This window comes from Dendrobates tinctorius, unplaced genomic scaffold (assembly GCF_039654945.1).
Source record: "Dendrobates tinctorius isolate UK_male_01 unplaced genomic scaffold, ASM3965494v1 ptg000184l, whole genome shotgun sequence".
NCBI lineage: Eukaryota > Metazoa > Chordata > Amphibia > Anura > Dendrobatidae > Dendrobates > Dendrobates tinctorius.
Window position 1 is genome coordinate 2,643,001 of NW_027361851.1, and position 576,716 is coordinate 3,219,716.

Genomic DNA, 576,716 nt, shown 5'->3' on the forward strand with positions numbered 1-576,716 from the left:
GCCCCCGGCCCGTACGGCTCGTGTGAGAACCATGACCGCTGCTGTGTGCTGGGAATGCCTCAAGCAACCGATTTACCAGAGTTGCTTGTTTATTAGCCAATATTAGGTCAAGGTTCTCCTGTGGCATGATGTTTTGTAATTTGCCTTTATAGCGTGGATCCAGGATGCTGGCCAACCAGTAGTCGTCATCGTTCATCATTTTGGCAATGCGTGGGTCTAGAGTTGAGCGAAACGGGTCGAAAAATTTCAAAAGTCGCCGACTTTTGGCAAAGTCGGGTTTCATGAAACGAAACCCGACCCTAGGATGAGGTCGGCCACGAGGTCGGCGACTTACGCGCCAAAGTCGCGTTTCAAAAGTTTGTTTTGCGCTCTTTTTCAGCCAATCAGGATCCACGGACACTGTGGGCAATGTGATGACATAGGCAGGGGTCACCACCATCTTTCAGAAGGGCATGCAAGTGATTGGCTTGCTTTGGTGGGCGTCACAGGGGGTATAAAAGGGCGTGCACGCCGACCACCATCTTACTTCTGCCGATCTCAGTATAGGGAGAGGTTGCTGCTGATTCCGTAGGGAGAGCGTTAGGCAGGGAAGAAGACAAAAAAACTGCTTCTGCTGCTTGCGATTTGGCCTGCACAACACACCAGTCACTGTGTGTGCAGTGCAAGGGGAGGCTATATAGTGGTGTATCAGTGGTGTTGGTTGTTGGGCTGCCTTCTAAGGCTTCCTGACATTCCTGCATTGCTGTTTACCCACTGCTCCGCAAACTGCTTTTTTAAAAGCAATCCCAATTTTTTTTTTTTGTCCTGAGAAGAAAAAAAAACTGCTTCTGCTGCTAGCAATTTGGCCTGCACAACACACCAGTCACTGTGTGTGCAGTGCAAGGGGAGGCTATATTGTGGTGTATCAGTGGTGTTGGTTGTTGGGCTGCCTTTTAAGGCTTCCTGACAGGCTGGCATTGCTGTTTACCCACTGCTCTGCAAACTGCTTTTTTAAAAGCAATCCAATCTCCCTTATCCTCCAATCCCTTTTGTCACAGCTGTGCCATCGAGCCTGTGACATAGCGCTCAGATATCAGTGGGCCTCACACAATCCAAAAGTGTCCAGTGTCCAAAAGTGTGTGCAGAGATTCAAAATCTCCCTTATCCTCTAGTCACTTTGGTCACAGCTGTGCCATCGAGCCTGTCACATAGCGCTCAGATATTCATTGGGCCTCACACAATCCAAAAGTGTCCAGTGTCCAAAAGTGTGTGCAGAGATTCAAAATCTCCCTTATCCTCCAGTCACTTTGGTCACAGCTGTGCCATCGAGCCTGTCACATAGCGCTCAGATATCAGTGGGCCTCACACAATCCAAAAGTGTCCAGTGTCCAAAAGTGTGTGCAGAGATTCAAAATCTCCCTTATCCTCTAGTCAATTTGTTCACAGCTGTGCCATCGAGCCTGTCACATAGCGCTCAGATATCAGTGGGCCTCACACAATCCAAAAGTGTCCAGTGTCCAAAAGTGTGTGCAGAGATTCAAAATCTCCCTTATCCTCTAGTCACTTTGGTCACAGCTGTGCCATCGAGCCTGTCACATAGCGCTCAGATATTCATTTTGCCTCACACAATCCAAAAGTGTCCAGTGTCCAAAAGTGTGTGCAGAGATTCAAAATCTCCCTTATCCTCTAGTCACTTTGGTCACAGCTGTGCCATCGAGCCTGTCACATAGCGCTCAGATATCAGTGGGCCTCACACAATCCAAAAGTGTCCAGTGTCCAAAAGTGTGTGCAGAGATTCAAAATCTCCCTTATCCTCTAGTCACTTTGGTCACAGCTGTGCCATCGAGCCTGTCACATAGCGCTCAGATATTCATTGGTCCTCACACAATCCAAAAGTGTACAGTGTCCAAAAGTGTGTGCAGAGATTCAAAATCTCCCTTATCCTCTAGTCACTTTGGTCACAGCTGTGCCATCGAGCCTGTCACATAGCGCTCAGATATCAGTGGGCCTCACACAATCCAAAAGTGTCCAGTGTCCAAAAGTGTGTGCAGAGATTCAAAATCTCCCTTATCCTCTAGTCACTTTGGTCACAGCTGTGCCATCGAGCCTGTCACATAGCGCTCAGATATCAGTGGGCCTCACACAATCCAAAAGTGTCCAGTGTCCAAAAGTGTGTGCAGAGATTCAAAATCTCCCTTATCCTCTAGTCACTTTGGTCACAGCTGTGCCATCGAAACTGTCACATAGCGCTCAGATAATCATTGGGCCTCACACAATCCAAAAGTGTCCAGTGTCCAAAAGTGTGTGCAGAGCTTCAAAATCTCCCTTATCCTCTAGTCACTTTGGTCACAGCTGTGCCATCGAGCCTGTCACATAGCGCTCAGATATCAGTGGGCCTCACACAATCCAAAAGTGTCCAGTGTCCAAAAGTGTGTGCAGAGATTCAAAATCTCCCTTATCCTCTAGTCACTTTGGTCACAGCTGTGCCATCGAGCCTGTCACATAGCGCTCAGATATCAGTGGGCCTCACACAATCCAAAAGTGTCCAGTGTCCAAAAGTGTGTGCAGAGATTCAAAATCTCCCTTATCCTCTAGTCACTTTGGTCACAGCTGTGCCATCGAGCCTGTCACATAGCGCTCAGATATCAGTGGGCCTCACACAATCCAAAAGTGTCCAGTGTCCACAAGTGTCTGCAGAAATTCAAAATCTCCCCTGTCCTATAGACACCTTGTACCTTGTTTTACATTACTATATAGTTTGTTGAATTTTGTCTACATTTCTACCAAAAATGAGGAAGGCTGGTGGAAGAGGCCGTGGAATTGGGCGGGGGTTGGCAGCTGGTAATGATGGTGTTGGTGGTGGATCTGATGGTAGCGGCAAGAGCAAAATAGGACCGAATGCAAGAGGTTCTGACCCTGCGTCATCGTCTGGCTACATAAGGCCTCGAATGCTTAGTTTTCTAGGAGTTGGCAAACCGCTTTTAAAGGCAGAGCATCAGGAAAAAGTTTTGTCTTACATTGCTGACTCAGCCTCCAGCTCTATCGCCTCCTCTTCTTCAGTTGTAAAAAGTAAAAGCACTGAGTCGTCATTGGAGGCTCATGTTCATGAACCACACCTTTCCTTGTGTCCTTCACCCCAACCAAGATTGAAGGATGACGCAGGCCATACTACTGATTACTCCATGGAGCTGTTTTCACATACCATGCCTGGATTATCAAGTCAAATGGTGAATTACCCAGGCCAAGATGAATCTGACATGGAGTGCACTGATGCACACCGCTGATGGATGATTCTGCTGGTACATTCACTCAGAGCACTACATTGTCCTCGCAGTGTACAGAGCCAGATTCTGACCCTGATGAGACTCAGGTGCCCCTTCCCGCACACTATACCACCATACACGGTGACACAGAGGAAGGTGCACATGACATAGAAGAGGAGGTGATGGATGACCCAGTTGTTGACCCAGATTGGCATCCATTGGGGGAAGAGGGTGCTGCTTCCAATAGCTCAGATGAGGAGCATCCACAGCAGACATCGACATCGCAACAGCTGTTATCTGGCAGGCCCGGAGCACTCCAAAGACAGGTTCCAAACATCAAAAGAGTTGCTGGACAGCTTGTCCAGAGGGTCAAAAGATCACAGCGTGCTAGGCCGCAAAATGTCTGCCAAAGTAGGAAGAGTGCAGTGTGGCACTTTTTTGAACAAAATCCTCATGATCAGGCCAAGGTTATCTGTAAGAAGTGCGCAAAGACCTTTAGCCGAGGGAAAAATCTGAAAAATTTGAATACCAGTTGCATGCTTAGACATTTAACCAGCATGCACTTGCAAGCGTGGACACAACACCAAACCTCAAGTGCCACATGTGCAACTGATCACAACGAAGGTAGTCAGCAACGCTACATTGTTTCCCCCACTGTAAGCCCACCGGTTAGCACAGCAGCAAATGTTGAGGTGTCGTTGCAAGGCCACAGCAGTCAGGGAATCCCACTGTTATATCAACGAAAGACTGATTCTAGGCCATCAGAAAGAACACCAACTCCATCACCATCATCAACCCTCTCTCAGTCCGCCCTGTCCACCGCTACTTCCACCATATGCAGCTCTCAAGTCCAGCTCACCCTCCCAGACATTATGAGTAGGTCAAGAAAGTACTCAGTCTCTCATCCGCGTACACTGGGTTTGAACGCCCACATTGCCAAACTAATCTCGTTTGAGATGATGCCCTTTCGGTTGGTGGAAAGCACAGCTTTCCGCGAACTCATGGCCTATGCAGTACCACGCTATGACCTACCCAGTCGCCACTTCTTCTCTCGCAAAGCCATCCCAGCCCTCCACCATCATGTGAAAGACCGCATTGTCCATGCATTCAAGCAGTCAGTGAGCGAAAAGGTGCACCTCACAACTGATGCATGGTCCAGTCGGCATGGCCAGGGCCGTTACGTGTCCATCACTGCGCACTGGGTTAATGTGGTGGATGCAGGGTCCACAGGGGACAGCGGTGGTGGGACAGTGCTGCCTAGCCCACGGTATAGGAAACAGTTGGCTGTAGGCGTTCGACCCTCCTCCTCCTCCTCCAGAAGCGAAAGCTCGTCCACAGAGCCCAGTCGTACGAGAACTCCATCTGCAGCTGCCACTGTTGCACACGATGTGTCCCCCTATCGAGCAGCTAGTGGAAAGCGTCAGCAGGCTGTGTTGCAGATGATGTGTTTGGGCGACAGACACACCGCCGAGGTGCTGGCCGAGTACTTGAAGCGACAAACTGAGTCATGGCTGGGCAGTGTACATCTTGAGGCAGGCAAGGTAGTTAGTGATAACGGCCGTAATTTTGTGGCAGCCATAGCCCTTTCAAAACTCAGCCACATACCTTGCTTGGCTCACACCTTGAACCTGGTGGTGCAGTGCTTCCTCAAAAATTATCCGGAGTTAACAGCCCTGCTCCAGAAGGTGCGAAGACTGTGCGCGCACATCCGCCGGTCGCCTGTACACTCCGTTCGTATGCAGAAGCTGCAGCGATTGCTCCACCTTCCCAACCACCGCCTCATTATCGACATTGCAACAAGGTGGAACTCCACCCTGCACATGGTGGATCGGCTGTGCGAGCAGAGGCAGGCCATAATGCATTTGTGGGAGGATACACGGCCAGGCACTTTGAGAGCAGACATGGAGTTGACAGGTGTGCAGTGGTCGAAGCTGAAAGACCTCTGTAAAGTCCTTCAGTGATTTGAGGAATGCACACGGCTGGTAAGCGCAGACGACGCCATCCTAAGCATGAGCATCCCACTTATGCGTCTGCTCATGCAAACTTTTACGCACCTTAAGGAGCAGGCGTCTGCAGCCAATGTTGATGAGGAGGAAGAGGAGGAGGGAATCCTTGATGACATTCAGCCATTGTCTGCTCAGGGACCTCTCCTGGACGAGGTGGAGGAAGAAGAGGAGGAGGAGGATGATGATGGGGATGATTACTTAGGGGAGGAGGATGCATCTCGTGGGGCAAGTGAAAATGTTGGCGTGGCAAGGTCTGGTACAGGGTTTGTGCGTGACTGGAGGGATGTGGATTTGCCAGAAAGTGCTCCTCCACCCAGCACTCGCAGTGCATCATTGACACCGGGAACATTGGCCCACATGTCAGATTATGCCTTGCGGATCCTAAAAAGGCACCCCCGCATTGCCAAAATGATGAACGATGACGACTACTGGTTGGCCAGCATCCTGGATCCACGCTATAAAGGCAAATTACAAAACATCATGCCACAGGAGAACCTTGACCTAATATTGGCTAATAAACAAGCAACTCTGGTAAATCGGTTGCTTGAGGCATTCCCAGCACACAGCAGCGGTGATGGTTCTCACACGAGCCGTACGGGCCGGGGGCAGCTTGGCAGAGGTGTTCGTGGTGCACACAGCAGAAGTGGCGTTGGAGACAGGGGTTTCATGACAATGTTGTGGACTGATTTTTCAAATACCGCTCACACAACTGGTAATACTGCATCGATGGAAAGTGACAGGAGACAGCAGTTGTCAACTATGGTTACAAACTACTTTTCCTCCCATATCGATGTTCTCCCACACAGGTCATTCCCCTTTGACTATTGGGCCGCTAAACTGGACACCTGGCCTGAATTGGCCCAATATGCCTTACAGGAGCTCGCTTGCCCAGCTGCAAGTGTGCTATCGGAAAGAGTCTTCAGTGCAGCTGGATCAATCCTGACAGAAAAAAAGGACCCGTCTGTCAACCCAAAATGTGGATGATCTAACCTTCATTAAAATGAACCATGCATGGGTTTCCAAGGATTTTGTCCCACCTTCCCCTGATGACACATAGGGTGACAGAAAAATGGCTTGCTTTGGTCCACCTCTTCCTGGGACTTCACCTATTTCGCCTTTTGCATCAGCTGAATGTCCAACATCAACATATGCCACTTTCTAAAACTCCCTAACTGTGCTGCCTCCCCCCCATGGCCGGGGTCACCACCTACCGCACGACACCGTGCGAGTGCCGTTGCCCTGGACAGGTGGGTAGGCCGACTCTTGGGCGCGGGCACTGGCACAGGGTCCCTCATAGTGCAATCAAGTGTCTCTGACGGTGGTGGTGCACACCCGCCGTCAGACACACCGCTGTACTATGAGGGGCCCAGTGCCAGTACCGACGCCCACGAGTGGGCCCCCCTTGCTTGGGCAGGGCCCCAGCATTTGCAATCTTTATCTCTCCCTGCTCCTCCGCTGTGTAATCTGGGCCGTCAAATCCATACTGTGCCTGACACCGTCTGAGCCTGCCTCCTGATGTATAGACATACACTCACTGGCCACTTTATTAGGTACACCTGTCCAACTGTGTGTTAAGACTTAATTTCTAATCAGCCAATCACATGGCGGCAACTCAGTGCATTTAGGCATGTAGACATGGTCAAGACAATCTCCTGCAGTTCAAACCGAGCATCAGTATGGGGAAGAAAGGTGATTCGAGTGCCTTTGAACGTGGCAAGATTGTTGGTGCCAGAAGGGCTGGTCTGAGTATTTCAGAAACTGCTGATCTACTGGGATTTTCACGCACAACCATCTCTAGGGTTTACAGAGAATGGTCCGAAAAAGAAAAAAAATCCAGTGAGCGGCAGTTCTGTGGCCGGAAATGCCTTGTTGATGCCAGAGGTCAGAGGAGAATGGGCATACTGGTTCGAGCTGATAGAAAGGCAACAGTGACTCAAATTGCCACCCGTTACAACCAAGGTAGGCAGAAGAGCATCTCTGAACGCACAGTGCGTCGAACTTTGAGGCAGATGGGCTACAGCAGCAGAAGACCACACTGGGTACCACTCCTCTCAGCTAAGAACAGGCATCTGATGGCTACTTTCAGCAGGATAATGCGCCATGTCATAAAGCTCGAATCATCTCAGATTGGTTTCTTGAACATGACAATGAGTTCACTGTACTCAAATGGCCTCCTCAGTCACCAGATCTCAATCCAATAGAGCATCTTTGGGATGTGGTGGAACGGGAGATTCGCATCAGGGATGTGCAGCCGACAAATCTGCGCCAACTGTGTGATGCCATCATGTCAATATGGTCCAAAATCTCTGAGGAATGCTTCCAGCACCTTGTTGAATCTCTGCCACGAAGAATTGAGGCAGTTCTGAAGGCAAAAGGGGGTCCAACCCGTTACTAGCATGGTGTACCTAATAAAGTGGCCAGTGAGTGTATATTTTGAATGTGTACGCTATCCATACATGTTATCTGGGGATACGGTACCCTTTCTAACCTTTGTGCAATCACGTGCAATCCATACTGGGCCTAACACTGTCTGAGCCTGCCTCCTGATGTATAGACATATATTTTGAATGTGTACGCTATCCATACATGTTATCCGGGGATACGGTACCCTTTCTAACCTTTGTGCAATCACGTGCAATCCATACTGGGCCTAACACCGTCTGAGCCTGCCTCCTGATGTATAGACATATATTTTGAATGTGTACGCTATCCATACATGTTATCTGGGGATACGGTACCCTTTCTCACCTTTGTGCAATCACGTGTAATCCATACTGGGCGTGAGAACGGCTGGCGAGCTGTTAAGCAAGCTACAGCACCTGTGGTTCGCACACGTAAGTTTTTCATTTTTTCAGGAATGACGGTTAGGCCTAATTCCGGAACTGCGGTTGACCTGCACTTACTGGGAAATCATTGTTCGCGGGTAATAATTGTAATCAGTGATCCCCATCACTAACGTTGTTCAGCGGGTTATCTGCACCTGTAAGTGACAAACTCTGGCCTTTTCAGTGTAGCGCACATGCAGCCACGGACATGTAAGGGCATGACACACCAGTTATTGGCCAATCTCATGTGCCAGAGCCTCACGTGTCCCTCTAGTAAGCCGCACTCGGACCGCGGGGCATGACGGAGTCTCGTTCGTTAACGGAATTAAGCTTGCAATGTGTGCATCTGTTCTGTAGCTTGCATGGTTGAGGTGTCCCAGGTGGAGTCGAATTTAACCGTAGGCTCCACTCCTGGTGGTGCCCTTCTGGACATTCCTTTAAGGTTCAGCTTTGCAACCATACTGCCCACGTAAAACAAACACTTTGCCTTCATGAACGCTGTTTGGAGGGTCATGACTCGTGGGAATAACGCCGCCCAATCAGTTAACCTGCTAGAGAGATCCTTCGTTGCTCCCAAGCATGACATCACACTCCCTAGGAAGAAGGTAATGCCACTGTGGCGACCGTACTCCTGGGGGCGACACAAGTGCACTGATGCCCAGCCACTGCTCGATGAATCTGCTGGTACATTGACCCAGACCACTACATTCCCCTCGCACGCTACACGACCTGAATCTGACCCTGATGAAACTCAGGTTACCCTTCCCATATACAGTTCCATCTTACACGGTGACAAAGAGGAAGCTGCAGATGAAAGTGCAGGTTCGGCCCACCCGCCATCAGACACACCACCGTACTATCAGGGGCCCTGTGCCAGTGCCATCGCCAACGAGTGGGCCCCCCCTGCTTGCTCAGGATCACAGCACTTGCAAAGTTGAAATACTGTGCAGTGAGATGGAAGATGGGGACGACAAGTAGTCCAGACAAGTACAGGGATTCCCTAGCGAGGAGACTTATTTGATTGTTTTCAATGTTGGGACAGCAATTTTTGGGGAGCACTATACTCTGGAGAATGATAGATGGGGCCCACCATACACTGGAACATTCCAAAGGTGGACATCAGACACTGGAGCAGCATTTACAGGGCCCATTATACACTAGAGCATTAGAAATGGGGCCCATTATGTTTGGAGCATTATTTGGGCCCATAAGACAGTGGAGCTTCATCCATGGGGACCAACATATACTGTAGCATTATGTGGAGCTCATCATATACTGTTTCAAACATTATATGGGACCAATGATTCTGTATGGAGAAATAGATGGGCCTCGTCATGAGATGTAAAAAGTGAGGTATTTTTCATTGTACTATACCGCTATTTCTCTGCCGTATCGGAGCATGATGAGTTGTGGTATGTGTTAAAGGGGCGCTCTTTCGCCCAGGGCACATGAAAACCTGCAGCCAGCCCTCCCCCCCCACAACTTTAGCCAAATAACCCCCATTTTTCAGTGCGTAACTTGTATTATGAAGTTAATTAAGGTTGACAAGCTTAAGTAAGAAGAATTGATGCTTTTGGCATTCAAATGGGCACTGTAGGTGTGTTTCCTGTCCTCCTCTCACTGCCGACTTTTATTCCCCATTGACTTACATTGGGTTTCGTGTTTCGGGACGACCCCGACTTTTCCCTATAATCGGACGATCTTGCTCGACCCGACTTTTGGAAAAGTCGGGTTTCACGAAACGAAACGCGACCCTAAAAAACCAAAAGTCGCTCAACTCTATGTGGGTCCCTTTTTAGGATCTGCAAGGCATAATCTGACATGTGGGCCAATGTTCCCGGTGTCAATGATGCACTGCGAGTGCTGGTTGGAGGAGCACTTTCTGGCAAATCCACATCCCTCCAGTCACGCACAAACCCTGTACCAGACCTTGCCACGCCAACATTTTCACTTGCCCCACGAGATGCATCCTCCTCCCCTAAGTAATCATCCCCATCATCCTCCTCCTCCTCCTCCTCTTCTTCCTCCACTTCGTCCAGGAGAGGTCCCTGATCAGACAATGGCTGAATGTCATCAAGGATTCCCTCCTCCTCTTCCTCCTCATCAACATTGGCTGCAGACGCCTGCTCCTTAAGGTGCGTCAAAGTTTGCATGAGCAGACGCATAAGTGGGATGCTCATGCTTAGGATGGCGTCGTCTGCGCTTACCAGCCGTGTGCATTCCTCAAAACACTGAAGGACTTTACAAAGGTCTTTCAGCTTCGACCACTGCACACCTGTCAACTCCATGTCTGCTCTCAAAGTGCCTGGCCGTGTATCCTCCCACAAATGCATTATGGCCTGCCTCTGTTCGCACAGCCGATCCACCATGTGCAGGGTGGAGTTCCACCTTGTTGCAATGTCGATAATGAGGCGGTGGTTGGGAAGGTGGAGCAATCGCTGCAGCTTCTGCATACGAACGGAGTGTACAGGCGACCGGCGGATGTGCGCGCACAGTCTTCGCACCTTCTGGAGCAGGGCTGTTAACTCCGGATAATTTTTGAGGAAGCACTGCACCACCAGGTTCAAGGTGTGAGCCAAGCAAGGTATATGGCTGAGTTTTGAAAGGGCTATGGCTGCCACAAAATTATGGCCGTTATCACTAACTACCTTGCCTGCCTCAAGATGTACACTACCCGGCCATGACTCAGTTTGTCGCTTCAACTACTCAGCCAGCACCTCGGCGGTGTGTCTGTTGCCCAAACACATCATCTGCAACACAGCCTGCTGACGCTTTCCACTAGCTGCTCGATAGGGGGACACATCGTGTGCAACAGTGGCAGCTGCAGATGGAGTGCTCGTACGACTGCGCACTGTGGACGAGCTTTCGCTTCTGGAGGAGGAGGAGGAGGAGGGTCGAACGCCTACAGCCAACTGTTTCCTATACCATGGGCTAAGCAGCACTGTCCCACCACCGCTGTCCCCTGTGGACCCTGCATCCACCACATTAACCCAGTGCGCAGTGATGGACACGTAACGGCCCTGGCCATGCCGACTGGACCATGCATCAGTTGTGAGGTGCACCTTTCCGCTCACTGACTGCTTGAGTGCATGGACAATGCGGTCTTTCACATGATGGTGGAGGGCTGGGATGGCTTTGCGAGAGAAGAAGTGGCGACTGGGTAGGTCATAGCGTGGTACTGCATAGGCCATGAGTTCGCGGAAAGCTGTGCTTTCCACCAACCGAAAGGGCATCATCTCAAACGAGATTAGTTTGGCAATGTGGGCGTTCAAACCCAGTGTACGCGGATGAGAGACTGAGTACTTTCTTGACCTACTCATAGTGTCTGGGAGGGTGAGCTGGACTTGAGAGCTGCATATGGTGGAAGTAGCAGTGGACAGGGCGGACTGAGAGAGGGTTGATGATGGTGATGGAGTTGGTGTTCTTTCTGATGGCCTAGAATCAGTCTTTCGTTGATATAACAGTGGGATTCCCTGACTGCTGTGGCCTTGCAACGACACCTCAACATTTGCTGCTGTGCTAACCGGTGGGCTTACAGTGGGGGAAACAATGTAGCGTTGCTGACTACCTTCGTTGTGATCAGTTGCACATGTGGCACTTGAGGTTTGGTGTTGTGTCCACGCTTGCAAGTGCATGCTGGTTAAATGTCTAAGCATGCAACTGGTATTCAAATTTTTCAGATTTTTCCCTCGCCTAAAGGTCTTTGCGCACTTCTTACAGATAACCTTGGCCTGATCATGAGGATTTTGGTCAAAAAAGTGCCACACTGCACTCTTCCTACTTTGGCAGACATTTTGCGGCCTAGCACGCTGTGATCTTTTGACCCTCTGGACAAGCTGTCCAGCAACTCTTTTGATGTTTGGAACCTGTCTTTGGAGTGCTCCGGGCCTGCCAGATAACAGCTGTTGCGATGTCGATGTCTGCTGTGGATGCTCCTCATCTGAGCTATTGGAAGCAGCACCCTCTTCCCCCAATGGATGCCAATCTGGGTCAACAACTGGGTCATCCATCACCTCCTCTTCTATGTCATGTGCACCTTCCTCTGTGTCACCGTGTATGGTGGTATAGTGTGCGGGAAGGGGCACCTGAGTCTCATCAGGGTCAGAATCTGGCTCTGTACACTGCGAGGACAATGTAGTGCTCTGAGTGAATGTACCAGCAGAATCATCCATCAGCGGTGTGCATCAGTGCACTCCATGTCAGATTCATCTTGGCCTGGGTAATTCACCATTTGACTTGATAATCCAGGCATGGTATGTGAAAACAGCTCCATGGAGTAATCAGTAGTATGGCCTGCGTCATCCTTCAATCTTGGTTGGGGTGAAGGACACAAGGAAAGGTGTGGTTCATGAACATGAGCCTCCAATGACGAATCATTGCTTTTACTTTTTACAACTGAAGAAGAGGAGGCGATAGAGCTGGAGGCTGAGTCAGCAATGTAAGACAAAACTTTTTCCTGATGCTCTGGCTTTAAAAGCGGTTTGCCAACTCCTAGAAAACTAAGCGTTTGAGGCCTTATGTAGCCAGACGATGACGCAGGCTCAACACCTCCTGCATTCGGTCCTATTTTGCTCTTGCTACTACCATCAGATCCACCACCAACACCATCATTACCAGCTGCCAACCCCCGCCCAATTCCACGGCCTCTTCCACCAGCCTTCCTCATTTTTGGTAGAAATGTAGACAAAATCCAACAAACTATATAGTAATGCAAAACAAGGTACAAGGTGTCTATAGGACAGGGGAGATTTTGAATTTCTGCAGACACTTGTGGACACTGGACACTTTTGGATTGTGTGAGGCCCACTGATATCTGAGCGCTATGTCACAGGCTCGATGGCACAGCTGTGACAAAAGTGACGAGAGGATAAGGGAGATTTTGAATTTCTGCAGACACTTGTGGACACTGGACACTTTTGGATTGTGTGAGGCCCACTGATATCTGAGCGCTATGTCACAGGCTCGATGGCACAGCTGTGACAAAAGTGACGAGAGGATAAGGGAGATTTTGAATTTCTGCAGACACTTGTGGACACTGGACACTTTTGGATTGTGTGAGGCCCACTGATATCTGAGCGCTATGTCACAGGCTCGATGGCACAGCTGTGACAAAAGTGACGAGAGGATAAGGGAGATTTTGAATTTCTGCAGACACTTGTGGACACTGGACACTTTTGGATTGTGTGAGGGCCACTGATATCTGAGCGCTATGTCACAGGCTCGATGGTACAGCTGTGACAAAAGTGACGAGAGGATAAGGGAGATTTTGAATTTCTGCAGACACTTGTGGACACTGGACACTTTTGGATTGTGTGAGGCCCACTGATATCTGAGCGCTATGTGACAGGCTCGATGGCACAGCTGTGACAAAAGTGACGAGAGGATAAGGGAGATTTTGAATTTCTGCAGACACTTGTGGACACTGGACACTTTTGGATTGTATGAGGGCCACTGATATCTGAGCGCTATGTCACAGGCTCGATGGCACAGCTGTGACAAAAGTGACGAGAGGATAAGGGAGATTTTGAATTTCTGCACACACTTGTGGACACTGGACACTTTTGGATTGTGTGAGTCCCAATGAATATCTGAGCGCTATGTGACAGGCTCGATGGCACAGCTGTGACCAAAGTGACTAGAGGATAAGGGAGATTTTGAATTTCTGCACACACTTGTGGACACTGGACACTTTTGGATTGTGTGAGGCCCAATGAATATCTGAGTGCTATGTGACAGGCTCGATGGCACAGCTGTGACAAAAGTGACGAGAGGATAAGGGAGATTTTGAATTTCTGCAGACACTTGTGGACACTGGACACTTTTGGATTGTGTGAGGGCCACTGATATCTGAGCGCTATGTCACAGGCTCGATGGTACAGCTGTGACAAAAGTGACGAGAGGATAAGGGAGATTTTGAATTTCTGCAGACACTTGTGGACACTGGACACTTTTGGATTGTGCGAGGCCCACTGATATCTGAGCGCTATGTGACAGGCTCGATGGCACAGCTGTGACAAAAGTGACGAGAGGATAAGGGAGATTTTGAATTTCTGCAGACACTTGTGGACACTGGACACTTTTGGATTGTGTGAGGGCCACTGATATCTGAGTGCTATGTCACAGGCTCGATGGCACAGCTGTGACAAAAGTGACGAGAGGATAAGGGAGATTTTGAATTTCTGCAGACACTTGTGGACACTGGACACTTTTGGATTGTGTGAGGCCCACTGATATCTGAGCGCTATGTCACAGGCTCGATGGCACAGCTGTGACAAAAGTGACGAGAGGATAAGGGAGATTTTGAATTTCTGCAGACACTTGTGGACACTGGACACTTTTGGATTGTGTGAGGGCCACTGATATCTGAGCGCTATGTCACAGGCTCGATGGCACAGCTGTGACAAAAGTGACAAGAGGATAAGGGAGATTTTGAATTTCTGCACACACTTGTGGACACTGGACACTTTTGGATTGTGTGAGACCCAATGAATATCTGAGCGCTATGTGACAGGCTCGATGGCACAGCTGTGACCAAAGTGACTAGAGGATAAGGGAGATTTTGAATTTCTGCAGACACTTGTGGACACTGGACACTTTTGGATTGTGTGAGGCCCAATGAATATCTGAGCGCTATGTGACAGGCTCGATGGCACAGCTGTGACCAAAGTGACTAGAGGATAAGGGAGATTTTGAATTTCTGCAGACACTTGTGGACACTGGACACTTTTGGATTGTGTGAGGCCCACTGATATCTGAGCGCTATGTCACAGGCTCGATGGCACAGCTGTGACAAAAGTGACGAGAGGATAAGGGAGATTTTGAATTTCTGCACACACTTGTGGACACTGGACACTTTTGGATTGTGTGAGACCCAATGAATATCTGAGCGCTATGTGACAGGCTCGATGGCACAGCTGTGACCAAAGTGACTAATGGATAAGGGAGATTTTGAATTTCTGCAGACACTTGTGGACACTGGACACTTTTGGATTGTGTGAGGCCCAATGAATATCTGAGCGCTATGTCACAGGCTCGATGGCACAGCTGTGACCAAAGTGACGAGAGGATAAGGGAGATTTTGAATTTCTGCAGACACTTGTGGACACTGGACACTTTTGGATTGTGTGAGGGCCACTGATATCTGAGCGCTATGTCAGAGGCTCGATGGCACAGCTGTGACAAAAGTGACGAGAGGATAAGGGAGATTTTGAATTTCTGCAGACACTTGTGGACACTGGACACTTTTGGATTGTGTGAGGCCCACTGATATCTGAGCGCTATGTCACAGGCTCGATGGCACAGCTGTGACAAAAGTGACGAGAGGATAAGGGAGATTTTGAATTTCTGCAGACACTTGTGGACACTGGACACTTTTGGATTGTGTGAGGGCCACTGATATCTGAGCGCTATGTCACAGGCTCGATGGTACAGCTGTGACAAAAGTGACGAGAGGATAAGGGAGATTTTGAATTTCTGCAGACACTTGTGGACACTGGACACTTTTGTATTGTGTGAGGCCCACTGATATCTGAGCGCTATGTCACAGGCTCGATGGCACAGCTGTGACAAAAGTGACGAGAGGATAAGGGAGATTTTGAATTTCTGCAGACACTTGTGGACACTGGACACTTTTGGATTGTATGAGGGCCACTGATATCTGAGCGCTATGTCACAGGCTCGATGGCACAGCTGTGACAAAAGTGACGAGAGGATAAGGGAGATTTTGAATTTCTGCACACACTTGTGGACACTGGACACTTTTGGATTGTGTGAGTCCCAATGAATATCTGAGCGCTATGTGACAGGCTCGATGGCACAGCTGTGACCAAAGTGACTAGAGGATAAGGGAGATTTTGAATTTCTGCACACACTTGTGGACACTGGACACTTTTGGATTGTGTGAGGCCCAATGAATATCTGAGTGCTATGTGACAGGCTCGATGGCACAGCTGTGACAAAAGTGACGAGAGGATAAGGGAGATTTTGAATTTCTGCAGACACTTGTGGACACTGGACACTTTTGGATTGTGTGAGGGCCACTGATATCTGAGCGCTATGTCACAGGCTCGATGGTACAGCTGTGACAAAAGTGACGAGAGGATAAGGGAGATTTTGAATTTCTGCAGACACTTGTGGACACTGGACACTTTTGGATTGTGTGAGGGCCACTGATATCTGAGCGCTATGTGACAGGCTCGATGGCACAGCTGTGACAAAAGTGACGAGAGGATAAGGGAGATTTTGAATTTCTGCAGACACTTGTGGACACTGGACACTTTTGGATTGTGTGAGGCCCACTGATATCTGAGCGCTATGTCACAGGCTCGATGGCACAGCTGTGACAAAAGTGACGAGAGGATAAGGGAGATTTTGAATTTCTGCAGACACTTGTGGACACTGGACACTTTTGGATTGTGTGAGGCCCACTGATATCTGAGCGCTATGTCACAGGCTCGATGGCACAGCTGTGACAAAAGTGACGAGAGGATAAGGGAGATTTTGAATTTCTGCAGACACTTGTGGACACTGGACACTTTTGGATTGTGTGAGGGCCACTGATATCTGAGCGCTATGTCACAGGCTCGATGGCACAGCTGTGACAAAAGTGACAAGAGGATAAGGGAGATTTTGAATTTCTGCACACACTTGTGGACACTGGACACTTTTGGATTGTGTGAGACCCAATGAATATCTGAGCGCTATGTGACAGGCTCGATGGCACAGCTGTGACCAAAGTGACTAGAGGATAAGGGAGATTTTGAATTTCTGCAGACACTTGTGGACACTGGACACTTTTGGATTGTGTGAGGCCCAATGAATATCTGAGCGCTATGTGACAGGCTTGATGGCACAGCTGTGACCAAAGTGACTAGAGGATAAGGGAGATTTTGAATTTCTGCAGACACTTGTGGACACTGGACACTTTTGGATTGTGTGAGGCCCACTGATATCTGAGCGCTATGTCACAGGCTCGATGGCACAGCTGTGACAAAAGTGACGAGAGGATAAGGGAGATTTTGAATTTCTGCACACACTTGTGGACACTGGACACTTTTGGATTGTGTGAGACCCAATGAATATCTGAGCGCTATGTGACAGGCTCGATGGCACAGCTGTGACCAAAGTGACTAGAGGATAAGGGAGATTTTGAATTTCTGCAGACACTTGTGGACACTGGACACTTTTGGATTGTGTGAGGCCCAATGAATATCTGAGCGCTATGTGACAGGCTCGATGGCACAGCTGTGACCAAAGTGACTAGAGGATAAGGGAGATTTTGAATTTCTGCAGACACTTGTGGACACTGGACACTTTTGGATTGTGTGAGGCCCACTGATATCTGAGCGCTATGTCACAGGCTCGATGGCACAGCTGTGACAAAAGTGACGAGAGGATAAGGGAGATTTTGAATTTCTGCACACACTTGTGGACACTGGACACTTTTGGATTGTGTGAGGCCCACTGATATCTGAGCGCTATGTCACAGGCTCGATGGCACAGCTGTGACAAAAGGGACTAGAGGATAAGGGAGATTGGATTGCTTTTAAAAAAGCAGTTTGCAGAGCAGTGGGTAAACAGCAATGCCAGCCTGTCAGGAAACCTTAAAAGGCAGCCCAACAACCAACACCACTGATACACCACAATATAGCCTCCCCTTGCGCTGCACACACAGTGACTGGTGTGTTGTGCAGGCCAAATCGCTAGCAGCAGAAGCAGTTTTTTTTTCTTCTCAGCAGGACAAAAAAAAAAATTGGGATTGCTTTTAAAAAAGCAGTTTGCGGAGCAGTGGGTAAACAGCAATGCAGGAATGTCAGGAAGCCTTAGAAGGCAGCCCAACAACCAACACCACTGATACACCACTATATAGCCTCCCCTTGCACTGCACACACAGTGACTGGTGTGTTGTGCAGGCCAAATCTCTAGCAGCAGAAGCAGTTTTTTTGTCTTCTTCCCTGCCTAACGCTCTCCCTACAGAATCAGCAGCAACCTCTCCCTATACTGAGATCGGCAGAAGTAAGATGGCGGTCGGCGTGCACGCCCTTTTATACCCCCTGTGACGCCCACCAAAGCAAGCCAATCACTTGCATGCCCTTCTGAAAGATGGTGGTGACCCCTGCCTATGTCATCACGTTGCCCACAGTGTCCGTGGATCCTGATTGGCTGAAAAAGAGCGCAAAACAAACTTTTGAAACGCGACTTTGGCGCGTAAGTCGCCGACCTCGTGGCAGACCTCATCCTAGGGTCGGGTTTCGTTTCATGAAACCCGACTTTGCCAAAAGTCGGCGACTTTTGAAATTTTTCGACCCGTTTCGCTCAACTCTACTGTGTATAGTTCTGGTCTCCGGTGTATAAGAAAGACATAGCTGAACTGGAGCAGGTGCAGAGAAGAGCAACCAAGGTTATTAGAGAACTGGGGGGTTTGCAATATACCAAGACAGGTTATTACACTTGGGGTTATTTAGTTTGGAGAATCAAAGGCTTAGGGGTGATCTTATTACAATGTATAAATATATGCGGGGACAATACCAAGATCTTTCTAATGATCTTTTTACTCTTAGACCTGTGACGGGGACAAGGGGGCATCCTCTACGTCTGGAGGAAAGAAGGTTTAAGCATACTCACAGACGCGGATTCTTTACTGTAAGAGTAGTGAGACTATGGAACTCTCTGCCATATGATGTTGTAATGAGTGATTCCCTACTAATATTTAAGAAGGGACTGGATGCCTTTCTTGGAAAGTATAATATTTCAGGGTATATACACTAGTTTCCTTAATATTACGTTGATCAAGGGAGCTAGTCTGATTGCCGTATGTGGTGTCGGGAAGGAATTTTTTTCCCCAATGTGAAGCTTACTGTTGCCACATGGGGTTGTTTTGCCTTCCTCTGGATCAACATGTTAGGGCAAGTTAGGATAGGATATGGGTTGAACTAGATGGACTTAAAGTCTCCCTTCAACCTTAATAACTATGTTACTATGTTAATGTGCTCGGTACAGAACTGAAAATAAGAATATAAATCAATATCTAATAATTAATATTTAACATGGACACCCAACCAGGAGTGTTCACTAGTGATGAGTGAGCATGCTCACCACTACTCGGTGCTCGCCTGAGCATCTCACTGCTTGAGATGCTCAGAGCTCTCTAAGTATTTCCAGGGTTGCTCGGGGGAGCTCGGGTCCCACCCTGCATATTTGGCACTCTTTAGAGAGCCAATGAACATGCAGGGATTGTCTGCCACACACTATAATGCCACAGCCATATTGGTTGTGGCAATACAGTGATTGGTGGCTGAACAGCGTCATCGGCTCTATATCAGACCTAGCACCGCCATGCTCATCACAGTCTAATTATTTTTTATATAAAATAGTTTTCATTGCATAAAACCGACAAAACATAAAAAAACGACCTAAATAAGGTATCTCTGTAAGCGTACTGACCCGAAGAATAAAACCGCTTTATCAATTTTACCGCACGCGGAACGGTGTAAATGCACCCCCCCAAAAGAAATTCATGAAACGCTGATTTTTGTTCATTCTGCGTCCCAAAAATCGGAATAAAAAGCGATCAAAAAATGTCATGTGCCCGAAAATGGTACCAATAAAAACGTCAACTCGTCCCGCAAAAAATAAGACCTCATATGACTCGGTGGGTCAAAATACGGAAAAATTAGAGCTCTCAATATATGGTGATGCAAAAACTATTTTTACAATAAAAAGCGTCTTTTAGCGCGTGACAGCTGCCAAACATAAAAACCGCCATAAATAGTAAATCAAACCCCCCGTTATCACCCCCTTAGTTAGGGAAAAATAATAAAATAAAAAAATGTATTTATTTTTCCATTAGGGTTAGGGTTAGGGCTAGGGTTAGGGCTAGGGTTAGGGTTAGGGTAGGGTTAGGGCTAGGGTTAGGGTTAGGGCTAGGGTTAGGGTTAGGGCTGAGATTAGGGTTAGGGGTGTGTTGGGGTTCGGGTTGGAGTTAGAATTGGGGGTTTCCACTGTTTGGGCACATCAGGGGCTCTCCAAATGCAACATGGCGTCTGATCTCAATTTCAGCCAATTCTGAGTTGAAAAATTCAAGTGGTGCTCCTTACCTTCCAAGCTCTGCCATGCGCCCAAACAGTGTTTTACCCCCACATGTAGAGTATCAGCCTACTCAGGTCAAATTGCAAAACAATTTTTGGGGTCCAATTTCTCCTGTTACCCTTAGGAAAATAAAAAATTGGGGGCAAAAATATCATTTTTGTGGAAAAAAATGATTTTTTTATTTTCACGTCCGAGCGTTATAAACTTCTGTGAAGCACTTGGGGGTTCAAAGTGCTCACCACACATCTAGATAAGTTCCGTGGGGGGCCTAGTGTCCAAAATGGGGTCACTTGTGGGGAGTTTCAATAGTTTAGGTACATCAGGGGCTCTCCAAACGCACATGACACCCGCAGACCATTCCATCAAAGTCTGCATTCCAAAATGTCACTGCTTCCCTTCCGAGCCCCGATGTGTGTCCATACAGTAGTTTTCTCCCACATATGGGGTGTCAGCGTACTCATGACAAATTGGACAACAACTTTTGGGGTCCAATTTCTCCTGTTACCCTTGGGAAAATAAAAAAAATTGGGGACTAATTGATCATGTTTGTGGAAAAAATACGATTTTTTTATTTTCATGCCCTGGCATTATAAACTTCTCTGAAGCCCTTGGGGGTTCAAAGTGCTCACCACACATCTAGATAAGTTCCTTAGGGGGTCTCATTTCCAAAATGGGGTTATTTGTGGGGGGTTTCCACTGTTTAGGTACATTAGGGGCTCTCCAAAGGCAACATGACACCCGCAGAACATTCCCTCAAAGTCTGCATTCCAAAACGTCACTACTTCCCTTCCGAGCCCCGACGTGTGTACATACAGTAGTTTTCTCCCACATATGGGGCATCAGCGTACTCAGGACAAATTGGACAACAACTTTTGGGGTTCAATTTCTCCTGTTACCCTTGGGAAAATAAAAAAATTGGCGACTAATTGATCATGTTTGTGGAAAAAATACGATTTTTTTATTTTCATGCCCTGGCATTATAAACTTCTGTGAAGCCCTTGGGGGTTCAAAGTGCTCACCTCACATCTAGATAAGTTCCTTAGGGGGTCTAGTTTTCAAAATGGGGTCATTTGTGGGGGGTTTCCACTGTTTAGCTACATTAGGGGCTCTCCAAAGGCAACATGACACCCGCAGACCATTCCATCAAAGTCTGCATTCCAAAACGTCACTACTTCCCTTCCGATCCCCGACGTGTGTCCATACAGTAGTTTTCTCCCACATATAGGGTATCAGCATACTCAGGACAAATTGGACAACAACTTTTGGGGCCCAATTTCTCCTGTTACCCTTGGGAAAATAAAAAATGGTGACTAAAAGATCATGTTTGTGGAAAAAATACGAATTTTTTATTTTCACGCCCGGGCGTTATAAACTTCTGTGAATCACTGGGGGGTTCAAAGTGCTCACCACACATCTAGATAAGTTCCTTGGGGGGTCTAGTTTACAAAATGGTGTCATTTGTGGGGGGTTTCCATTGTTTAGGTACATCAGGGGTTTTCCAATCGTGACATGGTGTCCGATCTCAATTCCAGCCAAAAACGTCAAATGGCGCTGCTTCCCTTCCGAGCTCTGCCATGCGCCCTAATAGTGGTTTACCCCACATGTGGGGTATCAGCGTACTCAGGACAAATTGCACAATAACTTTTAGGGTCCTGTTACCCTTGGAAAAATAAGAATTGAGGGTGAAAAGATCATTTTTGTGGAAAAAATATGATTTTTTAATTGTACCGCTGTACGTTATAAACTTCTGTAAAGCCCTTGTGGGTTCAAAGTTCTCACCACATATCTAGATAAGTTCCTTGGGGGGTCTAGTTTCCAAAATGGGGTCACTTGTAGGGGGTTTCCACTGTTTAGGTACATCAGGGACTCTCCAAATGTGACATGGCGTCCGATCTGAATTCTAGCCAATTTTGCATTGAAAAAGTCAAACGGCGCTCCTTCCATTCTGAGCTCTGCCATGCGCCGAAACAGTCGTTCCCCCCCCCCATATCAGGTATCAGCGTACTCAGGACAAATTGCACAATAACTTTTGCAGTCCAATTTCTCCTGTTACCCTTGGTAAAATAAAAAAAATTGAACCTGAAGTATTTTTTTTGTGAAAAAAAGTTAGATGTTCATTTTTTTTTAAATATTCAAAAAAATTCCTGTGATGCACCTAAAGGGTTAATAAACTTCTTGAATGTGGTTTTGAGCACCTTAAGGGGTGCAGTTTTTAGAATGGTGTCACTTTTGGGTATTTTCTATCATATAGACCCCTCAAAGTGACCTCAAATGTGATGTGGTCCTAAAAATAAAATGGTGTTGTAAAAATGAGAAATCGCTGGTCAACTTTTAACCCTTATAACTTCCTAACAAAAAAAAAATTTTGGTTCCAACATTGTGCTGATGTAAAGTAAACATGTGGGAAATGTTAGTTATCAAGTTTTTTGTGTGCTGTATCTCTGTGATTTAAGGGCATAACATTTCAAAGTTGGAAAATTGTGAAATTTTCAAAATTTTCGCCAAATTTCTGTTTTTCCCACAATTAAACACAAGTTATTTGAATGAAATTTTACCACTAACATGAAGTACAATATGTCACAAGAAAACAATGTCAGAATCACCGGGATCCATGGAAGCGTTCCAGAGTTATGACCTCATAAAGGTACAGTGGTCAGAATTGTAAAAATTGGCCCGGTCATGAACGTGCAAACCACCCTTGGGGGTGAAGGGGTTAAACTGGGGTTTCTCCATCATACAGATCACATATCAGTGCGCTTAAAATTGTGCCATTCAGGTCTCCATTTAAATTTTGTTGCAGTGTCTTATCCAAGTTTTTGACACCAGTTTGCTGAAAAAAAATAGTTACCTACAGGCCAGATATTTTAAACTGGGGTTTTCCCTCACACGGATCACATATAAATTCACTCCAAATTCATCCATTTGTAGTGAAAGTGGAAAATATTGTCTTCCATTTAAAATGGGCAAGGCATGTGTAGGGTCGGTGGGCCGGGCTGGGGGGTGGTCCATCTGGATACCGCGCAGTGACGTACAGACACAAGCTGGAAGCAAGTTTTGGGTGCAACAGGTCCAAATTTATTCTCTCTCGCCGTCCGCCAGACGGCCTCACAGTACACTGCTCTTCCTTCACAGCACTCTGGTTACAGTACACAAGGGAACACCGTGCTTTCTCCAGGGATGTATATATACGTACCGTCCACTTCTTCACTCTGTGACGCTTCTGACAGCTCCGTCACTGTGGCTGCCGTAGGCCTGTACACCAACAGAAATGTTACTGGTCACACGTCGTTCCAAACACAGTGTCCTACACCCGGAGCCTCGTCTATACTGCGGTACTTCGTGTCATGACCACCCCCTGACTTTCTCTCTCCTCAGTCCCCCTGGTTGGGTTTTCCTCACAGTGCCACAACTGTCACAGTCTCCTTGTCACTTGAGCTCCCCCTGGGGACTGGAATCTTCTGGAACCCTCCTGTCAAATTTATAGCTTTCCCGGTTCCCTGTAACTCCGCCCCACATGACCAACGGTTTCTTAGCCCTAAGCTGATGTCAAGTCCTATGCTCACACTCCTCCCTGCCCTCTAATGGTCAACCCAAGGTACTCCACATCCACTACACTTTCCTAGCTGTTTCCCCACTGTAATAACTGACACCTGTCTAAACTGTGCAAACCTTCCATTCTTTATTCTGACAAGTCCGTCCGTCCCTCAGGTCACCTTCCCTACACTCTCCCTTCCTTTATTTATTGTCGTCCTCGACAATCGTAATCCCTGCCTTCGTCATTCTGAAGCTTACCCTACCTTCTGTTGTCGGACCAGCTGTTGGGCCAAACTCACTACCCGCGGGGGCCGAACCAAACCGGGAGCACCATGCTTCCAGCAGCCTACTGCTACTCGCCAGCACGCACGCCACATGACAACATCTTTCAAATTGGGCTAGGTACACCTGGATTCTCTTTCCGGCGTGTACCTTCCCCTAATCTCCCCTACTGTCACCTTCCACTATCCGGTACGCCATGATCGAGGCCTTACACCTACCAGATCATTGTCGGCATCCGCCTTCTTCCTTCAGGGGTGTCCGTGGTGTCAGGGACCTGACCTAGGACGACTGTCTTTCTCACGTCTTCCATCTCTTTGCCTTTCTTTCGGTTACACGTCATGGTCGGCGTCTCGGTCTCCCAGACCTTCTCAACACATAGACCCCTTTGAATCTCACACTTCCCTTTGGTCGCTCAGACCCTCTCTTTCCCGGACCTGTCACATTTTCTTGTGCATATCATACATCAGAACAACTCTATAATATCATAAGTAACCCATTTTCTTACATTTTTTCTATTGCTTGTTAAAACCAACATATAGTAAACATAAGCATAACAGATTTTCTCCTTCTCCCCCTTCCTTTAACATGGACACTTCCTCTCTCCTTACATCCCCGCTTTTGTCAGGCTTAACACACAAAAACTTCAATTTTTATATTAAACTTTTTTTTTTCATTAACTTGGACGCAAACTGTCTTTGTGATTTGCACAACGGTGCAACGAAAATTTGAAAGTTCAATCCACCTCCTAGTGGCCGGCAGTGAGGGGCCCCACAGCCGTGGAGCTCCCGGGATGTAAGAAGTGTCCTGTGAGTTCTTTCTACGGTGGCTCGTGACCTTCGGACTCAACAATCACAGCTACCGCGTACTAGCCACGGGGACAGTACTCTTTGTAGTACGACACCAAGTCCCCCTCGTGTAGAGCCCGGCTGTGACGAATAGAGGCCACATTAAGAGAAACCTTCTGGCCCTTAGCCAGATCACGTATGAACCCATACCCCCTGGGTATATTTGTATACACGAGCCGTCCCATAGATCGTGTTGCTGCCATGCCAGCCTCCCCCTTTGCATGAAGCAGGTTCCATACTTACTGCTCTCTGGCTTTCTTATTATTCACCACTCCTGCGACCCAAATGGAGGGTCCGGCTGGGGGGTGGTCCCTCTGGATACCACGCAGTGACGTACAGACACAAGCTGGAGGCAAGTTTCGGGTGCAACAGGTCCAAGTTTATTTTCTCTCGCCATCCGCCAGACGGCCTCACAGTACACCGCACTTCCTTCACAGCACTCTGGTTACAGTACACAAGGGGACACCGTGCTTTCTCCAGGGATGTATATATACGTACCGTCCCCTTCTTCACTCTGTGACGCTTCTGACAGCTCTGTCACTGTGGCTACCGTAGGCCTGTACACCAACAGTAATGTTACTGGTCACACGCGTTCCAAACACAGTGTCCTACACCCGAAGCCTTGTCTATACTGTGGTACTTCATGTTAGGACCACCCCCCTGACTTTCTCTCTCCTCAGTCCCCCTGGTTGTGTTTTCCTCACAGTGCCACAACTGTCACAGTCTCCTCGTCACTTGAGCTCCCCCTGGGGACTGGAATCTTCTGGAACCCTCCTGTCAAATTTATAGCTTTCCCGGTTCCCTGTAACTCTGCCCCCCATGACCAACAGTTTCTTAGCCCTAAGCTGATGACAAGTCCTATGCTCACACTCCTCCCTGCCCTCTAATGGTCAACCCAAGGTACTGTATGTCAACTACACTTTCCTAGCTGTTTCCCCACTGTAATAACTGACACCTGTCTAAACTGTGCAAACCTTTCTTTCTCTATTCTGACAAGTCCGTCCGTCAGGTCACCTTCCCTACACATGTAGCAAGGGACGGAGAACTGGACATGATGGTGATGGTGCATGCAGAGGCCGAAATTATGCCACAACACTGACATCTTCAAGCATGACCTTCCTGTCTGAATTCATAGGGGACCGCAGAACAGCACTATTGAAACGAGATCAGTGTAAAAAGGTTGTTGGTTGGATAGCAGATAATGCTTCCAGTCACTTTTCCACCACCACCACTACCCTTTCTTCCACACGGTCAAGTCTCAGTAGCCATGAGTCTGGAACGCATATTCCTCACCCTGATCCTCCTTCCTTCCACCATGCCGAGTGCCTGGAGACAACTGATCCCACACTTGCACACTCCAAAAAGCTGTTCATTTTTCCATTTATAGATTTGGGCCTCTCGCCCGGTCCACTTGAAGCGGGGCAAGAGGAGATCACATGTAGCGATGCCCAAATATTTAAGCAGCCACGGTCACATAAAGGCAACTGTGGGAAAGCGTCACAAGTAGTGTTGAGCATTCTGATACCGCAAGTATCGGGTATCGGCCGATATTAGCTGTATCGGAATTCCAATACTGACTTCCGATACTTTTTTCATATCGGATACCGGAATAGGAAGTTCCCATAATGCTATGAGCCCGCTCGCTTTGATTCAGCCAGTGGGAATCCTCAGAAGTGTGGGCACATCCTGCTAGGCATGCAGGCATGTTAACTATTGGCATGGCTGTGATTAGCTGCTGAAATGATGTCATGATGCACTATAAAAGCCGCCGCCGCCATTTCTGGTCACTCTGCTGTGAATTCAGTTAGGGACAGGCTGCTGTTGAAGACTGTGAGGGACAGTTAGAAATAGCGATTCTACCAAACATATTGTGCTTTAACCAGGCTACATAAACCACCACTGTAGCTTTCTTTTCCTTAGCAGCAGTGTTCACAGCTGTCTGCAAGGGCTGTGTGAGTGCAGCTCATGCTGTGGAATGGGTCCTGCAGCCACGTCTGGTTGTAGGCCGCCCAGCGTGCCTCACTGCTGCCTCATACATATTTTTCTTTTTGAGCTGCTTATTTTTCAAAAATTCTATCTAGTGTGCTTCCATCTATATCCATATACATTGGTTGCAAACACTCTAGGAGTAGACAGCGGAGCCTTTCTGCAGCCTTTCAGTGCTAGTGACCACTTAGCTGCACTGTTCACGGCTGTCTGAGAGGTCTCGAACTGTGTGTGAGTGCAGCTCACGCCGAGTAGTGTGTCCTGCAGCTACGTCTGGTTGTAGGCCGCTCAGCGTGCATCACTGCCTCACACATATTTTTCTTTAATTGCAGCTCATTTTTTCTTCTCCTATTAGTGTGCATCCATCCGTATCCATCTACATTGGTTGGTTGCAAACACTATATAGGAGTAGATAGAGAAGCCTTTTTTCTGGCTTGTGCCCTTCATCTGCAGCCAGATTAGTATTACCCAATTTTTTTGGAGCCTCATCTTTTGCATTGTAGGTTACCTGCCTGCATTGTAATAGCTCCAAAAAGTTGGTGATACTATCACTTTCAAATCTTTGGTCACATCCTTTTAGTATTTTTTCACAAAAAAAAATAATAAAGTTCACCAAACACTACATTTGAAAGTTGTGTAGGCCACATTATCTCCTATTAAAGTGTAGTCCACACACACACTTCATAAAATTAGTGTTTCTTCTACCTTTAACCAGCTGTTCAGAAATATGCACACTAAGCCCCCCCTTTGTACTTTTCTGCCTATCTTTATCAGTCTAGCAAGATGAAGAAGGCAGGGAGTAAGGCATGTGGGCGTGGGTGTGGAGTTTCAGCAGGGAGAGGATGTGGGGATTCTGCAGGGAGAGGACGTGGGGATTCTGCAGGGAGAGGACGTGGGGATTCTATGCCTGCTGTGGGCACCAGTGAGTCAGCAGCCCCCAGTTTTAGCAGGCAACAGTCCTTTATGTGCAGCTTTGTAGGACCTCGCCGTACCCCACTGCTGCGGGAGGAACAAATTGAAGCCGTTGTCGGATGGATGGTAGCTAACGCATCGACTTCAATGACTTCCACATCCTCTCAGGGCCAGAGCACCGAAGAGCAACCATCTGTCTCTTCACCACCTGCCAAAGTGCCCAGGCAGTCAGAGAGCCCTGGACAGGAGCCATCACAGTTTCTACTTCTGTTCTCTGAATCTGTTGGCTTGGAAAGAGGGGGCCAGCCAAGCAACATTCCAGAATGTGAAGAAGAGGGAGTATGCAGTGATGCGCAACTTCTTTGTCCCTCTGAATCTGAAGATGTGGGTGGGCCAGTGCCTATGGTCAGCACACCTCAGTATGCATCAGATGATGACGAGACACAGGTGCCACTTTCTGGTGTGTATGGTGCTGGCGAGACAACCCAGGAGAAGCAGGTGTTTGAAGAGGGGAGTGTAGATGATGAGGTCCTTGACCCATCATGGCGTGAGGAAAAGGAATGTGGTGGGTGCAGCTCTGAGGAAGAGATTCCCCGAACGGCCAAAACAGGAGGGAGAGGGAGGGGGCAGACTTGGTTGCCTGTAGCCTCCACTTCGGCACCCATTAGGAGCATTCCTCTTTCAAAAGGCAAAACGGGCGCTCCCAAGACTTGCAGTGAGTGGTCCTTTTTTGACACAGTTGCAGATGACATTTGCTTTGTCAAATGCAAGCTGTGTCATCAGAGAGTCAAAAGAGGGAAAAATGTCAGCAACCTCAATACCACTAATATGTGGAAACATGTGCGGACCAAGCACGAGGTGGAGTTACACAGACACACTGAAGACGTAGGCCAACGTACAGCACCACCTACCACCTCTTCAGCTCGTGTTGGGGCCTCTTCCTCCAGCTCACACACTGCTGGTTCAGCTTCCTCACAGGATCGCCAAGGAAGAATCTCTGGCACTGTTGTCCGGAGACCCTGTGACATTCCACCCACAGCACCACGTTCCCAGTCATCCTCGCACTCCCAGGCCACTCGACAGCCATCGGTAGCACAGGCATGGGATAAAAGGCGGCCATACTTGGCAAACCATCCCCGAGCACAGGCTCTGAATGCTGGCATTGCCAAACTACTGGCACTTGAGATGCTGTCATTCAGGCTGGTGGAGACTGACACCTTCCGGGACTTCCTGGCATTGGCAGTCCCACAATACACCGTGCCCAGTCGCTTTTATTTCAGCAGGCGAGCCGTCCCTGCCCTGCAAAAACATGTGGAGGGAAAAATAAAACATGCGCTAATAAACGCCGTTAGTAGCAAGATCCACCTGACCACCGATGCGTGGGCCAGTAACCATGGACAGGGACGATACCTTTCCCTCACTGCCCATTGGGTCAATGTTGTGGAGCCAGGTACAGATCTGGAAAGTGGCGCAGTACATATTCTGCCAACTCCACGGATTGCAGGAATCCAGTCTGTACACATAGACTCCTCCTACTCAAGTTCCTCAGAAACAGCGCAGCAGGAGCCTGTTACGACCGATATGAGCACAGCCGTGGCCAAACGTCAACAGGCTGTACTCAAATTCATTTCTTTGGGGAATCGAAGTCACACAGCGCAGTAGCTCTGGAATGCCATCAAGCAGGAGAGCGACGTGTGGTTTGTGCCAGCGAATCTCCAGCCAGGCTTGGCAGTGTGTGACAATGGCCGAAATCTGGTGGCAGCTCTTGGCCTAGGCAACCTCACTCATATCCCATGTCTGGCACATGTGCTCAACTTGGTCATGCAGAGCTTTCTGAGGGACTATCCGGATCTTGATGCACTGCTGCACAAGGTTCGCATAGAGTGCGCTCACTTGCGGCGTTCCAGCACGGCAAGATCGCGCCTTGCTGCTCTGCAGCGCCGATTACGCCTTCCGGAACATCGCATCATATGTGACTTACCCACCAGGTGGAATTCAATGTTACATATGTTGGAGCGATTGTGTGAGCAGCAGGCAGCAGTCATGGAGTACCAGCTGCATCAGGCGCAAACAAGTCGCACTGTGCGCCGGTCACAATTCAGCACCACTGAGTGGGCCTCTATGAAGGACATCTGCCTCATTTTGCGTGCCTTCGATGATTCCACGCGGATGGCGAGTGCAGATGATGCACTAGTCAGCATGACAGTCCCTCTTATCTGCCTGCTTCAAAAAACACTGCAAGCAATAAGGGATGAGGTTTTGGAAGAGGTGGAGGATGAGGAGTCCCAAATGCCATCTGCTTCTGGACAGTCTGCGCTACGTGCTTCCTCACAAAGGCCTAGGCAGGGGTCACTTTGTGAGGAGGATGAGGAGGAGTCGATGGAGGAGGAAGACATCTCTCCAGAGGAGGGAGATACACAAAGCTCTAGTCAGTATGTACAGCGAGGGTGGGGTGATGCAGAGCAGGCAGAGATCACACCCCAAGCAGGGGACAGCGGTTCTTTGGCAGTTGGGAGTCTGCAGCACATGGTTGATTTCATGCTGCAGTGCCTGAGAAACGACCGCCGCATCGCCCACATTTTCTACACGGCTGATTATTGGGTGTACACCCTCCTAGATCCTCGGACAACTTACAAAGCCTCATACCAACGTTGAACTGGGAGCGTAAACTGCGGGAGTACCAAGACACACTGGTGCAGTCCATCATGTTTTCCATTCCACCCGACAGCAGTGGTGCTAGTACTTTACAAAGCAGCTCTGTGCGTTGAGGCAGTGGAGGAAACTCGGCACAAAGAGACAGCAGAGGCAGCGCCTCAGCACAAGGCAAGACCACTATGGCCCAAATGTGGCAAAGTTTTGTGTGTCCGCCACAATTGTCTACACCATCACAGACGGCTCCAGTCAGCAGGAGGCAACGTTTCCGTCAGATGGTGACAGACTACATGTCTTGCCCTGTGAGTGTACTCCCAGATGGCTCTTCCCCCTTCAAGTTTTGGGTCTCTAAGCTGGCCAGAGCTTAGCCAGTATGCATTGGAGGTGCTGGCTTGCCCTGCTGCCAGTGTATTATCGGAACGCGTCTTTAGTGCCGCAGGTGGTGTACTAACAGACCGTCGCACGCGACTATCTTCCGGTAACGTCGACTGGCTTACTTTTCTGAAAATGAACAAGGCCTGGATCTCTCCAGAATTTGCCAGTCCTCTTCCTGACTAAATAATTGGTTGGCAACTGTATCCAGGTCTCCTGCTGTGTTCATGTTTCTACCACCTGAACTATAATCCCTGGGTTTCAACACAGCCAGTTGTCGTTCAGATGTGTCATCTGCACAGAGAAAAACACACTAACTCCTGTGTTAGTGGGGTTCAGTAACGCCAGCTGCTCCCCTGCTGTGTGGACGGCAAAGTCTCCTGCTCCATCCACATTCAAACTCCTACTGATTTTTAACCGTGCTCCACTTAGGCCTCTGGCTCCACTGTCTCTAGTATTTCCCCTGGCCTCCAACCCCGCCTGTTACAGCTCTGAAGTAGCGTCTGCACAATCCACACTTGTTCCTGTGTTACTTGGGCTCAGTCACGTCAGTTGATCCCCTAATGTGTGTCCGGCAAGGTCTCCTGCTCTGTCCACATTCCCATTACTAGTAGTGTAAATGAGGACAGAGCACGAGACCTTGCCGGACACACATCAGGGGATCAACTGACGGGACTGAGCCCCAGTAACACAGGAACAAGTGTGGATTGTGCTGACGCCACTTCAGAGCTGTAACTGGCGGGGTTGGAGGCCAGGGGAAAAACTAGAGACAGTGGAGACAGATGCCTAAGTGGAGCACGGTTACACTCAGTTGTAGTCTACAACCTCTATAAAACCAGCTGCAGGTTGTCCTCCGCCTGCTGCATGCCTCATCCTGGGCTCCAACGCCAGTTGGTGTTCAGAAGTGCCGTCTTCACAGAGAAAAACACACTAGCTCCTGTGTTAGTGGGGTTCAGTAACGCCAGCTGTTCCCCTGCTGTGTAGACGGCAATGTCTCCTGCTGGCTCCACATGCCCAAAACATCAGGCCTCAGCCTGCTCCATGCCTCATCCTGGGCTCCAACAACGCCAGTTGGTGTTCAGAAGTGCCGTCTTCCCGGAGAAAAACACACTAGCTCCAGCATGAGTGGGGTTCAGTAATGCCAGCTGTTCCCCTGCTGTGTAGACGGCAAAGTCTCCTGCTGCCTCCACATGCCAATAACATCAGGCCTCAGCCTGCTCCACGCCTCATCCTAGGCTCCAACAAAGCCAGTTGGTGTTCAGAAGTGCCGTCTTCCCAGAGAAAAACACACTAGCTCCTGTGTGAGTGGGGTTCAGTAATGCCAGCTGTTCCCCTGCTGTGTAGACGGCAAAGTCTCCTGCTGCCTCCACATGCCAACAACATCAGGCCTCAGCCTGCTCCATGCCTCATCCTGGGCTCCAACAACGCCAGTTGGTGTTCAGAAGTGTTGTCTTCACAGAGAACAACACACTAGCTCCTGTGTTAGTGGGGTTCAGAAACGCCAGCTGTTCCCCTGCTGTGTAGACGGCAATTTCTCCTGCTGACTCCACATGCCCAAAACATCAGGCCTCAGCCTGCTCCATGCCTCAACCTGGGCTCCAACAACGCCAGTTGGTGTTCAGAAGTGTCGTCTTCCCAGAGAACAACACACTAGCTCCTGTGTTAGTGGGGTTCAGTAATGCCAGCTGTTCCCCTGCTGTGTAGACTGCAATGTCTCCTTCTGGCTCCACATGCCCAAAACATCAGGCCTCAGCCTGCTCCATGCCTCAACCTGGGCTCCAACAACGCCAGTTGTTGTTCAGAAGTGTCGTCTTCCCAGAGAACAACACACTAGCTCCTGTGTTAATGGGGTTCAGAAACGCCAGCTCTTCCCCTGCTGTGTAGGCGGCAATGTTTCCTGCTCCTTCCACATTCAAACTACTACTGATTTTTAACCGTGCTCCACTTAGGCCTCTGGCTCCACTGTCTCTAGTTTTTACCCTGACCTCCAACCCCACCAGTTGCTGCTCTGTAGTGGTGTCTGCACAATCCACACTTGTTCCTGAGTTACTGGGGCTCACTCATATCAGTTGGTCCCCTGATGTGTGTCCGGCAATGTCTCCTGCTCTGTCCACATTCCCATTACTAGTAGTGTGAATGAGGACTGAGCAGGAAATCTTGCCAGACACACATCAGGGGATCAACTGATGTGACTGAGCCCCTGTAACCCAGGAACAAGTGTGGATTGTGCAGACGCCACTTCAGAGCTGTAACTGGCGGGGTTGGAGGCTAGGGGAAATACAAGAGACAGTGGAGCCGGAGGCCATAGTGGAGCAAGGTTACAATCAGTAGTAGTCTACAACCTCTATAAAACCAGCTGCAAGTTGGCCTCCGCCTGCTGCTTACTTCATCCTGAGCTCCAACACAGCCAGTTGTAGCTTGGAAGTGCCGTCCGCCCAGATAGATACACTCCCTCCTGTGTCTGTGGGGTTCAGTAACGCCAGCTGTTCCCCTGCTGTGCGGATGGCAAAGTCTCCTGCTGCCTCCAAAATCACGCAACATCTTATTTTCTACTTGCTCCAAGTAGGCCTCAGCCTGCTCGGAGCATTGATCCTGGGCTCCAACACAGCCAGTTGTAGCTTGGAAGTGCCGTCCGCAAAGATAGAAACACCTGCTCCGGTGTCAGTGGGGTTCAGTAACGCCAGCTGTTCCCCTGCTGTGCGGATGGCAAAGTCTCCTGCTGCCTCCAAAATCACGCAACATCTTATTTTCTACTTGCTCCAAGTAGGCCTCAGCCTGCTCGGAGCATTGATCCTGGGCTCCAACACAGCCAGTTGTAGCTTGGAAGTGCCGTCCGCACAGATAGAAACACTCGCTCCGGTGTCAGTGGGGTTCAGTAATGCCAGCTGCTCCCCTGCTGTGTGGATGGCAAAGTCTCCTGCTACCACCCAAATCACACATCTTATTTTCTACTTGCTCCAAGTAGGCCTCAGCCAGCTCCGTGATTGATCCTGGGCTTCAACACAGCCAGGTGTTGCTTGGAAGTGCCATCCGCACAGATAGAAACACTCGCTCCTGTGTCAGTGGGGTTCAGTAATGCCAGCTGCTCCCCTGCTGTGTGGATGCAAAGTCTCCTGCTGTCTACACAGTCACACTACTACTGTTTTTTAACCATGCTCCACTTAGTCCTCTGGCTCTACTGTCTCTAGTATTTCCCCTGGCCTCCAACCTCGCCAGTTGCTGCTCTGAAGTGGCGTCTGCACAATCCACACTTGTTCCTTGGTTACAGGGGCTCTGTCACGTCAGTGGATCCCCTGATGTGTGTCCGGCAATGTCTCCTGCTCTGTCCACATTCCCATTACTAGTAGTGGGAATGTGGACAGAGCAGGAGACCTTGCCGGACACACATCAGGGGATCCACTGACGTGACAGAGCCCCTGTAACCCAGGAACAAGTGTGGATTGTGCAGACGCCACTTCAGAGCAGCAATTTGCGGGGTTGGAGGGCAGGGGAAATACTAGAGACAGTAGAGCCAGAGGCCTAAGTGGAGCACGGTTACAATCAGTTGTAGTGTACAACCGATCTAAAACTTGCTCCAAGTAGGCCTCAGCCTGCTCCGTGATTGATCCTGGGCTCCAACATCGCCAGTTGCTGCTCAGAAGTGTCTTTGGCATGGGTACTCCCTCCTGCCCAGCCTGGTTCCAGCGCGCCTGCTTTTTCCGGGTAGTGTCAACGTCACTTTGCCACCAATACGTTGTCCTGTCGTGTTGCGGTCGGGTTAGCCGAGTCTATGGTGCCTGCAGTTTTGGTGCTTCCTATGTGGGCTGTGGGTTCTGGTAATAAAGGCTGGTTCTGTAGTGCCAATAGGACAAGCACCCCCTGTAGGATTGTGGGTTTCGGTAACTGCGGCCGGCTTACGGCCTTGCAACTTTGTTTTTTTCATGGGTACCTTCTGCTACCCATCCGGGTTCCAGCACCGTCAGCTGGTTCTCGGCAGTGCCTTTGGCCTAGGTGCCTCCTTCTTAGTATCCGAGTTCCAGCAACGTCTGCTGGTCCTTGGTAGTGCTTTGTAGCACAGGTACCTCCTGCTTAGTAACCGTGTTCCAGCACCGTCAGCTCTTCCACGGTTGTGCCATTGGCTGTTGTTCCTTCTGCTGCCACTCTGGGTTCCAGCACCGTCAGCTGGTTCTCGGTAGTTTCATTGACTCTTGCAGCTAATGCTACCCATCCGGGTTCCTGCAACGTCAGCTGATTCTCAGTAGAGCCTTTGGCCTAGGTGTCTCCTTCTTGGTATCCAAGTTCCAGCAACGTCTGCTGGTCCTTGGTAGTACTTTGTAGCACAGGTACCTCCTGCTTAATAACCGTGTTCCAGCACTGTCAGCTGGTCCACAGTTGTGCCATTGGCTCTTCTTCCTTCTGCTGCCACTCCGGGTTCCAGCACCGTCAGCTGGTCCTCGCTAGTTCCATTTGCTATTGTTCCTTCTGCTACCCATCCGGGTTCCAGCACCGTCAGCTGGTTCTCGGTAGAGTCTTTGGCCTAGGTGCCTCCTTCTTGGTATCCAAGTTCCAGCAACGTCTGCTGGTCCTTGGTAGTGCTTTGTAGCACAGGTACCTCCTGCTTAATAACCGTGTTCCAGCACCGTCAGCTGGTCCACAGTTGTGCCATTGGCTCTTGTTCCTTCTGCTGCCCCTCCGGGTTCCAGCACCGTCAGCTGGTCCTCGCTAGTTCCATTTGCTATTGTTCCTTCTGCTACCCATCCGGGTTCCTGCACCGTCAGCTGCTTCTCGGCAGAGCCTTTGGCCTACGTGCCTCCTTCTTGGTATCCGAGTTCCAGCAACGTCTGCTGGTCCTTGGTAGTGCTTTGTAGCACAGGTACCTCCTGTTTAGTAACCGTGTTCCAGCACCGTCAGCTGGTCCACAGTTGTGCCATTGGCTATTGTTCCTTCTGCTGCCCCTCCGGGTTCCAGCACCATCAGCTGGTCCTCGCTAGTTCCATTTGCTATTGTTCCTTCTGCTACCCATCCGGGTTCCTGCACCGTCAGCTGATTCTCAGTAGAGCCTTTCGCCTAGGTGCCTCCTTCTTGGTATCCGAGTTCCAGCAACGTCTGCTGGTCCTTGGTAGTGCTTTGTAGCACAGGTACCTCCTGATTAGTAACCATGTTCCAGCACCGTCAGCTGGTCCACAGTTGTGCCATTGGCTCTTGTTCCATCTGCTGCCCCTCCGGGTTCCTGCACCGTCAGCTGGTCCTCGTTAGTTCCATTTGCTATTGTTCCTTCTGCTACCCATCCGGGTTCCAGCACGGTCAGCTGTTTTTTCGGAAGAGCCTTTGGCCGAGGTGCCTCCTTCTCTGTGTCCGAGTTCCAGCAACGTCTGCTGGTCCTTGGTAGTGCTTTGTAGCACAGGTACCTCCTGCTTAGTAACCGTGTTCCAGCACCGTCAGCTGGTCCACAGTTGTGCCATTGGCTCTTCTTCCTTCTGCTGCCCCTCCGGGTTCCAGCACCATCAGCTGGTCCTCGCTAGTTCCATTTGCTATTGTTCCTTCTGCTACCCATACGGGTTCCAGTACCGTCAGCTGGTTCTCGGCAGTAACTCAGCCTTCTTGTACCTTCTGATACTTTTCCAAGTTCAAGCTTGTTGAAATGGGTTTTGATTCTCACTCTGGATCTCCCTGACAATGACCCTGAAGACGACGACCCTGAAGACCACACAGAAGAATACCTAAAAGATGACCCTGAAGAAGATGACCAAGAGGACAAAGAACATGAAGACAACCACCAAGATGCAGAACAACAAGAGACAGAAGAACAAGAAGCATAAAAACCAAAAGCAGAAGAACATTAAGCATAAGACTAAAAATCTGAGCAAATGATATTATCTAATTTATAAGCAGAAGAAGACTAAGCAGTGTATGGGGGTGAGTCAGTTCCTCCTCATGGTGCCCCTGGAAAAGGCCTGCTGCTGCAGGCCAAACTGAGCGCGGACAAATCCTGTGGTAAATCTTTTGTGACAGGCTGAACGGAAGGTGTAATCTTCAAACTTTTATAGATTACAACTACAGGAATGCCTGACACAAATAAGAATATGATGAAGAAGAAGAATAGGAAGAAGATGAAGAAGTAGAAAATGAAGAAGAATAATAGTTGAATAAGAAGAATATGAAGAATGTAAAAAAAAAAAAAATAGGAAGAAGGTGAAGAAGAAGATGAAGAAGGTGAAGAAGAAGTTGATGAAAAAGATGCTGCTGAGGATGATGAAGGAGAAAGTGTGGGAGAAGTAAAAAAGAAGGTGAAGAGCATGGAAGTACTGAAACATACATATCTGACAAAATATTAAAGACTTTAACATAGTCAATATCTTTGTAACTATGAACGTCTTTAAAAAAAACCAAATTACTGCTATTTCATTTGATTGGGCTAAATCTCTATGGCTTTAATGTCTCCTACACATCCCACAATACATTCTACATTATTATTAGTTGTTTTTCTTCATGTAGAATTAACCTACAGGGAAAAAAAGTTTTTTTTTTAATTCCGATATTTCTGTTCCATTGACTTGAATGGGACTTCCGGGATCGGAATCGGCGATACCCGATACTTTTTTTTAGATCGGCCGATCCATTCCGATCCGATATTTTTCAGTATCGGGTGGTATCGCTTAACACTAGTCACAAGAGGATGATGATGAGATACAATTGCCAGAAAGTCAGGAGGACAACCAGGGTGCAAAAGTGAAGGACAAGGTGGTGGATGATATAGTAACTGACCCAAGCTGGCAGTAGAACATGCAGAGCGAAGACAGCAGGACACAGGGGGAGGGAGGTGAAGCACCCCAACAGGCAGGAAGAAGCAGTATGGTGATGCAGACAGAAGGCGGCCAACCATTCCCCGTAACACCAACACGACGGAAGTTACTAGTCTAACTGTTTGTGTTCCCAAGTCTGGTTGTTTTTAACCCCTTTCTGACATCAGACATACTATCACGTCCACGGTACCTGGGCCCCTATGACCAGGGACGGTATAGTACGTCTCAGCGATCAGCGGCGCTCCCCGGGGGGCGCCACTGATCGCGGCCGGGTGTCAACTGATTATCACAGCTGACACCTGGCACTAAGAGTCAGGGGCAGTCACGGACTGCCCCCGGCAGGTTAAACCCTTGGCACACTGTGATCAAACAAGATCACAGTGTACTGGGGGATTAGGGAGGCATCGGCAGGGAGGGGGCTCCCTCTGTGCATCCCTCAGACCACCGGAGCAGCGTGATGTGCTGCGCTGCTCTGACGGTCTCCTTCCCTGCAGGCCCCCAGATCCAAGATGGCCGCGGGGGCCTTCGGAGTCCTTCAGGGAGGTGGCTTCCTCAGTGCCTGCTGAGAGCAGGCACGAGAAAACCTGCATCAGCGCCTGTCAGATCGCTGATCTGACACAGCGCTGTGTGAAGTGTCAGATCAGCGATCTGACACTTCACAGTGATGTCCCCCCGGGACAATAAAATAAAGTAAAAAAAAAAAAGTGTAAAAATAATTTATAAAAAATCCCCAAATAAATTAATAAAAAATATATTCCCTAATAAATTCATTTTTTGGAAATGAAAAAAACAAAACAATAAGAGTACACATATTTAGTATTGCCACGTCCGTAAGGAACAGCCCTATAAAACTGTCCCACTAGTTAACCCCTTTAGTGAACCCCTTAAAAAATAAAAATAAGAAACAAAGCAAAAAATAATGCTTTATCATCATACTGCATAACATAAAATGCAATAACGCGCAATCAAAAAGATGGATATAAATAAACATGGTACCGCTGAAAACGTCATCTTGTCCCGCAAAAAATGAGCTGCCACACAGCTTCATCAGTGAAAAAATAAAAAAGTTATAGAATAAAGCGATGCGAAAATAATTATAGTGATTTGAAAAAAACACTATATTGTAATCCGAACACTGCTAACTTATTCTTATTATAGTGGTTTGAAAAAACCTCTATCTTGTTATCCGAACGCTGCTAACTTATTATAGTGGTTTGAAAAAACCACTATATTGTAATCCGAAGCATCCAGAAATGGATGGAAACAAAGCCCTGGAGAGTTCTTAAGTGGCCAGCAATTAGTCCGGATCTAATTCCCAATGAACACCTGTGGAGAGATCTTACAACTGGTTTAGTAAGATCGACCCTTCACATATGTGAGAACTGGAGCAGTTTGCAAAAGAAAAGTGGTCAAAAATTCCAGCTGAGAGGTGTAAGAAGCTTGTTGATGGTTATAGGAAGTGATTAATTGCAGTTATTTATTCCAAAGGGTGCAGAACCAAATATTAAGTTGAGGGTGCCAACAACTTTGTCCGGCCCATTTTTGTGGTTATGTGTGAAATTATGTCCAATTTGTCTTTTTTCCTCTTTTTTTGTGTTATTTCAATACACAAAAAGGAAATAAACATGTGTACAACAAAACGTGTAATTGCAATAAGTTTTGGGGAGATAAACTTCATTTTCTGGAACATTTCAAGGGTGCTAACACTTTCGGCCATGACTGTATATTAAGAGGATAAAAACTTTTTTGGGGACTGCTTCTTTAAGAGGATTGATCCTACTGATTCCTTTTAGGTGTGGAACAGTGTGATACAATGTGTCAGTCACCTGTCATTATCATTCTCCCTTTGGGGCTTTTCCAGCTTCTGCGATGCTTACGTAACAATTCCACCCCTCAGTGCTGAGCTGTCTGTGCAGTTATTGACAGTCAAGTCGTCCAGTCTGGTGCAAGGGAATGTTGAGCTGTCTGTGTTTTTATTGACAGCTTTACCATCCAATCTGAGACCGGGAGGTGGTGAGCATCTTGTCAGGTGCTCTCAGTTCCCATAATTACTCAGCTTTTTAACTGAGCTGGCAGTCCCAGATAGCTGTCAGCCATAGCTTCAGCTAAGTGTGGTTGCTTTACTCTGTGCCTTGTATTTTGCTCATTGATATATCGCTGCCTGACCTTTGGACCTCATTCTGACCATCCGTTTAACCCCTTTGCTCTGATTTGCTCTGATCTCCACTTACTAAATTCTAATTCCAATCTCTTTTCCATCACTGACTCTGCCCTCCTATATTTTAGGACCCATTCATTTAGAATAGGAATGGTTATGGTAGAAAATAAGAACATCAGCAGGTCAGATCCAGTGGCAACTGGAGAGTATATAGCACCTGCAGGGGTCTTTTTGCACAAATTTCATAAGGTTATGGTGCTGTGGCAGCTCCGAACACTGTTACATCCAGCCACAGACTTGTAAACTGCTGTTCTGTGGGAATGATGGGTACAGTTGAGTAGATCCTTTGAAATTTGAATTTGTTGGGATTGACAAATTTCCTGCCAAAGTTTGATTTGCGTCAAATATATTTGCTCCACTATGATTGAGCTGATGTTTACTTCTATGTTTGAAACAACCAGAACTTGTTTACCCAGCACCGCCATGCCGGTTTCCTGAGGTTTGCCCTGGCTCATGGTGCTACCACCATAGACAGTGTCCCTATCACCTTACCTTTCATCACTGGAATCAGGGTCCCTGTCTCTACATCATGCTGCTCTCATATGAGGTAGTAAAAATCTGGTAAAAGATTCCCTTTAAAGGAAATCTGTCACCCCATTTTTGGGCAATGAGCTGCGCCCACCTCCATCAGGGGCTTATCTGCAGCATTCTGTAATGCTGTAGATAAGCCCCCGATGTAACCTGAAAGAGAAGAAAAACACGTTAGATTATACTCACTGGGGGGCGCGATCCGGTGCAGTGGGTGTCGCGGTCCGGTGCCTCCAATCTTCTAGCGATGTCGTCCTCCTTCTTACTTCTGCCGTGGCTCCTGCGCAGGCACACTTACTCTGCCCTCTTGAAGGCAGAGTAAAGTACTGCAGTGCATAGGCGCCGGACCTCTCTGACCTTTTCCGGCGCCTGTGCACTGCAGTACTTTACTCTGCCCTCAACAGGGCAGAGAAAGTGCGCCTGCGCAGAAGCCACGGCAGAAGTAAGAAGGAGGACGTCATCGCTACAAGATGGGAGGCACCGGACCGGACCGCAACACCCATCGGACCGGACCGGACACCCAGGTGAGTATAATCTAACTCGTTTTTCTTAACTTTCATGTTACATCGGGGGCTTATCTACAGCATTACAGAGTTCTGTAGATAAGCCCCTGATGGCTTGACCACATCTTATATGTCAAAAAATAGGTGACAGATTCCCTTTAAAAAATTTTCATAGGAAGCAGGCAAACAAAAAGATGGCACCACTATTCCATATCAACAAATACGTTGCAAAGTTTCACATAAATGTACTAAAGAAGAATAATGATGATAAAAATTATGACAATTCTGCTTGAAACAAGAAATGTGGACATTTTTGCAAGTTTATTAAAAAAGAAAAACTGAAATATCACATGGTCATAAGTATTCAGACCCTTTGCTCAGACACTCATATTTAAGTCACATGTTGTCCATTTCCTTCTGATCCTCTTTGAGATGTTTCTACTCCTTAATTGGAGTCCAGCTGTGGTTAAGCAAACTGATAGGACTTGATTTGTAAAGGAGCACAACTGTCTATATGAGACCTCACAGCCCACAGTACATTAAATATGCCTATAGTGGGGGAAATAAGTATTTGATCCCTTGCTGATTTTGTGAGTTTGCCCACTGACAAAGACTTGAACAGTCTATAATTTTAAGGGTAGGTTAATTTTAACACTGAGAGCTAGAATATCAAAAATAAAATCCATTTTATTTGCATTTTGCAGTGAGAAATAAGTATTTGATCCCTTACCAACCATTAAGAGTTTTGGCTCCTACAGATCAGTTAGACGCTCCTGTCAGGAAAATATGAGTAATTCCTAAATATCCAGAGTGCACATTCAGAAATGCCTGTTGTTTTTTTTCCCATTTAGTTTGTCCAGTGTAACACACGAGCTGACAAGCGATCCTGCCCCTCGCAGCTCCCTTCCCCTCCCATCTCTCTCTGCTTTGTGTAAGGGTACGCCTCCACGGGCCGTATTGTTGGTGCTTTGGATGGAGCGGAAAGCCTGCTCCACCCAAAGCGCCGCCTCCTTCTATACGCGCGGTGATTCCGGATGTTTTCATCAAACACATCCGGAATCCCTGCACCCTATACATAGGACTGTGTTATTTACCTTGTGGAGACGGAGCATATCCAGAAGCGCAGGGCTGCCGGATGCGTGTTCGCATGCCTAGTGGAGATGGGATTTCATAAAGTCCCCTCCACTATGCTGTAACATCTGGACGCTGCGGATTGAACGCTGCGGTTGTACGCAGTGTTCAATCTGTAGCTAATCCGTTTGTAATCCGGCCCATAGAAACATACCCTAATTCCATCCCCTCTTGCCCCATCCCTTCCTCCATCAGCTGGTCATTACTCAGACCAGCTCAGAGCAGATTCTCCCACCGATAATTTAAAACTTCTTTGTCTATTCAAACTCGAGCGTTTCAATGCAATCCTATGGCAGCGGTGGACTGAATTTATTCTTTGGGAACTCCCCTCCCCCTCATTGACTTGTCATACCAGTGACTGAGATGTAGTATGTCTCTTGTTTTAATCCCTTTTATTTGTAATTGTTGTACATACTGTATTTTGTCTCCTTTTGTAATATATTTTGTATTTTTGTAAACACTGCCTATATTTTGTGGAGTAAACATGTAAATTTACTATTTTTCAAAAAGACAAAAAAAATCTCCATAAAATTTATTAACCTTTATTGAGGCACAATAGCCATAAAAACAGCTTAAAAAGAGATATCGGTCCACATGACCAAACATAGGTAAATATACACATATATAAATGAGTTTATCATAGGGAGAAAAAACGAAATTCTTTATGCAATATATCAAGTTAACCCAAACAGTGTTATTGGGAGATCTCCCTTTAAATTTAACACTATCCTCTCTGCACCAGCATGCATATAAAAGGTGTTGCCTATGTATGGCCGCTACACCTACAGCTGTTCAGTGTGTATATAGTGTTGTATGCCATGCACTGTATCCACTGCCCCTATATCAGGATAAGTATATAAATAATAAATAAGCAGATATAAGCACATAAATGATATATATGGACGGTGTGTAATAGGATGGTCCTATAAAAAAAATTGTGCACTGAACACTATGTACAGTATATACCAAATGTATCTACGAATTAGTAGATTTTTTTAATACACACTGGACAGAATGCAGGCGGCAAACCCATATTGCTGTGTATGCCAGTGTATGTATTATTGGGATAGCATACATGGCACACAGAGAGAAGCAGTATACAAAATAAAGTGCACAGTGCATATAGAAAGTATACAACCTTGTAGGTGACTATCCCCGAAGCGCGTTTCGCCACAGCTTCATCCAAGGGGGTAAAGTATACTTTTTGGATAATGTTGGATGTTTCTAAGTGCCATTATTGGTAGGCTTAATATTTTGGATTCATATAAATTTACTAGTTTCGCTCTCCTTGTTCTATGATCAAAATGGCACATACTCCGCGCCAAAACAAGCTACTGTGACGACTCCTGAAGTGGACCCTCTGGGTCGTGGCACAAACCCTCCCAGAACGAGCTGACCTAGTGAGGGCCGCCCCCTAAGTGAAATTTGTCCTTGTACCGTGGGTCTAGAAAGGTGGCCAACCAGTATAGGTTGCTATTGAAAATGTGGATTACTCGAGGGTATTGGCACAGACAGTCAGATATGAAGTGTGCCATGTGTGCCAAGCTGCAAAGAGGCAAATGTTCTGTGACCCCTGAAGGAGGAACATTACCCATCCTTCCTCTCCACTGACTCTCCTCCTCCACCTCCTCCTCTTCAGCCCACCCATGCTGGACAGACATGAAGCTGGGGTTGGGATTCCCCTCTGTAGCATGAGGTGTCCCCTTGGTACCACTGAAAAAGAATTCCTCTCCCTCCTCATTTTCATCATCATCTTCATCCCCCAATGTTACCTGATGATATTGGCTGGGCTGGGTAGGATCACCCATTGTGAAATCTTGCTCCATGCCCAGATGCTGGGCATGCAAAGATTCCATTTTTTGATTCTGCAGCGATTTTTTTCAGCAGCCATAGCATAGGGATGGTTAAGCTGATAATAGCCTGATCACCGCTCACAAGCTTGGTGCAGTACTCAAAGTTATCAAGCACCTCACAAATATCAGCGATCCAGACCCACTCGACACTTGTTATGTGTCTCGGCTGAGTCGCAGTGTGATGGGCATGTTTAAGCTGGTATTCAGAAAGTGCCCTCTGCTGCTCACTTACCCTTGCCAACATATGATATGTTGAGTTCCATAGTGTTGGCATGTCGCAAATGAGTCTATGGTATGGCAAATTAAATTACTTTTGTAGCGCTGCAAGACCGGCAACAGCAGTTGAGGAGTGGCGGAAATGGGCGCAAATAGGGCGCACCTTCTCAAGTAGGTATGGCAAGTCAGGGTATGTTTTTATAAATTTCAGGACCACTAGGTTCAGCACGTGAGCCATGCATGGCACGTGTACCAGCTTCCCGAGCTTTAAAGCCGCCACCAGGTTACGCCCATCGTCGCAGACAACCAGACCAGGTTGGAGTTGCAGTGGGGAGAGCCACTGATCAATCTGTTGTTTTATTCCTTGCCACAGCTCTGCTGCAGTGTGTGGTGTTTCACCTAAGCAGATCAGCTTCAGCAGAGTGTTTTGCAACTTTGCCGATGCGCTGCTGCACAGCTCCCAACTTGGGAGTGATGTGGAGGGTAATTCAGCATAGGATGATGAGGCGGAGAAGGAGGAAGAGGGGAGACTGGACGTATATGATGAGGCGGAAACCCTGATTGAGGTTGGGCACACTATTCGTGGCGTGGGTAGGATATGGGTTGATGGTCCAGTTTGAGACTTTGTCCCACCCTCCACCAGGTTGAGCCAGTGTGCCGTGACAGAGATGTATCATCCCTGGCCACAAGTACTTGTCCACATGTCTGTTGTAAGATGGACCTTCCCGGTTACGGCGTTGGTGAGAGCTCACTTTAGATTGTTTAAGATGTGCTGGTGTAACGTGGGGACGGCACACAGGGAAAAATAGTGCCGGCTGGGAACAGAGTATCATGGGGCAGCCACAGCCAAAAGATCACGGAAAGACTGTATCCCCACAAGCCTCAACAGCAACACTCCACAGCTAGCATTCAGCATTTGTGCTTGTGGGTGTGTGGCTTGGTATTTACGCATCCTTTCATACATCTGGGACATGGACAATTGGACGCTTTCCTGGGACAAACAAGTGGATGAGCTTGTTGTGGCCTGTGTCTGTGAGCAAGAGGTATGATGATCACCTGCTTCCTGCCCAGCAGATTGGAAAGGACGTATCACAGGCGACATGGCAGTGGTTTGACCAGCAGTTGCAGACACTGATTTGGTGCACTGTTGTTCAGCCCATCGACTAGGGTGCTTGGCTGCCATGTGTTTCTGCATACTGGTGGTGCTTTGGTTGCCTTTGCCCTGGCCTCTGCTCAGCTTCCTATGGCAGATGCTACAGATGACAACATTTGGTTCAGAAGGACTATCGGAGAAAAACAATTGGCACACTTCGCACTCTGCTCAAACCAGTAGCCCTTGGTGCCTTTATTGGTGCTATGTATTCACCTTCATCCTCTGTGCTGCTGTGCTGGCTATGCGTGTGTATTGCCAACTGTTCAGCAATAAAGGTTCGGATACAGCTTTAAAGAAGGCTACTACTTGGATATAACACAATTTTATTATACAATGATTAATTTAAATGATAAAACACCAAATTAATGGAATGGAATTAATTTCATGTGAATCATACAATTATTATGAATTATAGTACATAGAGAAATAATCATCCATACTATACATTACCAAGCATTGTAACATCACTTCTCCACTGGAGAGGCCACAGTGTCAGCGAGAAGGAAATACTCTGGTTTTGTCATCACAGAAACCGTGCACCCACGATACCTTCTGGAAATGTCCCTTCCTCGCTGAATCGGGTCCATCTTTTTATACACAACACTCTCACATTACAACTGTGCAGTATGTTTAGTCTGCATCAGAATCTTGAATCTGCACAGTACGTTGTTGTCTTGATAACAGCACAAGACTTCAAGGTCTGTTTGTTATAGACTACTACATTCTAAGTTTGTTTGCACCAACCAGAGATTCGTTTGCCATTAGCATGTCTCTTAACAATAGCACAATGCATCAGGGTTGTTTTGCTACTGATTATAACCCAGGCTCTGTTTGCCTCTGGTCAACTTGTCAAAGTTGTCTATCACTGTCCAAAGTTCAACATATGTTGCTTATTACAAAGTTAACTCTTGATGCTCATAGCATAACGCTCTAAGATGGTAACATATAGGCATCTTGACTTCCATAATCACCTATTCTGAAAACTGGATACCTATTGTAACCCAGGCACACAAGCATACATGTCTCTTGGGTATCACAATCGGTCCTCAATTATTGATGTCATGCATGACCATTGCTACATGAGACCATAACATTTTGATCTCTCTTGTCTTCGAGAATCAAACTATTATTGAGCACAAGACTTCCTTGTTCAAGCAGCATAAATATTCATTATCTATACAGTTGTTATTCCTATTGTCCTAATTAGTTGGAAAGCTCCTTCTCATCAACCACCCCCCAAGTGAAAGTATTCAGTATCTATCACTGTTTGTCAACAGGGGTCACTTGCCGTGCAAATCAGGATAATGAATCTTTGAAACACAGAGCTTCAAAGACCACAGAACAATTTCTTGTCTTATGGTATTGACACAGAGCAAACGCTTTGTGTCTCAGTATCAAAGTTCAGCATTAATGATATTACACCATAGTATATTGCAATATAGTGTTTGGATTCAAACAACCATATTTCATATTTGCCATACTTTCCACCCTTGGTCTAATGACCACACTATATCAAAGCATATAAACAATCTATTACAATATGTAGGCTATAAGATATCCATATTTTTATTAGCACCACAGCGTGCCAACGGCCCAGGTCGGATCGGTGGTCTCATCATCGACCACCTCGTCGTCCATGTTATCCTCCTTCCGTTTTGATATTGGTGACTGGCCAGATGACAACTGTGTGTCATCACCATCAGCCTCCACCTCTTTACCTGGTATATCATGTGGATGAAAGTGGCTTTCTTCTGGACGTGGGGTTTCAAACATTTGGCCATCTTCAACAGACGATACCCCCTCACGTTCCTCTTCAATGTCACGCGGTGAGAGGCCATAGGCAATGCAAGGAAATGGATCAAACAGATCCTCGGAGTGACCAAGGTCGGGGTCAAATGTTTCCTGTGACTCCTGACCGGGTGATGAACTAGGAACAGGTTGAGAATAGCATCCATGTTCTAGCAGCACCCAATCGTCCATAACAAAACAGTCTACTGTCCATACAGATATCGCTGGGTGATGGATTTTTCTGCCATAGTTGCAGATGTTCAGATGCAGATATTGGGGAACAAGGAGCAGTTAGTGCTTTGTGGAAGGTAGCACTACAGCCTAGTACTGCTTTGTGTTTTACAAACAGCACCGCAGCAGCAGAAAAAAATTGCCCTGAGGTTTAAGGTGAGATTACGCACCCCAGTAACCACACAAGACAGTGGTACTGCCACTAAAAAATTACCCTGAGGTTTAATGCAAGAATATGCAGCCCAGACACCACACAAGACAGTGGTGCTGGCTGCGTGTCAGTTGTGCAGTACCGTGCGTGCTATTCGATGTGAACACAGCACCGCAACAGCACTGTCATGATCCAGTGTTGGATCTGGCGGTATTAAATGCATTAAGTGAACTTTTTTTCCTTTGGTTCCAAAGTGTGTCGTGATTGCCCCCGGTGGCCATTAGAATCATCACGTGGTGTCGTTCATTCTAAGTTGCCCGGTGGTGGGGAATGGTATCGCACCTTAGGTTTAGGTTAATGTTCACTTAATTATGGATCAGGTGTGACACCCTATAAAGGTGTGCTAGAGGTGTGCAGTCACTGCCTGTGATATTGTGAGTTTGTGTTCACTCTGTTTTTGGAGAGCCTGGAGGAAGGATGGAGCTGGTGAGGAGTCCTGCGCAGCTTAGCCAGGGGGGACTTGTCGCAGCTATGGTGTCTGGACGAAGGGCTGGCATGGCGTGGTGGGGTCGCAGTGATGGAGTCAGCGGGAAGTGTCTGCATGGTCTGGTGGAGTGGCTACTATGGAGAGTGGCACTCACCATGTGGGACTTGGCCGCTGAGCTGGACTCAAGCATGCTTGACTTCATGGCAGAAGCTGAACACTTCCTTGGGACTCTGGTACTAAGCAGCTGTAACTGGTGTTGGACTCTGCTCCAAGGCTGCACTAAGGTGAAGGATCCTGTTATGGTGATGGATCCAGGTGGAGGAGAAGATGCACTCAGGTGGAGGGCTCTGTTGCTAGGAGCGCACGCAACAGAGCAAAGCTAAGTGGTGTTTCCCCTGTATTGTCTCTTTCCTCATGTGTGTTATTAGTGCAGTGGTGGGATTAGTCTCCGCACCGACCCATTCCCTAGTGAGGGTTTAGGGTCAGGGTGAGCAAGGGCGTTAAGGTATGCGTGCGGCGACAGGTGCGGAGCCTGTTTAGGGAATGTAAGGAGTGCAGGGACACTGGCTCAGGGGAGCTTAGGAGGTCTCCATGTCCCCATTCCCTATCGCAGGGCCCACCATTGTTAAAGTTTCCCAGGTTCCCCCTTTATCATTTGATTTATTGTATAACGTGTAATACCTAAATTCGCCAGGTGGAGGCGGCGTATCCACCTGCACGTTTTATTATTTAAATGCGCCCCACTGGAGGCGGTGTATCCAGGGTCACGTGTGTTATGGGTCCGCCTTGCGGTATCATCTGCGTCCTGACACACGTGACCATGACAAGCACAAAAAAACTGCCCTGAGGTTTAAGGCAAAAATACGCAGCCCAGACTCCACACAATACAGCGGTGTTGGCTGCGTGTCAGTTGTGTAGTACAGTGCGTGCTTTTCGCTGTGTGAACACAGCACGGCAGCAGCACAAAAAAACTGCCCTGAGGTTTAAGGCAAGAATACGCAGCCCAGACACCACACAAGACAGCGGTGCTGGCTGCATGTCAGTTGTGCAGTATCGTGCGTGCGTACTATTCGCTGTGAACACAGCACGGCAACTGTACAAAAAACCTGCCCTGCAGGGGTAAATGTAACCTAAAAAAAGCTGGGAAAACGGTCACTACTCAGTCCCACTCTGACCTTATACTTTCAGCTCTGAAAAGATCTTTTGGGTTTCATGGAGGATTTCTGGCTGATTTGAACCAAAAAACACAACTCTCCCTAGCAGCTGCTCACACTCTCCCTACACTTGCTGTGTTCTGCATGCAATGTGCAGAAAATAGCGGCGGCAGGGCTTAGTGCCAAGCTATGATGACTCATAGGATGCTGGGCAGCCAGCCAATCATAGTAATGCCGCCCACAACCAAGAAGGGTGCGGCATTACTGTGACTGGCAACTGCTGGGCGGGAGAACGGAATAGCGAGGCAAGTAGTGAATTACTCGCTATTTTCCGAGTACCGCGAGTACCGCATTACTCGCTGAGTACCCATGAATATGCTCTCTCATCCCTAGCAACTATTTAACCTAAGTGCAGTTCCCTGACTGACCTGAGGGTAAGGGGGCCCCAGAGAGCTGCAAGTTCCTTATTGGAACTGAAAGTGTAAACTTAAGTTGTGGGGATTTATATATCATCTGTCCACATATACAGTGGGGAAAAAAAGTATTTAGTCAGCCACCAATTGTGCAAGCTCTACCACTTAAAAAGATGTGAGAGGCCTGTAATTGACATCATAGGTAGACCACAACTATGGGAGTCAAAATGAGAAAACAAATCCAGAAAATCACTTTGTCTGATTTGGCAAGATTTATTTTGCAAATTATGGTGGAAAATAAGTATTTGGTCCCCTAAAAGCATGCAAGATTTCTGGCTCTCTACAGACCTGTAACTTCTTCTTTAAGAGGCTCCTCTGTCCTCCACTCATTATCTGTAGTAATGGAGCCTGTTTGAGGTTGTGAACATGTGTCTTTTTATACTTATAACAAGTTCAAACAGTCACACTCTAAACTCCACTATGGTGAAGACCAAAGAGCTTTCTAAGGACATGAGAAACAAAATTGAGGCCCTGCACGAGGCTGGGAACACTGAATCTGCAATAGGCAAGCAGCTTGGTGTGATAAAATCAACTGTGGGAGCAATAATAAGAAAATGGAAGACATACAAACCAATGATCACAAGACCGATGAGCAAAAATCCCAGAACCTTCGGGGGACCTAGTGAGCGATCTGCATAGAGCTGGGAGCACCGAGCACTGTAGAATCATAGAATCATAGAATCATAGAATCGTAGAGTTGGAAGGGACCTCCTGGGCCATCTGGTCCAACCCCCTGCTCAAAGCAGGATTCGCTAAATCATCCCAGTCAGATGTCTGTCCAGCCTCTGTTTGAAGACTTCCATTGAAGGAGAACTCACCACTTCTCGTGGCAGCCTGTTCCACTCATTGATCACTCTAACTGTCAAAAAGTTTTTTCTAATATCTAATCTGTGTCTCCTCCCATTCAGTTTCATCCCATTGCTTCTAGTCTTTCCTTGTGCAAATGAGAATAAAGTTGATCCTTCTACAATGTGACAGCCCTTTAGATATTTGTAGACGGCTATTAAGTCTCCTCTCAGTCTTCTCTTTTGCAAACTAAACATTCCCAAATCCTGCAACCTTTGCTCATAAGACAGGGTTTGCAGACCTGTCACCATTCTGGTCGCTCTTTTCTGAACTTGCTCCAGTTTGTTGATGTCTTTTTTAAAATGTGGTGCCCAAAACTGGACACAATATTCCAGATGAGGTCTGACCAAAGAGGAGTAGAGGGAAATAATGACTTCACGTGATCTAGACTGTATGCTTCTGTTAATACATCCTAGAATTGCATTTGCCTTTTTTGCTGCTGCATCACACTGTTGACTCATATTCAGTCTGTGATCTATTAGTATACCCAAGTCTTTTTCACATGTGCTGTCACTTAGCCCTATTCCTCCCATTCTGTATATGCTTTTTTCATTTTTATTGCCCAGAAGTAGTACTTTGCATTTCTCCCTGTTAAAAACCATTCTGTTAGTTGCTGCCCACTTCTCCAGTTTATTTAAATCTTTTTGAATCCTCTCTCTCTCTTCTCTAGTATAAGCTATCCCTCCTAGCTTTGTATCATCAGCAAATTTAATCAGTTTACCCTCAATTCCTTCATCTAAATCGTTGATAAAGATGTTGAACAATACAGGGCCCAGGACAGAGCCCTGTGGTACCCCACTTGAGACATTCTTCCAACTGGATGTGCAGCCATTTACGACCACTCTTTGGGTCCGATCACTAAGCCAGTTATAAATCCACCTAACAGTTGCCTTGTCCATTCCATACTTAGTCATTTTTTCAATAAGGATTGAATGAGAGACTTTGTCAAATGCTTTGCTGAAATCAAGATATACTATATCTACAGCATTTCCTTGATCCACCCAATCAGTGATACCGTCATAGAAGGAAATTAAGTTAGTCTGACATGACTTATTAGTTACAAACCCATGCTGACTCTGTTTAATTACTTCATTCTTATCCAGGTATTGACTTACATGTTGTTTAATAATTTGTTCAAAGATCTTTCCTGGTATAGAAGTCAGACTCACCGGTCTATAGTTGCCTGGGTCCACCTTCTTCCCCTTTTTGAAGATAGGAACAACATTTGCTCTTCTCCAGTCTTCTGGCACTTCTCCTGTTCTCCAAGAATTTTCAAAGATTATGGAGAGGGGTTCAAAAATTTCTTCTGCTATCTCCTTCAGTACTCTGGGGTGTAATTCATCTGGACCTGGAGACTTGAATTCCTTTAGGTTAGCTAAGTGTTTCCTCACTATCTTTCTGTTTATAGATATCCTGGATTCTTCTATTCCCTTAATAGGACAGTGAAGAACAGTTGATGTTACATTTCCTTTCTGAGAGAAAATAGATGCAAAATAGGAATTTAAAACAAAGGCTACCATCAGTAATACACTACACCACCAGGGACTCAGATCCTGCAGTGCCAAACGTGTCCCCCTGCTTAAGCCAGTACATGTCCGGGCCCCACTGAAGTTTGCTAGAGAGCATTTGGATTATCCAGAAGAGTATTGGGAGAATGCCATATGGTCTGATGAAACCAAAGTAGAAACCTGTCACGTCGCCATCAGACTCAGGGCCTGCTGTTCCGGCTTTAGTCACTAGGAGGCGCCGGACTGGCATGTCGCCGCCAGACTACCTATCTAAGTAGCTTGGGCCCCGTCTTTGCTCAGTCTATCTTTCTGTCTGTGTTAGTGTTTTCATCTTGCTTCACCGTCATTATATGTTGGGGGCTGCCTATTGCTTTGGGGTCTGCTCTGGGGCAGTTTAGATTTCCCCTTTCTTTCTTTAGGCCTATTTAATTCTCCGGCTGTGATTGAGGGGTCTAGGGCATCGTAGGAACCCCCCACGGCTACAGTTAGTTGTGATAGGATCAGGGGTCTGCAATCCGATAGCTGCCAACCTCTCTGGTTTTCTGGACATAGCTAGCATTTTTGTTTTTGCCTCCTACAGTGACTCAATCATAACAGAATCACCAGCCATACCGCAGATCCTAGGGTACTCAATAGCAGGAAAGAATTGTGTTTAAAAAAAAAAAAAAAAAGTGTGTGTATATTCTTTCCCTATATCTCTGAGGCCGTAGGGGGAATTTTTTTTTTTTCTCTCAATGGAGATAAAGCAATTGTCTGATCGTGTGGAGCAGCTCGCTGCAGAAGTGCTGTGAATTTCCGCCTATCTTGCTCGTTCGCATGCTGTTGAACCAAAGATCCCTACACCTGATGTATTTTTTGGGTATCAATCTAAATTTTTGAGTTTCAAAAATAATTGTAAATTATTTTTTGCCTTGAAGCCTAACTCGTCAGGGAGCTCCGCGCAGCAGGTTAAAATTGTCATCTCTTTGCTGCGTGGCGATCCCCAGGATTGGGCGTTTTCTTTGAAACCAGATGATCCTATTCTGACTAATGTGAACGCATTCTTTCAAGCTTTGGGGTTGTTGTATGACGAACGTAATGCTATTGATCAGGCTGAAAAGACCCTGTTGGCATTAAGCCAGGGTCGGGATTCGGCAGAGTTGTACTGTCAAAAATTCCGAAAGTGGGCGGTCCTTACTACCTGGAATGAAGGTGCCTTGGCAGCCCTCTTTCGGAAGGGTTTGTCAGAAACTGTAAAAGATACTATGGTGGGATTTCCTGTTCCCTCTGGTCTTGACGATTCTATGTCATTAGCCATTCAGGTGGATCGGCGTTTACGAGAACGCAAAACTACACGAGAGATGTTGCCACCTGTTGAACAAATGTCTGAACCTATGCAATGTGATAGAGTTTTGTCTAAGGCGCAACGTCGGGAGTTCAGAAGGCGTAATAAGCTGTGTTTTTTCTGTGGAGATGCCTCGCATATTATTTCTGTTTGTCCTAAATGAGAGAAACGCTTTGCACACACGTTTTCTGTTGGTGGTGTTCAACCTAAGTTTCTTCTGGCAATTACTCTGATCTGCTCTCTGTCCACATTTTCCGCCAAGGCTTTTGTGGATTCGGGAGCAGCACTAAACCTAATGGACTTGGATTTTTCTAAACGTTGTGGATTTCCGATGACACCTCTGCAGACGCCTATCCCTTTGAGGGGGATTGATGCTACTCCTTTGGCTAAAAATAAACCTCAGTTTTGGACCCAGGTGGTCATGCGGGTCGCCCCAGACCATCAAGAAAATTGCAGATTTTTGGTGTTGCATGGTCTGCATGATGCCGTTGTTCTGGGGTTTCCCTGGTTGCAAATTCATAATCCAGTTTTGGATTGGAAGTCTGTGTCTGTGGTGAGTTGGGGTTGTCGGTGTGCCTTTAGTGAGGCTCCGGTTTTTTCCACCTTTCCTCAGTCGCATGCTGTTCCTGACTATTTTGCGGACTTTTATGATGTATTTAGTGAGAATGAGTCTGCGTCCTTGCCTCCTCATAGGAGTTATGACTGTGCAATTGAACTAAGCCCGGGGTGTAAATTTCCCAAGGGTCGGTTCTTCAATTTATCTGTACCCGAGCACGAGGCTATGCGGTCCTATATTAAGGAGGCGTTGGAGAAGGGTCATATTAGACCATCCTCTTCACCCTTAGGTGCCGTTTTTTTTTTTGTGGCCAAAAAGGATGGTTCTTTAAGGCATTGTATTGATTATCGTGCCCTCAATAAAATTACTATTAAATATCAGTATCCGTTACCCCTGATTTCGGATCTATTCTCTAGAGTTAGAGGTGCTTGCTGGTTTACCAAGCTTGACCTCAGGGGGGCGTATAATCTTATCCGCATTAAGCAGGGGGATGAATGGAAGACGGCGTTTAATACTCCGGAGGGACATTTTGAGTACCTGGTGATGCCTTTTGGGCTCACTAATGCCCCTTCTGTCTTCCAGTGCTTCATGAACGATATTTTCCGAGACTTTGTCGATCAATTTTTGATTATCTATCTGGATGATATTTTGATCTTCTCCAAGGATTGGGATTCTCATGTGGAACATATTCGGACTGTGTTCCGGATCTTGAGGGAGAATTCCCTGTATGTCAAAGGATCGAAATGCCTTTTTGGAGTACAGAGGATTTCATTTTTGGGATTTATTTTGTCTCCGTCAACTATTGAAATGGACCCGGCCAAGGTACAGGCCATTTATGATTGGGTTCAGCCCACTTCTTTGAAGGCCCTCCAGAAGTTTTTGGGGTTTGCTAATTTTTATCGGAAATTTATAGCAAAATTTTCTAGTATTGCCAAGCCATTGACTGATCTGACTAAGAAGGGTGCTGATGTGTTGAATTGGTCTCCGGAGGCTGTTTCTTCCTTTCAGGAGCTGAAGCGAAGATTTACCTCCGCCCCGGTTTTGCGGCAACCGGATGTCTCACTCCCGTTCCAGGTAGAGGTGGATGCTTCTGAGATTGGTGCAGGAGCTGTTTTGTCCCAAAAGGATCCTGTAACATCTAAAATGAATCCCTGTGCTTTCTTTTCCCGAAAGTTCTCTCCATCTGAACGTAACTATGATGTGGGGAATCGGGAACTGTTGGCCATGAAATGGGCATTTGAGGAGTGGAGACATTGGTTGGAGGGAGCTAAGCATCAAGTTGTGGTCCTCACTGACCACAAGAATTTGATTTACCTAGAGTCGGCTAAACGCTTGAACCCTAGACAGGCTAGGTGGGCGTTATTTTTTACACGTTTTGATTTTGTGGTCTCTTTTCTTCCTGGAACTAAGAATGTCAAGGCAGACACCCTCTCTAGGAGTTTCTTTGCTGATTCTCCTGTGGTGACCAAGCCTTCTACCATCTTAGGCGAAGGGGTAGTTCTTTCTGCCATCTCGCCCGATTTGAGACTTGCTCTGCAAGAGTTCCAGGAGGACAAACCTGAGCGTTGTCCCAGTGGAAAGTTGTATGTTCCTGACCACTGGAAGAAGAGAGTGATGTCTGAAGTTCATTGCTCTGCATTGGCTGGTCATCCAGGTATTTTTGGTACTAGAGATCTGGTGAGTCGCTCTTTTTGGTGGCCCACCTTGTCTCATGATGTCAGGAATTTTGTGCAGTCCTGTGGGACTTGCTCCCGGTCTAAATCTTGTTCTCGCTCTAGTGGGTTGTTTATGCCTTTGCCGGTCCCCAGGAGGCCATGGACCCATATTTCAATGGATTTCATCTCTGATATGCTGGTCTCTCAAAGAACGACTGTTATTTGGGTGATTTGTGACAGGTTCTCTAAGATGGCTCATCTTGTACCACTCCCTAAGTTGCCATCTTCCTCTGAGTTGGTGCCCCTGTTTTTGCAACAGGTGGTTCGCTTGCACGGGATTCCTGAGAACATTGTATCTGACAGTGGAGTTCAGTTTGTGTCTTGATTTTGGAGGACTTTCTGTTCCAAGCTGGTAATTCAGTTGTCCTTCTCCTCTGCTTTTCACCCTCAGACCAATGGGCAGACAGAGAGAACAAACCAGACCTTGGAGTCGTATTTGAGATGTTTTATTTCCGCTGATCAGGATGATTGGGTTTCATTTTTGCCCTTGGCCGAATTTGCTTTAAATAATAGAGCTAGTTCTGCCACTTTGATGTCACCTTTTTTTTGTAACTTTGGGTTTCATCCTCGATTTTCTTCAGGGCAGGTGGAGCCTTCTGCCTGCCCAGGTATTGACACTGTGGTGGAGAGAATGCACCAGATCTGGGACCAAGTGGTGGATAAGTTATCTCTCTCCCAGGAAAAGGCCCAGCGGTTTTCCAATCGACATAGGACCATTGGTCCCCAGTTTAACCCTCCGTTAGGCGCAATATAGATTCTCCTCAGTTCATGCGCAATGTGCCTGACAAGCACAGGTCAGAAAACCACCTATAGTAGCTACATATTTCAATTTCAGGACTATAGAAGTAGTCAGTGACCTTCATAGGAATGTATTAAAAGAGATTACACCAAATCAGATGCAAAAAAAACCATTTATTAACCATAAACTTATTAAAACTAAAAGTACCACCTTTCGGTAGTACCGCCAAATAGACTCCAGTTATCTTTACTTAACTATTGCTTAAATATAAAATTATGGAAAAAAACTTAAAGGATATTGCACTTAGATGTTACTTAATTATTTTCTACTCATCTTCAGTGGTTTCAATTGCAGCAGAAGCAGCACAGGTACACTTAGAAAAGCAAGGCTGGCAGACGAAAGTTGCATGGGAAAGGCAGATTGATTCTTTACATATTTTGCAGTCATATTTAGAAAGCCTTCTGAAACCAGATACAAATGAGCAGGTAGTACAACTGTGTCTTTTAGAAGGTGGTAGAGTCGGTGTTTGTTCTGGAACGTCCTTGGGACGATATCTCTTCAACCGGTGTTGCAGGGCAAGGGGCATTCCAACCGTCTTTGTACTTCTTAGGCTTAGCTCTCCACTCACCAGTTCATTAGCCAAATGTTTTAGGTACATTCTCCTGCGCATTTGTTTAAGTTCATTACCGAGGTAAATTACTTGTGAGTTGATGCCACCCACATTCAGCATTGTAAAGAAGCCGGTCATAACCTTTTCGTTCTGTCCGGGTACTTCGATCATCGAAACGGAGGCAACGGATCAGGACTTTGAATCGTTTCAGATTCATCACAAGGCTGAATTTTTCGATGCCATCACCGTCTGTCCCCCACAGCTCCTCCAAACTTTGCCTATTTGCTCTGAAAGCACCAGCTAGGTATAACAAGCCAATAAATGCCTTGAGTTCAATCACATCAGTGTTTTTGATGTCCCTCTCTCTGGAGAATTGCTCTTTGATTGTGTCAATATACTGGTTAGTGAACCGAACAATAGTTTCCAACATGCTATCTGTAATTAGATTACTCCAACATTCCACTGCAGTTTTAGCTTTTCTAGCACTTCCAATAACTCCAGGAAGGTGTGTAATAATATTGTGGGATTCTCTGCGCTGTTTGTTCTTGGGTGCCTTTTTGTTCCACTTTGTATTTTTATCTTTGCCCAAATAATAAGCTAGATCTGTGTCTGTTTCCTCTGTATCAGTGTCATCACCATCCTGCTCTGTTCCAGAATCAGTGTTACATTCTGCTACCTCATCTTCAGATGAAATGTCACTAGATTCCTCTAAATCCTCAGTTACTGCTGGTTCTTCCTCATCATCTTCTAACAAAAAAATCTTCATTTCTTCTAAATGAAGGGGTTTAGATGAATCATACTGTTTTCTGGCCATTGCAGCAGAAAATCTGAAGCAAGAGAGAAAGAGTATGTGTTAGGGCGCAATGTGCCTTAGAAGCCACCCTCCTTTTGTCTAAGAAAACAGTACTTATGTACACTAACTTAGCATTAATCCTTCATAAAACAAGCTAAATACACAATCGTGATGAATAAAAAAAGAAAATACTAACCTTTCAATTTGTGTTGAAATCAGGCGCAATGTGCCTGAGAAGCCAAAGTGTTGATATCTGCTCACTAGAAGGTCTGCTGAGTCACTGTGATATCAGGTTTCACAGAGCCTGTAGAGTCAGGAGATAACTAGGAGGGGTGGGGTTTTCTGATAAGTGGGCAAGGAGAGAGAAGTGAAACTAATTACTGTGTGCTTGTCAGATCTATTGCGCCTGACGGAGGATTGGTGATATGGTGTGGTTATCTTCAAAAATATTGCTATGAAGGTGGCTTCTCTTAAGTTTAAGCCTAGATTTATTGGACCTTACAAGATTTTGGAGATTATTAATCAGGTCTCTTTTCGTTTGGCTCTTCCTGTCACATTTAAAATCCATAATGTGTTCCATAAGTCCTTGTTGAAGAGGTTTGTTGAACCAGTTGTTCCTGGGGTGGCACCTCCAGACCCTGTATTGGTTGAAGGTAACATGGAATATGAGGTAGAGAAAATACTGGATTCCCTTCTGGCTAGACGGAGACTCCAGTATTTGGTTAAGTGGAAGGGTTATGGTCAGGAGGATAATTCCTGGGTCTCTGCCTCTGATATTCATGCCAAAAGATTGGTGCGTGCCTTTCATCGGGCTCACCCTGATCGCCCTGGTGGCCTGGATTTATGACCATTCTATTGCCTGCCGTTTTTGTACGTTTGTGTTATGATGAGTCACCGAAGGAGGAAAAAACAAAATACCAGCTAAGTCCAGAAAAACCAGAGAGGTTGGCAGCTATCGGATTGCAGACCCCTGGACCTATACACAACAACTAGCAGTAGCCGTGGGGTGTTCCTACGGCGCCCTAGACCCCTCGATCACAGCCAGAGAACTACATAGCCTAAAGACAGAAAGGGGAAAAACTAAACTGCCCCAGAGCAGACCCCATAGCAATAGGCAGCCCTGTTGTGAGTTCATTTTCCCCTTCGTCACTGAGGTCTGGTGAACTCCCTATTCTGGTAAAGGAAGGTAATGAGCCTGATTATCAGGCACCTGAGTCTAATGAGGATGACTGGCTAAGTGGAGTCACTGACTGGATATAAGGCTGCCGACGCCCTTCTGCCCTGCGGGTGATTTCTCTGTGGACTTCTAGGACACCAGTCTGATTCCTGCTTCCCTAAAGCTAAGTTTCCGTTTTGCCTGTTTGCATTTATGTTTTGTGTTTGTTTTCCTTGCTTTTCTGGATTCTGCCATTCCCTGCTGGGATGAGCTGAACCTCCTTTTGCCGGTTGCTCTGTCTTCAGAATATTCCTGAGTACTGACATAGCTTTTTTGAAGCCTAGCGTCTTCAGGGCCTTTTTCACTGTCAGTCTGTTGGCTCTTATTTTCATAGCGTTTTCACGGATTGCAGACAGCAGCCTTCCTGTCCTTTCCTATCTAGGTAGTTTGGGCCCCGTCTTTGCTCAGTCTATCTTTCTGTCTGTGTTAGTGTTTTCATCTTGCTTCACCGTCATGATATGTTGGGGCTGCCTATTGCTTTGGGGTCTGCTCTGGGGCAGTTTAGATTTCCCCTTTCTTTCTTTAGGCCTATTTAATTCTCCGGCTGTGATCGAGGGGTCTAGGGCATCGTAGGAACCCCCCACGGCTACTGTTAGTTGTTGTGATAGGATCAGGGGTCTGCAATCCGATAGCTGCCAACCTCTCTGGTTTTCTGGACTTAGCTAGCATTTTTGTTTTTGCCTCCTACGGTGACTCAATCATAACACAGCCCCCAACATATAATGACGGTGAAGCAAGATGAAAACACTAACACAGATAGAAAGATAGGTTGAGCAAACGATGGGGCCCAAGCTAACTACATAGGACAGGATAGGAAAGCTGCTGTCTGCCATCCGCAAAAACCCTATCAAAATGAGCCAACCGACTGATAGGAAAAACAGGCCCTGAAGTCGCTAGGCTTCAAAAGACTATATCAGCACTCAGGTATATTCTGAAGACAGAGCAAAAGATCAACAGATCAGAGACAAAAATGGAATTCAGCTCTCCCCCGGCCGGGGATGGCAGAACTCCCAAAAAACAAGGCAAAACAAAAACAAAACTGAAGAGTACAAAGCAGAGCAGAAAAACTTAGCTTTGAGATGCAGGAATCAGATTGGTCTCCAAGAATCCAGCAGGAAAATCACCAGCCAGGAAGAAGGGCGTCGGCAGCCTTATCTCCAGTCCTCAATTCCAGCCACCCAGTCATCATCTAGCTGCCCAGGTGTTTGGTAATCAGCCTCACAACCTTCCTTCACCAGAGGAGGGAGTTCATCAGACCTCAATGGTGAAGGGAAAAATGAACTCACAACAGTACCTCCCCCTTGAGGAGGGGTCAACGAACCCTCATCCATGCCACCAGGGCGATCCGGGTGAGCCCGATGAAAGGCACGCACCAATCTTTCGGCATGAATATCAGAGGCAGAGACCCAGGAATTATCCTCCTGACCATAACCCTTCCACTTAACCAAATACTGGAGTCTCTGTCTAGCCAGACGGGAATCCAGTATCTTCTTTACCTCATATTCCATGTTACCTTCAACCAATATAGGGTCAGGAGGTGCCACCACAGGAACTACTGGTTCAACAAACCTCTTCAACAAGGACTTATGAAACACATTATGAATTTTAAATGTGACAGGAAGAGCCAACCGAAAAGAGACCGGATTAATAATCTCCAAAATCTTGTAAGGTTCAATAAATCTAGGCTTAAACTTAGGAGAAGCCACCTTCATAGCGATATTTTTTGATGACAACCAAACCATATCACCCACCTTAAACTGGGGACCAACGGTCCTACGCCGGTTGGAAAACCGCTGGGCTTTTTCCTGGGAGAGAGACAACTTATCCACTACTTGGTCCCATATCTGGTGCATTCTCTCCACCACAGTGTCAACACCTGGGCAGGCAGAAGGCTCCACCTGCCCTGAAGAAAATCGAGGGTGAAAACCAAAGTTACAAAAAAAAGGTGACATCAAAGTGGCAGAACTAGCTCTATTATTTAAAGCAAATTCGGCCAAGGGCAAAAATGAAACCCAATCATCCTGATCGGCAGAAATAAAACATCTCAAATACGACTCCAAAGTCTGGTTTGTTCTCTCCGTCTGCCCATTGGTCTGAGGGTGAAACACAGAGGAGAAGGACAACTGAATTCCCAGCTTGGAACAGAAAGTCCTCCAAAATCTAGACACAAACTGAACTCCTCTGTCAGATACAATTTTCTCAGGAATCCCGTGCAAGCGAACCACCTGTTGCAAAAACAAGGGCACCAACTCAGAGGAAGATGGCAACTTAGGAAGTGGTACAAGATGGACCATCTTAGAGAATCTATCACAAATCACCCAAATAACAGTCATTCTCTGAGAGACAGGCATATCAGAGATAAAATCCATTGAAATATGGGTCCATGGCCTCCTGGGCACCGGCAAAGGCATCAACAAGCCACTAGAGCGAGAACAAGGTTTAGACCGGGAGCAAGTCCCACAGGACTGCACAAAATTCCTGACATCATGAGACAAGGTGGGCCACCAAAAAGACTGACTCACCAGATCTCTAGCACCAAAAATACCTGGATGACCAGCCAATGCAGAGCAATGAACTTCAGACATCACTCTCTTCCTCCACTGGTCAGGAACATACAACTTTCCACTTGGACAACACTCAGGTTTGTCCTCCTGAAACTTCCAGAGCACGTCTCAAATCGGGCGAGATGGCAGAAAGAACTACCCCCTCGCCTAAGATGGTAGCAGGCTTAGTCACAACAGGAGAATCAGCAAGGAAACACCTAGAGAGGGCGTCTGCCTTGACATTCTTAGTGCCCGGAATAAAAGAGACCACAAAATCAAAACGTGTGAAAAACAAGGCCCACCTAGCCTGTCTAGGATTCAAGCGCTTGGCCGACTCCAGGTAAATCAAATTCTTGTGGTCAGTAATGACCACGACTTGGTGTTTGGCTCCCTCCAACCAATGTCTCCACTCCTCAAATGCCCATTTCATGGCCAACAGTTCCCGATTCCCCACATCAGAGTTACGTTCGGATGGGGAGAACTTTCGGGAAAAGAAAGCACAAGGATTCATTTTAGATGTCACAGGATCTTTTTGGGACAACACCGCTCCTGCACCAATCTCAGAAGCGTCCACCTCCACCTGAAACGGGAGTGAGACATCAGGTTGCCGCAAAACCGGAGCAGAAGTGAATCTTCGCTTCAGCTCCTGAAAGGAAGAAACAGCCTCCGGAGACCAATTCAGCACATCAGCACCCTTCCTAGTCAAATCCGTCAATGGCTTGGCAATACCAGAAAAATTAGCTATAAATTTCCGATAAAAATTAGCAAAACCCAAAAACTTCTGGAGGGCCTTCAAAGAAGTGGGCTGAACCCAATCATAAATGGCCTGTACCTTGGCCGGGTCCATTTCAATAGTTGACGGAGACAAAATAAATCCCAAAAATGAAATCCTCTGTACCCCAAAAAGGCATTTCGATACCTTGACATACAGGGAATTCTCCCTCAAAATCTGGAACACAGTCCGAACATGTTCCACATGAGAGTCCCAATTCTTGGAGAAGATCAAAATATCATCCAGATAGATAATCAAAAATTTATCCACAAAGTCTCGGAATATATCGTTCATGAAGCACTGGAAGACAGAAGGGGCATTAGTGAGCCCAAAAGGCATCACCAGGTACTCAAAATGTCCCTCCGGAGTATTAAACGCCGTCTTCCATTCATCCCCATGCTTAATGCGAATAAGATTATACGCCCCCCTGAGGTCAAGCTTGGTAAATCAGCAAGCACCTTTAACTCTGGAGAATATATCAGAAATCAGGGGTAACGGATACTGATATTTAACAGTAATTTTGTTGAGGGCACGATAGTCAATACAAGGCCTTTTAATGTACCATCCTATTTAGCCACGAAAAAAAACCCAGCACCTAAGGGTGAAGATGATGGTCTAATATGACTCTTCTCCAATGCCTCCTTAATATAGGATCGCATAGCCTCGTGCTCGGGTACAGATAAATTGAAAAGCCGACCCTTGGGGAATTTACACCCCGGGTTCAGCTCAATTGCACAGTCATAACTCCTATGAGGAGGCAAAGACACAGACTCATTCTCACTAAATACATCATAAAAGTCAGCCGAATAGTCAGGAACATCATGCGACTGAGGAGAGGTGGAGAAAACAGGAGCATCACTAAGGGCACACCGACAACCCCAACTCACCACAGACAAAGATTTCCAATCCAGAGCTGGATTATGGATTTGCAACCAGGGAAACCCCAGAACAATGGTATCATGCAAATTATGCAACACCAAAAATCTGCAATTTTCTTGATGGTCTGGGGCGACCCGCATTACCACCTGGGTCCAAAACTGAGGTTTATTCTTCGCCAAAGGAGTAGCATCAATACCCCTCAAAGGGATAGGCGTCCGCAGAGGTGTCATAGGAAATCCACAATGTTTAGCAAAATCCAAGTCCATCAGGTTAAGAGCTGCTCCTGAATCCACAAAAGCCTTGGCGGAAAATGTGGACAGGGAGCAGATAAGAGTAATTGCCAGAAGAAACTTAGGTTGAACACCACCCACAGAAAACGTGTGTGCACAACGTTTCTCTCGTTTAGGGCAGACAGAAATAATATGCGAGGCATCTCCACAAAAAAACACAGCTTATTACGCCTTCTGAACTCCTGACATTGCGTCCTTGACAAAACTCTATCACATTGCATAGGTTCAGACATTTGTTCAACAGGTGGCAACATCTCTCGTGTAGTTTTGCGTTCACGTAAACGCCAATCCACCTGAATGGCTAATGACATAGAATCATCAAGACCAGAGGGAACAGGAAATCCCACCATAGTATCTTTTACAATTTCTGACAAACCCTTCCGAAAGAGGGCTGCCAAGGCACCATCATTCCAAGTAGTAAGGACCGCCCACTTTCGGAATTTTTGACAGTACAACTCTGCCGAATCCCGACCCTGGCTTAATGCCAACAGGGTCTTTTCAGCCTGATCAATAGCATTAGCTTCATCATACAACAACCCCAAGGCTTGAAAAAATGCGTTCACATTATTCAGAATAGGATCATCAGGTTTCAAAGAAAACGCCCAATCCTGGGGATCGCCGCGCAGCAAAGAGATGACAATTTTAACCTGCTGTCCGGAGTTCCCCGACGATTTAGGCTTCAAGGCAAAAAATAATTTACAATTATTCTTGAAATTCAAGAATTTAGACCTATCCCCAAAAAACACATCAGGAGTGGGAATCTTTGGTTCAGCAGCATGTGAATGAGCAAGATAGGCGGAAATTCCCCACACTTCAGCAGCGAGATGCTCCACAAGATCAGACAATTGCTTCATCTCCATTGAGAGAAAAATTCCCCTACGGCCTCAGAGATATAGAGGAAAAAATATGCACACAAAAAAAAAAAAAAAAATTCTGACCTTTTTTTTTTTTTTTTTTACAATTTTCTCCTGCTATTGAGTACCCTAGGATCTGTGGTATGGCTGGTGATTCTGTTATGATGAGTCACCAAAGGAGGAAAAAAACAAAATACCAGCTAAGTCCAGAAAAACCAGAGAGGTTGGCAGCTATCGGACTGCAGACCCCTGGACCTATCCACAACAACTAGCAGTAGCCGTGGGGTGTTCCTACGGTGCCCTAGACCCCTCGATCACAGCCGGAGAACTACATAGCCTAAAGACAGAAAGGGGAAAAACTAAACTGCCCCAGAGCAGACCCAAAAGCAATAGGCAGCCCCCAACATATAATGACGGTGAAGCAAGATGAAAACACTAACACAGATAGAAAGATAGGTTGAGCAAACGATGGGGCCCAAGCTAACTACATAGGACAGGATAGGAAAGCTGCTGTCTGCCATCTGCAAAAACCCTATCAAAATGAGCCAACCGACTGATAGGAAAAACAGGCCCTGAAGTCGCTAGGCTTCAAAAGACTATATCAGCACTCTGGTATATTCTGAAGACAGAGCAAAAGATCAACAGAACAGAGACAAAAATGGAATTCAGCTCACCCCCGGCCGGGGATGGCAGAACTCCCAATAAACAAGGCAAAACAAAAACAAAACTGAAGAGTACAAAGCAGAGCAGAAAAACTTAGCTTTGAGATGCAGGAATCAGACTGGTCTCCAAGAATCCAGCAGGAAAATCACCAGCCAGGAAGAAGGGCGTCGGCAGCCTTATATCCAGTCCTCAATTCCAGCCACCCAGTCATCATCTAGCTGCCCAGGTGTTTGGTAATCAGCCTCACTACCTTCCTTCACCAGAGGAGGGAGTTCATCAGACCCTAATGGTGAAGGGAAAAATGAACTCACAACACCTTTGCCTTTCTCCCGATTTTTGACGCTAACCTTGGCTTGGATTCCTGACCCTTCTTCTGCCTGCTGTTTTTGTACTTCTGCTTTCCGCCGACCTCCGACTCCTGTCTCCGGACCACGATTACGGGTTTTAGTTTTAACCCCTTGACGACCGTTCTGCTCTGGTCCACTGCGCCCCTAGACAGCTACACCCTGGGCCTTGCTACAATTCCAGATCCCTGTATAGGGGTTAAGGGTCTCGGGGTTACTCGGGGCGCTGTCCTACTGCAGCCCAGATTCACAGATGGTCGTCACAAAACCAAAGTGGAACTGTTTGGTAGAAAAAAAACTCGTCATGTTTAGCGGAGACAGAATGCTGAGCTGCATCCAATACGATGTACAATACAAAATAATATTGTGGTACCGTGTTAGCCAGAAAAATAGATGTAAATACTTATGTCCCAAAAAATTTGAGAGAAGTTTTCAAGTAGTGATACCTATATTGGCTAACCAGAGAAATTATATTTGCACACTTTCAAGGCTCAGAAGGCCCCTTCAGCCCCTTCACTTGCATCCAAAGAACACCATACCTACTGTGAATCATGCGGGTGGCAAAATCATGCTTTGGGGCTGTTTCTCTTCAAAGGGACCAGGACGACTGAACCGTGTACATGAAAGAACGAATGGGGCCATATATCATGAGATTTTGAGTGCAAACCTCCTTCCATTAGCAAGGGCATTGAAGATGAAACATGGATGGGTCTTTCAGCATGTAATGATCCCAAACACACTGCCAGGGCAACAAAGGAGTGACTTCGTAAGAAGCATATGAAGGTCCTGAAGTAGCCTAGTGTAACACCCATGCCCGCATGGGGTCCCTGCTTGGGTCCTTGTCCTCCTAATGTGGTGCCCATACCTCCGTGGAGCCCCCAGTGAGGTATGAATACCTGGTAATGCCATTTGGCCTCAGCAATGCACCTGCGGTCTTTCAGGAGTTTGTAAATGACATTTTTAGAGATCTCCTCTATTCATGTGTTGTTGTCTAATTGGATGACATCTTGATTTATTCCGCAGACTTAGCCATTTATCGGAGGCTTGTCTGCCAGGTCTTACAAAGGCTCAGTGAGAACAGACTGTATGCTAAGTTTGAAAAATGTGTCTTCGAGCAATCCTCTCTGCCTTTTCTTGGTTATACAGTCTTGTCCACAGGTCTAAAGATGGATACAGAGAAGCTATCCGCTATCCTCAAGTGGTCTCTCCCATCCGGGCTTAAAGCGATACAACAGTTCCTGAGATTCGCCAACTATTACTGCCAATTTATTCCACACTTCTCCACCCGAGTGGCACCCATCTCGGATTTAACGCGGAAAGGCGTTAATACCAAGGATTGGAATCCAGAAGCGGAGGAGGCCTTTACTTCATTTAAGGAAGCCTTCTCTTCCGTGCCCGTTCCCCATCTACCGGACTCATAAACAATTTTTTCTTGAGGGAGATGCTTCCTCCATAGGCGCTGGAGTGGTGTTCTCTCAAAAATCATCTACTGGTCGCATGGTCTCTTGTGGTTTTTTCTCGAAGGTTTTATGCACTTCCGAAAGAAACTATTCTGCTGGAGATCGTGAACTGTTGGCAATCAAGTTGGCTCTGCAAGAGTGGCGGCACCTGCTTGAGGGAGCTGTTCATCAGGTTGTCATATTCACCAATCATAAAAACCTCGCTTATCTCCAGTCTGCACAGAGACTGAATCCCTACTAGGTCAGGTGGGCCTTGTTTTTTTTGTTTTTAATTTTGTGCTTCATTTTCATCCAGCTGAAAAGAATATCAAGGCCGTTGCACTCTCCAGAGCTTTCCTTTCCCCTGACTCAGAGGAAGAACCTCAACACATCATCGAGCCATCCAGGTTAGTAGACTCTGTCAAATTCTCTCGGCTTCCCACAGGAAAACCTCTTGTGCCCACTTTGGACAGAAATTGTGTCCTTCGGTGGGGTCACTCTTCCAAGTTGGTTGGTCATGCGGGTCAGAAAAAGACTTTGCAGCTTATCTCCCATTACTACTGGTGGCCTACCACAGGCAAATATATCCTGGAATATGTTGCAGCTTGTCCTTCGTGTGCCCATAACAAAACTGCAAAATGCTTTCAGTCTGGGAAGCTTCTGCCACTTCCTACTCCATCCGCTCCCTGGCAGCACATCGCGACGGACTTTATTACGGACCTTCCCATCTCTACTGGCTGCTCTGCTGTCTGTCCTCTGCCAGGTCTTCCATCTGCACCTGAGCTTGCTGACTACTTCATACAGCACATCTTCCGTCTTCATGAGTTTCCTCTCCATATTGTGTCCGACAGGGGCGTCCAGTTCACTTCAAAGTTCTGGAGAGCGCTCTGCAAACTATTGAAGGTAGAACTGGACTTTTATTCTGCTTACCATCCTCAATCCAATGGGCAAGTGGAGAGAAACAATCAGATCTTATCCGGCTTCCTTCATCACTTCGTCAAAGCGCATCATGATAACTGGGTCAAGTTACTGCCCTGGGCCGAATTAGCATATAAAAATCAAGTAAGTGAATCCTCTGGAAAGTCTCCTTTCCAGATTGTATTTGGACTGCAACCCGGAATCCCTCTTCCCATCTCTGGGCTTTCAGGCATCCCTGCAGCTGAAACCTTTGCAGAGGAACTCTCTAAAGTATGGAGTGATACCAAGTCCACCCTGGAAAAAGCGTCACAACGTTTGAAGAGACATGTGGACAAAAGACGCCTGTATGCTCCAATCTTTCGGCCCGGAGATAAGGTGTGGCTCTCCTCCAAGTATATACGTCTGAAGATGCCCTCCTACAAATTGGGTCCCCACTTCATCGGTCCCTTTGAAGTCTTGAAATGAATTAACGCAGTTTCGTGTAAATTGTAATTGCCTCCTTCTTTACGTGTGCCTAACTCTTTCTATGTTTCCCTCCTCAAACCAGTAGTATTGAGCTCCTTCTTTAAGGACCCGGATACCACTCCCAATCCCATCAGTGAGGAGGATGTCTTTGAGGTAAAAAAATATCTTAGCCACAAAGAAAATAATGGGTAAGACCTACTTCTTGGTTGATTGGAAGGGCTTCGGCCCTAAGGAGAGGTCTTGGAAGCCTAATGAAAACATTCTGGCTCCTCTCCTACTGGAGAGATTTTACGTGGGCTTGAAAAAGAGGGGGTGTAAAGAGGGGGATACTTTAATACCTGTGACTGCATGGGGTCCCAGTCGGGCTCCTCGTCCTCCTACTGTGGTGTTTGTACCTCCACGGGGCCTGTGGCGGGGTCCCCGCTCTCAGTCCGCTTCCTGCCACTCTGCTCTTGCCCCTGCTTCCTGGTGCGCGGCCAGCACATCCCCGGGTATGAGACTAAGGCCGCGTACACGCTCTTTCGGTCTCTTAAAGAGACAGCGCACATCTATCAAAATGTGATTAACCAATGATAGCATTGTGTGTACTACTTCTGGCCCCTCCACCATAGAGAGGGAGCCGGAGCAACAAGTGTTTCCTGTTGCTAGTTTCCGGTTCTGTGATCTGACGTTCCTGTGATCTGTTGCGCTTTGCCTGTGTCCTGCCAGTACCCAGCAAATACTGCTTGTCTTCTTTGACTATCTGCGGCTCGCTACTCCATCTTCAGCATGACACCACTGCTGCCTGTGCAAGGTCCATCTGGCTCAGATGTCCGTCTCTCCGTTACCTATGACAACGTCAGTACTGCCTGCCAGCTCCATCCCGGCAAACCGCATCCCGACTGTCGTGTTCTACTTTATCTGTTATCTATGTTTGTGCACACGTTTCGCTGGGCCAGCTTCCACGTGTCCAGGGTTTAACTGGAGGTAGCACCTGTGTCCCTCGGACATTCCACTATGATCCTTTTTGAGGGGTCTTACTACGGGTGTTTGGGGTTTACATAGTCACTCCCCTTCGGAACCCCCCCAACTGTGGTCCAGTGGTTCCACCAAAATAGCAATAAACGAATGTGCACTTCACCATCTGTGCCTCCACTTCCTTTCATTACACCTAGCCAGTCTCCAGATCTCAACCCCATAGAAAACCTTTGGAGGGATTGGAAAGTCTGTGTTACCCAGCGACAGGCCCAAAACATCACTGCTCTAGAGGAGATCTGCATGGAGGAATGGGCCAACATACCAACAATAGTGTGTGCCAAACTTGTGAAGACTTACAGAAAACGTTTGACTGCTTTCATTGCCAACAAAGGAAATATAACAAAATATTGAGATGAACTTTTGTTAATGACCAAATACTTATTTTCCACCATAATTTGCAAAATAAATATTGCCAAATCAGACAAGGTAATTTTCTGGATTTGTTTTCTCATATTGACTCTCATAGTTGTGGTCTTCCTATGATGACAATTACAGGCCTCTCTCATCTTTTTAATTGGGAGAACTGGCACAATTTGTGGCTGACTAAATACTTTTATTCCCCACTGTATAATATGTAAATTCCCGACAACTGGGGACAAACCTTGCTCCCCCTAAATCCCTGACAGCTCCTAATCAACTTGTTACCAGAATTAAAGACAGCTGTTTTACATAGTCACCGTTATAAAAGACTCCTGTCCACAGACTCAATTAATCAGTCACACTCTAACCACTACAACATGGGCAAGACCAAAGAGCTTTATAAGGATGTCAGGGACAAGATCATAGACCTGCACAAAGCTGGAATGGGCTACAAAACCATAAGTAAGGCTCTGGTTGAGAAGGAGACAACTGTTGGTGCAATAGTAAGAAAATGGAAGAAAGAAAAAATGATTGTCAATCTCACCTCCTGGGGAATCCTTGATCATGAGAGATCAGCCTAAAACTACACAAGTGGAACTTGTTAATGATCTCAAGGCAGGTGGGACTACAGTCACCAAGAAAACCATTGGTAACACATTATGCAGTAAAGGTTTAAAATCCTGCAGTGCCTGCAAGGTCCCCCGGCTCTAGAAGGCACATGTGCAAGCCAATCGGTAGTTTCCCAAAAAACATCTGGATGATTCTGTGAGTGAGTGGGAAAAGGTGCTGTGGTCAGATGAGACAAAAATTCAGGTTCTTTGGCACTAAACTCGCTAAAGAAAACGCCGTGTTTGGACGAAGAGAAATGCTTCCTATGACCCAAAGAACACTGTCCCCACTGTCAAGCATGGAGGTGGAAACATTATGTTTCGGACTACTTTACCGCATAAATGGAGGAATGGATGGAGCCATGCACCATAAAATCCAGAGTGGCAACCTCCTTCCCTCCACCAGGACATTAAAAATGGGTCATGACTGGGTCTTCCAGCAAGACAATGACCAAAAACATACAACCAAGTAAACAAAGGAGTGGCTCAAAAAGAAGCACATTAAGGTCATGGAGTGGTCTAGCCAGTCTCCAGACCTTAATCCCATAGAAAACTTATAGTGGGAGTTGAAGCTCCAAGTTGCCAAGCAACAGCCTCCAAATCCTAATGATTTAGAGATGGCCTGCAAAGAGAAGTGGACCAAAATTCCTCCTGACATGTGTGCAAACCTCAGGTGTGGATTAAGGGTAGCCAGGGCCCCGGGCTGTTCAGACTCTGTGGGCCCCCCGATCATGTGACGGGGTCATGCGATGGGCTCATGCGATGGGCTCATGGAGGTCAGTGCCCAGAGATGGCTTATAAAATGAGCACAAGCCGCGGGCAAACAATAGCCACAGAAGAAATGGACATCTAATCCGAAAAATGCTGCGCTTCTGCCAGGCGGCTGCTGCATCACCAGGTCATTAATATCGCAGGGAGAAGACAATGGGAGAGGGAATCCCCACACCAAAGAGGCATTTCACTCCCCCAGCAGACAAATCAATGACTGAAGCCTGGAACTCTGTGAGCATTGTCACAATCAGTGGCCACAGACGAGATCTGCTAGCCACATGGAGAATACAGCTGGCCCATCAACCCATCACCCCAGAAGCCATCACAGACTTGTACTGGGGATGAGCAATGTGCATGGATCTATAGATCTGGGGAATCTCCTCCAGAACCAGAGACCATTGTGCACCCGGAAGATCGGTGCCTGGTAACATACATGACAGGGGCATGTGGCCCCATAGGACAGGGAGCAGGGGCATCACAGGGGCAGGGAGTCCCACAGGACAGGGAACAGGGGCAGGGGGTGCCACAGGACAGGGAGCAGGGGCATCACAGGGGCAGGGGGTGCCACTGGACAGGAAGCAGGGGCATCACAGGGGAAGGTGGTGCCACAGGACAGGGAGCAGGGGCATCACAGGGGAAGTGGGTGCCACAGGACAGGGAGCAGGGGCATCACAGGGGAAGGGGGTGCCACAGGACAGGGAGCAGGGGCATCACAGGGGAAGGGGGTGCAACAGGACAGGAAGCAGGGGCATCACAATGGAAGGGGGTGCCACAGGACAGGGAGCAGGGACATCACAGGGGAAAGAGGTGCCACAGGACAGGGAGCAGGGGCATCACAGGGGAAGGGGGTGCCACAGGACAGAGAGCAGGAGCATCACAGGGGCAGGGGGTGCCACAGGACAGGGAGCAGGGGAATCAGAGTGACAGGGGGTCCCACAGGACAGGGGACAGGGGCATCACAAGGGCAGGTGGCCCCATGAGGCAGGAGACAGGGGGTCCCATGGGGGCAGAGGGTTCCACAGGACAGGGGGCAGGCAGCACCACATCACAATGCTCCTCTGTGCCCCCCACTCTGCACTGGCACTGCCCGGGACATCACCCGCCCCTGGCACTACTACAAGGCTGGCAGCAGGTTCAGCACAGTTTTTGGCACCAGAGCGAAGCTTGTCCTCCGGGGCCCTGCTCACACTGACATGTGGGGGCCACACTTTTACCTGTGGACAGGTGTCCCTCTGACCTTCCAGTACCATTCCTGAGCTCGTAACCTTGGCAGTTCCGGCAGTCCAGTTCTTGTTCCATTGCCATTGCCGTTCTGGCTCGGTGTCAGGCAGCCACCCTCTTCCTCCCTCCCCCGGGCTACGGGGCGTGACATCACAGCTGCACAAGAGCCACCTCTCTCATGCCGTCTGTCGGCTCAATCTGTGGGGCACAGGAAACGGGTGATGTCACTGGGAGGGGGAAGAGCGGGGGCGAGGGGGTGAGCAGAGGGCAGACGCGCTGGTCACGTGATGTTTGTGTACGTCTCTTCTTGTGAATGTGTCAGGTGCTGCTGGGGAGGAAGCAGACGGGTCGGCGTGTCCTCTCACTAACCGCTGGTGCCAGTGGCAGATTATAATGGGGCAATTTACCCTGGGCTGGTGGGCCCCCCCCCACACCACTGGGCCCTGGGCTGCCGCCCAGATTGACCTCATTATAATCCGCCACTGGCAAACCTCATCATTCACTTCAAAAAAAGTCTTACTGCTGTGCTTACCAACAAGGGTTTTGCCACCAAGTATTAAGTCTTGTTTGCCAGAGGGATCAAATACTTATTTTTCACTGCAAAATGCAAATAAATTTATTATACAATGTGATTTTCTGGATTTTATTTTTTATATTCTATGTCTCAATGTTAAAATAAAATTAGAGACTGTACATTTCTTTGTCAGTGGGCAAAATCAGCAAGGGATCAAATGCTTATTTCCCCCACTGTATTTATCTATATATATAAAAATGAATGTGTGTGTATCACCAACCAATCTCGAAGCATCTTTCATTTCACCACAGCTGTTCAAAAGAAGCTGTGATTGGTTGCTATGAGCAACAGTTTTCCTTGCAAACAATCACTAAGCATCTCTCATTTCACCAGAGCTGGTTAAAAGTAGCTGAGCTGTGATTGGTTGCTATGACCAACAGTTTTCCCACTTGACAACACCTCAGCAGACACTGACATGGCGGGAGAAATATAGCATCCCTAGGACCATAAGCTCCCAGCCATTGTTTGCTTCCCTGAAAGGAGCAGAGAGCACATGACAGAAATGAATCCCCCCTCTTGTTCCTATATCCCCATCACATATCCTCCATCCTGTAGGCACATCTTCCCTCTTAAAGGGATCATTGGTATGGAAGTCAGAGCAAATCCATTCAGCGCTTTGGTACTAACCCCAGGGTCTCTTAAAGGGATCTTTGGTATGGAGTTTAGGGCAAATCCACTCTGCGCTTTGGTACTGACCCCAGGCCTTGCTTAAAAGGATCTTAGGTATGGAAGTCAGGGCAAATCCATCCAGTGCTTTAATTCTGACCCCAGGCCTCTCTTTATGGGATTCCCGGTATGGAAGTCAGGGCAATTGCCTTCAAATGCTCTGGTACTGACCCCAGGCTCTCATAAAGGGAAGTTAGGGCAAATCCACTCAGCGCTCTGGTTCTGACCCAAGTCCCCTCTTATAGGGATCCGCGGTACGGAAGTGAGGGAAAATCCACTCTGTGCTTTGGTACTGACCCCAGGCCTCTCTGAAAGGGATCTCCGGTATGGAAATTAGGGTAAATCCCTCAGCGCTCTGATTCTCACCTCAGGCTTCTATTAAAGGGATCATTGGTATGGAAGTCAGGGCAAATCCACTCAGCGCTCTGGTTCTGATGCCAGGCCTCTCTTAAAGGGATCCCCAGTATGGAAGTTAGGCCCGTTCCACTCACCGCTCTGGTTCTGACTCCAGGCTGATGGGATGATGTGGGAGATTAGTGGTAGTTGTCCGGTGGCTCTGGCTGACGGGATGATGTGGGATATTATGGCTAGTTGTCCGGTGGCTGTGGCTGATGGGATGATGTAGGATATTAGGGGTAGTAGTCCAGTGGCTCTGGCTGATGGGATGATGTGGGATATTATAGTGAATGTGGCTATGCGGAGTGGGCGGGGCTCTACACTCAGCTTTATATATATATAGATATAATCATTATAATTTGTTATAACTAACCGTAGTTAGTTACTATGCCCGGGCAGCGCCGGACTCTTCAGCTAGTCTTTATTAATAATTTTGTATTTTAATGTTAGCTTTATAAGCGTTCTTCTTAAAAGCAATAACACAGGGCATTAAATGTTATATAGAAGTGTCTTGCTTTTGTTTTTGAAAGTCTAGTTAATTTGACAGAGCTAGTTTCAAGGACTTCTGCGGAATTCATAATTGACTTCTACAGGAGTAATAATTTATCACTTTGCTATTCCCAATTAAAATACTTTCTTTCCCCAATTAAAATAGCTTCTCTCTTAGGTAATGTAAAGACATTCCTATGTTTCTTATCTCTGTGGTTGTAATAAAAGTGTAACAAACCTGCTGGCATCACTGCATGGCCTCCCATCCCCCGCACATCAACTTACTTACTGCTCCGGGTCATGCTGTGAATTCTGTCTGTTGCCAGTCCTGTGCTCTTTGCCTCTGCTCTCCTGTATGTTTCCTGGCTATGTGTGTATAGGGGGGCGGCGCCAGAACTCTCTGGTTCTTATGCAGTCAGGGTGTACCTGTCTAATCTGTCACCTAGAGCCCTTGACTATTTAGCTCCGCCACAACCACTGAAACATTGCCTGAGCAATGTCTAATCTCAGTTAGTATCTGGCTGCTGAGGAGGCCAGGCCTCGTTCTGTGTATTTCCTCACTCTCTGGAGGAATACTTCTTGTCTTGCCTTGTACCTTGTCTGCCTGCCAGGAGGCTGAATATCCTGGCCCTTGAGTCTTGGTTCCAGTACCTTGTCGGTACTCTGTCCTACCTTAGTCTCCCTTTCTCCTTGTCCGTGGCTTCCTTCCTTGCTGTATCTTTCCTTGTGTCCTCACTGTCTGTGAATCTGCACCCTTGCAGCTCTATCTGTGAATCTGCACCCTTGCAGCTCTGTCTGTGAATCTGCACCCTTGCAGCTCTGTCTGTGAATCTGCACCCTTGCAGCTCTATCTGGGAATCTGCACCCTTGCAACTCTATCTGGGAATCTGCACCCTTGCAGCTCTATCTGCACATCTGCACCCTTGCAGCTCTGCCTGCGCATCTGCACCCTAGCCGCTCTTCCTGCGCATCTGCACCCTAGCCGCTCTGCCTGCGCATCTGCACCCTAGCCGCCCTACCTGCGCATCTGCTCCCTAGCCGCTCTGCCTGCGCATCTGCACCCTAGCCGCTCTGCCTGCGCATCTGCACCCTAGCCGCTCTGCCTGCACGGCTCCCTAGCCGCTCTGCCTGCACGGCTCCTTAGCCGCTCTGCCTGCACGGTTCTCTAGCCGCTCTGCCTGCACGGTTCTCTAGCCGCTCTGCCTGCCCGGCTCCCTTGCCGCCCAGCCTACTCTGCACTCCTGCGGCTCTGCCTACTCCACACTCCTGCCTATATCCATACCTGCACCTCCTCTGTGAACAGGTCCAAATCCTGTTCCAACATACACCACTCCCTCCTGCCTGCACCTGCTGTGTGAACAGGTCCCTAACTGCCCCTTCTCTTACCACGCCAGTCTGTCCTGTGTCTCCAAGCCGTACCCGCCTGTCCTGTGTCTCAGCCTGCTTGTCACTCGCACCTGTCCAGGTGTCCTGTTCCCGAGTGTGATCAGCAGCCACAGCCAGACACCACCCTGGAGTGGCACCCGGCAGCTACCTGCCGCACAAGCCTGACCTCACCATCAGAAGCTCCAGTGAAGACCGAGGTAGCTGCCATAGTCACGCCCCTTCCAGGGTAGTCTGGTTTGTGGCACAGTGGGGCCACAACCCCCTGGCTCGCGCCACTCAGCCAAGGCGCGAGCGTCCGGCAGCTACCTGCCGCACAAGCCTGACCTCACCATCAGAGGCTCCAGTGGAGACCAAGGTAGCTGCCGTAGTTACGCCCCTTCTAGGGTAGTCTGGTTTGTGGCACAGTGGGGCCACAACCCCCTGGCTCGCGCCACACAGCCAAGTCGTGAGCGTGACAAAAAGCTTGTGACTGCACTTCTTAAACTCAGACAAACCCGTACACTAACAGACACCGGTTGTGTCTCCTTGTCTTCGATTGATCGACTCCCAGATTTGATCAAAACTGACAAATGTGTGAAACCTTTTGACTAATGTCAAAGTGGAACTTTCAAAGAATATTAATATTCAAGATTTGTATCTTATTTTCACTGATTTGTACATCCTTTATTACACTCTTTTGCTCAATGAAAGCCAATTACTGTAGTAAAAAAACCCAGATTATATGTTATTGTAGCCATAGTCTTAAAATACTGGTAAAACAAAACCCCTAAAGTATAAACATATTAAATCCCAGCAAAAGTTTATTATTATATCATCTCTGTCAAGTTTCCAGTTTTCAGACTTCAGGTAATTTTCTAATGCTTGCACTGTAAACACTGATTCTTTCTTTCCAGGTACTTCTCTTCAAGCAGTATTTGTGCATATACAGTGTCAGATGAGCATTCTTTTGTAGGTGGTATGGGCTTAGCAAGCTCCAATTCAACATATGTTAAATGTTCCTCCACTAGCTTTGGCTGAAATAAGAGGGAAGGCAGATAAATAAATTGTATATTGCAAACTGTTATGTTAAAAAAAAACATTCAAAGCTCTTTTCACACATTCTTTTTTTCTGCCTGACTTCAATAGTTTTTTTTAACAGTAAGTGAGTGTAGCATGTTGCAGCATTGTACCCTATAAGTATATGGTATAAAGTATATAGCATATCTGGAGGATCAATCTAACAACATTTCATAGCTCCAACAGAAGGCTGCTTACATTGTATAATAATGTATACCGTTGCTTGGACTGGCCATTTGGCAATTCTGGAAAAAGTCATATGGGCTGGTAACAACAGCGGCCGCTCAGTCTCCCGAGAGAAGCACTCCAAAAGTCCCTCCAGTGATTTAATATTTTGATTCCTATGCTGCCACTGTACAGGGATCAACTCCAGCACTGGATCCTACATCCACCCACTCTCTCATATGATGTTCTTTTCCTTCTATTCGCGTTTGTAATCTGAAGGAGGAAGAACGCTCCAGGGTCACACTGACACAGTCAGTCAGCATTACCACTAACTGTGCACAGGCAGCCCAGCAAGAGTTGGCTGAGACTGGCAGCTTCCAAGGACTCAGGAACAGTCAGTAGTTTCTTGTCTTTGCTTCAGTCTGCTAGGAATACAGACTCACAGACCTCTCACATTCTGGTGGGTGAGTAGAGGGCTCTTTTGTGTCTTTGGGGATAAATTGCACATGGGAAGTGAGACAATGAAAGAAAATAAGGTTTGGTACCATATTAGACAGTTGAAAAAAGATTGTTCTCAGTGGGAAAAACAAGATAATCTTGTAGTTACACAAAGTAGCTACACAATGCGGATGACGCTGCCGCTCTATATAACATCACAATAGCTGTAGCTTTGGAATCCGCTGCCCCACTTACACATACCAAAACTCGCAAAATCAACAGACAGCCCTGGCACACCAGCCTGACCAAAGAGCTGAGGCGAGCTTCCAGGGCTGCTGAGCGCAGATGGAAAAGATCCCACTCCAACGAGCATTTCATCGCATTCAAACAGTCCCTCACTACTTTCAAGACCACACTCGCCACAGCTAAACAAACCTACTTCTCATCTCTCATATCCTCCCTGTCTCACAACCCTAAACAGTTATTCAACACCTTCAATTCTCTCCTCCGCCCCCCAGCACCTCCTCCCTCCCCACTCATCTCAGCTGAAGACTTTGCCTCATTTTTCAAGCAGAAAATTGATAACATCAGGGACAGTTTTGGTCAACAACCCCCAGAGCCCTTCCTCCCGACTTCCCAGCCCTCCACCTTCAAAACCAACTTCTCCACCATTACAGAAGATCGACTCTCCACTCTACTCTCAAGATCACATCTCACCACCTGTGCACTCGACCCGATCCCATCCCACTTCATCCCAAACCTCACCACAGTCTTCATCCCAACCCTAACCCATCTCTTCAACCTATCACTAACAACTGGTGTTTTCCCCTCAAGCTTTAAACATGCCTCCATCACACCTATCCTCAAAAAGCCCTCTCTTGACCCATCCTCTGCATCTAGCTATCGCCCTATATCACTTCTCCCATACGCCTCCAAGCTACTGGAACAACACGTCTACCTTGAACTGTCCTCCCATCTCTCTTCTTGCTCCCTCTTCGACCGCTTACAATCTGGCTTCCGGTCACACCACTCCACTGAAACTGCCCTTACTAAGGTCACCAATGACCTCTTAACTGCCAAGAGCAAGCGACACTACTCTGTCCTCCTCCTCCTGGACCTGTCGGCTGCCTTTGACACAGTGGACCATTCCCTATTATTACAGACCCTCTCATCCCTCGGCATCACAGACTTGGCCCTCTCCTGGATCTCATCATACCTAACAGACCGGACATTCAGCGTCTCCCACTCACACACCACCTCCTCACCTCGCCCCCTATCTGTCGGAGTCCCACAAGGTTCAGTCCTAGGGCCCCTGCTGTTCTCTATTTACACCTTTGGCCTGGGACAGCTCATAGAATCTCATGGCTTTCAATATCATCTTTATGCTGATGACACACAGATCTACATCTCTGGACCAGATATCACCTCCCTACTAACCAGAATCCCTCAATGTCTGTCCACTATTTCATCCTTCTTCTCCACTAGATATCTGAAACTCAACATGGACAAAACAGAATTCATCATCTTTCCCCCATCTCACGTGACCCCCCCTACGAACCTATCAATTACAGTAAATGACTGCCCACTCTCCCCAGTCCCACAAGCTCGCTGCCTCGGAGTAATCCTTGATGCTGATCTCTCCTTCAAACCACATATCCAAACCCTTTCCACTTCCTGCCGACTTCAACTCAAAAATATTTCACGCATCCGTTCATTCCTCACCCAAGACTCTGCAAAAACCCTAGTCCATGCCCTCATCATCTCTCGCCTTGACTACTGCAACCTCATGCTCTGCGGCCTCCCCTCAAACACTCTCGCACCCCTCCAATCTATTCTAAACTCTGCTGCCCGGCTAATCCACCTGTCCCCCCGCTATTCCCCAGCTTCTCCCCTCTGTCAATCCCTTCACTGGCTCCCAATTGCCCAGAGACTCCATTACAAAACCCTAACCATGACATACAAAGCCATCCACAACTTGTCTCCTCCATACATCTGTGACCTCGTCTCCCGGTACTTTCCTGCACGCAACCTCCGATCCTCACAAGATCTCCTTCTCTACTCCCCTCTTATCTCCTCTTCCCACAATCGCATACAAGATTTCTCTCGCGCATCACCCCTACTCTGGAACTCTCTACCACAACATATCAGACTCTCACCTACCATCGAAACCTTCAAAAAGAGCCTGAAGACCCACCTCTTCCGACAAGCCTATAACCTGCAGTAACCACCGATCGACCAAACCGCTGCACGACCAGCTCTACCCTCGCCTACTGTATTATCACCCATCCCTTGAAGATTGTGAGCCCTCGCGGGCAGGGTCCTCTCTCCTCCTGTACCAGTTATGACTTGTATTGTTTAAGATTATTGTACTTGTTTTTATGTATACCCCCCTCACATGTAAAGCGCCATGGAATAAATGGCGCTATAACAATAAATAATAATAATAATAATAATAATAATAATAATAATAGTTATGATGCCTTTTAATGGCTAGCAAAAATAAAATAAATGATGTTACAAAGCAGGCTTGAAACTTCTTCATGCATTGTATAGCATCTGAAGAAACAAATGTATACACAAAAAAGAGCAGAGGCAAGAGATAATACATGAACATTTGAATAAACAATCAAACTGAGCTCAGAGAGTGAAACCTTAATTAGATTAAAAAAAATCCCAAAGGTATGAACTATGATATCAACTGGTGTGCATGGAGCATGTAAGCGCATGTACGTTCTGACCACTGAAAAGAAAAAACAAGACAGAATCATAATGATTAAATATCCTGCAGTAAATAAATTAATAGCATAGTGCATGAAAATAATATACGGTACTTAGATAATGTGTTTTTTGAATAAAAAAAAAGTACAAAAGCCATCCCACCACTTCACGGTGACCGTAATGGGGACAGTCCTAGCTGTAATATTAAAAACCTTACCATTTGTCAGGTGACGTGCATGTGGGGAAGGACTGGGCCAAACTAGTGGACACTCAGCCATGGGAGACCACATGAATATAATGCCCAGCTCAAAGAAAGGCAACATCTTTATATGCACATGGTGGAAACAGTCTGAAAAAAGCCCTAAGGTATGAACTAGGATACAAATTGGTGTGTATGCCGCATGTAGGTGCAAGTTCGCACAATGCTGTTTATTTATTTACTGCAGGGTATTCAATCATTATGTTTCTGTCTTTGGTTATACAGTGCCTTGCGAAAGTATTCGGCCCCCTGCAACTTTTCAAACCTTTTCCCACATATCATGCTTCAAACATAAAGATACCAAATGTAAATTTTTGGTGAAGAATCAACAACAAGTGGGACACAATTGCGAACTTGAACGAAATTTATTGATTATTTTAAATTTTTGTTGAAATTCAAAAACTGAATTGTGGGGCGTGCAATATTATTCGGCCCCTTTAACTTAATACTTTGTTGCGCCACCTGTTGCTGCGATTACAGCTGCAAGTCGCTTGGGGTATGTCTCTATCAGTTTTGTACATCGAGAGACTGAAATTCTTGCCCATTCTTCCTTGGCAAACAGCTTGAGCTCAGTGAGGTTTGATGGAGATCGCTTGTGAACAGCAGTTTTCAGTTCTTTCCACAGATTCTCGATTGGATTTAGGTCTGGACTTTGACTTGGTCATTCTAACACCTGGATACGTTTATTTGTGGACCATTCCATTGTAGATTTTGTGTTATGTTTGAGATCATTGTCTTGTTGGAAGACAAATCTCTGTTCCAGTCTTAGGTCTTTTGCAGACTCCAACATGTTTTTTTCAAGAATGGTCCTGTATTTGGCTCCATCCATCTTCCCATCAATTTTAACCATCTTCCCTGTCCCTGCTGAAGAAAAGCAGGCCCAAACCATGATGCTGCCACCACCATGTTTGACAGTGGGGATGGTGTGTTCAGGGTGATGAGCTGTGTTGCCTTTACGCCAAACATATTGTTTGACATTGTTGTCAAAAGGTCGATTTTGGTTTCATCTGACCAGAGCACCTTCTTCCACATGTTTGGTGTGTCTCCCAGGTGGCTTGTTGCAAACTTTAAACAACACTTTTTATGGATATCTTTGAGAAATGGCTTCCTTCTTGCCACTGTTCGATAAAGTCCAGATTTGTGCAGTGTACGACTGATTGTTGTCCTATGGACAGACTGTCCCACCTCAGCTGTAGATCTCTGCAGTTCATCCAGAGCGATCATGGGCCTCTTGGCTGCATCTCTGATCAGTCTTCTCCTTGTTTGAGATGAAAGTTTAGAGGGACGGCCGGGTCTTGGTAGATTTGCAGTGGTATGATACTCCTTCCATTTCAATATGATAACTTGCACAGTGCTCCTTGGGATGTTTAAAGTTTTGGAAATCATTTTGAATCCAAATCCGGCTTTAAACTTCTCCACAACAAGAAACTACTGCCTGTTCCTGAGTCTTTGGAATAGTGTGAAATATAGTGTCCAGGGTAATCTCTAAGTCAGCACACGGAGGTCTGGAAGCAGGGGAGTCATCAGTAGGCGCTGCGCAGAGGGAGTCAACCATCTCCTGTCACCTTTCCCGCCAAGTCTGCCCTGTTCCCGCACTCAGTCCCCCTTAAGTACCCTGTGCCCCCTGCTGTCTGACCAGATGGTTTCTCCCTCCCAGGGGAAATCCCTACTAGCAATGGTGACAGCCCCGATAGTTCCAGTCTTAAAGAACACCGATCATCGCTGATTCTGTCTTGTCTCATCTTCTTACAGTAGAAGTTGTCAAGTTTCATTTGCTATCCCTTTTTTTGTAAAGCGTAAAATCCAAGAAAGAAAAGATTGAGAAGAACAGTGTAGGGGTGACTAACAGCCATCATACAGAGTGAGGGTTACAAGGGGAGCCACTATACAGTGTGGGGCCGTCATACAAAGTTGGGAGCTGTTATTGGGGGCCTTCAAATATAGCGGGGGGCTGCTAAGGGGGGCCTCCAAACAGAATAGAGGCTGCTAAGTGGGGGAGGGAGTTCTACTAAGGGGTACATCAAACGGCGTGGGGACTACAGAGTACAAAGGAAGGTGTCATTCAGGAGCGGGGGTGGCTAAGAGGGGCCATCATACAGTGTTAGGGCCACTAAAGGGGCAATGTCATTACAGTGGGAGCTATAAATGAGACCATAACAGAGTGTGGGCTACAAAAGGGAACCATAATGCAGAATGGGGGCTACTAAGGGAGGCAATCATACATACTGTATTTCATAGATGACTTTTACAGTACACAGTGACTTACTGATTACAGTTTATGGCCTGGATTCATTAAGGCTGATGTTTCATAATATAGTTTCTCCACGTAATGAGTAACAGTTACTACAGTCAGAATGTAACAATCAGGGACTGGAGTAACATTTCTGAAGTAAGAAACGTTGCTGCCTTCAATTAATTTGATAGGCTGGCAAAGCCACGCCAAGTCTCTTCCTCAGTTACATCCATTCCACCGGAGCTGCTTGAAACTTACGTGAACACGCCAAGAGTTGCATAATTTGAGCACATCTACAGTTGTGGCCAAAAGTATTGACACCCCTGCAATTCTGTAAGATAATACTCAGTTTATTCCTGAAAATGATTGCAAACACAAATTCTTTGGTATTATTATCTTCATTTAATTTGTCTTAATTGAAAAAACACAAAAAGAATTGTCCTAAAGCCAAATTGGATATAATTCCACACCAAACATAAAAAAGAGGGTGGACAAAAGTATTGGCACTGTTCAAAAAATCATGTGATGCTTCTCTAATTTGTGTAATTAACAGCACCTGTAACTTACCTGTGGCACCTGTGATAAAACACTCCGGGATCGCCTTTGCTTGGGTCAAAGGTCACGTGCGTTCAGCATGAAACTCAGGCGCACAGCTGGGATTCGGGTATAACTGACACTGGGTCAGGTTTATTAAAGGTGAAAGCAATGCATAAAGGAAATAAAACATAAAACAAATCCTTGCCTGTCCGGCACTAACTAAACAAGGTACAACCTAACTACCAACTGGCGGGCTTCTCCCGTCCAGCCAAACCACAGTTGCAGTGGGCACTGCTTTCACTCACGTGTGTCTCTCACACAGACAGGCTCTCTGTGTTCCCAGGCTGAGACACTCACACAACCACCTGGCATCCTTTTATATCCGCCTCCCATTATTCATTAGTCACCAGGTGAGATACTGACCAGACTAAGCCACATAGGAAAGGTATCTGGGCGAGATATACCTGCCCTCATCCACTATTCCCACATGATTCTCACATATCCCCCCCTCTGCTCAGACCACTCTGGTCGAGCAATGACACCCGCCAAACAGTGCACTCGGGACAGGGCATCTGCATTCCCCATCTGTACCCCTGGGCGGTGCTCCACTGTAAAAGTGTAGGCCTGCAGGGCAAGGAACCACCGGGTCACCCGGCTATTCCGTTCCTTGTGCAAGTGCATCCACTTGAGAGGGGCATGGTCAGTGATCAGCCTGAACTTTCTGCCCACCAGGCAATATTTGAGGGCCTCTAGAGCCCACTTTATGGCTAGGCACTCTTTTTCTACTACCGCATACTTTTGCTCATGTTTATTCAGCTTCCTGCTGAGATAGAGGACTGGGTGTTCCACTCCGTCCCTCACTTGTGACAGTACGGCCCCGATACCAGTATCAGAGGCATCCGTTTGTACCACAAACTCGCTGCGGAAGTCCGGAGTCACCAGTACGGGTTGAGAGCAAAGTGCCCGTTTTAGGCTATGGAAGGCTTCTTCAGCAGCTAAATTCCATTTAATCATGACGGAGTCTTTCCCTTTGGTAAGATCCATCAGGGGGGTAGCGATGGCTGCAAAATTGGGTATGAACTGGCGATAATAGCCGGCGATCCCCAGAAAGGCTTGCACCTGCTTCTTGTTGACAGGTTGCGGCCAGTTCTGAACCGCTTGAATCTTATCAACCTGGGGTTTAACAACACCCCTCCCAATTACATACCCCAAATACCGGGCTTCTTCTAGCCCGATGTGACTTTTTTGGGGTTCACGGTTAGACCTGCCTCCCACAGGTCGTCAATCACAGCTTGTACTTTCTGGAGATGAGTCTCCCAGTCCAAGCTGTAAATGACAATGTCATCCAAATAGGCCGAAGCGTACTGCCTATGTGGCCTTAAGACTCGATCCATCATTCTCTGGAAGGTCGCCGGAGCTCCGTGCAGTCCAAACGGCATATACACATACTGAAATAGACTTTCCGGCGTAGCAAATGCCGTCTTTTCTCTGGCAGCCTCCACCAGAGGGATCTGCCAATACCCCTTTGTTAGGTCTAGGGTTGTAATATACCGGGCTTTTCCTAACCGATCTATTAACTCGTCGACCCGGGGCATAGGGTAGGCATCAAATTTTGAGACCGCATTCAGTTTCCTGAAGTCATTGCAGAACCGGATTGTGCCGTCCGGTTTAGGAATTAACACAATCGGGCTGGACCAAGCACTGTGCGATTCCTCAATGACACCTAACTCTAACACTGCCTTCACTTCTCGGGAAACGGCTTCACGGCGCGCTTCCGGAATTCTGTATGGTTTCACGTGAACTGTGACACCAGGTTCCGTTACGATGTCATGTTTCATTAGCGTAGTCTTCCCGGGTTTTTCTGAGAAAAACTTTTGGTTGTGAAGTAGAAACTGCCTGACCTCAGTCTTTTGCCGCTCTGAGAGAGTCTCTGCAACCCGTACCTCCGGTACGGTATGCGAGCAGACGGGACGGGCCAGCTCCGCTGACAAGGCAGACCGATCTTTCCAGGGTTTTAGCAGATTTACATGATAAACCTGTTCAGGTTTCCGTTTACCTGCCTGGTATACTTTGTAGTTTACTTCACCAACTCTTTCCTTAATCTCAAAGGGGCCCTGCCACTTTGCTAGGAACTTATTGTCCACCGTGGGAACCAGGATCAACACCCTATCTCCGGGTGCAAACGTACGGATCTTGGCGCCCCTATCATAGATTCTTTTTTGGGCTCCCTGAGCCTGCATCATGTGTTCTTTGACGATAGGCATAACAGCCGCAAAACGGTCCTGCATTTGGGATACGTGATCTATCACCGTTTTAAACGGAGTGACCTGACCCTCCCAGGATTCTTTGGTGACATCTAACAGTCCGCGAGGACGTCGGGCGTACAATAACTCAAAAGGCGAGAACCCCGTGGAAGACTGGGGCACTTCCCTGATGGCAAAAAGCAAATACGGAAGTAAATAGTCCCAGTTCTTCCCATCCTTGTCTATCGCCTTTCTCAGCATCTGCTTCAGAGTTTTATTGAACCGTTCGACCAACCCGTCTGTTTGAGGGTGATACACGGATGTGCGTAACGGTTCGATTTGTAACAACCAGCAGAGCTCCTTCATTACCCTGGACATAAAGGGAGTCCCCTGGTCGGTGAGTATCTGTTTTTGTATACCGACCCGACTAAACACATGCACCAGTTCCTTGGCAATCGTCTTGGTGGCCGTGTTACGCAAAGGGATGGCCTCCGGGTAATGAGTGGCATAATCCAAGATGACCAGGATATGTTGGTGTCCACGTGCAGACCGTGGAAGGGGCCCAACTAAATCCATCCCAATCCTCTCAAATGGGACCTCAATAATAGGTAGGGGTACCAAAGGGCTACAGAACCGGGGTTTAGGCGCAGAGGCTTGGCAGTCAGGACAAGAATCACAATATACACGAATATCGTGATGCATGCCTGGCCAAACAAAACAGTATAATATCCTTTCAGTGGTTTTCTGGACACCCAGGTGACCTCCCATCACATGTCCGTGGGCCAGGTCCAGCACCTGCCGCCGGTAGGGTTTTGGCACGACTAATAGTTGCACCATGTCTTCCCCTTTTTTCTCTATCTGATATAGACCATGTAAGGATATGCCAGCCTAGAGCCAGGTTCTACGGGTACCCCATTTATAACTTTTACATTTGTCCTAGCCTGAGAAAGGGTAAGATCCTTTATTTGCTCGCTTTGGAAGTCATCTTTCTGAACTTCCAAATCCGGCAAAGGGGGAGGTGGATGGCTGTCGGCCTCCTCCTCTTCCCTGGTCTCCTCCGTATCACCCACCATGACTGAAAACGGGAACTGCAGGTCATTTCCAGCAGACTCTTCCCCCAAGTCTTCCGGGGAGACCTCTGCCAGGGGTTCGGGACCCACACGTGCCCTGGGAGAAGAATCATGTACACTATTACCCGAGGGCATCAACTGATTCTCCCACAATTGCCAGAAGTGGGGAAAATCCCGGCCCAAGATATCATGCAATAACGCAGGGACGAGTCCCACTTTATGTTGCACAGACCCATAGGAAGTAGTAATGCATATGACCGTGGTGAGGTACGAACAGGTGTCTCCATGCACACACGTTACAGAAAATTTGTCTGATGGTCCAGTCGGGGCTGACACCAGACTGGCCTTCACCAGAGTCACCACACTTCCCGAGTCTAACAATGCCACCACATTTTTACCATCAACAGTTAAATCACTCAAGTGTTTTTCCACATCCTTTTGACCGGCATTCACACTCACTACCCGTGCAACCTAGACATGCGGTTTTTAGAGTCTGTGACGTCACACTGCATGGGTTCAGTAGTGACCGGACAGTTCGCAGCAATGTGGCCCATCTCTTGGCAGCGGAAACACCTAACGGGCCCCTTGCTTAGACCATAGTTCGTTACTCTCGGCCTCGCATTGCGGGCAGTTCCGGTTTCCTCCCCCACTGTCATAGGGATTTTTCCTTCTCCCCTACTCCCTGGAACAGTCTTACCAGTTCCACGTGGAGATGATGAAGAACGAGGAGGGGTAGCATCATCTCAGAGTCCTTCCGCCATGGAGTAACGTTCAACCAGATCCACCAGTTGATCTGCCGTCGTAGGATTTCCATGGCTTACCCACTTCCTCAGGGCTGGCGGTAAAGCTCTCAGGTACTTGTCCATGACTACTCTCTGGATTATCTCTGGCGCTGTCAGCACCTCGGGTTGTAGCTACTTCTTCATCACGTGGATCAGGTCGAACATCTGTGACCGCGGTGGTTTATCCGGCTGATAAGTCCATTGATGCACTCTCTGTGCACGGACAGCAGTCGTCACTCCCAGCCGGGCCAAGATCTCGGCTTTCAGTTTGTCAAAGTCCTGCGCGGCTTCAGGTTCTAAGTCATAATAAGCCTTTTGGGCCTCACCGGTAAGAAACGGGGCAATCAGGCCGGCCCATCGTGCCTTCGGCCATTTTTCACACACCGCCGTCCGTTCAAACGTGGTCAGGTATGCCTCGACGTCATCTTCAGTCATCATCTTCTGCCAGTACCGACTAACGTGAATCACTCTCAACTCGGCTTCCAGGTTAAGCTCAAGTAAGCTTGCCAGGCGCTGCGCCACCTGCTGGAGAAGCGAACGATCGGTAGCTGTCATGTCCACCAACTCCTTCAGCTGGGCCATCATCACCCGATTAGCTTCTTGCTGGACGGCGGTGGACTGTACCAGCGCTTTCACCACATCCTCCATGCTCATGCTTCCAACGTGATGCCCGCGTTCTCCACCACAATGTGATAAAACACTCCGGGATCGCCTTTGCTGGGGTCAAAGGTCACATGCGTTCATCATGAAACTCAGGCGCACAGCCGGGATTCGGGTATTATTAAAGGTAAAAGCAATGCATAAAGGAAATAAAACATAAAACAAATCCTTGCCTGTCCGGCACTAACTAAACAAGGTATAACCTAACTACCAACTGGCGGGCTTCTCCCATCCAGCCAAACCACAGTTGCAGTGGGCACTGCTTTCACTCACGTGTGTCTCTCACACAGACAGGCTCTCTGTGTTCCCAGGCTGAGACACTCACACAACCACCTGGCATCCTTTTATATCCGCCTCCCATTATTCATTTGTCACCAGGTGAGATACTGACCAGACTAGGCCACATAGGAAAGGTATCTGGGCGAGATATACCTGCCCTCATCCATTATTCTCACATGATTCTCACACACCTAACAGGTGTTGGCAATAACTAAATCACACTTGCAGCCAGTTGACATGGATTAAAGTTGACTCCATGGGATTGGAGAAGCAGGAAGCTCATCTGCATATTTCCGGTGCATTCTGGGAAGAGGAGAAGAGTCGCCTTAAGCTGATCGATCGATGGGACTTGCCGGGTCTCGCTGTTTGAGGACATCGCAAAACCAGGGATTGGAGAAGCAGGAAGCTCATCTGCATATTTCCGGTGCATTCTGGGAAGAGGAGAAGAGTCACCTTAAGCTGATCGATCGCTGGGACTTGCCGGGTCTCCCTGTTTGAGGACATCGCAAAACCAGGGATTGGAGAAGCAGGAAGCTCATCTGCATATTTCCGGTGCATTCTGGGAAGAGGAGAAGAGTCGCTGATCGATCGCTGGGACTTGCCGGGTCCACCCATCATAGACTGCATCAGCAATAGCAATATGGAAGAGAAGAAAATCCACATGGAATGAAAATGGCACAGCTCAGGATGACACCGTGTCTACAAGAGAAGACACACTATCAACAAAAGAAGTTACTCTGTCAACAAAAGCGGAAACAAATGACACTCAAAAACACTCACGAGCAACAAGCAGTGCGTCCGGAAAGAAAAGAAGAGTGATAGTTATGGGCGACTCACTACTAAGAGGCACGGAGGCAACTATCTGCAGGCCGGACATAACTGCACGAGAAGTATGCTGCTTCCCAGGAGCAAAAATCAAGGATGTGGCCAACAGGATACCAACTATCCTCAAATCCAAGGATGACTACTCTTTCCTACTGATACATGTAGGCACAAACAACACGGCAAGAAATGACCTACCAACTATCTGGGAAGACTTTGAAATTCTGGGGAAGAAAATAAAGGAACGGAACGTACAGGTTGTTTTCTCATCAATCCTCCCAGTCGATGGTCATGGCATCAGAAGATGGAAAAGGTTACTAGAGGTGAACAACTGACTACGACGGTGGTGCAGGCAGTAAGGATTTGGATTCTTGGACCATGGCATAAATTACCTCTATGATGGACTTCTCGCAAGAGATGAGATACACCTCACAAAACCTGGGAAACACACATTCGCCAGAAGACTTGCCACACTCATCAGGAGGACTTTAAACTAGAAGAAGAAGGGATGGGAGAAAAAAAAACAGCAGACAAGAACATGCAGCAGAAGGACAGACTAATCAAGGATACTAGATGTGCTACAGAGGACCCAAGACAGGGTAGTCAGATGGAAGCTAAGAAAAAGGAAGCAAAACTTCTTTCCTGCATGCTGACCAATGCAAGAAGCCTGACCAATAAGATTGAAGATCTGGAGTTGGTAATGTATGAGGAAAAATATGACATAGTAGGAATAACTGAGACATGGTTAGACGACAGCTATTACTGGGCGGCTAACTTGCAAGGATATGATTTGTTTAGGAGGGATCGTAAAAAAAGGAAAGGGGGTGGAGTCTGTCTAATTATAAAGTCCACTTTAAAGCCCACACTAAGAGAACATATACAAGAGGGAAATGAAGAGGTGGAGTCTCTTTGGGTGGAGATACAAGGAGGGAAAAGTAATAAAATCCTCATAGGGGTTTGTTATAAGCCACCAAATATAACAGAAGCCACTGAAAATGTATTATTGAAACAAATAGACAAAGCAGCAAATCACAATGAGGTGATTATTATGGGGGACTTCAACTACCCCGACATAGACTGGGAAACTGAAACCTGCGTATCTCTGAAAGGAAACCAATTTCTGTCAGTGACCAAGGATAATTATCTGTCACAACTTGTGCAGGGCCCAACTAGAGGGAGAGCCCTTCTGGACTTAATTTTAAGCAACAGGCCAGATAGAATAACAGAAGTACGAGTCGATGGGCACCTAGGGAACAGTGACCACAATATAATACAATTCCACTTGTCCTTCAGTAAGGTGCCCTGGAAGGGGGTTACAAAATCGCTGAATTTCAGGAAAGCAAAGTTTGATCAGCTTAGAGAGGACCTTCACCGAATTGATTGGGACAATGTCCTCAAAAGTAGGAGCACAGAAATTAAATGGGAAATATTTAAATCAGTTTTACACACCCACTGCGAACTAGCCATACCGTACAGAAATAAAAGGGCTAGGAACAGGAGAGCACCAATGTGGCTAAATAAGGATGTAAAAAGGGCAATAAATAACAAGAACAAGGCATTTAAGAAGCTAAAACAAGAAGGCAATGAAGAAGCATTAAAAAGTTATAGAGAAAAAAATAAAATGTGTAAAAAACAAATACATTTAGCAAAAGTGGAAACTGAGAGACTCATTGCTAAGGAAAGTAAAACAAACCCCAAACCATTCTTTAATTATATAAACAGTAAAATGATTAAAATTGATGGTGTCGGCCCTTTAAAGAACAATGAGGGTGAAATCATAGAGAGCGATGTGGGAAAAGCAAATGTTTTAAATACTTTTTTCTCAACAGTGTTTACACAGGAAAAGGATTTGCTAGGGAAAATGCAGAGTGATAATGTAAACTCCCCATTAAGTATTACCTGCCTAACCCAGGAAGAAGTGGAAGAAGTACAGAACTGCCTAAGTAAGATTAAAATTGACAAATCACCAGGCCCTGATGGCATTCACCCTCGGGTATTAAGGGAGTTAAGTAATGTGATAGACAGGCCTCTATTCCTTATATTTAAAGAATCTATAGAAACAGGGTCTGTTCCTTTTGATTGGCGGCAAGCAAATGTGGTATCAATATTCAAAAAGGGGTGTAAAAGGGAACCAGGAAACTATAGGCCAGTAAGCTTAACATCTGTTGTGGGTAAAATTTTTGAAGGGTTTCTAAGGGATACCATTATGGAATATCTCAATGTTAATAAATGTTTAACTCCATATCAACATGGATTTATGAAGGATCGCTCCTGTCAAACTAACCTGATCAGCTTCTATGAGGATGTAGGCTCTCAAATGGACCAAGGAGAATCATTGGATGTCATTTATCTCGACTTCTCCAAAGCATTTGACACTGTCCCACATAAAAGATTGGTAAGTAAGATGAGAAAGCTATAGCTAGGGGAAAATGTGTGTAGATGGGTAGGTAGCTGGCTTAGTGATAGAAAACAAAGAGTGGTGCATACTCAGATTGGGCCAGGGTTACTAGTGGGGTACCACAGGGTTCTGTATTGAGCCCCCTACTATTTAATATATTTATTAATGATCTAGTGGATGGCTTACACAGTAAAATATCAGTATTTGCAGATGATACAAAACTATGTAAGGTAGTTAACACAAAGGAGGACAGTTTGCAACTACAAACAGATTTGAGTAAATTGGAGAATTGGGCTAAAAAATGGCAAATGAGGTTTAACACAGATAAGTGTAAGGTTATGCACATGGGAAGGAGAAACAGATGCTACAATTACTTACTAAATGGGAAACTGCTGGGGAAATCAGACATGGAAAAAGACTTAGGCATCTTTGTCAATAAGAAGCTAAATTGGAGTGCCCAGTGTCAGGCAGCTGCCACCAAAGCAAATAGGGTCATGGGATGCATTAGAAGAGGTCTGGGGACACGAGATGAAAACATAATTCTCCCTCTGTACAAATCACTCGTCAGACCACACTTAGAGTATTGTGTGCAATTTTGGACGCCGGTGATCAAGAAAGACATTACTGAACTTGAAAGGGTTCAAAGGCGGGCTACTAAAACGATAAATGGAGTTGGTTCAATACAATGTTGTGAGTTCAATTTTCCCTTCACCATTGAGGTCTGATGAACTCCCTCCTCTGGTGAAGGAAGGCAGTGAGACTGATTACCAAACACCTGGGCAGCTAGATGACGACTGGGTGGCTGGAATTGAGGACTGGATATAAGGCTGCCGACGCCCTTCTTCCTGGCTGGTGATTTTCCTGCTGGATTCTTGGAGACCAGTCTGATTCCTGCGTCTCAAAGCTAAGTTTTTCTGCTCTGCTTTGTACTCTTCAGTTTTGTTTTTGTTTCGCCTTGTTTTTTGGGAGTTCTGCCATCCCCGGCCGGGGGTGAGCTGAATTCCATTTTTGTCTCTGTTCTGTTGATCTTTTGCTCTGTCTTCAGAATATACCTGAGTGCTGATATAGTCTTTTGAAGCCTAGAGACTTCAGGGCCTGTTTTTCCTATCAGTCGGTTGGCTCATTTTGATAGGGTTTTTGCGGATGGCAGACGGCAGCTTTCCTATCCTGTCCTATGTAGTTAGCTTGGGCCCCATCATTTGCTCAACCTATCTTTCTATCTGTGTTAGTGTTTTCATCTTGCTTCACCGTCATTATATGTTGGGGGCTGCCTATTGCTTTGGGGTCTGCTCTGGGGCAGTTTAGTTTTTCCCCTTTCTGTCTTTAGGCTATGTAGCTCTCCAGCTGTGATCGAGGGGTCTAGGGCACCGTAGGAACCCCCCACGGCTACTGCTAGTTGTTGTGGATAGGTTCAGGGGTCTGCAATCCGATAGCTGCCAACCTCTCTGGTTTTTCTGGACTTAGCTGGTATTTTGTTTTTTCCTCCTTCGGTGACTCATCATAACAGAATCACCAGCCATACCGCAGATCCTAGGGTACTCAATAGCAGGAGAGAATTGAAAAAAAAAAAAGGAAAAAAAAAAAAAAGTGTCAGAATTTTTTTTTTTTGTGTGCATATTTTTTCCTCTATATCTCTGAGGCCGTAGGGGGAATTTTTCTCTCAATGGAGATGAAGCAGTTGTTTGATCGTGTGGAGCAACTCGCTGCTGAAGTGCGGGGAATTTCCACCTATCTTGCTCATTCACATGCTGCTGAACCAAAGATTCCTACTCCTGATGTGTTTTTTGGGGATCGGTCTAAATTCTTGAATTTCAAGAATAATTGGAAATTATTTTTTGCCATGAAACCTAACTCGTCGGGGAACTCCGCGCAGCAGGTTAAAATTGTCATCTGTTTGCAGCGCGGCGATCCCCAGGATTGGGCGTTTTCTTTGAAACCTGATGATCCCATTCTGAATAATGTGAACGCATTTTTTCAAGCCTTGGGGTTGTTGTATGATGAACCTAATGCTATTGATCAGGCTGAAAAGACCCTGTAGGCATTAAGCCAGGGTAGGGATTCGGCAGAGTTGTACTGTCAAAAATTCCGAAAGTGGGCGGTCCTTACTACCTGGAATGATGGTGCCTTGGCAGCCCTCTTTTGGAAGGGTTTGTCAGAAACTGTAAAAGATACTATGGTGGGATTTCCTGTTCCCTCTGGTCTTGATGATTCTATGTCATTAGCCATTCAGGTGGATCGGCGTTTACGTGAACGCAAAACTACACGAGAGATGTTGCCACCTGTTGAACCACCTGAAGAAAATTGCAGATTTTTGGTGTTGCATAATTTGCATGATACCATTGTTCTGGGGTTTCCCTGGTTGCAAATTCATAATCCAGTTCTGGATTGGAAATCTTTGTCTGTGGTGAGTTGGGGTTGTCGGTGTGCCCTTAGTGATGCTCCTGTTTTCTCCACCTCTCCCCAGCCGCATGATGTTCCTGACTATTTGGCTGACTTTTATGATGTATTTAGTGAGAATGAGTCTGCGTCTTTGCCTCCTCATAGGAGTTATGACTGTGCAATTGAGCTGAACCCGGGGTGTAAAATCACCAAGGGTCGGCTTTTCAATTTATCTGTTCCCGAGCACGAGGCTATGTGATCCTATATTAAGGAGGCATTGGAGAAGGGTCATATTAGACCATCCTCTTCACCCTTAGGTGCTGGGTTTTTTTTCGTGGCTAAAAAAGATGGTTCATTAAGGCCTTGTATTGACTATCGTGCCCTCAACAAAATTACTGTTAAATATCAGTATCCGTTACCCCTGATTTCTGATCTATTCTCCAGAGTTAAAGGTGATTGCTGGTTTACCAAGCTTGACCTCAGGGGGGCGTATAATCTTATTCGCATTAAGCATGGGGATGAATGGAAGATGGCGTTTAATACTCCGGAGGGACATTTTGAGTACCTGGTGATGCCTTTTGGGCTCACTAATGCCCCTTCCTTCTTCCAGTGCTTCATGAACGATATATTCCGAGACTTTGTGGATAAATTTTTGATTATCTATCTGGATGATATTTTGATCTTCTCCAAGAATTGGGACTCTCATGTGGAACATGTTCGGACTGTGTTCCAGATTTTGAGGGAGAATTCCCTGTATGTCAAGGGATCGAAATGCCTTTTTGGGGTACAGAGGGTTTCATTTTTGGGATTTATTTTGTCTCCGTCAACTATTGAAATGGACCTGGCCAAGGTACAGGCCATTTATGATTGGGTTCAGCCCACTTCTTTGAAGGCCCTCCAGAAGTTATTGGGTTTTGCTAATTTTTATCGGAAATTTATAGCTAATTTTTCTGGTATTGCCAAGCCATTGATGGATTTGACTAGGAAGGGTGCTGATGTGCTGAATTGGTCTCCGGAGGCTGTTTCTTCCTTTCAGGAGCTGAAGCAAAGATTCACTTCTGCTCCGGTTTTGCGGCAACCTTATGTCTCACTCCCGTTTCAGGTGGAGGTGGACGCTTCTGAGATTGGTGCAGGAGCGGTGTTGTCCCAAAAAGATCCTGTGACATCTAAAATGAATCCTTGTGCTTTCTTTTCCCGAAAGTTCTCCCCATCCGAACGTAACTATGATGTGGGGAATCGGGAACTGTTGGCCATGAAATGGGCATTTGAGGAGTGGAGACATTGGTTGGAGGGAGCCAAACACCAAGTCGTGGTCCTTACTGACCACAAGAATTTGATTTACCTGGAGTCGGCCAAGCGCTTGAATCCAAGACAGGCTAGGTGGGCCTTGTTTTCACACGTTTTGATTTTGTGGTCTCTTTTCTTCCGGGCACTAAGAATGTCATGGCAGATGCCCTCTCTAGGAGTTTCCTTGCTGATTCTCCTGTTGTGACCAAGCCTGCTACAATCTTAGGCGAGGGGGTAGTTCTTTCTGCCATCTCGCCCGATTTGAGACGTGCTCTGGAAGAGTTTCAGGAGGACAAACCTGAGCGTTGTCCCAGTGGAAAGTTGTATGTTCCTGACCAGTGGAGGAAGAGAGTGATGTCTGAAGTTCATTGCTCTGCATTGGCTGGTCATCCAGGTATTTTTGGTACTACAGATCTGGTGAGTCGGTCTTTTTGGTGGCCCGCCTTGTCTCGTGATGTCAGGAATTTTGTGCAGTCCTGTGGGACTTGCTCCCGGTCTAAACCTTGTTCTCGCTCTAGTGGCTTGTTGATGCCTTTGCCGGTGCCCAGGAGGCCATGGACCCATATTTCAATGGATTTTCTTCTCTGATATGCTTGTCTCTCAGAGAATGACTGTTATTTGGGTGATTTGTGATAGATTCTCTAAGATGGTCCATCTTGTACCACTCCCTAAGTTGCCATCTTCCTCTGAGTTGGTGCCCTTGTTTTTGCAACAGGTGGTTCGCTTGCACGGGATTCCTGAGAACATTGTATCTGACAGAGGAGTTCAGTTTGTGTCTAGATTTTGGAGGACTTTCTGTTCCAAGCAAGGAATTCAGTTGTCCTTCTTCTCTGTGTTTCACCCTCAGACCAATGGGCAGACAGAGAGAACAAACCAGACTTTGGAGTCGTATTTGAGATGTTTTATTTCTGCCGATCAGGATGATTGGGTTTCATTTTTGCCCTTGGCCGAATTTGCTTTAAATAATAGAGCTAGTTCTGCCACTTTGATGTCACCTTTTTTTTGTAACTTTGGTTTTCACCCTCGATTTTCTTCAGGGCAGGTGGAGCCTTCTGCCTGCCCAGGTGTTGACACTGTGGTGGAGAGAATGCACCAGATCTGGGACCAAGTAGTGGATAAGTTGTCTCTCTCCCAGGAAAAGGCCCAGCGGTTTTCCAACCGGCGTAGGACCGTTGGTCCCCAGTTTAAGGTGGGTGATATGGTTTGGTTGTCATCAAAAAATATCGCTATGAAGGTGGCTTCTCCTAAGTTTAAGCCTAGATTTATTGGACCTTACAGGATTTTGGAGATTATTAATCCGGTCTCTTTTCGGTTGGCTCTTCCTGTCACATTTAAAATTCATAATGTGTTTCATAAGTCCTTGTTGAAGAGGTTTGTTGAACCAGTAGTTCCTGGGGTGGCACCTCCTGACCCTATATTGGTTGAAGGTAACATGCAATATGAGATAGAGAAGATACTGGATTCCCGTCTGGCTAGACGGAGACTCCAGTATTTGGTTAAGTGGAAGGGTTATGGTCAGGAAGATAATTCCTGGGTCTCTGCCTCTGATATTCTTGCCGAAAGATTGGTGCGTGCCTTTCATCGGGCTCACGCGGATCGCCCTGGTGGCATGGCTGAGGGTTCGGTGACCCCTCCTCAAGGGGTAGGTACTGTTGTGAGTTCATTTTTCCCTTCACCATTGAGGTCTGATGAACTCCCTCCTCTGGTGAAGGAAGGTAGTGAGACTGATTACCAAACACCTGGGCAGCTAGATGATAACTGGATGGCTGGAATTGAGGACTGGATATAAGGCTGCCGACGCCCTTCTTCCTGGCTGGTGATTTTCCTGCTGGATTCTTGGAGACCAGTCTGATTCCTGCGTCTCAAAGCTAAGTTTTTCTGCTCTGCTTTGTACTCTTCAGTTTTGTTTTTGTTTTGCCTTGTTTTTTGGGAGTTCTGCCATCCCCGGCCGGGGTGAGCTGAATTCCATTTTTTTCTCTGTTCTGTTGATCTTTTGTTCTGTCTTCAGAATATACCTGAGTGCTGATATAGTCTTTTGTAGCCTAGCGACTTCAGGGCCTGTTTTTCCTATCAGTCGGTTGGCTCATTTTGATAGGGTTTTTGCGGATGGCAGACAGCAGCTTTCCTATCCTGTCCTATGTAGTTAGCTTGGGCCCCATCATTTGCTCAACCTATCTTTCTATCTGTGTTAGTGTTTTCATCTTGCTTCACCGTCATTATATGTTGGGGGCTGCCTATTGCTTTGGGGTCTGCTCTGGGGCAGTTTAGTTTTTCCCCTTTCTGTCTTTAGGCTATGTAGCTCTCCGGCTGTGATCGAGGGGTCTAGGGCACCATAGGAACCCCCCACGGCTACTGCTAGTTGTTGTGGATAGGTTCAGGGGTCTGCAATCCGATAGCTGCCAACCTCTCTGGTTTTTCTGGACTTAGCTGGTATTTTGTTTTTTCCTCCTTTGGTGACTCATCATAACACTACAATACCCAGAAAGGTTATCAAAATTAGGTCTATTTACTCTAGAAAAGAGAAGACGTAGGTGAGACCTAATATAAATGTACAAGTATATCAGTTCATTGGCGAGATCTCTGTATTGCCCTCTGTTTGTACCAAGGACTGTGACAAGAACAAGGGGGCATTCTCTTCATTTGGAAGAAAGACAATTTCTGCACCAGCATAGAGGAGGGTTCTTCACGGTAAGAGCAGTGAGACTCTGGAATTCTCTTCCTGAGGAAGTGGTGATGGCCAACTCACTGAATGACTTTAAGAATGGAATGGATGCTTTTCTTGTGAGTAACAGTATAGAAGGTTACAAATAACATAATATTATAGGTAGATGGTTGACACAGCTTTGGGGAAGGAACTTTTTTCCCTATGGAGAAAATTGGCTTCTACTCTCTGGGTTTTTTGCCTTCCCCAGGATCCACAATGCAGAACAGCTGCACTAAAAATAGGCTGAACTAGATGGACATAAGGTCTTCCTTCAGCCTTCAAAACTATGTAACTATGTAACCTTTGTCCTGTGTCCTTGTGTGTACCACATTGAGCATGGAGAAAAGAAAGAAGACCAAAGAACTGTCTGAGGACTTGAGAAACCAAATTGTGAGGAAGCATGAGCAATCTCAAGGCTACAAGTCCATCTCAAAAGACCTGAATGTTCCTGTGTCTACCGGGCGCAGTGTCATCAAGAAGTTTAAAGCCCATGGCACTATGGCTAACCTCCCTAGATGTGGACGGAAAAGAAAAATTGACAAGAGATTTCAACGCAAGATTGTGCGGATGTTGGATAAAGAACCTCGACTAACATCCAAACAAGTTCAAGCTGCCCTGCAGTCCGAGGGTACAACAGTGTCAACCCGTACTATCCGTCGGCGTCTGAATGAAAAGGGACTGTATGGTAGGAGACCCAGGAAGACCCCACTTCTTACCCCGAGACATAAAAATGCCAGGCTGGAGTTTGCCAAAACTTACCTGAAAAAGCCTAAAACGTTTTGGAAGAATGTTTCTGGTCAGATGAGACAAAAGTAGAGCTTTTTGGGCAAAGGCATCAACATAGAGTTTACAGGAGAAAAAAAGAGGCATTCAAAGAAAAGAACACGGTCCCTACAGTCAAACATGGCGGAGGTTCCCTGATGTTTTTGGGTTGCTTTACTGCCTCTGGCACTGGACTGCTTGACCGTGTGCATGGCATTATCAAGTCAGAAGACTACCAGCAAATTTTGCAACATAATGTAGGGCCCAGTGTGAGAAAGCTGGGTCTCCCTCAGAGGTCATGGGTCTTCCAGCAGGACAATGACCTAAAACACACTTCATAAAGCACTAGAAAATGGTTTGAGGGAAAGCACTGGAGACTTCTAAGGTGGCCAGCAATGAATCCAGACCTGAATCCCATAGAACACCTGTGGAGAGATCTAAAAATGGCAGTTTGGAGAAGGCACCCTTCAAATATCAGGGACCTGGAGCAGTTTGCCAAAGAAGAATGGTCTAAAATTCCAGCAGAGCATTGTAAGAAACTCATTGATGGTTACCGGAAGCGGTTGGTCACAGTTATTTTGGCTAAAGGTTGTGCAACCAAGTATTAGGCTGAGGGTACCAATACTTTTGTCTGGCCCTTTTTTGGAGTTTTGTGTGAAATGATCCATGTTTTGCTTTTTGCTTCATTCTCTTTTGTGTTTTTCCATTTAAGACAAATTAAATGAAGATAATAATACCAAAGAATTTGTGTTTGCAATCATTTTCAGGAAGAAACTGAGTATTATCTGACAGAATTGCAGGGGTGTCAATACTTTTGGCCACAACTGTATATTGCACAAAAAATTGCGAATATATAAAGTGTTTTATACCAGTTTTCTGGCATAAACATGTTGATGTATCAAACTCTACATGTATCCGTGATCCGTGCATTCTACATTGAAAATTGTATGCTAGTATTATTATACATTAAAACTTATGTGAAGGTGCTGTCACACTTTAGCATCTCTTAGGCTGGTTTCACACTAGCATTTTTAAGCGCTGCACTTTGTGCGCTGTTATGCGCTTGCGCACGTCTTCCCTATCTTTAACATGTGGGCGCATTGTTTAGCGCATGTCAGCGTTCATCAACGATACTCGTGAGCCGCGTTTTTTCCAGGTATGCGCCCGGTCTCGCCAGACGCTACATGTTGCATTTTTTGTTCCGTCCGACGCCCCAAAAATTGTGCATGCGCGCGGAGTGCGCGAAAACCTAATATTAAAAGCTATGGGAGCGCTGACAATCGCATTGCTCAGCGCACATCAGCGCTTATCTGCGCTTATCACAACATGCCTTTTTGGAGTAAACAATGTCTAGACACTTGTAAAATCCACCCCCTAGAAGAGCAACATTGTTTGGGATGAGTTTAGATAAAGGGTGTGCCTGAACTGTACCACAACTCTACAGACAGCCTGGAGAGCAGACATACATCCAAACAAGAGTGAATTTTGGAGCTTCATCAGCCATGTGAGTATTCTTCATCTAAATGTATGCCTGTCTTGTCAAGTTTATTTTGTTCTAAGTTTTTTTTGTTTTTTTTATTCAAGAATGTCATTCTCTGGATCTCATTATTCCCCATCCTGGGAGGAAGTTGCCCAAGCAGAGCGTGAGGTGATTATATTTGTGCCTTTGGGTAAGTGTAGCTTCTTCCAATACAAAGGTAATATTTTTATTCTTTTTTTCAGTCCTCATCATCGGAACAGTCTAGTGAGGTTGAAGAGCGGGAGCAGCAAACCCAAGTCCCGGCGGTGACCTGTAATGTAAGTGAAATCATTAATGTATATATAATTTTTTTTGTTTGTTTGTTTTATTTGGTTCCTTCTTGCCTTTTTTTAACGCACAATTCAAAGACTCTAATTTTTTTTAATTTTATAGGTTCGACAGAGGGATGAAGATGTGTACCTGGACAATGAACACCTGATATAACTCGTCCAGGAGCGTGTACCTTTGTGGGACAGCCGTGACCAGCTCCACAAGGACAATGTGGTGACAAGGAGGCTATGGAATGAGGTGGCCGCAGCGTTGATGGATGACTGGGACAGCGCCCCTGCAACCTCCAAAAAGGCGTTTCGCAAGTATTTAACTGCTCTCTGATGGTGCCGTAACTATTGACCCTGATTCTGTTGTATTTCTTGATAGATAAATTCTATCTGTAAACACAACATATCAGGATCAACAGTGAACGCTTTTTGGTAATGTTGTGATGCATTGTGCTGCCTTGACTGTTTTACTGATGGTACTGTTGTGTTTACTCAGAGATATATTCTATGTGTAAACATAACAGTAATGTCAGGATCAACAGTGAACGCTTTTTGCTAATGTTGTGATGCATTGTGCTGCCTTGACTGTTTTACTGATGGTACCGTTGTGTTTACTCAGAGATATATTCTATGTGTAAACATAACAGTAATATCAGGATCAACAGTGAACGCTTTTTGGTAATGTTGTGATGCATTGTGCTGCCTTGACTGTTTTACTGATGGTACCGTTGTGTTTACTCAGAGATATATTCTATGTGTAAACATAACAGTAATATCAGGATCAACAGTGAACACTTTTTGGTAATGTTGTGATTAGTGTTGAGCATTCCGATACCGCAAGTATCGGGTATCGGCCGATACTTGCTGTATCGGAATTCCGATACCGACATCCGATATTTTTTCAATATCGGATGTCGGTAGCGGAATCGGAAGTTCAAAGTTGATTGACAGCCTGACGTCATCATGATGCGCGGTGTGTGCGCATCATGATGCGCCGTCATTTCGGGCCTTCCGGGGGTCTCTGCCGGCCTGCCGGGGGGCTGTGCAGGCTCCGGTGGTCTGTGCCGGCCTGCCGGTGGTCTGTGCAGGCTCTGGGGGGCTGTGCCGGCCTGCCGGTGGTCTGTGCAGGCTTCAGGGGTCTGTGCAGGCATCGTCCGATGGGACTACAAGTCCCATCGGGCGATGTCTGCTACCATGACAGTGATTGACACATTAGCCAATGATGGGACAGTAGTAGTCCCATCATCCGGCTAATGTGTTGAATGAAAAAAAAAAAAAAATTACATGCTACATACATGCTACATACATACAACATGCATACTACATATATACTACATGTAACATACATACTACATATATACTACATGCAACATGCATACTACATGCATGCTACATACATGCTACATGCTACATACATGCTACATTCATACTACATATATACAACATACATACTACATATATACTACATGCATGCAACATGCATACTACATATATACTACATGTAACATACATACTACATATATACTACATGCATACTACATACATGCTACATACTACATGCATGCTACATACATACTACATGCATGCTACATACATACTACATGCATGCTACATACTACATACATGCTACATACTACATACATGCTACATACATACTACATGCATGCTACAAGCATGCTACATACATACTACATGCATGCTACATACATACTGCATGCTACATACATACTGCATGCTACATACATACTACATACTACATACATACTACATACATACTACATATATACTACATGCATGCTACATACATACTACATATATACTACATGCATGCTACATACATACTACATATATACTACATGCATGCTACATACATACTACATGCATGCTACATACATACATACATACTACATATATACTACATGCATGCTACATACAATACATTCATACAATACATACATAGACATACAGTACATATAACATAGAGTAACATACTTACCAATACTTGTCACATTGATCCCCGAAGCCATGGTCGTGTACGGAATAAATATTAACATAACAAACCACAAAAATACTCACCCATGATCCGAAGCAGTCCACGAGTGTGTCCCACGACGATCTTGGGTAGAGAACTGCAGCATCAGCTGATGCTGCCGCTCTCTACGGGCTGCAGGAATCCAATGACGGAAGGTAGGTATCCTTCCGCACTGTATTCCTCCGCCACTTAAAAAAAAAAGTCCCTAGTCTCACTTTATGCCATTGCTGCATGGGAGCGGGCTGCAGGAATCCAATGACGGAAGGTAGGTATCCTTCCGCACTGTATTCCTCCACCACTTAAAAAAAAAAGTCCCTAGTCTCACTTTATGCCATTGCTGCGTGGGAAATTCCCACGCAGCAATGGCATAAAGTGAGACTAGGGACTTTTTTTTTTAAGTGGCGGAGGAATACAGTGCGGAAGGATACCTACCCTCCGTCATTGGATTCCTGCAGCCCGTAGAGAGCGGCAGCATCAGCTGATGCTGCAGTTCTCTACCCAAGATCGTCGTGGGACACACTCGTGGACTGCTTCGGATCATGGGTGAGTATTTTTGTGGTTTGTTATGTTAATATTTATTCCGTACACGACAATGGCTTCGGGTAACAATGTGACAAGTATTGGTAAGTATGTTACTCTATGTTATATGTACTGTATGTCTATGTATGTATTGTATGAATGTATTGTATGTAGCATGCATGTAGTATATATGTAGTATGTATGTAGCATGTAGTATGTATGTAGCATGCATGTAGTATATATGTAGTATGTATGTAGCATGTAGTATGTATGCAGCATGCATGTAGTATATATGTAGTATGTATGTAGCATGTAGTATGTATGTAGCATGCATGTAGTATATATGTAGTATGTATGTAGCATGTAGTATGTATGTAGCATGCATGTAGTATATATGTAGTATGTATGTAGTATGTATGTAGCATGTAGTATGTATGTAGCATGCATGTAGTATGTATGTAGCATGCATGTAGTATGTATGTAGTATGTATGTAGCATGTAGTATGTATGTAGCATGCATGTAGTATATATGTAGCATGCATGTAGTATATATGTAGTATGTATGTAGTATGTATGTAGCATGTAGTATGTATGTAGCATGCATGTAGTATGTATGTAGCATGCATGTAGTATGTATGTAGTATATATGTAGTATGTATGTAGCATGCATGTAGTATATATGTAGTATGTATGTAGCATGTAGTATGTATGTAGCATGCATGTAGTATATATGTAGTATGTATGTAGTATGTATGTAGTATGTATGTAGCATGTATGTAGCATGTAGTATGTATGTAGCATGTAGTATGTATGTAGCATGCATGTATGTATGTAGCATGCATGTATGTATGTAGCATGCATGTAGTATGTATGTAGCATGCATCTAGCATGTATGTAGCATGCATGTAGTATGTAGCATGTATGTAGTATGCATGTAGTATATATGTAGTATGTATGTTACATGTAGTATATATGTAGTATGCATGTTGCATGCATGTAGTATATATGTAGTATGTATGTTGCATGCATGTTGTATATATGTAGTATGTATGTTGCATGCATGTAGTATATATGTAGTATGAATGTAGCATGTATGTAGTATGTAGCATGTATGTAGCATGCATGTAGTATGCATGTAGTATATATGTAGTATGTATGTTACATGTAGTATATATGTAGTATGCATGTTGTATGTATGTAGCATGTATGTAGCATGTAATTTTTTTTTTTTTTTTTTTTTTTTTTTACATTCAACACATTAGCCGGATGATGGGACTACTACTGTCCCATCATTGGCTAATGTTTCAATCACTGTCATGGTAGCAGGCATCGCCCGATGGGACTTGTAGTCCCATCGGACGATGCCTGCACAGACCCCCGAAGCCTGCACAGCCCCCCGGCAGGCCGGCACAGCCCCCCGGAGCCTGCACAGACCACCAGCAGGCCGGCACAGCCCCCCGGCAGGCCGGCACAGACCACCGGAGCCTGCACAGCCCCCCCGGCAGGCCGGCACAGTCCCCCGGCAGGCCGGCACAGACCACCGGAGCCTGCACAGACCCCCTGGCAGGCCGGCACAGCCCCCCGAAAGGCCCGTACAGACCCCAGAGAGGCTGTACAAGGCAAAAATAGGGTTTTTCTTATTCCGATACCGGAAGTCCCATAGACTTGAATGGGACTTCCGGTATCGGAATCGGCGATACCGATACTTTTTTTTAAGATCGGCCGATCCATTCCGATCCGATACTTTGAAGTATCGGACGGTATCGCTCAACTCTAGTTGTGATGCATTGTGCTGCCTTGACTGTTTTACTGATGGTACCGTTGTGTTTACTCAGAGATATATTCTATGTGTAAACATAACAGTACTATCAGGATCAACATGGAAAACAATTTGGGTATTGTATTGATGCAGATATATTGCATGATACTAAAAATTTCCTTTTTTTTTTTGTTTTGCAACAGTGGACAAAGTCCGAACCCGATGGCGCTCGATGAAGGACCGCTTCAACACTGATGTTCGTGCAGAGGGACAGGTTCGCAGTGGTTCATCGGCAAGGACAGAACCAAATACAGGTACCATCGCAATTTGGAGTTCCTGAGACCGGTCCTTGCCACTAGAGCGTAAGTATTTTGAATTTAATTTATTTTATTTGGTGCTTTTATAAACCAATGCTTTTCTATTCCACAGCTGATGCTTCTTGTCAATGCATGACAGTAATGTTTTTTTTTTGTCCCCGGAGCGGTCCTTCATCGATCGACCTTGGACCCGTCCCAGCCATTCGACAGCCAAGAAGCACCTTGCAGGTCAGCCACACAGACAGCTGGTGACCAGGAAGCTGGTCAATCAGGTGTTCCCCTGTCCCAGGTCTCTGCCACTGGTTATGCGGGTACTACCCGCCAGCAGCAGAGGTCCTTGGACAGGCCTGTCTTGCCCGAGTTCATGCACTTGAGCGAGTCCTTTCGTGACAGCCTCAAGTCGCTGTCAGACAGAGTTGAAAGCAGTTTTACCATTGTGGAAAAAGGTTTTATCCAAATGGAACTCCGCTTCAACTCTGTCGAACAGCGCCTTGACCGTCTGGAGGCCGACCACAACAGACCAGCGCACCATTTTTTTAGTAAAATCGAACGGGGCATGGCGGAACACCTTAGTCCTGAGCAACAGCTGAGTGTGTTGCAGGCCTGCAACACTGCTTACTTGCAGGCTATGCAGCAGAATCGGTACGTGCAGCAGTCAGTGGTGTCATTCCCACGTGTGCCACCGCTGACTCGCTTCACCACCTCGCTTCTGCTGCATACCACTGCACGGCCACCTTTATGTCAAGGCTTGATAGCCAACATTACAGCACCACAAGTGCAGCTGGTCACCTCACCGCCTCCACCATCGCAACCGCTACTCCTGTTTGGAGCACCTCCACCGGCCACACGCCTGCGTGGAACACAGACACTATGGACACAAGTCCTACGTGGAAAAGCCCTGCCGCCAACACTCAGACATGTTGGAGCCCGGCCTCCACCACCCCACAAACATGCACCAGCACTGCAGTCACTGGTCCTCCTGCAATGATGAACACTGCCATCGTCACCACCGAGCAGCAGCCACCTCAGCAGCATCAGCAGCCACAGCAGCAGCATCAGCAGCAGAAGCCACAGCCACATCAACAGCAGCAAAAACAGCTGCAGCAACAGCAGCCACAACTGCAGCAAACTGGGGACCCCCATTCACTATTTTCCCCAAATGTGTTGCCTTCACAGGACTCACGGCAGGTATTGGGCACCAGGAGGCAGTCCAAGCGACCAAAGAAAGGTCATAAAAGTGTCAGTGTTAAGCCCCCCTCTCCTCATAGTTTGTCCACCTCCCTTTCCATGAGTGACCTCCCTTCCCCCACAACTTTTGTAGCCCCTTCACCGACAACACCTGCGTCCACTGTCAGTTTGTCGTCGGCACTGCACACCCCAAACGTAATACCTAGTTCTCCCAAATGAGGGAGAAAATAATGTCTTTTTTTTTTTTAATTTAAAATAAAACTCAAAATAAGGTCTTTATCGCCGACTACACACACTGCGCCTAACACACACAGCGCCATATACTTTGTTTCTTTGGCCACTCATATCATCACTACATATGTTTCTTGTGTGGTTCAAGGACATATGTGTTGTCAACCAAACAAATATGACTTGTATGTTCACCATCATTCTCTGCAGGTTGTCAAACTTGCACAGACTTAATAGAGGATGTTGTTGAGTGCAAGGCATATCTATTGTTACCTTGGCAGGTATGATAAAAACTGACTTGCGGATGTTATGTTATTACAGTCCTCCTTTTTGTGATACCAGCACAGGAATTTGTAGATATTCCTTGCAATTAACCACACCCTCTAGTCAGTGTTTGTTGAATAAATTGAGTAATGATGGGTAAAATACACGTCATATGTACACTCCCCAGGCCTAGTATAACCAATATAGAACAAAAATAGGCTGCTGAATACATATGATTTTAAGCTGCAGCATAGCTTCAGTGTGAATATATTTCATGCAGACTGTTGCGATGATGCAGTTTAGACTCATATGTGTATTTACCTTGCCAGATGTTTTAATATTGATGCTTGTTTTTGGGCATCCTCACTTCACCATGACACTATTAGAAGTTGTATAAATGACATTATCTGTCCACTCTTAGTTTGTACTCAAGCAACATTGATGATACTACAAATAATATTTATGGTTACATGGTCAGGCGTCACATCAAACATTTCGTATGCTATTGAATAAACAAATCACAATTTTTACCTTCAGTTCATGTGACCAAAATATTATTTGTTGTCGATACAAATGAACACACACTTTGGAATTGATGAAGATCATACAAATAGGGTGTGTTTCTTCACCTACTCTGGAGTGATAGTAAATTCTTGATGCACAAAGCATAGCATCATGAATTCACAAGAATACATGGGAACAGGTGGATATTGTATTGCAGTATAAAACAAAGTAGTGCACTGGGTGTCACGCCGCTCTCTGTATCTGCTTGTCGGCGTGACAATGCATGTTTTTTGCTTTAACCCTTTGCTCCTTTCCCCGTAATTGAGCTGGGATACTGCTGGCTGTTACCTGTATGGAGCCTGTTCAGTTCCCTGCTCTGCTGCGTAGCTGCACATGTGGTGTTAAGTCTTTGCTCTGCTGCTTGACCATTCACATGTGTGGTCCCTGGTCGCCACTGTGGAAGCTGTCCACGGGTTGTGAGGCCATTTGCAGCTGGTGCGTGACTTTGCACGTGTGTCTAGGCTTGCAGACAATGCCAGGTGCTCTAAGCTGCTGTTCCTGCACTGATTGTGCTGCAATGGTTTCTGTATGTGCTTAGGGCGTGTGCAGCCACAACTTCCCTGCTTTTATCAGGGTTAGTGTGTGTACTTGAAATGCTGTCCCCAGCCGATTGCTGAGGGGCAGCCCCTTTATAAACTTACCCTGACCTATGGGCGGGGCCAGAGTTACTCACAAAGCTCCTGAACCTTGCCATGTGTGTCTCGTGTCTGTGTCCCTGGACCTCGTCTGTCTCTGTTTTGGTACCAAATTCCCTGCCTTGATTCCTGCTTTGTCCTGTTCCCTCGCCCTGCCCCGGATGCCTGAATCCCTGACCCCGTCTAAATTCACCCTGGCCTGGAGGCGTTGTATCCAGGCTTGAATCCTTGATCCTGTACCTATCCATTACCTGACTATGTCTGAACTGTCTGCTATGTTGTGTTCCTGGAATCACTCTGTGTTTGGAGCCCCGCAGCCAGTGACTCTGAGACTCTTGTAACCAGTGTTCCTGCTGAGCATCTACTATTCTGTGCTCTGACTACCCTGCGGTGCTAGCTCCATGCAGGCCCAGCAATCCTGCGGTGTTAGCACCATCACGCTTGAGTTCCTTCCTAGGTCCGATGCCCGGAGCCTGACGACCGCTGTCTGGAACCTGATGACTGCTGCCTGGAGCTGGATGACTGCAGTGGTGCCTGTAGGTCGTGTTGGATGTCCGGAACCAAACGACTCCCGTCTGATGTCTGCCAGTGATTCTGATGTCCTGTGGGTGACCCTGATGTCCTGCCTGCGTCTGGATGACCTCGTGTGTCCTGATGTCCTGATGACCTCGTGTGTCCTGATGTCCTGATGACCTCGTGTGTCTTGATGTCCTGATGACCTCCTGTGTCCTGATGACCTCGTGTGTCCTGGTTTTGTCTATGTATTGTGACTTTACTTTAAGGAAACTTTACCTTATTTATACCTGAAGTTGTCTGGTGTCATCAAGTCCTACGTGTCCTTGTCCACATGCTCAGCTGCCACAGAATCCCAGTCGCTGCCCTTCCCGAGTTCGGGTATGCCCGGGTCCCCCTCTGTGGTATAGAGGGTCCATATTGCGTCCCGGAGGATGCCCGCCCCTCGCCATCGGCATGGAGGCGCCTGCTGGGCCGCATATGCGGCTGCAGTCATGACACTGGGTATAGGTATAAAGACATGTTTATAAACAGCAAACAGTAAAAGTTTTTAATTACACCATTTGCTCCTGCCATTCCACTCGGCCGACATCTGAGATGAAGTAAGAGGCAAAGTGGTCCCTCATTTGCCCAGCTATGACGGATGACCTGAGAGGGTGCTGATTGAAATCAGGCAATGGGTTTGAAGCTGGTTCAGCTAGTTCAAAGTTAGGGTTCTCTTTACACATCACAAAATTATGGAGAACCACATAGGCTTTCACCACCTCATCAACAGTTTCCAATTTAAGATTAATGGCTGTGGTGAGAATGCGCCATCTAGAGAGAAGAATACCAAAGGCACACTCTACAGTTCTTCTTGCCCTGGTCAGCCTGTAATTAAATATTTTTTTCTGGTGGTCCAAGTCCCGGCTGGAGTAGGGTTTGAGAACATCTGGAATGCCTCATCGCCAACCATTACAAAGGGCTGTGGTGGAGCTTCGGTGTGGGGAAGAGGACGTGGCATGGGGAAATTAAATCGGTTGCCATACAACCTGCGGCCCATGTCCGAGTTCTTAAAAGCCTGGGAGTCATTCCCACGGCCAAATGCCCACTGCTACAAACTTACAGTCTGCATCAGAAATGGCCATGAGAAGTACTTTTTGTAATTATAGTACTCCGAGCCAGTTCTTTTGGGTTTGATTATCCGGATGTGTTTGCCATCAACAACTCCCAAACAGTTGGGGAAATTGCAGACTCTCCATGTTAAGGCCGGGATCACACACACAGCGAGATACGGCCAAGTCTCGCAGGTTAAAACCAAGCGCTGGCACTCCGGAGCGGAGCTTGCAGCCGCACAGCAATACATGGAGCTGCAAGCTGCGCTCCGGAGCCAGAGCTTGGTTTTAACCTGCGAGACTCAGCCGTATCTCGCTGTAGTGTGACTCCGGCCTTAGGCGTCGGGTTCCTGCCACTGCACAGCAGGAATCCAGAGCCTTGCACCCAGCGGTCTCCCATTCTTCTTCAGCTGCAGTGGAGCCTGCTCAGCAGATTCATTGGTCCCGGTGCTCTGCCCAGGGCAACTCCATGGGTTTGCTTGCTGCTGCCACCTCTGGCACAGCTATGACAATGCATGCTGCTCAGCAGCGAGATTCTCCAGGGACTAAGTCTTCATGTCGGGCGACTGAGCATGCCCGTGGAGTGATCTCCCATTGGAGGTCGAGGGTCACGTGCTCAGGTCCTGCTCGTGTTCGGATTGGCCCATCCGAGAAGCCAGGAAGGTCCCGGACGTCCATGGCTATAAAAGGTTCGCATGGCCGCTTGCCCATGTGCTAGGATAGACTGTATTTACAGACTATGTGGAGTGAGTGATGTATGCACGTATGAATGTCTCTGGTGAATGACTCATTAAGAAACCCCTACCCTTGGTACGCATGTGTTGTGCAGCCTAGCCTGCTAGCGCCCAGGCTTAGGCGTAGGTAGGTCTGAGGTTGAGTCAGGCATCAGGCCTCACCAGGGACTCAGCATGCCTCAGTGCACGTACTCCACAGCCAGCATCTATAGCAGCGCTCGCGGCAGCGACGCTGCGCGTTCAGTGGGCCTAGAAGGACTCTAACCCCGTGTCCTTGGGGTAGAGTTCTGTGGCCGTACACTGTGCGCTCTTTTATTCGAGCTCTGTGAGCACAAACAGGCTCCGGCGTTTATGTTGTGAAGCAACAGAGTCCGCCCCTGTACACACCGGATGACGTTAACCCGCGTGTGTTCTTATAGCATACCGCCATATAGCATCCGCCATTATTGAGCAGCAGGTTACCACCCCTGCATGGTGGACCCCGGGCTGCGAACGCACTTTATTACCATCGTTATTATTTGGTGCGTTCCGACAGCCCTAACACTCCAGAATTTGTCAGCAATTTCTATCCACTTTTCTGCGGTGGGCAGGGGCATATATTCAGGACAAAGAACGTTCCACAAAGCCAGGCAGGTGTCCGCAACAATTCCGACAAGGTGGAGATTCCAATCCGGAACTGAAAGTGTAGTGAAGATAGGGTCTCTCCAGTTGCCTCCTGATAAGCAGACAAAAAACAATGGTGTAAATTGCTATACATAAAAGAAAACAGTTATTACATTGCCGACCCAGAAATATGCATGCTATGGAATATTACATGGCAGAACCAAAAAAATTAGGCAGGCATTGTTTTGTAAATATCATTACATACCGTAAAGTCACCAGGAGCCGTTCCTCAGGAGAAATTGCATTACGGAGATGTGTGTCCTGTCTCCGAATGGCATCTTGGACACGACCAAGCATATACATGAATGTTTGTTGGGACATCCGTGTATAGTCCATAAATTTCTCCGGGTTTGCCTGGAGCTCACTGTAGAGGGTGTGGTACGCTCCACGGCTCTCACGGAGTTCAACAATTGGATGTATCCACAAACGCCGATGCTGACGTCTTCTCTGTCTCTCTCTCTCCCTTTTGACCGTGGCAAGCTACTGCATAAGCCTGAGCCATCCTGATGTCCAGATCCAAGTTGAAGTAAAAACTCTTCCATCGCAGATCCATGTTGTCAAGATAAAAGCAAGCTATGTGAACACTGTAGCTGAAAACAGGGTCTATTTAAAGAATTCCCATAACACACACCCACTGCTGTCCAATTGGTGTAGTATGATGCACTAATTGTTCATGGATTTCCCTCTGGTGAATAGTGCCTTCATGCGCAATATAAATGCAAACACTTGGAAAACGCTTTACAACGCATACACACGCTGCGTTTTTTTCACTTTATGCGCACGATGATGCGAAAATAACAAGCAGCGTTTGCAAGCGCTAGTATGCGATTTTGTCACGTGATTGATGTGCGCAATAAACGCAGCGCAGAAAAACGCTAGTGTGAAACTAGCCTTAGGCTAGTTTCACACTAGCATTCTTGGGTGCAGCGCAGGGCCGCCGCTTAGCTCTGCCTCCGGCCGCGCCGCCTCCGGTCAGCTCCTCCTAGGATTGCATGACGCTGCATGCGATCAGCATACCGTATATTTAGCATTTTGTACGCTGACCGTGCGCTGGTCTTGCGCTGGTATAAGTTTGCTGGCGCTGCGCCCTTTTGGCGTTGCGCCCAGTGCACAAAAATGCAACACAGCGCGTTTTGGTGCGTTGTGCGCAGCGCCAAAAGGGCGCAGCGTTAGCAAAATCATACCAGTGCACGACCAGCGCACGGTCAGCGTACCCAACGCTAAATATATGGTACGCTGCAGCGTCATGCGATCCTAGGAGGACCTGACTGGAAGGGGCGCAGCTGGAGGTGGAGCTAAGCAGCGGCCCTGCGCTGCGTCCCCGAGAACACTAGTGTGAAACTAGCCTTAAGCCCAATTTTGCTCAGGAGATTTTCAAATAAGCTAGGGTTCCTGAAAAGCATAATAATCACTGCTGCAAAATAATCTTACCTTATCTTTAGGTTAAAAGATTCTGATTCTGTAAATTTAAGGAATAAAAATGGAGTCTGGTTACAGATTTTTACATATTAAAAATAAAAGTAAGCACTGTTTATCTCACCTGAACTGCTGTTATCGAACATGTGCTTCTTTATCATGTATAGTTTAATAGCGATAAAGGTTGCGGCAAAAACTGCACCTAACAAGGCTCCAATAATGACATACTGCACATCTAGAAAAATAAGAGGCCAATTCAGTGTATAAAGTATTACTAGTTATAGATATATAAACTGTTTCTATCATGCTTGTCTACTGAGGATGCATTTTCTCTATATTTTTTAATCTTATAATGTCATTTGATTGTTATATACACTACAAGTAGAGGTAACTGAATTAATTCATTGCTAATTGAATTAAAGTCAAATTTTATGGAATTCGCAGGCCATAGTGAATTTGAACAGTTTTTGTGATTCAATTTGCACAAATTATCCCAAAAAATTCCCATCCACTTTTCACACATTGCTGAAGACTGAATGAGTCTTAGGCTACTTTCACACTTGCGTTTTTTGCGCTGCGCACCGTGCTCAGTGCAAACGCACATAAAAACGCATCATGCGTTTGTGTGCATTTCTTGTGGGTTTGTGTGCGCTTTTTTTTAAAACGTCAGCGCACCCATAGACTATAATGGGTGTTTGGGTGAAAAAAATCGCATTGCGTGCGCATGCGTTTTTTTGGGCCAGGTCGGACGCACAAAAAATGCAACAAGATGCATTTTGTGTGCCCGAGCGTACACTACAAAAAAAGCATGTGCATACAAACGCATGTGTATGCGCACCCATTAAAAGAATAGGAAAAAAAATTCAGGATTGAGAGTCCTCAGTAGTTGATACCTTTTAATGGCTAACTGAAAAGATGGTAACACATTGCAAGCTTTCGAGACTACTCAGGTCTCTTCATCAGGCTAGACTAATACAAAATCTGAAGTCACATATTTATGCACAATACAGCCTAGAAAAAATGCAATAGATAAGACAAGTGACGTGAAGCAGAACTATCAATATTTCTCAGATTCAATATTCAATATCAAGATCAATCAATCAATCAATCAATTCAATATCAGATCAATATTTTTCAGATTTTGTATTAGTCTAGCCTGATGAAGAGACCTGAGTAGTCTCGAAAGCTTGCAATGTGTTACCATCTTTTCAGTTAGCCATTAAAAGGTATCAACTACTGAGGACTCTCAATCCTGAATATTTTTCTATCCACTGGCTAACACGGTACAAAGATATACATCTTTCCTGTAGGAAAAAAAATGCATGCTTTTTTTGCCCAAAAAAACAGCGCAAAAAAAACGCAAGTGTGAAACCAGCCTTAGGAAGCTGACGTGTTCCAGATAGATGTTAGCACAGCCAGGGAGGAGAGTTGCCAGCAGTAGGTTCCCAAACCTTAAGGATAAATATTAACTACTGGGCACACTCATAGATTCTGATGTGAGAAATAAATTTTAATACATACAGTAGCCACTAGTAATAAACGTTTGGGTCAAATAAGACCTTCATCAGTGTACTAGGGTAAATGCAAGTTCATGTGAAATCTTGTCCCTGTCAAGCGGCGGTACACCGCGTCATAGGAAGCCCAGCAGCGCAGCTGCTGAGTAATGATCACCATAGCGGTCACTGACCACCAATTCTATTGAACAGCTTACCAAGATTACCCTTCTACCACTGTGATACCTTATGTGAGATTTCACATGTACTTGCATTTACCCTAGTACACAGATGAAGGTCTTATTTGACCGAAACGTTTGTTACTAGTGGCTACCGTATGTATTAAAATTTATTTCTCACATCAGAATCTGAGTGTGCCCAGTATTTAATATTTAGGAAGCTGACGTGACCTCAGGCACAACCTTCCCCATAATGCCTTATATCTATCACATCACATGATATAGCTTAGCCAGTCAGCAGACACTATCAGAGCCAGTGTAAAAGCCCAGGCAGTGAATGTAGCGGCCATATTAGGGTAATTTTCGGATAATGTGAGGAGGACAACTCAGAAATCGAAAAAGCTCTATAGCCAGTAGCTAAACAGTTTTGGCCAGGTATGTTCGCCAATACAGTTAAACTCTGTGGTATAGCAGGGAGACATAGTATCCCTGCACTATACTTCTTCATTTTCTAGGCCACAAGTCACTTTATTGAGGACTGCAGGATGGCAGGTCTGGGGCAACGTGTCATGATGATTTTATCTCATCAGGACTCTGACAGGACCTGCCCTGACACAATGACTTCATAGCATGGGTCGACCCACACCTTTCCACTAGACTTTTCAAGGCTAGGTGAGTATTTTTTTTTTTAAATTCATTTATTAAACTACTAGATTATGGCCCGATGCTATCGCATCGGGAGGATGCGATAGCATCACACCTCTTGCCATGTTAACCCTCAACACACACACTCCTCAACACACACTCCTCTCACCTTTCACCATCTCCACTCACTCTTTCACTCCACATACGACCCCTTCTCTCACTCCGTCTCTCATACTCACGCCGTCATCGCCGCTGCTCCACGATCCTCGACATCTTCTTCCGCCGGCGCCATCCTGGATCCAGACGTTGTCCACGCCGGCGACATGTTCTTGCGGCGACGCCATCTTGAGTATCGTGAAATCCCGCGATAGTCAAGATAGCGTCACCGGAAGAACATGTCGCCGGCGTGGACGACGTCGGGATCCAAAATGGCGTCGGCGAAATCTCGCGAGTTTTCGCCGACGCCATTTTGGATCCCGACGTCGTCCTCGCCGGCGACATGTTCTTGCGGCGACGCCATCTTGACTATCATGGGATTTCGCCGATCCAAAATGGCGTCGCCGCAAGAACATGTCGCCGGCGTGGACGACATCGGGATCCAAAATGGCGTCGGCGTAATCTCGCGAGATTTCTCCGACGCCATCTTTTTGGATCCCGAGTCGTCCACGCCAGCGACATGTTCTTGTGGCGACGCCATCTTGAATCTCGCGGGATTTCACAAAATCCAAGATGGCGCCCCGCAAGAACATGTCGGCGGCCTGGAGAACTTCTGGATCCTGGATCGCGGCGGCGGAGGAAGATGTCGGGGCAGCGACGATGACGATGTGAGTATGAGAAACGGAGTGAGAGAAAGGAACGTATGTGGAGTGAAAGAGTGAGTGGACGTGAGTGGAGGTGAAAGGTGAGAGGAGTGTGTGTTGAGGCGTGTGGTGTGTTGAGGGTTAACGTGCGTGTGTGTGTGGTGACGTCACCGGTTACAACTGGACGGAAGTTGTTACAACCGGAAGCTGGTTAGGGCATTTATTATTATAGATGATGAGGAAGAAGCCGTCTGTTGCTGGCGGTGATGGCGTGTAGAGGCTTCTTCAGCCAATGTAATAGATTTAGAGTTAGGGGATTCGTGTGTGAGACGACGGCGTTTATAAGCCTTAATCTTGTCAAGTCGATGCTGTTTTTCCTCAGGAGTCTCATTAGCACGGCGTTGTTTTTGTCGTAGTGCTAAAGCTGCTTTCCTTTCACTGGCATTGGCATACTGTGCATCGGTATTGAATGGTGGTATTGATAGGGCAGAAACAGATTGCTGATTAGTTATGTCAGTGAACGGCATATGGGATGAAGTGTAGCAGTAAATTGTTCCACATGCTGATGTGGAAGCATCCTGTTGTGAGTCTAATAATAATGATGAGGAAGAGGCCGTCTGTTGTCGGCGGTGACGGCGTGCAGAGGCTTCTTCAGCCAATCTTATGGATTTAGAGTTAGGGGATTCGTGTGTGAGGCGACGGCATTTATAAGCCTTAATGTTCTCAAGGCGATGGTGTTTTTCCTCAGGAGTCTCATTAGCACGGCGTTGTTTTTGTCATAGTGCTAAAGCTGCTTTCCTTTCACTGGCATTGGCATACTTTTTGTTATGACTCATGTTGGCACAGGTAAAGGAGTCTATTTGGCAGTTATCTGGCAGTGAAGAAGGCGTCCTGGAGTATTGTAGAGTAAACAGATACTAATTGACCCTGTAATTGCCCAGCAGTAGTTATGAAGTGGTAGTGGCAAATTGGCCCTGTAGTTAGACACCGTCAGAGGAGCAAGGCAGCAGTAGTTATGGCGGTAGAGGCAAATTGGCCCTGTAATTAGACACCGGCAGAGGAGCAAGGCAGCAGTAGTTATGGCGGTAGAGGCAAATTGGCCCTGTAATTAGACACCGGCAGAGGAGCAAGGCAGCAGTAGTTATGGCGGTAGAGGCAAATTGGCCCTGTAATTAGACACAGGCAGTGAACAGTCAGAGGAGCAAGGCAGCAGTACTTATGGCGGTAGAGGCAAATTGGCCCTGTAATTAGACACCGGCAGAGGAGCAAGGCAGCAGTAGTTATGGCGGTATTGGCAAATTGGCCCTGTAATTAGACACCAGCAGAGGAGCAATGCAGCAGTAGTTATGGCGGTAGAGGCAAATTGATCCTGTAATTAGACACCGGCAGAGGAGCAAGGCAGCAGTAGTTATGGCGGTAGAGGCAAATTGGCCCTGTAAATTAGACACCGGCAGAGGAGCAAGGCAGCAGTAGTTATGGCGGTAGAGGCAAATTGGCCCTGTAATTAGACACCGGCAGAGGAGCAAGGCAGCAGTAGTTATGGCGGTAGAGGCAAATTGGCCCTGTAATTAGACACCGGCAGAGGAGCAAGGCAGCAGTAGTTATGGCGGTAGAGGCAAATTAGCCCTGTAATTAGACACCGGCAGAGGAGCAAGGCAGCAGTAGTTATGATGGTATAGGCAAATTGGCCCTGTAATTAGACACCGGCAGAGGAGCAAGGCAGCAGTAGTTATGGCGGTAGAGGCAAATTAGCCCTGTAATTAGACACCGGCAGAGGAGCAAGGCAGCAGTAGTTATGGCGGTAGTGGCAAATTAGCCCTGTAATTAGACACCGGCAGAGGAGCAAGGCAGCAGTAGTTATGGCGGTAGAGGCAAATTAGCCCTGTAATTAGACACCGGCAGAGGAGCAAGGCAGCAGTAGTTATGGCGGTAGAGGCAAATTAGCCCTGTAATTAGACACCGGCAGAGGAGCAAGGCAGCAGTAGTTATGGCGGTATAGGCAAATTGGCCCTGTAATTAGACACCGGCAGAGGAGCAAGGCAGCAGTAGTTATGGCGGTAGCGGCAAATTAGCCCTGTAATTAGACACCGGCAGAGGAGCAAGGCAGCAGTAGTTATGGCGGTAGAGGCAAATTAGCCCTGTAATTAGACACCGGCAGAGGAGCAAGGCAGCAGTAGTTATGGCGGTATAGGCAAATTGGCCCTGTAATTAGACACCGGCAGAGGAGCAAGGCAGCAGTAGTTATGGCGGTAGAGGCAAATTAGCCCTGTAATTAGACACCGGCAGAGGAGCAAGGCAGCAGTAGTTATGGCAGTATAGGCAAATTGGCCCTGTAATTAGACACCGGCAGAGGACAAAGGCAGTAGTTATGGCGGTATAGGCAAATTAGCCCTGTAATTAGACACCGGCAGAGGAGCAAGGCAGCAGTAGTTATGGCGGTAGAGGCAAATTAGCCCTGTAATTAGACACCGGCAGAGGAGCAAGGCAGCAGTAGTTATGGCGGTAGAGGCAAATTAGCCCTGTAATTAGACACCGGCAGAGGAGCAATGCAGCAGTAGTTATGGCAGTATAGGCAAATTGGCCCTGTAATTAGACACCGGCAGAGGAGCAAGGCAGCAGTAGTTATGGCAGTATAGGCAAATTGGCCCTGTAATTAGACACCGGCAGAGGACAAAGGCAGTAGTTATGGCGGTATAGGCAAATTGGTCCTGTAATTAGACACCGGCAGAGGAGCAAGGCAGCAGTAGTTATGGCAGTATAGGCAAATTGGTCCAGTAATTAGACACCGGCAGTAAACAGGCATAGGACCAAGGCAGCAGTAGTTATGGTGGTACAGGCAATGCCAAGCGTCCGCACAGCAAGTCGGCGTGAGGTAAATGATGCAATTTCACGAATGCAAGATGGCGTCGGCGAAATCTCGCGAGATTTCGCCGACGTCGTTAACACCTCTTGCCATGTTAACCCTCAACACACCACACCGCCTCAACACACACTCCTCTCACCTTTCACCTCCACTCATGTCCACTCACTCTTTCACTCCACATACGTTCCTTTCTCTCACTCCGTTTCTCATACTCACACCGTCATCGTCGCTGCCCCGACATCTTCCTCCGCTGCCGCGATCCAGGATCCAGACGTTCTCCAGGCCGCCGACATGTTCTTGTGGGACGCCATCTTGGATGTCGTGAAATCCCGCGAGATTCAAGATGGTGTCGCCGCAACAATATGTCGCTGGCGTGGACGACATCGGGATCCAAAAAGATGGCGTCGGCGAAATCTCGCGAGATTACGCTGACGCCATTTTGGATCCCGATGTCGCCCATGCCAGCGACATGTTGCGGCGACGCCATCTTGAATATCGCGGGACTTCACGACATCCAAGATGGCGTCCCGCAAGAATATGTCGCTGGCGTGGGCGACATCGGGATCCAAAATGGCGTCGGCGTAATCTCGCGAGATTTCGCCGACGCTATCTTTTTGGATCCCGATGTCGTCCACGCCAGCGACATATTGTTGCGGCGACGCCATCTTGAATCTCGCGGGATTTCACGACATCCAAGATGGCGTCCCGCAAGAACATGTCGGCGGCCTGGAGAACGTCTGGATCCTGGATCGCGGCGGTGGAGGAAGATGTCGGGGCAGCGACGATGACGGTGTGAGTATGAGAAACGGAGTGAGAGAAAGGAACGTATGTGGAGTGAAAGAGTGAGTGGACATGAGTGGAGGTGAAAGGTGAGAGGAGTGTGTGTTGAGGCGGTGTGGTGTGTTGAGGGTTAACATGTGCGTGTGTGTGTGGTGACGCCACCGGTTACAACTGGACGGAAGTTGTTACAACCGGAAGCTGCTTAGGGCATTTATTATTATAGATAAACAGGGTATACAACCTGCATACTTGTACAATGTAACAGATACTGTGCAAATATATATGTTCTGTGTAACATTAAATGCAAAGCAAAATGTGAATACCAGTTGCATACAGAATAAAACATGATATCAATTGAATTAGATTGGCTTTCATATTATTGTGCAAGTAATGTAGGGGAGTATATTTTTAATTTTAAAATTGTGTGGGGCCATCATACAGCATGAGAGCTACTAATGGGGTAATTATGCAGTGTTTGGGCTGCTAAGGGTACCATAGTAAACAATTGAGACTTCTAAGGGGATCATCATATGGGAGGTACTAAGGGAGGCCATCAATATCGTGGGAGTTAATAAAGAGGCCCATTAACATCATGGGTACTATTATTGGGCCACCATACAGAAAGGGGTTGCCAAGTAGGGCCATCATATATTATAGGGGCGACTAACGGCCATCATACAGAGTGGGGGCTACAATGGGAGAAAATATACAGTGTCGGGCCATCATACAGAGTGGGAGCTGCTACTGGGAGCCTTCAAACAGAGTGGGCGCTGCTAAAATAGAGGCTGCTAAGTGGGGGAGGGAGTTCTACTAAGGGGTACATCAAATAGCATTCAGGAGCGGGGGGTGGCTAAGAGGAGCCATCAACCAGTGATAGGGACACTAAAGGAGAACTGTCATTCACGGTGGGGGCTACAAATGAGACCATAATAGAGTGTGGGCTACCAAGGGGGCCATAATGCAGAATGGAGCTACTAAAGGAGGCAATCATACAAGTTGGGAGCTACTAAGGGGGCCATTATACAGAGTAAAGACTGTTAATGAGGCTATTGTACAATGAATGTGGGGGCTACTGAGAGAGTCATCATATAGTGTGTAGGATACTGTGGGGGCCATAAAACAGTGTGGGGACATCATACCGTGGGGGGACTACTGTGGATCAAACAATAAACAGTGTGAGAAACATTATACTTTGTATAGGGGATCTGTTGGAACATCACACTGTGTATAGGGGAGCTGTACAGGGGTGACTCAAGGGTCATTATTACTGTATGTGGGGAGACTCAGGGGATATTACTGTATATGGGGGAATAAGGACATTATTACTGTACAGGGGGATTCAGAGGACATTATTAAATATTACAGTGGGTACAGAATGTATTCATACCCCTTTAAATTTTTCACTCTGTTTCATTGCAGCCATTTGGTAAATTCAAAAAAGTTTTTTTTCTCATTAATGTACACTCTACACCCCATCTTGACTGAAAAAAACAGAAATGTAGAAATTTTTGCAAATGTATTAAAAAAGAAAAACTGAAATATCACATGGTCATAAGTATTCATACCCTTTGCTCAGCATTGAGTAGAAGCATCCTTTTGAGCTAGTACAGCCAAGAGTCTTCTTGGGAATGATTCAACAAGTTTTTCACACCTGGATTTGGGGATCCTCTGCCATTCTTCCTTGCAAATCCTCTCCTGATCCATCAGGATGGATGGTGAATGTTGGTAGACAGCCATTTGAAGGTCTCTTCAGAGATGCTCAGTTGGGTTTAGGTCAGGGCTTTGGCTGGGACAATCTAGAATGGTCACAGAATTGTTCTGAAGTCACACCTTTGTTATCTTAGCTGTGTGCTTAGGGTCATTGTCTTGTTGGAAGGTGAACTCTCAGCCAAGTCTGAGGTCTAGAGCCCTCTGGAGGAGGTTTTCATCCAGGATAGCTCTGTATTTGGCCACATTCATGTTTCCTTCAATTGCAACCAGTTGTACTGCCCGTGCAGATGAAAAACACCCCCAAAAGCATGATGCTGCCACCACCATGCTTCACTGTTGGGATTGTATTGGGCAGGTGATGAGCAGTGCCTGGTTTTCTCCACACATACCGCTTAGAATTATCACCAATAAGTTCTATCCTCATCTCATCAGACCAGAGAATCTTATTTCTCATAGTTTGCGAGTCATTCATGTGTTTTTTAGCAAACTCTATGGAACTTTCACATGTCTTGCAATGATGAGAGGTTTCCGTCAGGCCACTCTGCCATAAAGGCCCATCTGGTGGAGGGCTGCATTGACAGTTGACTTTGTGAAACTTTCTCCCATCTCCCTACTGCATCTATGGAGCTTAGCCACAGTGATCTTGAGGTTCTTCTTTTCCTCTCTCACCAAGGCTCTTCTCCCGCGATTGCTTAGTTTCGATGGATGGCCAGGTCTAGGAAGACTTCTGGTGTTCCCAAACTTCTTCCATTTAAGGATTATGGAGGCCACTGTGCTCTTAGGAACATTGAATACTGCAGAAATTATTTTGCAACCTTGGCCAGATGTGTGCCTTTCCACAATTCTGTCTCTGAGCTCCTTGGCCAGTTCCTTTGACCTCATGATTCTCATTTGGTCTGACATGCACTGTGAGCTGTGAGGTCTTTTATAGACGGTTTTAGGAAGTTTCGCCCCCAGCAGTTCGCCCCCAGCAGTTCGCCCCCAGGTACACTTCGCCCCTGAATATTTCGCCCCCAGCATTTCGCCCCCAGGTTGTTTCGCCCCCGCACATTTCGCCCCCAGCAGTTCGCCCCCGGATGTTTCGCGACCGGATGTTTCGCCCCCGGATGTTTCGCCCCCAGCAGTTCGCCCCCGGATGTTTCGCCCCCAGCAGTTCGCCCCCGGATGTTTCGCCCCCAGCAGTTCGCCCCCGGATGTTTCGCCCCCGGATGTTTCGTCCCCAGCAGTTCGCCCCCGGATGTTTCGCCCCCAGCAGTTCGCCCCCGGATGTTTCGCCCCCGGATGTTTCGCCCCCAGCAGTTCGCCCCCGGATGTTTCGCCCCCAGCAGTTCGCCTCCAGCAGTTCACCCCCGGATGTTTCGCCCCCAGCAGTTCGCCCCCAGCAGTTCGTACCCGGATGTTTCGCCCCCAGCAGTTCGCCCCCGGATGTTTCGCCCCCAGCAGTTCGCCCCCGGATGTTTCGCCCCCGGATGATTCACCCCCGGATGTTTCGCCCCCAGCAGTTCGCCCCCGGATATTTCGCCCCCAGCAGTTCGCCCCCGGATGTTTCGCCCCCAGCAGTTCGCCCCCAGCAGTTCGCCCCCGGATGTTTCACCCCCAGCAGTTCGCCCCCGGATGTTTCACCCCCGGATGTTTCGCCCCCAGCAGTTCGCCCCCAGCAGTTCGTACCCGGATGTTTCGCCCCCAGCAGTTCGCCCCCGGATGTTTCGCCTCCAGCAGTTCGCCCCCGGATGTTTCGCCCCCAGCAGTTCGCCCCCGGATGTTTCGCCCCCAGCAGTTCGCCCCCAGCAGTTCGCCCCCGGATGTTTCACCCCCAGCAGTTCGCCCCCAGCATTTCGCCCCCGGATGTTTCACCCCCAGCAGTTCGCCCCTGGATGTTTCACCCCCGGATGTTTCGCCCCCAGCAGTTCGCCCCCGGATGTTTCGCCCCCAGCAGTTCGCCCCCGGATGTTTCATCCCCAGCAGTTCGCCCCCAGATGTTTTGCCCCCAGCAGTTCGCCCCCGGATGTTTTGTCCCCAGCAGTTCGCCCACAGCAGTTCGCCCCCGGATGTTTCGCCCCCTGCTTTTTGCCCCCAGATGTTTCGGCCCCAAATTAGGCAGGGAATTTTGGCCTTGTGTTTTAGCCCTAAGACCGCTTTCACAGTAGCCACTTTCCCAAGTGCTAAGCACTGGAAAATCGCTAAGAAGATTGCCAATTTTGAATATACTACATGGTGGCCCGATTCTAATGTATCGGGTATTCTAGAAGGCACAGCCACGTGGTATTTTGCACAGGTTATGTAGTATATTGGACAGTCCACGTAGTACATTGTACAGGCCACGTAGTATTTTGGACAGCGCACGTAGTAAATTGCACAGTCCACATAGTAAATTGCACAGCGCCCATAGTAAATTACACAGCGCACATAGTATATTGGCCAGCCAACGTAGTATATTGCACTGGTCACGTAGTATATTGCACTGTCCACGTAGTCTAGGAATGTGGGCACTATATTCGTGTTTAAAAAAAAATAATAAAGATATACTCACCTCAGCCACGGGCCCTGAAGTCCTCGCGCCTCTCTGCAGTGCTGGCGGTGGCTTCCGGTCTGAGCGTAGGACCTGCGATGATGTCGCGGTCACATGACCGTGACATCATCGCAGGTCCTGGACGGTGTGCATTGGAGAGAGGCACGGAGGACAGCGCGACGTTGGAGGGGGTGAGAATAACTTTTTTTTTTATCATTATTATTTTTAGCATTACATCTTTTCACTATTGATGCTGCATAGGCACCATCAATAGCGAAAAGTTGGTCACACAGGGTTAATAGCAGCGTTAACGGAGTGCGGTACACCGCGATCCGTTAACGCTGGCATTCACCCTGTGTGAGCGGTCAGCGGTGAGTGCAGGGCAGTGAAGCAGCGGCCATTTTTATGGCAGACTGTGACCGTCGCTGATTGGTCGTGGGCGTTTTGCCAAGACCAATCAGCGACTTGGATTTACATGACAGACAGACGCCGCGACCAATGAATATACGAATAAAACGTTACAGACAGAAAGACGAAAGTGACCCTTAGACAATTATATAGTAGATAAGTCAATGGCTAGAAAAGCGAGGTGTTGTTTCGGCCAGCTCTTTTTATTTTATTACAGGAGCTATTTTTGAGCACTTAGCGTTCATCAATAGCCTGTATCTTATGGGTCATTACCGAGAGCGCTCACAAAAGTGCTCTGAAAAATGCCAGTAAAGCACGTGCTTTGGAGTTCTAAAACAGTGGCAGCATAAGGGTGCTTTCACACTTCCGCTACATATGCACTACAGGCCGCCCGTTCGCTTCTGTAATGCCGCATTCCGCTAACCTGCAGCGGAACGAAAAGAAGAAAATGCTCTTCTTTTTGTTCTGACACTGATAGCGGAATGCGGCATTACGAAAGCGAACGGGCGTCTGCAGATCGCGGAACCCAGCCGTTCACTTCTATGGGCAATGCAAGCGGAATGCCAGCATTCAGCCAGCATTGCCCTGGGGTCAGCTGGATGTCAGATCCAGAGCGGATCGACCTCTGGTGGCCACAAACACAAGTGTGAAACCACTCTAAAATTACAGTGTGCAAGAGGCCTAAAATCTAAACAATTTTGAACTTTTACCTGACCCAGCACTGACCTGCTTTGTTGCAAGTTTTGTTGCAGATGTAACAAGTAGCATGGTCACATGTCCTGCAAGTTACATTAGACTAGCTTTTATTCCATCTGTATATCAGAATATAGCAGTGTCTGAAATCTCCACAAAGAGAGAAGTGTACTGCCACAAAAAATCAGTCAGCTTCCACAGCAATTCACTTTCTACAACTATGAATTCAGTTCTGTCCAAACGTGGAAGGAGCAAGTTGGTCCATGAGAATCACATTTACTTATTTTCCAAACGAACCGCTGATGATGTTCATTCCATCTGGGTATGTGAAAAACGGTCGACTTGCAAGGGACGTGTTTGGACCAATGAAGAATCTGGCGAAGTTGTGAAAGTAGTCAATCTTCACAATCACGCAGCACAAGCTGCAAGACCTGAAGCAATCCGACTTGTTAATGAGGCTGTGACCAGGCAAGGACAACACAGGAGACACCACAACAGATTCTCACAGACGTCGTTTCAGGAGCCCATTCTAATGTTGCAGCACTTCTCCCAAGGAAAGCATCACTGAAGAGGACAATACGATTAGCAAGGCAACTTGGCAATATCCCAAGGTTACCTCAAACCCTTGATCAACTTGTTATCCCCCTCGAGTTCCAGGAGATCAGTATTGATGGTGTCCAGCAGCAGTTCCTTCTGCATGACTCTGGTAAGCTACTTAACCATTTAACATTGTATTAAAACAATTCCATTATGCATAATTATTGCAAAGTTTATTTTGCACAAATGTGAAAAATGCTACACTATAAGGTGCTGATATAAAATACTATGTGATTTTTGCCTTCAAGGGAAACTTTGAGGGTAATATAATGTAGTGAGGCCTACTGATTCCAACTAGTGTTGGCCGATCACTGGAAAGATGGGATCAGATCGGGCTGATCATACCGAAAGATTGGAATTAATTCAGATCCAATCTCCAGAGCTAGATGTAGAGATATATATATATATATATATATATATATATATATATATATACAGTATGCACACTGTACGCCCGAACAGTGTGTGTGTGTATATATATGCATATATGTGGGTGGGTGATGGTGGTCTGGCACTTTTGGAACTTTGAAATGCAATAAAGGATTTGTATAGGACTTCAGGAGCGCGGAGGTCTTTCTTCATGGATGCATGTTAAGTACGGGCGGAAGCCAACCCCTGCTCTAGCAGCACACGGAGTCCTCAGCAACAATCTCAGTTGAGCCACTCTTCCTCCAGCTTTCTTGCATATATATAATGGCCCCAAGCTGCGCTGTTAAAAAATAAACAAACCCAGTTATTCAACTCTCTCTCCGGTGTCCAGCGCTGTCTCCGGCGGTGCAGGGAATTCCGAAATCCCAATGCTATGCATTCTGGGTTGTGCATCACCACCTCTGCACATGTGCCGGGCTGTTCTGTGACGTGATGTGGTGCTTTTCCAGGACCGTGTAGTGAGCGGTCCTGGGATCACTCTCCACTGTAGTTATAGTACGGCAGGCACAGAGGCGGCGATGCGCCGCCTGGATTTCGGGATTCCCTGCACTGCTGGGCTAGGAGCCGGAGCCAGTACTGGACACTGGAGAAAGAGGTGAGTAACTGGGTTTGTTTATTCTTTAACAGCGCAGCCTGGAGCCATTTACTAAAGCTAAATATGCACACACGCTGTACACCTGTATAGTGTGTGTGTGTGTGTGTGTGTGTGTGTGTGTGTGTGTGTGTGTGTATATATATATATATATATGCGCACACTGTTCGGGAGTGTATGCCCGGACAGTGTTTTCAGATTACGGAGGATTCCGATTTCTAATTCAGATCATCATCATGATCTGGCTACAAATCGGATCGTAATTTAAAATAACGATCAGCCTGAAAATCGTAATAAATTACGATCTTCAGTGATCGGACCGGCCAACACTAATTCCAAATATGCAGCATTGTACTGGCCATACCTGTCCTGGATGCTGCCCCGGAGTTCAGCCTCGCCTGTCTGCGGCATGCACGGACTGAAATGCCATCGCCGGCTGATTCCTAGGCTCTCGTAGTTCAGTCCTGCAGATCCGTGGACAGGTCGGGCTGAACTCCGGAGCTCAGGTGAGATACGCCATGATTTGCAGATGCGTTTTGCCTGCTGCTTCCAAGCACTTTTTAAGCACTTTGCAAGCGCTTTGGCAAAACGCTTCTGCAAATAGGGGACGTGGCCAAGCTCTGCTATGGCCTAAACCGAGCGTATTTGGCGTGGTTTGCAGGCATTTTTCGGGAGGTTTCCCTCTTGCCCATTCCCATTCCTTCCGGGATCCGCCGGAAAATAGCTTTGAAGCTATTTTCCGGTGGGGCGTTTTCCGGCCCCGGCCGGAATACACCCGTAACCCGCACCATAGACATGAAAGGGCGGGTTTCAGGCAGGAAACACAGCATGGAATACGCCTGTAAATCCAGCTTGTCTGGATAAAGCCTGAGGCCTCGTGCCCACTGACGGAAGGGGATTGTGGAGCGGCATCTCCGCAGCGGCTGTAATTGCGATAGCAATTGGAGATCCCACAGGAATCTATTTGTGCCTGAAATTGTGGCCACTATTGTGGTACCCTAATTCTGTATCAAAATCTTCACTTAACTCTATGGATTTAGGTGCAGGTTTTAGTGCAGGATTTCAGCCCCTTGTCTGAATGGCTGGAATTTTGTTTGTATAATGGCAGCATACATTGACATGCTGCACTGCATGTTTTTTTTTGTAAACAAAATTTTTTCATCAGCATGTGGATGGGATTTACACATTAATGCTGCATATGACCCCAGCCTAATGGACCATTCAGTTATGCCTTAGGCCAAAAGCACACTGGTGATTTTACTGGCGTTTTTTGCGTCCTGCACAATCCTCTCAATGAGACAGCATAGGCAGCGCGGACGTCACGAACGTCCGCGCTGCCCACCCGACGACTAGCGTGCCCATCCGCCTGAATGGAATGCCCCATTCAGGCGGGCGGACCGCCCAGTCGTTCATTCAGACGTCCAGCCGCACGCCGCGTCTGGATGCGGCTGTCAACTAGACGGCCCGTTCAGCATAGTGGCGATCGGCCGTGCTGAACGGCCGTCTAGTTGAAGGGTCTAAAGGTACCCTAAAAATGTGACCTATTTCAAGTTTGGAAGTAATTTTAATTTTAAACAAAAATATATAATTTTCCACTGGGACAATATATGTTGTAAAAAACTATTGGTTGGCCCCTTCACACTAGATTTTGCTTCAGTTTTTTATTATGAAATCAGAAAATCTGGAGCAAAATGTGAGTATTTAATGTGAGATATGAACAGAGTCTTCTGATTAGGATATTTTTTTTGTGAATTTATCCCAAAACTCTGTCTGCTGCTTGTTACACTTTTTCTGTTATTTCCTCTACTAATACTTTCATTTTAAATTAGGAAATGGACACAGCCGTATGTTGATATTTGGAACAAGAGACAATCTCCATCTACTGGCACAAAGTAAAGAGTGGTTTGCTGATGGCATGTTTTTCATTACACCAGCCTTGTTTAAGCAACTTTATACAATCCATGTAGTCCACAGCGGCCTTGTTGTTCCTGTAGTGTACACCTTGCTGACAGACAAGAGCCGTTCTACATACCAGAGGTTGCTGCAAGAGCTGAAGAACTTGCAGCCTGGACTGCAGCCACACAACCTGATGTTGGATTGTGAACTAGCTGCAATACAGGCATTTGAAAGTGAATTCCCCAACCTTGTGAAGACTGGTTGCTTTTTCCACCTATCACAGTCGGTTTGGCGTAAAGTTCAAAATGAAGGACTCAAGATGCAATACCAAGGTGACCATGAATTTGCCCGTTGGATACGCATGATACCTGCCCTGGCCTTTCTACCACCACAGAATGTTGTGCAATCATTTGAAGAATTGGTGGAAGATCCTGACTTTCCACAAGAAGCCATACCTATTGCCAACTATTTTGAAGACAGCTATATCGGTCGAATGAATCGCAGAGGACGTCAAGCACCTTTGTTTCCAGTTCAATTCTGGAATGTGTATGAACGAACATTGAATGATCAACAGCGAACAAATAATGATGTCGAAGGATGGCACCATAGCTTTCGAGAAACATGTGGTACTCTTTTCCAAAATATATCCCGGTTCATTAACTGTCTGAAACATCAGCAAGAGCTCCATAGTTTTGAAATTATTCAGATAATAGCAGGAAATCCCATCGCTGCAAGAAACAAAAAGTATGCTGCAATTTCAGCAAGGGTTAAACGTATCGTGCAAGATTTCGATAATAGAAGCTTGATGGATTATCTGAGAGGCATTGCCTACAGCTTTGATTTTTAGTTCATGGTCACATATTGTATGTTTTGAGAGCAGTGTTTTTAGCTGTAAAATAATTCAAGCATTATAACCTGCAATTTGTATTTTCTCTTTTTCTCTAATCCTTCCCCTCTACACCTTTTTATGTTTCTTGTTAAAACAGTTTTGATATATACAGTTAAAGCATAACTCTGCAAAAAACATGTTATGTTATAGTACCTGTGCCCATGATATTCATTTCCAAAGGAGACCTTCCAGCAGCTTCACTTCTGTGTGAAAAGTCTCATCCAAGTTAAAGCTCCATGTGCTGCAGGATTTCAGTGGTTGCTAAGGAGGTTGTTTCTCCTTAGTAGCAGTACTTGTGGATGGATTCTAGAGGGTGTGGCTGCACAGGAGCATGCAGCTAACAATATATATTCCCTATGATGTATAAAGGGCTGCTGGTTTACAGCCCTCTGAAAAGCCCCCCCTATGTGTTCCGTCCTGTAACGGCTTTACACAGGCAGGGGGGAGCCCTCCTCTTGTCCAGGACAGAGCACATGAGCGGAGGGTGAAGGGGAGCTTTGCAGAGGGCTGTGAACAAGCAGCCCTGAATGTATCATAGGGAGCCAGGAACCGTTCTGCTCCCAAGGGGGCACGACCTCCTTAGTAACCAATGAAATCCTACTATTTTCCTGTCTGTTTGTAAAATTACTCATCTAGAAAACAAAGTTTGAGAATAAAAAAAACTAATTTGATCAGAATTGTATATCTTAGACTCATATGGTGTATTATTAGTGATAAGCAAACCTGCCAATGTTCAGTTCAGGCAGGTTTTTCCCAGATGCGAAAGATCCAGGAGCAAATTGCTAGAGGCAAAACATCCAGGGATGAACTGCTGGGGGCGCACTGACAGGGGGCGAAACATCCGGGGGTGAAACATCCGGGGGCGAACTGCTGGGGGCGAAACATCCGGGGGCGAACTGCTGGGGGCGAAACATCCGGGTACGAACTGCTGGGGGCGAACTGCTGGGGGCGAAACATCCGGGGGCGAACTGCTGGGGACGAAACATCCGGGGGCGAACTGCTGGGGGCGAAACATCCGGGGGCGAACTGCTGGGGGCGAAACATCCGGGTATGAACTGCTGGGGGCGAAACATCCGGGGGTGAACTGCTGGAGGCGAACTGCTGGGGGCGAAACATCCGGGGGCGAAACATCCGGGGGTGAACTGCTGGGGGCGAACTGCTGGGGGCGAAACATCCGGGGGCGAACTGCTGGGGGCAAAACATCCGAGGGCGAACTGCTGGGGGCGAAACATCCGGGGGGCGAACTGCTGGGGGCGAACTGCTGGGGGTGAAACATCCAGGGGCGAACTGTGGGGGCGAACTGCTGGGGGCGAAACATCCAGGGGCGAACTGCTGGGGGCCAAACATCCGGGGGCGAACTGCTGGGGGCGAAACATCCGGGGGCGAAACATCCGGGGGCGAACTGCTGGGGGCGAAACATCCGGAGGCGAAACATCCGGGGGCGAACTGCTGGGGGCGAAATGTGCGGGGGCGAAATGTGCGGGGGTGAACTGCTGGGGGCGAAATGTGCGGGGGCGAAATGTGCGGGGGCGAAACAACCTGGGGGCGAAATGCTGGGGGCGAAATGTTCGGGGGCGAAGTGTACCTGGGGGCGAACTGCTGGGGGCGAACTGCTGGGGGCGAAATGCTGGGGGCGAACTGCTGGGGACGAAACTTCCAACTCCCTATATAGACAGGTGTGTGCCTTTACAAATTAAGTCCTATCAGTTTAAATAAACACAGCTGGACTCCAATGAAGGAGTAGAACCATCTCAAGGAGGATCACAAGAAAATGGACAGCATGTGACTTAAATATGAGTGTCTGAGCAAAGGGTCAGAATACTTATGACCATGTGATATTTCAGTTTTTCTTTTTTAATAAATTTGCAAAAATTTCTACATTTCTGTTTTTTTTCAGTCAAAATGGGGTGCAGAGTGCACATTAATGAGAAAAAATGAACTTTTTGGAATTTACCAAATGGCTGCAATGAAACAAAGAGTGAAAAAATTTAAAGAGGTCTCAAGTTAGGGCCAGTTAGGTTGGGGACTCCCATTAAAATCGTGGCCATTGACTCTACACCTCTCACCAAGAATGGGGTTCATTTAATCTCTGAAGAGTTCATCCTCAAGGTGGAGGCCATACTGTTGGCCTGGTGTTGGGGTTTCCTTGGTTGCAGCTTCATAACCCGGTTATTGACTGGGGGTCCCGAGATATTGTGAAGTGGAGACCTAATTGTTCTAGAGGTTGTCTTGCTACTATTTCTGTCATCTGTCAGTCTGGAGGGTATTCTGGAGTACCTGAAGGACTTTGTGGATGTGTTCTCGGAGGTTTTCGGAGGCTGAGGTTTTACCACCACACCGCCCATTCGATTGCATCATTGATCTTGCTCCTGATGCTAAATTGCCCAAGGCCCATTTGTATAATTTATCCGGTCCTGAGCGAACGGCCATGAAAAAATACATCTCTGAGAGTCTTCGCAAGGGACATATTCGCCCTTCTGTGTTTCACCTGTGGCAGCGCGGTTCTTTTTTGTAAGAATAATAATGGTGGTTTGCACTCATTGCTTGATATGCGAGAGTTGAATAAGATCACTGTGAGAAATACATATCCTCTCCCACTTATCCCTGATTTATACAACTAAATGTCTTGCTAAGTGGTTTTCTAAATTGAATGTCCAGGGGCATACAATCTTATCCGTATATGGGAGGGGGAAGAGTGGAAAACTGCATTTCTCACCTCTCAGGGGCTGTTCGAAAATTTGGTTATGCCTTTCGGATTGACTAATGCGCTGGCTATTTTCCAAAATTTCATCAACCATGTCTTTTCTGACTTTATTGGGCACTTCGTGATAGTATATCTTGATGATATTCTGGTGTTCTCTGTTGAGAAGCAGGCCCACATAGGTCATCATTGTGCGGTTCCCAGAGACCCCGGGAGAACTGTCTCTTTGCTAAACCAGAGAAATGTTTGTTTTTCGTCCAGGAGTTGTCCTTTCTGGGGTTCATCTTGTCAGTTGAAGGATTTTGTATGGACCCCAGAAAGCTTCAGGCCATTGTGGACTGGGTCCAACCCAGAGATCTTACAGGTCTTCAGCGTTTCTTGGGGTTCGCTAATTATTATAGGAAATTTATAAGGGGGTTTTGTCAAATTGTTAAGCCTCTCACTGATTTGACTCGAAAGGGTTTGGATATCAAGAATTGGCCTGCTCCAGCCGCTGCGGCATTTCCAGCATTGAAGAAATGTTTCATGTCTGCCCCTGATCAACCTGATCCATCTGAGTCATTTGTTGTGGAGGTGGACGCCTCGGAGGTGAGGGTGTGGGCGGTATTTTCCAAGGGTCCTGCCACTTTAACCAATTTAAGATGATGTGCCTTCTTCTGGAAGAAATTCTCTTTTGTGGAAAAGAATTATGATATAAGTAACAGAGAGCTGTTGGCCATTAAGCTGGCATTTGAAGAATGGAGGCATTTTTTGGAGGAGGCGGTCCATCGTATCACTGTGATTATATATCATAAGAATCTGGCTTACATCGAGTCTGCCAAGACACTGACACCTAGACAGGCGAGATGGTCACTTTTTTTCTCACGGTTTCAATTCTCTATTGCTTTTTGGCCCGGTTCTAAATATGTCAAGGCCGATGTCTTGTCTCATACTATGGACCCGATATCACCTCCTGAAAATCCTTCCTCCATTCTTCAGCACAGTGTGGTTGTGGCTGGGGTATTCTCATTACTGGAGCAGGAGATTCGTGAGGCCTTGTCCCTGGCCCCTCCATCATTGCCTGTTATTAACTCTTTGTGTCCATTCAATTTCGCCTCAGGATACTTCTGGAGTTTCATGATTCAGCCCTGAGTGGGCATTCTGGAATCGTGGCTACCCATAAAACTGTCTCTAGGTTGTTTTGGTGGTCCTCGTTGGCCTCGGATGTGGATAAGTTTGTGTCGTCCTGTAATGTATGTGCTCGTGTCAAGAGCGCCCATGACTGGCCGGGGAATTGGTACCATTGCCAATTCCAGATAGACCATGGACTCATCTGTTCATGGATTTTATCACAAATTTTCCTGCTTCTAGTGATAAAACAGTCATTTGGGTGGTGGTGGACAGATTTAGTAAGCAGGCGCATATTGTACCTTTGACAGGTCTGCTTAATGCTGATTCATTAGCTAAATTGTTTGTTGAACATGTGGTACGACTGTATGGTGTGCCTGTGAGTGTGGTTTCGAACAGTGGAGTGCAATTTGTATCCAAGTTTTGAAGGGCTTTTTGTAAGAGGTTGGGTATCTGTTTGATCTTTTCTTCAGCATATCATCCTGAGACTAATGGTCAGGCAGAGAGGACCATTCAGTCCTTAGAACAAATCTTGCGATGTCTGACCACAGCTCTGCAGGATGATGGGTGTTCATCTTGGCCTGTGGCTGAATTTGCTTTTAATAATCGCATTAATCAGTCCACGGGCTCCTCTCCTTTCTTCTGTACGTATGGGTTTCACCCTCATTTTGGGTAATTTTCCCAGCTGGAATCAGGATGTCTTGGGGCTGATCTGGCTGTTCAGCGTTTGGGGGAGGTGTGGATCGAGGTTCAAAGGAATAATGGGGAGGCTCAGAGGAGGTATAAATTCTTTGCTGACAAGAGACGATCTGTGGGGCCAGTATTCCGGGTTTGGGATAAGGTACATTGCCTTGTGAAAGTATTCAGCCCCCTGGAATTTTTCAACCTTTTCCCACATATCATGCTTCAAACATAAAGATACCAAATGTAAATTTTTGATGAAGAATCAACAAGTAGGACACAATTGTGAAGTTGAATGAAATGTATTGGTTATTTTAAATTTATTTGGAAATTGAAAAACTGAAAAGTGGGGCGTGCAATATTATTCGGCCCCTTTACTTTCAGTGCATCAAACTCACTCCAGAAGTTCATTGTGGATTTCTGAATGATCCAATGTTGTCCTAAATGACTAATGATGATAAATATAATTCACCTGTGTGTAATCAAGTCTCTGTATAAATGCACCTGCTCTGTGATAGTCTCAGGATTCTGTTTGAAGCACAGAGAGCATCATGAAGACCAAGGAGCACAACAGGCAGGTCCGTGATACTGTTGTGGAGAAGTTTAAAGCTGGATTTGGATACAAAATGATTTCAAAAACTTTAAACATCCCAAGGAGCACTGTGCAAGCGATGATATTGAAATGGAAGGAGTATCATACCACTGCAAATCTGCCAAGACTGATCAGAGATGCAGCCAAGCGGCCCATGATCACTCTGGATGAACTGCAGAGATCTACAGCTTGAGGTGGGACAGTCTGTCCATAGGACAACAATCAGTCGTATACTGCACAAATCTGGCCTTTATGGAAGAGTGGCAAGAAGAAAGCCATTTCTCAAAGATGTCCATAAAAAATGTTGTTTAAAGTTTGCAACAAGCCCCCTGGGAGACACACCAAACATGTGGAAGAAGCTGCTCTGGTCAGATAAAAACAAAATCGAACTTTTTGGCAACAATGCCAAACGATATGTTTATGTTTGGCGTAAAGGCAACACAGCTCATCACCCTGAACACACCATCCCCGCTGTCAAACATGGTGGTAGTAGTATCATGGTTTGGACCTGCTTTTCTTCAGCAGGGACAGGGAAGATGGTTAAAGTTGATGGGAAGATGGATGGAGCCAAATACAGAACCATTCTTGAAGAAAACCTGTTGGAGTCTGCAAAAGACCTGAGACTGAGACGGAGATTTGTCTTCCAACAAGCCAATGATCCCAAACATAAAGCTAAATCTACAATGGAATGGTTCACAAATAAACATATCCAGGTGTTAGAATGGCCAAGTCAAAGTCCAGACCTGAATCCAATAGAGAATCTGTGCAAAGAGCTGAAAACGGCTGTTCACAAAGGATCTCCATCCAACCTCACTGAGCTCGAGCTGTTTGCCAAGGAAGAATGGGCAAGAATTTCAGTCTCTCGATGTACAAAACTGACATACCCCAAGCGACTTGCAGCTGTAATCGCAGCAAAAGGTGGCGCAACAAAGTATTAAGTTAAAGGGGCCAAATAATACTGCACGCCCCACTTTTCAGTTTTTGAATTTCCGCAAAAATTTAAAATAACCAATAAATTTTGTTCAACTTCACAATTGTGTCCTACTTGTTGATTCTTCACCAAAAATTTACATTTGGTATCTTTATGTTTGAAGCATGATATGTGGGAAAAGGTTGAAAAGTTCCAGGGGGCCGAATACTTTCGCAAAGGCACTGTATGGTTGTCTACCAGGTATATTAAGTTTCTGCGAAGTTGGGGCCCAAGTTCATTGGCCCTTATGAGATTGCAGAGGTTGTCAATCCTGTGGCCTTCCGTTTTCTCCTTCCCCTGTCTCTAGTGATCCGTTGGGGTCTTCCTCTGGGGAGTTTCCATCTCCTCCGTCACCTATTTTCGTGGATGGCCAGATTGAGTATGAGGTAGAATGGATTGTGGACTCTCACATGGTCCGTCGCTCACTCCATTATCTGGTCTATTGGAAGGGTTACGGTCCGGAGGACCGGTCGTGAGTGCCAGCACGTTCGGTCCATGTGGATCGGTTGATCTGAGCCATTCACGCTCATTATCCAGGGAAACATGGGGGTCCTGTTGCCCCCCCATTGAGAGGGGGGTACTGTCATGATCCAATACGAGGTTTGTTTTATGCTATCCTCTCCCTGGACTGGTCATGCGGGGGTTAATCTCCTCTGCCTCATTTTGGATTTGTTTTTGCTATTTGAGTTCGCTGCGGCCTGCAGTTGACGTCAGTGATAGTTCATGCTTCCAGGCTAAGAGAAGCTGACCTGTATACCCTAGTGATCCTTCTGCCTCTGACCTCTTGTTTTTGTGTCTGACCTGTTCCCTATCCCTGACTTTGTGTACGTTTGGTGGTTTCCTTACAGTGTATGACTCGGCTTGAACTCTGAACCCCACTTCCTGTTTTTCTGTCTCTGATACCATGTTACCGACTGGCTTATGACTCACTGGCTTGTACCCTGACTTCCCTTTTTGTCTCATGTCTGGATACCACGTTCCCATCTGGCTCTGGCCTCTGGTTTGTCCCTGACTACGTGCACTGCTTGGACCTTTGGTACTTTGTCTTCCTGTTTGTTGTAGATCTGGCCTGTCTGACTACTCTGCTGCCTCCTAGTGACAGCCTGCACGTCTGCACTGTGGTGCTACACAGTGAGTGCAACCCTGTTTCCTTAGCAGCTCCCCCTGTTAGAGGTTGCGCGCAACTGCTCCGAAGTTGCATTACAGTACCATCACCTGAGAATCTACGGTACTGTTCGCGGTGTTCCCCAGCAACGGGTGCTGAGGAGAAAACAGCTCACATCATTGTCCCCTGCACATGCTGTGATCAGTAAGAGAAGGCGACTGATGGGAGTATTCATCAGCTGCCGCCTGCAGTATAAATTAATAAGTAAAATGATGTATGGTTCCCCTGTAGTTTTGATAACAAGCTAGGCAAAACTGACAGATGCGTGCTGCAATGCTCAGCTGACAGCTTCAGCAAGGCTGGTTATCAAGAATAGAGGGGTCCCCATGCCATATTTTTTTAATTATTTAAATAAATAATTTATAAAAATGGCACGGAATCACCCCATTTTTGACAATCAGCCAAGCTAAAGCTGACAGCTGAGGACTGGTATTATCAGGCTGGTAAGGGGCCATGGATTTTGTCCCCGCAGCCTAAAAATGACAGCCCACAGCTGCCCCAGAAATACTGGTGCTTTGCCTGATTCTTCCCACTTGCCCTGTGGCGGTGGCAAGTGAAGTTCACATTTGTTGTGTTGTATTGTCTGACTTAGTAATGGAGACACATCTATAAGATGTCTATTCATTACTAATCCTATATTTATATTGTAAATAAACACACCCAGAATTTAGTCCATTCATTGAAAATATGATGCAGACTTCTTTAATGAATCTACTGTAAATTAAACCATACTCACCTGATCGCCCAGTCCACAGAAGCCATGGTCTCCTGTAACAGAATTAATTTAATATACACCACTATTTCTTACCTGTCTGCCATGCGACCGCTGCTGAGTGTTTCACGGTGCATTCCTATGACCTGACTAACATCACTGTGAGCATGAGAAAGTTCTCACACTCATGTTGCCGTCAGAAAGGTCATGGGAGTTCACAGGCAATGAACTCAGTTCAACTAGAAGCACACGCTGCTCAGTGTCTCTGCTGGATGGCAGGCTGTATAGTTGCAATATGCAACAATGCAGCTTCCCACGTAGATGTAGCAAAGCTAGACCTATCGCTGGACAAATAGATTATTATCTTCTCAGAGAACAGGTAAGGAATGTTGTTTATTATTTTAATTCTGTTACAGTAGACATTGACTTCTGTGGACTGGGCAATGGTGCGCGTATGGTTTAATTTACATTAAAGGAGTCTGTCATTCTTTCAATTAAAGGACTTTATTCTTGATGTGTGTTTTTTATAGAATATGACTATGGGGTTAGTAATTGGGACATCTTATAGACTCCTCCCCATTACTAATCTCTGGGCTTGATGTAACCTGACAACACAAAGGTGACATCAAGTTCAATGGTGAACTCACTGAGCTTAAACAAAGGTAAAGTCACAGACTTTTTCTCACAGTGTTGAGGTCACCACAGTTCAGGGGGCCCAGCTGGGAAAGCTGCTTCAGTGACTCGTGGTAACCTCGATGATGACACCGATGGTATCTTGGCCCCCTTTCCAGGTTGAAATCTATTAATCCCCAGACATTGATTACAGTGTGGTACAGCATGATGGACAGATGAGGGATAGAGTTGAGCGACTTTTGCTTTATTAGGGTCGAGTTTCGTTTCATGAAACCCGACTTTTCCAAAAGTCGGGTCGAGCAAAATCGTCCGACTATAGGGAAAAGTCGGGGGTCCGACCGAAACACGAAACCCAATGTAAGTCAATGGGGAATTAAAGTCGGCAGTGAGAGGAGGACAGGAAACACACCTACAGTGCCCATTTGAATGCCAAAAGCATCAATTCTTCTTACTTAAGCTTGTCAACCTTAATTAACTTCATAATACTAGTTACGCACTGAAAAATGGGGGTTATTTGGCTAAAGTTGTGGGGGGTAGGGCTGGCTCCAGGTTTTCATGTGCCCTGGGCAAAAGATCTCCCCTTTAACACATAGCACAACTCATGATGCTCCGATACGGCAGAGAAATAGCAGTATAGTACAATGAAAAATACTTCACTTTTTACATCTCATGACGAGGCCCATCTATTTCTCCATACAGAATCATTGGTCCCATATAATGTTTGAAACAGTATATGATGAGCTCCACATAATGCTAGAGTATATGTTGGTCCCCCTGGATGAAGCTCCACTGTCTTATGGGCCCAAATAATGCTCCAAACATAATGGGCCCCATTTCTAATGCTCTAGTGTATAATGGGCCCTGTAAATGCTGCTCCAGTGTCTGATGCCCACCTTTGGAATGTTCAAGTGTATTGTGGGCCCCATCTATCATTCTCCAGAGTATAGTGCGCCCCAAAAATTGCTGTACCAACATTGAAAACAATGAAATAAGTCTCCTTGCAAGGGAATCCCTGTACTAGTCTGGACTTCTCGTCGTCCCCATCTTCCATCTCACTGCACAGTACTTCAACCTTGCAAGTGCTGTGATCCTGAGCAAGCAGGGGGGGCCCACTCGTTGGCGACGGCACTGGCACAGGGCCCCTGATAGTACGGTGGTGTTTCTGACAGCGGGTGGGCCGAACCTGCACTTTCATCTGCAGCTTCCTCTTTGTCACCGTGTAAGATGGAACTGTATATGGGAAGGGTAACCTGAGTTTCATCAGGGTCAGATTCAGGCCGTGTAGCGTGCGAGGGGAATGTAGTGGTCTGGGTCAATGTACCAGCAGATTCATCGAGCAGTGGCTGGGCATCAGTGCACTTGTGTCGCCCCCAGGAATACGGTCACCACAGTGGCATTACCTTCCTCCTAGGGAGTGTGATGTCATGCTTCGGAGCAACGAAGGATCTCTCTAGCAGGTTAATTGATTGGGCGGCGTTATTCCCATGAGTCACGACCCTCCAAACAGCGTTCATGAAGACAAAGTGTTTGTTTTACGTGGGCAGTATGGTTGCAAAGCTGAACCTTAAAGGAATGTCCAGAAGGGCACCACCAGGAGTGGAGCCTACGGCGTAATATGACTCAACATGGGCAACCTCAACCATCCAGCCACAAAAAAGATGCACACATTGCAAGCTTAATTCCGTTAACGAACGAGACTCCGTCACGCCCCGCGGTCCGAGTCCGGCTTACTAGAGGGACACGCAAGGCTCTGGCACGTGAGATTGGCCAATAACTGGTGTGTCATGCCCTTACATGTCCGTGGCTGCATGTGCGCTACACTGAAAAGGGCCAGCGTTTGTCGCTTACAGGTGCAGATAACCCGCTGAACAACGTTAGTGATGGGGATCTGGGATTACAATTATTACCCGCGATCGATGATTTCCCAGTAAGTGCAGGTCAACCGCAGTTCCGGAATTAAGCCTAACAGTCATTCCTGAAAAAATGAAAAACTTACGTGTGCAAACCACAGGTGCTGTAGCTTGCTTAACAGCTCGCCATCCGTTCTCAGGCCCAGTATGGATTACACGTGATTGCACAAAGGTGAGAAAGGGTACCGTATCCCCGGATAACATGTGTGGATAGCATAGTGTACACATTAAAAATATATGTCTATAGATCAGGAGGCAGGCTCAAACAGTGTCAGGCCCAGTATGGATTACACGTGATTGCACAAAGGTGAGAAAGGGTACCGTATCCCCGGATAACATGTATGGATAGCGTAGTGTACACATTCAAAATATATGTCTATAGATCAGGAGGCAGGCTCAAACGGTGTCAGGCCCAGTATGGATTACACGTGATTGCACAAAGATGAGAAAGGGTACTGTATCCCCGGATAACATGCATGGATAGCATAGTGTACACATTCAAAATATATGTCTATAAATCAGGAGGCAGGCTCAGACGGTGTCAGGCGCAGTATGGATTACACGTGATTGCACAAAGGTGAGAAAGGGTACCGTATCCCCGGATAACATGTATGGATAGCATAGTGTACACATTCAAAATATATGTCTATAGATCAGGAGGCAGGCTCAAACGGTGTCAGGCCCAGTATGGATTACACATGATTGCACAAAGGTGAGAAAGGGTACTGTATCCCCGGATAACATGTATGGATAGCATAGTGTACACATTCAAAATATATGTCTATAAATCAGGAGGCAGGCTCAGATGGTGTCAGGCCCAGTATGGATTACACGTGATTGCACAAAGGTGAGAAAGGGTACCGTATCCCCAGATAACATGTATGGATAGCATAGTGTACACATTCAAAATATATGTCTATAGATCAGGAGACAGGCTCAGATGGTGTCAGGCCCAGTATGGATTACACGTGATTGCACAAAGGTGAGAAAGGGTACCGTATCACCGGATAACATGTATGGATAGCATAGTGTACACATTCAAAATATATGTCTATAGATCAGGAGGCAGGCTCAAACGGTGTCAGGCCCAGTATGGATTACACGTGATTGCACAAAGGTGAGAAAGGGTACCGTATCCCCGGATAACATGTATGGATAGCATAGTGTACACACTCAAAATATATGTCTATAGATCAGGAGACAGGCTCAAACGGTGTCAGGCCCAGTATGGATTACACATGATTGCACAAAGGTGAGAAAGGGTGCCGTGTCCCCGGATAACATGTATGGATAGCATAGTGTACACATTCAAAATATATGTCTATAGATCAGGAGACAGGCTCAGATGATGTCAGGCCCAGTATGGATTACACGTGATTGCACAAAGGTGAGAAAGGGTACCGTATCAACGGATAACATGTATGGATAGCATAGTGAACACATTCAAAATATATGTCTATAGATCAGGAGGCAGTCTCAAACGGTGTCAGGCCCAGTATGGATTACACGTGATTGCACAAAGGTGAGAAAGGGTACCGTATCCCCAGATAACATGTATGGATAGCATAGTGTACACATTCAAAATATATGTCTATAGATCAGGAGACAGGCTCAAACGGTGTCAGGCCCAGTATGGATTACACGTGATTGCACAAAGGTGAGAAAGGGTACCGTATCCCCGGAGAACATGTATGGATAGCATAGTGTACACATTCAAAAGATATGTCTATACATCAGGAGGCAGGCTCAAACGGTGTCAGGCCCAGTATGGATTACACGTGATTGCACAAAGGTGAGAAAGGGTACCGTATCCCCGGATAACATGTATGGATAGCATAGTGTACACATTCAAAATATATGTCTATAGATCAGGAGGCAGGCTCAAACGGTGTCAGGCCCAGTATGGATTACACGTGATTGCACAAAGGTGAGAAAGGGTACCGTATCCCCGGATAACATGTATGGATAGCATAGTGTACACATTCAAAATATATGTCTACAGATCAGGAGGCAGGCTCAAACGGTGTCAGGCCCAGTATGGATTACACGTGATTGCACAAAGGTGAGAAAGGGTACCGTATCCCCGGATAACATGTATGGATAGCATAGTGTACACATTCAAAATATATGTCTATAAATCAGGAGGCAGGTTCAGACGGTGTCAGGCCCAGTATGGATTACACGTGATTGCACAAAGGTGAGAAAGGGTACCGTATCACCGGATAACATGTATGGATAGCATAGTGTACACATTCAAAATATACGTCTATAGATCAGGAGGCAAACTCAAACAGTGTCAGGCCCAGTATGGATTACACGTGATTGCACAAAGGTGAGAAAGGGTACCGTGTCCCCGGATAACATGTATGGATAGCATAGTGTACACATTTAAAATATATGTCTATAGATCAGGAGGCAGGCTCAAACGGTGTCAGGCCCAGTATGGATTACACGTGATTGCACAAAGGTGAGAAAGAGTACCGTATCCCCGGATAACATGTATGGATAGCATAGTGTACACATTCAAAATATATGTCTATAGATCAGGAGACAGGCTCAGATGATGTCAGGCCCAGTATGGATTACACGTGATTGCACAAAGGTGAGAAAGGGTACCGTATCACCGGATAACATGTATAGATAGCATAGTGTACACATTCAAAATATATGTCTATAGATCAGGAGGCAGGCTCAAATGGTGTCAGGCCCAGTATGGATTACACGTGATTGCACAAAGGTGAGAAACGGTACCGTATCCCCGGATAACATGTATGGATAACATAGTGTACACATTCAAAATATATGTCTATCGATCAGGAGTAAGGCTCAGACGGTGTCATGCCCAGTATGGATTACACGTGATTGCACAAAGGTGAGAAAGGGTACCGTATCCCCGGATAACATGTATGGATAGCATAGTGTATACATTCAAAATATATGTCTATAGATCAGGAGGCAGGCTCAAACAGTGTCAGGCCCAGTATGGATTACACGTGATTGCACAAAGGTGAGAAAGGGTACCATATCCCCGGATAACATGTATGGATAGCATAGTGTACACATTCAAAATATATGCCTATAGATCAGGAGGCAGGCTCAGACGGTGTCAGGCCCAGTATGGATTTGATGGCCCAGACTACACAGCGGAGGAGCAGGGAGAGGTAAAGATTGCAAATGCTGGGGCCCTGCCCAAGCAAGGGGGGCCCACTCGTGGGCATCGGTACTGGCACTGGGCCCCTCATAGTACGGCGGTGTGTCTGGCGGCGGGTGTGCACCACCACCGTCAGAGACACTTGATTGCACTATGAGGGACCCTGTGCCAGTGCCCGCGCCCAAGAGTCGGCCTACCCACCTGTCCAGGGCAACGGCACTCGCACGGTTTCGTGCGCTAGGTGGTGACCCCGGCCATGGGGGGGGCAGTACAGTTAGGGAGTTTTAGAAAGTGGCATATGTTGATGTTGGACATTCAGCTGATGCAAAAGGCGAAATTGTTCAAGTCCCAGGAAGAGGAGGACCAAAGCAAGCCATTTTTCTGTCACCCTATGTGTCATGAGGGGAAGGTGGGACAAAATCCTTGGAAACCCATGCATGGTTCATTTTAATGAAGGTTAGATCATCCACATTTTGGGTTGACAGACGGGTCCTTTTTTCTGTCAGGATTGATCCAGCTGCACTGAAGACTCTTTCCGATAGCACACTTGCAGCTGGGCAAGCGAGCTCCTGTAAGGCATATTGTGCCAATTCAGGCCAGGTGTCCAGTTTAGCGGCCCAATAGTCAAAGAGGAATGACCTGTGCGGGAGAACATCGATATGGGAGGAAATGTAGTTTGTAACCATAGTTGACAACTGCTGTCTCCTGTCACTTTCCATCGATGCAGTATTACCAGTTGTGTGAGCGGTACTTGAAAAATCAGTCCACAACATTGTCATGAAACCCCTGTCTCCAACGCCACTTCTGCTGTGTGCACCACGAACACCTCTGCCAAGCTGCTCTCGGCCCGTACGGCTCGTGTGAGAACCATCACCGCTGCTGTGTGCTGGGAATGCCTCAACCAACCGGTTCACCAGAATTGCTTGTTTATTAGCCAATATTAGGTCAAGTTTCTCGTGTGGCATGATGTTTTGAAATTTGCCTTTATAGCGTGGATCCAGGATGCTGGCCAACCAGTAGTCGTCATCGTTCATCATTTTGGCAATGCGGGGGTCCCTTTTTAGGATCTGCAAGGCATAATCTGACATGTGGGCCAATGTTCCCGGTGTCAATGATGCACTGCGAGTGCTGGTTGGAGGAGCACTTTCTGGCAAATCCACATCCCTCCAGTCACGCACAAACCCTGTACCAGACCTTGCCACGCCAACATTTTCACTTGCCCCACGAGATGCATCCTCCTCCCCTAAGTAATCATTCCCATCATCATCCTCCTCCTCCTCTTCTTCCTCCACCTCGTCCAGGAGAGGTCCCTGAGCAGACAATGGCTGAATGTCATCAAGGATTCCCTCCTCCTCTTCCTCCTCGTCAACATTGGCTGCAGACGCCTGCTCCTTAAGGTGCGTCAAAGTTTGCATGAGCAGACGCATAAGTGGGATGCTCATGCTTAGGATGGCGTCGTCTGCGCTTACCAGCTGTGTGCATTCTTCAAAACACTGAAGGACTTTACAGAGGTCTTTCAGCTTCGACCACTGCACACCTGTCAACTCCATGTCTGCTCTCAAGGTGCCTGGCCGTGTATCCTCCCACAAATGCATTATGGCCTGCCTCTGTTCGCACAGCCGCTCAACCATGTGCAGGGTGGAGTTCCACCTTGTTGCAATGTCGATAATGAGGCGGTGGTTGGGAAGGTGGAGCAATCGCTGCAGCTTCTGCATACGAATGGAGTGTACAGGCGACCGGCGGATGTGCGCGCACAGTCTTCGCACCTTCTGGAGCAGGGCTGTTAACTCCGGATAATTGTTGAGGAAGCACTGCACCACCAGGTTCAAGGTGTGAGCCAAGCAAGGTATGTGGCTGAGTTTTGAAAGGGCTATGGCTGCCACAAAATTACGGCCGTTATCACTAACTACCTTGCCTGCCTCAAGATGTATACTGCCCAGCCATGACTCAGTTTGTCGCTGAAAGTACTGGGCCAGCACCTCAGCGGTGTGTCTGTCGCCCAAACACATCATCTGCAACACAGCCTGCTGACGCTTTCCACTAGCTGCTCAATAGGGGGACACCTCGTGTGTAACAGTGGCAGCTGCAGATGGAGTGCTCGTACGACTGCGCTCTGTGGACGAGCTTTCAATTCTGGAGGAGGAGGGTCGAATGCCTACAGCCAACTGTTTCCTATACCGTGGGCTAGGCAGCACTGTCCCACCACTGCTGTCCCCTGTGGACCCTGCATCCACCACATTAACCCAGTGCGCAATGATGGACACGTAACGGCCCTGGCCATGCCGACTGGACCATGCATCTGTTGTGAGGTGCACCTTTCCACTCACTGACTGCTTGAGTGCATGGACAATGCGGTCTTTCACATGATGGTGGAGGGCTGGGATGGCTTTGCGAGAGAAGAAGTGGCGACTGGGTAGGTCATAGCGTGGTACTGCATAGGCCATGAGTTCGCGGAAAGCTGCGCTTTCCACCAACCGATAGGGCATCATCTCTAATGAGATTAGTTTGGCAATGTGGGCGTTTAAATCCAATGTACGCGGATGAGAAACTGAGTACTTTCTTGACCTACTCATAGTCTCTGGGAGGGAGAGCTGGACTTGAGAGCTGCATATGGTGGAACTAGTGGTGGACAGGGTGGACTGAGAGAGGGTTGATGATGGTGATGGACTTGGTGTTCTTTCTGATGGCCTAGATTCAGTCTTTCGTTGATATAACCGTGGGATTCCCTGACTGCTTTGGCCTTGCAATGACACCTCAACATTTGCTGCTGTGCTAACCGGTGGGCTTACAGTGGGAGAAACAATGTAGCATTGCTGACTACCTTCTTTGTGATCTGTTGCATATGTGGTACTTGAGGTTTGGTGTTGTGTCCACGCTTGCAAGTGCATGCTGGTTAAATGTCTAAGCATGCAACTGATATTCAAATTTTTCAGATTTTTCCCTCGGCCAAAGGTCTTTGCGCACTTCTTACAGATAACCTTCGCCTCATCATGAGGATTTTGTTCAAAAAAGTGCTACACTGCACTCTTCCTACTTTGGAAGACATTTTGCGGCCTAGCACGCTGTGCTATTTTGACCGTCTGGACAAGCTGCACTGGACACACAGTGACTGGTGTGTTGTACAGGCAAAATCGCTAGCAGCAGAAGCAGTTTTTGGTGTCTTCTTCCCTGCCCAACGCTCTCCCTACAGAATCAGCAGCTCTCCCTATTCTGAGATCAGCATGAGTAACATGGCGGTCGGCGTGCACACCCTTTTATACCCCCTGTGACGCCCCCCAAAGCAAGCTAATCACTTGCATGCCCTTTTCAAAGATGGTGGTGACCCCTGCCTATGTCATCACGTTGCCCACAGTGTCCGTGGATCCTGAAAAAGGGCGGAAAACAAACTTTTGAAACGCGACTTTGGCGCTAAAGTCGCCAAGCTCGTGGCCGACCTCACCCTAGGGTCGGGTTTTGTTTCATGAAACCCGACTTTACCAAAAGTCGGCGACTTTTGAAATTTTTCAGCCCGTTTCGCTCAACTCTAATGAGGGATATGGTTGTTTTTATTTTTCTTTTATTGCAGAAGACAAAGGCTTCAATGGAATGGGCATTCCTAAAAAAGGAAAAGTGTGTTTTGTTTTTATTTCAAAATAAAGGACTTTATACTGGCTGTGTGTTTATTTACAAAGCAACTATAGGATTAGTTACGAATAGGTGTTATATAGACGCCTCTCCATTACTAAGCTGTGGGCTTGATGTCAACTGGACAATAAAAAGGTGACAACAACACCACAAATATGAACCCCACTGGCCACCATCAAAGGCTAAGTGAGAAGAGCCGTATAAAGGACCAGAATTGGCGCATCTAATAGATGCCCCATTTCTGTGTTGCTGCAGGCCGCTATTTTTAGGCTGGGGTTGGGGGGCAAAATCCATGGCCCCTTACCAGTGCAAGAATACCAGCCCCCAGATTTCAGCTTTAGCTTGGCTGGATGTCAAAACTGGAGGACCCCACACCGTTTTTTAAAATTATTTATTTAAATAATGAAAATAACAGTATGGGACCCCTCTATTCTTGATAACTAGCCTTGCTAATGCTGACAGATGAGGGTTGCAGCCCGCAGATGTAAGTTTTGCCTGTCTGGTTATCAAAAATACAGGAGAATCCACATCAATTTTTTTTTTGAATTATTTATTTCTAGCACAATTGATAAGTCAATTGAGGCCACTTCTCCTCATGTCTGCCCATTATTTGAGCTAGTTTGGCAGCTTTTGGGCCACCCTGAAGGTATTATTTATGCGTTTGGTTTTGCCTCCCATTGAATTGAATGATGTTTAGCGAACATCGGGAAGTTTGATGAACATAGCCAAACCAAACCTTGAAAGGTATCTGTAACCATTATCTTTATCCTTATGGTGCTATCCTTCAAGAACCAGGTGTTATCAGCATTGGCATTCATTGACTGCATGTCTGGTGCCTGGAGTGGATTACAAATTGGGACTGTGCTTGGAAATTGCCGGGTCAGACTAAAAGGAACCCTGAAAGTGACTTTGGCGAATCAGCACAATGGCGGCTGTCGAAGTAGAGGACTACAGCACCAACAGAGACTACTGGGGTGAGCTATGCCGAGCCGCACCTGGGGGGAGCGGTGTACATCCAGTGACAACCGCTGGGTTCCCCCTGAACACTGGAAAATGGGAACGCTGGAAAATGGGTGGAGAGGCCGGCCCATGCCTCACCCTGGAAAGGGAGTGACTCTGATGAAAGGGCTGCCTTGCACCATTAAGCTTCTTGTGTCATGCTCTGGAGTGGCAATGGCGGTGGGAGGTCGAGGCCCACCGCAGTACCTGCACCTGGAAGTCACTGCCGTTGTACCAGACACTCACCCTGGAGGAAGACCAACCTGGGAACCCACTGTAGCTGCTGGTGGCTGGACCTGTGGAGCTGGAGGTGACGGTGTGCTCGCCTGCAGCACAGGCAGTGCCGGGGCAGCCGCTGGAGGAACCTTTGCCGACTCTTCCTGCTGAACCATCGGGCCTGGAGGCTTGTCCTGCCGGACGGCAGGATGAACAGCAGTGGTGCGCTCCAGACGATGGGATTGGGAGCAACGGAGGAGCAATGGAGACCAGTGACACCTTGGGCCCTCCAGTCGCATGGGTGTACCGGCTCCAGTACACGAGCCAGGCCCGAGAGCCCCGACACCGGCCCTCAGCTTCCCCGCTTGGCCTCCCCTCATTAAGCGTCCCCGGCTTCCGATGGATCGGCGGCCCATGCAGGGCTGACCAATGTCCGAGTCATCGACCCCAAGCTGCCCCGCCCTGTTGCACCCCGTCCCGTGCCCTCGGTGTAGAGCGGATCCGCAGCCTTCTCACCGAGGCCCTCGGTCACCTCTGCCGCGCTTCATACCAAGAACAAATGGTAGCAAAATGGGCTGGAATGCTTAGTCAACCACATATTCAAAACACAATGTACTGGTGATCACAATCAAGATTCCAGCACATCGTCGGACAGTGTAGGACACACTGTATATATATAGTTCAAACCACATAGCAAAAAAACAGTGTAACAAGTCCAATTTATGAAGGATAAAAAGCAAATCTTTATTGAATGACAGGCAAAGCAAAATATAAGCTAAAAAGTGACACTACATAACATGGGCAGTGTATAGTGAGCAAAATGTAGTTAATGAGATGAATATCATACCCTAATGGCAACGCGAATCATATAATCCATAGGCAGAAAAATAGAATGGAAACACCATAAGAATTAAGGGAACAGTCCCTGGCTAAACCCTATAAAGATGATATACTGCCAAGACATTAAGTATGTAAAGACACATACCAGGAGGAGGGTGCAGCTCAGTATACGCAGCCAAACCCCAACGCGCGTTTCGGATATAATTCCTTCCGTGGCGGCGGCCTATCCATCGAGGCCTGCCACCACTTCTGCTCCACTCCAGACCGCCACTGTGGCCACCAGGCTCCGTGGCCTACCCACCGATACCCGCGGCCACCTCTGCCTCACTCTTGGCTCCGGCTGCGGCCTACTCACAGGTGCCCGCGGCCACCTCTGCCCCACTTTCGGCCCTGGCTGCGGCCTACTCACTGGTACCCGCTGCCACCTCTGCCCCGTTCATGGCTCACGGCTTCGGCTGCGGCCTACTCGTCAGGCTCCGCGGCCTATACCGGGCCCTCTGTTTGGATTGTGGACGTCATCTCGCAGAAGAAGGCCAAAGAGCAGGAAGTTTGGGCACTGCTGCATGAGAAGGGCGAGACGGCCATGTCTGTCCCTCAGTGCCACGGGCAGCTTGTCTATACAAATGTTGAGCGGAGCTACGGTTTCATCCGAGAAGCGGAAATCGGGCATAAAGTCTACTTCAACGTGGCCTCCATGAAGCATAGGAGGGCCCTGTGGATGGGGGACCATGTATCCTTTTATAAAGAGTACTGCCCCCGCGGTATGCATTAGAAGTGGTCTGGGGACACGAGATGAAAACATAATCCTCCCTCTGTACAAATCACTCGTCAGACCACACTTGGAGTATTGTGTGCAATTTTGGATGCCGGTGCTCAAGAAAGACATTACTGAACTTGAAAGGGTTCAAAGGCGGGCTACTAAAATGATAAATGGAGTTGGTTCACTACAATACCCAGAAAGGTTATCAAAATTAGGTCTATTTACTCTAGAAAAGAGAAGACTTAGGGGAGACTTAATATATATGTACAAGTATATCAGAGGGCAATACAGAGATCTCTCCAATTAACTGTTTGTACCAAGGACTGTGACAAAAACAAGGGGGCATTCTCTTCGTTTGGAGGAAAGACAATTTCTGCACCAGCATAGAAGAGGGTTCTTGATGGTAAGAGCAGTGAGGCTCTGGAATTCTCTTCCTGAGGAAGTGGTGATGGCCAACTCACTGAATGAATTTAACAAAGGAATGGATGCTTTTCTTGTGAGTAACAGTATAGAAGGTCATGAATAACAGAATATTATAGGTAGATGGTTGACCCAGCTTAGGGGAACACATTTTTTCCCTATGGAGAAAATTGGCTTCTACTCTGTGGGTTTTTTGCCTTCCCCAGGATCATCAATTCAGAACAGCTGCACTAAAAATAGGCTGAACTAGATGGACATAAGGTCTTCCTTCAGCCTTCAAAACTATGTTACTATGTTGTGGTCGTAATTGTGTACCCCGAGGAGCATGGACCCCCGTAAGGGGATATGGACTCCTGGGTCTCGGGCACAAAGGATACTCGAGGCCCAGGGCCAATCAAGACATCCTGGGGGCTCCACGGCTGTGGAGTTCCTTGCTGCTGGCGGAACATTGGCCATCAGGAGACGGCCCGGAGCACCGCTGAATACGGACTACCGGGACTGCTGTGCGCTGTTGCGCAGCATGGGGACTGTTCCGTGTCCCCTCGGGGTGAGAGACCCCATCTCCTGACGTGGCAGGGATGTGTGGGGGTGCTTCCCACAAAGGAAGGGGGCGCACTACTGTTTAGAATGTGTCATGCTGCCGCTGTATACTCACCCATCCTCCGCTCCCGCGCCGCAGCCCCCCCACCGTTCGGCAGCCGCAGCGGCCCCTTCTGACAGGTCCGCGGCCGACGGCATCTCTGCATGCAAGGCGCATGCGCCGTAGGCCGCGGCCACGCCTCCCTCCTGTCACTTGTGCTCCAGCGGTGCCCTGACCCGGAAGCACCGTCGGACCAATGGTAGACCAGGCAGGGGTATATCAGGCCATCCTCCTTTGAGGGAGGCGCATGATCATTGTGTTTGCTAGCACACTGGGCCCTGCTTCCTCGTGTACTCTCTGCAGTCCAGCAGTCCTGTCTTCCGTGGTTCCTGCTGCAGTCCCACGGTCCTGTATTCTGTGGGTCCTGCAATCTGCACTCCAGTCCTGCAATCCAACTCCAGTCCTGCCTCCCGAGTTCTGGCTTCGTCCTGCTGTCTATGCTCCAGTCCTGCAGTACTACTCTAGTCCTGTCTCGTGATCCTGCTCTGTCCTGCTGTCTATGCTCCAGGCCCTCAGTCCTACTCCAGTCCTGCCTCCCATGTTCCTGCTTCATCCTGCTGTCTATGCTCCCGTCCCGCAGTCCTACTCTGGTCCTGTCTCTAGCGATTCTACTCTGTCCTGCTGTCTATGCTCCAGTCCTGCAGTCCTACTCCAGTCCTGCCTCCCGTGTTCCTGCTCCGTCCTACTGTCTATGCTCCAGTCCCGCAGTCCTATTCTGGTTCTGTCTCCAGTGATCCTGCTCTGTCCTGCTGTCTATGCTCCAGTCCCGCAGTCCTACTCCAGTCCTGCCTCCCGTGTTCCTGCTCCATCCTGCTGTCCTACTCTGGTCCTGTCTCTAGTGATCCTGCTCTGTCCTGCTGTCTATGTTCCAGTCCTGCAGTACTACTCCAGTCCTGTCTCGTGATCCTGCTCTGTCCTGCTGTCTATGCTCCAGGCCCTCAGTCCTACTCCAGTCCTGCCTCTCATGTTCCTGCTCCATCCTGCTGTCTATGCTCCAGTCCCGCAGTCCTACTCTGGTCCTGTCTCTAGTGATTCTACTCTGTCCTGCTGTCTATGCTCCAGTCCCGCAGTCCTACTCCGGTCCTGTCTCTAGTGATCCTGCTCTGTCCTGCTGTCTATGCTCCAGTCCCACAGTCCTACTCCAGTCCTGCCTCCCATGTTCCTGCTCCATCCTGCTGTCTATGCTCCAGTCCCACAGTCCTACTCCAAGTCCTGTCCCAAGTGATCCTGCTCTGTCCGGCTGTCTATGCTCCAGTCCCGCAGTCCTTCTCCAGTCCTGCCTCCCGTGTTCCTGCTCCGTCCTACTGTCTATGCTCCAGTCCCGCAGTCCTATTCTGGTTCTGTCTCCAGTGATCCTGCTCTGTCCTGCTGTCTATGCTCCAGTCCCGCAGTCCTACTCCAGTCCTGCCTCCCGTGTTCCTGCTCCATCCTGCTGTCTATGCTCCAGTCCCGCAGTCCTACTCCGGTCCTGTCTCCAGTGATCCTGCTCTGTCCTGCTGTCTATGCTCCAGTTCCGCAGTCCTCCTCCGGTCTTGTCTGCAGTGATCCCGCTTCGTCCTGCTATCCCTGGTCGGTCCTGCAATCCTACTCTGGTCCTGCCTATTACAGTCTCATGCTCCAACTCCAGTCCGTTCTGAGCCACCCCTCTCGGTACCGGCTATCGTGGTACCCGAACCCCTGGGCTTGCTCCTAACGATCCCTGTATAGGGGTCTGCTCCACCTGGCAGCTCGCCCGGGGCCTCTCGGTGCCACGATCCACTCCTGGAGATTTTCCTCACCTGACCATCCGTGGTAACAGTATGTTGTTGGAAAATGTTTGTAATGATGCATCATGAGGGAGTTTAATAATGATGTACAATTTAATAAGGTTGTAGAAATGGTGTCCGTGAAGAAACAGGGATAGTGACTAGTATAATGTTGTCTGTATTAAAAATGAAAATGTTCAACAGGTCCCGGGTACTAAATTATACAAAAATGCTTGCCATGACTGATTATAACTGAAGGTACAAGATGGTTTATGGAATTGGAACAGACAGCGGTCCATAGGTCAGGTCATAAGTAGCACAAATACCCCAAAGTGAAGGAGGAGTGCACACGGTGACCTGGTAGGCCGGAACCTCGGTCGTGTTGCCCTATAGAGTTGAATGCAAATCTGAAGGTGAGAAAAGTAGGGGAGAGCACCCATTGAGGAGTCCAGGTGGTCCTACCCCAATAAAAGGGAATTGTCATAGAGGTGTACGTGCCTGCGAGTAGCCGTAAGCTACTCGGAGCATGATTGCTCCCGGCTCTATTCAGCACCCTGCGTAGAGCTAGAAGGCTCCGGGCTCTGCTTGACAGCCGGTCGCACGGACAAAAGAAAGTGGGGAAGTTCAAAAAGGGAAAATGAAGGGGACGAGATTGTCAGGGATGACAATGGTAAAAGTAAAGAGGTATGTAGGGAAGTGGACTGAACTATGGACCTGTCTGAAGATGAATAGTAAATGTAAGATGTGCAGTAGGTATACTTGACGTGAACTGGAGTATACATATGGGGAAACAGATGGGATTGGAAAGAGATGGTGCAGGACCGGGTTTTGGCCACTAGAGGGAGACAAAGAAAAGCAGGAGAAGGAGACTGTGCAGTACTGAGGTTTGGCCACTAGAGGGAGACAGAAGAAAGCAGAAAAAGGAATTAACAGCAGCTGCTAATACTTATGAAACTGCATAGTCATGGTGGGCGGAGTTACGGGGGCTAAATAGGGGAATTCCCAGTCAGGGGAATAAAAAGGGAGAGAGAGAGCCCCAGGGAAGCCAGTCCAGGAGGAGGAGTTCAGCGTAGGAAGAGACGGAAGAAGGACGAGCTCCGGAAGGGACTGGAAGGATTGACAGTGAGGGGGTGGCGCTGACAGGATAGCCACAGGACAAAGGACGCCCGGGGGTACCAGACAGACAGACAGACTCAGTCAGGCGAAGCGCTGTGGTGGTGGGCCTAAGGCAGCCACAATGAAAGAACCGCGAGGGACGTCGCTTTCATGGAAAGCGGGAGGTGAAAGGTCCTGTGCATAGGAGCTGTCGTGTTGCTGTCGTGATGATGTGGTCAACGGGAGGACGGCCAATAAAGAGGAACCTGTTTGAACGCACATCGGTCTCTGTCTCCAGTCTGTTCACGGCAAAAAGGGACCACCCCCCCCCAGTCGGCACACGTACCTACAAGGGCATACAGAAGAGTAATTAGTGAAAAATGGCGTTTTCTAACGTCTGATAATTTAGTTGAAAATCTTGTGATGCCATTTGGGTTATCTAATGCCCCAGCTGTTTTTTTAAATTTTATGAATATTTTCTCTGATTGCATTGGAAGATTTGCAGAGATTTATCTGGATGAGGCATATAAGAGCAAAATGAACAACACTAAGGTACTCTAAGGGTATGTGCGCACACGCTGCGGATTCTGCTGCGGATCCACAGCGGTTTTGGCTCTGCGGGTCCGCAGCAGATTCTGCTGTGTTGTACAGTACCTTTATTTCCTATGAAAAAAAAAATGCAGTGCACATGCTGCTGATTTTTCCCTACGGTTTTGCTGCGGTTTACAATCCGCAGCATGTCAATTCTTTGTGCGGTTTCCGCTGCGGTTTCACACCTTATCCATTATGAGGTGTGAATCCGCAGGGCAAAACAGCAGGCTAATCCGCAGGATTTTTCCAAGAAAATCCGCACAACCAAATAACTGCGTGTTCACTTACCCTTACTTGCTGATGGAAAAAGATCCTTTCTGAGTCGAAAACACATCGGTGATTAACAACCGGTTAAATGGTGCTGGCAAGAAAAACGCATGTGCAAAATCCAACACAGAAGAAGCAAAGATGCAGCCCTCACCGGATACGTTAAAAATCCACAGTCCTTTATTCAATCATCAAGGACGTGGACAAGGTTTAAATTGGGCTAGGTACATGGACGTATACAGGGAACACAAAATGACGACGGCCATATCACGTTCAACACGCTTCTACGGGTCCAGGTGTACAATTACAACGTCATTTCCTTATAAAGGCCAACACTTACAAATTTAATTAGCATATAAGGACAACGATTACAAATATAAAAATACACCAAGTTTTAAAAACAAACGTAATTGTATACAGAAAAAATTACTGATTGCAACAAATACCATCCATCACCATTTTTATTCATTACAGGAAAACAGAAAAATCCAATCTTTCATTAAGTCCCAATGTAACATAGTAACATAGTTTTGAGGCCTAAGGAAGACCTTATGTCCATCTAGTTCAGCCTATTTTTAGCGCAGCCGTTCTGCATCGTTGATCCTGGGGAAGGCAAAAAACCCACAGAGTAGAAGCAAATTTTCTCCATAGGGAAAAAAATTCCTTCCCCTAAGCTGGGTCAACCATCTACCTATAATATTCTGTTATTCGTAACCTTCTATACAGTTACAAGAAAAGCATCCATTCCTTTCTTAAATTCATTCAGTGAGTTGGCCATCACCACTTCCTCAGGAAGAGAATTCCAGAGCCTCACTGCTCTTACCTGAAGAACCCTCTTCTATGCTGGTGCAGAAATTGTCTTTGCTCCAAATGAAGAGAATGCCCCCTTGTTCTTGTCACAGTCCTTGGTACAACAGTTCATTGGAGAGATCTCTGTATTGCCCTCTGATACATATATATTAAGTCTCCCCTAAGTATTCTCTTTTCTAGAATAAATACCGTATATACTCGAATATAAGCCGAGATTTTCAGCCCATTTTTTTGGGCTGAAAGTCCCCCTCTCGGCTTATATTTGAGTCATATACATCGGGGGGTCGGAGGGGGAGGGGGGCGGGGGTGTCAGGTCATACTTACCCGTCCTGACGCTGTCTCTTGAGCCCCCAGCTTCTCTGCGCTCTCTCTTCCTGCCTTCAGCGATCATGTGGTACCGCTCATTAAAACTCACGAATATGCGCATATTCATGAGTTTTAATGAGCGGTATCACATGACTGCTGAACGCAGGAAGAGAGAGCGCAGAGAAGCTGGGGGATCAAGAGACAGCATCAGAACAGGTAAGTATAGCGATACTCACCTGTCCTGCGTCCATGGCTGCTTGCTGCTGTCTGTCATCGGTCAGTGACTTCAGACAGCAGAGGGCGCAGTGACGTGATTAGTGCGCGCCGCACCCCCTGCAGTCTGAACGTCACTGACCGATGACGTGGCAGATAGCGATGAGCAGCCATGGACGCAGGACAGGTGAGTATCTGACACCCAACGACGGAGAGGTGAGTATGTCATTTTTTATATTTTTACATGCAGCAACAGCAGCGGCAGCACAAGGGGGAATAATCTAAGGAGCTTCTTATGGGGTCAGCATAAGGGGGAATAATCTAAGGAGCTTTTCATGGGGTCAGCATATGGGGGAATAATCTAAGGAGCTTCTTATGGGGTCAGCATATGGGGGAATAATCTAAGGAGCTTCTTATGGGGTCAGCATATGGGGGAATAATCTAAGGAGCTTCTTATGGGGTCAGGATATGGGGGAATAATCTAAGGAGCTTCTTATGGGGACACCATATGGGGGAATAATCTATGGAGCATTTCCCACCCTAGGCTTATACTCGAGTCAATAAGTTTTCCCAGTATTTTGTGGCAAAATTAGGGTGGTCGGCTTATACTCTGGTCGGCTTATACTCGAGTATATATGGTAGACCTAATTTTGATAACCTTTCTGGGTATTGTAGTGAAACAACTCCATTTATCATTTTAGTAGCCCGCATTTGAACCCTTTCAAGTTCAGTATTGTCTTTCTTGAGCACAATGGATCTTGCGCATTCACTTCCAAAAGAAAACATTCACATTCAGCATTATGTACGTGGTCTAATTACATGTAAAACAAAATTTGTGGCTTACATCTTGTTTTGTCCTTGCTTTTTCTTTTATATTGGAAAGACGATAAGACGGTTATTTATGCGTTTTCGTGAACATTTTCATTCTATCTCAACAGGAAAGGGATCTTTAAAGTTGATAAAGCATATGGTGGAGACCATAAACTACTTCTAAGACTTGAATCAAAATGGATTATTAAGGCAAACGTGCAAAGTCCATTGGACAAAATGAAAGATTGGATTTTTCTGTATTCCTGTAATGAATAAAAATGGTGATGGATGGTATTTGTTGCAATCAGTAATTTTTTCTGTATACAATTATGTTTGTTTTTTAAAACTTTGCATGTTTTTATATTTGTAATTGTGGTGCCCCTGAAGGTCCAGTCGCCACAGAGGTACTGCACCTCATCCAGAGGTGTGGTATCCGACTCAGGTAACGAGGGAGCACCACACTATAGCAGCAGGGCACCCTGGATGTACGCTACGGGAGGATAATCTCATCCCCGGCTGTGTAGTAAAGGGTGTTGGGAGGTGGGCGGAGTTGGTAATGGGACAGCGAAGGGGAAGGACGGAGTAAAAGCCAGAGCGTAGTGAGGAAAGTCTGTAGAAAGCTCCTAGGAGGACAGAAGGAGTCCTTGGCGCACGGGCAGTGTGGGAACCACCCGTGGGGCCTGTATCCAGAAGTGGAAGGACCAGGTCGCGGTGGGGAAGCCGGCCCCTAAGACTAGTGGAGAATAACCAGGCTCAGCTAGCAAGCCGGAGGCTGAGGTTACTGTAAGTGCCTCAGTCGCAACCACATTCACTAAAATGGCAGCCAGATAGGAGCAAGGGTCACCAAGAACGTCGCCTGATAGGGTCCGCGGCTGCTGGCATGGGGACACTCTTTGTGAAGGCGTTGAGTAGGAGAGGTGAAGATCTGCGCAGTGAGAAAGCCAGGAAAGGCAAAAATCAAAGGAAGTCCTGGAAAAGTGTTTACTGATCTACCTGGGAGTTTGCTTGGCCCCTCACCTGGAGGGCATGGCACTAAGCGGGCAACTGTGCACAAGTGAACCGTGAGTAATACTTTGAAACTGCACACTGCTGTGTCCTCTGGGTCATTCACGCCTCACATGCCTTCATCACATGTACCACCACAGCCACCACCTTAACTGCCCTGGGACAAAGCTCTGTCTGTGGAGAGCTATAACAACTCGGCTGCATTACCATCGGTCCAAAAGGTTCTGCTCTGCAGTGCTGGTCACCCATGACCAAAAACCACAGGTGGCATCACGACAAACATCCCTTACAAACTACTCCTTCATCATTATCATCTTTCACCTACACCTTCATCATCTTCATTTATCACCCTTTTGCTGGACACCCATGGCCACGGACCGGGTCGCCGCTGCCATGACATGCCCTTTACTGAGTAACCTAAGGCCCTGTGCAGTTCTCGTTGTCCTTATATGTTAATTAAGTTTGTAAGTGTTGGCCTTTATAAGGAAATGACTTTGTAATTCTACACCTGGACCTGTCATTTCCTTATAAAGGCCAACACTTACAAACTTAATTAGCATATAAGGACAATGATTACAAATATAAAAATACACAAAGTTTTAAAAACAAACGTAATTGTATACAGAAAAAATTACTGATTGCAATAAATACCATCCATTACCATTTGTATTCATTGCAGGAAAACAGAAAAATTCAATCCACTTTTTACGACAGAGTATTTTTATAAGTTTGTTTTACTGTGCTTTTCTGTGTTTCAGTCTTTTGGTGGTGTGAACACTGTCATACAGACTTGTTCGCTGTGTGCATGGCCCATGTGTTTGTGTCTAATTACTTTTGTGTTTTTGCAAGATAGGGAGGTTTCCAGCCCTCCCTTTTGGGCCACGCACACAAAAGCCTTCTTCCATAGCGTGTCCACATCAGACATTAGCTGCCTGAAGCCTGCTTATACAGGTACTATACACATGATCAGGTTTTTAAATACATCAGTTAGGGACTGCTCTGAGATGGGTATACCTTGATGTTTGGTCTCTACCAAAAGTCAAGGTATAGTATACATTTATATATAGTATACATATGTACATACATACATACATACATACATTTATATATAGTATACATACGGCTTAGTATACATTTTTTGCAAAGAACGTATCACCTAAATACCCTGTTTTGTTATCATCTTTTTACTAGCACTTGATGTTTACTGTTACTTTTTTACAACAAAGTATTTTTATACATTTGTTTTACTGTGTTTTTCTGTGTTTCATGCTTTTGAAGTCTGTGCACGTGCTAAAGTCTGTCATAACCGGCCGCCTGAGGAATTGGCTCCATTGCCAATTCCAGAAAGCAGTGGACTCATCTGTCCATGGATTTCATCATGCATTTACCTCTGTCTGGTGGGAAAACTGCTATAATTCTATTTAGGTGGTAGTTGTAGTGGTAGTTCCCCATTATCCCATAGAATGTAAGTCCGCAAGGACAGGGTTCTCTCTCCTCAGTACCAGTCTGTCATTGTGAATTTGTTTACTGTAAACGATATGTATAACTTTGTATGTAACCCCTCTCATGTAAAGCACCATGGAATTAATGGTTCTATATAAATTATTAATGATAATAATAATAATAATAATAATAATAATAATAATACTTGACTATTTCAGAAAACAAGCTAATTTTGTTCCTTTTGCAGGATTACATAATGCAGAAAACACTCTCCTGGTTGTTTATTTCTCATATTGTAAAGCTAAGTTTGCCTTTAACAGTCGAGCAAATCAGTCTACTGGAACCTCACCCTTTTTCTGTAATTATGGTTTTCTTTCCCTTTTTCTTAGAGAATTTTTTAGGATTAGTTCTCAATGTCCTGGGGTGGAGGTTGTCATACAGAGGCTTGAGGATGTCTGAAGGGAGGTTCAAAAGAATATTTTGGCCGCTCAGATTCTCCAAAAACACAGGGCCATCTAGAAATATTAAACTTTAAGTGATGTCGGCGAAGTTTATTTGTCCATATGAGATTCTGGAGGTGGTAAATCCGGAGTCTTTTAGACTGAAGCTTCTTCCATCCCTTCAAGTCTTTACCATCTTCCATAAATCCCTATAAGGGCGGGATCACACATGCGAGAAACTGTATTTTTGTGCAGCTGCACGCTCCGCTCCAGAGTGTCGGAGGCAGTGCCGGGTATTAAGATGCGAGACTCCTCTGAGTTTCGCGCATGTGTGATTCTGGCCTTAAAAGGAGTTCATCCCTTCAGAAATAAAGGTGCTTCTCACAAAATTAGAATACCATCAAAAAGTTAATTTATTTCAGTTCTTCAATGCAGAAAGTGAAACTCATATACTATATAGAGTCATTACAAACAGAGTGATCTATTTCAAGTGTTTATTTCTGCTAATGTTGATGATTATCACTTACACCCAATGAAAACCCAAAAGTCATTATCTCAGTAAATTAGATTACTTTATAACACCAGCTTGAAAAATGATTTTAAAATCCAAAATGTTGGCCTACTGAAATGTATATTCAGTAAATGCACTCATTACTTGGTCAGAGCTCATTTTGCATCAATTCTACATCTCCAAAAACTACATTGTTAGGAACCCTGAAGGTGAACCCACTGGACCACGGCAACGAACCTCCCCTGGGCGAGCGGACCAGGTGGACCACCCCCGATACAGGGAGTGTTAGGGACAGGCCCAGGGGAAACTATTACCGCGGCAGCTGGTACCTAGGGCAGAAGCACGGAAGACTGGACCGGGGTAGAACAGGAGGAACCAAGAGACTGGACCGGGGTAGAATGGCAGGGACACAGGAGACTGGACCAGGGTAGAGCGGCAGGAACACAGGAGACTGGACCAGGGTAGAGCAGCAGGAACTCGGGAACATAGAAGAGAACAGGTAACAAATATGAGAGAGCAAGACAGGGGACGAGACGTGGGGGTAGCGGTGGCGAACGCTAGCAAGAGGGGCCAGAATCACAAGGGAAGGCAAGTGACGATCAGGCAGCGTCACTAGGGAGCAACGGCCTGATATGGGAGCATGGGGAGGAGCTCCCGGGTCAGGGTCCTCCTGACCATAGAGAGGACCAGGAAGAGTGACCGGCTCAGAGAGGAGGAAGTGCTCGTGCATGGAGAGAGCTGCGGGGAGCGCGCCCGGGAGGAAGCAAGCGCTGTCGTCAGAGCAGGGGAACAGACGGGGACGCGCCGGGAAGCTGCAATCTGGTGAGTCTGACGGGGCACAGGGAGCGGTGGCACGGCAGAAGGAAGCGGTGACGTGACATACATCAATGCAGCGTGGCATGGAGGCGATCAGCCTGGGGCACTGCAGAGGTTTTATGGAAACTCAGGTTGCTTTGATGACAGCATACAGCTCATCGGCATGGTTGGGTCTGGGATCTCTCATTTTCCTCTTGATAATACCCCATAGATTCTCTATGAGGTTAAGGTCAGGCAAGTTTGCTGTGCTTTTAAACTAGGTATTGGTACGTTTGGCAGGGTGGAATTTTTGATGATATACTAATTTTGTGAGAAACACCTATATCTCCCACATTCCATCCTCCTCCTGTTTCGATAAATGGTGGCTTGGAGTATGAGGTTCAGAAGATGGTGAATTTTTGTATGGTTTGAAATTCCTTCCAATATCTCATCCACTGGAAGGGATGAGGGCGATGACCCCCGCAATAGCTTTCATGTTGTATAATGGCTCCTGCATTAGCTCCCACCTGTATAATGACACCCCACATTTGCTCCTGCCTGTAAATTGGCCCTGGCATTAGCTGCTACACTGTATAAGGGCCCTCCATAGTAGTCTGTACAATGAATGATGGTCCCCTATAATTTATGGTGCCCCCACAGTCCCACCACATATTTTAAATAAAATTAAAAACATCCTATACTCAGTTAACCAGGATCCTGATGAGTCCACGCTGCAAAGTGGACAGACCAATGCAGTTTTATCCCACACACAGTACATCAAAGTCACGGTGTGGCGCAATGATGTCACCACTCCGTGACTCTGAAGTCCTGTGTGCTTATGCAGCTGCAGCTCTTGCTGTTCTGTAGACCGCAGGCTTAGAGCGACCTGCGGTCTACAGTAGAGAACATAGAGCGGTAGTCCAGGGAGATTATGTCTCCCTGCTCCTCCCAAGCTGGTTATAGAGTAGGGGTGTCATGGGGTTACCACATCGGAGCAGAGCCTGAAGACTGCAGAATCTGGTGGCTCTTACTCCGCCGCTAAGAAGACGCACTTCTCCAGTGTATTAAACATGTTTATTTCTTTCAGCAGAGCAGGGGTTAATAGGCCATGTTGAAAATTCCTGCATTCAGCTGTGCTCGGTTAGCCACTCCTTTTCTCTATAAAATCTGGGCTTGATTACCAAGTCCTTGTCTGACTTAGCAATTGCTGCAAAACATAGGAGTGGGAGAAGTTGGTTTTGAGAAGGAGAGCTGGAGGAATTTATTATCAACTGTTGTCTCGTTTGTATACTTGGTAATTCCTTATCCTTCCCTGTTTTGCTTTCTTTCCCCTCCCTACACACTCTGGTGAACACCTCTGTTATATGTGAGTGTATATTTTATGTGTGTGGAGTTTACCTGTGTATTTGTTACCCTGTCAGTTTGATGTACTGCAGTGCACAGTAGCGCCCCCTCTTCCCTGGGTGGGGGAAGGGGACAGACGAAGGGCTAATCTAAAAAGATAGGGCAAGGGCGGAGGCCCCAGCGTCCTCATCATCTGAAGTATCCCGGGGAACAGGGCGAGCTAGGGCACCCCCTAGTGTTAGGGCCAGGAAAGGTGCCCCTAGTTCCAGGTCACTCGCCAGTTGAATCGTGACATTAACTCAGACTGCAATCAATTTTTCTGATACGTGATGGATCCTATATCAGCTTTGACAGGGCAGTTACAGCAGCTCAGTCTAGAGGTGGTGAATTTGCACACAGTGGTTTCACAGCACCCTATTACATCTGGTGTGGGTCTAGTTCTCCAGTCAAACAGTTGTGGAGGCCAAGATCGCTTTACCAGACAGGTTCTCTGGGGGGCGTGACAAGTTTATGGTGTTCTGTGAGGCCTGCAAACTCTATTTCAGGTTGCGCCCGTTATCCTCAGGTACAGAGGAACAACGGGTGGAGATTGTATTATCACTCCTCCAGGGGTACCCACAAGCATGGGCTTTTTCTCTCCTGTCTGACTCACAGTCCCTTCGGATGGTAGAGCGATTTTTTTCAGGCTCTGGGCCTTGTGTATGATGACCCCGATCGCGTCTCCCTGACGTAGTCCTCTTTACGCCAAATTCAGCAGGGAGACAGGCCGGTGGAGGAATATCGCTGGGCCACCGACACTAAGTGGAATGACCCAGCCCTCCGTAGTCAGTTCTGTAAGGACCTCCCAGTGAGAGTAAAAGATGCCTTAGATCTCTATGAGACTCCTGACTCTCTTGAGGCAGCCATGTCTCTGGCGATCTGAATTGATCGCCGTCTTCGCTAGAGACATAGGGAATTACTTCTGGGGGCGGGAGGTCCGGGGGTCGAGGGTGGTCAGTGTGACACCCCAGAGTCCGGTTGTCACAGTGACATTACCTCCCTCTAATGGGTAAAGTCATGCTTGGAGGCAGAAAGGGACCCCATGCCAGGCAGCATAGATTAATAATCACAATTTCCTGCTGCAGGTCAGAAAAGGGAGATGCCTTATAAATTCTGGCCAGCAGAGGGGGTTGGTGAGTCAGCTAGAGGTGAGCTGAGGGAGTGGTCATGGAAATGAAAAAGCTGTAAGCTGTGAGGAGAAAATGACAGTTTAAACGTGAGGACGTGAGGTAAAGAGATCTTTCTGGAAGATCCTGTCAGACGAAGACAGGGAGCTGATGAGAGAGGAGCTCGATAGGCAGAGCAGATCTGTGAAGATGGAAAGGACAAGAGCAGAGACTAACAGACTCTAGGGAAGCTAAAATACTGCATATAGCAGACCCCTTAGTGAAGCGCTAATAAAGAGAAAAGGGACATCAGAGTCCTAGGCTGACAGGAACTGTACGCCCTGATAGCCGAATCTGAAAGTACAGGGGATTGTAAATTCCTGTGCACATTAATCACCTGAGGGCACAGCAGCAGATAATGAGCCCGGGGCCGACGGTGAAGAGAACCGTACCCTGTTGTGAGCTCATTTTCTCGTTCACCTTTGATGTCCGATGAACTCCCTCTGCTGGTGAAAGGAGGTGGTGAAACTGATTTGGATGGGAGAAACCTGTCACCTGAACAGGTGGATTGTGATTGGACATCCGGAATCTCTGAGAGGATATAAGGCAGCCGACGCCCTGTAGGGTTGCTGGTGATTTCTCTGCTCTGAGCTCTGGCCTCCAGTTCGGTTCCTGACTTCTAAAGCTAAGTTTTGCTCTGTTATTGTTCCATGAGATTTTGTCTGATTTGCTTAGTTTTGTGTTCTGCCAGCCCCGGCTGGCGCTCTGCTGAATTTCCATTTTTGTCCCTGATCAGTTAAATCTCTTTTGCTCTGTCTTCAGAATATATCGGAGTGCTGAAATAGGGATTTTGAAGTCTAGTGACTTCAGGGCCGTTTTTCCTATCAGACGTGTTGGGACATTTTTGGTAGGGTTTTTGCGGATTGCAGCCAGCATCTTTTCTGTCCTTTCCTATCTAGTTAGTTGGGCCCCATCGTTTGCTCTGCCTGTCTTTCTGTCTGTTTTTTCATCTGTTTTCACCAACAATACATGTTGGGGGCTGTCTATTGCTTTGGGGTCTGCTCTGGGGCAGTTTAGATTTCCCCTTTCTTTCTTTAGGCTTATTTAGTTCTCTGGCTGTGAAGAGGCGTCTAGGACCACCGTAGGAACGCTCCACTGCTAATGTTAGTTGTTGTGAATAGGATCAGGAGTCTGCAATCCGCTAGCTACCAACCTCTCTGGTTTTCTGGACTTAGCTTGCATTTTTGTTTTTTCCTCCTCCGGTGACTCATTCATAACAGAATCACCAGCCATACCGCAGATTCTAGGGTACTCAATAGCAGGAAAGAATTGTAAAAAAAAAAGTGTCAGAATTTTTTTTTTTATTGTATAATTTTTTCCTCTTTTTCTCTGGGGCCGTAGGAGGAATTTTTTCTTAATGGAGATTAAGCAATTGTCTGATTGTGTGGAGCAGCTCGCTGCTGAAGTGCGAGGAATTTCCGCCTATCTTGCTCATTCACATGCTGCTGAACCAAAGATCCCGACTCCTGATGTGTTTTTTGGGGATCGGTTTAAATTTTTGAATTTTAAGAATAATTGTAAATTCTTTCTTGCCTTGAAGCCTAGCTCACCGGGGAGCTCTGCGCAGCAGGTTAAAATTGTCATCTCTTTGCTGCGCGGCGATCCCCAGGATTGGGCGTTTTCTTTGACACCTGATGATCCTATTCTAACTAATGTGGATGCATTTTTTCAAGCCTTGGGGTTGTTGTATGATGAACCTAATGCTATTGATCAAGCTGAAAAAGCCCTGTTGGCATTGAGCCAGGGTCAGGATTCTGCAGAGTTGTACTGTCAAAAATTCCGAAAGTGGGCGGTCCTTACTACCTGGAATGATGGTGCCTTGGCAGCTCTCTTTCGGAAGAGTTTGTCAGAAGCCGTAAAAGATACTATGGTGGGATTTCCTGTTCCCTCTGGTCTTGACGATTCTATGTCATTAGCCATTCATGAGAAATGTTGCCATCTGTTGAACAAATGTCTGAACCTATGCAATGTGATAGAGTTTTGTCTAGGACGCAACGTCAGGAGTTCAGAAGTAGTAATAAGCTGTGTTTTTTCTGTGAAGATGCCTCTCATAATATTTCTGTCTGCCCTAAACGAGAGAAACGTTTTGCACACACGTTTGCTGTGGGTGGTGTACAACCTACGTTTCTTCTGGCAAATACTCTGATCTGCTCCCTGTCCACATTTTCCGCTAAGGCTTTTGTGGATTCAGGAGCGGCTCTGGACCTGATGGACTTGGATTTTGCTAAACGTTGTGGGTTTCCTATGACACCTCTGTGGACGCCTATCCCTTTGAGTGGTATTGATGCTACTCCTTTGGCGAAGAATAAACCTCAGTTTTGGACCCAGGTGGTAATATGGGTCACCCCAGACCATCAAGAAAATTGCAGATTTTTGGTGTTGCATAATCTGCATGATACCATTGTCCTGGGGTTTCCCTGGTTGCAAATCCATAATCCAGTTTTGGATTGGAAATCTGTGTCTGTGGTGAGTTGGGGTTGTCAGTGTGCTCTTAGTGACACTCCTGTTTTCTCCACCTCTCCCCAGTCGCATGATGTTCCTGACTATTTGGCTGATTTTTATGATGTATTTAGTGAGAATAAGTCTGCATCTTTGCCTCCTCATAGTAGCTATGACTGTGCAATTGAGCTGAGCCCTGGGTGTAAATTTCCCAAGGGTCGACTTTTCAATTTATCTGTACCCGAGCATGAGGCTATGCGATCTTATATTAAGGAGTCGTTGTAGAAGGGTCATATTAGACCATCCTCTTCACCCTTGGGTGCTGGTTTTTTTTCGTGGCCAAGAAAGATGGTTCATTAAGGCCTTGTATTGACTATCGTTCACTCAACAAAATTACTGTTAAATATCAGTATCCGTTACCCCTGATTTCTGATCTATTCTCCAGAGTTAAAGGTGCTTGCTGGTTTACCAAGCTTGACCTCAGGGGGGCATATAATCTTATTCGCATTAAGCATGGGGATGAATGGAAGACGGCGTTTAATACTCCGGATGGACATTTTGAGTACATGGTGATGCCTTCTGGGCTCACTAATGCCCCTTCTGTCTTCCAGTGCTTCATGAATGATATTTTCCGGGACTTTGTGGATACATTTTTGATCATCTATCTGGATGATATTTTGATCTTTTCCAGGGATTGGGACTCTCATGTGGAACATGTTCGGACTGTGTTCTGGATTTTGAGGGAGAATTCCCTGTATGTTAAAGGGTCGAAATGCCTTTTTGGTGCACAGAGGATTTCAATTTTGGGATTTATTTTGTCTCCGTCAACTATTGAAATGGACCCGGCCAAGGTACAGGCCATTTATGATTGGGTTCAGCCCACTTCTTTGAAGGCCCTCCAGAAGTTTTTGGGTTTTGCTAATTTTTATCGTAAATTTATAGCTAATTTTTCTGGTATTGCCAAACCATTGACTGATTTGACTAAGAAGGGTGCTGATGTGCTGAATTGGTCTCCAGAGGCTGTTTCTTCCTTTCAGGAGCTGAAGCGGAGGCTCACTTCTGCTCCGGTTTTGCGGCAACCTGATGTCTCACTCCCGTTTCAGGTAGAGGTGGATGCTTCTGAGATTGGTGCAGGAGCTGTTTTGTCCCAAAAAGATCCGGTAACATCCAAAATGAATCCCTGTGCTTTCTTTTCCCGAAAGTTCTCCCCATCTGAACGCAACTATGATGTGGGGAATCGGGAACTGTTAGCCATGAAATGGGCATTTGAGGAGTGGAGACAATGGTTGGAGGGAGCTAGACATCAAGTCGTGGTCCTCACTGACCACAAGAATTTGATTTACCTTGAGTCGGCCAAAAGCTTGAATCCTAGACAGGCTAGGTGGGCCTTGTTTTTCACACGTTTTGATTTTGTGGTCTCTTTTCTTCAGGGCACTAAGAATGTCAAGGCAGACACCCTCTCGAGGAGTTTCTTTGCTGATTCTCCTGTTGTGACCAAGCCTGCTACCATCTTAGGTGAGGGGGTAGTTCTTTCTGCCATCTCGCCCGATTTGAGATGTGCTCTGGAAGAGTTTCAGGAGGACAAACCTGAGCGTTGTCCCATTGTAAAATTGTATGTTCCTGACCAGTGGAGGAAGAGAGTAATGTCTGAAGTTCATTGCTCCGCATTGGCTGGTCATCCAGGTATTTTTGGTACTAGAGATTTGGTGAGTCGGTCTTTTTGGTGGCCCGCCTTATCTCGTGATGTCAGGAATTTTGTGCAGTCCTGTGGGACTTGCTCCCAGTGTAAACCTTGTTCTCACTCTAGTGGGTTGTTGATGCCTTTGCCGGTGCCCAGAAGGCCATGGACCCATATTTCAATGGCTTTTATTTCTGATCTGCCTGTCTCTCAGAGAATGACAGTTATCTGGGTGATTTGTGATAGATTCTCTAAGATGGTCCATCTTGTACCACTCACTAAGGCTACTTTCACACTTCAGGTTTTCGGCGTCAGGCGCGATCCGGCGTCGTGCCGGAACGCCGGATCCGGCAAATGTTTAGTAAAACCGGATGTGACGGATCCAGTTTTCTGCCGGATCCGTCTTTTTCTTGACAGACAAAACCGGATCCGTCTCATCCGGTTCATCCGTTTTTCTATCCGTTTTTCGACGGATTACGCCGGATCCGGTTTTTAAAATTGACCCTTGTGGCCTTCCGAACGGGATTGGCTACTGGAAATCTATATATAGCATGTTCCTACAGCCCTTCTTTGACAGGTTGTAGAGGAGAAAGTGCAGGTTGGAGAGAAGAGCAAGTTATTGGCGAAGATGGATGTTGTCATTGGAAATATTTTGAAGAATTTGGCAGATTTTATAGCGGAGGCGAATCGTTTGAGGGTGATTGTTCTGGAGAAGGAGAGAGCGAGACAGCAGCGCATCAGGCATCGTAGACGACGTTTGTGGATCCACCCCATCACAGCCAAGAGAATGACGCGTGGGGTCTATTCTACACTCTGAATGGACCTTCGACGAAACCCGGATAAATTTTTTGGATATGTTAGGATGAAAATGGAGAATTTTGATTACTTGGTGGAGCACATTGCACACCTCATAAGAAAAGCGGACACCTATTGCCGCTTCTCTGTTTCACCCACAGAGCGTCTGATGGTGACTTTAAGGTAAGCCACATTTATTGGATGTGATCGCATCAGAGCACACTTTCACTGCAATCTTGTTGGTGGTAGTTTGTATCTCCAAGTGTTATAGCTCAGTTTTGGTATGTAATGCTGTGATTTAAAACTAATTTATTGTTTTTTAATTCCCCACAGATTTCTTGCAACTGGAGAATCCCTTTCGTCACTGCATTTCCAGTACAGACTCGGGATTTCCACCATATCTGGAATAGTGAAGTACACATGCCGTGCACTGTGGGACTCCTTAGCTGAAGAGTTTTTACCAGAGCCCACAACAGAGAGGTGGATTGAAATTGCTGACAAGTTTCAACAGATATGTCAGTTTCCCAACTGCTTGGGCGCTGTGGACGGGAAACATATCCGCATTGTAAAGCCAGCTGGATCGGGATCGGAATATTTCAATTACAAGAAATATTTTTCAATTGTCCTCATGGCCATCGCTGACGCGGAATACAAATTTATTGCGGTTGATATTGGGGCCTATGGCCGCTCCAATGACTCTCAAGTTTTCAAACTGTCTGCCATGGGGCGTAAACTGTATGGAAACACCTTCCAGTTCCCACCACCTAGACCGCTGCCGCAAACATCTGGTCCACCTATGCCATTTGTCTGTGTAGGGGATGAAGCCTTCCAGCTGTCAGAACACCTTTTGAAACCGTACTCTAGCAGAGGATTGACAAGACCAAAACGCATTTTTAATTACCGCCTCACAAGAGCAAGAAGAATGGTTGAATGTACCTTTGGTATTCTGACAGCCAAATGGCGGGTCCTATTGACTGCGATCAACCTCAAGACAGAAACTGTGGACGAGGTGATCAAAGCGTGCGTGGTACTCCACAATTTTGTTATCTGCAAGGAACCCATTTCCATTGAGGACACCTCTGAAGAAACCACCTTGCAAGATTACCATGACATTACCACTAGAAGTTCTGTGACGGTTTCAGTAATGAGGGACAATTTTGCACTATACTTTATGTCACCTCAAGGCAGAGTACACTGGCAGGATGACAGAGTGTGAAAGATTTGTGCCCAACCAAACTTGTGTACCTTCTGTACCAACAGTATATACCTTTGCCAAGCAAAGTTGGCTATCTTGTCATGGTCTCTATTTTTAGCTTTAGGCCACAGGTGTGTACCTGGTTGTGTTTTATGCAAAGTATTTCACCTTTTAACAAAAGTTGTGTACATTGTTAGGAAATCACCAACAATAAACACAACTTTTTAGGTGAAATACTTTGCTTCAAACACAACCAGGAACACAACTGTGGCAAAAAGCTAAAATTTACCCACAGTTATATACCTAGTTTTGAATACCATTTCACCTTTTAAATACCTTGTATTTAACCTTTTTCGCCGCAGAAAGAAATGACAGACAACCAGTGTAAAATAATTTAACTTTTATTGAAAAATGTTTTTTTTAGTAAACTTTTTTAAAAATTTAATAAACTTGTTTAATAAAGCTTTGAAACTATAAAACTGAAACCATAAAACTGGTCATTTATAAATCTGTGTAGTGTGTGGTGGAAATACTGCTGTAGGGGCTGCGGGACACTTCGACACTGGGAGTGTGGAGAGAGGACTGGGATCGTGGTGGGGAAGGAACAGTTAGAGGTGAAGGTGTGGAAAAAACTACAGAATGGGTGGACATGTGGGAAGCAGAAGAGGTGGTGGAGTGGAGGGTTGGGCAGGGACTGTAGGAGCAGATGATGTTGATGGCAAGTTGTATGGGGAAGGAGTTTGGTACGGGGCAGGTTGCTGGAAGTGGGGAGATGTCTGGTACGGGGCAGGTTGCTGGAAGTGGGGAGATGTCTGGTACGGGGCAGGTTGCTGGAAGTGGGGAGATGTCTGGTACGGGGCAGGTTGCTGGAAGTGGGGAGATGTCTGGTACTGGGGAGGTTGCTGGTACTGGGGAGTTTGCAGGTACTGGGGAGGTTGCTGGTACTGGGGAGGTTGCTGGTACTGGGGAGGTTGATGGTGCTGGGGAGGTTGATGGTGCTGGGGAGGTGGATGGTGCTGGGGAGGTGGATGGTATGTAATAGGAGGGGGAGGATGGAAAGTGGCTGGAGGGGGTGTAGATGTAATAGGAGGGGGAGGATGGAAAGTGGCTGGAGGGGGTGTAGATGTAATAGGAGGGGGAGGATGGAAAGTGGCTGGAGGGGGTGCAGGTGGAGGAACTACTGTGGTGGGAGGAGGAGGTTGGGAGGTAACTTGCTGGAGAGCAGCGTGGCATGAATGCATTACATGCATCTGCTGGGCAGGAGAGAGCGTTTCCATGCGCTCCACAACAGACCTGAAAAAGGTGTGGTTTGGCGAAGATCTTGCTTCTGAATGCATGGTTTGCAGACGTGTCTTCACCTCCAGAATGCTGGAGTTGATCTGCTGATAGCCTGCGGAGATTTGCTCTGACAAGACTTTTAGACAGTTCTGGAAAGATGCATTCAGATGCAAGAACTCTGGCGCATAAGTCTTTTCCTGACCCCTCTGCCGCTGCCGCCCAGTACCCGCAGGTGTACTAGAGGTGGCAGGGGCAGAAGGGTGGGGTAAAGGGAAAGCGATCTCCTCACCAGCAGCTTCATGTAATGTAGGCGGCCACGATGCTCCTGTGCTGGTGGATGGGACTGATGGGTTGAATGTGTGGGAAGGCTGGGAAGGGGCAGATGTACCGGGGCGGTCGAAGTCTCCCTCGGTGCCGGTCTCCTCAGGGATCGCCTCAGAAGGGTCCAATCGTGCAGGCTCCCGAGTGCTGCTCACCGTGCTGTGGAATAAAGAGAAAAAAAAACAATTAAAATAGTGACATGGTATGGCCCTGGCTGAAAAAAAAAAGTTACATCTAAACATTTTTTTGTCACATGTGGTGTGTAATATTTACCTTCTGGTGAGCATTGTCTCCCGGAGGAACGACAGGGCTCGTGCGTACTTGTATTTGCTCCTGCGTCCTCCAGATCCACTCGGGGCCCGCATCTCTTTATTGAACTCCTTCTTGAAACGATCCCTCACAGACAGCCACCGCTTCACAATTCTCTCCCCTGAAACGAGAAAGGACAAAGTGGTTAGTATACAACATCAGTGTTTCCCAAACTCCAGTCCTCATGGTCCCCAGGGGTCATGTTTTCAGGATTTCCAAAGTAAATAGAAATCCTGAACACATGATCCGTGGGGACCACGAGGACTGGAGTTCGGGAAACACAGGTTTAAATCAAGCAACCGGTACTGTATATACTTACGCTCTTTAATCTGGGCCCGAGCTTCGAGGTCCTCCCAGCGGTCCACAAGGAGCGAACAGATTTCCTCCCAGAGTCGTCGGGTAACGATCAGGTCAGCGTGGCGTCGGTCAGCCATATTCCAGAGCGGCTCCCTTTCTCTGACGAGATCGATGAGGCGGTCGACATCAATCCCTCCATCCTCACCGTCAGAGTCGGGAGCACGCTGTGAAGGCTGTTAAAGAAAAAGACAAAAATAACATAATTAGCCTCCACAAAAGAAATGAAATAAAAAGTGCAAAAAAACCAAAGCAAAAATATTTATACTTACACGCTGGTGACCGCCGCGTTGCTGTCGCCGACGACCCTGGGAGGCACTGCGAGGACCTCTTGGCCGAGCACCAGATTGGGAAGACTAGAGAAGAAAACAAAAAATGTTATGTCTTTGGATGTAGGCATTTGTTTGCTGTGTGTGGTCTGCAGAACATTGTTTTCTATGTGTTGTGTGTAGTGTGATGTTGTGTTTCTGCGTTTGATGCAAAAAACTTACCAATTGTGAGCCCACTCCAGGTGTCTGTCCACCCCTTCCTTCTTCTTCTGGGAGCTCCTCTTCATCTTGTGATTCCTGTTTTGAAATAAAAGGCAATGAATACACATATATTACAGAGATGATGGATTTTGGAAATAAAAACTTACCGTCAAACGCTGACGATGCGAGGGAGGGCTCCCAGAAGATGTGCTGTCTTCCTCATGGCCAGACTCCATGGCTGTGGGTGGTGTTTCTGCTGCTGCCATTGCTGCTGCTGCTGCTGCATCTATTGGGCGGCTGTTGAATAAAGAGAAACAAAGGGCCAATGAAGATCTTGATATTCCATAGTCCTAGTTTGGAGGAATGGGGGATTTGATAATTACCGTCTCTCATCTGCTGCTGGACTCCCCTCCCGTTGTTCAGCATGCTGCTCCATTTGGGGTGGTGCTGATGGTGCTGCTGCTGCAGATGTCTGCTGCCTTCTCCTGCTCCTGGTTCTTGGCTTGGGTGGCATGTTGGGTGTGGCTGAGGGTCCCATTGTCTTCCTTTTATATATGTCCTGTGGGCAGAGCTACTGAGCATGCTCAGACCAAAAAAAACGGATCTGGCCGCCGGATCCGGCGCATTGCGGCGCTCATAGGCTTTCATTGTATGAAAAAGCCGGACACGCCGGATACAAACGGATACAAAAAAAGTTACAGTCACCGTTTTTTCCCAGACGCCGGATCACGTCACATTGCCGGATCCGGCGAAAATCGGATGAAACGCATGGCCATCCGGCTCGATCCGGCTCTAATGCAAGTCAATGGGGGGGAAACCGGATCCGGCATTGCATTTCGACGGATCCGATTTTAGTCAAAAGCGCCGGATCGCGCCTGAAGCAGAATACCTGATGTGTGAAAGAGGCCTAAGTTGCCATCTTCCTCTGAGTTGGTGCCCTTGTTTTTGCAACAGGTGGTTCGCTTGCACGGGATTCCTGAGAACATTGTATCTGACAGAGGAGTTCAGTTTGTCTCTAGATTTTGGAGGACTTTTTGTTCCAAGCTGGGAATTCAGTTGTCCTTCTCCTCTGCGTTTCACCCTCAGTCCAATGGGCAGACGAAGAGAACCAGACTTTGGAGTCTTATTTGAGATGTTTTATCTCTGCTGATCAGGATGACTGGGTCTCATTTTTTCTCTTGGCCGAATTTGCTTTTAATAATAGAGCTAGTTCTGCCACTTTGATGTCTCCTTTTTTTGTAACTTTGGGTTTCATCCTCGATTCTCTTCAGGGCAGGTGGAGTCTTCTGCCTGCCCAGGTGTTGACACTGTGGTGGAGAGAATGCACCAGATTTGGGACTAAGTGGTGGATAAGTTGTCTCTCTCCCAGGAAAAGGCCCAGCAGTTTTCCAACCGGCAAAGGACCATTGGTCCCCGGTTTAAGGTGGGTGATATGGTTTGGTTGTCATCAAAGAATATCTCTATGAAGGTGGCTTCTCCAAAGTTTAAACCTAGATTTATTGAACCTTACAAGATTTTGGAGATTCTTAATCCGGTCTCTTTTCGATTGGCTCTTCCTGTTACATTTAAGATCCATAACGTGTTTCATAAGTCTCTGTTGAAGAGGTTTGTTGAGCCAGTAGTTCCTGTGGTGGCACCTCCTGACCCTGTATTGGTTGAAGGTAATGTGGAATATGAGGTTGAGAAGATAGTGGATTCTCGTCTGGCTAGACGGAGACTCCAGTATTTGGTTAAGTGGAAGGGTTATGGCCAGGAGGATAATTCTTGGGTCTCTGCATCTGATATTCATGCCGAAAGATTGGTTCGTGATTTTCAATCGGGCCCATCCTGATCGGCCTGGTGGCGTGGATGAGGGTTCGGTGACCCCTCCTCAAGGGGGAGGTACTGTTGTGAGCTCATTTTCTCGTTCACCTTTGATGTCCGATGAACTCCCTCTGCTGGCGAAAGGAGGTGGTGAAACTGATTTGAATGGAAGAAACCTGTCACCTGAACAGGTGGATTGCGATTGGACATCCGGAATCTTTGAGTGGATATAAGGCAGCCGACGCCCTGTTGGGTTGCTGGTGATTTCTCTGCTCTGAGCTCTGGCCTCCAGTTCAGTTCCTGACTTCTAAAGCTAAGTTTTGCTCTGTTATTGTTCCATGAGATTTTGTCTGATTAGCTTAGTTTTGTGTTCTGCCAGCCCAGGCTGGGGCTCTGCTGAATTTCCATTTTTGTCCCTGATCGGTTAAATCTCTTTTGCTCTGTCTCCAGAATATATCGGAGTGCTGATATAGGGATTTTGAAGTCTAATGACTTCAGGGCCGTTTTTCCTATCAGACGTGTTGGGACATTTTTCGTAGGGTTTTTGCGGATTGCAGCCAGCATCTTTTCTGTCCTTTCCTATCTAGTTAGTTGGGCCCCATCATATGCTCTGCCTGTCTTTCTGTCTGTGTTTGTGCTTTCATCTGTTTTCACCGACAATACATGTTGGGGGCTGTCTATTGCTTTGGTGTCTGCTCTGGGGCAGTTTAGATTTCCCCTTTCTTTCTTTAGGCTTATTTAGTTCTCCGGCTGTGAAGAGGCATCTAGGACCACCGTAGGAACGCTCCACGGCTACTGTTAGTTGTTGTGAATAGGATCAGGGGTCTGCAATCCGCTAGCTACCAACCTCTCCGGTTTTCTGGACTTAGCTTGCATTGTTGTTTTTTCCTCCTCCGGTGACTCATTCATAACAGTACCCGTGGAATAGGCTCAGCTGACAGCCGTACAGGTTAGTGAAACCATCACGAACAGAGGGTCGCAGCATAGTTAAATACAGTGGAGACGCACACACAAAGCGCAGAAAGGAAGGTCCTAAATCCCCACCTGGCAAGGTGGATCCCCTGAATGCCTCCAGGCGAGCTGGACTCATTCCATCACCTGTATGTGGTACTCCGAACTGCAACCTATTACCAGTAAAAGGTAAAGAAGCTGCACCTCTCTGTGTCTTTCTCTCATTTATCTGCACCCCAACGTTTACAGCCACTTTTACTATTTATTTATCATCTTTGCCCTGGGACTACAGCCCTACCTGTGGAGGGCTACAACATCATAGCTGCGCCCAACATCCATCCCAGAGAAGCAACACTGCAGCGCTGGTCACCTCTGACTAGAATACCACAGGTGGCATCACGTATTTCACCATCTATAAACATTATCTTTATTTTTACCACAAAATTGCCACACAACTTTCCCCTATTTTATTACTGGACGCCTCTGGGCCACGGACTGGGTCACCGCCGCCGTGACACCGTCCTCCATGGAAGTCGACGGGCCCGGTACCGAGTACCCCCAGGCCCCGCGGGGCGCTCCATCAGTACTGAGCCAACTGTGAAACTCATGAAGGTGAATGTGACGTCTCATGCTGGCAATTTTTTTGTAGTCCAGCGTAAGGTGGGAGTGGGTTTCTGCTGTGGTAAAAAGGGCCATTTTGTGAGCACATGTCTGTGGCGCTCCTGAAGGTTCAGAGGTACTGCACCTCCTCCTGAGGTGTGATACCCACTACCCAGGTAAGATGGGGACACCTGACCAGACTCCAGCACCCAGCACAGAAATCTTAGAACAGCAGGGCACCCTCTATGACCCCAGCTTGGTTCATGAAGGGTGCTGGGAGGTGGGTGGAGCATAATTTGCCCAAGAAAGGGGAAAACTGACAGGAAGTTAGAGCAGTTGCCCAGAGGGGGAAGCAGAGAGAGGACGTTTATGCAGCAGCCTCCTGTGAGCTAAAGCTGCTGGCAAAGAAAGGAAGTGAAAGATCAGTTCTTCAGAGGAAAGATAGATAAGGACGGAATGTGTGGAGGAGAGCTGGGGACTAGGGCTAGAGGAAAGCCCTTCCATAAATTTAAGTGCCAAAGGCCAGGCGCCGGTATCCGAGGCTGTGTGAATGCTTATGGCTCTACAGCAGAAACCGGAGGAATAGAAGTTGTGACCATTTTATTCCCACCTAAGACTCAACGACACAGTAGCATCATGTGTGAGCCGGGACATGATTGTAAGGAGTCCCTGAAGAAGGCTACAGCTACCTGTCATGCGAGTGGAGTTCTAAATAACAGCAAGAAAGAGGAACTTGAGTGTAATTCATAATTGCAAGTACTTCAGATTAGCGCTAGTAAGGAGACGTTCAGCAAAGGCACATATGGAAGGGAGTGCTGGAAGGGTTTGCTCCATCTGCCTGGGAGTTGGCCGAGCCCCTCACCTGGAGGACACGGCACTGAAGCGGGCACCTGTATATGCCAGAAACGTGAGTAAAGCTTTGGAACTGCAGCTGCAGCTGTGTCTCTGCTTTCTTCCTGCGTCAACCTTTCAACACTGCTACATTCCTTGCCTGCACACTACACCATGTATCTCAACCCCTACTACAACTGCCCTGGGACTACAGCTCTGCCTGTGGAGAGCTATTGCACCTCTGCTGCATCACACCATCTGTCCCAGAGGATATGCACTGCAGCGCTGTCACCTCTGACCAGATACCACAGGGTGTCCTTCCCGACATCTATTCAAACAACCGCTGGGAAAAACAGTGGTCCTGGGTTATGGGGAGGTTGGCAACCTGGGTATATGTATTACCTCAGTGGCTAAGATACATTTTTTTTACCAGCTACTTTGCACGTGGATGGAAATAAGGTGGGAAGGCGGGATTTAATTTGGTCGACGCTAAGTTCGTCCGGGACCAAGGCCTTGTCCCACATACTGTACATTGTCTAGATCTATACCAAATATTGCTTTTGACTCTGCCCCCGTAAAACAGCGGCACTTTACGCAGGTGGTCTTTGACTTGTGGCTACAGGTGGGGGCTATACACTCTGAGGTGTTAAACTGCTACGTGCTTGAGGGCCTGCCCTCAACTCTGGTACTGGGACTTCTTTGGGTTACTCTGCACAATCCGGAAATTGATTGACAGACACAGAAAGTGGTTAAGTGGAGTACATACTGTCAAGGACACTGCTTTGGTACCTAGTTGGCTGGGGTGGATAGCCAGTCTGTGCCCAATTACCTGTCAGACTTTGGGGATGTGTTTTCTGAGCAGGGGAGCCAAGAACTCCCCCCCATCATCCTTATGATTGTGTCATTAATCTGGTTCCTGGTGCCAAGCTGCCCAAGAGCAGACTCTATAACATCTCAGTTCCAGAGAGACAGGACATGAAGGACTATATTACAGAAAGTCTGATTAAGGGTAATATCAGACAATACTCATCTCCCATTGCTGCGGGGTTCTTTATTGTCGAGAAAAAAGATGGGGGGGTTATGTCCTTGTCTGGATTTCCGAGAACTTAATGTGATCTCTGTCCGTGATCCGTATCCGCTTCAACCAGGGGAAGAGTCTTGAGGAGATCATTTGCATATTCCCAGTGCCTTCTGGGATAAGTGAAGAGTCTCCGCGAGCTCAACGATCACTGGGTTTTGGCAGTTGCAGCTGAAAAGAGGAAATCAGAAAACAATGCAAATTTTGGCTCATCTTTCATCGTTAAGAAATCTCAATATGGAAGAGGCCAGGAGCCATCTGGTGAGCTGCATTTCTTGCTACATGTTCACAGACTTACAAGTGGAAAAGCCAAACTTCACATGCCACAAATGCAAGCTTGTGTCCATGTTGGAGGAAAAGTTGCAAAATCTCGAAGAGAGGTTAGCTACGTTGAAGATCATTAAGGAAGGTGAAGAGTTCTTAGACAGAGCAGAATTATTTCTTCATGTTACAGAAAGAGAAGAAATTCGAAGTGCACCTGAAGAAACAGAGGAATGGAGACATGTGACCTACAGAAGCAGGAGGATCGGGAGGCAGTCAGCACCCATACTTCTCAGGAACCAGTACCAGGCTCTCACGCAGGAAAACGATGAAGAAATACATCAGGATAATACTTTGCCCACAAACAGCAACCTTGTACGCCTTCAGAGTCCTCCTGGATGGAGAAAGAAAAATGTTGTGAAGAAGAAACGGAGAGTGGTGATCATGGGGGATTCCCTGTTGAGAGGAACAGAGGCCGCTATCTGCAGACCGGATATAACTTCAAGAGAAATGTGCTGTCTTCCAGGTGCAAAAATTAAAGATGTGTCTGACAGGATATCAGGACTCTTCAGACCTACAGATGACTACCCATTCCTGCTACTACATGTGGGGACAAATGACACCGCAAGAAATGACCTGGAAACCATCTGCAGAGACTTTGAAGACTTAGGCAAGAAAGTGAAAGAACTGGGAGCGCAGGTGGTCTTCTCTTCCATCCTCCCAGTAGATGGCCATGGAACAAGGAGGTGGAATAAGATTCTGCAGGTGAACAACTGGCTACGTCGATGGTGCCGTCAGCAACGATTTGGATTTATGGATCACGGAGTGAATTACCTTTACGATGGACTACTTGCTAGAGATGGGGTGCACCTTACGAAGACTGGAAAACATGTATTTGGAAGTCGCCTTGCTGCACTTGTAAGGAGAGCTTTAAACTAGAACAACGTGGGAAGGGAAGCAAAAGGCCAGAAAAAGCCATACACCCGACAAATGCTATTGAGAACTCTGCTATTAGAAGTGGAAAGGAAGAGCAAAGACAAAACAATCTAATTAATAAAAATATTGGAGAAGGAGAAACCAATCACAAACTAAAATGTTTCTATACTAATGCACAAAGCATGGGCAACAAACTAGGAAAATTGGAACTACTAACACAGGAAAAGAAATATGATGTCATTGGAATCACTGAAACTTGGTGGGACGACACACATGATTGGAATACAAGGCTAGAAGCATATAACTTATTTGCTAGAAACAGACTTGATAAACGAGGAGGAGGTGTCGCATTGTATGTTAGAAATGCGTATATCTGCACAGAGATTGAAGCTTCAGAGACCGGGAGTTCTGTAGAAACTGTTTGGGTAAGAATACAAGGACAGAACAATGGAAAGGACACCATTGTAGGCATTTACTACAGGCCGCCTGTGCAAGCTGAAGATATGGATGAACTCTTTATGCATTAAATGGCCAAGTTCTCCAAAAAATATGACAGTTGTCATGGGAGATTTCAACTATCCAGACATTTGTTGGGAATCTCTCTCAGGCAAAACTAACAGGTCAAGGAAATTTTTATCCTCTCTTGCTGACAACTTTATCTTCCAAAAGGTAGGGGAGAAAACAAGGGGATCTGCTACCTTGGATCTAATCCTTTTAAACAGGGATGGTTGAGGAGGTAAAAGTGGCTGGGACCCTAGGAGGTAGCGACCATGCTATTTTAGAATTTTGGATAACTAGAGGAGGAAGACCTGTGAAGACTCAGGCGTCAAGGTTAGATTTCAGAAAGGCAGATTTTAAGGGATTCAGAAAGAGAATTGGAGGGATCCAATGGCTGGATATCCTTAAAGACAAAAATGTCCAGGAAGGATGGGAAATTTTAAAAAATGAAATTCTCAAAGCTCAAATGTTAACAATTCCGAAAAGAGGGAAGAATAGGAAGCATTTAAGGAAACCTGGATGGATGAACACAGAACTTAAGCACCTGCTAAAAAGGAAGAAAAAAATGTTTATAAAATGGAAAGAGGGAGGCATATCTAAAGAAGAATATAATGCTGTCTGCAGAACCTGCAGGGCACAAATCAGATTATCTAAAGCTGACAATGAATTGAGGCTTGCAAGAGATGTCAAAAGCAATAATAAAGGAATTTGGGGATATATCAAAAGTAAAAGAAAAGTCAAAGACGCTATAGGATTTTTACAGGATGAAAATGATGAAATGGTAAGACAGGATGTTGAGAAGGCCAAACTTTTAAATTCCTATTTTGCATCTGTTTTCTCTCAGAAAGGAAATGTAAAATCAACTGTTCTTCACTGTCCTATTAAGGGAATAGAAGAATCCAGGATATCTATAAACAGAAAGATAGTGAGGAAACACTTAGCTAACCTAAATGAATTCAAGTCTCCAGGTCCAGATGAATTACACCCAAGAGTACTGAAGGAGATAGCAAAAGAAATTTTTGAACCCCTCTCCATAATCTTTGAAAATTCTTGGAGAACAGGAGAAGTGCCAGAAGACTGGAGAAGAGCAAATGTTGTTCCTATCTTCAAAAAGGGGAAGAAGGTGGACCCAGGCAACTATAGGCCGGTGAGTCTGACTTCTATACCAGGAAAGATCTTTGAACAAATTATTAAACAACATGTATGTCAGTACCTGGATAAGAATGAAGTGATTAAGCAGAGTCAGCATGGGTTTGTAACTAATAAGTCATGTCAGACTAACTTAATTTCCTTCTATGACGGAATCACTGATTGGGTGGATCAAGGAAATGCTGTAGATATAGTATATCTTGACTTCAGCAAAGCATTTGACAAAGTATCTCATACAATCCTTATTGAAAAAATGACTAAGTATGGAATGGACAAGGCAACTGTTAGGTGGATTCATAACTGGCTTAGTGATCGGACCCAAAGAGTGGTCGTAAATGGCTGCACATCCAGTTGGAAGAATGTCTCAAGTGGGGTACCACAGGGCTGTGTCATGGGCCCTGTGTTGTTCAACATCTTTATCAACGATTTAGATGAAGGAATTGAGGGTAAACTGATTAAATTTGCTGATGACACAAAGCTAGGAGGGATAGCTAATACTAGAGAAGAGAGAGAGAGGATTCAAAAAGATATAAATAAGCTGGAGAAGTGGGCAGCAACTAACAGAATGGTTTTTAACAGGGAAAAATGCAAAGTACTACATCTGGGCAATAAAAATGAAAAAAGCATATACAGAATGGGAGGAATAGGGCTAAGCAACAGCACATGTGAAAAAGACTTGGGTATACTAATAGATCACAGACTGAATATGAGTCAACAGTGTGATGCAGCAGCAAAAAAGGCAAATGCAATTCTAGGATGTATTAACAGAAATATACAGTCTAGATCACGTGAAGTCATTATTTCCCTCTACTCCTCTTTGGTCAGACCTCATCTGGAATATTGTGTCCAGTTTTGGGCACCACATTTTAAAAAAGACATCAACAAACTGGAGCAAGTTCAGAAAAGAGCGACCAGAATGGTGACCGGTCTGCAAACCCTGTCTTATGAGGAAAGGTTGCAGGATTTGGGAATGTTTAGTTTGCAAACGAGAAGACTGAGAGGAGACTTAATAGCTGTCTACAAATATCTAAAGGGCTGTCACATTGTAGAATGATCATCTTTATTCTCATTTGCACAAGGAAAGACTAGAAGCAATGGGATGAAACTGAATGGGAGGAGACACAGATTAGATATTAGAAAAATTTTTTGACAGTTAGAGTGATCAATGAGTGGAACAGGCTGCCACGAGAAGTGTTGAGTTCTCCTTCAATGGAAGTCTTCAAACAGAGGCTGGACAGACATCTGACTGGGATGATTTAGCGAATCCTGCTTTGCGCAGGGGGTTGGACCAGATGGCCCAGGAGGTCCCTTCCAACTCTACGATTCTATGATTCTATGATTCTATGATCCCTGACCTCTTTAATCAAATTGTTGGGGCAAAATAGTTCTCCAAGATTGACCTCAGGGGACATAGACTTCATCAGCATTAAAGAGGGCGCTGAGTGGAAGACTGCGTTCAATATGCCAGGAGGTCACTATGAGAATCTGAAAAATATTCAGACTTGAGAGTCCTCAGTGGTTGATACCTTTTAATAGCTAACTGAAAAGATGGTAACAAATTGCAAGCTTTTCAGACTACTCAGATCGCTTCATCAGGCATTGACTAATACAAAATCTGAAGAATCACATAGTTACTATCTACTGAGTAACACGGTACAAAGATATACATCTTTCCTGTATGAGAATCTGGTGATGCTTTTGGGCTGACAAACGCGCCCGCCGTCTTTCAGCACTTTATTAATGACATCTTTTGTCATCTGGTAGGCAGTTTCCTTGTGATCTACCGGAACGATATCCTGATCTATTCACCTGACCTTGAGTCACATCAGGTACTTGTCAGTCAGGTCTTACACATATTACGTGACAATAATTTGTATGTCAAACTCAAGATGTGTATGTTCTTGGTTGAGGAGATCCCTTTCCTTAGATATGTATTGTCTGCCACTGGTTTTCACATGGATCCAGCGAAAGTCCGGCTGGTATTGGAGTGGGATCGTTCAGAGGATTTGAATGCATTACAGAGATTCTTGGGTTTCGTCAACTACAGTACTACCTTAAATTCATAAAAAACTTTTTGGTAGTAGCCAAACCTCTCACAGATATTACCAAGAAGGGGACAGACTTCTCCAAGTGGTCCAGTCCTGCCAGGAAGGTGTTTGAGATGTTGGAAAGTTTTGTTGTAATTTTGCTTCTGCGTCGATTCTTATCCAGCCTGATGTGTCTCAGCCTTTCATTGTGGAGGTTGATGTGTCTGAGGTGGGAGTGAGGGCTGTATTGTCGCAAGATGCGTCTCCTGGTAAATGGCAACAGTGTGCTTACTTTTCAAAGAAACTGTCACCAGCTGAGAGAATTTATGATATTGGTAATAGGGAGCTCTTAGCTATCAAATGGGCATTTGCGGAGTGGCATCATGTTTTGGAGGGGTTCGGTTCACCCAGTGACCCATCACAGATCAAAAAAATCTAGCACACTTGGAATCGGCAAAAACTCTTTCACCACGACAGGCAAGATGGGCATTATTCTTTACCAGGTTTAACTTTTTTGTGACATATAGTCCTGGGAGCAAAAACATTAAGGCAGATGCCTTGTCCCATTGCTTTTCTGGGGGAGGTGATAAGTGCAAACCAGTTCCTTTTCTCCATAAAGGGGTAGTGATGAAGTATATATGCTTCAATCTTGAAAGAGAGGTTGTTGACACTCAGGGGGACACCCCTTCTACCTGTCCACTTGGTAAACTGTTCATTCCAGTCAATCTCCATCCTAGGGTCCTCAGTGAACATCATGATACGGCGTTGGCTGGGCATCCTGGGAATAAGGCCACCGTGGATCTACTTACTCTGCATTTTTGGTGACCAGGTGCTCATAAATATGTTTGGGAGTATGTGGCTGCCTGCAATATCTGTGCGCATTTTAAGACCTCCCATACTAGTCTGTCCAGGGCTCTCCAACCATTGGAGATTCCCAGCAGACCTTGGACTCATTTGTCGGTCGACTTTATTACGGACCTACCCATGTCTGCAGGAAACACTGTAATTTTGGTGTTGGTGGCCAGGATGAGTAAGATGTCTCATTTTATTGCTTTACCAGATTTGCCTAATGCCAGATCTCTGGTGCAAATTTTAGTCAGGCAGATAATTAGACTGCAAGGGATTCTTACCGATATTGTTTCTGATCGGGGGGTGCAGTTTATCTCCAAATTTTGGAGGGCATTTTACACCTATCTGGCAATCCATTTGTCTTTTTTTCTGCTTTTTACCTGCAGTCTCACAGGCAGACTAAGCGGATTAATCAGAATTTAGAGACATATCTAAGATGTTTTGTGTCCGAGAATCAGGAGAACAGGGTTACCTAATTACCGTTGGCTGAATTTGAGGTAAATATTCGTTGTCAGGAATTAATAGGTAAGTCCCCGTTTTTGGGGCATATGGGTCCCATCCACAGTTTAGGTCTTTTAATGGTAATCGCCCTTCCGAATTGCCGGAGGAAGAACGGTTTTCATCTTCCATTTCTACCATATGGCAGGGAGTGACTAATAATTTGAGAAAGATGGGTTACAAAGAGTGTGGCTGATCAGAGATGTTTGGAGGGTCCGGACCTGTGTGTTGGTGACTTGGTGAGGCTGTCCTCAAGGAACATTCAGCTGAGGGTTCCGTCTTCGAAACTTTGTCCCAGGTTTATTAGTCTTTATAAGATCTTAGACATCGTCAATCCGGTAGCTTTCAGCCTTGCTTTATCACCTACCTTTAGAATCCATAAAGTTTTTCACTGTTTGCTTCTCAAGAAGTACGTGGCATCTGCAGTACCTTTGCATTTACCACCTTCTCCTGTCATTATCGATGGTAATTTGGAGTTCCAGATTGCAAAAGTCTTAGACTCTCATCTCGCTCGTCAGTTGCTTCAATATATGGTACATGGGAAGGGGTACGGTCCTGAGGGGAGGATGTTGGGACCAGCTGCTGACGTTCATGCGGCCAGACTGGTTCAGGCCTTTCATAATGCATACCCGGATAAAAATGGCTCTGAGGTTCCAGAGGTCCCTCGTAGAAAGGGAGGTACTGTCACGAGGTTACCGTAATGGAGATGAGTCTGAAGACCACAGCATCTGGTGGCTCCTAATCCACTGCTGAGAAGAAGCACTTCTCTAGTGTATTAAACGTGTTTATTTCTTTCAGCAAAACGGTTGTTAATTGGCCATGTTGGAAATTCCTGCATTCAGCTGTGCTCGGATAGCCACTCCTTTTCCCTATAAAATATGGGCTCAATTATCAAGTCATTGTCTGAGTTAGCAATTGCTGCAAGACATAGGAATGGGAAAAGTTGGTTTTGAGAATGAGTGCTGGAGGAATTTATTAGCTACTGTTGTCTGGTTTGTATACTTGGTGATTCCTTATCCTTCCTTGTTTTGCTTTCTTCCCCATCCCTACACACCCTAGTGAATACCTCTGTTATATGTGAGTGTATATATTGTGTGTGTGGAGTTTTCCGTTTACCCTTGTCTTTGTCACCCTGTCTATTGGGTTGGTGTACTGTCGTGCACAGTAGCGCCTCCTCTTACCTGGGTGGGGGAAGGGGATAGACGAAGGGCTAATCTAGGAGATAGGGCAGGGGCGGAGGCCCAGGTGTCTTGGCCATCTGAAGTATCCGGGGGAACAGGGCAAGCTAGGGCGCCCCCTAATGTTAGGGCCAGGAAAGGTGCCCTTGGTCCCAGGTCACTTGCCAGTCGAATTGTGACAAGGGTAAGCTGAACAGATTAATATATAGGTCTGTGGAAAATATCCAGTATAAGGCTGGAGTAACACTAAACATATGGAAAATTCACACTGCGCTCACGCTGACGTCACATAGGTGAAGTGAGTTCATTGGCTGTGAACTCGCAGGACCTGTCTTATAGCACTGTGAGCAGGAGAACTTTCATACGCTCGTAGTGCCCTCAGACAGGGAATAGGAGTTCACAGGGAGACACTGAGCACACGCTGCTTAGTGTCTCTGATGGATGGCAGGCTGTATGGTCTCATTATGCAATCATGCAGCCTGCCATCTAGATGTAGCAGAGCTAGACCCATCATGGGACAAACGAATTATCAACATCTCTGTGGAAAGGTGAGGAATATGGTTGTTTGCTTTTTTAACTCTTTTGCAGATGACAATGGCGTTGGTGGAATGGCCGAGGTAAGTATGGTTTAATTAAGATTTATTAAAGGAGTCTGTGTCATTCTTTCAATTAAATGACTTTTTTTGTGTGTGTATGTTTTATACAACATGACTATGGGGTTAGTAATGGGGGCGTCTTATAGACTAACCTCGGGGCTTGATGTCACATGACAATACAAAGGTGACATCAACCCCCCAAACTATCAAATCACTTGCCACCACTACAGTGCAAGTTGGAAGAACAAGGCTAAGTACCAGAATTGGCATATCTTATAGATGCGCCTTTTCTGGGGTGGCTGACAGTTGATGTTTTTAGCCTGGGGGGCAGTATCCATGGACCCCTTCCTAGGCTATTAATATCAGCCCACAGCTGTCTGTATAGACTTTGCTGGTTATGAATTATAGGGGGAGCTGATATTAATAGCCTGGGAAGCACCAGGGGTATTACCCCATTCAAGGAATATAAACCTCTTCCCCTAGCCCTCAGCTTTCCCTCTGCTGGTTAAGAAAATTATATGGGAGCCTACGCCATTATCTTAAGAAAAATAATCTTTTATTAAATACAATTAAGTACAGTAAGCTGCACACACACACACTGTACGAATTGTATTTGTCACTGACATCTGTATATCTACCTATTCTCTATGTATTTACTGTATGTAATCCATCTCTTCTATCCTGTTGGCTCCTGCTGTGACTTTACACTAGGCGGCTGCTGAATTGCCTGCTTTTCTGTGACTCTGGCCTAACTTGTATTACCATTTATGCATTGAAATGACTTCTAAGGCCAGGGTCACACGGCCATCGATTCTCTTGCACGAGAGACTAGAGACGATTATGCAAATGCCACTCTGCTCAAACTCTATTAGGTTATGTGCACACGTAGCAGATCTATTGCGGCTCTGCAGCATTTTTTCCACTGCGGATCTGCAATTAATCTGTGTGTGTATCAAAACAATGTTAACCTATGTAAAAAAAAAATTGCTGTGCACATGCTGTGGAAAAAAATGCGAGGAATCGCAGCGTTTTTTTCCGCAGCATGTCAATTCTTTGTGTGGATCTGCAGCGTTTCTGCATCCATTGACTTGCATTGAGTCAGGCACATCCGCAGCAAAACCGCAGATGTAAAAAATATCTGCGGTTTTGCAGCGGATGAAACCCTGCAGATCGGAAGGAGGGATGTGTGTGGGCGGAGTGTGGGCGGTGTGTGTATGTGTGTACCGGACTATGTGTGTGTGTGTATGGTGTGTGCCAGGGTCTGCGGGGGGTGTAGAGGAGTTGCCGGGGCTGTGCGGGCATTGCCGGGGGTCTGTGGGCGCCTGCCGGGGCTGTGTGGGGGTCTATGGAGCTGTCCAGGGTTTCCAGGGCTGTGTGGCGGTTGCTGGGTCTATCCGAGGGTCTGCGGGGCTGTCCAGTGGGGGTCTGCGGGGGTTGCCGATGCTGTGCGGGGGTTGCCATGGGTCTGTGAGGCTCTCCTGGGGGGTCTGCGGCCATCTGCCAAGGCTGTGTGGGGGGGGTCTGCGGGGCTGTCCGGGGATTACCAGAGCTGTGCGGGGACTGTGTGTGTCTGTGTGTGTGTGCATGCAGGCATTATCCGTATACAAGTCCCACCGGGCTATGCCTGCTACAACTTATGCAACTTATTTGCAAGAAACAGACTTGATAAACGAGGAGGAGGTGTCGCATTGTATGTTAGAAACACGTATATCTGCGCAGAGATTGAAGCTTCAGAGACTGGGAGTTCTGTGGAAACTGTTTGGGTAAGAATACAAGGACAGAACAATGGAAAGGACACCATTGTAGGCATTTACTACAGGCCGCCTGTGCAAGCTGAAGATATGGATGAACTCTTTATGCATCAAATGGCCAAGTTCTCCAAAAAATATGACATAGTTGTCATGGGAGATTTCAACTATCCAGACATTTGTTGGGAATCTCTCTCAGGCAAAACTAACAGGTCAAGGAAATTCTTATCCTCTCTTGCTGACAACTTTATCTTCCAAAAGGTAAGGGAGAAAACAAGGGGAACTGCTACCTTGGATCTAATCCTTATAAACAGGGAGGAAATGGTTGAGGAGGTAAAAGTGGCTGGGACCCTAGGAGGTAGTGACCATGCTATTTTAGAATTTTGGATAACTGGAGGCGGAAGACCTGTGAAGACTCAGACGTCAAGGTTAGATTTCAGAAAGGCAGATTTTAAGGGATTCAGAAAGAGAATTGGAGGGATCCAATGGCTGGATATCCTAAAAGACAAAAATGTCCAGGAGGGATGGGAAATCTTGAAAAATGAAATTCTCAAAGCACAGTTGTTAACAATTCCGAAAAGAGGGAAGAATAGGAAGCATTTAAGGAAACCAGGATGGATGAACACAGAACTTAAGCACATGCTAAAAAGGAAGAAAAAAATGTTTATAAAATGGAAAGAGGGAGGCATATCTAAAGAAGAATATAATGCTGTCTGCAGAACCTGCAGGGCACAAATCAGATTAGCTAAAGCTGAAAATGAATTGAGGCTTGCAAGTGATGTCAAAAACAATAATAAAGGATTTTGGGGATATGTCAAAAGTAAAAGAAAAGTCAAAGATGCTATAGGATTTTTACAGGATGAAAATGATGAAATGGTAAGACAGGATGTTGAGAAGGCTGAACTTTTAAATTCCTATTTTGCATCTGTTTTCTCTCAGAAAGGAAATGTAACATCAACTGTTATTCACTGTCCTATTAAGGGAATAGAAGCATCCAGGATATCTATAAACAGAAAGATAGTGAGGAAACACTTAGCTAACCTAAATGAATTCAAGTCTCCAGGTCCAGATGAATTACACCCCAGAGTACTGAAGGAGATAGCAGAAGAAATTTTTGAACCCCTCTCCATAATCTTTGAAAATTCTTGGAGAACAGGAGAAGTGCCAGAAGACTGGAGAAGCGCAAATGTTGTTCCCATCTTCAAAAAGGGGAAGAAGGTGGACCCAGGGAACTATAGGCCGGTGAGTCTGACTTCTATACCAGGAAAGATCTTTGAACAAATTATTAAACAACATGTATGTCAGTACCTGGATAAGAATGAAGTGATTAAGCAGAGTCAGCATGGGTTTGTAACTAATAAGTCATGTCAGACTAACTTAATTTCCTTCTATGACGGTATCACTGATTGGGTGGATCAAGGAAATGCTGTAGATATAGTATATCTTGACTTCAGCAAAGCATTTGACAAAGTCTCTCATACAATCCTTATTGAAAAAATGACTAAGTATGGAATGGACAAGGCAACTGTTAGGTGGATTCATAACTGGCTTAGTGATCGGACCCAAAGAGTGGTCATAAATGGCTGCACATCCAGTTGGAAGAATGTCTTAAGTGGGGTACCACAGGGCTCTGTCCTGGGCCCTGTATTGTTCAACATCTTTATCAACGATTTAGATGAAGGAATTGAGGGTAAACTGATTAAATTTGCTGATGACACAAAGCTAGGAGGGATAGCTAATACTATAGAAGAGAGAGAGAGGATTCAAAAAGATTTAAATAAACTGGAGAAGTGGGCAGCAACTAACAGAATGGTTTTTAACAGGGAGAAATGCAAAGTACTACATCTGGGCAATAAAAATGAAAAAAGCATATATAGAATGGGAGGAATAGGGCTAAGTGACAGCACATGTGAAAAAGACTTGGGTATACCAATAGATCACAGACTGAATATGAGTCAACAGTGTGATGCAGCAGCAAAAAAGGCAAATGCAATTCTAGGATGTATTAACAGAAGCATACAGTCTAGATCACGTGAAGTCATTATTTCCCTCTACTCCTCTTTGGTCAGACCTCATCTGGAATATTGTGTCCAGTTTTGGGCACCACATTTTAAAAAAGACATCAACAAACTGGAGCAAGTTCAGAAAAGAGCGACCAGAATGGTGACCGGTCTGCAAACCCTGTCTTATGAGGAAAGGTTGCAGGATTTGGGAATGTTTAGTTTGCAAAAGAGAAGACTGAGAGACTTAATAGCTGTCTACAAATATCTAAAGGGCTGTCACATTGTAGAAGGATCAACTTTATTTTCATTTGCACAAGGAAAGACTAGAAGCAATGGGATGAAACTGAATGGGAGGAGACACAGATTAGATATTAGAAAAAACTTTTTGACAGTTAGAGTGATCAATGAGTGGAACAGGCTGCCACGAGAAGTGGTGAGTTCTCCTTCAATGGAAGTCTTCAAACAGAGGCTGGACAGACATCTGACTGGGATGATTTAGCGAATCCTGCTTTGAGCAGGGGGTTGGACCAGATGGCCCAAGAGGTCCCTTCCAACTCTACGATTCTATGATTCTATGCTACAGTGACAGTGAGTGACACATTAGCCAATGTAAAAAAAAAAAACAGTACACTTACACATACATTGCACACAGTACATACAACATATAACATAGAGTACATACTCACCATATACACCTAATTCCCCAAAGCCCTCGATCTCCTGTAACAAAAATAAAAATAATAAATGAAACTATACTTACCTTTCTGCCATAGTCCAGATAATAACGAGTGTCCCACGATGATCTCCCGTGTAGAACACTGACATTGGGTGATGTCAGTGCTCTACAGGGGCTCCCGCAATGAAATAACAGGCGGAGGTAATCCTCCGCTGTGTATCCCTCCGCCGCTGGGAAAAAGGGTCCCGTGACCCTAACCCTAATTCACACACAGCCTTGCTGTAAAGTGAGAGTCTGAACTCAGGTAACCTCAGTGATGCACTGCAGGAGCCATTGTCTCCTGTCAAGTGGGTCACTGGAGGCCCTGTAAAGAGGTCACATCTCCTGATGTGACTTCTCTATAGGAGAGAATGTCCTGGGACACTCATTAAATGGATTACATCGGAAAAGGGAGTATTTGTTTTTTTTTTTTTCAGGAGATCGAGGGTATCGCATGGATTAGGTGTACAATAAAATGGGAAAACTGTGTAGTGTTTTATTTCATTAAAATATTTTTTTTTCTAACAGTGTGTGTGTTTATTTAACCCTTAACAACTATAGGATTATTAATAGATTGGTGTCTTATTGACACCTCTCCATTACTAATTTGGCTTAATGTCACTGTTACGTGTTACAGAACCACTCTTCATCCAGAATATGTTGTGCAGTTATATGTATGTATAATAGGTTCTATGTGAGATGCATGTCCCTAATGCATCAGCCCACAGGCTGCACCCCTGGGCAGAGGGGACACGATATTCTCCTTTTGTCTGCCCTCCCCCCACCTTTGTAATTCCCACAGTAAACATCGGCAGGCTCCGGCCACCTGCGGCTTTTGTAATGCATGTCTGGCCTGCCGCTTTTCTATTGGCCTGCCCTCTGTATCTGTGTGATTTATTCTGTGTCCTCTGAGTAAAGGGTTGTCAGACTGGAAATATGTGGAGAAGCAGTGATCTTTTATATGCGCCCATGTAACCAAGGAATTCCAGCCAGCGTCATTTATTCAGACTCCAGCCAACGCAGAGCGGACCTCCGAAAACACGGGGTGGTACTGAAAGAGGTACCCCAGCTTGGTAGACCTCGTTACACTGGTGGCAGACAGCGGGATATGATACCCCTTCTACAGGAGGAAAGGAATGAATGGAAAATAACTACCAGAAGTTAAAGAGGACTACATTAAAAGATCTGGTGGAAGCCCGAGGGTTGATCGCCAGCAACAAAACAAAAGCGGATTTGATAGCAGCCATCATGGAACACGACAGTGCAGCGCCCCCCAATGTGAATATGGAGGAGACCGAATTCCAGAGGGAGGTAAAGAACAGACTGGCGTTCTATGGCCTAAACCCTGCAGTAGAGATCATACGAGAGGTGATGGCTGATGTGCGTATTGATCTGAAGGAAAAGATGGCCGAACGGACCAGGATAGAGCTAGCCAAGATGGAGATGGCAGAGCGGACCAAAGTGGAGCTGGCCAAGATGGAGATGGCAGAGCAGAGAGAGGAGAGTCAGGGAGCAGGGGGAGCTCTGGCCTTCGACCAGGTACCTTCAACAGTAAGCCACAAAAAGATCCAGTATAATGCCTTCCGACAGTTGGGGGAGGCAGAGGAAGACATTGATGGCTTTCTGCAGGACTTTGAGAGGGAGTTTGCCCTTCATCAAGTGAAGCCGGAGGAACGGGTTCAGATTCTGGCCAGCAAGCCGACAGGCCGGACAGCGGACGCCTATCGCACGGTACCTGATGAGGACTGTATGGACTATGAGCTGATCAAAGAAGTGATCTTGGCCCGGTATGCGCTGACACCAGAGGCCTACCGCCAAAAGTTCCGTGGACTTATAAAACACGTAACAGTCACCTTATAATATAAAGGTGACATTAACCTCTTATTACCCCATATGGCACTGCTACATGGCAGTGGGAAGAGAGCAGCTAAGTGCCAGAATTGGCGCATCTTACAGATGCGCCATTTCCGGGGCGGCTTGGGTCGGTGTTTGTAGCCGAGGGGGTAATATCCATGGCCCCTTCCTAGGTTATGAAAATCAGCCCTCAGCTGTCTGTGTAGCCTTTCTGGCAATTAATTATAGGGGGACCCCATGTAATTTTTTTTGGGGCCCCCTATTTTAATAGCCAGTAAAGGCTACGCAGACAGCTGCGGTAGATAGTCATAGCCTGGGAAGATCCATGGGTACTACCAGCTTCCCAGGCTATAAACACCGGCCCCCTGTTGCCGGCTTTCCCACTCTGGACTTGAAAATTGAGCGGAAGCCCACGCAATTTCTTTTCCATTTTTTAAAAAAATTAAGCAGATATTGTGTTTAAGGCCGAGGTCACACTTGCGAGAAACTCACATGACTCTCGCATCTCAATACCCGGCACTGTCGTTGGCACTCGGGACCTGAGTGTGCGGCATGTATTTCTATGTAGCTGAACGCTCCGGTCCAATTGCTGGCGGCAGTGCCAGGTATTGAGGTGCGAGAATTGTGCGAGTTTCTCGCAAAGTGTGACCCCAGCCTAACAGATTTTATTCTGTCTATAGATGTATCTATAGATAGATAGATAGATGGATGGAATGAAATAGATAGATAGACAGATAGATAGATAGATAGAAAGATAGATAGTAACATAGTTATTAAGGTTGAAGGAAGACTTTAAGTCCACCTAGTTCAAGCCATATCCTATCCAAACTTGTCCTAACATGTTGATCCAGAAGAAGGCAAAAAAAAAACCATGTGGCAAACAGTAAGCTTCACATTGGGGAAAAAAATTCCTTCCTGACTCCACATACGGCAATCAGACTAGCTCCCTGGATCAACGGAATATTAAGGAAACTAGTGTATATACTCTGTAATATTATACTTTTCAAGAAAGGCATCCAGTCCCCTCTTAAATTTTAGTAGGGAATCACTCATTACAACATCATATGGCAGAGAGTTCCATAGTCTCACTGCTGTTACAGTAAAGAATCCGTGTCTGTGAGTGTGGTTAAACCTTCTTTCCTCCAGACGTAGAGAATGCCCCCTTGTCCCCGTCACAGGTCTAAGAGTAAAAAGATCATTAGAAAGGTCTTGGTATTGTCTCCGCATATATTTATACATTGTAATAAGATCACCCCTAAGCCTTTGATTTTCCAAACTAAATAACCCCAAGTGTAATAAACTGTCTTGGTATTGCAGACCCCCTAGTTCCCTAATAACCTTGGTCGCTCTTCTCTGCACCCGCTCCTGTTCAGCTATGTCTTTCTTATACACCGGAGACCAGAACTGTGCACAGTATTCTAAGTGTGGTCGCACTAGTGACTTATACAGAGGTAAATGTCACGGGGCAGTTGGGACAAAGCAGGAGACGTGGAACCTGGGCACCTGAACTGCCCCTCAAGCTAATGGGGTGCCCTGACTAGCCTTAACTTGGGGATACACTTGAAGGTAGTGAGGCCCAAGTCCCCGACCTGTCCCTATCTCCTGTTTAGCCCTGAGCTAAACCACCAACCCCCTCCCCAGGAGGTGAGACAGGGAATAAAGTGTACTGCACCACACCCAAAGGAAAAAGGGAAAAACACCAAAACACTTATCTTGCTCTGCTGCAGTCATCAGGCAGTAGAGTGAATCACCGGATAAACTTTTCGCAGTGGCTCAAACCCCTAAGAGCCAGCTGCCACCTTCACCATCTAACTCTGCTGCAGACAATGAGCAGTCAGAGTTCACACCAGTTCACACCAGTTTCAGCAGTGGCTCTTCACCTCAGAGCCCGCTGCTCACTTCACTGTGGTTCGCATCCAAAAGGAAAATGCTGCTATTACCAACACCTGCCACTGGGGGCAAAAGGTAAACTAGAGAAAGAATCAGATGTAATGACACTTGTGGCCACCGGGGGCAAAAACCCATATCAAGCCCCCAGAAGCCTAAAAATAAAGGTTTTCATGAGGGAACCAAGACTCTGACACGGATCCAAGAATTGGACCGTGACAGTACCCCTCCTTCAATGAGGGGCCTCTGGACCCTCAACACCATATTACACTGCATAACACCTACAGTGCGGACGCCTTGTACCATGAAAGTTCACTTCAACCATCATCTGACACTCCGGGTCATGGGTCATGGCATGAGAGGGTAGATGGAGGCAAAGACGTATACTCTGGAGGCACCACAAATCTCCAGAGCGCTGACCTGGGGAACGAGCTAGGCCTGAGTATAACAAAGGATAACTCAGACACCCATGCCAACACGTACTCACCCAGGTCCGGACCTGAATGTTTATTGCCATTCACTCTCTTGCCACTAGATGGTGAACTCCTCACAGCACTGACAACAGAGGCGTCCCCCCGTGTCGTAACACTAACACCCCCACAAGACTCAGAGGCAAACTCTCCTCTCTGCCCCCCCTCCTAAGAGGACTCCAACTCAGAGGGGCAGCTTGTGGTGAGGGTTGCGACTTACCCCTACTCCCTGGCAGTACCCCTGCTGCCATTACTGGAGGAGAAGGGGACGGGGATATGGAGGAAATATACACTCCTTGGTCGTGAGGCCATGTGCACACGATGCAGATTTCCAGCGGATCCGCAGTGGATTTTACCGCGCAGAAACGCTGCATATCCGCATTGTGATGTACAGTAGCATATCAATCAATAGAAAAAAAAAACGCTGTGCAGACGCTGCGGATTTTTCCGCGCGGTTTTCTTGTGGTTCAAAATATGCAGCATGTCACTTCTTTTGTGCAGTTTTCCACCTGCTCCATTCTCCAAATCCGCAGGGGGAAATTCGCAGGGGAAAACTGCACAAAAACCGCAAGAAAACCGCAAAAAAACAGGAAGAAATCCGCAGGAAAAATGCAGGTCATTTGACCTGCGGATTTCTTCAATTCTGCGTGGAAAAATCCGCAGGGCAAAAAGTACGTATGCACTCAGCCTAACAGTAAAATTATGTTCTCCTCATGAGCATCTATGCCTCTTTTAATGCATCCCATTATTTTATTTGCCTTTGCAGCAGCTGCCTGACACTGGCCACTGAATGTGAGTTTGTCGTCCACCCATACACCCAGGTCTTTTTCAGTGACAGTTTTGCCCAGTGTTTTATAATTAAGCACATAATTATACATCTTGTTCGTTCTACTCAAGTGCATGACCTTACATTTATCCCCATTAAAGCTCATTTGCCATTTATCAGCCCAAGCTTCTAGTTTACATAAATCCTCCTGTAATATAAAATTGTCCTCCTCTGTATTGATTACCCTGCAGAGTTTAGTGTCATCTGAAAATATTGAAATTCTACTCACTATGCCCCCTACAAGGTCATTAATGAATATGTTAAAAAGAAGCGGGCCCAATACTGACCCCTGTGGTACCCCACTGCTAACTGTGACCTAGTCCGAGTGTGCTCTATTAATTGCCACCCTTTGTTTCCTATCCCTGAGCCAGCTCTTAACCCACTTACACATATTTTCTCCTATCCGCATTGTTCTCATTTTATGTATCAACCTTTTGTGTGGCACCATATCAAAAGCTTTTGAAAAGTCCATGTACACCACGTCCACTGCATTCCCTTGGTCCAGTCCGGAACTTACCTCTTCATAAAAGCTTATCTGATGAGTCTGACAGGAACGGTCCCTTATAAACCCATGTTGATATTGGGTCATGAGGATATTCGTCTCCAGATACTCCAATATAGTATCTCTTAGAAAACCCTCCAGGATTTTACCCACAGTAGAGGTTAAACTTACTGGCCTATAATTTCCAAGCTCAGTTTTTGTCCCCTTTTTGAATATTGGCATCACATTTGCTATATGTCAGTCCTGTGGTACAGTTCCTGTTATTATGGAATCTTTAAAGATTAAAAATAATGGTCTATCTATGACTGTGCTTAATTCCTGCAGTACTCGGGGGTGTATCCCATCCAGTCCCGGGGATTTGTCAATTTTAGTGATTTTAGATGCCGACGTACTTCCTGCTGGGTTAAGCAGGTGACATTTAATGGAGAATTTTATCCCTGATCATGTTATCCGTCATGGGATTTTCTTGTGTAAATACTGTTGAAAAAAAGTCATTTAGCATATTGGCTTTTTCCTCATCCCCATCCACCATTTTACCCAGACTATTTTTGAGGGGGCCAACACTATCATTTTTTTTGCTTCTTACTATTTATGTAGTTGAAGAATATTGATTATTTTTACTTTCTCTGGCAATGAGTCTCTCTGTCTCAATCTTTGCTATTTTGATTTGCTTTTTACAGAATTTATTTAATTTTCTGTATTTATTTAATGCCTCATCACTACTACCTACTTGCTTTAATTCTCTAAATGCTTTATTTTTATCTCTTATTGCACCCCTTACAGCTCTATTTAGCCATAGTGGTTTCCTCCTATTTCTCGCATGTTTATTCCCATACGGTATATATTGTGCACAGGTCCTATTCAGGATGATAATAAACGTCTGCCATTTTCTTTGTGTATTTTTATGTCTCAGGATATCGTCCCAGTTAATTGCACCAAGATCATCGCTCATCCGTTGGAAAATTGCCTTCCTAAAGTTTAGTGTCCTTGTAACCCCTCTACTCAGTGGCGTAGCGTGGGGGGGCGCTCCGCCCCAGGCGGCACGTGTGTGGGGGCGGCGCGGGAGCAGCAGCAATTCGTCTCCTCTGTGGGAGAAGCGCGGAGGCACAGTGCAGCTGCTGAGATCACTGGAGACATTCAGACTAGAGCAGCGGATCAAGTGCACTGTGCTGTAATTGATTGCAGAGCGCCTGGAGCTGCCAGCCTGTATTTATTGGCCGTGTGTCTGGGGAGGCTGCTGCTGCTGCCTGCTTCATCCGTTTCTCTGGGTTTGACTAGCTGTCCCTGGCTAACCCCTGCCTGGCTCTGTGCAGATCATGGAGGAAGTGGGAGCTGGATTACCCTCAGCTGCAGCACAACTGCCCTAGTGCCCAAAGCAGCTGCAGAGCACCAGAGGCGGCAGCAGCCACGTCCCCGGGGATGGCAGTGTGGCCCCGCATGCCCTGCTAAGGTAATGGCAGCCGTGCGTTCCGTGCTGCTGCAGGTGATGGAGGAGGGATGGGAGGGGGGCACAAACTTGTTATTGTCTGGCACTGTGTCACTGCGCTGCTGACTTGTTGATTGCAGGAGGAGGGGAGGGAGCTGTCACCCTGCCTGTCACAGTGCTGTCACCCTGCCCCTACCTGTCGCAGTGCTGTCACACTGCCCGTCACTGTGCTGTCACCCTGCCCTTCCTGTCACCCTGCCCTTCACAGTGCTGTTACCCTGCCCCTGCCTGTCACACTGCTGTCACCCTGCCTCTGACTGTCTCCCTTCCCCTGCCTGTCACACTGCTGTCACCCTGCCTGTCACCGTGCCCCTGTCACTGCGCTGTCACCCTGCCTGTCACCCAGCTGTCACACTGCCTGCACCGCACTGTCTCCCTGCCTGTCATAGCATTGTCACCCTGCCTGTCACAGCACTGTCACCCTGCCCTGGCTGTCACTGCACTGTCACTCTACCCCTGCCTGTCATCCTGGCTGTCACCCTGCCTGCACCGCACTGTCACCCTACCTGTCATAGCAGTCACCCTGCCCCTGGCTGTCATAGTGCTGTCACCCTGCCTGGACTCATGGTTGTTATACCTGTCTGCCGCTTCTCTCCCTCCCTTCTTGTCCTCCTTGTCTTGCCTATCTGCATGTCACCCCACTGTCCAAATGCTTATCCTACCTTATCTGCCTGTCACTCTTCTGTCCACCTGCTGAATTTTTTTCTGCTACCTGCTTCTCTACTTTTCACTGTAGCTGTTACCTGCCCTGTCTATCTGTCATCCTGCTGTGCACCTGTTTATCCTGATTCTGCTGCCAGCCCTACTACATTTCATCCAACCAATTACCAGTGCCTACCCTGTCTATCCTCCTGCCTGCTTGTTCTGACTGCCTGTCACTCTGCTGTTCACTTGCTTATCTTTGTTCTGTTATTTCTACTTTTACAATGTCAGTGCACAACATATCTGCCTGTTTGTCTGTCACTGGTGTCTGTCTGCCTGTTACTTGTACCTGGGTTTTTGTGTTTTTTTTTTTTTGTAATTCTGCTACCTGCTTTTCTACATTTCACTGGTGCCTGAGCCTTTTCTGCCTGCCTGTCCTGCTGCTGTCCATCTGATAATCCTTTTTATTTTGCTGCTCGTCCTTCTACTTTTCATCCTGCCTGTCACCAGTGCCTGCTCTCCCATTTGCCTGCCTGTCACCAGTGCCTGCCCCTATTTTAAGCTCCACATGTGTACATCTGGTGTTATATGCAGCCATTGTCAGTCAGTGACTGTAATAATGCTTCAGCACACATGAAGGTAGAGAGGGGGGAGTCTGTGTGTCTGAAATGTTGGGGTGCATAAACTTACTGGTGGTGTATCTAGATCACAATCAGTCTTGACCACCATTTTTTTTTTGCTCACAAAATAAGGGCTTGTTCAGACAGGCGTATAATTGGGCAGTGTGCTGTCTGTGTGCGCCATGGACCATACATGGGCTCCTCGGATGCTTAAGGCCCCATCTCACTAAGCGATCTCGGTAGCGAGATCGCTGCTGAGTCACAACTTTTGTGACGTAACAGCGATCTCACCAGCGAGATCGCTGTGTGTGACAGCGATCAGCGAGCGGCCCCCTGCCGGTATCGCTGATCGCTGGAAGAAACCTCTGGACATTTCTTTGGTCGCTGGTCTCCCGCTGGCCAGCACGCATCGCTGTGTGTGACAGGCGGGAGACCAGCGATCAGGTGTAAAAAAATAATAAAATAAAAAATATTGTTATTCTCACCTTCCGACATCCTGCGCAGCTTCCCGCCTCTCTCCACGCTCCGGTCCCAGTGATCCTTTGCACGAATGACCGCGAGACTTTGTTATCCCTCGAGACCGTGACATCTCGCGGTCATTATCGCAAAGGATCACTGGGACCGGAGCGTGGAGAGAGGCCGGAAGACTGCGCGGGACATCGGAAGGTGAGAATAACTATATTTTTTATTTTGATTCTATTTTTTACAGGGATGGCCAGCAATGCCGGGCGCTCGGCATCGCTGTGCTGATCGCTGGTGAAGCTGTCTGTGTGACAGCTCACCAGCGATCACATAGCGACTTACTAGCGATCCTGACACCTTGATATCGGTGTCGGGATCGCTGGTAAGTCGCTATGTGTGACGGGGCCTTTACGGATTATCAATGACCAAAGGGGCGGCAAATTTTTCGACCGCCCCGGGCGCCACAAACAGTTGCTACGCCACTGCCTCTACTACACATCTTATTAAAGGGTACATGAAAACTTATTAGTTTGTGATCACTATTACTCAAGTGACCCTTATATTTGATATGCGGTCTGGCCGGTTGGTTAATATTAGGTCTAGCAGTGCCCCCCTCTTGTTGGGTCCTGAACCAGTTGTGAAAGGTAATTGTCTCTCATAGTTGTCAAAAACCTATTACCTCTGCTGGAACTGCAGGTTTCGGTTATCCAATGTATTTCAGGGTAGTTGAAGTCCCCATAATAATGACTTATCCTTGAGTCACCGCTTCATCTATTTGCTTTATGAGGATATTCTCTGTTGCTTCCATTATCTTTGGAGACTTATAACAAACCCCTATCAGTAATTTATTATTTTTTCCCCTTCCCCTTATCTCGTTCCACAGGGACTCTACATTTTCATCAGATTCATATATATTATCAAGCAGGATGGGTTTTAAGGATGATTTTACATATAAACACACACCCCCCTCGCTTATTTATACGGTCATTTCTGAACAGACTATAGCCCTGTAAATGAACAGCCCAGTCATGGCTCTCATCCAGCCATGTCTCAGATATCCCCACCATGTCATAATTATGTTCCAACAACATTTACCCCAATTCCTCCATTTTGTTGGCGAGGCTTCTGGCATTAGTATACATGCACTTTATGTATCTCTCTGTACCTCTATTCTTTCTTAAATTATTAACTGTTCTAACCCCACCCCCCATGCCACCCTCACCCCCAATTTCATTATTTGTGCCCAGGTCTCCATGTGCACTGTCTTCCCCTCCTATAAAAGGAATACCCTCCCCCCATCCCTAGTTTAAACACTCCTCCAACCTTCTAGCCATTTTCTCCCCCAGCACAGCTGCACCCTCCCCATTGAGGTGCAGCCCATTCCTAGCGTAAAACCTGTAGCCAACTGAGAAGTCGGCCCAGTTCTGCAGGAACTCAAACTCCTCCTTCCTACACCAATTCCTGAGCCACTTATTAACCTCCCTAATGTCCCGTTGCCTGTCTGGCATGGCACATGGTACAGGAAGTATTTCTGAAAATACCACCTTGGAGGTCCTTGCTTTAAGCTTGCAGCCTAATTCCCTGAAATCATCTTTAAGGACCTACCACCTACCTCTAACTCTGTCATTTGTGCCAATGTGCACCATGACCGCTGGATCCTCACTAGCCCCTCCCAGTAATATGTAAACCCGATCAGCGATGTGTCGGACTCGAGTGCCAGGTAGGCAGTACACCGTTCGACGATCCCTGTCTTTGTGACAGATTGCCCTATCCCCATTATAATTGAATCCCCCACGACCAGCACCTGTCTGGCTTGCCCTGCTCTCCTATTTCCCCCCTTACTGGAGCAGACACTCCTCTGGCTTTCAGAGGACATGCCTTGCTGCAGCAGTGCTACTCCTGCACTAACACTCCCCTCATCTGCCAATTTAGCAAACTTATTGGGGTGTGCCAGATCAGGACTAGCCTCCCTGGTGCTCTTCCCTCTACCCTGCCTTCTGTCACCCAGCTAGCTGCTTCATTGTCCTGCAGCTCCAACCTAGCATCCCCCCCTGTTATGAATGGGACACCGAGGAGAAAAAAAGCAAAACAAGCTAAGTCACAGAAAACAAGAGAGGTTGGTAACTATGCAGATTGCAGATCCCTGATCCTACCACACAACTAGCAGCAGCCGTGGAGCGTACCTACGATGTTCCTAGACGCTTCGTCACAGCTGGAGGACTAAATAAGCCTGAAGCATGAAAAGGGGAAAACTAACTGCCCCAGAGCAGACCCCAAAGGAATAGATAGCCCCCACACATGTATTGACGGTGAAACAAAATGAAGGCACAAACACAGGCAGGAAAATAGGCTGAGCAAACAATGGGGCCCAAACTAAATAGAGAGGAAAGGAAAGGAAAGACACTGTCTGCAACCTGCAAAAAACCCTACAAAAATAATGTCCAACACTTCTGATAGCAAAAATTAACCCTGAAGTCACTAGACTTCTCCCACTATATTAGCACTCTGAAATATTCTGAGACAGAGCAAAAAGAGACCAAACTAGTAAGGGACAAAAAGCAAATTGGCAAAATACTGATAAATAAGAGTGGAAATTCAGCACAGCCCCCAGCCGGGGCTGGCTGACCACACCAAAAAACTGAATAGACCAACAAAATCAAGTGTGAACATCAGCAGAAAAATTTAGCTTTAGATGACTGGAACAGAGCTGAAAACCAAGAGCTGACAAGCCAGAAGGAATCACCAGCAACTGAATAGGGCGTCGGCTGTCTTAAATCCAATCTGAGACTCCTGAGGTCCAATCGTCATCCTCATGACTCACAACTGGTGAACCAGAGAATGAACTCACAACAGTACCCCCCCTTGAGGAGGGGGTCACCGAACCCTCATCCACTCCACCAGGCCGATCAGGATGGGCCCGGTGAAAAGCACAAAACAATCTATTGGCATGAATATCGGAGGCAGAGACCCAAGAATTATCCTCCTGACCATAACCCTTCCATTTGACCAAATACTGGAGTCTCCGTCTAACCAAACGAGAAGCCAATATTTTCTCTACCTCATATTCCACATTGCCTTCAACCAACACAGGGTCAGGAGGTGCTGCCATAGGAACCACTGGCTCAACAAACCTCTTCAACAGAGATTTGTGAAATACGTTATGGATCTTGAACGTAACTGGAAGAGCCAATCGAAACGAAACAGGATTAAGAATTTCCAAAATCTTATAAGGACCAATAAATCTTGGCTTAAATTTAGGAGATGCAACCTTCATAGGAATATTCTTAGACAACAACCAAACCATATCACCCACTTTAAACCGGGGACCAATGGTCCTATGCCGGTTGGAAAATCGCTGGGCCTTTTCCTGAGAGAGTGACAACTTATCCACCGCTTGGTCCCATATCTGCTGCATTCTCTTAACCACAGTGTCCACACCTGGGCAGAACGAAGATTCCACTTGCCCTGAAGAGAATCGAGGATGAAACCCCAAATTACAGAAAAAGGGTGACATCAAAGTGGCAGAACTAGCTCTATTGTTCAGTGCGAACTAGGCCAAGGGCAAAAATGAGACCAAATCATCCTGATCAGCAGATATAAAACATCTCAAATAAGACTCCAAAGTCTGGTTTGTTCTCTCAGTCTGTCCATTGGTCTGGGGATGAAACGCGGAGGAGAAGGATAACTGAATTCCCAGATTGAAACAAAAGGCTTTCCAGAATCTGGAAACAAACTGGACTCCTCTGTCAGACACAATGTTCTCAGGAATCCCATGTAACCGAACCACCTGTTGTAAAAACAAAGGCACCAACTCAGCAGAAGATGGCAACTTTGGGAGTGGTACAAGATGGACCATCTTCGAAAATCTATCACAAATCACCTAGATAACAGTCATTCTCTGAGAGACAGGAAGATCAGAAATAAAATCCATCGAGATATGGGTCCATGGCCTCTTGGGCACCGGCAAGGGCATCAGCAACCCACTAGAATGAGAACAGGGTTTAGACTGAGGACAAGTCCCAAAGGACTGTACAAAATTCCTGACGTCACGAGATAAGGCAGGCTACCAAAAGGACCGACTCACCAAATCTCTGGTACCAAAAATACCTGGATGACCAGTCAATGCGGAGCAATGAATTTCAGACATCACTCTCTTTCTCCACTGGTCAGGATGAAGGGTTTTAACAGTTTAATTCCCAACGCGTTTCAAAGTTTCTAATACTTCTTCCTCAGGGGATGACATGAAGTGAACAGATACAGCCATCTCCAGTTTTATACATACACTATTTGAAATTGGGCACCAAAAGGACATGTGATAGTGGAACAAAATGTCAGAGTTCACAGGTTAAAGCTGCGCAAAGTATATTAATCCATTTGCAATCAAATTAGAATGCTTTTTCTTTTGTTTCTAAATGCAGAACAAACATGATGTGAAAAAGAAAAGAAAAAAGGGGAAAAGTGATGAAAATGAAAAAGGAAAGTACCGAACCCGTTAAAAAAGAGAGAGGGAAAAGACTCCGAGTCCAGAGTCAGAACCACTATACTGGAGGAAGATGCGCTTGATAAAAGAGAATATTTATGTATATATAAAAAAAGGAAAAGTTTAAGTGTGTATAAAAAGAGGGGGGTAAATTTCGTTTATTAAAAATGGAAGAGAAATAAAGAAAAAAAGAGAAAAAGAAAAATGTATATATATATAAAAAATTGTGTGTATAGCATGAATAAATAAAAAAATTTTTTTTAAGAAGGAGTGTGACTATGCTTAAAATTTCAAGGAATCCTCTGGTACCGAGTGTGAGGAAAGGACCTACAATAACCTCACCAAAAAAAGACCATATGAAACTGCATCGCAGACGGGATGGGTGAAAAAGGATGTGTGTCATTTTTGTGATGAAAATATATGAATATGATATATATAGAAACGCTCAATTTTAGGACAGGAAAATTATATCTATTAATAATCACATATAAGGGAAAGAAGGGGGGTTCAAAACCACTATGCTGGAGGAAGATGCGCTTGGTGAAAAGGGAATATTTATATATATATAAAAAATGAGAATGTTTATATATGTAAAAAAGGGGGGGTTAAAATTTGTTTATTAAGGGAGAAAGTAAAAAATATATTAAAAAATATATTAAAAAAAAAATATATATATATTTTATATATATAAGAAAAAGTGTATGTATAACATGAATAAAAAACGTGTAAAATAAAAAGGATCCATAGGTACTGAATGTAGGGAAAGGACCTACAAGAAATCTCACCAAAGAAGACCATATGGAGCCGGATCGCAACCGGGATGGGTGAAAGAGGAATATTATTGGGAATTAAACTGTTAAAACCCTTCACGCTGTACTACTGAACTTTGTCAAGCAGCGCACAGTGAGTCCGAAAAAAATATTTTATCCATGAGGATTTACATTGGCGGTCACGGAGTGGACCTTCGGGTGTGCAGCAGCTGACAGTCGATTATATGCTTTTATCTCCCCTGGAAAAAGTGAGTGAACTTCTTACCATTTATTCTCAATACCACCCAGATAAGACCCTATTGCGCCCCTTTTTTTCCTTCAGCTTCTTTTATATCCACTGGTCAGGAACATACAATTTTCCCATAGGGCAACGCTCAGGTTTATCCTCCTGAAATTCCTCCAGGGCGCATCTCAAATCGGGCGAAATGGCAGAAAGAACTACCCCCTCACCTAGGCTCGGTCACACTAAGGGAATCGGCAAAGAAACTCCTAGAAAGGGCGTCTGCCTTAACATTCTTAGTGCCCGGAAGAAAAGAGACCACGAAATTAAAACGCGTGAAAAACAAGGCCCATCTAGCCTGTCTAGGATTCAAGCGTTTGGCCGACTCCAGATAAATCAAATTCTTGTGATCGGTGAGGACCACAACTTGATGTCTAGCTCCCTCCCACCAATGTCTCCACTCCTCAAATGCCCACTTCATGGCCAACAATTCCCAATTCCCCACGTCATAGTTGCGTTCAGATGGGGAGAACTTTCGAGAAAAGAAGGCACAGGGATTCATCTTAGAAGTCACAGGGTCTTTTTGAGACAAAACAGCTCCTGCACCAATCTCAGAAGCATCTACCTCCACCTGAAATGGAAGTGAGACATCAGGTTGCAGTAAAACTGGAGCTCAAGTAAATCTCTGTTTAAGCTCCTGAAATGCTGAGATAGCCTCAGGAGACCAATTCAGCACATCAGCGCCCTTCTTGGTCAGATCAGTCAGTGGTTTGACAATACCAGAAAAATTACCTATAAATTTACGATAGAAATTAGCAAAACCCAAAAACTTCTGGAGGGCCTTCAAAGAAGTAGGCTGAACCCAATCATAAATGGCCTGTACCTTGGCCGGGTCCATTTCAATAGTCAATGGAGATAAGATAAATCCCAAAAATGAAATCCTCTGTACACCAAAGAGGCATTTCGATCCCTTAACAAACAGGGAATTCTCCCTCAAAATCCGGAACACAGTCCGGACGTGTTCTACATGAGAATCCCAATCACTAGAAAAGATCAAAATATCATCCAGATAGATGATCAAAAACTTATCCACAAAGTCACGGAAAATATCATTCATACAGGACTGGAGGACAGAAGGGGTATTAGTGATCCCAAAAGGCATCACCAGGTACTCAAAATGTCCCAACGGAGTATTAAACGCCGTCGGTCTTCCATTCATCCCCGTGCTTGATGCGAATAAGATTATACGCCCCCCTGAGGTCAAGCTAAGTAAACCAGCAGGCACTCTTAATAAATCAGACATCAGCGGTAATGGGTACTGATATTTAACCGTCATCTTGTTAAGGGAACGATAATCAATACATGGTCTTAATGAACCATCTTTCTTGGCCACAAAAAAAACCCAGCACCTAAAGGTGACGAGGATGGTCTAATATGACCCTTCTCCAATGACTCCTTAATATAGGATCGCATAGCATCATGTTTGGGTACTGATAAGTTGAAAAGCCGACCCTTGGGAAATTTACACCCAGGCATCAACTCCTATGCATCATAACTCCTATGATGAGGCAAAGACGCAGACTTGCTCTCACTAAATACATTAGAAAAATCGGCTAGATAATCAGGAATATCATGAGACTGAGGAGAGGTGGAGAAAACAGGAGCATCCCTAAGAACACACTGACAACCCCAACTCACCACAGACCCAGATTTCCAATCCAAAACTGGATTATGAGTTTGCAACCAGGGAAACCCCAGAACAATGGTATCATGCAAATTATGCAGCACCAAAAATTTACAATTCTCTTGGTGGTCTGGGCAACTCGCATTGTCACCTGGGTCCAAAACTGAGGTTTATTCTCCACCAAAGGAGTGGCATCAATACCCCTCAATGGAATAGGCGTCCGCAGAGGCGTCATGGAAAAACCACAACGTTTAGCAAAGTCCAAAACCATCAGATTCAACGCTGCTCCTGAATCCACAAAAGCCTTCGTGGAAAACGTGGATAAGGAGCAGATCAGAGTAATTGCCAAAAGAAACTTAGGTTGTATACTGCCCACAGCAAATGTGTGTGCAAAACGTTTCTCTCGTTTTGGGAAGACAGAAATAATATGAGAGGCGTCTCCACAGAAAAAATACAGCTTATTACGCCTTCTAAACTCCTGACGTTGCGCCCTAGACAAAGCCCCATCACATTGCATAGGTTCATACGTTTGTTCAAAAGGTGGCAGCGCCTCCTGTGTAGTTTTACGTTCACGTAAACGCCGATCAACTTGAATGGCTAATGACATAGAATCATCCAGACCAGAGGGAACAGGAAATCCCACCATAACATCTTTTACGGTCTCTGACAAACCCTTCCGAAAGAATTCCATGTAGTAAGGACCGCCCACTTTCAGAATTTTTGACAGTATAACTCTGCAGAATCCTAACCCTGGTTTAATGCCAACAGGGTTCTCTCAGCTTGATCAACAGCATTAGGTTCATCATACAACAACCCCAAGGCTTGAAAAAATGCATCCACATTAGTCAAAATAGGATTTTCAGGTGTCAGAGAAAAAGTCCAATCCTGAGGATCGCCGTGCAGCAAGGAGATGACAATTTTAACCTGCTGCACAGAACTCCCTGTTGAGTTAGGCTTCAAGGCCAGAAATAATTTACAATTCTTAAAATTCAGAAATTTAGACCGATCCCCAGAAAACACATCAGGAGTAGGGATCTTAGGTTCAGCAGCATGTGACTGAATGAGGTAGGTGGAAATTCCCTGCACTTCAGCAGCCAGCTGCTCCACACAATCACAATTGCTTAATCTCCATTAGGAAAAAGAAAAAAAAATCCTCCTGCGGCCCAAGAGAAAAAAGAGGAACTTTTTCCTGCTTTTGAGTACCTTAGAATCTGCGGTATGGCTGGTTATTCTAAAAAAAAAAAAAAAAAAGAACAAAGCGACCAGCCTATGAATAGGGAACACCACATGTATGAGTAAAAAATGTATGAAGTTTATTGAATACATCCAACACAGACATGGAATAACACAGACTCCATAAAAACATGTGGAAAAGTGGTAAGTTAAATCATGAAATAATGATATGATAAACCTCCCACATCAACAGACCCCACAGACAATGTATGAATGAGCACTATAAAGTGTCTAATGAGGAACAGTCTCTAAAACAAACAAATGAAAAAGGGCATTAAACATGAAAAATCAAAATGCCTGACTGGTTTGGAAAGAGAACTATTCACAGCACCATGAATATATTAAGCACATATGAAACCCCTGAACTGGCATCTATGTACTCACTGATGTAGTTAATGAGCACACACTCCTGTGGACTGCATATAACAAAAAAAAAATAAAATAAAAAATGAGCAGATGAATACAAGAATGGAAAAATATAAAAAGCCCATATGGGACAGCAGTACTAATGCCCTTGCACCTCTAATAAGGTCGTTGCAGACATACAAATGGCAGAGACAATGAAGGCAGAAAAGGTCAAATAAACCAAAGCTCCATAATATGCCAGTGCATATGAAAAATAAAGTGCCTGGTGCTTCTGTGGGATGAGTGTGCGGGGGGAGCAAACCCCACGCGTATCGCCACCAGAAAGTGGCTTTCTCAAGGGAGAAATAAAGCGCTGTCTGGTGATTCTGTTATGAATGGGTCACCGAGGAGAAAAAAAGCAAAACAAGCTAAGTCACAGAAAACCAGAGAGGTAACTATGCAGATTGCAGATCCCTGATCCTACCACACAACTAGCAGCAGCTGTGGAGCGTACCTACGATGTTCCTAGACGCTTCGTCACAGCCGGAGGACTAAATAAGCCTGAAGCATGAAAAGGGGAAAACTAACTGCCCCAGAGCAGACCCCAAAGGAATAGATAGTCCCACACATGTATTGACGGTGAAACAAGATGAAGGCACAAACACAGGCAGGAAAATAGGCTGAGCAAACAATGGGGCCCAAACTAAATAGAGAGGAAAGGAAAGGAAAGACACTGTCTGCAACCTGCAAAAAACCCTACAAAAATAATGTCCAACACTTCTGATAGCAAAAATTAACCCTGAAGTCACTAGACTTCTCCCACTATATCAGCACTCTGAAATATTCTGAGACAGAGCAAAAAGAGACCAAACTAGTAAGGGACAAAAAGCAAATTGGCAAAATACTGATAAATAAGAGTGGAAATTCAGCACAGCCCCCAGCCGGGGCTGGCTGACCACACCAAAAAACTGAATAGACCAACAAAATCAAGTGTGAACATTAGCAGAAACATTTAGCTTTAGATGACTGGAACAGAGCTGAAAACCAAGAGCTGACAAGCCAGAAGGAATCACCAGCAACTGAATAGGGCGTCGGCTGTCTTAAATCCAATCTGAGACTCCTGAGGTCCAATCATCATCCTCATTCTCAGGTGGCAGATCTCCACCGATCAAATCAGCCTCACTACCTCCTGTTACCACCAGAGGGAGTCTGGAAGGTGAACTCACAACTGGTGAACCAGAGAATGAACTCACAACACCCCCCCTCATCTATCCCATTGCGCGTCTGCTCAGTGAGCAGAAGACTCCTTTCTATTTTGTCTATGGATCTCAGTGTTGCCAGCTGCACATTTAGATCCAGTATCTGGGCTTCCAAATTCACAACATGCAAGTATTTCATACATGCGGCAAGACGTGCACTGGATGGCATTGGCAATAGTGGAGCACATCCTAGTGGGGATTGCACCAGACAGAAAAGATAAGCAAAAATAAATAAAAAGTATTAATACAACAGCAATTCAGTAATACCTCCCTTGGAAACTCCCTGAATCCAAAGTCACTGAATCAGAAGTCACACACCACAGTTCGCATTTACACTCAGTTCACACTCAGCTTGTTCACACTCGCTCAGGCAGAAGATTTAAAGAGTTTTTTTTTCCCTTTTACCAGCACACCACCCTGCTGCTCAATGCACTTCCAAAAGGAGTTGAGCCCCAAACAGCTGCCCCTTATAAACCCTTAATTATGAACTCCCACCCTTAATTAACACCTTGTGAATGTAGTTACACCTCAAGATTTAAATGCAATATAGTTAACCTTTAGGGTATGTGCACACATAGTTTTTTGTCTTTGCGGATTTTGTAGAGAAAACCGCAGGTAAATCCGCTGGACAAAGACCTGCGGTTGATCTGCGGTTTTTCTGCGGTTTTGCCCTGCGGTTTTACACCTCATAATGGATGAGGTGTAAAGCTGGAGCGTTTCTGAACCAAACAATTGACATGCTGCATTTTGAAAACCACCCTGCTGCTCAATGCACTTCCAAAAAGATAGATAGATAGATAGATAGATAAATGGAATGAGATAGACAGACAGATCTATAGATAGGTCTATAGATAGTGTGCTACAGCAAAGGGTGTTTTACTTGATGGGAGATACATTTCTCACAGCAAGCTAATGTTTGGCCATTATTTTCCCTAAAGACAAGGACCTGCGATGATGTCAGGGTCATGTGATCAGCCCATGTGGTGTCTACCTCACCTGTGGGAGGGGTTATGGGCTATGTAATGGAGGTTGGTATTTGGCACATGGTGAGTGTGTGTGGAAGATACAGGAACTTGGCTGGAGTTAGCCTGAATTTGTTTGTTGGACTGCACGTGCTGCAGAGCTACAGCAGCAAGACTCCAAACAACCCCTGGGAATGGCACCTGGCGGATGTCGCTGACCTGGCAGCCACTTAGTTAAGCCCGTCCCATGCAAGGGTGAGTCTCTGACCAGTGATTCTCTAAGCTGGAGTATATTTGTGTTTTTCCGTTACTTTCTGTTAACCTGCTGTCTTAAAGTGACATTAAACCACTGAAGTTGGACTCTAAGCCTGTGTGTTGCCTCATTACTGCATCCCTGCCATTGCCTACCAGAGCAAATCCCTACAATTGGTGGCTTGAATGTGGGCATACGCAGTGAGGCCAGGCTGTTTTTTTGCTCATTTTTTGCTCTGTACTCCAGCTTATGTCCTGGGTGAAAAGAGTGCCGCAGACCCAGGTGGAGAACTTTCCAGAAATGGAGACCACAATAAAAATGCTTATGGAGGCCATGTGACAGCAGCAGGCTATGCAGCAGCAGGAGGCCATGCGGCAGCAGCATCAGGAGGCCATGCGACAGCAGCAAGAGGCTACACAGCAGCAGCTGATATTTAATCAGCAGCAGGAAACCAATAGGCTGTTGATAAAGCATATCACGACTGCATTGACAACAGGAAATTCCTGGGGAATCCATGATGTCTGGAAAGCGGTTCGTACAGCTGTCCTCAAAATGGTCTGACGATGTTGAGACATACCTGGAGATGTTCGAAGGAGTGGCTGAGAGGAAGAAACTTCTCTGTGACCAATGGGCAGAAATCATCGCTCCGTTTCTGGCCCCAGGACCTTTGAAAGCATATCAGGACCTACCCACTGAGCAAAGGGCGGACTACACAATTGATAAGGGTGAGATACTGACACGTCTTGGGGTAAATATGTTAGTTTGGGCCCAGCAGGTACACCAGTGGGAGTTTACCCCCTCCAAGCCAGCTCGGTCCCAGTATTACTGTCAGGATCCTGTCAGCGTCGGCAACTGCCACGGCTGAGCAGGGTGACTTACCCACACTGCGGGAGAGCACGGGGCCCAATATGGTATGAAGGTTTAAGCAGACAGGACCTAAGGCACGGAAAATAGTAAGGAGTACCAGGACCTATGATCATGTAACTGCAGGGGGCAGGGCTTAGCGTCCTACTACTGCAGATGATGTAATGTACCTACTGCAGGAATACTGTAGTAGAGGAGAGGAAAACGCAGGTCAGACAAGCAGAGGTCATACACGTACCAAAGGGACGAGCAGAGAATAGTCAAGTCACAAGCAGAGAGTCATACACGAAAGGGCGGTGCGGTACAAGAGGGACAGGCAGAACTCGTAACAGGGACAGAACCGGATCAAAACCAAACAAGTAACAAGTTATCAGACACAAGGCACACGTACACAAGAGATCAACTAACTCAGCCGAGGGAAGGAGTATAACTGACACCGGACCTAGGTCCAGTGAGCATTAAATAGCCACCCTCTGCCAGAGAGAGGCAGAAACAATTAACCCCGTCTGACCAGGACGGGCCAAAGCAAAACCCCATCCTGGATCATGACAGTACCCTCCTCTCAATGGGGGGCCACTGGACCCCCAGGTCTCTCAGGATACTTGGCGTGAAAGGCCCGGACCAACCGATCCGCATGAACCGATCGAGCAGGTACCCACGACCATTCTTCAGGACGGTAGCCTTTCCAATGTACCAGATATTGAAGGGCACGACGGACCAACCTAGAGTTGACAATTTGTTCCACCTCGTACTCAGACTGCCCGTCAACCAAAACCAGTGGCGGGGAAGCTGATGATCCCTCCCCACCGGACCTCACAGGTTTCAAAAGGGCCCTATGGGAAACATTGGGGATCCGTAGAGATGGCGGGAGACACAACCAAAAAGCCACCGGGTTAACCACTTCGGTAATTTCATAGGGACCTATAAACTTAGGTCCAAGCTTCGCAGACGGGACCTTGAGCCTTATATTCTTGGTAGATAACCATACCTTATCCCCAATCTGAAACACCGGTCCCGCAAATCGTTTTTTGTCTGCAAAAATTTTATGTTTATCCTGGGCCTTCGTAATATTACTCTGGACCTCCCGCCATACCTCCCCCCATCCGCTGAATAGTCTCATCCGCCCCAGGACACCCAGAGTTCAAACGGGAAAATTCTCCAAAATGAGGATGAAACCCATAGTTGCAGAAAAAGGGAGATGTACCCATAGACTGGTTAATGCGGTTGTGAAACGCAAACTCGGCCAACGGTAACACAGAACACCAATCATCCTGTCGGGCTGAGGTCAAGCAACGCAGAATTTGCTCCAGAGACTGATTGGTCCGCTCGGTCTGCCCATTAGTCTCTGGATGATAAGTGGATGAAAAGGACAGACCAATACCCAACCTCTTACAAAAAGCCCTCCAAAATCTGGAAACAAATTGCACTCCTCTGTCAGACACCACATTCAAGGGTACCCCATGCAACCGCACCACATGCTCAACAAACAATCTGGACAATGTTTCCGCATTAGGTAGAGCTGCCAAAGGTACAAAATGTGCCTGCTTACTAAACCTGTCCACCACAGCAATAAATGGTCCAGATGGGTCCGGTTGAATAAGAACCGGAGCAGACATGAAACATTTTTTTAAATACTGAAACGCCGCTATTGCTGCGGCTGACCAATTCTTGATATCGGCCTCCTTTTGAGTCATGTCTGTGAGGGGTTTAACCACCTTTGAGAACCCCCTTATAAATTTGCGATAATAATTGGCGAATCCTAGGAAACGCTGCAGAGCCTTCAAATCACAAGGTTGAACCCACTCGACAATGGCCTGCACCTTATTAGGATTCATGCGATACCCTTCAGCAGACAATGAACCCCAGAAAAGACAGTTCCTGAACAAAAAATAAACATTTTTCTAGTTTAGCAAAGAGACAGTTCTCCCGAAGCCTTTGGAGAACTGCCCAAATATGACCAATGTGAGCCTGTTTATCAGGAGAGTAGATCAATATGTCATCCAAATACACCACCATAAAATGACCAATAAAATCAGAGAACACGTGATTTATTTGGAAGACCGCTGGAGCATTGGTCAGACCGAAAGGCATGACCAAATTTTCAAACAACCCTTCAGTAGAGAGAAAAGCAGTTTTCCACTCATCTCCTTCCCGGACTCGGATAAGGTTATATGCTCCCCGTAGATCTAATTTCGAAAACCACTTAGCTCTGGACAACTGGTTCTATAAATTAGGAATAAGTGGGAGGGGATACGTATTTCTCACAGTTATCTTATTTAACTCACGAAAATCGAGGCATGGGCGTAAACCACCGTCTTTTTTCTTTACGAAAAAGAACCCCGCCGCCACGGGAGAAACAGAAGGACGAATGTGTCCCTTACGGAGACTCTCGGAAATGTATTCCTTCATCACGGCCCGTTCAGGACCTGAAAGGTTATACAAGCGGGCCTTGGGCAATTTAGCACCTGGAACCAGGTCAATGGCACAATCAAATGGGTGGTGTGGTGGTAAGGCCTCTTTCACACTTCAGTTTTTTGCATCAGTTGAAATCCGCCAAAAAGTTAGACAAGCGGATCCGTTCTCAACTGATGTGAACGGATGGCACAGGATCCGTTTTGAGACGGATCCTGAAAATGAGGAAATTTAAAGGAACCACTGGCTGGGAAGAGGAGAGAGAGAGAGAGAGAGAGAGATTTTTGTCCGGCACCCAGAAAGAATTTCGGGTTAAATGAGTGTCTGGAGGATCCGCCAGAGAAAAAAACATTACAAGCTCCGTTTTGAAATCTTTGAGGATGCTGACGGACAGCAACTTTTGGCGGATCCTCAAAAAAACCGGATGCAACGGACAGCAATCCATCACAATCCGCCATTAATGCAAGTCAATGGGGAAAAAAACGGATCCTCAAAAAAAAATTGAGGATCCGTTTTTTTCAAAACCTGGCGGATTGTGACTGATTGTAAAAAACTGAAGTGTGAAAGAGGCCTAAAACCTCAGCCTCTTTTTCAGAGAAAACGTCCATATAGTCTTTTAGGTACTCCGGAATACCTTCCAGACCAACGGACGACACAGACACAGTAACAAGACATTTTTCAGAACAATATGGACACCATTTAACAATGTCCCGAGATTCCCAATTAATCACAGGATTATGTAATTGTAACCAGGGGAACCCCAACACCAGTCCCGCAGGCAGGTTGTCCATAACAAAACATGAAATATGTTCCTGGTGCAAGGAACTCACTTTAAGGAGAAACTCTTCTGTATGAAATATGACATCATTCTTAACCAGTGGTGTTTTGTCAATGGCAACAACGTGAATAGGAGTCTCCAACCTAACTGTCCCTAACTTACCCCTGGACACCAAGTCATAGTCAATAAAGTTCAACGACGATCCACAATCCACGAAAGCAGAAGTGGTTGTGGGGACACACCCACAACAAAGTTCCACTTGTAACAACATTTTAGAAAATGGAGAAAAGGGTACCTGAGAGCCTGGGTGACCTCCACGACAATCACCCGGGCTCAGTCGCTTGCAGGTTGGTGGACAAGAAGGGCACTCCTTTTTCCAATGTCCAGAATCCCCACAGAAAAAACAGCACTTTCCCAAGCGCCGTTGTCTCTTTCCTTTCTCCTTGAAGTCGATGGTTCCCATCTCCATGGTTTCCAATGTAAGACTGGCTCCTCTTCCTTGAGAAAATAAAGGGGTTTCAACCTGCATCACTCTCCTGGCCCGTCGCCTGCGATCCATTCGGATGGCTTGTGTCATAGCTTCTTCCAGGGAATCAGGTGGAGGGTGGAGAGCCAAGGCTGTTGTGAGTTAATTTTCCCCTTCACCTTTGATGTCTGATGATCTCCCTCTGCTGGTGAAGAGAGGTAGTGAAATTGATTGGGATGGGAAGAACCTGTCATCTGAACAGGCAGAGTGTGATTGGACATCTGGAATTTCTGAGTGGATATAAGGCAGCCAATGCCCTGCAGGGTTTGCTGGTGATCCTTTCTGCTCTGAGCTCTGGCATCCAGTTTTAGTTCCTGTCTTCTAAAAGCTAAGTTCTTGATTCTGTTATGTATGAGTCACCGGAGGAGGAGAAAACAAAAATACAAGCTAAGTCCAGAAAACCGGAGAGGTTGGTAGCTATCGGATTGCAGACCCCTGATCCTATTCACCACAACTAACAGTAGCCGTGGCGGGTTCCTACGGAGCCCTAGACCCCTCATCACAGGCGGAGAACTACATAAGCCTAAAGAAAGAAAGGGGAAATCTAAACTGCCCCAGAGCAGACCCCAAAGCAATAGACAGCCCCCAACATGTATTGTCGGTGAAAAACAGATGAAAACACAAACACAGACAGAAAGACAGGCTGAGCAAATGATGGGGCCCAACTAACTAGATAGGACAGGACAGAAAAGATGCTGGCTGCAATCCGCAAAAAACCCTACAAAAATGTCCCAACCGTCTGATAGGAAAAAAGGCCCGGAAGTCGCTAGACTTCAAAATCACTATATCAGCACTCAGAGACAAAAATGGAATTCAGCCAGTCCCAACCAGGACTGGCTGAATACAAACACTAAGGAAACCAGACAAAATCTCATGGAATAATAGCAGGCAAAAACTTAGCTTTTAGTAGACAGGAACTAAAACTGGATGCCAGAGCTCAGAGCAGAAAATATCACCAGCAAACCCTGCAGGGCGTCGGCTGCCTTATATCCACTCAGAAATTCCAGATGTCCAATCACACTCCGCCTGTTCAGATGACAGGTTCTTCCCATCCCAATCAATTTCACTACCTCTCTTCACCAGCAGAGGGAGTTCATCAGACATCAAAGGTGAAGGGGAAAATGAACTCACAACACAAGGCATCTTTCAGATGTTCAGACAGGCCTCTACGGAACAAACCCTGGAGGGCGACATCATTCCAGCTGACCTCAGCAGCCCAGCGTCTGAACTCTGAGCAGAACCACTCGGCTGAGTGCTTCCCCTGACACACACTCATCACCCTGTCCTCAGCCATACGCATCCGATCAGGCTCATCATAAATATGCCCCAAGGCCTCAAAAAATGCATCCACAGTCATACGCTCAGGGGCAGTGGTAGGAAGGGAGAAAGCCCAAGCCTGGGGAGCTCCCCTTAACAGAGACATAATGACCCCTACTCTCACTTTCATCCCCCGAAGAGTGTGGTCTCAATGAAAAAAAAAGCTAACAGCCCTCCTTGAACACTTTGAATTCCCTTCTATCTCCAGAAAAAGTATCCGGTAACTTAATTGGAGATTCAGGGGAAATTACTGTAACCTCCCGAGCCCCTGATGATAAAACCCCCTGCACAGTGTCAGCGATCAGCTGCTGAGACTGAGCCAGGGCTAGTTGTTCCCCCAGGAGTCTCTGAGACACCTGAGTCAGGTGCTTTACCTGCTCAGAAAGAGCGTGCATAGGATCCATCACACACACAAGAGAAGGGGAGCAGAGAAAAAAAAATGGTAACAGTCAGTTATAATGTCAGGATCCTGTCAGCATCGGCAACTGCCACGGCTGAACAGGGTGACTTACCGACACTGCGGGAGAGCACGGGGCCCAATACGGTAGTGAAGGTTTAAGCAGACAGGACCTGAGGCACGGAAAATAGTAAGGAGTACAGGACCTACGATCATGTGACTGCAGGGGGCGGGGCTTAGTGTCCTACTACTGCAGATGATGTAATGTACCTACTGCAGGAATACTGTAGTAGAGGAGAGGAAAACGCAGGTCAGACAAGCAGAGGTCATACACGAGAGGGCGGTGCGGTACCAAAGGGACGAGCAGAGAATAGTCAAGTCACAAGCAGAGAGTCATACACGAGAGGGCGGTGCGGTACAAGAGGGACAGGCAGAACTCATAACAGGGACAGAACCGGATCAAAACCAAACAAGCAACAAGTTATCAGGCACAAGGCACATGTACACGAGAGGTCATAAAACTCAGCCGAGGGCAGGAGTATAACTGACACCGGACCTAGGTCCAGTGAGCATTAAATAGCCACCCTCTGCCAGAGAGAGGCAGAAACAATTAACCCCCTGTCTGACCAGGACGGGCCAAAGTGAAACCCCATCTTTTGGATCATGACAATTACGACCTGGTGCACTTGTTACAAAAGTGGTTGCAGCCTGAGGTATTATCTCCCACGGCCATGCTGGACCGCATAGTGACTGATAAATTTTGGAGGGCCTTGCCCCACTCCCTCCAAACATGGGTCAGACAGGCATCCCCTACTAATGCCCTCCATATGATAGACCTCATAGAAAGATATGGGGCTACCAAAGAGCTACAGGGAGCGACAGTCCCCACCCCTGGCTCGGCGAGCAGAGACCAGGAAGGTTACTCAGGACTTATCTGGGGAAGAAAGGAACCCCATAATCTGCTGGCATTGCCAGGAACCAGGTCATGTGAGAGCTGATTGCCCCCATCAGGCTGAGCCCATGGACATAAACTTTGGGTACCGCCAGTCCCACTATGCCAAACCGATGTGTGCAATGGGCACCCCGAAGGGCCCCCATATGGAACATTTGTGTAAGGTTGAAGTGGAGGGCACCCCGGCTGTGGCCCTACTGGACTCAGGGAGTCTCGTAACCCTGGTACGAGCCAGCTGGGTACAAACTAGCGAGTATACTGGTCGGAAAAATGGGGTGTTGTGTATACATGGGTACTCAAAAGACTCTCCTATCGCACTAGTGGTGATAAACACACCAGCGGGAAGGCAGTGCCACGAGGTGGGGGTTGTGATTAATTTGCATTATGAAGTGATAATTGGAAGAGACTTTCCTTTATTTTCTGTGCTTTGGCCAACTGTTATCCCACCCACTGAGCAGCTGCCGGCACCAGAGGAAACCAAGTTACATTCTCCAGAGGTAGGGCATGAACCTGGTGGCCCAGAGGAAGAAGTGTTGGCTGTTGGGGTAACCTTCCCTTCGGGGGAGGAGGGGAAGAATTCTCCCATAGAAGTATTGGCTGGAAAGGTGGAAGACTTGCCGCCGGGACCTGAATTGTCTGACTTAAATGTATCAGGTGACAATTTTGGTATGGTGCAACTCCAAGACCCTACTTTGGCACGAGCCAGGGAAAATGTACTATTTGTCAGTGGGGGAACCCCAACAACCTGGGGCAGCTACGGTATTGCCACGCTTTGAGCTGAACCAAGATTTGTTGTGTTGAGTCAAGAAAATAGGGGGGGAAATGGTAGAACAATTGCTGGTACCTCAGGCATATCATAGGCTGGTAATGGACTTAGCGCATGTGCATGTACTCGGTGGGCATTTGAGCCAAAAGAAAAACCTAGACCGAATTCTGCAGCGGTTTTACTGGCTAGGTGTCCATGAAGAAGTTAAACGGTACAGTAATTCCTGTCCAGTGTGCCAGGTAACCTGTCCCCAGCCTCACTTTCGGAGTCCTTTGGTCCCTTTATCAATTATAGAGGTACCTTTCGAAAGAGTAGCAATGGATCTGGTTGGGCCTGACAATAAATCAGCAAGGGGACACCAACACATTCTCGTAGTTCTAGATTATGCTACCCGGTATCCTGAGGCCATTCCACTGCGCCACACATCAGCTAAGCTTATAGCAAAGAAACTTATGGGTTTGTTTTCGCGAGTGGGAATTCCTCAGGAGATTTTAACAGACCAGGGAACCCCCTTTATGTCAAAAATTATGAAGGAACTCTGCCGCTTGTTAAATGTTAATCAATTGCTCACATCAGTCTATCATCCCCAAACAGATGGTCTGGTAGAAAGTTTCAATAAGACGCTAAAGAGCATGTTAAAAAAAGCAGTTTCCAAAGATGGGGAGGATTGGGATCTCTTATTGCCATATTTGTTGTTTGCAGTGCGGGAGGTGGCCCAGGCATCTACAGGGTTCTCACCCTTTGAATTATTGTACGGCAGACATCCACGGGGCTTACTCGATATAGCCAAAGAGGCCTGGGAGAACCAACCTACCCCCCACAAAAGTGTGATAGAACATGTTGCAAAAATGCAAGAAGGAATGGAGACAGTCCTACCATTAGTCGAGAAACATATGGAAGCAGCACAACGGTCACAGTCGGGTCTATAACCGGGAGGCTCGGGTAAGAACCTTTAGCCCTGGGGATTGGGTGTTGGTACTTGTGCCTACCGTAGATAGCAAATTTCATGCAAATTTCTGACGGAGAAAGTCAGAACAGGTTTACAATTTTAATTTGCTTAAACCATGGAAAGATATAGACCACCTTGGTGGGGATAGTCCGCTGCCTGCATTTCAGATGGAGAAGGCTCCATTACTGTACCTCTGGGCGAGTCAGGAGAAACCCACTCTGTAGTCAAAATAGAAGATACTTTGTCTCCTAGACAGGTTCAGGAGGTTCAGGAATTTGTTAGCCGAAATACAGATTTTTTTTGGAGCTCCCTGGACGCACCTCCCTAATCCAACATGACATTGTCACGGAGCCACAGGCCAAAGTCCGACTAAAGCCATATCGGGTGCCTGAGGCCGGGCGACAAGCCATCTCGGAAGAGGTAAAAACTATGTTACAGTTAGGGGTCATTGAAGAGTCCCAAAGTGAGTGGGCCAGCCCAATAGTCCTAATACCCAAGCCTGATGGGACTCTAAGGTTCTGTAATGATTTTAGAAAACTTAATGAAATTTCAAAATTTGACGCCTACACCATGCCCCGGGTTGATGAGTTGATAGAGCGGTTTGGGCAGGCACTGTATTTTTCAACTCTGGACCTCACACTCACAAAAGGATATTGGCAGGTACCCCTAACAGAGGCGGCGAGGGAAAAAACGGCTTTGGTAACACCCGAGGGGCTGTTCCAGCAAAAGGTGTTACCCTTTGTGTTGCATGGTGCATTTTTTGAGTATTTTAAAAAAAAATATGAACTTTTAAGTTTTTTTCACAAAAAAATTACTTCAGGTTCAATTTTTTTATTTTACCAAGGGTAACAGGAGAAATTAGACTGCAAAAGTTGTTGTGCAATTTGTCCTGAGTACGCTGATATGTGGGGGGGAACCACTGTTTCAGCGCACGGCAGCGCTTAGAAGAGAAGGAGCGCCGTTTGACTTTTTCAATGCAAAATTGGCTGGAATTCATATCGGATGCCATGTCACGTTTGGAGAGCCCCTGATGTGCCTAAACAGTGGAAACCCCCCACAAGTGACCCCATTTTGGAAACTAGACCCCCCAAGGAACTTAACTAGAATTGTGGTGAGCACTTTGAACCCCCAAGGGCTCCACAGAAGTTTATAACGTACAGCCATACAATTAAAAAATCATATTTTTTCCACAAAAATGATCTTTTCACCCCCGATTTTTATTTTCCCAAGGGTAACAGGACCCCAAAAGTTGTGCAATTTGTCCTGAGTACGCTGATACCCCACATGTGGGGGTAAACCACTATTTGACGCATGGCAGATCTCGGAAGGGAAGCAGCGCCATTTGACTTTTTTGGCTGGAATTGAGATCGGACGCCATGTCACTTTTGGAAAGCCCCTGATGTGTCAAAACAGTGGCAACCCCCCAATTCTAACTCCAACCCTAACCCCAACACACGCCTAACCGTAATCTCAGCCGTAACCCTAACCCTAACCCTAGCCTTAACCCTAATGGGAAAAAGGAAATAAATACATTTTTTTATTTTATTATTTTTCCCTAACTAGGGGGGTGATAAAGGGGGGTTTGATTTACTATTTATGGTGGGTTTTTATGTTTGGCAGCTGTCACACGCTAAAAGACGCTTTTTATTGTAAAAATAGTGTTTGCATCACCACATTTTGAGAGCTTTTTCCATATTTTGACCCACCGAGTCATGTGAGGTCTTATTTTTTGTAGGACGAGTGGTTGTTTTTATTGGTACCATTTTGGGGCATGTGACATTTTTTGATCTCTTTTTATTCCGATTTTTGGCACCCAGAATAAACAAAAACCAACAATTCATGAATTTCTTTTGGGGATGCGTTTACACCGTTCCGCGTGTGGTAAAATTGATAAGGCGGGGTATATTCTCTGGATCAGTACGGTTACAGCGATACCTCATTTATGTCTTTTTTTATGTTTTGGCACTTTTAGGCAGTGAAAACAATTTTATATAAAAAATAATTATTTTTGCATCGCTTTATTCTGCGAGCTATAACTTTTTTATTTTTTCGCTGATGACGCTGTGTGGCAGCTCTTTTTTTTGCGGGACAAGATGACGTTTTCAGCGGTACCATGGCTATTTATATCCGCCTTTTTGACCGCTATTGCACTTTTTGTTCGGCGGTATGATGATAAAGCATTATTTTTTGCTTCGTTTTTTATTTTTATTTTTTAAGGGGTTCAATAAAGGGGTTAACTAGTGGGACAGTGTTATAGGGCGGGTCGTTACGGATGCGGCGATACCAAATATGTGTACTTTTGTTGTTTTTCTTATTTTCAAAAATGAATTTATTAGGGAATATTTTTTTTTAAATTTACTTAGCTATTTTTTTTTTTATAAATTATTTTTACACTTTTTTTAATCTTTATTACACTGTCCCAGGGGGACGTCACAGTCATATGTGAGATCGCTGATCTGACACATCACAGATCGCTGTGACAGATCAGCAATCTGACACAAGCAATGCAGCACACATAGTGCCGGGTGTCAGCTGTGATACGGGGGGTGCCGCTGATCACTATGACGTACTATTCCGTCCTTGGGACATAGGTCCCAGGTCACATGGACGGAATAGTCCGTCTAATGTAGGAAAGGGGTTAAAGGGGAGGAAGTCTGTGATGGCCCGCTGGAATGATCAGATAGAGGAGGTGTCACGGCCCCGCACCCTGATAACTGTTGCTGCAGCGGCTCTAAACACCTTGCCGCTCCCCACTCATCTCAGTGAGGCCCGGCAGAAATTACTCACAGGTCTCCACATGGCCAAAGCTCACCAGAAAAAAAAAGTAAGGTTGGTGATAATGTCACGGTCACGTGTGTCTGGACACAGCGAGTACCGCAAGGCGAACCCATGTGACACACGTGACCCTGGATACACCGCCTCCAGTGGGGCAAATTTAAATAATAAACACGTGCAGCTGAATACACCGCCTCCAACTGGCGAATTTAGACATTACACGTATATAGAAGTCTGGAAACCCCGCCTCCAGTAAGGCGAATTTAAACAATAAGGGAAACCTGGGAAACATTAACAATGGTGGGCCCTGCGATAGGGAATAGGAAAGTGGAGACCTCCTGAGCTCCCCTGAGCCAGTGTCCCAGCACTCCTAACGTTCCCTATGCCAGTTCCGCACCGGGCGCACAACAGGAACCTAAAAACCCTAGCTCATCCTGACCTAAACCCTCACTAGGGAATTGGTCGGTGCGGAAACTAATCCCACCACTGCAATAAAACACACGAGGAAAGATGACAAAACAGGGGAAACACCAATTAGCTTTGCTCTGTTGCGTACGCTCCTAGCAACAGAGCCCACCACCTGTGTGCAATGCATCTTCTCCTCCACCCGGATCCATCACCATAACTGGATCCTTCACCATAGTGCAGCCTTGGGGCAGAGTCCACCACCAATTGCAGAAGTCCAGTGACAGAGTCCCAAAGATGAGTTCAGCTCCTGCCCAAAAAGTCAAGCATGCTTGAGTACAGCTCTCAGCAACCAAGTCCCGCATGCTGAGTGCAACTCTTTCCATAGTCGTCACTCCACCAAGCCATGCAAGCACTTCCTGCCAACACCATAAACTGTGACTCCACCTCGTCATGCCAGCCCTTCTTGCAGACCTCCTAGCTGCCACCCGTCCCCTCTGGCTGGGCTGCGCAGGACTCATGTTCAGCTCCTTCATTCACCCAGGCTTCCTTGTGAATGACTAACACACAATATCACCAATAGTGATTGGACACACCTGGCTCCCTTTTATAGAGCCTAACACATAATTTTGAATTAAGCGCACATTAAACCAAAGAAACTAAAGTGCACTACCGCTAACCACCACCGGGGCAACTAAGAATGAACGACACCACGTGTAATAATTCTAATGGCCACCGGGGGCAATCAACCCACTTTGGCACCAAGCCAAAGGAAAAAAGTTCACTTTGTCCATTTAACTTGTCAGATCCAGCCTGGATCATGACAGTACCCCCTCCTTAATGAGGGGCCTCTGGACCCTCAAGACCACTCCTCATTAGGGAAACACCTACAGCTGGAACGCCCAGATCCTGAGTTCACCCCACCACTACCTGACACTTCAGATTAATGACAAACGCACCACTGGTATTGGCAATACATGTTCGTTTTGGAGGCACCACTCATCTCCACAGTGCTGACCTGGGGAACGAGGTTATGTATGTGAATGTTTAGTATGCGCTGGTAACACTTCGCAAAACACTTCCACCAGATGTTTTTTGGTGGCCACCCATACATGCTCGTTCACACACAGGTCCGGACCTGAATGTTTATTGCACACATTCGTTTGTCATATATTTGATGAACTCCTTCTGGACACGACAACAGAGGCGTCCCCCTGCTGTCACCACACTCACTCTCCCGCTATTCACCAAGGGACACCACCATCCAACCCTTTCACCATGAGGTCTGCCCCTCCCAGGGTTGGTTAATGGCGAGAGTTGAGATTTGTCCCTACTCCCTTGCAGCGCACCTGCTGCACACACCTGGAGGGGAAGGGGACAGGAATATGGAGGAAATATACACTCGCTGGTCACCTTCCTCCAAACGACCAGTAGGGGGCAGCCTCTTCGGTGGAATTGAAGATTTGGCGTGAGCCCCGCGGACTATCACCAGTCTGCTTACTACAGGGATGTACCCCTTCACCTCAGGGAACCCCAGACAGCACCATGGGGATCACCAACTCCACCCACCTGTCTGGTTATGTCTGCCTGTATAAACAAGTCCCGCTCCCCAGCAGCGACTCCAGGGGGCTTTCACCAAAGCCGCAGGGACATGGAGGAAAAATACACTCACTGGTCGCCTTCCTCTACACGACCAGGAGGGGGCGACTTCTTCAGTGGTATTGAAGATTTGGCGTGAGCCCCGTGGACTATCACCAGTCTGCTCACTACAGGGACGTACCCCTTCACCTCTGGGAACCCCAGACAGCACCATGGGGATCACCAACTCCACCCACCTGCCTGGTTACGTCCACCTGTATGAACAAGTCCCGCTCCCCAGCAGCGACTCAAGGGGGCTTTTGACAGACCCGCAATTTGCCAAAGCCGCCATTTTGATTTCCTGGTTGCCTGAGCAGAGGCCCCGCACCCTGATAACTGTTGCTGCAGCGGCTCTAAACACCTTGCCGCTCCCCACTCATCTCAGTGAGGCCCGGCAGAAATTACTCACAGGTCTCCACATGGCCAAAGCTCACCAGAAAAAAAAAAGTAAGGTTGGTGATAATGTCACGGTCACGTGTGTCTGGACACAGCGAGTACCGCAAGGCGAACCCATGTGACACACGTGACCCTGGATACACCGCCTCCAGTGGGGCAAATTTAAATAATAAACACGTGCAGCTGAATACACCGTCTCCAACTGGCGAATTTAGACATTACACGTATATAGAAGGCTGGAAACCCCGCCTCCAGTAAGGCGAATTTAAACAATAAGGGAAACCTGGGAAACATTAACAATGGTGGGCCCTGCGATAGGGAATAGGAAAGTGGAGACCTCCTGAGCTCCCCTGAGCCAGTGTCCCTGCACTCCTATTGTTCCCTATGCCGGTTCTGCACTGGGAGCGCAACAGGAACCTAAAAACCCTAGCTCGTCCTGACCTAAACCCTCACTAGGGAATTGGTCGGTGCGGAAACTAATCCCACCACTGCACTAAACACACATGAGGAAAGATGACAAAACAGGGGAAACACCACTTAGCTTTGCTCTGTTGCGTACGCTCCTAGCAACAGAGCCCACCACCTGTGTGCATCTTCTCCTCCACCCGGATCCATCACCATAACTGGATCCTTCACCATAGTGCAGCCTTGGAGCAGAGTCCACCACCAATTGCAGAAGTCCAGTAACAGAGTCCCAAAGATGAGTTCAGCTCCTGCCCAAAAAGTCAAGCATGATTGAGTCCAGCTCTCAGCAACCAAGTCCCGCATGCTGAGTGCAACTCTCTCCCTAGTCGTCTCTCCACCAAGCCATGCAAGCACTTCCTGCCAACATCATAAACTGTGACTCCACCACGCCATGCCAACCCTTCTTGCAGATCACCTAGCTGCCACTCGTCCCCTCTGGCTGGGCTGCGCAGGACTCATGTTCAGCTCCTTCATTCACCCAGGCTTCCTTGTGAATGACTAACACACAATACCACCAACAGTGATTGAACACACCTGGCTCTCTTTTATAGAGCCTAACACCTGATTTGTAATTAAGTGCACATTAAACCAAAGAAACTAAAGTGCACTACCGCTCACCACCACCGGGGCAACTTAGAATGAATGACACCACGTGTAATAATTCTAATGGCCACCGAGGGCAATCAACCCACTTTGGCACCAAGTCAAAGGAAAAAAAGTTCACTTTGTCCATTTAACTTGTCAGATCCAGCCTGGATCATGACAGGAGGCCTTTGTAAAGTTAAAATTGGCACTGTGTGGTACACCAGTTCTGATCACACCTGATTTCAAAAGAGAGTTCATTGTGCAGACTGATGCTTCTGAGATAGGGCTCGGTGCCGTGTTGTCTCAGGAGGTTAACGGGGAAGAGCATCCCGTTACTTTCCTAAGCCGGAAGCTTACCCCAGCTGAAACCAGATACAGTATTGTGGAGAGAGAGTGCCTGGCCATTAAGTGGGCACTTGAGTCAATGTGCTATTATTTGCTGGGGAGAACGATGACGGATCACTCCCCTCTTACGTGGATGAGTCAAGCTAAAGAGAGGAATGTACGAGGTGGTTCCTGTCCATGCAAAATTTTAAATTTTCAGCAGAGCATCGGGCAGGCAAACTACAGGGGAGCGCAGATGCCCTGTCCAGAGTTCACTGTATGTCATGTGTCAACCCCCCCTAGAGTTGAATATATGAGGGAGGTATGTGGCACAGCAAAGGGTGTTTTACTTGAGGGGAGATACATTTCTCACAGCAAGTTAATGTTTGGTCGGGATTTTCCCTAAAGACAAGGACCTGCGGTCATGTCAGGGTCACGTGATCAGCCCATGTGGTGTCTACCTCACCTGTGGGAGGGGTTATGGGCTATGTAATGGAGGTTGGTATTGTCAGGACTCTAATGTCAGGACCCTGTCAGCGTCGGCAAACTGCCACGCAGAGCAGGGTGACTTACCCACACTATGGGAGAGCACGGGGTCCAATACTGTAGTGAAAGTTCTGAGCACGGGACCTGCGACACTAAAGTTAGTATAGAGTACCATGACCTTAGATCATGTGACCACAGGGGGCGTGGCTTAGCGTCCTGCTGCAGTAGATGACTGTAGGATTCTATTACAGGAATCCTGGAGTGAAGATTAGGGGAACTCAGGTCAGACAAGCGGAGGGGTCATGCACAGAGAGGGCAGAGATATCGGAGGAGCAAGCAGAGAATAGTCAGAACGTAAGCAATGAGTCATACATAGAGATAGCAACGCGGTACAAGGGAGGCAGTCAGAGAGTAGTCAGGTCCAAGGCAAAAGAGTCATACACAGGAATAGCAGAGCAGCACAAAAGGAACAGGCAGAACTCATAACAGGGACAGAACCGGGTCAAAACCAAACAAGCATAAAGTATCACTGTCACAAGGCACAAGTACGCACAAGGTCAACTAACTCAGCCCAGGGAAGGAGTATAACTGACACCGGACCTATGTCGAGTGAGCATTAAATAGCCGCCCTTTGCCAGAGAGAGGCAGAAACAATTTACCCTTGTCTGACCAGGACGGGCCAAAGACAAACCCCATCCTGGATCATGACAGGTATTTGGCACATGGTGAGTGTGTGTGGAAGATACAGGAACTTGGCTGGAGTTAGCCTGAATCTGTTTGTTGGACTACACGTGCTGCAGAGCTATAGCAGCAAGACTCCAAACAAACCCTGGGAATGGCACCTGGCATATGTCGTACAGATGCGCTATTTCTGGGGTGGCCACAGTCCGGTGTTTGTAGCCGGGGGGCCAATATCCTTGGCCCCTTCCTAGGTTATGAATATCAGCCCGCAGATGTCTGCGTAGCCTTTCTGGCTATAAAATATAGGGGGACCCCACGTCATTTTTTTTGGGGGGGTCCCCCTATTTTAATAGTCAGTAAAGGCTACACAGACAGCTGCGGGCTGATATTCATAGCCTGGGAAGATCCATGGGTATTACCCCCTTCCCAGGCTACAATATTGGCCCCTGGCCATCGGCTTTCCCTCTCTGGCACAGAAAATTGTGTGGGAGCCCACGCAATTTTTTTTTCCTTTTTTTAAGCTAAAAAGATATCGCATTTAAGGCTGGGGTCACACTTTATGAGAAACTCGCACCTCAATGCCAGGCACTGACTCCGGCACTCAGGACCAGATTGTGCGGCAGCATGTATTTGCAGCTGAACGCTCCAGTCCAAGTGCCGGCGGCAGTGCCGTATATTGAGGTGCGAGACTCATGTGAGTTTCTTGCAAAGTGTGACCCCGGCCTAACACATATTTTTTCTTTTGATAGATAGATCTATGCATCTGTCTGTCTGTCTGTCTGTCTGTCTATCTGTGTGTGTAATGGAGTGTGGGTTGGACAAATGTAAAAGAGGAGGTTGGACAAAAAATGACATCACAAATCTTTTTTTTTTGTTAAATAACATATTTTTATTTAGCTTACAAAAACGAATACAATCCGCAGTAAAAAAATGCATCAAAAATGAATGGATTTTTACTTGAGTTTTCTGACAAGAGTTGCAGATTCTGTGCAGAAAATTCTGCAGGCAAATCTGCAACATGTGCACATGTTTCGGATTACCCTGTGGATTTTTCCGCGCGGATGTAGCTAAATCTGCAGGTAAAATGACCTGCGTTTTACCTGCGGATTAGCCTGCGGATTTCCCCTGCGTTTTGACACTTGTGGATTCCTATAATGGAGCAGGTGTCAAAACGCTGTGGATCCGCACAAAAGATTTGACATGCTGAGGATTAAATTCGCAGAAAATCCGCATGAAAAATCTGCAGCATGTGCACAGCGTTTTTCATTTCTGAAAGACTTTAATGATACTGTACAACGCAGCTTAATCTGCTTCGGATCCGCAGGGCCAAATCCGCTGCGCATCCGCAGCAGAATCTGCAATGTGTGCACATACCCTTAGAGTTTGAGACGAATGTCTGCCCACTGTGCTGTGATTCTCTTTCATGAGAGAATCGCAGCACAGGAGCGGAGGAAACAGAATATAATTTTTCTGTCTCCTTGATTGCCAATGTCAGTGATAATCAGACTGCACTCGGATGACATCTGTTTGCAGTCTGATGTCTCACTCCACTCATAGACTTTTATGGGTGCATAAGATCCGATTCTCGGATGCACCCGCAGCATGCTGCGATTGTATTCTCATGTCGAGTCGGCATGAGAAAATAATTGCTGATCTGCACTGCCTCATAGTATAACAGTGAGCCTAATGCTATTCGGTAAAATATTGGATAGCACTCAACCATGTTATACAGCAGTGTGACCAAGCCCTTATTCTATGGCTTAGCATTAAAGGAGTGGTTACAATCAGTGATTGGCAGCCTTCACTATATACATATGCAAAAAGAAGGAAATTAATCACTCATTTGCACTCCAGCATTAAAGCTAACCTGTCAGTAGGATAAACTCTACTAAGCTTTCTAAATGGGCATGTAGGTCGTAAAAAGCTGAATAAAATACCTTGCTATCTGCCATCCAATGTTTTATTTCAGAGAAATCCACATTTTCCTTATATGTAAATGAACTGTCCAGGTAGCATGAGAATTTGCAGCCAGAAATAATTATAAATAAAACATGGAGTTGCCAGTGTGAGACCATTTAATATGCAAATTGCCTCTTCAGAAGGAAGAGGACTTGAACTCTATAGCGCCACCTACTCGTAGTAGTGATCCTACAAGTCACAATCAACCCTTTAGCGCGTCTTGCAATACGACTTATGAGAAGCCAAATCAGAATCTCAGTTTGCAGACACGGTGTTTCAGGCTATTGGCCCTGGTCAGTGCAAAGTATGAGAACTGATTTAGCTAGGTGAGAAGCTCTGGACTGAGGTCTAAGGGATAAGGTTTCTCCTTTTGGAAAGTGACATACCAGCTCTGTCAAGGTAAGCAGGCTTACTCGCCGTGCAATGCTCCTCTGGGAAATTTAATATGGAAATTGTCTCTTCAGAAGGAAGAGGACTTGAACTCTATAGCGCCACCTGTTGGTAATAGTGATCCTACAAGTCACAATCAACCCTTTAACGAGCCTTTAATACGACTTAGGGTAAAAGCCAAATCAGAATCTCAATTTGCAGACACAGTATTTCAGACTATTGGCCCTCATCAGTGCAAAGTATGATAGCTGATTTGGCTAGGTGAGAGGCTCTGGACTTAGGTCTAAGGTGTAAGGTTTCTCCTTGTGGAGAGTGACATACCAGCTCTGGCTTGTCAAGGTAAGGAGGCTTATTCGCCATACAATGCTCCTCTGGGAAATTTAATATGCAAATTGCCTCTTCAGAAGGAAGATGACTTGCACTCTATAGTGTGAAAAATGAGGATGAATGAACTCATGAAGATCAACATCCAACACTGCGGAGACACCATCACATGTTTCTCAACGCAGTGATTCTAGAGCAATGCCCCCATCCCTTATGGGAAATATGTAAAAACATGCAAAACACAAGCCGCGGAGACACCATCACATGTTTCTCAACGCAAGCAATGACTAGCCAGGTCTTTCCCCGGGAAGGAACAACCACGGGAAGGGCAGTCTCCAATGAAGGAAACCACCTATGCCAAAACATGGTATCCATCCACAGACAGCTGTTTCGGGTGTTGCCCCTCATCAGTGTGGAGTAGGAAACTGGCCAGTAGGAGCAATGCCTAGTAGAAGACTGTGAAAAATGAGGATGAATGAACTCATGGAGCTCAATATCCAACACTGCGGAGACACCATCACATGTTTCTCAACGCAGTGATTCTAGAGCACTGCCCCCATCCCTTATGGGAAATATGCAAAACATGCAAAACAGAAGCCGCGGAGACACCATCACATGTTTCTCAACGCAAGCAATGACTAGCCAGGTCTTTCCCCAGGAAGGAACAACCACGGGAAGGGCAGTCTCCAATGAAGGAAACCACCTATGCCAAAACATGGTATCCATCCACAGACAGCTGTTTCGGGGTATTGCCCCTCATCAGTGTGGAGTAGGAACTCTATAGTGCCACATGTTGGTAGTAGCGACCCTACAAGTCACAATCAACCCTTTCTGTCAGTGTTAGACCAGTAACTAACAGAGAACAGTAGACTGAACTTTGTGCTCTTGCAAACACATTTTTGCAGCCCTCTGAGCTCCTGAGTCAGTGATTACAGTGGGGAAACAACTAGGAAAGTGTAGTGGACGTGCAGTACCTTGGGATGACCATTAGATGGCAGGGTGGAGTGTGAGCAAAGGACTTTACAGCAGCTTAGGGCTTTAGAAACCGTTGGTCATGGGGGGCGTGGTGACAGTTAGTGACAGTTTCAAGGAACCGGGGGAGTTATAAATACTGAGGGAGGGTTCCAGAAGGTTCCAGTCCCCAGGGGGAGCCCAGGTGACAGGAGGACTACGCCAGTCTGTGTGCCCTGAGGAGAATCCGACCAAGGGGACTGAGGAAAGGAAACGTCAGGGGGGTGGTCCTGACAGGGAAGGACCGCAGCAGAGACAAGGCTCTGGGTGGAAGACACCGTATGTGTAACAACGAAACTGACCAGTAAAGTGCTGTTGGTGTACGGGCCTAAGGCGGCCACAGTAACCGAGCTGTCAGGATTGTCACAGTGTGAGACGGGACGTTACGTATAAATACGTCCCTAGTGTAACATACGGTGTTGAAGCGGCCCTGGACACGGAGGGCAGAGAGAGAGATATCGCGGTGTACCGCGAGGACCGTCAGTCGGACGGTGAGCAATAAACTTGGACCTGTTGCACCCAGAATCTGCCTCATCGTGTCTCTGTTTTCATCTCTGCGCGGTAAGAAGTGGGACCACCCCTATCACCCCCCAGCTCGGCACCCCACCACCGACACTACACCTACACCCTATTTATTGGCTCAGGAACAGGTGGCTGCCTCCATTCTGTCCATTTGTGACCTTGCCTTCACTAGGTGTGTTGCTGCTGTATGTGCAACATGGCAGACAGTCTGAGTTTCAGCACAACTGAGCAGGTTCTCTTCAGCTTTTGTCACACCGCTTTGGTCACCCATACCCAGTGATAGTGGATCCGTGAAGGAGGAGACGCATGTGGGTCCATCCACTTTTGAGGCAACGAATCACAAGAGGTCATTTTCACCGCCTCTATTGTTCTCTGCGGGATCATCCGGAAAAATTTACCAATACTGTAGCATGAGCCTTGCAACATTTGATCTACTCTTGGAGACAGTGCGTCCTGGGATAATCTTTCAGGACACAAGGATGCGCAAAGCTATATCTGCAGAGGAGTGACGTCTACTCACATTACGGTATGTACTACACAACCACATTCTCTATGTTCATGATGTGTTGCCCAAAGTTTTTTTTTTTGTACTAAGTTTAACGCCCTCATCTTATTCCAGATTTAAACTTACAGACCAGAATGTTATGTGTAATATGTACTGAATATCACTTAGTCATTGTGCGACCAAATATATGTGTGTTAGTAGATATGAATCACTAACAAGTTTGGTATGTATGTACCTGGTGTTTTGTTAATTTGTGCATTCTAAAATGTTCCATTTCTGTTGTTCTTCAGCTTCCTGTTCACTGGCCTGTCTTATGCCGCCTTCCACCATGAGTTTCTCATTGGAAGATCTACCATTTCTGGCATAGTCAGGTCGACATGTATAGAAATCTGGACAAGACTCCATCAAGTCATCATGCCCGAGCCCAGGATGGAAGACTGGTTGAGGATATCAAGGGACTTTGAGGAGGAAAGCCAGTTTCCTAATTTTATTGGGGCCCTTGATGGCAAACATATCCGGGTGCGTAAGCCGCCGAACTCTGGCTCCCAATTCTTCAATTATAAACAATACTTTTCTGTTGTATTGTTGGCTCTGGCCGACCCTCAATACAAGTTTATAATTGTTGACATTGGGGCCTATGGAAGGACGGGAGACTCTAGAGTCTTCAATACTTCCATTATGGGTAGGTGGCTACGCACCAACCAGTTGGATCTACCACCACCACGCCAGCTACCAGTCTCCACTCAAGAATCAGCCCCTTATGTCCTTGTGGCAGATGAGGCTTTTCAGTTAACGCGCAATGTCATGAGGCCATATCCCCGGCGCAACCTGGACCACTGGTGCAGAATTTTTAACTTGCGCCTATCACATGCTCGGCGACTGGTGCCAAATGGCGGGTCCTACAGTCTGCCATTCAGCTGAGTGAACAAAATGTAAATGAAGTAATTAAAGCATGTGTCTTTCTTCATAACTTCACCAGGATACATGATTGTTCCTCCTCTGCTGGTGTTGTGTGTGGGTCAGACAATGTATGTAGGGCGAGACCACCTAGCAACCCTCAACGTAGACCGCTCTCTGGGCTCAAAGTGCGTGATATTTTCACAAATTACTTTATGTCACCTGAGGGGGAAACTTCTTGGCAAGAGCCATGCTGTGTCTAAGTTATAATTTTTTGGTTTATGTCTGTCTAAATATATATTTTTAAACCCCTTATGATTCTATGACTGTTTAATTGCATTGGTAAGCGTGTTAGTATGCTGACACCTTTTTTTTTATAATTGAGACAGAGACGTAAAATGAAGTAGACAAATGTTTACTTTTGCCTTATTTTTTTCTAAAAACATATTATTGCCGTATGATAAATGTGGCAATGGCCAAATTGGTCTTTGTGCAGATGCGAAAATTGGGAACAAAAAACATTTTCTGACAAACAAAATAACCACAAAACCATTAGCCAATACCAAAATGGCAACATTATAAATTTTGGTAGGTCAGGGGAGGAAAAGGCGGAAGACCAGCCTGTGTTTGCTGCTGGCTACTTTGCCCAACTTGGCCATCGCCATGTGTGGGGGCATACTGTTGCCCATGATGTGGGTAGTGTACTGCCTCCTGTGATTGTGGTTGGTACTGGGCAGACTGATACCGGAGAGGGGCCTCTTGTTGGGGCTGGTAGGCCCGTGGCTCATACCCACCAAAATAGCCATGTCGTCCCCAACCAGGTTGGGACCAGCCTCCAACACTGGGTGGGAACAAGTGGCCATATTGGTGAGGTTGGCTAGAGCCAGACATATGTGGCTGGTATTGGAAAGGTTGGGTAGGGGGAGGAAGGGGGTGAGGTGTAGGCCCACGTATTTGAGGATCCTCAGAGCCTGCTTGAGCAAGCATGTGTGTGGGGTGTCTAAGGTGCATCAGATTCCTGGGGGAAAGCTGCCACCTCTCCAGATATTCAAATAACTCATATGGGGTATTGGGGTGTGTGCTTGCATCAAGCAGGATCTGAAAACATCCTCAAATACGTAGCCTCACCTCTCGGGAAAGGGACCGAAGATAATGGGCCAGGCTGCGTGAGTACGCCTCCTCACCATCATCATTATTGACTCTAGCCAGATAGTTCAGTACCCCTGTGTCAACACTGGTATGGGTATCTGGGGCAGGGATCTGGTGCCACCTTCTTCCTCGCCAGGATGGTCCAGCAGGCTGTGGGGAGCCCTGGATCTGGGCAGTTGGGCTGCTGCTGATGTTGCCCTGCTCCTCCTGTATGGCTGCAGCAGACGGTCCTGCTTGTGGATGTGGTCCTGGTGGTGGGGTTTGTGGTGCAGGCACTGGGTTTTCCTGAGAGGAATCTTCACCCATGCTTCTTGGAAGGGGAGAAGATGGGCCAGCCACCTCTTCCCCTACAGACCCAGGATCTATGATGGGCTCTGTATCTGAGCCAGTTTCTCTCTCCATAAGGTTGGACTGAGTTCTGTTATGAAATAGAACAGAGCCAAAAATAAATCAATTTTTTTGGCTCTTTAAAGTATCTGTGTAATGTGGTGTGAGGTATCTACTTATGGTCTCAGATCCATAATTGGAGTGAGGAAGGAGAGGCGGTCATAATATTTATATTTCCGCTTTGTGGCCCTCATCACCACTCCTGGCACGCTGCTGACGCTCCCGCCTGCATTGGTCGCGGATGATGCGCCAGTGTCTCATCACATCTTCCACTGCAATGTGACAGGAAATATTCTCAATTTCACATATTTGCTAGGTCAAATTTGCTACAAGTAGCCTAGGCATGTGGTCTTCTAGGGTGTGCTTTCTACTCAGGGTGGCATATATAATTGGGGCATCCAGGCCAGATACACAGGGTCACAATAGTTCAGGTATCAAGTAACTACACTTAATAACTTGGTTGGCTAGGAGGATGAGGAGCTTGAGGCCTGGGCCAAATTATGTCAGTGTATAACCATGGGTCACATAAAAATCTACCCGCCTCATGAGGCAAAAAGTCCAAGCACAGGAAGGGGGGGGGGCCTGATTCTAAATGCCTTTTTTGATGTGAGGTAATTTTAAACAGTTTTTGGGTTGTACTTACTCATGTGCTGCTGCTCCTCACGTGGCCGATCACAAAATCGTGGAACATCTGGCGACATATGCGCCTCCATGACATAGTAACATAGTTATTAAGGTTGAAGGGAGACTTTAAGTCCATCTAATTCAACCCATATCCTGTCCTAACCTGCCCTAACATGTTGATCCAGAGGAAGGCAAAAAAAACCCCATGTGGCAAACAGTAAGCTTCACATTGGGGAAAAAAATTCCTTCCCGACTCCACATACAGCAATCAAACTAGCTCCCTGGATCAACGCAATATTAAGGAAACTAGTGTATATACCCTGTAATATTATACTTTTCAAGAAAGGCATCCAGTCCCTTCTTAAATTTTAGTAGTGAATCACTCATTGCAACATCATATGGCAGAGAGTTCCATAGTCTCACTGCTCTTACAGTAAAGAATCCGCATTTGTGAGTATGCTTAAACCTTCTTTCCTCCAGACATAGAGGATGCCCCCTTGTCCCCGTCACAGGTCTAACAGTAAAAAGATCATTAGAAAGGTCTTTGTACTGTCCCCGCATATATTTATACATTGTAATAAGATCACCCCTAAGCCTTCGATTCTCCAAACTAAATAACCCCAAGTGTAATAACCTGTTTTGGTATTGCAGACCCCCTAGTTCCCTAATAACCTTGGTCGCTTTTCTCTGCACCCGCTCCAGTTCAGCTATGTCTTTCTTATACACCGGAGACCAGAACTGTACACAGTATTCTAAGTGTGGTCGCACTAGTGACATATAGAGGTAAAATTATGTTCTCCTCATGAGCATCTATGCCTCTTTTAATGCATCCCATTATTTTATTTGCCTTTGCAGCAGCTGCCTGACACTGGCCACTAAATATGAGTTTGTCGTCCACCCATACACCCAGGTCCTTTTCAGTGACAGTTTTGCCCAGTGTTTTACAATTAAGCACATAATTATACATCTTATTCATTCTACCCAAGTGCATGACCTTACATTTATCCCCATTAAAGCTCATTTGCCATTTATCAGCCCAAGCTTCTAGTTTACATTAATCCTCCTGTAATATAAAATTGTCCTCCTCTGTATTGATTACCCTGCAGAGTTTAGTGTCATCTGCAAATATTGAAATTCTACTCTCTATGCCCCCTACAAGGTCATTAATAAATATGATAAAAAGAAACGGCCCAAAACTGACCCCTGTGGTACCCCACTGCTAACCGTGACCCAGTCCGAGTGTCCTCCATTAATAACCACCCTTTCTTTCCTATCCCTGAGCCAGCTCTTAACCCACCTACACATATTTTTCCCTATCCCCATTGTTCTCATATTATGTATCAACCTTTTGTGTGGCACCGTATCAAAAGCTTTTGAAAAGTCCATGTACATCACGTCCACTGCAATCCCTTGGTCCAGTCCGGAAATTACCTCTTCACAAAAGCTTATCAGATTAGTCTGACAGGAACGGTCCCTTGTAAACCCATGTTGATATTGGGTCATGAGGTTATTTTTCTCCAGATACTCCAGTATAGTATCTCTTAGAAAACCCTCCTGTCACGGTCACATGTGTCTGGATGCAGCGAGTACCGCAAGGCGAACCCATAAGACACCCGTGACCCTGGATACAGCGCCTCCAGTGGGGCGAATTTAAATAATAAAACGTGCAACTGGATACGCCGCCTCCAACTGGCGAATTTAGGTATTACACGTTATACATACAGAAGTCTGGAAACCCCGCCTCCAGTAAGGCAAATTTAAACAATAAAGGGGAACCTGGGTAACATTAACAATGGTGAGCCCTGCGATAGGGAATAGGGACGTCGAGACCTCCTGAGCTCCCCTGAGCCAGTATCCCTGCATTCCTAACGTTCCCTATGCCGGTTCCGCACCAGGCGCGCCACAGGAACCTAAAAACCCTAGATCGTCCTGATCTAAACCCTCACTAGGGAATTGGTCGGTGCGGAAACTAATCCCACCACTGCACTAAAACACACGAGGAAAAATGACAATACAGGGGAAACACCACTTAGCTTTGCTCTGTTGCGTACACTCCTAGCAACAGAACCCACCACCTGTGTGCATCTTCTCCTCCACCCGGATCCATCACCATAACTGGATCCTTCACCATAGTGCAGCCTTGGAGCAGAGTCACCACCAATTGCAGAAGTCCAATAAAAGAGACCGAAAGATGAGTTCAGCTCCTGCCCAAAAAGTCAAGCATGCTTGAGTCCAGCTCTCAGCAACCAAGTCCCGCATGCTGAGTGCAACTCTCTCCATAGTCGTCACTCCACCAAGCCATGCAAACACTTCCTTCCAACACCATAAACTGTGACTCCACCACACCTTCTTGCAGACCTCCTAGCTGCCACTTGTCCCCTCTGGCTGGGCTGTGACTCATATACAGGACTCATGTTCAGCTCCTTCATTCACCCAGCATTCCTTGTGAATGACTAACACACAATATCACCAACAGTGATTGAACCCACCTGACTTTTATAGAGCCTAACACCTGATTTGTAACTAAGTGCACATTAAACCAAAGACTAAGGTGCGATACCACTCACCACCACCAGACAACTTAGAATGAAACACCACGTGTAATAATTCTAATGGCCACCGAGGGCAATCAACCCACTTTGGCACCTAGCCAAAGGAAAAAAAGTTCACTTATCCATTTTAAACTGTCAGATCCACCTTGGATCATGACAGTACCCCATCCTTAATGAACAATAAAAAAGAAAAAATGCCAGCTTACCCGGTTGGTTCAAAAGATAAGCTGCTATACTGTATAGGCTCTCAGCAACGGATAAATGACAGGACCTCTTGCCAGCAATAAATGCGAAAAGGAGATGAATCCAGCGAGCCAAGTTTGAAGTACATAAAAAATCTTTTTCTTTATTTCAAACGTAGATTAAAAATATTTATCCATAGCAGCATATTATAAATATAGGCAGAGATAGGAAAAATTACTGCTGTAAAGCGCACGGCAAGACGCGTTTCGGCTAAACCTTTATCATTGCCATAATACACATTGCTATTTTTCTGGGATATAAGAAGGAAAAGATCCTAAGATAGGTGGTGCTATAGTTGATTAAGTGTTAATAGATCACACTTGTGAGCATCCACCTATAAAATTAACTATTTAAAAACAAGTGTTAACCCTAACAAAAGCTATTACGCTAGCAGTAATTTTTCCATATATTTTACAAATATTTTACAATACATGATATAACAGAATATATATACAGAGATTTTTTTCCTCATGTTATCCTCCACAATACTTCCATAATATAATTTTTACTCAAAAAAATATATATTTATGAACTTAAGACAAAGCAGGTTACAATTATTAACATAAGAATCATAATTTTAGGATTTTTAATACATTCTAATTAAATCTTGTCTATTGTTTAAGCCAATTGGCATCCTAGTTTCCAAAGTAAAAATCCAAGCAGATTCTCTGTTAAGTACCGTAGTTTACGTTTTCTGTCGCCCCCTCTGGTAGACCGTGTTTCTAACTCTATTGCTTTAAACCTGAAGCTATCAAAATTGCCAGAATGATGTTGTGAAAAATGCCTGGAGACCGCTGATGGATTGAAGCTGGAGGGGTTAATAGCATCAGAAATATGTCTTCTAATTCTTTTCCTCAATTTTCCTGTTGTACAACCTATGTTCTGTTTACAACATAATGTACAGTCAATCAAATATACTACATAGGTGGAATTACAGTTCAAAAAACTGTTAATAGGATATTCTTTGTTGCTATGGAATGAGGAAAATTTGTTGATTTTATGTGCATATTGACAGCAAGTACATCTCTTATTTCCACATTTAAAAAACCCCTTTAAATTCAGCCAGGTGTCACTGGTTTCCAGCGAGGAATTCAAATACAGACTAGGCGATAGTTTATCCTGCAAAGTAGGTGCTTTTTTTGCTACATAAGTAATTTGGTTTTCTGCAATATTTTGTTTTAGTTTTGGATCCTGGCATAACACAGGAATATATTTCTTTATAATAGAAACTATGTTGTTATACTGAAGACTATATGGAGTAGAGAAAAAAAAATTTTTTATTATTATTTGGAGATTGTGATTTTTTTGTTGTTACATGTGGCGAACCCATAAGACACCCGTGACCCTGGATACAGCGCCTCCAGTGAGACAAATTTAAATAATAAAACATGCAGCGGGATACGCCGCCTCCAACTGGCGAATTTAGGTATTACACATTATACATACAGTAGTCTGGAAACCTCGCCTCCAGTAAGGCGAATTTAAACAATAAAGGGGAACCTGGGTAACATTAACAATGGTGGGCCCTGCGATAGGGAATAGGGACGTGGAGACCTCCTGAGCTCCCCTGAGCCAGTGTCCCTGCACTCCTAACGTTCCCTATGTCGGTTCCGCACCGGGCGCGCAACAGGAACCTAAAACCCCTAGCTCGTCCTGACCTAAACCCTCACTAGGGAATTGGTCGGTGCAGAAACTAATCCCACCACTGCACTAAAACACACATGAGGAAAAATGACAATACAGGGGAAACACCACTTAGCTTTGCTCTGTTGCTTACGCTCCTAGCAACAGAGCCCACCACCTGTGTGCATCTTCTCCTCCACCCGGATCCATCACCATAACTGGATCCTTCACCATAGTGCAGCCTTGGAGCAGAGTCACCACTAGAGTTGAGCGAAACGGGTCGAACAATTTCAAAAGTCACCGACTTTTGGCAAAGTCGGGTTTCATGAAACGAAACCCGACCCTAGGATGAGGTCGGCCACGAGGTCGGCGACTTACGCGCCAAAGTCGCGTTTCAAAAGTTTGTTTAGCGCTCTTTTTCAGCCAATCAGGATCCACGGACACTGTGGGCAACGTGATGACATAGGCAGGGGTCGCCACCATCTTTCAGAAGGGCATGCAAGTGATTGGCTTGCTTTGGTGGGCGTCACAGGGGTTATAAAAGGGCGTGCACGCCGACCGCCATCTTACTTCTGCCGATCTTAGCATAGGGAGAGGTTGCTGATTCTGTAGGGAGAGCGTTAGGCAGGGAAGAAGACAAAAAAAACTGCTTCTGCTGCTAGCGATTTTGCCTGTGCAACACACCAGTCACTGTGTGTGCAGTGCAAGGGGAGGCTATATTGTGGTGGATCAGCGGTGTTGGTTGTTAGGCTGCCTTCTAAGGCTTCCTGACAGCTGCATTGCTGTTTCCCCACTGCTCTGCAAACTGCTTTTTTAAAAGCAATCCCAATTTTTTTTTTTTGTCCTGCTAAGGTACTGAGCGTGCATTTATTCACACACCATACAGCGGTGTACGCTCCTCACACAGTACCGTGTAATGGCTGTTATCACAGCCACAGTGAAGCTGTGTGTCACTGTGGAAGGATAAGTGGAGGACTTGTTCCGTTCTTACAGACCTACACTCTAGGGAGATTCCTATTCTGCCCAATTCTACAATTCACTTTTTTCACACCTGTGCCATCGAGCCTGTAACATAGCGCTCTGATATTCAGTGGGCCTCACACAATCCAAAAGTGTCCAGTGTCCACAAGTGTCTGCAGAAATTCAAAATCTCCCTTATCCTGTAGTCACTTTTTTCACACCTGCTGCATCGAGCCTGTGACATAGCGCTCTGATATTCATTGGGCCTCACACAATCCAAAAGTGTCCAGTGTCTGCAGAAATTCAAAATCTCCCTTATCCTGTAGTCACTTTTTTCACACCTGCTGCATCGAGCCTGTGACATAGCACTGTGATATTCAGTGGGCCTCACACAATCCAAAAGTGTCCCGTGTCCACAAGTGTCTGCAGAAATTCAAAATCTCCCAGAAATTCAAAATCTCCCTTATCCTGTAGTCACTTTTTTCACACCTGTGCCATCGAGCCTGTGACATAGCGCTGTGATAGTCAGTGGGCCTCACACAATCCAAGTGTCCAGTGTCCACAAGTGTCTGCAGAAATTCAAAATCTCCCTTATCCTGTAGTCACTTTTTTCACACCTGTGCCATCGAGCCTGTGACATAGCACTGTGATATTCAGTGGGCCTCACAGAATCCAAGTGTCCAGTGTCCTCAAGTGTCTGCAGAAATTCAAAATCTCCCTTATCCTGTAGTCACTTTTTTCACACCTGTGCCATCGAGCCTGTGACATAGCACTGTGATATTCAGTGGGCCTCACACAATCCAAGTGTCCAGTGTCCACAAGTGTCTGCAGAAAATCTAAATCTCCCCTGTCCTATAGACACCTTGTACCTTGTTTTACATTACTATATAGTTTGTAGGATTTTGTCTACATTTCTACCAAAAATGAGCAAGGCTGGTGGAAGAGGCCGTGGAATTGGGCGGGGGTTGGCAGCTGGTAATGATGGTGTTGGTGGTGGATCTGATGGTAGTGGCAAAAGCAAAATAGGACCGAATGCAGGTGGTGTTGAACCTGCGTCATCGTCTGGCTCCATAAGGCTTCGAAGGCTTAGTTTTCTAGGAGTTGGCAAACCGCTTTTAACGCCAGAGCATCAGGAAAAAGTTTTGTCTTACATTGCTGACTCATCCTCCAGCTCTATCGCCTCCTCTTCTGAAGTTGTAAAAAGTAAAAGCACTGAGTCGTCATTGGAGGCTCATGTTCATGAACCACACCTTTCCTTGTGTCCTTCACCACAACCAAGATTGAAGGATGATGCAGGCCATACTACTGATTACTCCATGGAGCTGTTTTCACATACCATGCCTGGATTATCAAGTGAAATGGTGAATTACCCAGGCCAAGATGAATCTGACATGGAGTGCACTGATGCACAGCCGCAGATAGATGATTCTGCTGGTACATTCACTCAGAGCACTACATTGTCCTCGCAATGTACAGAGCCAGATTCTGACCCTGATGAGACTCAGGTGCCCCTTCCCGCACACTATACCACCATACACGGTGACACAGAGGAAGGTGCACATGACATTGAAGAGGAGGTGATGGATGACCCAGTTGTTGACCCAGATTGGCATCCATTGGGGGAAGAGGGTGCTGCTTCCAATAGCTCAGATGAGGAGCATCCACAGCAGACATCAACATCGCAACAGCTGTTATCTGGCAGGCCCGGAGCACTCCAAAGACAGGTTCCAAAAATCAAAAGAGTTGCTGGACAGCTTGTCCAGAGGGTCAAAACATCACAGCGTGCTAGGCCGCAAAATGTCTGCCAAAGTAGGAAGAGTGCAGTGTGGCACTTTTTTGAACAAAATCCTCATGATCAGGCCAAGGTTATCTGTAAGAAGTGCGCAAAGACCTTTAGCCGAGGGAAAAATCTGAAAAATTTGAATACCAGTTGCATGCTTAGACATTTAACCAGCATGCACTTGCAAGCGTGGACACAACACCAAACCTCAAGTGCCACATGTGCAACTGATCACAACGAAGGTAGTCAGCAACGCTACATTGTTTCCCCCACTGTAAGCCCACCGGTTAGCACAGCAGCAAATGTTGAGGTGTCGTTGCAAGGCCACAGCAGTCAGGGAATCCCACTGTTATATCAACGAAAGACTGATTCTAGGCCATCAGAAAGAACACCAACTCCATCACCATCATCAACCCTCTCTCAGTCCGCCCTGTCCACCGCTACTTCCACCATATGCAGCTCTCAAGTCCAGCTCACCCTCCCAGACACTATGAGTAGGTCATGAAAGTACTCAGTCTCTCATCCGCGTACACTGGGTTTGAACGCCCACATTGCCAAACTAATCTCGTTTGAGATGATGCCCTATCGGTTGGTGGAAAGCGCAGCTTTCCGCGAACTCATGGCCTATGCAGTACCACGCTATGACCTACCCAGTCGCCACTTCTTCTCTCGCAAAGCCATCCCAGCCCTCCACCATCATGTGAAAGACCACATTGTCCATGCACTCAAGCAGTCAGTGAGTGGAAAGGTGCACCTCACAACTGATGCATGGTCCAGTCGGCATGGCCAGGGCCGTTACGTGTCCATCACTGCGCACTGGGTTAATGTGGTGGATGCAGGGTCCACAGGGGACAGCGGTGGTGGGACAGTGCTGCCTAGCCCATGGTATAGGAAACAGTTGGCTGTAGGCGTTCCACCCTCCTCCTCCTCCTCCAGAAGCGAAAGCTCGTTCACAGAGCGCAGTCGTACGAGCACTCCATCTGCAGCTGCCACTGTTGCACACGAGGTGTCCCCCTATCGAGCAGCTAGTGGAAAGCGTCAGCAGGCTGTGTTGCAGATGATGTGTTTGGGCGACAGACACACCGCCGAGGTGCTGGCCGAGTACTTGAAGCGACAAACTGAGTCATGGCTGGGCAGTGTACATCTTGAGGCAGGCAAGGTAGTTAGTGATAACGGCCGTAATTTTGTGGCAGCCATAGCCCTTTCAAAACTCAGCCACATACCTTGCTTGGCTCACACCTTGAACCTGGTGGTGCAGTGCTTCCTCAAAAATTATCCGGAGTTAACAGCCCTGCTCCATAAGGTGCGAAGACTGTGCGCGCACATCCGCCGGTCGCCTGTACACTCCGTTCGTATGCAGAAGCTGCAGCGATTGATCCACCTTCCCAACCACCGCCTCATTATCGACATTGCAACAAGGTGGAACTCCACCCTGCACATGGTGGAGCGGCTGTGCGAGCAGAGGCAGGCCATAATGCATTTGTGTCATGCAAACTTTGACGCACCTTAAGGAGCAGGCGTCTGCAGCCAATGTTGATGAGGAGGAAGAGGTGGAGGGAATCCTTGATGACATTCAGCCATTGTCTGCTCAGGGACCTCTCCTGGACGAGTTGGAGGAAGAAGAGGAGGAGGAGGATGATGATGGGGATGATTACTTAGGGGAGGAGGATGCATCTCGTGGGGCAAGTGAAAATGTTGGCGTGGCAAGGTCTGGTACAGGGTTTGTGCGTGACTGGAGGGATGTGGATTTGCCAGAAAGTGCTCCTCCAACCAGCACTCGCAGTGCATCATTGACACCGGGAACATTGGCCCACATGTCAGATTATGCCTTGCGGATCCTAAAAAGGGACCCCCGCATTGCCAAAATGATGAACGATGACGACTACTGGTTGGTCAGCATCCTGGATCCACGCTATAAAGGCAAATTACAAAACATCATGCCACAGGAGAACCTTGACCTAATATTGGCTAATAAACAAGCAACTCTGGTAAATCGGTTGCTTGAGGCATTCCCAGCACACAGCAGCGGTGATGGTTCTCACACGAGCCGTACGGGCCGGGGGCAGCTTGGCAGAGGTGTTCATGGTGCACACAGCAGAAGTGGCGTTGGAGACAGGGGTTTCATGACAATGTTGTGGACTGATTTTTCAAGTACCGCTCACACAACTGGTAATACAGCATCGATGGAAAGTGACAGGAGACAGCAGTTATCAACTATGGTTACAAACTACTTTTCCTCCCATATCGATGTTCTCCCACACAGGTCATTCCCCTTTGCCTATTGGGCTGCTAAACTGGACACCTGGCCTGAATTGGCACAATATGCCTTACAGGAGCTCGCTTGCCCAGCTGCAAGTGTGCTATCGGAAAGAGTCTTCAGTGCAGCTGGATCAATCCTGACAGAAAAAAGGACCCGTCTGTCAACCCAAAATGTGGATGATCTAACCTTCATTAAAATGAACCATGCATGGGTTTCCAAGGATTTTGTCCCACCTTCCCCTGATGACACATAGGGTGACAGAAAAATGGCTTGCTTTGGTCCACCTCTTCCTGGGACTTGACCTATTTCGCCTTTTGCATCAGCTGAATGTCCAACATTAACATATGCCACTTTCTAAAACTCCCTAACTGTGCTGCCTCCCCCCCATGGCCGGGGTCACCACCTAGCGCACGACACCGTGCGAGTGCCATTGCCCTAGACAGGTGGGTAGGCCGACTCTTGGGCGCGGGCACTGGCACAGGGTCCTTCATAGTGCAATCAAGTGTCTCTGATGGTGGTGGTGCACACCCGCCGTCAGACACACCGCTGTACTATGAGGGGCCCAGTGCCAGTACCGACGCCCACGAGTGGGCCCCCCTTGCTTGGGCAGGGCCCCAGCATTTGCAATCTTTACCTCTCCCTGCTCCTCCGCTGTGTAGTCTGGGCCGTCAAATCCATACTGTGCCTGACACCGTCTGAGCCTGCCTCCTGATGTATAGACATATCTTTTGAATGTGTACGCTATCCATACATGTTATCCGGGGATACGGTACCCTTTCTCACCTTTGTGCAATCACTTGCAAGCCATACTGGGCCTAACACCGTCTGAGCCTGCCTCCTGATGTATAGACATATCTTTTGAATGTGTACGCTATCCATACATGTTATCCGGGGATACGGTACCCTTTCTCACCTTTGTGCAATCACTTGCAAGCCATACTGGGCCTAACACCGTCTGAGCCTGCCTCCTGATGTATAGACATATCTTTTGAATGTGTACGCTATCCATACATGTTATCCGGGGATACGGTACCCTTTCTCACCTTTGTGCAATCACGTGTAACCCATACTGGGCGTGAGAACGGCTGGCGAGCTGTTAAGCAAGCTACAGCACCTGTGGTTTGCACACGTAAGTTTTTCATTTTTTTCAGGAATGACGGTTAGGCCTAATTCCGGAACTGCGGTTGACCTGCATTTACTGGGAAATCATCGTTCGCGAGTAATAATTGTAATCAGTTATCCCCATCACTAACGTTGTTCAGCGGGTTATCTGCACCTGTAAGCGACAAACGCTGGCCTTTTCAGTGTAGCGCACATGCAGCCACGGACATGTAAGTGCATGACACACCAGTTATTGGTCAATCTCATGTGCCAGAGCCTCACGTGTCCCTCTAGTAAGCCGGACTCGGACCGCGGGGCATGACGGAGTCTCGTTCATTAACGGAATTAAGCTTGCAATGTGTGCATCTGTTCTGTAGCTGGCATGGTTGAGGTTGCCCATGTTGAGTCAAATTACGCCGTAGGCTCCACTCCTGGTGGTGCCCTTCTGGACATTCCTTTAAGGTTCAGCTTTGCAACCATACTGCCCACGTAAAACAAACACTTTGCCTTCATGAACGCTGTTTGGAGGGTCATGACTCATGGGAATAACGCCGCCCAATCAGTTAACCTGCTAGAGAGATCCTTCGTTGCTCTCAAGCATGACATCACACTCCCTAGGAGGAAGGTAATGCCACTGTGGCGACCGTACTCCTGGGGGCGACACAAGTGCACTGATGCCCAGCCACTGCTCGATGAATCTGCTGGTACATTGACCCAGACCACTACATTCCCCTCGCACGCTACCCGGCCTGAATCTGACCCTGATGAAACTCAGGTTACCCTTCCCATATACAGTTCCATCTTACACGGTGACAAAGAGGAAGCTGCAGATGAAAGTGCAGGTTCGGCCCATCCGCCATCAGACACACCACCGTACTATCAGGGGCCCTGTGCCAGTGCCGTCGCCAACGAGTGGGCCCCCCCTGCTTGCTCAGGATCACAGCACTTGCAAGGTTGAAATACTGTGCAGTGAGATGGAAGATGGGGACGACGAGGAGTCCAGACTAGTACAGGGATTCCCTAGCGAGGAGACTTATTTGATTGTTTTCAATGTTGGGACAGCAATTTTTGGGGAGCACTATACTCTGGAGAATGATAGATGGGGCCCACCATACACTGGAACATTCCAAAGGTGGACATCAGACACTGGAGCAGCATTTACAGGGCCCATTATACACTAGAGCATTAGAAATGGGGCCCATTATGTTTGGAGCATTATTTGGGCCCATAAGACAGTGGAGCTTCATCCATGGGGACCAACATATACTGTAGCATGATGTGGAGCTCATCATATACTGTTTCAAACATTATATGGGACCAATGATTCTGTATGGAGAAATAGATGGGCCTCGTCATGAGATGTAAAAAGATTGTACTATACCGCTATTTCTCTGCCGTATCGGAGCATGATGAGTTGTGGTATTATGTGTTAAAGGGGCGCTCTTTCGCCCAGGGCACATGAAAACCTGGAGCCAGCCCTACCCCCCCACAACTTTAGCCAAATAACCCCCATTTTTCAGTGCGTAACTTGTATTATGAAGTTAATTAAGGTTGACCAGCTTAAGTAAGAAGAATTGATGCTTTTGGCATTCAAATGAGCACTGTAGGTGTGTTTCCTGTCCTCCTCTCACTGCCGACTTTTATTCCCCATTGACTTACATTGGGTTTCGTGTTTCGGGACGACCCCGACTTTTCCCTATAATCGGCCGATCTTGCTCGACCCGACTTTTGGAAAAGTCGGGTTTCACGAAACGAAACTCGACCATAAAAAAACAAAAGTCGCTCAACTCTAGTCACCACCAATTGCAGAAGTTCAGTAACAGAGTCCCAAAGATGAGCTCAGCTCCTGCCCAAAAAGTCAAGCATGCTTGAGTCCAGCTCTCAGCAACCAAGTGTTATGAGCGGTGTAACGCACTAAATAATTAAATAAAGTGCGTTCACCGCTCGGGGTCCACCGTGCGGTAGATGGAGTAACCGCTGCTAAAAGAGGCAGGGCACTCAGGCGGTAATGTGCACAGGGTTTTAGCTACACCCAGTGCACCAAAGCAGACTCTGTTATATGCACAGAGCTGCCATCAAAAACATAAATAACGCTGAATCTGTATAGGGTCACAGACTTCAGCGATGTGGACACGGTATTAGAGGTCACAGAAATAGCCTTAAACACCAGGACTATCCCCTCTAGACCTACCGTAAAAATAGGATGCGGGAAGTCGCAACTGCGAACACCCGAACAGCTGCTACCGCAGCGCGGCGAGAACTGAGCTGCAGAAAAGGCACCGCTACACTGGCAGCGCGATGCAGGACGCTTAGCTGCTGGCAAGGCTGAAGCTTGGGCGCGCTGGCGCTAATACTGGCTAAACACAATCACTCACACACACGCAATAACCAAGGAAGGGGATATTTAATGAGTCATTCACCAGTCCAAGCATCCATCAGCAAACACACAGCAGCAAGTATGAAATACTAGCGCATGGCGGAACGGCCATGCGCACTTTTTATAGCGTACGGGACCTGCCGGAAATCTCCAGAGCCTTGAGCAGAACCAATGGAATCAGGAGCAGGACCTGAGCACCTGACTCCTGAACTCCAATGGGAGCTCTTCCCATGAGCATGCTCAGAAGCTGGGAAGAAGGACTTAGCTTCTGGAGACAAATGTGAGGCTCTGGATTGCCGCATAGGCATGATAAAAACCAGATTCCTAACATTACCCCCCCTCCTAGGGCCCCCTCCTCCCTGAAACCTCCGGTCCACCATCCCATGCCCAACAGTGGCATAGGGCTCAAACTCGTCCAAAGGCGAGCTTAGTGTCCTGGTAGGTGTTACCGTGAACCGGGACACTTGGATGGCATTAGTGGAATCAAGGTCACCAGGTTTCAGAAGGGAAACCTGAGAAATAACGGGAGCAGGTGCTGTAGCAGAGCGCCGCCGTGAATCGGCGACCATCACCGGTCTCCACCTAGGAAGGGTATCCTGAGCACAAGAGGTACAGGCCTGGATACATTTTTTGATGTCCCGAGCTCTATGGGGCCACCAATACGCTCCGGCCAAGAGCTTCGACACTTGCATGTAGCCTCGGTGGCGAGATGCATTAGAGTCATGCGCCCAGTCGAGTACCTGAGCCTTAAGATGAGGAGGGACAAAGGTCTCGACAACCGGCTCAGACTCTGACCATTGCGGGGAGCTGGCTTCCGGAGAAACCGCACATACGTGTTGACAACCGCAAACGTATTCCTGGTCTGAGTCCGTATTAAAATTAGTATGAGACACCTCCATGGGCTCAGGGGATAAGACCTCTGGCTCTGACAGCTCAAGAGGTTTGAAAAATTTAGGAGCTGAAACAGCTCTTCGCTTGGAGTGAGCCCGCTCCATTCCATGCTTAAAATTCTATTGGAGATAAAAATCTCACCTTCTCATATATACCTATTAAAATCTGCAACTTTGCATTTTTATACATTTTATTATATTTGTGTATATATATATATATATATATATATATATATATATATATATATATACACACACACACACACACTATGTGAAGCCACTCTTTGTGCTATTGTCTTGCCATTTGCCATACTGGATACCCTCTCTTATCTGTAGGTGGATTCTAAGTGTCGCTGACTCCCTTATATATTGTAATTTTTGATTGATTTATTACTTGTATTTTATTATACATTTTGAAAATAATAAAATATTATATATATTTGTATTCTATTGCTCTCTGCTCCATTTTCTGTTTTGGGGTTTCATTTCTCGTTGTGATGGATGAGCTATGATATATTAGCCTCTTTTGGTTTGCATTTTATGTAAAAGTAGTTTCCTACCTTTTTGTTTTAACTTACCAAATCCTTCTTCTACTTTTCCGTTACAATGAGCAAAGCCTAAAAACACAGAATAAATAACAACCATATTATTCGCTGTACTTCTGATTACATCATAAGTATGCAACATCTATAATATAACCGGGGGGAGCGTCACTCTGTCTGAAGCCTTTATAGACTGCGCAAGCGCGACGCGCCTGCGCAGTCTGGACCCAGAGTTACGCATCCCCCACAGAGTGACGCATCCCCCCAGGAGATTGCGATATGCGTAAGCACTGAACGCATACCGCAATTTCCGCAACACCTTACCGAACCCGATGTTGCTGTTGCCAGCGGGGTCTTGCGTCTTCAGGTGATGTCTGGAGTGGGCGTGTTGTAGCGCCGGAATTGGCTCCTGCGCAGTCCGCACTTACCGCCACCATTTTCTTGAAGACACACTGCAGTGTGTCTTCAAGAACATCGCGGCAGAAAGCGAGGACTGTGCAGGCGTCGAGTCCGCCACCATAACACGCCCACTCAAGACATGAATCCGCGCCTGCACAGTCCATGCATACCAGGATAGGGGGGTGAGAGGGCCATGCATACCAGGATAGGGGGGTGAGAGGACCATGCATACCAAGATTGGTGGGTGAGAGGACCATGCATACCAGGATAGGGGGGTGAGGAGACCATGCATACCAGGAAAAGGGGGTGAGGGGACCATGCATATTAGGATAGGGGAGTGAGAGGACCATGCATACTAGGATAGGGGGGTGAGAGGGCCATGCATACCAGGATAGGGGGGGTGAGAGGGCCATGCATACCAGGTTAGGGGGGTGAGAGGACCATGCATACCAGGATTGGTGGGTGAGAGGACCATGCATACCAGGAGAGGGGGGTGAGAGGACCATGCATACCAGGATTGGGGGGTGAGGGGATCATGCATACCAGGATTGGGGGGGTGAGGGGACCATGCATACCAGAATTGGGGGGTGAGGAGATCATGCATACCAGAATTGGGGGGTGAGAGGGACCATACATACCAGGATTGGGGGGTGAGGGGACCATGCATACCAGGATAGGGGGGTGAGAGGGCCATGCATACCAGGATAGGGGGGTGAGAGGACCATGCACACCAGGATTGGGGGGTGAGGGGACCATGCTTACCAGGATTGGGGGGTGAGAGGACCATGCATACCAGGATTGGGGGGGTGAGGGGACCATGCATACCAGGATTGGTGGGTGAGAGGACCATGCATACCAGGATTGGTGGGTGAGAAGACCATGCATACCAGGATAGGGGGGTGAGGAGACCATGCATACCAGGAAAGGGGGGTGAGGGGACCATGCATATTAGGATAGGGGAGTGAGAGGACCATGCATACGATAGGGGGGTGAGAGGGCCATGCCTACCAGGATAGGGGGTGAGAGGGCCATGCATACCAGGTTAGGGGGGTAAGAGGACCATGCATACCAGGATTGGTGGGTGAGAGGACCATGCATACCAGGATAGGGGGGTGAGAGGACCATGTATACCAGGATTGGGGGGTGAGAGGACCATGCATACCAGGATTGGGGGGTGAGAGGACCATGCATACCAGGATAGGTGGGTGAGGGCACCATGCACACCAGGATTGGGGGGTGAGAGGACCATGCATACCAGGATAGGAGGGTGAGGGGACCATGCATACCAGGATTGGTGGGTGAGAGGACCATGCATACCAGGATTGGTGGGTGAGAGGACCATGCATACCAGGAGAGGGGGGTGAGAGGACCATGTATACCAGGATTGGGGGGTGAGGGGACCATGCAGACCAGGATTGGGGGGTGAGGGGATCATGCATACCAGGATCGGAGGGGTGAGGGGACCATGCACACCAGGATTGGGGGGGTGAGGGGACCATGCATACCAGAACTGGGGGGTGAGGGGACCATGCATACTAGGATTGGGGGGTGAGGGGACCATGCATACTAGGATTGGGGGGTGAGGGGACCATGCATACCAGGATAGGGGGGGGTGAGAGGGCCATGCATACCAGGATAGGGGGGTGAGAGGACCATGCACACCAGGATTGGGGGTGAGGGGACCATGCATACTAGGATTGGGGGGTGAGAGGACCATGCATACCAGGATTGGGGGGTGAGAGGACCATGCATATCAGGATTGGGGGGGTGAGGGGACCATGCATACCAGGATTGATGGGTGAGAGGACCATGCATACCAGCATTGATGGGTGAGAGGACCATGCATACCAGGATAGGTGGGTGAGGAGACCATGCATACCAGGAAAGGGGGGTGAGGGGACCATGCATACTATGATAGGGGGGTGAGAGGGCCATGCATACCAGGTTAGGGGGGTGAGAGGACCATGCATACCAGGATTGGTGAGTGAGAGGACCATGCATAACTGGATAGGGGGGTGAGAGGACCATGTATACCAGGATTGGGGGGTGAGGGGACCATGCATACCAGGATTGGGGGATGAGAGGACCATGCATACCAGGATAGGAGGGTGAGGGGACCATGCATACCAGGATAGGAGGGTGAGGGGACCATGCATACCAGGATTGGGGGGTGAGAGGACCATGCATACTAGGATTGGGGGGTGAGGGCACCATGCATACCAGGATTGGTGGGGTCAGATGACCATGCATACCAGGATTGGGGGGTGAGAGGACCATGCATACCAGGATAGGAGGGTGAGAGGACCATGCATACCAGAATTGGGGGGTAAGGGCACCATGCAGACCAGGATTGAGGGGGTGAGTGCACTATGCATACCAGGATTGGTGGGTGAGGGCATCATGCATACCACGATAGGGATGAGGGGGTACCATGCATACCACGATATAGGGATGAGGGGTGAGGGGTGCCATGCATACCAGAATTGGATGGTGAGGGAGCCATGAATATCAGTATATGGATACAACGGTGGACATTTCTTTTTATTGTGAAGCAAACAACAAATAGGATAAAATAACTGAAATATTCAGTGTGCATAACTATTCCCCCCCCCTAAAGTCAGTACTCTGTAGAACCTCCTTTTGAGGCAACTATAGCTGAAAGTTGCTTTGGATAAGCCTCGATGAGCTTTCCACATATTGCTACTGGCATTTTTGCCCAGTCCTCAAGGCAAAACTGCTTCAGCTCCTTCAAGTTAGATGGTTTCCTCTGGTGAACCAAAATCTTCAAGTCTGACCACAGAGTCTCAATTGTATTTGGATCTATTCTTTGACTAGGCCACTGCAAAACTTTTGCATATTTCCACTTAAACCACTCAAGTGTTGCTTTAGCAGTATGTTTTGGGTCATTGTCTTGTTGGAAGGTGAACTTCCATCCCAGTCTCAAATCACTGTCAGACTGAAACAGATTTTGAAAAGAATATTCCTGTATTTCGCACCATCCATCTTCCCCTCGATTTGGAACATTTTCCCTGTTGCCAAAAATCATCCCCAAAGCATGATGCTGCCACCACCATGTTTCACTGTGGGGATTGTGGTCTTGGGGTGATGAGGTGTATTGGTTTTGTATTGGTCTGACACCAGACAGCATTTACCTTGGTATTCAAACAGTTCAATTTTGGTCCCATCTGATCACAGCACCTTCCTCTAAACATTTGGGGAGTCTACGATATGTCTTTATGCAAACTCAAAACAAGTCTTACAATTTTTCTGTCTAAGTAAAGGTGTTTTCTGCCCACTTTTCCATGAAGGCCACCTTATTGTGGTTGTATGGACAGATACTACAGACTCTGCTTAGGAACACTGCAGCTCCTTCAGTATTACCTTTGGTCACAGTGCCCTAGTTGCTCAGGCTGAGAGTTTTGATAGGTGTCTCTCTCTTGGCAGGTTTATTGCAGTACTATATTCTTTCCATTTGATGATAATGGATTTGTTGTTGCTATGGGGGATCATTAGAGATTGGGATATTTTTTAATAACCTGTCATGAACCGGGGGGTGTTTGGTTACCCCCAGTTCATCAGGAACTTGTTATATCCCACCTTACAGTTCTGGTTTGGAACTTGCAACTCTCTGGAGCCATATTAACCTCAAGTCAGTCAGGGAACTACACCTAGGATATAAGTAGTCACCAGAAAGGCTGCCTTGCTGTGTACTGGCTATTGGCAATCTGCAGGGAGGGTAGTATGAATATCCCCAGTCTCAGGCCGGAAATACACATGTAAAACCTCCATTCCGTCCCTGCCAGAATCTACCAAATACCCCAGAACACACTTTGCTGCCCCAGCTCCTAGTTCTGATATTAAAATCAATATCAGGTCAGGAGCCAACCCACCACTAGTGTAGTTTTAGCACGGAGGACGTGGGGGTTAAATTTAGAGCAAGGAGAACAAAGCTAGTAAAGTTTTATAGATTTTACTCCAAAAAGAATAGTCAGTGTTTACAAAAGTAAAAAAGATGTTACAAAGAGAGACAGATACAATATATACAGGCAATTACAAAATAAAAATGGATTAAAGATGAACTTACATATTTCAGTCAATGGCATGCCATGTGGAGATGGGGGAAGGGGTTCCCAAAGGCAAAGATTCAGTCCCCAGCATTGATGGTATATGCTGTCCTACCCAGGTCTGAACAACTTGCAAAATGGCTGTTCCTGTTTTATAGTTAGCCCATAAACTTATGGACTTCCCCCCCCATGCTGACCTCACCAGGTGGCTGGATACACCACCTTTGGAAAGTTATGAAAAACAATTTATTGGCCATAACTCTTGGGGTGAAGCTCATAGAGGGACGACGGAAGTATTATATGTCTACTTACAACATCATCTTCCATTTGAGACTAAACATCATATCTCTAGATATTACGGGGAAGCAGATACCCGTTTCTCAGTTCCTAGTGAGCGAGGAGATCCAAAAATGCTGTGATGAATAGCTCTAATGATGTAGATCTCACCAATATAGGTTTCTTGTATATATGATTAATCGGTGCTATTACTGTATATTTGATCTAAAAATGAACACTGTACTAGACAAAGAGAGCATGTGCTTCACGAACTGCTTCCAACAGTTTAGGGTCATAAACTACTCTTGTGCTGCTAGGGTCTCACGTTACACATTACACCACGCTGTAACAGCCAGAGGGAGGGGGAAAGAGGATGGGGGCTGCTGTGTGTGAATTGTGCCTGCCTGGCCTTTCAAAAATCAATGGGATGTAGCAGAGCGCTGTATGTGTGACTAGAACAGTAAAAAAAAATCATATTCCTGACATAACCCATCCCTGACATGTACCTCAACAACTTTGTACCTGACTTGTTTGGAGATCTTCTGGGTTTTCATGGTATTAATGGTGCCTTTTGCTTAATGGTGTTGTATCACAGAGAGAAAAATGGCTATACTTGCAATATCATGTCTAGACAAAAATGCACAAACAGGATGCAGCAGGTCCCCCCTGTGCTGCTGTAACGGTGGTGGAAGCTCAAGGATTGCTTCCAGACCCCCAAGGGTTAAATGTGTTTATGTACTTGTATGTGGTACAGTTAGAATACCCCATGGGGCTGCAGTTAGCTGGGACATGGTTAACTGTAGTGGACAACCCATTTGCAGGGGGGAACTGAGTGTTAGAGACAAAGGCAGGAAGTGACAGTTCAGTTAATGCGAGGGCAGGAGTGCATATGCATCAGGAACAGTGGGCTGCTAGGGATGTCGAAAGTTCAATATTCGTGACAGCAGATTGCCGTAAATACCTTCCATGTGATTCCGCCTAATGGCCAAGGGCAACCTCGAGATGGACGTTGGGGGCCAGGGGCATACTCAGCTGGTGAAGCTAGATGAAAGAATAGACTCAGACTACATGTGGAGGAAGGTATCGCAATCCAGATATGCTGCTATAGGTGAAGAAGATCCCCGAGGGTTAGGAAAGCCAGAGAGGGGGATATGCCACCTATCCTGAAAACCAGGACTAAAGTTGTATCTGAGACCTGTGGGAAAGATGACAACCCATTGGGCCTTATCCTTTAACCCCTTTAGCCCCAAGGGTGGATTGAACCTTAATGACCGGGTCAATTTTTACAATTCTGACCACTGTCCCTTTATGAAGTAATAACTCTGGAACGCTTCCATGGATCCTGGTGATTCTGACATTGTTTTCTCGTGACATATTGTACTTCATGTTAGTGGCAAAATTTAATTGATATAACTTGCGTTTATTTGTGAAAAATTTTAAAACTTTCACATTTTTCCAACTTTGAATTTGTATGCCCTTAAATCACAGAGATATGGCACACAAAAAACTTAATAACATTTACCACATGTTTACTTTACATCAGCACAATTTTGGAACCCAAATTTTTTTTGTTATGAGGTTTAAAAGTTGACCAGCGATTTTTACAACACCATTATTGTTTAGGGACACAATTGAAGTCTCTTTGAGGGGTCTATATGATAGAAAATACCCAAAAGTGACACCATTCTCAATACCACATTCAAGAAGTTTATTAACCATTCAGGTGCTTCACAGGAATTTTTTGAATGTTGAAAAAAAATGAACATTTAACTTTTTTTCACAAAAAAATTACTTCAGATCCAATTTTTTTTATTTTACCAAGGTTAACAGGAGAAATTGGACTGCAAAATTTATTGTGCAATTTGTCCTGAGTAGAGTTGAGCGACTTTTGTTTTTTTAGGGTCGTGTTTCGTTTCGTGAAACCCGACTTTTCCAAAAGTCGGGTCGAGCAAGATCGTCCGATTATAGGGAAAAGTCGGGGTCGTCCCGAAACACGAAACCCAATGTAAGTCAATGGGGAATAAAAGTCGGCAGTGAGAGGAGGACAGGAAACACACCTACAGTGCCCATTTGAATGCCAAAAGCATCAATTCTTCTTTCTTAAGCTTGTCAACCTTAATTAACTTCATATTACAAGTTACGCACTGAAAAATGGGGGTTATTTGGCTACAAACTGTGGGGGGGGAGGGCTGGCTCCAGGTTTTCATGTGCCCTGGGCGAAAGAGCGCCCCTTTAACACATACCACAACTCATCATGCTCCGAAACGGCAGAGAAATAGCGGTATAGTACAATGAAAAATACCTCACTTTTTACATCTCATGACGAGGCCCATCTATTTCTCCATACAGAATCATTGGTCCCATATAATGTTTGAAACAGTATATGATGAGCTCCACATAATGCTACAGTATATGTTGGTCCCCATGGATGAAGCTCCACTGTCTTATGGGCCCAAATAATGCTCCAAACATAATGGGCACCATTTCTAATGCTCTAGTGTATAATGGGCCCTGTAAATGCTGCTCCAGTGTCTGATGTCCACCTTTGGAATGTTCCAGTGTATGGTGGGCCCCATCTATCATTCTCCAGAGTATAGTGCTCCCCAAAAATTGCTGTCCCAACATTGAAAACAATCAAATAAGTCTCCTCGCTAGGGAATCCCTGTACTTGTCTGGACAGGTGCTGTAGCTTGCTTAACAGCTCGCCAGCCGTTCTCACGCCCAGTATGGATTGCATGTGATTGCACAAAGGTTAGAAAGGGTACCGTATCCCTGGATAACATGTATGGATAGCGTACACATTCAAAATATATGTCTATACAGCATGAGGCAGGCTCAGACGGTGTTAGGCCCAGTATGGATTGCACGTCATTGCACAAAGGTTAGAAAGGGTACCGTATCCCCGGATAACATGTATGGATAGCGTACACATTCAAAATATATGTCTATACAGCATGAGGCAGGCTCAGACGGTGTTAGGCCCAGTATGGATTGCACGTCATTGCACAAAGGTTAGAAAGGGTACCGTATCCCCGGATAACATGTATGGATAGCGTACACATTCAAAATATATGTCTATACAGCATGAGGCAGGCTCAGACGGTGTTAGGCCCAGTATGGATTGCACGTCATTGCACAAAAGTTAGAAAGGGTACCGTATCCCCGGATAACATGTATGGATAGCGTACACATTCAAAATATATGTCTATACAGCATGAGGCAGGCTCAGACGGTGTTAGGCCCAGTATGGATTGCACGTCATTGCACAAAGGTTAGAAAGGGTACCGTATCCCCGGATAACATGTATGGATAGCGTACACATTCAAAATATATATCTATACAGCATGAGGCAGGCTCAGACGGTGTTAGGCCCAGTATGGATTGCACGTCATTGCACAAAGGTTAGAAAGGGTACCGTATCCCCGGATAACATGTATGGATAGCGTACACATTCAAAATATATGTCTATACAGCATGAGGCAGGCTCAGACGGTGTTAGGCCCAGTATGGATTGCACGTCATTGCACAAAGGTTAGAAAGGGTACCGTATCCCCGGATAACATGTATGGATAGCGTACACATTCAAAATATATGTCTATACAGCATGAGGCAGGCTCAGACGGTGTTAGGCCCAGTATGGATTGCACGTCATTGCACAAAGGTTAGAAAGGGTACCGTATCCCCGGATAACATGTATGGATAGCGTACACATTCAAAATATATGTCTCAGGAGGCAGGCTCAGACGGTGTCAGGCACAGTATGGATTTGACGGCCCAGATTACACAGAGGAGGAGCAGGGAGAGGTAAAGATTGCAAATGCTGGGGCCCTGCCCAAGCAAGGGGGGCCCACTCGTGGGTGTCGGTACTGGCACTGGGCCCCTCATAGTACAGCGGTGTGTCTGACGGCGGGTGTGCACCACCGCCGTCAGAGACACTTGATTGCACTATGAGGGACCCTGTGCCAGTGCCCGCGCCCAAGAGTCGGCCTACCCACCTGTCCAGGGCAACGGCACTCGCACGGTGTCGTGCGGTAGGTGGTGACCCCGGCCATGGGGGGGGAGGCAGCACAGTTAGGGAGTTTTAGAAAGTGGCATATGTTGATGTTGGACATTCAGCTGATGCAAAAGGCGAAATAGGTGAAGTACCAGGAAGAGGTGGACCAAAGCAAGCCATTTTTCTGTCACCCTATGTGTCATCAGGGGAAGGTGGGACAAAATCCTTGGAAACCCATGCGTGGTTCATTTTAATGAAGGTTAGATCATCCACAATTTGGGTTGACAGACGGGTCCTTTTTTCTGTAAGGATTGATCCAGCTGCACTGAAGACTCTTTCCGATAGCACACTTGCAGCTGGGCAAGCGAGCTCCTGTAAGGCATATTGGGCCAATTCAGGCCAGGTGTTCAGTTTAGCGGCCCAATAGTCAAAGGGGAATGACCTGTGTGGGAGAACATCGATATGGGAGGAAAAGTAGTTTGTAACCATAGTTGACAACTGCTGTCTCCTGTCACTTTCCATCAATGCAGTATTACCAGTTGTGTGAGCGGTATTTGAAAAATCAGTCCACAACATTGTCATGAAACCCCTGTCTCCAACACCACTTCTGCTGTGTGCACCACGAACACCTCTGCCAAGCTGCCCCCGGCCCGTACGGCTCGTGTGAGAACCATCACCGCTGCTGTGTACTGGGAATGCCTCAAGCAACCGATTTACCAGAGTTGCTTGTTTATTAGCCAATATTAGGTCAAGGTTCTCCTGTGGCATGATGTTTTGTAATTTGCCTTTATAGCGTGGATCCAGGATGCTGGCCAACCAGTAGTCGTCATCATTCATCATTTTGGCAATGTGGGGGTCCCTTTTTAGGATCCGCAAGGCATAATCTGACATGTGGGCCAATGTTCCCGGTGTCAATGATGCACTGCGAGTGCTGGGTGGAGGAGCACTTTCTGGCAAATCCACATCCCTCCAGTCACGCACAAACCCTGTACCAGACCTTGCCACGCCAACATTTTCACTTGCCCCACGAGATGCATCCTCCTCCCCTAAGTATTCATCCCCATCATCCTCCTCCTCCTCCTCCTCTTCTTCCTCCACTTCGTCCAGGAGAGGTCCCTGAGCAGACAATGGCTGAATGTCATCAAGGATTCCCTCCTCCTCTTCCTCCTCATCAACATTGGCTGCAGACGCCTGCTCCTTAAGATGCGTCAAAGTTTGCATGAGCAGACGCATAAGTGGGATGCTCATGCTTAGGATGGCGTCGTCTGCGCTTACCAGCCGTGTGCATTCCTCAAAACACTGAAGGACTTTACAAAGGTCTTTCAGCTTCGACCACTGCACGCCTGTCAACTCCATGTCTCCTCTCAAAGTGCCTGGCCGTGTATCCTCCCACAAATGCATTATGGCCTGCCTCTGCTCGCACAGCCGCTCCACCATGTGCAGGGTGGAGTTCCACCTTGTTGCAATGTCGATAATGAGGTGGTGGTTGGGAAGGTGGAGCAATCGCTGCAGCTTCTGCATACGAACGGAGTGTACAGGCGACCGGCGGATGTGCGCGCACAGTCTTCGCACCTTCTGGAGCAGGGCTGTTAACTCCGGATAATTTTTGAGGAAGCACTGCACCACCAGGTTCAATGTGTGAGCCAAGCAAGGTATGTGGCTGAGTTTTGAAATGGCTATGGCTGCCACAAAATTACGGCAACACAGCCTGCTGACGCTTTCCACTAGCTGCTCGATAGGGGGACACATCGTGTGCAACAGTGGCAGCTGCAGATGGAGTGCTCGTACGACTGCGCTCTGTGGACGAGCTTTCGCTTCTGGAGGAGGAGGAGGAGGAGGAGGAGGAGGAGGAGGGTCAAACGCCTACAGCCAACTGTTTCCTATACCGTGGGCTAGGCAGCACTGTCCCACCACCGCTGTCCCCTGTGGACCCTGCACCCACCACATTAACCCAGTGCGCAGTGATGGACACGTAACGGCCCTGGCCATGCCGACTGGACCATGCATCAGTTGTGAGGTGCACCTTTCCGCTCACTGACTGCTTGAGTGCATGGACAATGCGGTCTTTCACATGATGGTGGAGGGCTGGGATGGCTTTGCGAGAGAAGAAGTGGCGACTGGGTAGGTCATAGCGTGGTACTGCATAGGCCATGAGTTCGCGGAAAGCTGTGCTTTCCACCAACCGAAAGGGCATCATCTCAAACGAGATTAGTTTGGCAATGTGGGCGTTCAAACCCAGTGTACGCGGATGAGAGACTGAGTACTTTCTTGACCTACTCATAGTGTCTGGGAGGGTGAGCTGGACTTGAGAGCTGCATATGGTGGAAGTAGCGGTGGACAGGGCGGACTGAGAGAGGGTTGATGATGGTGATGGAGTTGGTGTTCTTTCTGATGGCCTAGAATCAGTCTTTCGTTGATATAACAGTGGGATTCCCTGACTGCTGTGGCCTTGCAACGACACCTCAACATTTGCTGCTGTGCTAACCGGTGGGCTTACAGTGGGGGAAACAATGTAGCGTTGCTGACTACCTTCGTTGTGATCAGTTGCACATGTGGCACTTGAGGTTTGGTGTTGTGTCCACGCTTGCAAGTGCATGCTGGTTAAATGTCTAAGCATGCAACTGGTATTCAAATTTTTCAGATTTTTCCCTCAGCTAAAGGTCTTTGCGCACTTCTTACAGATAACCTTGACCTGATCATGAGGATTTTGTTCAAAAAAGTGCCACACTGCACTCTTCCTACTTTGGCAGACATTTTGCGGCCTAGCACGCTGTGATCTTTTGACCCTCTGGACAAGCTGTCCAGCAACTCTTTTGATGTTTGGAACCTGTCTTTGGAGTGCTCCGGGCCTGCCAGATAACAGCTGTTGCGATGTCGATGTCTGCTGTGGATGCTCCTCATCTGAGCTATTGGAAGCAGCACCCTCTTCCCCCAATGGATGCCAATCTGGGTCAACAACTGGGTCATCCATCACCTCCTCTTCTATGTCATGTGCACCTTTCTCTGTGTCACCGTGTATGGTGGTATAGTGTGCGGGAAGGGGCACCTGAGTCTCATCAGGGTCAAAATCTGGCTCTGTACACTGCGAGGACAATGTAGTGCTCTGAGTGAATGTACCAGCAGAATCATCCATCAGCGGCTGTGCATCAGTGCACTCCATGTCAGATTCATCTTGGCCTGGGTAATTCACCATTTGACTTGATAATCCAGGCATGGTATGTGAAAACAGCTCCATGGAGTAATCAGTAGTATGGCCTGCGTCATCCTTCAATCTTGGTTGGGGTGAAGGACACAAGGAAAGGTGTGGTTCATGAACATGAGCCTCCAATGACGACTCAGTGCTTTTACTTTTTACAACTGAAGAAGAGGAGGCGATAGAGCTGGAGGCTGAGTCAGCAATGTAAGACAAAACTTTTTCCTGATGCTCTGCCTTTAAAAGCGGTTTGCCAACTCCTAGAAAACTAAGCGTTCGAGGCCTTATGTAGCCAGACGATGACGCAGGGTCAGCACCTCCTGCATTCGGTCCTATTTTGCTCTTGCCAATACCATCAGATCCACCACCAACACCATCATTACCAGCTGCCAACCCCCGCCCAATTCCACGGCCTCTTCCACCAGCCTTCCTCATTTTTGGTAGAAATGTAGACAAAATCCAACAAACTATATAGTAATGTAAAACAAGGTAAAAGGTGTCTATAGGACAGGGGAGATTTAGAATTTCTGCACACACTTGTGGACAGTGGACACTTTTGGATTGTGTGAGGCCCACTGATATCTGAGCGCTATGTGACACGCTCGATGGCACAGCTGCCTGTGACCAAAGTGACGAGAGGATAATGGAGACTTTGAATCTCTGCGTACACTTTTGGACACTGGACACTTGTAGATTGTGTGAGGCCCACTGATATCTGAGCGCTATGTGACACGCTCGATGGCACAGCTGCCTGTGACCAAAGTGACGAGAGGATAATGGAGATTTTGAATCTCTGCGTACACTTTTGGACACTGGACACTTGTGGATTGTGTGAGGCCCACTGATATCTGAGCGCTATGTGACACGCTCGATGGCACAGCTGCCTGTGACCAAAGTGACGAGAGGATAATGGAGATTTTGAATCTCTGCGTACACTTTTGGACACTGGACACTTGTGGATTGTGTGAGGCCCACTGATATCTGAGCGCTATGTGACACGCTCGATGGCACAGCTGCCTGTGACCAAAGTGACGAGAGGATAACGGAGATTTTGAATCTCTGCGTACACTTTTGGACACTGGACACTTGTGGATTGTGTGAGGCCCACTGATATCTGAGCGCTATGTGACACGCTCGATGGCACAGCTGCCTGTGACCAAAGTGACGAGAGGATAATGGAGATTTTGAATCTCTGCGTACACTTTTGGACACTGGACACTTGTGGATTGTGTGAGGCCCACTGATATCTGAGCGCTATGTGACACGCTCGATGGCACAGCTGCCTGTGACCAAAGTGACGAGAGGATAATGGAGATTTTGAATCTCTGCGTACACTTTTGGACACTGGACACTTGTGGATTGTGTGAGGCCCACTGATATCTGAGCGCTATGTGACACGCTCGATGGCACAGCTGCCTGTGACCAAAGTGACGAGAGGATAATGGAAATTTTGAATCTCTGCGTACACTTTTGGACACTGGACACTTGTAGATTGTGTGAGGCCCACTGATATCTGAGCGCTATGTGACACGCTCGATGGCACAGCTGCCTGTGACCAAAGTGACGAGAGGATAATGGAGATTTTGAATCTCTGGGTACACTTTTGGACACTGGACACTTGTAGATTGTGTGAGGCCCACTGATATCTGAGCGCTATGTGACACGCTCGATGGCACAGCTGCCTGTGACCAAAGTGACGAGAGGATAATGGAGATTTTGAATCTCTGCGTACACTTTTGGACACTGGACACTTGTGGATTGTGTGAGGCCCACTGATATCTGAGCGCTATGTGACACGCTCGATGGCACAGCTGTGACCAAAGTGACTAGAGGATAAGGGAGATTGGATTGCTTTTAAAAAAGCAGTTTGCGGAGCAGTGGGTAAACAGCAATGCCAGCGTGTCAGGAAACCTTAGAAGGCAGCCCAACAACCAACACCACTGATACACCACAATATAGCCTCCCCTTGCACTGCACACACAGTGACTTGTGTGTTGTGCAGGCCAAATCGCTAGCAGCAGAAGCAGTTCTTTTGTCTTCTTCCCTGCCTAACGCTCTCCCTACAGAATCAGCAGCAACCTCTCCCTATACTAAGATCGGCAGAAGTAAGATGGCGGTCGGCGTGCACGCCCTTTTATACCCCCTGTGACGCCCACCAAAGCAAGCCAATCACTTGCATGCCCTTCTGAAAGATGGTGGTGACCCGTGCCTAGGTCATCACGTTGCCCACAGTGTCCGTGGATCCTGATTGGCTGAAAAAGAGCGCAAAACAAACTTTTGAAACGGGACTTTGGCGCGTAAGTCACCGACCTCGTGGCCGACCTCATCCTAGGGTCGGGTTTCGTTTCATGAAACCCGACTTTGCCAAAAGTCGGCGACTTTTGAATTTTTTTGACCCGTTTCGCTCAACTCTACTCCTGAGTACACTGATACCTGATATGTGGGGGGAACCACTGTTTCGGCGCATGGCAGAGTTCCCAAATGTGGGAGAAAACTATTACTTTATGGGCACACGTTGGGGCTCGGAAGGGAATGTGGGGATGTGGCTCGCTTAGGTGCAGCGGGAGACAAATATGAGACAGGTTCTTCAACAGTGCTTGCGGTTTATTCACGGCATAAATGCACAAGGCAACGTAACACCAAACAAATAGCCTTTTAGCTCAGGCAAAATAACACAAAATGTCCGTAGTTGTAGACTCAGAGCAGGAGTCTCAGCACACATGGGAGGCTTAGTCCTCCCCACACACAACTCCCTGGTTCAGGAGCAGGCCACATTATAAGGCTGTAGCCACAACCACAAACTCAGCAGCTGACTGGTCACCTGACTGTGACCTCACCACAGGTCCTTCAAACAACCACAATAATAATATCTGGTACGCTTTACTTATGCCTTACATTATAGAGACAAGCCATTTATGAGGCACATATCTCCCATCAATTACACGACCCTTAGCCCTGCCACATACCTCCCCCCTCTGCCTAAAGCCGTGGGGCTTGGCACTTTCACCTACCAGGCAAGGGATTCTGGAGAGGGCATCGGCATTCCCATGTAGCTTCCCGGCCCTATGCTCTACATGGAAGCTGAAGTCTTGTATGGCTAAGAACCAGCGGGTGACCCTAGCATTCTTGCCCTTTGTTTCCCTCATCCACCTGAGTGGGGCATGGTCGGATATTAATCTAAACTTCCGTCCCACCAGGTAGTACCGTAATGTGTCCACTGCCCATTTTATGGCCAAACACTCCTTCTCTACAACTGAGTAATTTCTCTCACAAGGAGTCAACTTCCTACTCAAGTAGAGAACAGGATGCTCCTCCCCACGTATCTCTTGGGAGAGGACTGCTCCTATCCCGACATCTGAGGCATCTGTCTGGAGGACAAATTCACGTTTAAAGTCTGGGGCCACCAAAACGGGTTGCTTGCAAAGAGCTCCCTTCATTTCTTGGAAGGCTGACTCTGCTTCTTCGGACCAGCTGACCATCACTGACTTCGTCCCCTTAAGCAGATCAGTTAGAGGTGCAGCCATTGTGGCGAAGTTTGGGATGAACCTCCTGTAATATCCCACAATCCCCAGGAAAGCTTTAACTTGCTTCTTTGACAGAGGTCTCGGCCATGTCTGAATTGCTTCCACTTTATTGATTTGGGGTTTGATCTCGCCACGCCCCACTACATATCCGAGGTACTTGGCTTCTTCTCTCCCCAAGGCACACTTCTTCGGGTTTATTGTAAACCCCGCCTCTCTTAGAGCATCAAACACTGCTTGGACCTTCTCCAGGTGAGTCTCCCAGTCCGGGGTAAAGATGATGATATCATCTAGATATGCGGCAGCATATAGCTTATGAGGCGCAAGGATTCTATCCATCGCCCTCTGGAAGGTTGCTGGAGCTCCCTGTAGGCCAAACGGCATCCGGACATACTGGAAGCACCCGTCTGGTGTGGAGAATGCCGTCTTCTCCTTGGCTTCCTGTGCCATGGGAATCTGCCAATATCCCTTTGTCAGATCCAAAGTGGTTATGTATCTGGCCGGTCCAAGTCTCTCGATGAGCTCATCAACGCGTGGCATGGGATAAGCGTCGAACTTGGAGACCTCATTCAGCTTTCGGTAATCGTTGCAGAACCTCCATTCACCATCAGGTTTTGGGACCAGGACAATCGGGCTCGACCAGCCGCTCTTGGATTCCTCAATGACCCCGAGCTTCAACATACGCTGCACCTCCTTGGAGATTACCTCTCGCCGGGCCTCAGGAATACGATAGGGTTTCACGTTCACCCGCACATGTGGTTCGGTCAGAATTTCGTGCTGCACCACCTTCGTGCTCCCCGGCAACTCTGAGAACAGGTCGCGGTTTTTCTGGAGTAACTCCCGGCACTGCTGTTTCTGGGCCTTCGACAGAGTCTCCGCTATGGTAACGGCTCCAACCTCCCCTTCTAGGTTGCCCAGCAAGCACGGAGTTACCCCTGGCTCTCTATCTTGACATGGCTTGATAAGGTTAATGTGGTAAACCTGGTATGGCTTCCGTCTTCCGGGTTGGTGGATCTTGTAGTTTACGTCTCCCAGCTTCTCCACCACCTCATATGGCCCTTGCCACTTGGCCAAGAACTTACTTTCCACCGTCGGGATTAGCACGAGAACTCGGTCTCCCGGATTGAACTGCCTCACTCTGGCTGACCGGTTGTAGACCCTGGCCTGAGCCTCTTGTGCCTGGCGGAGATGTTCTTTAACAATGGGCATCACCTTCGCAACCCTCTGCTGCATCAGTGCCACATGCTCAATGACGCTTCTGTGGGGCGTGACTTCGGCTTCCCAGGTTTCCTTGGCTATATCTAGGAGACCTCGTGGATGCCGGCCGTACAGAAGCTCGAAGGGGGAGAACCCCGTGGAGGCCTGGGGAACTTCACGGATAGAAAACAGTAAATACGGTAGGAGACAATCCCAGTCTCTACCATCTTCCTCTATGACTTTTCTCAGCATGCTCTTCAGTGTCTTGTTAAACCTCTCAACAAGGCCATCTGACTGCGGATGGTACACTGAAGTCCTTAACTGGGAAATTTGCAAGACTCTGCACAATTCTCTCATCACTTTGCTCATAAAAGGTGTCCCCTGGTCGGTCAGGATCTCCTTCGGCAAACCCGTCCGGGAAAACACATGGACCAGCTCACGGGCTATACTCTTCGCGGAGGAGTTTCTCAGGGGAATGGCCTCAGGATAGCGTGTGGCATAGTCCAGGATGACTAATATATACTGATGCCCCCGAGCTGATTTAACTAAGGGACCGACCAAGTCCATGGCAATTCTCTCAAATGGCACCTCAATAATGGGCAGTGGCACAAGAGGGTTCCGAAAATGAGATGTGGGGGCAGTTAACTGACATGTCGGGCAGGACCTGCAATAGTTTACTATTTCCCGGTGACACCCAGGCCAATAGAACCTCTGTACAACCCGTTCCTGGGTTTTTTCCACCCCCAGGTGTCCCCCCAAGATGTGTGAATGGGCCATGTCCAACACTTTTCGTCTATAGGGGCCTGGTACTATTAACTGCTCTGCCACCTCCTCCCTTATTTTCGTGACCCGGTACAACAATTTCCCACTCAACATAAAATGGGGAAACCTTGTGTCTGCTCCTGGCTCTTGTGCAACCCCATTAATGACGGTGACATTGTTAAAGGCTTCCCTTAGTGTGGGGTCCCTATGTTGGGCAGTCCCAAAATTCTCCCCGGCCACCCCTAACTCCGGGATGTCAGGTACAGGGGACCCTTCCTCTTCATCCCCAACAAGGACACATAAAGGAAAGTCGTCTGCCTCTGGTGGTGGCGATACCTCAGTGGGTTGGATTGGTTCCCTGCTCTTGCTAGCACACTCAGAACCCCTCCCCCACAGATCCCAAAACAGACAGAAATCCCGGCCAATAATTATGGGATGCAACAAGTCTCGAACAACACCAACTTCATGCGACTCGGTGCCATGCGCCGTTTCAATCTTCACCCTAGCCATAGGGTAGTCCTTTGCATCGCCATGTATGCACCGAACACCAATCTTTTTACCCGGGAGTATGTTTAGAGGAAAACTGGCCCTCACAAGGGTCACCAAGCTCCCGGAGTCCAGAAGCGCCATTGCTGCTCGACCGTTCACCTTCACGGGACACGCTTGTGGCCCCTTGTTAGGTAGCGAGTTCACACAGCAAGCTGGATATGCGTAGTATGAACTACGGCGTCCCATGCTGCAGTCCATCTGCTCGGTGGTCTGGGGACAACGGGCCGCTATATGTCCTGGCTCATGACATTTCCAGCAAATAACACCCAAGAGGACCTTGGGCACCGCCTCCCCCACCCCTTTTGACCTTGGACGCACCACGCCTTTTTGTGACTCCGCCCCCTGCTGGGACCCCCAATACGGAATGGGCTGCTTCCCCAGGGATCCTTCCATCCCCTGGTATCTCTCGACCAGCCCAACCAGTTCATCAGCATTTTGGGGATCACCCTGGGCAACCCAAGTCTGTAGAGGTCTCGGCAGAGAATGCACAAACCGATCCATCACAACTCGCTCTACCATCTGTGCCGGGGAAGCCGACTCTGGCTGCAGCCATTTCTGGACCAGGTGCAACAGGTCAAACATTTGGGAGCGCGGGGGTTTGTGCCGGTGATAGGCCCAACGATGCACTCTCTGTGCCCTGGTAGTCATTGTTACCCCCAAGCGGACGAGAATTTCCGCTTTTAATTTGGGATACTCTCTGGCATCTTGTACCGTCAGGTCAAAGTACGCCTTCTGGGGCTCCCCCGTTAGGTATGGGGCCAGTACCTCCGCCCACCGCTCTGGCTGAAGTTTTTCCCTCTCAGCCACCCTTTCAAACACCGTCAGGAAGGCCTCAACATGATCCTCAGGGGTCATTTTCTGTAATGAGCGTCTTACCGCCTTCTCGACGTCGGTGGCATCAGCCCGACCTGGGGTTGGGGCGCTCGTCCTGCCCTCCTGGATGGCGGTTGCCAGAAGCTGCATCTGCTGCCGTTGTTCCTGCTGGCTCTGCTGGAACTGCTGCCGCTGCTCCTGCTGGCCTTGCTGGATCTGCTGTAACAACAGCTTGTTGGTTTCCTGCTGCAGTGCCTGGGACTGGACCAGGTGTTTCAGCAGGTCCTCCATGATTCCCGGCAGTACTTGTTGCCCCGCTGCAAACTTCACCCAGGACATGCAGCAACTGTCTCAAGTCTCTGCTGGGACCGCTGCCCGCACGTGTACCACCAATTGTGGGGATGTGGCTCGCTTAGGTGCAGCGGGAGACAAATATGAGACAGGTTCTTCAACAGTGCTTGCGGTTTATTCACGGCATAAATGCACAAGGCAACGTAACACCAAACAAATAGCCTTTTAGCTCAGGCAAAATAACACAAAATGTCCGTAGTTGTAGACTCAGAGCAGGAGTCTCAGCACACATGGGAGGCTTAGTCCTCCCCACACACAACTCCCTGGTTCAGGAGCAGGCCACATTATAAGGCTGTAGCCACAACCACAAACTCAGCAGCTGACTGGTCACCTGACTGTGACCTCACCACAGGTCCTTCAAACAACCACAATAATAATATCTGGTACGCTTTACTTATGCCTTACATTATAGAGACAAGCCATTTATGAGGCACATATCTCCCATCAATTACACGACCCTTAGCCCTGCCACAGGAAGTAATGACGTTTTGGAATGCAGAATTTGATGGAATGGTCTGCAGGTATTATGTCATGTTTGGAAAGCACTTGATGTGCCTAAACAGTGGAAACCCCCCACAATTGACCCCATTTTGGAAACTAGAGCCCCCAAGGAACTTAACTAGATGTATGGTGAGCACTTTGAACCCCCAGGGGCTTCACAGAGGTTTATAATGCCCAGGCGTGAAAATAAAAAAATCATATTTTTTCCACAAACATGATCTTTTAGTCCCCAATTTTTTTATTTTCCCAAGGGTAACAGGAGAAATTGGACCCCAAAAAGTTGTTGTTGTGCAATTTGTCCTGAGTATGCTGATACCCCCACATATGGGGTAAACCACTGTTTGGGTGCATGGCAGTGCTTGGAAGGGAAGGAGCACCATTTGACTTTTTCAATGCAGAATTGGCAGAAATTGAGATCAGATGCCATGTCGCATTTGGAGAGCCCCTGATGTGCCTAAGCAGTGGAAAACCCCCAATTCTAACTTCAACCCTAACCCTAACACACCCCTAACCCTAATCTCAACCCTAGCCCTACCTCTAACCCTAGCCCTAATGGGAAAATGTAAATAAATACTTTTTTTAAAATTTTATTATTTTTCCCTAACTAATGGGATGATAAAGGGGGATTTGATTTACTATTTATAGTGGGTTTTTATGTTTGGCAGCTGTCACCTGCTAAAAGACGCTTTTTATTGCAAAAAATAGTTTTTGCATCACCACATTTTGAGAGCTATAATTTTTCCATATTTTGACCCACAGACTCATGTGAGGTCTTATTTTTTGCAGGACGAGTTAACGTTCTTATTGGTACCATTTTTGGGCATGTGACATTTTTTGGTCGCTTTTTATTCTGATTTTTGGGACGCAGAATGAACAAAAACCAGCATTTCATGAATTTTTTTTGGGGGGGGCATTAACACCGTTCTCCATCTTCTCCATATCTGTGCTGCGATTCTCTCATGCGAGAGGACCAAATCACACTCAGATGACACTCAGATCAAACTCTGACAGTATTTGAGCCGAGAAAACCAAAAACAAAACACAAAACAAATATCCTGGAATAAAAAAGTAAAAAATATATTGCAAAAATTGCATGAAGGTAGTAATAATAGTAATAATAAGGGCATTTAGTTAACATAATTGTGATCAAAATAATGTAGAAGCCATCCCGCCATGTCAATGGCAACCCTTGTGGGACAGTCCTAAATCTTGTATTTAAAACCTTTCCACTTGTCAAGTGACGTAAATGTGAACAAGGACAGAGGGACTGAACCACCAGTAATAGTATAGGCCAGACAGGATGGATTTTCCAACTCAGAAACAGGGCGGTCACACCCTTATATGCACAGAATGCACAATGAAACAAATGAGAAACTGGGTCTGAGCAGAAAAAGTCCCACAAGGGTTGCCTTGACGTGGCGGGATGGCTTCTACATTATTTTGATCAAAATTATGTTAACTTAATACCCTTATTATTACTATTATTACTACCTTCATGCAATTTTTGCAATATATTTTTTACTTTTTTATTCCAGGATATTTGTTTTGTGTTTTGATTTTGGTTTTCTCTGTGTAAAGGTCATGTGTTCATATGCAATTACAATTTACATGCATATTAATTTACTTTTTCTGCTCAGACCCAGTTTCTCATTTGTTTCATTGTGCATTCTGTGCATATAAGGGTGTGACCGCCCTCTGAGTTAAGGGGGTTTAGGGTTAGGGTTAGGGTTAGGGTTAGTAAAGTCATGGTTTGGGTTAGTGTGAGGGGCCAACTAATGTTGGAAAAAAACGCAAACGCGGTAAAAACGCACTAAAAATGCATACAAACGCTGCGTTTTTTTCATGCATGCTCATAAAAATGCTTGAAAAAAACGCAGCATTTGTATGCGTTTCTTCTATGCGTTTTTTTGCGGGAAAAACGCGCTGCAAAACAAAGCAAGTGTGAAAGTAGCCTTACTACCTTCAAGCAATTTTTGCAATATATTTTTTACTTTTTTATTTCAGGAAATTTGTTTTGTGTTTTGCTTTTGGTTTTCTCTGTGTAAAGGTCATGTGTTCATATGCAATTACAATTTGCATGCACATTAATTTACTTTTTCTGCTCAGACCCAGTTTCTCATTTGTTTCATTGTGCATTCTGTGCATATAAGAGTGTGACCCAGAGGCGTAGCTAGGGTTTCGGTTCAGGGGGGGGCAAAACTTCTGAGTGGGCCCCTAACTAGGTAACTTTGATTACAACTCGGTGACGCACCCTAATAGTGGATGTAGGAGATGGCTGCGCTGTTACTGAAAATAATCCCTATATAAAGACCAACATGGATATTACCGCAATATGGTCAGTGGTAAATACCAGTCCTACAAAACATATGTGATTACAGCACAGGTATAGTTGGTGTCTTACCGCTGACGATCTTTCTGATGGAATCGGTCACTTTTCACGTCTTTTCCATCTGGCCCAGACCGACAATGACAGCTCCTCCAGCAAGAACTCGGCTACAGAGAATATAACGACACGTTTCACTTCTCATATTCCAGCCCCATCACCATGTATCCCCAACCTGCACAAACCCATCATCCTTCTGATACCCCAATGCTGAGCCGCTGCTGCCGTATGTGTCCCTATTACTGCACCTGATACCCCAATGCTGAGCCGCTGCTGCCGTATGTGTCCCTGTTACTGCACCTGATACCCCAATACTTTCTTGAGCCGCTGCTTCCGTATGTGTCCCTATTATTGCACCTGATACCCCCTATACACACACGGCTCTGCTCCGTACACCTTGTACACACGTGGCTCCGCACCATACACCTCGTACACATACGGCTCCAATCCCTACACATTGCACACACGGCTCCACTCCGTACAACCCGCACACACACGGCTCTGCTCCGTACACCCCGTACACAAAACTGTGCTCTGTACACCCCAACCTGTACACACTTGGCTCTGCTCCGTACACAAGCAGCTCCGCTCCTCTTTACACCTCATACATGCATATCTCTGCTCCGTACACCTTCTACACACACACACAGCTCTGCTACATCCACCCTGTAAACCCCTCCTGAGCCCACACAGAAACTTACTTCACCTCATCCTGCACCATGACAACCAGCGAGCACAGCAGAGCCCTGCAGCTGAAGCCCCTGATCATGTGACTCCCTGACTCCGCCCCTCCCGTGACCTCATCACAGGTCCTGTGCGCACAGAATAGCCCAGGACAACATTGCTGGCTGTGAGTGGGGGGCGCACTGCTGGCACCGGGTCCCCCCACCGCCTTCTCAGGGCCCATAGCGGCTGGGCGGCAGAGTAGGGAGATCGATCCTCCCTGCTCTGCCGCAGAATGTAACTGTATAGGCACGCTGTGCACGCCGATACAGTTACAGTAGCGCAACTCTGGTTGGCCCACTGAGAGCTCGGGGCCCGGGGCGACCGCCCCCTCTGCCCCCCCGGTAGCTACGCTACTGGTGTGACTGCCCTGTTTCTGAGTTGGAAAATCCATCCTGTCTGGCCTATACTATTACTGGTGGTTCAGTCCCAACTAAATGCCCTTATTATTACTATTATTACTACCTTCATGCAATTTTTGCAATATATATTTTACTTTTTTATTCCAGGATATTTGTTTTGTTTTTGGTTTTCTCTGTGTAAAGGTCATGTGTTCATATGTAATTACAATTTGCATGCACATTCATTTACTTTTTCTGCTCAGACCCAGTTTCTCAGTATTTGAGCCGAGTGTCATTAGTAAAATTGCCCAATTCTCTCACATGAGAGAATCAACGCTAGTATGTAAAGCCCCAACAGCAGCAAAAGAACTAGCTCTGATTGTTTCTGTTTAACCAATTAAATGTCTGTCCAAACACTGACAACAGCATTTAAATGCTGTTAGTGTCAATGCGTTCATGCATTGACTACCATCCCTTTCCAACGCGATTCAATTGTGGTTTCCAATAGGTGGTCGGGGCAGCTAGTGGACTGCTTGAGACATTCATTGTTACTATCTTAGTCACCCTTAAAAGATCAGCCTTTGGGAGGGTTTCATGGGAGAAAATCATTTTGATAACATTGCACTACAGTAACATTTCAGAATATAGAACAAGTGATAAAAAAAGATTACAGCCTCAAGACCCCTAAGGTGAATAAAAAAAAGTATAAAATAAAAGGTTTTAAAAATAGAAATAAACACATTCAAATCACTCAATTTTTCCCTCTCTAAGAATGAAGATATAAAAATAAGCATATTTGGTATCCCTTTGTCTGCAAAAGTGTGATCAATCAAAATATAAAATTAACCTTTTCGGTAGATGCCATAAAAGGTAACTCCCTAAAAAAAAGTAAACTATAACGCAATTGAAATGTTTTATGTGATCCAAATAAAAAAGACAAAAAAACAAGCCCCCATACAACTCCATTAATGGCAAAATAAATAAGTCAAGGAGCAGGGAGCATTGCATGACCTATAAGGCCACGTGCACACGTTGAATATTTGGTGATTTTTTGTACCTCAGTAAGCAAAAATCAGGAGTGGGTGAGTAATGCAGAAAAGGTGACATGCTTCTAGTAGCCATGTTCACACATTCAGTATTTTACATCAGTATTTGTAAGACAAAATCAGGGGTGGAATAATCAGAGGAAAAGCATTATGGAAACACGTCACCACTTCTGTTTTTATCACCCTCCTCTGGTTTTGATTTACAAATACTGATGTAAAATCGTTACCAAATAATGATAGTGTGAACATGGACTTATACTTTTCCTCTGTTTGTTAAAGTCCTGGAACTCGTCAAATACTCAACGTGTGCACATGGCCTATATCTCCCTATATTGACATGCCACTCTCCAAAAGGAGAAACTTTCCCCTTAAATATATTGTCAGGACCTTTCATCCAGTCAAGTTTGGTCTCCTTGAACCAATTTGGTGCTCTACACAAGGAGAAACTTTTAAAAAATCTATATAAGGGCTGAAAGAGCACACAGGTTTAAATACACTAAAAATGTTTAAATACACTGAAACGGTGATACTTGCAATATCACGTCCAGACACAAATGCACAAAGGTGGGGGCAGTATAAGATGCCCAAGCGAGGTAGTTGTGGGCAAGCATGGGTGCTCACTCACTCTGGCATCCTACAGACAAGAGGTGTCTCAGTCCTGATGTGCTGCTGTGTATGTGGTGCTTTCCACTTACTTCTGGCCAGCAGGCCTTTTCTGAGTCCAGGAATCCATTTTTTGGAACTAGGGCCGCAAACAGTCCAGGAGACATGTGGTTAATGAAAACTAAACTTTTACTTGGAGAATGGCAGTCTGTACAATATTTACAAGCAGGTTTAACCCATTTCTGACATCTGACATACTATCCCATCAAGGTGCCCTGGGCCCGTATGCCCATTGACGGGATAGTACGTCATAGTGATCAGCTGCGCTCACGGGGGGAGCGCAGCTGATCATGGCAGCTGACACCCGGCACTATGTGCCAGGAGCGGTCAAGGACCGCTCCCGGCACATTAACCCCTGGCACACTGCGATCAAACATGATCACAGTGTATCGGGGGCATATGGAAGAATCGCGCAGGGAGTGGGCTCCCTGCGTGCTTCCCTGAGCCCTTCAGAATACTGCGATAAATCAGATTATCTAAAGCTGACAATGAATTAAGGCTTGCAAGAGATGTCAAAAGCAATAAAAAAGGATTTTAGGGATATGACAAGAGTAAAAGAAAAGTCAAAGGTGCTATAGAATTTTTACAGGATGAAACTGATCAAATGGTAAGAAAGGATGCTGATGTAGGAAGCGTGATAGTTATGTCACCATTGAGCAGACGGACTAACAGTTAAAGGGGAGGTTTATTTCCAGGGAATAATACTGGTAAAGTTAGCAGTGTAGAAATGAATATAAAGTGAACGGATTTAGCAAACAGCCAGCAAAGGATTCAATAGTAATAAGAGTTATTTTCCTATGGGGAAACTTATCAGTCTGCAGCGATCTTGATTGAAGGGGTCACTCTTCTCCAATGATGGCGCCGAATCACCAGGGGCGCTTGAGGTCCGTAGTCGCCTGTGTCCTGGGCCTTTAATGTTGTCCAGCCGGGGTATGAGGGGTTAATGCGGGAGCCAGAGGGGTTTGAGACTGACGATATCCCCTTTGTTCCAAGTCCTTCTCTCTTACTCTGCAGCGGTGCTCTCTCACCGGAATCAGGGGCTCTGCATTAACACATAAGTCACCGCAACCTTGTACGTGGCTCAGTCTCTCTAAACAGGTCACAGCTCCATTACTGAATGCAGCCTCTTTGCAGGAAAGCGTCTTGTCAAATAACACAGTCTCTCTGCCGGGGAGCGTCTTGTGACAGAACACAGTCTCTCTGTTGTTCAGCGTCTTATCTCAGGACGCAGTCTCTCTGTGGGGCAGCGTCTTATCACAGGACACAGTCTCTCTGTGGGGCAGCGTCTTATCACAGGGGGGAGTGCGCAACCTTCCTGACACTGCAGTCCCAGGCTTCACGTACTCACAGTCTGCATTCTGACTCTGACGGCTGTACCAGAGTTCTCTCCCCGCCTGCATCAGCGTCCTCCCCTGTCTGATGTCTGCGCTGCTCTGAGGAAAGTGCGCGCTGTTTTCCCGCTCTCAGCTCTCCTCCCTTCCTGTTCCTGGCTGCTGAACAGGCTGCTAAAATGTCCCCCGGGGAACCTGCTGCCCTGTGCAATGGTTCTGGGAACGGATCAGAGGAGGCAAGCCTCCCTCGGCTCCTTCTGTACTTCACCCCCTTACATTCCCCTTCTCTGTGAGCTCGCCATTCCACGGGCGAGAGTTTCTGGAGCTCCTGCTGACAATCTTCCAGACCTTGTACAATTTTCTGCCAGATGAATTTGTCCTGGCTGTAGCGTATCGGGGGGGTACACCTGCCGTTGACCATTCAGACCATCTTAGATTAGTAGAGGTTGTGGAATCAGCCACTGGGAAAGTGAAAGTTGAGGTTTCCTCGGTTACTTCCGTAGTTTCAGGCACCAGCCCTGTTTCTGGGTTTCCCTGAAAGGGTAGAGAGTCTCCCTCATCTTCGTCATCAGCAGCGATCACTGGTTCATTTGCCTGGGGTACCTGGGCAGATGGTACCACTGGAGGGTCTCGAGACAAGCAGGGACGCAGCATATTCCGATGTAGTGTACGGGTGGGAAGCTCTCCACCTGTTTCAGGTTGAACCTCATAGATGGGTCCCCGTCCACCGAGCCGTCGCTTCACCCTGTACGGGCTCTTCTCCCACAGAAAATACTACTTGTTGTGCGGGCGCTTCTCCCTTACTAAGACTCAATCCCCCAGTCTGGGGAGTGACCTGATGGTGTTCCAATTCACGGAGTCAGTTTTGCACCAGCCGTTGAATGGTCTGTAGCCGACGACGATGTTCTCGAACCCAGGAGTACACCCCCATCCACGGGTAGTCCTCCTCAGGCTTCAGCGCCAATTCAGTCAGTCCCTTCCCGGGCCGGCCAAAAAACAGTGAATAGGGCGTGAATGCTGTGGTAATGTGGGTCGCCCTCACACCCAGGGCAGCGGGGTACTCGGTACCGGGCCAGTGTCAGGGGGAATGTGTCACAGCAGCGGTGACCCGGTTCCGTGGCCCTGGGCGCCCAATATCAATGGCGGTGATGTTAATGGTGTTAAAGGTTATTGGAATAGTTCGTGACGCCACCTGTGGTGCTCGGCAAGTGTGATGTTAGGCCGACGCTGCGGGCAGATCCTCTGGGACTGATGGTATGCGCAGCTTAGATGGTAAAGCTCCCCACAGGCGGAGCTGTAGTCCCAGGGCAGTGTAGATGAAGTAATGGCGGGGAGGCGAAGTTGGTGTAGGTGCAGGTACCCAGGTGTAGCGGTGCTGGAATAACTGGAGGACACAAGAGTATGCGGTTCCAAAGCTTTACTCACTGCTTGCAGTTCACACCACTGCCTGCCTCCGCACTGTGTTCTTCAGGTCAGGGCCCCAGCCAACCTCCAGGCAGGATAGGATTCTCCCCTCCACACTCCGCCAATATGTACCTTACTGAATGACTCCTCCAATGTGCCTTTAGGTGCGAAGCACTCCAGTACTTAGTTACCCTGGAATGCCTCTCTCTAGGTGTTCCTAGTCTCTACTTGTATGACAGACAGCTGTAGCCTGCTTCGGGGACTCCTCTCTGCATCCCGGCTCACTATCCAGTTGCTGTTGTGTCCCAAGTCTATGATGGGGGTAAGGCGTTAATGGCTCACTACTCCTCCGGTGTCTGTTGCCGGACATAAAGATCCAATCAACCTCGGGGACCGGGCCCCGGCCTTTGCGCTCTGGACTGGAAGGGTTCTCTCTCTTTCTCAACCTGCTTCCCACCGTCCTTCTATTCTCCTTCGTTCCGATATGTTCTCTCTCTCTTATGGAATCTGTAGTCTCCAGTCTACGTCTCTTTCTCCTTCTCTTCCTTCCCATGCCAGCTGGCCCACTTCACTGGGGCAGCTGCAGCACTCCTTCCTCCATCCCTTCTTCCAGGGATCCCCACTCCTCACCGAGTGGCTGTCCTCTCCTACTCTGCCTGCCCTCTTCTGCGGACTGACCTGAAATCCTACATCTTCCCTCTCTTTTATATCTCACTCCACCCGCCTCCCCAGCACCTCTCGTGTTACGAAGCCAGGGACCACAAAAGGCACCCTATGACCTTTCCAGCATAAAGCATGGATGGGTCCCTGCTGAACTATCCTGTGTGTGGGGCGCAGGTGTTGGAATGTGGAAGGGAGTTCCCACCCTATCTGGATGGTGGGGCACTACACCTTAGGAGAAGGTGCAGTACCTCTGTGGCCCCACACTAATTCGGGGACAGACTCAGTCCAGCGAACTTTCTGGTCTTCTTCTAGTGTCCTCAGCATCTGAATCAGGGTACGGTTAAATCTTTCACAAGCTCCGTTCCCTTGTGGATGGTAAGGGGTGGTCCGAGACTTATCAATTTTGTACAGCTGATGTAACTCTTCCATCACCTTCCCAAGGAAGCAGGCTCCTTGATCAGAATAGATTCGCTTGGGACACCCGTATACTTGGATGAAATGTTTACAGATAGTATAGGCCGCAGACTCAGCAGTCTGGTCCCGAGTGGGCGTGACCACAAAAAATTCTGAAAAGTGGTCGATCATCACTAGGTGATGCTCATAGCCCTGATGTGCTGGCCCAATCATCAAGTAGTCTATGGCCAGTAGCTCCATGAGAGCAGAGGATCTCACTGTCTCTGTGGAGACTCGCTGTTCTGGCGGTTTGACTAGTTCACAATTCCAGCACTGCTGACATACACACTCCACGATGTTCCTCAAGTGGAGATGATAGAATAAATGTTGCAGCCACAGGAATGTTTTTTCTGGCCCGAAGTGTGCTTCTTTCTCATGCGCCTCCTTAGCCACCTGTTCTACTACTGACGAGGGGATGATCGTCTACCAAACGAGACTCAGTTAAGATTGTAGGTACACTTTCCTGTACAGGATACCATCCCGCAACTGTAGCCGCTCCCACTGGCGTAGCATCCGTAACATCTCAGGGGACATAGCTGTCCTCTCACTCTGGCCAGGAACTTGTTCAGCTACGAGCCACTGTCTCAGCTGAGCTATCTCTCGATCTTCCTGCTGTATTCAGACCCACTCAACACGGGGTTGTTCCAACAAATTCTCCTGTGTCCTTTCTTGAATTGTTTCCCGCATTGCTGCCACCGTCCTGGGAGTTCCTCCAAACTCTGGAACCTCTACAGCCTCCAACTCTTCATCCTGACTGGGCGCTGGTGGACGGTAATTTACTCGGGAAAGGGCGTCAGCATGAGTATTCTCCACTCCCCTCCTGTAGGAGATCTTGTACTGAAATTTTGCCATTCGTGCTAATCAACGTTGCTCTAGGGCCCCCAGCTTTGCCTTTTCGAGGTGAGCCAATGTGGACTTCCGAGCCGGCCAGATACTCTGCAAACTTCTCAGTCATTGCCCACACCAGCGCCAACAACTCCAGCTTGAATGAGCTGTAATTATCCGGATTTCTTTCCAAGTCATGTAAGGAGCGACTGGCGTATGCGATGACACGCTCCTTTCCATCCTGCATCTGCAAGCGTACTGCCCCAAGTCCTTGTAGACTTCCATCAGTATGTAAGATAAATGGCTTTGTGAAGTCGGCATAGGCCAACACAGGGGCCTCAGTCAGGGCTTTCTTCAGGGCCTGAAATGCTTTCTCCTGTTGTTCTCCCCATTGTATGTTCCTGTTCTTCAAACATGAGGGTACTCCTTTCAACAATTCCAGGAGGGGGTTTGCGATTCAGGTAAAATCTTTAACAAAGCGCCGGAAGTATCCCGTGAGTCCCAGGAATGCTGGCACATCCTTCACGGTTTTTGGGGTCGGCCACTCCTGCACCTATTATGATTAGGTAACCGAGGAGGATAACGGGGGAATAGACTAGGCAACCAGATAACCAGAGAGGTTGGTAGCTTAGCGGATTGCAGACCCCTAAACTGACAACACAACTAGAATTAGCCGTGGGACATACCTATGATGCCCTAGACGCCTTGGCACAGCCACAGAATTAACTAAGCCTAAAGAGAAATGGGCAAGCGAAACTGCCCCGGAGTAGAACCCCAAAGGAATAGATAGCCCCCGAACATATATTGCCAGTGAGACAAGATGAAGCACAAAACACAGGCAGAGAATAGAGTAAGCAAATGATGGGGCCCAAACTGTCTAGATAGGACAGGAAAGGCTACTGTCTGCAATCACGCAAAAAAACCCTAAGAAAAATCCAACACGTCTGATATGCAAAAATACTGAGGCCACACGACCTCTCTCTCACTAAATCAGAACTCTGGTGTAAACTGGTTACTAAAAAGAGTAACATACACTGTGGCATATGAAACAGAGTCCAGCGCAGGTCCCATCAGGGAACTAGGCTGAACTCACACCAGCTAAGCAAAAATCAGAGACAAGGAAAAATGGATCCAATGCAAAAAAGACTCAAGAAGAAAAATAACTTATCTGAAAGATGCAGGACGGAGCAGGAGACAAGCAGACTTCAAAATATGCTCAGAAACCACATCACCGGCATGAGCTGAGGGAAGGTTGTTCACTTAAATCTCCCCAGTCTGTAACACCTGACCTCCAATCATCCTGCTCAGGTGATTGACTTCTGTCAGCTAGACCAGTTCCATTACCCGCAGCAACCACCAGAGGGAGCCCAAACTCAGAAGCCAGGTCAAAAGTGTTCACAACATGCACCGCATTGATTTTCTCTTGAGAGGGCCTCACTCCTTCGGCAGAGACAACATACCCCAGATAATCGATTTGAGTCCAGAAGAGGTGGCATTTCTGGGTTTTCACTTTCAACCCGTACTTTTGTAGCCGACTCAGAACTTGCTCCAGTCTTCAATGGTGGGAGCAAAGATGATGATATCGTCTAGGTAAATCAGAGTGGCTTCAAAGTTCAAGTCTCCTAGCCATGTCTCCATGAGGCGCTGAAATGTTCCCGGGGCGTTGGCTAGCCCGAAAGGCATGCGGTCGAATTCATATAATCCCATCGGAAGAATGAAAGCTGTCTTGGCTTGATCTTGTTCAGACATGGGTACTTGCCAGTACCCGCTGGCCAGGTCCAGCTTAGAAAAATACCGGGCTCTTCAAAGCGCCGACAGGGACTCCTCTATCCGTGGCAGTGGATATGAATCCTGCACCATACAAGCATTGAGCCGGCGGTAATCCACACAGAAGCGTAAAGTTCCATCCTTCTTCCGCACCAAGACGATGGGAGCAGCCCACGAGCTGTGGCTCTCACGGATCACTCCCTTCTTCAGCATCTGTGACAGCATTCCCTTTACCTCTTGATACATTTGTGGGGGTATCTGGCGATATCTCACTCTTATCGGTGCCGCATCCCCAGTGGGTATGTCGTGGGTGATGGCCGTCGTGTGCCCAAAATCATCATCTTTTGCTAACACCTCCTGGTACTTTCCTAACAAGGCCTCCACCTGAGGAACTTGATGAGAAGGCAATTCTGAGAGTCCTGCCCCCATTTGTTCTAGAATCCGTCAGCCTTCTTGCAGCAACCTGGGATCTGGGGCGGTCTCTGCCTTTACAGTCACCATCCACCAGCTCGTCTGGTACACCTAGGATGTGGGCCACCTCTTCTCTGGGGGGCAGAGTCACGTCAGTCTCTCACAAATTCACACAGTGTATGAGAACGGTGCCGTCCCGCACAGTGGCCAAGGTCCGTGCGACCAGTATCCCTGACAGCAATTGATCAGCTTGGCTGGGCTCCACTTCTACCTCCACTCCATCTAGAGCAGTAATGGCGAACCTATGGCATGCATGCCAGACAGGGCACACAGAGCCCTTTCAACTGGCACGCGGCCAAGGTCTCGCCTCACTGTTCAGAGCTGCAACTTCCTCACACACATTGAGCGGCGCGGCTGCGTAGCTGAATGATGATGTTATCCAGCCGCGGCCGCGCCTCTCAATATGTGAGAGGAAGTGACAGGAAGGATGCTGCCGGCGCGCGGAGACCGCAAAGAGGTGTGTGGCCGCAGGTGTGTGTATGTGTGTGTGGCCGCTTGTGTGTGTGTGTGCCGCTGGTGTGTGTGTGTGTGTGTGGCTGCTGGTGTGTGTGTGTCAAGAGTGTGGCCCTGTGTGTGTGGAGAGGGCCAGTGATGGCGGTGATGGGGAGAGGGACAATGATGGGAGTGATGAGGAGAGGGACAATGATGGCAGTGATGGGGAGAGGGACAATGATGGGAGTGATGGGGAGAGGGACAATGATGTGAGTGATGGGGACAGGGCCAGTGATGGGGAGAGGGACAATGATGGGAGTGATGGGGAGAGGGACAGTGATGGGGAGAGGAACAATTATGGGAGTGATGGGGAGAGGGACAAGGATGGCAGTGATGGGGAGAGGGACAAGGATGGGAGTGATGGGGAGAGGGACAATGATGGGAGTGATGGGGACAGGGCCAGTGATGGGGAGTGGGACAATGATGTGAGTGATGGGGAGAGGGACAATGATGGGAGTGATGAGGAGAGGGACAATGATGGCAGTGATGGGGAGAGGGACAATGATGGGAGTGATGGGGAGAGGGCCAATGATGTGAATGATGGGGACAGGGCCTGTAATGGGGAGAGGGACAATGATGGGAGTGATGGGGACAGGGCCAGTGATGGGGAGAGGAACAATTATGGGAGTGATGGGGAGAGGGACAGTGATGGGGAGAGGAACAATTATGGGAGTGATGGGGGGAGAGGGACAAGGATGGCAGTGATGGGGAGAGGGACAAGGATGGGAATGATGGGGAGAGGGACAATGATGGGAGTGATGGGGACAGGGCCAATGATGGGAGTGATGGGGATAGGGCCAGTGATGGGGAGAGGAACAATTATGGGAGTGATGGGGAGAGGGCCAATGATGTGAATGATGGGGACAGGGCCTGTAATGGGGAGAGGGACAATGATGGGAGTGATGGGGACAGGGCCAGTGATGGGGAGAGGAACAATTATGGGAGTGATGGGGAGAGGGACAGTGATGGGGAGAGGAACAATTATGGGAGTGATGGGGGGAGAGGGACAAGGATGGCAGTGATGGGGAGAGGGACAAGGATGGGAATGATGGGGAGAGGGACAATGATGGGAGTGATGGGGACAGGGCCAATGATGGGAGTGATGGGGATAGGGCCAGTGATGGGGAGAGGAACAATTATGGGAGTGATGGGGAGAGGGACAGTGATGGGGAGAGGAACAATTATGGGAGTGATGGGGAGAGGGACAAGGATGGCAGTGATGGGGAGAGGGACAAGGATGGGAGTGATGGGGAGAGGGACAATGATGGGAGTGATGGGGACAGGGCCAGTGATGGGGAGTGGGACAATGATGTGAGTGATGGGGAGAGGGACAATGATGGGAGTGATGAGGATAGGGACAATGATGGCAGTGATGGGGAGAGGGACAATGATGGGAGTGATGGGGAGAGGGACAATGATGGGAGTGATGGGGAGAGGGACAATGATGTGAATGATGGGGACAGGGTCAGTGATGGGGAGAGGGACAATGATGAGAGTGATGGGGAGAGGGATAATGATGGGAGTGATGGGGCGAGGGCCAGTGATGGGGAGAAAGCCAATGATGGCAGTGATGGAGAGAGGGACAATGATGGGAGTGATGGGGACAGGGCTGGTGATGGGAGAGGGACTATGATGGGAGTGATGGAGAGAGGGCCAGTGATGGCAGTGATGGGGAGAGGGACAATGATGAAGAGAGGCACAATAATGGCTGTGATGGGGAGAGGGCCAGTGATGGGGAGAGGGACAATGATGGATGGCTGTCATAGGAGTGATGGGGAGAGGGACAATTTTGGAAGTGATGGGGAGAGGGTAATGATGATGAGGAGGAAATGATGGAGGTGGTGGAATGGGCAATTTCTACAAGAAGGGGATCATGATGGTGCATTTCTACATGAAGAGGATCATGATGGGGCATTTCTGCATGAAGGGGATCATGATGGGGAATATTTCTGCATGAAGGAGATCATGATGGGGCATATTCCTGCATGAAGGGGATCATGATGGTGCATATTTCTACATGAAGGGGATCATAATGGGGCATATTTCTGCATGAAAGAGATCATAATGGGGCATATTTCTGCATGAAGGGGATCATGATGGGGCATATTTCTGCATGAAGGGGATCATGATGGGGCATATTTCTGCATGAAGGGGATCATGATGGGGCATATTTCTGCATGAAGGGGATCATGATGGGGCATATTTCTGCATGAAGGGGATCATAATGGGGCATATTTCTGCATGAAGGGGATCATAATGGGGCATATTTCTGCATGAAGGGGATCATGATGGGGCATATTTCTGCATGAAGGGGATCATGATGGGGCATATTTCTGCATGAAGGGGATCGTGATGGGGCATATTTCTGCATGAAGGGGATCATGATGGGGCATATTTCTACATGAAGGAGATCATGATGGGGCATATTTCTGCATGAAGGGGGTCATGATGGGGCATATTTCTTCATGAAGAGGATCATAATGGGGCATATTCCTGCATGAAGGGGATCATGATGGGGCATTTCTACATGAATGGGATCATGATGGGGCATTTCTACATGAAGGGGATCATGATGGGGCATGTATCTGCATGAATGGGATCATGATGGGGTATATTTCTGCATGAAGGGGATCATGATGGGACATTTCTAAATGAAGGGGATCATGATGGGGCATATTTCTGCATGAATGCGATCATGATGGGGCATATTTCTACATGAAGGGGATCATGATGGGGCATATTTCCACATGAAGGGGATCATGATGGGGCATATTTCTACATGAAGGGGATCATGATGGGGCATATTTCTACATGAAGGGGATCATGATGGGGCATATTTCTACATGAAGGGGGATCATGATGGGACATATTTCTACATGAAGGGGATCATGATGGGGCATATTTCTGCATGAATGCGATCATGATGGGGCATATTTCTACATGAAGAGGATCACGATGGGGCATATTTCTACATGAAGAGGATCATGATGGGACATATTTCTACATGAAGGGGATCATGATGGGGCATATTTCTACATGAAGGGGATCATGATGGGGCATATTTCTACATGAAGGGGGATCATGATGGGGCATTTGGCACGTGTTGGAACTTCGTCATAAATTATTGGCTTTTAGGTTGCAGTTTGGGCACTCGGTCTCAGAAAGCACTGCTCTGGAGGGACACCCACTCACACAGGCAGGGGAAGCACGGTCTGTCCAGGGGGCAACACTCGATTCAAAGAAGCGGGGACGATGATCTTGCCTAGTTCTTTTCCGCTGCTGCATATTTCCCAGACCTGGGCTGTCCGAATCAGCTGTTGAAAGACCTTCTTCTGTGGGGTCTGGTCACTCCATTGCTGTAGGAATTGGTCTGAGGACTCATTGAGAAGTATACTTCTGAGGTCTTTAAGCATGTTCATGCCCAGGGTTACGGTATGATCCCTAGCGGCTTCTCCATCTACCAACACTACTCCTTTCCTCCCCACATCTTTTCCACAGACTTCTATGTTCAGCCATACCACTCCTGCGACCAGGATAGGCAGGTGATTGGCCACCGTAAGCCTAATAACTGGGCCCCATTCAGGCCGCAGCGCCTCCGTGAATTGTCTACGAAAAAAATTTTCAGGCATGGTGGTCACTTGCGAACCGGTGTCTATCAGGCACCACACAGCTCTCCCATTGATTTCGGCTCAGACCATGGGGCACATGAAAACAAGACTGATGGGACTCTTATCACTCCTCTTTTGCTCTTCACGCTCTGGGTGGTGTCCCTCGTGCTTAGAGCCACCTAGTTTAATGGAGGCCGCGGGAATGGTCGGCTCCTCTGGGGACACCACCGGGCAATATGACCGGGCTCCACAAGTATAGCAGGTGAGGGGACATCTCCTCTGTGTGGCTGTCACTTCTCTTTGGGGAAAAGCTCCTCTATCGCGCCCCAGCGAACCGGGTCTCTCAGCCTGAGTCCTCCTTGAAGCTGCAATTTCTTTGCGAAACTGACTGATCTCCATCCTCAGGTCTTCTACCCATCGGGGGACTTTGTCTGCAGTGGTGGTTGCCTCACCGGAATCAGGGGCTCTACATTAACACATAAGTCACCGCAGCCTTGTACGTGTCTCAGTCTCTCTAAACAAATCACAGCTCCGCTACTGAATGTAGCCTCTTTGCAGGGAAGTATCTTGCCAAATAACACAGTTTCTCTGCAGGGGAGCGTCTTGTCACAGAACACAATCTCTCTGTGGGGCAGCGTCTTATCACAGGACTCAGTCTCTCTGCGGGAAGGCGTATCACAGGGGGGAGTGCGCATCCTTCCTGACACTGCAGTCCCAGGCTTCATGTACTCACGGTCTGCAGTCTTTGTCTGTGGTCTCTCTGACTCTGAAGGCTGTACCAGAGTTCTCTCCCCGCCTGCATCAGCGTCCTCCCCTGTCTGATGTCTGCACTGCTCTGAGGAAAGCACGTGCTGTTTTCCCACTCTCAGCTCTCCTCCCTTCCTGTTCCTGGCTACTGAACAGGCTGCTAAAGTGTCCCCCGGGGAACCTGCTGCCCTGCGCAATGGTTCCGGGCATGGAGCAGAGGAGGCAACACTCCCTCGGCTACTTCTGTACTTCACCCCCTTACACTGAGAAGGCAGAACTTTTAAATTCCTATTTTGCATCCATTTAGAGCTGATGTTTTTAATGATACCATTTTGGTGCAGACAATCTTTTGCTCACCCGTTATTGCATTTTAACTTTTTTCTTGCTATGCCGTTTAGCGATCAGGTTAATCTTTTTTTTTTACGGATAGATCAGGCAATTCTGAATGCGGCAATACCAAATGTGTGTATGTTAGATTTTTTTCTTGTTTTATTTTGAATGGGGCGAAAGGGAGGTGATTTAAACTTTTATTTATTTATTTTATACTTTTGAAAACATTTATTTTTTAATTTTAGCATGATTTAATACAGTCTCCATGGAAGACTAGAAGCTGCCACAACCCGCGGGATCTGCTACATAGAGGCGATGATCAGATCGCCTCTATATAGCAGAATTACTAACTTGCTATGAGCACTGACCAATGGGTGGCGCTCACAGCAAGTTGGCACTGACAATGATAGAGGTCTCCAGGAGACCTCTGTCTGTCATGCCATCGAACTGGTGACCAGTGATCATGTGATGGAGGTCACGGGTGGGAGGATTTCCAGCGGGATTGCCGGAAGTGCTTGTTAAATGCCGCTGTCAGCGTTTGACATTGGCATTTAATGGGTTAATAACCGCGGGTGGCTCGTGATTCCACCCACAGCTATTGCGGACACATGTCAGCTGTTCAAAGCAGCTGATATGTGCCGGGAAAGTTGTGGACTCATTTCCGGAGCCCACATCAAAGGGAGGGAGTCTGACATTAGCGCAAATCTACTCCCGTTGTCGGAAAGGGGTTAAAGGAATAGAAGAATCCAGGCTATCTACACTGCTCAAAAAAATAAAGGGAACACTTAAACAACAGAATATAACTCCAAGTAAATCAAACTTCTGTGAAATCAAACTGTCCACTTAGGAAACAACACTGATTGACAATCAATTTCACATGCTGTTGTGCAAATGGAATAGGCAACAGATGGAAATTATTGGCAATTAGCAAGACACCCTCAATAAAGGAGTGGTTCTTCAGGTGGGGACCACAGACCACATCTCAGTTCCAATGCTTTCTGGCTGATGCTTTGGTCGCTTTTGAATGTTGGTTGTGCTTTCACACTCGTGGTAGCATGAGACGGACTCTACAACCCACACAAGTGGCTCAGGTAGTGCAGCTCATCCAGGATGGCACATTAATGCAAGCTGTGGCAAGAAGGCTTGCTGTGTCTGTCAGCGTAGTGTCCAGAGGCTGGAGGCGCTACCAAGACAGAGGCCAGTACACCAGGAGATGTGGAGGGGGCCATAGGAGGGCAACAACCCAGCAGCAGGATGGCTACCTCTGCCTTTGTGTAAGGAGGAACAGGAGGAGCACTGCCAGAGGTCTGCAAAATGACCTCCAGCAGGCCATAAATGTGCATGTGTCTGCACAAACGGTTAGAATTCGACTCCATGAGGATGGTCTGAGTGCCCGATCAGCATGGAAAGGGGACGCAGTCATGTCTCGTGACTGTAAACGGAGTACTGGTGTCAGGACTCTTGGACTCCAGGAGCTTGGTGACCCTGATAAGGGCCATGCATCTCCACCAGTTGATCACAGGTAAACATGTGGGCATCCGCTATATCCATGGGGATGTCAAAGACTACACTGTTGCCAGAGTGATGATTAAAACAAGCCGTGGTAGAGTTTCATGAGGTCGGGGTAGTCAAAGACTTACTGCACCCCATGATAATCGGGCAGGACTTCAGCCTGTTCTGGGACTTGTGGGGAAAAGCAGGGGTGTCCAGTGTCTCAGGCAGAACCCAGATGAATCCCCATTGCAGTCGGAGGTGGAGGAGTTCCCCTTCTGTGTCCTCACTGGTGATGAGGACGAATCGGTGATTAGGGAGGCCGAGCTTACTGAGCTGGGGGTTTCTGGTGAAAATTTTGGGACTGCTCAAATGCAGGATAATACCCTAAAAGGGGCCTTTGAAATTGTGACTGTGATTGATGGGGTTGCTCAAGAGCCGGGGACTGACACCAGGTACCCACATTTTGCAGTCAATAGCAAATAACTGTATAGAGAGGCTACACTGAGGGGAGGTGAAAGCAGTGAGCACTGAGCAGCTGTTGATTACAGTTCCCTATTGGTGGAGGGATATAAACATGGCCCTTTTGCATGTTTTGGTGGAACATCTGGGGTGGAGAAAACGCAGGAGTGAATATTGCAGAGGTTCTATTGGCCGAGTTGTTATTGAGAGATCCGGAATTATTGCAGGTCCTGCCCCACCTGCCAGATAACCGCTCCCTCCGCGCACTTCCAAAGTCCTCTAGTCCCGTTACCAGTAATAGAGATCCCATTTCAGCAAATTGCCATGGATTTAGTAGGTCCGTTAATTAAGTCGGCTTGAGGGCATCAATATATCCTAGTGGTAATGGACTATACGACCCCGTATCCTGAAGCAGCACCCCTAAGGAACTCTTCGGCTAAGAGTATCGTCCGGGAACTTGTCCATAATTTTGCTAGGATGGGCCTGCCAAAGGAGATTCTGATAGACCAGGGAACCCCCTTCATGAGCAAGGTTATGAAAGAACTCTGTATGGTCCTCCAGATTGCCCAGCTGCGAACCTCAGTGCATCATCCACAGATTGATGGCCTAGTAGTGCGCTTCAATAAAACCCTGAAAGCCATACTAAAAAAGGTCATTGAGAAGGACGATCGAGACTGGGACTACCCGCTTCCATTTCTGCTCTTCTCCATCAGGGAAGTTCCTCAGGCCTCTACTGGCTTCTCGTCGGTCGAGCTCCTGTATGGTCGACACTCACGAGGGCTGCTGGACATTGCCAAGGAAACGTGGGAAGCCGAGGTCACACCACACTGGAGCATTATAGAGCATGTCGCCCAGCGGCAGGAGAGATTGGCAAAAGTGATGTCTATTGTGAAGGAGCATCTTCTCCAGGCACAGGAGGCACAGGCAAGGCTGTATAACTGATCAGCGAGGCTGAGGCAATTCCAGCCAGGGGACCGCGTGCTAGTGCTTATTCCCATGGTGGAGAGCAAGTTCCTAGCCAAGTGGCAAGGCCAATACGAGGTGATGGAAAAACTGGGTGAAGTTAATTACAAGGTACACCAGTCCGGGCGAAGGAAGCCGCACCAGGTCTATCATGTGAACTTGCTAAAATGCTGAAGCCCTAGAGAGATCAATAATCGCTGGATACCCCTTGCCTAGGAGCAAGTCCCAAAGTCACCGTGGACAATGTCAACATTGCAGAGACTCTGACAGCAGCCCAGAGGCAACAGTGTTGGGAGCTGTTGCAGCAGACTTGAGATCTATTGCACTGGTCAACAGCATTTTTGGTGCCAAAGATATTTCATCGAATTTAGGGTATTTTTGGGGTGCTGATTCTGAATATGTCATCAGTTTTGCCAGATTGGCTCAAGTTTTTGAGATTTTTGGTATCTTATTTATAGCACTTGTTGGTAAATGCGACGCATCATCTCATTAATTTCTTTGGATTAGTACTTGAACTGAGCAGTTCTCAATATAGTTTTGTGTTAATTAGTGTTCTAAAAGTTTGTTCATAGCTTGATTTTTGCACTAACTTTATGTTGTTGTCTGTTTTCCAGTGAAAAGCATGAACTCATCATGAAGAAGTTGTCTTAACGATCCAGACTCATTCTGTTACATTTGTGGTGAATATACACTGCCAAAACATAGAAGAAACATAACAGACTTCGTAAAAAAAGTGTATTTTGCCTATTTTGGGGTTATGCTTGGGGACCAAGACAAGTTTTGGGCACCACACATAGTGTGCAAAGCATGTATCGAATTATTACAAAAATGGAGCAAAGGACAAAGAAAAAGCTTCAAATTTGGTGTTCCAATGGTGTGGAGAGAGCCAAAAAATCATCATGATGACTGTTATTTATGGTAAACACAGGTACAGGCACATCTTCACAATGAGGGACAGGCCTTCTTGCAGATTCCATGTTACTCCCATTTTCGTTTCTTATGCTTATTGAATCCTTGCACTTGCACTGCACAGAAATAACAGTCATCATGATGATTTTTTGGCTCTCTCCACACCATTGGAACACCAAATTTGAAGCTTTTTCTTTGTCCTTTGCTCCATTTTCGTAATAATTCGATACATGCTTTGCACACTATGTGTGGTGCCCAAAACTTGTCTTGGTCCCCAAGCATAACCCCAAAATAGGCAAAATACACTTTTTTTACGAAGTGTGTTATGTTTCTTCTATGTTTTGGCAGTGTATATTCACCACAAATGTAACAGAATGAGTCTGGATCGTTAAGACAACTTCTTCATGATGAGTTCATGCTTTTCACTGGAAAACAGACAACAACATAAAGTTAGTGCAAAAATCAAGCTATGAACAAACTTTTAGAACACTAATTAACACAAAACTATATTGAGAACTGCTCAGTTCAAGTACTAATCCAAAGAAATTAATGAGATGATGCGTCGCATTTACCAACAAGTGCTATAAATAAGATACCAAAAATCTCAAAAACTTGAGCCAATCTGGCAAAACTGATGACATATTCAGAATCAGCACCCCAAAAATACCCCAAATTCATTAAAATATTTTGGACACCAGAAAAAAAATTTTTTTTCGTTGACCTGTGTTGTCAGAGTTGCTGGGGCATACGCACGTGTTCGAGCATGACATGTTGACAGAACTGCGTGTAAGGGTGAAGAACTTCAAGCTTTGTATAAATCAAAAAAATTCTTAAGGAAAATAATTCAAAAAGTAGTGAACATGAATTCCCTTTAAAAACACACTTTAATTTAAAAATGTTAAAAAACATCTACCCAGTGCAAAAAAATGGGTCAATACCACTGATAAAGAAGAGATCAAACCTACAATATCCCTACACTAGGCCTAACTGATTTCTTCCTGACTGTGGAGGTTGGCACCCTAAGAAACGATTTTTTGGTGCCCCCACTCAATGAGAACTGTCCTTCACTCCTCTGCTATTTCCCTGTAGATTTCTGAAAATGAATACAGATTTATGTTCTCAAATAATCCCACAATACCAATGATTTTTGCCCAGGCAAAGGTCCATAAAGGACTAAGACCTCTTAAAGGCCATCCCATTGTTGCGGGAATTGATTCATTGACGCAAAATAGTGGGATCTATCTGGACAGAATACTTAGGCCCCATGTTACATCTTTACCTTCGTACGTTCATGAAACGTCGCATCTACTGAGTATTTTGGAAGGTGTTGTGGTGGAGGCCGACATGTTGGTGGCATAAACTGACATGGAGGCTATTGTGAATTCTCTCTCTGTCTTCCCTCTGGTGATTACTGAAGATAGTGTAGCTGGTCAGATTGAGAGTTCTCTTTCTGGGCTCCCTCTGGTGGTTACTGGAGGTAGTGAAGCTGATCTGATTACAGAGGCTTCCCACCTGATAATGAGGAAGATGATTGGAGATCTGGGGTTTCTGATTGGGATTTAAGACAGCCGACTCCCTCTATCCCTGCTGGTGATTTTTTTCCTGTGCCTCCTGAGGTCTGATGTCTCCTGCTCTTTCCCTGCATGTTCAGCTAAGTGGTTCATTTACTATTCTCTTTGCATTTGATCTGGTTTTGTTTATCTCTGCTTTGTGCGGGTCAGCTAGCTCCGGCTGGGGCTGTGCTGAATCACCGCCCATATGTTACTGCATGTGCCAGTTTGTTTTGTCCCCTTTTATATTGGTCTCTTTTTGCTTTGCTTTCAGAATATAACAGAGTGCTGATATAGTGAGGGGCGAAGTCGTGTGACTTCAGTGTTTTTTGCATCAGACGTGTTGGACTTTTGCAGGGTTTTTTGCGTGATTGCAGACAGTGTCTTTCCTTTCCTGTCCTGTCTAGTCAGTGTGGGCCCCATCGTTTGCTCAGTCTATTTTTCTGCCTGCATTTGTATTTTCATCTTGTCTCACCGACAATATATGTTTGGGGACTATCTATTCCTTCGGGGTCTGCTCCGGGGCAGTTTAGATTTCCCCTTTCTTGCTTTAGGCTTAGTTAGCTCTCCACGGCTACTGCTAGTTGTGTGGACTGGATCAGGGGTCTGCATCCGCTTAGTTATCAACCCCTCTGGTTTTCTGTGGCTTAGCCTGGGCCTGCTATCCTCCTCGGTGCCCATTCATAACAGGAGGCACTATACAGCAGTATTCCACATGATTATGGGATGAGGGCCATTACTCATTATTTACAGACAAAAATGGTTGAGTGTCACAAATACAATACCTTCATTGAAAGTCTTTTGCACTTTACTCTCACACACAACTACTTCCTTTTTGATGGTAAATACTTCCACCAGCTCAGGGGGTCTGTGATGGGGATTCAATGTGCCCCCACATATGCTAATATCTTCCTGGCTGGTGGGAGGAGACCCATATATTTGGGAGTGAGGAGGGTTGGTGTGGGCTAGATATATTGATGACATCTTTATTTTTTGGTCTGTCCCGGAGATATATTGATGACATCTTTATTTTTTGGTCTGTCCCAGAGGCTGAGTTCTGCCGGTTTGTTGAGAGTATCAACATTAATTCAATTGGACTTAAATACACATCAGAGCATCATAATTGTAGTATTAATTTTTTGGATCTTACAATTATGAAGGAACTGAATGGAACCATTGGAACTTATGCATACCGTAAACCTACGGCAGCAAACAACTTTTTGAGGTGGATAAGTCATCACCCAGTCCCCTAAAGAAAGGGATAACAAAGGGGCAGTTTCTCTGCATTAAGAGGAACTGCTCCGATATGGGTACCTATTGGAGGCAAGCAGGAGATTTATACTGAAGATTTAGATCAAGGGGTTATAAATGCCATGTGTTGAATGGACCCTTCCATGAGGCTTTATCGAGGGATAGACAGTCACTTTTGACAACTCATGACATTCAGGTTAACGCGAGTGGTGATGATATTAGGCTTGTGGGAACTTTTGACGGCCAAGCTGATAGGGTCTACCATATTCTCAAGAAGCATTGGGGGATACTTTTAGCGGATCCTAATCTAAGAATTTTTGTGTCCCCTAAGCCAAGTGTTTCATACAGGAGAGGTAGATCCATTGGAGATCGGTTGGTACATAACCTGTATCAGAGACCAAAAAAAGCGGGTACCTGGTTGGATAGGAAACCCTTTGGTTTCATTCGGTGTGGGAGCTGTTCAAGATGTGAGTATATGTGTCAAGCAAAAACCTTCAATAGCTCAGTAAATGGCAAAATCTATTTTATCAGGGACTTTGGTAACTGTAGATCCATGGGTTTGGTTTATAAGGCAACTTGTACCTGCCCCATGGACTACATTGGTAAGACCATTAGAGAACTAAGGGAGAGAATGGGTGAGCGTTTGGCGGACAATAGAAATAAGCGCGACATGCCAGTGGCTCGTCATATGAATAATGTCCATGGAGGACGATTTTCTGATGTCACCTTTAGCATGATATAATTGGATAAACCAAGAGCTAAAGGGGGAGATTTGGACAAAATTATTCAGAGACGTGAAGCAGAGTGGATCTTTAGATTGCAGTCTATGTCCCCTAGGCCTAGGGGACTTAACAAATGTCTTTCATATTCATGTTTCATTTGAGGGACCACACGTTTGTGAAGATTTCTGGTTGATGTTCTTATGGGCTTTAATGTGCTGTCTGGGATAATGTGAATACAATTTGCATACTGCGATATGTTTCTACATGGACCATATTGACTGGTGTTATTATTTATTAAAAATTTCATATTTCATTTTTATTAGATTGTTTCCTTAGCCTAGATTGTAGGGTTTAAGGCAACTTTGTAATATATGAGTGTATAGAATAGTAGATTAGATCTTGGCTATTTCTCCTTTATGGTGCCAGAATTCAAAAGCATTTATATAATGCCTCCTATCCCACAAAGCTAGGAGGGATAGCTAATACTAGAGAAGAGAGAGAGAGGATTCAAAAAGATTTAAATAAACTGGAGAAGTGGGCAGCAACTAACAGAATGGTTTTTAACAGGGAGAAATGCAAAGTACTACATCTGGGCAATAAAAATGGAAAAAGCATATATAGAATGGGAGGAATAGGGCTAAGTGACAGCACATGTGAAAAAGACTTGGGTATACTAATAGATCACAGACTGAATATGAGTCAACAGTGTGATGCAGCAGCAAAAAAGGCAAATGCAATTCTAGGATGTATTAACAGAAGCATACAGTCTAGATCACGTGAAGTCATTATTTCCCTCTACTCCTCTTTGGTCAGACCTCATCTGGAATATTGTGTCCAGTTTTGGGCACCACATTTTAAAAAAGACATCAACAAACTGGAGCAAGTTCAGAAAAGAGCGACCAGAATGGTGACCGGTCTGCAAACCCTGTCTTATGAGGAAAGGTTGCAGGATTTGGGAATGTTTAGTTTGCAAAAGAGAAGACTGAGAGGAGACGTAATAGCTGTCTACAAATATCTAAAGGGCTGTCACATTGTAGAAGGATCAACTTTATTCTCATTTGCACAAGGAAAGACTAGAAGCAATGGGATGAAACTGAATGGGAGGAGACACAGATTAGATATTAGAAAAAACTTTTTGACAGTTAGAGTGATCAATGAGTGGAACAGGCTGCCACGAGAAGTGGTGAGTTCTCCTTCAATGGAAGTCTTCAAGCAGAGGCTGGACAGACATCTGACTGGGATGATTTAGTGAATCCTGCTTTGAGCAGGGGGTTGGACCAGATGGCCCAGGAGGTCCCTTCCAACTCTACAATTCTATGATTCTATGATAATTTTGGTATTAAGAAAAAAAGTGCACTATTTCACTTATATCTATTTATTAATGTAAGGGGTGTTACCATGAAAGACGCTATGTATGTATATTTTGAGCGCCCAGTGCTGGATAATAAGGAGCGCCATTAGAAATGATGGAACATTCACACACCGGAAGTGGTCTGTCTCTGGTCTGTGCATCCCATGGTGTGGAACGCATGCTTTATTGAACTTCCAGAAGTGAAGTTATTGTCACTCTGGAAATGAGGTCTGGAGTGCACGCCGGGTTTCAGGTGAGACACACCTTTCAAATGGACTATGTGGTAACTATAACCTGGTGTTTTAAAAAAAGAGCTGACCATTTGGTGGGCAGGGCTAATCTTGACTGCAGTATTGAATGGGGTTATTTAAGTCTGACCATTTGGCCGCCGGCTCTGATATCCTACATCATGGCATCCGGCATCTAAACATCTGTATTATCTTTTAAGACCTCCTGATGAACCGCGACAGCAGGGAAACGCGTCGGGCTGAACTTGGCCGATGATAAGTACCCCTTTTTCAATCTAGCCTGACATTATTTTGCAAATACATCTCTACCCCAAGTCTTAGTGGAGTAGTTAGGAGATTGATATTGTGTAAGGCATCTAGCCTGAGTATTTTTTTTGCCGTGACATGTCAGGTGTGACTGCATCAATATATCATTGGCTTTGCAAATAAGTGCTGTGTACTCATCTGAGCTTTAATCATTATGATATATCTGCTATTTATTTATATACAAGTAACCCGCTGAAAAATTATGGCCACTCTATTATATATTTATATTTTTCTCCTCTGTTTTCATTTCAGCACTCTAAATTATTGTTTTTCCATGTTTATCAACAGGGAAATAGTAGGGGAGTGAGGGATAGTTCTCGTTGAGAGGGGGCGCCAAAATAATCGTTTCTTAGGGTGCCAACCTCCACAGTCAGGCAGAAATCAGTTAGGCCTAGTGTAGGGATATTATACGTTTGGTCTCTTCTTTATCAGTGGTATTGTACCATTTTTTTGCACTGGGTAGGTGTTTTTTAACATTTTGGAATTAAAGTATGTTTTTAAAAGGAATTCATGATCACTACTACTTGAAGAACTTCAAGCCCTGTAGAATTCTGGAAGCATGGAGAGAGATGATATCCAATGAGGTGAAAAGGATGCTAAACCTCGAGGTGATAAAGGAGTGGAAAAAGAGATGGTCGAGCCCTATCATCCTCGTACCGAAGCCTGACGGTGAGTGGCAGTTCTGCAACGACTACCGCAAGCTGAATGAAGTCTCTAGTTTTGATGGTTACCCGATGCCTCGGGTGGACGAACTCATTGAGAGACTTGGACCTGCAAGGTATATTAAAACCCTTGACCTGACGAAGAGCTATTGGCAGATCCCCATGTCCCAGAGTGCCAAGGAAAAAACAGCCTTCTCAACACCTTATGGTTGTTTTCAATACACCAGGATGCCCTTCGGTCTGCAGGGGGCCCCAGCCACCTTCCAGAGGGCGATGGATCAGGTCCTGGCTCCACATAAGAAGTATGCCGCAGAGAACCTTGATGACAGTGGTCTTTAGCCCTGACTGGGCTAGTCTTCTACCGAAATTACAGGCAGTTCTGGATGCTTTGAGGAATGTGGGGTTCACGATAAATCTGAAAAAATGTGCCATAGGGAAGGAAGAGGCCAAGTACCTAGGCTAGGTCATTGGGAGAGGTGAAATTAAGCCGCAAATCAACAAGATTGAGGCGATCCACGATTGGCCGCAACCGCTTTCCAAGAAGCAAGTGAGGGTGTTTCTTGGAATTGTGGGGTACTATCGGCGATTCATTCGGAATTTTGCTATGATCGCTGCACCATTGACAGGTCTTCTTAAAGGCACCAAATCAACAATTGTTAAATGATCTGATGACACAGAGATAGCATTCCAGGGACTGAAGAGCTCTGTGTAAACATCTGGTTCTGGTGGCATCAGACTTCAGCAAAGAGCTTGTGGTCCAGACGGATGCATCAGAAGTTGGCTTGTGACCCGTGCTGTCTCAAGTAGTAAATGGAGAAGAACATCCAATCCTGTATTTGAGCCGGAAGCTCTCATCACGGGAGAAGAACTATACCTTAATCAAGAAGGTGTGTCTGGCCATAAAATGGGCCGTGGATATATTGAGGCTCTATCTACAAGGCCGGAGGTTCAAACTTGTGTCTGATCATACCTCTATGAAATGGTTAAGGGAGAAAATGGGTAAGAACACCCAGGTGACTAGATGGTTCTTAGGCCTCCAGGATTTAAAATTCCATGTAGAACATAGGCCGGGGAAGTCACATGGGAATGCAGTCTTCCGAATTCCTTGCTTGGTGTCTGAAGGTGCCAAAGCACCTGGTTTTTGGCAGAGGAGGGGATATGTGACAGGGTCAGTGGTGTCATATATTAGGGGAGATAAATGTTGGAATGTTTTGTACAACAACTCCATTCCTGTCTATAAGTGTTTAGTTGCTATATTTATATGCTGTTTATAAAGTTAGAACAAAAAAACTCCCAGAGGCTCAGACAGGGATAGCACGTGAGTGTGTTTCCTGTTTTCCTGTTTCTGTGTATGAGAAAAGCAGTCTGTCGTAGATACTGCACAGATAGAGACACACAAATGATTTTTCCTGATCTATTAAGCTTATCATAAATTGTTCCTGATTGTTCCTGAATAGAGTTGAGCGAAAGGGGTCGAAAAATTTCAAAAGTCGCCGAGTTTTGGCAAAGTCGGGTTTCATGAAACGAAACCTGACCCTAGGATGAGGTCGGCCACGAGGTCGGCGACTTACGCGCCAAAGTCGCGTTTCAAAAGCTTGTTTTGCGCTCTTTTTCAGCCAATCAGGATCCACGGACACTGTGGGCAACGTGATGACATAGGCAGGGGTCACCACCATCTTTCAGAAGGGCATGCAAGTGATTGGCTTGCTTTGGTGGGCGTCACAGGGGGTATAAAAGGGCGTGCACGCCGACCGCCATCTTACTTCTGCCGATCTTAGCATAGGGAGAGGTTGCTGCTGATTCTGTAGGGAGAGCGTTAGGCAGGGAAGAAGAAAAAAAAACTGCTTCTGCTGCTAGCGATTTTGCCTGTACAACACACCAGGCACTGTGTGTGCAGTGCAAGGGGAGGCTACATAGTGGTGTATCAGTGGTGTTGGTTGTTGGGCTGCCTTCTAAGGCTTCCTGACATTCCTGCATTGCTGTTTACCCACTGCTCCGCAAACTGCTTTTTTAAAAGCAATCCCAATTTTTTTTTTTGTCCTGCTGAGAAGAAAAAAAAACTGCTTCTGCTGCTAGCGATTTTGCCTGTACAACACACCAGTCACTGTGTGTGCAGTGCAAGGGGAGGCTATATAGTGGTGTATCAGTGGTGTTGGTTGTTGGGCTGCCTTCTAAGGCTTCCTGACATTCCTGCATTGCTGTTTACCCACTGCTCCGCAAACTGCTTTTTTAAAAGCAATCCCAATTTTTTTTTTTTGTCCTGCTGAGAAGAAAAAAAAACTGCTTCTGCTGCTAGCGATTTTGCCTGTACAACACACCAGTCACTGTGTGTGCAGTGCAAGGGGAGGCTATATAGTGGTGTATCAGTGGTGTTGGTTGTTGGGCTGCCTTCTAAGGCTTCCTGACATTCCTGCATTGCTGTTTACCCACTGCTCCGCAAACTGCTTTTTTAAAAGCAATCCCAATTTTGTTTTTTTGTCCTACTGAGAAGAAAAAAAAACTGCTTCTGCTGCTAGTGATTTTGCCTGTACAACACACTAGTCACTGTGTGTGCAGTGCAAGGGGAGGCTATATAGTGGTGTATCAGTGGTGTTGGTTGTTGGGCTGCCTTCTAAGGCTTCCTGACATTCCTGCATTGCTGTTTACCTACTGCTCCGCAAACTGCTTTTTTAAAAGCAATCCAATCTCCCTTATCCTCTAGTCACTTTTGTCACAGCTGTGCCATCGAGCCTGTGACATAGCGCTCAGATATCAGTGGCCCTCACACAATCCAAAAGTGTCCAGTGTCCACAAGTGTGTGCAGAAATTCAAAATCTCCCTTATCCTCTAGTCACTTTGGTCACAGCTGTGCCATCGAGCCTGTCACATAGCGCTCAGATATTCATTGGGCCTCACACAATCCAAAAGAGTCCAGTGTCCACAAGTGTGTGCAGAAATTCAAAATCTCCCTTATCCTCTAGTCACTTTGGTCACAGCTGTGCCATCGAGCCTGTCACATAGCGCTCAGATATTCATTGGGCCTCACACAATCCAAAAGTGTCCAGTGTCCACAAGTGTGTGCAGAAATTCAAAATCTCCATTATCCTCTAGTCACTTTGGTCACAGCTGTGCCATCGAGCCTGTCACATAGCGCTCAGATATTCATTGGGCCTCACACAATCCAAAAGTGTCCAGTGTCCACAAGTGTGTACAGAAAGTCAAAATCTCCCTTATCCTCTAGTCACTTTGGTCACAGCTGTGCCATCGAGCCTGTCACATAGCGCTCAGATATTCATTGGGCCTCACACAATCCAAAAGTGTCCAGTGTCCACAAGTGTGTGCAGAGATTCAAAATCTCCCTTATCCTCTAGTCACTTTGGTCACAGCTGTGCCATCGAGCCTGTCACATAGCGCTCAGATATTCATTGGGCCGTACACAATCCAAAAGTGTCCAGTGTCCACAAGTGTGTGCAGAGATTCAAAATCTCCCTTATCCTCTAGTCACTTTTGTCACAGCTGTGCCATCGAGCCTGTCACATAGCGCTCAGATATTCATTGGGCCGTACACAATCCAAAAGTGTCCAGTGTCCACAAGTGTGTGCAGAAATTCAAAATCTCCCTTATCCTCTAGTCACTTTGGTCACAGCTGTGCCATCGAGCCTGTCACATAGCGCTCCGATATTCATTGGGTCTCACACAATCCAAAAGTGTCCAGTGTCCACAAGTGTGTGCAGAAATTCAAAATCTCCCTTATCCTCTCGTCACTTTTGTCACAGCTATGCCATCGAGCCTGTCACATAGCACTCAGATATTCATTGGGCCTCACACAATCCAAAAGTGTCCAGTGTCCACAAGTGTGTGCAGAAATTCAAAATCTCCCTTATCCTCTCGTCACTTTTGTCACAGCTGTGCCATCGAGCCTGTCACATAGCGCTTAGATATTCATTGGGCCTCACACAATCCAAAAGTGTCCACAAGTGTCTGCAGAAATTCAAAATCTCCCCTGTCCTATAGACACCTTGAACCTTGTTTTACATTACTATATAGTTTGTTGGATTTTGTCTACATTTCTACCAAAAATGAGGAAGGCTGGTGGAAGAGGCCGTAAAATTGGGCGGGGGTTGGCAGCTGGTAATGATAGTGTTGGTGGTGGATCTGATGGTAGTGGCAAGAGCAAAATAGGACCGAATGCAGGAGGTGTTGAGCCTGCGTCATCGTCACGCTACATAAGGCCTCGAACGCTTAGTTTTCTAGGAGTTGGCAAACCGCTTTTAAAGCCAGAGCATCAGGAAAAAGTTTTGTCTTACATTGCTGACTCAACCTCCAGCTCTATCGCCTCCTCTTCTTCAGTTGTAAAAAGTAAAAGCACTGAGTCGTCATTGGAGGCTCATGTTCATGAACCACACCTTTCCTTGTGTCCTTCACCCCAACCAAGATTGAAGGATGACGCAGGCCATACTACTGATTACTCCATGGAGCTGTTTTCACATACCATGCCTGGATTATCAAGTCAAATGGTGAATTACCCAGGCCAAGATGAATCTGACATGGAGTGCACTGATGCACAGCCGCTGATGGATGATTCTGCTGGTACATTCACTCAGAGCACTACATTGTCCTCGCAGTGTACAGAGCCAGATTCTGACCCTGATGAGACTCAGGTGCCCCTTCCCGCACACTATACCACCATACACGGTGACACAGAGGAAGGTGCACATGACATAGAAGAGGAGGTGATGGATGACCCAGTTGTTGACCCAGATTGGCATCCATTGGGGGAAGAGGGTGCTGCTTCCAATAGCTCAGATGAGGAGCATCCACAGCAGACATCGACATTGCAACAGCTGTTATCTGGCAGGCCCGGAGCACTCCAAAGACAGGTTCCAAACATCAAAAGAGTTGCTGGACAGCTTGTCCAGAGGGTCAAAAGATCACAGCGTGCTAGGCCGCAAAATGTCTGCCAAAGTAGGAAGAGTGCAGTGTGGCACTTTTTTGTCCAAAATCCTCATGATCAGGCCAAGGTTATCTGTAAGAAGTGCGCAAAGACCTTTAGCCGAGGGAAAAATCTGAAAAGTTTGAATACCAGTTGCATGCTTAGACATTTAACCAGCATGCACTTGCAAGCGTGGACACAACACCAAACCTCAAGTGCCACATGTGCAACTGATCACAACGAAGGTAGTCAGCAACGCTACATTGTTTCCCCCACTGTAAGCCCACCGGTTAGCACAGCAGCAAATGTTGAGTTGTCGTTGCAAGGCCACAGCAGTCAGGGAATCCCACTGTTATATCAATGAAAGACTGATTCTAGGCCATCAGAAAGAACACCAACTCCATCACCATCATCAACCCTCTCTCAGTCCGCCCTGTCCACCGCTACTTCCACCATATGCAGCTCTCAAGTCCAGCTCACCCTCCCAGACACTATGAGTAGGTCAAGAAAGTACTCAGTCTCTCATCCGCGTACACTGGGTTTGAATGCCCACATTGCCAAACTAATCTCGTTTGAGATGATGCCCTTTCGGTTGGTGGAAAGCACAGCTTTCCGCGAACTCATGGCCTATGCAGTACCACGCTATGACCTACCCAGTCGCCACTTCTTCTCTCGCAAAGCCATCCCAGCCCTCCACCATCATGTGAAAGACCGCATTGACATATACCTTGCTTGGCTCACACCTTGAACCTGGTGGTGCAGTGCTTCCTCAAAAATTATCCGGAGTTAACAGCCCTGCTCCAGAAGGTGCGAAGACTGTGCGCACACATCCGCCGGTCGCCTGTACACTCCGTTCGTATGCAGAAGCTGCAGCGATTGCTCCACCTTCCCAACCACGACATTGCAACAAGGTGGAACTCCACCCTGCACATGGTGGAGCTGCTGTCCGAGCAGAGGCAGGCCATAATGCATTTGTGGGAGGATACACGGCCAGGCACTTTGAGAGCAGACATGGAGTTGACAGGTGTGCAGTGGTCGAAGCTGAAAGACCTCTGTAAAGTCCTTCAGTGTTTTGAGGAATGCACACGGCTGGTAAGCGCAGACGACGCCATCCTAAGCATGAGCATCCCACTTATGCGTCTGCTCATGCAAACTTTGACGCACCTTAAGGAGCAGGCGTCTGCAGCCAATGTTGATGAGGAGAAAGAGGAGGAGGGAATCCTTGATGACATTCAGCCATTGTCTGCTCAGGGACCTCTCCTGGACGAGGTGGAGGAAGAAGAGGAGGAGGAGGAGGATGATGGGGATGATTACTTAGGGGAGGAGGATGCATCTCGTGGGGCAAGTGAAAATGTTGGCGTGGCAAGGTCTGGTACAGGGTTTGTGCGTGACTGGAGGGATGTGGATTTGCCATAAAGTGCTCCTCCACCCAGCACTCGCAGTGCATCATTGACACCGGGAACATTGGCCCACATGTCAGATTATGCCTTGCAGATCCTAAAAAGGGACCCACGCATTGCCAAAATGATGAACGATGACGACTACTGGTTGGCCAGCATCCTGGATCCACGCTATAAAGGCAAATTACAAAACATCATGCCACAGGAGAACCTTGACCTAATATTGGCTAATAAACAAGCAACTCTGGTAAATCGGTTGCTTGAGGCATTCCCAGCACACAGCAGCGGTGATGGTTCTCACACGAGCCGTACGGGCCGGGGGCAGCTTGGCAGAGGTGTTCGTGGTGCACACAGCAGAAGTGGCGTTGGAGACAGGGGTTTCATGACAATGTTGTGGACTGATTTTTCAAATACCGCTCACACAACTGGTAATACTGCATCGATGGAAAGTGACAGGAGACAGCAGTTGTCAACTATGGTTACAAACTACTTTTCCTCCCATATCGATGTTCTCCCACACAGCTCATTCCCCTTTGACTATTGGGCCGCTAAACTGGACACCTGGCCTGAATTGGCCCAATATGCCTTACAGGAGCTCGCTTGCCCAGCTGCAAGTGTGCTATCGGAAAGAGTCTTCAGTGCAGCTGGATCAATCCTGACAGAAAAAAGGACCCGTCTGTCAACCCAAAATGTGGATGATCTAACCTTCATTAAAATGAACCATGCATGGGTTTCCAAGGATTTTGTCCCACCTTCCCCTGATGACACATAGGGTGACAGAAAAATGGCTTGCTTTGGTCCACCTCTTCCTGGGACTTCACCTATTTCGCCTTTTGCATCAGCTGAATGTCCAACATCAACATATGCCACTTTCTAAAACTCCCTAACTGTGCTGCCTCCCCCCCCCATGGCCGGGGTCACCACCTAGCGCACGACACCGTGCGAGTGCCGTTGCCCTGGACAGGTGGGTAGGCCAACTCTTGGGTGCGGGCACTGGCACAGGGTCCCTCATAGTGCAATCAAGTGTCTCTGATGTTGGTGGTGCACACCCGCCGTCAGACACACCGCCGTACTATGAGGGGCCCAGTGCCAGTACCGACGCCCACGAGTGGGCCCCCCTTGCTTGGGCAGGGCCCCAGCATTTGCAATCTTTACACAGCGGAGGAGCAGGGAGAGGTAATCTGGGCCGTCAAATCCATACTGTGCCTGACACCGTCTGAGCCTGCCTCCTGATGTACAGACATATATTTTGAATGTGTACGCTATCCATACATGTTATCCGGGGATACGGTACCCTTTCTAACCTTTGTGCAATCACGTGCAATCCATACTGGGCCTAACACCGTCTGAGCCTGCCTCCTGATGTATAGACATATATTTTGAATGTGTACGCTATCCATACATGTTATCCGGGGATGCGGTACCCTTTCTAACCTTTGTGCAATCACGTGCAATCCATACTGGGCCTAACACCGTCTGAGCCTGCCTCCTGATGTATAGACATATATTTTGAATGTGTACGCTATCCATACATGTTATCCGGGGATACGGTACCCTTTCTAACCTTTGTGCAATCACGTGCATTCCATACTGGGCCTAACACCGTCAGAGCCTGCCTCCTGATGTACAGACATATATTTTGAATGTGTATGCTATCCATACATGTTATCCGGGGATACGGTACCCTTTCTAACCTTTGTGCAATCACGTGCAATCCATACTGGGCGTGAGAACGGCTGGCGAGCTGTTAAGCAAGCTACAGCACCTGTGGTTTGCACACGTAAGTTTTTCATTTTTTCAGGAATGACGGTTAGGCCTAATTCCGGAACTGCGGTTGACCTGCACTTACTGGGAAATCATTGTTCGCGGGTAATAATTGTCATCAGTGATCCCCATCACTAACGTTGTTCAGCGGGTTATCTGCACCTGTAAGCGACAAACGCTGGCCTTTTCAGTGTAGCGCACATGCAGCCACGGACATGTAATGGCATGACACACCAGTTATTGGCCAATCTCATGTGCCAGAGCCTCACGTGTCCCTCTAGTAAGCCGGACTCGGACCGCGGGGCATGACGGAGTCTCGTTCGTTAACGGAATTAAGCTTGCAATGTGTGCATCTGTTCTGTAGCTGGCATGGTTGAGGTTTCCCAGGTGGAGTCGAATTTAACCGTAGGCTCCACTCCTGGTGGTGCCCTTCTGGACATTCCTTTAAGGTTCAGCTTTGCAACCATACTGCCCACGTAAAACAAACACTTTGCCTTCATGAACGCTGTTTGGAGGGTCATGACTCATGGGAATAACGCCGCCCAATCAGTTAACCTGCTAGAGAGATCGTTCGTTGCTCCCAAGCATGACATCACACTCCCTAGGAAGAAGGTAATGCCACTGTGGCGACCGTACTCCTGGGGGCGACACAAGTGCACTGATGCCCAGCCACTGCTCAATGAATCTGCTGGTACATTGACCCAGACCACTACATTCCCCTCGCACGCTACACGGCCTGAATCTGACCCTGATGAAACTCAGGTTACCCTTCCCATATACAGTTCCATCTTACACGGTGACAAAGAGGAAGCTGCAGATGAAAGTGCAGGTTCGGCCCACCCACCATCAGACACACCACCGTACTATCAGGGGCCCAGTGCCAGTGCCGTCGCCAACGAGTGGGCCCCCCCTGCTTGCTCAGGATCACAGCACTTGCAAAGTTGAAATACTGTGCAGTGAGATGGAAGATGGGGACGACGAGGAGTCCAGACAAGTACAGGGATTCCCTAACGAGGAGACTTATTTGATTGTTTTCAATGTTGGGACAGCAATTTTTGGGGAGCACTATACTCTGGAGAATGATAGATGGTGCCCACCATACACTGGAACATTCCAAAGGTGGACATCAGACACTGGAGCAGCATTTACAGGGCCCATTATACACTAGAGCATTAGAAATGGGGCCCATTATGTTTGGAGCATTATTTGGGCCCATAAGACAGTGGAGCTTCATCCATGGGGACCAACATATACTGTAGCATTATGTGGAGCTCATCATATACTGTTTCAAACATTATATGGGACCAATGATTCTGTATGGAGAAATAGATGGGCCTCGTCATGAGATGTAAAAAGTGAAGTATTTTTCATTGTACTATACCGCTATTTCTCTGCCGTATCGGAGCATGATGAGTTGTGGTATTATGTGTTAAAGGGGCGCTCTTTCGCCCAGGGCACATGAAAACCTGGAGCCAGCCCTACCCCCCACAACTTTAGCCAAATAACCCCCCTTTTTTAAGTGCGTAACTTGTATTATGAAGTTAATTAAGGTTGACAAGCTTAAGTAAGAAGAATTGATGCTTTTGGCATTCAAATGGGCACAGTAGGTGTGTTTCCTGTCCTCCTCTCACTGCCGACTTTTATTCCCCATTGACTTACATTGGGTTTCGTGTTTCGGGACGACCCCGACTTTTCACTATAATCGGACGATCTTGCTCGACCCGACTTTTGAAAAAGTCGGGTTTCACGAAACGAAACGCGACCCTAAAAAACCAAAAGTCGCTCAACTCTATTCCTGAATAAACAAGTTCTGTTGTCACACACTTGGAGAGTATCGTGAGTAAGCTGCTGCCAACAATATGTGTTTCAAAGATTGCTCTTCTGTGTAATAGTGTTTTTTCCTGCAAGATATGTGCTGAGAACAATCCAGTTGCTATATGGGTATGGCTTTCATAGTGGGTAGGCCAGAGATAAGCGGGTCACCTACCCACCATATCTCACCTACATGGTGTGGCTGGAGGGAAAATAACTGTCCAGGCAGTTTTTTTTTCTGTGTTCTGTCCATGTGTGGAGGAAGCAAGCCTCCGTATTGGAAGCTCCTGCAAGAGCTGCCCAGTGTGTTGTCCCAGAGGACCTGGGCAGGACTGTGTATTAACTGTTTACTTTCATTTGAGCCAGGCAGGCTGTTTTTTTTCTGTTATTGCTTTGTTTTTGGTTTATGAGGCAATAAACCACCAAGAGACTTTAACCACCCGTGTGCCTGAGTCTACCTCAAAGAGCAGCTAAGCCTGCCAACCCCTCACAAGGGGTTAATAAGACTTGCTAGCAGATAGCTTTCATCTAAAGTCTGCACTAATTCATACCTCCCACTCCCGACTTCAAGACTTCTCCCAGGTTGCACCAATTCTCCGGAATGCTCTAGCATAATAAATTAGGACAAACCACAGCTTACACAATTTTAGGCACACCCTCAAAACACATTTTTTTAGGGCGGGCTATCACGTTCCCTAATCAGAATCCTTTTATATATAGCCTATCCCCTACTTCTCTGAATATAATTTGTCAACAAGTTCAACTCAAAAGCACTACAAATATTGGCTGGTGACTAGCTCAGGCAGCCTTTCTCTCCCATTCCCTCAAGATGGCTGGACCATTATTGTAAACATGCACCTGTACTTTTGGTCTCCCCAACTCCTTGTAGAGGGCAGGGTTGTCATAATTTTTGCTTTAACCCCTTTACCCCCAAGGGTGGTTTGCAAGATCATGACTGGGCCAATTTTTACAATTCTGACCACTGTCCCTTTATGAGGTAATAACTCTGAAACGCTTCCATGGATCCTGGTGATTCTGACACTGTTTTCTCATGACATATTGTACTTCAAGTTAGTGGTAAAATTTAATTCAAATAACTTGCGTTTATTTGTGAAAAAAATGGAAATTTGGCGAAAATTTTGAAAATTTCGCAATTTTCCAACTTTGAATTTTTATGCCCTTAAATCACAGCGATATGGCACACAAAAAACTTAATAAATAACATTTCCCACATGCTTACTTTACATCAGCACAATTTTGGAACCAAAACTTTTTTTTTGTTAGGAAGTTATAAGGGTTAAAAATTGACCAGCGCTTTCTCATTTTTGCAACACCATTTTATTTTTACGAACCACATCACATTTGAAGTCACTTTGAGGGGTCTATATGATAGAAAATCACCAAAAGTGACACCATTCTAAAAACTGCACCCCTCAAGGTGCTCAAAACCACATTCAAGAAGTTTATTAACCCTTCAGGTGCTTCACAAGAATTTTTTGAATGTTTTAAAAAAAAAAAATGAACATTTAACTTTATTTCACAAAAAAAAATTATTTCAGGTCCAATTTTTTTATTTTACCAAGGGTAACAGGAGAAATTAGACTGCAAAAGTTACTGTGCAATTTGTTCTGAGTACACTGATACCTGATATGTGGGGGGGAACCACTGTTTCGGCGCATGGCAGTGCTCAGAAGGGAAGGAGCGCTGTTTGACTTTTTCAATGCAAAATTGGTTGGAATTCAAATTGGACGCCAAGTCACGTTTGGAGAGCCCCTGATGTACCTAAACAGCGGAAACCCCCCACAAGTGACACCATTTTGGAAACTAAACCCCCCAAGGAACTTATCTAGATGTGTGGTGAGAACTTTGAACTCACAATGGCTTCACAGAATTTTATAACGTACAGCCGTACAATTAAAAAATCTTATTTTTTCCACAAAAATGATCTTTTCAACCCCAATTTTTATTTTCCCAAGGGTAACAGGACCCTAAAAGTTATTGTGCAATTTCCAGCTTTGAATTGAACGTCAAAGTAAGGGCCCCGTCACACATAGCGGCTCACCAGTGATCCCGACAACGATATGAACTTGTCAGGATCACTGGTGTATCGCTACATGATCGCTGGTGAGCTGCCAAACAGGCATCTTCACCAGTGATCAGCACCAGCGACGACGAGCGCGCGCGTCGCTGTGTACCTTAGATACCAGCGCACTGGTGCAGGGAGCTGGTAACCAAGGTAAACAGCGGGTTTCTAAGCGCCGCGTGGCACTTAGAAACCCACTGCTTACCTTGGTTACCAGCTCCCTGCACCAGCGTGCTGGAAACTAAGGTACACAGCGGGTTTCTAAGTGCCAAGTGGCGCTTAGAAACGCGCTGTTTACCTTGGTTACCAGCTCCTGCTCGCTGATCGCTGGTCTCTCGCCTGCCACATGCAGCGATGCGTGCTGGCCAGCAGGAGACCAATGATCAAAAAAATGTCCAGGGCTTTCCACAACGATCAGCGATACCTGGCAGGGGGGCCGGTCGCTGATAGGTGTCACACACAGCGATCTTGCTGGTGAGATCGCTGTTGCGTCACAAAACTTGTGACTCAGCAGAGATCTCGCTAGCGAGATCGCTGTGTGTGACGGGGGCTTAAGACGAGGTCGCTGAGGCATCAGTGTAGGCCTGCTATGCTGGGAGCCCTGATACCACATTCAATACTTCAATTTGCTTTTATGCTGAGCCACACTCAGGTGGCACAAATATCAGTTTCATAGACTACTATTGTCAGAAAAATCTAAGGATAGTAGTAACACAGGTAGTTGACTCCAAGAAAGTAGAGGCCTGACGGTCTCAGAGGCCTACTGCTACAGGCAACATGCGTGAAGAAGACTCAACCAGGAGTCTACACATTTCAAAAATTATTGGCAGACATCAAAGTGTTATCAATTTCACCACCATGCGGGAAGTTAAGCGTCTCATGTGCGGTTGGTACCCACGGTGTGGAGGGGAGGAGACTGTCCTCCAGGCCCTGGGTACCATACCCCTGTAAAAAAAGAATAAAAAATAAAAAATCGGGGTATATTTACCTTCCGACGTCCCACGCTGCATTCCCGGGCGACAGCGTTCCCAGTAATGCCTTGCGGCAAGGTCCTGTGATGACGTGGTCTCGCGAGATCGCTATAGTAACGCGAGACCAACGTCATCACAGGTCTCGCAAGGCATCGCTGGGAACGCTGAGGCCCGGGAATGCACCGCGGGACTTCGGAAGGTAAATATACCCCAATTCTTTATTTTTTTTATCATTTTTAACATTCTATCTTTTACTATTGATGCCGCATAGGCGGCCTCAATAGTAAAAAGCTGCTCACACTTGTCAAACACTATGTTTGACGAGTGTGACCAACCTGTCAATCACTTTCCAAGCGATGCTTCAAATTGCTTGGAAAGTGCTTGAGAAAATCGCGGCAAAATCGCGAACAGAATCGCAATAAAATCGTGGTCAAATCGCGCGGAGAAAAAGCGCGATTTCTGGGAAGGAGTCCGGTTTTCACTGTGCGTTTTAAAACGCTACAAGGGCACATAGCCTAATAGGGATCTACATCTCTTCCACTACAGCCAACCCAGCAGATGGAGATCAACCATGACTGTTCACATTTCCACAAAGTTGCATGAACATTTGCAGCCACAGCAGCAGCAACAGCTGCTACAGAAGTCACATGAAAGATATCACAGATTGCAATTATGTAACATTAATGCAGCACACTAAAAAATGCAACATCGCCGAGTCGGTACAGTCTGCCATTGGTGTGCAAAAGTCCTTGGAGATCCATGAATTGTTCATCTTGATGAAAGTTAGGTGGTCTACACTTCTAGGGGACAGCCAGCTGAGCTTATCCATCAGGACACCACCAACAGTGCTGAAGACACGTTCTGAGAGAACGCTGGCTGCCAGGCATGATAATACCTCCAAGGCATGAGAGGTGAACTCAGGCCACTTATCCATTTTTGAAGACCAAAATGTGAAAGGGTCCAAACCCTCCCTTGATTATCCTGTTCTAGATACTCCTGCACCATTCTCTCAATTCATTCACAACTTGTCAGACTGTTGTGCTGGTGCACGAGCTAGTCTAAAAAAAAGTGTCAAAAGACTCACAGTAATTGCTCCTTCCACTTCCACCAGTGCTGCTGCTAATGTTTTGCCGTTGACAAATTGACATTCCAGAGGTTGGAAGTCTCGAGCTGCAATGAACACTGTCTATGTGTACATAAACCCTAAGATCACACTCCAATGTCACAATACTTTTAACAAACTCGCCATATCACTGGAAGAGAAAAGGAATGTGTAAGAAAATTAATAATTTTGATTTCAATTTCAAAATTCATGCAATATTCAACAATAAAGATAAAACAGGATGCCTCATGTCAAGAGAACAGGTATGATTCTGCTATCCACAAGTGGTTAATTATTAAAAGCCCAAATCAAATGGTTTATATTTTCCTCATTTCGTTAAACCTTTCATCAGCAACATCACTCAAAATATACTTAACTGATTATAGATATGTATCTCATTAATAAAGTGCCTTAGCGTATCATGAGGTATACCCAGAGGTATACCCAGAGTGGGAGCCAGACAAATGTAAACTATGACTGTTGGACAGGAATCCTAGAAAGTGCCAATGCGCTCCCGGAAGATTATGTAGAAACGCGCTTTGGCGTGGGAGACAAGGCAGTTCAGCATCACACTGAGGTAAAGATACTCATGCACCTTTTGGTCATGTGGTCTTTTGCTTAAGGATTCCTGTCCAACAGTCATAGTTTATATGGTGGGTTTGTGAAAAGTAGATGAACACATATTTATTAATGACCTTGTAGGGGGTATACAGAGTAGAATTTCAATATTTGCAGATGACACTAAACGCTGGAAGATTTATGTAAACTAGAAGCTTGGGCTGATAAATGGCAAATGAGCTTTAATGGGGATAAATGTAAGGTCATGCACTTGTGCAGAAGATATAAGATGTATAATTATGTGCTTAATTGTAAAACACTGGAGAAAACTGTCACTGAAAAAGACCTGGCTGTATGGGTGGATGACAAACTCACATTTAGTGGCCAGTGTCAGGCAGCTGCTGCAAAGGCAAATAAAATAATGGGATGCATTAAAAGAGGCATAGATGCTCATGAGGAGAACATAATTTTACCCCTATACAAGTCTCTAGTGTGTCCACACTTAGTATACTGTGTACAGTTTTGGTCTCTTGTGTATAAGAAATACATAGCTGAACTAGAGCGAGTGCAGAGAAGAGAAACCAAGGTTATTAGAGCACTGGGGACCCCAAGACAGGTTATTGCACTTGGGGTTATTTAGTTGTTATTTAGTTTGGAAAAATGCAGGCTTAGCATTGATTAGTGTTGAGCATTCCGATACCGCAAATATCGGGTATCGGCCGATATTCACGGTATCGAAATTCCGATACTGAGTTCCGATACTTTTTGCATATCGAAAACCGGAATCGGAAGTTGCCATAATGCTATGAGCCAGTTTGATTTGATTCAGCCAATGACAATCCTCAGGAGTGTGGGCATATCCTGTTAGGCATGTAGGCATGTTAACTAATGGCATGGCTGTGAATGGCTGCTGAAATGATGTCATGATGCACTATAAAAGCCGCCGCCATTTCGGGTTCACTCTGCTGTGAATTCAGTTAGGGACAGGCTGCTCTTCAAGACTCTGAGGGACAGTTAGAGATAGCGATTTTCCAAATAATATTGTGCTTTACCCAGGCTACATTATCAATCAGTGTAGCTTTCTTTTGCCTTGCAGAGCTGTTCACAACTGTCTGCAAGGTCTGTGTGAGTGCAGCTCATGCTGTGTAGTGTGTCCTGCAGCCACATCTGGTTGTAGGCCGCTCAGCGTGCGTCACTGCCTCATACATATTTTTCTTTTATTGCTGCTCATTTTTCATTAATTCTCCTATTAGTGTGCATCCATCTGTATCCATATACATTGGTTGCAAACACTATAGGAGTAGACAGCGGAGCCTTTCTGCAGTCTTTCAGTGCTAGTGCCCAGTTATTTGCACTGTTCATGGCTGTCTGAGAGGTCTCTGTGTGTGAGTGCAGCTCATGCTGTAGTGTGTCCTGCAGCCACGTCTGGTTGTAGGCCGCTCAGCGGGCGTCACTGCCTCACACATATTTTTCTTTTATTGCAGTTCATTATTCATTAATTCTCCTAATAATGTGCATCCATCCATATCCATATACATTGGTTGGTTGCAAACACTATATAGGAGTAGATAGAGGAGCTTTTTTTCTGGCTTGTGCCCTGCAGTCGCAGCCAGATTAGTATTACTCTAATTTTTGGAGTCTCATCTATTGCATTGTAGGTTACCTTCCTGCATTGTAATAGCTCCAAAAAGTTTGTGATACTATCGCTTTCACATCTTTAGTCACATCCTTTTTGTTTTTTTGAAAAAACAAACAAAATAAAGTTCACCAAACACTCCACTTGACAGTTGTGTAGGCCATATTAGCTCATATTAAAGTGTAGTCCACACACTTTATAAAATTAGTGTTTCTTATACCTGTTAGCAGCTGTTCAGGAATAAGCACACTAAGCCCCCCCTTTGTACTTTTCTGCCTATCTTTATCAGGCTACCAAGATGAAGAAGGCAGGGAGTAAGGCACGTGGTCGTGGGTGTGGAGTTGCAGCAGGGAGAGGACGTGGGGATTCAGCAGGGAGAGGACATGGAGATTCTGTGCCTGCTGCGGGCACCAGTGAGAAGCATCCCCCAGCTTTACCAGGCAACAGTCCTTTATGTGCAGCTTTGTAGGACCTTGCCGTACCCCACTGCTGCGGGACGAACAAATTGAAGCCGTTGTCTTATGGATGGCAGCTAACGCATAGACTTCAATGACTTTCACATCCTTTCAGGCCCAGAGCACTGAAGAGCAACCATCTGTCTCTTCACCACCTACCAAATTGCCAAGTCAGTCAGAGAGCCCTGTACAGGAGCCATCTCAGTCTCTACATCTGTTCTCTGAATCTGTTGGCTTGGAAAGAGGGGGCCAGCCAAGCAGCATTCAAGAATGTGAAGAAGAGGGAGTATGCAGTGATGCGCAATTACTTTGTCCCTCTGAATCTGAAGAGGCGGGTCGGCCAGTGCCTATGGTCAGCACACCTCAGTACGCATCAGATGATGAGACTCAGGTGCCAATTTCTGGTGCGTACGGTGCTGGCGAGACTACCCAGGAGAAGCAGGTGTTTGAAGAGGGGAGTGTAGATGATGAGGTCCTTGACCCATCATGGCCTGAGGAACAGGAAGGTGGTGGGAGCAGCTCTGAGGAAGAGATTCCGCAAATGGCCAAAACAGGAGGGAGAGGGAAGGGGAAGACTTGGTTGCCTGTAGCCTCCACTTCGGCACCCGTTAGGAGCATTCCTCTTCCAAAACGGGTGCTCCCAAGACTTGAAATGCGTGGTCCTTTTTTGCAGATGACATTTGCTTTGTCAAATGCAAGCTGTGTCACCAGAAAGTCAAAAGAGGGAAAAGTGTCAGCAACCTCAATACCACAAATATGTGGAAACATGTGCGGACCAAGCATGTGGTGGAGTTACAAAGACACACTGAAGACGTAGGCCAACCTACAGCACCACCTATCACCTCTTCAGCTCGTGTTGTAGCCTCTTCCTCCAGCTCACACACAGCTGGTTCGGCTTCCTCACAGGATCGCCATGGAAGAACCTCTGGCACTGTTGTCCAGAGACCCAGTGACATTCCACCCACAGCACCACGTTCCCAGTCATCCTCACACTCCCAGGCCACTCTACAGCCATCAGTAGCACAGGCATGGGAGAAAAGGCGGCCATACTCGGCAAACCATCCCCGAGCACAGGCTCTGAATGCTGGCATTGCCAAACTACTGGCCCTTGAATGCTCTCATTCAGGCTGGTGGAGACTGACACATTCCGGAACTTCATGGCATTGGCAGTCCCACAATACACCATGCCCAGCCGCTTTTATTTCAGCAGGCAAGCCGTCCCTGCCCTGCAAAAGCATGTAGAGGGAAAAATTAAACATGCGCTACTAAACGCCGTCAGTAGCAAGGTCCACCTGACCACCGATGCGTGGACCAGTAACCATGGACAGGGACGATACCTTTCCCTCACTGCCCATTGGGTCAATGTTATGGAGCCGGATACAGATCTTGAGAGTGGCGCTGTACGTGTTCTGCCAACTCCAAGGATTGCAGGAATCCAGTCTGTACACATTGACTCCTCTTCATACTCCAGTTCCTCAGAATCAGCGCTGCCGGAGCCTGTTACGACCGATATGAGCACAGTCGTGGCCAAACGTCAACAGGCCGTACTCAAATTAATTTCTTTGGGGAATCGAAGCCACACAGCGCAGGAGCTCTGGAATGTCATCAAGCAGGAGAGCGACGTGTGGTTTGTGCCAGCGAATCTCCAGCCAGGCTTGGTAGTGTGTGACATTGGCCGAAATCTGGTGGCAGCTCTGGGCCTAGGCAACCTCACACACATCCCATGTCAAGTACATGTGCTCAACTTGGTCGTGGAGAGCTTTCCGAGGGACTATCCGGATCTTGATGCACTGCTGCACAAGGTCCGCACAGAGTGCGCTCACTTGCGGCGTTCCAGCATGGCAAGATTGCGCAATGCAGCTCTGCAGCACCGATTACACCTTCCGGAACGTCACATCATATGTGACCTACCCACCAGGTGGAATTCAACGTTACGTATGTTGGAGCGGTTGTGTGAGCAGCAGGCAGCAGTAATGGAGTACAAGCTGCATCAGGCGCAAACAAGTCGCACTGTGCGCCGGTCACACTTCAGCACCACTGAGTGGGCCTCTATGATGGACATCTGCCTCGTTTTGCATGCCTTTGATGATTCATCACGGATGGCGAGTGCAGATGATGCACTAGTCAGCATGATTGTCCCCCTTATCTGCCTGCTTCAAAAAACGCTGCAAGCACTAAGGGAGGAGGTTTTGGAAGAGGTGGAGAATGAGGAGTCCCAAATGCCATCTGCTTCTGGACAGTCTGCGCTACGTGGTTCCTCACAAAGGCCTAGGCATGGGACACATTGTGAGGAGGATGAGGAGGAGTCAATGGAGGATGAAGACATCTCTCCAGAGGAGGGAGGTACACAATGCTCTAGTCAGTATGTACAGCGAGGGTGGGGTGATGCAGAGCAGGCAGAGATGGCGCCTCAAGCAGGGGACAGCATTTCTTGGGCAGTTGGGAGTCTGCAGCATATGGTTGATTTCATGCTGCAGTGCCTGAGAAACCACCGCCGCTTCGCCCACATTCTCAGCACTGCTGATTATTGGGTGTACACCCTCCTAGATCCTCGCTACCGGGACAACTTACAAAGCCTCATAACACCGTTGAACCGGGAGCGTAAAATGTGGGAGTACCAAGAGACACTGGTGCATTCCATCATGTTCTCCACTCCACCCGAGAGCAGTGCTGCTAGTGCTTTGCAAAGCAGCTCTGTGCGTCGAGGCAGTGGAGGAAGCTCTGCACAAAGAGGGAGCAGAGGCAGCGCCTCAACACAAGGCAAGACCAGAATGGCCCAAATGTGGCAAAGTTTTGTGTGCCAGCCAGCCACAAATGTCTACACCATCACAGACGGCTCCAGTCAGCAGGAGGTAACGTTTCCGTCAGATGGTGACAGACTACATGTCTTGCCCTGTCAGTGTACTCCCAGACGGCTCTTCCCCTTCAAGTTTTGGGTCTCTAAGCTGGATATATCGCCAGAGCTTAGCCAGTATGCATTGGAGGTGCTGACTTGCCCTGCTGCCATTATCAGAACGCGTCTTTAGTGCCACTGGTGGTGTACTAATAGACCATCGCACGCGACTATCCTCCGATAACGTTGACCTGCTTACATTTCTGACAATGAACAAGGCCTGGATCTCACCAGAATTTGCCAGTCCTCTTCCGGAATAAAAAATTGGTTGGCAAGAGAATCCAAGTCTCCTGTTGTGTTCATGTTTCCACCACCTGAACTGTAGTCCCTGGGCTCCAACACCGCCAGTTGTTGCTCAGAAGTGCGGTCTGCACAGAGAAAAACACATGCTCCAGTGTTAGAGGGGTTCAGTAACGCTAGCTGCTCCCCTGCTGTGTGTCCGGCAATGTCAGCTGCTGCCTCCAAATTCACACTACTACTGATTTCAAACTTGCTCCAATTAGGCCTCTGGCTCCACTCTGTCTCTAGTATTTCCCATGGCCTCCAACACTGCCAGTTGCTGCTCAGAAGTGCCGTCTGCACAATCAACACTTGTTCCTGTGTTACTAGTAGTGGGAATGTGGACAGAGCAGGAGACGTTGCCGGACACACATCAGGGGATTAGCTGACGTTACTGAACCCCAGTAACACAGGAACAAGTGTTGATTGTGCAGATGGCACTTCTGAGCAGCAACTGGCGGTGTTGGAGGCCAGGGGAAATATTAGAGACATAGTGGAGCCAGAGGCCTAATTGGAGCATGTTTAAAATCAGTAGTAGTCTACAACAGATATTAAAAACTTGATGAAATTAGGCCTCAGCCTACACCCTGATTGACCCTGGGCTCCAACATCGCCAGTTGTTGCTCGGAAGTGCCTTCCGCACAGAAAAAACACTAGCTCCTGTGTTAGTGGGGTTCAGTAACGCCAGCTGCTCCCCTGCTGTGTGGACGGCAAAGTCTCCTGCTGCCTCCACATTCAAACTACATCCGATTTTCAACTTGCTCCAAGTAGGCCTCAGCCTACTCCATGATTGATCCTGGGCTCGAACATCGCCAGTTGTTGCTCGGAAGTGCCGTCCGCACAGAGAAAAACACTAGCTCCTGTGTTAGTGGGGTTCAGTAACGCCAGCTGCTCCCCTGCTGTGAGTCCGGCAATGTCTACTGCTGCCTCCACATTCACACTACTATTGATTTCAAACTTGCTCCAATTAGGCCTCTGGCTCCACTCTCTTGGTTGGCAAGAGAATCCAGGTCTCCTGTTGTGTTCATGTTTCCACCACCTGAACTGTAGTCCCTGGGCTCCAACATCGCCAGTTGTTGCTCAGAAGTGCCGTCTGCACAGAAAAAAAACACTAGCTCCTGTGTTAATGGGGTTCAGTAGAGTTGAGCGAAACGGGTCGAAAAAATTCAAAAGTCGCCGACTTTTGGCAAAGTCGGGTTTCATGAAACGAAACCCGACCCTAGGATGAGGTCGGCCACGAGGTCGGCGACTTACGCGCCAAAGTCGCGTTTCAAAAGTTTGTTTTGCGCTCTTTTTCAGCCAATCAGGATCCACGGACACTGTGGGCAACGTGATGACATAGGCACGGGTCACCACCATCTTTCAGAAGGGCATGCAAGTGATTGGCTTGCTTTGGTGGTCGTCACAGGGGGTATAAAAGGGCGTGCACGCCGACCGCCATCTTACTTCTGCCGATCTCAGTATAGGGAGAGGTTGCTGCTGATTCTGTAGGGAGAGCGTTAGGCAGGGAAGAAGACCAAAAAACTGCTTCTGCTGCTAGCGATTTGGCCTGCACAACACACCAGTCACTGTGTGTGCAGTGCAAGGGGAGGCTATATAGTGGTGTATCAGTGGTGTTGGTTGTTGGGCTGCCTTTTAAGGCTTCCTGACAGGCTGGCATTGCTGTTTACCCACTGCTCCGCAAACTGCTTTTTTAAAAGCAATCCAATCTCCCTTATCCTCTAGTCACTTAGGTCACAGCTGTGCCATTGAGCTTGTCACATAGCGCTCAGATATTCATTGGGCCTCACACAATCCAAAAGTGTCCAGTGTCCAAAAGTGTGTGCAGAGATTCAAACTCTCACTTATCCTCTAGTCACTTAGGTCACAGCTGTGCCATCGAGCTTGTCACATAGCGCTCAGATATTCATTGGGCCTCACACAATCCAAAAGTGTCCAGTGTCCAAAAGTGTGTGCACAGATTCAAAATCTCACTTATTCTCTAGTCACTTAGGTCACAGCTGTGCCATCGAGCCTGTCACATAGCGCTCAGATATTCATTGGGCCTCACACAATCCAAAAGTGTCCAGTGTCCAAAAGTGTGTGCAGAGATTCAAAATCTCACTTATTCTCTAGTCACTTAGGTCACAGCTGTGCCATCGAGCTTGTCACATAGCGCTCAGATATTCATTGGGCCTCACACAATCCAAAAGTGTCCAGTGTACAAAAGTGTGTGCAGAGATTCAAACTCTCACTTATCCTGTAGTCACTTAGGTCACAGCTGTGCCATCGAGCTTGTCACATAGCACTCAGATATTCATTGGGCCTCACACAATCCAAAAGTGTCCAGTGTCCAAAAGTGTGTGCAGAGATTCAAACTCTCACTTATCCTCTAGTCACTTAGGTCACAGCTGTGCCATCGAGCTTGTCACATAGCTCTCAGATATTCATTGGGCCTCACACAATCCAAAAGTGTCCAGTGTCGAAAAGTGTGTGCAGAGATTCAAACTCTCACTTATCCTCTAGTCACTTAGGTCACAGCTGTGCCATCGAGCTTGTCACATAGCGCTCAGATATTCATTGGGCCTCACACAATCCAAAAGTGTCCAAAAGTGTGTGCAGAGATTCAAAATCTCACTTATTCCCTAGTCACTTAGGTCACAGCTGTGCCATCGAGCCTGTCACATAGCGCTCAGATATTCATTGGGCCTCACACAATCCAAAAGTGTCCAGTGTCCAAAAGTGTGTGCAGAGATTCAAACTCTCACTTATCCTCTAGTCACTTAGGTCACAGCTGTGCCATCGAGCCTGTCACATAGCGCTCAGATATCAGTGGGCCTCACACAATCCAAAAGTGTCCAGTGTCCAAAAGTGTGTGCAGAAATTCAAAATCTCCCCTGTCCTATAGACACCTTGTTTTACATACTATATAGTTTGTTGGATTTTGTCTACATTTCTACCAAAAATGAGGAAGGCTGGTGGAAGAGGCCGTGGAATTGGGCGGGGGTTGGCAGCTGGTAATGATGGTGTTGGTGGTGGATCTGATGGTAGTGGCAAGAGCAAAATAGGACCGAATGCAGGAGGTGTTGAGCCTGCGTCATCGTCTGGCTACATAAGGCCTCGAACGCTTAGTTTTCTAGGAGTTGGCAAACCGCTTTTAAAGCCAGAGCATCAGGAAAAAGTTTTGTCTTACATTGCTGACTCAACCTCCAGCTCTATCGCCTCCTCTTCTTCAGTTGTAAAAAGTAAAAGCACTGAGTCGTCATTGGAGGCTCATGTTCATGAACCACACCTTTCCTTGTGTCCTTCACCCCAACCAAGATTGAAGGATGACGCAGGCCATACTACTGATTACTCCATGGAGCCGTTTTCACATACCATGCCTGGATTATCAAGTCAAATGGTGAATTACCCAGGCCAAGATGAATCTGACATGGAGTGCACTGATGCACAGCCGCTGATGGATGATTCTGCTGGTACATTCACTCAGAGCACTACATTGTCCTCGCAGTGTACAGAGCCAGATTCTGACCCTGATGAGACACAGGTGCCCCTTCCCGCACACTATACCACCATACACGGTGACACAGAGGAAGGTGCACATGACATAGAAGAGGAGGTGATGGATGACCCAGTTGTTGACCCAGATTGGCATCCATTGGGGGAAGAGGGTGCTGCTTCCAATAGCTCAGATGAGGAGCATCCACAGCAGACATCAACATCGCAACAGCTGTTATCTGGCAGGCCCGGAGCACTCCAAAGACAGGTTCCAAACATCAAAAGAGTTGCTGGACAGCTTGTCCAGAGGGTCAAAAGATCACAGCGTGCTAGGCCGCAAAATGTCTGCCAAAGTAGGAAGAGTGCAGTGTGGCACTTTTTTGAACAAAATCCTCATGATCAGGCCAAGGTTATCTGTAAGAAGTGCGCAAAGACCTTTAGCCGAGGGAAAAATCTGAAAAATTTGAATACCAGTTGCATGCTTAGACATTTAACCAGCATGCACTTGCAAGCGTGGACACAACACCAAACCTCAAGTGCCACATGTGCAACTGATCACAACGAAGGTAGTCAGCAACGCTACATTGTTTCCCCCACTGTAAGCCCACCGGTTAGCACAGCAGCAAATGTTGAGGTGTCGTTGCAAGGCCACAGCAGTCAGGGAATCCCACTGTTATATCAACGAAAGACTGATTCTAGGCCATCAGAAAGAACACCAACTCCATCACCATCATCAACCCTCTCTCAGTCCGCCCTGTCCACCGCTACTTCCACCATATGCAGCTCTCAAGTCCAGCTCACCCTCCCAGACACTATGAGTAGGTCAAGAAAGTACTCAGTCTCTCATCCGCGTACACTGGGTTTGAACGCCCACATTGCCAAACTAATCTCGTTTGAGATGATGCCCTTTCGGTTGGTGGAAAGCACAGCTTTCCGCGAACTCATGGCCTATGCAGTACCACGCTATGACCTACCCAGTCGCCACTTCTCTCGCAAAGCCATCCCAGCCCTCCACCATCATGTGAAAGACCGCATTGTCCATGCACTCAAGCAGTCAGTGAGCGGAAAGGTGCACCTCACAACTGATGCATGGTCCAGTCGGCATGGCCAGGGCCGTTACGTGTCCATCACTGCGCACTGGGTTAATGTGGTGGATGCAGGGTCCACAGGGTACAGCGGTGGTGGGACAGTGCTGCCTAGCCCACGGTATAGGAAACAGTTGGCTGTAGGCGTTCGACCCTCCTCCTCCTCCACCTCCTCCAGAAGCGAAAGCTTGTCCACAGAGCGCAGTCGTACGAGCACTCCATCTGCAGCTGCCACTGTTGCACACGATGTGTCCCCCTATCGAGCAGCTAGTGGAAAGCGTCAGCAGGCTGTGTTGCAGATGATGTGTTTGGGCGACAGACACACCGCCGAGGTGCTGGCCGAGTACCTGAAGCGACAAACTGAGTCATGGCTGGGCAGTGTACATCTTGAGGCAGGCAAGGTAGTTAGTGATAACGGCCGTAATTTTGTGGCAGCCATAGCCCTTTCAAAACTCAGGCACATACCTTGTTTGGCTCACACCTTGAACCTGGTGGTGCAGTGCTTCCTCAAAAATTATCCGGAGTTAACAGCCCTGCTCCAGAAGGTGCGAAGACTGTGCGCGCACATCCGCCGGTCGCCTGTACACTCCGTTCGTATGCAGAAGCTGCAGCGATTGCTCCACCTTCCCAACCACCGCCTCATTATCGACATTGCAACAAGGTGGAACTCCACCCTGCACATGGTGGAGCGGCTGTGCGAGCAGAGGCAGGCCATAATGCATTTGTGGGAGGATACACGGCCAGGCACTTTGAGAGCAGACATGGAGTTGACAGGTGTGCAGTGGTCGAAGCTGAAAGACCTTTGTAAAGTCCTTCAGTGTTTTGAGGAATGCACACGGCTGGTAAGCGCAGACGACGCCATCCTAAGCATGAGCATCCCACTTATGCGTCTGCTCATGCAAACTTTGACGCACCTTAAGGAGCAGGCGTCTGCAGCCAATGTTGATGAGGAGGAAGAGGAGGAGGGAATCCTTGATGACATTCAGCCATTGTCTGCTCAGGGACCTTTCCTGGACGAGGTGGAGGAAGAAGAGGAGGAGGAGGAGGATGATGGGGATGATTACTTAGTGGAGGAGGATGCATCTCGTGGGGCAAGTGAAAATGTTGGCGTGGCAAGGTCTGGTACAGGGTTTGTGCGTGACTGGAGGGATGTGGATTTGCCAGAAAGTGCTCCTCCACCCAGCACTCGCAGTGCATCATTGACACCGGGAACATTGGCCCACATGTCAGATTATGCCTTGCAGATCCTAAAAAGGGACCCCCGTGTTGCCAAAATGATGAACGATGACGACTACTGGTTGGCCAGCATCCTGGATCCACGCTATAAAGGCAAATTACAAAACATCATGCCACAGGAGAACCTTGACCTAATATTGGCTAATAAACAAGCAACTCTGGTAAATCGGTTGCTTGAGGCATTCCCAGCACACAGCAGCGGTGATGGTTCTCACACGAGCCGTACGGGACGGGGGCAGCTTGGCAGAGGTGTTCGTGGTGCACACAGCAGAAGTGGCGTTGGAGACAGGGGTTTCATGACAATGTTGTGGACTGATTTTTCAAATACCGCTCACACAACTGGTAATACTGCATAGATGGAAAGTGACAGGAGACAGCAGTTGTCAACTATGGTAACAAACTACTTTTCCTCCCATATCAATGTTCTCCCACACAGGTCCTTCCCCTTTGACTATTGGGCCGCTAAACTGGACACCTGGCCTGAATTGGCACAATATGCCTTACAGGAGCTCGCTTGCCCAGCTGCAAGTGTGCTATCGGAAAGAGTCTTCAGTGCAGCTGGATCAATCCTGACAGAAAAAAGGACCCGTCTGTCAACCCAAAATGTGGATGATCTAACTTTCATTAAAATGAACCACGCATGGGTTTCCAAGGATTTTGTCCCACCTTCCCCTGATGACACATAGGGTGACAGAAAAATGGCTTGCTTTGGTCCACCTCTTCCTGGTACTTCACCTATTTCGCCTTTTGCATCAGCTGAATGTCCAACATCAACATATGCCACTTTCTAAAACTCCCTAACTGTGCTGCCTCCCCCCCATGGCCGGGGTCACCACCTACCGCACGACACCGTGCGAGTGCCGTTGCCCTGGACAGGTGGGTAGGCCGACTCTTGGGCGCGGGCACTGGCACAGGGTCCCTCATAGTGCAATCAAGTATCTCTGACGGTGGTGGTGCACACCCGCCGTCAGACACACCGCTGTACTATGAGGGGCCCAGTGCCAGTACCGACGCCCACGAGTGGGCCCCCCTTGCTTGGGCAGGGCCCCAGCATTTGCAATCTTTACCTCTCCCTGCTCCTCCACTGTGTAATCTGGGCCGTCAAATCCATACTGTGCCTGACACCATCTGAGCCTGCCTCCTGAGACATATATTTTGAATGTGTACGCTATCCATACATGTTATCCAGGGATACGGTACCCTTTCTAACCTTTGTGCAATCACGTGCAATCCATACTGGGCCTAACACCGTCTGAGCCTGCCTCATGCTGTATAGACATATATTTTGAATGTGTACGCTATCCATACATGTTATCCGGGGATACGGTACCCTTTCTAACCTTTGTGCAATGACGTGCAATCCATACTGGGCCTAACACCGTCTGAGCCTGCCTCATGCTGTATAGACATATATTTTGAATGTGTACGCTATCCATACATGTTATCCAGGGATACGGTACCCTTTCTAACCTTTGTGCAATCACATGCAATCCATACTGGGCCTAACACCGTCTGAGCCTGCCTCATGCTGTATAGACATATTTTGAATGTGCACGCTATCCATACATGTTATCCAGGGATACGGTACCCTTTCTAACCTTTGTGCAATCACGTGCAATCCATACTGGGCCTAACACCGTCTGAGCCTGCCTCCTGAGACATATATTTTGAATGTGTACGCTATCCATACATGTTATCCAGGGATACAGTACCCTTTCTAACCTTTGTGCAATCACGTGCAATCCATACTGGGCCTAACACCGTCTGAGCCTGCCTCATGCTGTATAGACATATATTTTGAATGTGTACGCTATCCATACATGTTATCCAGGGATACGGTACCCTTTCTAACCTTTGTGCAATCACGTGCAATCCATACTGGGCCTAACACCGTCTGAGCCTGCCTCATGCTGTATAGACATATATTTTGAATGTGTACGCTATCCATACATGTTATCCAGGGATACGGTACCCTTTCTAACCTTTGTGCAATCACGTGCAATCCATACTGGGCCTAACACCGTCTGAGCCTGCCTCATGCTGTATAGACATATATTTTGAATGTGTACGCTATCCATACATGTTATCCAGGGATACGGTACCCTTTCTAACCTTTGTGCAATCCATACTGGGCCTAACACCGTCTGAGCCTGCCTCCTGAGACATATATTTTGAATGTGTACGCTATCCATACATGTTATCTGGGGATACGGTACCCATTCTCACCTTTGTGCAATCACGTGTAATCCATACTGGGCGTGAGAACGGCTGGCGAGCTGTTAAGCAAGCTACAGCCCCTGTCCAGACAAGTACAAGGATTCCCTAGCGAGGAGACTTATTTGATTGTTTTCAATGTTGGGACAGCAATTTTTGGGGAGCACTATACTCTGGAGAATGATAGATGGGGCCCACCATACACTGGAACATTCCAAAGGTGGACATCAGACACTGGAGCAGCATTTACAGGGCCCATTATACACTAGAGCATTAGAAATGGGGCCCATTATGTTTGGAGCATTATTTGGGCCCATAAGACAGTGGAGCTTCATCCATGGGGACCAACATATACTGTAGCATTATGTGGAGCTCATCATATACTGTTTCAAACATTATATGGGACCAATGATTCTGTATGGAGAAATAGATGGGCCTCGTCATGAGATGTAAAAAGTGAGGTATTTTTCATTGTACTATACCGCTATTTCTCTGCCGTATCGGAGCATGATGAGTTGTGGTATGTGTTAAAGGGGCGCTCTTTCGCCCAGGGCACATGAAAACCTGGAGCCAGCCCTCCCCCCCCACAGTATGTAGCCAAATAACCCCCATTTTTCAGTGAGTAACTTGTATTATGAAGTTAATTAAGGTTGACAAGCTTAAGAAAGAAGAATTGATGCTTTTGGCATTCAAATGGGCACTGTAGGTGTGTTTCCTGTCCTCCTCTCACTGCCGACTTTTATTCCCCATTGACTTACATTGGGTTTCGTGTTTCGGGACGACCCCGACTTTTCCCTATAATCGGACGATCTTGCTCGACCCGACTTTTGGAAAAGTCGGGTTTCACGAAAAGAAACGCGACCCTAAAAAACCAAAAGTCGCTCAACTCTAGGGTTCAGTAATGCCAGCTGCACCCCTGCTGTGTGGACGGCAAAGTCTCCTGCTGCCTTCACGTTCAAACTACATCCGATTTTCAACTTGCTCCAAGTAGGCCTCAGCCTGCTCCATGATTGATCCTGGGCTCCAACATCGCCAGTTGTTGCTCGGAAGTGCCATCCGCACAGAGAAAAACACATGCTCCAGTGTTAGTGGGGTTCAGTAACGCCAGCTGTTCCCCTGCTGTGTGTACAGCAAAGTCTCCTGCTGCCTCTACATTCAAACTACCTCAGATTTTACACTTGCTCCAAGTAGGCCTCAGCCTGCTCCATGATTGATCCTGGGCTACAACATTGCCAGTTGTTGCTCAGAAGTGCCGTCTGCACAGAAAAAAACACTAGCTCCTTGTCTACTGCTGAATCCACATTCAGACTACTACTGATTTTTAACCGTGCTCCTATTAGGCCTCTGGCTCCACTGTCTCTAGTATTTACCCTGGCCTCCAACACCGCCAGTTGCTGCTCAAAAGCGCAGTCTGCACAATCAACACTTGTTCCTGTGTTACTGGGGTTCAGTCACATCAGTTGATCCCCTGATGTGTGTCCGGCAATGTCTCCTGCTCTGTCCACATTCCCATTACTAGTAGTGGGAATGTGAACAGAGCAGGAGACATTGCCGGACACACATCAGGGGATCAACTGACGTGACTGAACCCCAGTAACACAGGAACAAGTGTTGATTGTGCAGACCGCACTTTTGAGCAGCAACTGTCGGTGTTGGAGGCCAGGGTAGATACTAGAGACAGTGGAGCCAGAGGCCTAATTGGAGAACGGTTAAAATAAGTAGTAGTCTACAACCGATATTATACTTGCTGCAATTAGGCCTTAGCCTACACCCTGATTGACCCTGGGCTCCAACATCGCCAGTTGCTGCTCAGAAGTGTCTTTGGCAGGGGTACTCCCTCCTGCCCAGCCTGGTTCCAGCACACCTGCTGTTTCCGGGTAGTGTCAACGTCACTTTGCCACCAAAACGTTGTCCAGTCTATGGTGCCTGCAGTTTAGGTGCTTCCTATGTGGGCTGCGGGTTCTGGTAATAAAGGCTGGTTCCATAGTGGCAATAGGACAAGCACCCCCTGTAAGGACTGTGGGTTTCGGTAACTGCGGCCGGCTCGCAGCCTTGCAACTTTGTTTTTCATGGGTACCTTCTGCTACCCCACCGGGTTCCAACACCGTCAGCTGGTTCGAGGCAGAGCCTTTGGCCTAGGTGCCTCCTTCTCGGTATCCGAGTTCCAGCAATATCTGCTGGTCCTTGGAAGTGCTTTCTAGCACAGGTACCTCCTGCTTAGTAACTGGGTTCCAGCACCGTCAGCTGGTCCACGGTTGTGCCATTGGCTCTTGTTCCTTCTGCTGCCTCTCCGGGTTCCAGCACCATCAGCTGATCCTCACTAGTTCCATTTGCTCTTGCAGCTTCTGCTACCCATCCGGGTTCCAGCACCGTCAGCTGGTTCTCGGCAGTGCCTTTTGCTGAGGTGCCTCCTTTTCGGTATCCGAATTCCAGCAGCGTCTGCTGGTCCTTGGTAGTGCTTTCTAGCACAGGTACCTCCTGCTTAGTAACCGTCTTCCAGTACCATCAGCTGGTCCACGGTTGTGCCATTGGCTCTTGTTTCTTCTGCTGCCCCTCCGAGTTCAAGCACCGTCAGCTGGTCCTCACTAGTTCCATTTGCTCTTGCAGCTTCTGCTACCTATCCAGGTTCCAGCACCGTCAGCTGGTTCTCGGCAGTGCCTTTGGCTGAGGTGCCTCCTTCTCGGTATCCGAGTTCCTGCAATGTCTGCTGGTCCTTGGTAGTGCTTTCTAGAACAGGTACCTCCTGCTTAGTAACCGGGTTTCAGTACCATCAGCTGGTCCACGGTTGTGCCATTGGCTCTTGTTCCTTCTGCCGCCCCTTGGGTTCCAGCACCGTCAGCTGGTTCTCGGCAGTGTCTTTGGCACGGGTACTCCCTCCTGCCCAGCCTGGTTCCAGCACGCCAGCTCTTTCCGGGAAGTGTCAACGTCACTTTGTCACCAATACGTTGTCCTGTCGTGTTGCGGTCGGGTTAGCCGAGTCTATGGTGCCTGCAGTTTATGGGCTTCCTATGTGGGCTGCGGGATCTGGCAACAAAGGCTGGATCCGTAGTGCCAATAGGACAAACACCCCCTGTAGGACCGTGGGTTTCGGTAACTGCGGCCAGCTCGCGGCCTTGCAACTTTGTTTTTCATGGGTACCTTCTGCTACCCCTCCGGGTTCCAGCACCGTCAGCTGGTTCCAGGCAGAGCCTTTGGCCCAGGTGCCTTCTTCTCGGTAGCCGAGTTTCAGCAATGTCTGCTGGTCCTTGGTAGTGCTCTCTAGCACAGGTACCTCCTGCTTAGTAACCGTGTTCCAGTACCGTCAGCTGGTCCTCGGTAGTGCCATTGGCTCTTGTTCCTTCTGCTGTCCCTCCGGGTTCCAGCACCATTAGCTGGTCCTCGCTAGTTCCATTTGCTCTTGCAGCTTCTGCTACCCATCCAGGTTCCAGCACCGTCAGCTGGTTCTCGGTAGTGCCTTTGGCTGAGGTGCCTCCTTCTCGGTATCCGAGTTCCAGCAATGTCTGCTGGTCCTTGGTAGTGGTTTCTAGCACAGGTACCTCCTGCTTAGTAACCGTGTTCCAGTACCGTCAGCTGGTCCTCGGTAGTGCCATTGGCTCTTGTTCCTTCTGCTGCCCTTCCGGGTTCCAGCACCTTCAGCTGGTCCTCGCTAGTTCCATTGGCTCTTTCAGCTTCGGCTACCCATCCGGGTTTCAGCACGGTCAGCTGGTTTTTGACAGTTCCTCAGCAGTCTTGTACCTTCTACTACATTTCCAAGTTCAAACTTTTGGAAATGGTTTTTGTTTATTATCACTCTGGATCTCCCTGACGACAACCCTGAAGACCACCCCGAAGAAGACTACGACCACGAAAACGATGACCCTGAAGACGACGACCCGGAACACCACCCTGAAGACCAAAAATATGACCCTGAAGAAGATGACCAACAGGACAAAGAACATGAAGACAACCACCAAGATACAGAACAACAAGAGACAGAAGACCAAGAAGCAGAAGACCAAGAAGCTGCAGAACAAAAAGCAGAAGAACATTAAGCATAAGACTAAAAATCAGAGTAAAAGATATTATCTAAAGTATAAGCAGAAGACTAAGCAGTGTATGGGGGTGAGTCCGTTCCTCCTCGTGGTGCCCCTGGAAAATGCCTGCTCCTGCAGGCCAAACTGAACGCGGACAAATCCTGTTGTAAATCTTTTGTGACAGGCAGAATGGAAGGTGTAATCTTCAAACTTTTATAGATACCAACTACAGGAATGCCTGTCACAAATAAGAATATGATGAAGAAGAAGAATAGGAAGAAGATGAAGAAGTAGAATATGAAGAAGAATATTAGTTGAATAAGAAGAAGATGAATAATGTAAAAGAAAAGAATAATAGGAAGAAGGTGAAGAAGAAGAAGAATATGAATAAGGTGAAGAAAAAGTTGATGAAAAAGGTGCTGCTGCTGCTGCGGAGGATCATGAAGGAGAAAGTGTGGGAGAAGTAAAAAAGAAGGTGAAGAGCATGGAAGTAGTGAAACATACATATCTGACAAAATATAAAAAAGGCTAACATTGTCAAAATCTTTTTAACTCCGAACGTCTTTGAAAAAAAAAGAATGTATTCCTGCTATTCCATCTGATTGGGCTAAACCTCTATGCCTTTAATGTCTCCTCCACCTCCCCCAATACATTCTACATTATTCTTAGTTGTTTTTCTTCATGTAGAATTAACCTACAAGGAAAGAAAGGTTTTTTTTAATTCGGATATTTCTGTCCCATTGACTTGCATTGGTTTCCGGTATTGGAATCGGCGATACCCGATACTTTTTTGGTATCGGTCCGATCCAATCTGATCCGATATTTCACGATATCGGATGGTATCGCTCAACACTAGCAGTGATCTTATTACAATGTATAAATATATGAGGGGACAGTGCAAAAAAACATTCTAAAGATCTTTTTACCATGGAACTAGTCTGATTGCCGTATGTGGAGTCAGGAAGGAATTTTTTTCCCCAGTGTGTTTGCCGTATGGATTTTTTTTGCCTTCCTCTGGATCAACATGTTAGGGTATGGGTTGAACTAGATGTACATAAAGTCTCCCTTTAACCTTAAATACTCTGTTACTACGTTACTGTCTATCTCCAAGCTGTCTTGGGGAAAAACTCTCTTAAGGTTGTGTAAAAGTGTATTTAGATACTCCAGCATTCGTGGGTCCCTTTCCAGGGCGGAAAGCATCTGGCAAAATTTGGTCGTATAATGTGGTAATCCAGTAGTCAGCACTATTTAGAATCATTACTATATGGGGATCATGTTGCAGTAAGAAGGCACCCATATGTCTGGTTCTTCCATGAGGTATAAGCCCATGCTGTTTTGGTGGCTGGGTAACATTGATGCTTGTTTCCTCTGTCCCCTCCTGCCAACCATGATCAATAGAGGGGAAGATTATCCTCTTCATCTCCTCACAGTTGCTCGCCCATCATCTCTTCCTCCTCCATTTGTCTCTTGAATCTTGCACCTTCAATAACAATTTGTTTGTTATCACCAGCCCCCCTCGATCGCAGTAATCCACATTACCTTGGCATCCACCTGTGTGACGACAGTCTGGAACTTAGAGATGATGTTATCCCTTCCGCATCCTCCTCTTCCTCTGGGACCACCACCTCCTCCCGCAGGCTATTTAAAGTCTGCTCCAGCATTATATGACCGGAATAGTGATGCTGATGATGACATAATCAGAGCTATCCATCTAGCAGCCATTTCAAAACTGTGCGGAAGGATGCAGAGGTCCTTAATCTGTGCCCACTTCGTAAACGTGATATGCACCACGTTTATACTTCGTTGGCCCAGACTATATGACATGATATACTGCATCAGGGCTCGTTGATGCTGCCACATTCATTGCAACATGTGCAGTGTGGAATTCCACCGTGTAGGCACATCGCATATCAACCTGTTATCTGGTATGGACAAAGACCTGAGGGGAGAGAATGGCAAAAGTGAGCACACAGCTTCTGTGCTTTCTGGAGCCACTCACCCAGGCCAGGATAGTAGCGTAGAAAATGCTGTACCACCAGATTGAAGACGTGAGCCAAGCAAGGAACATGTGAGCTTCCCTCGCCGTAGGGCTGCCACCAGGTACGCAATGTTATCGGACACGTCCTTACCTGGGTGCAGGTTCAGTGGAGACAGCTATTGATCAAACTTAGCTTGGAGAGTTGTCCACAACTCTTCAGCTGTATGGCTGCTATCTCCAAGGAATATCAATTTCAACACTGCCTGATTGCTGTGAGCCCTGGCTTCACAGTACGGAATTTATGGGGATTCGCTCTGCACGGTTGGAACTCGTGTTCCTTCAATGCAGTGGTTGAAGGCGCAGGTGAAGACCCTAGAGGAGGTGAAGGAGGCAATAGCAGTGTAGGAAGTGTGAAATATAGAGATTTGTTCTACAAGCCTTGGGGATTCCATGTGGAGCATTGCCTGCTCCACTTGTAGAGCAGCACCTGCCCCACAGCCACCAGAGTCACCCAGTGCCCAGTCAATGAGATGTAACACCCTTGGCCATGCTTACTCGTGCAAGTGTCTGTGGTGAAATGTACCATGGCAGACATAGATTTAGTCAAGGAGCCAGTGATGTTGTCTGCAACATTCTGGTGTAAAGCAGGCACAGCTTTCTTAGAAAAGTAATGGCAAATGGGCAACTGGTAATGGGAGACTGCGACGGCCATCAGCTTTTGGAAACAGTCTGTATCTACAAGGCGGAAAGGCAGCATTTCCATAGCAAACAGATTGGATATGGTGGTATTCATCTGCTTAGTTTTGTCATGTATAGGAGGAAACCATTTTAAGTGACCACAACTTCGGGACCATGGGCAGGCTGCAGTGCTGAGAGAGAGCAGAGCACGGTGAACCGGACAAACTGCTGGACCATGAGGGAGGTGCAGCCAGAGACGTTACGGTGAATTGAGAAAGTTGTGGTGTGCTCGTTCTCTCACATCAAGTCAAAAAAATCAGGTATGTCCGCTTCCATTACAGCTGACGGACTCTCACTCATCATGACTGTAGTGGGTAAAGAACCTGAGGTTTGGTGGTTGGAAACCTGCTTCACAATATTTGGCATGGTAACAGAGGAGGAGGAAGAAGCAGCAGCAGATGCGATTGATGAGGCGTCTGATGGTTGTTGAGGTCCACTCTTCAGCATTTAAGCGCAGTGGGATTCCCAGAGTAACACATGTTGATTGTGCTTGTGAAGATTCATACATGTTGTAGTCAAATTATTGTACTTTTTCTCCTCTACTTAGTTTTTTTGCAAAGTTGGCAGATTGCAAAGGAGGAGCCAACTTGCGTAATGTCAAAAAAGGCCCAGGCTAGGCAACCTTTGCCAAACCAGTTGTGGCTAAGGATGAATTGCTCATCGTGTCTCCATCACTATGTGTCTGCATCGTACGGCACAATGTAACCTCCTCATCTTCCTTCGTAGATGACTTACAGTGGGTACAGAAAGTATTCAGGCCCCTTTACATTTTTCACTCTGTGTCATTGCAGCCATTTGGTAAATTCAAAAAAGTTAATTTTTTTTGTCATTAATTACACCCCATCTTGACTAAAAAAGCAGAAATGTAGACATTTTTGCAAATTAATAAAAAAGAAAAACCTAAATATCACATGGTCATAAGTATTCAGACCCTTTGCCCAGACACTCATATTTAAGTCACATGCTCTCCATTTCTTTGTGATCCTCCTTGAGATGGTTTTACTCCTTCATTGGAGTCCAGCTGTGTTAAACTGATAGGACTTGATTTGCAAAGGCACACTCATGTCTATACAAGACCTCACAGCTCACAGGGCATGTCAGACCAAATGAGAATCATGAGGTCAAAGGAACTGGCCAAAGAGCTCAGAGACAGAATTATGGCAAGGCACAGATCTGGCCGAGGTTACAAAAGAATTCCTGCAGTACTCAAGGTTTCTTAGAGCACAGTGGCCTCCATAATCCTTAATTGCAAGAAGTTTGGGATCACCAGAAGTCTTCCTAGACCTGGCCGTTCAACAAACTGAGCAATCATGGGAGAAGAGCCTTGGTGAGAGAGGTAAAGAACCCCAAAATCACTGTGGCTCTGCTCCAGAGATGCAGAGGGATATGGGAGAAAGTTCCACAAAGTCAACTATCACTGCCGCCTTCCACCAGTCGGGCCTTTATGGCATAGTGGCCAGATGGAAGCCTCTTCTCAGCGCAAGACATATGAAAGCCCGCATATAGTTTGCTAAAAAACACATGAAGAACTCCCAGACTATGAGAAATAAGGATCTCTGGTCTGATGAAATGAAGATAGAACTTTTTGGTGATAATTCTAAGCGTATGTGTAGAGAAACCCAGGCACTGCTCATCACCTACCAAATACAGTCCCTACAGTGAAACATGGTAGTGGCAGCATCATGCTATGGGGGAGTTTTACAGCTGCAGGGACAGGAAAACTGGTTGAAATTGAAGGAAACATGAAGGCGGCCAAGTACAGAGATATCCTGGATGAAAACCTCTCCCAGAGTGCTAAGGACCTTAAGCCCCCGTCAAAAACAGCGATCTCGCTAGCGAGATCACTGCTGAGTCACAAGTTTTGTGATGCAACAGCGATCTCACCAGCGAGATCGCTGTGTGTGACACCTATCAGCAACCGGCCCCCCTGCCAGCTATCACTGATCATGCTCGATTGGCCTGGACATTTTTCTGATCGTTGGTCTCCCGCTGGCCAGCACGCATCGCTGCGTGGGGCAGGCGGGAGACCAGCGATCAGCGAGCTGGAGTGCGGCGCTTAGAAACCCAATGTGTACCTTGGTTACCAGCTCCCTGCACCAGCGCGCTGGTATCTAATGTACACTGCAGGTAAATAAGCAACGTGCGTCACTTGTTACCCGCGTGTCGCTGTCCTGATCGCTGCTGAGATCTGCCTGTTTGGCAGCTCAGCAGCGATCATGTAGCGACACACCAGCGATCATGACAAGGTCATATCATTGTCGGGATCGCTGGTGAGTCGCTATATGTGACGGGGTCCTTATACTTGGCCGAAGGTTCATCATCCAACAAGACAATGACCCTAAGCACACAGTTAAAATAACAAAGGAGTGGCTTCAGAACAACTCTGTGACCATTCTTGACTGGCCCAGCCAGGGTTCTGACCTAAACCCAATTGAGCATGTCTGGAGAGATCTGAAAATAGCTGTCCACCAATGATCACCATTAGTGTTGAGCATTCCGATACCGCAAGTATCGGGTATCGGCCGATACTTGCTGTATCGGAATTCCGATACCGACTTCCGATATTTTTTCAATATCGGAATTCGGCATCGGAATCGGAAGTTCAGTTGATTGACGGCCTGACGTCATCATGATGCGCGGTGTGTGCGCATCATGATGCGCCGTCATTTCGGGCCTTCCGGGGGTCTCTGCCGGCCTGCCGGGGGGCTGTGCCGGCCTGCCGGGGGGCTGTGTGGACTGCCCGGGGTCTGTACCGGCCTGCCGGGGGGCTGTGCCGGCCTGCCGGTGGTCTGTGCACCCTGTGGGGGTCTGTACCGGCCTGCCGGGGGGCTGTGCCGGCCTGCCGGTGGTCTGTGCACCCTGTGGGGGTCTGTGCCGGCCTGCCGGGGGGCTGTGCCGGCCTGCCGGGGGGCTGTGCTGATGTCCGGGGGTCTGTGCAAGCATCGTCCGATGGGACTACAAGTCCCATCGGGCGATGCCTGCTACCATGACAGTGATTGACACATTAGCCAATGATGGGACAGTAGTAGTCCCATCATCCGGCTAATGTGTTAAATGTTAAAAAAAAAAAAAAAAAAAAAAAATACTACATACATACTACATGCATGCTACATACATACTACATGCTACATACATACTACATATATACTACATATATACTACATACATACTACATACATGCTACATACATGCTACATGCATGCTACATACATACTACATGCTACATACATACTACATATATACTACATGCATGCTACATACATACTACATGCTACATACATACCACATACATACTACATACATACTACATGCTACATACATACTACATATATACTACATGCATGCTACATACATACTACATGCTACATACATACCACATACATACTACATACATGCTACATATATACTACATGCATGCTACATACATACTACATGCATGCTACATACATACTACATGCTACATGCATGCTACATACATACTACATACATACTACATGCTACATACATACCACATATATACTACATACATACAATACATTCATACAATACATACATAGACATACAGTACATATAACATAGAGTAACATACTTACCAATACTTGTCACATTGTTCCCCGAAGCCATTGTCTTTTCCGGAATAAATATTAACATAACAAACCACAAAAATACTCACCCACGATCCGAAGCAGTCCACGAGTGTGTCCCACGACGATCTTGGGTAGAGAACTGCAGCATCAGATGATGCTGCCATTCTCTACGGGCTGCAGGAATCCAATGACGGAAGGTAGGTATCCTTCCACACTGTATTCCTCCGCCACTTAAAAAAAAAAAAGTCCCTAGTCTCACTTTATGCCATTGCTGCGTGGGAATTTCCCACACAGCAATGGCATAAAGTGAGACTAGGGACTTTTTTTTAAGTGGCGGAGGAATACAGTGCGGAAGGATACCTACCTTCCGTCATTGGAATCCTGCAGCCCGTAGAGAACGGCAGCATCATCTGATGCTGCAGTTCTCTACCCAAGATCGTCGTGGGACACACTCGTGGACTGCTTCGGATCGTGGGTGAGTATTTTTGTGGTTTGTTATGTTAATATTTATTCCGGAAAAGACAATGGCTTCGGGGAACAATGTGACAAGTATTGGTAAGTATGTTACTCTATGTTATATGTACTGTATGTCTATGTATGTATTGTATGAATGTATTGTATGTATGTAGTATGTATGTAGCATGTAGTATGTATGTAGTATGTATGTAGCATGCATGTAGCATGCAGTATGTATGTAGCATGCATGTAGTATATATGTAGTATGTATGTGGTATGTATGTAGCATGTAGTATGTATGTAGCATGCATGTAGTATGTATGTAGCATGCATGTAGTATATATGTAGTATGTATGTAGCATGTAGTATGTAGCATGCATGTAGTATATATGTAGTATGTATGTAGCATGTAGTATGTATGTAGCATGCATGTAGTATATATGTAGTATGTATGTAGCATGTAGTATGTATGTAGCATGCATGTAGTATGTATGTAGCATGCATGTAGTATGTATATGGTATGTATGTAGCATGTAGTATGTATGTAGCATGCATGTAGTATATATGTTATGTATGTGGTATGTATGTAGCATGCATGTAGCATGCATGTAGTATGTATGTAGTATGTATGTAGTATATATGTAGTATGTATGTAGCATGTAGTATGTATGTAGTATGTATGTAGCATGCATGTAGTATATATGTAGTATGTATGTAGCATGTAGTATGTAGCATGCATGTAGTATATATGTAGTATGTAGCATGTAGTATGTATGTAGCATGCATGTAGTATATATGTGTTATGTATGTAGCATGTAGCATGCATGTAGCATGCATGTAGTATGTATGTAGTATATATGTGGTATGTATGTAGCATGCAGTATGTATGTAGCATGCATGTAGTATATATGTAGTATGTATGTTGCATGTAGTATTTATGTAGTATGAATGTAGCATGTATGTAGTATGTAGTATGAATGTAGCATGTATGTAGTATGCATGTTGTATGTATGTAGCATGTAATTTTTTTTTTTTTTTTACATTTAACACATTAGCCGGATGATGGGACTACTACTGTCCCATCATTGGCTAATGTGTCAATCACTGTCATGGTAGCAGGCATCGCCCGATGGGACTTGTAGTCCCATCGGACGATGCCTGCACAGACCCCCGGAGCCTGCACAGACCACCGGCAGGCCGGCACAGCCCCCCGGCAGGCCGGCACAGCCCCCCGGAGCCTGCACAGCCCCCCGGCAGGCCGGCACAGCCCCCCGGCAGGCCGGCACAGACCACCGGCAGGCCGGCACAGACCACCAGAGCCTGCACAGACCCCCTGGCAGGCCGGCACAGCCCCCCGAAAGGCCCGTACAGACACCAGAGAGGCTGTACAAGGGCAGGAAAGGGTTTTTCTTATTCCGATACCGGAAGTCCCATAGACTTGAATGGGACTTCCGGTATCGGAATCGGCGATACCGATACTTTTTTTAAAGATCGGCCGATACCATCCGATACGATACTTTGAAGTATCGGACGGTATCGCTCAACTCTAATCACCATCCAACCTGATGGAACAGGAGAGGATCTGCAAGGAAGAATGGCAGAAGATCCCCAAATCCAGGTGTGGAAAACTTTTGCATCATTCCTAAGACGACTCATGGCTGTACTAGCTCAATACTGAGTAAAGGGTATGAATACTTATGACCATGTGATATTTTGGTTTTCCTTTTTTAATTTGCAAAAATTTCTACATTTCTGTTTTTTTTCAGTCAGGATGGGGTGCAGAGTGTGCATTAATTAGAAAAAAATGAACTTTTTAGAATTTACCAAATGGCTGCAATGAAACAGAGAGTGAAAAATTTAAAGGCGTCTGAATACTTTCCGTACCCACTGAACTCAATTGTGTGCCTCTGTGCTTGTGCTAACTGGTCTCTACCACCACATCATCATCTGTGCTATCACATTCCTCGTCCATGGAGTTGCCCTCCTCCTCTTCCTGAACTGACAGCACAGTACAGTCCACGTGAGCATCAGATATCTGAGGCTCATCAGTTTCAGCTCCCCCCGGGGGTTAACGTCTGGTCACAATGGTCAGGAAGCTGCTTGGACCCTTCCTCGTCCTGCCTCGGATCCAAGCCAAAAAGATTTTAGGCATCGGTGCAGATGACTTTCTCCTCTTGACTGAAGCTTTTGTGCCTATGGCATAAAATATGTAATCAGCTTTCAGACTCACCCATCTGTGGTTCCCTACAGTCATTTGTATGGTTGGAGAGATGGAACTCGGTGGGAAGCATGGGTAATTTGGGTGCCCCCTCTGCGGACCCTATTGGGTGTGATGTTGAGCTGGAGAAAGATGAGGAGAAGCCACTTGAAGCTGCGATTGCAATCCACTCAAACACATGCTCTTTCTGGGCCTCATCAACAAGGCGTGCCACTGAGCATCTGCCAAAGAAAGGTAGTGGAGTAGCGCATCCAGTAACAGAAGTTGTCAGTTGTATTTGTATAGGACGTGACATTGTTGGTTCACTAGTACTTTCACAAACATTACGGCCTACCCCACGTACACCATGAACACTAAGGCCTCTTTCACACATCAGTTTTTCGCCGTCAGGCGCGATCCGGCTTTTTTTTGTAAAACCGGATCCGGCGAAATGCAATGCCGGATCCAGTTTTCCCCCATTGACTTGCATTAGCGCCGGATCGCGCCGGATGGCATTGCGTTTCATCCGTTTTTTGCCGGATCCGGCTACTTGTCTCATTCCGGCGTCTGGAAAAAATGGCTACTGTAACGTTTTTTGTCTCCGGCGAAAAAGCCGGAAGCGCCGGATCCGACGCTTCCGGCTTTTTGCCACAATGAAAGTCTATGGGCGCCGGAATGCGCCGGATCCAGAAAAAGACGGATCCAGTCACCGGATCCGTTTTTTTAAGTGTGCGCATGCTCAGATTCAATTGGCCAGCCCCCAGGAAACAGATATAACCTGCTAGACGGATCCGGCAGAAAAACGGATCCGTTTCTACAGTTCTCCAAAATTTATGCCGGATCCGTTTTTTCTAAAAATAGCCGGATCCTGCCTGACGGCAAAAAACTGATGTGTGAAAGTAGTCTTAGCCTAATCCCCCTTCCATCACGACCTTGCTTTTTCACAGTCATGTTTTTCAGATAGTGTGGTATAAGCATAGTATTAGCAACAAAAATTAGATTTTATATTTTGCACCAGCTCTGCAAACTGTTGAATTTCAGCGTGTGTAAATGACAAGGTGAAATATGGCATGCTGAATCGAGTAAGTCACAGAAGAAAGAATTGTTTGTGTGTGGAAGAGGCCTGTATGACAAAGATGATATGCTCCAAACAATTTTAAAATTAGATCTCTCATAGTGTATGACGTTAGTAACACAATACTTTTTCGGGCCTGTAGCTGAGGTCTGTATAACATTGCCTAGATGCTACAAACAATTTCAAAATGAGATGTATGACGTTGATAGCTGAACGATTTTTTTAGTGTGGGTGACGCCTGTATAACGTAGAAGATATGCTCCAAAAAATTTCGAAATTGCATTTAGCGTGCTGCATCACGTTTGTAAACCCCCCCTCCAAAAAAAAAATAATTGTTTCTTTTTTTATGTGCAACAGCTCTGCATACTCAACAATTTCCACGCCACAAAATTACAACATGGGATATATCTGGCTGTATCACGTTTAGCAGAAGGAAAAAATATCTATATTTTTTTTAATGTGCATGAGCTATGGAGACTGTGGAATTTCACTGACACTAAATAACAAGGTGAAATATGGCATGGTGAATCACGGTAGCAACTGCCCCTAAAAATATTTTTTCATGCACAACAGCTCAAATCACAGAACAATGTCTTCACACCACTAAATGACAATATGTCTTGCTGTATCAAATTTAGCAAGGGGAAAAAATATTATTTAGAATGGTCTACTCATGCATGGAGCACAATAGAAGCAGGGCACAACACACTTGTAAGACATGTGCCCTTCTGGCTTTGTCTGTGGACCTCAGTAATGGCACAAAAAAAATCTGCTGGAAGGTAGATTTCATAGCCGTACAGGACACCAGCTTAGCTAAACTATCTGACTAATAAACAACAATCTAGCTAACTACCTAAAATCTAGCTGCTAACAGTGCCAGCATCAGGAGCAGCCTCTCTGCGGTTTTAGGCTGGTTTCACATTAGCGCTTTTTAAGCGCACGCACGGCCGGGGGTAGCTCCGCCCCCGAGCCGGCTCTCTGCCCGGCATGCCCGCCCCTTGCTTGTAGCGCCGCCTCCTAGTGCACAGCGGCGCCTGCGATCGGCGCACCCTATCTTTAGCATAGGGTGCGCAGATGGTGCGCAGGCCGTGCGCTAGTTGCGCTTTGACCTGCGCTGCGCACTTTTGACGGTGCGCCGTGCGTGCCAAAATCAAACTTTTCGGATTTTGGCGCGCACGGCGCACCGTCAAAAGTACGCAGCGCAGGTCAAAGCGCAACTAGCGCACGGCCTGCGCAGGGTGCGCCGATCGCAGGCGCCGCTGTGCGCTAGGAGGCGGCGCTACAAGCAAGGGGCGGGCACGCCGGGCAGAGACCCAGCTCGGGGGCGGAGCTACCCCCGGCCGTGCGTGCGCTTAAAAAGCGCTAATGTGAAACCAGCCTTACAGTGTCAAAATGTCGCTAAAACAAGATGTCCACGACTAGTGTGGAGCATTCCGTTACCGCAAGTATCGGGTATTTGCCGATATTTGCTGTATCGGAATTCCGATACTTAGTTCCGATACTTTTTTCATATCGAATACCGGAATCGGAAGTTCCCATAATGCTAGGAGCTCGCTCGATTTGATTCAGCCAATGGGGATCCTCAGAAGTGTGGGCACATCCTGTTAGGCATGTTAACTACTGGCATGGCTGTGATTGGCTGCTGAAATGATGTCATGATGCACTATAAAAACAGCTGCAGCCGCCATTTCTGGTCACTCTGCTGTAAATTCAGTTAGGGACAGGCTGCTGTTGAAGACTGTGAGGGACAGTTAGAAATAGCGATCATCTAAAATATCTATTGCTCTACCCAGGCTACATAATCCACCACTGTAGCATTTTTTTAGCCCAGCAGCGCTGTTTTAATAGCTGTCTGCAAGGGCTGTGTGAGTGCAGGCCCACGCTGTGTAGTGTGTCCTGCAGGCACGTCTGCTTGTAGGCCGCCCAGCATGTGTCTCTGCCTCATACACATTTTTCTTTTATTGCTGCATTTTTTTTCTCCTCTATGGTGTGCTTCCATACGTATCCATATACGTTGGTTGCAAACACTAAAGGAATGGACAGCGGAGCCTTTCAGCAGCCTTTCAGTGCTATAGCCCATTTCTCTGCACTGTTTTTGGCTGTCTGATAGGTCTCTCTGTGTGTGAGTGCAGCTCACGTTGCAGTTTCCCCCCCCAAAAAAAAGGAAATAAAGTTCACCAAACACTCCACTTTACAGTTGTGTAGGCCACATTAGATAATATTAAAGTGTAGTATACACACTCTTAGACAAATTAGTGTTTCTTATACTGGTTAGCAGGTGTTCAGGAATAAGAACACTAAGCCACCCCTTTTTTACTTTTCTGCCTATCTTTATCAGTCTACCAAGATGAAAAAGGCAGGGAGTAAGGCACGTGGTTGTGGCCGTGGAGTTTCAGCAGGGAGAGGACAGGGGGATTCAGCAGGGAGAGGACGGGGGGATTCGGTGTCTGCTGCGGCCACCAGTGACCCGGCATCCCCCACTTTTACCAGGCAACAGTCCTTCATGCGCAGCTTTGTAGGACCTCGCCGTACCCCACTGCTGCGTGACAAACAAATTGAAGCCGTTGTCGGATGGATGGCAGCTAACGCATCCACTTCAATGACTTCCGCATCCTCCCAAGGCCAGAGCACTGAAGAGCAACCATCTGTCTCTTCACCACCTGCCAAATTGCCCAGGCAGTCTGAGAGCCCTGGACAGGAGCCATCTCAATTTTTACTTCTGTTCTCAGAATCTGTTGGCTTGGAAAGAGGTGGCCAGCCAAGCAGCATTCTAGAGCGTGAAGAAGAGGGAGTATGCAGTGATGCGCAACTACTTTGTCCCTCTGAATCTGAAGAGGCGGGTGGGCCAGTGCCTATTGTCAGCACACCTCAGTGCTCATCTGATGATGATGAGACTCAGTTGCCAATTTCTGGTGCGTACGGTGCTGGCGAGACAGCCCAGGACCAGCCGGTGCTTGAAGAAGGGAGTGGAGATGATGAGGTCCTTGACCCATCATGGCGTCAGCCACAGGAAGGTGGTGGGAGCAGCTCTGAGGAAGAGATTCCCCGAATGGCCAAAAGAGGAGGGAGAGGGCGGGGGCAGACTTGGTTGCCTGTAGCCTCCACTTTGGCACCCGTGAGGAGCAATCCTCTTCCAAAACAGAAAACGGGCGCTCCCAGGACTTGCAGTGCGTGGTCTTTTTTTGATACAGTTGCAGATGACATTTGCTTTGTCAAATGCGAGCTGTGTCATCAGAAAGTGAAACGAGGGAAAAATGTGAGCAACCTCAATACCACAAATATGTGGAAACATGTGCGTACCAAGCACAAGGTGGAGTTACACAGACACACTGAAGATGTAGGCCAACATTCAGCAGCACCTACCACCTCTTCAGCTCGTGTTGGGGCCTCTTCCTCCAGCTCACACACAGTTGGTTCGGCTTCCTCACTGGAACGCCATGGAAGAACCACTGCCACTGTTGTCCAGAGACCCAGTGAAATTACACCCACTGAACCACGATTGCAGTCATCACCACACTCCCAGGCCACTCACCAGCAATCGGTAGCACAGGCATGGGAGAAAAAGCGGCCATACTCGGCAAACCATCCCCGAGCACTGGCTCTGAATGCCGGCATTGCCAAACTACTGGCCCTTGAGATGCTGTCTTTCAGGCTGGTGGAGACTGACACCTTCCGGAACTTGAGGTCATTGGCAGTTCCACAATACAATGTGCCCAGCCGCTTTTATTTCAGCAGGCAAGCAGTCCCTGCCCTGCAAAAGCATGTGGAGGTAAAAATTAAAAATGCGCTACTAAACGCCGTCAGTAGCAAGGTCCACCTGACCACCGATGCGTGGACCAGTAGCCATGGACAGGGACGATACCTTTCCCTCACTGCCCATTGGGTCAATGTTGTGGAGCCGGGTACAGATCTGGAGAGTGGCTCTGTACGTATTCTGCCAACTCCAAGGATTGCAGGAATGCAGTCTGTACATATTGAGTCCTCCTCCTACTCTAGTTCCTCGGAATCAGCACTGCATGAGCCTGTTAGGCCAGATATGAGCACAGGTGTGGCCAAACGTCAACAGGCCGTCCTTAAATTAATTTCTTTGGGGAATCGGAGCCACACAGCACAGGAGCTCTGGAATGCCATCAAGCAGGAGAGCGATGTGTGGTTTGTGCCAGCGAATCTCCAGCCAGGTTTGGTAGTGAGTGACAATGGCAGAAATCTAGTCACAGCTCTGGGCCTAGGTAACCTCACTCACATACCATGTCTGGCACACATGCTCAATTTGGTTGTGCAGAGCTTTCTGAGGGACTATCCGGATCTTGTTGCACTGCTGCACAAGGTTCGCCTAGAGTGTGCTCACTTGCGGCGTTCCAGCATGGCAAGATCGCGCATTACATCTCTGCAACGCTGATTCCGCCTGCCATAACATCGCTTCATATGTGACCTCCCCACCAGGTGGAATTCAACGTTACATATGTTGGAGTGGTTGTGTGAGCAGCAGGCAGCAGTAATGGAGTACCAGCTGCATCAGGCGCAAACAAGTCGCACTGTGCGCCAGACACACTTCACCACCACTGAGTGGGCCACTATGAGGGACATCTGTCAAGTTTTGCGTGCCTTCGATGACTCCACGCGGATGGCCAGTGCAGATGATGCACTAATCAGCATGACTGTCCCCCTCATCTGTTTGCTTCAAAAAACCTTACAAGCACTAAGTGAGGAGGTTTTTGAAGAGGTCGAGGATGAGGAGTCAGAAATGCCATCTGCTTCTGGCAAGTCTGCGCAACGTGCTTCCACACAAAGGCCCAGGCAGGGGACACTTAGTGAGGAGGATGACGAGGAGTCAATGGAGGAGGAGGAACACATCTCTCCAGAGGAGGGAGGTACACAAGGCTCTAGTAGTCAGTGTGTACAGCGAGGGTGGGGTGATGCTGAGCAGGCTGAGATGCTGCCTCAAGCTGGGGACAGCGTTTCTAGTCCAGTTGGCAGTCTGCAGCACATGGTTGATTTCATGCTGCAGTGCTTGTTAAATGACCGCCGCATCGCCAACATTCTCCACACGGCTGATTATTGGGTGTACACCCTCCTAGATCCTTGCTACCGGGACAACTTACAAAGCCTCATACCACAGTTGAACCGGGAGCGAAAAATGCGGGAGTACCAAGAAACACTTGTGCAGGCCATCATGTTCTCCATTCCCCCCGCAAGTGTTGCTGGTAGTGCTTTTCAAAGCAGCCATGTGGGTAGAGGCAGTGGAGGAAGCTCTGCACAAAGAGGTAGCAGAGGCAGTGCCGCAGGACAAGGCAAGGCCAGTATGGCCCAAATGTGGAAAAGTTTTGTGGGACCGCCACAAACGGCTACACCATCACAGATGGCTCCAGTCAGCAGGAGGCAACGTTTCCGTCAGATGGTGACAGACTACTTGTCTTGCCCTGATAGTGTACTCCCAGACGGATCTTCCCCATTCAAGTATTGGGTCTCTAAGCTGGATACATGGCCAGAGCTTAGCCAGTATGCATTGGAGGTGCTGGCTTGCCCTGCTGCCAGTGTATTATCGGAACGTGTCTTTAGTGCTGCAGGTGGTGTTGTAACAGACCGTCGCACGCGACTATCGGCCGATAATGTTGACCGGCTTACTTTTCTGAAAATGAACAAGGCCTGGATCTCACCTGAATTTGCCAGTCCTCTTCCAGAATAAATAATTGGCTGGCAACAGGATCCAGGTCTCCTGTTGTGTTCATGTTTCTATGACCTGAACTTTATTTCCTGGGCTACAGCAATGCCCGTTGTTGCTCAGAAGTGCTGTCCACACAGACAAAACACTCGATCATGCGTAAGCGGGGTTCGGTAACGTCAGCTGATCCCCTGCTGTGTGTACGACAAACTCTCCTGCTGCCTACAACTTCTGACTACCTCTGATTTAATATGTTCTCTGATTTGCCCTCTGTCTCCACTCTGTTTTGAGTATTTCCTCCGGCCTACAACACCGCCTGTTTCTGCTCTCAAGTGCCGTCTGCACAATCCACACTTGTTCCTGTGTTACCTGGGTCCTGTAACATCTGCTCATCTCCAGAGGTGAGCACGGCAATGTCTCCTGTTTTGTCTACATTCCCACTACTTGTAGTGGAAATGTGGACAGAGCAGGAGACATTGCCTGACTCACCTCTAGCGAGAAGCTGCTGTTACAAAACCCCAGTAACACAGGAACAAGTGTGGGTTGTGCAGATGGCATTTCAGAGCAGCAACTGGCGTGGTTGGAAGCCAGAGGAAATACTCGAAACAGAGTGAAGACAGAGGCCTAATTGGAGTACGTTTACAGTTAGTAGTAGTCTAGAAACAATCACAAACTGCCACCAAGTAGGCCTCGGCCTACTATCTGATTTTCACTGGGCTCCGACACCGCCAGTTGGTGCTCAGAAGTGCTGACCGCACAGACAAAACACTCGCTCATGTGTAAGTGGGGTTCGGTAACGTCAGCTGATCCCCTGCTGTGTGTATGGCAAAGTGTCCTGCTCGCTCCACAGTCAAACAACCTCAGATTTACACCTGGCTCCAAGTAGTCCTCGGCCTACTACCTGATTGTCCCTGGGCTCCAACAACGCTAGTTGGTGCTCGGAAGTGCTGTCCACACAGAAAAACACACTTGTTCATGTGAAAGTGGGGGTCAGTAACATCAGCTGATCCCCTGCTGTGTGGAGGGCAAAGTGTCCTGCTCCCTCCAAAGTCAAAATACCTCAGCTTTACACCTGGCTCCTAGTAGGCCTCGGCCTGCACCCTGATTGTCCCTGGGCTCCAACAACGCTAGTTGGTGCTCGGAAGTGCTGTCCACACAGAAAAACACACTCGTTCATGTGAAAGTGGGGTTCGGTAATGTCAGCTGATCCCCTGCTGTGTGGAGGGCAAACTGCTGCTGCCTCCAAATTGTAACTATTTCAGATTGAAACATTCTCTGATTTGGCCTCTGTCTCCACTCTGTCTCTAGTATTTCCCCTGACCTCCAACACCGCCAGTTCCTGCTCACAGTTGCCGTCCACGCATTCCACACGTGTTCCTGTGTTCCTGATGTTCTGTTACGTGAGCAGATCCCCAATGTGTGTCCGGCACTGTCTCCTGCGCTATCCACCTTCCCACTGCAAGCGGTGAGAATGTGGACAGAGCAGGAGACAGTGGCAGACACACATCAGGGGATCTGCTGACATTACAGAACCCCAGTAACCCAGGAACACGTGTGGATTAGGCAGACGGCTGCTGTACGCATAAACTGGCGGTGTTGGTGGTCACGTGAAATCCTGGAAACAGAGTGGAGACAGATGCCTAATTGGAGCACGTTGACAGTCTGTTGTAGCCTACAAACAATCTAAAACTACCACCAAGTAGGACTCGGCCTACACCATGATTGTCCCTGGGCTCCAACAACGCCAGTTGGTGCTCGGCAGTGTCTTTGGCACGGGTACTGCCTGTTGCCCAGCCTGGTTCCAGCACGCCAGCTGTTTCCGGGTAGTGTCAAGGTCACTATGCCAGCAATCCGTTGTCCTGTCGTCTTGCGGCCGGGTTAGCCGACTCTACGGTGCCTGCAGTTTAGGTGACTCCTATGTGGGCTGCGGGAACTGGCACTGAAGGCTGGATCCATAGTGCCAATGGGACATGGACCCCCTGTAGGACTGTGGGTTTCGGTAAATGCGGCCCACTTGCGGCCTGGCTACTTTGCTTTGGATGGGTACCTTCTGCTACCCACCCGGGTTCCGGCATTGTCAGCTGGTTCTCGCCAGAGCCTTTGGCCTAGGTGCCTCCATCTTGGTATCCGAAGGTCCAGCACCGTCAGCTGGTCCTTGGTAGTGCTTTCTAGCACAGGTACCTCCTGCCTAGTAACCGTGGTCCAGCACCGTCAGCTGTTCCTCGGTAGTGCCATTGGCTCTTGTAGCTTTTGCTACCCATCTGGGTTCCAGCACTGTCAGCTGGTTCTCGGCAGTGTCTTTGGCACGGGAACTCCCTGTTGCCCAGCATGTTTTCAGCACGCCTGCTGTTTCCGGGTAGTGTCAAGGTCACTATGCCACCAATCCGTTGTCCTGTCGTCTTGCGGCCGGGTTAGCCGACTCTACGGTGCCTGCAGTTTAGGTGACTCCTATGTGGGCTGCGGGAACTGGCACTGAAGGCTGGATCTGTAGTGCCAATGGGACATGGACCCCCTGTAGGACTGTGGGTTTCGGTAACTGCGGCCGGCTTGCGGCCTGGCTACTTTGCTTTGGATGGGTACCTTCTGCTACCCACCCGGGTTCCAGCACTGTCAGATGGTTCTCGCCAGAGCCTTTGGCCTAGGTGCCTCCATCTCGGTATCCGAAGTCCAGCACCGTCAGCTGGTCCTTGGTAGTGCTTTTTAGCACAGGTACCTCCTGCTTAGTAACCGTGGTCCAGCACCGTCAGTTGGTCCTCATAAGTGCCATTGGCTCTTGTTCCTTCTGCTACCCACCCGGGTTCCGGCATTGTCAGCTGGTTCTCGCCAGAGCCTTTGGCCTAGGTGCCTCCATCTTGGTATCCGAGGTCCAGCAACGTCAGCTGGTCCTTGGTAGTGGTTTCTAGCACAGGTACCTCCTGCACAGTAACCCGGGTCCAGCACCGTCAGCTGTTCCTCAGTAGTGCCATTGGCTATTGTTCCTTCTGCTGCCACTATGGGTTCCAGTACTGTCAGCTGGTTCTCGCCAGTTTCTCAGCCTTCTTGTACCTTCTGCTACATTTCCAAGATCAAGCTTTTTGAAATTGTCTTTGGTAATCCTTATTGATCTCCATGACGACGACCCTGAAGACCACACCAAAGAAGACCAGAAATATGACCCTAAATAATAAGACCAAGAGGACAAAGAACATGAAGACAACCACCAAGATACAGAACAAAAGACAGAAGAACAAGAAGCAGAAGAAGCAAAAGCAGAAGAACAGAAAGCAGAAGAACATTAAGCATAAGACTAAAAATCAGCATAGAAGAAATCAAAATTATAAGCAGAAGAAGACTAAGCAGTAAATGGGGGTGAGTCCGTTCCTCCTCGTGGTGCCCCTGGAAAATGCCTGCTGCTGCAGGCCAAACTGAACGCGGACAAATCCTGTTGTAAATCTTTAGTGACAGGCAGAACGTAAGGTGTAATCTTATAACTTTTATAGATAAGTACTACAGGAATGCCTGTTACCATAAGAAAATGAAGAAAAAGAAGAATAGGAAGAAGATGAAGAAATAGCATATTAAAATTAATAATAGCTGAATAAGAAGAATATGAAGAATGAAAAAAAAAAATTAATGGGAAGAAGATGAAGAAGAAGAAGATGAATAAGGTGAAGAAAAAGTTGATGAAAAAAATGCTACTGCTGCGGATCATGAAGGAGAAAGTGTGGGAGAAGTACAAAAGAAGGTGAAGAGCATGGAAGTTGTGAAACATACATATCTGACAAAATATATAAAAGGTTAACATAGTCAATATCTTTTTTACTCCGAACGTCTTGAAAAAAAAAAATTGGAATTCATGCTATGCCATGTGATTTGAATAAACCACTATGCCTTTAATGTCTCTTCCACCTCCCACAATACATTCTACATGATTCTTATTTGTTTTCAATTATGTAGAATTAGCCAACAAGGAAATAAAGGGCTTTTTTAAATTCCGATACCGGAAGTCCCATTGACTTGAATGGGACTTCCGGTATCGGAATCAGCGATACCCGATATTTTTTTCGTATCGGGCGATACCATCCGATACGATATTTTTGGGTATCGAACGGTATCGCTCAACACTATCCACGACTTATATGGAGAGGGACATGTGATTTCTGCAGCCAAAGACACAAACCATTGTGTCAGGATATTGGGGATGTTTCCTGCGCCCTGATTGACTAGCCTCAATGTGCTCACAAAATTTTGAGAAAGTAAAAATTATTGTTTCCAAGAATGTCGCTCTCCCAGCTCTGCAAACCCATCACCATTATCGCAGCCAAACTGCTAAAAATACATTTGTGGCAACGCAAATATTTTTTTTATATTTTGCTTGTGTTTCCGATCACGAATTTGAATGTGCCATATTCGTGCCGAATTTATATTTGGCTATCGTGGAGAGGACATAGCGGGAGCTGGTGGAACAGAATTAAAAGAAATTATTATTTTAAAAATATCTAAAGAAAATTAAAATTAATTGAATAAACTCTCCTTTTCTAAATACAAAAATAAAGAAACGAAAACAGAAAACATTTTTACCATTCCGACACCTGTAATTGTCCAATCTATCAAAGAATAACATTATTTAAACCTTATTAAAAAAATAAATTAAAATTCTCGAGCAATGGTTTTACAGTCACCACACTTTCCCCAAACAGTGCAATAAAAAATAATGTACATATGATAATATGATAACATACAAAAAAAGCACAGTTTTATCAACGGAAAATTAAAAGTTACAGATGTCAGAAAATAAAATAACAAATTAAATTTTTTATAGTTCTGATTTTTTTTTACCAGTAAAACATGAAAACTTGTTTGAGGCCGCTATAAAAGTGCACTGACTTGAAATCATGTAACCAGGTCATTTTATCGACATGCTGAATGCCAATAAAAGACAAAACTCCCCAAAAATGCAGAAAAATAGTTTTTCATTCTCAAAATTTCACCATACTTGGAACTGGAATTTTTTCATGCATTATATGATAAAATGAATGGTGTCATTTAAAACTACAATTCATTCCACAAAAAATAAGCCCTCACATTGATACTCTAATAAAAAATAAATAGATAACTCTTGGAAGAAATGGAGTGTGGTGTATTAACCATGGTGTCCGCTAGGGGGCGCTGTATGGATGTCCCAGGAGAGTGGATGAATGGCAAAATACGGAATTACCGTTATTTATCTCAAGGTGGGTGGCCTTGAGATAGAGATTTATGTGTGTGTTAATCAGCAGTGATACTGCTGAGGTGCTGGTTCAATGTGTCAGGAATTAGTTACCTCCAAACCCACCCAGGGGGTGTGCTTATTAACGCTATTGTAAAGTGTATATGTGAGTGGTTGAAGGACCTGTGATCAGGTCATATTCATGTGACCCGGTCGGCATGGCTATGGACAATATAATGTGGCCAGGGTGAGTCACATGGGGTGAATGCTGGGACCTGGTTGGTCCAGTGTGGAAGGTCCCGTCTGAGTGAGATGGGGCTGCCTTCTAACAGCAGTGAACACTGTGTTAATGGCTGCACGTGCCTGAGAGTTCCCTGGAGGGAATGGACGTCTGCCGCAGTATGGAGAAACATCCATGAGTGACCCTGACGTGAGTGAGATAACACTGAGGCTGAAAAGCCTGTGTAATGGACATTAGCATAACCTGTGTGATAAAAGGATAACCAGAGTGAAGCTATAATGGACGCTATGCTGTATATGAAGTTTATGCTGCTTCTCTGGGTTTATGCTGCTGAATAAACCGCATGGACTATGTTATGTCTTTATGAAAACATGGTGCCGGATGTGTTTTGTTCGCTGCCTAGCGAGGATCCCCTACATGAATGACAGCGCTACCTCACAGGAGGAAAAAAAAAAAGGAACCCCTTCCTGACATGCACTGTTTATATGGCACTGCGGGAGCTGCATTCGCAAAAACCACCATATAGATAAGGTGCCATAAGCATGCGAACTCATGCTGAGTGCGATTGCAACTGAGTATGGGTGTCTCCTCTGTGTGAGAGCTGACACCCTGCAGTGACGCCCATGATTGGTGCTAGCACCGACAGCGGGTGTTTAAGCCCTGTGATGCTACTGGCAATAGTGACAGTGACATTGTGGGCATCGCAGAGGGAGGGAGCACCATCTGTGCTCCCGCCTTCTGGGATAAGTGAAGAGTCTCCGCAAGCTCAACGATCACTGAATTTTGGCAGTTGCAGCTGAAAAGAGGAAATCGGTAATTTTGGCTCATTTTTCATTGCTTTGAAATCTCTTTAATAATAACAATATTTTTTGGGGGGACATAAGTATTTACATCTATAATAACAATATGGAAGAGGCCAGGAGCCATTTGGTGAGCTGCCTTTCTTGCTACATCTTCACAGATTTACCAGTGGAAAAGCCAAACTTCACATGCCACAAATGCAAGCTTGTGTCCCTGTTGGAGGAAAAGTTGCAAAATCTCGAAGAGAGGTTAGCTACGTTGAAGATCATTAAGGAAGGTGAAGAGTTCTTAGACAGAGCAGAATTATCTCTTCATGTTACAGAAAGAGAAGAAATTTGAAGTGCACCTGAAGAAACAGAGGAATGGAAACATGTAACCCAGAGAAGCAGGAGGATCGGGAGGCAGTCAGCGCCCATACTGCTCAGGAACCAGTACCAGCCTCTTACACAGGAGAACGATGAAGAAATACATCAGGATAAGACCTTGCCCACAAACAGCAACCTTGTACGCCCTCAGAGTCATCCTGGGTGGAGAAAGAAAAATGTTGTGAAGAAGAAATGGAGAGTGGTGGTCATGGGGGATTCCCTGTTGAGAGGAAAAGAGGCCGCTATCTGCAGACCGGATATAACTTCAAGAGAAATGTGCTGTCTTCCAGGTGTAAAAATTAAAGCTGTGTCTGACAGGATATCAGGACTCTTCAGATCTACTGATGACTACCCATTCCTGCTTATACATGTGGGGACAAGTGATACAACAAGAAACGATCTGGAAACCATCTGCAGTGACTTTGAAAACATTGGTAAAAAAGTGAAAGAACTGGGAGCGCAGGTGGTCTTCTCTTCCATCCTCCCAGTGGATGGCCATGGAACAAGGAGGTGGAATAAGATTCTGCAGGTGAACAACTGGCTACGTCGATGGTGCCGTCAGCAAGGATTTGGATTTTTGGATCACAGAGTGAATTACCTATACGATGGACTACTTGCTAGAGATGGGGTGCACCTTACGAAGACTGGAAAACATGTATTTGGAAGTTGCCTTGCTACACTTATAAGGAGAGATTTAAACTAAAACAATCCGGGAAGGGAAGCAAAAGGCCAGAAAAAGACATACACCAGACAAATGCTATTGAGAACTCTGCTCTTAGAAGTAGGAGGAAAGAACAAAGACAAAAGAATCTAATTAATAAAAATGTTGGAGAAAGAGAAGCCAATCACAAACTAAAATGTTTCTATACTAATGCACAAAGCATGGGCAACAAACAAGGAGAATTGTAACTACTAACGCAGGAAAAGAAATATGACGTCATTGGAATCACTGAAACTTGGTGGGACAATACACATGATTGGAATGCAAGGCTAGAAGGATACAACTTATTCGCAAGAAACAGACTTGATAAATGAGGAGGTGTCGCATTGTATGCTAGAAACAACTGACAACTTTATCTTCCAAAAGGTAGGGGAGAAAACAAGGGGAACTGCTACCTTGGATCTAATCCTTACAAACAGGGAGGAAATGGTCAAGGAGGTAAAAGTGGCTGGGACCCTAGGAGGTAGCGACCATGCTATTTTAGAATTTTGGATAACTAGAGGAGGAAGACCTGTGAAGACTCAGACGTCAAGGTTAGATTTCAGAAAGGCAGATTTTAAGGGATTCAGAAAGAGAATTGGAGGGATCCAATGGCTGGATATCCTTAAAGACAAAAATGTCCAGGAAGGATGGGAAATCTTGAAAAATGAAATTCTCAAAGCACAATTGTTAACAATTCCGAAAAGAGGGAAGAATAGGAAGCGTTTAAGGAAACCAGGATGGATGAACACAGAACTTAAGCACATGCTAAAAAGGAAGAAAGAAATGTTTATAAAATGGAAAGAGGGAGGCATATCTAAAGAAGAATATAATGCTGTCTGCAGAACCTGCAGGACACGAATCAGACTATCTAAAGCTGACATTGAATTGAGGCTTGCAAGAGACATCAAAAGCAATAATAAAGGATTTTGGGGATATGTCAAAAGTAAAAGAAAAGTCAAAGATGCCATAGGATTTTTACAGGATGAAAATGATGAAATGGAAATTAAATGATGACACAAAGCTAGGAGGGATAGCTAATACTAGAGAAGAGAGAGAGAGAAGATTCAAAAAGATATAAATAAACTGGAGCAGTGGGCAGCAACTAACAGAATGGTTTTTAACAGGGAAAAATGCAAAGTACTACATCTGAGCAATTAAAAATGAAAAAAGCATATACAGAATGGGAGGAATAGGGCTAAGCAACAACACATGTGAAAAAGACTTGGGTATACTAATAGATCACAGACTGAATATGAGTCAACAGTGTGTTGCAGCAGCAAAAAAGGCAAATGCAATTCTAGGATGTTTTAACAGAAGCATACAGTCTAGATCACATGAAGTCATTATTGCTCTCTACTCCTCTTTGGTCAGACCTCATCTGGAATAATGTGTCCAGTTTTGGATGCCACATTTTAACCCCTTCACTCCCAAGGGTGGTTTGCACGTTAATTCCCGGGCCAATTTTTACAATTCTGGCCACTGTCTCTTTATGAGGTAATAACTCTGGAACGCTTTAACGGATCTAGGCGATTCTGAGATTGTTTTCTCGTGACATATTGCACTTCATTTTAGTGGTAAAATCTCTTGCGTTTATTTATGAAAAAAACAGAAATATGGCGAAAATGTAGCAATTTTCAAACTTTGAATTTTTATGCCCTTAAACCAGAGAGTTACGTGACACAAAATAGCTAATAAATAACATTTCCCACATGTCTACTTTACATCAGCACAATTTTACAAACAAATTTTTTTTTGTTAGTAAGTTATAAGGGTTAAAAGTTGACCAGCGATTTCCCATTTTTACAACAAAATTTACAAAACCATTATTTTTAGGGACCACCTCACATTTGAAGTCACTTTGAGGGGTCTATATGGCAGAAAATACCAAAAGTGACACCATTCTAAAAACTACACCCCACAAGCTACTCAAAACTACATTCAAGAAGATTATTAATCATTCAGGCGCTTCACAGGAGCAGAAGCAACATGGAAGGAAAAAATTAACATTTAACTTTTTAGTCACAAAAATGATCTGTTAGCAACAATATTTTTATTTTCCCAAGGGTAACAGGAGAAATTGGACCACAAAAGTTGTTCAATTTGTCCTGAGTAGACCGATACCCTATATGTGGGGGGGGGGGACCACTGTTTGGGCACACGACAGGGCTTGGAAGGGAAGCAGAGTCGTTTGACTTTTTCAACCTAAAATTGGCTGGAATTGAGATTGGACGCCATGTTGCGTTTGACGAGCCCACAATGTGCCCAAACAGTGGAAACCCCCCACAAGTGACCCCATTTTGGAAACTAGACCCCCTAAGGAACTCATCTAGATGTGTCGTGAGCACTTTGAACCACCTAGGGCTTCACAGGAGTTTATAACGCCTGGGCGTGAAAATAAAAAATCATATTTTTTCCACAAACATGATCCTTTAGTCCCCATTTTTTTATTCTCCCAAAGGTAGCAGGAGAAACTGGACCCCAAAAGTTGTTGTCCAATTTGTCCTGAGTATACTGATACCCTATATGTGGGGGGGGGCACCACTGTTTTGGCGCACGGCAGGGCTCGGAAAGGAAGCAGCGCCGTTTGACTTTTTCAACCTAAAATTGTCTGGAATTGAGATTGGACGCCATGTTGCATTTGACGAGCCCCCAATGTGCCCAAACAGTAGAAACCCCCCACGAGTGACCCCATTTTGGAAACTAGACCCCCTAAGGAACATATCTAGATGTGTGGTGAGAACTTTGAACCTCCAAGTGTTTCACTAAAGTTTATACTGCCCAGGCGTGAAAATAAAAAATCCTATATTGTGCCCACAAAAATGATCGCTTAGTCCCCCATTTTAAATTTTTCCAAGGGTAGCAGGAGAAATTGGACCCCAAAAGTTGTTGTCCAATTTGTCCTGAGTACGCTGGTACCCCATATGTGGGAGAAAACTACTGTTTAGGCACACGTCGGGGCTCAGAAGGGAAGAAGTGACGCTTTGGAATGCAGACTTTGATGGAATGGTCTGCAGGCGTCATGTTCCGTTTGCAGAGACCCTGATGTGGTTAAACAGCAGAAACCTCCCCACAAGGGACCCCATTTTGGAAACTAGACCCCCTAAGGAACTTATCTAGATATGTGGTGAGAACTTTGAACCCCCAAGTGTTTCACTAAAGTCTATACTGCCCAGGCGTGAAAATAAAAAAATCCTATTTTGTGACCACAAAAATGATCGTTTAGTCCCCAATTTTTAATTTTCCCAAGGGTAACAGGAGAAATTGGACCCCAAAAGTTGTTGTCCAATTTGTCCTGAGTACGCTGGCCCCCATATATGGGAAAAAACTGTTTAGGTACACGTCGGGGATCGGAAGGGAGTGACGTTTTGGAATGCAGACTTAGGCCTGTTTCACACTTCCGTTTTTGTGTCCGCCAAACGGATCCGTTTCCGTTTTTTTGACGGAAACGGATGCCAACGGATCCGTTTTTTTGACGGATCCGCGGTAACCGTAATGGAAGTCTATGGGACAAAAAAAAACGGATCCTGCAAAAAATGGCGGATCCGTTTTTTTACGGAAAACAACGGATTTTGACGGATTTGAAAAAACAGAAGTGTGAAACAGGCCTAAGATGGAATGGTCTGCGGGCGTCATTTTCCATTTGCAGAGCCTCTGATGTGCCTAAACAGTAAAAAAAACCCACAAGTGACATTGTTTTGGAAACTAGACCCCTAAGGAACTTATCTAGATGTGCCCCAACTAATCTAATGTTTCCGGTAAAGTAATTTAGGTGTGGTACAATTCGAAGCAATCCTTCATACACAGGCCAGGTTTTTCGGGGCAGGTGTCGCATTGATAAATGGTGTCCTTGCGTATTCCGTTTTTGTAACACACTCGGTACCTTTTTTGCGATTTACCTCTTTTTGCAGTTTGCAGGACCTCCCCCGGGAAATGCTGACCTGGTACAATACGAGCACCTTCAGTTCCGGAAGTTCTGGGGCCCGCTCCGTCCAGAGTGCCAAACATCAGGGCCTTAACCACTACCTCCTGGAACTCAAGGTACGACGCATCGGTGTGGTGTGCACATTGTGACAGCAGGAATGCGTTGAGCATTGCCAATTGGACGATGTGCACTGCCAGCTTTTTGGACCACACCTTGGCCTTTGTCAAACCATTGTACGGTTAGAGGAGTTGATCGGAGCGATCAACGCCCCCCATGTTTTTATTGTACCCCAGCACACATTCAGGTTTGTTGACCTGTGCAATGGTACCCCCGTACAGTGCTGAGGGTGCTGCCATCACCGTGTATGGTGGTCAAGAGAAGGACTTCCCTCTTGTCCTTGTACTGACCACCAGCAGGTGGTTGCTACATTAGGACCTGCTCTCACCTTTTCGGAGCACCTGCCCAAGTAGGGTCTTCGGGAGGCCTCTCGTTTGGAGACCAGTTAGAATAGGATGAACGATGGTTTTGCTCCAAAAATTGCCGAGTGTACAAATTAGTTTTCTCCACCATGAGGTTAACAAAATCCTCAGAGAAAAAGACTTTGAAAAAGTCAATTTCTGTGGGGCCGGTGGTGTCAAACTTGATTCCTGATTCTGCCACAAAATCAGGAATCAGTGGCTCGTAATTTTCGGGGGGTGAGGTCCACTCAGGGTCTGCTGAATCAGCAGCGGGCATGGTGGGCGCTGCCTCATCTTCTGTCCTGGAGTGTCTGCGTGGCAGTTCCGCAGGACCCGAGGAGGAAGATGAGGAGGGGGAAGAGGATGAAGAATCTGAAAAATAAAGAAAAGTGGGATCCTCATCCTCGCTATCAGTGTCGGAGGCAAGTAAAGCATATGCCTCCTCCATTGAATAGCGCTGTTGGGAGGAACGTGATGGGCGGGACTTTTTTTGTGTAAATATGATGCTTGGGTGTACTTTATTTATAAATGTGTATATGTGGGGGGGGGGCTAGTAATTGGTGCACACTATCCTGTAAGAAAAGCTAAAAGGAAATGGGGAGCAAAATACCTGTGAAAAAAAGTCTAAAACAGCAGGTCCTAGATATGATAAGTGAACGGCATGGTGAACGGATGGTGTCAGAGGGCCGGACTAATATAATGCCCGTGCCCGCTCTGCCTCTGTCAAGTTCTTGTATGTCTCCGTATGTTTAGTCTCGTAATGGCGACTCAAATTGTAACCTTTAAACACAGCTATGTGCTCTCCACAAACTAAGCACACAGCTTTACCTTTGGCTTCAGCAAATAAATATTTAGAAGTCCATTCCTTGTTAAAAACTCTGCATTCTGCATCAATCTTTCTTTTTTTAGCCGACATATTTAAGGGCTATAACAGCTAACCTTGCCTAATTCTTCCAATGGGAGTCTCTGCCCAAGTTTCAGAAGAACATGGCTGCTGCAGGGGACAGGGGAGGAAGCAAGTAGTATCTGTGTACCACTCCTGTACTGCTCACAGGGGCTTTATTAGGCGCTGACCACTCTACCCAGCGTCCCAGACCCTGGCCTGACGTAATCACCCAGTCCAGACCCAAACACCCAGTCCAGACCCAGTCTAAAGTAATTGATGCTAGCCTTACGTTGCACCACAGTGTCACTGGTCTGCTGGCAGCAGTATAGATCACACTACGCCGCCACGCCCGCATGTTTTAGCACAGAGTTGGAGGCGTGGTGTGATGTATACTGCTGCAAGCAGACACCACCAACGGCATCTACGCAGCCCTCTCTCAGACCACGCCCCCTCCAGCCTCGACCAGTCAGCACCGCAGGTTTGGTGTTTGGGCGGTGCGCTGGAGGCAATATTTCTGTACTGCTCTCAGGAGGTCGGGGTCCGCTCCGCTCACCGCCACGTCTGCCGGGACTCCTCTGCTTTCTGCTTTCCTCATGAATGATTCATGAGGAAAGTAGGAACCGGAGAAGTCCCGGACCCCTCCGCGGACTGGTCACAGGCAGTGGGTGGGCCGGATGCGGCCCGGGGGCCGCCCCTTGCCCAGGTCTGATTTAGTGGCTGCTGGATGTGGGTACAGGGGTGGCTCAAAGGGGAGGAGGTGAAAAAGAAAAATGGAAAACAGCCGGCACGAGCTTTGATAAGTGAATTGCGTCACTTATCAAAATTCGGCGGCTTCTAAATGTGCACATGGAAACGGCACAAAGGGGGGTAAAAAGAGGGGGCTGGGGGATTGGGGTGGATGAATAGAGATCGGGCAGGGATCAACAACAGTTAGGGTTGTAGTTAGGTGGTAAAAAAGGGGTGAAAAAAATAAAAAAGGCAGGCACAAGCTCTGATAAGTGATGCGCGTCACTTATCAAAGTTTTGTGGCTGCGGGATGTGTGTGGAGGTGGCGCAAAGGGGGCTGAGTGAAAAAAGCGAGCACTAGTGTTGATTGGTGAACTGCGTCACCAATCAAGGCTCGGCGGCCGCGAACGGAGGTGGCGCAAAAGGGGGGATGGAGAGGGGTAAAAAGAGGGGGAAGGGGGGATTGGGGTGGATGAAGTGAGATTGGGCAGGGATCAACAGTTAGGATTGCAGTTTGGTGGCACAAAAAAGGGTGAAAAAAATGAAAAATGGTAGGCACAAGCTCTGCTAAGTGATGTGCGTCACTTATCAAAGTTTTGCGGCTGCGGGATGTGTAGGAGGAGGTGGAGCAAAGGGGGCTGAGTGAAAAAAAGCGAGCACGAGTGTTGCTTAACGCTTGTCGGCTGCGCACGGAGGCGGTGCAAAAGGGGGGGTGGAGGGGTAAAAGGGGGGTGAAGGGGGGTAGAGGGGGGATGGGGGATGAACATAGATTGGGCAGGGGATCAGTTGTAGTGTTCTTTCTTCTCTCTTCTTTCTTCTGCAGGGATTGTGATGCTATAAGCTGTGGCACCACAATACCCAGCACAGGAGCTCTTGCTGCACCTAACCTCTCTGCAGGAATCCTCAGCTAGAGTGAGGACCCCTGCAGACAGGTCAGAGGCAGGTCAGGGGCAGGTCACAGAGCGGTCACATAGCTGCTGTGACCTGTCATTGGTGGGATCGAATGATTACATCGATCCCACCAATCCCTGCTCTGCCTGGTGACCATGGTAACTGCCTAGGATCGGAGCTCACAGCCTGGAAAGCATGCCTGGGTGCAAGACAGATCAGAACGCGTGCTGGGAAGCACGTCTGGGTACAAGACAGAGCAGAGCGTGTTCTGGGAAGCATGACAGAGCACAAGGTAGTGGACCTGAGTACAGACAGCCACCATGCAGGCACCAGGAAGGCCAAGCAAGGAAGCAAAAGTGATAATCAGGAGCCGCCTACAGGAAGAGGCATCCTGATATAGGGAATGAGCTCTGGGACTTCCGGGTCAGCTCTCCAGGAAAATAGAGACGTCAGAGTCAGTGCGGGCGCAGTCATAGCTGCGGGTTGTGAGCAAGCATGCCGGATGGGACCTGGTTCCAGGTGCACAGCCGCAGTCAATAGTGTGCGGCACGTACTCGCACGCTACCTGACCTCAGCACCGGACGCGAGACCAGAAGTGAAGAAGTTGGGCGGCGCACACCAGCTGCGGAGGTACGCCGTGAGAGCAGCGGAATTCGACACTGGCTGTAGCAGCACAGAACACATTAACACTGTTGATCTAGTGGGGGTGGATGATGAGACGTGGAGGAAGGCCTGATATAAAACTATGCCCAATGTAAAGGAGCCGGTCTCCTAGACTTGGAATGCCCATACAGTGTATGGGCTGGCAAACATTTCCCCCTGGGAGTAAATATCAACATAGGGTGGCCTTTTTTTGGGGGGGGCATCATAAACATCTTGCAAAACTGTAACGTGGTTTCATACACAGTTGCTGCTGGGAAGGTGCAGGTTTTTAGTAAAAATATGGCAGACGAATCGTTGGATGAAGTGATCTGGAAAAGGGGCATGGTGATGACAGGAATGTGAAAGTACATGATTAATAACAGCAGTGGCTATGGTAGGTATGATATCCAGGATACAGCCAGCAACAATGATTCATCGTTTAGCCACTATCAATTACCAGAATCGGTTTCATGCCCGTCAGAAGATCGGTGTACCAGATACACGTGCGAGACTCGCCTCAAATATGTTGCCAAACATGCACATGTTTGTATACAGGGCAAAGTGTAACATGTTCGTGAGATGCTGAATTATATAAAGCAGATCAGTGTTGGAGGAAAACCAAATAAACTGATGGATGCTCATGAAAAACTAAGTTTAAAGAGGAGTGCACCCTCCGTAACTATAAACACACCCATGGCACAAGCTTCTTCATCTTCACCCATACATATTACCAATAATATACAAATGTCACAGTCTAAAATTAATTGTCCAAGTGTAACCAACATTGTTAAAGGAATGCCACAAAACCTACATAACCCCGACCCCTTGAAAAACCTGATTTCCTCTTTACAACATAGGGACGATGATGGTATTGATGACGACTTAGAAAATTTCCACATCCACACCAAGAAGATGAAGATCACAGCTACAAAAAATGTTCAAAAAAGGCAGTGAATGTCTAGAAAATCATTTTCTCTAGGGCAAAGTTTATCTAGTACTAAAGTGGTACTGAAAGAGGCATACACAGCATGAGATGCTTGAAACATGATGTATTCTGATTTGTCCATGTCCACTTTTTGAAAGCGAGCAGAAAAGAAGGATGATTAGGCAGGAAGACGTGTTTTTTGTCAGTAAAGAGGTCATGTCAGGTACAGATAGGTAGATCTGCGTGTCATCGGTGTAGTGATGTCAAGGTGAGCAGGTGGTGTGGTAGAGGGAGGCAATCAATGTCCCTCTACCAGTTTTCTTGTTTTTTAACCCCTTCACCCCCAAGGGTGGTTTGCACGTTCATGACCGGGCCAATTTTTACAATTCTGACCACTGTACCTTTATGAGGTCATAACTCTGGAACGCTTCCATGGATCCCGGTGATTCTGACTTTGTTTTCTCGTGACATATTTTACTTCATGTTAGTGGTAAAATTTCATTCAAATAACTTGCGTTTATTTGTGAGAAAAATGGAAATTTGGCGAAAATTTTGAAAATTTCACAATTTTCCAACTTTTAATTTTTATGCCCTTAAATCACAGAGATACAGCACACAAAAAACTTGATAACTAACATTTCCCACATGTTTACTTTACATCAGCACAATTTTGGAACCAAAATTTTCTTTTGTTAGGAAGTTATAAGGGTTAAAAGCTGACCAGCGATTTCTCATTTTAAACAACACCATTTTATTTTTAGGACCACCTCACATTTGAAGCCACTTTGAGGGGTCTATGTGATAGAAAATACCCAAAAGTGACACCATTCTAAAAACTGCACCCCTTAAGGTGCTCAAAACCACATTCAAGAAGTTTATTAACCCTTTAGGTGCGTCACAGGAATTTTTTTGAATATTTAAAAAAAAATGAACATCAAACTTTTTTGTTTTCAATTTTTTTTTTATTTTACCAAGGGTAACAGGAGAAATTGGACTGCAAAAGTTATTGTGCAATTTGTCCTGAGTACGCTGATACCTGATATGTGGGGGGGAACGACTGTTTCGGCGCATGGCAGAGCTCAGAATGGAAGGAGCGCCGTTTGACTTTTTCAATGCAAAATTGGCTGGAATTCAGATCGGACGCCATGTCACGTTTGGAGAGTCCCTGATGTACCAAAACAGTGGAAACCCCCCACAAATGACACCATTTTGGAAACTAGACCCCCCAAGGAACTTATCTAGATGTGTGATGAGAACTTTGAACCCCCAAGGGCTTCACAGAAGTTTATAACATAAAGCCATACAATTAAAAAAATCATATTTTTTCCACAAAAATGATCTTTTCACCCTCAATTCTTATTTTTGCAAGGGTAACAGGACCCTAAAAGTTATTGTGCAATTTGTCCTGAGTACGCTGATACCCCACATGTGGGGGTAAACCACTATTTGGGCGCATGGCAGAGCTTGGAAGGGAAGCAGCGCCATTTGACGTTTTTGGCTGGAATTGAGATCGGACACCATGTCGCGATTGGAAAACCCCTGATGTACCTAAACAGTGGAAACCCCCCCACAAATGACACCATTTTGTAAACTAGACCCCCCAAGGAACTTATCTAGATGTGTGATGAGCACTTTGAACCCCCCAGTGCTTCACAGAAGTTTATAACGCCCGGGCGTGAAAATAAAAAATTCGTATTTTTTCCACAAACATGATCAATTAGTCCCCAATTTTTTTATTTTCCCAAGGGTAACAGGAGAAATTGAACCCCAAAAGTTGTTGTCCAATTTGTCCTGCGTACGCTGATGCCCCATATGTGGGAGAAAACTACTGTATGGACACACGTGGGGGCTCGGAAGGGAAGTAGTGACGTTTTGGAATGCAGACTTTGATGGAATGGTCTGCGGGTGTCATGTGCGTTTGGAGAGCCCCTGATGTACCTAAACTATTGAAACTCCCCACAAGTGACACCATTTTGGACACTAGACCCCCAATGGAATCTAGATGTGTGGTGAGCACTTTGAACCCCCAAGTGCTTCACAGAAGTTTTTAACGCTCGGATGTGAAAATAAAAAAAACATTTTTTTCCACAAAAATGATATTTTTGCCCCCAATTTTTTATTTTCCTAAGGGTAACAGGAGAAATTGGACCCCAAAAATTGTTTTGCAATTTGTCCTGAGTAGGCTGATACCCTACATGTGGAGGTAAAACACTGTTTGGGCGCATGGCAGAGCCTGGAAGGGAAGGAGCACCATTTGACTTTTTCAACTCAGAATTGGCTGGAATTGAGATCAGACGCCATGTTGAATTTGGAGAGCCCCTGATGTGCCCAAACAGTGGAAACCCCCAATTCTAACTCCAACCCGAACCCCAACACACCCCTATCCCTAATCTCAGCCCTAACCCTAACCCTAGCCCTAACCCTAACCCTACTGGAAAAATGGAAATAAATACATTTTTTTATTTTATTATTTTTCCCTAACTAAGGGGGTGATAACGGGGGGTTTGATTTACTATTTATGGCCGTTTTTATATTTGGCAGCTGTCGCACGCTAAAAGACGCTTTTTATTGTAAAAATAGTTTTTGCATCACCTCATATTGAGAGCTATAATTTTTCCGTATTTTGACCCACCGAGTCATGTGAGGTCTTATTTTTTGCGGGACAAGTTGACGTTTTTATTGGTACCATTTTCGGGCAAGTGACATTTTTTGATCGCTTTTTATTCCGATTTTTGGGACGCAGAATGAACAAAAACCAGCGTTTCATGAATTTCTTTTGGGGGGGGTGCGTTTACACCGTTCCGCGTGCGGTAAAATTGACAAAGTGGTTTTATTCTTTGGGTCAGTACGGTTACAGCGATACCTCATTTAGGTCGTTTTTTTATGTTTTGTCGGTTTTATGCAATGAAAACTATTTTATATAAAAAATAATTATTTTTGCATCGCTTTTTTCTGCGAGCTATAACTTTTTTATTTTTTCGCTGATGATGCTGTGTTGTGGCTTGTTTTTTGCGGGACAAGATGATGTTTTCAGCGGTACCATGGATATTTATATGCGTCTTTTTGATCGCGCGTTATTACACTTTTGTTTGGCGGTATGATAATAAATCATTATTTTTTGCTTCGTTTTTTATTTTTATTTTTTAAGGGGTTCGCTAAAGGGGTTAACTAATGGGACAGTTTTATAGGGCAGGTCGCTACGGATGCGGCGATACCTAATATGTGTACTTTTATTGTTTTTTTTTTTATTTCCAAAAAATGGATTTATTTGGGGAAATATTTTTTTTTTTTCTAATTTATTTGGCGATTTTTTTTAAATTATTTTAACACTTTTTTTTTTTTTTTTTTAACTTCATTAAATAGTCCCAGGTGAGACATCACTGTCCTGTGACAGATCACTGATCTGTCACATCACAGATCACGGTGACAGATCAGCGATCTGTCACAGGCAGTGCAGAAGGCTTCCTCATGCCTGCGCTTTGCAGGCACTGAGGAAGCCAGCTTCCTTCAGGGCCCCGAAGGCCCCATCGCCATCTTGGATTTGGGGGCCTGCAGGAAAGGAGCCTCCTGCAGCAGCGCTGCACATTGCGCTGCCGTGGGGGGCTCAGGGAAGCACGGAGGGAGCCCCCTCCCTGCCAATGCTTCCCTTTAACCCCCGGTACACCGCGATCATGTTTGATCGCGGTGTGCAAGGGGTTAACGTGTCGGGGCGGTCCGTGACCGCCCCTGACACATTGTGCCGGGTGTCAGCTGTGATAATCAGCTGACACCTGGCCGCGATCAGCGGCACTCACCACGTGGGCGCCGCTGATCGCGGTAGACATACTATCCCGTCCATGGGCATAGGGGCCCGGGTCCCATGGACGGGATAGTACGTCGGATGTCAGGAAGGGGGTAAAGACTCTGCCGATAACCCCAAAAAGGACATTTGCACCACCGGTCATGGCTGCATTAGCAGGGGTAGTAAAAGTACCATCCTTACTACCACCAACATGATCAGGCACATGGCAGCAAAGCAACAGATTTTGTTGGTTGAACACCAGGCTCCATGAACAGTGTCTGCGGGTGATACCACTGCCTCTTCCGCTGTTGTGCATGCAAGCCCATCCCCATGTCCACAGTGCATGCGAAGATGCATCCTTCCCTGCACCTGCCATTGATCATAGTCAAATAGCACATCATCAAGCACGTCCACGTCCTTTTCCCAGTGCAGCCAACAGTTGTCCATACCAAAGTCATTGGACCGCAAGTGGAAAGACGCAGCCAACACCCCACAGGCCACAGTACTAAATTAACAAATTTCTTGTCTACTTAGGCTTGAAATGTTGCATTTTAGGCTCGTAGGAAACAGACGCTTTCCGCAACCTGATGGCGGTGACCGTAACAAGGTACTCGGTCCCCACCCAACACTATTTCTCCCCGTCTGCCATCATGACATTAGAAAAGCAAGCACGTGTTCCACAACATTACCCGGGCCATCAACAATGCTGGTACAGGGAAAGCGCACCTAACCACGGACATCTTGCTGATGGTGCACTGGGTTTGCTTACAAGAAGTCATGACCAGTCGGACATTGGGAGACCATGTCACAGATATATGGAGGAGAAAGGTTGTGGAAGGCTTTGTATGTCATATTTAGGGTTTTGAACTGTAGCATATGGGCAATAGGAAGGCAGTGAAGGGCATGGCAGACAGGAGAGCCTGGGGAATATTGGAGAGACAGTTGGATTACTCTGGCAGCAGAGTTTGGGATAGATTTGAGTGGGGCATGAGTGCTAGAGCGGAGGCTAGTATAAGGTTGCAATAGTCGAGGAGGGAGATCATGAGGGCGTGCACAAACATTTTTTTAATTTTCTTGGAATGTACGGATCCAGGAAATTTTTTTGAGTTGTAATGGGCAGGAGGAGGCAAGGGCATGGATCTTAGCTTGAAAGAGAGGGCAGAGTCGAGTATCAACCCGAGGGCACGAACATGCGGGAATATTTGTCCTGGTGTGCCGTCCCGGCATTACACAGGCAAATGTCCCACAACATTACCCATGCCCTCCACAATGCTGTTACTTGGAAAGTCCACTTAACCATAAACACATGGACAAGTGCTTGTGGTCAGGGATGGTACATCTTACTGAGAGCAAAATAGGTTAACATAGTGGAAGCCAGGACCCACTCCAACCTTGGTATGGTGCACGTCCTCCCAAACCGCGAGTATTGCGGGCCCTACATCAATCTGGGTTGCCCCCACAATCTACAGCTCCTGCACCTCCTCCTTTGCCTCCTCTTCAGCCTCCAGCTAGAAAAGGTAGCACATCAGTCAGAAAGCTGGAAGGACTGCAGCACTGCCAAATGAAAGCGGGAACAGGCTGTGCTGAAGCTAATATGCTTCTGTGACAACCCCAAAATGATGAAGAGTTTTGGACAGCTCTGAAAAAGCAGGCAGATCGGTGGCTAAGACGGCTGAACCCACAGCCTGGCATGGTTGTGTGTGACTTTGACTGGAGCCTAGAGGCTGCTCTGTGGCGAGGCAAGCTCACACACGTGTCATGCCTGGCTCATGCGCTTAACCAAATTGGTCAACGGTTTTGGAAAAGCAAAACAGAGCTGGCAGATCTGCTTGGAAAAGAGCAGTGCTCAAAATACACATTTTAGAAAGTCAGCTACAGCTTCATCCGCCCTTGCCGTGATTCAGCAGCGCTTGCAGCTTATGGTTCAACGACTGGTGTGTTATGCCCCCAGCCCTTGGAACTCTACACAGCAGATGTTGGAAAGGATTTGTGAGCAGAAGAGGGCAGTTGGTGAATAGTTTACCATCATCAAGTTTGTCGGTATTCAGTTCTGTATTCACACATAACATGTGATGAGTGGACATGGATGTCTGACATATGTAACATCCTCCAAAACTTTGAATCCACAAAGAGGGCAAGCATCAATGACACCACAATTATCATTTCCATCCTGCTTATCTGTGTTCTAATTTGAAGATTGAGAGTTATTATAGAGCGAAAACATATTTACAGTTTAACAGTTTCAAACACAACTGTAACAACGATAACAATAATCCAATAATTAAACCAAAACAAAACAATCCTGCTCATGACAATTTACAATCTAAAATGAGGTGAGTGAGATAAAAAATGCAGGGGTGTATTTACAATATTGTTTGTACAATGATATTACTGAGGTTAGTTCTAAGTGTTGGAGGCGAGCATAGTCAGTCGCCCTATTGGTGAGGACACGGAAGTATTGACTGCTAGCAGTCTTACATGCATGGTTGAGTTTATGTTATGCTGCCTTTCCGGTCACCCTCATGTTATGAAAATTTTGGGTGACGGACAATACTGATTGGTGACACTTCTAGACCCACACTACAAGGAGAACTTTACATCTCTTATTCCAGAGGCAGACAGGTGTACTATAATGCTGGAGGAACAGAGGGCCCTTCTTGTGGAATGATTAAAAAAATTCACATCTGAAAACATTGGCAGCAGGAGTCAAAGTTTCTTGGCCAAGCAAGGAGTACAGGTAAGAGACTCAACTCCAAGCCAGCAAAGGCAGTGGAACACTAGCAAAGTTTGGGGAGACTTTTCTCAGACCCTCCCATCGCCCTGTCCCTGAGGCGCACGGGACTCTCACATGGAATGCAAGTTTTTGAAAATGCTGAGGGAGTACCTTGCTGACCGCACCAACATCCTCTGTCATTCCTCTGTGAATTCAAATTATTGGTTATCCATGCTGATCACGTGGCATGAACTGGCTCTCTCTACTGCGCACTTGCGCTGTATTCATGGTCAAGGAGCGCACGGTGCCTCACTCACTGGTGGTTACTGGCCAAACGTCACTTTGGTAAATGGCAGTACCGTTTTTAGTGGTGGGAGACAATGGGAACAGTCTTTTGCAGTGCCACTGCTCTAAGGATGGAGCACGCTACTCAGCCTCCTATGCGCTGCTTGTCCACGCCAAAAATCTTTGATGTCTTGCCCGATTTCTCTTAAGCTGACCCCATGCCTCTAGGTCAGCGGGTCTGTCTGCTGCATTTTTCTGCAGCATCGGCGCTTCGGGTGCATGCATAGTGCACTGCCCCCTTCGCCTCCTCTTCAGCCTCCAGTTCAAAAAGGATGCACATCAGTTAAAAGCTGGAAGCACTGCAGCACTGCCTAATCAAAGCGGGAATAGGCTGTGCTGAAGCTAATATGCTTCTGTGGAAAACGCCACAATGCTGAAGAGTTGTGGACAGCTATGAAACAGCAGGCATATCGATGGATGAAACCGCTCAACCCACAGCCAGGCATGTTTGTGTGTGACAATGGGTGGAACCTGGTGGCTGCTCTTTGGCGAGGTGAGCTCACACACATGCCATGCCTGGCGCATGCGCTTAACCGAATTTGTCAATGTTTTTTGAAAAGCGACATGGAGCTGGCAGATCTGTTGGCAAAAAATACAACACTCTAAATACCCATTTTAGAAAGTCAGCTACAGCTTCATTTCCCTTGCCGTGAATCAGCAACGCTTGCTGCTTCTGGCTCACTGATGGGTGTGTGATGCCCCCAGGCCTTGGAACTCTACACTGCAGATGTAGGAAAGGATTTCAGAGCAGAAGAGGGCAGTTGGTGACTAATCTACCAGCATCAACAAGGTTGTCGATATTCAGTTCTGTCTTCACACATAACATCTGAGGTGTGGACATGGATCTCTGACATGTGTACCATCCTCCAAAACTTTGAGGAATCCACAAAGAGGGTGAGCATCAATGACACCCTAATTAGTATCTCCATCCTTCTTATCTGTGTTCTATTTTGAATATTGAAAGTTATTATAGAGAGAAAACATATTTACAGTTTAACAGTTTCAAACACAACAGTCCTAAATAACAACGATTACAATAATCCAATAATTAAACCAAAATAAAACTACCCTGCTCATGACAGCTTACAATCTACACTAAGTAACAACGATAACAATAATTTAACCCAAACAAAACAATCCTGCTCATGACAACGTACAATCTATGAGGTGGGGGAGCTTAAAAATACAGGGGTGTATTTACAAGAAGGTATTTACAATGATGTTTGTACTATGATCTTACAGAGGTTTGTTGTAAGTGTTGTAGGCCTGAGGACAAGGAGGAGGAGGACAGCATGGTCAGTTGTCCCCTTGGTGATGACACGGAAGTATTGCCTGTTAGCAGTCTTGGACGCATTGGGCAGACTTTATGTTGCACTGCATTTCCCGTGACCCTCGCATTATCAAAATTTTTGGTGACACTCATTACTGGTTGATGACACTTCTAGACCCACGCTACAAGGGGAACTCAATCTCTTCTTCCAGAGGCAGAGAGATTTTCAAAAATGTTGCTGTACCAGAGGGCCCTTGTAGCGGAATTACTGAAAAAATTCCCATGTGAGAACGCTGGCAGCAGACGTCAGAGTTTGTTGTACAACAAAGGAGTCCAAGCGAGAGAGACAGAAGTACAATCCAGCTCAGGCAGGGGAACAATGGCAAAGTTCTGGGACAATTTTCTTAGCCCCTCCCATCGTGCTGGCAGAGAGGCAAGGGGTGCTGGCACAAGAAGTGCAATGTTTGGGAAGATGCTGAGGGAGTACCTTGCAGATCGTACAAACGTTCTACGGGATTCCTCTGCGCCTTTTAATTATTAGGTATCTGGATCACCCCCAAGGCAGGTGTGGGGTTACTCGGTACTGGGCCGGTGTCTTAAAGGGATGTGTCATGGTGGCAGTGACCCGGTCTGTGGCCCTGAGTGTCCATGTAAAATGGGTGGAATGAACCTGAATAAACTTTATAGGTAGATAATTTGTGATGCCACCTGTGGTTTCTGGTCAGAAGGAGGATGACCAGTGCTGCAGTGCAGATCCTCTGGGACAGATGGGACTGATGGTATTGTTACCACGGCTGATCAGGAGACAAATCTCCAGGAGTGGACCATCTGGACCGTGGCACCGAGGGGCCCCGGGCGAGCTGGCAGGTGAAGCCGACCCCTATACAGGGATCGTTAGGAGCAGGCCCTGAGGTTCGGGTACCACAATAGCCAGTACCGAGAGGGGCGGCTCAGGATGGACTGGAGTAGGAGTGCAGGACTGAAGCATAGACAACAGAGCGGGATCACTGGAGACTGGACCGGAGTAGGACTGCAGGACTGGAGCATAAACAACAGGACGGAGCAGGAACACGGGAGGCAGGACTGGAGTAGGACTGAAGGACTGGAGTGAGGATAGCAGGGTGAAGCAGGAACACCAGAGGCAGGACTGGAGTGTAGATAGCTGGACCCACGGAGCACCAGACTGCGAGACTGCAGAGGAAACAGGGCCCAGTGTGCTAGCAAACACAACGATCAGGTGCCTACCTCAGGGGGGAGTGGCCTGATATGGCCCTGTCAGGTCTGCCATTGGTCCGTAGGCAGTAAAAAGGCCGGTGTGGAAGAAGAACCTCTGCTTCCTTCTTATCAAAGACATCAGCGCAGGAACTGTAGGCTGAAGGAAGGCCCGGAAGGTCTGGGGGTGACCGAGGAGCATCCGCTAGACGGACAGGAGTCAGACAGCGAGCTTGGCACGGGTGACCCCAGCGGAGTATCTCCCCTGAAGACCAGTTGAGGACAGGCTGATGAGTCCTTAACCATGGAAGACCGAGTAGAATCGCATGGTAGAGCTTGGGCAGAACGTAAAAGGTTATCTTCTCTCAATGTAAGGCTCTGACTTGCAACTCCACTTCCTCAGTGACTGCAGAGAGCACACGAGAAAACAGGGCCCAGTGTGCTAGCAAATACAATGATCAGGCGCTTCCCTCACGGGGGAGCGGCCTGATATGGCCCTGTCAGGTCTGCCATTGGTCCGTAGGTGCTTCCGGGTCAGGGCATTGTCGGAGCACAAGTTACAGGAGGGAAGCGCGGCCGCGGCCTACGGCGCATGTGCATTACATGCAGAGACCCCGTCGGCCGCAAGCCTGTCAGAAGGGACCGCCGTGGCTGTCGGGCGGCGGGGGGCTGCGGTGTGGTAGCGGAGGCCAGGTGAGTATGCGGAGGCGGCGTGACAGGTATGATGCAGCAGAGATAGCAAAGCTCTCCACAGACAGAGCTGTAGTCCCAGGGCACTAGTAGTAGATGTTAAGGTAGAGAATGTAGTGTTTAGACACAGAGATGTAGCATTGCCGAAGGGGTTGCAGGAAGGATTCAAAGAACACGACAGAGTGCAGTTTCTTTTACCTTTTACTGAAGGTACAGTCCAGGATTCAGATCACAGATGCTACAGGAGTTGGTCAGCCTGGAAGCAACTTGGGAATCTCTCTATGCAGATGGGTTGTGTAGTCTCCTTTCTAGCGCTAATCTGAAGTACTTGTAGTTATGGACTACACTCAAGTTCCTCTTGCTTGCTCTTACTTAGAACTCCACTCGCATGGTAGGCAGCTGTAGCCTTCTCTCTCTGGCTCACACACGTTGCTGCTGTGTCTTCAAGTCTTAGTTGGGAGCAGAGCATTTACAGCCTCTTGTTCCTCCGGTTTCTGCTGTGGGACCTATAGTATCTACACAGCCTCGGACACCGGGGTCTGGTCAATGTGCTTCGACATAGGGGTCAGCTTGACTCTTACTCAATCCCCAGCTTGTCTCCACACGTCCACACTCTTTCCTCTCTGCACGAACTAACTTCCTTCCACCTGACCACAGAGAGCAGCTCCTCAGCAATTAGGTTCAGAGCTCCCTCTGCAGGCCTCGAGTAGGAACTGTGCTGTGTGATTGAATTACCTGATAGAGAGACCCTGTCATTGCTTCCAAGCATGACATCACACTTCATAGGAGGGAGGTAATGCCACTGTGGCGACCGTATTCCTGTGGGCGCCACATATCCAAGCTGGACGTGTGGCATAAACTGGCTCTCTACGCCTTGGAGGTCAGGCCTGCCCTGCTGATAGCATTCTGTCAGAGCGTTTTTTTAGTGTCACTGGTGGAATTATAACAGATAAGCACATCCGCCTATCAACTGACAATGCTGACAGGCTGACGCTTATAAAAGTTATAAAAGTCAGCAAGAACTGGATTGGGCAAGACTTCTGTACACCACTGAATGAAAACAGCGAAGCATAACCTCAAATACATTGTTTTTTTGTGGAGATGTATTCTCATGCACCTCTTCACAACCACATATGGGAATCTGCTTCCTGATTTGGTCTGTTTGGTGTTATCCTCCTCCTTTCCTCATCCTCATCATCCACAACCAGTAGAACACCAGGGTGAACGTTGTCATGATCCAGGACGGGGTTTTGTCTTTGTCTCATCCTGGTCAGACAGGGGTTAATTGTTTCTGCCTCTCGCTGGCAGAGGACGGCTATTTAGTTGCCAATTGACCTAGGTCTGGTGTCAGTTATACTCCTGCCCTCAGCGGAGTTAGGCTAGTTTCACATTAGCGCCTTTTAGCGCAGCATTTCGTGCGCACTTGAAACGCATTAAAAACGCTTGCGAGCGCTTGTAAATGCAGGGATTTTTTTGTCGCATCATTGTGCACATGACAAAAAAACGCTGCGTTTTCATGTGTTTTTGTATGCGTTTGCATTTTTTTAGGTGCATGCGTTCTCTAGGTGTCCCATTTCACTGGAGAAAAATCCTTGAAAAATTCTTGAAACAGACTCCACCAACGGGACACCAGTGGGCGTGTGTCATGGGAATGCTTTATATAGACCCTGCTACAGCTGAATTCTTCAGATTTGGTTACTTTTTCCTTTTCGAACATGGATCTGTGTTGGAAGACCTTTCACTTTAACTTGGATTTGGACATCGCGCTGGCTCAGTCTTTGGCATTTGCTTGCCTGCAACAGCGGGGGCGTTTGTGGATACATCCGATTATTGAACTCCGGGAGAGCCGTGGAGCATACCACACCCTCTACAGCAAGCTCCAGGCAAACCCGGCGAAATTTACAAACTATACCCGGATGTCCCAAGAAAGCTTCATGGATTTGCTTGCTTGGGTTCAAGGAGCCATGAGACCGGACACTCAGCTCCGTTGTGCAATTCCTCCAGAGGAACAGCTCCTGGTCACATTACGGTACGTAATATTTAAATACCAATGCCTGCATAATTGTTTTGGGTCAGCCATGTACTATTCCAAAGCCTCCATAATTATTGGTCTGCCATGTACTAATATTTTTACATTTCAGTGTTACAAAACTCTAGACATAAATATTAATTTTTATTCTTTATCTGTTTGGCAGATTCCTGGCTACTGGAGAGACCCTATCTTCACTCCACTTCCAGTACTGGCTTGGAATATCAACCTTGTCGGGAATAGTTGTGGACACCTGCCGGGCTTTGTGGGATGTTCTCTGTCCAGAATTTATGCCCCTGCCCACTGCGGAAAAGTGGATGCATATCGCTGAAAGATTCTGGACAGTCTGCAATTTCCCCAACTGTTTGGGAGCGGTGGATGGGAAACACATCCAGATAATAAAACCCAAAAGAACAGGCTCTGAGTACTATAACTATAAAAAGTACTTTTCTACAGTACTTATGGCCATTGCGGATGCAGACTGTCTGTTTGTTGCAGTGGGCATTGGGGCATTTGGCCGGGGGAATGACTCACAGGCTTTTAAGAACACTGACATAGGCCGTAGGTTGTATGGTAACCATTTTAATTTCCCCACGCCACGGCCTCTTCCCCACACCGAAGGTCCGCCACAGCCATTTGTAATGGTTGGGGATGAGGCATTCCAAATGTGCCAAAACCTACTGAAACCCTACTCCAGTCGTGACTTGGACCACACCAAAAAAATCTTTAATTACAGACTGACCAGGGCCCAAAGAACTGTAGAGTGCTTTTGGTATTCTTGTCTCCAGATGGTGCATTCTTGGCACAATCATTAATCTAAAGCTGGAAACAGTGGATGAGGTGGTGAAGGTGTGTGTGGTTCTTCATAATTTTGTAATGGCTAAAGAGCACCTTCACTTTGAACTCGAGGAACCAGTTGCAAACCCATTGCCTGAATTCACTCAGCACCCTCACTGGTCAGCCGTTGAAGTTGGCCAAATGAGGGACTGATTTGCGGCCTACTTTATCTCAGATGTAGGACGTGTGGAATGGCAAGATCAAACGGTGTGAAATGGATTTCTTGTGTGTATGTTAATAAAAAACCTATTTTCATACCTGTACTGAGTGCGCCCTGTTTTTATACACTCAAATACAATAATCACCTGGCCAGGTGTAACAGTGAATTCATGATGCTGTGTTTTATTCTTCATGAATGTACTAGTACTCATGGCCATGTGACTACATACACACAAGTTGTATGACCTTTATCATCTCTATAGTTTTTGTTCAATGTGCAGTGATGGTGGAGATAATACAACTAATGTTTGAATCACGTTACAAATATTGCTTTTTAATGCAATTTTATCCTTCACTTTCATAATATTAGTTGTAGGATCTCCACTGTGACAACAGTATGAACGCAGACTTGAGAGATGATAAAGTTTATACCACTTATACAATCCCCAGGCCGGGTGTCACGGTGGCGTTATCACACCTGGGCAGGTGAATACACATATGAGTTAAACTACAGCATCGTTACAGTCTGCGGGCAATAGATAATGCAGACTGAAGCGATGCTGCAGGTTAACTCATATGTGTATTCACCTGTCCAGGTGTGATAAATAGTTATGATACGAGGCCAGGGTATTGTACATATGACATGTATTTTCTCCATCATCTCTTCAGTCTATTCACCACAGACTGAATAGATGATGTGGTTAATTACCAGGTATATCTAGAATCCCCTAGCCTTGTGTCACAAAGAGTGAAGTGATGATGGTCAAAACACACCATCATCAATTCACTCTTTATGATACATGGCAAGGTAACAATAGATATGCCTTGCACTCAACACCATCCTCTTCAGTCTGTGCAATATTAGAAGTATTTTTTTATTTTCAATAATATTTATTAATTTTTTTTTAAAAAGTCTTTACAAACAAAGGAAAATCAAGGAAAGATGGGGACAAGGGAGTGGGAAAAGGGGAATGGAAAGGGTTAACAAAATAGTAAGGCAGAGAACTCAGAGTAATTATACAGACAAGTTTGTCAGTATGGTTTACAAAGTATGATAAGATATATAAACCTTATATAAAACCTAATACTACAGAACTTGATATAAGGTCTCATCCTGATTACTCAAGACAGAAAACATTTCAGTGTCCTTAATATAAGTAAAGCTATTGAAGAAATAGCTCATTCCATAATTCCCATTTCTTGCTATATTTTTCTAAGAAATCATTATTTATAGCGAAACGTCTCTCCAGAGCACTATGCACCCGAAAGTTATCCAAAATTTCTTCAAATTTGGGTGGATCAACCCTTTTCCAATATAGTGCAAGTGAGTTTTTTACTACCAGAAAGATATGGACTATAATAAATTTAACGAAGCGATCTAGTTGTTCCAAATCTAAGGATAAAAGTACCATTTGAGGGGAAATAATTAACTTTCTTCCTAAAAGGATATTTATATGCTGAGATACTTTATTCCACAAACTCTTAATTTTCAGACATCCCCAAAATATATGATACAGATTTCCATCGGAGCCACAATCTCTCCAACATAATTTAGAGTTATCTTTATTTATGAAAAATAACCTTGATTGCGTATAATACCATTTAACTATTAATTTGTAATAAATTTCCTGGAGTGTCATTGATATCGTTGAGGTATAGGAGTACTTAAAAGCTTTTTGCCAAAGCTCCAATGAAGGTGTAATATTTAGTTCAGATTCCCAACGCTTGATATATGTGTTTTTTTATTATAACAGTATCTTTGTTGAAAACCTTGTATATGCTCTTCAAACTCCAAATACTTTTTTACTCTGTGTTGCATAAGAATAAAGAAATAATATCAAGGTTTAGTGGTTTGACTCAGAGAAATTTTAAAATATTCTCTTTTACAATAGTGTAGAAAAGAAATTTCGATGAAGGAAGATTAATAGTTGTGTTTTTTTGACTACACATACCTCCATGAATGACGCAAGAAAAATGTGTCAGGTAAAGGAGCTATGTGGTGGCAAAAACACATATTGTACGGCGCAGTGTGTGTAGCCAGTGAAAGACACAATCAAACATTGTTATAGTAAACCATAAATTCACATTTATTAAAAAAAAAAAAAATTATTTGGAATTACTTTTTGGGGAAGATAGAGGCAATTTTGGTCTCTGGAGAGATGAGGAATGGCTTAAAGGAGGGGATGGGGTTGTAGGGGAAGGGGCGACAAAAGTAGTGGGGGAAGGGAGCTCAGGGATGGATCTGGAGGCAGGTTGAGACACACTGGGAGGTGATGGTGGAGGAAGGGTAAAAGTCCTTTTTTTTGTCTCCTGTTGCCTTGTGGGTCCTGTCTGGAGAGCCTACTAGTTGTGGACCTCCTTGTGGTGGGTGAACGCCTGTAGCTGGTGGACCTGGGCCTGGTTTCTACAAATATAGAATGCAGGTCACCCCTCTGCTGCTGATGTTCGGTGGTGGCAGTGCTGGTCGAGGCAGGAGGAGCGGTGGTGGTGGTGGTGCTTAAAGCAGCAGCAGCATGGGCAGTGCTCCTATCAGGGGGAGTGGTGGTGGTGCTCATAGCAGGCGGAGTGTTGGTGGTTCTCCTATCAGGCGGAGCGGTGGCGGTTCTCCTATCAGGAGGAGCGGAGGCAGTGCTCCTATCAGGAGCAGCGGTGGCGGTTCTCCAATCAGGCGAAGTGGTGGCGGTTCTCCTATCATGAGGAGCGGTGGCAGTGCTCCGATCAGGAGGAGCGTTGGTGGTGCTCCTATCAGGAGGAGCGGTGGCGGTTCTCCAATCAGGAGGAGCGGAGGCAGTGCTCCTATCAGGAGCAGCGGTGGCGGTTCTCCAATCAGGCGAAATGGTGGCGGTGCCCCTATCAGGAGGAGCGTTGGTGGTGCTCCTATCAGGAGGAGCTTTGGTGGTTCTCCTATCAGGCGGAGCGGTGGCGGTTCTCCTATCAGGTGGAGTAGTGTCGGTTCACCTAGGAGGATGAGTGGTGGCGGTGCTCCAAGCAGGAGTAGTGTTTTCTGCACCAGTGAGCCAAGCTTGCGGAGTGGTGGCGGTGCTCCAAGCAGACATGGTGGTGGCGTTGATGGTCCAGACAGGAGCAGCGCTTGCCATGGTGGTTGCGGTGGAGTATCCAGCAGCACGCGGACTTACGGTGGTGTAGTGGTGTCCGGCTTGGCTTGGAATGCAGGTGGCCGTGCAGTGGAATGCAGCAGAAGTCGGTATTGACGTGAAGCGAGTCAGTGGTGGCACAGGTGGAAATGCCACCACTGACTGCTGCACGTACTGACTCTGCTGCATAGCCTGCATGAAAGCATTGTTGCAGGCCTGCATCACAGTCATCTGGAGATCTGGAATAAGGTGTTCCGCCATGGCCCGTTCAATTTTGCTAAAAAAATGGTGTGCTGGTCTGTAGAGGTCAGCTTCCAGACGGTCAAGGCGACTGTCAACAGAATGGAAGCAGTGGTCCATGTGGTTAAAACCGCGTTCCATGAGGGAAAAAACACTTTCCACTCTGTCTGCCAACGCCTTGAGGGCATTCTGAAAGGCCGAGGCCCTCTGCCGCTGGCGGGAAGTGCCCGCAAAACCAATGGCAGAGACCTGGAACAGGGGAAGACCTGAAAGACCAGCTTCCTGGTCTCCAGTTTTATGTGTTGCTGACCTGCAAGATGCTTCCTGGCTGTTGGATGGCTAGGATGGGTCTGAGGCAGCTTGATGAAGGACCGCTCCAGGGACAGGTTGCAGGGTGCTGCTCCAGGTGCTGTGAAAAGCAAAGAAAAAACATTAGTATCATGCATTTACAAGCGCCAACTACTGTGGAATAAAACAGCACTGATTAAAAAACAATACAATACACCAAAATACTTACGCTCTGGTGGCAAGGATCGGTCTTAGGAACGCCAACTCCTGATAATATCGGTGTTTAGTTCTGGCCCTTGCCGCTGAACCACTGCGAACCTATCCCTGTTGAAGGGGTCCTTCATCGAGTGCCAACGGGTTCTGACTTTGTTCACTGTGGGAAAAACAAAGAAAAAAAAATTATACAATGCACCGATGGCAAAATCTCTATCATGACACACACCTGTGTGAACATGGCCAAGAGTTAATGCGGCATTACACAGCAATACAATAGACAATGCACTCAAGGTTGGCCAATGTATCACAATTGAGTTTCATGCTAGAATAAAGTATATCTAGCATGACACACACCTGTGTGAACATGGCCAAAAGTCAATGGCGGCATCACGCAGCAATACAATAGACAATGCACTCACTGTTGGCCAATGTAACACAATTGTGTATCATGCTAGACTATATCTAACATGAGACACACCTGTGTGAACATGGCCAACAGTCAATGCGGCAGCACAAATCATTAAAATACTTACGAAAATCCTTGCGGACCCTTTGACATGCATTGTCCCAGCCATCCATCAGCGCTGCTGCCACCTCATTCCACAGCTGGCGGGTCACCAACGAGTTCATGTGCTGCGAATCCCGGCTGTCCCACAACAGGACACGCTCCTGGACCAGGCGAATCAGGGCGTCATTGTCCCGAAAGATGTCTTCATCCCGTTGTGGAACCTAGAAAAAAAAAAGAGCAAAATTAAATTCTTTGAAATATTTGTAAATGAAAAAGATGGAAAAAAAAATACAGAAAATAAGAAAGATTTAAGATTAAAAACATGACAGAAAAAAAGCCAGGGGAAAAAAAAAAAAAAAAGGACATTCACAGTCAGTCTGTACTTATAGCACGTCTCACCATCAGCACTTGGCTTGGCTGCACCTGCACTTCAGACTCTGAAAACGTTTCCGATGATGTCTGAAAAAAACAAAAAATAATTTTAAACATGTGTACATGTTGAAGCAGATACTTGTAGGGCAGAAAGATACTCACATCACACTCTGCTTGGGCCAGTTCACCACGGGACGGCCGATATTCATCCCCAGAAGACATGCTGCAATAAAAAAAAAAATAAAAGGCATTAGTACATAATACATTTGAAAGGACAGTCAGACAATTGATTTTAGAATACTCACATTCTTGATGCTGCTGTTTTGATCCAAATAATGGCTCTGGTCTGTTGCAGGCTGTCTGTAGAGTATTGTTCTGAGTGTGCAAACACTTTCTTATGTACACAACCCCTCCAAACAATGTTGCTTTGTGTAGGAGTTGGTTTAAACTAGTGTCTAGACATTGTTTACTCAAAAGAGCTGGAGTGCGCATGACCAAGCTCACGCCTGCGCTACCATAGACTGTAATGTGTTTTTTTTGGCGCGTTCCGTGCGCACGGTTTCGCATGTGCTTTTTTAACGAGGTTGGGCGGAAAAAAAATGCAACATGTAGCATCTAGCGCGTCTGGGCGCACATCTGGAAAAAGTGCATCTGCATGAAAACGTTGATGAACGCGTGTAAGCGCTAGACCATGCGCTCGCCATGTTAAACATAGGGGCGCATGGTGCATGCAACCGATAGCGCACAATGCACTGCATGCAAAAACGCTAATGTGAAACCAGCCTTATTGACCCCTTGTGCCTGATATCTTGTTGCTTGTTTGGTTTTGACCCGGTCCATCTCTTGTGAGTTTGTCTACTGTCTTGGTACTGTATTTGCCCATTCTGGTTTACTGATCTCTTGCTTTGTTCTGATTATCTGTGCTGTCTAATCCTTTGATACTGTGGTGCTATCTCGTGTTTTGACCCCGACCTGATCTAGCTTACGTCTCTGTATTTGCCCCTTGGTAATTTGTCCTGTAATTACCCTTCTAGGAGTTTTCCTTCTGCTCCTAGCTCTCGGAGTTTAGGCCATGCCACCAGCAGTCAGGTGCTTCAGGTCCTATTTGGCCTGAAACAATTTCTCTCTGCTCCTGCTTCCTCTGAGAGACCAGTGGCCAGCTCTGCCCCCAGCAGTCATGTGCTTCAGGTCCTGTTTGCCTGAAACACGCATCTTCACCGCTGCTGCCCCGCTCCACAGGTATCTTTGAGTACAGTCTGTCTTACTCAGGACACGTGCACTGGCTCAGTGAGCAAGTGCAGTGCGGTGTTCTTGACATTATAACTGACCGCTACCTTTTTTCTTCCTTGTGTGTGTGATGGATCCTATGCACGCTCTTTCTGAGCAGGTAAAGCACCTAACTCAGATGTCTCAGAAACTCAATGAGGAACGAGTTCTGGCTCAGTCTCAGCAGCTGATAGCCGACACTGTGCAGGAGGCTTTATCATCTGGGGCTCATGGGAAAGTGGCTCAGTTTTCAAAGAGGGCTGTAAGTGTAAGGTACTCCTGGGGTGGACCCGCTAGACCGTGGCAACGAACCTCCCGGGGGCGAGCTGACCAGGTGGACCACCCCCTATACAGGGAGTGTTTGGGGCAAGCCCGCGGGTAACTATTACCACGGCAGCTGGTACCCAGGGGATGTATAGACAGACAGACAGGTAGACCCGACTTGAAGACACAGGACTGGCAGGCACGGCTTGGAGACACAGGACGGACGGGAATGGCTTGGAGACACAGGACAGGCGGGCACGGCTTGGAGACACAGGACAGGCGGGAACAGCAGGCACGAACAGAAGGACACTGGTGCGGGAACAGAACTGGACGGGACACGACCACGAACCTCCCGAGCCTAGGAGAGAGGACAATGGAAAAGGCAGATGAGCTACGGGCGAACAGGACGCAGGGGCGTACATAGAGAGTGGGCCAGAATCACTAACAAAGTGCAGTGATAATCAGGCACCGCCAGCAGGAAGAGGCGGCCTGATATAGGGGAAGTAGTAAGGCCTTCCGGGTCGTGACCTCTAGTGCAGGAGAGGAAGGCGCGCGTCCTCAGGCGGAGGAGGAGGCGCGCGTGTGCCCGGGCATAGTGTGTGCGCGCGCCCGCCGAGGAGGAGGGGCGGGAGCGCGCACCCGGCGCGGTCCAGAAAACCGGACGGACGCGATCGCCGGACAGTGGAGAGGAGCCGGGAGGGACCGCGGAGAAGCCCGAGGCAGCCTGCGCCGCGGCGAGGCGGCCACCGGCGAGCGGGTAAGCTGCGGTCGGGAGGAGGCAATGGGAGGAGTGCGCGGCAGCCGCCGCGTGACAGTACCCCCCTCCTTACGCACCCCCCTCCGCAGCCCGGAAAAAAATTTAGCCAAGATTCGAGGAGCCTGGATGTTCTCCTGGGGCTCCACAGGGCCTCTCCTCGGGGCCAAAGCCCTTCCAATCAACCAAAAAAAAGGTTCTACCCTTTTGCCTCCTCATGGCCAAAATATCTTTAACCTCAAATACATCGTCTGCGGAGACAGGCGGAGGCGAGTGAGGAGCCGTGGAATGGAAACGATTGAAGATGACTGGCTTTAGAAGAGACACATGAAAAGCATTAGGGATGCGGAGAGAGGCGGGAAGCCGTAGTTTGTAGGAGACGTCATTAATACGGGACAAGACTTCAAAAGGTCCAATATAGCGGGGACCCAGTTTATGGGAAGGGATCTTAAGGCGAATAAACTTGGAGGCCAGCCAAACTTTATCACCTGGGTGATATGGCGGGGCATCCAGGCACCTTTTGTCTGCGTGTCTCTTAACCCTGTTACGAACCAACTCGAGAGCGGCCTTGGTCTCCTGCCAGATCCTGGAGAATTCACCGGTCAGAAGATCAGCCACCGGTACACCCGAGGCAGGATGAACCGGTAGAGGTACACCAGGATGTTGCCCGTAGACGACGAAGAAAGTGGACTTGCCAGAAGACTCACTGACGTGGTTATTATAGGCAAACTCAGCCCACGGGAGTAATTCAGACCAGTCGTTCTGGTGGACATTAGAAAAATGCCGGAGGTAGTTCACCAAACTCTGATTCGTCCGTTCTGCCTGACCGTTGGACTGTGGATGGTAAGACGAGGAGAAGTCAAGAGTGACATCCATCGATCTGCATAGGGCTCTCCAGAAGCGAGAGGTGAATTGGACTCCTCTGTCCGAAACAATATGTTGGGGCAGTCCATGAAGACGGAAGATGTGCTGAACGAAAATCTTCGCCAAGGCTGGTGCCGATGGCAAGCCGGGAAGAGGGATGAAATGTGCCATCTTAGAGAACCTATCTACCACCACTAGGACAACAGTACGGTTGGCAGACTGGGGCAGATCCGTAATAAAGTCCATGGCAATGTGTTGCCAAGGAGACGAGGGTACTGGAAGCGGGTGTAGAAGACCAGAAGGCAGCTGCCTAGGCACCTTGATCTTGGCACAGGAGAGGCAGGAGGCGACGAAATCCCGGACGTCCTGGGGAAGAGTCGGCCACCAGTAGTAGCGGGACACCAGGAGAAGTGTCTTTTTAAGCCCGAGATGGCCAGCCAGCTTGGAAGCATGTCCCCAGTGTAGGATTCGTCTTCGGTCCCTCTCCGACACAAAAGTCTTGCCAGGTGGAGGTGAAAGGAGAGAAAGCGGTGCCACCGTGATGAGCCTGGATGGATCCAAGATATGCGCAGGTTCCTCTTCGACATCTGCGGAAAGAGAGGACCTGGACAAGGCGTCAGCTTTGAGGTTCTTGTTACCTGGACGAAAATGCAGATCAAAATCGAATCGACCGAAGAACAGAGACCACCTGGCCTGTCGTGGGTTGAGTCTCTGTGCAGACCGAATGTAAGCTAGATTTTTATGGTCTGTGAAGATTGTGAAGGGATGTACGGCGCCCTCCAATAAGTATCTCCACTCCTCTAGAGCTAACTTGATGGCAAGTAGTTCTCGGTCTCCGATGGAATAATTCCGCTCTGGGGTGGAGAAGGACTTGGAAAAGAAACCGCACGTAACAAGCCTACCAGAGGGAGACTTTTGAGATAAAACCGCTCCAGCTCCAGTTGCAGACGCATCCACTTCGAGGACGAACGGTTTGTTGACCTCAGGACGATGGAGTACGGGTGCCGTGGCAAATGCTCATTTCAGAGACAGGAAGGCTTCCTCTGCCTCAGGGGTCCAAACGTGCGGGTTGGCTCCTTTACGGATCAAAGACGAGATAGAGCCAGCCAACGAGGAAAAATGGGGGATGAACTGCCGATAGTAATTTGCGAAGCCGAGAAATCGCTGAATGGCTTTCACCCCTTGGGGACGTGGCCAGTTAAGCACGGCAGACACCTTCTCCGGATCCATACGCAAGCCAGAGTCGGAGATGATATAGCCTAGAAATGGAAGGGAAGACTGTTCAAAGGCGCATTTCTCCAATTTGGCGTACAGGCGATTCTCCCTCAATCGGAACAGTACTCGGCGGACATCTCTTCTGTGGGTGGACAGATCGGGAGAGAAGACAAGGATATCGTCAAGATACACGACCACACAGGAGTACAGAAGGTCTCAGAAAATGTCACTCATGAATTCCTGAAAGACTGCGGGAGCGTTGCACAACCCGAAGGGCATGACGAGATACTCGTAGTGTCCATCCCTGGTGTTGAAGGCGGTCTTCCATTCATCTCCGGAGCGAATACGGATGAGATTGTAGGCTCCACGGAGATCCAATTTAGAAAAGATTCGCGCCCCTCATAGCCGGTCGAACAACTCGGGGATGAGAGGTAGAGGATATCTGTTCTTGATAGTAATCTCGTTAAGACCTCGATAGTCAATACAGGGGCGGAGAGACCCGTCCTTCTTCTTGACAAAAAAGAAGCCAGCTCCAGCGGGAGAAGATGACTTCCGGATGAAGCCTCTGGCCAAATTCTCCTGTACGTATTCAGTCATGGCCTGGGACTCGAGTGGACTCAACGGATAGATTCGCCCCCGGGGCGGGGTCGAGCCGGGGACAAGCTCGATCGGGCAATCATATTGCCGGTGCGGTGGAAGAGTCTCTGCCTCCTTCTTATCAAAGACGTCCGCAAAGGCCCAGTAGGCCGAGGGCAAATCCGCAGGGCCTGAGACAGGAGACGAGCATTTGAGGGGGTTGTACTGGACGAAGACATCTAGTCTGGCAGAAGCGGCCCCAGCGAAGAATGTCTCCGGACTGCCAATCCAGGACAGGTTCATGCATCCTCAACCACGGAAGACCCAGGAGCAAGGTGTGGGATAGAGACAGCAGCACGAAGAAGGCTATTCTCTCACGGTGCATGACCCTGATCTGTAATTCCAGCTCTTCAGTGACCAGTGTAACGGTCTCGCGCAAGGGAACGCCGTCGACTGAGGCTAACTGCCGGGGAACCTCCAAGGACCTGACAGGTATCCACAATCTCTTCACCGCCTCGAGTTGGATAAAATTTCCAGCAGCCCCTAAGTCAATATAGGCTATCTCCAAAAAACGTTTGGAACCCTGGATAAACAAAACAGGAAGGGTCAAGGGTAGAGAGGTATCAAAGACACCTAGGGAGGCCTCTTTTACCTGTCCTAGGCGGAGGAGTTTCCCGGCCTCACAGGGCAGGAACGCAGGAGATGGGAGGCGCTGCCACAATAGAGACAAAGACCATGAGTGAGTCTCTCCTGGCGGCGTAGCTCCGCGGGCCTGAGTCGGTCCACTTGCATGGGTTCAGGGGCTGACGCCGAGGTGGGAGGCCGCGAGCGGGGAGGACTGCGTGTCGGAGGAGAAAAACGAGTGGGCCTTCTCTCCCTGGCGACCTCGCGGGAACGCTCCCGGAAACGCAGATCAATTCGCGTTGCCAGCGAGATGAGATCCTCCAAAGACGTAGGTGTATCCCTGCCTGCCAACTCGTCTTTGATTCGAGCCGACAAGCCACGCCAAAAAGCCCCCACTAGAGCCTCGTTGTTCCATCCAAGCTCAGAGGACAACATAGGAACTGGATGGCGTACTGTCCCACAGAGAGAGTACCCTGGCGAAGGCAAAATAAGGACTCGGTGGCGGAGACCAGACGGCCGGGCTCATCAAAGACCTTAGGAAATGTCTCCAAGAAGGTCGCGAGCTGGGAGACTATCGGGTCATCACGCTCCCACAAGGGATTTACCCAAGCCAGTGCCTCACCCTCTAAGTGGGATATCATAAAGGCCACCTTGGCCCGGTCGGAGGGATACTGCAGGGGTGCCAACTCGAAATGCAACTGGCATTGGTTAATGAACCCCCGACAGAGTTTGGGATCTCCGCTATAGCGTGGGGGTTTAGCCAACCGGGGGGGGAAGAATGAGGAACTGCCACTGGCGCAGGGACAGCGGCCGCCGTCTGTAGAGCTAATAAGCGGTTATCTACTGAGGCTATATAGTTCAAAATGTGGGCCTGGGTGTCGCGCTGCTGGGCAAGTTCTTGCTGCAAGACGGAGATTTGGGAGGCAATCCCAGGATCAGAGGTTTGCAAAGAAGAAAGTCGGGACTCCATTGATTTGAGGAACGACATGATCCTCTCCTGATTCTCACGAAGGAACAAAAGTTCCTTTTGGGTCGGGGTCGGGGTACCAGCGGGATCCATGGCCTGATTATTCTGTAAGGTACTCCTGGGGTGGACCCGCTAGACCGTGGCAACGAACCTCCCGGGGACGAGCTGACCAGGTGGACCACCCCCTATACAGGGAGTGTTTGGGGCAAGCCCGCGGGTAACTATTACCTCGGCAGCTGGTACCCAGGGGATGTAGAGACAGACAGACAGGTAGACCCGACTTGAAGACACAGGACTGGCGGGCACGGCTTGGAGACACAGGACGGACGGGAACGGCTTGGAGACACAGGACAGGCGGGCACGGCTTGGAGACACAGGACAGGTGCGGGAACAGAACTGGACGGGACACGACCACGGACCTCCCGAGCCTAGGAGAGAGGACAATGGAAAAGGCAGATGAGCTACGGGCGAACAGGACGCAGGGGCGTACATAGAGAGCGGGCCAGAATCACTAACGAAGCGCAGTGATAATCAGGCACCGCCAGCAGGAAGAGGCGGCCTGATATAGGGGAAGTAGTAAGGCCTTCCGGGTCGTGACCTCTAGTGCATGAGAGGAAGGCACGCGTCCTCAGGCGGAGGAGGAGGCGCGCGTGTGCCCGGGCATAGTGTGTGCGCGCGCCCGCCGAGGAGGAGGGGCGGGAGCGCGCACCCGGCGCGGTCCAGAAGACCGGACGGACGCGATCGCCGGACGGAGGAGAGGAGCCGGGAGGGACCGCGGAGAAGCCCGAGGCAGCCGGCGCCGCGGCGAGGAGGCCACCGGCGAGCGGGTAAGCTGCGGTCGGGAGGAGGCAATGGGAGGAGTGCGCAGCAGCCGCCACGTGACAGTAAGCTTTTTTTCTCATTAAGACTGCACTCTTCAGGGGATGAAAGTCAGAGGGTGGGGGTCATTATGTCTCTGTTAGGGGGAGCCCCCAGGCTCGGGATTTTTCCCTTCCTACCACTGCCCCTGAGCGAATGACTGAATGCATTTTTTGGGGCATACTTATGATGAGCCTGATCGGGTGCGTATGGCTGAGGACATGGTGATGATTGTATGTCAGGGGAAGCACTCAGCTGAGTGGTTTTGCTCAGAGTTCAGATGCTGGGCTGCTGAGGTCTTTTGAGATGATGCCGCCCTCCGGGGCTTGTCCATAGAGGCCTGTCTGAACGTCTGAGATGCCTTGGCACTTCACTCTCCGCCTGATTCTCTGGAGGATGCTATGACGCAGGCCGTCCAAATGGATCGCTGGCTACGGGTGAGAGGTGTGATGCAGATTGAGACCCCGTTATTCTCCAGTGGAAGGGGAGCAAGTCTATCATTGGAGTCCATGGAGATGGGAAGCATCAACCTCAAAGACAAACAAAGGAGACGGCGGCGCTTAGGAAAGCTGTGTTTTTACTGCAGTGATCCTGGACATTGGAAAAGGGACTGTCCCTCCTGCCCACCGACTAACAAGCAGCTGAGTCTGGGTGATCATCTTGGAGGGCACTCAGACTCTCAGGTACCCCTTTCTTCATTTTCTAAGATACTGTTAAAGGTGGAACTTGGTGTTAAGGACTGCTTTTTCCCTACTTTGGCTTTTGTGGATTATGGGTCATCCTTGAACCTGATTTACTCTAAGCTGGTGGCCAGCTGTAGATTAGGGACAGTTAGGTTGGAGACTCCTGTAAAAATAATAGCCACTGATTCTACACCTCTCACCAAGGACAGTCTCCATTTTGTTTCTGAAGAATTCACCCTCAGGGTGGGGGCCCTTCATCAGGAGCGTATGTCATGTTTTGTTTTGGATAACCTCTCTGCTGGCCTGGTGTTAGGGGTTCCCTGGTTGCAACGGCATAACCTGATTTACTGGGGTTCCCGAGATATTGTTAAATGGGGATCTACTTGTTCTGAAAGATGTCTTGCGACTGTGTCTGTGTCGTCTGTTTGTCTGGAAGGTATTCCCGAGTACCTGAAAGACTATATAGATGTTTTCTCCGAAAAAGAGACTGGTTTTACCACCACACCACCCATTTGATTGTGCCATTGACCTGGTTCTAGGTGCTAAATTGCCCAAGGCCCACTTGTATAACCTCTCGGGTCCAGAGCAGGCTGCTATGAAAGAATACATTTCCAAGAGTCTTCGTAAAGGACACATTCGTCCTTCTGTTTCTCCCATGGCGGCAGGATTCTTTTTCGTAAAGAAAAAAAGACGGTGGTTTGTGTCCATGCCTCGATTTTCGAGAGTTAAATAAGATAACTGTGAGAAATATTTACCCCCTCCCAATTATTCCTGATTTGTATAACACGTTGTCTGGGGCTAAGTGGTTTTCAAAATTGCATCTGCGGGGGGCATATAACCTTATCCGGGTCCGGGAGGGGGATGAGTGGAAAACTGCTTTTCTCACTACTGAAGGGTTGTTTGTTTGAGAACTTGGCCATGCCCTTCAGTCTGACCAATGAACCAGCAGTCTTCCAAAATTTCATCAATCGTGTTCTCTGACTTTAATTAATTAATCTGGAGAGCATTCCAGAGTACCTGAAAGATTTTGGAGACGTGTTTTCCGAAAAAGAGGCTGAGGTCTTGACACCACATCGCCCCTATGATTGCACTATTAATCTAATTCCGGGTGCTAAATTGCCCAAGCCCGTTTGTACAATCTTTCTGGCCCAGAATGCACCGCTATGAAGGAGTATATCTCTGGAAATTTTATCACTGATCTCCCTCCTTCCGATGGCAAAACTGTGGTCTTGGTTGTGGATGACAGATTTAGCACAACCACATTTTGTTCCCTTGGCAGGACTACCTAATGCTGAAACAATATCTAAGCTGTTTAATGATAACGTTTTGCGATTGCATGGCGTGTCTTTGAATTTTGTGTCTGCCAGAGGGGTGTCATTCATAGCCAAATTTTGGAGGGCGTTTTGTAAGAGATTGGGTATTAGCTTGACCTTCTCCGCTGCCTACCATCCCGAGACCAACAGTCAGATGGAGAGGACCAATCAGTCACTAGAACAGATTTTGCGGTGACTTGACACGCCCCAGCAGGATGACTGGTGTTCCTCGTTGCCCGTGGCTGAGTTCGCATTTAATAATCAAGTTAATCAGTCCACTGGCACCTCTCAGTTTTTCTGTAACTACGGTTTTCACCCCATTTTTGTGAATTTTGCAAGCTGGATTTAGGGTGTCCAGGGGTTGAGTCAGCGGTTCAACGGTTGGGGCGAAGATAAGAGGGAGGTCCAGAAGAGCATTGGGGTGGCTCAGGGAAAACAAACATTTTGCTGATAAGCGACGATCTGTAGGACCTAAGTTTCTGGTAGGAGATAAAGTGTGGTTGTCTACCAAGAACATGCGTCTGAAACTTCCTTCCGTTATGACGGGTCCCAAGTTTATTGGTCCTAACGAGATCATTGAGGTTGTCAACCCAGTTGCCTTTTGTTTACGCTTACCTCCATCGCTTCATATCCCCAATGTGTTACATAAGTCCCTTCTTAAATCATTTGTATCTTCCTCTGCTGGGTCTCCACCCCCTCCGCCTCCCGTTTCTGTGGATGGACAAACTGAGTATGAAGTTAAACGTATTGTTGATTCTCAGAGGTTTCGCAGTTCGCTTCAGTACTTGGTACATTGGAGGGGTTACGGTCCTGTGGATCGATCTTGGGTCTCGGCACGATCAGTCCATGATGATCAGTTGGTTCGGGCTTTTTATGCACATTATCCTGGGAAACCTTGGGGTCTGGTGGCCCCCTTTGAGAGGAGGGTACTGTCATGATCCAGAATGGGTTTTGGGTCTTGTCTCTCCTTTCCCGGTCTGATCATGTCAAGGGTTAACTTTCTCTACTTCGTTCCAGTGTTGGGTCTGCTATTTCTCTGCGCTGAATCTTGCAGGCAGTACCAGTTATATTTCCTGCCTATGGAGTGTGTAGCTGGCTCTGGTGAAACCCTGATTTTTCCTGCTGTGTTTAGTTGTGTTAGCCCATGTCTGTTCATTCCTTTCTTACCCTCCCGACTCTGTGTGTCCTTGTGTGTTTGGATTCCCCCGATACTCAACTCTGCTTTGGCTCTGACCTGATTCTGTCTCTTCCTTCTGGTACTTCTGCTACGGACTGGTACTGACCTTTTGACGCCACACTGACTCTGTGTTTGGGATTCCCCTTGGTACTATGCTACTCCCTGGTATCGACCCGGCTTGTCTTTCTATTCTGCTGCCACCTGGTGGTAGCCTCGCTGAAGTTCTGCTGAACTGCTCTAAGCAAAAATTTCAGCCCTCTCTCCACTGTGCTGTCATCTGGTGGAGTTTGCATTTACCTGAGGTGCTGCAGCGTGACAAGTAGTCTACGAAATTGATATTTTTGCCACCTGAGTGTGGCTGATCATGAAAGCAGGTTGAGCTGTTGCATGTGTTATCAGGGCTCCCAGCACAGCAGGCCTACACCAATCCCTCACCCACCTTGTCTTACTTTGATGTTCAATTCAAAGCTGTAAATGCTGGCCCAGTGATTGCTGCCGTGCCATGCTATAATTTGTACTGTATGTGAATTGAGGCCATTCGGACAATATTGCAAATTTGGCGATCGCAATCCGAACATTAAAATATTCATTCATCTCTCATGCACACAGACAAAATCACAATGCAACAACCTCCTGAAAAACACTCCAAAATGCCTCCATAGACAATCAACACCTCCAGAGGGGAGTGGATAACATTGAACAGCTGAGAGCATCAAAGCAGGAAAGACTCCAGGAGTAGAGATTGGGCAAACCCGAAGAGTAAAGTTCTGCATCCGTATCGAACACCTACTGTTCAGGCACGGACACAGAAAAAGGACTTAACCAGGAAGTCCATTTTACTGTTCAGGTTCATTCCCCCAAATACCTGGTGTTTGTCGTGCTGTCTCCCTTCAACCTTAATAACTATGTTACTATGTCACATGCATGACAGGGTGGCAAACTTTGTTTCTGTTTGGCGGTAAAATCATTACCACCGGTCAGACAGCTGCAGTTCCCACACTGTCAAATGACAACATGAGCCCGCAGCTGTGATTGGAGGTAAAAAGTTTACCTCCGGTCACTGGCATTGGCTGCTCGAATCAGCACACGCCTGATGTCGCTAATAACAGTGAGAGCATATGGCGGCTGATGGGAGTATTCATCAGCTGGCACTTGCACTCTAAATAAATAATTAAAAAAAACTGCATGCGTTCCCCTGCATTTTTGATAATAAGCCAAACTGACAGATGTCAGTGTTAGCAAGGCTGGTTATCAAGAATAGAGTGGTTCCCATGCTGTTTATTTAAAAAAAAAAAAAAAAAAAAAAAAAAAAAAAAAGTGTGGGTGTCCCCTCCATTTTTTACAACCAGCCTTGCTAAAGCAGACAGCTGTAGGCTGGTATTTTCAGGCTGGTAATGCACCATGGCTATTGCCCCTCCCTCAGCCTAAAAATAGAATCCCTCATCCACCTAGAAGAGGCGCATCTATTAGATGCGCCAATTCAGGTATTTTGCCCGGCTCTTCACACTTGCCCTGTAGCAGTGGCAAGTGGAGCTCATATTTGTGGGGTTGATGTCACCTTTGTATTATCTGGTGACATCAAGCCCATGGGTTAGTAACAGAAAGGGATCTATAAATCTATAATATAATAATATTGGGTGCAGCCACAAGGCCCAATTAACTAATACTAGAGATGAGCGAATTTGCCTTTTTTAGGGTTGAGTCGGGTTTCATGAAACCCGACTTTCTCAAAAGTTGAGTCGAACGAAATTGGCCGACTATCAGGAAAAGTCGAAGGTCCGACTGAAACACGAAACCCAATGCAAGTCAATGGGGAAGCAAAGTCAGCAGGGAGTGGAGGACAGTAAACACACCTACATGCCAGACTGCTTTTCTAAAGTGCTCGAAATCTCTCTCTCTCCCCGGACGCTGCACAAGTCATCTCGTTGCCCACAGTGTGCGTCCCTGCTCAGTTGCTGAAAAAAGTCACATGCAAGCATTCTGGGAAATCCGACTTTGGCGCTCGTTTTGCTGACCGCATGGCTGACTTCACTCTGGGGTCGGGTTTCGGTCGGCAAAACTCGACTTTGCCATAAGTCGGCGACTTATGAATCTGGCCGACCTGTTTCGCTCAACTCTAATACAATTTATTTGTGATAAAACGGTTTCAAAGACAAATCAAAAGGCCAGATTTCCACTTAAAAATAGTTAGGCCTAATGTTGTAAACGACTTGAGAGGATGGTGCAGGAATATCTGGAGCTCAATATCAATGCCATTAGGGGGTTTGGACCCTTTTACATTTTGCTTTTCAAAACTGGAAGATTGGTCTGAGCTTGCCGGTCACGCCTGGGAGGTTTTGTCATGCCCCTCAGCCAGCATTCTCTCAGAACGTGTCTTTAGAGCTGCTGGTGGTGTCCTGATGGATAAGCACATCAGGCTGTCCCCAGAAAGTGTAGACCGCCTAACTGTCATCAAAATGAACAAGTCAAGTGTAGGGAGGAAGACCTGGCTGCGGGTTCCTATATTGAGCTGGGTCCAGAACTGTTGAGGCTGCGCCCCATGTTGCCCAGGGGAAGGAATAGGGGACCGGACAAATCTCCCGACCTGGGAAGAGGGGGTTTAAGGGGAGGAAGGAGCAGTTTCCCGCCGACAGGGAGAATGCAGGAGAATAAGCAGCGTGCTCTGCGCCCCGAGCAGCAACACCGCGATGCACTGCAGGCGATATCTCCTGAGCACTCCAGCAGGACAATGAGTGTGGGAAGCACCGTGCGCCTGACCAAACGCAGGACCGTGCTTGTGCAGAGAAGCGTGGGCTGGTTACAGAACACTGAGGTGCGGTTCCCTTTGCTGGCTAGCATGCATCAGCCCACATTTGGTACGGAGACTTCTGCAGCTTTTCCACTTTGATTGTGTGAGCTCATGGACTGGGGGCTCAGCGGGTAAAACTAGGGGCAGCTCACTGCAGCCAGAAGATGGATCGCTAATCTTGGACCCCATCGAAGGACCCGAATAGTTTTGCTCATCTTTAGTGGCGAACACTGGATGTTCAGGCCCTCCATTCAAGTGAATGGGGTCCGGGTACTGTTCTGGTACCCGAACCTGAACTTTTTTAACTGTTTGGTCGAACTCGAACATCCAGGGTACCACCAATCTCTATGTAAGAGACATCCTGGAGCACAACATTTTCTAGAAAAGTTTGTGGACTCTATATACAGAACCCCTAAGTGCTAGAAGAACAGAATCCCCCTCAAGTGACTACATTTTGGAAATTATACCAGTATGAGAACTTATTTACTGGTATTGTGATGATTTTGATAGTTTTCCAGAAACAAGCAGCAGTGGATGCTGCTGAGTGAAAATTGCAGACTGCCGTTGTAGTGCCTGTACGTTGTCCCCAGCTCATGCACCTGTAAATTAGGTGTTCTCTCATTATTACAGAAATGCCAAACATCTGGACAGCATATGTGGATTAGGCACACTGGGTCTCAGAAGGAAGGTGTGCATTTGGATTTGGGAGCACAGAATTTGCTCAATTTCTTTTGGGGGGGAGTGCGAGGGGCAAGGGCCATTTTGCTTTTCCAGAGCCTTTGTACTACCAGTAACTTAGAAATCCCCTATATTTCCATTAACAGATGATGGACCTGAGTGGGGAGTTACTTTTTTTGTGGATTGAGATGAAGCTTTTATTGAGAACATTTTACATAACATTTAGGATCACATTTATCCTGCGATCTATGCTGAGCACTTACATCTGGGTTTCCCTTTAAATCTTCAAGTGACATAATTCAGATGAAACCCACGAGGAAATCAGTCACTGTTATGAGGCAGCAGAGTTACCATAGTTTTCGGACTATAAGACACACTAGACCATAAGACACACCTAGGTTTTAACAGAGGAAATTAGGGAAAAAAAAATTGAGGCAAAAAATGTGGTCAATTCTGTACTTAATATCTCCTACTCTGGTATGCATGGCCCCCTCATCCCTATCCTAGTATGCATGGCCCCATGTGTGACGTCCATCAGTTGCGAGTCTGAGCTGCATGTAAGACAGGACCCCGAGAAGCCCAGAGACCCTTTACCCCCATATGGGGATCTGGAATTACAGCGGAGCCCAAGAGGTAGCTGCCTATGAGAGCAGCGGACCGGAGCAAGACGGTCGCCAGGAAGAGACTAAAAACCGGGACCGAAAGCGTAGTCAGGAGTCAAAAGTCAGAAAACGGGCGGGCAGCAGAGGTACAAAAATCGGCAGGCAGTAGCAGAGTCAAAATCCAGGCAATGGTCAGAGTCAAAAGTAGTAATTAAACTCTAGAACACTGGGGAAACCAAGACTATCTCTGGTGGCCTGCAGGACAGGCTCCAAAGTATTTGAAGGATAAGGCAATCCATCACAGCCTGATGACCTAATCTGGACCGCCCCCAGAACCAGGCCAGATGGCGATGCACCAACCCCTTCACCTCTGACAGAAGAGCGAAGCCTGCGCCCACCAGATGCCTGCGCAGGGGCCCCTTCTCTGTCACCACCATCACCCACAGGAGAAACATGGCAATGACTAACGACAGAGGCATGCGTCAAAGGAGCGGGACCACATAAGGACATAGCCCTCCTATTGCTGGCACCCCCAGTCAAAAGGAGTCCAGAGCCTCCCAGTGGCCGAGGCAGGAACACCAGCCCCCAAGTCCGACAGCGACGTGACAGTCCGGCACCTCCCAGTGGCTGAGGCAAGAACACCAGCCCCGAGTCCGACGGCGACATGACAGTCCGGCGCCTCCCTGAGGCCGACGCAGGAACTCCAGCCCCTGAGTCCGACGGCGAAGTGACACCATCCCTATCCTGGCATGCAGGGCCCTATCTCAACCTAGTGGGCATGGCCCCATCCCTATGCTGGAATGCAGGGTCCCCATCTCGTCCTAGTATGCATGGCCCCATCTCTATACCAGTATGCAGGGCCCCCATCTCATCCTAGTAGGCATGGCCCTCATCATTATCCTGGTATGCAGGGCCCCTATATCGTCCTAGTATGCATGGCCCCATCCCTATTCTGGTATGATTGGCCCCATCCCGGTCCTGGTATGTGTGGCGCCCCTGGGGCTCAGTCGCCACAGAGGTACTGCACCTTCTCCTAAGGTGTAGTGCCCCACCATCCAGGTAAGGTGGGAACTTCCTGCCACACTCCAACACCTGCATCCCACACACAGGATAGTTCAGCAGCTTCAGGCTGGGGGTAGCAGAGCACCCTTCATGGAACCCTGCTTCATAACACGAGATGTGCTGGGAGGTGGGTGGAGTTAGTATAAAAAGACTGGGAAAGATAGAATTGGAGTTCAGTCTCCCAGAGGGGAAGGACAGGTCAGTCTCCCGGGACGGGAGTCGAGGTCAGTCCTTAGGGGGCCGACAGAGAGATAGGAGAGGCTGACGGAAGGTCAGCCGGGATGGAAACCACTCAGACAGGAGTGAGGGTCCCTGGAAGAGAGAGAGAGAGAGAGAGAGAGAGAGAGAGAGAGAGAGAGAGAGAGAGAGAGAGAGAGAGAGAGAGAGAGAGAGAGAGAGAGAGAGAGAGAGAGAGAGAGAGAGAGAGAGAGAGAGAGACGTAGAACTGTAACCTGCATTTCCATAAGAGAGAGAAAGACAAGTACGGAATGAAGCGGAAGGAGAACAGAGAGGAGTGGGTTGGATAGGAACCCTGCCTATAGGGTCTCAGCGCACGGCTGGGGCATGGTCCCCAAGGTTGTATGGACACTTATGGTTCTGCAGCAGACACCGGTGGAGTAGTTGGCTGTAAATGCACTACTCCCATCCAAGACTTGGGACACAACAGCGAAACGGATAGAGAGCCGGGACTCAGGAGAAGGGAGTCCCCGAAGCAGGCTACAGCTGACTGTCATACAAGTGAGAGAGTTGTTAGGAACATCTGACAGGAGGAACTTCAGAGAACCACGATGCTGGAGTTCTTCACACCAATAGGCGCTATAGAGGAGTCGTTCAGCAAAGGCACATGTTGGAGGGGTGCTGGCGGGGAGAGCCCTATCTTGCCTGGAGGTTGGCTTGGCCTCTGTCCCGGAGGACACGGTACCGAAGCGGGCACCGGTGTGCACTACAAACTGTGAGTAAAGCTTTGAAACTGCAAGCCCTGGTGTCCTCCATTCATTCCCGCACCAGCACCGCTATATTGGGGGTATCAACATCTACATCATCCTGTGCCCCTACTCCTCCATCGCACCTATACACTGCCCTGGGACTACAGCTCCACCTGTGGGGAGCTACACCATCTTAGCTGCATCACATCATCAGTCTCAGTGGATCTGCAAGCAGCGTTGGCTACCATCTTACTTGCCAAATACCACGGGTGGCGTCACGAACTTTATACTATAACCAAACACCACCGCCATTGATATTGGGGCCCTGGGCCACGGACCGGGTCACCGCTGCTGTGACACATCATCCCCCTGACACCGGCCCGGTACCGAGTACCCCACAGCTCTGGGTGAAGCCAGCGACGGGGCGACCCATATGCATGGCCTCTACCTTATTACTGACCCCCACCCCAATTCTGGTATGCATGGCCCCATCAGAAAACATTAAAAATAAAACATTACACTTACCTTCCCAGCCCTCCCACACAACATCTTGTTCTGATGCCAGTGTAACAAGGTGACACAGGGTGGTATTCGTGGGTGAGGTCCCTAAGGCTGTGTGCACACGCTGCGGATTTTGCTGCGGTTCCGCAGCGGTTTTGGCCGCTGCGGACCCGCAGCAGTTTCTGCTGCGGTGTACAGTACAATGATTCCCTATGGGAATCAAAAACCACAGTGCAGATGGTGCGGAATTTTCCGCGCGGATTATCTGCGGTTTTCAATCCGCAGAAAGAATTGACATGTCAATTCTTTCTGCGGATTCCCCTGCGGTTTGCCATCTCCTCCATTGAGGAGATGAAAAACCGCAGGGCAAAACCGCAGAGCAATCCGCAGGTAAAACCGATTTTACAAAATCGGCGCGGATGAATCCGCACCTAATCCGCAGCGTGTGCACACAGCCTAAGGCACGATCAGCCCACACCCCAGTCCCTTGCACATGAATTAGCAGTTCTGATCCCAGCCCCGGGTTACAGTGGGTTACCTCAGTTCCGCAGTTGTTCTCCATCGAACCACACTTCACACTGTATAGGGCCCAACAGTGGCAACTTGTATTTTAATAAGGAGAATGTAGAAATAAACAACAAACCTATCATTCCTGCTCTGCCCCTAGTCACAGCCACGGCTGCAGCAGCAGAGTCCAAAACTCCCAGTAATCTCTCCAGAGCTAAAAGTCTCTGGTGAGGCATACATTCAGTCCCGGTGCCCAACAGTCCTGGCAGCCAAATTAGCCAATATTCTCCCCAGCCAGGGGTCGGTTCCGTCCCCGACAGGGACACGTACATTCCCCAGACAGGGGTCCCTTTTGCCCCAGAGGGGAAGCAGTTCTGCCTGGGCTCTCCTTAGGAAGCCTCAGCTTCCTCACCCCAAGAGGCTGTTGGCTCAGCCCCCGAAATTAACCTCTTCTGGCCCTGCCTCTAGCATGTGCATAACAAACACAGCACAACAGTCATACATGGCAGACGCAGGCACATTTGACAGAGTAAAACACAAGGGTACAATATTAAGGCATAAGTTGTACATAGCATTACACATTACTGAACAACAGCAGAACATTAATATGTTAACATACAGGTACACCATTCTTGTTCCGCATAAAGTGCACGGGACCAGCACATAGGTGAGAGGGGAAGCAATGAGGTTCTCCGTCACCCCGCTACACCAGCAGCTGCTTTATGCTTGTAAGCAGCGCATGGCAAGGATGTCATGTGGTGCTTTGATGCCGAAGGCAGCTGCCGGAATACTCACTGCTCTGCACGCCGGGACTGTGCACAGAGAGCAGTGAGTATTCATTGCTCTTCAGTAGCGAGCACAGTGTCAGCTGGAACATTCCTGCAGCTGCCGGGCGGCCATGTGTGCAACTACTTAAGAGGAATGAATATTTACCTCTCTGGGCGTGAAAAAAGCTGCCTTATCATTTTTACACAAGGTGAATGGCATGAAAGAAAACAAAAAAAATAAATAAACCATAAACAGTAGAATTCTGGCTTCAAAAAGTTGCTTTCATAGCACTGTAAGCCTACAAATTGAAATGCAAAATAATTATATGGTATATTTCATTACCTAAGACACATGTTGCATACATGCAATCTCTCACCTCCAGATGTCAGCCGGGAGAAATATGAAAATTAAGTCCTGTGCTGCAGGCACTTGCTCTCACAAAAGGTTCTCAGGCGCTACCGTGTATGTACACGTCACTGGCTTTGACTTGTTTAAGCTTCATAGAGCCAGGCATACAATCACAGCAATTCCACTGCATATGAAACCAAACACAAAACTGATACACCCTAACATTTACTGTAGGTTTAGAAAGTCAAAAGTCAAACAGCAATCCTTCCCTTCCAAGCACTGCCTTGTACCCAAAACAGAAGTTTCCTTCCACATATACAGCACTGGTGTACTCAGGAGAAACTGCATAGCAAATTGGGTGATCCATTTCCACCTGTTGTCCTTTTGATGCTCACCACACTCCTAAATAAATTCCTTGAGGGGTGTAGTTTCTAAAATAGGGTCATTTGTGGGGGTTTTGGCACCTTAGGTGCTCTTCAAATGCGACATGTTGCCCGAAATCTATTCTGACCAAATCTGCACTCGAAAAGTCAGAGTGTTCCTTTATTTCCAAGCCCTACTATGCGCCCACACAGTCGTTTTCCCTCAGATATGGGACATCACTGTACTCAGGAAAAATTGCACAACAATATTGGTGGTCCAATTTTGTACTGTTACCCATGTGAAAATGAAAAATTTGGCGTTATAGCAAAATTTCAGTGAAAAACAAGTAATTTTTAATCATTTTCTTCCACTTTCACTATCATTGCTGTGAAGCACCTGAAGGATTAACAAACTTTCTGAATGTGGTTTTGAATACTGTGAGGGATGCTGTTTTTGCAATTGGGATGTCTTTTGAGGTTTTCTGACATATAGGACCATCAAAGTCACTTTAAAAATTAAGTGGTCTCTAAAAATATAGGATTTTTAAATTTTGTTGGAAAAATGAAAAATTACTGCAATTTTTTTTAAACCTTCTAATTTCTTAAAAAAATGAAAAGAAAAAAAGGGCCTAAAATTCAAAAATTGCGAATTTTACAATTTTTTTGCAAAATTTTCGAAATTTTCATAAAAAAAGCAAATTATATTGACCTAAATTTACTACTATCCTGAAGTACAATGTGTGACAAAAAACAGCCATAGAATCACTAATATCCGTTGAAGCATTCCTGAGTGATTATCAAATAAATAAACACTGGTCATAAATGAAAAAATTGACCTGTTCAGGAAGGGGAAAACAGGCTGGGAATGAATGGATTAAATCTGGCATCTTCTCCACGATTAAACATATAGAAATAAAAAGAAACATAATTGATATCATCAAATTTGTATGGCTGCATTCCCACATGAGTGCTTGGTGATTTTTTTAGGCTATGGGCCCACGGTCAGGAAATAGCAGCATTTTAGACGCAGCATATTTTCGCTGCATCAAAATTGTTGCCTTCTATTCACATGGTTAAATCTGCATTTGTTCAGTAAAGCATGCAGATTTACTGGGTCTGATGAATGGAAATGGGTGAAACTATGCAGCGGAGACCACATAATTAACATGCTGTAAACCTGCTCCGTGGATGATTTTACCTAGCGTTAAATAGAAGCACAGTGGGCATAGGATTTCTATAAATCCCCTCCACTGTGCTTGTAATGTACAACGCAACGTTTTGGACTCGGAGCAGGTGATCTGTGTTCAAATGTGTGCACGTTGCGGATTTGCCTGTGGAAATTTCGGCTCAAATTCTGCATCTCTTTGCAGAAAATGCAGTGGAAATTCCACGCGCTTTTTGGGTGGATTTCATGCGGATTTGGATGTGGCTTTGTCTGCGGATTTGTTAGCTGAATAAAAATGAACTACTGGAAAAAAAAAGAATAAAAAAATTGCCTTTTTCAAGTCCTACCTCCATTGCTGATGTGTTTCAATCAAGAGTGGCTCTATTCTAGATTCTCCCCCCACACGCTCTTCCCTCCTTCTGATGTATTTGCATTTTAAAAATCCTCTGAGCTTTTTCCGCCAAATCCTCATGAAATCCCCAGCAAATCTGCAAACATTTTTACACCTGCGGATTTGAGTGCCCCAATAGAAGTCAATGGGAGAAAAACGTTGCAGTTTGAATTGACATGCTGCAGAAAATAAAACACTGCGAATGAGGACAGAATTTTCCGCAGCATGTGCACACCAGTTCTGGATTCCCATTGCATTAACCTTGCTTGAGCAATCATTTGCGGATTTGGTGCAATTCAGTGCAGAAAAAAAAATGCTGCGGATCCGCAACGTGTGCACATAGCCTTAATGTTGCACATTTTCTTTTTTCATTACGTTTTTTAATGCGTTATTTTACATGCATTTTTATTGCTTTTTTGACAATGTTTTTTGTCTCTTTTTGGTATGTCATGTTTTAAAGGGTTTTATGATTCTACATATTGTAAGACAGCACGTACTGCATGTGTTGGGGGACACTCGCTTGGCAATGGGATGAAGGCACACAGGCACATTTTTTTTCTAACAAAACAGTCTATTTGGTTAATTTAGACATCATAAACCACACCGTAGGCCATGATACACTTCACAGACCTAACACATAGTCCATTACTTTACGTCCACGGAACACAACATTAAGTTGCAGTCTCTAAACACGCTGGACCATACTCCATCCAGTTACAGTGGGTGACTGCACAGTTCATTAGCTGACCCTCGTCAGTGCACACAGTACCCCATACTCTGGGTTACCTTCCAGGAGCTCATGCTCCACACGCTGACTCCTCATCACTCCTAGGTCCCCGAAAAGCTGCCTAACTGGGGTCACTGTCCTAGAGCTCCACTCCACATGCTGACTTGTTTCCACAGGCCAAACCCGACAGTCCAGACCCTCAGAAGGTTGGAAACTTCCCCACCACAGTAGCCATCACAGGCTCTGCACATCCATGGCCTCACCCCGTGCTCTTCAGGAATCCGGTCCTACTCTCAGGATCTTACATTCTCTGATCATGCGATCAGACCTCGGTCACATTATATCACTGTATCCACCTATATAGGTGGGAAGTGTGTGTGGTTAGCCAGTACCACCCAGCTCACCGATTAACCCTGTAAACCCCCCTTAAAACTAAACAAACACTTGTGGGACTACGGGTCCCAGAACAACAACATTTCGGGTTTGCAGTGCAGAGGACATCCTCCATCTCTGCAACACATACCGGCCATTCACAATTACGTCAGTTACTGTCTCACCATCACAGTTATTCCTGTGACTGCCATGCACTCCCATGGCCTCAATACACCTCTGTGCGTATTCTGAGGGCAACATACAGCGCCCCTAGCTGTAACAGGGGTCACTGCCTCACAATATATGGTGTTAATCTGTAAGTTAATACTGTTCTGAAACTGCCCAATGCTCGCACTTAGACTCCACTTCTGGGAGAGCGGCATGGGTAATGACCCACAGCAGGCTCAGCATTAGGGCCGGCTGTCAGTCAGTGCATGCGGCACAATTACAGACACCGCTCTCTATACACACAGTGGTGACTGACACAGAGCCCCAAGCAATGACCCACAGCTGGCTCAGCGTTAGTGCTGGCTGTCAGTCTGTGCAGGCAGCATGATTAAAGACACCGCTCTCTATACAGAGAGTGATGACTGACACCGTGCCCCAGCAATGACCCCCAGCAGGCTCAGTTTTAGGGCCAGCTGTCAGTCAGTGCAGGCAGCACGATTACAGACACCGCTCTCTATATACAGAGCGGTGATTGACACCGTGCCCCCAGGCAATGACCCACAGCAGGCTCAGCTTTAGGGCCAGCTGTCAGTCAGTGTAGGCAGCACGATTACAGACACCGCTCTCTATACACAGAGCGGTCACTCACAAAGCTCTGTGGGCAGTGTTTCATCAAACATCACAACCCAGAATCCAGCGCACGCTTTCCCTCTCTCCTCTGCTTTCCTTAGCCGCAAGCGTGCACTGTAAACTTGTCTGTGACATGGGATGAAACACCACCTACAGCCCAGTCATTCAAGGAGGTGCGCGCCTCTGGGTCACGCCCAAGGGAATGCAGGAGAGCCGGAACTTTACGTGACATCAGCAAATGTCAGCTGCGGTTGCAGCCGGGGTCACGTGATGATGAGTGAGTGGTCAGCGATAGTGCCGCTCACAGGCACAGATGGCAACAAGAGGTATTTACTTCTTTACAAGGTTTAAACTCACGGGGGCAATATACAATGTAGTGACAACCTCTTTAAAGTCATCCGCTCTGTTGGAGGACCCTGAGAAAGTCCTGAACAGGGAGTAAAACAAAGGTGAACAAGGCAAGATAACAACTCTATATACATGGGGCTATAATCATCTCCCCAACATGCATGTGTTCTCATTTATCAGTACTATGTGAGTGATATATAAGGTCTGTGAAGATGTGTCCCATAATATGGAGTCTGAGAGTGTAGGACAATGTATTCAGGACTTAATTTGTTAATCATATTTACTTACTCAGGAACAATGGGACGAAGGCCAATGGCTTCCAGCAGTCAGTTGTGCCCATGATAACTGCAGCTATGACAGTGTTTAAGCACTGAGTGTAAAACAGAAAGAAGTGAAGACACACTTGATTACAATGTTTTTGTGAAACTCAGCCAAGACCTCCCTTATTATACCACAACTTCCTTATCGCTTCATCATATTAAATGTTAGCAAATGCATGTTCTCTACAATCTTTCTTCACAGAATAATACCTGGCAGTATCTACAGCTTGAAAATATTGGGCTTTTATTCCCTCATGGATGCCATAGTTAGCATCGATATTATTATGTTACTATTATGTATCACAGAAGATGCTAAACACCGGCCCAGTGCAGAGCGGAACACAACCTACCATAAATAATACATATAAGAGTAGATGGGAGAGAAAAGTAAGGCTCTCTAAATGGCAGGAAATATAGAAAATATAGGAAAAGTACAACATAAAAAGAATGAATACATTTCATGCCTCAAAGTGGGGTGATCTGTAAGCAGTCATAGCCTTATTTAAGTTGAAATGTTATGTTACATGAAATACTGAGAAAAAAGTGCCTTTAAGGCTGGTTTCACATTTGCGTTTTTTTGCGCTGTACTTTACATGGGTGCGCATACACATGCATTTGTACGCATTTGTATGCACATGCTTTTTTTGTAGTGTGCGCCCGGGCGCACAAAATGCATCCTGTTGCATTTTTTGCGCATCCGACCTCGCTCAATAAAACGTATGCGCACGCAATGCGCACAAAATACACCCAAACACCCATTATAGTCTATGGGTGCACTGACGTGCGCATGGTAATGCGCACGTCAGCGCAAAAAAAGCATGCTTTTTTTTAAAAAACCATGCGCAAAACCGCAAAAAAAACGCACACAAATGCATGATGCATTTTTTATGTGCGTTTGCACTGCGCACGGCGCGCAGCGCAAAAAAACGCAAGTGTGAAAGTAACCTAACCCCTTCCTAAACATGTTATTTTTCATTTTTGTGTTTCATATTTTTCCAAGGGCCATAGCTTTTTTTTATTTTTTTGCCCACATAGCCATGTCAGGTCTCGTCTTTTGCAAGACGGCTTGAAGATTTGAATTACACCATTCAGCTAACCATTCTGGATACTGAAAAACAGGAAAAAACTTGCAAGTGAGATGAAATGAGGAACACAGATGCAATTCTACCATGTGTGACAGGGTCACTGGCATGGTATATGAGGGGAGATATGTGTCACTGCACATAATGGCGTCAGTGATGTGAAACCAGACTATTTTCCTCCAGCACACTGCATGTTGTGAGGGTTAAATTATAGTTGCCTACATGGGCTGGTTTCAAGTGGATATCAATAGAGTGGGTGGGAAGATGCAGATTCGGCACAGGGTGTGCTGACAGAACCTGTGTGATGTCACAGTCATGTGATTAGTCACATGGTCTGGCTTTAAATAGCTGGACTTGAGAGGCAGTGGGTGTGTTGTGGTTTGGAGAGGAAAGACTCCAAACAGTGGCTCCAGGTGGAGCAGAAGACACATGGTGGTCTGAGAGGGTGAATCCCTTCGACATATGGACATATGGACTTTGCTATACATTATCTTTTCATTTTTTCATTATGCCAGAAAGGCTCTGTTTACTTTGCTTAATCTTGCTATGGTTTATGTTGTTCCACAATAAACCATCAGATGATTTACCTCAAGAATTGTTCCTGTATCTACATTTGGAAGTAGCTGAGTGAGCCAACCCCTTACACATGGTATCTGGGATTTTGTTTTTACAGTGTTCATTCTTTGGTATGAATAATTCTGGAATATGGTTCTCCAGTCCAGTACAATTTCAGAGATACCAAAGTTCCATAGATTTTTTTATTATTTCAATGGTGAAAAAAAATCAGGAGTTTATAAAAAAAAAATTGAAGCTTGTGTACTACAAAGCAGTCATATCCCTGAAGAGCCCTTGCAGGAAGTATCATTAATGAGGAGAAACTGCCATCTTTTGGCCAGGGAAATAAGCAGAACCAAATTGTGCTGGAAGATTTGCAGGGGGAGAGGATCCGTGTGCTGGACCTGATCAGGTGACCAACAGGAAGTACTTCCTGGATATAAAATCCCTGAGCTCCACAATGCAAGCAGATTTGGCGCCAGGGAAGAGAACGGAGAAGACATGCTCCAGAGATGCCTCTGAGACGAGCATGACAGGCCTCAACAGGAAATCTACACCACCAAGTTGCCAGTCACCATGTGGCAAGGTCCAGATTCCCCTCAGGAGAACTCCTAGTTATGCTTATGCTGGTCAGGACCAGGATCCGCGACCTGCACTGGTCAAGCCTTGTCGTCTGTCAAGAGCCGAGGCCTAGTCCTCTCTGCACCGAGCCTATGAGACTTCTGCCTATGGTCAAGCCGAGAAGATGTACAAGGAGACTGCGACAGGAGTGGCATACCTGCGATTGCGGAGGGACATCACAAGTGAGTAGGGCCAATACTTTCAGCTATAACCTATGCTAACGGGGTCGGCTGGGATTAGGACAACAGGTTGGAGAGGGTCAGTCGGTGCTTGGGAGGCACAATGCGCGCTAATAAATTTCATTAAAGAGATACATGCAGACTAGCAAAAAAAGCCTCAAAAAACGAAAAGAAGCCATACCTAAAATATAATAATCTTTATTGGAACATGATTTAAAAAGGTATACATATGTAAAAATCATTACAATAATAAAAGTGAGGACACTGCAAGAAAAATACGTATCCATATCGGGGGTACCATGCAAGAAAGATGCAAGAAGTGCATGCACAGACAATGCTGAGGGGGAGTTTAGTGCAAATTATGCAAATGAGAGCCAATACTTGGCTGAAACATTATGAAAAGCACAATTGTGCAAATACAAATGGTAAAAATTGAAATGTAATACAATTGGCATGTATGGATAATAATGTATGCTAACCTTTTCATGGGCATGTGGGAGCGGGAAGTCTTTTTTACCAAGCCGGTAGCACACATCGAGGGGGTTCTCTTCTGGGCTCGCTATATTGATGACATTCTCATGATATGGCAGGGCTCGGAACAGGACCTCCTCGATTTTGTTGGTATTTTGAACAATAATAGATTCAACATCAAACTTTCTTGCAAATATAGCCAATCTACCATTGACTTTCTTGATATTAAAATCTCTAACTCTCCCAATGGATTCTTGGAAACCACCATTTTCCGCAAGGAAACTGCTGTTAACTCTTTGTTACATGCAACATCCTCTCATCCCCAATCGCTTATTAAAAGCATACCTAAGGGCCAGTTCCTTAGGGCAAAACGGATTTGTTCCAATGAGGAAAACTTTCATGATGAAGCCAATGATTTATTTCATAGATTCCAAGAAAGGGGATACTCGCGCAGATGCATTAAGAAAGGCTTGCAAGCTGCCAAAAAAACCAATCGCAACATGCTCCTGGAATCACGACCTAAGCCTAATCAGGAATCTAAGGTAAGGTTTATCACTACCTACAATACCAATTGGTATGGTATGCAGAATATTCTAAGGAAATTTTGGCCCATCTTGCAGGAGGATGTCAGTTTAGCCAAGCATCTATTTGATTACCCTTCCATCACATATAAGAAATCGCCTAGCATCAAGGATCATATTGTCCGCAGTTATTATCCTGGACCCCAATTTGAAAGAGCTTTTGGATCCAAGGGCCCTGTTTGGGGTTTTTTCCCCTGTGGGGACTGCATTGCCTGTCCCAATATGATGCGGACCTCCACCTTCCACTCCAGTGATGGTAAGGTTTTCTCAATTACACAACATATCACCTGTAATTCCATAGGAGTAGTCTACTATGCATCTTGCCCCTGCTCTAAGATTTACATAGGTTTGACATCAAGACCGTTAAAAACCAGAATCAGGAAGCATTACCGCGATATCACTAATGCCATGGATACCGAAGACTTTACTTCTCTCAAGCCCATACCGCGTCACTTTAAACAGATTCACAATTGTGATGCTAGCCTATTAAAGGCCTTTGGAATAGATAAGATACATATCGATACTAGGGGTGGTAATTGGAGAAAGGCTTTGGCGCAATTGGAGGCACGATAGATCTCCAAAGTAAGATCACTTCAACCTAACGGTCTCAATGAGGTCATTAGTTTTGCATCCTTCCTTTAGCTTTGTTTTTCTTCTGTTTTCCCCCTTTTTTTATTATTTTTAATTCCGTTTTTATTGTGTTCCTAATTTCTTTTTTACTTTTATTCCTATAGATGGGTTCCTATCTTACTTTTTGTTTGAGGTGCTGTTTCCGTTTTCTTCCATCCTCAAGCCTGAACCAACATTGATACCAACATTCCTGCTCCTGCTGCCTTTCAGAAGATTTTTCATGTATGGTCATCTAATTCCTCCATGGCCTTTTTATAAATTTTTTTGTTCTTTATTTATTTCTTTATTTCTTTTTTTATTTTTTCTTATTTTTTAATTTTTTGTTTATTTTCTTAAGCTTTTTCCAAAGCTTACATACTGACACGTTATATTTATCTATGTATATATATATTTTTTTGATATCTCACTTTTTCACAGGTTGCATTGCATATAAAATAATATATAAAACATATATATATCTTCTCGATGCAAAAAAATTATTTTGCAAAAGATTTCTCTCACTTATATTATATCTTTATAATATACTTTTAATATTTTTCCTGCACACTCCTCAAACGCACATTTTTTTCTTGCCTACATTCCCTTCCCATGACTTCTTTCAATTTTTTGCATTGTTTTGCTCTCCATGTTGCCATGATGTTGTCATGGTGATGTTCCTCCCCCTCTTTTTGGCAGCGGGATGCGCTCCTTCGGTTCCCCGGCTCTGCTGTCACCATGGTGACGCGTCTCTATGCGGCTGCTTCCTCTTCCCTGCTCTGACGTGTTGGGCAGGTGAGAGGCGAGGCTTCGCATGACGCTGACCTGTGACGGTCTTGTTCCGGGTTACCCACCGGAAGCGCCGCCTAACGCTGGCCATTTTACCTTCCACCTCCATAAAAAGACCACGAAACAGCTCCTCTATGCGCCCCTCGAAAAAGCTGCCGCGAAACGCGCGTCGGGGTCCCTGCATCCGCATCTTGAGGTAACATGCTTTCACTTTCTTTTCACTTGCATTCATACTCATAGGGTTAGCTGCTGCCTTATTCTGCACTAGCGCACATCGGCTATGCAGCCTCCCTTCCACCTATACCTATCATATGCTAAGTGATTTATTTACTGTATTATATCTTTGTATAATGCCTAAGGGGATCTCTATTATCCATACATGCCAATTGTATTACATTTCAATTTTTACCATTTGTATTTGCACAATTGTGCTTTTCATAATGTTTCAGCCAAGTATTGGCTCTCATTTGCATAATTTGCACTAAACTCCCCCTCAGCATTGTCTGTGCATGCACTTCTTGCATCTTTCTTGCATGGTACCCCCAATGTGGATACGTATTTTTCTTGCAGTGTCCTCACTTTTATTATTGTATTAATTTTTACATATGTATACCTTTTTAAATCATGTTCCAATAAAGATTATTACATTTTAGGTATGGCTTCTTTTCGTTTTTTGATGTTTCTATATTGAAGCTGTTGATCTTCTAGGCTTTTTGTTTTTTTGAATATAGCAAAAAAAGCCATTGACCCACGCAAGGGCCATAGCTGCAGGGAGAACTTACATTGTGACTCCCATGACTAGGCGCACCAACTTTGTGAAAAGAACATTAATATTATACTGTGATAGACTTTCTTTTCCTGTCTCAAACTTATTGTTGTTTGTTTTAATGTTTATTTGCATAGTTTCTATCACTATTTGTTTAGAGTTACTTTAAATCACTGTAAAGCTACTGCTGTATATAAATAGAATTATATTGATCACTGACTGTTCCCACCTCATGGTCTCTGTGCGTTGCATCCAGACATCTGCATTATATTTGGTGTAGTTGTCAGGATACAACATACAGACACAGAGATGGCAGACCAATCCATGATCGAGCCCAGCAGGGGACATATACCTTGGGGCTATGCTCAGCAAATTTCCAAAATTCGAGTAGCGTGTCGCTGTGGGACTGGGTAGAGAGGGTGAGATGCATGCTGTGCATGTATTCCCTGGCCCCTTCTGATCAGGCTGTGTTAGCCCTCCTGACTCTTGGTTGGGAGGCCCAGGAGACCATTGAGTACCACCCACCTATGGCTCGAGACACGGGATAAGGTGATAAAAATCTTGTAGGACATGCACGGTGACACCACGACCTAGGGCATCTTAGCATGCAGTTGTTCCAGCAGGTCCAAGGAGAGCGTGAGACTATAACTCAGTATGTTAATGCATTGCAGGAAGTGACAGCCCATATCACCAAGAAGATGGGCACCTATTCCTATGGACCACTCTGGTGAGCGCATTCTCTTCTCCTTCTGGAAAAACCTCACATACAGGTCCTCCCACACTGACCCGACGTTTCCCTCTGTATGGCCTACTCTTCCACCGAATTTCCAGTTTGTCACGGGGATGTTTTTACCCCACCAACACCCGATCACCTACCTGAAGATCTGATCCCGGGAGAGGAAGCTTCTCAGAGTGCTCCAGCTCCCAGAGCCGTGTCATTACCAGATGATATAAGGTCTGCAGACAGTGATGATGTTCTCGGACCCAGGTAGACACCCCTGTCTGTGGGTAGTCCTCTCCTGGATCCAGTTCCAGCTCTGTGACTTCTTTTCCCGTTCGGCCGAACATCAAGGAGTAAGGCGTATGACCGGTGGTTTGGTGGACTCGATTGTTATAGATTCACACAAGTTCAGAGATGTATTCTGGCCACCTAGCTTTTCTGTCATCTTCAAGAGTCCTTAGCATCTGAATCAAGGTGTGGTTAAATTGCTCACAGGCCCCATTTCCCTGAGGATGACATGGTGTGGGTGTGGTATGTGATCTGTCGAATTGGTTGATCCGCTGCAAGTCATCCTGATGGATGATCCTTTACCTAAGAAACTCATCCTTTGCATAAGAAACAAGCTCCTTGATCCAAATGGATCTGCTGTGGGCATCCATACACCTCAATGAAGTGTTTACAGATAGTGTACACAGCAGTTTCGTCTGTCTGATCCTGGGTGGGCATCACCACCGCAATCTTTGTGAAGTGATCTACAATCACTAAGCAGTAGTCATATCCTTGATGAGCTGGCCCAATTGTTAAATAGTCAACGGTTAATAGTTCCAGGGGAGAGGAGGTTGCTATCGTCTGCATAGGAGCTCTTTGTTCCTGGGACTTGGCCAACTCACAGGCCCGACAGAGTCTACAAGCTTCCTTGACTGCTGCTCTCAGCCGTGGGTGGTAATCGAGCCACTGGAACATTTTCTCAAGGCCGAAGTGAGCCCCTTTTGCATGAGCTTCAGTGGCTAGAGAAGGCATTATTGCCTCCGGTATCATCACCTGCCAGGAAGACCCTAGTTCTCCCCAAAGTTGAACCTTCCAGTATAACAGTCCATTTCTCATCTGGAGATGCTCCCACTGCTGGAGGATCTTCAACGCTTCGGGAGTCAGAGCACTCCGCTGTTCTGGACTAGGCAGTTTCTGCAATGTTAACCAGTGTCTGAACAGAGCGAGTTCACTGTCTTCCTGCTGTAATTGGACCCATTCACCCCGAGATCTTCCCAATATTGCTTCATGATGGGGGGTCTGTATTTGGTCCAGCATGGCTGCCACGGTCCCAGCGGTCCTACGGAATTGGGGAACCTCATCTCCCTCTAGTAATTTATTTCTACTCTCTCCCGGAGGTGCATGTCTTGCTAAAGACAGGGCGTCAGTATGAGTGTTCTCTGCCCCCCTCCTGTAGGCGATTCAGCACCTGAACTTTGCCATCCGGGCCACCCAGCATTGTTCTAAGGCCCCTAGCTTGGCGTTCTCCAGGTGTGCCAACGGGTTATTATCGGTACGTACTAACATCTTCGAGCCAAACAGGTATTCTGCAAATCTCTCTGTCATAGCCCACACCAACGCAAGCAACTCCAGCTTGAAGGTGCTGTAATTGTCTGAGTTGCATTCGGAATCATGAAGGGACCGACTAGCATAGGTGATCACCCTTTCTCATCTGTCCTGCATCTGCGACAACACAGCTCCATGTCCGTGCAAGCTGCCATCAGTGTGAAGAATGAAGGGGATAGAGAAGTCTGCATAAGCCAGTACTGGGGCCTTGGTTAGTGCATTTTTTTAGCTCACAGAATGCCCTCTCCTGTCTTTTGTCCCAGCAGATGGATCGACCCTGGCATTCGGGGGTACCCCCTTCAGGAGTTCGAGTAACGGTTGCACCACCCAAGCAAAGTTTTTCACAAAGCAACGGTAGAACCCTGTCAATCCCAGGAATGCACGTACCTCTTTTACACTCTCACAGGTCGGCCAGTCTCTGATCTTTACTCCCTCAGCGGATACGATATGACCCAGGTACTCGATCTGAGTCTGGAACAAGTGGCATTTTTGGGGTTTCACTTTCAGTCCATACTTCGGTAGCCGGCTCAGCACTTGCTCCAGTCTCCGTAGATGGTCTTCAAATGAGGCAGCGTACACAATGATGTCATCCAGGTAGATAAGGGTGGCTTCAAAGTTCAAGTCACCTAGACACCTCTCCATTAGCTGTTGGAACGCAACGGGGCATTGACCAAGCCGAACGGCATCCATAGAATCATAGAATCATAGAATCATAGAGTTGGAAGGGACCTCCTGGGCCATCTGGTCCAACCCCCTGCTCAAAGCAGGATTCGCTAAATCATCCCAGTCAGATGTCTGTCCAGCCTCTGTTTGAAGACTTCCATTGAAGGAGAACTCACAACTTCTCTTGGCAGCCTGTTCCACTCATTGATCACTCTAACTGTCAAAAAGTTTTTTCTAATATCTAATCTGTGTCTCCTCCCATTCAGTTTCATCCCATTGCTTCTAGTCTTTCCTTGTGCAAATGAGAATAACGATGATCCTTCTACAATGTGACAGCCCTTTAGATATTTGTAGACAGCTATTAAGTCTCCTCTCAGTCTTCTCTTTTGCAAACTAAACATTCCCAAATCCTGCAACCTTTCCTCATAAGACAGGGTTTGCAGACCGGTCACCATTCTGTTCGCTCTTTTCTGAACTTGCTCCAGTTTGTTGATGTCTTTTTTAAAATGTGGTGCCCAAAACTGGACACAATATTCCAGATGAGGTCTGACCAAAGAGGAGTAGAGGGCAATAATGACTTCACGTGATCTAGACTGTATGCTTCTGTTAATACATCCTAGAATTGCATTTGCCTTTTTTGCTGCTGCATCACACTGTTGACTCATATTCAGTGATCTATTAGTTTACCCAAGTCTTTTTCACATGTGCTGTTGCTTAGCCCTATTCCTCCCATTCTGTATATGCTTTTTTCATTTTTATTGCCCAGATGTAGTACTTTGCATTTTTCCCTGTTAAAAACCATTCTGTTAGTTGCTGCCCACTTCTCCAGTTTATTTATATCTTTTTGAATCCTCTCTCTCTCTTCTCTAGTATTAGCTATCCCACCTAGCTTTGTGTCATCAGCAAATTTAATCAGTTTACCCTCAATTCCTTCATCTAAATCGTTGATAAAGATGTGGAATAATACAGGGCCCAGGACAGAGCCTGTGGTACCCCACTTGAGACATTCTTCCAACTGGATGTGCAGCCATTTACGACCACTCTTTGGGTCCGATCACTAAGCCAGTTATGAATCCACCTAACAGTTGCCTTGTCCATTCCATACTTAGTCATTTTTTCAATAAGGATTGTATGAGATACTTTGTCAAATGCTTTGCTGAAGTCAAGATAATATCTACAGCATTTCCTTGATCCACCCAATCAGTGATTCCATCATAGAAGGAAATTAAGTTAGTCTGACATGACTTATTAGTTACAAACCCATGCTGACTCTGTTTAATCACTTCATTCTTATCTAGGTACTGACATACATGTTGTTTAATAATTTGTTCAAAGATCTTTCCTGGTATAGAAGTCAGACTCACCAGCCTATAGTTGCCTGGGTCCACCTTCTTCCCCTTTTTGAAGATAGGAACAACATTTGCTCTTCTCCAGTCTTCATCCTGTTGAATTCAAAGAGGCTCATGGGGAGTATTAAGGCTGTCTTTGCCCAATCCTTTTCCAACATAGGCACTTGCCAGTAGCCACTGGCGAGATACAGTGTTGAGAAGAGCTTGGCCTTTTCCAGTGCAGACAGACTCCTCAATCCGGGGCAGCGGGTATTAATCACGTACACAATTAGACAAACTCAAGGAAAAGTGCACTATTTTCGATATATCACCACATATAATATTATATAAATCTTTTACGCACCCATGGAAGAAGATAAGGGACAACTAGGAAAGAATTAACATAAAAAACAGCGAAACAAACCGAAAAAATGTCCAATAATATAGAAATTTATTAGTTAAAAAGGGGAGCAGGAAACCAATGCCAAGAAAGGGCACAACACAGGGGACACAGAAATTACCAATAAAACAAATTCCAGACCATATGACACTGTTAGGTGTCGGGTTCCTGCAACTGCACAGCGGTCTCCCATTCTCCACCAACCGCTCAGGAGCCTGCACAGCAATCCCAGTGTTCCAGATGCCCTGCTCAGACCAGCTCTGTGGGTCTGGCTGTTGCTGCCACCTCTGGGCCAGCAATAGCAGCGCAGGCTGCTCAGCAGCAAGCTACTTCAGAGGCTAAGTCCTCAAGTCACGCTACTGGGCATGCTCACGAGACGATCTCCCATTGGAGATCGGGAGTCACATGCTCAGGTCCTTCTCGTGATTTGATTGGTCCATCTCAAGGATCTGGAAGCTTCCGGAAGGTCACGGCTATAAAAGGTTTGCATGGCTGCTCGGCCATGCGCTAGTATAGACTCTACTTGCTTCATGAGTGAATAATGACGGATGCATGAACCTGCGAATGACTCATTAAGACTCCCTTCCCTCTGATATTACGTGTGTGGATAGTGACTTAGTCATAGAGTCAGCGCCAGTCAGTGGCACACTACAGGCCACAGTGCATATCATCACCTAACTAGCGTCTGACAGTGTGCCCCTCCTGGGTACTGTCGCATAGCGGCTGTGTCAAAAGCCGCGCTGCAGTCTGCAGCACCTGTGAGCGTCCGCAGTAGCGATGCTGCACGGACAGTAGGTCTAGATGGACTCTGTCACTCTGCCTTGGGCCCAGCTCTTGTGACCATATACCGTGCATGCATTTCTCTGAGACCTGTGAGTCCAACAGGTTCAGTACTTATGTTTATATCTAAGACGTCTCTGTGAAGCTAAGACCTCTTTCACACATCAGGTTTTCGCCGTCAGGCGCGATCCGGCGCTTTTGACAGAAACCGGATCCGGCGAAATGCAATGCCGGATCCGGTTTCCCCCCCATTGACTTGCATTTGCGCCGGATCGCGGCGGATGGCCATGCGTTTCATCCGGTTTTCGCCGGATCCGGCAATGTGTCGCAATGTGTCGCGATCCGGCGTCTGGAAAAAATGTCTACTGTAACGTTTTTTGTCTCCGGCGAAAAAGCCGGACACGCCGGATCCGGCGCGTCCGGCTTTTTCACACAATGAAAGCCTATGAGCGCCGCAATGCGCCGGATCCGGCGAAAGCCGGATCCGGTGGCCGGATCCGGTTTTTTTGGTCTGAGCATGCTCAGTAGCTCTGCCCACAGGAGATATATAAAAGCAAGACAATGGGACCCTCAGCCACACCCAACATGCCACCCAAGACAGCAACCAGGCGCAGGAGAAGGCAGCAGACATCTGCAGCAGCAGCACCATCAGCAACACCCCAAATGGAGCAGCATGCTGAACGGGAGGGGAGTCCAGAAGCAGATGAGAGACGGTAATTATCAAATCCCCCATTCCTCCAACCTAGGGCCATGGAATATCAAGATATTCATTGGCCCTTTGTTTCTCTTTATTCAACAGCCGCCAAAGAGATGCAGCAGCAGCACCATCAGCAACACCCCAAATGGAGCAGCATGCTGAACGGGAGGGGAGTCCAGAAGCAGATGAGAGACGGTAATTATCAAATCCCCCATTCCTCCAAACTAGGGCCATGGAATATCAAGATATTCATTGGCCCTTTGTTTCTCTTTATTCAACAGCCGCCAAAGAGATGCAGCAGCAGCAGCAGCAGCAGCAGAAATGGCATCACTGGCAGCAGCAATACCCACAGCCATGGAGTCTGGCCATCAACAGGACAGCACATCTTCTTCTGGGAGCCCACCCTCGCATCGTCAGCGTTTGACGGTAAGTTTTTATTTCCAAAATCCATCATCTCTGTAATATATGTCTATTTATTGCCTTTTATTTCAAAACAGGAATCACAAGATGAAGAGGAGCTCCCAGAAGAAGAAGGAAGGGGTGGACAGACGCTTGGAGTGGGCTCACAATTCGTAAGTTTTTTGCATCAAACGCAGAAACACAACATCACACTACACACAACACATAGAAAACAATGTTCTGCAGACCACACACAGCAAACAAATGCCTACATCCAAACTCATAACATTTTTTGTTTTCTTCTCTAGTCTTCCCAATCTGGTGCTCGGCCAAGAGGTCCTCGCAGTGCCTCCCAGGGTCGTCGGCGACAGCAACGCGGCGGTCACCAGCGTGTAAGTATAAATATTTTTGCTTTGTTTTTTGGCACTTTTTATTTCATTTCTTTTGTGGAGGCTAATTATGTTATTTTTGTCTTTTTCTTTAACAGCCTTCACAGCGTGCTCCCGACTCTGACGGTGAGGATGGAGGGATTGATGTGGACCGCCTCATCGATCTCGTCAGAGAAAGGGAGCCGCTCTGGAATATGGCTGACCGCCGCCACGCTGACCTGATCATTACCCGACGACTCTGGGAGGAAATCTGTTCTCTCCTTGTGGGCCGCTGGGAGGACCTCGAAGCTCGGGACCAGATTAAAGAGCGTAAGTATATACAGTAACGGTTGCTTGATGTAAACCAGTGTTTCCCGAACTCCAGTCCTCGTGGTCCCCACGGATCATGTGTTCAGGATTTCTATTTACTATTGAAATCCTGAAAACATGACCCCTGGGGACCATGAGGACTGGAGTTTGTGAAACACTGATGTTGTATACTAACCACTCCTTTCTCGTTTCAGGGAACAGAATTGTGAATCGGTGGCGGTCTGTGAGGGATCGTTTCAAGAAGGAGTTCAATAAAGAGATGCGGGCCCCGAGTGGATCTGGAGGACGCAGGAGCAAGTACAAGTACGCACAAGCCCTGTCGTTCCTCCGGGAAACAATGCTCACCAGAAGGTAAATATTACACACCACATGTGAAAAAGATGTAACTTTTTTTTTTCAGCCAGGGCCATACCATGTCAGTATTTTAATTGTTTTTTTTTCTCTTTATTCCACAGCACGGTGAGCAGCACTCGGGAGCCTGCACGATTGGACCCTTCTGAGGCGATCCCTGAGGAGACCGGCACCGAGGGACACTTCGACCGCCCCGGTACATCTGCACCTTCCCTGCCTTCCCACACATTCGACCCATCTGTCCCATCCACCAGCACAGGAGCATCGTGGCCGCCTACATTACATGAAGCTGCTGGTGAGGAGATCGCTTTCCCTTTACCCCACCCTTCTGCCCCTGCCGCCTCTAGTACACCTGCGGGTACTGGGCGGCAGCGGCAGAGGGGTCAGGAAAAGAGTTATGCGCAAGAGTTATTGCATCTGAATGCATCTTTCCAGAACTGTCTCAAAGTCTTGTCAGAGCAAATCTCCGCAGGCTTTCAGCAGATCAACTCCAGCATTCTGGAGGTGAAGACACTTCTGCAAACCATGCATTCAGAAGCAAGATCTTCGCCAAACCACACCTTTTTCAGGTCTGTTGTGGAGCGCATGGAAACGCTCTCTCCTGCCCAGCAGATGCATGTAATGCATTCGTGCCACGGTGCTCTACAGCAGGTTACCTCCCAACCTCCACCTCCCACCACTGTAGTTCCTCCACCTGCACCCCCTCCAGCCACTTTCCATCCTCCCCCTCCTATTACATCTGCACCCCCTCCAGCCACTTTTCATCCTCCCCCTCCTACTACATACCAGCAACCTGCCCAGTACCAGCAACCTCCCCAGTACCAGCAACCTCCCCAGTACCAGTCATCTCCCCACTTCCAGCAACCTGCCCCGTACCAAACTCCTTCCCCGTACCAAACTCCTTCCCCGTACCAAACTCCTTCCCCATACAACTTTCCATCAACATCATCTGCTCCTACAGTCCCTGCCCAACCCTCCACTCCACCACCCACCACCTCTTCTGCTTCCCACATGTCCACCCATTCTGTAGTTTTTTCCACACCTTCACCTCTAACTGTTCCTTCCCCACCACGATCCCAGTCCTCTCTCCACACACCCAGTGTCGAAGTGTCCCGCAGCCCCTCCAGCAGTATTTCCACCCCACAATACACAGATTTGTAATGTGTGTTTTTTAATAAAAATGCCCATTGGGTTTAAAACCTTTATTAAAAAAGTTTTTTGCACTTTAAAAACATTTTACAAAAAAAAAAAAAATTTTAAATAAAAGTTAAATTATCGTTTCACAATGGTTGTCTGTCTTTTCTTTCTGCGGCGAACTATGTTTAAAAAAAAGGTTAAATACAGGGTATTTCAAAGGTAAAAAGGTATTCAAAACCAGGTATAACTGTGGGTAAATTTTAGCTTTTTGCCACAGTTGTGTTCCTGGTTGTGTTTGAAGCAAAGTATTTCACCTAAAAAGTTGTGTTTATTGTTGGTGATTTCCTAACAATGTACACAACTTTTGTTAAAAGGTGAAATACTTTGCATAAAACACAACCAGGTACACACCTGTGGCCTAAAGCTAAAAATAGTAGACCATGACAAGATAGCCAACTTTGGTTGGCAAAGGTATATACTGTTGGTCCAGAAGGTACACAAGTTTGGTTAGGGCACAAATCTTTCACACTCTGTCATCCTGCCAGTGTACTCTGCCTTGAGGGGCCACAAGGGTCAATTTTAAAAACCGGATCCGGCGTAATCCGTCGAAAAAACGGATAGAAAAACGGATGAACCGGATGAGACGGATCCGGTTTTGTCTGTCAAGAACAAGACGGATCCGGCAGAAAACCGGATCCGGCACATCAGGTTTTACAAAACATTTGCCGGATCCGGCATTCCGGCACGACGCCGGATCGCGCCTGACGCCGAAAACCTGATGTGTGAAAGTAGCCTAACAGAGTATGCCCAGTGCACACCAGGTGACGTTCAACCCGTGTGCGATATACCACCATATTGTGCGTCTGCCATTATATAGCAGCAGTTTAACACCTCTGCACGGTGGACCCCGGGCGGCGAACACACTTTCTATTATTTTATATTTAGTGAGTTCCGCCGTCCCTAGCATGACACAGTATGGGACAGGGCACTGGAGTACAGGACGGAGACACGGATTACAGGACGGGGCACTGGAGTACAGGACGAAGACACGGAGTATAGGACGGGGCACTGGAGTACAGGACGGAGACACGGAGTACAGGACGGCGCACTGGAGTACAGGACGGAGACACGGAGTACAGGACTGGGCACTGGAGTGCAGGATGGAGACACGGAGTACAGGATGGGGCACTGGAGTACAGGACAGAGACACGGAGTATAGGACGGAGACACGGAGTATAGGACTGAGACAGAGAGTGTGAAGGGGAAACCCCTAAACACTTGGCCAGGATACCGTAGGAAGGCACACGATAATCAGGCATCTCCACCATGTTGGAGACACCTGATATACCCTGTGCTGCCGGCTGATTGGGCGCCTAGGCTTCTGGGAGGGCGCTCCAGGGTTAAGAGACCTGGAGAGCGCGCGCCCGCGGCCTAAGGTGCCCGCAGGAAGTAGGCACGTGCCAGACAGAGGAGAAGGAGGAGGCGGGCACAGAGCAGGGAGGCGAGCGCCGGTAAGTATAGGCGGCGGCAGGCCCCACCGCTGCTGGGACGGCGGCGGCTACCGCCGCCGACGTGACAGTACCCCCCCTTTTAGTCTCCCTCTCCTGAGGTTAGACAAAAATCTCATTAATAGAAGAGGAGCATTAATATTCTCCCTGGGCTCCCAGGACCTCTCCTCGGGACCAAAACCCTTCTAATCAATGAGGTAGAGGATACGCCCCCGAACTTTTTTCATGGCAAGAATTTCTTTCACCTCAAAGTCGTCATCGACCCCTACTGGCTGAGGAGAAGGAGGTGGAACTGAGTGATACCGATTCAGAACAACAGGCTTAAGGAGCGAGACATGGAAGGCGTTAGGGACCCGAAGCGAAGCCGGTAACTTCAATTTATAAGCCACGTTGTTAATGCGTCCCAAAACCTCGAACGGACCGGTGTACCGAGGACCCAGTTTGTAAGAAGGTATCTTCAAACAGATATACTTAGTTGACAGCCAAACTTTGTCGCCAGGTTGGTATGGTGGAAGATCTCTGCACTAGAGTTGAGCGAAACGGGTCGAAAAAATTCAAAAGTCGCCGACTTTTGGCAAAGTCGGGTTTCATGAAACGAAACCCGACCCTAGGATGAGGTCGGCTACGAGGTCGGCGACTTACGCGCCAAAGTCGCGTTTCAAAAGTTTGTTTTGCGCTCTTTTTCAGCCAATCAGGATCCACGGACACTGTGGGCAACGTGATGACCTAGGCACGGGTCACCACCATCTTTCAGAAGGGCATGCAAGTGATTGGCTTGCTTTGGTGGGCGTCACAGGGGGTATAAAAGGGCGTGCACGCCGACCGCCATCTTACTTCTGCCGATCTTAGTATAGGGAGAGGTTGCTGCTGATTCTGTAGGGAGAGCGTTAGGCAGGGAAGAAGACAAAAGAACTGCTTCTGCTGCTAGCGATTTGGCCTGCACAACACACAAGTCACTGTGTGTGCAGTGCAAGGAGAGACTATATTGTGGTGTATCAGTGGTGTTGGTTGTTGGGCTGCCTTCTAAGGCTTCCTGACACGCTGGCATTGCTGTTTACCCACTGCTCCGCAAACTGCTTTTTTAAAAGCAATCCAATCTCCCTTATCCTCTAGTCACTTTGGTCACAGCTGTGCCATCGAGCGTGTCACATAGCGCTCAGATATCAGTGGGCCTCACACAATCCACAAGTGTCCAGTGTCCAAAAGTGTACGCAGAGATTCAAAATCTCCATTATCCTCTCGTCACTTTGGTCACAGGCAGCTGTGCCATCGAGCGTGTCACATAGCGCTCAGATATCAGTGGGCCTCACACAATCCACAAGTGTCCAGTGTCCAAAAGTGTACGCAGAGATTCAAAATCTCCATTATCCTCTCGTCACTTTGGTCACAGGCAGCTGTGCCATCGAGCGTGTCACATAGCGCTCAGATATCAGTGGGCCTCACACAATCCACAAGTGTCCAGTGTCCAAAAGTGTACGCAGAGATTCAAAATCTCCATTATCCTCTCGTCACTTTGGTCACAGGCAGCTGTGCCATCGAGCGTGTCACATAGCGCTCAGATATCAGTGGGCCTCACACAATCTACAAGTGTCCAGTGTCCAAAAGTGTACGCAGAGATTCAAAATCTCCGTTATCCTCTCGTCACTTTGGTCACAGGCAGCTGTGCCATCGAGCGTGTCACATAGCACTCAGATATCAGTGGGCCTCACACAATCTACAAGTGTCCAGTGTCCAAAAGTGTACGCAGAGATTCAAAATCTCCATTATCCTCTCGTCACTTTGGTCACAGGCAGCTGTGCCATCGAGCGTGTCACATAGCGCTCAGATATCAGTGGGCCTCACACAATCCACAAGTGTCCAGTGTCCAAAAGTGTACGCAGAGATTCAAAATCTCCATTATCCTCTCGTCACTTTGGTCACAGGCAGCTGTGCCATCGAGCGTGTCACATAGCGCTCAGATATCAGTGGGCCTCACACAATCCACAAGTGTCCAGTGTCCAAAAGTGTACGCAGAGATTCAAAATCTCCATTATCCTCTCGTCACTTTGGTCACAGGCAGCTGTGCCATCGAGCGTGTCACATAGCGCTCAGATATCAGTGGGCCTCACACAATCCACAAGTGTCCAGTGTCCAAAAGTGTACGCAGAGATTCAAAATCTCCATTATCCTCTCGTCACTTTGGTCACAGGCAGCTGTGCCATCGAGCGTGTCACATAGCGCTCAGATATCAGTGGGCCTCACACAATCCACAAGTGTCCAGTGTCCAAAAGTGTACGCAGAGATTCAAAATCTCCATTATCCTCTCGTCACTTTGGTCACAGGCAGCTGTGCCATCGAGCGTGTCACATAGCGCTCAGATATCAGTGGGCCTCACACAATCCACAAGTGTCCAGTGTCCAAAAGTGTACGCAGAGATTCAAAATCTCCATTATCCTCTCGTCACTTTGGTCACAGGCAGCTGTGCCATCGAGCGTGTCACATAGCGCTCAGATATCAGTGGGCCTCACACAATCCACAAGTGTCCAGTGTCCAAAAGTGTACGCAGAGATTCAAAATCTCCATTATCCTCTCGTCACTTTGGTCACAGGCAGCTGTGCCATCGAGCGTGTCACATAGCGCTCAGATATCAGTGGGCCTCACACAATCTACAAGTGTCCAGTGTCCAAAAGTGTACGCAGAGATTCAAAATCTCCATTATCCTCTCGTCACTTTGGTCACAGGCAGCTGTGCCATCGAGCGTGTCACATAGCGCTCAGATATCAGTGGGCCTCACACAATCCACAAGTGTCCAGTGTCCAAAAGTGTACGCAAAGATTCAAAATCTCCATTATCCTCTCGTCACTTTGGTCACAGGCAGCTGTGCCATTGAGCGTGTCACATAGCGCTCAGATATCAGTGGGCCTCACACAATCCACAAGTGTCCAGTGTCCAAAAGTGTACGCAGAGATTCAAAATCTCCATTATCCTCTCGTCACTTTGGTCACAGGCAGCTGTGCCATCGAGCGTGTCACATAGCGCTCAGATATCAGTGGGCCTCACACAATCCAAAAGTGTCCACTGTCCACAAGTGTGTGCAGAAATTCTAAATCTCCCCTGTCCTATAGACACCTTTTACCTTGTTTTACATTACTATATAGTTTGTTGGATTTTGTCTACATTTCTACCAAAAATGAGGAAGGCTGGTGGAAGAGGCCGTGGAATTGGGCGGGGGTTGGCAGCTGGTAATGATGGTGTTGGTGGTGGATCTGATGGTAGTGGCAAGAGCAAAATAGGACCGAATGCAGGAGGTGCTGACCCTGCGTCATCGTCTGGCTACATAAGGCCTCGAACACTTAGTTTTCTAGGAGTTGGCAAACCGCTTTTAAAGGCAGAGCATCAGGAAAAAGTTTTGTCTTACATTGCTGACTCAGCCTCCAGCTCTATCGCCTCCTCTTCTTCAGTTGTAAAAAGTAAAAGCACTGAGTCGTCATTGGAGGCTCATGTTCATGAACCACACCTTTCCTTTTGTCCTTCACCCCAACCAAGATTGAAGGATGACGCAGGCCATACTACTGATTACTCCATGGAGCTGTTTTTACATACCATGCCTGGATTATCAAGTCAAATGGTGAATTACCCAGGCCAAGATGAATCTGACATGGAGTGCACTGATGCACAGCCGCTGATGGATGATTCTGCTGGTACATTCACTCAGAGCAATACATTGTCCTCGCAGTGTACAGAGCCAGATTTTGACCCTGATGAGACTCAGGTGCCCCTTCCCGCACACTATACCACCATACACGGTGACACAGAGAAAGGTGCACATGACATAGAAGAGGAGGTGATGGATGACCCAGTTGTTGACCCAGATTGGCATCCATTGGGGGAAGAGGGTGCTGCTTCCAATAGCTCAGATGAGGAGCATCCACAGCAGACATCGACATCGCAACAGCTGTTATTTGGCAGGCCCGGAGCACTCCAAAGACAGGTTCCAAACATCAAAAGAGTTGCTGGACAGCTTGTCCAGAGGGTCAAAAGATCACAGCGTGCTAGGCCGCAAAATGTCTGCCAAAGTAGGAAGAGTGCAGTGTGGCAGTTTTTTGAACAAAATCCTCATGATCAGGCCAAGGTTATCTGTAAGAAGTGCGCAAAGACCTTTAGCCGAGGGAAAAATCTGAAAAATTGAATACCAGTTGTATGCTTAGACATTTAACCAGCATGCACTTGCAAGCGTGGACACAACACCAAACCTCAAGTGCCACATGTGCAACTGATCACAACGAAGGTAGTCAGCAACGCTACATTGTTTCCCCCACTGTAAGCACACCGGCAAATGTTGAGGTGTCGTTGCAAGGCCACAGCAGTCAGGGAATCCCACTGTTATATCAACGAAAGACTGATTCTAGGCCATCAGAAAGAACACCAACTCCATCACCATCATCAACCCTCTCTCAGTCCGCCCTGTCCACCGCTACTTCCACCATATGCAGCTCTCAAGTCCAGCTCACCCTCCCAGACACTATGAATAGGTCAAGCAAGTACTCAGTCTCTCATCCGCGTACACTGGGTTTGAACGCCCACATTGCCAAACTAATCTCGTTTGAGATGATGCCCTTTCGGTTGGTGGAAAGCACAGCTTTCCGCGAACTCATGGCCTATGCAGTACCACGCTATGACCTACCCAGTCGCCACTTGTTCTCTCGCAAAGCCATCCCAGCCCTCCACCATCATGTGAAAGACCGCATTGTCCATGCACTCAAGCAGTCAGTGAGCGGAAAGGTGCACCTCACAACTGATGCATGGTCCAGTCGGCATGGCCAGGGCCGTTACGTGTCCATCACTGCGCACTGGGTTAATGTGGTGGATGCAGGGTCCACAGGGGACAGCGGTGGTGGGACAGTGCTGCCTAGCCCACGGTCTAGGAAACAGTTGGCTGTAGGCGTTCGACCCTCCTCCTCCTCCTCCTCCTCCAGAAGCGACAGCTCGTCCACAGAGCGCAGTCGTACGAGCACTCCATCTGCAGCTGCCACTGTTGCACACGATGTGTCCCCCTATCGAGCAGCTAGTGGAAAGCGTCAGCAGGCTGTGTTGCAGATGATGTGTTTGGGCGACAGACACACCGCCGAGGTGCTGGCCGAGTACTTGAAGCGACAAACTGAGTCATGGCTGGGCAGTGTACATCTTGAGGCAGGCAAGGTAGTTAGTGATAACGGCCGTAATTTTGTGGCAGCCATAGCCCTTTCAAAACTCAGCCACATACCTTGCTTGGCTCACACCTTGAACCTGGTGGTGCAGTGCTTCCTCAAAAATTATCCGGAGTTAACAGCCCTGCTCCAGAAGGTGCGAAGACTGTGCGCGCACATCCGCCGGTCGCCTGTACACTCCGTTCGTATGCAGAAGCTGCAGCGATTGCTCCACCTTCCCAACCACCGCCTCATTATCGACATTGCAACAAGGTGGAACTCCACCCTGCACATGGTGGAGCGGCTGTGCGAGCAGAGGCAGGCCATAATGCATTTGTGGGAGGATACACGGCCAGGCACTTTGAGAGCAGACATGGAGTTGACAGGCGTGCAGTGGTCGAAGCTGAAAGACCTTTGTAAAGTCCTTCAGTGTTTTGAGGAATGCACACGGCTGGCAAGCGCAGACGACGCCATCCTAAGCATGAGCATCCCACTTATGCGTCTGCTCATGCAAACTTTGACGCACCTTAAGGAGCAGGCGTCTGCAGCCAATGTTGATGAGGAGGAAGAGGAGGAGGGAATCCTTGATGACATTCAGCCATTGTCTGCTCAGGGACCTCTCCTGGACGAGGTGGAGGAAGAAGAGGAGGAGGAGGAGGAGGATGATGGGGATGATTACTTAGGGGAGGAGGATGCATCTCGTGGGGCAAGTGAAAATGTTGGCGTGGCAAGGTCTGGTACAGGGTTTGTGCGTGACTGGAGGGATGTGGATTTGCCAGAAAGTGCTCCTCCACCCAGCACTCGCAGTGCATCATTGACACCAGGAACATTGGCCCACATGTCAGATTATGCCTTGCGGATCCTAAAAAGGGACCCCCGCATTGCCAAAATGATGAACGATGACGACTACTGGTTGGCCAGCATCCTGGATCCACGCTATAAAGGCAAATTACAAAACATCATGCCACAGGAGAACCTTGACCTAATATTGGCTAATAAACAAGCAACTCTGGTAAATCGGTTGCTTGAGGCATTCCCAGCACACAGCAGCGGTGATGGTTCTCACACGAGCCGTACGGGCCGGGGGCAGCTTGGCAGAGGTGTTCGTGGTGCACACAGCAGAAGTGGCGTTGGAGACAGGGGTTTCATGACAATGTTGTGGACTGATTTTTCAAATACCGCTCACACAACTGGTAATACTGCATCGATGGAAAGTGACAGGAGACAGCAGTTGTCAACTATGGTTACAAACTACTTTTCCTCCCATATCGATGTTCTCCCACACAGGTCATTCCCCTTTGACTATTGGGCCGCTAAACTGGACACCTGGCCTGAATTGGCCCAATATGCCTTACAGGAGCTCGCTTGCCCAGCTGCAAGTGTGCTATCGGAAAGAGTCTTCAGTGCAGCTGGATCAATCCTGACAGAAAAAAGGACCCGTCTGTCAACCCAAAATGTGGATGATCTAACCTTCATTAAAATGAACCACGCATGGGTTTCCAAGGATTTTGTCCCACCTTCCCCTGATGACACATAGGGTGACAGAAAAATGGCTTGCTTTGGTCCACCTCTTCCTGGTACTTCACCTATTTCGCCTTTTGCATCAGTTGAATGTCCAACATCAACATATGCCACTTTCTAAAACTCCCTAACTGTGCTGCCTCCCCCCCCATGGCCGGGGTCACCACCTAGCGCACGACACCGTGCGAGTGCCGTTGCCCTGGACAGGTGGGTAGGCCGACTCTTGGGCGCGGGCACTGGCACAGGGTCCCTCATAGTGCAATCAAGTGTCTCTGACGGTGGTGGTGCACACCCGCCGTCAGACACACCGCTGTACTATGAGGGGCCCAGTGCCAGTACCGACACCCACGAGTGGGCCCCCCTTGCTTGGCCAGGGCCCCAGCATTTGCAATCTTTACCTCTCCCTGCTCCTCCGCTGTGTAATCTGGGCCGTCAAATCCATACTGTGCCTGACACCGTCTGAGCCTGCCTCCTGATGTATAGACATATATTTTGAATGTGTACGCTATCCATACATGTTATCCGGGGATACGTTACCCCTTCTAAACTTTGTGCAATGACGTGCAATCCATACTGGGCCTAACACCGTCTGAGCCTGCCTCATGCTGTATAGACATATATTTTGAATGTGTACGCTATCCATACATGTTATCCGGGGATACGGTACCCCTTCTAACCTTTGTGCAATGACGTGCAATCCATACTGGGCCTAACACCGTCTGAGCCTGCCTCATGCTGTATAGACATATATTTTGAATGTGTACGCTATCCATACATGTTATCCAGGGATACGGTACCCTTTCTAACCTTTGTGCAATGACGTGCAATCCATACTGGGCCTAACACCGTCTGAGCCTGCCTCATGCTGTATAGACATATATTTTGAATGTGTACGCTATCCATACATGTTATCCAGGGATACGGTACCCTTTCTAACCTTTGTGCAATGACGTGCAATCCATACTGGGCCTAACACCGTCTGAGCCTGCCTCATGCTGTATAGACATATATTTTGAATGTGTACGCTTTACATACATGTTATCCGGGGATACGGTACCCCTTCTAACCTTTGTGCAATGACGTGCAATCCATACTGGGCCTAACACTGTCTGAGCCTGCCTCATGCTGTATAGACATATATTTTGAATGTGTACGCTATCCATACATGTTATCCGGGGATACGGTACCCCTTCTAACCTTTGTGCAATGACGTGCAATCCATACTGGGCCTAACACCGTCTGAGCCTGCCTCATGCTGTATAGACATATATTTTGAATGTGTACGCTATCCATACATGTTATCCGGGGATACGGTACCCCTTCTAACCTTTGTGCAATGATGTTCAATCCATACTGGGCCTAACACCGTCTGAGCCTGCCTCATGCTGTATAGACATATATTTTGAATGTGTACGCTATCCATACATGTTATCCGGGGATACGGTACCCCTTCTAACCTTTGTGCAATGACGTGCAATCCATACTGGGCCTAACACCGTCTGAGCCTGCCTCATGCTGTATAGACATATATTTTGAATGTGTACGCTATCCATACATGTTATCCGGGGATACGGTACCCCTTCTAACCTTTGTGCAATGACGTGCAATCCATACTGGGCCTAACACCGTCTGAGCCTGCCTCATGCTGTATAGACATATATTTTGAATGTGTACGCTATCCATACATGTTATCCGGGGATACGGTACCCCTTCTAACCTTTGTGCAATGATGTTCAATCCATACTGGGCCTAACACCGTCTGAGCCTGCCTCATGCTGTATAGACATATATTTTGAATGTGTACGCTATCCATACATGTTATCCGGGGATACGGTACCCCTTCTAACCTTTGTGCAATGACGTGCAATCCTTACTGGGCCTAACACCGTCTGAGCCTGCCTCATGCTGTATAGACATATATTTTGAATGTGTACGCTATCCATACATGTTATCCGGGGATACGGTACCCCTTCTAACCTTTGTGCAATGACGTGCAATCCATACTGGGCCTAACACCGTCTGAGCCTGCCTCATGCTGTATAGACATATATTTTGAATGTGTACGCTATCCATACATGTTATCCGGGGATACGGTACCCCTTCTAACCTTTGTGCAATGACGTGCAATCCATACTGGGCCTAACACCGTCTGAGCCTGCCTCATGCTGTATAGAAATATATTTTGAATGTGTACGCTATCCATACATGTTATCCAGGGATACGGTACCCTTTCTAACCTATGTGCAATCACGTGCAATCCATACTGGGCGTGAGAACGGCTGGCGAGCTGTTAAGCAAGGATTCCCTAGCGAGGAGACTTATTTGATTGTTTTCTATGTTGGGACAGCAATTTTTGGGGAGCACTATACTCTGGAGAATGATAGATGGGGCCCACCATACACTGGAACATTCCAAAGGTGGACATCAGACACTGGAGCAGCATTTACAGGGCCCATTATACACTAGAGCATTAGAAATGGGGCCCATTATGTTTGGAGCATTATTTGGGCCCATAAGACAGTGGAGCTTCATCCATGGGGACCAACATATACTGTAGCATTATGTGGAGCTCATCATATACTGTTTCAAACATTATATGGGACCAATGATTTTGTATGGAGAAATAGATGGGCCTCGTCATGAGATGTAAAAAGTGAGGTATTTTTCATTGTACTATACCGCTATTTCTCTGCCGTATCGGAGCATGATGAGTTGTGGTATGTGTTAAAGGGGCGCTCTTTCGCCCAGGGCACATGAAAACCTGCAGCCAGCCCTCCCCCCCCCACAAATTTAGCCAAATAACCCCCATTTTTCAGTGCGTAACTTGTATTATGAAGTTAATTAAGGTTGACAAGCTTAAGTAAGAAGAATTGATGCTTTTGGCATTCAAATGGGCACTGTAGGTGTGTTTCCTGTCCTCCTCTCACTGCCGACTTCTATTCCCCATTGACTTACATTGGGTTTCGTGTTTCGGGACGACCCCGACTTTTCCCTATAATCGGACGATCTTGCTCGACCCGACTTTTGGAAAAGTCGGGTTTCACGAAACGAAACGCGACCCTAAAAAAGCAAAAGTCGCTCAACTCTACTCTGCACCTCTTGTCTGCATGTCTCTTAATCCGGATACTAGATCTTTCAAGTGCCTCTCTGGTTTCCTTCCAGACTTGAGAAAATTCGGTAGCGAGGGCATCTGCAGCGGGAACACCAGAGAGGTAGTGGAACACCAGGGTTCTGGCCTGAAACCACAAAGAACGGTGTTTTAGTGGTGGACTCATTAGGATGATTGTTGTGGGCGAACTCTGCCCATGGCAGAAGAGACACCCAGTTGTATCGATGGGCGTTAGAGAAATGACGCAGGTAGGCTGTTAATACCTGATTGATCCGTTCCACTTGCCCATTGGACTGAGGGTGATAAGCGGAGGAGAAGTCCAGAGACCTATGAGCTTGCTAAGTGCCCTCCAGAAACGGGAGGTAAATTGGACCCCTCGATCGGAGACAATTCGTTGAGGAAGTCCGTGAAGCCTAAAGATCTGGTGTATGAAGACCTTGGCTAGCTCAGAGGCTGTAGGCAACCCAGGCAGCGGGATGAAATGGGCCATCTTGGAGAAGCGGTCGACCACTGCTGAGATGGTAGTGCACCCGGAAGAGCATGGTAGATCGGTGATGAAATCCATACAAATCTGTCGCCAAGGGGCTTCAGGAAGAGGCAGAGGGTGGAGCAGACCCGACGGCAGACTTCTAGGTACCTTGTTCAGAGCACAAGTCGTGCAGGAGGCTATATAATCGGTCACATCTTGGCGAAGGGATGGCCACCAGTAGTAGCGCGAAAGGAGGCTGAGGGTTTTCTTGACTCCCAACGTGACCCGCAACCTTGGAGGAATGCCCCCAATCCAGGACCTCCGACCTCTTATTCTGCGGGACGAAGGTTTTGCCTGGCGGAATGGAAGAGAGCGTCACGGGCGCCACGGTGATAACTTTGGCAGGCTCAATGATGTGAGATGAACCCTCCTCTACCTCAGGTGACTGTAGGGACCTGGACAGAGCATCTGCCTTGATGTTTCTGTCACCAGGCCGAAAATGAAGTTTGAAGTCAAACCGGGAGAAATATAGCGACCACCTGGCTTGCCTGGAGTTGAGCCTTTGCGCGGACTGAAGATACGCCAAATTCTTGTGGTCCGTGAAGATTACGAAGGGTTGAACTGCCCCTTCTAAAAGATACCGCCACTCCTCAAGACCCATCTTTATGGCCAGTAATTCCCGGTCTCCAATTGCATAATTGCATTCTGCGGGAGAGAATGATTTAGAAAAATACCCACAAGGTACCACTTGACCCGAAGTTGTCCGCTGAGAAAGGACCGCTCCCGCACCAGTAGAAGAGGCATCCACCTCTAGGATGAAGGGCCTATTGACTAACGGCCGATGTAAAATCGGGGAGGAAGCAAAGGACTGTTTCAAGGTGAGTTAGGCTTCTTCAGCCTCTGGAGTCCAGGCATTTGGTTTGGTCCCTTTCCGGGTCAACGCAGAGATGAGCTTAGTCACCGAAGAGAAGAAGGGCACGAACTGTCGGTAGTAATTTGCGAAGCCCAGGAACCGTTGGATGGCTTTTACTCCAACCGGACGTGGCCATTTGAGCACAGCAGATAACTTTTCGGGAACCATCTTTACTCCGGAGTCCGTGATGATATACCCTAGGAAGGGCAGTGAGGTTTGCTCGAACAGACATTTTTCTAGTTTAGCGTAGAGTCTGTTCTCTCGTAGACGTTGCAGAACCAGCCAAACACTCCTTCTGTGAGTGGATAAGTCAGGGGAAAAGATGAGAATGTCATCTAGGTATACGACGACACAAGAGTAGAGTAGGTCTCGAAAGATCTCGTTAACGAACTCCTGAAAAACCGCCGGAGCATTACAGAGACCAAAAGGCATAACCAAATACTCGTAATGCCCGTCCTGAGTATTGAAGGCCGTCTTCCACTCATCGCCGGCACAGATCCGGATCAAGTTATAGGCTCCCCGCAGATCCAATTTGGTAAAGATCCATCAAGTTATAGGCTCCACGCAGATCCAATTTGGTAAAGATCCGGGCCCCTCTCAAGCGGTCAAAGAGTTCAGGGATCAACGGAAGGGGATACCGATTTTTGACCGTGATGCTATTCAGACCTCGGTAGTCAATACATGGTCGAAGGGATTCGTCTTTCTTCCAAACAAAAAAGAATCCTGCCCCAGCAGGAGAAGATGACTTCTGAATAAAACCCCGAGCCAAATTTTCCTGGACATATTCGGACATGGCCGCGGTTTCTGCCGGAAACAAAGGATAAATTCTTCCCCTGGGAGGAGTCGCTCCTGGAAGAAGCTCAATTGGGCAGTCGTAGGCACGATGCGGCGGTAGAGTCTCAGCCTCCTTCTTACTGAAGACGTCGGCGTACAAGTGGTAAGCCAAAGGAAGCTCGGGAAGATCGATAGGAGCTTGCTGCGGACTTGGGCGAGATACAGGCAGCGTTCATGGCAAAAGTGTCCCCAGCGGAGGATCTCCCCGGAACGCCAATCTAGAACGGGCTCATGTAGACGAAGCCAGGGTAAGCCGAGGAGCACGGTGTGGGACAAACTGGGCAAAACATAGAAGGCGATTTTCTATCGGTGAAGAGCTCCAACTTGTATCTCCGCCTCGACAGTGACCATGGTGATGGGTTCAGGTAGTGGTTTGCCATCCACGGAGGCGATAGAGCGTGGATTCTCTAATGTAACAACCAGAATTCGGAACTGGTCCACTTCTTTGAGCCGGATGAAGTTACCAGCCGCACCCGAGTCCACATACGCCTCAACCGAACTGCGCTCCCGACCTAAAACAATTAGAGCTGAAATAGTAAGGGGCAGAGAGGAATCGGTATCACCTAGGAAGGCCTCTCTTACCTGGCCTAGGCGGAGGCGTTTCCCGGCCGTACTGGGCAAGTACGCACAAAATGATTAGCCCCACCACAATAAAGGCATAGGCCCTGCGTCCTTCTCTCCCTGCGTTCTTGCTCAGACAACTTTACTCGGTCCACTTGCATGGGCTCAGGAGTGGAATTACTAGAAGACGCTGGGGAGCGGGGGATGGGCGCTTGGTATAGCCTAAAAGATCTTTTTTCCCTAACTGACTCCTGGGTGCGTTCCTGAAATCGTAAGTCTATACGGGTAGCTAGAGATATGAGATCTTCCAGAGTGGTAGGAGTGTCTCGGCAGGCAAGCTCGTCCTTTATTTTACCGGAGAGGCCCCTCCAAAACGCCCCAACCAAAGCCTCATTATTCCACCCCAGTTCCAAGGACAGTGTCCGGAAGCGGATAGCATACTGTCCCACGGTGAGGGAGCCCTGGCGAAGATTGAAAAGAGCCTCAGTGGTGGAGGCCACACGGCCAGGCTCATCAAATACCCTGCGGAAAGTTTCCATGAAGTTATGGATACTTGATACCACCGGGTCATCTCTCTCCCACAGGGGATTCACCCACGCTAAGGCCTCCCCCTCAAGATGGGACACAATGAAAGCTACCTTGGCCCGATCAGAGGGATATTGCTGCGGCAGGAGCTCAAAGTGCAAGCGACATTGGTTTAAAAACCCCCGACACAACTTGGGATCGCCACTAAACCTGGGAGGTTTCCCTAGGCGTGGTGGTGGATGGAATTGGTGGTCCCGAGGTAGGGCTGAGGCGGCCGCAGAGGACTGTAGGGATTGGAGTCGGTCGTCCACGGACGCCATGTAGCTCAGAATATGGGACTGGGCGTCCCACTGCTGCGCGAGCTCCTGCTGGAGTCCCGCTAGTAACGGGGTGTTCCCCAGATCGGTAGTTTGCAAGGTGGAAAGGCGGGTGTCCATGGACTTCATAAAGGACATTATCCTAGTTTGATTTTCCCGCAGGAAGAGCAATTCTTTCTGGGTGGCCGCCGAGGCGCTAGCAGGGTCCATGGCCTGATTATACTGTGACGTATACTGACCACGGTTAGGTTACGTCCGAGAGTGGACCCTCTGGATCGCGGCACTGGAGCTCCCAGGGGCGAGCGCGCCAGGTGGTGCCGACCCCTATACAGGGGCCCTTAGGGGCAGGCCCTCGGAAGACAGATGCCGCGACTGCTAGACCCAAGAGGGGCGGCTCACAAGACTGAGTGAGGGGTGCCGGACTGAGGCACGGAATGCAGAAGGGACTAGGAAGCACAGAGTGGGAGCAGGGCGGAAACACGGAGTACAGGACCAGGCACCGAGAGGGGAATACGGGACGGAATCGGGACTGACCGGTGGAGTCAGCCACAGCATTGTTCAAAGTGAAGTCTGTCCACGGCAGCAAGGATGCCCAGTCGTCCTGCCTGGCCGAGACGAAATGTGGAAGATATGTGATCAGGGTCTGGTTGGCTCTCTCTACCAACCCGTTCATCTCGGGATGATAGGCCGAGGAGAGATTCAGCCCAATGCTGAGCAGGGAACAAAGCTCTCTCCAAAACCGGGATGCAAATTGAGGACCCCGGTCACTGACAATCTTGTCCGGCATGCCATGCAGGCGGAAAACGTGCTTAATAAAAAACACTGCCAGGCCCCACGCAGAAGGTAACCAGGAGAGAGGTACCAGGTGCACCATCTTAGAGAAATGGTCGGTGACAACCCAAATGACCGTGCTGCCACTGGACTTGGGTAGCCCCACCATAAAGTCCATACCGACCATCTCCCAGGGCCTGTCCGCTATCGGCAGAGGATAAAGAAGTCCAGTGGGCCGCTGCCGAGAGGACCTATTCTGGGCGCAAGAGACGCACGCCTGAATATAGTCCCTGATGTCACAGGCCATATGCGACCACCAGTACGTCCTTGCCAGAAGTTCAGAGGTCCATTTTGTCCCGAAATGTCCACCCACCCTGGACGAATGAGCCCAAGAGAGGACCTCCAGTCGCAGACGGGCAGGGACAAATGTCTTGCCCGGAGGTACTGACTCAAGGGCAACAGCAGCCACAGTCCTCAGGCTCTCGGATGGGATGATCAGCCGAGGCTCCTCCTCCTCTTCCGCCGATGACACCACGGAGCGGGAGACAGCATCGGCTCGGACGTTCTTCTCCCCTTAGAGAAAATGGAGGGTGAAGTGGAAACGGGAAAAAGAACAAAGACCATCTGGCCTGGTGAGAGTTTAGCCGCTGGGCTATTTGCAAATACACCAAGCTTTTGTGGTCGGTGAACACCTGGAAAGGAGGTGTCTTCACTCAGAGAAGGCCAACTTCATCGCTAGCAACTCCCTGTCCCCAATGGCATAATTCCTCTCCGTCGGTGTGAAGGTCTTGGAGAAAAAGAAGCATGGGTGCTTCCGACCTTGCGTGTCCTTCTGAAACAGGACCGCTCCAGCACCGACAGAAGAGGCATCCACTTCCAGAATGAAGGGCTTATCTACATCGGGGCGATGTAGAATGGGAGCTCTAGCGAAATGGGACTTAATGGAGGAGAAGGCCTTGGAGACCGATTCCGACCACAACTTGGGATTTGCACCCTTCTTGTTGAGGGCTACCAAGGGTGCTACCAAAGTCGAGAAGTGGGGGATGAATTGGTGATAGTAATTTATGAACCCCATAAAGCGCTGCACCGCTTTGAGAGAATGAGGTTCCTGCCAATCCATCACCGCTAGTGTTGAGCATTCCGATACCGCAAGTATCGGGTATTGGACGATATTCGCTGTATCGGAATTCCGATACTTAGTTCCGATACTTTTTTCATATCGAATACCGGAATCAGAAGTTCCCATAATGCTAGGAGCTCGCTCGATTTGATTCAGCCAATGGGGATCCTCAGAAGTGTGGGCACATCCTGTTAGGCATGTAGGCATGTTAACTACTGGCATGGCTGTGATTGGCTGCTGAAATAATGCCATGATGCACTATAAAAACTGCAGCAGCTGCCATTTCGGGTTCACTCTGCTGTGAATTCAGTTAGGGACATGCTGCTGTTGAAGACTGTGAGGGACAGTTAGAAATAGCGATCATCAAACATATCTATTGCTCTACCCAGGCTACATAATCCACCACTGTAGCATTTTTTTAGCCCAGCAGCGCTGTTTTAATAGCTGTCTGCAAGAGCTGTGTGAGTGCAGACCCACGCTGTGTAGTGTGTCCTGCAGGCACGTCTGCTTGCAGGCCGCCCAGCGTGTGTCTCTGCCTCATACACATTTTTCTTTTATTGCTGCTTTGTATCCATATACGTTGGTTGCAAACACTAAAGGAGTGGACAGCGGAGCCTTTCAGCAGCCTTTCAGTGCTATAGCCCATTTCTCTGCACTGTTTTTGTCTGTCTGATAGGTCTCTCTGTGTGTGAGTGCAGCTCACGTTGCAGTGTGTTCTACAGCCACCGCTGGTTGTAGTCCGCTCAGCGTGCGTCATTGCCTCATACATAGTCATTTTTTTGCAGCTAATTTGTCCAGATTTTTGCTCCTATATTAGTGTGCTTCCATCCGCATCCATTGTCATTGGTTGGTTGCAAACACTATATAGGATTAGATAGAGGAGCCTTTTTGCTGGCTTGTGCCCTTCAGGGCCAGCCAGACTAGTATCACCCTATTTTTTGGAGCCTCATCAATTGCATTGTAGGTTAGCTTCCTGCATTGTAATCGCTCCAAAAAGTTTGTGATACTATAGCTTTCAAACTTTGGTCACATCCTTTTATTTTTCCCCCCCCCCCAAAAAAAAGGAAATAAAGTTCACCAAACACTCCACTTTAGAGTTGTGTAGGCCACATTAGATCATATTAAAGTGTAGTACACACACTCTTAGCCAAATTAATGTTTCTTATACTGGTTAGCAGGTGTTCAGGAATAAGAACATTAAGCCCCCCATTTTTACTTTTCTGCCTATCTTTATCAGTCTACCAAGATGAAGAAGGCAGGGAGTAAGGCACGTGGTCATGGCCGTGGAGTTTCAGCAGGGAGAGGACGGGGGATTCAGCAGGGAGAGGTCGTGGGGATTCGGTGTCTGCTGCGGCCACCAGTGACCCGGCATCCCCCACTTTTACCAGGCAACAGTCCTTCATGCGCAGCTTTGTAGGACCTTCGCCGTACCCCACTGCTGCGTGACGAACAAATTGAAGCCGTTGTCGGATGGATGGCAGCTAACGCATCCACTTCAATGACTTCCGCATCCTCCCAGGGCCAGAGCACTGAAGAGCAACCATCTGTCTCTTCACCACCTGCCAAATTGCCCAGGCAGTCTGAGAGCCCTGGACAGGAGCCATCTCAATTTTTACTTCTGTTCTCAGAATCTGTTGGCTTGGAAAGAGGTGGCCAGCCAAGCAGCATTCTAGAGCGTGAAGAAGAGGGAGTATGCAGTTATGCGCAACTGCTTTGTCCCTCTGAATCTGAAGAGGCGGGTGGGCCAGTGCCTATTGTCAGCACACCTCAGTGCTCATCTGATGATGATGAGACTCAGTTGCCAATTTCTGGTGTGTACGGTGCTGGCGAGACAACCCAGGACCAGCCGGTGCTTGAAGAGGGGAGTGGAGATGATGAGGTCCTTGACCCATCATGGCATCAGCCACAGGAAGGTGGTGGGAGCAGCTCTGAGGAAGAGATTCCCCGAATGGCCAAAAGAGGAGGGAGAGGGCGGGGGCAGACTTGGTTGCCTGTAGCCTCCACTTTGGCACCCGTGAGGAGCAATCCTCTTCCAAAACAGAAAACGGGCGCTCCCAGGACTTGCAGTGCGTGGTCTTTTTTTGACACAGTTGCAGATGACATTTGCTTTGTCAAATGCAAGCTGTGTCATCAGAAAGTTAAACGAGGGAAAAATGTGAGCAACCTCAATACCACAAATATGTGGAAACATGTGCGTACCAAGCACGAGGTGGAGTTACACAGACACACTGAAGATGTAGGCCAACCTTCAGCAGCACCTACCACCTCTTCAGCTAGTGTTTGGGCCTCTTCCTCCAGCTCACACACAGCTGGTTCGGCTTCCTCACTGGAATGCCATGGAAGAACCTCTGCCACTGTTGTCCAGAGACCCAGTGAAATTCCACCCACTGAACCACATTCTCAGTCATCAGCACACACCCAGGCCACTCACCAGCAATCGGTAGCACAGGCATGGGAGAAAAAGCGGCCATACTCGGCAAACCATCCCCGAGCACTGGCTCTGAATGCCGGCATTGCCAAACTACTGGCCCTTGAGATGCTGTCATTCAGGCTGGTGGAGACTGACACCTTCCGGAACTTGATGTCATTGGCAGTTCCACAATACAATGCGCCCAGCCGCTTTTATTTCAGCAGGCAAGCCATCCCTGCCCTGCAAAAGCATGTGGAGGTAAAAATTAAAAATGCACTACTAAACGCCGTCAGTAGCAAGGTTGACCTGACCACCGATGCGTGGACCAGTAGCCATGGACAGGGACGATACCTTTCCCTCACTGCCCATTGGGTCAATGTTGTGGAGCCGGGTACAGATCTGGAGAGTGGCTCTGTACGTATTCTGCCAACTCCAAGGATTGCAGGAATGCAGTCTGTACATATTGAGTCCTCCTCCTACTCTAGTTCCTCGGAATCAGCACTGCATGAGCCTGTTAGGCCAGATATGAGCACAGGTGTGGCCAAACGTCAACAGGCCGTCCTTAAACTAATTTCTTTGGGGAATCGGAGCCACACAGCACAGGAGCTCTGGAATGCCATCAAGCAGGAGAGCGATGTGTGGTTTGTGCCAGCGAATCTCCAGCCAGGTTTGGTAGTGAGTGACAATGGCCGAAATCTAGTGGCAGCTCTGGGCCTAGGCAGCCTCACTCACATACCATGTCTGGCACACGTGCTCAATTTGGTCGTGCAGAGCTTTCTGAGGGCCTATCCGGATCTTGATGCACTGCTGCACAAGGTTCACCTAGAGTGTGCTCACTTGCGGCGTTCCAGCATGGCAAGATCGTGCATTGCATCTCTGCAACACCGATTCCGCCTGCCAGAACATCGCATCATATATGACCTCCCCACCAGGTGGAATTCAACGTTACATATGTTGGAGCGGTTGTGTGAGCAGCAGGCAGCAGTAATGGAGTACCAGCTGCATCAGGCGCAAACAAGTCGCACTGTGCGCCGGACACACTTCACCACCACTGAGTGGGCCACTATGAGGGACATCTGCCAAGTTTTGCATGCCTTCGATGACTCCATGCGGATGACCAGTGCAGATGATGCACTAATCAGCATGACTGTCCCCCTTATCTGTCTGCTTCAAAAAACCTTACAAGCACTAAGTGAGGAGGTTTTTGATGAGGAGTCAGAAATGCCATCTGCTTCTGGCAAGTCTGCGCAACGTGCTACCACACAAAGGCCCAGGCAGGGGACACTTAGTGAGGAGGATGACGAGGAGTCAATGGAGGAGGAGGAACACATCTCTCCAGAGGAGGGAGGTACACAAGGCTGTAGTAGTCAGTGTGTACAGCAAGGGTGGGGTGATACTGAGCAGGCTGAGATGCTGCCTCAAGCTGGGGACAGCGTTTCCGGTCCAGTTGGCAGTCTGCAGCACATGGTTGATTTCATGCTGCAGTGCTTGTTAAATGACCGCCGCATCGCCAACATTCTCCACACGGCTGATTATTGGGTGTACACCCTCTTAGATCCTCGCTACTGGGACAACTTACAAAGCCTCATACCACAGTTGAACCGGGAGCGTAAAATGCGGGAGTACCAAGAAACACTTGTGCAGGCCATCATGTTCTCCATTCCCCCCGCAAGTGTTGCTGGTAGTGCTTTTCAAAGCAGCCATGTGGGTAGAGGCAGTGGAGGAAACTCTACACAAAGAGGTAGCAGAGGCAGTGCCGCAGGACAAGGCAAGGCCAGTATGGCCCAAATGTGGAAAAGTTTTGTGGGACCGCCACAAACGGCTACACTATCACAGACGGCTCCAGTCAGCAGAAGGCAACGTTTCTGTCAGATGGTGACAGACTACATGTCTTGCCCTGTTAGTGTACTCCCAGACGGCTCTTCCCCGTTCAAGTATTGGGTCTCTAAGCTGGATACATGGCCAGAGCTTAGCCAGTATGCATTGGAGGTGCTGGCTTGCCCTGCTGCCAGTGTATTATCGGAACGTGTCTTTAGTGCTGCAGGTGGTGTGGTAACAGACCGTCGCACGCGACTATCCGCCGATAATGTTGACCGGCTTACTTTTGAGAAAATGAACAAGGCCTGGATCTCACCTGAATCTGCCAGTCCTCTTCCAGAATAAATAATTGGCTGGCAACAGGATCCAGGTCTCCTGTTGTGTTCATGTTTCTATGACCTGAACTTTATTTCCTGGGCTACAGCAACGCCCGTTGTTGCTCAGAAGTGATGTCCACACAGACAAAACACTCGCTCATGTGTAAGTGGGGTTCGGTAGCGTCAGCTGATCCCCTGCTGTGTGTATGGCAAAGTGTCCTGCTCCATCCAAACTCAAAGTACCTCAGATTTACACCTGGCTCCAAGTAGGCCTCGGCCTACTACCTGATTTTCCCTGGGCTCCGACACCGCCAGTTGGTGCTCAGAAGTGCTGTCCACACAGACAAAACACTCGATCATGTGTAAGTGGGGTTCGGTAACGTCAGCTGATCCCCTGCTGTGTGTACGGCAAACTCTCCTGCTGCCTACAACTTCTGACTACCTCTGATTTAATATGTTCTCTGATTTGTCCTCTGTCTCCACTCTGTTTTGAGTATTTCCTCTGGCCTACAACACCGCCTGTTTCTGCTCTCAAGTGCCGTCTGCACAATCAACACTTGTTCCTGTGTTACCTGGGTCCTGTAACATTGCTCATCTCCAGAGGTGAGTCCGGCAATGTCTCCTGCTTTGTCTACATTCCCACTACTTGTAGTGGAAAAGTGGACAGAGCAGGAGACATTGCCTGACTCACCTCTAGGGAGAAGCTGGTGTTACAGAACCCCAGTAACACAGGAACAAGTGTTGGTTGTGCAGACGGCATTTCAGAGCAGCAACTGGCGTGGTTGAAAGCCAGAGGAAATACTCGAAACAGAGTGAAGGCAGAGGCCTAATTGGAGTACGTTGACAGTTAGTAGTAGTGTAGAAACAATCGAAAACTGCCATCAAGTAGGCCTCAGCCTACTACCTGATTTTCCCTGGGCTCCTACACCGCCATTTGGTGCTCAGAAGTGCTGTCCACACAGACAAAACACTCGCTCATGTGTAAGTGGGGTTCGGTAGCGTCAGCTGATCCCCTGCTGTGTGTATGGCAAAGTGTCTTGCTCCCTCCAAACTCAAAGCACCTCAGATTTACACCTGGCTCCAAGTAGGCCTCAGCCTACTACCTGATTTTCCCTGGGCTCCAACACCGCCAGTTGGTGCTCAGAAGTGCTGTACGCACAGACAAAACACTCGCTCATGTGTAAGTGGGGTTCGGTAACGTCAGCTGATCCCCTGCTGTGTGTACGGCAAACTCTCCTGCTGCCTACAACTTCTGACTACCTCTGATTTAATATGTTCTCTGATTTGCCCTCTGTCTCCACTCTGTTTTGAGTATTTCCTCCGGCCTACAACACCGCCTGTTTCTGCTCTCAAGTGCCGTCTGCACAATCAACACTTGTTCCTGTGTTACCTGGGTCCTGTAACAACTGCTCATCTCCAGAGGTGAGTCCGGCAATGTCTCCAGCTTTGTCTAAATTCCCACTACTTGTAGTAGAAAAGTGGACAGAGCAGGAGACATTGCCTGACTCACCTCTAGGGAAAAGCTGGTGTTACAGAACACCAGTAACACAGGAACAAGTGTTGGTTGTGCAGACGGCATTTCAAAGCAGCAACTGGCGTGGTTGGAAGCCAGAGGAAATACTCAAAACAGAGTTAAGGCAGAGGCCTAATTGGAGTACGTTGACAGTTAGTAGTAGTGTAGAAACAATCGAAAAATGCCACCAAGTAGGCCTCAGCCTACTACCTGATTTTCCCTGGGCTCCGACACCGCCAGTTGGTGCTCAGAAATGCTGTACGCACAGACAAAACACTTGTTCATGTGTAAGTGGGGTTCGGTAACGTTTGCTGATCCCCTGCTGTGTGTATGGCAAAGTGTCCTGCTCCATCCAAACTCAAAGTACCTCAGATTTACACCTGGCTCCAAGTAGGCCTCGGCCTACTACCTGATCTTCCCTGGGCTCCGACACCGCCAGTTGGTGCTCAGAAGTGCTGTCCGCACAGAAAAAAACACTCGTTCATGTGAAAGTGGGGGTCAGTAACGTCAGCTGATCCCCTGCTGTGTGGAGGGCAAACTGCTGCTGCCTCCAAATTGTAACTACTTCTGATTTAAACATTCTCTGATTTGGCCTCTGTCTCCACTCTGTCTCTAGTATGTCCCCTGACCTCCAACACCGCCAGTTCCTGCTCACAGTTGCCGTCCACGCATTCCACACTTGTTCCTGTGTTCCTGGTGTTCTGTTACGTGAGCAGATCCCCCAATGTGTGTCCGGCACTGTCTCCTGCACTGTCCACCTTCCCACTACAAGTGGTGGTAATGTGGACAGAGCAGGAGACAGTGGCAGACACACATCAGGGGATCTGCTGACATTACAGAACCCCAGTAACACAGGAACACATGTGGATTGGGCAGACGGCTGCTGCACGCATAAACTGGCAGTGTTGGTGGTCACGTGAAATCCTGGAAACAGAGTGGAGACAGATGCCTAATTGGAGCACGTTGACAGTCTGTTGTAGCCTACAAACAATCTAAAACTGCCACCAAGTAGGCCTCGGCCTACACCATGATTGTCCCTGGGCTCCAACAACGCCAGTTGGTGCTCGGAAGTGCTGTCCACACAGAAAAAAACACTTGTTCATGTGAAAGTGGGGTTCGGTAACGTCTGCTGATCCCCTGCTGTGTGTACGGCAAACTCTCCTGCTGCCTCCAAATTCTAACAACGTCTTATCTTAAACTGCCTCCAAGTAGGCCTCAGCCTACAAAATGACTATCCCTGGGCTCCAACATTTTCAGTTGTTGCTCGGAAGTGCTGTCCACACAGAAAAAAACACTCGTTCATGTGAAAGTGGGGGTCAGTAACGTCATTTGATCCCCTGCTGTGTGGAGGGCAAACTGCTGCTGCCTCCAAATTGTAACTACTTCTGATTTAAACATTCTCTGATTTGGCCTCTGTCTCCACTCTGTCTCAAGTATTTCCCCTGACCTCCAACACCGCCAGTTCCTGCTCACAGTTGCCGTCCACGCATTCCACACTTGTTCCTGTGTTCCTGGTGTTCTGTTACGTGAGCAGATCCCCCAATGTGTGTCTGGCACTGTCTCCTGCGCTGTCCACCTTCGCACTGCAAGTGGTGGGAAAGTGGACAGAGCAGGAGACATTGGCAGACACACATCAGGGGTAGAGTTGAGCGACTTTTGGATTTTTAGGGTCGAGTTTCGTTTCGTGAAACCCGACTTTTCCAAAAGTCGGGTCGAGCAAGATCGGCCGATTATAGGGAAAAGTCAGGGTCGTCCCGAAACACGAAACCCAATGTAAGTCAATGGGGAATAAAAGTCGGCAGTGAGAGGAGGACAGGAAACACACCTTCAGTGCCCATTTGAATGCCAAAAGCATCAATTCTTCTTACTTAAGCTTGTCAACCTTAATTAACTTCATAATACAAGTTACGCACAGAAAAATGGGGGTTATTTGGCTAAAGTTGTTGGGGGGTAGGGCTGGCTCCAGGTTTTCATGTGCCCTGGGCGAAAGAGCGCCCCTTTAACACATACCACAACTCATCATGCTCCGATACGGCAGAGAAATAGCGGTATAGTACAATGAAAAATACTTCACTTTTTACATCTCATGACGAGGCCCATCTATTTCTCCATACAGAATCATTGGTCCCATATAATGTTTGAAACAGTATATGATGAGCTCCACATAATGCTACAGTATATGTTGGTCCCCATGGATGAAGCTCCACTGTCTTATGGGCCCAAATAATGCTCCAAACATAATGGGCCCCATTTCTAATGCTCTAGTGTATAATGAGCCCTGTAAATGCTGCTCCAGTGTCTGATGTCCACCTTTGGAATGTTCCAGTGTATGGTGGGCCCCATCTATCATTCTCCAGAGTATAGTGCTCCCCAAAAATTGCTGTCCCAACATTGAAAACAATCAAATAAGTCTCCTCGCTAGGGAATCCCTGTACTTGTCCTGACTCCTCGTCGTCCCCATCTTCCATCTCACTGCACAGTATTTCAACTTTGCAAGTGCTGTGATCCTGAGCAAGCAGGGGGGGCCCACTCGTTGGCGACGGCACTGGCACAGGGCCCCTGATAGTACGGTGGTGTGTCTGATGGCTGGTGGGCCGAACCTGCTCTTTCATCTGCAGCTTCCTCTTTGTCACCGTGTAAGATGGAACTGTATATGGGAAGGGTAACCTGAGTTTCATCAGGGTCAGATTCAGGCCGTGTAGCGTGCGAGGGGAATGTAGAGGTCTGGGTCAATGTACCAGCAGATTCATCGAGCAGTGGCTGGGCATCAGTGCACTTGTGTCGCCCCCAGGAGTACGGTCGCCACAGTGGCATTACCTTCCTCCTAGGGAGTGTGATGTCATGCTTGGGAGCAACGAACGATCTCTCTAGCAGGTTAACTGATTGGGCGGCGTTATTCCCACGAGTCATGAACAGCGTTCATGAAGGCAAAGTGTTTGTTTTACGTGGGCAGTATGGTTGCAAAGCTGAACCTTAAAGGAATGTCCAGAAGGGCACCACCAGGAGTGGAGCCTAAGGTTAAATTTGACTCCACCTGGGAAACCTCAAACATGCCAGCTACAGAACAGATGCACACATTGCAAGCTTAATTCCGTTAACGAACGAGACTCCGTCATGCCCCGCGGTCCGAGTCCGGCTTACTAGAGGGACACGTGAGGCCCTGGCACATGAGATTGGCCAATAACTGGTGTGTCATGCCCTTACATGTTCGTGGCTGCATTTGCGCTACACAGAAAAGGCCAGCGTTTGTCGCTTACAGGTGCAGATAACCCGCTGAACAACGTTAGTGATGGGGATCACTGATTACAATTATTACCCGCGAACAATGATTTCCCAGTAAGTGCAGGTCAACCGCAGTTCCGGAATTAGGCCTAACCGTCATTCCTGAAAAAATGAAAAACTTACGTGTGCAAACCACAGGTGCTGTAGCTTGCTTAACAGCTCGCCAGCCGTTCTCACGCCCAGTATGGATTACACGTGATTGCACAAAGGTGAGAAAGGGTACCGTATCCCCAGATATCATGTATGGATAGCGTATACATTCAAAATATATGTCTATACATCAGGAGGCAGGCTCAGACGGTGTTAGGCCCAGTATGGATTGCACGTGATTGCACAAAGGTTAGAAAGGGTACCGTATCCCCGGATAACATTTATGGATACCGTACACATTCAAAATATATGTCTATACATCAGGAGGCAGGCTCAGACGGTGTTAGGCCCAGTATGGATTGCACGTGATTGCACAAAGGTTAGAAAGGGTACCGTATCCCCGGATAACATGTATGGATAGCGTACACATTCAAAATATATGTCTATACATCAGAAGGCAGGCTGAGACGTTGTTAGGCCCAGTATGGATTGCACGTGATTGCACAAAGGTTAGAAAGGGTACCGTATCCCCGGATAACATGTATGGATAGCGTACACATTCAAAATATATGTCTATACATCAGGAGGCAGGCTCAGACGGTGTTAGGCCCAGTATGGATTGCACGTGATTGCACAAAGGTTAGAAAGGGTACCGTATCCCTGGATAACATGTATGGATAGCGTACACATTCAAAATATATGTCTATACATCAGGAGGCAGGCTCAAACGGTGTCAGGCACAGTATGGATTTGACGGCCCAGACTGCACAGCGGAGGAGCAGGGAGAGGTGAAGATTGCAAATGCTGGGGCCCTGCCCAAGCAAGGGGGGCCCACTCGTGGGCGTCGGTACTGGCACTGGGCCCCTCATAGTACGGCGGTGTGTCTGACGGCGGGTGTGCACCACCACCGTCAGAGACACTTGATTGCACTATGAGGGACCCTGTGCCAGTGCCAGCGCTCAAGAGTCGGCCTACCCACCTGTCCAGGGCAACGGCACTCGCACGGTATCGTGCGCTAGGTGGTGACCCCGGCCATGGGGGGGGAGGCAGCACAGTTAGGGAGCTTTAGAAAGTGGCATATGTTGATGTTGGACATTCAGCTGATGCAAAAGGTGAAATAGGTCAAGTCCCAGGAAGAGGTGGACCAAAGCAAGCCATTTTTCTGTCACCCTATGTGTCATCAGGAAAAGGTGGGACAAAATCCTTGGAAACCCATGCATGGTTCATTTTAATGAAGGTTAGATCATCCACATTTTGGGTTGACAGACGGGTCCTTTTTTCTGTCAGGATTGATCCAGCTGCACTGAAGACTCTTTCCGATAGCACACTTGCAGCTGGGCAAGCGAGCTCCTGTAAGGCATATTGTGCCAATTCAGGCCAGGTGTCCAGTTTAGCGGCCCAATAGTCAAAGGGGAATGACCTTTGCGGGAGAGCATCGATATGGGAGGAAAAGTAGTTTGTAACCATAGTTGACAACTGCTGTCTCCTGTCACTTTCCATCGATGCAGTATTACCAGTTGTGTGAGCGGTACTTGAAAAATCAGTCCACAACATTGTCATGAAACCCCTGTCTCCAACGCCACTTCTGCTGTGTGCACCACGAACACCTCTGCCAAGCTGCCCCTGGCCCGTACGGCTCGTGTGAGAACCATCACCGCTGCTGTGTCCTGGGAATGCCTCAAGCAACCGATTTACCAGAGTTGCTTGTTTATTAGCCAATATTAGGTCAAGGTTGTCCTGTGGCATGATGTTTTGTAATTTGCCTTTATAGCGTGGATCCAGGATGCTGGCCAACCAGTAGTCGTCATCGTTCATCATTTTGGCAATGCGGGGGTCCCTTTTTAGGATCTGCAAGGCATAATCTGACATGTGGGCCAATGTTCCCGGTGTCAATGATGCACTGCGAGTGCTGGTTGGAGGAGCACTTACTGGCAAATCCACATCCCTCCAGTCACGCACAAACCCTGTACCAGACCTTGCCACGCCAACATTTTCACTTGCCCCACGAGATGCATCCTCCTCCCCTAAGTAATCATCCCCATCATCCTCCTCCTCCTCTTCTTCCTCCACCGCGTCCAGGAGAGGTCCCTGAGCAGACAATGGCTGAATGTCATCAAGGATTCCCTCCTCCTCTTCCTCCTCATCAACATTGGCTGCAGAAGCCTGCTCCTTAAGGTGCGTCAAAGTTTGCATGAGCAGACGCATAAGTGGGATGCTCATGCTTAGGATGGCGTCGTCTGCCCTTACCAGCCGTGTGCATTCCTCAAAACACTGAAGGACTTTACAGAGGTCTTTCAGCTTCGACCACTGCACACCTGTCAACTCCATGTCTGCTCTCAAAGTGCCTGGCCGTGTATACTCCCACAAATGCATTATGGCCTGCCTCTGCTCGCACAGCCGCTCCACCATGTGCAGGGTGTAGTTCCACCTTGTTGCAATGTCGATAATGAGGCGGTGGTTGGGAAGGTGGAGCAATCGCTGCAGCTTCTGCATACGAACGGAGTGTACAGGCGACCGGCGGATGTGCGCGCACAGTCTTTGCACCTTCTGGAGCAGGGCTGTTAACTCCGGATAATTTTTGAGGAAGCACTGCACCACCAGGTTCAAGGTGTGAGTCAAGCAAGGTATATGGCTGAGTTTTGAAAGGGCTATGGCTGCCACAAAATTACGGCCGTTATCACTAACTACCTTGCCTGCCTCAAGATGTACACTGCCCAGCCATGACTCAGTTTGTCGCTTCAAGTACTCGGCCAGCACCTCGGCGGTGTGTCTGTCACCCAAACACATCATCTGCAACACAGCCTGCTGACGCTTTCCACTAGCTGCTCGATAGGGGGACACCTCGTGTGCAACAGTGGCAGCTGCAGATGGAGTGCTCGTACGACTGCGCTCTGTGGACGAGCTTTCGCTTCTGGAGGAGGAGGAGGACGGTCGAACGCCTACAGCCAACTGTTTCCTATACCGTGGGCTAGGCAGCATTGTCCCACCACCACTGTCCCCTGTGGACCCTGCATCCACCACATTAACCCAGTGCGCAGTGATGGACACATAACGGCCCTGGCCATGCCGACTGGACCATGCATCAGTTGTGAGGTGCACCTTTCCGCTCACTGACTGCTTGAGTGCATGGACAATGCGGTCTTTCACATGATGGTGGAGGGCTGGGATGGCTTTGCGAGAGAAGAAGTGGCGACTGGGTAGGTCATAGCGTGGTACTGCATAGGCCATGAGTTCGCGGAAAGCTGCGCTTTCCACCAACCGAAAGGGCATCATCTCAAACGAGATTAGTTTGGCAATGTGGGCGTTCAAACCCAGTGTACGCGGATGAGAGACTGAGTACTTTCTTGACCTACTCATAGTGTCTGGGAAGGTGAGCTGGACTTGAGAGCTGCATATGGTGGAAGTAGCGGTGGACAGGGCGGACTGAGAGAGGGTTGATGATGGTGATGGAGTTGTTGTTCTTTCTGATGGCCTAGAATCAGTCTTTCGTTGATATAACAGTGGGATTCCCTGACTGCTGTGGCCTTGCAACGACACCTCAACATTTGCTGCTGTGCTAACCGGTGGGCTTACAGTGGGGGAAACAATGTAGCGTTGCTGACTACCTTCGTTGTGATCAGTTGCACATGTGGCACTTGAGGTTTGGTGTTGTGTCCACGCTTGCTAGTGCATGGTGTTTAAATGTCTAAGCATGCAACTGGTATTCAAATTTTTCAAATTTTTCCCTCGGCTAAAGGTCTTTGCGCACTTCTTACAGATAACCTTGGCCTGATCATGAGGATTTTGTTCAAAAAAGTGCCACACTGCACTCTTCCTACTTTGGCAGACATTTTGCGGCCTAGCACGCTGTGATCTTTTGACCCTCTGGACAAGCTGTCCAGCAACTCTTTTGATTTTTGGAACCTGTCTTTGGAGTGCTCCGGGCCTGCCAGATAACAGCTGTTGCGATGTCGATGTCTGCTGTGGATGCTCCTCATCTGAGCTATTGGAAGCAGCACCCTCTTCCCCCAATGGATGCCAATCTGGGTCAACAACTGGGTCATCCATCACCTCCTCTTCAATGTCATGTGCACCTTCCTCTGTGTCACCGTGTATGGTGGTATAGTGTGCGGGAAGGGGCACCTGAGTCTCATCAGTGTCAGAATCTGGCTCTGTACACTGCGAGGACAATGTAGTGCTCTGAGTGAATGTACCAGCAGAATCATCCATCAGCGGCTGTGCATCAGTGCACTCCATGTCAGATTCATCTTGACCTGGGTAATTCACCATTTGACTTGATAATCCAGGCATGGTATGTGAAAACAGCTCCATGGAGTAATCAGTAGTATGGCCTGCGTCATCCTTCAATCTTGGTTGGGGTGAAGGACACAAGGAAAGGTGTGGTTCATGAACATGAGTCTCCAATGACGACTCAGTGCTTTTACTTTTTACAACTGAAGAAGAGGAGGCGATAGAGCTGGAGGCTGAGTCAGCAATGTAAGACAAAACTTTTTCCTGATGCTCTGGCTTTAAAAGCGGTTTGCCAACTCCTAGAAAACTAAGCCTTCGAAGCCTTATGGAGCCAGACGATGACGCAGGCTCAACACCTCCTGCATTCGGTCCTATTTTGCTCTTGCCACTACCATCAGATCCACCACTAACACCATCATTACCAGCTGCCAACCCCCGCCCAATTCCACGGCCTCTTCCACCAGCCTTCCTCATTTTTGGTAGAAATGTAGACAAAATCCAACAAACTATATAGTAATGTAAAACAAGGTACAAGGTGTCTATAGGACAGGGGAGATTTTGAATTTCTGCAGACACTTGTGGACACTGGACACTTTTGGATTGTGTGAGGCCCACTGAATATCTGATTGCTATGTCACAGGCTCGATGGCACAGCTGTGACCAAAGTGACTAGAGGATAACGGAGATTTTGAATTTCTGCACACACTAGTGGACACTGGACACTTTTGGATTGTGTGAGGCCCACTGAATATCTGAGCACTATGTCACAGGCTCGATGGCACTGCTGTGACCAAAGTGACTAGAGGATAAGTTAGATTTTGAATTTCTGCTCACAGTAGTGGATAATGGACACTTTTGGATTGTGTGAGGCCCACTGAATATCTGAGCGCTATGTCACAGGCTCGATGGCACAGCTGTGACCAAAGTGACTAGAGAATAAGTGAGATTTTGAATTTCTGCAGACACTTGTGGACACTGGACACTTTTGGATTGTGTGAGCCCACTGAATATCTGAGCGCTATGTCACAGGCTCGATGGCACAGCTGTGACCAAAGTGACTAGAGGATAACGGAGATTTTGAATTTATGCAGACACTTGTGGACACTGGACACTTTTGGATTGTGTGAGCCCACTGAATATCTGAGCACTATGTCACAGGCTCGATGGCACAGCTGTGACAAAAGTGACTAGAGGATAAGGGAGATTTTGAATTTCTGCAGACACTTGTGGACACTGGACACTTTTGGATTGTGTGAGCCCACTGAATATCTGAGCACTATGTCACAGGCTCGATGGCACAGCTGTGACCAAAGTGACTAGAGGATAACGGAGATTTTGAATTTCTGCAGACACTTGTGGACACTGGACACTTTTGGATTGTGTGAGCCCACTGAATATCTGAGCGCTATGTCACAGGCTCGATGGCACAGCTGTGACAAAAGTGACTAGAGGATAAGGAAGATTTTGAATTTCTGCAGACACTTGTGGACACTGGACACTTTTGGATTGTGTGAGCCCACTGAATATCTGAGCACTATGTCACAGGCTCGATGGCACAGCTGTGACAAAAGTGACTAGAGGATAAGGGAGATTTTGAATTTCTGCAGACACTTGTGGACACTGGACACTTTTGGATTGTGTGAGCCCACTGAATATCTGAGCACTATGTCACAGGCTTGATGGCACAGCTGTGACCAAAGTGACTAGAGGATAAGGGAGATTTTGAATTTCTGCAGACACTTGTGGACACTGGACACTTTTGGATTGTGTGAGGCCCACTGAATATCTGAGCGCTATGTCACAGGCTCGATGGCACAGCTGTGACCAAAGTGACTAGAGGATAAGTGAGATTTTGAATTTCTGCAGACACTTGTGGGCATTGGACACTTTTGGATTGTGTGAGCCCACTGAATATCTGAGCATTATGTCACAGGCTCGATGGCACAGCTGTGACCAAAGTGACTAGAGGATAAGGGAGATTTTGAATTTCTGCAGACACTTGTGGACACTGGACACTTTTGTATTGTGTGAGCCCACTGAATATCTGAGCGCTATGTCACAGGCTCGATGGCACAGCTGTGACCAAAGTGACTAGAGGATAAGGGAGATTTTGAATTTCTGCAGACACTTGTGGTCACTGGACACTTTTGGATTGTGTGAGGCCCACTGAATATCTGAGCTCTATGTCACAGGCTCGATGGCACAGCTCTGACAAAAGTGACTAGAGGATAAGGGAGATTTTGAATTTCTGCAGACACTTGTGGACACTGGACACTTTTGAATTGTGTGAGCCCACTGAATATCTGAGCACTATGTCACAGGCTCGATGGCACAGCTGTGACAAAAGTGACTAGAGGATAAGGGAGATTTTGAATTTCTGCAGACACTTGTCGACACTGGACACTTTTGGTTTGTGTGAGCCCACTGAATATCTGAGCACTATGTCACAGGCTCGATGGCACAGCTGTGACCAAAGTGACTAGAGGATAATGGAGATTTTGAATTTCTGCAGACACTTGTGGACACTGGACACTTTTGGATTGTGTGAGCCCACTGAATATCTGAGCTCTATGTCACTGGCTCGATGGCACAGCTGTGACCAAAGTGACTAGAGGATAAGTGAGATTTTGAATTTCTGCACACACTAGTGGACACTGGACACTTTTGGATTGTGTGAGGCCCACTGAATATCTGAGCGCTATGTCACAGGCTCGATGGCACAGCTGTGACCAAAGTGACTAGAGGATAAGTGAGATTTTGAATTTCTGCAGACACTTGTGGACACTGGACACTTTTGGATTGTGTGAGCCCACTGAATATCTGAGCACTATGTCACAGGCTCGATGGCACAGCTGTGACCAAAGTGACAAGAGGATAAGGGAGATTTTGAATTTCTGCAGACACTTGTGGACACTGGACACTTTTGGATTGTGTGAGCCCACTGAATATTTGAGCACTATGTCACAGGCTCGATAGCACAGCTGTGACCAAAGTGACTAGAGGATAAGGGAGATTTTGAATTTCTGCAGACACTTGTGGACACTGGACACTTTTGGATTGTGTGAGCCCACTGAATATCTGAGCGCTATGTCACAGGCTCGATGGCACAGCTGTGACCAAAGTGACTAGAGGATAACGGAGAGTTTGAATTTCTGCAGACACTTGTGGACACTGGACACTTTTGTATTGTGTGAGCCCACTGAATATCTGAGCACTATGTCACAGGCTCGATGGCACAGCTGTGACAAAAGTGACTAGAGGATAAGTGAGATTTTGAATTTCTGCAGACACTTGTGGACACTGGACACTTTTGGATTGTGTGAGCCCACTGAAAATCTGAGCGCTATGTCACAGGCTCGATGGCACAGCTGTGACCAAAGTGACTAGAGGATAACGGAGATTTTGAATTTCTGCAGACACTTGTGGACACTGGACACTTTTGGATTCTGTGAGCCCACTGAATATCTGAGCACTATGTCACAGGCTCGATGGCACAGCTGTGACAAAAGTGACTAGAGGGTAAGGGAGATTATGAATTTCTGCAGACACTTGTGGACACTGGACACTTTTGGATTGTGTGAGCCCACTGAATATCTGAGCGCTATGTCACAGGCTCGATGGCACAGCTGTGACCAAAGTGACTAGAGGATAACGGAGATTTTGAATTTCTGTAGACACTTGTGGACAATGGACACTTTTGGATTGTGTGAGGCCCACTGAATATCTGAGCGCTATGTCACATGCTCGATGGCACAGCTGTGACCAAAGTGACTAGAGGATAAGTGAGATTTTGAATTTCTGCAGACACTTGTGGACACTGGACACTTTTGGATTGTGTGAGCCCACTGAATATCTGAGCGCTATGTCACAGGCTCGATGGCACAGCTGTGACCAAAGTGACTAGAGGATAACAGAGATTTTGAATTTCTGCAGACACTTGTGGACACTGGACACTTTTGGATTGTGTGAGCCCACTGAATATCTGAGCGCTATGTCACAGGCTCGATGGCACAGCTGTGACCAAAGTGACTAGAGGATAAGGGAGATTTTGAATTTCTGCAGACACTTGTGGACACTGGACACTTTTGGATTGTGTGAGGCCCACTGAATATCTGAGCGCTATGTCACAGGCTCGATGGCACAGCTGTGACCAAAGTGACAAGAGGATAAGGGAGATTTTGAATTTCTGCAGACACTTGTGGACACCTGACACTTTTGTATTGTGTGAGCCCACTGAATATCTGAGCGCTATGTCACAGGCTCGATGGCACAGCTGTGACCAAAGTGACTAGAGGATAAGGGAGATTTTGAATTTCTGCAGACACTTGTGGACACTGGACACTTTTGGATTGTGTGAGGCCCACTGAATATCACAGCGCTATGTCACAGGCAGAAATTGGCTAGTGTATCACAAACTACAAGGTGTATGTAGAATTGGGCAGAATAGGAATCTCCCTAGAGTGCAGGTCTGTAAGAACGGAACATGTCCTCGACTTATTCTCAGAGAGTGACACAGATAGCTTCACTGTGGCTGTGATAACAGCCGTTACACGGTACTGTGTGAGGAGCGTACACCGCTGTATGGTGTGAAAAAATGCACGCTCAGTACCTCAGCAGGACAAAAAAAAAAAATTGGGATTGCTTTTAAAAAAGCAGTTTGCAGCTCAGTACCTCAGCAGGACAAAAAAAAAAAATTGGGATTGCTTTTAAAAAAGCAGTTTGCAGAGCAGTGGGTAAACAGCAATGCAGCTGTCAGGAAGCCTTAGAAGGCAGCCCAACAACCAACACCACTGATACACCAAAATATAGCCTCCCCTTGCACTGCACACACAGTGACTGGTGTGTTGTACAGGCACAATCGCTAGCAGCAGAAGCAGTTTTTTTTCTTCTTCCCTGCCTAACGCTCTCCCTACAGAATCAGCAGCAACCTCTCCCTATGCTAAGATCGGCAGAAGTAAGATGGCGGTCGGCGTGCACGCCATTTATACCCCCTGTGACGCCCACCAAAGCAAGCCAATCACTTGCATGCCCTTCTGAAAGATGGTGGTGACCCCTGCCTATATCATCACGTTGCCCACAGTGTCCGTGGATCCTGATTGGCTGAAAAAGAGCGCAAAATAAACTTTTGAAAAGCGACTTTGGCGCGTAAGTCGCCGACCTCGTGGCCGACCTCATCCTAGGGTCGGGTTTCGTTTCATGAAACCCGACTTTGCCAAAAGTCGGCGACTTTTGAAATTTTTCGACCCGTTTCGCTTAACTCTAATCAGGGGATCTGCTGACATTACAGAACCCCAGTAACACAGGAACACGTGTGGATTGGGCAGACGGCTACTGTACGCATAAACTGGCGGTGTTGGTGGTCACGTGAAATCCTGGAAACAGAGTGGAGACAGATGCCTAATTGTAGCACATTGACATTCTGTTGTAGCCTACAAACAATCTAAAACTACCACCAAGTAGGCCTCGGCCTACACCATGATTGTCCCTGGGCTCCAACAACGCCAGTTGGTGCTCGGAAGTGCTGTCCACACAGAAAAAAACACTTGTTCATGTGAAAGTGGGGTTGGGTAACGTCAGCTGATCCCCTGCTGTGTGGAGGGCAAACTGCTGCTGCCTCCAAATTGTAACTACTTCAGATTTAAACATTCTTTGATTTGGCCTCTGTCTCCACTCTGTCTCTAGTATTTCCCCTGACCTCCAACACCGCCAGTTCCTGCTCACAGTTGCCGTCCACGCATTCCACACTTGTTCCTGTGTTCCTGGTGTTCTGTTACGTGAGCTGATCCCCCAATGTGTGTCCGGCACTGTCTCCTGCGCTGTCCACCTTCCCACTGCAAGTGGTGGTAATGTGGACAGAGCAGGAGACATTGGCAGACACACATCAGGGGATCTGCTGACATTACAGAACCCCAGTAACACAGGAACACGTGTGGATTGGGCAGACAGCTACTGTACGCATAAACTGGCGGTGTTGGTGGTCATGAGAAATCCTGGAAACAGAGTGGAGACAGATGCCTAATTGGAGCACGTTGACAGTCTGTTGTAGCCTACAAACAATCTAAAACTACCACCAAGTAGGCTTCGGCCTTCATCATGATTGTCCCTGGGTTCCAACAACACCAGCTGGTGCTCGGCAGTGTCTTTGGCACGGGTACTCCCTGTTGCCCAGCCTGGTTCCAGCACGCCAGCTGTTTCTGGGTAGTGTCAAGGTCACTATGCCAACAATCCGTTGTCCTGTCGTCTTGCGGCCAGGTTAGCCGACTCTACCGTGCCTGCAGTTTAGGTGACTCCTATGTGGGCTGCAGGAACTGGCACTGAAGGCTGGATCCGTAGTGCCAATGGGACGTGGACCCCCTGTAGGACTGTGGGTTTCGGTAACTGCGGCTGGCTTGCGGCATGGCTACTTTGCTTTGGATGGGTACCTTCTGCTACCCACCCAGGTTCCAGCACTGTCAGTTGGTTCTCGCCGGAGCCTTTGGCCTAGGTGCCTCCATCTCGGTATCCGAAGATCCAGCACCGTCAGCTGGTCCTTGGTAGTGCTTTCTAGCACAGGTACCTCCTGCCTAGTAACCGTGGTCCAGCACCGTCAGCTGTTCCTCGGTAGTGCCATTGGCTCCTGTAGCTTTTGCTACCCATCTGGGTTCCAGCACCGTCAGCTGGTTCTCGGCAGTGTCTTTGGCACGGGTACTCCCTGTTGCCCAGCCTGGTTCCAGCACGCCAGCTGTTTCCGGGTAGTGTCAAGGTCACTATGCCAACAATCCGTTGTCCTGTCGTCTTGCGGCTGGGTTAGCTGACTCTACCGTGCCTGTAGTTTAGGTGACTCCTATGTGGGTTGCGGGAACTGGCACTGAAGGTTGGATTCGTAGTGCCAATGGGACATGGACCCCCTGTAGGACTGTGGGTTTCGGTAACTGCGGCCGGCTTGCGGCCTGGCTACTTTGCTTTGGATGGGTACCTTCTGCTACCCACCCAGGTTCCAGCACTGTCAGCTGGTTCTCGCCAGAGCCTTTGGCCTAGGTGCCTCCATCTCGGTATCCGAAGGTCCAGCACCGTCAGCTGGTCCTTGGTAGTGCTTTCTAGCACAGGTACCTCCTGCCTAGTAACCGTGGTCCAGCACCGTCAGCTGTTCCTCGGTAGTGCCATTGGCTCTTGTAGCTTTTGCTACCCATCTGGGTTCCAGCACCGTCAGCTGGTTCTCGGCAGTGTCTTTGGCACGGGTACTCCCTGCTGCCCAGCCTGGTTCCAGTACGCCAGCTGTTTCTGGGTAGTGTCAAGGTCACTATGCCAACAATCCGTTGTCCTGTCATCTTGCTGCCGGGTTAGCTGACTCTACGGTGCCTGCAGTTTAGGTGACTCCTATGTGGGCTGCGGGAACTGGCACTGAAGGCTGGATCCGTAGTGCCAATGGGACATGGACCCCCTGTAGGACTGTGGGTTTCGGTAACTGCGGCCGTCTTGCAGCCTGGCTACTTTGCTTTGGATGAGTACCTTCTGCTACCCACCCGGGTTCCAGCACTGTCAGCTGGTTCTCGCCAGAGCCTTTGGCCTAGGTGCCTCCATCTCGGTATCCGAAGGTCCAGCACCGTCAGCTGGTCCTTGGTAGTGCTTTCTAGCACAGGTACCTCCCGCCTAGTAACCGTGGTCCAGCACCGTCAGCTGGTCCTTGGTAGTGCTTTCTAGCACAGGTACCTCCTCCCTAGTAATCGTGGTCCAGCACCGTCAGCTGTTCCTCGGTAGTGCCATTGGCTCTTGTTCCTTCTGCTACCCATCCGGGTTCCAGCACTGTCAGCTGGTTCTCGCCAGAGCCTTTGGCCTAGGTGCCTCCATCTCGGTATCCGAGGTCCAGCGCCGTCAGCTGGTCCTTGGTAGTGCTTTTTAGCACAGGTACCTTCTGCTTAGTAACCGTGGTCCAGCACCATCAGTTGGTCCTCGGTAGTGCCATTGGCTCTTGTTCCTTCTGCTACCCATCCTGGTGCCAGCACTGTCAGCTGGTTCTCACCAGAGCTTTTGGCCTAGGTGCCTCCATCTAGGTATCCGAAGTCCAGCACCGTCAGCTGGTCCTTGGTAGTGCTTTTTAGCACAGGTACCTTCTGCTTAGTAACCGTGGTCCAGCACCGTCAGTTGGTCCTCGGTAGTGCCATTGGCTCTTGTTCCTTCTGCTACCCATCCGGGTGCCAGCACTGTCAGCTGGTTCTCGCCAGAGCCTTTGGCCTAGGTGCCTCCATCTCGGTATCCAAAGTCCAGCACCGTCAGCTGGTCCTTGGTAGTGCTTTTTAGCACAGGTACCTTCTGCTTAGTAACCGTGGTCCAGCACCGTCAGTTGGTCCTCGGTAGTGCCATTGGTTCTTGTTCCTTCTGCTACCCATCCGGGTTCCAGCACTGTCAGCTGGTTCTCGCCAGAGCCTTTGGCCTAGGTGCCTCCATTTCGGTATCCGAGGTCCAGCAAGGTCAGCTGGTCCTTGGTAGTGGTTTCTAGCACAGGTACCTCTTGCATAGTAACCGGGGTCCAGCACCGTCAGCTGTTCCTCAGTAGTGCCATTGGCTATTGTTCCTTCTGCTGCCACTAGGGGTTCCAGTACTGTCAGCTGGTTCTCGCCAGTTTGTCAGCCTTCTTGTACCTTCTGCTACATTTCCAAGATCAAGCTTTTTGAAATTGTCTTTGGTAATCCTTATTGATCTCCATGACGATGACCCTGATGACGACGACCGACCCTGAAGACCACACCAAAGAAGACCAGAAACCCTAAATAATATGACCAAGAGGACAAAGAACATGAAGACAACCACCAAGATACAGAACAAAAGACAGAAGAACAAGAAGCAGAAGAAGCAAAAGCAGAAGAACAGAAAGCGGAAGAACATTAAGCATAAGACTAAAAATCATCATAGAAGAAATCAAAATTATAAGCAGAAGAAGACTAAGCAGTAAATGGGGGTGAGTCCGTTCCTCCTCGTGGTGCCCCTGGAAAATGCCTGCTGCTGCAGGCCAAACTGAACGCAGACAAATCCTGTTGTAAATCTTTTGTGACAGGCAGAACGTAAGGTGTAATCTTATAACTTTTATAGATAAGTACTACAGGAATGCCTGTCACCATAAGAAAATGAAGAAAAAGAAGAATAGGAAGAAGATGAAGAAATAGCATATGAAAATTAATAATAGCTGAATAAGAAGAATATGAAGAATGGAAAAAAAAAATTAATGGGAAGAAGATGAAGAAGAAGAAGATGAATAAGGTGAAGAAAAAGTTGATGAAAAAAATGCTACTGCTGCGGATCATGAAGGAGAAAGTGTGGGAGAAGTACAAAAGAAGGTGAAGAGCATGGAAGTTGTGAAACATACATATCTGACAAAATATAAAAAAGGTTAACATAGTCAATATTTTTTTAACTCCGAATGTCTTGAAAAAAAACCCCACTATGCCTTTAATGTCTCCTCCACCTCCCACAATACATTCTACATGATTCTTATTTGTTTTCAATTATGTAGAATTAGCCAACCAGGAAATAAAGGGCTTTTTTAAATTCCGATACCGGAAGTCCCATTGACTTGAATGGGACTTCCGGTATCTGAATCGGCGATACCCGATATTTTTTTCGTATCGGGCGATACCATCCGATACGATATTTTTGGGTATCAAACGGTATCGCTCAACACTAATCACCGCCTGTAGCTTGGCAGGATCCATGGCCAATCCCCGGACGGAGATGATATAGCCCCGGAAAGGCAAGGACTCCTGCTCAAACACACACTTCTCCAACTTGGCATAGAGGGAGTTTGCCCACAGGCGATTGAAAACTTTGCAAACATCTCTCCGGTGGGAGTCAATATCTGAAGAGTAGATGAGAATATCATCCAGATAGACTACAACCGAGGTGGTAAGCATATCCTGGAAGATATCGTTCACAAAGTCTTGGAAGATGGCCGGGGCATTAGAGGCCAAAGGGCATCACCAGGTATTCATAGTGCCCATCCCTGGTGTTAAATGCCGTCTTCCATTTGTCCCCATCACGGATGCGAATCAGGTTGTAAGCCCCCCGCAGATCAAGTTTGGAAAACATCCTCGCTCCCCATAGCCTATCAAACAGCTCTGATATCAGGGACAGAGGATACTTATTCTTAACGTTGATGGCGTTAAGACCCCTGTAATCAATGCAAGGACGTAGTTCCCCACTCTTCTTCTGGACGAAGAAGAATCCCGCCCCCGCTGGTGACACTGACTTCCTAATGAATCCTCTTGCCAGATTCTCCCTGATGTATTGAGACATGGCCTCTGTTACCGGGAGAGAGAGGGGATAGACTTGACCCCGGGGAGGCTCAGCACCAGGCAAGAGGTCATTAGGACAGTCATAGGGGCGATGCGGTGGAAGGGTCTCCGCCGCCTTTTTGGAGAACACGTCTGCATGCTGTCGATAGTGTTTGGGGAGTGAGGAGAGATCTGCGGGAACCTCGGTGGAGGCAACCTGAACGCACTCCCTCAGACATCTATCCTCACATGATTTACTCCACCCAATAATCCTCCCTGAGAACCACTCTATATGGAGGGAGTGGTACTGCAACCAGGGGACCCCTAGAAGTACCTGGTCAATACCCTCAGGCATGACGAGGAGGGATATCGTCTCCTGATGAGATGGAGCCACTGAGAGTAGCAAGGGGGCGGTCTGGTGGGTTATCTGTGAGGGTAGAGTGGTGCCATTCATCACTCTGACGGTGACTGGTGTAGACATCAAAACCAGGGGTATAGCGTGCCGTTGAGCGAAGGCTGACGACATAAAATTGCCCTCTACCCCGGAATCCACGCAAACCTCTACCGCCAGAGTGGAAGAATCAAACTCAAGTGTCCGCTTAAAGGACAGCTTGGAGGAAAACGCCGCTGATTCTAGTGCGTCGCCTCCTACGGCCACTAGGCGAGAACGTTCTCCCAGCTGCTGTGGGCACTGGTTGGCAAGGTGACCGGAGTGCCGGCAAACATGACAGCTCACAGGAGCTCGAGCAGACCGGGGCCTGGATCCCTCACGGGAAGCCCCCTGACGCTCGGACGCCCGATCGGAAGATTCAAGAGGTTTAGCAAAACTAGGTGCCAACCTAAACCTCTGCCTACACTGGTCCCGCTCCAACCTTCGCTCGGCAAAGCGAAGATCAATACGGGTGGAGACAGTGATAAGCTCCTCCAGTGTAGCAGGAATCTCCCTGGTGGCCAGAGCGTCCTTCACATGGCCAGCCAAACCTCTCCAGAATGCCGGAATGAGGACTTTATCTGGCCACTCTAACTCTGAGGCCAGCGTTCCGGAACTGGATGGCAAAGTGGCTGACCATGGATGAGCCCTGTGACAATGCCAGCAGCCGGAACGCGGTGTCATGGGTGACTCGTGGCCCCAGGAAGACCTGCTTCAGAGTGTCCAAGAACCGCGAGACAGTCTGCACCACATGATCACCACGCTCCCACAGTGGTGTGGCCCACTCCAAAGCCCTGCCCGACAAGAGGGAAATAATAAATCCCACTTTAGCCTGCTCAGAGGGGAATCGTGCGGCCAGCAGCTCCAGCTGTATAGAGCACTGGCTTACGAAACCCCTACAAGAAGCACTATCACCCGAGAACCTCTCGGGCAGCGGGAGGCGGGACAAAGTCAGGGCAGTGATGGCTGTGGTCACACGGGAGACAGCCTCTGTGGCTGCCTGAACAGCGACCGCAGTAACATCTGCAGCTGAGGCTGAACGCTCGAGAGCCGCCAACCTGCCCTGCAGCTGCCGGATGTACTGCAGCAGTCGCTGTTCATCCGCCATTACTAGCCAGACCCTGGCGCTAGGATAATGTTAGGGCTGGCGGAACAAAACAAATAATAAAGATGGTAATAAGGTGTGTTTGCAGCCTGGGGTCCACCGTGCAGGGGTGGTAACCTGCTGCTCAGTAATGGCGAATGCTATATGGCGGTATACTATAAAAACACACGCGGGTTATCGTCACCCGGTGTGTACGGGGACGGACTGTTGCTTCACAGAGCCGCACTACCACTGAACATAAACGCCGGAGCCTGTTTGTGCTCACAGAGCTCGGCTAAAAGAGCGCACAGTGTACGGCCACAGAAAGCTACCCCAAGGACACGGGGTTAGAGTCCCTCTAGGCCCACTGAGCGTGCGGCGTCGCTGCCACAAGCGCCGCTAAAGACACTGCCAGTGGAGTGTGGAGCACGTGCACTGAGGCATGCTGCATCACTGGTGAGGACCAATGTCTGACTCAAACCCTGACCTGACTACACCTAAGCCTGGGCGCTAGCAGGCTAGGCTGCACAACACATGCGTACCAAGGGTAGGGGTTTCATAATGAGTCAGTCACCAGATACATTCATACGTGCATACATCTCTCACACCTTATAGTCTGTAAATACAGTCTATCCTATCGCATGGGCGAGCGGCCATGCGAACCTTTTATAGCCATGGGCGTCCGGGACCTTCCTGGTTTCTCGGATGGGCCAATTCGAACACAGTGACCCTCGATCTCCAATGGGAGATCACTCCACGGGCATGCTCAGTGGCCCGACATGAGGACTTAAGGCCCCGTCTCACTAAGCAATCTCGGTAGCGAGATCGCTGCTGAGTCACAACTTTTGTGACGTAACAGCGATCTCACCAGCGAGATCACTGTGTGTGACAGCGATCAGCGAGCGGCCCCCCCTGCCGGTATCGCTGATCGCTGCAAGAAATCTCTGGACATTTCTTTTGTCGCTGGTCTCCCGCTGGCCAGCACGCATCGCTGCGTGTGACAGCGGGAGACCAGCGATCAGGTGTAAAAAATAATAAAAAAAATAAAAAATATAGTTATTCTCACCTTCCGACGTCCCGTTCAGCCATCCCGCCTCTCTCCACGCTCCGGTCCCAGTGATCCTTTGCACGAATGACCGCGAGACTTTGTTATCCCGCGAGACCGTGACATCTCGCGGTCATTCGTGCAAAGGATCACTGGGACCGGAGCGTGGAGAGAGGCCGGAAGACTGCGCGGGACATCGGATGGTGAGAATAACAATATTTTTTATTTTGATTCTATTTTTTACAGGATGGCCAGCGATGCCGGGCGCTCGGCATCGCTGTGCTGATCGCTGGTGAAGCTATCTGTGTGACAGCTCACCAGCGATCACATAGCGACTTACTAGCGATCCTGACACCTTGATATCGGTGTCGGGATCGCTGGTAAGTCGCTTAGTGAGACGGGGCCTTTAGTCCCTGGAGAATCTCGCTGCTGAGCAGCATGCATTGTCATAGCTGTGCCGGAGGTGGCAGCAGCAAGCAGTTGTCCTGGGCAGAGCACCGTGACCTACGAATCTGCTGAGCAGGCTCCACTGTGGCAGAAAAAGAATGGGAGACCGCTCGGTGCAAGGCTCTGGATTCCTGCTGTGCAGTGGCAGGAACCCGACACCTAATAAGTACAGTCGTAGATATACCATTATTTTTAATCTTTAAAGATTCCATAATAACAGGGTCTGTACCACAGGACTGGCGTATAGCAAATGTGGTGCCAATATTCAAAAAGGGGACAAAAACTGAACTTAACCTCATGGCCCAATATCAACATGGGTTTACAAGGGACCGTTCCTGTCAGACTAATCTGATAAGCTTTTATGAAGAGGTAAGTTCCGGACTGGACCAAGGGAATGCAGTGGACGTGGTGTACATGGACTTTTCAAAAGCTTTTGATACGGTGCCACACAAAAGGTTGATACATGAAATGAGAACAATGGGGATAGGGGAAAATAGGTGGGTTAAGAGCAGGCTCAGGGATAGGAAACAAAGGTTGATTATTAATGGAGCACACTCGGACTGAGTCACGGTTAGCAGTGGGGTATCACAGGAGTCAGTATTGGGCCTGCTTCTTTTTAACATATTTATTAATGACCTTGTAGGGGGCATAAAGAGTAGAATTTCAATATTTGCAGATGATACAAAACTCTGCAGGGTAATCAATACAGAGGAGGACAATTTGAGGCTGTGTTCACACACAGTGTTTTTTTAGTGGTTTTTACCACGGTTTTCACTATAAAACCGCTATAAAACCGCTAAAAATAAGGTGCACAGTCATTTCTATGCATTTTGCACTTTTTGCGCACATTGAGGCGTTTTTTACCGCAAAAAAACCGCATCGCGGTAAAAACCGCAGCATGCACATTAATTTTGCGTTTTTTCCGCGGTTTAGGCTTCCCTCATGCTTTTAGAAACCGCTGCGATAAAAAACGCATCAAAACCGCGCAAAAAACGCACAAAAACCGCCGCGGAAAAATAGGTGCGGTTTCTGGGAAGCGATTCAGGTTTTTGTGCAGAAATTTTCTGCAACGTGTGCACATACCCTAATATTACAGAAGGATTTATGTAAACTAGAAGCTTGGGCTGATAAATGTCAAATGAGCTTTAATGGGGATAAATGTAAGATCATGTACTTGGGTAGAACGAACAAGATGTATAATTATGTGCTTAATTGTAAAACAAGGGGCAAAACTGTCAATGAAAAAGACCTGGGTGTTTGGGTCAGGGGCTGGCTGGCAAATTTTAGCCTGGGGGGCAAACACAAAGCACTGGCCCAGGAGTGGTGGCCCATCTTTTTGTTAAAGAGTCTAAGGTCTCACATACCATTCAGCGTGAGTAGTGCGCATCCGAGGTGCAACTGATAAGAAACCATTTCATACATACTAAACTTAAATTGTCTTAGTAGAGTTGATCCAATATTTAAAAATTCGGTTCCGATTATGATCAGCGGCAAATATTGTATTTGCAATATTCGCTGAACACAGCCAAACGTCATTGGAGTAGAAATGACCGAATATGTTGGTACTCTTATGGCACGAATATGGCAAACTCTGATTCGGTGATCGATTCCGAACATATTTGCTCAACTCCACTACTTAGCAGCCATACCGTAAAGTGTTACACACAACAAATGCTACCTGAGATGTCAGCCTTAATCTGTTTATGCTTGTAATCACATGCCTCCTTGCAGTAACACCCCAGTTTGCACAGTCACATATAATGTAAGATTGATATACAGACATGACAAATGCCTAAGACACTTTAGTTTTACTTGTGTACTGAATCCAGTAATACACTAAGGCTATGTGCACACGTTGCGGATTCCGCTGCGTTTTTTTCCGCGCGGAAACGCAGGTAAAACAGCAGGTAAAGTGACCTGCGGTTTTCCTGCGGTTTGGTCTGCGGTTTTGCCCTGCGGTTTCACACCTCTACTATGGTAGAGGCATGAAACCACTGCGGAAACTGCACAAACAATTGACATGCTGCGGTTTGTAAACCGCAGCAAAACCGCGCGGAAAAAAACGCACCGTCAGCACAGCGTTTTTGAAACCCCATAGGGTTTCATTGTACTGTACATGGTCAGCGGAACTGCTGCGTTTCCGCAGGGGCAAAACCGCTGCGGAAACGCAGCAGAAACCACACCGTGTGCACACAGCCTTAGGCCACAATTCAACAAAGTATTTTTGCTAGAATTCTGGCATAATACACTTTGAAAAGTCGGAACATTTTTGCACATCTCAAAGTTGTTAAAGTTGTGGCTTTTGCCATTTTCACCCAGTCTTAGTCAGAAACACCAAAGTAGGAAGAACATGGGCAGCAAGTGGTATGGCGAAGCCCGTCAACCAAATTCTTCAAAAGTTACAATACTTTAGTGGCTTAGTGGCCTAACTTAATCCAGAAATGTAGACTTTTGGCAAGGCACACACCAGTGATAAGATATGCCTAATTTATTACGTGATCAGTGTGCCTCTTAATGAATCTTACACCTGCACTGTCAACATTAGCGGGATGGTCCGGTACCTATAATGTCCTCTGTAAATTTCTATCCTTACACCGTAACCGCTGCGTAAAGAGCTTTATTACACAACACCCTACACTTCTATCTACCTATCTAATCTCTAAGGCTGTGTACCCACGTAAGCGTTTTTTTCACGTTTTTTTAAGCGTTTTTCCCAGTAAAAACACTTCAAAATCGCATACAAGAAGCATCCCATTCTTTTTAATGAATTCCGCAATTTTTGTGCACATGATGTGTTAATTTCTGTGAAAAAACCACATAGCGGAAAAAAACGCAGTATGTTCATTAATTTTGCGGAAAAAAACGCATTTCCAAGTATATTCTATTAGCAGGAGGATGCTCCTGTAAAAAACGCAAACAAAAACACGCAAAAAACGCGCGAAAAACGTGCAAAAAACACATAAAAACTGCGCATTTTTCCTGGGAAGAAGTCTGGCCCAGCCTGCCTCTGGTTTGGGTGGACGACAAACTCACATTTAGAGGCCAATGAGCAGTGAGACTATGGAACTCTCTGCCATATGATGTTGTAATGAGTGATTCACTACTAAAATTTAAGAATGGACTGAATGGTTTTCTTTAAAAGTATAATATTACAGGTTATATACATTAGTTTCCTTAATATTGCGTTGATACAGGGAGCTAGTCTGATTGCCGTATGTGGAGTCGGGAAGGAATTTTTTCCCCAATGTGAAGCTTACTGATTGCCACATGGGTTTTTTTGCCTTCCTCTTGATCAACATGTTAGGGCAAGTTAGGATAGGATATGGGTTGAACTAGATGGACTTAAAGTCTTCCTTCAAGCTTAAGTACTACGTTAGGCCAGTTTGACACGTCATTCGCTCCGGTACGCGTAGTGACAGTTTTCTCACGTACCGGAGACACTGACACACATAGACACAATCTAATGATTGTGGCTATGCAGATGTCAGCGTGTTTTCACGGACCGTGTGTCCGGGTGCAAAATACGCTGACATGTCCGTTTTTGTGCAGCAGCACGGATCACACGGACCCATACAAATCAATGGGTCCGTGTAAACACGTACCGCACATGGATGGCGTCCGTGTGCCATCCGTGTGCGTTTTTAGGAGTCATAGGGTTAACATTGAAACCAATTTTTTCAATACACGGACAGCATATGGATCACACACGGATGGTACACACGGACATACGGATAGCACACAGATCACACACGGATGGCCTACGTATGCACACGGACACGGATAGCTCCGGTACCGGTTTAGTCTGGAGAGTCTTCCTGGGTATCCACAAAAAACAAAAGCAGTCATATAGTCCAAAATCACAAATATGAAAAAGTTTTTGTAAATAGTACCAGGTAAAAAAGCACAGCGGCTAAAAATTTGTGCCAAGATTCATCACTCACAAAGGGACAGGTAGAAACACATGTGGGCAATAAAATTAATATAGTAATGCCACCTCCAAATAACAGTATTGTAATACAGAAATTTTATATACTAGTTAATCATATGGAGATTAGATATGCCGAAATATAGTTGCAATCATTATAGCATGGTATTGGTAGTGCAAATGCATCAGATATACATACAAAAAGCAAGATATAGACCACATGTGCAGCCCCTGCCCACCCCAACAGGCATTTCGGATAGTTCCTCATGGGGCGTGTCCACAAACAGTAGACAAAGATTATATAGTTGCAAGGACGGAAGCAGCAGAGAGTTAATAAGGCTGTCGCCATAGCGACCGGACACCTGTTCGTCCGGTCGATGGCGCAGAAACAAATGGGGCCCCATGTAATCTAAGGCCGTCCACACAGCGATAACAGGAACCGGAAGTGACACGACCAGGCATGCGCAAAACATACATCGTGGCCATCTTGGTAAAGGGCACGTACATGGGCAAACAGAAAAGGAAACCGCAATAAAAAAATAAAAGGCTTCCAAACGGCGGCAGATACCGCGTTCAGCCCTGCACACTTGCAACCTACTTCTATAAGCCCCATATTAGCCTTAGGCTGCCGGTCTCACCTGCACACCTGCAAGCTACTATTATATGTCCCATACGGGCCTTTTGCTACTGGTCTCAGTACAGACATTTTCTACAGGTGTATTTTCTTTTTTTTTTAATTCTTTATTTTCAGATTTAACTCACACCATAAGACAGAACACCATTTTACAAATACAGATGGCTAATTATTACTTAGGCGTCGGTCCAAGGTGAAAAGGGGAGGAAAAGGAGGGGGGGGGGAAGTGGGTGGGAAAAAGGAAAAGGAAGAAGGGAAGGGTAAAAAGGGATACATAATATTAAACAATAACAATAACATCAACATAAAGTAGCCGTCGGCATCGACACTAGCAGTTGATGAGTGTATTTATGAAAATAGAGTAGGTGGATAGTTCTGTAAGAAACCATGGAACCAGCTACCCCAATATAAAGGCCATCAGGTCTAAGTAAGACTTCATGTATTATCCGATTTCTCACCCCGAGGATTATCCCCCAGATATCTAGTCCACGGGGTCCAGGTCGACACATAAGATTTGTGATTGAAGATCTCCCAGCTAGACAGCTCCTCCAGACGAGAAATCTGATTTATCTTAACATGCCACTCCTCCAATGTGGGGGGGCAACATCTTTCCAATGTACAGCTATCAGCTGTTTTGCAGCACTTAGCATCAATGGGAGTAGGCCATGTTTTTTTGGTAAGAAATCCTTTGACGGGCACGAAAGAAGAACCTCCGTAGCCCTGAGATTAGTCTTTATTAATTGCAATTTCTTGAGAACTAACTCGACACCGTCCCAAAAATGTCTCAGTTTGGGACAATCCCAGAATATGTGTGTATGATGTCCTCCAGAGTTGAGGCATCTCCAACAAGCGCCATTATCAGCAAGACCCATCTGAAAGAGCTTCGCGGGAGTCCAATGCCACCTGGTCAATATTTTATAAGAATTTTCTTGCAAAAGAACACACCTAGAGAATCCCTGTGCACTAGATAGCATTCTAGATACTTGTTTCTCTGTGAACGTAGTATTAAGTTCCATTTCCCAGGAGTAAATAAATGAGGGCTTAAAGTGTACTCCCGGAGAGATCAGATGTGAGTAAATACGAGACAAGATTTTTAGCCGTGGAAGCGGAAGTTTAATCATAATATCTAACCAGGACCAGTTTGATTTGGTCGGGAATTTCTTCTTAAATTGCAGAAGCGTACGTCGAATGTGCTGGCTCTGAAGAAAATTAGTTGGTTGAATCATTGCATTTGGTGGCCAAACTCCTCCCTGTAATATTTTATTACCATAAAAGCTATTCAATGTATCTCTAGGGAGAGTAGACCATAGATTATAAGGATCTTGAAAATCAAAATCTAATAGATACGGTATTGAGTCAATCGGCGTTAACGTCGAGGGAAAAGTGTCCTCCGGTAATTCCCCCAACATCAATCTTTTGATACGTAATGTGGTAGAAGTTATCTCGTCTAGTCTAAGAGCAACCGGTGGTTTAGCCCTAGTCCAAAGATAAGGTAAACCCCTTGGGCCCAGTAAAGCCAGGTCGACACAAGTTCCCTCCCCACCTTCAGCGCAACACACCCAATCCCAACCAATCCCAATCCACCAGAGGAGACTGGGTAAGTAAGAAGCCTATAAGGCAACCTAGCCGGTTTAGATTTCCAGATAAATTTTCCTATTAGTGACTTTAATGACCCAAAAAAGGTCAGGGGTATCTGAATCGGTACCATATTCATGGTATACAAAATGATAGGCATAATATATGCCTTAAACACGTTGATGCGACCCAACCAGGATAAAGTGGGTAGGTTATATTTATGCATCAGGTTGGTAACTTTTTTCAGTAAGTGGATGAAATTACTTTGAAATAGGTTAGTGGGGTCCCTAGTTATGAATATTCCTAAATATTTAATAGAGCCGTTAGCCCAAGAGAAGGGAGTCTGTGTACGAAGAATGGAAAGTTGAGAATGAGGGAGAGTGATATTTAACGCTTCAGATTTGGCTAGATTAATTTTAAAATTGGAAAGGGAGCCAAACTGTTGAAAAATTCGGAGGATGATCGGGAATGCCTGAGACGGGTTAGATATGAGGAAAAGCAAATCATCTGCGAAAGCTAGCGTTTTAAGTGTCCCCGTACCCACCGACAACCCCTCTATGTGTTGTTCTTGTCTGATGCTTTGTATCAAAGTTTCTATAACTAAAATGAACAAGGATGGGGACAGAGGGCATCCCTGCCTAGTCCCATTGTGAATCTCCAAACTTTTTGATAGGGTGCCATTTATCCTGACCCTGGCCGTCGGTTGAGAGTAGAGAGAGAGGACTGCTGTTATATATTGAGGAGGGAAGCCAAATTTAATCAACACCTGCTCCATGAATCTCCAGCACACTCTGTCAAAAGCCTTCTCGGCATCCGTTGACAAGAGTACCAAGGGGACCTGCCGTGTTTTGGCAAACATTATAGACTGTATGACCCAAGTGGAGTTATCTTTCCCTTCCCTACCCCTCACAAAGCCCGCCTGGTCCGCATGAATTAATTTGGGTAAAAAGTTGCTTATTCTACCCGCTAGTATTTTGGCCCACAGTTTTATGTCCGCATTAAGTAATGAGATTGGTCTGTAGCTGGTGCACAAGTTGGGATCTTTACCCTCCTTCGGGAGAACCGTAATATATGCCTCCAGTGATTGCTTAGGGGGAAGCTGGCCTTTCAAATAAGAATTAAACAAGGTCACCAAATGGGGTAAGAATGATTTTATAAACTTTTTATAATATATAATGGGGAGACAATCCGGGCCTGGGGCCTTTCCATCTGGAATGGTGGAAAGAGTATCCAAAATTTCTTTAGGGGTAACCGGAGCAGTTAACAAAGTTTGGCCTTCCGAGGTTATTTTAGGTAGATTTAGTGGAGTCAGGAACTCTTTAATTTTTTCTATAGCTTTTATTGGGTCTTGCATGCTATCTGGTATGCTTAGATTATATAAGCTGTCATAAAAGGATCTAAACTCCTCGGCAATGTCAGCGGTCTCGAAAATTGAAGAGCCATCCAGAGTTTTGAGTTGCCTAATGAACGTCCTGTCCTGCTGCTTTTTAAGCAATGAAGACATAAGCTTACTACTTTTGTTGCCATGGAGATAGAACCTCTGTTTGCATCTCATATAGGTTTTGGCCGATTGGATATTTAAAAGATTTTTTAGTGAATTCCTTAGGTCCGTCAATTCAGTTTGTATCTTATTTACTTGAGATCTCTTATGCAATCTTTCCAAGGAATTAATTTGGTGCAAAATAGACACAACCTGTTTTGTCCTTTCTTTTTTGAGATGGGAACTCAAGGCTATAAATTCTCCTCTCATTACCGCTTTATGTGATTCCCACACCACGGGTATGGGTGGGCCAGAGTGCAAATTTGTCTGAAAAAAGAATTCGAGAGTGTCAGTCAGTTTCGTAATGTGGGAATCTGAATCTAATAATGTCTCATTAAGCGACCATGACCTGGCTGGTCGCGGAAGGGTTTCTATGCCTATGTCGAGAAAAATAGGAGCATGGTCCGATAGTGAGATAGTGTCTATGGTTGCATTTTTGACTAATGAGAGGTTAGTTGTTTGTGTCAATATATAATCAATTCTATGATAGCTACCACACGAATGTGAATAAAAAGTGTAGTCTCTACCCGAAGGAGAGAGTGTCCTCCAGGGGTCTATCAAGTGTAACTCTTGGAAAGAAAGGTGTAGTTTTCTCAGTGCCCTTTGAGAAAGGGTCGACTTGCCCGTGGAAGTATCCAGGGATGGATTAAGTGGTACGTTAAAATCTCCCCCCATCAGCAATAAACCCTCAGTAAATAGTTTTAAGGTATTCATTGTTTTGCACAGCCATCCAATCTGATTCTTGTTTGGGGCATATAAGTTGCATAGGGTGACTTAAGTATTGGCAATAAGGCCCTTCAGTATAATATACCTTCATTCGGAGTCTGAAAGGCAATCATGCAAGACAAAAGGAACATTTTTCTTAATAGCAATACTCACTCCTCTAGACGCCGACCCACCTGTACTATGATACCAGGTCGGGTAACGAGATCTAGACATGTCTGGTACTCTCCCCGCTTTAAAATGTGTCTCCTGTAGAAAGACCACACTAGCCTTTTTTGCATGCAGAAGGTTCAATACCTGACTTCTCTTACATGGGGAGCGTAGACCTTTTACATTATACGAAGCCACTACTATAGTGGCAAAATTTTCCTTATCACCCATAGTAAATTAGAATTAGCAAAAGAAAAGATAAATGATAAAGTGTCCCATGCCGACGGGCTACAAAAAATACAAAATACAAGGTAAAATAACAGTAACCGATATATAACAATAACCAACTACCTGCCTGCGGCAGGAGCAGGGGGTCCAACATACCCCCCAGGACAGAGCAGGGAATTACATCCCCAACACACGAGTAATACATGTTAACTTATAAGGCAGTTAAATGAAAGCATCAACACCTAGGCAGGTGCCAATCAAGGCAAACCAAAGTGATCCAAAACATTGCAAAGTTAAACCGAAACTACTGGGTCCATACAGTGGGGAAAAAAAGTATTTAGTCAGTCAGCAATAGTGCAAGTTCCACCACTTAAAAAGATGAGAGGCGTCTGTAATATACATCATAGGTAGACCTCAACTATGGGAGACAAACTGAGAAAAAAAAATCCAGAAAATCACATTGTCTGTTTTTTTTTCATTTTATTTGCATATTATGGTGGAAAATAAGTATTTGGTCAGAAACAAAATTTCATCTCAATACTTTGTGATATATCCTTTGTTGGCAATGACAGAGGTCAAACGTTTTCTGTAAGTCTTCACAAGGTTGCCACACACTGTTGTTGGTATGTTGGCCCATTCCTCCATGCAGATCTCCTCTAGAGCAGTGATGTTTTTGGCTTTTCGCTTGGCAACACGGACTTTCAACTCCCTCCAAAGGTTTTCTATAGGGTTGAGATCCGGAGACTGGCTAGGCCACTCCAGAACCTTGAAATGCTTCTTACGAAGCCACTCCTTCATTGCCCTGGCGGTGTGCTTTGGATCATTGTCATGTTGAAAGACCCAGCCACGTTTCATCTTCAATGCCCTTGTTGATGGAAGGAGGTTTGCACTCAAAATCTCACGATACATGGCCCCATTCATTCTTTCATGTACCCGGATCAGTCATCCTGGCCCCTTTGCAGAGAAACAGCCCCAAAGCATGATGTTTCCACCACCATGCTTTACAGTAGGTATGGTGTTTGATGGATGCAACTCAGTATTCTTTTTCCTCCAAACACAACAAGTTGTGTTTCTACCAAACAGTTCCAGTTTGGTTTCATCAGACCATAGGACATTCTCCCAAAACTCCTCTGGATCATCCAAATGCTCTCTAGCAAACTTCAGACGGGCCCGGACATGTACAGGCTTAAGCAGTGGGACACGTCTGGCACTGCAGGATCTGAGTCCATGGTGGCGTAGTGTGTTACTTATGGTAGGCCTTGTTACATTGGTCCCAGCTCTCTGCAGTTCATTCACTAGGTCCCCCCGCGTGGTTCTGGGATTTTTGCTCAACGTTCTTGTGATCATTCTGACCCCACAGGGTGGGATTTTGCGTGGAGCACCAGATCGAGGGAGATTATCAGTGGTCTTGTATGTCTTCCATTTTCTAATTATTGCTCCCACAGTTGATTTCTTCACTCCAAGCTGGTTGGCTATTGCAGATTCAGTCTTCCCAGCCTGGTGCAGGGCTACAATTTTGTTTCTGGTGTCCTTTGACAGCTCTTTGGTCTTCACCATAGTGGAGTTTGGAGTCAGACTGTTTGAGGGTGTGCACAGGTGTCTTTTTATACTGATAACAAGTTTAAACAGGTGCCATTACTACAGGTAATGAGTGGAGGAAAGAGGAGACTCTTAAAGAAGAAGTTACAGGTCTGTGAGAGCCAGAAATCTTGATTGCTTGTTTCTGACCAAATACTTATTTTCCACCATAATATGCAAATAAAATGAAAACAAAACAGACAATGTGATTTTCTGGATTTTTTTTTCTCAGTTTGTCTCCCATAGTTGAGGTCTACCTATGATGTAAATTACAGACGCCTCTCATCTTTTTAAGTGGTGGAACTTGCACTATTGCTGACTGACTAAATACTTTTTTTCCCCACTGTATGTAAGAAAATACGACTAGACCGAATAAAACAGAATTCAGGGGGGCATCTCTTTTCTTGCCCCAGATTTCCCTCGTTTAGGGGGCATGCGTCTCTTCACTGAGGCCCAATCCCCCTGACCTCCTGTATAAGCGTTGATAGGAGGAGGCGTGCGAAGATCCATATCCAAAGGTAACCATGAAGGAATATCAATAGGAGCAATGTCAAAAGTGTCCCATATTTTGTTTAAATCTTCGGGACTCCTCACTGTTATTTGTTTGCCGTCCCCATTTACTGATATTCCAAACGGAAACAGCCATTTATAGAGAATTTTACGCGAGCGTAGTATTTCCAATAAGGGTCTCAGGATTCTTCTCTTTGCAAGGGTCGACGGCGCAATGTCCTGGTAAAGTTGGATAGTAGATCCTTCGTAGGCGAGATTTTTTACATCCCTTGAGGCAGACAAAATAACACTAGTGTCCACATAACTCAACAAGCCACAGATCACATCCCTCGGGGGTTCAGAAGGCTTAGGCTTGGGTCTGAACGATCTATGGACCCTCTCTATTACAATTTGGTCGCATTTTTCTTGCGGGATTAGGAGGGCAAAGATTTCTTTTGTGGATTTTTCCAGTATTTCTGTAGAGACACTTTCAGGCAATCCTTTAATCCTTATATTTTTTCTGCGACTTCTATTCTCTTGATCTTCTAAGGCTAGAAGAGAGTTATTAAGCTGTGTTCTGTGGTAGTCCAAATGATCCCTCATGGCATTAGAGTGGCTAATGAGAGAGGACTGAGATGATTCAAGAGACTCCACTCTGTTACCAATGTGTGACAGATCTGCTCTCATACCAGATCTCTGTAACCAAGGGTTTTAATGCTTGGGCCAGAAGTTTTTTGAATACTGATCTAGAGAACTTCCCAGAGTCTGAGTGGGTAATATCGCTGCCTGAGACATCATCACTTGAGTCCGAGTCCTCGACCTGTTACTCCACCTCAGCATTTGCATGTAGCTTTTTTGGTGTGGGCCTAGCCGACCCAGGTTTATTTTTCAAAAATTTCTCCATTTCGCTTTGCCTGCCTTGATGTACCCTAGTATCCAGCGGTTTTGCACGCTCTTTATTAGATTTAACCATAATGCTGAATTAAAGCGTGCATTTAAATCACTCCTCGTGCATTCAGGGAAAGTATACTAATGCATATTCATAGGTGAAGATAACCTCCTGCGTCTTAAAAGGTGGATCGCTGACATGAGTAAATAAGGCCCTGATATGGTGCCCTATATATAAAGTTTCACACTGCTGTGATATGGGATTAGGCCGGTCTTAGCGTCTCTGGAAAGGGTGAGCGGTACCCCCAATCCCCCAGTCACTGTATGCAGCAGGAGTGACCATTAGAGTTGAGCGACTTTTGCTTTTTTAGGGTCGCGTTTCGTTTCGTGAAACCCGACTTTTCCAAAAGTCGGGTCGAGCAAGATCGTCCGATTATAGGGAAAAGTCGGGGTCGTCCCGAAACACGAAACCCAATGTAAGTCAATGGGGAATAAAAGTCGGCAGTGAGAGGAGGACAGGAAACACACCTTCAGTGCCCATTTGAATGCCAAAAGCATCAATTCTTCTTACTTAAGCTTGTCAACCTTAATTAACTTCATAATACAAGGTACGCACTGAAAAATGGGGGTTATTTGGCTAAATTTGTGGGGGGGGAGGGCTGGCTGCAGGTTTTCATGTGCCCTGGGCGAAAGAGCGCCCCTTTAACACATACCACAACTCATCATGCTCCGATACGGCAGAGAAATAGCGGTATAGTACAATGAAAAATACCTCACATTTTACATCTCATGACGAGGCCCATCTATTTCTCCATACAAAATCATTGGTCCCATATAATGTTTGAAACAGTATATGATGAGCTCCACATAATGCTACAGTATATGTTGGTCCCCATGGATGAAGCTCCACTGTCTTATGGGCCCAAATAATGCTCCAAACATAATGGGCCCCATTTCTAATGCTCTAGTGTATAATGGGCCCTGTAAATGCTGCTCCAGTGTCTGATGTCCACCTTTGGAATGTTCCAGTGTATGGTGGGCCCCATCTATCATTCTCCAGAGTATAGTGCTCCCCAAAAATTGCTGTCCCAACATAGAAAACAATCAAATAAGTCTCCTCGCTAGGGAATCCTTGCTTAACAGCTCGCCAGCCGTTCTCACGCCCAGTATGGATTGCACGTGATTGCACAAAGGTTAGAAAGGGTACCGTATCCCTGGATAACATGTATGGATAGCGTACACATTCAAAATATATGTCTATACAGCATGAGGCAGGCTCAGACGGTGTTAGGCCCAGTATGGATTGCACGTCATTGCACAAAGGTTAGAAGGAGTACCGTATCCCCGGATAACATGTATGGATAGCGTACACATTCAAAATATATGTCTATACAGCATGAGGCAGGCTCAGACGGTGTTAGGCCCAGTATGGATTGCACGTCATTGCACAAAGGTTAGAAGGGGTACCGTATCCCCGGATAACATGTATGGATAGCGTACACATTCAAAATATATGTCTATACAGCATGAGGCAGGCTCAGACGGTGTTAGGCCCAGTATGGATTGCACGTCATTGCACAAAGGTTAGAAGGGGTACCGTATCCCCGGATAACATGTATGGATAGCGTACACATTCAAAATATATGTCTATACAGCATGAGGCAGGCTCAGACGGTGTTAGGCCCAGTATGAATTGCACGTCATTGCACAAAGGTTAGAAAGGGTACCGTATCCCCGGATAACATGTATGGATAGCGTACACATTCAAAATATATGTCTATACAGCATGAGGCACTCTCAGACGGTGTTAGGCCCAGTATGGATTGCACGTCATTGCACAAAGTTTAGAAGGGGTAACGTATCCCCGGATAACATGTATGGATAGCGTACACATTCAAAATATATGTCTATACAGCATGAGGCAGGCTCAGACGGTGTTAGGCCCAGTATGGATTGCACGTCATTGCACAAAGGTTAGAAGGGGTACCGTATCCCCGGATAACATGTATGGATAGCGTACACATTCAAAATATATGTCTATACAGCATGAGGCAGGCTCAGACGGTGTTAGGCCCAGTATGGATTGCACGTCATTGCACAAAGGTTAGAAGGGGTACCGTATCCCCGGATAACATGTATGGATAGCGTACACATTCAAAATATATGTCTATACAGCATGAGGCAGGCTCAGACGGTGTTAGGCCCAGTATGGATTGCACGTCATTGCACAAAGGTTAGAAAGGGTACCGTATCCCCGGATAACATGTATGGATAGCGTACACATTCAAAATATATGTCTATACAGCATGAGGCAGGCTCAGACGGTGTTAGACCCAGTATGGATTGCACGTCATTGCACAAAGTTTAGAAGGGGTAACGTATCCCCGGATAACATGTATGGATAGCGTACACATTCAAAATATATGTCTATACAGCATGAGGCAGGCTCAGACGGTGTTAGGCCCAGTATGGATTGCACGTCATTGCACAAAGGTTAGAAGGGGTACCGTATCCCCGGATAACATGTATGGATAGCGTACACATTCAAAATATATGTCTATACAGCATGAGGCAGGCTCAGACGGTGTTAGGCCCAGTATGGATTGCACGTCATTGCACAAAGGTTAGAAGGGGTACCGTATCCCCGGATAACATGTATGGATAGCGTACACATTCAAAATATATGTCTATACAGCATGAGGCAGGCTCAGACGGTGTTAGGCCCAGTATGGATTGCACATCATTGCACAAAGGTTAGAAGGGGTACCGTATCCCCGGATAACATGTATGGATAGCGTACACATTCAAAATATATGTCTATACAGCATGAGGCAGGCTCAGACGGTGTTAGGCCCAGTATGGATTGCACGTCATTGCACAAAGGTTAGAAAGGGTACCGTATCCCCGGATAACATGCATGGATAGCGTACACATTCAAAATATATGTCTATACATCAGGAGGCAGGCTCAGACGGTGTCAGGCACAGTATGGATTTGACGGCCCAGATTACACAGCGGAGGAGCAGGGAGAGGTAAAGATTGCAAATGCTGGGGCCCTGGCCAAGCAAGGGGGGCCCACTCGTGGGCATCGGTACTGGCACTGGGCCCCTCATAGTACAGCGGTGTGTCTGACGGCGGGTGTGCACCACCACCGTCAGAGACACTTGATTGCACTATGAGGGACCCTGTGCCAGTGCCCGCGCCCAAGAGTCGGCCTACCCACCTGTCCAGGGCAACGGCACTCGCACGGTGTCGTGCGCTAGGTGGTGACCCCGGCCATGGGGGGGGAGGCAGCACAGTTAGGGAGTTTTAGAAAGTGGCATATGTTGATGTTGGACATTCAACTGATGCAAAAGGCGAAATAGGTGAAGTACCAGGAAGAGGTGGACCAAAGCAAGCCATTTTTCTGTCACCCTATGTGTCATCAGGGGAAGGTGGGACAAAATCCTTGGAAACCCATGCGTGGTTCATTTTAATGAAGGTTAGATCATCCACATTTTGGGTTGACAGACGGGTCCTTTTTTCTGTCAGGATTGATCCAGCTGCACTGAAGACTCTTTCCGATAGCACACTTGCAGCTGGGCAAGCGAGCTCCTGTAAGGCATATTGGGCCAATTCAGGCCAGGTGTCCAGTTTAGCGGCCCAATAGTCAAAGGGGAATGACCTGTGTGGGAGAACATCGATATGGGAGGAAAAGTAGTTTGTAACCATAGTTGACAACTGCTGTCTCCTGTCACTTTCCATCGATGCAGTATTACCAGTTGTGTGAGCGGTATTTGAAAAATCAGTCCACAACATTGTCATGAAACCCCTGTCTCCAACGCCACTTCTGCTGTGTGCACCACGAACACCTCTGCCAAGCTGCCCCCGGCCCGTACGGCTCGTGTGAGAACCATCACCGCTGCTGTGTGCTGGGAATGCCTCAAGCAACCGATTTACCAGAGTTGCTTGTTTATTAGCCAATATTAGGTCAAGGTTCTCCTGTGGCATGATGTTTTGTAATTTGCCTTTATAGCGTGGATCCAGGATGCTGGCCAACCAGTAGTCGTCATCGTTCATCATTTTGGCAATGCGGGGGTCCCTTTTTAGGATCCGCAAGGCATAATCTGACATGTGGGCCAATGTTCCTGGTGTCAATGATGCACTGCGAGTGCTGGGTGGAGGAGCACTTTCTGGCAAATCCACATCCCTCCAGTCACGCACAAACCCTGTACCAGACCTTGCCATGCCAACATTTTCACTTGCCCCACGAGATGCATCCTCCTCCCCTAAGTAATCATCCCCATCATCCTCCTCCTCCTCCTCCTCTTCTTCCTCCACCTCGTCCAGGAGAGGTCCCTGAGCAGACAATGGCTGAATGTCATCAAGGATTCCCTCCTCCTCTTCCTCCTCATCAACATTGGCTGCAGACGCCTGCTCCTTAAGGTGCGTCAAAGTTTGCATGAGCAGACGCATAAGTGGGATGCTCATGCTTAGGATGGCGTCGTCTGCGCTTACCAGCCGTGTGCATTCCTCAAAACACTGAAGGACTTTTCAAAGGTCTTTCAGCTTCGACCACTGCACGCCTGTCAACTCCATGTCTGCTCTCAAAGTGCCTGGCCGTGTATCCTCCCACAAATGCATTATGGCCTGCCTCTGCTCGCACAGCCGCTCCACCATGTGCAGGGTGGAGTTCCACCTTGTTGCAATGTCGATAATGAGGCGGTGGTTGGGAAGGTGGAGCAATCGCTGCAGCTTCTGCATACGAACGGAGTGTACAGGCGACCGGCGGATGTGCGCGCACAGTCTTCGCACCTTCTGGAGCAGGGCTGTTAACTCCGGATAATTTTTGAGGAAGCACTGCACCACCAGGTTCAAGGTGTGAGCCAAGCAAGGTATGTGGCTGAGTTTTAAAAGGGCTATGGCTGCCACAAAATTACGGCCGTTATCACTAACTACCTTGCCTGCCTCAAGATGTACACTGCCCAGCCATGACTCAGTTTGTCGCTTCAAGTACTCGGCCAGCACCTCGGCGGTGTGTCTGTCGCCCAAACACATCATCTGCAACACAGCCTGCTGACGCTTTCCACTAGCTGCTCGATAGGGGGACACATCGTGTGCAACAGTGGCAGCTGCAGATGGAGTGCTCGTACGACTGCGCTCTGTGGACGAGCTCTCGCTTCTGGAGGAGGAGGAGGAGGAGGAGGGTCGAACGCCTACAGCCAACTGTTTCCTAGACCGTGGGCTAGGCAGCACTGTCCCACCACCGCTGTCCCCTGTGGACCCTGCATCCACCACATTAACCCAGTGCGCAGTGATGGACACATAACGGCCCTGGCCATGCCGACTGGACCATACATCAGTTGTGAGGTGCACCTTTCCGCTCACTGACTGCTTGAGTGCATGGACAATGCGGTCTTTCACATGATGGTGGAGGGCTGGGATGGCTTTGTGAGAGAAGAAGTGGCGACTGGGTAGGTCATAGCGTGGTACTGCATAGGCCATGAGTTCGCGGAAAGCTGTGCTTTCCACCAACCGAAAGAGCATCATCTCAAACGAGATTAGTTTGGCAATGTGGGCGTTCAAACCCAGTGTACGCGGATGAGAGACTGAGTACTTTCTTGACCTACTCATAGTGTCTGGGAGGGTGAGCTGGACTTAAGAGCTGCATATGGTGGAAGTAGCGGTGGACAGGGCGGACTGAGAGAGGGTTGATGATGGTGATGGAGTTGGTGTTCTTTCTGATGGCCTAGAATCAGTCTTTCGTTGATATAACAGTGGGATTCCCTGACTGCTGTGGCCTTGCAACGACACCTCAACATTTGCTGCTGTGCTAACCGGTGTGCTTACAGTGGGGGAAACAATGTAGCGTTGCTGACTACCTTCGTTGTGATCAGTTGCACATGTGGCACTTGAGGTTTGGTGTTGTGTCCACGCTTGCAAGTGCATGCTGGTTAAATGTCTAAGCATGCAACTGGTATTCAAATTTTTCAGATTTTTCCCTCGGCTAAAGGTCTTTGCGCACTTCTTACAGATAACCTTGGCCTGATCATGAGGATTTTGTTCAAAAAACTGCCACACTGCACTCTTCCTACTTTGGCAGACATTTTGCGGCCTAGCACGCTGTGATCTTTTGACCCTCTGGACAAGCTGTCCAGCAACTCTTTTGATGTTTGGAACCTGTCTTTGTAGTGCTCCGGGCCTGCCAGATAACAGCTGTTGCGATGTCGATGTCTGCTGTGGATGCTCCTCATCTGAGCTATTGGAAGCAGCACCCTCTTCCCCCAATGGATGCCAATCTGGGTCAACAACTGGGTCATCCATCACCTCCTCTTCTATGTCATGTGCACCTTTCTCTGTGTCACCGTGTATGGTGGTATAGTGTGCGGGAAGGGGCACCTGAGTCTCATCAGGGTCAAAATCTGGCTCTGTACACTGCGAGGACAATGTAGTGCTCTGAGTGAATGTACCAGCAGAATCATCCATCAGCGGCTGTGCATCAGTGCACTCCATGTCAGATTCATCTTGGCCTGGGTAATTCACCATTTGACTTGATAATCCAGGCATGGTATGTGAAAACAGCTCCATGGAGTAATCAGTAGTATGGCCTGCGTCATCCTTCAATCTTGGTTGGGGTGAAGGACACAAGGAAAGGTGTGGTTCATGAACATGAGCCTCCAATGACGACTCAGTGCTTTTACTTTTTACAACTGAAGAAGAGGAGGCGATAGAGCTGGAGGCTGAGTCAGCAATGTAAGACAAAGCTTTTTCCTGATGCTCTGCCTTTAAAAGCGGTTTGCCAACTCCTAGAAAACAAAGCGTTCGAGGCCTTATGTAGCCAGACGATGACGCAGGGTCAGCACCTCCTGCATTCGGTCCTATTTTGCTCTTGCCACTACCATCAGATCCACCACCAACACCATCATTACCAGCTGCCAACCCCCGCCCAATTCCACGGCCTCTTCCACCAGCCTTCCTCATTTTTGGTAGAAATGTAGACAAAATCCAACAAACTATATAGTAATGTAAAACAAGGTAAAAGGTGTCTATAGGACAGGGGAGATTTAGAATTTCTGCACACACTTGTGGACAGTGGACACTTTTGGATTGTGTGAGGCCCACTGATATCTGAGCGCTATGTGACACGCTTCGATGGCACAGCTGCCTGTGACCAAAGTGACGAGAGGATAATGGAGATTTTGAATCTCTGCGTACACTTTTGGACACTGGACACTTGTGGATTGTGTGAGGCCCACTGATATCTGAGCGCTATGTGACACGCTCGATGGCACAGCTGCCTGTGACCAAAGTGACGAGAGGATAATGGAGATTTTGAATCTCTGCGTACACTTTTGGACACTGGACACTTGTGGATTGTGTGAGGCCCACTGATATCTGAGCGCTATGTGACACGCTCGATGGCACAGCTGCCTGTGACCAAAGTGACGAGAGGATAATGGAGATTTTGAATCTCTGCGTACACTTTTGGACACTGGACACTTGTGGATTGTGTGAGGCCCACTGATATCTGAGCGCTATGTGACACGCTCGATGGCACAGCTGCCTGTGACCAAAGTGACGAGAGGATAATGGAGATTTTGAATCTCTGCGTACACTTTTGGACACTGGACACTTGTAGATTGTGTGAGGCCCACTGATATCTGAGCGCTATGTGACACGCTCGATGGCACAGCTGCCTGTGACCAAAGTGACGAGAGGATAATGGAGATTTTGAATCTCTGCGTACACTTTTGGACACTGGACACTTGTAGATTGTGTGAGGCCCACTGATATCTGAGCGCTATGTGACACGCTCGATGGCACAGCTGCCTGTGACCAAAGTGACGAGAGGATAATGGAGATTTTGAATCTCTGCGTACACTTTTGGACACTGGACACTTGTAGATTGTGTGAGGCCCACTGATATCTGAGGCTATGTGACACGCTCGATGGCACAGCTGCCTGTGACCAAAGTGACGAGAGGATAATGGAGATTTTGAATCTCTGCGTACACTTTTGGACACTGGACACTTGTGGATTGTGTGAGGCCCACTGATATCTGAGCGCTATGTGACACGCTCGATGGCACAGCTGCCTGTGACCAAAGTGACGAGAGGATAATGGAGATTTTGAATCTCTGCGTACACTTTTGGACACTGGACACTTGTGGATTGTGTGAGGCCCACTGATATCTGAGCGCTATGTGACACGCTCGATGGCACAGCTGTGACCAAAGTGACTAGAGGATAAGGGAGATTGGATTGCTTTTAAAAAAGCAGTTTGCGGAGCAGTGGGTAAACAGCAATGCCAGCGTGTCAGGAAGCCTTAGAAGGCAGCCCAACAACCAACACCACTGATACACCACAATATAGCCTCCCCTTGCACTGCACACACAGTGACTTGTGTGTTGTGCAGGCCAAATCGCTAGCAGCAGAAGCAGTTCTTTTGTCTTCTTCCCTGCCTAACGCTCTCCCTACAGAATCAGCAGCAACCTCTCCCTATACTAAGATCGGCAGAAGTAAGATGGCGGTCGGCGTGCACGCCCTTTTATACCCCCTGTGACGCCCACCAAAGCAAGCCAATCACTTGCATGCCCTTCTGAAAGATGGTGGTGACCCGTGCCTAGGTCATCACGTTGCCCACAGTGTCCGTGGATCCTGATTGGCTGAAAAAGAGCGCAAAACAAACTTTTGAAACGCGACTTTGGCGCGTAAGTCGCCGACCTCGTGGCCGACCTCATCCTAGGGTCGGGTTTCGTTTCTTGAAACCCGACTTTGCCAAAAGTCGGCGACTTTTGAATTTTTTCGACCCGTTTCGCTCAACTCTAGTGACCATCTCAGAATCCCTAGGCGATTCACCAGGAGCACCCAGCACTGCGGCCACCCTCTGATCACCAGCCAGGCACTTGCGACCAGCTCACCTCCCTCTCCTCTGGTAAGCAGACCTTCTCCTTCCTTTCTTTAACAGTCAGCGGTCTCTCCTCCAGCCCAGGCCACGGCCCTCCCCCACCTCCAACGGCTCTCCGCAGACTGCCGACCTGCCCAGCTCAGGAAGAAGCAGGAAGAAGCAGCCAAGATGGCGCCTGACCGCCTCTGGCGCCAGGACCCGATCCCCGCGACCGCTCTCCTCTCAGAGAGCCGCGGTTCCTTCCCCGCCGTCCTCCACCTCTCTTTCCTAGTCCCAGCTCCCTCCGGGGGGCACGCAGACACCCTTGTTGGGGTCCGAAAAGGGCTTACTTTGTGGCTGGCAGCGGGAGCAACAGCACAACACGTCCTCCCCACAAGCGATCCAGACCACGCCCCCCTCTACAGGTGTATTTTCACACCGGTCTCAGTACGGACATCTTCCACAGGCAAATTGCTTCAGCAATCCAGCAGGAACCTCTCCTCATTTCCTTGTGGAATATATTGTATCTAATAGAATTACCAGCACAGCACGCCTTAAGGGTAGCTGGAAGCCTGCTATATGCCTACACCATATTTGGAAGCAGGAACTTACAAAAAATTATTTTGCTCGTGGACATACGCTTGTTCATACTATAAAGACAGCAGTCGGACTGATGAAGGCCAAGTGTAGGCCGAAACGTCTTTTTGTAGGACTACACATAAATAAAAACTTCACTTAAAAAGGACGATTCAGTTGAGTGCCAAGTTACTTTATTATTATTCACTTGGGTCTGGGTAACCTACTTGTGCACCTTATGGTAGTGCCACGCTATACTTGACACATTCAGTTGGACAGTCTAGAGCAACCATATCCAGCGTGTCTCAAGTTTTCCTAACCATTTTTCCAATTGACCACCCCTAATATTGATTTTTAGGGCATCAATGCCCCGAACCCTCAGGAGTGTCGCATCACACTCATGGAAAGCCTTGAAATGCCTTGGCAATGTCTTTAGGGTGGTCTTGTCCGTGTGGTTGGAGGCCGCCTGTATCCCAAGCACATGCTCCCTAATGCAGACTTTAAGTTGGCGAGTGGTAAGGCCAACATATATCAGTCTGCAGGGGAATGTCGCATAATAAATGACATCTCGTAGTGCATGTGATATGTTAGCTTAATCCTAAAAGATTTAGTACCACTCGATTTGGAGATCGAATCACAATGCTCCAAGTTGGGACAGGCGACACAGCCACCACACGGAACACAGACAATTCTGGGTGTAAAATTAACTAGAAAAGTGACAGGATGTTGGCCAGTATAGCGGCACCGGACCAGATGGACCCAAAGATTTTTAGCTCTTCTGAATGTTAGAGAGGGTCTTGCTGGGAGAATTTTTTTGATTATAGGGTCCACTCTAAGAATATGCCATGCCTTTTCTAATATTGCATGTATCCGATCAGATTGAGAATTAAATGTGGTGATAAACCATCACTAGAGGCTCTAGGTGCAGAATAGGTCTAATATATTTGCCCAGACCCCATAACCTCCCTCTCCAACATCACTGAAGGGGAGCTTAATCGCCTCTTCTCCAAATCGCACCTCACAACCTGTGCACTTGACCCCATCCCATCCCACCTCCTCCCCAACCTTACCACCACACTTATCCCATTCCTAACCCACCTCTTCAACCTATGGTTGACGTCCGGTACCTTCCCTTCTGCTTTTAAACATGCCACAATCACGCCTATCCTTAAAAAGCCAACCCTCGACCCAATCGCTATGTCCAGCTATCGCCCAATATCACTGCTCCCATTCGCTTCCAAACTCCTGGAGCTGTACGTCCACGCTGAACTTTCTTCCCACCTCTCATCTAACTTGCTCTGTCCTGGGCCCTGTATTGTTCAACATCTTTATCAACGATTTATATGAAGGAATTGAGGGTAAACTGATTAAATTTGCTGATGACACAAAGCTAGGAGGGATAGCTAATACTAGAGAAGAGAGAGAGAGGATTCAAAAAGATTTAAATAAACTGGAGAAGTGGGCAGCAACTAACAGAATGGTTTTTAACAGGGAGAAATGCAAAGTACTACATCTGGGCAATAAAAATGAAAAAAGCATATATAGAATGGGAGGAATAGGGCTAAGTGACAGCACATGTGAAAAAGACTTGGGTATACTAATAGATCACAGACTGAATATGAGTCAACAGTGTGATGCAGCAGCAAAAAAGGCAAATGCAATTCTAGGATGTATTAACAGAAGCATACAGTCTAGATCACGTGAAGTAATTATTTCCCTCTACTCCTCTTTGGTCAGACCTCATCTGGAATATTGTGTCCAGTTTTGGGCACCACATTTTAAAAAAGACATCAACAAACTGGAGCAAGTTCAGAAAAGAGCGACCAGAATGGTGACCGGTCTGCAAACCCTGTCTTATGAGGAAAGGTTGCAGGATTTGGGAATGTTTAGTGTGCAAAAGAGAAGACTGAGAGGAGACTTAATAGCTGTCTACAAATATCTAAAGGGCTGTCACATTGTAGAAGGATCAACTTTATTCTCATTTGCACAAGGAAAGACTAGAAGCAATGGGATGAAACTGAATGGGAGGAGACACAGATTAGATATTCGAAAAAACTTTTTGACAGTTAGAGTGATCAATGAGTGGAACAGGCTGCCACGAGAAGTGGTGAGTTCTCCTTCAATGGAAGTCTTCAAACAGAGGCTGGACAGACATCTGACTGGGATGATTTAGCGAATCCTGCTTTGAGCAGGGGGTTGGACCAGATGGCCCAGGAGGTCCCTTCCAACTCTACGATTCTATGATTCTATGATTCTATGAATCTACAATCTGGTTTCCGCCCCCATCACTCCACTGAGACAGCCCTGACCAAAATTACTAATGACTTACTTACAGCCAAAGCAAACGGACACTACTCTATAGTCCGGCTTCTAGACCTGTCCTCTGCATTTGACACAGTTGACCACTGCCTCTTACTGCAGATCCTCTCCTCCTTTGGCATCAAAGACCTCATCCTTTCCTGGATCTCCTCATACCTCTCAAGCCGCACATTCAGTGTCTCCCACTCCCACATTTCCTCCTCATCCCACCCTCTCTCTGTTGGACTCCACCAAGGCTCTGTTCTAGGACCGCTACTCTTCTCAATTTATACCCTTGGCCTCGGTCAACTCATAAAGTCCCATGGATTCCAGTACCACTTTTATACTGACTCAGATCTACCTCTCTAGCCCAGATGTCACCTCTCTGCTGTCCAGAATCCAGATCTTCCTTACCTGACCTATCTATCATAATTAATGACATCACGCTTTCCCCAGTACCGGAAGTCCGCTGCCTCGGAGTAACCCTTGATTCTACCCTGTCTTTCAAACCACACTTCCAAGCTCTTTCTACCTCCTGTTGCCTCCAGCTCAAAAGTATTTCCAGAATCCATCCTTTCCTCAATCCTCAATCTAGTAAAATGCTTGTGCATGCCCTCATCATCTCCCGCCTCGACTACTGCAACATCCTTTTCTGTGGTCTCCCTGCTAACACCCTCGCACCTCTCCAGTCCATCCTTAACTCTGCTGCCCGACTAATTCATTTCTCTCCTCGCTACTCCTCCGCTTCTCCCCTCTGCAAATCTCTTCACTGGCTTCCATTCCCTCAGCATATCCATTTCAAATTACTAATACTGACCTATAAGGTCATCTATAACCTGTCTCCCCCATATGTCTCTGAACTAATCTCCCGATATCTTCCCTCACATAATCTCCGATCCTCCCAAGACCTCCTTCTCTCCTCCACACTTATTCGCTCCTCACCCAACCGCCTCCAAGATTTCTCCCGAATAGCTCCCATCCTCTGGAATTCTTTGCCCCAACATGTCCGACTATCAACCACATTCGGATCCTTCAAACGGAACCTGAAAACCCACCTCTTCAAGAAAGCCTATAGCCTGCAATGACCCCAATACCTGCTCACCACTACCAGAGATATCACCTCAACCAACACCGGAACTGCTGCAACCCCCCAACCATCCTGTAGCATGTAAGCCCGAAAGGGCAGGGTCCTCTCCCCTCTTTATCAGTCTGTCATTGTAAGTTTGTTTACTGTAAGTGATATCTGTAATTTGTATGTAACCCCTTCTTATGTACAGCACCATGGAATCAATGGTGCTATATAAATAAATACTACTACTACTACTAATAATAATAATAATATAATAGGCCATGTCAAGAAGCATGTTTTGCTCTTTGGCAAGCTTTCTTATTTAACCTTCTACTGTATCCCCGGACTAAGAAACGCATCTTAAGTTCAATGGCTCTCTTTTCAAAATCGCCATCGGTGGAGCAGATGCGGCGAAGACGGAGAAACTGCCCCACCGGAATGGATCTGATCATGTGCTGGGGATGACCAGAAGATGCATGTAATAAAGTGTTAGTTGATGTTATTTTCCTAAATATGTCTGTATGGATCATGCCGAAGGAGTCTCTTTTAATGGTCACATCCAAGAAATCTATGGAATCTCCATTCCATACAAATGTAAGGTGGATGTTCAAGTCATTGCTGTTTAAAGAAGATATGAAGTGCCCAACGTTGATAGATGTGCCCATATATTAACAAACCTGCTAGCATCACTGCATGGCCTCCCATCCCCCACACACCAACTTACTCACTGCTCCAGGCCTTGCTGTGATTTCTGTCTGCTGTCAGCTCTATGCTCTGTGCCGCTTGTCTCCTACCTGCTCTATGCATGTTTCCTGGCTGTGTGCATAGGGAGTGTCATGATCCCAGTGCAGGCTTTTGAGCTGCACGTCAGGGGTTAATGTCTGGAGGTCAGTGCAGGTTTTGACCTGCACACATGGGGTTAATGATGGTGGCCTCTTTCTGGTTCTGGGAGAGCTTCTTAAACCCCTGGGAAGCTTCAATCCCTGCCAGTTATACTTTTGCCTTGGGCCTAGTGTGCTGACCCCTGTGTGCCTGTGCCTGTTTGTTGCTATAGCTTGTTTATATGGTTCTGACCCGCTTCTGTTTCCCGTTGTGAGTTTGCCTGTTGATTCTGTACTGTGCTATTATCTCTGTTTATGACTCATTGCCTGTGACCTGACTACTCTCTGCTCGCCCCTCTTGTACCTTGCAGCTATCTCTGTTTGTGACTCATTGACTACGTCCTGACTATCCTCCCTGTCTATGCTCCTTGGTAACTCTGTCTCGCAGTTACCCTGCTAGGAGTTCTCTTGCAGCTCCTAGCTCCCTGGAGTTTAGGCCGCGCCCCTAGAAGTCACGTGCTTCAGGTCCTGCGGCTCTGAAGTACGCATCTACTCTGCTGCTGCCCGCTCCACAGGTATCGTTGAGCACAGTTCGCTTTACTCAGGACACGCGCACTGGCTCAGTGAGCATGTTCAGTGCGGTGTTCCTGACAGGGAGGCGGCACCAGAACTCTCTGGTTCTTATGGAGTCAGGGTGCTGTCTAATGTGTCAATGACCAATTACGAAGAGCCCTCTAGTATTTAGGGCAGCTCCACCCAGAGGTACCTTGTGTTGTGAATTCACTTTCTGGCCTACCTCTGGTTACTAGTGAAGGTAGTTGAGCGGGATATATTGACAGAGGGGTCGCAAGTTCTCTTTCCGGGCTCCCTCTGGTGGTTGCAGGAGGTAATGGAGCTGATCTAATTAACAGAGGCCTGCCACCTGATAATGAGGAGGACGATTGTACATCTGGAGTTTTTGACTGGATTTAAGACATCTGACTCCCTCTATCCCTGCTGGTGACTTTTTCCTGCCTCCTGAGGTCTTAGTTCCAGCTCAGTCCCTGCATGCTCAAGGTAAGTGTTCTTTTGCTATTGTTCACATTTGATTTGGTTTTGTCTATTCAGTTTTGTGTGGTCAGCCAGTCCCGACTGGGGCTGTGCTGAATTTCCATCCTTATGTTACTGCTTGTGCCAGTTTGTTTTTGTCCCTTACTAGATTGGCCTCTTTTTCGCTCTGCTCTCAGAATATGCCAGAGTGCTGATATAGTGGGCGAAGTCTAGTGACTTCAGTATTTTTCTATCAGACGTGTTGGGCATTTTTTGCAGGGTTTTTTGCGTGATTGCAGACAGTGTCTTTCCTTTCCTGTCCTGTCTAGTTAGTGTGGGCCCCATCATTTGCTCAGCCTATTTTCCTACCTGCGTTTGTGTTTTCATCTTGTCTCACCGACAATATATGTTTGAGGGCTGTCTATTCCTTTTGGGTCTGCTCTGGGGCATTTTAGAATTCCCCTTTCTCGCTTTAGGCTTATTTAGTTCTCCGGCTGTGTCGAGGCGTCTAGAATCATCGTAGGTACGCTCCACGGCTACTGCTAGTTGTGTGGATAAGATCAGGGGTCTGCAATCCTCTTAGTTACCAACCTCTCTGGTTTTCTGTGGCTTAGCTTGGTCTTGCTTTCCTCCTCTGTGACCCAATCATAACAACCTTGCCTGTGCAATGTGTTAACTCAGTTAGTGTCTTGCTACTGAGCTGCCAGATCTTGCTCTGTGTTCCGCCTTCTCTGGAGGCTTTACTCCAAGCTTTGCTTGGTACTTCTCTTTCTGTACTTCCAGGAAGCAGAATATCCTGGTCTCTGTGTCTTTGTTCCTGCCTTGCTTTGTACCTGTGAATACTCTGGTCCCTGTGTCCTTGGTCCTGTACCTTGTCTTGCACTGTTACCTTGTCTGAATTCTGTCTTACCTCTGTCTGTCTGTCTCCCTGTCTTTGGCTTCGTTCCCTGCTGTGTCTTTCCTTGTGTCCTCCCTGTGTGTTCTGCACTCTTGCGGCTCTGTTCATGCTCCGCTCTCTTGCGACTCTGCCTGCTCTGTACTCTTTAGGCTCTACCTGTGCTCCGTATTCTTGCGGTTCTGCTGCTGCAGAACCTCTTGCTGCTCTACTATTCTTCTCCACAACCTTGCAATTCTCCTCCTGTGTCAACAGGTCCAAACCTGTTCCGTCATACTCCACTCTTTCCTGTCAGTACCCGTACCTGCTCCTCCTGTGTGAACAGGTCCAAACCTGTTCCGTCATACTCCACTCTTTCCTGTCAGTACCCGTACCTGCTCCTCCTGTGTAAACAGGTCCAAACCTGTTCCGTCATACTCCACTCTTTCCTGTCAGTGCCCGTACCTGCTCCTCCTGTGTGAACAAGTCCAAACTTGTTCTGTAACATTCCACTCTTTCCTGTCTGTACCAGTACTAGCACCCGCTGTGTGAACAGGTCTCCACCTGTTCCTTCATACACCACACCTGCTTGTCCCATGCCTCAGCCATGCCAGCCTGCCCTGTGTCTCAGCTGTGCCACCCGGCCCGGTGTCTCAGCCATGCCTGCCTGCCAGTGTCTTAGCCATGCCCACCTGCCAATGTCTCAGCCATGTCCACCTGCCAGTGTCTCAGCCGTGCCCACCTGCAAGTGTCTCAGCCGTGCCACAGTCTCCCTAAGTGGGATCAGCAGCCGCAACCAGACACCACCCTGGAGTGGCACCTGGCAGCTGAATGCCGCACAAACCTGACCTCACCATCAGAGGCTCCAGTGAAAACCAAGGCAGCTGTCCTAGTCACACCCCTTCCAGGGTAGTCTGGTTTGTGGCACAGTGGGGCCACAGCCCCCTGGCTCACGCCCACTAGTCAGGGCATGAGCATGACACATATATTTTGTGTGGGTCTTCTGGGGTACCTGAAGGACTTTTGTGTTCTTGGAAAAAGACTTGGAGATACTACCTCCCCATTGTCCCTATGATTGTGCTATTGACCTCATTCCTAGTGCCAAGTTGCCAAAAGCTCACCATTACAATTTGTCATGGCCTGAACGGGCCACCATGAAAAAATGTTAATGAAAGTTTACAGACGGGGCATATCCAGCCTTCCTCCTCCCCTATAGCTGCTGGATTTTTCTTTGTTAAAAATAAAGATGGAGTCGCTATCCTTGCCTTGATTTCCGAGAACTAAAGAAGATCACAGTTAAAAATACTTACCCACTTTCACTCATCCCCGACCTATATAATCAGCTTCTGGGGGCAAGGGTGTTTTCTAAACTTGATCTTACAGGGGCTTACAATTTGATACGCATATGGAAGGGTGATGAGTGGAAAACTGCGTTTTTAACAACTGAGGGTCTTTTTGAAAACCTTGTCATGTCCTTCGGATTATCTAATGCACCTTGCGTGTTTCAAAATTTTATGAATGATATTTTATCTGATTGCATTGGAAGATTTGTTGTAATATACCTCGATGACATTTTAATTTTCTTGCCAGATTTGGACACTCACCTGGAACATGTCTGTGTTGTGTTACAGAGATTGAGGGAGAACGCTCTGTTTGATAAAATAGAGAAATGTGTTTTTTCGGTGCAGGAGTGTTTTTTGTCCACACCCATTCTGATCCAACCTGATCACCAAGAACCGTTCATTGTGGAGGTGGATGCTTTGGAGATCGGAGTGGGGGCAGTCTTATTGCAGGGGCCCAAAACTCTGACTAATCTGCGTCCATGTGCTTTTCTTTCTAAAAAATTTCCACCGGCGGAGAGAAATTATGATGTTGGGAATCTGGAGATACTTGCTGTCAAATTGGCCTCTGAGGAATGGAGACATTTTTTGGAGGGGGCGTTTCATCCACTTACGATGATCACGAATCACAAGAATTTAGCTTACATTGAATTGGCTAAAAGGTTAACTCCTAGACAGGCCAGATGGTACTTGTTTTTCTCTTGATGTAATTTTTCTATTACATTCAGGCCAAGGTTTAAGAATGTGAAAGCTTTATCTCGTAGTCTAGATTCCATTTTTCCTCCAGAACCTCCATCCTCAATTATTCCTCCGGGTATTGGGGTGTCTATGATAACCTTGGAGCTGGAAGAGAAGATTCATAAAGCTCAGTCATTGGCTCGTACTTCCATGCACAAGGATATTAACCATTTCAAAACCTTGCCATTGTTCGTTTTTGCGTTTCTGTTTTTTGCTCCTCTTCTTCCCAGAGCCATAGCGTTTTTATTTTTCCATCAATATGGCCATGTTAGGGCTTTTTTTGTGAAACAAGTTGTACTTTTGAATGAAACCATTGGTTTTACCATATCGTGTACTCAAAAATGGGAAAAAAATTCCAAGTGCAGTGAAATTGTAAAAAAGTGCAATTCCGCAACTTTTTTAAAAACTTTTTTTACCATGTTCACCAAATGCTAAAACTGAGCTGCCATGATTCTCCAGATCATTACAAGTTCATAGACACCAAACATGTCTAGGTTCTTTTTTTATTTAAGTGGTGAAAAAGAAATCCAAAGTTTGTTAAAAAATTGTAAAAAATTGTGCCATTTTCCGAGACCCGTAGTGTCTCCATTTTTCGTGATCTCAGGTTGGATGAGGTCTTATTTTTTGTGTGCCGAGCTGACGTTTTTATTGATACCATTTTGGTGCAGATATGATCTTTTGATCGCCCATTATTGCATTTTAATGCAATGTCGTGGTGACCAAAAAAACTTAATTGTGGCATTTTTACTTTTTTTTGCTACGCCGTTTACCGATCATGTTAATCCTTTTTTTATTGATAGATTGGGCGATTCTCAAAGCGGCAATACCAAATATGTGTATGTTTGATTTGTTTTGTTATTGTTTTATTTTACATGGGTCCAAAGGGGGGGTGATTTGAACTTTTACATTTTTTTATTTTTTTAATATTCTTTTATTTTTTTTTACTTTTGACATGCTTCAATAGTCTCCATGGGAGACTAGAAGCTACCATTACCTGATCGGCTCTACTACATACAGGCGATGATCAGATAACCTGTATGTAGCATAATACCTCACTTGCTATGAGCGCTGACCACCGGGCAGCTCTCAAAGCAAGCTGGTAGTGACAACCATGGAGGTTTCCAGGAGACCTCTGCTTGTCATGCCAAACCATCAGTGACCCGTGATCACGTGACGGGAGTCACCGATGGGTGGGCTTCGGCCCGATGGCTGGAAGCATGCATTAAATGCCACTGTTAGAGATTGACAGCAGCATTTAATGGGTTAATAGCCACGGGTGGATCGCCATTCCACCCGCGCCTGTTTCGGGCACACATTAGCTGTTCAAAACAGCTGACATGTATCGGCAAAGATGTGCGAGGAGACACAACATGTGCAGAACTAGTATGGCGCATGTCGCAAAGGGGTTAAAGTTTTTGCATCCACCTGTGAAGTCTATGCATGCACCAAAGTCAGTCATAGCTGGCTGGCTGGGGAATTGGCTCCGTTGCCTATTCCAGAAAGACCATGGACTAATTCGTCCATGGATTTCATTATGGATTTGCATCTGTCTGATGGGAAGACTGCTATTTGGGTGGTGGTTGATCGATTCAGCAAACAAGTTCATTTTTTTCCTTTGTCAGGATTACCCAAAGCAGAGACACTCTCCAGGTTGTTTATTTCTCATATTGTAAGATTACATGGGATCCCTCTGAACATTGTGTCTGGTAGTGGAGCACAATTTATCTCTAAACTTTGGAGAGGGTTTTGCAATAAACTAGGGATTGACTTGTCATTTTCATCTGCTTATCACCCTGAAATCAATGGTCAGACTGAGAGGACAAATCAATCTTTGAAACAAATTTTAAGGTGCTTTGTGGCAGCTCGACAGGACTGGTCTTCATTTTTACTTCTCACCGAGTTTCCTTTCATCAGTGGAGTAAATCAATCTACCGGAACCTCGGCATTTTTCTGTAATTATGACTTTCATCCCCATTTTGGCAAATTTTCTAGGATTAGTTCTGAATGCTCTGGGGTGGACGTCACCGTGCAGAGACTTGGGGATGTCTGGAGGGAGGTTCGAAAGAATATTAGGACTGCCCAGATACACCAAAAATGAAAGGCAGATAGAAGATGGTCGGTGGGTTCTGTTTTTAAAATTGGGGATAAGTTTTGGTTGTCGTCTAGGAGCATTTAACTTAAAGTGCTATTGGCGAAGTTGAGTTCAAAGTTTATTGGTCCATATGAGATCCTAGAGGTGGTCTATCCTGTGGCATTTAGAATAAAGCTTCCTCCATCCCTTCGCATCTCTAACATATTCCATAAATCACTATTAAAGGAGTATGTCCCCTCTTCATTGTCTCCCTCATCCCCGCCTTCTCCGATTTCAGTAGACAGTAGCCAGGAATATGAGGTTCAGAGGGCTGTGGATTCTCGGAGGGTCCGTAATTCGTACCTCATCCACTGGAGAGGATAAAGACCAGAAGAGAGATCCTGGGTCCCTGCTCGAGATGTGAAGGCCAGTCGGTTAATTAGGACCTTCCATCTAAAATTTCCTGGTAAGCCTGGGGGTCCCGTGGCCTCCCTAGAAGAGGGCATACTGTCACGGTTTCACCCCTCAGGGTGTCTGGGGCGCAGTTACTGACAGCTCAACCGTCCAATCCGGTACAGGGGCGTGCTGAAGCTATCAGTACTTTGACAGCATGGCCATCCAATCTGGTTCAGGGGCGTGCTGAGCTGTCAGTGTGTGGATTGACAGCTTGACTAGCCAATCTGTGACTGTGAGGCGTCAGCTGTCTCCAAGTGTTCACTATCCTGGGTGATTGCCATGATTACTTAACTTAGACCACTGCCAGACATACATTCAACAAGTGAGTTTTGTGCTCCTTGTGCCTTAAGTTCTGTATGCTTGATCTGTTGCCTGATCTTGGACTTCGTTCTGTTGCCTGTTTAACCCCTTCTGCTACGATCCGTTAACCTCCCGGTACTCTGACCTCAGAACTGTCATGATCCAGGATGGAATTTCACTTTGGCCCATCCTGATCAGACTGGGGGTTAGTTGTTCCACCTGTCTCTGGCAGAGGGCGGCTATTTAATGCTCACTGGACCTAGGTCCGGTGTCAGTTATACTCCTGCCCTTGGCTGAGTTAGTTGACCTTGTGCGTACGTGTACCTTGTGCCTGATATCTTGCTTGCTTGTTTGGTTTTGATCCGGTTCTGTCCCTGTTATGAGTTCTGCCTGCCCCTCTTGTACTGTGCTACCTCTCGTGTATGACTCTCTGCTTGTGACCCGACTTCTCTCTGCTTGTCCCCTTGGTACCACGTCGCCCTCTTGTGTACGACCTTTGGCTTTGTCTGACTACCCGTCTGTTTGTTCCTCCTGTGCCTCGTTTGCCCATACTGTTGTGACCTCCGTTTTGCCTGACTCTGAGTTGTTGTATGGTGTCCTGTCATATCTGAAACCAGGACGCTATGCCCCGCCCCCTTGCAGTCACCTGACCATAGGTCCTGTGCCAGCTTGCTAACTTCAGTGTCCGCAGGTCCTGTGCCTCTTTACTTTCCGGAGCTGACTGGACCCTGACACTAATAGTTTGAAGCACGCATTGTCACCTCTGCTGACCTGCTCCCCAGGTATCTTTTAGCACTGTTTCTGTACTCAGGACATGCGCACTGGCTCTGTGAGCGAGTGTAGTACGGTGTCTCTGACATTATAACTGACCCATACCATTTTTTTCTCTGCTCCCATTCTCCTGTGAATGTGATGGATCCTATGCATGCTCTTTCTGAGCAGGTGAGGCACCTGACTCAGATGTCTCAGAAACTCCTTGGAGAACGAGTCCTGGCTCAGTCTCAGCAGCTGATCGCTGACACTGTGCAGGGGATATTCTCATCGGGGGCTCAGGATGTTACTTTAGTTTCCTCTGAGTCTCCGGTTAAGTTACCAGATACCTTAGCTGGAGATAAAAGGAAATTCAGAGTTTTCAAGGAGGGCTGTAAGCTTTTTTGTTCATTGAGACCACACTCTTCTGGGGATGAAGGTCAGACAGTGGGGGTCATTATGTCTCTGTTAAGGGGAGCCCCCCAAGCTTGGGCTTTCTCCCTTCTGACCACGGCCCCTGAGCGTATGAATGTGGATGCATTTTTTGAAGCCCTGGGGCATATTTATGATGAGCCTGATTGAATGCGTATGGCTGAGGACATGGTGATGAGTGTGTGCCAGGGGAAGCACTCAGTCGAGTGGTTTTGCTCAGAGTTCAGACGCTGGGCTGCTGAGGTCTGCTGGAATGACGCTGCCCTCCGGGGTTTGTTCCGTAGAGGCCTGTCTGAACATCTGAAAGATGCCTTGACTCTCCACCCCCCGCCTGATTCCATGGAAGAGGCTATGGCACAGGCCGTCCCAATGGATCGCAGGCTACGGGCGAGGGGAGTGATGCAAATTGAGAGACCATTATTCTCCCAAGGAAGGGGAGCCAGTCATACATTTGAAGTCACGGAGATGGGAACCATCAACCTCAAAGAAAATGAAAAGAGACAATGGCACATGGGAAAATGCTGTTTTCACTGTGGCGATTCTGGACATTGGAAAAAGGATTGCCCCTCCGGTCCTCTGACCTACAAGCGACTGAGCCCGGGTGATTGTCATGGAGGTCACCCAGGCTCTCAGGTACCCTTTTCTGCCTTCTCTAAAACGTTGTTACTAGTGGAACTTTGTTGTGGGAGTGTCTCTACATCCACTTCTGCCTTCGGGGATTGCGGTTCATCATTGAACTTTATTGACTCGGACTTGGTGGCCAGGTGCAAGTTAGGGACAGTTAGGTTGGAGACTCCTATTCACATTGTTGCCATTGACAAAACACCACTGGTTAAGAATAACGTTATGTTTCGCACTGAAGAGTTTCTCCTTAAAGTGAGTTTCTTACACCAGGAACATATTTCATGTTTTGTTATGGACAACCTGCCTGCGGGACTGGTGTTAGGGTTCCCCTGGTTACAATTGCATAATCCTGTAATTAATTGTTAAATGGGGTCCCTATTGTTCTGAAAAATGTCTTGTTACGGTGTCTGTGTCGTCCGTGGGTCTGGAAGGTATTCCGGAGTGCCTGAAAGACTATACGGATGTTTTCTCCGAATAAGAGGCTGAGATTTTACCACCACACCACCCATTTGATTGTGCCGTTGACCTGGTTCCAGGTGCTAAATTGCCCAAAGCCCGCTTGTATAACCTTTTGGGTCCAGAACGGGCCACGATGAAAGAATATATTTCCGAGAGTCTCCATAAGGGACACATTCGTCCTTCTGTTTCTCCCGTAGTGGCGGGGGTTCTTTTTTGTAAAGAAAAAAGACGGTGGTTTACGCCCATGCCTCGATTTTCGTGAGTTAAATAAGATAACTGTGAGGAATACGTATCCCCTTCCACTTATTCCTGATTTATACAATCAGTTGTCCGGAGCTAAGTGGTTTTCAAAGTCAGATCTACGGGGAGCGTATAACCTTATCCGAGTCCGGGACGGAGATGAGTGGAAAACTGCTTTTCTCATTACTGAAGGGTTGTTTGAAAATTTGGTCATGCCTTTCGGTCTGACCAATGCTCCAGCGGTTTTCCAAAATTTCATTAATCATGTGTTCTCCGATTTCATTGGACATTTTATAGTGTTATATTTGGATGACATATTGATCTACTCTCCTGATAAACAGGCTCACATTGGTCATGTTTGGGCAGTTCTCCAAAGGCTCCGGGAGAACTGTCTCTTTGCTAAATTAGAAAAATGCTTATTTTTTGTCCAGGAACTGTCTTTTCTGGGGTTCATTGTGTCTGCTGAAGGGTATCGCATGGATCCTAATAATGTGCAGGCCATTGTCGAGTGGGTTCAGCCTTGTGATTTGAAGGCTCTGCAGCGTTTCCTAGGATTCGCCAATTACTACCGTAAATTTATAAAGGGGTTCTCACAGGTGGTTAAACCCCTCACAGACATGACTCAAAAAGGGGCCGATATCAAGAATTGGTTAACCGCAGCGGTAGCGGCGTTTCAGTTTTTAAAAAAATGTTTCATGTCTGCCCCGGTTCTTATTCAACCGGACCCGTCAGAACCATTTATTGTTGAGGTAGACGCCTCAGAGGTGGGGGTGGGGGCAGTATTGTCCCAGGGACCCGCCACTTCGACCAATTTGAGACCTTGCGCCTTTTTCTCAAAGAAGTTCTCCCCTGCGGAGAGAAACTATGATGTGGGGAATCGAGAACTTCTGGCCGTAAAGTTGGCCTTTGAAGAATGGAGGCATTTTTTGGAGGGGGCTGTCCATCCTATAACAGTAATTATGGACCACAAAAACCTAGCTTACATTGAGTCAGCTAAAAGGTTGACTCCCAGACAAGCTAGATGGTCACTTTTTTTTCCTGGTTCAATTTCTCGATCACTTTTCGGCCAGGATCTAAAAATGTCAGAGTGGATGCCTTGTCACGCAGTCTAGATCCGGTGTCCCCCCCAGAACCTCCGTCCTCCATTCTTCAGCCTGGGGTGGTGGTGGCAGATATTTCTAATATGTTGGAATGGGAGATTCGGGAGGCTCAGTCTCTGGCACCTCCGACTAAGCAGGTGGATAAGCTTTTCGTGCCAGCTCAGTTTCGCCTCAAGGTCCTCCGGGAGTTCCATGACTCAGTTCTGGGTGGACATTCAGGGATCTCAGCTACCCAGAAGGCCATTGCTAGAGTATTCTGGTGGTTTGCTTTAGCCTCTGATGTTGGGGAATATGTGTCTGCTTGTGATGTTTGTGCCCGTGCAAAACCCCCCCCATAACCGGCCGGCCGGGGAATTGGTACCACTGCCAATTCCTGAGAGACCATGGACTCATTTGCCCATGGATTTCATCACCAACCTTCCCCCCTCCAAGAGTAATACCGTCGTTTGGGTTGAGGTGGACAGGTTTAGTAAGCAGGCACATTTTGTACCTTTGGCAGCTCTACCTAATGCGGAAACGTTGTCCAGATTGTTCGTTGAGCATGTGGTGCGGTTGCATGGGGTACCATTGAATGTGGTGTGTGATAGAGGAGTGCAATTTGTTTCCAGATTTTGGAGCGCTTTTTTCAAGAGGTTGGGTATTGGTCTGTCCTTTTCTTCCGCTTATCATCCTGAGACTAATGGACAGACCGAGCAGACCAATCAATCTCTGGAGCAAATTTTTCGTTGCTTGACCTCAGCCCGACAAGATGATTGGTGTTCTGTGTTACCGTTGGCCGAGTTTGCATTTAACAACCGCATTAAACAGTCTACGGGTACATCTGCCTTTTTCTGTAATTATGGGTTTCATCCTCATTTTGGAGAATTTTCCCGTTTGAATTCTGGGTGTCCTGGGGCGGATGAGACGATCCAGCGGTTGGGGGAGGTATGGCGGGAGGTCCAGAGTAACATTACGAAGGCCCAGGACAAATTTAAGTTTTTTGCGGACAAAAAATGATCCGCGGGACTGGTGTTTCAGATTGGGGATAAGGTATGTTTGTCCACCAAGAATATAAGACTCAAGGTCTCCTCTGCGAAGCTTGGACCCAAGTTTATAGGTCCCTATGTAATTACCGAAGCAGTTAACCCGGTGGCTTTTCAGTTGCGGCTCCTGCCATCTCTGCGGATCCCAAATGTTTTCCATAAGGCCCTTTTGAAACCTGTGAGGTCTGGTGGGGAGGGATCATCAGCTTCCCCACCACCGGTTTTGGTAGACGGGCAGTCTGAGTACGAGGTGGAACGAATCGTCGACTCTAGGTTGGTCCGTCGTGCCCTTCAATCTCTGGTACATTGGAAAGGCTATGGTCCTGAAGAACGGTCGTGGGTTCCTGCTCGATCGGTCCATGCGGATTGGTTTGTCCAGGCCTTTCACGCCAAGTACCCTGAGAGACCTGGGGGTCCGAAGGCCCCCATTGAGAGGAGGGTACTGTCATGATCCAGGATGGAGTTTCGCTTTGGCCCGTCCTGATCAGACTGGGGGTTAGTTGTTCCGCCTCTCTCTGGCAGAGGGCAGCTATTTAATGCTCACTGGACCTAGGTCCGGTGTCAGTTATACTCCTGCCCTCGGCTGAGTTAGTTGACCTTGTGCGTACGTGTGCCTTGTGGCTGATATCTTGCTTGCTTGTTTGGTTTTGATCCGGTTCTGTTCCTGTTACGAGTTCTGCCTGCCCCTCTTCTACTGCGCTACCTCTCGTGTATGACTCTCTGCTTGTGACCCGACTTCTCTCTGCTCGTCCCCTTGGTACCATGTCACCCTCTTGTGTATGACCTTTGGCTTTGTCTGACTACCCATCTGTTTGTCCCTCCTGTGCCTCGTTTGCCCGTACTGTTGTGACCTCCGTTTTGCCTGACTCTGAGTTGTTGTATAGTATCCTGTCATATCTGAAAGCAGGGCGCTAAGCCCCGCCCCCTTGCAGTCACCTGACCATAGGTCCTGTGCCAGCTTGCTAACTTCAGTGTCCGCAGGTCCTGTGCCTCTTTACTTTCCGGCGCTGACTTGACCCTGACACTAATAGTTTGAAGCACACATTGTCACCTCTGCTGACCTGCTCCACAGGTATCTTTTAGCACTGTTTCTGTACTCAGGACATGCGCACTGGCTCTGTGAGCGAGTGTAGTGCGGTGTCTCTGAAAAGAACGTTACCTGAGTACGCTTTTGTCTCTTCTTTCTGTTTATGACGTACCCTCCTGGCTTCTGACCTTGGACTCCTTGACAACTCTGATTAACAGCTTGACCGTGAGAAGTGACCAGCACCACACAAAGTAAGATTTTTGGTGTAAGAGTTGTTAAAACTCCTCATGAATTTAACGAGCTTTGGCATCAGTCCCCCAATCCACCCCTGTGTAAGGGGAAGGACCAGAGCAGGCGTACCTTTACCGCAATGGACACGGAACTGTTGGGGCTGTGCACAGGAAGACAGAGCCAGAACTCCGACTTTAGAGGATAGGGATGGAGCAGGCCCAAGTCTGAAGGGCCCCAGACCGAGTACCAGAGACTGCTGACAGAGACTTGCCTCGACACCGCTGACCGTGTCTGATGAGGTCCACAGTCAGAATATAGAAGGGCGCCCGTGCCGGCAAGGAAGCCGGGTGACACGCTGTGAACTGTTTGCTCATAAGTGCGCTGCTAATCGCAGAGCGGCCCTCAACTCTGCCAGGTTAAAAGATTTTATCGCTGCTGGCTCTTCATTTACCGGACCCAGGACCCTCATCAGGACCCCGAGGAAACACCCCCGCCGCCAGGATCCAGGATGCCTTCCTCATCAGGACTACTACGGACCTTCCTACGTGCCCCTGCCTTGGTGCCACCGTACGCATCGAGGCACCCCTCTCCTGACGTCATCAGACCGATAAGTCTAATACTCCTGAACTGTCAAGTGTTTCCCACTCTCGGTGGGGCCACAGCATAACCGAATCTCTCACCTCCCCCTCCAAAGCCATCATGGCGACCATAGGGTGCATTATCATCTTCCCTCGAATGCACTCCATCCAGAGCTCTGACGCCTCTGTGCTGGTAGACCGCATCCTGGCAACTATGCCAAGTGTGAGCAGGTGCTGAGATGCAGTAACAGACCGGAGGAAGAGCAAGGGTTAAAATGGGGTTTAATATAACAGAGGTTACTCCATGCAGGGAGAAGAGCAAGTTGAGGGAAATGGAAAGGAGGGGTCTATAACTCAAAGAAAACAGGTGCAGAAAAACAGACAAAGAGTTCAGGCGTATTAGACTTATCAGTCCGACGACATCAGGAGAGGGGTTCCTGGATGCGTACGGTGGCGCCAAGTCAGGGGTGTGTAGGAAGGTCCGGTGTAGTCCTGATGAGGAAGGCATCCTGGATCCTGGTGGCGGTGGTGTTTCCTCGGGGTCCTGATGAGGGCCCTGATGAGGGTCCTGGGTCCAGTAGATAAAGAGCCAGCAGTGATAAAGTCTTTTAACCTGGCGGAGTCGAGGGCATCTCTGCGATTAGCAAGCAGTTCACAGCAGGTCACCCAGCTTCCCTGCTGGCACGTGCGCACGTCTATATTCTGACTGCGGACCTTGTCACTCACGGTCAGCGGTTATTGTCAAGTGCCGATGTCAGAGCAGGACAGAGCGAAGACGGCCTTTATATTACCCATGGGCTTGTATGAGTTTAACCAGATGCCTTTCGGACTGGCTAATGCTCCTGGTACTTTTCAGTGACTCATGGAGTGGTGTTTGGGATATCTAAACTTTGAAGTCACGCTCATTTACCTAGACGATATAATCGTACATGCCGCCATCTTCGAGGAACGTCTAGAACAAGTACTAAGCCGGCTCCAGAAAGATGGGCTGAAAGTAAAACCTCCCAAGTGTCATCTTTTTCACACTCAGATCGAGTATTTAGGACATGTGGTCTCTGTAGAAGGAGTAAGGCCATTCCGTGAGAAGATTGTGGCAGTTCAGGAATGGCCTATCCCGAAGACCGTAAAGGATGTTCGGGCCTTTTTTGGGGTTAACCGGTTATTATCGGCAGTTCGTGAAAGACTTAACCCGCATCGTGAACCTGTTATTGGAAGTGCTGAAAGGGGTGCTCTCTGAAGCTAAAAATAGGGAAATCCAGTGGGGAGAGCGCCAAGAGAAAGCATTTCAAGCCTTGAAAGTAGCTCAGACAGAAGCACCAGTTCTGGCCTATGCTGACTTCACTCAACCCTCCATTCTCCATACTGATGGGAGTCTGCATGGACTTGGCGCTGTGTTGTTGCAGGTTCAAGATGGAAAAGAGCAGTTGGTTGGTTATGCGAGTCATTCTCTCCATGAATCCTAACGGAATCCGGACAACTACAGTTCGTTTAAGTTGGAGCTGTTGGCATTAGTGTGGTCCATGACAGAGAAGTTTGCGGAATACCTGTCTGGATCAGAAGTGCTGGTGTGCACCGACAACAACTCACTAGCCCACCTAGAGAATGCAAAATTAGGGACACTGGAGCAATGCTGGGTGGCTAGAATGGCCAGGTACCTGTACAAAATTGCCTACAGATGTGGAGCTGAAAATACTCATGCAAATGCCTTACCCAGATTAATACACAAAAAGCCCGGCTCTAACCGAGATGAAGAACTTGAGGCTGAAGAAGTGGACCTGCCAGGGCATTGGCAGCTATACAGGCAAAAATACAAGCAGAGACCCGGGAGAATGCATTGGGACAACGCCGCCACGAGTGGGTGCAAGTTCAACCAGAGGATAAGGAGCTTGCACGAGTTCGACAGTGGGTGGCTCTTAAGCAACTGCCCTGCCGAAGTGAGAGAGAGGCCCTGTCTCCTGGGACACTGCAAATTGTTTGGCAATGCAAGAGACTTCACCTGAAAGACGGACTGTTATGTAGGAATATACAGTTGTAGCAGGCCCTGTCAGTCACTTGGCAAGTCATGATCGCTGAAACAGTGTTGTGTCAAGTGGCCACTAGAGTTGAGCGAAACGGGTTGAAAAAATTCAAAAGTCGCCGTCTTTCGCCAAAGTCGGGATTCATGAAAGGAAACCCGACCTTAGCATGAGGTCGGCCACGAGGTCGGCGACTTTAGCACCAAAGTCGCGATTGAAAAGATGCTTTAGCGCCCTTTTTCAGCCAATTAGGAAGAACGGACACTGTGGGCAACGTGATGACATAGGCAGCGGTCACCACCATCTTTGAGAAGGGCATGTAAGTGATTGAATTGCTTTGTGTGGTGTCACAGGAGGTATAAAAGGGCGTGCACGCTGACCACCATCTTACATATGCTGATCTCAGAATAGGGAGAGCTGCTGCTGATGATTCTGTAAGGAGAGCGTTAGGAAGGCCAAAAGAAAAAAAAACTGCTTCTGCTGATAGCGCTTTTCACTGTAGTTAGTGTGCAGTGAAAGGTGAAGATTTTTGCTTTTGTGCAGCAGCGCTGGTAGTGATTAGGCTGCCTTTTAAGGCTACCTGCATTGCTGTGTGCACACTGGTGTTCAAACTGCTTTTTTAAAAGCAATCCAAATTTTATTGCTTTGTCCAGGTGAGGTACTGAGCGTTCATTTTTTCACACACCGTACAGCGGTGTACGCTCCTCACACAGTACCGTGTACCAGCTGTTATCACGGCCAAATTGAAGCTATATGTGTGTGACTCTGTAAGGAAAAGCCGAGGAGTTTGTCCGTTCTTACAGACCTACACCTTAGAGTTTTGTCCGTTTTTCAAACAGTTTCATATATCTGCTGTTTGATCACATTCAAAACTAGAGAGAGACAGCATGTGTCAGTCCGTATACAAAAACACAGAGCTTGACAATCTGTGTGTGACTCTGTAAGGAAAAGCCGAGGAGTTTGTCCATTCTTACAGACCTACACCTTAGAGTTTTGTCCATTTTTCAAACAGTTTCGTATATTTGCTGTTTGATTACATTCAAAACTAGAGAGAGCGTGTGTCAGTCCGTATACAAAAATACGGAGCTTGACAATTTTACATACACACACCGTACAGCTGTGTACGTGTACGCTTCTCACACAGTACCTTGTACCGGCTGTTATCACAGCCAAATTGAAGCTGTGTGTGACTCTGTAAGGAAAAGCTGAGGAGTTTGTCCGTTCTTACAGACCTACACCTTAGAGTTTTGTCCGTTTTTCAAACAGTTTCGTATATCTGCTGTTTGATTACATTCAAAACTAGAGAGAGACAGCGTGTGCCAGTCCGTATACAAAAACACGGAGCTTGACAATCTGTGTGTGTCTCTGTAAGGAAAAGCCGAGGAGTTTGTCCGTTCTTACAGACCTACACCTCAGAGTTTTGTCTGTTTTTCAAACAGTTTTGTATATCTGCTGTTTGATTACATTCAAAACTAGAGAGAGACAGAGTGTGTCAGTCCGTATACAAAAACATGGAGCTTGACAATTTTACATACACACACCGTACAGCGGTGTACGTGTACGCTCCTCACACAGTACCGTGTACTGGCTGGTATCACGGCCAAATTGAAGCTATCTGGGTGTGACTTTGACGAAACAGGAGAGCAAACAGAGTTTAGCGTAAAAACATGACACCCCGGGCAGTCGCCGCTGTACCAATTATGTGAGTATCTACTCCCGTTTCTCTCCCTCGTCCATGATTGATTTACCGGTTTGTTACTATTCTTTGGGGTATGGTATATATTGACCTAGTTAGGGCATATGGTTGTCCGAGTTCTAATTCATTGTTAACCCCTTTTTGACATAGCAAATCTATTATTCATGGGAGAGTCTTTGATGTTATCCTACAGCATGGCATTATGCATTCCGGATTCATTGGTGTCTTTACATGGGCTATGTTTGTTATGCCGCTTTTATTCTTGTGTATATTAATAAAGATTGTTCATGTTTTTACGCTAAACTCTGTTTGCTCTCCTGTTTCGTCTGATTCGTTGGCAGAGTGGCTAACTGCACTGACTTGGGTGTTAGTACACCGGGTACAGTTTATGATGAGTCTGGTTCTTGTTTCGCTGGGTGTGACTCTGTAAGAAGAAGTCAAGGAGTTTGCCCGTTCTTACAGACCTACACTCTAGGGAGATTCCAAATCTGCCCAATTCTATATACACCTTGTAGTTTGTCATACACTAGGCAATTTCTGCCTGTTACATTGCGGTGTAATATACCCAGGGCCTGACAGAATCCAACTGTGTCCTGAAATCTGTAGAGAGATTCCATTTCTCCCCAGTCCTCTATACACATCTTTTACACCATCCAGAATCAGCCTGTTACTTTGAGGTGTAAAATACACAGGGCCTGACAGAATCCAACTGTGTCCTGAAGTCTGTAGAGAGATTCCATTTCTCCGCAGTCCTCTATACACCTTTTTTACACCATCCAGAATCAGCCTGTTACTTTGAGGTGTAAAATACACAGGCCTGACAGAATACAACTATGTCCTGAAGTCTGTACAGAGATTCCATTTCTCCCCAGTCCTCTATACACCTTTTTTACACCATCCAGAATCAGCCTGTTAATTTGAGGTGTAATATACCCAAGGCCTCACAGAATCCCACTGTGTACTGACGTCTGTAGAGAGATTCCATTTCTCCCCAGTCCTCTATACACCTTTTTTACACCATCCAGCATCAGCCTGTTAATTTGAGGTATAATAAACCCAGGGCCTGACAGAATCCAACTGTGTCCTGAAGTCTGTAGAGATTCCATTTCTCCCCAGTCCTCTATACACCTTTTTTACACCATCCAGAATCAGCCTGTAGCTTTGAGGTGTAAAATACACAGGGCCTGAAAGAATCCAACTGTGTCCTGAAGTCTGTAGAGAGATTTCATTTCTCCCCAGTCCTCTATACACCTTTTTTACACCATCCAGAATCAGCCTGTTAATTTGAGGTGTAATATACCCAGGGCCTGACAGAATCCAACTGTGTCCTGAAGTTTGTAGAGAGATTCCATTTCTCCTCAGTCCTCTATACACCTTTTTTACACCATTCAGAATCAGCCTGTTACTTTGAGGTGTAAAATACACAGGGCCTGACAGAATACAACTGTGTCCTGAAGTCTGTAGAGAGATCCCATTTCTCCCCAGTCCTCTATACACCTTTTTTACACCATCCAGAATCAGCCTGTTAATTTGAGGTGTAATATACCCAGGGCCTGACAGAATCCAACTGTGTCCTGAAGTCTGTAGAGAGATTCCATTTCTCCCCAGTCCTCTATACACCCTTTTTACACCATCCAAAATCAGCCTGTTACTTTGAGGTGTAAAGTACACAGGGCATGACAGAATCCAACTGTGTCCTGAAGTCTCTAGAGAGATTCCAATTCTCCCCAGTCCTCTATACACCTTTTTTTCACCATCCAGAATCAGCCTGTTAATTTGAGGTGTAATATACCCAGGGCCTGACAGAATCCAACTGTGTTCTGAAGCCTGTAGAGAGATTCCATTTCTCCCCAGTCCTCTTTACACCTTTTTTACACCATCCAGAATCAGCCTGTTAATTTGAGGTGTGATAAACCCAGGGCCTGACAGAATCCAACTGAGTCCTGAAGTCTGTAGAGAGATTCCATTTCTCCCCAGTCCTCTATACACCTTTTTTACACCATCCAGAATCAGCCTGTTACTTTGAGGTGTAAAATACACAGGGCCTGACAGAATCCAACTGTGTCCAGAAGTCTGTAGAGATATTCCATTTCTCCCCAGTCCTCTATACACCTTTTTTAACACCATCCAGAATCAGCCTGTTAATTTGAGGTGTAAAATACCCAGGGCCTGACAGAATACAACTGTGTCCTGAAGTCTGTAGAGAGATTCCATTTCTCCTCAGTCCTCTATACATCTTTTTTACACCATTCAGAATCAGCCTGTTACTTTGAGGTGTAAAATACACAGGGCCTGACAGAATACAACTGTGACCTGAAGTCTGTAGAGAGATCCCATTTCTCCCCAGTCCTCTATACACCTTTTTTACACCATCCAGAATCAGCCTGTTAATTTGAGGTGTAATATACCCAGGGCCTGACAGAATCCAACTGTGTCCTGAAGTCTGTAGAGAGATTCCATTTCTCCCCAGTCCTCTATACACCCTTTTTACACCATCCAAAATCAGCCTGTTACTTTGAGGTGTAAAATACACAGGGCATGACAGAATCCAACTGTGTCCTGAAGTCTCTAGAGAGATTCCAATTCTCCCCAGTCCTCTATACACCTTTTTTTCACCATCCAGAATCAGCCTGTTAATTTGAGGTGTAATATACCCAGGGCCTGACAGAATCCAACTGTGTTCTGAAGTCTGTAGAGACATTCCATTTCTTCCCAGTCCTCTATACACCTTTTTTACACCATCCAGAATCAGCCTGTTAATTTGAGGTGTGATAAACCCAGGGCCTGACAGAATCCAACTGAGTCCTGAAGTCTGTAGACAGATTCCATTTCTCCCCAGTCCTCTATACACCTTTTTTACACCATCCAGAATCAGCCTGTTACTTTGAGGTGTAAAATACACAGGGCCTGACAGAATCCAACTGTGTCCAGAAGTCTGTAGAGATATTCCATTTCTCCCCAGTCCTCTATACACCTTTTTTAACACCATCCAGAATCAGCCTGTTAATTTGAGGTGTAAAATACCCAGGGCCTGACAGAATACAACTGTGTCCTGAAGTCTGTAGAGAGATTCCATTTCTCCCCAGTCCTCTAAACACCATTTTTACACCATCCAGAATCAGCCTGTTACTTTGAGGTGTAAAATACACAGGGCCTGACAGAATACAACTGTGTCCTGAAGTCTGCAGAGAGATTCCACTTCTCCCCAGTCCTCTATACACCTTTTTTACACCATCCAGAATCAGCCTGTTACTTTGAGGTGTAAAATACACAGGGCCTGACAGAATACAACTGTGTCCTGAAGTCTGTAGAGAGATTCCATTTCTCCCCAGTCCTCTATACACCTTTTTTACACCATCCAGAATCAGCCTGTTACTTTGAGGTGTAAAATACCCAGGGCCTGACAGAATACAACTGTGTCCTGAAGTCTGTAGAGAGATTCAATTTCTCCCCAGTCCTCTATACACCTTTTTTACACCATCCAGAATCAGCCTGTTAATTTGAGGTGTAATATACCCAGGGCCTGACAGAATCCAACTGTGTTCTGAAGTCTGTAGAGAGATTCCATTTCTCCCCAGTCCTCTATACACCTTTTTTACACCATCCAGAATCAGCCTGTTAATTTGAGGTGTGATAAACCCAGGGCCTGACAGAATCCAACTGAGTCCTGAAGTCTGTAGAGAGATTCCATTTCTCCCCAGTCCTCTATACACCATTTTTACACCATCCAGAATCAGCCTGTTACTTTGAGGTGTAAAATACACAGGGCCTGACAGAATACAACTGTGTCCTGAAGTCTGTAGAGAGATTCCATTTCTCCCCAGTCCTCTATACACCTTTTTTACACAATCCAAAATCAGCCTGTTACTTTGAGGTGTAAAATACACAGGGCATGACAGAATACAACTGTGTCCTGAAGTCTCTAGAGAGATTCCAATTCTCCCCAGTCCTCTATACACCTTTTTTTCACCATCCAGAATCAGCCTGTTAATTTGAGGTGTAATATACCCAGGGCCTGACAGAATCCAACTGTGTTCTGAAGTCTGTAGAGAGATTCCATTTCTCCCCAGTCCTCTATACACCTTTTTTACACCATCCAGAATCAGCCTGTTAATTTGAGGTGTGATAAACCCAGGGCCTGACAGAATCCAACTGAGTCCTGAAGTCTGTAGAGAGATTCCATTTCTCCCCAGTCCTCTATACACCATTTTTACACCATCCAGAATCAGCCTGTTACTTTGAGGTGTAAAATACACAGGGCCTGACAGAATACAACTGTGTCCTCAAGTCTGTAAAGAGATTCCATTTCTCCCCAGTCCTCTATACACCTTTTTTACACCATCCAAAATCAGCCTGTTACTTTGAGGTGTAAAATACACAGGGCCTGAGAGAATACAACTGTGTCCTGAAGTTTGTAGAGAGACTCCATTTCACCCCAGTCCTCTATACACCTTTTTTACACCATCCTGAATCAGCCTGTTACTTTGAGGTGTAAAATACACAGGGCCTGACAGAATACAACTGTGTCCTGAAGTCTGTAGAGAGATTCAAATACTCCCCACTACTAAATACACCTTGTACCTTGTTTTACAGTACAATATAGTTGGTGGTATTTTGGGTACATTTTCCCCAAAAATGAGGAAGTGTGGTGGAAGAGTCCATGGAAGTGGGCGGGGGTTGGCAGCTGGTAATGATGATGTTGGTGTTGGTGGTGGATCTGCTGGTAGTGGAAAAAGCAAAATAGCACCAAATGCAGGAGGTGTTGAGCCTGCATCATCGTCTGGCTCCACAAGGCCTCGAAGGCTCCCTTTTCTGGGAGTAAGTAAACCGCTTTTAAAGCCGGAGCTTCAGGAACAAGTTTTGGCTTACACTGCTGACTCAGCCTCCAGCTCTATCACCTCCTCTTCTGAAGTTTTAAAAAATAAAAGCACTGAGTCGTCATTGGAGGCTCATGGTAATGAACCACACCTTTCCAATTCGTGACGAACAGGGGTCCTGCTGCCACCAAAACGAAACGGACAGCAGACCCTGTGTCACCAATATGTCACAATCCCACCACTGACACGGGCGTATCAGCAGATGGAGGGACGCGTCACTCTGCTGACACACGGCTATCACAGGCACAGTGAGGGCTTATCTTAGTTATGCCACCACTGGCACCATTTGAAAAAAATGCAGCAAGCTAACCTTGCTCTAACAATTTACCGCAGGGGGGTTATTTTGGATGCCTCACCACTGCTAACAACCTTCCTAGAACTGTAGGGATTTATGTATATCTCACTTTCTCAGTTCCAATTTGGAACTTGCAGCTCTCCGGAGCCCCCATACCCACAGGTCAGTCAGGGAACAGCACCTAGGATAATTAGTCGCCGGACGGGCTGCTTGTTGTGCACGGGCAATTAGGCTACCACAGTAAGGGAATTATCAATGCTGTGGCCACAGTCCCCCTTTAGCAATATAAGACCGTTCTGTCCTGCCAACTAGCCTAATCAATCACACACACCACGCGGCCACCATCCACGCTTTTCTTAATTTACAGAGTTAAATTAAGAGGGTCCATGGCAAACCCCTGAAATCAGTAGCGATTATCTAAAAGAGGCGCATAGTTCATTTCTTAGAGCATGGAGACAAACTGATAATTTTACGATTTATTCCCAAAATGTGGGCAGTGATTATACAGATAAAAGTTGCTATAAAGTTGAGACATTACATATGTACAGATACAAGTATAAAACAAAAATGGATGAAAAAAGAAAGTACACTCACGGTTGCTAATGACTCTTAAGGCATCCCATGTGGCTGGGGGAAGGGGCGTGTAACCAAATGTCTCCACTCATCAGCACGTCTCTCTGGCATGAGGACCTCGGCTGCACTGCCTGAGTTTGGGGAGGGAATCTCTTATCCTTTTGGGTCTGTGACCTCACGAAATGGGCGGTCTGGGAAGGTCCCACCTCCCTCTCTCCAAGTTATGATTTGGCTACAAAACTTAGAATAACTATATCTAAACGAGAAAAGCCCGTACCACCACACATAGTGCATCATTGTTTGTGATTTAATGAATCCAACAAGAAGACATCAAGAATGCACTAGATAGGACATTCCATTTGGGAGCCCCATCGGGGACAGTGATGGTAATGTGTGCAAACTGTAAAGCGCTGTGGAATATGTTATCGCTATATAAAAAAAATAAAGAAAAAAAAAGAAAGATTCCTTGTGTCCTTCACCCCAACCAAAATTGAAGGATGCGGCAGGCCACACTACAGATTACTCCATGGAGCTGTTTTCACATACCATGCCTGGGTTATCAAGTCAAATCGTGAATTACCCAGGCCAAGATGAATCTGACATGGAGTGCACTGATGCACAGCCACTGCTAGATTTATCTGCTGGTACATTCACTCAGAGCACTACATTGTCCTCGCAGTATACTGAGCCAGAATCTGACCCTGATGAAACTCAGGTGCCCCTTCCCGCATACTATACCACCAGACACGGTGACACAGAGGAAGGTGCACATGACATTGAAGAGGAGGTGATGGATGACCCAGTTGTTGACCCAGATTGGCATCCATTGGGGAAGAGGGTGCCGCTGCTAATAGCTCAGAAGAGGAGGAGGAGCATCCGCAGCAGGCATCGACATCGCAACAGCTGTTATCTGGCAGGCCCGGAGCAGTCCAAAAGCGGGTTACAAAAACCAAAAATAGTTGCAGGACAGCTTGGCCAGACGGTCAAAATAGCACAGCGTGCAAGGCCTCAAAATATCTTCCGTAGTAGGAAGAGTGCAGTGTGGCACTTTTTTGAACAAAATCCTAATGATCAGGCAAAGGTTATCTGTAAGAAGAGCGCAAAGACCCTTAGCCGAGGGCAAAATCTGAGAAATTTGAATACCAGTTGCATGCTTAGACATTTAACCACCATGCACTTGCAAGCGTGGACGGACTACCAAACCTCACGTAGTCTCGGTCGTTAATGGAATAAAGCTGAGACAGCTGCAAACGGACATACCACACCACACACAGGATCGACAAAGCTTGCAATCTGTCCATCTTTTCTGTAGCTTGAATGGTTGTGGTTTCCCGGGTGGAGTCCAATTAAGCCAGAAGCTCCACTCCTGGGGGTGCCCTTTTGGACATTCCTTTAAGGTTCAGCTTTGCAATCATACAGCCCCCGGAAACCAAACACTTTGCCTTCATGGATGCAGTTTGGAGGTTCGTGGGAATAATGCTACCCCATCGGCAGTTGACATAATTTATTGGTGGGAAGTCCAACGGTATATGATCGTGTTCGATTTCAGAATTTTTTGTTTTGTTTTGGTTTGTATTTTACATTTTTATTCCAGCCTTTCTTGATTTCATAAGGGCATGACAAGCCTATATCTGTGTCTCCTCCACCTCCTCCTTTTACTCCTCCACCTCTTTTCTAAATGTAGTTGCCCTTGTCCATATGTTATTTTTGTCTTCTGAGCATTTTGTCTGCTTTGGGACACCTTTAAAGGTGTTTTGTAATAGTTTTCTATGTGTTTGTATGCGTTTGTGTTTGCCTGCCATTGTTTTCAATGGGGTTCGACAGTGTTCTTCGAACGTTCGACGAACTTGCCTCCTGTGCAACGAACCAAAACACTAGCGGGGTGACTCAACACTACTCCTGATATATAGACGTACATTGTTAATGTTTAAAGTATGCTATATATACCTGGTATCTGGTGATACTGTACCCTTTCTGCCAGGAAGTCCTCCTCCAACCAACACTCTAAGTGTATCATTGACACCTGTAACATTGTCCCACATGTGTGATTATTTCTTGCGGATCTTCATGATATATTGTGGTGTGATCCATCCTGAGCATGTGAGTGTCTATGGGTTACTCCTGCAATTTAGATGTAGATTTAAAAATTACCCCAACACTGTATACAGCTCTACGCTTGTGATACATTACCCATTTACTGCTTGTTATATTCTGGTCTAATCCAAACTGACCAAGTGAGAGTTATTTTCTGACTGTGGAAATAAATACTGAGATTGACAACAATGACACCTACACTGTGCACAGCTGTACTCTTGAGATCCATTACCGTTTTATGGCTTTTTAGATTGTGTTGTAATCCAATACTGAGCCTGAGAGTGTCTGTGTGTGCCTCCTCAAATATCTATGGAGATTTAGAATGTTTAAACTATACTGTATATAACTGCTATCTGATGATACTGTACACTTTGTCTAATTTTTATATTCTTGTCTAATCCATACTGAGCCTGTGAGCGTCTCTGTGTGACTGATGTAATATATAGGGAGATTGACAATTATCCTTTGACTGAATAGAGGTGTGCGCTTCTGATACAGTGCCATATATCTGATGTTATTTTGGGTCTATTTTCTGCAAAATTTTGAAGTTTGGTGGAAGAGGCCGTGGACTTGGGTGTGGGGGGGCCAGCTAGTGCTGATGGTGGTGGTGCATCTGCTGGTAGTGGCAAAAGCACAATAGCAGCTAAGGCAGGAGGTGTTGAGCCTGCGTCATGGTCTGGCTCCGGAACGCCTGGAAGGCTACCTTTTCTGGGAGTAGGTTAACCGCTTTTAAAGGCGGAGCATGAGGAACTGGTTTTGCCTTGCATTGCCGAAACAGACTCCAGCAAATATGCCCTCCTCTTCTGAAGTTTCAAAAAATGCAAGCACTGAGTCGTCAAGTGCTGGCTCCTGATCAGGAAGAACCCCTTTCCTTGTGTCCTTCACCCCCACCAAAAGTGAATGATGCAGCAGGCCACACTTCACATTAGTCCATGTAGCTCTTTCTATCATACCATGCCTGGGTTATCAAGTCAAATCGTGAATTCCCAAGTCCAAGATGAATCTGACATGGAGTGTGGGTGGCCAGCCAGGGCAGTGGGGTTAATCGGTACCGGGCCGGTGTCTCAGAGGGATGTGTCACGGTGGTGTGGACCCCTTCCATGGCCCTTGGCGTCCATGCAAAGGGGTGAATTACATTTATACATGAATGATACGTGACGCCACCTGTGGTTTCTGATTAGATTGACCAGCGCTGCAGTGTCGCTTCTCTGGGACAGATGTTGTGGTGCAGCTAAGATGTAGAAGCCTTGCACAGGTAGGGCCGTAGTCGCAGTGCAGATGAAAGAGTTGGTAGATGGTGTGCAGTGCAGGATGTAGCAGAGCCGTGCGCCAGGCGCAGGAGAAAGATGACAGACACAGTCGTGCAGTTCTTTACCTGTACTTGGTAAGTGCCATCCAGGACAAGGAGTTGAGATGGACAAGGAGTTGGTCAGTCTGGAAGCCAATTTCGAATTCTCTCTCTGCAGATAGGTAGTGTGGCCTCCGTTCTAGCGCTTATCTGAGGTACTCACAGTGCTGAGTTCAATGAAGTTCCCCCTGTTGACTCTCTTTTGGAACTTTCTCGTATGGCAGGCAGCCATAGCCTTTTCCTTCTGGCTCTCACACGTCGATGCTGGGGCCTCCGAGCCTTAGTTGGGTACAGAGCATTTACAGCTGCTACTTCCTCCGGTTTCTGCTGCAGGAACGTCAGTGTCCCTACAAACTCGGAGACCGGAATCCGGACCATGTGCTCCAGCTAGGAGTGAGCCTTAACTCAGCTCATTCTCCAGCTCCCCTTATCACGTCCACACACTTCCACTTCCCTGCACAGAGTGCCCTAACTTACCTCCTCCCAACCACAGAGAGCAGCTCCTCAGCAGTCAGGTTCAGAGGTCTCCCTGCTGGCCTGGAGTGGGAAATGTGTTGTGCTAGAGAGATCCTTCGTTGCTCCCAAGCATGACATCACACTCTGTAGGAGGAAGGTATTGCCACTGTGACGACCGTACTCCTGGGGACGCAACAAGTGCACTGATGCCCAGCCACTGCTAGATGATTCTGCTGGTACATTGACTCAGACCACTACATTCCCCTCACACTCTACACAGCCAGAATCTGACCCTGAAGAAACGCAGGCTCCCCTTCACGCATACTATACCACCTTACACAGTGACAAAGAAAAAGGGGCAGATGAAAATGCAGGTTCCTTGAGCAGGTGGGGGGCATACTCATGGGCGACGGCACTGGCACAGGGCCCCTCATAGTACACAAAAGTGTCTCTGCACACCACCACACACCGCCATACTATGAGGGGCCCTGTGCCAGTGCCGTCCCCAACGAGTGGGCCTCCCCTGCTTGCTCCGGATCACAGCACTTGCAAAGTTGAAATACTTACCTCTCCCTGCTCCACCGCCATGACGTCTTCCGCGTGTCCTGACAGTGATATTCTGATCAGACAGTGCAATGACATCATGTCTGTACGCCCTCTGCCTAAACAGCCAAGTGCAGTGAGATGGAAGATGGGGACAACGAGGAGTCCAGATTAGTTCAGGGATTTCCTAGCGAGGAGGCTTATTTAATTGTTTTCAATGTTGGGACAGCAATTTTTGGGGAGCACTATACTCTGAAGAATGATATATGGGGCCCACTATACACTGGAGCATTCCAAAGGTGGACTTCAGACACTGGAGCAGCATTTACAGGGCCCATTATACACTAGAGCATTAGAAATGGGGCCCACTATATATGGAGCATTATTTGGGCCCATAAGACAGTGGAGCTTCATCCATGGGGACCAACATATACTGTAGCATTATGTGGAGCTCATCAAATACTGTTTCAAACATTATATGGGACCATTGATTCTGTATGGAGAAATATATGGGCCTCATTACTCTGTATAGCGCACTATGCGGTGCCCATAATACTGTATGGAGTTATATACTGTCCGTTTTTGGAGCTATTGGAGAATTTAAAATCGATATCAGTCATCATGACTCATGAGATGTAAAAAGTGAAGTATTTTTCATTGAACTATACCGCTATTTCTCTGCCGTATCGGAGCATTATGAGTTGTGGTATGTGTTAAAGGGGCGCTCTTTGGCCCAGGGCACATGAAAACCTGGAGCCAGCCCTACCCCCCCACAACTTTAGCCAAATAACCCCCAGTTTTCAGAGCGTAACTATTATTATGAAGTAAATTAAGATTGACAAGCTACAGTAATTAAAATTGATGTTTTTGGCATTCGAATGGGCACTGTAGGAGTGTTTACTGTCCTCCACTCCCTGCCGACTTTGCTTCCCCATTGACTTGCATTGGGTTTCGTGTTTCAGTCGGCCTTCGACTTTTCACGATAATCGGCCGATTTCGTTCGACCCGACTTTTGAGAAAGTCGGGTTTCATGAAACCCGACTCGACCCGAAAAAAGGCAAAGTCGCTCATCTCTAGTGGCCACGAAGGCACATGAGAGCGGAGCCCACTTCGGCCATAAAAAGACCTTCCAATGGCTGCAGAAACTGGTCTGTCATCCTATGCTGAAGACCACAGTCGAAGACGTTCGCCAACACTGTAGGAGCTGTGAACTGTCCAAACCTCCGGAGCAGAGAGCCCCCACACAAACTATTGTGACCTCGGCCCCACTAGAAGTGTTAATGATCGACTATTTGACAATAGGTCCAGCCCATCAAGGATATGAACATTGCTTAGTAATGACAGATCATTTCACTAATTTTGCCATCGTAACTCCGACTCGGGATCAGACTGCAGAGTCCGCATCCCATGCTATCTGTAAGAACTTCATCCAGGTGTACAGCTGTCCGAAACAAATCCACGCAGACCAGGGTGCCTGCTTTCTGGGACGAGTGATGGAGGAGCTGCACTGTTTTTATCAAATTGGGAAATCTCGGACGAAGCCTTACCACCCTAAGGGCAATGGACCATGTGAACGATTTAACCAAACTCTCATTCAGATGTTGAGAACATTGGAGGAGGACCATAAAGTGCACTGGCCAGAATTTGTAGCAGATTTGGTATGGGTATACAATAACCGAGAACATCGCACCACGGGGTACACTCCTTACACCCTACTCTTCGGCAGACCAGAGATCACAGAGCTGGAACTGGACCCAGAGGAGGACTACCCACGGACGAGGGTGTCTACATGGGTAAGAGAACATTGCCATCATCTACAGACACTATATCGCCTGGTGCAGACCCGGTTTCAAGAGATGGAACATCCAGAGACAGCGCCTCTACAGGAGACAGCTCTGCAAGCCAGAGATTGGGTGCTGGTGCGTGAGAAATGCACTTGAGACAAATTAGACTATCGATGGGAGAAAACACAGTTTCGTGTGAAGCGTTGAGTCAACTCTGAAGGGTCCGTCTACGAAGTCCAGACTGAAGGAGAAGAAAATGCACCTACTCATGTTGTGCACTGAAACATGCTGCATCCCTGCGTGTCAAGAGACTCTGCACAAGAAGAGGAAGAGAAGCCTAGTGATCCTGAGTCACTATTGATCGTGAAGAAGAAGAAAGTCCTGAACCCCCACAAGTAGTCCCAGAAGAAGAGCAGATAACTGAAGCCCCTGGGGCTCCTAGAATTCCTGAAATGGCTGTTTCTCCAGAACCTGGCACGTCCCCGCCCTCATCGGTCCTACCTGACTCCACTACCCAACTGGACTCTACGGAAACTTCCAGCTTACAACGTTCTGAGCGTTCAACAGCAGGAAGACCTCCCAACCAATTTGATCAGGATCATTTTGTTTGGCAACAAATTGTTCAAGGAATAGGAGAATGTCAACGCATAGTAAGAGAACTCTCGCCTGTGGAATTGCGAGCACAAAGAGAGGGGGAATATAAGGGGAAGGACTGGAGCAGGTGTACCTTTTCCTAAATGGATCCGGAACAGTCGGGGCTGTCACCTATGTTGCACGGGGGAGAGCTAAAAACCCCCGGACCAACCTTTGCACCCAGAGTTAGGGGGCGTGGCTCAGGATAAGAGGCTGCAATGCGCGGAATGCAGGGGAAACTTGGCTGGAACGTGCAGCGCACAGGAGGACAGAGTCAGCACTCCGACCTTAGAGGATAGGGATGGAGCAGGCCCAAGTCTAAAGGGCCCCTGACCGAGTGCCAGAGGCTGCCGACAGAGACTTGCTTCGACACCGCTAACACCGCTGACACCGCTGACCATGATTGACGACGAGGTCAGCAGTCAGAATATAGACGCATGCACGTGCCAGCAGGGAAGTCAGGTGACCCGCTGTGAACTGTTTGCTAATAAGTGCGCTGCTAATTGCAGAGCGGCCCTTGACTCCGCCAGGTTAAAATAGTTTATTGCTGCTGGCTCTTCATCTATTGGAGCCAGGACCCTTATCAGGACCCCGAGGAAACACCACTGCCGCCAGGATCCAGGACGCCTTCCTTATCAGGACTGCACCGGACCTTCCTATACGCCCCTGCCTTGGTGCCACCTTTACACATCCAGGAACCCCTCTCCTGACATTGTTTGGACTGATAAGTCTAAGGCCGGGGTCACACTAACCGACGCAAAATACGGTCCATAGTTTACATGCGTAATACGGAAGAATGACCCCTAAATAGTGCTCCGTATGTTATACGGATAAGCAAAGTGTGGTCATGTATATTGCGCATGTCAGCATCCGTATGTAATCCGTATGTAATCCGCATGGCATCCGTATGGCGAGATTTTCTCGCAGGCTTGCAAAATGGACATTTAACGATTTTGAGGCCTGCAAACTATTTAAATCATTAGCCTGCACCCTATTTATTGCCTCAGGAACAAGTGGCTGCCTCCATTCTGTCCATTTGTGACCTTGCCTTCACTAGGTGTGTTGGTGTTGTATGTGCAACATAGCAGACAGTCTGACTTTCAACACAACTGAGCAGGTTCTCTTCAACTGGCTTTTGTCACACCGCTTTGGTCAACCATACCCAGTGATAGTGGATCCGCGGAGGAGGAGACGCATGTGGGTACATCCACTTTTGAGGCAACGACTCACAAGAGGTCATTTTCACCGCCTCTATTCTTCTCTGCGGGAGCATCCTGCAAAATTCTACCAATACTGTTGCATGAGCCTTTGATCGACTCTTGGAGACAGTGCGCCCTGGGATAACCTTTCAGGACAAAAGGATGCGCAAAGCTATATCTGCAGAGGAGCGACTTCTACTCACATTACGGTATGTACTACACAATCACATTCTCTATGTTCATGATGTGTTGCCAAAGTATGTATATATTGCTTCATGGACTAATTTTAATGGCCTCATCTTATTCCAGATATTGTGAAACTTATAGACCAGAATGTTATGTGTAATATGTACTGAATATCACTTAGTCATTGTGCAATCAAATATGTGTGTGTTAGCAGATCTGAAATCCTAACACGTTTGGTATGTATGTACCTGTTTTTTGGGTAATTTGTGCATTCTAAAATGTTCCTTTTCCGTTGTTCTTCAGCTTCCTGTCCACTGGCCTGTCTTATGCTGCCCTCCACCATGAGTTTCTGATTGGAAGATCTACCATTTCTGGCATGGTGAGGTCGACATGTAGTGAAATATGGTCAAGACTACATCAAGTCGTCATGCCCGAGCCCAGGATGGAAGACTGGTTGAGGATATCAAGGGACTTTGAGGAGGAATGCCAGTTTCCTAATTGTATTGGGGGCCTTGATGGCAAACATATCCGGGTGCGTAAGCCGCCGAACTCTGGCTCCCAATTCTACAATTATAAACAATACTTTTCTGTTGTATTGTTGGCTCTGGCCGACCCTCAATACAAGTTTATAATTGTTGACATTGGGGCCTATGGAAGGACGGGAGACTCTAGAGTCTTCAATACTTCCATTATGGCTCGGCGGCTACGCACCAACCAGTTGGATCTACCACCACCACGCCAGCTACCAGGCTCCACTCAAGAATCTGTCCCTTATGTCCTTGTGGCAGATGAGGCGTTTCAGTTAACGCGCAATGTCATGAGGCCATATCCCCAGCGCAACCTTGACCACCAGGGCAGAATTTTCAACTTGCGCCTATCACGTGCTCGGCGACTGGTGGAGTGTTCCTTTGGCGTTCTTAGTGCAAAATGGCGGGTACTCCAGTCTGCCATTCAGCTGAGTGAACAAAATGTTAATGAAGTAGTTAAAGCCTGTGTGGTTCTTCATAACTTCACCAGGATACATGATTGTTCCTCCTCTGCTGGTGTTGTGCGTGGGTTGGACAATGTGCGTAGGGCGAGACCACCTAGCAACCCTCAACAGAGACCGCTCTCTGGCCTCAAAGTGCGTGATATTTTCACAAATTACTTTATGTCACCTGAGGGGGAAATATTTTGGTTTATGTGTGTCTAAATATATATATTTCTTCCCCTTCTCATTCTATGACTGTTGAATTGCATTGGTAAGCGTATGTTAGTATGCTGACATGGTTTTTTTTGAATTGAGACAGAGACGTAAAATGTAGTAGACAAATGTTTACTTTTGCCTTTTTTTTTTTGTTTGTTTGAAAGCAAAACAAATTCTTGCCATATCACAAATGTGGCAATGGGCCAATTTGGCCTTTTTGCAGATGTGACCATTGTGTCGCAATAAAATTTTCAAACATAGAAAATAACAAAAATAACATTAGGGAATAAGAAAATGGAAAGATTATAAAGTTTGGTATGTTGGGGGAGGAGAAGGCGGAAGACCAGCCTGTTTGGTGCTGGCTACTTTTCCCAACTTGCCCATCGCCCAGTGTGGGGGCATACTGTTGCTCATGATGTGGGTATTGTACTGCCTCCTGGGATTGGGCTTGGTACTGGCCAGAGTGATACTGAACAGGGGCATCTTGTTGGCTATGTCGTCCCCAACCAGGTTGGGATCAGCCTCCAACACTGGGTGGGAAAAAGTGGCCATATTGGGGGGGTTGGCTAGAGGCAGACATATGTGGCTGCTGTTGGAAAGGTTGGGTAGGGGGAGGAAGGGGGTGAGGTGTAGGCCCATGTATTTGAGGATCCTCAGAGCCTGCTTGAGCAAGCATGTGTGTGGGTGGTCTAAGGCGCATTAGATTTCTAGGTGAAAGCTGCCACCTCTCCAGATATTCAAATAACTCATATGGGGTATTGGGGTGTGTGCTTGCATCAAGCAGGATCTGAAAACATCCTCGAATACGGAGCCTCACCTCACGGGAAAGGGCACGAAGATAAAGGGCCATGCTACGTGAGTATGCCTCCTCGCCATCATCTGTATTCACTCTAGACAGATATTTGAGGACCCCTGTGTCCACATTGGTACGGGTATCTTGGGCAGGGATATGGCGCCTTCTTCTTCCTCGCCGGGATGGTCCAGCTGGCTGTGGGGAGCCCCGGATCTGGGCAGTTGGGCTGCTGCTCATGTTGCCCTGCTCCTCCTGTATGGCTGATGGTGCAGCAGCAGACGGTCCTGGTTGTGGATGTGGTCCTGGTGGTGGGGTTTCTGGTGCAGGCACTGGGTTTTCCTGAGAGGATTCTTCACCCATGCTTCTTGTAGGGGGTGAAGATGGGCCAGCCACCTCATCCCCTACAGGATCAATGATGGGCTCTGTATCTGAGCCAGTTCCTCTCTCCGTAATGTGGGACTGAGCTCTGTTATGAAATAGAAGAGCCAAAAATAAATCAATATTTTTGGCCCTGTAAAGTATTGGTGTAATGTGGTGTGAGAGGTATCTACTTACGGTCTCAGATCCAGAATAGGGGCGAGGAAGGAGAGGCGGTCATAATATATGTATTTCCTCTTTATGTGGCCCGCATCACCATTCCTGGACCGCTGCTGATGTTCCTGTATTGTTCGCGGATGCTGCGCCACCGTCTCATCACATCTTCCACTGCAATGTGACAGAAAAGATTCTCAATTTCACATATTTGATAGGTCTAATTTGCTACCAGTAGCCTAGGCATGTGGCCTTCTGGGGTGTGCTTTCTACCCAGGGAGGCATATCTAATTGGCCCATCCAGCCCAGATACACATGGTCACAATAGTTCATGTATCAAGTAACTACACTTAATAACTTGGTTGACTAGTTGGATGAGGAGCTTGTGGCCTGTGCCAAATGATGGCAGTGTAAAACCATGGGTCACATCAAAATCTACCTGCCTCATGAGGAAAAAAGTACAAGCATAGGAAGGGGGGAGGGCTGATTCTATATGCATCTTTTGATGTGAGGTATTTTTAAACAGTTTTTGGGTTGTACTTACTCAGTTTCTGCTGCTCCTCACTTGGCCGATCACTAAAATCATGGAACATCTGGCGACATATGCGCCTCCATGACGCCTCCTTTCTTGCCCGGTTGGCATAATGGGCATCACGTTGGTCCCAGATTTCTGGCCGCTCCTGCACTAAGACAATCAGCATCTCCACATTGAGAAAATATGGCGCCATGACGCTGCTGTACTCCGTGGAGGCGTACTTCCTGGATGTCTGGAGCGCTTTTTGAGCTGATTTGCATGTCTAAGCTTCCTGATGATGGATTGGCCCACTTCCTGTCACCTGCCAAAAGACCTGCGTATTTCTCACAAGTCACACGTGTGGTCCGTGTGTAATCCGTATTTTTTGCGCACCCATAGACTTGCATTGGCGTACTACGGGCGTAGTACGCTGACAATCGCAGCATGCTGCGATTCGCACGGACCGTAGAATACAGACGAGAAATATATGGCTGTTGGGAGCTGCCCCATAGAGAATCATTGGTCCGTGTGTAATGCGTGCTTTTAACGCCTCTCTCGTCCGTATTCCTCTCTAGTGTGACCCCAGCCTTATACCCCTGAACTCTTTGTTTTTCTGCGCCTGTTTGCTTCGAGTTATATACCCTTCCTTTCCATTTCCCTCAACTTGCTCTTCTCCCTGCGTGGAGTAACCTCTGTTATATTAAACCCCACATTAACCCTTGCTCTGCCTCCGGTCTGTTACTGCATCTTAGCACCTGCTCACACCTGCGCCACCTATTTTGGCATTTTTGCACAGCTACATGTTGCTCAAAAAAATTATAAATTTTCAAGGCAATTTATGTCAGGATTCTGACAATATTGCTTTGATGAATCAGGGCCAATGCATACCTTCCAACTTTTGTAGATCAGAAAGAGTAACAGATCATGCGGTGCACATCAATAGGTAAGAAGGAGTTAGTGGATGATCTCTGCTCTACACTGAGATATGTGTCTTAATCCTGTCGGCAGCACGGAGATCATCCACTAACTCCTTCTTACCTATTGATGTCTGATAGTCAATTGCTTACCCAGGGATCTGCTCCTGCTGCTGACCTTGCATTATATGCTGTTTTTACAGATTAAACAGGTGAGTTTAATCTGAGTGTAAAGCTCACTGTATATCTTAGGCCTCTTTCACACATCCGGTGTCAGGGGTCTGGCGGCGTGCGGCGAAAAGCCGGGCCGCCGGATCCGGCCTGCAGCGGTGACACCGGATGTACATGTGGCGCCTGATGCGGCTTGGAGGACATTTAAAGGAGCCGCAGCACTGGGGGTCGAGAGAGCCAGCCGGAGAGAGATCGGGAGGAAAGAGAGCAGCCAGAGAGACAGCGGGGGACGAGAGAGCAGCCAAAGAGAGAGCGGGGGATGAGAGAGCAGCCAGAGAGACAGCGGGGGACGAGAGAGCCAGCCAAAGAAAGGTATGGCGCGTAAGGAGAGAGAGAGAGAGGGAGAGAGAGAAGGGGAGGGGGAGAGAGAGAGAAATGCACGCCGGGCACTTGTGGGGTTAAAACTCACAGTGCCCGGGCATGCGCTGTTGAAAAAGCCTGTCCGGCGCTGCAAAAAAACGTTGCAGCCAACGTTTTTTGCAGACGCCGGACGGCGCATGTTTGCCGTATCCAGTAAAACCTGGAGGCGCCACATGTCCATCCGGCACGATGCGGCGATCATTACATTCTATGTGAAAAACCCGGATCCAATTCCGGATCCGGTTTTCACAATTTTCGCCGCATCGTGCCGGATTTAAAAAAACGGATGTGTGAAAGTAGCCTTAGATAAGACCCTATTTGCACTGATCTCTACTACAGTTTTCCATGGTTATCATACGGTGCATATAGCGTGCCATAGCAAATTTTGGTCACACCCTGGCCACACCCCAATCCACACCCATTTACCATTTCTTTTTACTCTGGCAGGAGGAGATGTCAGAGGGGCGGTGACAGTGAGGGAAATTCAGCAGATGCTCGAGACTGTTGAGTGCAAATAAAAATCTAGGACTATCCGCTGTATCAGTTGGGACTAGAGATGAATGGATCAATTCATGGCTTTCTGGTCCAGTGTCCAAGTCAGTGGCATGTGTCAGTTTGATGGGAGACTTCGAATCTCTAACCTTCTTGCATGGCTTTGGATTAGCCAGAGCTGGCGGGACGTCATCTGTGCATCCTGTTCATCTCTAGTTGGTACCTGTGGATTTATTTTTTGTTTATTCATTCATAGTCAGAGCTGCCAGAACTTTCTCATCTTTATGTTGCTTCACTATATGACATCTGGCTTTATTGTGTCTATAGGCAGTGTTGACACGTTGCAGAAATACTGTGTTTTTTGCAGGATCTGCACCAAACTACAGTACACAATAACAATCTTCTCCTCATTTGATGTGTGGTGCAGAAGTGAAGCTGCGTATTTAATGTGTTTTTATAGCACAGAAAAGCTTGGCTTCTACATTTAGGGCAGGGTCAGATGGCCGTATAAGGCTATGTGCACACGCTGCAGTTTTTGCTACGGTTTTGGCCCTGCGGAGCCGCAGCAGTTCCGCAGACATGGTACTTTACCATGTTAGCCTATGGGTTTTCAAAACCGCAGTGCTCACGCTGCGTTTTTTTCCGCGTGGTTTTGCTCCGGTTTTTTTTCTGCAGCATGTCAATTATTTCTGCGGATTCTGCTGCGGTTTCACACCTTTAACATAGTAGAGGTGTGAAACCGCAGGGCAAAAACGCAGGCCAAACCGCAGCAAAACCGCAGGTCACTTTACCTGCGGTTTTACCGGCGGTTCCGCGGGAGAAAACCCGCAGGTGAATCTACAGTGTGTGCACATAGCCTAACTCGTGCGAGAATCGCATGGTACTGCACGAACTGGCCTGGCACCTCTCCTGATCTGAGTATGACAGCATGATGGATTACTACGCAGCTGTCAAGCTCAGGTCAGGAGAGTCGACAGCCAAGAGGAGGTTTACGATGCCATTCTCACATGAGAAATTCAGCCGTCTCTCTGCCCTTAATCAAGTAACTGCAGTTTTTTACATGCGGTTTTTTATGCTCCACTTAGAAGACAAGAGAGAAATAAAAGCACCAAAACTGCACAGTTCAGCAGCGTCCTTGGGTGCCCAGCGGACACAGTTTTCATGAAATCACATCCTCTTTGCTTGGACAGTTAAATACAGCAGAATTATTATGCAGAAATAATACAGCATTTATGCTACATGTGAGCAAGGTCTAAATTTCGAAGCAAAGTGGATATGATTCCATTAAATCTCCACCCCCTGTGGTCTGAATACTCTGAAAAACTGCAGTTTTGATGCATTTTTCCGCTATAATCTTCTTCTGTAAAAAATGCACGATGAAAACACTGCCATTATATTTTTAAGCGTATAAATAAAGCTTTTTTGTACTATTAAAAAAAGCATTAAATACTGTGCTTCGTTTCTGCCCAAAGCAGAAAGAACACAGCATTTAAGCTACATGTGAATACTGCCTTGGCATTACAGTTTTATTACAATTTTTTATGGGTTTAATAAAGAAAAAAATATCAATCACGCCATTTTTTACGCCGTTTACCGATCCCCGTAAATAACATGATCGCTGTGTTGTGTGGGTTGTTATGAATACATGCATGCATGGTATACAGCCCAGCATGTTATGTGCTGATTTGTGATGTTTCTTATTTTTTAAAACAGCATTAAAAATGGCACCTTTTTTTCAATATCAAGTGGTTTTCATTATTTTTTTTTTTAATTTTTATAGGATGAAAAAATTTATTTTTCTCCCTCTAGAATACAAATACATACACTGTACATAACTGTTTATTTCTGTTAGTATAATCTGCCTGCAGTACAGATCAAGTACACAATTCTCCCCATGACATCACTAGCTCAGCAGCTTAAGTAATGTTTCTTGTAATGTTAAGGTTGTGGGCAGGGCCACATCACACAGAAGCATTTCAGTTGTATTTGCATCCGCTGAGTTCAGGCCGCTAAATGAGTGTGAGTGACAATATTGAAGTCGTGCAACACTTGTTTCCCGGCCTCTTTCCACCGTCTGAGAAAGAATGATGGGGACAAAACAATCACTAATGGATCACTAACAGATCACCATACAGTATCATGTTATCAGCAGCACATCTACAGTTTACACCCCATGGTCCTCCATATAATATAATGTGCCCCATAGTCCTCCATATAGTACTCCTCAGTCCTTCATATTGTATAATACACTCCTCATAGTCCTCCATATTGTATAATACACTCCCTATAGTCCTCAATATAATATAATGTACCCCATAGTCCTCAATATAGTATAATACACTCCTCATAGCCCTCCATTAAAATACACTTAGTTTTCCATATAGTATAATACACTCCCCATAGTCCTCCATATATTAAAACACACTGCTCAGTCCTCCATAAAGTATAATACACTCCTCATAGTGCTCCATATAGTATAATGCACTGCCATAGTCATCCATGTTGTACAATTCACTTCCCATAGTATAACGCACATCATAGTTCTTCATATAATGTATTCCCCATAGTCCTCGATACAGTATAATGCAGCCCACATATAGCATAATGCAGCTGTCATGATCTCAGTGCGGGTTTGACTCGCACACGTGGGGTTAATGTTTGGAACCAGTGCTGATGACTGGCATTTCTGGGGTTAAAGGTTGTGATCCCGATGCAGGCTTACCTGCACACCTGGGGCTATGATTGTGGCCTCTCCCTGGTTCTGGGGGAGGCTTCTTATAGCCTCAGGACGCTCCCATCCCTGTCAGCTATACTTTTGCCCTTGGCATTGTGTGGTGACCCCTGAGTGTGTTTGTGCTGTGTTCTTGTTACTTGATTCTCTGTGTATGACTCGGTCTGTTCTCTGGATATCGCTTTGGATTCTGCCTGGTACCTCCTATGTCTGTTTGGTTTTGATCTCTGCTTGGCCCTGATTATCCGCTCTGTCTCATCCCTGGTACTATACTGTGATCCTGTGTATGACCTTTGGCTTTGTCTGACCTCCCGTCTGTTTATTCCTCCTGTACCTCGTTTAGCACTGCTTCTGTACTCAGGACACGCGCACTGGCTCTATGAGCAAGTGTAGTGCGGTGTCTGTGACAGCAGCCACCCCACAGAGTATAATGCAGCCCCGCCATACAATATAATGTAACCCCCATAGAATATAATGCAGCCCCCCTCTTATAGTATAATGCAGCCACCCCTTAGAGCATAATGCAGCTATCCCTCAGAGTAGAATGCAGCCACTCTACAGAATATAAAATAACCCCCCCATAGAATATAATGCAGCCCCTCCATAGAATGTATGTCAACCCCCTCATAGAGTATAATACAGCCCCTCATATAGTATAATGTAGCCCCTCCATAGAATACAATGTAGCCCTTCTCATATAGTATAATGCAGCCCCCATAGAATATAATAAAGCCCTCCACAGATTATAATGCAGCCCCCCATAGAATACAATGCAGCCTCCTCATATAGTATAATGCAATCACCCCCATAGAATATAATAAATATAATACAGCCCCCATAGAATATAATGTAGCCCCAAACAGAATAAAATACAGCCCACCTCCCCATAGAATAAAATGTAACCCCCCATATTATATAACACAGCCTCCCCCATAGATTATAATGTAAAATGTACCCCACTTGGTATATAACACAGCCGCATAGTATATAGCCCAGCACCACATGGTATATAGCCCAGCACCACACGGTATATAGCACAGCACCACACGGTATATAGCACAGCAGCACACGGTATATAGCACAGCACCACCATGGTATATAGCACAGCACCACCATGGTATATAGCACAGTACCACATGGTATATAGCACAGCCCACCATGGTATATAGCTTAGCATAGTATATAGCCCAGCACCACAAGGTAAATAGCCTAGCATGGTATATAGCCCAGCACCACATGGTATATCGCCCAGCACCACATGATATATAGCCCAGCATAGTATATAGCCCATCATGGTATATAGCCCAGCACCACATGGTATACAGCCCAGCATAGTATATAGCCCAGCATAGTATATAGCCCAGCACAGTATATAGCCTAGCACAGTATACAGTCCACCACAGTATATAGCCCAGCATAGTATATAGCCCAGAACAGTATACAGCCCAGCATAGTATAGAGCCCAGCATAGTATAGAGCCCAGCATAGTATACAGTCCAGCACAGTATACAGCCCAGCACAGTATATAGCCCAGCATGGTATATAGCCCAGCTTAGTATACAGTCCAGCTTAGTATACAGCCTGTTGAGAATTCGCTTTCTGGCCTACCTCTGGTTACTACTGCAGGTAGTGGAGCTGGTCAAACTGACTGAGAGGTTGCGAGTTCTCTTTCTGGGCTCCCTCTGGCAGTTACTGGAGGTAATGGAGCTGATCTGATTAACAGAGGCTTGTCACCTGATAATGAGGACGACAATTGGAGATCTGGGGTTTCTGACTGGGATTTAAGACAGCCGACTCCCTCTATCCCTGCTGGTGATTTTCTTCCTGCCTCCTGAGGTCTTAGTTTCCAGCTCAGTCCCTGCATGTTCAGCTAAGTGTCCATTTGCTATTCTGTTTACATTTGATCTGGTTTTGTCTATTTCAGCTTTGTGTGGGTCAGCCAGCTCCGGCTGGGGCTGTGCTGAATCACCATCCATATGTTACTGCTTGTGCCAGTTTGTTTTTGTCCCTTATTAGATTGGCCTCTTTTTGCTCTGCTTTCAGAATATACCAGAGTGCTGATATAGTGGACGAAGTCGTGCGACTTCAGTATTTTTTGCATCAGATGTGTTGGACTTTTTTGCAGGGTTTTTTGCGTGATTGCAGACATTGTCTTTCCTTTCCTGTCCTGTCTAGTCAGTGTGGGCCCCATCATTTGCTCAGTCTATTTTCCTACCTGCGTTTGTGTTGTCATCTTGTCTCACCGACAATATATGTTTGGGGTCTATCTATTCCTTTGGGGTCTGCTCTGGGGCAGTTTAGATTTCCCCTTTCTTGCTTTACGCTTAGTTAGCTCTCCGGCTGTGCCGAGGTGTCTAGGATCATCGAAGGCATGCTCCACGGGTACTGCTAGTTGTGTGGATAGGATCAGGGGTCTGCAATCCGCTTAGTTACCAAACTCTTTGGTTTTCTGTGGCTTAGCTTGGGCTTGCTCTCCTCCTCGGTGACCCAATCATAACAACAGCCCAGCACAGTATACAGTCCAGCATAGTATATAGCCCAGCATAGTATACAGCCCAGCATAGTATATAGCCCAGCGTAGTATATAGCCCAGCACAGTATACAGCCCAGCACAGTATACAGCCCAGCATAGTATATAACCCAGCACAGTATACAGCCCAGCATAGTATATAGCCTAGCACAGTATACAGCCCAGCATAGTATATAGCCCGACATAGTATATAGCCCAGCATACAGCCCAGCACAGTATACAGTCCTGCATAGTATACAGCACAGCACAGTATACAACACAGCACAGTATACAACACAGCACAGTATACAGCCCAGCATAGTATATAGCCCAGCATAGTATATAGCTCAGCATGGTATATAGCCCAGCTTAGTATACAGCCCAGCTTAGTATACAGCCGAGCACAGTATACAGCCCAGCATAGTATAAAGCCCAGCATAGTATATAGACCAGCATAGTATACAGCCCAGCGTAGTATATAGCCCAGCACAGTATACAGCCCAGCACAGTATACAGTCCAGCATAGTATATAGCCCAGCACATTATACAGCCCAGCACAGTATACAGCCCAGCGTAGTATACAGCCCACCATAGTATATAGCCCAGCACAGTATACAGCCCAGCCTAGTATATAGCCCAGCATAGTATATAGCCCAGCACAGTATACAGCCCACCATAGTATATAGCCCAGCACAGTATACAGCCCAGCATAGCATATAGCCGCCCCCCCTCCAAATGGCCCCACAGTCCAGTACACACACTGATATATTAAAAAAAAAAAAAAAACACTATTCTCACCTTCTCCTCGTGCCCGCGCTGCTGGCTGCTCCTGTCTCCTGCTCTGCCGGCACACAGTGAGTGCGCGATGACAGCTGTGTCAGAGTCAAAGCGGGGAATGATGGGAGAGGGAGCGTCGGCTGATGCTCTCTCCTCCATTATTGCTTTGAACTGTACCGGCAGTCGCCGGTATAGTTCAATGCGGTGGGGGCGGGGGAAGTCGGCGCTGGGGGCAGGTGGGCCCCCCTGCCTCACAGGGGCCCCATAGCGGCTGCGTGATGTGCCGCTAGCTGGGGGCCCCGGAGGGAGTGGAGGCCCTAGGCAGCTGCCTGGTCTGCCTGCCCCTAACGCCGGCCCTGGTTGTGGGTTTGAGACCAGGAGACACAAAAAAATTTCCATTTTTGTACTTGCTTATTATTTTTTCTATTTTTTATAGGAACAAAAAAGTATTTTTCTTCACCTCAGTATATAGGCACCATAGAATACATTGTTATATGCAATGTATCTCTATAGATCTGTATAACATGCTTCTGGGATAATTGCCTGCAGCAGAGGTCAAGATTACAAAATTCTCCTACCTACATTGCTGTGGCTCATTATTCGAGCAGCAGCCTGTGAACATGGAGTATGTGAGCTTGATCTCTGGGGAGACTAGGAGGATCACAGGAGGGAGAAGCAGTGAGTAATATAATTTAATTTATGCAGAGAGCCAAGGAAGAGCAGTTAGGGTATGTTTCCACGGGCTGGAATACTTCAGTATTTGCTGCGGATTGGATGCTGCATACAGCCGCAGTGTCCAGATGTTACAGCATAGTGGAAGGGATTGTATGAAATCCCGTCTCCACTATGTGTGCACGGCCGCATCCGGCGGCCCTGCGAAACCAGACATGTGACGCTCAGTGTCCGCAAGATAAATAACACAGTGTATGAATAGGATGCAGTGATTCTGCATGTGTTCAATGAACACATCCGGAATTACCACGCGTCCAACAGTGGGTAGCGCTTTGGGCGGAGCGGGGTATCTTCTGTGTCCAAAGCACAGGGATTTCGGAAAGTGGAAATATACCCTTATGGAACGACGGGGGAGCTAGGATGAAAATGCATTGGAAGGTGAGTATAGAAGGTGGTAGAAAAGCTGTGACAGGACGGGGAGACAGTCCCACCGAATCCGGGACGGTTGGGAGCTATGCCAATGTGTTTCTGCATTTCATTTACCTTTAATATATTTGGGCATCACAAATAACTGTTGTACAGTATATTTTTTAACCTGTATATATGGATATCTATTTAGCTGATTTCATAATGCTATGCTGAAAGCCTAATTTCAAACTGGCTATAAAATCCACATTATTACTTTCTGTGTCCTAATGTTAGCAATCACTCAGGGTCATCGCAAGGTTTCAAATAACTTTAAAAAATATAGTGAACGCAACACGGAGAGTCACCTCACTCCACATTCTAGTATAATTGTCCTCTATGTCCTACTGTATGTCTGAAAACAAGGTTTGTTTCTCCGGCCCTCTATAAACAAACCCCATCAAACCATGTGTTGCATCACTCACAGTCACTCAGCCCTGTCATGGATACATGTCCAGATTTAGCCTCTTCTCCATGCCAGTGACATCAGTCTGCACTGTAATCTTTCCATGTGCTGCTCCGCAGGAGCTGCCAGAAATAAACCTTCCATGCACACATGCCTAAAGGACAGCGGTAAAGAAATGCTAGTACCTAATACACAGTAATCTTTATGAGCTGCTAGCACAAAAAGTCAGCACGTGAATGACTGTGTTGTTACTGAACAACTGGTGTGTATTTTCTGCTCATTTCCATCTTGTCTTTGGACACCATGACCATGATGGTCATCTCCTTTTTTGACCTATTACAGTTCACTTTACAATCTTTGGATTAGTCATAGGGCAGGGCACATGCATATTTACATATGGAATTTATGGCACAGATTTTTCGGCTATGATGCCATGCGGTATTTTTGTTAATGAACCTCATGCTCCTTAGAATTCATACCCAACACTTATCCTAGGGACAGAGCAATATTCTTCTCCAGCTATTGGTAATGACAACAACGGAGACAGTTTTCATTTAGTTTAAGGCAAAGAAGGAAGCCTGTGATTAGCTCCATGAAGAAAGAAAACTGCCACAGACACGGCCAAGATATAAAAATAGACCCAGAAGCTGCTGCCATCTGCTAGACACCCGACCTTGCACTAGGTTTCCACTTCTTCTTTAGCTTGATTCAGGGCGCCCATAATTATGCCGAGTTCCCTCAACTATAAGGCCAGAATTTGGGGGACTGTAGTTTAGGAGCCTTTTACTTTGAAGGCATCAAACATTCTTTGAAGAAACTGAGAGGTCATGAGGACTTGATGATAATTTCTATAAGGTAAGACCTTCAAGTGACATTATTTATAATATTATGTATTTTTCACCATTGCAGAAGTGGTGAAAGGGTTTTTTTTATGTTTTTTCTTCATTTATGTTAGACAAATGAATAATTTGAGAAATAAATAGATTTGGGACCCTAATCCTATGTAGCACAGGCACTAAGTGACTCAGTCAATGTACTGCCAAAATGACAATTAGTCCATAACAATAAAAAAAATGAAACTTAAATAAAAAGTATTAAATGATAACTTTGTAGATTGTAAATTGTCCAATTATCCATTCTTGTTGGAATAAAAGGTAATAGTGCTATGGGATATGATATGAGAGGCTTTTAGTCGCACACTAGTAAACATACTACAAGCTCTACTATATGTATATAATCTGTTGGGTATATTCATAGTTTAATATCAGGTTTATTAGCCAAGAAAATAAATTGATACCTTGCAGTCTGAGCTTAACAAACTCTGTCCTCACAGCCCCCCAAGACACGTTTTCAGGATTTCCTTAGTATTTCCTTAGAGAACATGTGGCAGTTTCTGATGGGGCTGTGAGGACTGGAGTTTGGGAAATGGAGAGATGACACAAAGAACAGCATGTAGCCATACAATGGAGCTGTAATATTAGATAGTATCATTTTGTAAGTATTGTCTGTACATCTTCCCTGTGAGCACACCACAAGGAACATATGTTGAACTCATGGCATGCACCTCTTAATGATTTCAGGGTAATATACTCCTCCACGCCCCTCATAAAGACTAGTGTATGAAACACCAGACTTAATGATGACGGAAAGGAAGAAAACATACAATCAATCAAAATTAACTGTTTTCTTTCCATTCTTGGTTGCCTTTAACGTCATAGTCATTTATATAATTTTATTTCATGATATCATTAAAATGCAAAGGTTCAGTCCAAAGCTATATATATATATATATATACACAAATTACCAGCCTAGGAAGCAAGACCTTCGTGTACCAATATTGAATAAATGCCTCTATGTTAAAATATGTATATATTTTGACCCGTCTTCATCAAGACTGGTGTTTTGTACACTAGTCTTTATGAGGGGCGTGCAAGGAGTAACACACCCTTAATTCATTAAGAGGTGCATGCCACTTAATGAGTTCAACACATCTTTTTTGTGGTGTGCCCCTCCATGCACATTGCCAGAAATGTTACTCCAGTCAATAACTGGAAATAAATTTCTTGACATAAGAAATGCAGACACTTTCTATGAACTTGACAGTCAGCATAGTGAAGCCTGCCCCAGTTCCTTGTTAATAGAAGCTGCTTGAAACTGGTGGAAAACAGCAAAAATTTGGCCAATATTCAAAGTATTTAAGAAAGGTTTTCCAGAATAATCACCATGATGAATTGGCCCCTTAATGTCCTACTACGTGTCCATCAGTAATCTCTTCATCATCCCTGAATGTGGTAGTCACTTCTATGTTTAGCATTTCATTACTTTGACGTTACTACTATATCAGTTTGCTCGTCAACCAGTGGTCATTGGCCTAATCCTCACCATTGCTGGTTGTATGCCCACCTGCCAGCAGTTTATTTACCCAGACATTTGGGACTAGTGTCATCATAGAGCTCAACAGGATGACTGCTGAAAAAGCAAAGAATATGAAAGAATAATAGTGAGATTGGTAGAACAATTCTGCTAGCACACATTATATTGTTCTGAATAGTAACTGATTGTATCAGCAGATATCTTTTGCAAATCCACCTCGTGAAAGCTGGTTCTTGAGGGAAAGTCATATATGCTTCCTTAGAGAATGCGTGTAGGATTTTACTCTCCAGGAAGACAGGAGTTATATCGGGACAACCAACCCTTGTGGCCAAAATTGCAGACCACATGAATCTAAAAGTACTTTGTGCAACCTCCACTCCTCTTACCTACAGTACCTAACTCACGCTTCATTGTAAGGCTCTACATACATATGGTTTCCCTTCGTGAACTATGGCCCTTTCCTGTTCTGTTGTTTCTGTTGTTTGAACAGTGAGAATGCCAAGCATGCAGCAAATGAGAACCTAGGACAGGATTGAATTAACCAGAAAAAAACAAACTTTAAATAAGGAAGGGGAAGGTATTTTATATCTCCCGGAACAGGGTACCGGCCTGATGTTAGCTCTTCATATACATCTATTTGTAGAGGTAACATACTTGTGCTTGTGTGCAAGAGCTCTTGCTGCTGTTTACTTACTAGGCTTATCCATTACAAAATGTGATCCAGCCTTCTTGGAAGTCATGCTTTGACTGGCAATTTTCTCATTTTATACTTGAGTGCAGGGAAGAAGGTGTTAATTTTCCCTGCACAATTCTTCATTGTTGTAGTTTTTTCTTCTTAAAGTACAGAGGTTATGGTAGTCAAAAGTGTAATATATAGAATTGTAGCAGCTTAGTCAAAAACTTAAAAATGTTTGCAGAAGGCGTGTGGTACCTGAGGTCATAGTTTGTCATTCTTATATGGCCATAGTGGCTGACAGTCAGTAGTATCTAGTGGCATAATGGAGTGACCTTATGGCTAGCACTGACAGAAAAGTCTCATTTTATGTCCGTCTGGGATTTATAGTTTCATAGTTTTTTAGGTTGATAGTAGACATAAGTCAAGTTCAACCAGTAATATAACCTAACCTGTTGACATTAAGGGTGTGTGCACACTAGGGTGACCGCAAAAAATCGATGTCGGAATTTTGTCCGTCTGGACCCCACAAAACGATTCCCCTTTCCAGATATTGAGATCAAACGACGTTAACCCGTGCCGCTCGTCGCTCAAAGTTTGAAAAAAATCCAAATTGAGGTATTTTAAGATTTAGGTATTTTGCATAGTCTGTTAGACTATAAAGAATGTGACAACAACATTGCAGAAATAGCCCTGACCAAATTTTCGAACCATTTGTGGTATTTGAATGCAGAGTTGGTGGGATTATCGTTTTTTGATCCCACCATTACAGACAATGAAAAGTTGTTAATGGCTAATAAATTGCTCAGTAGCACAGATGAACCATCAGAGCACGCTAGGGTTGTAAATCCAAAAGTTAGGAAAGAAAAATTAAAAGAGGTAGGAAGTAACCGACTTTAACGACCTTCTGACAAAAGATGAAGAACAAAAGCAATATGTCCTGCAAGTTGTAAGCAAATGCCGAGCATTATATTCTGACGTTTCAAAAGCTACTTTAACAAAAGCTCTAGAATAGATTAGATAACTATGTAAAATTATCAACTCATGTAGGTTAGCGTGCTCTGATAGCGTGCTCCCCCCCATATGAGATCCGGTCACCCTAGTGCACATGCTGCGGATTCTGCTGCGGATCTGCAGAGGTTTTGGTCCTGTATAGTACCATAATATCCTATGGGAAATGGAAACCGCAGTGCAGACGGTGTGGATTTTTCCGCGCGGATTTGCTGCGGTTTCTAATCCGCAGAAAGAATTGACATGTCAATTCTTTCTGCGGATTCCGCTGTGGTTTACCATCTCCCCCATTGTAGAGATGATAAACCACAGGGTTAAACCACAGGCTAATCCGCAGATAAACCGCAGGTCTTTTGTCCTGCGGATTTTGCAAAATCCACGCGGATCAATCCGCAGCGTGTGCACACATCCTAATAGCTCCATAGTAAGGCCGGGGTCACACTACCCGACGCAAAATACGGTCCGTATTTTACATGCGTAATACGGATGAATGACCCCTAATTAGTGCTCCGTATGTCATCCGTAAGCAAGGTGTGGTCGCGTATTTTGCGCATGTCAGCATCCGTATGTAATCCGTATGGCATCCATATGCAATCCGCATGGCGAGATTTTCTCGCAGCCTTGCAAAATGGACATTTAACGGTTTTGAGGCCTGCTAACTATTTAAATCATTAGCCTGCACCCTATTTATTGCCTCAGGAACAGGTGGCTGCCTCCATTCTGTCCATTTGTGTCCTTGCCTTCACTAGGTGTGTTGGTGTTGTATGTGTAACATGGCAAACAGTCTGAGTTTCAACACAACAGAGCAGGTTCTCTTCAACTGGCTTTTGTCACGGCGCTTTGGCCAACCATACCCAGTGATAGTGGATCCGCGGAGGAGGAGACGCATGTAGGTCCATCCACTTTTGAGGCAACGACTCACAAGAGGTCATTTTCACCGCCTCTATTCTTCTATGCGGGAGCATCCTGTTAAATTCTACCAATACTGTCGCATGAGCCTTGCAACATTTGATCGACTCTTGGAGACAGTGCGCCCTGGGATAACCTTTCAGGACACAAGGATGCGCAAAGCTATATCTGCAGAGGAGCGACTTCTACTCACAATACGGTATGTACTACACAACCACATTCTCTGTGTTCATGATGTGTTGCCCAAAGTATGTATTTTTGGCTTCTTGGACTAAGTTTAATGCCCTCATCTTAGTCCACATATGTTTCAACTTACAGACCAGAATGTTATGTATAATATGTGCTGAATATCACTTAGTCATTGTGCAACCAAATATGTGTGTGTTAGTCGATCTGAATTCCTAACACGTTTGGTATGTATGTACCTGTTTTTTTTTCGAATTTTTGCATTCTAAAATGCTCCTTTTCTGTTGTTCTTCAGATTTCTGTCCACTGGCATGTCTTATGCCGCCCTCCACCATGAGTTTCTCATTGGAAGATCTACCATTTCTGGCATAGTCAGGTCAACATGTATTGAAATCTGGACAAGACTACATCAAGTCGTCATGCCTGAGCCCAGGATGGAAGACTGGTTGAGAATATCAAGGGACTTTGAGGAGGAATGCCAGTTTCCTAATTGTATTGGGGCCCTTGATGGCAAACATATCCGGGTGCGCAACCTGACGAACTCTGGCTCCCAATTCTTCAATTATAAACAATACTTTTCTGTTGCATTGTTGGCTCTGGCCGACCCGCAATACAAGCTTATAATTGTTGACATTGGGGCCTATGGAAGGACGGGAGACTCTAGAGTCTTCAATACTTCCATTATGGCTCTGTGGCTACGCACCAACCAGTTGGATCTACCACCACCACGCCAGCTTCCAGGCTCCACTCAAGAATCAGTCCCTTATGTCCTTGTGGCAGATGAGGCATTTCAGTTAACACGCAATGTCATGAGGCCATATCCCCGAAGCAACCTTGACCACAGGCGCAGAATTTTTAACTTGCGCCTATCACATGCTCAGCGACTGATGGAGTGTTCCTTTGGCATTCTTAGTGCCAAATGGCGGGTACTCCAGTCTGCCATTCAGCTCAGTGAACAAAATGTTAATGAAGTAGTTAAAGCCTGTGTTGTTCTGCATAACTTCACCAGGATACATGATTGTTCCTCCTCCGCTGGTGTTGTGCATAGGCCGGACAATGTGTGTAGGGTGAGACCACCTATCAACCCTCAACGTAGACCACTCTCTGGGCTCAAAGTGCGTGATATTTTCACAAATTACTTTATGTCACCTGAGGGGGAAACTTCTTGGCAAGAGCATGCTGTATCTATGTTATAATTTTTGGTTTTATGTGTGTCTAAATATATATATTTCTACCCCTTATGATTGTATGACTGTTTAATTGCATTGGTAAGCGTATGTTAGTATGCTGACATGGTTTTTGAGAATTGAGACAGAGACGTAAACTGTAGTAGACAAATTTTTACTTTTGCCTTTTTTTGTGTGTTTTTTTTTTAAACTTATATATTAGCGCCATATGATAACTGGGGCACTGGGCCAAATTGGCCTTTTTTGCAGATGTGAAGATTTTTGAAAAATACAATTTTCACACATATCAAAAAAGAACATAATGCAATAACAAAATTGCTACATTAGACATTTTGAATACAAAGGAAAAAAGAGGTGGTCTCCAGCAACAAAATTATAGAAAAAAAGGCTACCTTACGCGTTTCAGACACATATTACATGTCTGTTAAAAAAAAAATTTCACCGCGCTATACTGGGAAAGTCAAAGGATGAAAATAGACTACTCAGTTGATAATGCATAGAAAAGGCGTGCTGTCCTTCAATTAGTCACTTTTTTGGCAGCTAATTATATTCACAAATCAAGGCGAACAGCCTAAAGAACATCACGCTCTCTCTATGTATTATCAAGTGAGTAGTCTATTTTCATCATTTTACTTTCCCAGTATAGCGCGGTGAAATAGTGTCTTTTTTACAGACATGTAATATGTGTCGGAAACGTGTAAGGTAGCCTTGCCTGTCATGGTGGCTTATTAATATGATTTGAAAACATTACTAATAAATGTGAGTTTTATCTTTTTTCTATAATTTTGGTGATGGAGACACCCTCTTTTTTCCTTTGGCTTGGGATTTAGAGCACCAGTTGAACCACACTGGACATCTCCTGGCATCAGACCGCTTATGGACACTGATGTACGGTAGGCGTAAAGAATGTTCATGTTTTTATGCTCTTATAAATTTTGGTAATTTGGAGAAGGAGAAGGCAGAAGACCAGCCTGTGGTTGCTGCTGGCTACATTGCCCAACATCGCCCTGTGTGGGGGCATAATCTTGCCCATGATGTGGGTAGTGTCCTTCCTCCTGGGATTGTTGGGGGTACTGACCAGAGTAATAAGGAAGAGGGGTATCTTGTTGGCTCGGGTAGGCCCATGTCTCATATCCACCAATATAGCCATGTCATCCCCAACCAGGTTGGGACCAGCCTCCAACACTGGGTGGGAAAAAGTGGCCATATTGGTGGGGTTGACTAGAGGCAGACATATGTTGCTGGTGTTGTAAGGGTTGGGTAGGGGGAGGAAGGGAGTGAGGTGTAGGCCCACGTGTTGTGAGTTCATTTTTCCCTTCGCCATTGAGGTCTGATGAACTCCCTCCTCTGGTGAAGGAAGGTAGTGAGGCTGATTACCAAACACCTGGGCAGCTAGATGATGACTGGGTAGCTGGAATTGAGGACTGGATATAAGGCTGCCGACGCCCTACTTCCTGGCTGGTGATTTCCTGCTGGATTCTTGGAGACCAGTCTGATTCCTGCATCTCAAAGCTAAGTTTTCTGCTCTTATTTGTACTCTTCAGTTTTGTTTTTGTTTTGCCTTGTTTTTTGGGGGTTTCTGCCATCCCCGGCCTGGGGTGAGCTGAACTCTATTTTTGTCTCTGATCTGTTGTTATTTTGTTTTTCCTCCTTCGGTGACTCATCATAACAGAATCACCAGCCATACCGCAGATCCTAGGGTACTCAATAGCAGGAGAGAATTGTAAAAAAAAAAAAAAAGTGTCAGAATTTTTTTTTTTGTGTGTGCATATTTTTTCCTCTATATCTCTGAGGCCGTAGGGGAAATTTTTCTCTCAATGGAGATGAAGCAATTGTCTGATCGTGTGGAGCAGCTCGCTGCTGAAGTGCAGGGAATTTCCGCCTATCTTGCTCATTCACACGCTTCTGAACCAAAGATTCCTACTCCTGATGTATTTTTGGGGGATCGGTCTAAATTCTTGAATTTCAAGAATAATTGTAAATTATTTTTTTGCCTTGAAGCCTAACTCGTCGGGGAAATCCGCGCAGCAGGTTAAAATTGTCATCTCTTTGCTGCGCGGCGATCCCCAGGATTGGGCGTTTTCTTTGAAACCTGATGATCCTATTCTGAATAATGTGAACGCTTTTTTTCAAGCCTTGGGGTTGTTGTATGATGAACCTAATGCTATTGATCAGGCTGAAAAGACCCTGTTGGCATTAAGCCAGGGTCGTGATTCGGCAGAGTTGTACTGTCAAAAATTCCGAAAGTGGGCGGTCCTTACTACCTGGAATGATGGTGCCTTGGCAGCCCTCTTTCGGAAGGGTTTGTCAGAAACTGTAAAAGATACTATGGTGGGATTTCCTGTTCCCTCTGGTCTTGACGATTCTATGTCATTAGCCATTCAGGTGGATCGGCGTTTACGTGAACGCAAAACTACACGAGAGATGTTGCCACCTGTTGAACAAATGTCTGAACCTATGCAATGTGATAGAGTTTTGTCTAGGGTGCAACTTCAGGAGTTCAGAAGGCATAATAAGCTGTGTTTTTTTGTGGAGATGCCTCGCATGTTATTTCTGTCTGCCCTAAAAGAGAGAAACGTGCACACACGTTTTCTGTGGGTGGTGTTCAACCTAAGTTTCTTCTGGCAATTACTCTGATCTGCTCCCTGTCCACATTTTCCACCAAGGCTTTTGTGGATTCAGGAGCAGCTCTGAACCTGATGGACTTGGATTTTGCTAAACGTTGTGGATTTCCTATGACACCTCTGCGGACGCCTATCCCTTTGAGGGGTATTGATGCTACTCCTTTGGTGAAGAATAAACCTCAGTTTTGGACCCAGGTGGTAATGCGGGTCGCCCCAGACCATCAAGAAAATTGCAGATTTTTGGTGTTGCATAATTTGCATGATACCATTGTTCTGGGGTTTCCCTGGTTGCAAATCCATAATCCAGTTCTGGATTGGAAATCTTTGTCTGTGGTGAGTTGGGGTTGTCGGTGTCCCCTTAGTGATGCTACTGTTTTCTCCACCTCTCCCCAGTCGCATGATGTTCCTGACTATTTGGCTGACTTTTATGATGTATTTAGTGAGAATGAGTCTGCATCTTTGCCTCCTCATAGGAGTAATTCCCCAAGGGTCGGATTTTCAATTTATCTGTACCCGAGCACGAGGCTATGCGATCCTATATTAAGGAGGCATTGGAGAAGGGTCATATTAGACCATCCTCTTCACCCTTAGGTGCTGGGTTTTTTTTCGTGGCTAAAAAGGATGGTTCATTAAGGCCTTGTATTGACTATCGTGCCCTCAACAAAATTACTGTTAAATATCAGTATCCGTTACCCCTGATTTCTGATCTCTTCTCCAGAGTTAAAGGTGCTTGCTGGTTTACCAAGCTTGACCTCAGGGGGGCGTATAATCTTATTCGCATTAAGCTTGGGGATGAATGGAAAATGGCGTTTAATACTCCGGAGGGACATTTTGAGTACCTGGTGATGCCTTTTGGGCTCACTAATTCCCCTTCTGTCTTCCAGTGCTTCATGAACGATATATTCCGAGACTTTGTGGATAAATTTTTGATTATCTATCTGAATGATATTTTGATCTTCTCCAAGAATTGGGACTCTCATGTGGAACATGTTCGGACTGTGTTCCAGATTTTGAGGGAGAATTCCCTGTATGTCAAGAGATCGAAATGCCTTTTTGGGGGTACAAAGGATTTCATTTTTGGGATTTATTTTGTCTCCGTCAACTATTGAAATGGACCCGGCCAAGGTACAGGCCATTTATGATTGGGTTCAGCCCACTTCTTTGAAGGCCCTTCAGAAGTTTTTGGGTTTTGCTAATTTTTATCGAAAATTTATAGCTAATTTTTCTGGTATTGCCAAGCCATTGACGGATTTGACTAGGAAGGGTGCTGATGTGCTGAATTGGTCTCCGGAGGCTGTTTCTTCCTTTCAGGAGCTGAAGCGAAGATTCACTTCTGCTCCGGTTTTGCGGCAACCTGATGTCTCACTCCCGTTTCAGGTGGAGGTGGACGCTTCTGAGATTGGTGCAGGAGCGGTGTTGTCCCAAAAAGATCCTGTGACATCTAAAATGAATCGTTGTGCTTTCTTTTCTCGAAAGTTCTCCCCATCCGAACGTAACTATGATGTGGGGAATCGGGAACTGTTGGCCATGAAATGGGCATTTGAGGAGTGGAGACATTGGTTGGAGGGAGCCAAACACCAAGTCGTGGTCCTTACTGACCACAAGAATTTGATTTACCTGGAGTCGGCCAAGCGCTTGAATCCTAGACAGGCTAGGTGGGCCTTGTTTTTCACACGTTTTGATTTTGTGGTCTCTTTTCTTCCGGGCACTAAGAATGTCAAGGCAGACGCCCTCTCTAGGAGCTTCTTTGCTGATTCTCCTGTTGTGACTAAGCCTGCTACCATCTTAGGTGAGGGGGTAGTTCTTTCTGCCATCTCGCCCGATTTGAGACATGCTCTGGAAGAGTTTCAGGAGGACAAACCTGAGCGTTGTCCCAGTGGAAAGTTGTATGTTCCTGACCAGTGGAGGAAGAGAGTGATGTCTGAAGTTCATTGCTCTGCATTGGCTGGTCATCCAGGAATTTTTGGTACTAGAGATCTGGTGAGTCGGTCTTTTTGGTGGCCCGCCTTGTCTCATGATGTCAGGAATTTTGTGCAGTCCTGTGGGACTTGCTCCCGGTCTAAACCTTGTTCTCGCTCTAGTGGCTTGTTGATGCCTTTGCCGGTGCCCAGGAGGCCATGGACCCATATTTCAATGGATTTTATCTCTGATATGCCTGTCTCTCAGAGAATGACTGTTATTTGGGTGATTTGTGATAGATTCTCTAAGATGGTCCATCTTGTACCACTCCCTAAGTTGCCATCTTCCTCTGAGTTGGTGCCCTTGTTTTTGCAACAGGTGGTTCGCTTGCACGGGATTCCTGAGAACATTGTATCTGACAGAGGAGTTCAGTTTGCGTCTAGATTTTGGAGGACTTTCTGTTCCAAGCTGGGAATTCAGTTGTCCTTCTCCTCTGCGTTTCACCCTCAGACCAATGGGCAGACGGAGAGAACAAACCAGACTTTGGAGTCGTATTTGAGATTGTCATGGTCACGTGTCTCTGGACGCAGCGGTTACCGCAAGGCGAACCCATAACACACGTGACCCTGGAAACACCGCCTCCAGTGGGGCGCATTTAAATAATAAAAACGTGCAGGTGGATACGCCGCCTCCACCTGGCGAATTTAGGTATTACACGTTATACAATAATTCTGGAAACCCCGCCTCCAGTACGACGAATTTAAATAATAAGGGGGACCTGGGAAACATTAACAGTGGTGGGCCCTGCGATAGGGAAAAGGGAATTGGAGACCTCCTGAGCTCCCCTGAGCCAGTGTCCCTGCACTCCTAACGTTCCCTATGCCGGTTTCGCACCGGGTGCCGCACGCGTACCTCAACGCCCTAGCTCGCCCTGACCTTAAACCCTCACTAGGAAATAGGTCGGTGCGGAAACTAATCCCACCACTGCACTAATAACACACATGAGGGAAAGAGACAATACAGGGGGACACCACTTAGCTTTATGCTCTGTGCTTATGCTCCTGCAACAGAGCCCTTCACCTGCGTGCGTCTTCTCCTCCACCCGGATCCATCACCATAACAGGATCCTGCACCATAGTGCTGCCTAGGAGCAGAGTCCACCACCAGTTGCTGCAGCTTAATAACAGAGTCCCAAGGATAAGTTCAGCTTCTGCCACGAAGTCAAGCATGCTTGAGTCCAGCTCAGCAGCCAAGTCCCACATGGTGAGTGCCACTCTCCATAGTAGCCACTCCACCAGACCATGCAGACACTTCCCGCTGACACCATCACTGCAACTCCACCACGCCATGCCAGCCCTTCGTCCAGACACCATCGCTGACACAAGTCCCCCCTGGCTAAGCTGCGCAGGACTCCTCCTCAGCTCCATCCTTTCACCAGGCTCTCACAAACTCAGAATAAATGAATCAGTATCACCAGCAGTGATTACACACCCTGAGACTCCTTTATAGAGTCCCACACCTGATTCCTAATTACGTGCACATTAACTGAAACCTAAGGTGTGATACCACTAACCACCACCGGGGACAGTCAAGTCACCTTGGCAACTTGCCAAAAGGAAAAAAAGTTCACACAGTGCTTTTAAAACTGTCAGATCACTTCAGATCATGACAGTACCCCCTCCTTAATGAGGGGCCTCTGGACCCTCAAGACCACCCCTCATTAGGGAAACACCTACAGCGGGGACGCCCAGATCCTGAGTTCACTCACTACTACCTGACACTTCAGGTTCATGACAACACACCGCTGGTATTGGCAATAAAGTTCATTTTGGAGGCACCACTCATCTCCACAGCGCCGACCTGGGGAACGAGTTTATGTACAGTGGGGCAAAAAAGTATTTAGTCAGTCAGCAATAGTGCAAGTTCCACCACTTAAAAAGATGAGAGGCATCTGTAATTTACATCATAGGTAGACCTCAACTATGGGAGACAAACTGAGAATAAAAAATCCAGAAAATCACATTGTCTGTTTTTTTTTTCATTTTATTTGCATATTATGGTGGAAAATAAGTATTTGGTCAGAAACAAGCAAACAAGATTTCTGGCTCTCACAGACCTGTAACTTCTTCTTTAAGAGTCTCCTCTTTACTCCACTCATTACCTGTAGTAATGGCACCTGTTTAAACTTGTTATCAGTATAAAAAGACACCTGTGCACACCCTCAAACAGTCTGACTCCAAACTCCACTATGGTGAAGACCAAAGAGCTGTCAAAGGACACCAGAAACAAAATTGTAGCCCTGCACCAGGCTGGGAAGACTGAATCTGCAATAGCCAACCAGCTTGGAGTGAAGAAATCAACTGTGGGAGCAATAATTAGAAAATGGAAGACATACAAGACCACTGATAATCTCCCTCGATCTGGTGCTCCACGCAAAATCCCACCCCATGGGGTCAGAATGATCACAAGAACGGTGAGCAAAAATCCTAGAACCACGCGGGGGGACCTAGTGAATGAACTGCAGAGAGCTGGGACCAATGTAACAAGGCCTACCATAAGTAACACACTACGCCACCATGGACTCAGATCCTGCAGTGCCAGACGTGTCCCACTGCTTAAGCCTGTACATGTCCGGGCCCGTCTGAAGTTTGCTAGAGAGCATTTGGATGATCCAGAGGAGTTTTGGGAGAATGTCCTATGGTCTGATGAAACCAAACTGGAACTGTTTGGTAGAAACACAACTTGTCGTGTTTGGAGGAAAAAGAATACTGAGTTGCATCCATCAAACACCATACCTACTGTAAAGCATGGTGGTGGAAACATCATGCTTTGGGGCTGTTTCTCTGCAAAGGGGCCAGGACGACTGATCCGGCTACATGAAAGAATGAATGGGGCCATGTATCGTGAGATTTTGAGTGCAAACCTCCTTCCATCAGCAAGGGCATTGAAGAAGAAACGTGGCTGGGTCTTTCAACATGACAATGATCCAAAGCACACCGCCAGGGCAACGAAGGAGTGGCTTCGTAAGAAGCATTTCAAGGTCCTGGAGTGGCCTAGCCAGTCTCCAGATCTCAACCCTATAGAAAACCTTTGGAGGGAGTTGAAAGTCCGTGTTGCCAAGCGAAAAGCCAAAAACATCACTGCTCTATAGGAGATCTGCATGGAGGAATGGGCCAACATACCAACAACAGTGTGTGGCAACCTTGTGAAGACTTACAGAAAACGTTTGACCTCTGTCATTGCCAACAAAGGATATATCACAAAGTATTGAGATGAAATTTTGTTTCTGACCAAATACTTATTTTCCACCATAATATGCAAATAAAATGAAAAAAAAACAGACAATGTGATTTTCTGGATTTTTTTTTCTCAGTTTGTCTCCCATAGTTGAGGTCTACCTATGATGTAAATTACAGACGCCTCTCATCTTTTTAAGTGGTGGAACTTGCACTATTGCTGACTGACTAAATACTTTTTTGCCCCACTGTATGTGTATGTTTGTTTGTTATGAGCTGATCAGGCTCCACAACACACTTCCACAAGATGTATTTTGGCGGCACACATACACGCTCGTTCACACACAGGTCCGGACCTGAACGTTTATTGCATACATTCGTTTGTCATAATTGGTGAACTCACTCTGAACTAGACAGCAGAGGCGTCCCCCTGCATCACCACACTCACACCCCCACAAATCACCAAGGGGTCACCACCCTACAACCCTCTTCACCATGAGGTCTGCACCTCCCAGGGTTGGTTAATGGCGAGGGTTGAGATTTGTCCCTACTCCCCCGCAGCACACCTGCTGCACACACCTGGAGGAGAAGGAGACAGGAAGATGGATGAAATATACACTCGCTGGTCGCCTTCCTCCAAGCGACCAGGAGGGCGGCTTCTTCGATGGAATAGAAGATTTGGCGTAAACCCCGCGGACTATCACACCAGTCAGCTCACCACAGGGGCGTACCCCTTCACCTCGGGGAATACCAGGCAGCTCCGTGGGGCACCATTCCTCCCACCTGCCTGGGTGCGCCCGCATGCATGAACCAGTCCCGCTCCCCAGCAGCGACTCTAGGGGGCTTTAGTACCAGAGCCGCAGGAATATGGAGGAAAATATATACACTCGCTGGTCGCCTCCATACGACCAGGAGGGGCGGCTTCTTCGATGGTATAGAAGATTTGGCGTAAACCCCGCGGACTATCACACCAGTCTGCTCACCACAGGGATGTACCCCTTCACCTCGGGGTATACCAGGCAGCTCCGTGGGGCACCATTCCTCCCACCTGCCTGGGTACCTCCCCGTGCAGGAGCAAGTCCCGCTCCCCAGCAGCGACTCTAGGGGGCTTTTCGCCAAACGCCGCCATTTTGATTTCCTGGTTATCTGAGCAGAGGCCCCAGACCCTGATAACTGCTGCTGCAGCGGCTCTAACACACCATGCCGCTCCTCACACACCTCAGTGAGGCCCGGCAGCAATTACCACAGGTCTCCACATGGCCACAAGCTCACCAGGAAAAAGGTTGGGCTGGTGATAATGTCATGGTCACGTGTCTCTGGACGCAGCGGTTACCGCAAGGCGAACCCATAACACACGTGACCCTGGAAACACCGCCTCCAGTGGGGCGCATTTAAATAATAAAAACGTGCAGGTGGATACGCCGCCTCCACCTGGCGAATTTAGATATTACACGTTATACAATAATTCTGGAAACCCCGCCTCCAGTATGGCGAATTTAAATAATAAGGGGGACCTGGGAAACATTAACAGTGGTGGGCCCTGCGATAGGGAAAAGGGAATTGGAGACCTCCTGAGCTCCCCTGAGCCAGTGTCCCTGCACTCCTAACGTTCCCTATGCCGGTTTCGCACCGGGCGCCGCACGCGTACCTCAACGCCCTAGCTCGCCCTGACCCTAAACCCTCACTAGGGAATAGGTCGGTGCGGAAACTAATCCCACCACTGCACTAATAACACACATGAGGGAAAGAGACAATACAGGGGGACACCACTTAGCTTTATGCTCTGTGCTTATGCTCCTGCAACAGAGCCCTCCACCTGCGTGCGTCTTCTCCTCCACCCGGATCCATCACCATAACAGGATCCTGCACCATAGTGCTGCCTAGGAGCAGAGTCCACCACCAGTTGCTGCAGCTTAATAACAGAGTCCCAAGGATAAGTTCAGCTTCTGCCACGAAGTCAAGCATGCTTGAGTCCAGCTCAGCAGCCAAGTCCCACATGGTGAGTGCCACTCTCCATAGTAGCCACTCCACCAGACCATGCAGACACTTCCCGCTGACACCATCACTGCGACTCCACCACGCCATGCCAGCCCTTCGTCCAGACACCATCGCTGACACAAGTCCCCCCTGGCTAAGCTGCGCAGGACTCCTCCTCAGCTCCATCCTTTCACCAGGCTCTGACAAACTCAGAATAAATGAATCAGTATCACCAGCAGTGATTACACACCCTAAGACTCCTTTATAGAGTCCCACACCTGATTCCTAATTACGTGCACATTAACTGAAACCTAAGGTGTGATACCACTAACCACCACCGGGGACAGTCAAGTCACCTTGGCAACTTGCCAAAAGGGAAAAAAGTTCACACAGTGCTTTTAAAACTGTCAGATCACTTCAGATCATGACAGAGATGTTTTTTTTCTGCCGATCAGGATGATTGGGTTTCATTTTTGCCCTTGGCCGAATTTGCTTTAAATAATAGCGCTAGTTCTGCCACTTTAATGTCACCTTTTTTTTGTAACTTTGGTTTTCACCCTCGATTTTCTTCAGGGCAGGTGGAGCCTTCTGCCTGCCCAGGTGTTGACACTGTGGTGGAGAGAATGCACCAGATCTGGGACCAAGTAGTGGATAAGTTGTCTCTCTCCCAGGAAAAGGCCCAGCAGTTTTCCAACCGGCGTAGGACCGTTGGTCCCCAGTTTAAGGTGGGTGATATGGTTTGGTTGTCATCAAAAAATATCGCTATGAAGGTGGCTTCTCCTAAGTTTAATCCTAGATTTATTGGACCTTACAAGATTTTGGAGATTATTAATCCGGTCTCTTTTCGGTTGGCTCTTCCTGTCACATTTAAAATTCATAATGTGTTTCATAAGTCCTTGTTGAAGAGGTTTGTTGAACCAGTAATTCCTGTGGTGGCACCTCCTGACCCTATATTGGTTGAAGGTAACATGGAATATGAGGTAGAGAAGATACTGGATTCCCGTCTGGCTAGACGGAGACTCCAGTATTTGGTTAAGTGGAAGGGTTATGGTCAGGAGGATAATTCCTGGGTCTCTGCCTCTGATATTCATGCCAAAAGATTGGTGCGTGCCTTTCATCGGGCTCACCCGGATCGCCCTGGTGGCTTGGATGAGGGTTCGGTGACCCCTCCTCAAGGGGGAGGTACTGTTGTGAGTTCATTTTTCCCTTCACCATTGAGGTCTGATGAACTCCCTCCTCTGGTGAAGGAAGGTAGTGAGGCTGATTACCAAACACCTGGGCAGCTAGATGATGACTGGGTGGCTGGAATTGAGGACTGGATATAAGGCTGCCGATGCCCTTCTTCCTGGCTGGTGATTTCCTGCTGGATTCTTGGAGACCATTCTGATTCCTGCATCTCAAAGCTAAGTTTTCTGCTCTTCTTTGTACTCTTCAGTTTTGTTTTTGTTTTGCCTTGTTTTTTGGGGGTTTCTGCCATCCCCGGCCTGGGGTGAGCTGAACTCCATTTTTGTCTCTGATCTGTTGTTATTTTGTTTTTTCCTCCTTCGGTGACTCATCATAACACGCACGTATTTGAGGATCCTCAGAGCCTGCTTGAGCAAGCATCTGTGTGGGTGGTCTAAGGCGCATTAGATTTCTGGGTGAAAGCTGCCACCTCTCCAGATATTCAAACAGCTCATATGGGGTATTGGGGGGTGTGCTTGCATCAAGCAGGATCTGAAAACATCCTCGAATATGGAGCCTCACCTCACGGGAAAGGGAACGAAGATAAAGGGCAAGGCTATGTGAGTATGCCTCCTCGCCATCATCTGTATTGACCATGGATCACATCAAAATCTACCCGCCTCATGAGGAAAAAAGTACAAGCACAGGAAGGCTGGGGGGCTTATTCTATATGCTTTTTTTGATGTGAGGTAATTTTAATCATTTTTTGACTTGTACTTACTCAGTTTCTGCTGCTCCTCACGTGGCCGATCACCAAAATCATGGAACATCTGGCGACATATGCGCCTCCATGACGCCTCCTTTCTTGTCCGGTTCGCATAATAGGCATCACGTTGGTCCCAGAGTTCTGGCCGCTCCTGCACCAGTACAATGAGCATCTCCACATTCAGGAAATATGGCGCCATGACGCTGCTGTACTCCATGGAGGCGTACTTCCTGGATGTCTGGAGCGCTTTTTGAGCTCATTTGCATGTCTAGGCTTTCTGATGATGGATTGGACCATTTCCTGTCTCCAGCCAAAAGTCCTGCGTATTTCTCGCAAGTCACACGTGTGGTCCGTGTGTAATCCATATTTTTTGCGCACCCATAGACTTGCATTGGCGTACTACGGGCATAGTACGCTGACAATCGCAGCATGCTGCGATTGGCACGGACCGTAGAATACGGACAAGAAATATACGGCTGTTGGGAGCAAACCCATAGAGAATCATTGGTCCGTGTGTAATGCGTGCTTTTAACGCCTCTCACTCATCCGAATTCCTTTCTAGTGTGACCCCGGCCTTAGGGAAACATTCCTTCCTGACGCCATATGGCAATCAGACTAATTACCTGGATCAACATCCCATTACAGAATCTACTGCCCAGGGGGCAGACTAAGAGTGGCCAGGGCCATGTGTAGTGTAGAGTGTATCACATGACATGTCACATGATTCCTTTGAGAGATCTTGCGACAAGTCATGTGATTAACACACACATCTGCAGATTCAAAATTACAGGGACTTTTTTTACCTCAGCGTGTTATGTAGGCACAACCCCTGCGAATGTGCAATAATGGCTGCTGTGGCCCCATGGCTGGAAGATCAACAACACCAGAATTGTACAATTGTTTTTTACACTTGACAAAGATGCCATTCTGGAATCGGCAAGCCTGTTAGACCAAGCTCAGAGCATGGTCTAAGAGACCTCTGTCAATACAGCATTGACAAGTACAATTCATTGCAATGCATTATACCAGCAATCAGACTAATAAAAGTCCCATAGAGGAACTGAATAAAAAAGTTAAAATAAGAAAAAGGGAAATTTACATTTTTAACCCCTTCCTGCCATCCGACGTACTATCCCGTCCACGGTACCCGGGCCCGTATGACCGGGGACGGGATAGTACGTCGGCGCGATCAGCGGCGCCCACGTGGTGAGCGCCGCTGATCGCGGCCGGGTGTCAGCTGATTATCACAGGTGACACCCGGCACAATGTGTCAGGGGCGGTCACGGACCGCCCCCGACACGTTAACCCATTGCACACCGCGATCAAACACGATCGTGGTGTACCGGGGGTTAAAGGGAAGCATCGGCAGGGAGGGGGCTCCCTCCGTGCTTCCCTGAGCCCCCCACGGCAGCGCAATGTGCAGCGCTGCTGCGGGGGACTCCCTTCCTCCAGGCCCCCGAATCCAAGATGGCGACGGGGGCCTTCGGGGGCCTGCGGAAGCTGGCTTCCTCAGTGCCTGCAAAGCGCAGGCATGAGGAAGCCTTCTGCAGTGCCTGTGTCAGATCGCTGATCTGTCACAGTGATCTGTGATGTGACAGATCAGCGATCTGTCACAGGACAGTGATGTCCCACCTGGGACTATTTAATAAAGTAAAAAAAAAAATAAAAAAAAGTGTAAAAATAATTTTAAAAAAATCGCCAAATAAATTAGAAAAAAAAAAAAAAAATTCCCCCAATAAATCCATTTTTTGGAAATAATAAAAAAACAAACAATAAAAGTACACATATTAGGTATCGCCGCGTCCGTAACGACCCGCCCTATAAAACTGTCCCATTAGTTAACCCCCTTAGCGAACCCCTTAAAAAATAAAAAACGAAGCAAAAAATAATGATTTATTATCATACCGCCAAACAAAAAGTGTAATAACACGCGATCAAAAAGACGAATATAAATATCCATGGTACCGCTGAAAACGTCATCTTGTCCCGCAAAAAACGAGCTGCCACACAGCATCATCAGCGAAAAAATAAAAAAGTTATAGCTCGCTGAATAAAGCGATGCAAAAATAATTATTTTTTATATAAAATAGTTTTCATTGCATAAAACCGACAAAAACATAAAAAACGACCTAAATGAGGTATCGCTGTAACCGTACTGACCCGAAGAATAAAACCGCTTTATCAATTTTACCGCACGCGGAACGGTGTAAACGCACCCCCCCCCAAAGAAATTCATGAAACGCTGGTTTTTGTTCATTCTGCGTCCCAAAAATCGGAATAAAAAGCGATCAAAAAATTTCACGTGCCCGAAAATGGTACAATAAAAACGTCAACTTGTCCCGCAAAAAATAAGACCTCACATGACTCGGTGGGTCAAAATACGGAAAAATTATAGCTCTCAATATGTGGTGATGCAAAAACTATTTTTACAATAAAAAGCGTCTTTTAGCGTGCGACAGCCGCCAAACATAAAAACCGCCATAAATAGTAAATCAAACCCCCCGTTATCACCCCCTTAGTTAGGGAAAAATAATAAAATTAAAAAAATGTATTTATTTCCATTTTTCCATTAGGGTTAGGGCTAGGGTTAGGGGTGTGTTGGGGTAGGGTTAGGGTTAGGGCTAGGGCTAGGGTTAGGGTTAGGGCTAGGGTTAGGGTTAGGGCTAGGGTTAGGGTTAGGGCTAGGGGCGTGTTGGGGTTCGGGTTGGAGTTAGAATTGGGGGTTTCCACTGTTTGGGCACATCAGGGGCTCTCCAAATGCAACATGGCGTCTGATCTCAATTCCTGCCAATTCTGAGTTGAAAAAGTCAAATGGTGCTCCTTCCCTTCCAAGCTCTGCTATGCGCCCAAACAGTGTTTTACCCCCACATGTTGGGTATCAGCCTACTCAGGACAAATTGCAAAACAATTTTTGGGGTCCAATTTCTCCTGTTACCCTTAGGAAAATAAAAAATTGGGGGCAAAAATATCATTTTTGTGGAAAAAAATGATTTTTTTATTTTCACGTCCGAGTGTTATAAACTTCTGTGAAGCACTTGGGGGTTCAAAGTGCTCACCACACATCTAGATACGTTCCGTGGGGGGTCTAGTGTCCAAAATGGGGTCACTTGTGGGGAGTTTCAATAGTTTAGGTACATCAGGGGCTCTCCAAACGCACATGACACCCGCAGACCATTCCATCAAAGTCTGCATTCCAAAACGTCACTGCTTCCCTTCCGAGCCCCGACGTGTGTCCATACAGTAGTTTTCTCCCACATATGGGGTGTCAGCATACTCAGGACAAATTGGACAACAACTTTTGGGGTCCAATTTCTCCTGTTACCCTTGGGAAAATGAAAAAATTGGGGACTAATTGATCATGTTTGTGGAAAAAATACGATTTTTTTATTTTCATGCCCTGGCATTATAAACTTCTGTGAAGCCCTTGGGGGTTCAAAGTGCTCACCTCACATCTAGATACATTCCTTAGTGGGTCTAGTTTTCAAAATGGGGTCATTTGTGGGGGGTTTCCACTGTTTAGGTACATTAGGGGCTCTCCAAAGGCAACATGACAACCGCAGACCATTCCATCAAAGTCTGCATTCCAAAACGTCACTACTTCCCTTCCGAGCCCCGACGTGTGCCCATACAGTAGTTTTCTCCCACATATGGGTATCAGCATACTCAGGACAAATTGGACAACAACTTTTGGGGTCCAATTTTTCCTGGTACCCTTGGGAAAATAAAAAAATGGTGACTAAAAGATCATGTTTGTGGAAAAAATACGAATTTTTTATTTTCATGCCCGGGCGTTGTAAACTTCTTTGAAGCACTGGGGGGTTCAAAGTGCTCACCACACATCTAGATAAGTTCCTTGGGGGGTCTAGTATACAAAATGGTGTCATTTGTGGGGGGTTTCCACTGTTTAGGTACATTAGGGGCTCTCCAAAGGCAACATGACACCCGCAGACCATTCCATCAAAGTCTGCATTCCAAAACGTCACTACTTCCCTTCCGAACCCCGACGTGTGCCCATACAGTAGTTTTCTCCCACATATGGGGTATCAGCATACTCAGGACAAATTGGACAACAACTTATGGGGTCCAATTTCTCCTGGTACCCTTGGGAAAATAAAAAAATGGTGACTAAAAGATCATGTTTGTGGAAAAAATACGAATTTTTTTATTTTCACGCCCGGGCGTTGTAAACTTCTGTGAAGCACTGGGGGGTTCAAAGTGCTCACCACACATCTAGATAAGTTCCTTGGGGGGTCTAGTATACAAAATGGTGTCATTTGTGGGGGGTTTCCACTGGTTAGGTACATTAGGGGCTCTCCAAAGGCAACATGACACCCGCAGACCATTCCATCAAAGTCTGCATTCCAAAACGTCACTACTTCCCTTCCGAGCCCCGACGTGTGCCCATACAGTAGTTTTCTCCCACATATGGGGTATCAGCATACTCAGGACAAATTGGACAACAACTTTTGGGGTCCAATTTCTCTTGGTACCCTTGGGAAAATAAAAAAATGGTGATTAAAAGATCATGTTTGTGGAAAAAATACAAATTTTTTATTTTCACGCCCGGGTGTTATAAACTTCTGTGAAGCACTGGGGGGGTCAAAGTGCTCACCACACATCTAGATAAGTTCCTTAGGGGGTTTAGTTTCCAAAATGGTGTCATTTGTGGGGGGTTCCACTGTTTTGGTACATCAGGAGTTTTCCAAACGCGACATGGTGTCCGATCTCAATTCCAGCCCAAAACGTCAAATGGCGCTGCTTCCCTTCCGAGCTCTGCCATGCGCCCAAATAGTGGTTTACCCCCACATGTGGGGTATCAGCGTACTCAGGACAAATTGTACAATAACTTTTAGGGTCCTGTTACCCTTGGAAAAATAAGAATTGAGGGTGAAAAGATCATTTTTGTGGAAAAAATATGATTTTTTAATTGTATGGCTTTATGTTATAAACTTCTGTGAAGCCCATGGGGGTTCAAAGTTCTCACCACACATATAGATAAGTTCCTTAGGGGGTCTATTTTCCAAAATGGTGTCATTTGTGGGGGGTTCCACTGTTTTGGTACATCAGGGGTTTTCCAAACGCGACATCGTGTCCGATCTCAATTCCAGCCAAAAACGTCAAATGGCGCTGCTTCCCTTCCGAGCTCTGCCATGCGCCCAAATAGTGGTTTACCCCCACATGTGGGGTATCAGCGTACTCAGGACAAATTGCACAATAACTTTTAGGGTCCTGTTATCCTTGGAAAAATAAGAATTGAGGGTGAAAAGATCATTTTTGTGGAAAAAATATGATTTTTTAATTGTATGGCTTTATGTTATAAACTTCTGTGAAGCCCATGGGGGTTCAAAGTTCTCACCACACATCTAGATAAGTTCCTTAGGGGGTCTAGTTTCCAAAATGGTGTCATTTGTGGGAGGTTTCCACTGTTTTGGTACATCAGGGGTTTTCCAAACGCGACATCGTGTCCGATCTCAATTCCAGCCAAAAACGTCAAATGGCGCTGCTTCCCTTCCGAGCTCTGCCATGTGCCCAAATAGTGGTTTACCCCCACATGTGGGGTATCAGCGTACTCAGGACAAATTGCACAATAACTTTTAGGGTCCTGTTACCCTTGGGAAAATAAAAATTGGGGTGAAAAGAATATGATTTTTTAATTGTACCGCTGTACGTTATAAACTTCTGTAAAGCCCTTGTGGGTTCAAAGTTCTCACCACATATCTAGATAAGTTCCTTGGGGGGTCTAGTTTCCAAAATGGGGTCACTTGTGGGGGTTTCCACTGTTTAGGTACATCAGGGACTCTCCAAACGTGACATGGCGTCCAATCTGAATTCCAGCCAATTTTGCATTGAAAAAGTCAAACGGCGCTCCTTCCATTCTGAGCTCTGCCATGCGCCGAAACAGTCGTTCCCCCCCACATATCAGGTATCTGCGTACTCAGGACAAATTGCACAATAACTTTTGCAGTTCAATTTCTCCTGTTACCCTTGGTAAAATAAAAAAATTGAACCTGAAGTATTTTTTTATGAAAAAAAGTTAGATGTTCATTTTTTTTTAAATATTCAAAAAAATTCCTGTGACGCACCTAAAGGGTTAATAAACTTCTTGAATGTGGTTTTGAGCACCTTAAGGGGTGCAGTTTTTAGAATGGTGTCACTTTTAGGTATTTTCTATCATATAGACCCCTCAAAGTGGCTTCAAATGTGATGTGGTCCTAAAAATAAAATGGTGTTGTAAAAATGAGAAATCGCTGGTCAACTTTTAACCCTTATAACTTCCTAACAAAAAAAAATTTTGGTTCCAAAATTGTGCTGATGTAAAGTAAACATGTGGGAAATGTTAGTTATCAAGTTTTTTGTGTGCCGTATCTCTGTGATTTAAGGGCATAAAAATTCAAAGTTGGAAAATCGCGAAATTTTCAAAATTTTCGCCAAATTTCCGTTTTTCTCACAAATAAACACAAGTTATTTGAATGAAATTTTACCACTAACATGAAGTACAATATGTCACGAGAAAACAATGTCAGAATCACCGGGATCCATGGAAGCGTTCCAGAGATATGACCTCATAAAGGTACAGTGGTCAGAATTGTAAAAATTTGCCCGGTCATGAACGTGCAAACCACCCTTGGGGATGAAGGGGTTAAAAATCATAAAAATAAACCAATAAATAGCTAAATTTAAGTAAAAAAACACATTTTTAGTAACGCTGCATTCGTAACTACCCCACCTACAAAACTGTCACACTATTTAACCCCTTCAGTGAACTCTGCAAAAAATAGTTATAAAATATGTTACAGAAAACTTTTTTCTTTTCATCATACTGCCAAAAACAGGAATAAAAGGCAATTAAAAATCTAATATAAATAGAAATGGTATCACTGATAACGTCATCTTGTCTCACAAAAACAAGTCACCAAACAGCTCCTTCAGCAGAGAAATATAAAAGTTATAGCTTTCAGATTATAGCGATACAAAAACAATTCTTTTTTCTATACAATAGTTTTTATTGTGTAAAAGCATCTAAACATAAAATAAATTATATAAATGTGGTATCTCTTTAATCGTACTGACCTGAAGAATAAAGTTGCCCTATCATTTTTACCACACGGATGAACAGCATAAGAAAAAAAAAAAAACAATTCCTGAATTTCTGGTTTTTGTTCTTTCTATCTCCTGAATATCAGAACAGAAAGTGATCAAAAAACTATTATATGCCTGAAAATAATACAAAAAAATTCAAATTGTGCCACAAAAAACAAGCCCTCCCATGAATCTGTCCGCAGAAATATAGAAAAATTATAGCTTTCCTTATCGCTATATCACTTTAATCGCACCAACCTGTAGAATAAAGTCGTTAAATCACTTATACTGCATGAGAAAAGGCATAAAAAATAAATAACACCAGTTCTTTTCCAATAATTTTTATTGAACATTTAAATACAAATAAGAAAGGAGGGGAGTGGGAGGGGGAAGGATAATAACAAGGAGAGGACCACAAGGTCCGAACAGGCTCTATATAGTGTCTACATTAAACATATAATCATATAGTCATACAATCATACACCAATTCATGATCTGATTTTGATTTGTTCATTCTGTCTCCAATTATTGCCGTAAGGCTCAGCTCACATTTATCCTGTGCACTACACTGAGTACTTACATTGGGATTTCTGTGTAAATCTCTGAAATATGGGATTCAGACAGAACCCCTGGCGGAAAATTCCCTATAATGAGGCAAATGGAGACACTGGCCTATTATCAAGATATGTCCGTCTTTTTAAGTGTGCATAAAAGTATGGTCAGTCTGAGGTCCACACTATGCCTAAACTACAAATAGTGTCCACATGTTTGGCATTTCTATAGCAATGAGAGCCCGCTTAATTTACTGGTGCATGTGTAGGGAAGGTGACCTGATGGACGGACAGACTTGTCAGAATAGGGAAAGGAAGGTTTGCACAGTTTGACAGGTGTCAGTTACTACAGTGGGGAAGCAGCTAAGAAAGTGTAGTGGACATGCATTACCTTGGGTTGACCATTAGAGGGCAGGGAGGAGTGAGTCATAGAATCATAGAATCGTAGAGTTGGAAGGGACCTCCTGGGCCATCTGGTCCAACCCCCTGCTCAAAGCAGGATTCGCTAAATCATCCCAGTCAGATGTCTGTCCAGCCTCTGTTTGAAGACTTCCATTGAAGGAGAACTCACCACTTCTCATGGCAGCTTGTTCCACTCATTGATCACCCTAACTGTCAAAAAGTTTTTTCTAATATCTAATCTGTGTCTCCTCCCATTCAGTTTCATCCCATTGCTTCTAGTCTTTCCTTGTGCAAATGAGAATAAAGTTGATCCTTCTGCAATGTGACAGCCCTTTAGATATTTGTAGACAGCTATTAAGTCTCCTCTCAGTCTTCTCTTTTGCAAACTAAACAATCCCAAATCCTGCAACCTTTCCTCATAAGACAGGGTTTGCAGACCGGTCACCATTCTGGTTGCTCTTTTCTGAACTTGCTCCAGTTTGTTGATGTCTTTTTTAAAATGTGGTGCCCAAAACTGGACAAAATATTCCAGATGAGGTCTGACCAAAGAGGAGTAGAGGGAAATAATGACTTCACGTGATCTAGACTGTATGCTTCTGTTAATACATCCTAGAATTGCATTTGCTTTTTTTGCTGCTGCATCACACTGTTGACTCATATTCAGTCTGTGATCTATTAGTATACCCAAGTCTTTTTCACATGTGCTGTTGCTTAGGCCTATTCCTCCCATTCTGTATATGCTTTTTTCATTTTTATTGCCCAGATGTAGTACTTTGCATTTTTCCCTGTTAAAAACCATTCTGTTAGTTGCTGCCCACTTCTCCAGTTTATTTATATCTTTTTGAATCCTCTCTCTCTCTCTTCTCTAGTATTAGCTATCCCTCCTAGCTTTGTGTCATCAGCAAATGTAATCAGTTTACCCTCAATTCCTTCATCTAAATCATTGATAAAGATGTTGAACAATACAGGGCCCAGGACATAGCCCTGTGGTACCCCACTTGAGACATTCTTCCAACTGGATGTGCAGCCATTTACGACCACTCTTTGGGTCCGATCACTAAGCCAGTTATGAACCCACCTAACAGTTGCCTTGTCCATTCCATACTTAGTCATTTTTTCAATAAGGATTGTATGAGATACTTTGTCAAATGCTTTGCTGAAGTCAAGATATACTATATCTACAGCATTTCCTTGATCCACCCAGTCAGTGATTCCGTCATAGAAGGAAATTAAGTTAGTCTGACATGACTTATTAGTTACAAACCCATGCTGACTCTGTTTAATCACTTCATTCTTATCCAGGTACTGACATACATGTTGTTTAATAATTTGTTCAAAGATCTTTCCTGGTATAGAAGTCAGACTCACTGGCCTATAGTTGCCTGGGTCCACCTTCTTCCCCTTTTTGAAGATAGGAACAACATTTGCTCTTCTCCAGTCTTCTGGGACTTCTCCTGTTCTCCAAGAATTTTCAAAGATTATGGAGAGGGGTTCAAAAATTTCTTCTGCTATCTCCTTCAGTACTCTGTGTGTGAGTAAAGGACTTGACATCAGCTTAGGGCTTAGGAAACCGTTGGTCATGGGGGGTGGAGATAAAGGGAACCGGGAATGATATAAATACTGATGGAGGGTTCCAGAAAGTTTCAGTCCCCAGGGGGAGCTCGAGTGACAGGAGGACTACGACAGTTTGTACACTCTGAGGAAAACCAAACCAGGGGGACTGAGGAGAGAAAACATCAGGGGGGTGGTCCTGACAGGAAAATACCGCAGTATAGACGAGGCACCGAGGTAAAGCATACCGTATTGAAAGAGGGAGACGACTGTTCAGTAAAAGTACTGTTGGTTTACGGGCCTAAGGCGGCCACAGTGATGGATCTGACAGGAGCGTCAAAGAGTGAAGAGGGGCCGGTACGTATATGTAGGTTCCTGGTGTAAAGTACGGTGTGTGGGAAACGGCTCTGGAAATGGAGAGCCGATAAGTGAAGTCAAGTGAGGTAAAGTGTATTGAAGTGCGGTGTACTGCGGAGGCCGTCAGGTGGACGGCGAAGAGAATAAAACTTGGACCTGTTGTACCCGATATCTGTCTCCATCATGTCTCTGTTACATCTCTGCGCGGTAAGAGAGGGACCACACCCCAGCCCAGCCCACCAACCCTACACATGTCTCCAGAAGCATGAGCTGGGCATAATATTATATTTGCAATACAATGTACTAAACACTACAATTTACTGGCCACTGCACTGGCAGATTTGCAATTTTCACTCAGCAACATCCACTGCTACTTGTTCTGGAAAACGCCCTTGGAGTCAAAATCATCACTACACCTGTAGATAAATTCCAAGAGAAGCGTAATCTCCAAAATGGAGGCCCTAGAGAGGGGATTCTGCTCTTCTGCCATTTAGTGGCTCTGTATATGGATTCTGCAAACTATTCTACAATAATTTGTTCACCAAGAGTCAAATAATGCTCATTCCCTAACGATTTTTGCCACAAATGAGGCATTTCTATATTCAGCAGAAGTTGTGTGACAAATTTTGGTGCCATTTTTACTCTTTTCCCCTTGATAAGATGTAAAATCTGGGGCTAAAACTAAATTTTTCTGGTAAAAAAAATATTTTTTTTTCTGCAGTGTCCAGTGGTATTATTATTATTATTATGCATTTATATAGCGCCATTTATTCCATGGCGCTTTGCATGTGAAGAGGGGAAATATAGACAAGTATATTAAACATGTGTAAGATGAGGGACACACAAGTACATAAGGAGAGGGGACCCTGCCCGCGAGGGCTCACAGTCTACAGGGATGGGTGAGGATACAGTAGGAGAGGGTAGAGCAGGTCGTGCTGTGGTTCAGTAGACCGAGGATCATTGCAGGCTGTAGGCTTGTCGGAACAGGTGGGTCTTCAGGTTCTTCTTGAAGGCTTCCGTTGATGGTGAGAGTCTGATGTGTTGCAGCAGGGAGTTCCAGAGTAAGGGGGAAGCACGGGAGAAGTCTTGTATGCGGTTGTGGGAAGAAGAGATAAGGGGGGAGTAGAGAAGGAGATCTTGAGAAGATCGAAGGTTGCGTGCGGGTAGGTACCTGGAGACCATGTCACAGATGTATGGAGAAGACAGGTTGTGGATGGCTTTGTATGTCATGGTTAGGGTTTTGAATTGTAGCCTCTGGGCAATAGGAAGCCAGTGAAGGGTCTGGCATAGGGGGGGCTGGGGAATAGCGGGGAGACAGGTGGATTAGTCGGGCAGCAGAGTGTAGGATGGACTGGAGCGGAGCCAGAGTGCTAGAGGGGATGCCAGAGAGTAGGAGGTTGCAGTAGTCGAGGCGAGAGATGATAAGAGCATGCACTAGTGTTTTTGTGGTTGAGGAATGAGCGGATCCAGGAAATATTTTTGAGTTTGAGGCGGCAGGAGGAGGCGAGGGCTTGGATATGTGGTTTGATAGAGAGCGCAGAGTCGAGGATCACCCCAAGGCACCGAGCGTGCGGGACTGGGGAAAGAGAGCAGCCGTTGACATTGATGGATAGGACTGGTGGAGGGGTAGAGTGAGATGGTGGAAAGATGATGAATTCTGTTTTGTCCATGTTCAGTTTGAGAAAGCGAGCAGAGAATGAGGCTGAGATAGCAGAAAGACATTGTGGGATTTCAGTCAGTAAGGAGGCGAGGTCGGGTCCAGATAGGTAGATCTGCGTGTCATCGGCATAGAGGTGATACTGCAAACCGTGGGATTCTATGAGCTGTCCCAAGCTGAAGGTATAGATGGAGAATAGTAGGGGTCCTAGGACAGAGCCTTGGGGAACACCGACAGACAGGGGGCGAGGTGAGGAGGTGGTGTGTGAGAGGGAGACACTAAATGTTCGGTCTGTTAGGTATGATGAGATCTAGGATAGGGCCAGGTCTGTGATGCCAAGAGATGAGAGAGTCTGTAGCAGGAGGGAATGGTCTACGGTGTCGAAGGCAGAGGACAGGTCCAGGAGAAGTAGGACAGTAGTGTCGCTTGCTCTTGGCGGTTAGTAAGTCGTTAGTGACTTTAGTTAGGGCAGTTTCAGTTGAGTGATGCGGTCGGAAGCCAGATTGTAACCGGTCAAAGAGGGAACAGGAGGAGAGGTTGTGAGAACAGTTCAAGGTATACATGCTGTTCCAGTAGTTTTGAGGCGTAAGGGAGAAGAGATATTGGGCGATAGTTAGACACAGAGGATTGGTCAAGGGAGGGCTTTTTGCGGATGGGTGTGATTGAGGCATGTTTGAAAGATGAGGAAAAGACACCATTTATAAGTGAAAGGTTGAAAAGGTGTGTTAGAGATCGGATGAGGACTGTGGCCAAGTTAGGGATGAGGTGAGACGGGAGTGGGTCGAGGGCACAAGTGGTGAGGTGTGATCTTGACAGAAGGGTGGAGAGCTGATCTGTCATGGTGGAGAAGCTGGCTTTTGCAGAACAGGGCTGAGCGGCTAAGAGGGGCATTGGGGGCTGCGGGCCAAAGTTTTGTCTGATCGTGTCGATCTTCTGCTTAAAGAAGGAGACAAAGTCTTCGGCAGAAATGAGAGGAGGGGGAGGAGGTGCTGTGGGACGGAGAAGAGAATTGAAAGTGTTGAAGAGCTGTTTAGGGTTGTGAGACAGGGAGGATATGAGAGATGCGAAGTAAGTTTGTTTTGTGGCAGAGAGCGTGGACTTAAAGCTGGCAAGGGACTGCTTGTATGCGTTGAAGTGCTCAGTAGAATGGGTTCTCTTCAATCTCCGCTCAGCGGCCCTGGAAACCCATCTCAGTTCTTTGGTCAGGCTGGTCAGCCAGGGCTGCCTGTTGATATTCGAGTTTTGCTCTGCGTGAGGGGGGCAGCCGAATCAAGTGTTGCTGTTATTGTGGTTTTATAAAAAGTGGCAGCAGCATCTGTGTCATGAAGGGAAGCTATGTCTGTAAGAGGTTGAAGGGATTCAGAAAGTGATTGTAAATTGAGATGTTTAAGATTCCTGCGAGGGTGAGCGAGTTTATGGAGCGGGGGTTGCGCAGTAGGAGAGGAGAGGGAAGAGAATGTCAGTAGGTTGTGGTCAAACAGGGGGAGGGGTGAGTTATTGAGATTGGTGAGGGAACAGAGACGGGTGAAGATAAGGTCCAGTGTGTGACCATCTTTGTGAGTGGCCGCAGAGGACCATTGAGTGAGGCCGAGGGAAGCAGTGAGCGATAGAAGTTTACAGGCAGCCAGGGTGGAAGTGTCAATGGGGATGTTGAAGTCGCCCATGATGATGGTGGGGATGTCAGCAGAAAGGAAATGGAGTAGCCAGGTGGTGAAGTGGTCGAGAAAGGTGGAGATGGCTAGTTCTGGGGGGCGGTAGATGACAGCCAGTTGGAGGTTGGAGGGGGAATAGATGCGGACGGAGTGCACCTCGAATGAGGGAAGAGTAGCGGAGGGTGGCAGAGGAATTGGGGTAAAGGAGCAGGTATCAGACAGGAGCAAGCCAACTCCTCCACCACGTTTGTTGCTGGGGCGAGGGGTGTGAGAGAGATGGAATCCGCCACAGGAAAGCGCAGCTGGAGAGGCTGTGTCAGAGGGAGTGAGCCAGGTTTCAGTGATGGTGAGGAAGGAGAGTTTGTTGGTGATAAAGAGGTCATGGATAAATGATAGCTTGTTGCAGACAGAGCGTGCGTTCCATAGGGCTCCAGGTAAGGGGGTTGAGGGAGTGGGGGCTGGATGAATGGGTATGAGGTTATCATGGTTGCGAAGACGTGTAGAGGATCATGGCAGGGTGGTAGAAGTGAGTGTAGGGATATGTTGAGGAGGGTGTTGAGGAGGGTATAACATTCTGTGATGACTTGTGGTGTCAATGTGATCACTGTACACTTAGACGAATTCAATGAGAGGTGTAGTTTGTAAAATGGGGTCACTTCTGCTGTTTTGCCTCCTCAGGGGATCTTTGAGTGTGTCATGACACCAGCAAACCAAAACAACAAAATCTGCACTATAATATGGCGCACCTTCCCTTCTTAGCTTTTTACTAAGTCTGAAAAGTAGTTCCTGATAACAAGTAGGGTATTGGCGCACTCAGGAGAAATTGCTCAACAAACTGCAAAGTCCATTTTTTCCTATTAGCCCATCTAAAAATTAAAAACTTGGGACTAAAACAACATTTCTATTGTAAAAATGTAATTATTCTTTCTTCACCGCCCATCTACTATATAATCGTCTAATTCTGTCTGTCTGTAACGGAAATCCTGCGTTGCTGATTGGTCACGGCCGGCCGGCCGTGACCAATCAGTGACAGGCGCAGTCCAGCCGCGAACTGGAGCGGAATTCGAACGACACATGCCACCCCTACCGTCGGGAAGATATTTTTATGTTCCTACTCCTTCTGATTTCAGGGGACATCTCCCTCAACCCCGGTCCACCATCCCCCAACCTCAACCCCTACCCTACCCCATAACAAAACCATAATAATCTTATTAACATAACTTTCACTCCCTCATCTCCTTCATTTAATTGTGCCCTCTGGAATCCACGGTCTGTATGTAACAAACTTCCTTTCCTGCACAATTACTTTCTGAACAACTCTCTAAATCTGTTGGCTCTCACTTAAACCTGGATTCAGGACTCCGACACTGTCTCCCCTGCAGCCATTTCCCATGGTGGCTTACAATTCACCCATTCCCCGAGACCCACAAACAGACCAGGTGGTGGAGTCGGCATATTCCTGTACCTACAATGCACTTTCCAGGTCATCCCCCCAGTTCCATCACTCTCATTTCCTTCTTTTGAGGTCCACACCATCAGGCTCTTTCATCCCCTCCCCCTCAGAGTAGCGGTCATTTACCGGCCCCCAAGCTCACCCACCCACTTCCATGACCACTTCTCAGCCTGGCTGCCGCACTTCATGTCCTCAGAACTACCAACCCTTATCCTGGGAGACTTCAACATCCCCATTATCAGCCCCACTTCCACAGCTGCATCCCAGCTTCTAACACTAACCACTTCTCTTGGCCTCTCACAGCTTTCAACCTCTGTGACACACAAAGACGGTAACACCATTGATCTGGTCTTTGTCCGGCTCTGCTCAATCTCCTACCTAAATAACTCACCGCTTCCCCTCTCTGACCACAACATTCTCTCCTTCACGCTCACAAATCCTCGCCCACCCCAGCACACTCCTACCTACCACACATTCAGAAATCTACAAGCCATTAACCCTCAGACACTTTCAGACTCCCTACACTCATCACTGCCCCCATCTCCTCTTTTTCCTGTCCTGATTTGCCTGTACATCGCTACAACAACACTCTTAGAAGCACCCTTGACCAAGTAACGCCCCTCACCCTCAGAACCTCCAAACACAGAGTAAAAGAGCTGTCACGATACTAGTGGAGACAACTGGACACCAGTGGCTAGGTCAAAGAGACTGCAGACACAATGGGTTGCACAAGCAATATTGTATTAGTGATCTGAAGGCAATATAGCATATAAGTCCAGATAAATGTTCAGTCAATCTGATAAATGGTAATAGCAGAGTTGATACTCTGCAACACAGCATTCAAAGTCACTGAGCAATGCAGGCACAAGACACAGACTCTTGCAGAGCGGAGGAACACACTAGCTGGCTGGAGTTCTTACTTCACCGCAGGTGTAGTCAGGCAGATGTTCCTGAAGCAAGTGTTCAGCAATCACTCGGTCAGCAAGCAGGGATACAGACGTGCAGGTCGATGGAGGACTCTGCCGTTAAGAGAGGACCGACAGGGATAGTAAGTCCAGGCTTGGGACTGCAGAGGCACAAAGTCCAAAACATAATACTCAAGCAATGAAACAGAACAGGTGCTGGCTTTATATACTGCTTTGGCAGGAAGCAAGATGGCTGACTTGTGAAACATCAAGATCCATGTTAACTAAGGGCAAGTCTAAGGGCAAGAAAAAATAGATTCTAGGACTAGATACTGACAACAGCCCTGGCTCACATCGCAAACTTGACTTCACCATTGCTCTAGAAGTGCTGAATGCCGATGGAGACAAACCCGCACACCAGCAGACTTCATCCACTCCAAATTTATGTTAAGAACCTATATGCAAATTGCCTCTTCAGAGAGAAAGAGGACTTTTACTCTGCAGCGCCACCTATTGGTAGTAGCGATCCTACAAGTCACAATCAACCCTTTAACGAGTCTTGCAATATGACTTAGGATAAAAGCCAAATCAGAATCTCAATTTGCAGACACAGTGTTTCGAGCTATTGGCTCTCGTCAATGCAAAGTATGAGATCTGATTTGGCTAGGTGAGAGGCTCTGGACTGAGGTCTAAGGGGTAAGGTTTCTCCTTGTGGAGAGTGACATACCAGCTCTGGCTTATCAAGGTAAGGAGGCTTATTCGCCGTGCAATGCTCCTCTGGGAAATTTTATATGCAAACTGCCTCTTCAGAGAGAAAGAGGACTTTTACTCTACAGCTCCACCTATTGGAAGTAGCGATCCTACAAGTCACAATCAACCCTTTAACAAGTCTTGCAATATGACTTAGGATAAAAGCCAAATCAGAATCTCAATTTGCAGACACGGTGTTTCGAGCTATTGGCTCTCGTCAGTGCAAAGTATGAGATCTGATTTGGCTAGGTGAGAGGCTCTGGACTGAGGTCTAAGGGGTAAGGTTTCTCCTTGTGGAGAGTGACATACCAGCTCTGGCTTATCAAGGTAAGGAGGCTTATTCGCCGTGCAATGCTCCTCTGGGAAATTTTATATGCAAATTGCCTCTTCAGAGAGAAAGAGGACTTTTACTCTACAGCGCCACCTATTGGTAGTAGCGATCCTACAAGTCACAATCAACCCTTTAACGAGTCTTGCAATATGACTTAGGATAAAAGCCAAATCAGAATCTCAATTTGCAGACACGGTGTTTCGAGCTATTGGCTCTCGTCAGTGCAAAGTATGAGATCTGATTTGGCTAGGTGAGAGGCTCTGGACTGAGGTCTAAGGGTTAAGGTTTCTCCTTGTGGAGAGTGACATACCAGCTCTGGCTTATCAAGGTAAGGAGGCTTATTCGCCGTGCAATGCTCCTCTGGGAAATTTTATATGCAAATTGCCTCTTCAGAGAGAAAGAGTACTTTTACTCTACAGTGCCACCTATTGGTAGTAGCGATCCTACAAGTCACAATCAACCCTTTAACGAGTCTTGCAATATGGCTTAGGATAAAAGCCAAACCTATAACTCTGCCCTTCACCTCGCCAAACAGACCTACTTCAACACCATGATCTCCTCACTAGCCAACAGCCCCAAGAAACTTTTTGACACCTTTCACGCCCTCCTCAGGCCAAAAGCACAAGCCCCTGTCACAGACATTTGTGCGGATGACCTGGCCTCCCACTTTATAGAGAAAATAGATAACATCCGTCAGGAAATCCGCTCCCAACCACCAACTGCTGTGACTCCCATCCCTCCCTGCCTTTCCCCTGGCTCACTTTCCACATTTCATCCCATCACAGAAGAAGAAGTGTTCAGACTCCTGTTATGCCGCGCTCACCTGGAGGCGGGGCTTTGGTCCCGACGTCACTCCCTCTGGTACGGCGGTCCCACGGGGGCTCCAGTCGTGTGGGCACGCGAAGCTCTTGTCCCCGGGGCTGCTCCTCCATGTCACGTTTGCGCTTGCGCGCTCCTGTCAGTGCTGGCTCTGGGTCAGTCCTATCTATGGTAATGGAGGACCTGACCCGGAAGCTGTAGTGGTCTTGTGCTTTCTGGCTAGGATCTGACCCGGAACCTGTCATGGTCATGTGCTATATCAGGCTACCTTCCTCTATGGGAATTAATTATTGTTGTGCTTCCTGGCTGGGTCTGCTTTGTCCCAGCCTGGCTGTGCGCTGTTCTCAGGTCCTCTGCTCTGTCTAGTATTCTATGATGTTCCTAGCACTCGCTCTGAACTTTCACGTTGCTTCATGCTCAGTTGTGCCTCCTTGCACACTCTAGTATCCTGTCCTCTGTCCCTTGCTCAGTCGTGCCTCCTGGTACTCACTCTGTTACTGTGCTCTGCTACACCTCCTGTCACGACTGCTGCTCCACTCAGTACTCTGTCGTGCTTCTTGCACGCGTCCTACTTTGTTTACCTCCGGACGTATTACTCGCTATACGCCATACGTGCTCACATCTACCTGTCTCCCACTATCCTGTAGTTGGCGCACTTCTGTGTACACTCTTGGTGGTCCTAGTACCATTCTTCAGACATACCCACCCGTGTCTCCTGTGAGCCGCCCCTCTCGGTACCGGCTGCCGTGGTATCCGAACCCCTGGGCTTGCTCCTAACGGTCCCTGTATAGGCGTCGGTTCCACCTGGCAGTTCGCCCGGGGCCCCTCGGTGCCACGGCCCAGAGGGTCCACTCCTGGAGTCTCTGGCTCCAGACCATCCATTCTAACAACTCCTCTGTTCTTCTCGTCTGACTACATGCACTACTCACCCCTTTCCCTCACATTTCCTCCAGTCTCTCTCTCCAGTCGTCACAACTCACCTAACTACTATCTTTAATCTCTCCCTCTCCTTGGGCATTTTCCCATCCTCCTTCAAACACTCTATCGTTACTCCATTACTAAGGAGACCCACTCTCGACCCATCCTGCACAAATAACTACAGACTAGTCTCCAATCTCCCCTTCATCTTTAAACTTTTGGAGCGCCTAGTCTACTCCCGCCTTGCCCATTACCTCTCCACTCACTCCTTCCTAGATCCTTCACAGTCCGGCTCCCACCCACTACATTCGATTGAAACTGCATTCATCAAAGTGACCAACGACCTTCTGACAGCAAAATGTAACGGTGACCACTCTCTGCTCATTCTTCTCGACCTTTCTGCAGCCTTCGACACTGTTGACCACTGTCTCCTCCTCTTTAGGCTCCAGTCACTAGGCATTAAGGACACTGCTCGCTCCTGGTTCTCTTCCTACCTTTCTGACAGCTCCTTCAGTGTTTTATTTACTGGCTCCACTTCATTTCCTCTTCCACTCACTGTCGGGGTACCTCAGGGCTCAGTCCTTGGCCCCCTTTTCTTCTCTCCCTACATGGCCCCAATTGGACAGACCATCAGCAGATTTGGCTTTCAGTACCATCTTTATGCTGATGACACACAACTATACACATCATCCCCCGACCTTACCCCTGCGGTACTACAGAATGCCAGTGACTGTCTGTCCACAGTCTCCAACATCATGTCCACTCTCTATCTGAAACTTAACCTTTCAGAAACTGAACTTCTGCTCCCGCTGTTTACTAACCTCCCTAAATCTGACATTTCCCTCTCCGTGGGTGGCACCATAATAACACCCCAGCAGCAGGCGCGCTGTCTGGGTGTTATGTTTGACATCAATCTCTCCTTCACATCCCATATACAATCTCTTGCCCGCTCTTGCCACTTACACCTAAAGAACATCTCTAGAATCGGCCCTTTTCTCACCATGGAAACAACAAAAACCCTCACTGTCGCATTGATCCACTCCCGCCTGGACTACTGCAATGCTCTATTAATTGGCCTCTCTTTGCCAATCGTTACACTGGCTGCCCATTCATTATAGGATCCAATTCAAAGAACTTGTTCTCACCCACAAAGCTCTCCACAGTGCAGCACCCCCCTACATCTCAACCCTCATTTCTGTCTATCGGCCTAACTGACCGCTGTGCTCTGCAAACAACTTTGGACTTACCTCTGCACTAATCCGCACCTCCCACTCCTGACTCTAAGATTTCTCCTGTGCTGCGCCAATCCTCTGGAATGCTCTACCCCAAGATATTAGGACTATCCACAATTTACACAGCTTTAGGTGCTCCCTCAAAATGCATTTGTTCAGAGCAGCCTATCACGTTCACTAATCAGTCATTTTATGTGTAAGTGTGCATGTGTAACCCATTCACTATCTCAATCTATCCCTCACTCTCTCAAGATGGCTGGACCATCATTGTAAATACACCACTGTAAATACACACCTGTACTTTGTATCTCCCCCACCTCATTGTAGATTGTAAGCTCTCACAAGCAGGGTCGTCTTATTTTGTCTAATTTTGCTTTAATTATTGTATCGTTAATGTTGTTACTTATAACTTGTGTTTTGAAACTGTAAAACTGTAAAGTTCTTTGGAATATGTTGGCGCTATATAAATAAAGATTTATCATTATTATTATCTGCGGCGATAGCCGCTGATCTCCCGACAGTTGCCACGGGTCATCTCCTGCAGTTGTATTAAGTTCTATGAGCAATAATGTTGTGAATTCTCTTTCTGGGCTCCCTCTGGTGGTTACTGAAGGTAGTGGAGCTGGTCAGATTGACAGAGGTGTTGAGTTTACTTTCTGGGCTCCCTCTGGTGGTTACTGGAGGCAGTGGAGCTGGTCAGATTGACAGAGGCTTGCCACCTGATAATGATGATGACGATTGGAGATCTGGGGTTTTTGACTGGTGTATTTAAGACAGTTGACTTCCTTCAATCCCTGCTGGTAATTTTCTTCCTGTGCCTTCTGAGGTCTGATGTCTCCTGCTCTGTTCCTGCATGGTTCAGCTAAATGGTTCATTTGCTAATCTTTTTGCATTGGATCTGGTTTTGTCTATCTCTGCTTTGTGCAGGTCAGCTTGCTCCTGCTGGGGCTGTGCTGGATCACCGCCCATTTGTTACTGCTTGTGTCAGCTTGTTCTGTCCCCTGTTATATTAGTCTCTTTTTGCTTTGTTTCAGTATATACCAGAGTGCTGATATAGTGGGGGCGAAGTCGTGTGACTTCAGTGTTTTTTTGTGCATCAGACGTGTTGGATTTTTCAGTGTTTTTTGCGTGATTGTAGACAGTGTCTTTCCTTTCCTGTCCTGTCTAGTCAGTTTGTGCCCCATCATTTGCTTAGTCTATTTTTCTGCCTGCATTTGTGTTTTCATCTTGTCTCACCGACAATATATGTTTAGGGGCTATCTATTCCTTTGGGGGTCTGCTCCGGGGCAGTTTAGATTTCACCTTTCTTGCTTTAGGCTGAGTTAGCTCTCTGGCTGTGCTGAGGTGTCTAGGGCATCGTAGGTACACTCCACGGCTACTGCTAGTTGTGTGGATAGGATCAGGGGTCAGCAATCCGCTTAGTTACCAACCTCTCTGGTTTTCTGGTGGCTTAGCCTGGTCCTGCTATCCTCCTTGGTGACCCATTCATAACTCAATAACATTTAATGATAACACTGGTCAACAGCATTTTTGGTGCCAAAGATATTTCATCGAATTTAGGGTATTTTTGGGGTGCTGATTCTGAATATGTCATCAGTTTTGCCAGATTGGCTCAAGTTTTTGAGATTTTTGGTATCTTATTTATAGCACTTGTTGGTAAATGCGACGCATCATCTCATTAATTTCTTTGGATTAGTACTTGAACTGAGCAGTTCTCAATATAGTTTTGTGTTAATTAGTGTTCTAAAAGTTTGTTCATAGCTTGATTTTTGCACTAACTTTATGTTGTTGTCTGTTTTCCAGTGAAAAGCATGAACTCATCAAGAAGAAGTTGTCTTAACGATCCAGACTCATTCTGTTACATTTGTGGTGAATACACACTGCCAAAACATAGAAGAAACATAACAGACTTCGTAAAAAAAGTGTATTTTGCCTATTTTGGGGTTATGCTTGGGGACCAAGACAAGTTTTGGGCACCACACATAGTGTGCAAAGCACGTATCGAATTATTACGAAAATGGAGCAAAGGACAAAGAAAAAGCTTCAAATTTGGTGTTCCAATGGTGTGGAGAGAGCCAAAAAATCATCATGATGACTGTTATTTATGGTAAACACAGGTACAGGCACATCTTCACAATGAGGGACAGGCCTTCTTGCAGATTCCATGTTACTCCCATTTTCGTTTCTTATGCTTATTGAATCCTTGCACTTGCACTGCACAGAAATAACAGTCATCATGATGATTTTTTGGCTCTCTCCACACCATTGGAACACCAAATTTGAAGCTTTTTCTTTGTCCTTTGCTCCATTTTCGTAATAATTCGATACATGCTTTGCACACTATGTGTGGTGCCCAAAACTTGTCTTGGTCCCCAAGCATAACCCCAAAATAGGCAAAATACACTTTTTTTACGAAGTGTGTTATGTTTCTTCTATGTTTTGGCAGTGTATATTCACCACAAATGTAACAGAATGAGTCTGGATCGTTAAGACAACTTCTTCATGATGAGTTCATGCTTTTCACTGGAAAACAGACAACAACATAAAGTTAGTGCAAAAATCAAGCTATGAACAAACTTTTAGAACACTAATTAACACAAAACTATATTGAGAACTGCTCAGTTCAAGTACTAATCCAAAGAAATTAATGAGATGATGCGTCGCATTTACCAACAAGTGCTATAAATAAGATACCAAAAATCTCAAAAACTTGAGCCAATCTGGCAAAACTGATGACATATTCAGAATCAGCACCCCAAAAATACCCCAAATTCATTAAAATATTTTGGACACCAGAAAAAAAAATTTTTTTCGTTGACCTGTGTAATGTATATATTTTACCTGGAAAATCCTGTGTATTCATTGCATTATTCTTAAATCTTCATAAATAAACTACATACATATTCTAGAATACCCGATGCATTAGAATCGGGCCACCATCTAGTCTACTGTATAATCGTCTAATTCTGTCTGTCTGTCTGTAATGGAAATCCTGCGTCGCTGATTGGTCGTGCCCGGCCGGCCGCGACCAATCAGCGACCGGTGCAGTCCGGCTGCGAATTGGCGTGGCATTCAAACGACACATGCCACCGCTAACGTCGGGAGATCTGCGATTTATGCAAAGTTGGGCCATATGCAAAGTTTAAAATTGGACCCCAAATGCTAACATATTGCACATCACACAGAAGCATTTTGATTGTATTTACATGCGCTGAGTTCAGGCCGCTAAATGAGTGTGATCGACAATATTGAAGTCCTTCAACACTTTTTTCCCGGCCTCTTTCCACCGTCTGAGAAAGAATGATGGGGACAAAACGATCACTAATGGATCAATCTGTCCCCATACAGTATCAAGTTATCAGCAGCACATCTACAGTTTACACCCCATAGTCCTCCATATAATATAATGTGCCCCATAGTCCTCCATATAGTATAATACACTCCTCATAGCCCTCCATATATTAAAATACACTGCTCAGTCCTCCATATAATATAATACACGCCTCATAGTCCTCCATATATTAAAATACACTGCTCAGTCCTCCATATAGTATAATACACTCCTCATACTGTTCCATATAGTATAATACACCGCCAGTCATTCGTGTAGTACAATTCACCCTCCCATAGTATAATGCACCCCATAGTTCTTCATATAATGTATTCCCCATAGTCCTCGATAATGTATAGTATAATGTAGCCCACATATAGTATAATGCAGCCACCCCACAGAGTATAATGCAGCCACCCCACAGAGTATAATGCAGCCACCTCACAGAGTATAATGCAGCCCAGTCATACAATATAATGTAACCCCCCATAGAATATAATGCAGCCCTCCTCTTATAGTTTAATGCAGCCACTCCTTAGAGTATAATGCAGCCCCGCCATACAATATAATGTAACCCCCCACAGAATATAATGCAGCCCCTTCATAGTATATATGGCAGTCCCCTCAGAATATAATGCAGCCCCCCATAGTATAACATGCAGCCCCTTATATAGTATAATGTAGCCCCTCCATAGAATACAATGTAGCCCTCCTCATATAGTATAATTCAGCCCTAATAGAATATAAAGTACCCCCCTCATAAAGTATAATGAAGCCCCCATACAATATAATCTAGCCCCCATAGAATACTATGTAGCCTCCTCATATGGTATAATGTAGCCCCCTCATAGAGTATGATGCAATCACCCCCCATAGAATATAATAACTATAATATAGCCCCCTATAGAATATAATGTAGCCCCGAATAGAATATAATACAGCCCACCATCCAATAGAATATAATGTAGCCCCCCATATTATATAACACAGCCTCCCCCATAGAATATAATGTATAATGTACCCCCTCATGGTATATAACACAGTCGCATAGTATATAGCACAGCCACAAAGTACAGTATATAACACAGCCACATAGTATATAACACAGCCCACATGGTATATAGCACAGCACCATGGTATATAGCATAGCACCAGATGGTATTTAGCACAGCCCCATATGGTATATAGCGCAGCAACACATGGTATATAGCACAATACCACATGGTATACAGCACAGCACCACATGGTATATAGCACAGCACCACATGGTGCATACAACAACCCCACATGGTATACAGCACAGCCTCACATTGTGTACAGCACAGCACCACATGGTATATAGCACAGCAACACATAGTATGTAGTACAGCCCGCATCTCTCCCCCCGAGAATAGCCCCACAGTCCAGTACTCACTGTTACATAAAAAAACCCACACTCCTCACCTCTCCTTGCACCCGTGCTCCTCCCAGCTCCTGTCTCAGCGGATGCTCTGCCTGGCACACAGTGAGTGCGTGATGACGTCATGTCAGAGGCAGAGCGGGGAATTATGGGAGAGGAAGCATCAGCTGACGCTCTCTCCTCCATCATTGCTTTGAACTGTACTGGCATCTACTGGTGAGGTGAGTCGGCGCTGGTGGCAGGCGGGCCCCCTGCCTCACGGGCCCCATAGCGGCTGTGTGATGTGCCGCTAGCTGGGGGCCCCTGGGGGAGTGGGGGCCCTAGGCAGCTGCCTGACCTAACTGCCCCTAACACCGGCCATGTCAAGGTGCTCACCACAATGCTAGATAAGTTCCTTAAGGGGTGTTGTTTCCAAAATCAGGTGAATTGTGAATGGTTTCCATTGTTTAGGAATATCAGGGTCTCTGCAAATGCAACATGGCATACACTAAATTTTCCAGACAATTTTTGTGGAAAAAAATTGTTTTTCCATTTTCACGGATCAATATTGTAAATTTCTGTAAAGCACTTTTGGTTTCAGTGTGCTCAGCACACCTCTAGATAAGTTCCTTGCGGGGTATAATTTTCAAAATGTGGTCACTTGGGGTTTTCTTTTTCACTATTTAGACATCAGGGGCTCTCGAAATGAGACATGTCATCAGCTTTCGATTCTAGCTAATTTTGAATTCCAAAATTCAATGGTACTCCTTACTTTCTAATCCCTACCATGCCCCCAAACAGTAGTTTTACACCACATATGGGGTATCAGTGTACTCAGAAATAACTGCACAAATTATATGGTCCATTTTCTCCTTTTACCGTTGTAAAAATGAAAAATTTAGGGCTAAATCAACATTTTTGAGGGAAAAGGAAAAATGTAATTTTTTTCTTCCACATTGTTTAAATTCATGTGAAGCACCTGAATGGTTAATAAACATATTTAATATGATTTTGAGTACTTTGATGGGTGCAGTTTTTAAAATGGTATCACTTTTGGGTATTTTTTGTCCTATAAAATGTTACTTCAAATGTAATTTGATCCCTGCAAAAATAGGTTTTGTAAATTCTGTTGGAAAATTAAGAAATTGTTGATCAACTTTTAACACTTCTAACTTGCAAAACAAAACAATTATGTTTAAAAAATGATGCTTATATAAAATAGAAATGTGGTAAATGTTGTTTATTAACTATTTTATATACTTTTAAAATAAAGTATTCAGCTGGTATATCTGGTGACAGATTCGCTTTCACCTCTTGCTGACATTAGACGTACTATCCCATCCACGGTACCCAGGCCCCTATGACCAGGGACGGGATAGTACGTCTAAGCGATCAGAGGCGCCCCCAGTGGGGAGCGCCGCTGATCGCGGCCGGGTGTCAGCTGACTATCACAGCTGACACCCGGCACTATGTGTTAGGGGCACGTTAACCCCTGGCACACTGCGATCAAACACGATCGCAGTGTACCGAGGGTTTAGGGAAGCATCGGAAGGGAGGGGGCTCCCTCCGTGCTTCCTTGCGACCCCCACAGCAGCGCGATGTGCAGCACTGCTGCGGGGGCCTCTTCTCTGCAGGTCCCCGGATCCAATAAGATGACGGGGACCTTCGGGGGCCTGCAGGGAGCTGGCTTCCTAAGCTAAATAAATTAAAAAAATATATATATTCCCTAATAAATTCATTTTTTGAAAATATAAAAAGAAAAATAAAAGTACACATATTTAGTATCACCACATCCGTAACGACCCGCCCTATAAAACTGTCCCATTAGTTAACCCTTTTAGCAAACCTCTTAAAAACTTAAAATAAAAAACTAAGCAAAAAATAATGCTTTATCATCATACCGCCGAACAAAAAGTGCAATAACGCATGATCAAAAAGATGCATATTAATATCCATGGTACCAAAGAAAATGTCATCTTGTCCCGCTAAAAACGAGCTGACATACAGAATCATCAGCGAAAAAATAAAAAAGTTATAGCTCACAGAATAAAGCGATGCAAAAATAATTATTTTTTATATAAAATTATTTTCATTGCATAAAAGCAACAAAACATTAAAAAATGACATAAATGAGGTATCGCTGTAATCGTACTGACCCGAAGAATAAAACTGCCTTATCAATTTTACCACACGCGGAACGGTGTAAACGCATCCCCCCCCAAAAGAAATTCATGAAATGCTGGTTTATGTTCATTCTGCTTCCAAAAAATAAAAAGTGATCAAAAAATGTCACGTGCCCGAAAATGGTACCAATAAAAACGGCAACTCGTCCCGCAAAAAATAAGACCTCACATGACTCGGTGGGTCAAAATATAGAAAAATTATAGCTCTCCAAATGTGGTGATGCAAAAATTATTTTTACAATAAAAAGCATCTTTTAGCGTGTGCCAGCTGCCAAACATAAAAACCGCCATATATAGTAAATCAAACCCCCCGTTATCACCCCCTTAGTTAGGGAAAAAAAATAAAATTAAAAAAATGTATTTATTTCCATTTTCACATTAGGGCTAGGGTTAGGGCTAGGATTAGGGCTAGGGTTAGGGCTAGGGTAAGGGCTGAGATTAGGGTTAGGGGTGTGTTGGGCTTAGGCTTGGAGTTAGAATTGGGGGGTTTCCATTGTTTGGGCACATCAGGTGCTCTCCAAATGCAACATGACGTCTGATCTCAATTCCAGCCATTTCTGCGTTGAAAAAGTCAAATGGTACTCCTTCCCTTCCAAGCTCTGCCATGCGCCCAAACAGTGTTTTACCCCCACATATGGGGTATCAGCCTACTCAGGACAAATTGCAAAACAACTTTTGGAGTTCAATTTCTTCTGTTACCCTTAGGAAAATAAAAAATTGGGGGCAAAAATATCATTTTTGTGGAAAAAAATATGATTTTTTTATTTTCACGCCCGGGCTTTATAAACTTCTGTGAAGAACTTGGGGATTCAAAGTGCTCACCACACATCTAGATAATTTCCGTGGGGGGTCTAGTTTCCAAAATGTGGTCACTTGTGGGGAGTTTCAACAGTTTAGGCACAATTTATACACCTACTGAAGGAAGACACTAAGATTAGGGATGGGAAATATTTGGCCCCTATAGAAACACCAATAATCTGTAAAAAAAAAAAAATCCAGAATACAAAATATAGTGATGAAGAAAAACAGAACATCTTTGATGTACTTTTTTTTCCACTGCATTTGTTAAGATGAAAATTTAAGGCATATACACTCACTGGCCACTTTATTAGGTACACCTGTCCAACTGTGTGTTAAGACTTAATTTCTAATCAGCCAATCACATGGCGGCAACTCAGTGCATTTAGGCATGTAGACATGGTCAAGACAATCTCCTGCAGTTCAAACCGAGCATCAGTATGGGGAAAAAAGGTGATTTGAGTGCCTTTGAACGTGGCATGATTGTTGGTGCCAGAAGGGCTGGTCTGAGAATTTCAGAAACTGCTGATCTACTGGGATTTTCACGCACAACCATCTCTAGGGTTTACAGAGAATGGTCCGAAAAAGAAAAAAAATCCAGTGAGCGGCAGTTCTGTGGCCGGAAATGCCATGTTGATGCCAGAGGTCAGAGGAGAATGGGCAGACTGGTTCGAGCTGATAGAAAGGCAACAGTGACTCAAATTGCCACCCGTTACAACCAAGGTAGGCAGAAGAGCATCTCTGAACGCACAGTGCGTCGAACTTTGAGGCAGATGGGCTACAGCAGCAGAAGACCACACTGGGTACCACTCCTCTCAGCTAAGAACAGGAAACTGAGGCTACAATTTGCACAAGCTCATCGAAATTGGACAGTAGAAGATTGGAAAAACGTTGCCTGGTCTGATGAGTCTCGATTTCTGCTGCGACATTCGGATGGTAGGGTCAGAATTTGGCGTAAACAACATGAAAGCATGGATCCATCCTGCCTTGTATCAACGGTTCAGGCTGGTGGTGGTGGTGTCATGGTGTGGGGAATTTTTTCTGGGCACTCTTTGGGCCCCTTGGTACCAATTGAGCATCGTTGCAACGCCACAGCCTACCTGAGCATTGTTGCTGACCATGTCCATCCCTTTATGACCACAATGTACCCAACATCTGATGGCTACTTTCAGCAGGATAATGCGCCATGTCATAAAGCTCGAATCATCTCAGATTGGTTTCTTGAACATGACAATGAGTTTACTGTACTCAAATGGCCTCCTCAGTCACCAGATCTCAATCCAATAGAGCATCTTTGGGATGTGGTGGAACGGGAGATTCGCATCAGGGATGTGCAGCCGACAAATCTGCGCCAACTGTGTGATGCCATCATGTCAATATGGTCCAAAATCTCTGAGGAATGCTTCCAGCACCTTGTTGAATCTCTGCCACGAAGAATTGAGGCAGTTCTGAAGGCAAAAGGGGGTCCAACCCCTTACTAGCATGGTGTACCTAATAAAGTGGCCAGTGAGTGTAGAGCTACAAGTGCATTTCACTAAATTGGAATATCATCAAAATTAATTTACTTCAGTTCTTCAATGCAAAAAGTGAAACTCATATATTATATAGAGTCATTACAACAGATTGATCTATTTCAAGTGTTTATTTCTTTTAATGTTGATGAGTATGGCTTACGGCCAATGAAAACCCCAAAGTCAGTATCTCAGTAAATTAGACTACTTTATAACACCAGCTTGAAAAATGATTTTAAAATCCAAAATGTTGGCCTACTGAAATGTATGTGTTCAGTAAATTAACTCAATATTTGGTTAGGGCTTCTTTTGTATCAATTACTGCATCAATGCAGCGTGGCATGGAGGCGATCAGCCTGTGGTACTGCTGAGGTGTTATGGAAGCCCAGGTTGCTTTGATAGTAGTCTTCAGCTCATCGGCATTTTTGGATCTGGTGTCTCTCATCTTCCTCTTGACCATACCCCATAGTTTGCTGGCCAATCAAGCACAGTGATACTGCTGTTTTTAAATCAGGTGTTGGTACTTTTGGCAGTGAGAACAGTTAACAAGTCCTGCTGGAGAATGAAATTTCAATGTCCACAAAGCTTGTCGGCAGAGAGAAGTATGAAGTGCTCTAAAATTTCCTGGTAGATGGCTGCACTGACTTTGGTCTTGATAATCTTCACACTAGACCTCAAGCAGCTTGGATTGTGTGCCTCTCCACTCTTCTTCCAGACTCTGGGATCTTGATTTCCAAATGAAATGCAAAATATACTTTAATCTGAAAACAAAACCTTGGACCACAGAGCAACAGTCCAGTTCATTTTCTCCTTGGCCCAGGTAAGATGCTTATGACATTGTCTATTGGTCATGAGTGGTGTTGAGCGATACCATCCGATATCGTGAAATATCAGATCGGATTGGATCAGACCGATACCCAAAAAGTATCGGATATTGCTGATTCCGATACCGGAAACCAATGCAAGTCAATGGGACAGAAATATTGGAATTAAAATAAACCCCTTTCTTTCCTTGTAGTTTAATTCTACATGAAGAAAAACAATTAATAATAATGTAGAATGTATTGGGGGAGGTGGAGACATTAAAGGCATAGAGGTTTAGCCCAATCAAATGGAATAGCAGGAATACATTTTTTTTTAAACACGTTCGTAGTTACAAAAATATTGACTATGTTAACCTTTTTTATATTTTGTCAGATATGTATGTTTCACTACTTTCATGCTCTTCACCTTCTTTTTTACTTCTCCCACACTTTCTCCTTCATGATACTCAGCAGCAGCAGCATCTTTTTCATCAACTTCTTCTTCACCTTATTTATCTTCTTCTTCTTCACCATCTTCCTATTATTCTTTTTTTTTACATTCTTCATATTCTTCTTATTCAACTATTATTCTTCTTCATATTCTACTTCTTCATCTTCTTCCTATTCTTCGTCTTCATCATATTCTTATTTGTGACAAGCATTTCTGTAGTTGTTATCTATAAAAGTTTGAAGATTACACCTTCCATTCTGCCTGTCACAAAAGATTTACAACAGGATTTGTCCGCGTTCAGTTTGGCCTGCAGCAGCAGACATTTTCCAAGGGCACCACAAGGAGGAACAGACTCACCCCCATACACTGCTAAGTCTTCTTCTGCTTATAATTTAGATATCTTTTGCTCTGATTTTTAGTCTTATGCTTAATGTACTTCTGCTTTTTGTTCTTCTGCTTCTTGGTCTTCTGTCTCTTGTTGTTCTGTTTGTTGGTGGTTGTCTTCATGTTCTTTGTCCTCTTGGTCATGTTCTTCAGGGTCATCTTTTTGGCCTTCTTCAGGGTGGTCTTCCGGGTCGTCGTCTTCAAGGTCATCGTTTTCATGGTCGTTGTCTTCTTCGGGGTGGTCTTCAGGGTCGTCGTCTTCAGGGTGTTCGTCAGGGTGATCCAGAGTGATAACCAAAAACCATTTCCAAAAGCTTGAACTTGGAAATGTAGCAGAAGGTACCAGAACCAGCTGACGGTACTGGAACCCGGATGGGCAGCAGAAGGAACAAGAGCCAATGGCACTACCGAGGACCAGCTGATGGTACTGGAACCCGGTTACCAAGCAGGAGATACCTGTGCTAGAAAGCACTACAAAGGACCAGCAGACGTTGTTGGAACTCGGATACCGAGAAGGAGGCACCTAAGCCAAAGGAACTGCTGAGAACCAGCTGACGGTGCTGGAACCCAGATGGGTAGCAGAAGCTGCAAGAACCAATGGAACTAACGAGGACCAGCTGATGGTGCTAGAACATGGAGGGGCAGCAGAAGGAACAAGAGCCAATGGCACTACCGAGGACCAGCTGACGGTGCTGGAACATGGTTACTAAGCAGGAGGTACCTGTGCTAGAAAGCACTACCAAGGACCAGCAGACATTGCTGGAACTCGGATAACGAGAAGGAGGCACCTAAGCCAAAGGCAGTGCCGAGAACCAGCTGACGGTGCTGGAACCCAGATGGGTAGCAGAAGCTGCAAGAGCCAATGGAACTAGCGAGGACCAGCTGACGGTGCTAGAATCCAGAGGGGCAGCAGAAGGAACAAGAGCCAATGGCACTACCGAGGACCAGCTGATGGTGCTGGAACCTGGTTACTAAGCAGGAGGTACGTGAGCTAGAAAGCACTACCAAGGACCAGCAGACGTTGCTGGAACTTGGATACCGAGAAGGCGGCACCTAAGCCAAAGGCACTGCCGAGATTCAGCTGACGGTACTGGAACCCGGATGTGTAGCAGAAGGTACCCATGAAAAACAAAGTTGCAAGGCCGCGAGCCGGCCGCAGTTACCGAAACCCACAGTCCTACAGGGGGTGTTTGTCCTATTGGCACTATGGAACCAGCCTTTGTTGCCAGATCCCGCAGCCCACATAGGAAGCCCATAAACTCCAGGCACCATAGACTCGGCTAACCCGACCGCAACACGACAGGACAACGTGTTGGTGGCAAAGTGACATTGACACTACCCGGAAACAGCAGGCGTGCTGGAACCAGGCTGGGCAGGAGGGAGTACCTGTGCCAAAGACAATGCCGGGAAACAGATGGCGGTGCTGGAACCCAGGGAAAATACTACAGAGTGGAGACACAGGCCTAATTGGAGCAAGTTTAAAATCTGTAGTTGTTTGAGTGGGGACAGAGCAGGAGAAATTGCCGGACACACAGCTGGGGATCAGATGACATTTCTGAACCCCAATAACACTGGAGCATATGTTGACTGTGCAGACGTCACTTCTGAGCAGCAACTGGCGATGTTGGAGCCCAGGGTCAATCAGGGTGTAGGCTGAGGCCTAATTTCATCAAGTTTAATATCTGTTGTAGACTAATACTAATTTTAAACGTGCTCCAATTAGGCCTCTGGCTCCACTCTGACTCTAGTATTTACCCTTGCCTCCAACACTGCCAGTTGCTGCTCAGAAATGCTGTCTGCACAACTAACTACTATTAGTGGGAATGTGGACAGAGCAGGAGACATTGCCGGACACACATCAGGGGATTAGCTGACGTTACTGAACCACAGTAACACAGGAACAAGTGTTGATTGTGCAGACGGCACTTCTGAGCAGCAACTGGCAGTTTTGGAGGCCAGGGTAAATACTAGAGACAGAGTGGAGCCAGAGGCCTAATTGGAGCAACTTTCAAATCAGTAGTAGTGTGAATGTGGAGGCAGCAGTAGACATTGCCGAACACACAGCAGGGGAGCAGCTGGCGTTACTGAACCCCACTAACACAGGAGCTAGTGTTTTTCTCTGTGCAGATGGCACTTCTGAGCAACAACTGGCGGTGTTGGAGACCAGGTTCAATCAGGGTTTAGGCTGAGGCCTAATTGGAGCAAGGTTTATATCTGATGTAGTTTGAATGTGGAGGCAGCAGGAGACTTTGCCAGACACACAGCAGGGGAGCAACTGGCGTTACTGAACCCCACTAACACAGGAGCTAGTGTTTTTCTCTGTGCAGATGGCACTTCTGAGCAACAACTGGCAGTGTTGGAGCCCAGGGTCATTCATGGAGTAGGCTAAGGCCGAATTGGAGCAAGTTTAATATCTGATGTTGGGATGAATGTGGAGGCAGCAGGAGACTTTGCCGGACATACAGCAGGGGAGCGGCTGGCGTTACTGAACACCACTAACACAGAAGCTAGTGTTTTCCTCTGTGCAGACGGCACTTCTGAGCAACAACTGGCGGTGTTGGAGCCCAGGATCATCCATGGAGTAGGCTAAGGCCGAATTGGAGCAAGTTTAATATCTGATGTTGGGATGAATGTGGAGGGAGCGGGAGATATTGCCGGACACACAGCAGGGG

General features: G+C 46.9%; 1 protein-coding gene and 1 long non-coding RNA gene across 3 annotated transcripts; one reads left to right on the forward strand and one right to left on the reverse strand.

Annotated features, from left to right (window-relative positions):
• Positions 1 to 76,011: 76,011 nt before the first annotated feature.
• On the reverse strand, positions 76,012 to 398,543 carry TMEM273 (transmembrane protein 273). 2 transcript variants are annotated; one of them, XM_073552070.1, is made up of 5 exons: positions 398,460 to 398,543; positions 247,436 to 247,474; positions 112,013 to 112,123; positions 111,904 to 111,931; positions 76,012 to 76,386 (listed from the first exon to the last, which is right to left on the reverse strand). In XM_073552070.1, the coding sequence occupies exons 1-5, from the start codon at positions 398,509 to 398,511 to the stop codon at positions 76,377 to 76,379; spliced, it is 240 nt and encodes a 79-aa protein (XP_073408171.1). In that variant the 5' UTR covers positions 398,512 to 398,543; the 3' UTR covers positions 76,012 to 76,376. The 2 variants fall into 2 exon arrangements, with proteins under 2 accessions (XP_073408171.1, XP_073408172.1); XM_073552071.1 differs by lacking the exon at positions 111,904 to 111,931.
• A 3,296-nt stretch (positions 398,544 to 401,839) lies between these two features.
• Positions 401,840 to 402,990, forward strand: LOC141055081 (uncharacterized). Its single transcript, XR_012221473.1, has 3 exons — positions 401,840 to 401,941; positions 402,020 to 402,236; positions 402,715 to 402,990. It is a non-coding gene; the product is annotated as an uncharacterized lncRNA (long non-coding RNA).
• The last annotated feature ends 173,726 nt before the right edge of the window (positions 402,991 to 576,716 follow it).

Excerpts from the sequence above, each read along its gene's own strand:
- TMEM273 (XM_073552070.1), bottom strand. The coding sequence starts at position 398,511 with ATGGGCACAACTGACTGCTGGAAGCCATTGGCCTTCGTCCCATTGTTC. Across the intron at positions 247,475-398,459 it reads CTTCGTCCCATTGTTCCTGA|GCTTTGCTCATTGTAACGGA; the intron begins GTAAGTAAATAT and ends CTGTGTTTTTAG. Across the intron at positions 111,932-112,012 it reads GTTCGATAACAGCAGTTCAG|AATCAGAATCTTTTAACCTA; the intron begins GTGAGATAAACA and ends TTAAATTTACAG.